Raw genomic sequence first — 522,405 nt, 5'->3', positions numbered from 1 at the left:
TTAAAACTTCAGATTACCCGTGTGCTCCAACTTACTCGAAAATTGCAGTTTAAGTTCTAATTAAAACGAAGAGGAGTTGTCTCTTCGCGACGTTGCGGTAGGTGGGAGATGTTTGGAGATAATCACCTTTTGCGACTCGTTCCCCGGCCGAATCAACGTATACAATCTCATTGTTCCCTCCCGACTCAATTAAGGAGAAGACTCCCTGACGTATAACCCCCATTTTTCCGATGGAATTCCCTAATTAAACGCAAATTTTCATTATGGTCGGTAGGACTGCGAGATCAAAGTTCTTTGTAGGAGAAGCACGCTTGATTTGGTCTTGTGTCATATCTCAGAGGGACTAATGGCCAATTACAAATGCCGGCCTATCGATTTCTCTCGGTCTATTATTAAAAACAAATAAACGCTTTCTAATTCTGGAGCTCTTATTGATTATACGCCAAGTTTAGCTCGTCCGATTTTTGGCTGAAACCCCGAAATTCCATTAGCGATAATTCATAAGTTCGGAACACGTTATGGATGTCGTGAGGGTTGATAATGGCGTAATAAAACGTCCGAAACAGTGGCAATCACGGTAAACATTCTGCGATAACGGCAGGAAACTACATTTCGGTAATGGGGTCCGTGTCACATTGTTGTCACTCACCTCGCGCAAAAAATACAAAAAGGACTTTTCGCGTGCAGTTAAATTAAAAGGCGAGTGCCCGTGACGTTAATTCCTTTTCGGGGGAACGAGCTGGAGGGATCATTGGATGCGAAATTTTCACCAGAAAATTTGAGCAAACGTGAGATTCACAGAAATACGGTTAAGAAAAAAAATGTGTTTTGTATTTTACGAAATGAATTTTAAAGTACCGAATACGAAAACGTTTAGCGTCAACTTTCATCGACGAACTAAAGTGGTAATTGTTAATATCTACAGAAAAGAGAGTTCGATACCGAACGGACGAACCGAATATATTGCGCACAAAACCGGGCGAATATGTACTTAAATACGTCGCCATTAAAGACTATCTTGAGATAACACGAAATTTCACCCATCTAAGTTAATTACTTTTATTAGAAGCAGCGAAACTTGCGACATAATAAATACGTAGGTGGTGTCGTGAAAGTTACTTAAAGGGAGCCTTCACTAATCAAAATGGTGCCTATAGTATGTGAGTAAGTGAAACTTCGTTATTACTTTCGGCTAACTTTACATATAAAGCTGAATACTCCAACAACCCGAAGCTTCACTTAATAAGATTGAAATTATCTGAAATAATAACGCCTCTCCTCGCAACAATTTATTTTTCAACAGTTCGTGTTTAGAAACTTCCCGAGGAAATTATTTTCAGAAAGTCGAACAATAGGTTTCGAGAATTACAAATAAAAGTTTGGTAATTTTGCTTCCGTCGTCACAAAAGAAGGCCGTTTTTAACGATCTGGAATATACATTGTGTTGTCTGAAGTGGTTCCGACACGAAGCGCCTCGTAATTACTGCAAGCAGAAGCGACACATGTAGCATTACTAAATTAAAGCCGTCGAAAGCCGACCCTCCGGATCGTCTGTGTCTTTTTCGGAGCACAATATTCTTCAAGAATGAGCAATAAAACAAAAGCGCACGTGTTACAACACCCCTTTTGACTGAACCGAAAATCCCTCTGAAAACTGAAAAAAGTAAAAACCTGCGTCAATCAACGTCGTAATTTTTCCGTGGCGCTCGATCGAACGAAATTGTTTGGCGCTGCCTGTTTTGAAAAATATGCAAATGGAAGCAGGTTTTCCCTAGCTAAAAGAAAATGTAATTTAACATGACTGTATAAAATGCAAATGTCCCCGGCAAGAGATGCCAGTAATATTGAATTTCCTAGAATAAAATATGTCTTTATTTTGTCCAATGTATGTGCCACAAAGGCGCTCTGAATAGAACGTAAATTATGGAGGCGAACTAATCTAGTTTCCAGCTAGAGATAGTACGTGTCTTATAGTCGCTTGTTTTAAAACTTGAAGGAAATTTTTCACCCGTTAACGTCGACGATGACGTCATCGTTCGGCTGAACTTTGTACACGCGAAGGATGTCAGAGGTGTCTGTTTCCTTCTGCGAGTTTATGGGCTTTTTGCGTTTCCGGCTTTCTGCACTAGAGATTAAATTTTAAAAAAGCCAAAAATTCGGAGTAGAAACTTATAGGCAGCGGAAAATGCAGAAGCTTCAAAACATTGCGCTCGTTAAAAACATCAGAAATATGAACAGAAGTTCTAGAGAAGGCCTTGGAGGGTCAATTTTTTCTTAATTTGTTGATTTTGTTCTTAACGAAATTTGTTCAGTGTTTAGTTGTTCTTAGAACTGCTATAAAACTTCAAAAAACAAAACAAAACAAGAATACAGGTAAGGCGTAAATATAGTAAGATGCGTAATTTATCATAACCAGAAATATAAAACTGTCCAAAGACAAATTGTATATTCTGGGTGGATTTTTTTGGCGCGTTTTGACGTCGTCACTTCTACCAAATTACACATTAATAATTTTAACAACTCAAGTAAAGAAGTTAAAATTTCAAGACTACTATCATACTATCAACTGTATACCGCATGTTTTATTAATTATGACATTAGGACCGACGGACATGAACAACGTCATGTAAGAGTGTTTTTGACAAATTCAAGCGTACTTTTAGTTAGTATAATGCAAACCGTTTATGTCGGAAATTTTGAAAAGATGTCAACGAAGTTGAATACGAGGAGCAATGTTTTCCTTGCTTTCACGAAGTAGACGTCCTTGACAAAGTCGTCCATAATAGCCCCGTCTTCCTTCCCCTTAGAACAATTTATTCCCATAATGAGCCTGTAGTTTCCACTTTTCGCCGCGTAAATAAATTAAACTGGAAATTATCCGTCCCTTTTCTCTTCTCATACCTTGCAATATTGTTCATTTAGAGAAGTCGCTCGTTCCTTCCCTTACGAGACACGGCTCTAACTCAATTAGAAGGAAGGAAACACGACAGGATCTTATTAAAACATCGTTAAAATTTCGCCTAATTAATATCGTCCTACGATGAAACGGTCTTCCTTGACTAGACGGCCCCTTCGGGAATCCATTCTTGTTGCGTACGCGTATCAATGGGTCTCCGATGGCCGTGATTCTCGGTCGGGTAGAGCTTTTACCGCGCGTTCATGCCAGTTCAGTTCTCTGGATGAGCTTACTCTACGCCAACTGCGATCGATTCAGCCTTCCCAGGCCTAGTGCGGCCCTTCAGATGCTGCATTTGTTTCAACTCTGCGTGTAATTGGTAACTACATTGCTCCAGCAACTCGATTTCGGGGAATCCGAAGGGGTTGCTGAGCAACTTGGACCACGACCCACGACGAGACAAAAATCAGTCACCAGCTATAGTTTGTAGGTTACGTGCGCGCCGCGAATGCCCGCAACCAGATGGCGCTCGCCCATTTAAAACCACCATTACCGAAACGATATTTTTTTTGTTCGAAATAAAAATAAGACGGCACTCCTCTTAGAAACATTATTAAGTTTATGGAACAGGGTGAATCTACAAATTAAATTTCCAGACAAAATTCATTTCAAAATCAAATAACTCCAAACTGAGCTTTTACATTACATATCGTAGTTAAGGAAAAAAAAGAGAGTGCTCTAGTTCACATGTGATTTTCCTTCGACTTAACGCAATAATCCCAGCTTAAGCGTCTATCCCCGACGTGCTTAACTCTCTCGCGTGGTTTCCCAACTAAAATTTAACAAACTTTATTATTAGAGCTCGTAACGCCGCTAATTTCTCCCCGTCGTGTTGTAACTCGTGGGAGCCGTCAGAAACAATTCCAATAATTATTTTTTATGGCTCGTGTAGTTAAGAATGGCATCCGTCCGAACTTGGACAGCGACGTCGGAAGTTCGCCGAGTCTATTGTGAGAAAAATGTAAGCTGCGGAGTGGCCTTTTCGAACTCCCATGTCGATATACTTGATTCGAACAAGACTTTCAGCTAATTGCGAGTTTGGAGGACTAGCAAGATTGGGAGGTCGTGGGGTTAGCTATGTAACAGATATCTAAATAATTTAGCGTAGAGGTAAATAAATACATAAATTTGCGTCCGTAATGCGAGTCGAAAGTGAAACGTTGTATATTCATGTCGGTGTTGTAATTTAGGGGGTGGGAGACCGCAGAGAATTACAGTTGCTGCAACTTTGGGCATACGACGGAATTGAAACTTGCAAATGCAATATTCGTAATGAGATAACGTACGAAATACAAAGACTGGGTAAAATAGCGTCAACAAAGTTCTCGGAATGCTATTTTCCAATTTACATTAACGGTAACGCTATAGCTCAATGGGTTTGCTAAAATGATGGAATTTATGCAAATTTTAGAAAAAAAACAAAGATACGTACCTATATGTATAATCGCGCTTAGTTTTCAAGATGCCTGGACAAATTTCCATAGCGCACACTATTTATTCAGAGTCAAACTCGATCGGATTTTCGTGTTTCGAAGTCATAAATTACCCGAAAACGTCTAATTCAGCGACTTCTACTCTCGTGTTCTCCTCTCTAATTCCCGTTCTTGTCCCACTGACTGAAATTAATTGAACCCAGTTATCATTAAGCGAAATAATTATTCCGTCGGTCCGTTGATCTTAATAATTCATCAAAAAGATTACATCCAACGAAGTTGAAAAGTTTCAAAATGGGAAAAGCTCTGCATTGATTGAAGTTTGTTTTCGTAGGCGGCAGGTTAAGTCGTAATTATATCGTACCGTCAACAGGGGGGCATTTTAGGTGGAGCTTCCGTCGATTAATTATTTAGGTTTTCGGAGTAAATTCAGCTGTCTTCTGTCCTCTCTTCCGCTATTGAAAATTTTAAAGGGAGTGTTTTGGAATCACTTCCAGCGTCACCTCTCGCTTGCCCAATTTGCATATTAAACTCGTTTTTAATGAGCTTTACGATTTAAGCGTGGCAGCAATTTAAACGAAACTTTGTGTCAACGCGAACTATCGCTAGATGCTGCTGTTCATCAAACTCCAATTAAGCCGATTATGAAGTTTTTCTATCGAAGAAACTTTTTCTCGCTATTAGTTTTAGGTCGCACAATTACTTCTCGCTGTAGAGAAAATTCGATTTCTCCGACAGAGAACACATCTAAGCTCGTTCCGATGTCGTTTAATGCTTGTTTATTGTATGTAAATAAACGTTATGACTTTGTCTAAACCTGTTTTCCCCAGCGCCGAGAGCCCTCGAAGCTTTCCTTTCCTTTAATATTTAACTTGAGCTCACCAAGCTTGGTTTTTAACCGCAACGTCTTAAAGCACGATGACAGTTTCTCAGAGGCATACATTATTCACTGGCTATTTTGTAGCGAAAGGACTCTCTCTTGAATCCTTTTTTGCCCACGCTCTCTAATTCCGCATTAACAATTTTGCAACCAACCAGAAATCACATCTTTAAAAGCTCTACCTGTTCTAGTGGGAATTTATTTCTCTCGGACCGAACCTAAGGAGCTTAAAAAAATTCTCGACGACATGCCGCTTTCCGACATAAATTATTTGCTTTATTGGCAATAATCTTTTTAGTGCTGTTTTATGGGTTCGCGAACAGCCCCGAATCAATTGGTAAATTAATATGATAACATTCAAGAAATTTGTCGAGTCGACGTTTTTCCCTTATTTTCTTTCAAGGATTCTTGCTTGAAAAAACACGAACGAAGCCGCAAAATTCAATTAAAATTCCATTTAGACGCGCTGTCGGGTTGAATTGTTATTAAAATACTTTAGCGAGAAATAATATAGAAAAACGAGTACGACATTTTAATAATTAGAACGCCGTGTATGTGGAGAATTTTATTATGTCGTAGTTAGGAGGACTGTGATATCCTGGAAATATTATTCTCGGGACAAGAATTTAGGGCACGTTCATTATGCAAATAGGGAGTCACCCGAACTGGATCGCGTGCTACAGATTTATCTCTGTCTATAACTCGAAATTCGACTACAGATTTGATTAAGAAAGATTCTTACGGAACGTATGGTAATCGACATCGACTAGTATTATTAAAGTAGTTAATCGCAGAGGGGAGAATATTTTTCACTCTTGCTTCGAACGAAGTCTATCGTAGCTGTATTCAATTTCCTTCTAAAATTTTAAATCATGTAAAACAACTGAAACACCTCTCCCCTCCAAAACACCCTTCGTTTTGCTTACTTTTATTTACGCTACCTAAATATTTGATCATTTACCTCGCAAAACCTACACTTCCCGACAACTTGCTTCTTAAATCTCACTAACTTTACCTCCCGAGATATTTTACAAATTTAATACTATCCATAATTGCTGCTCCTCCAACTTTAACGAACCTTCACCGCCTCAGCCAACCCATTCTTTTCAAATTTAATAAGTAACTCCATCGTTCGTAAAATACCCGAAAGCAAAGAAGCAATCGTTGTAATTGCTAGTCCCAGCCGTCCATAACAATTAACGTCTTTGGGAACGTGATGGATGGCGACAGGAGAGTCTTCAAAGTCCACCGAGAGTGCCATAGATTATGCATGGTCGACAATCATAAGCTGTCAAGATGAACCATCCTTGTAAGGAGCGCACTCGAGAATACTCCGCAGAACCGAGGGACTTACTGGTGGCGTTTTGAGACGTAGCCGAATTTAAATAGGCGAGGACGGGACGAAAGCTCCTGTTTATTTCACGCATTTATCCATTTCGTTTCGAATAAACAGTGGCGGATGTTTTATGCATGTGGAGAAGAGCGATGCGCTTCTGCGGAAGTGACACCAATCGCTGTTGTAGAGTCGGGAAGTGACAGTCTGAGGTTAATTTACCATAGTTTTTGATGTGAACATTAAATTGAGAACTATTGATGGCAGGTCGCTCTTTAACTTTGTATAACTAATATATAAACGACAAAGTGCACTTTGCAAACTGACATTCGACCTCAGGCAATACGCTTTCGAAATTTTTTTCTCGATTGCTTTTAAATGGGAGATTTACGTCTGCAACAGTTTTGCAAATAGTGAACATTTTTAAATAACCGCTTTTTGGTTACAGTTTGCAGTTGAAAGCTAATTTGATCAATTAATTGCGTGGGTTGTTGCTTCGTTCTTTTTCTGTCCTATCGTGGTGTTTGGTGTGATTTAGTTCCAGCAGGAAAGCTACAGCCGTTTGGTGTACAGAAAATGAGGCCACCGAATAAAAATCAATGCCTGAAACTACACCAGAAGTACTCTTGTTGCGATTAACTTACCGCCTTAATTTGATGGCATGTGCGTGGAGGGTTAAGTTATTTTCTCTAATTTTTGAGGTAAGCGTTGGAATTTTCACGTAAATAAGTGTGATAGGTATATAACCTATCTTTTGGTCTATCTTTTGCACCTCGTTTTTGTACCTTATGAGCGTGAAATCAGTCAAATGTTTAATGCTATGGCATTTGGCAAAGTGCTTGATACATAAATGCCGTAGTTGTACTACTAGTAGTAGTATAGTAGTAACGTCAATTAGTTTTTCGTGACATGGTGTTTAGCGCTGAAAATTCGTTCTCGATATGCGTCAAAGCAGCGCCTACCTCTTATCGATTTCCTGGAGGTGTTGGGTATGGGTTTGGAGGTGTCCCCCTGGCCTGAAATCGGGCGTTTCGCTTTGATCGCACTAATTGCGCCCTGCTGCAGCACAAACACGTTTAATGAAAGAGACAATTAGCTGCAACTTGTCGCTTGTAAATAACTGAAACTGAAGGAAAACTGTAAATATTTGCCGGCGCGAACTTGAGCGTGAATCAGTACCTCGACGAATTTTCCACGATTATTTTTGAAACCATTTATTTTAATCAGGATCAAAGAAACGCGTCGGTAGGTAAAAATCGCGTTTCCTGAGTTCGCTGTCAGACCTTTCCTGCACATATTATCGACTTGTATGAGCTGCTCGTCGAGTGATCCCGCTTTTCACTAACAGATTACAAATTATGAGTGACAGCTGAATGGCGTGATTGTGATATCTATACAAACGGTTTTATAAAGGCGAAACAACGTTCCACTCTGTGTTGATATCGTGTCCGTAAATAAAGCCGCACTTTGGCGATTGCTGGGCCGCGTTTTTCGTAATTTTATAAATATTTCAGCCATTCACGTTTTCGGTAATTCGGTGAGTGGAAATTGTTTGTTAATTACTCTCCTCCTCATATTTTCTCTCGAAAATTAGTGCTGCAACAAGCTGCACAATGGATGTGTTTACGAGCGGCGAGTGCATACTGCGAGCGATAAATTGTGCACGAGCGAGCAACTTTAACTGCTATAAACTAAGCTAAAATCCCACCCCCGGGCGGCGTAAATCTCGTCAGCTAAAACAATCGTCTTCAATCAAAGACGTATTGAATAATTTATCGAAATTTCGTTTTTCTTTGAACTCAAACGTTCGTAATTAATTTTCTATTTTGCCAGCAGGGAATTTTCGAGCTTGAGCAGACTTCTATACGCTTGATTTCGCCTCAAGCAAAAAAATAATAATAATGAAACCGGGGGCGTGTTCGAGTTGAACGTGACACGATTTTTTCCCAAAGTAAATGTAGTCATGAAAGGTGGAGGATTTTTCGTGGACGTCGGGGGTGATGCGTCATTTTGTCATGTTGGTATTAAGGTATTTTCCTGTGCAAACAAATTTTTATCGTGTAAGCCACCAGACACCGGCGGGCAATTTGTATGAAATATGATGGCAGATTTGTAAGTGTTTGAGTGGGTTCTGAAACCTACCTGAGCGTCGTATTTTTAACAAGCTCAGCCAATTACCGAATTCTCGCCGGTGCTTAATTCGTTTAGCAGAAGCAATGGACCACAAGAAGGAAACATTCGTTATTTTCTTGTTTTAGATCGGTTTTGATGAGCCAATATTTTCAAAGATATGTATACGTCGAAGAGTGGCAGGCGGATTGATGGTGTTTGCCGAGATGAGAAATGTTTAAACCGGTAACGCTTCTTCAAAACTCTGTTTCAACTCCTGAAAAACAATTAGAAATAATACGTCGGAATCGAGAGAGAGAGAGAGAGAAACTGTCTGTATAAGCTGTGCTCCAAAAACCCTAAGGATTTTAATGCTGCGGCCTAACATTCGAATCTCGACGAGCGCTTTGTTGATCTATAGCATATGATTCGTTTCATATTTGGTACACATAAATTGAAAAGCCAACAACTTACTGATTATTTCTAGGCAGCCTGGAACGTCTACACGTATTCAGAGTACGATCCTCGAACCAGATGCAGAACACGAAGTTTCGACTCATTACCTCAAAAACTGGTAAAATTTCTAAACTCGAACTTTGAAAGAACTTCCGTCACATAACGGTGTTGAAAATTTAAATTTCTCCACTTTTTCAGCTTGAGGTTAAGCTAAATTGTGTGGAAATAATTCGAAACGAAAACACAAATGTAACCAAACCGGCTAGAGTATGATAGGAAATAGTGACAATTTATGTTAATTACAAGGCGGGTAAGTAATGTAAAACTTTACGTTTCTCTCTGATTGTTTGAATTTTGGTACGCATGTGCACACGTCCGGCAGCTTAAAGAAAAGCACATCTTGGATTTTTCTTTAGATCACGTCCCAACGAAATATTTTAAAACTCTGCGTCGGCATACAAACATACGTGAATGTAATTCGTTCGAGTGCATCGTTCCTTCTTATTTATTAAAGCGGCAATAACAGTTAAGCTCCTGAAAACAAGCGTAACTTGACCCAGTTGGATCTTTCGCTAATAGCCACCGTGAACGAGTCGACCCTGGAAATTGACAAATGGTCGAGGGAGGACGGCCAAAAACGAAGGAGACGACAAAAACTTGGGAGCAGAAGCGACATTAATATCTGACACCGACAGGAGCTTCTTCTTCTTCTTGTAGGATTTTTGCCAGTCGACAGCATTGTGCATTGGGAGGAGGTTGAATTAGGTGCAGTTTTCGATTTTAATTAAATTTTACGACAGGTGTTTGCAGGTGAAGTTTGCAGATGTTGACATTGTAACGAACGGGGCGATCTGGGGTTTAACACCAGCAAATTGGGTTTGTTTTATGGCTCAGATGCTTTACGGACAGTGTAATGTATTTGAGACGAAACGGCGCAAGTTCACGGTTTTACTTTGCCCCAAAATCCTGTATTTGAAGGATTTGCTGGAACACCGTCGATATTTCGTTAGGCGTCAATTCGCAAATAAAAACTCAAATTTTACGCGCCAACAAGCGTTTCAAATTTTTCCATCGCGTCGGGTCCATTCCCCTAGGGTTTAGCTCCCCGTACCGGGATGTTTATACATTTAGCGCCCTCGAGCATCGCAACCTGCCATAAATTATTGAAAAAATCTCTTTCTGGGTCAGCTGGAATTTCGGCAACGTCATATCTGATGGAATGTTCACGTGAACAGATAGACCAGCGACAGCTTCATTAAAATTCCGAGCTTGCAACGCCACCATCTTAGTCCCTCTACTACCCTGCACGACCTTCAATCTTCCGGACTTGGACGTGGTTCCATTAGCAATATATTAAGTCGACCTTTCGGCACATACACCAGTTAATTCTTGCCATTTTTCCCTGCGGTTGTAAACGCAGGTAATGAGGCTCGAATCGTGCAAAGACTTGACTCGGAACGCACGTAGGTATTGCAAGAAAAAACTGTTATTATCTTTAATGCTTAATAAACAGAAACGCTAACTCAGCGTTTCACTAAAACAGACGTTCAACGATTTTATTTCCGGTTCGGTTGTATCGTTTCGAGGATCGCTTACTCCTTACTATTTCGAGACCCGACCTAGGGGCATAAATAATCTGCATTGCAGAGAGTTGCTTGCTTTGAGTCTGAATATTTCGTAGTGTGGGCCTAGCTTCGGACTGTTTTTAATTGGGCTAGAGCGTCGGAGTGGGTTATTCTAGGGATGGCCTGAGACGTTTTCAAAGGAATTGAGATGTTTATGGAGCTTTCGGCTGGGAAAATAGTCCTAGAAGTGTCCCGATCGATTTCAAGTTCACGACCTCTGTTTCGAAGAGTTGTGCAAGGAAAAGCGACGCACCTTTTTGGTATCAATCCTGTAAAGACCAAACAGAGACTTGTTTTGTCTGAAGGAGAATTTATCAAACCTGTTAGTTACAAAGAGTCACAATAGTATTTTTGTTTTATAGTTTGTAGCATCTGCATTGGCCTCAATCCAAAACTTGGATTAAATATTCATTTTCATGTTGGACAAGAGTGTAATTATAGCTCCTCATAATTTGTATTTATAAACTGTGCAAGCCCACCTATAAACCGTACATACATTAGGTATATTATGTGGGGAAAAGTTTGGCCCCTAAACATTTCGCTAAGTCGCTGCAATGACCAATTTTTTAATATATGTAACGGCAAAGTCTTTTCTTTTATGCACATCACTCTGAGACAAATAAAAAATCACCTAAATCTAATCACTCCTGAAAGTCGTGCGTTGTAAATTCAGCTCCGATGTTCAGGATTATTTGGCTAGTCGACCATCCCGCCCTTTAAAAACCACAATACACAAAATTCCGGCAAATCATCAACACTTTTAATTAAAAACTCTCGGTAGCAAAACATACAATTTTCAAAATCATATTTAACGACACCTGAGGGTTCCGCTTGAGGCACAAATCACAATCAAAAAAATTCTATCTGGTTGCAACGTGGCAAGAAGTTTCCGAACTTTGTGGTTTTCTAACACAACTATCCACTCGTGTCAGTATACGAATCCAGGCGAAGCTCGGAGTATGGCTGTTCCGGGGCTTGGTATCATAAAATCGGATAATAAGTAACACTCCACTGACACATTTTGTTCCCGTATACGCTTTCAATCCGTTTCGCCGCTAATTGGTTCATCGATTGGGAGCTGAGGTTGGGAAAAATGGGTTATCGTGAAATTATGGGAGCTTGGAGCGTTTGGGAATCCGGGTGAACCGGAAAAATGCATTGATAACAGAAACAAAAGAGGGAGGCCGTATTTGTTCAGTTTTGCGTGGTCGTCGTTGAATATAGGTCATGATAATCGTTGGTTGGTAACGTTAAATCAACGTTATGATTGGCCGACTTAAAACCATTAAAACATTGTCACAAAGCGACTGTTTATTGTTTCGCGTAGGCTTCATTAATTTAAACCGTAATCGCATTATTAAATCAACGTTGTAGTTGGTTCAACTTACTCAAACAGAAGTGGTTTGAAATTGAACGTTTTTTCTATCGATTGTTGTACCTTCCGCGGTTAGGTTAATTTAACGTTATAGTTGAGGAATTGTAATAGCAGTTTGTGGTTGCTATAACATTACAGTTGGATTATTCGCCTACGATTACTGCAGGAATCGTGACAACGCGGTGGATTTTCTGTTATGACTGGGACTTCGCGAATAAACCCCTAGATTCTTATTTATTTTATAAGCGGTCGTTTCGGAAGCCCCTTTATTAATTTAAGAACTGCACAACTATTAGCTCCACAAAAGGCAAATAATAAATTAAGGCAATCATCGCCGATGGAGTTTTTAGCGTAGATTAATGATCCAGTCCTGCTCCACCATTAATCAACCAATTAGTGACAACACTGGAAAGAAACATAATACGAAACCGAGCGAATAAAAGTCTTAATCCGAAATCTATCGCAGTACACACGAGCAAAACAACGAACCTTACTTTGTCGTTATTTTCTCCGCAATCCTACATCATTAGTTGCAGTAAAAAGTCCATTTGTCAAGGCGCATAATAAATTACGATTACGACAGTCGCGGATGGCGTCGATAACATCCGACCATTAAAAATCCACCAAATTGTGGCGAAACATGCTAGACAAACATTATGATGAATGGACGAGGAGGGAGACTGACAAAAATGAAAACAAATGCCAACGTCTTGTGCGATTTTCTCACACGCCTCTCGGCACTAGTACCAAGGGAGAACGAGACCACTCGAAAAACCACCATGTAAGATATCATGCTAATGGGCGGTTCTTCCTGTTTTCCTATTTCCCGCGAGACGGTGAGATGAATTCGCGTCGCATCGTCGGCGTCGCGGATATTGCATTCGAATCGTACGGAATATTAATAGGGTATTAGTTTACCGAAAGAACTGGGATGATGGAATATGTGAGCACGTTCGGGGACACGATTCCCAGATTAAATATACGATTTTTAAGCGCTTCGGCCGAGAGACGGGTTCGCAACGTCAATCTGACGTGATTTCTACGTGATACAATTTACCCTCGGTACCATAACCGGATCCTTATATAACAGGTAAGATTTATTTATTCCATCTCGTGCTACTTACTTCGATCATGACTCGATCATCGTTATACTCGTATGTACGCCGTCCTGCATAATTGCATTAAAACGAAATTAAACTAAGAGAAGATAAATGCGGAATTTTCGATCATTCGTTGAAACAGCGTTCCTCGCTGATTCTTTCATCGTCGAGGACTTTGTTTTGGTCCTAAAACCGCATTATTAACCAATAAACACCCTCGTGCGAGGCTGCCTCGTCTCCAGTAGCAATTCCCTCAATTACGCGTCGGAGTTGACTCGTCATCCCAGCAGTAATAAATCGAACCTTGAACCACTAAACGAAAGAAATATTTTTCCAGCGGCCGTTGCGAAACCGCGCGACGCGTTAACAAACGTCCGATTGGATATTTGTACACACAAGACAACAAAAATAGATACATCATCTGCACCGGGCGACGAAAATATTTTTCTAAATAACCGAAATAACCTGCCACTAACAGGCCACGTAATAAACACACACTCGATGTAAATGATAACCTTAGTTTGCGAAATTGGCGACGGCGACGTCGAGTTTATTTTGGATTATTGCCGCCGTGTGCGAGGCGAATAAGTAGGTGGAACTGAATTTTTTTTCGGGATAATAAGCGTGCGAAAAATACCGGAAAAACTCCGACGGTAAGTCTGGAAACTACCTTGGCGTGATGATGAACCATTACGTCGGAATACATTATTCGAGATGAATTTATCACTCGACGAAAATTTATGGTCGTTCGAAATTTCGCTCAGTTAAAAAATAATTTATCGAAGTTTGCGGTAGCAGACGAGAGATGATTTAGTAGAACAGATGACGATAAATAGAAACCATCACAGCAATCGGGAGGGACGGGTTGGGTAACAATGCAAAAGTTTCAAGTAAAACGTAATATGACCTACGCATCTAAACTTAAAATAAGCTAAATAAGTTTAAACAAACGCGTAGTAAAAATCGGCGTCGTTCCTCGATTTTCCATCTCGATTTGCGAAAAGGTGATCCACTATACAATAAAAAAAAATTACAGTTTATGCGACCACCTTATTCACTTTCAAGAAATATCTGTACAAAAATATGATATTCAGATAAACAGATGGAGTAATATTGTCGACACAAGCTGAAAATCAGTGGCCTTTTTTCCAATAACGAAAACTGGTTGTTTCGTACCGTATTTTTCTGGTATCCGTAAACCCACTTTACGCGTTCGTTAAAAACCCATAAGCCCGAACGCACCACGTCGACAACTATAAAATCGTATCCGAATCTCTGACGTCCGAGAGATAGCAAGCGAAAGAAATTTCTTGCGCGATATTTTCGCCGCTGATTACTTCCACGAGATTAAATCGCAAAAGGCAAAAGGCGGATGTTTATCCTGGCAAAAAAGTGCGAAAATCAACGTCGCCGATTGGCGGATGCACGCCACTTCCGGTTGTGTGTGCGCGGTTCAGTGTGGATTTTTACACCTTTTTAATGTAACGAATCGCTTCTTGCACGCATCGAAATAAATATGATTTTGAACGGACGACTGAGAACAAAGGATTCAATTCCGGATTTTAGATTGTGTTTGAATGAACCCCGGATTGAGCTTCCTATCTGCATTGTAGATGAGGATATCGTTGAAGAGGACCGTAAAGAGACGGCTAATGCTAGTGAATAGTTCTCTTTAAGGGTATTATTTCGGTGGGTAGGAAAGACCATTTTTTACAAGATTTTTGCATGCGCGCTTCATTGCCTGGATTAGGCCCGGAATTATGCGAATAGTTAGCAGGGCATAAATCATAGTACAACATGTGTGCATGACACGCGTATGCATTAAATTAATTTATCATTCGCGTTTAAGCAGAACGGGGTGACACTAGACCCTATCCTGCAAGCGTCTGGGGCTGGCTTTATTAAGTTTCTCTTGGATTGGGGGGTGGCGGGGGGTCCGTAATGGCATGTCTTTTTTCAATTAATTCTTTGACAGAGTACCAGCTTTACAAATGACAGTTAAAGTTGACTGTTGATTAATTAAAGTCGACCATTTTAATTCGGTCAGTTTTCAAGTTGTTAGCGTCGACGTTGTGTGGTGGGAAACACTCTTCTAATTGTGGTTATTACCTTCGTACAAGACGATTCATTTTAACCTAACCGATCTGTCAGAGCTGCTTCGAAGCTACTGTACACTGTAAAAAAAATATATGTAAAATTACACGGAAAATAGTAGGCAACTTTGTAACCAACTTTTTTCCGTGTAAAAATCCAGTGCTGTGTAAAAATACATTGTCTTCATAAAATATTACATATTACTCGTGTACTAGCACATCTTGTGAATGTAAAAATACAGATCATAAATGTAAAAATACTATACATAAATGTAACTTTACAAAACGTTTTGTAAAGCAACTATCTGCAACTGTAATTTTACAGAACATGTCTGTACTTTTACAGAATACGATTGTACTTTTACATCTGAAATATGTACATTTCCACAGCCAGTCTGTATAATTACGTTTTGTTTCTGAAACTTTATAAATTAATATAGGTTCTAGGAAACTCAAAATAGAAACTACATACGACGTATAAATGTATGTATAATAAAAATATATACATAAACAAAACAAATAAAAACGAAATACAGAAGAATAAAAAAAAAAGGATAACATAATTGCAATTGAACAATACGCTAACATAGTTATATGGAGTCCACCAATTTTCACAAATATAGATACTAAGTTAGACGCATGCATGTTATAGTATCCTAGATGTTTTTCAATTTGTTCATTAAAGATACTACTTTAGTAATAGTTTTTTTCTTGCTCTTGGTGCCAATTTCTGGGTACATTTTAAAAAAATACATTTGTACAAACTGTAGTGTATGTGATATTTGTTTAGGATAGCACATATTCAAGTTATAGTAGAACGAAAATACTAGTTTGAAGGCAGTTATAAAATCAGTACTTTCTGCAACTTTCTTCTTTTCAATATAAATGAAATACCTGTTTTCGTCATCTAGAATTAAAACAGTAACAATATAACATTTAAAATTGTCACAAGGTTTATACCTACCTTCTTGGTTAGTTCTAATGCAAGGTTCGTTGCAGGTGACTGTTTGATTACGCTAAAATAAAAGAGAAATATATAAAAAAATATATATATATGACTGAAGTATAAACCTTGTCCTGCTCATCAACCAAAATTTTCAAGTCTTCATTAAAATACTTGGCTATGACTTCCAGACATTGCAGGTAGGAATTTTCACATGTTACCTTTATTTTATTTTGTTGACCAAGCTGTAATATCTTGGGAGCTTTATGGGTAAATTGCTCTTCCAATACGTTTATATTTTTAGAAGTTAATTTCTCGAAATGCCAAAAGGTAACTGGTGTTGTAAGTAAAACTGGCCACTCTGTAACAATTTCTTCTATGGTGGGAGCATCACATTTATTCAGGAATAAACGTTGCATATTGTATGTCTCATTTAGAAGAGTTGTAGTTTCTAAATCTAACGTGACGTTGTTAAGAAAAGCATTGTGCAACGCATTAAGTGTATTCTTTTTTTCCTCCAGTGATTCGGGAGATTTTGTTTCGATTTCCGGTTGCCAGTTGGAACAACCTAAAAAAGCATTAATAAATGTGTGGTGAAACGTCTTGTCAGAATGTTACGCTTATTCTTTCTAAAAATTAATGCAAATGGCTTATTTGATGAAAAGAAATGTTTATTGAAAATGAAACGATCAATTGCAGTAAAGAAGAAAATTAGTATGGAAATCTCTTTGTAATTATCTTTTTGGTTGGTGTTAAATTATATAGAAAAGTAACAAACAGAACACAGTAAAATGGTGGCTGTGTTCAAAGTACTAAATATAAAACATGATTTCTTAGTTTCGCAATAGTTACAGATAAATTTAGAATTTACCTGCTTTTTTGCTCAACATTTTTCTTCTTTTTCCTAAAGGTATATCTGTTACATATGTTGCATTCGGTGATCTTTTGTGAGGTCGGTTTAAGTAATTATTACGATCTACCAATCTTTTCAAAATTGTATGATTCCCATCTCCTATAACGATACCGTCGTCATCAACGTCCGCAAATTGTTTCGGATACTTTGCTACAATTTGCTTTGCTATAGCACGAAATTTATCTATTTCTGCATGTTTGGTAAATTCACGGACATTATCAACAATCATGTTGATAACTTTGCTTCGGCAATCTCCTGTTTTAAAGCCTTCTTCGCATTCCCGAATTACTGATTTTGGTAAGCATTGCCATGGAATTTCAAAGTCAACCCACGTTTTATTCTCTTCTGTTTCAAACGGACTCAATTCATGCGACGAGGATGAGGATGAGCTAATAGTTACAGTAGAAGCCTGAGATATAAAACTTGCACTTGCCAGTGCCACATCAGCAGACACCCAGCACTCCTCTTTTGTCAGCAAAATTAAAACTTCCTTTTCGACCATTTTCAACACTGTTTCGTCATCTATTACAGTCCCATCTGTTTCTAACACTAATGTGCTTCCATCAATTTGTAGTTTTTCTGAGGCTACAATGAATTTTCAAAACACAGTTATTTGAATAACTGCCCTTACCTTTGGCTACCAGTACTAATAACATCTGCTCGTCTTCTTCAATGGCCACGAATACCTTTTTGGTTCGTGATACGTTCCAAATTTTGAACGCTAACATTTTTGTTTACTAAAATTTAGACCAAAAATTAGGAATAATAACAGCAGCTTATGTATTTTTTTTATTATTCACAACAATATAATAACAAACATGAAATATGCAGTTACACGTTATTTTAATTTATAAAGGTAAATTTTGAAGTTAAAATTTAATCATAAAAACATGTATTATAATAAAAATTATTTCATAATAACGTTGTACGCATAACGTTACTTTACACTGGATCTAAGTATGTATGTAAATTTTTTTAAACTTCTACAGAACTAGAGATAAGCCAATATAGCAAAGAAACAATGTCTTTACATCTGGATAGCAGGATTTGTTTTAAAACAAAAAAATTTAGACTTATCACCTGATGATGCTACAAACTGCAGCAAAGCTTCTTTAGGTGTTATTTTAGAATAATGAATACACGCGCAATCTGTATCATCATACCTTTTTTGTACAACAAATGCGCCATTATCAAAATTTTCTACAATTTCTAATTTTTTACCAACAAAGTAAATATTTGAATATGCTTGATCAACAAGCATATACATTATTTCACATAATGAAAAATGTCCATATTGAACATCACAACCATAGCAAATACACATTCCGTCTTTGTATTCGATGCCTCTAAAAAATACTTTATTAGTTATAAAAGGGTGTTCAAATAAACAATTATCTCTAATAACAGATGACAGATGTTCTGGATAATCTTTACAATTGTATGTAGTAACATTATCGGCTATTACTTTATCACTGAATGTGATTTTTTTTGAGGCAAGTACTGCTTGAAGTAATTGATGCTTCTCAGAAAACGAATGCAAAATATTTTTATAATTCGTACTATGACGTATAATATTTTTGAAAAATCTATGCTTAGATTCGAAACGAAGCGTCCACAAGTGACGCAATGGACCATACTGAATGATCAAATGGGGACAGTGAAGCATAAAGTGATGCTTTGGCCTTAAATTAATACTTGAAAATAGTTGTTGACGCAAGCTGATATACTCAAAAATTAATGATTTCAAGTATGCCACCTGGCTCACTGAAATTTCAAAAGACATTACAAGACTACATATCTGGCGTAAAATAAGTACAAGCCTCCATACTTTGTCCCAACTATCAACTAAGTCATAAATAACTAATGGTATAAACAAAAGCCGCATATTTTCACTCGCACTGCCTGGTAATTTGTCGCCTTTTTTAATTTTGGGTATTTTTTCGAATTTGGATTCATTAATAAATTTAAAGTCATGTAAATGGCAGTTGAGAGTTTCGTAAGTAAAAAATTTTTTTGAAACAAAATAATCAATTGCTAGCATAAGATCATATTGCACGACCCCTTCAAATAAGTCATGTCCTACACATGGTGGTAGACCAGGTTGACAAACATGAAAATGTTGCAATTCATTTAAGACTGAGTTAAATTTAATTCCTCTGGAAGTTTCATTCGTTAAATGAGTCAAATCAACATCTAAGTCATAGGAATATTTAGATCTAGTTGTGGAAATTTTTAACACGTTATTTTCAAATTCGGTTTTTGTAATGTGACAATAGCGACAAAAATATTCACTTGTAGAAAAATTACATGTAAAGCCTCCTATGTGATGGCTTCCAAGATTATCGCCAGTCATCGCAATTAAAGAACCTTTAACAGTTTCCTTTGTATCAGTGTTAATAACTATTCCTTCAGTTTCTAAAATTTTAATATCTTTAATTATAGCACTAAACATATTTGAAAATCCATATTTCATTATATCTGATTCCAAACCTAAAGCTACTAGCTGTATTTGATCAACCTGACACCTCAAATAGGAAGGGATATTAGCTAATACCATATACACGGCAATTACCTTATGGATTTTTTTTGAAGAGCCCAAAGGGTTGCAAACCTCAAAAGCATCTTGATACAATATGAGACGTGATGCTTTTGAATTTTCAGTGAAAAAATGGTTACTTTGATAAACTTTTCCGTCCACTATATCGCTAATAATATTCAACTTTTTGTTTATTTCGTTTGTATCTTGTGACCAATGTTTATAAACAGCATCATTTGTCATTAAATATTTTATCGTGTCTAAAATTGGTATGTAATAGATTTTTGACCAACTGTCATTGTCCCTAAATTCTAAACATAGTGGCTCAATGTAATTAAAATGTCTTTTATAGAACTGTTTTCTAGAATAGGAAGTTCTAAGGGGGCCACTGCCTGTTTTATGAAATTTTTCAAATAAGTTATTATTTTGAAGAAAATTTTCCGGTAAAGATAAACCAATTTGAGAAAGGTTTGTAGCAAGGGATGCAGCTGAAATTTGACTAAGATCTAATAGAGACTCAATCATAGTTTGTAATCCAATATCTGTTAAAAAATGTTTCGTTTGTAGTGTCAAATACAAAGAAGCTAATGACATTAGGTAAGAATTACATTCATTATTTTCTTGCAGAATATTATTGTATGTAACCATCTCACTACAGTCTCCCCGAAATGGGCTAGCTGATAAATTAACAGCAGGAACATTGAAGTCATGAAAACTATCATGATCGTTGTTTATCACAAGTTCATCATTTGATTTCAAAGAATGTTTACGATATATGTGAGATTTAAATTGAGGAATTTTTCTATACAACGTTTCTACACTATTACAACTCAAGAGGGGACATTTAACAACACATCCTGACCTAATATGTTCATACATGTGAGATGACAAGTCTTTCAAGGCAATACATTCAAACCTGCACATTTCTTCATTACATTTAAAACGTGGATGAGGCTGATTTGTAACGCGCGCCTGTTGACGCGAGTGTGCGCGGAAAATGTGTGACTTAAAATTGTTGTATTTAGCAAATTCATTAATACAGCCTTCATACACACATCTAAATCTGCAAACTCTTTCGTTACGATGCAAATATTGATGTCCGTTGTAACTTAATAATGCCGACGTCTTATAAGGGCACATCAAACACTCGTAATTCATCATTATTTAAATTCAACTTTCTTCGAATCAAACGAACTGCAAAAATCACCTGTACGTTTTAAACTGCATGCAAACTTGAAGAGGTTAAGTACTTACCGGTTATCGGTCAACTCCGTTGAAATTACGCAGCAAAACAAACCCACCGCTTCACCCTATTTAAATCACAAACTTGTAGGAACTATCTCACTAGAAATACTGTCAATCCACATAATAGAGCGGTAAATCAAAAGTTCGACAACAAAACAAAACTGCTCTGCTCACCACGTGTAGATTGGGAAAATGCGAGGGAAAATGAAACAGTGGGAGAGTGAGAGAATTGCATGCGATTGCACTATAAAGCGCGCAATTCGAACTGTTGCTAAACAATAATATATTGGGATTCTTATTTTTCGTTTTTTTGTTACATATATTGTCAATGTTTAAATTTTACGCTACTGTTCATCTTTATCTATTTAATGCAAAAAAAAATCCATTTAAAAAATTGATTATGTCTTAACTTCAACCAAAAAATATAAACTTATAATTAAAAAAATTAGCAAATCAAAGCTTACTTCTTTACCTAGTTATAATTTTGAAATTTCTATAGAAATTATTTCATATTTTACAAACAATTAAGCGTTCAGTTTTTTTACCATCACTTTAATTTTATGAGTCACAGAAAAGTAAGTGATAACTTTACTCATTAACAAACAATTATTATTTGAAAATTATACATACTCTATACACTCACAATTACAATCCTGATGTTTATAAAAAATTCTATGTTTTCAATAAATAGTTGTCATAGCACTTGAACTAAAACTTTAGGTACATTATTTTATTTGTAAAAATAATAGAAATGATCAAGGTAAAACCAAAATTCTGTTCATAAAAAATGTGTTTTCACCTAGATAAACGAGCAGTTTTACATGCATAACTTGTAAAATTAGTATTATGTGTAAATGTACTTTTAATATTGTAATTATACTCTTGTAATGTATTTTTACAGTTTAGAGAGAAATGTACATGAATATGTAATTTTACTGTTATCATTGAGTTAATTTACACTGTACTGTAAGATCACATAAACTAAATATGTAAAATTACTTTGTAAATAATGTATCCTTACATGCATTTTTTACAGTGTAGGGAAGGGAAATAAATAATACACCCAAAAAAAAGTGGACGTCAAAATCGTTTTTGTTTTGAAGGCGATATTTTGTTTCGCAACACGTCCACTTTGGTGGATTTTAGTTATAGCTTCCGCACGATGCCGCCCAGGCCGTAATCTGGCAGCCAATTAATTAATCGTCCGTTAATAAAGACAAATGTCCTCGGAATAAATAAAGAGCTTTTCTCTATCGGTCGTGCGATAAATAATTCCGGCGGATTTTTTCCGGAAAGCCGGATTAATCGTCTTACAAGGATAATTGAATTTAATAACGACAATGTTACACAAAAAATACTCGGGGCCAGGAACCGCAAACTTTCGTAATTGAAGCTGCGCTGACAGCAAAATAATTCTCAAAGGAACGGAGAACTAATTTCAGGCGCACACGAAAGAAACGATAGAAACTTCTGGTGTAATAAAATAACGTCGACTTCACACATAAAATATCTTTCTTCTTTAAAGTTGAGACTGTCGAGAGAACTCTCGTCGACTGTCAATAAAAGAATCGAAAAATGGTCATCGATTGAACATTCTGGCTTAATTCGCTTTGGAGTGTGACCATTTTTGCTAAGAATAGCGTTCTCCCGGTGCACTGGGCAAGCGAGCTTTATGCAAAACGGCTTTTATTAGATCAAGAAGTCATTCCGAGGGTCTTCCGATGCTGCCTTTTTCCTTCCATTTTAACTAACTAATAACAGCGCCCTGATATGAATTAATCAACGCGCATTTTTCCGAAAGAATCGTCTTTAAAAAACGTAATTAGCAGTTGTTCTTCGGGGAAGATCCATAAATATTCATGGCCAACGAGGAAATTAAAATGTTGTTGTCCCCTCTCGACGGATTTTCTGCCAAAAAGCCTCCATTATTTAATCCGTGACAAAGCGATTATTTTTTAGCACGGCTGTTCGTTGCCAAAGTTCGTTGTTAAAACCTTAATCCAAGGTTTGCGCTACACGCTGCAACTAGAAAAGATAAACTGTTATTACGCAATCCTCCTGATTGCTTCGTTAACAGCCAAGAAGTAATTTTCGGAGTTAAACGAGGTGAGGGCGAAGCTGAGCACTTTTTGCGATATCGAGCGGGTTAGGGCGATAATGTTGCAACAACGCCGATAAAATTATATCGAGAGAAACTGTGCATTCCGCGCTCGCATGCAATTAATTTCGGCAGAATAATTGGCGGTTTTGAGCGATTTAACGAGAGTAGAATGCAATTCGTGTGTATATTTAGCCAGCGATGCGGTAATATTTATCTATATTGACCCAACGTTTTCGACAGCCTGCCAGGTCTAATGCCACACCGGACTGCAAACAACCCTCCGATGGATAGAAGCAATAGGGCTGCAGTAGCGAAATGTTCGTGAAGGGGTTGCTTAAAAATAAAGATAAAAGTTTTTTACAATTGGAACAGACTGAACTTTAATTCCAGTATGTCACACCGTAAATGACGAGTGTGATACGTATACCTAAACAATGCACTGTGGTATGACTAAAAAAAAAAACGCAGCAAGTTTTTAAAATATCTTAAATGAGGTCACACTTTAAATTGTCCAACGTGACATAGATATGTTAAATAGGAAATATTCATTCGAGAAAAATAAATCACGTTCAGGGCCTATTGCAGAACAATTTTTTTTGTTTTTTTTTGTTGATAAATTTCTAATGATAACTAATTACATAAAGACCATTAAAAACCACTTGTTGGACACGTTTTTAGAAAATTACTACAAGTCGTACAGTAAATTTTTCCGTTTCAAATTCCACTCAACTTAAGCGCGTGTCTTCTTAACCCTGAATTTTTTACGACCCTAATGTGTATCCTGGGACGCTCCACAAACCGTTAAATTCCACTTTCGTCTCAGATATTAAGCGTAAAAATCATCCAATGCCGACCATAATATCGATATACGAGCACTTGGTGTGAAGGAGCTTTAAATTTTGCAGCAATAAATCACAACCATATTTTTTTAACGTCTGCATCGTAAATTTTACGAGTCACTAAGGTGAAATAAACAAAAACAAACGTCCTCTGTACATTTAATAACAATCCAATAAAAAATGCATCCGCGGTCCCCACTCGAGCTTTTCCGGCATACTCTTCACAAAAACCTTCTACTTTTTTGTCGAACTATAAAGATTTAATGGCAGCATCCGAGTCAATTACGCTGTTATGCGCAAGACGTTGCACCGACCCTTGCACGCAAACTTGGTTTTCGAATCTGCTCGATTGAGGACAATTTCGTCCTTCGACAAAATCAACTTTGTGACTTTACGACCCAATAAAAGGAAATCTTTTCTGAAACTGATTCGAGTCGGGACCTTTAAGCCCTTTCCAAGGTAAAGACGCGACTTATTTACGCGTTACAATGTTTCCGGATTTATACGAGAGCAGGGCCCGTTATCCTGGACTTGACACGGAATAACCAGACAAAGAGAGGACGGAATTCCTCGGAATCCCGAGAATCCAGCGGGACCACGTACTTCCATGATATCTCGAATCTTATCTTAATTCTGGTCCTTTTTGAATTTAAGCCCCAACGTAATTGAGATTGCGTTTCCGGGCTTTCGCGGCAGATGAGATATGCTGGAAAAGTTTACAATTGAAATGTTTTTTAGAAGGAACTAATTTTGCTTGAAAGGAAAATAATGAGCTTTTAAGCTCGGCACTAATTGCGTGGATGAGACGGTTCTATTCTTTCGCAGGAGACGCGGTTTTATTGCGTTATAGTTGGATAATTGCATTCGGAGCTAATAGGACCTTTTAACCGGGGAACTTCCGAATCCAAAGTTTTTTTTTACTTTTTGGTGGTGGCGTCACACCGTTACGTGTAAGGACGATAAAAGAGACGGTCGTATTGGGACCGTGACATATGTTTAACACAACGACTTCCCTAAAGCAAATACAAATTATCATTTAGTTCGCCAACATTCTACACTTGAAAGTACTCGTTTCTGATTGGAAGAGATTTGAAAAATTCTTAAAAGATGTTTCCATCAAGCAAGAAACGGTTATTTTTCTTGCTTTTTCCGTTTATTGTTTCTGCGTGTTGTTTCGTGAGCCGTGCCGCTTTCGTAAATAACACCCCCTTAACTCCAAATAAATCTCTATCGCTATTATGTTACCCCGGTACAACCGCTCATATATAATTAACTTCCACTCGAGGCAAGGATCGTCTACTCCGTAACAAAACCTCTTGTCGGGTGAACACTCATCGTGTTACAAAGCGCGGTGCTGCTTTCACAGAGCATATTTTTCCTCGCAACAATCAGATTTTTTGTCATCGCTAAGAAATAAAAAAAAATCATTTCCGTAAATTCGGTAAAGGGATTATTTCCTCAAGTGAAGTAAAGGGTCGGTTCGAAGGATGAGTGCATCGATCTATTTTATCGCTGACAACAAGTCGACTTTTTCGAGGGTACCATTCAATTTAGCAGGCTTTCGGGATTTCACATCTGTTCTACGAAAATACGTAAAGTTCGTTGGGGGAGCTGTTTTTGGGTAATTGGGTCACGCACAAACGGGTCAACGTTACTGAGGCACTGTCGATTTCCGTAGTTTCATCCAAGGGTATGCATTGCATTTGCTATAATTTAAAGAAATTGGTTTTGTTTCATGCGCTTGATAGTTTGACGTACACCAAGGGCATAAAGAATAAAGCCCACTCATTTCTCTCTGTTTGTCCAGTGCTGCGTGGTTGTTTGTTTATGGTCTTAGCGTAACGTAGGTCCCCCAACTCCGGCGTAGTTTTAAGTTTGGTCGCTGTGTGATTTTCGCTCAGGCTGTGTCGATTCGCACGAAGCGGATTTTAACATATCTCGGAAAGAATAACGACGTCATATTCCTCCACATAAAAAACCCCATTTTTAACCCCCTACGCGTCCCTCAAACCCTGCCAAATCTCCGAGTGCGTGACACCGATTCGGCGAAAATCTCGAACAATAAGCACAGATTGGAGTTGACATTCCAGTTCAATACCATCTTCCTGCTCGCCAAGGGAGCCTGTCGATTTATCGTAGGCGGCAGTTCCTCGTGGACCGTCCAAACACGAGATTAAATTAAATATGATACAAAAGTCCTGAAAAGATCATAACTCGTTAAAGAAAACTCGAGTGTTTTGGTCAAAAGAGCAAAATTTTGTTAGGACGTTTGTTTATTTATCTCCGCGCGAGCAAAAGGCCGCCTTACAATGTTACAGAAACAGCGAGAAGCTTTCAAAAGCGAAATGTTTTATTTATAAGCTCTAACCTCCAGATATTTATATTTGGTTGCATCCTGAAGCGTGAAAGCTCGATACCGACATTTGAGGTAATTCGATTTTTACAGTTTCTGCTGTGTCGAAATTTTTAATCGTGAGATCATTTCCCCTTTAAAGGTATGTTTGCTTTATTGCGTTCCGTCGCCGTTTTAAAAAATACGGAAAAATAAAGTCGCTTTTTCACTAAGGGGATAATAAAAGTAAGCTCCTAGTCGTAACTCTTCTTTTTGATAAAAGTATCTCCTATGGCGTGCGTTCAACTTTATGCTTCCACAGTATTGTGCTTCGGGATCGTAAAACGCGCCAATAAAATATTAATGAACACTTTGTTATCAAATTCGATTACTACGGAGATAAGAAGGCCGCTTTACAACCCTTTCACTATCGTGTGTGCGTTTAATAATGCCAGTAAAACTAGTTAATAGCGTGATTTATTTCCCAAAGAAATCGCAAAAGTGGAGGCGCGAGAATCTTGATATACGTCGAGTTAAACAGGAAACGGTTAAACTCGCGCTACATTTCCCTAGAAGGGATGTTCCAACTTCCTATTTTGCTGACGGAGATGTACGAGCTAGTAGTGCATGTTTACGGTAATTAATAAGTTTTGATTAGACATGCCGAGGGTTTGAGACGGTTGCGGCTCCGACGTTACGTAAACCAACATAATATGCCAATTTGTCAACATCGACGCTGCACAGGTGTGGCACAAATCCGGCGGTATTGTAGACGATCCAAAAAATGGACAAATGAGGCAAAGAATGAGCATTCAAAGCGTCTATTGTACACGAACTAGCGAGCGGACAAACGAATTAAGCGACGGTACCCAAAAATTGTTTTTATACTGTCGGCGAATACGCGAACAGAGAAGCGAATGACGCTCAAAACGAAATTAAAAGAGAGTCTCGATTCGGATTTATCGGAGGAAAAATCGCAGACTGTCTTGAATTTTGAATTTATCTGCCGCAAGTAGCAACAGCCCTGGGGAACGTTGACAGCGAGCATTTGAAATGTACATCGGCGTTCGCCTTTGATAAATCCTCTTTCTATGCGATGGCTCGATTTTTCCGTGAGTTATTTACACCGCAATCGCTTTATCAACGTTCCGACTTGAAAAAAAAAGGTGTCTGAGTGATGAAGTACGAAAGAAGTCCTAATACATCTTAGTTAAAGTTCTTTACTCCCACAACCAAAGTAAAAAATCGTTAATTTGGGGACGTTCGGCGACGTTTTAATTCAGTGGAGACGTCGTCGTCGTCGTCTGTGCGACAGCCAGCAGATAAAACTCTTCTTTATAGAGCAATGAAGAGGAAAACAAACGTCTACCTAGGGTCCGGTCTGAGCTTCGCAAAATTAGTAACGCCCAACAAAGCCATTTTGCATCAAAGCGAAGCAATAACAATTACCAAGAACGACCGACTTCAAACCAATTATTTCGTAAAATACCTGAGGAAAGTCTGGGTATTCAACGATTTTTCCCAGGGCGGCGAAGGGAGCTGCGGACGAGCGCAAAAACAGGGATTTTATCAATAATTAAGTGCCATACTTTCTCATTTTCGCAATTAAAAATTAATTACTTGGCGCAGATTTTTCGGCTCGATCTTCTTTGACATTATTCATGCCGGCGATCTGTGAGAGAGAAGGAGCAGGCTGCCACGGAAACGACGTCGGATATATGCCATTCATTCGTTCACATTTTTGTGATTATTTTGTTAATTTGTATAAATTCGTACAACAAGAAAAAATACACATAAAAACAAAAAAAAAAAAAGGAAACGATTTTTCTGTATACAAAGTACATGAAATTACCAGAAATCCAACAACAAATGAATAAAGATTTTTTAGGACGACAAACCGTATGCCTCAGAAAACCTGTTCGTTTGTTCGCTTCCAATTGTTCTCGTTACAATGTCATCCCAACGTTCTGCTAATTGTAATTCCTCGCGTAATAATCCGTTTTTTGTAAGCCCGAATTTTGGCTGCACTCTCGAAAATCAGCTTAATTCGAGCCCGCAAGGCCTAAACCGGTCCCGCCCAATCCGCGGGTAATAACAGTGAAATCACAAGTCGATTTTAATCCTCGCCTCCGAATTACACTCGGAATAATTTCATCTCTGGATTGTTAAACTTTGAGTAATCTCTTAATATGGTAGGGTGCAGGAAATTAAACCCCATGAGTTCGTCTCTAGGCTTAGCACCAGCTGAATCGATCGAACTAAGTATGACGCGGTGAAAAAAAAAAGATTCTACGCCCCCCGTCCAACGCTATAAACAATTCAAGAATTGTCATCCCTCGTCTCATCCCTCCATTCTACTATATTTAGCGGTGTCCGAATAGTTATTTCGCGATTCCATGTAAAATCGGCGAATTTTCCGGCCGATTCGTCCACGTCTGCGTGCTTCTTAGCTACTACGAGCGATTCGCTCGTGAAATTGAGTTTCTAAATGCATGAGCAATTCTCTTTGTGTCGGCCAAGAAATAATAAATATGAAAGATGTTCGGCAGCGGCTCATGTAAATTTAATATTGAGTAACAGATGTAGTGGATTTGATTTTATCATCTTTCAATTGGGTTTTCGGGCGACTTGGAAATTCCTGCAAAAAAATTTCGTGAGCTGATTCATGTGAAATAATCCGAAAGGCCTTTCGAGGGGGCGGATTGTTTTATAATAAATCGGCGGCGGATGAATCGGGTCATAGAAAAGCGCTCAAAGTGGCTCCGGAAAAGTCGCGCAGCCGAATAAATTCGACGGAAAAAGTATTTACAGTCATCATTCGGGAAGAATGGAATGAGCGAATCGATAAAGTCAAAAAGGGCGTTTCGAGATTGGATGTATGCGACAAATCAAATGAAAAATTGTGGACGCGTATTTGAGCTATAAAACAAACCGATTTTTTCGGTCAACATCTGTCATTTTTCCTTTATATAACTTCCGTTATAGGGACGGTCCTTGAGAGGTTTTTTTCTGGCGAAAAATGGAAAAATTGAAATCTCGATTCGGCGAAATTTATTTGAGGAATAACTAACCCTAAAGAAATCAATTTTGGTGGAAATTCTTGGCTTCTTTCGAACAGAGATAATTTAAGTGGTCGCTCTATGCGAGAAAAATCACATCAGGGGCGAGATTTACAAGGCGAGCGACGATTCAGCAACGATCTATTAGCAATTTATCCAAGTTATAAATGCGACTAGGGCTTTGTCGGCCCTTTTCTTCTATTTGTTCAATTTTCGCAGAAACTCTACCTCGGAATGAGACTTTTTTAAAATAAATTCCTGTATGTACCGAAGTCACATCAAGATTCTTGACAGCTGGAGACAACGGCGGCTTAATATATCCGTAAAATTCGAATACTTTCGTCGCCCGGATTTTCCCCCCACTTTATTGGAACAAATAGGTACGTTTAGACACTTTATTAAAATGGACAGTCATAACATAGTCTCTTTCTCTTTTTTTTAGTTACTACACAAACCCGCAATATGTTTTGTCTATAGCGCCATTAATACTTAATTCCCGCTCCATTTTAAATACAACGACGTGGGATTATCTTCGCCATTACATTTACTGTAACTAAGCAGAAATACAGTATTGTTTGAACTTCTGACATCTCGTAATCTTATACTATTAAACGAGCAAAGTTTGTATATATATATATATATAAATATATATCTATATATATAATGGGTTTCTCGAAAACGGCTCTAACGATTTCGATGAAATTTACAGGTTGGGGGTTTTTTGGGTCAAGAAATCGATTCATCATAGTTTTAACTTCTGAAAATTACAGCTTCATACATTTTCAGCAATTTACAGGCAGTGAATTATATTCGTTGCTAGGTAACATCGGATGACACTACACGAACACGAGATTGTTTTATAAGAGAAGTTTGGGTGACAGTCTGACAGTACGTTTGACGTACCTTTTTATCTTCAATTGTACGTACCGAAACATACTCCACTGTATAGAGGACGTTAAAATTCACCCTCTGAGGTGACAAAATTTACGGAAAACTAAACAGTGAGCGGATAAAAGGCACACGAAAGTGCGTTGAGTTAAGGTTATGTTGTCAAGCATTCATTTCAGAGGTTCGACGGTCAGGGTCAATATGTGATCGTTTTCCGGGATGGGACCGTATTATTTCAGTTTTTGGGCTCAACTTTTCGCACACTTTCGTAAGTGGCATCTTCGGGAGCAGGGTTGAGATTGAGAAATTAGAAATAACGCAAAAGAGTACGGTAACTCAGTATGTTAATCACACCAGAGGCGAAACCATTCTGGCAGTAAGAAAGTGGTTGTGACCTTTTTCTAGAGTCGAGAGAGAGAACTAGGAAAAAAAGAGAACGACAGAGAGAGAACTTGGGTAACAAATGAGATTTTAATAAAAATGTCAAGCAATAATTCCAGTTTTCCATTCTTTAATCTCTACATGTCACTCATCACTATTTAAAACAAAGACTGCTTATGGAATTTCTTTTTTAATGTGTATTTTTAACTAGCGCGTGTACTTCAAAATGCATAGGTACTATACGCATATTTATCTGTCCTAATCTGATCTAATACTACCAAACGAGCCGAGTGAAGCTCGGTCAACCAGATATTGAGTATAACAAAAGCATTTTAAAATTGCTGTCGTCATTTCAAAGAACTTGTTTCTGCTTTTAGTAATTACCCCGTAAATATATGTGATTTTTGCTTTCCGTAAACACACTAGGTTCTCTGTACTATTGTCGACGTTTTGCTTTGATCTTTTAGAAATTCAAGTAATCGAAGTGGTCGTTGGCGAATACTTTCCCATAAACCGGGAAGTGTAACTTTGAGTAAATTCTAGGGGAAATTACGAAATGGAAGGTCAAGAGTTTTTCATTAAAACAATTTCAGAGGCTTTTGTTTGGCATCAGAAATTGACCTTTTAAAGACAAGAGAGTGGGATGTCTCTTCTGATAAAATATTGCGTTTTTGCTTCGCACCGCTAGATGTCATTTTGTAATCCACAATTTCCAAATACAAGACGGAAAAGATGATATGTTAACGATCAAATAAATACAAGCACGTATTTTTGAAATACTGCAATAACTGTCCGACCCATCGTAGAATTTAGTTCAGTAAAAATCAAAGATTTATGGCTCATCCACGAACTCATCGTCTAAGTGTAAAATAATGTTTGTGATGGACGACCCATAACTCTTTGATTTTTACTGAAAAAGTGCAATAGAACGAAGATACTGCGTTTACAACTGTTTGTCGTTACGATGTTACAAGATTTAAAAACTATCTGGTGAACACCGTCAGAGAGAATTTTTTTTTCTAAGGTATTTGATACAAGACAAACTTTTGCAATTTAGATTCAGTTCAATAAGTACATACATACGACACCACTAAATATAGGTACATATAGTTAAAATTTTCACTTCAGTCCTATTGGAAATTGACTATCCGTTAAAATCGTTAATAGAAAGACTAAAACGAGAAAACTGCATTTTGTGTTCTAAAATTTACGAAACCTCAAAAGAACATCTCTCGGAAGTAGTTAGTAGCTGCCTTTTCATTTCGTATTCGTTGGCCTTTAGCGAGCCAAAAGCGCCCCGAATTTTGAAATCGGTCGGCGTCACCTCCCGCCAAAAGCAACCTTCGTTCCGCCCGTTGTCGCTTCTGTCGTTTCGAGTTTTCTCTATAAATAAATCCGACGAAAACGCCGCCAACAACAATACACCTTGGGTGTAACAATCGCCATTATCAGTCGTCAATGCCGTCATCGCCGCCCGAGTCGGACGCAATCGTCAGTCGACGATAGGCCGCTCGCAGGCATCCTGCTGTGCAGGAACGATAAGGCATTATTGCAGGTGTGCAACTGCAACGCGTTTGATCAATGCCAAACCGCACGGCGTCGGCATCGGCATCGGCATCGGCAACGGCATCGGCGGTGGCGGCGAGCGTACAGACGCGCCGAGAGCGTCCGTTCGGTCCTCCTGCTCAGTCTGTGTCGGAGCGCCGATAGATCCAGTGGCAGCTCGAGCCTGGGCCAGAGGCGTACGCACGCGAAAACGTAAGCTCCGAGTTTTGGCGCTCTTCTGCACGCAGCGCACTTACCGGACACGGTATTAAGTCGAGGGGTGAGCCTCTACACTTTCATCTTGCAGCGCCTCACTAAAAAAAATTGCAGGTCGGGATGGCATAATTAATGGCCAGAAAGTGGGACGTGCAGAAATGTCAGCACGGGAAGAGAAATAAAAATAAAATAGGCCAGGCCGACCGAGCTGAATCCAACAAATTTTGATTTTCGAGCACTGCAGTGATCGTGGTTTTGTGTGTTTTTTCTCTAACGTGCTAGTGGTTGTGAGACAGTAATAATAATCCGGGACTCGGCTCGATTTATGGATGAGGTTAAGGGAAGTTAATCAGCGTCAAGTCGCTCTCGTAAGTCCTAACTTTAATTAATTGCAAAGTCTGACACTTGGCCGCAGAGGCGTAGCTAAACCGCGATACGATGGGGGTCAATCACCAATCAGATTCGAATTCGTTCGATCTTAAATGGCTCAACGTTACAAATGTTACTGTTAGTTAGTTTTGTTGGCAACCCAACTGCCACAAGTTTTATTGTATGGCGATTTTATTTAATAGGCAGTAACTCGAGTTAAAACGAAGACATCGATATACGAAAAAACCCAGTTTAATGCCATGTTGAAAATCACCCCGAGAAATCGGCCGAAGTATCCTGAAGGTAACGTTTTTGCTTTGCCACCTTCAGCCTATCGTTTACACTTTACGGGCTTTGTTCTCCAAATAAAAGATATTTACTTGAGATTTTTTCTATGCTGTGTGTTTTTCTACTGAAAAATTTAGAACTTGAATTTTTGTGCTTTTGTAGTTTGTAGAAAAATGATGATACTGAAACTTTGCGATAAAATGTTTGCATTTTGCTTATGTGATATGATACACATGCGATCAGAAAATAGTAGAAATAATGAAATTAGATCACCACTTACACAATATGTCACAGAAAGATGTCACCTTGTCCTTGATTAAAATCTGTACAATTCTATTTTTGGAATATTTTTAGTAGACATTTTCTGCATGTTACGCTACTGCCTGACAGACCTAAATTATCACCTTTTCCCATTTTACAGTCTTACGGCAAAGTTGTGATCAGATAGGAGGGATTTATTGTGAAAGAAAATAATCAAGAGACTCGATAAATCCGTTTTAATACTGCGAAAATCACTATGATAAAAGTTTAATTAATGACTCCTACACGAAGCGAGTAATGGTTGAAAATTTTCATTTTTATTGTTTACCAGAAAAAAATAAACATTCATTAGGAAAATGTAATTTCGTAGCGAGCACATATTTTTTTCTAATTTTAGAACGAATGAAAGAAATAACTATTGTTGATATCGTTATGTCATAATGAGTAGTTTATGGTTTCGGAATGAATCTAATAAACTAATTTAAATTCGTTGGATGATGATAATTATTTATGCGGACGAACATTAAAGCAAATTTTTGTTCCTTTACATTAAGTTGTTTCGCATCGCCTACAGTTCATGTTTGAAAATTGTCAAATTATTCCAATCGTTCATTGACAATGCGTTCGTAGTGAAACTATTTTTGTTTAGATTTACGCGAACAAAGAACAAACACATAATACGACAAAAGTTATCATTATAGTCGTGTGGAATATTCTGCTCAATAACTTTTTATCAATGTACAGATCCGGAGTTCACATGTCAAAAACAGAACACAATAATATGTACTGTTACATTTTCATTATTCTGCGAGTTCGTTGACAATATTGGCAATGAAAAACGCGATTCTGTTGTAAATTTCAATTTTGCTACAACAGAGATACGTTTCAATTCGCTGTCATAATGAATACTGACGTTAATCAGAAATTAATTTTTAATATCGTCATAAAAAGTTTTTTTGTATCACTATTTATAAAAATAAGACTCGCGTTGATGTAAAAAGCACATTTTTATATTTTTTAGAACATTTAAAGCACCGTAAAGTGCAATTCAACAACTTCCACATTACGGAAAGCTCTATAATTTGGGCATACTTTAGTAAGCCACAAATATTAAGTTTGCCTTTCCAGCAATTAATTTAAATTCGCTAATTACGTTAGCTAAAATGAGTTTTCTAACTACGAACTAAACTTTCGGATAAACTTTATGGCATCTAAAAGGTGAATTAACGAATTTGCAATAAACTAATAATAATGCGTTAGTGCTTGCTAACAAAAATAAATTAGTTGTAACATTGCAATAGGGCAACAAAAACATTCCTTTAATAAGAAATCACGTTATAACAGACTGAAAAATTAGTAATTATTTTTCGAGCTTGGACTAGCCACGGTACTACATGGTTCCTAGCACGAAACAAGATCGTAGAAAAAGATGAAAACGTATTAATACAGCCACAAAACTTTCTTTTTGAACTTCTCATTTGTTGTTCCAACCATAAATATCTTCAAGAATTCTCGTAAAACAATTTTTTTATTCTTAAAAACGGCTTTAACGAAAATTTACACTTTTTTATTTTATTTTCATTTTCATACAACCAGACTGACAATTAAAACAATTATAAATTAAAACTGAAATAACGTTACAAAGTTAAGAATGGAGTATTGAATGGTACGATTTACTTGCATTTACGAAAACCACATAAGTATTTTGACAATAATATATAGTATTATATAATCGCATTGTACGTATACGTAAAGGATATACTTATTAGACACTAGACAATTATCGAAATTACGTTCCGTACAACGTATTTTACGTTAACGTACACAATCGCCAATAGGGACACTGCATTTTCTGTGTTTCCATAGATATAACAGATTTTTCAACGTTTTGCGTGTTGTACGTTCTACGGAACGTGGTTTCGCTAAGTGAAATCGAAAATGCAATCTCCCTATTGGGAATTGTGTAGGTTAACGTAAAATACGTTGTACAGAACGTAATTTCGCTAATTGTCTTTTGTATTTATTGACATCACGTAACTATAAAGGAATTAAGCCTATTATACACCACATTAACGTAGTTTATCACCTTTTTCACGTTATAGATCATAAATGTTTACATAAACGACAGTTAATTTTTATTGTAGAAGCAATAAATATCTCCATTAAATTTTTAATTGTCACAGGCGCGAAAATAATGCTCAAGAATCTTTTTCTGTTTTTTACAGAAGCAATCCTCACCCTCTCTCGCACTCAGCCTGATAACTTAACCCACTTCGAGCCGAAAGATTGACTGATTACCACAAAATCCCATAAAATTAATCATCGGCGACGGGCTCAGCAGGTTCTGCCACTTATTTACGTCCATCCATAAAATCACTCCGTAATTCAATAAACTACAAGGGATAACACCAGCTACATAACCACGCATGCAGTAAAAAGTATCTCCTATTAATTGAACTAAAACCTTCCAACTAAACCGTTTAACGACCACATTAAAAAACGATTTTTTTTTATTGTCGGCTTTGAATAGTTTCCACTTTTAGTTCGATGGCCCTTGTAAAAGTCGGTCTGGGATTCACACAAATGCGATGGGATGGGAGAGGTAATAAACGAATAATGTCAGATAATTCGTAATTTTTCCTACGAGAAGGTTAACTAATAGTGATTTGGTTTTCATGTGTGGAACAACACGCGACAGCGTAATGACAGGTGACGAGACATCCTTCTGGGAAACTTTAGGAGATTAAGTTGCTGTGTAAATAATTATGTGTTATCAGCAATAATGAGCTTCCGATGTTAATGATCGTTTAATTAGAGGATCTGCTGCACCTTCCATAGCCTTATTTTTTGAGTTGTATCTCATTTTATATAAAAGTGGTCGCATAGTATTAGTTTTTTAAAATTCGGCTCTATTTACTTGGTTGGTGAAAAGTCAATGTTTCCTGTGGCATTTTTTCTACGGAATGTAATAAAAGAGCTACCTATAACCCTACTCGTTTTATATAGCGACTAATACACAAAATTTTAATCCCCATCCACAGATCAACGTCTCATTACGTACGACATATGTCAATTTAGTTGATCCTTTAAGTTCGCGATGTCTGATTCTTGGGGGAGCTTGGGAATACATCCAAGCGTTCGTCATGGTACGAAACAGCCTAACCGATAGCTTGTTGTTACCAACGTTACGCCACCCTACGTTATCTGCAAAATTCATGCAAGTATTTTCTCAGTTGAGTTAGCAAAACGGGCGCTTTAATTTCCACCTCAATCAATTTTTCCGCGGACACCGGCATCCCAATAAATAACCCAATTAAAAAGCGCACAAACTTTTCCCGATCAATCAAAATTACGTTTTGTTGTACCTAATTTCGGGTCCGTTTGCGTCAACAATCCGATTTAAAAATAAAAGTGCTAAAAAATTAGACGGCCATTAATCCGAACAGGCCAATCTGATCGGTTCGATCCGCACTTGATGAACATAAATTCGGAAAGAGGTTATTCCCATTTAGACGGGCGAAACAGGTGCGTGTAAAACGTAATCGTTGGCAGGACGTCAAGTCTGTGAAGTTCTCGTAAACAGTGCGAATATTTGAGGAATTTTAGATTTTTTTTAATCAGTGGCGTTTCTTTGTGTATCTGCCGTGAAAGAGGGCACGAGTTTCACGGCCAATTTGGTTTCGGCAAGTAATTTGTTTCGGTTTTGTTCTGTGTTTACGTTTACGGGTGTTTTGTGAGGATAAATTGGTTTTTCGGAGAATTTGATTTGTCCTGGAGTTTCAGCTAAAATTAGATAGAATTTTTGCTAAAAACAAGACTAATACTTAAAGCGACTAATTTGGCGGTTAAGGATGCTCGAAAACTTAACAACTGTGAGCTTTTTCAGGTTGCTAAGCGTTCACTCAGGAAGTGGCTGCTTTGATTTGTTACGTAAAAAGCTCAAATTCACAAAAAATGATAAGCGAATATATGTAAATATTGACGTCATTTCGCAGTGTCAGTGGGAAAAACTCATTACATTAGTGATATCTCCAATTTTTATTTCCTCATTATGCAGAGCCGATCTATTTTTAGGAACGTTGGTCTGTTTCACTTTTAGAATTACACTACCTTTTTTCAATATATTTTTACGTTCATCGTCGAGTATATTCCTATACTTTCGTTTTTAAATGATCAAAAGTACACAACATTTTTGAGCAAAAGACAGACACCTTTTGTCACTCTTGATTTAGCTTCCCTATAAGCTGTTAAAATTTCGTCGATACTGCATGTGTTTAAATCATACATGACGACATAAAAACTAGTTCGTAATTACCCGTTTAAAAAACTCTACTAAACTATAAAAATTAATTCGTATTGAAATAGTTACGTTAATTACAATAATAGTGTTTATATTTTTCCAAAAACCGGTTTGTCGAGCCGAAATTAATATTTTATACATCACACGATCAGCTTTAGTGACTTTTTTTCTTAGGACCATGACTTTTTTAAATTTAAATTCAAACTCTTTTTGGCAAGTCTCCACTCGGTGTTGAACTACTTTTGTTTTCTTATATAAATTCACAAAAAATGTCATGTTTCTATAGCTAATTGTAAATCAGCACCCAAAACGCAAAAAAAAAGATTCTGTGCTTTCTTACACAAGAAAGAAAAAACACGAGGCTTTATTATTACAACAACAACGTATATAAGCAATTTCAGTAGTGAATAATGAGTCCTTTATTTGTATTATCGCACTGCATCTACTTGTTTTCGTTGTCAAAGCATATTTTGTTACGTTACCAAACTGTCAGTCGAAATAAATTTAACAGTAACCTAATATTTATATCAATTTTAGTCCGAGCGAACATAGTAACTTTAAGAATTAACACATGTTTGATTTGAACACGTTTTTGAAATGTACGTTTCAGTGTCTGCGGTCATCACGAAGTTAAAAGCATGAATTAAGTAAACAAAAATATAATTGTGAACACGAGCACATTCGTCGGCATTATAAAAGAAAGTATTTATTTAGCACGAGGTAATACAAACATTTGGCAGCCTTTTTTTTTGTAAAATCATATAATACACATTGTTTTACAAGAGTTGCTTTTTAATAAAGTGCTAAATTATTTTCCTTTGTTGATGCGCGTACACGTGCATACAAAAAACCTTTCAACACAGTTCCCATACGGGTTCAAACGTTTTTCATTATTTTTCCAAACAAAGTGTGCATTTACAAACGGCGAACAAGTTAAATCGACTTAAAATTAAAACAAAATCAACTCTAAATTCGTATTGAACCGCACAGGCTATTACTAGGATTCATATTGCAAACTAACTAGACTTAACCACCTCATGAGGTTGGTTTTCGGAGCCATCTTCCTATTTATTTATTTTCGGGGTGTATCATTTTCCATTTTGCGCTGCCAGACTTACAAACATTTTCTTCCCCCACAAACTCCAACCTATTTCCGCCAATTTACAAACTCAATATTCGCAATTCCTTTTAATTTCTCCTCGCCAAATCCGACTCCTGCAGCCGTTATCGTCACCGATCTCTTGTACTTAGTGACTATAGCGTGTCGCCGCGACCACGCCGTCGAAATTGAAACGATAAATCTCGCATTTCCATTGAAACAATCGTCTGGAAACATGCACACATTCGTTACGAGCTAGCAGCGTTTGTGTTTTATTATCTACAACATGTCTACTTTATACAGTTTGTAATGAATACGCACGAGCTGGATATTCATGTAAGCGGTTAGGGCCGTTTCCATTCATCAACCGGCGAGCGACCTTTGCAGTTATTCACTCCGTATTGTCGGTATACTGACACGGATATTGTTTCGCATTGAAATGGCAGCCGATGTCCAGGTCGACGAGTGCTCGAAGAGGAAATGCAGCCATCATAGAGGAACGTCTGGAAAAATACACGCGATGGAAATCCTGGAAACAGACGAACGAAAATCCACGCAATTGTGGCTGCAAAAGTTGCGTTCATTGAATGACGTTGTGACTACGTGTGTCGAATTGCTTATATTGGAACAATTCTTCAATTGTTTATAACTAAATCTGCAATAACATCGTTAGTATATTCAAAGGTGCACATGTACTAAATACTTTTAATTATGTTTATCCAACTACGTTAAAAATACGTTGATAGGTGTATTTCAATGTCATCTTAAGTGATGTTATTATTTGCAATGTTAATGTGTAGGTGTTCACACACTCTGTTATGTGAAATAAGAACATCGGTGTGATTAGAGCATAGCTAATTATGGAACGTTAGTAGTCCAATCTCCCACGTGTAATGTTACAATACCGCGAAATGATACTGCTTTTTGGGAGTTTATGTTTTTAATTAATCCTAAAACAACAACAGCAAATCATTACATGGCGTTTTCATGTAGTGCCTCCGGTAGATTTAACACTTTCGTTTCAAAACGCCAATCGAACAATTTTTAAAATACTTGGCGGCGACTCAACTTTAACGGCGTCAAGTGGTTGATGTAGCATTAGTTCATTCCGTTGTCGCGACGTTGCCACGCCAACCAAAATATCGATGTCGATATGTCGCTTTCTGCGGCGATCGTTCAGCAATCAAGCAAACGTCAAAAAACCTCCCCGATCTGTTACAGCCAACTCCCTGCACCCGACACTGATTGACGTTCCGAATTAACGTCAAAACAGCGTCGCCTTGCCTTACCTCTTGAATATTTAAAGTTTCCCCAAGTTTCCCAAATATGAACGAATTAAGGCGAAAATATGAAATTCACATCCTGGCTTTCGAGAACCACAAACGGCCCTCCTGTAAAGCCTTCCCGGGAATATAAACAATTCATTGCTCCCCCAATAAATCACTCGGAAAATTGATACGTGGGTGCTGCAGGAAGAGAAAAAAGGAACCGAATTGATGATAAGCCTGTTCATAAATATTCGATGATGATATTGATACGTTTCGTATGAATAATGAACAGAAGGTAGATAATAAACGAGAAGTAAATATTTGAAATTCCCGCTAGTTATTTTGTTTGCGAAATTAGTGATCGATTACGTTGAATTAATAAAGGTCCTGAGGCTGCCCACACAGACTCGATGAAAATTCGGGTTCGGTTGGCCGGAATTTCAGTCGGTATAAACAATCTGTCAGTTGAATTCAATATGGAACTTAGTTTTAAAAGGGGAAATGTGGCCGGTTCTCGTGGTCGTGACAGTTGAATTGATTATGTGGAATGTGGAAAGGATTGCCGCCAAAAGTGAATTTCAAAATTGGGCCGAGAGGTTTTCGCGATATTTTTTCACCTGCGATGTGGCGACGGCTAAAAATAAAAGAATATGCTTCCTGGAAACATAAGTTAGCCATGTCAAGGTCTATTACATGTTAAGCACTCATTAAATGTAGACGTACGTACACAATGGTTGGACGTAAATTAGGTATTTAAAAAATCGTAAAATTATCACTTACAATTTAATAGCCCTACTGTCAATGTCGATAGGAAGCGACAGCCTACGCGTTAAGGTTAAAGTGCACGTACTGCTGCCGTTTTAACGGGGAAGACCGGTAAAGAGCGTTATTCCTTGTGAACGCCCCTTTACACTTATCTAATTCAATTCCCCTTCAACAGCAAATGCATTACTCGTGCGTATTCCTAACCAAGTATTGCTCTCTGAAAACATTCCATAAAATTACATCCTCCAGACGTTCTCTTTAAAAACATTTTATTTCCCCTGGAACACAATTTACTTCAAAGCTACCCATACAAAACTCCAACATGTGCAATTTCGCAAAATATTTTATTCAGCAGCTATGCGACTATTCATCATCCCTCTTCCCATTTCCGCCCAATCAAAAACAGACTATTTATTATTGCCCGGATTTATTGTTGTCTCTACCAAACCAACTCCCACCGAAAATAATCAACCAGCAAACGCCACAAGAGCCCCTCATCGCTGAAAAACGACCGAAATTATTCATCAGCGCGATAACCATCGCAAATAAATGCACAACAAAGGAAAAAATTTAATTACCATCAGTAAAATCCAGCTGCGCAAACACTAAATTATTTTAATTCGCGCCGCGCCGCCTAAATATTTACCGGGGTGAAATTCTGACGAAAAGTTTGTTTTTTGCCCGGACCGTAACAAAAAACTTGCACCATGCGATAATTATCGAAAAGTTACGTTGCGCGCCTGTAATAAATTATGTCGGCAACACGTAGTCCTGCAGACGTTGCATGTCAAATATTTGTCAAAAGTTTTGAACTTGATCAAGTTATACCGCGTTGACACGACGCTAATACATCAAGTTTTAGCGGTTATTTATAACGCGATGACGGTTTTCCTTAATTTTCTCGACCACGTTTCGGCGGTAAGAAAGTGACAAAGCCGGCGAGAATTTATCGTCTTCGATCGAACCGAAGTTATTTAGCTGTATTATAATCAGAGATGTTTATTGAACACCACCGAAAGATTTAAACTGACCTTTTACAAATTTTTTAAACGCTTTTACTTTAACGTTTATAAAAAGTGGCAAAAGTTAATATGTTCTGTTTTCCGAGTTTGACATTTTACAGTTTGACATTAGTTTTTATTACCGAAAAACGCCGTTCCATAAAGGGCCAAAACCGTCGACGGCAGTTTCGTATAACGCGAAAATTTCTCGTTAATACTTAAATAAAGGCCGTCACATTTCCCGCAACTAAAAAGCAAATACCTTTTCTTTGCAACATTTCGAAATATAATAAAACGCCTCCTTACGACGTGCGAAAGTCAACAAAACCCTCTCTTTAAAGCAACTTCTCTCTGAAAATTTTATTTCTTTGTAGCGTCTGTTTAGCGAAAAACACGCCGTAATTTCCCTGTTAACAAACCTCCAAAACCCACAAATAATTCACTGTCTCATGGAAATAACGCAGCAATAAACTTCTCCCGAGCGTTCTTCTCTCAGCCGGTTGATTAAACGCCCCCGAAATGGCCAATTTTACATTGCATGTTATCGGCGATAAACCACCGCCGCACAGTTTGCCACCAAAAAAAATAGATATTTACACAGCAAAAGCTTTCATTAAATTCCTAAGCTCTCTCGAGCTTTAACAGAAAACAACAATGGAAACGGCTACAATGGTGGCAGCGGCAGATTACTTCGCCGATCGAGTAAACACATTTGCATGCTGGGTTACTGCTGGGGTCAAGAGGTAAAACGAAGTTTGTGTCATTTCCGGAGATAAGGATGCTTTGTGATTTCTTCGGCGGTCGGTCGGGTGTTTGTTGTTGATACTTTGGACAAGTTGTCGGCATCATAATAAAATGTAGACCCGAGAGTTTGCGCTCGCAGAGACAATGTTACTATTAATAAACTATGGAGGGAATTATGTCGGGAATGTCTCCTTGCTGTGTTGTGTCGTAACGAATTTACGACGCGAGTGCAAAAATTTGCGACAATGTTCTAAAAGCGTGCTTGAGGACACAAGCGCGAGAATTACGCACAGAAAGTCTTAAAAATAATTACATGAACTGGTGGCGATCGAACGTTAACGTTCAGTAAACAGTTTCAACTGCAAATTTTATCTGCCGGAAGAGTTACTATTATTACGACGTCGTTCTTGAACTTAAATTCCTCAAAATAATTTCATGGACCGAATATACAATGCAGCGTTGAATACACGTTATGTCAATACCATGAATCAACCATGGTTTGTGAAGCAGCGCGAACCAGTGCAAACAGCATAACATTACCACAAAATCTCCACTACTCCCTCATTCCACTTCCCTCGTCCACTTCACATTGCATTAACGTTATATAACAACATGAGTAACGCGATAGTGTTTACATTCAAGGTTCTTGGATTCATCATGACATATTCCTCATAATCGTTGCATTTATCCATGAACACGCTTTGTCCGTTTAAAAGTGATGCACGCACGAGTATCGATTGCAGCCTGATTTAAAATAAAATGACATCGTTCATCTTTTTTTGCGTCTTTTAATACGAAACTTCAACGGCGTCTCATTTTGTAGAAAGAAGAAAAAAAAAGATCGATGCCTTTCTCGGCGATTTGGGAGCTCCTCGCTCCGGGAAGAATATCATTTCCGGTTTAATTAGCCTTAAGGCGGTGCAGAAAAAGTTTAATTTCGATGTTTTGTGAGGATTTTTCAGAACCTCGCGGAAGGGTTGATTTCCAGGATTGATTAGAAGATGTAATTAACTCGGTGCACTTGACTGGGGAGAAGTCGGGATGTTTTTCCATTTGTTTTCTTTACCCAGTAGTACTGAAAGTAACGAGGAGCACTCACTCAGACGTTGATTTGATGCGAAAATATAACGAGGATTTAACTCTGACACATATCCAGCTTTCTCACTCCCTAATGCAAAGATCTCTTTTTTCGAGAGGATTTAATTTTAATTTATATATTTCTTATCCTAGCCCGACAGGTTAACTTCTGCTGTTACTTACGGCTATTCCTTGAAAATTAAAAAGACCTGTAGGTATAGTTTACTTTATTTTTGTATTTATATTCAGTATTCGTTGTTAGTTACGTTAATCTTGTTAGACACTAATGTCTGTTGGATATTAATAATTTATTTATTTATTTATTTATTTATTTATTTATTTATTTATTTATTTAAAAGTTACACTGACGCTGAGGAACAAGGTTAGCGGAATGCCTTCCCTCAGTTTCCTTCAAAAAATGATTTTTTTGTGCTGAATACATATCGGTAAACAATTATTTTTATTTGGTTATTGAGGCGACGTTGGTTTTCGATAAATTGCCGACATATAGAAACCGATCGTGATTTTTCTCCCACAACAGGGCAAGTTGCGATTTTCCATTTTTCCCTTTTCGCGTGACATTTAGTCTAACTAAGATGTTTCTTTAATGCCCCCGACAATAAATTTCTGTCATCGTGACATTTTGGGGAACGGGAGCGGCAATCGTCGTTTTATCGGTTTCCATTTTAATAAAAATAGGACAAGTTCGTAAAGACGAACAATAGGAAAACGGCGAAACTTTTCCAAAGGCAGGCGTCTTTTTTCGTCGTGTTTTATCAGTTGTGAAATTTTCCAGTAGAACGAAACGTTTTTGATTGTCTGGCGTCATCTCGGCACTTATTAAAAATAGATTCTTCTCTGGCACGATTCGGTTCCAAGTTTCCTGATAAAATTGCAAACATAACCTAATTTCATCGTGAATCAAGACTCACCTCTGTTAATTATTTTTTTACCCCGGCTCGTCTTCATTAAGACTTTAATATCTTGATTAAATCCGGGATGAATAAGCGGCGACTTTTACTTAAAATTAGAAATAATCTGATACGGCGTTGAGGAACGAGAAAAATCAAGTCGAACCTGAATCTCTAGTTCATTAGGGAGAAGCGGCTTTGCGCAAATTGAAATTTAAGTTGTTTAGTTAAATATTTAAATGGGGGCTTTTGTCTGTGGAACACGGCCTGTCGAAATTCGAGGGGCTTTACGCAAATATGTAAAACACGCACACGTTCAATTCCATTATCGTGAGGTCTTGTATAATTAAGTTTTTTGGGGGATAACGCAAACGGGATCCAGGGGGCGGAAATAAATAACGCCAAAAATAATTTAGAAATGCCTTCACTATGTAACACTTGGACGGAACAGTGGACGATTTCATAACGACAATTTTCACACGAACAAGCACCAAATCCTGGGGTTGTTTTCAAAATGTGCCACTCTTAATTTTTCGAAACGAACATTTTCCAGAAGTCAGCTGCAGTTTTTGTACAGAAATCTTGTCTGTCGATAGCTTCGTTCCCGAAACTATTCCATCATCGAAATTTCTATTTAAACCTGCCGAGCAAGCACAAAGTTGCAATTTTGATCCCCTTTGCCGAGTCGAAACCACCAAATCGAGACTAACCACTCTACCGCAAAGATCTCAAAGCGATGCAGTTCCTTCACAGCCACCCCATTAATAAATAATCCTGCTGAAATCGTGGTGCAGTCGACCCACTCCTAAATCTCTTTTGCAACTCACAGTGCACCGCTTTCGCGATTCCCTGATGTCTTTTTTCCCTTGTTCCTCGGAATTTCTGTCTGAATTAGACATTAAAACGTACAGGAAGAAGCGAGAGACAGATAGGTAATTCCTCACGGCCGAATTTAGAACTGGAAATCCTGGTTGGTAGAGCCGTACCGTCTCTAATGGCCGCCACCCACGGGGTTCGCTGGGGCTTTAGGAATCCCGAGGATCTAACAGGACCTGAGCCGGTAGATTTATTGCCCGTGGTATCATAGTCGAAATAATGCGCTTTTAAAAATATTATTTCCTTTATGTGCTCAGAGCACGAACTTTCTTCTTCGCGGGAAACAAAATTCCGATCCGATTCGGACAGTTTTCAGCGATTTTCATGAATAATGCCGCAGTGGCTTACGCTGATTGAAGGCTGTTTGAAGGCTTTGCGGAGGTGGCGAGATCGAGATTACTACGAACGAGATCGGAACGCAATGCCTTTTTTACCTTATCAGTGATTAACGCGGGCGACAGGAAAGATCTCGCGAGTTAATCGAGATCGTTAACGAAGAACGGACTGCTCGACTTCGGGAGATTCTCTCTGGTGTTTGCGTCACGTTCACCTACTTCAGTTTATTTTTGATTCGGATTTTTTCGATGGTGTAAAGGTAAACACGTTTCCGCATCAATCACGGAGATATTAAATGACTAGATGATTTTTGAGTGGAATAAAATAATTATGTTTTGGCGCACCCGGCCGGTTTTGGGAGACCTTGATGTAAACATGTTTTCTTCAAAGTAAACTTTCTCCGATTCCGGCCGTCTCGGTTTAATGAATCTTGGCACTAATTTGATTTAGTTCTAAGGGGGCGGCTTTGACTCGGTAGGTTAAATCGACGGATTTAACCTGCGATTTGTGCGAAGAAAATTAATGGAGGCAGTATTCACGGGGTAACCACAAAAATATTCTAATAAAAGTCTGACTAAAAATGACGCAGCGTCTTGTCGTGATTTCTGCTAAACTAGAACTTGTACATCTTGCATTCTGATTAATTTCTGATGGTTAATAGTGCGCATAAAGAGTGATTGATTGTAAATGTTCATTCGTCGTTCCATTTAAGGTATTTAAGACCGTAATCGTTTTGCGCCAATCCTGCGGCACGAATGTGAGCGACTTCGATGGCCAAACATTTATAATCGCTCTTTATGTGCTTAGGTCTGGAACGTAAACGTGAATGAAAGAAACTCGTTTAAAACCGGCGGAAAGTTGGGACAAACACAGGCTAAAACCAAAAACGTTTAAAAGATCCATGAGGCCCACGCCCGAAAAATAGCCTCGTTCCAAAGGTCATCCCTTAACATTTACCAAGATTTATCGCGTCCCTCCCCTGCTAAGTGAATGCAATAATTTTTACAAACTCGCACGCCCTAACATACACGATGGATGAACTTGTAAACTTCACTCCTCTTCATTTATTATTAAGCAAGCAACTTTGACAGAGTGACATGATCGAACATCGCGAAAACGCATTACAATCATAATAAAAACTGACACTGACAGCATGTTCTATTATTTAGGACCACAGATTCGGTAAAGTCGGTCACGTTATCCGCAACGTTCCATTTTTGTGGGAATTTCGGATTTGGTAATCAAACCCTGGGTTTAGTGATAAAAACTACCAAATAAAAATGTTTCGATTTATAGGTGTCGAGACGGCCATCGTTATAGATTTCATAATTAATCCCTTGGGACGTATGCGATATTAAACCACGGTGAACACGTGCACCCGCCAGGATCCACGTCCTGCAGGCTAACGCCGTTAAATCATCGGTTATCGCGGCGAATTCTTAATGGCTCCCTTATTACGCTAGAGGTTATAAGAAAATCTATTTTTAAGGACGTTATCGCAACGCATTTACAAACACTTAACGAACAACAAAAAGAGAATAATAACTTTTATTGTTATCGGACGGCGGTAGTTTTTGCGCAAATCCAAGGACTTTTAGTGTTCTGATAAGGTGAAACGACGCGGTGGATTTCTCGTTTTTAGAATCGGGCATTTCGAACAACACTGGACCGAATATACACCCTTGCGTAATACCCACTTACCTCAAAAACTGGGCTGTTCCGACTCCCACACCGCCTGTAACAAACGAGAAAAAAATGAGCAAAATTGCTTCATATTTCAAACGACGAAATTGGCTATATTATATCACCCCCGTCCTCGTTCCTCTTCAATTTACATTTTTAAATAAAAAAAAATCGGAAGCTCCGTTCGATGCGCATAGAAATCGACTGTTTAAACTCGCAGCAGCCGCATGGTAAATATTAATTAGGTAGTTTTTTCGCGAATGGGGTGAAAATTAACCGACAGCACGTAAAAGAAAGTCGGCTTCGGAGGGTTTGTGTCGCCGCACAAGCAAGTGCACCGGAAACCCCTCCTGAATTTGATTAAATAAACAGACGAGGGGTCTGAACGGTCGGTTTAAAGCTTGCGAACAAGGGATTATCGATGAGAAGTTTGCGGCAGGTTGTCGTGTATAGAGTGGAGAAAAATGTGTTGTAGAATGCAGTTCACCATCACTCAGATCGTGGCCATTTTGTGCACGAAATATATGTACTTAGTTGGAAGACGTTTTTTTATTTGCATTTTTTTAAGTATCGCATGTTGGCCAGAGGAACGGGCGGGTTTTCAATTCTCTGTTTGTATATTCCATTCTCTCGAGGCGGAAGCCAGGGAAGAAATATTTACGTACGCAGATTTTTCAATAAAGATTTATTTTATAATTTCTTGAGATGAGATGATCAGTTTTCCCTTTTAAAGTAAAAATAAGTAAAAATAGCATCAAAACCAAACTGACGCTCGAGTATGCAGCACCACTTAAGTTCCATAAAACCCCATCAAAATACCCCAGACATCTACCTATAAATTGTATAGTTAATTTGAACTTGCGTTTGTTTATACTGTGAATTTTATGTTCCCGTAAAAATAAACTCGCCTTGTTTACACCACATTGCACATTTTAAGCGTTACGAGCACATCCTTGCTGAAAGTGATAGTGGTTAGATTTCCCGCCAATTCTATTGCTCTAGTGGTAGGTATATTGTGTACGGTCCATCCCATGCGTGCTTATCAAAGCGCCCTTCTCGTGTGATCTCAGATTATGTAGCTATTAATTTCAATCTACCCTTGGGCTATTAATAGGGAGGTTGTTGCATCATAATGGGAAATTTATAGCTTGTTGCAACAAAGTGAATATCGCACGTTCGTCAAACGCAATTACCGTTTAATTTCTTAATTACGCACCGCAAACGTTGCTGTAAACAACGGAAAAAAAGGGACGACGAACAATGTAAATTTAAATGAGACCATAAAACGTTCAATAACTTTTAATTAGAACCCATTTTGGCAAACCAGTACTGTTGCCAGTTATAAATAGGTGCGCTTACAACTATGTCAAGTCGGGATGTTTCGAACAAAGAACATCACAGTCACGTCCATTTAAAAATAATAACGGCCTTGGGGGTGTCGATTTTGCTACTTTCGAAAAATTTCAAATATTTGCGGTTGTAAAAGCGCGCAATTATCCGAGCAGTTATTTCGGGATCTATTTATTTAACACGTCGAGTCAAATTAATAAAATTCACTAATCGTCCCAAATGAATGAAAAAAAGCCGCCTCATGTGTCTAATTATAGCACGTAATGAGTACTCAATTGGAACAGCCGCGACGGTTTCGTCGACGGGAAAAAGAAAAATCACCATCTGGCCAAGTTTATCACTGTTATTATTATTTGTTATGGGAGTAATTGAAACAAACAATTTTAATAACAGCTTATGAATAAATGGATGTGTGCGGACGCAGTCCTTGAACCTAGATAATATGGTGGACGGTTGCCTTCGAGACTTCCTCGACGATTACGAGGTAGCGGCGGTAAGTGAAAAACATCGTCGAGGAGGCATCGAGACAACTCAAGCAATTAAGAGAACAAAGGACGAGCGGAGCCAGGATTTCGACGGGTCGACGGGAGTAATAAACTCTTTCGGAGGTTAATGCAAATAACGAAAAATTCATTGGCACCTGTTTATGTACGGTTGAAATGTTTCTACAAAACATGGTTTTGTTTACGTTTCGTTAGATGTTTTAAACTCAAAATTCTATCGTCAGCTAGTACGGGAGTGAGTTGAAAAATTGCCCAACTGACCGAGAAACAGTGTAATAGAAAAAACTTGACGACATTTGTTTCTATAAAGATTTAGGCACTCGAACATTTCTTGACATGACGTCATCAGCTTCCCAAACGAGATGAGTAAACAGATTTTTGTTAATACTCTCTAATCTCGAAATAAATGCTATTCTCACGCCAAAAGTTCTAAATGTGTGTGACGACGATTTTCCTTGGCATTTTTACGATAATTTAAGTGGAGATTCGGTAGTTTCGGTTATTATCCACCTAATGTTCTGATATTGTTCAGCCAGAATGAAGGTGGACAAGGAAAAGGAAACACCAATTTTATAAAATATCATACTCCTGTACCTGTGGTTTATGAATCGGCCTGGAATTTTATGTCTTCGGCATTCAAATTTTGGCAAAAAAATCAAATCGTACTTATAACAAACTTTTCAACCACTCACCGGCGTTGTGGCCAACTTGCAACAAAATATTCGCGGATTCGATTGCTTCATCGACCTTTTTTCTTCTTATATTGTGCCTAGTATTACCTATACCTTTTTAATTTATAGGGGTATCATAAAAAAATCGCAAAATCAAATTTTATTTTTTTTTAAGGAAGCGGCATTTGTTATACTGGTATTCTGTCTCAAAAATCTTATAATTTAAATTTCTGAAAGACTATTGTTAAATAAGAAAAAATAACTTTGCTCACAAAGAAAACAGGTTCGAATAAATCGTCAATTCTTCTCTAGTTAACGAATCGGAAACACACGTGAAGGAAAACCTTAGAAAAATACAGCACGGAATGGGACTTTCCTGACATTGTAACGTTATTAAAAACCAACAAATAAGATGTTACTCAGATTACTGTCGTGAATCACAGTTTAAATAAATAGAGTTTCCTCTACGAGCTCGTCGCGAATAATCCTACAAATTGAATTCTGTGCCACACACATGCAATTATAGCTTCGTTTAACAAACCGGCGCTTTCGCTGCACGTGTATCTTCCCGATTTTAACGCACTTCTCGAAACATAAAAATTTTTATAGCCAAATTTATTCGCTAATAAAATTTCAATCGAAATATCGGCTGCACGTATTATCTGCTCCGTTCCTCCTCACTAAACTTTGTAAATTTACTTAGTCTAAAACTTTTTCACAGTCGAAACAATCAATCCCCGGTTCACGTCTCCCAACCCCGGTAGGGTCTAAAATATCAGACAATCTCTTCAGAACTACGTGATCCAAAAATATACGGAGGTTTCGACTCTTAATCGACTGGCACGTTTGCAAATATAATCACTTTCGCATGCAAATTAATTAAAATCGAAGCGTGTGCTGCGAGACAGTAAAGATCGTGTTAAATATTCATAGCAGTGATGTGTAGCCGCTATTGTTTAGCATCGATATTAGCTGCGATTGACACCTAGAAATATATCACGTGCCACATTTGGAATATTTTTTTAACATCTGAAGACTGTGGTACAAAATGGCGCTTTGTTTTAGTGCTCGCACTTTTTTTCTCTTTCAGAAACTGACCTGCGAGCATAGAGCCATTTGAGTACCTACCAAAAATAGCGTTGGGTAGGTTCATGTAATAATAGTCTCTAATTTAGGATTTTTTGTCGCCGTATGAACGATGTGTTGCAATTTTTTTACTTTTCTGCGTCGTTTACCATCCTCGTCGAACTATTTCAACCCTCTCGGGTTACTTCGTACAAATTGCTCTTATTCATTATCATGTTAACTTTGCTATAAAATTTGCTAGAAGTCCAGTTGTGCTCTTTAACAAAATCAGTACGCTTTTTTTATAGCTGCGAATTTTTGGCACGTAAGATATGATTCTTTTTCCGGGAGTCAAATAAGAAGTGCGCTAGTAAAAATTTGCGGGATTATACCTTTCCACTGGCTTATACTTTATTCTCGGCACGCCGAATCCGAAGATAACCGACGTGGATGTGGTCACTTTTACGTTTATCTCTTGAACCCGGGCCTTAATTAGCATGAATCACCCCGATAATACCGCAGCCTTGTTCGAAATTGTTCCGAGTTGTTTACTTCCTGACGATTGTGTTCGATTGTGTAACGTAATTGGATTCGACTATTACACCTCTGAAAAGACCCTATTTGCAATTGTAATCAGTGCTGGGGTAACTACATAATTCGGATAAAATAGCGGTGTTCATATTGCCAATAAGAAAGTTTCGAGAGACGTTACGGGTTGGAAAGGCTCCCAGACGGAATGTTTCAACTTTCCAACTAACATAGCTTTTCAATAAAGTATAAAGGTTGGGAGATAAACACTTTATGCGATTCCCGTTTTTGCGTTTCTCGTACAGGGATGCTAGGAATTTTTGAACAAGGTTCGAGGACGAAATAAATTGTAAAAATCAACAGAGACGTGCCTCGACAAGATGCACAACGACTGAGTCAAAACTTCTTTCTGTGCGATAATACTATAAGCTTGAAGGTAGACCATTACGTATTCAACATTTTGCTTTTTCTCACTGAGCAAGTTGGATTGTTTTTCCCTTCTGTCGGTTTGCCTCTCTGTTTGTGCGTCTACTGCAAAGCATAGAAGAAAATTTAGCGATTAAGCTAGCAGACATAACGTAATCCAGCTGCACCTTTTTTGTAATTAGCAACCAACTGGTGTAATTTTATATGTTCCGATTTACAGAAAATCCCCCTTTCGTTGATCGTTTGTCAATTCTAATTGCACTCGAGGCCAACAAATAGCAAAATCAGGTTATTTAAATCGCGGACCTGGCACATTCACGTCCGCAATTAATTAAAAATAATTTCAGTCTCTGAAGTTTTTTCTTTTCTGGGCCACGAAGACAAATGAAAACGCGATCCTTCCGGGCGTGGAAGCTCGTCGTGCGTTAAATACCGCAATGCGCTCGCAAGGATAAAATTTTCCAGACAGAAAATAAGCTCTCTCCTCGCAGGAAACCACCAACATCCGACCCATTCACTTTCGTGCACCGTCGGTTGCATTCGTGCTGCATTTTTCACTTAATATTTTCTCTCGTGAATAACATTGTTATTTTCGTTCAATGACGAAGGCAACCGAGCAAAAACACACCTGTTTTGGCATATCCCCAACGCGATGATTTAATATAGCGGCCTGTAATTGTCCGGGTTGCGTAAGCGTTTTGCTTATAGTTTCAGTCAAAAGGTCCCGCGATATGTTTGATCGGACGGAACAGATAGCGACGACGTGGACGTGCCTCCGGATTTGAATCGATTGGCTGCAAAGACCTAATCGAAGTTACTCTCGCAGGATCGTACCGGACATCAAATATTTGTACGCTTCCGACAGAGACACGCACGGCAATGACACAGTGATGCGCTTTTCACGAATCACGGACAGGGAAATGGCGAAAGATTGCCAGAAAACTGCGTCCAAAAGGTGGATACACGAAGCCCGTATTAATTTGCGGTTTCGGGGCGAAATGGATGCGCAGTGGAAATATTTCATGCGATGAAACGACTTCTGTAAAGTTGATAAATTGGCAATGAATACAAAATAACTGCTATTTCGATATGTGCGGCTCCTTTGGGCGACGATGTTACGGAATTCGAGCGCTGTGTAAACGCCGAACGCGGAAGTTTGCGGTGGTAGTAACAACAGCACCATGACCACATCCCTTCCTACAAGCTAAATTAGTCCGAATTTGAAAGAACAGCTTCCTATTCTAGTAACAACGAGAGGATAAACCACAAAAAATTACAACTCTTGTAGTCACTGTGGGAACAGGATGATACACACCCTTCTTTTGTTTCTTAACAATACAGTAAAGTGGTAAAATTGTCCCAAGGCAAAATGGGAAAACACATTCGTTGGTGTGAGCGATCAGTATTACATGTTTCTTCATAATATGGGTAAGAAAATTTCCATGTTAGATCATTTTTTGTTATTCCGTATCTAATTTTTATTCTTCTATCTGTTTTTCACTGCAGATACTATTTTCTAGAAGCAAAACTTTGATCGCAAGTATCGCTTCTAAAATTTGTCTAGAAAAATTGAGAACCTGTGCTTTTGTCGCTATATTATTGCCTCAAATAAATAATGTGTAATATCAACTTGCCTCATTATTATTATTATTATTACACTTACCAATTCGTTTAGGCCATAACTTTTATTGTGATATTTAGCGACCGTACAATCCCAAATTTGTTGAACACAATTAATTTCTACTTTCCCACTTCGCCAGCTCATAAACTCCAAATCGTAAACTCACAACTCGATAGCTGGTACAGGTGGTACGCATCTTCGGTAAATTGCCTCATAATTACTTACAACGAAAAAAAAATTCGCTCCACTAATCGCACGTAAAATTTCGATTTCCGTGCCGCCCTTAATTGTAGGGAGGGCATCAGTTTGGGTATGTTTTTCCGAAATGGAAAAAGTACGGTTCAATGGATCCTTATCTTAGGGGTCACGGTTGTGAGAGATGAATCGTCGGAAAGTCCTGATAGCCGGAAGCCTTTAGCGGTCGTTAACAAAAGAGGAAATACATATACGCATCCACCTACATTAATAGAACTGGTCAAACACGAGTTGAATTGAGTCGTTACATTCTGAATTGCGGGTAAACCTGGTTTTCAGTGTCAATACGGTGGTAAGCCTTGTAGTATTCAAAGTTGAAATAAAATAGCGACTTGAATGGTTGTGTGGCTTAATTAGCTGCTTTGATTAAACTTCTCGAGTAATTTTGAGCGAACGACAAATTGGAATTTTTCAGATGGCAGTTCCCGTGGAAAAGAGGGAAGTATTTTGGTTGGATTTAAATCACGTTGGGAGTTTAAACTAGTTTAATTATTCCGTAAAGAGAGGGTTTGGCGGAATTTGGGCACTAGCAGGGACACGAGCTGAATGTTAACGGGGAGCACAGCGCAGTTTAGAACTTTCCCGTTCATTGCGAATTGCCTCTGCGGAGAAAACATAATTAGCAATCATAAAATATTAAATATCGTTTATTACGGTTTCGCTCTCAACAGTGCTAACTCACGTGATGTGGGGTGAACGATTGTACAGAAAAATGGTTTATTTGATGGTGAAACGTCGAGTACGAGCGCTTCGTTTCGTGCACGTATGAAATGATTGTTTAACCTGTATGTGAAGTCGTTAGTTAAAAAGGTGCGAACCGAACAAAATCGTGTTTAGCTGTTTTAACTACCTCACAGTAAAATCATAGCTACATCTACCACTGATGGCCCTACGCCTGAACTTGGAACAGTGTCGCGCTTAATCCTGGTCTTTGGCCCTCGAGTCGAAGAAAATAGCAGGTGATTCCTATTATTAGGTCGAACTTGAGCATCCTGCCAATGTATTTATGTCAACTAAGTTTTTCGTCCGTTATAAATAACTCGATATGGCGCTATAAAATAAATGGGGCGAACGTTTTGGCCGGATTTCTTCGTCGTTTTGGTCACTGTTTCGACGTCCTTTGTACTATTAAATTATCTGTGAGGGATGCGGAGGTTAAGTACCCCGTTCAAAGAATTCCAAGACAATGTTTCTGCCAAATAAAGAAATTCCTCGTGCAGACTGACATTTAATTAAGAGTTGAGCGTCGTGAGTTTACAGTTATTAGTGTTCGTGGGTAGGAGCAAATTAATAATTAAATTATCTAACTTTGGGAAGTTTTTTGTGGAAAGTGGCAAAGTTGGATAACTATCTAATAAAAAAGCGTCACGTTCGGGGCGATATTACGTTTAATAGCTTTAAAATAAATCAAGATGCTGAAGATCTTTACGTGGGACTACGGTGATGGGGGGAAAGCCATTGATCCACGGAACGGCCGAAGAAATTTTATGTGCTTGATGGAATCGGAGAATAGTTTGGTTGTTTGAAGAGAAACTGTAATTGCCGGAAATCTTAAAGATAAAAAATTGGAGGCGAATATCAAAGAAAATCTTTTACTGTCATTTTTACTCTATGTGGATGAGGATTGTTTTTTGATCTCGTTTTCATTAAAACGATATAATTTTCACCGATTAGTATGAAATTTCAACATTCGCTCCGCACTCTGGTATCTGCCACAGGACTTTCCCCTTTTGCTCTGTTTTACCTTAAGCGATGCTACAATGGAGAACTATGTGCGATTACAATTGGTCGGTTTCAATGGCTCCTAAACAAACGAATTTACTTTTCCGTTCGCGGCGACGATTAAGTTTCTCGCGGTCGGCTCGCCATGTTATAATAACTCTCAGCTCGAGTTCGCCTTCGTTAATCTCAACGGGATTCCTAACCAAACATCGGCGTGCTATAATACGATTTAAAGACAATCGTCCGGTTATTGCATCTAATCGACTTGGGGTTGAAGCAAACGAAAGTAATCCCACGTCTGATGTCGAAGTTTGTATAAATGAATAAGACCAGCGAACAGTAAGATAAATGTATATTGCTAGTGACAAGTGTTATGATAAATAAGAATGATAAGAATAGAATATTATGTGACCGTGCGGTCGAGATAGTTGAATGTTAGTTACGAATTGAGAATTGTGAATTGAATGTGTATGAATGAGTTAAGAATTAAGAATGAATGCTACCCTGTGTTCCAAGGTGGGGGTGGCTCTGGCTCCCACCCTTACGGGTGGGGAGGGGTGAAACAGGTCCCCGCCAGAGGCTCTAACATAACCCCCCGCCTTGAAACAATTACATTGTTTTAAGACCAGAAATAAACTATATGGAATATTAGAATGATAAATACAAATGAAATTACATGAATGGGATGGATATTGTTACAGAAAGCAATGAACATGAAGAAACGCATTAAACTTAAAAAAAAAGATATCTAAGACAAATTACATGTGTACAATATCAGTGAATACACAATATTTACAATAGACCTAAAAGTAAATTTACAACAATTATAACGTACCGAATCAATGAATAATACGAGGAGTGAATAATATGGCGAATGGATATAACAATATAAATATGAATTAATGTACATAATACAATAAACCAACAAGGAGATGCTAATAACAAATTGACAAGATGTATGCAATATGGTTAAATAGAATGATAATGCATGCGATTGCGAAATTATCTTTTGCACTTCACCGACACTACACACCCCACCACTTCCTTTCCAAAATGATGTTGGAGGGCCGCGTCCTAACCTCCACTGTAGACGCGGAAATTTCTCCTCCTTCACGAGGACCCATCTTGCCATTCCTGGAACGTTGGAAGATGGCCTTTGCCACCCTAACCTGCCTTTCAGTGTGGTCAAATATTCGAGATACCACGACTTCCAGAAGTGTTGATGGTAAGCGTGGATGAGGTGCCAAGGGATGGCCTGTTGATGGGAACGACGGCGTGGTCTTTTCCTGAGGGACCAGTTGATGGCTGGCCGAAAGAGGCACTGGCCAGGTATAAATGCGACCAAATTATTGCGGTCGCTGGACAGAGGCTTCGAAAGGCGCGAATTCAGGACGGCTTTAACCCTGACAGTGAGCGCATACACGCCCTCGCCCTCAAGATGGTTTTTATCAGTAATTTCGTTATACTTCCGGCTATTCATATTTAAACTTTTTGAACTAAGATTTAAACGGTCAGCAACCACGCAGAGTTTAGTGGCAGAAATGTAAAGATTTAAAACATAATTGTGTTGCAGGTAAATGGAATTATTTAACGAATTTTCGTTAAGTACCTTCAGGTGCACAAGGTCTAGGTACTTCCTTTGAGAGACAATAAAACCCTCGTTATGTTTATGATCACGTCCCTCTGCTAACAATAATAGTTGGAGAGCGAGTTCTGGGGAATTTCCTAATTTAGGTAGATTTTCGAAATAAGGGACTGTGGAATGGCCCAACCTTTTCTCGACTGATAATAGCCAGTTTGGGTGCATTTCTGCAAAATTCTCTAATTGCGGCTGATTTTTCGAAAAGGGGTGTTTGACCATGAAATAGCCATCGGGTGAATGGCCTGTGGTAGTATACTGAAAAGGGGTTGCACAAAGATCGCTTTTAAACCCTTTGCTTAATGACCTGCTTCCGGTTTTGACGGTTTCAACTTCCAAAAACCGAGAAATAATTTGGGCTGAACTAATTTTGTGATGATGGGAAGTATTGTTTTTTAAATACGCAAAATTGCCGCTAAGAATCAACCTCAGCGCGGTATTTTGAAGCACCGGTGGGTTTTTACTGAAATGACTTATTATTTTGGGTATGGCATTTTCGGAATGTTTTTTCTTGTCGAGTATTACTACGTTTGACGTATTGTCTTTAATATTCGAGTCTACGGATTTACATAAACATTGCGATCTACATTTAAATTGATTACAAACTAACAATAAGTCACAGTTTTTCGAATTAACTGTAAGACTTTTTACTTTGTCTAGTGCGGTAGATGACTCTGCATTAGAAGTTTTATCTAAATTAATTTGAGATACGCCTTCGGACTTGTAACAATCATTAACAGGATGATTTTTATCTTCATTCGGTGTTGAATTTGGAAATTTTGAACGATTTGATATTATACTAGGAGTTTTTGAAATAACGGAATCAAGAGGGGATTTTTTACCAATAGTGAAACTCAATTTACGTAGAGCATTGAAATGGGTTTTGTGAATTTTGATGGGTTCTCCATTTCTTAATTTGTGTACCTTTAAAGGCTTTAAATTTTGACAAGTTTTTTCCAGATCCGTGGTTGGTACGTTAGTGTTTATCTTACATGAATTCGAGAAAGTACACAATGGATTAGTTTTTTCAATGAGAACATTATATAATTCGGATATTTTTTGAATATAATTTAGCACGTCTCGGATATTATAAATTATAGGCTTGATCGTTTCCGTGTTACTCGTGTCATTCGGGACTACCATTGTTTCGGATTTTTGCTGAACTACCAGCATTTGTAATTCTGAATAAATTCGCTGTACGTCTTCATATCGACGCTTTAAGTGGCCTCTTTTTTGATGATTTGCAACATTTGATATAAAATTAGAATGTGAATCTATTTCGCTGAGAAGAATTGAAAATTTAACAAAAGTATTGTCTTGGATTACCACCATCTTGAGTACGAGAATAATGTATTACACCAACCAAACAGAATTAAAGCTTACCTGGAATCCTGGATTCCTGGATAGAATTATCTTGGCTGACGCTGAATGATACTTGAGGATTTTGCACAGCACTCGCGGTCGTCACCGATAGTTGAACACTGCGCGGATGATTTCTGGGTGATGTTTTGATAACTACTTTGCTGAATTCCAGCCGATGAATGATATGTTGAGAATTACACTTATCACTACCACTGTTATTCTGTCGCTAACCCGGCTCGAAGGACCATGTCGAAGTTTGTATAAATGAATAAGACCAGCGAACAGTAAGATAAATGTATATTGCTAGTGACAAGTGTTATGATAAATAAGAATGATAAGAATAGAATATTATGTGACCGTGCGGTCGAGATAGTTGAATGTTAGTTACGAATTGAGAATTGTGAATTGAATGTGTATGAATGAGTTAAGAATTAAGAATGAATGCTACCCTGTGTTCCAAGGTGGGGGTGGCTCTGGCTCCCACCCTTACGGGTGGGGAGGGGTGAAACAGGTCCCCGCCAGAGGCTCTAACATCTGACTTAATCGCTAATTGGTACAATTTAAACCCCGCCATCCGTCTTAATTTCCACAAACATTTCGCCAAATTAACCCCCTTATATTCAGGCAGCGAAGGGTGAATTTTGTGAATAGTTGAGTTCTTGTTATAATCACGAACGTCTCTGGAGATGGGCGCGTCTCCACCATTCATACACGTACACAATCATTAGCGGAATGCAGCCGCCTCCACGGCGAATAAAGATTTATTTTGCTCAATTATCGAGAGGAAATGAAATGAGAAACCCTTTGAGACACGCATCCATTGTGTTCTTGGAATATTAATACCGTAACTCCGCGACCTATTAGTGCTAAATCATTCGGATGTGGTTGACGAGAAAATGCCATAACGGAGACATACGAACTTGTAAAGCTATTGCCGAGACGAAGTCACTCTTTGTTGCATCAATATCGAGTAATCGCGAGGGGTTTTTACCCCGGGCTTTCGGAGCGATTATGCAAGTGCAAACTACCGCACTGCGCTAATTCTGGTTAACCTGAGCTTTATTTGCATGGGTGCCGCAAGGATAATGCCACACTCTAGACCGTCTAGATCGTCCTTTTTAATTCGGTGCGGGCAAAGTTTACGCTAGATCGCGTTTTACCATAAATTGCGTTTATCGAATTTGCAACAAACTACCAGAAAAGCAATTAAACTTTATTAATTGCAATACACCAGTCGTTACTGTGGCTGAGTCGGCGATATCGCAACGGTTCTTTCTTCTTTTCGCTTTTAATTAAAAATTCGACTAATTAGAAGCCGGATTAAATTAATTTCGTAATTAGTTAATGCAACGACGGGACGGATTTTTAATTAGGATGACAGGACGAAGGGCCTCGCGGAGTTGGGCAGGGGTGCATTCGAGATTCACGGTTGATTACTCAACCGATTTTCGGAGTTTCTAATTGGACACTTTCGCTGAAACAAAAGCACGATAAAAATTGCGTTACGACGTGTAGAATAAATCGAACGGGGCGTTCGCTAGTTTCGAACTGTTGGAAACAATCCAGTGGGGTTTATTTTGAGGCGACCAGTTTCTTAGTAAAAATTATCGCAAAACAAGAACGATAAGAACATTAAGAGCGAACAAAGTTCGTCCGTTCACGCAACGATAACCGCACATTGTTGGCTGGTAAAGTTTTCTTTCAACATTTGAATCCGTAGGAACTTGGTCCGACACACATATCACAAGAGTCCAACTTGTACGAGTCGTACAAAAGTCACACACAGCATTGGAGCGTTTGTAAAGTTCTCGAGCTCGAAAAGCATGATTTACGCCACATTTATATTTCTTCAATAATCGACGTAGACAGATGAGATTTCCACAGCATTCTTGACCTGATTATTCGCGTCCAAATCGTTAAATTCGAGCAATTTATTTCGTTCCACTTACCTAAATTTTCAGGGGAAGAAGAGTGCCGTCCGTCTGTCGCAGAAATTTAATATTTTTCTAGCGATATTGTTGTGAATGATAATAAACGTACATAAACTCGTCTGTTATTCTTCCATTTGTTCTCGACGTCGCGTTTCGAAACGGGGGTCAATTTGCGTTAAAATTTTCCCTCGACGACTATAGGTACGCGTACGGCGAATTTATAGTCGACATCTGTTGCTTTTACGATAAACCTAAACATAAATCGACGCAATTTTCCCTCACCCGACCGTCGAAGATAATATGAAAACTTTCCTAATTACAGAAGTTCGCATCTTATCTTATTGTTAAGTAGTAAATAGCTTTTTTGATTTGTTTCGCAAACCGCTCACCGTTGCTATTCTGTTCCAGACGCCTACGGCCGCCCCGTCGCCATGCACCATGTGTCGTAAGCAGAAACTCCAAACCGACCATCCAGCTTAAGAATCTGTCATGGAGAACGACACCTTCTACAGCACCGCCACGACGCAGATCGCAAAACCCAACCAAGAATGGACCCATTACCTGATCGTGGTCCTGAAAGCGACCATCATGGGCTCCATCATCATCGTTTCGATCTTCGGAAACCTGCTCGTCATCGTGTCCGTGATGCGACACCGTAAACTCCGCATCATCACCAACTACTACGTCATCTCCTTGGCGTTCGCCGACATGCTGGTCGCCATGTTCGCGATGACATTCAACTTCAGCGTGCAGATCTTCGACGAGTGGCTGTTCGGTTACTTCATGTGCGACGTGTGGAACTCCTTGGACGTATACTTTTCCACGGTCTCGATCTTGCATCTGTGTTGCATCAGCGTGGACCGCTACATCGCCATCGTGAAGCCGCTCAGGTACGCCCTCAGCATGACGAAGACAGTGGTGGCGTTTATGCTGCTAGTGTCGTGGATAAGTCCGGCCTTCCTCAGCTTTCTCCCCATCTTCATGGGATGGTACGCCACGGAGGAGCACCTCAAGAGCCGGTCTGAGCACCCGGAGATGTGCGAATTCAAAGTGAACAAGCTGTACGCGATCGTGAGCAGCAGCATGTCCTTCTGGATTCCGTGCACCATCATGATCTACATGTACCTGGCCATCTTCCGCGAGGCCAACAAGCAAGAAAAAGACATGTACAATCGGCACGGGGCGGCCCTGCTGCTCCACCAGAACAACACCAACGGCGACATGTTATCGAATTCCGGGGGTTCGTCGAAGACGCTCACCCTCCACGAGATCAACCAAGACCTGCACCACACTCCGACGAAGGAGCGAAACATCAACAAGATGAAGAGGGAACACAAGGCGGCGCGGACCTTGAGCATCATCATGGGCACTTTCATCTTGTGCTGGTTGCCGTTCTTCCTGTGGTACGTCTCGATCTCGTTGTGCACGACGTGCGAGTGTTCGGATACTGTCGTCGGCATCCTGTTCTGGATCGGTTACTTCAACTCGACGTTGAATCCGCTGATTTACGCCTACTTCAACAAGGACTTCAGGGAGGCGTTCAAGAATACGTTGCAGTGCGCTTTTTGTAGTTTGTGCCGCCGTCCGCCGTCCGATTTAGACAGGTTTGACATACGAAGGCCGTCGATAAGGTATGACGATAGAACTAGAAGCATCTATTCGGAAACTTACTTAAAACACATTGATAGGAGGAGGAGTTCGGAGTTTGGATCGAGTCTCTGAGTAGACCTAACTAGCAGCAGACTCACGACCACTAGTTTCTAGTCTGCTGCTAGTCCGATTTTCATGGTGCTGCATAGTTGTTGGGTTAATTGTAAGTCGAGTGCGAGAAACGTGATAGAGTGTGTGATACTTCTTCTAGTTTAGTAGCTACTAATCCTTGTACATAATGCCAAACAGAACGAGTTCTTTTTTATATTTATTTTTTAGTAGTCTCTACGATCTTAAATGGATGTGTAATTGTACGAGTTCTTTTGTAAAGGATATTTTTACCGAATTGAAGACTTAATTTAAGACTGCTGATCATTTTTGCGAAATACTCCAATGAAGAAACAATTTTTCTACATTTAGAATTAATTCATATTCGTAAAAATTAGAAGTAAATGTTTTTCGATGTGTAAACATTTGTGTAAATGTGGAGATTTTTTCAAACTATCAAACCAAATTGTAGCGATATACAATCATAATTTAGACTTTTAAAGAATGTGCAATTAAATTAGATTATTAATATTAGCGAAGATCGACCAATCGTGAATTTGAAGAAGCAATAAATTTTGAAATGAACCTACAGGAAGGTCTACATCGAAGAGAATCACTCTGATTATTTTTTAAGTCGGGTTAAAACGCACATACAAGTATAAATATTTTTCTGTATTGTCTTCCCCTACAGTATCAGTGTTCAAATAAAACTATCGACTTGTTGAGAATCGATGTCAAGAATAAATGTTCCATGTACAAAACAAAAAAAATGAAAAAAACACTTAAAGACGATTTTGTTGATTGAGTGCTTGCATACCAAAAACTTTAGTTTTTTAAGTATTTTGTACATAGTCTCTTTTACTTAAAATATATTTATTGTTTGTTGACATTTTCCAAGTTTAGTTTGTACATTTGTAAAGATGCTTCCGACGTAAACTGACAATTTGCTTTTGACAAACAGGACAGAATTCAATAAAATAACATTAATATTTTCGCTGTGTGTACTTTATTTGCCACCCACGTAATCTCTGCCGATTTCATACCCCGCGGAACTTTTGCCAACTTTTAATACGGTCCAAAGTTATGTATTTTCAAGTTTATTCACGAAAAAAACCCTCTTTGATCGGAGGTGGATCGTATCGCCGTAAGTAACTTACTTTAACGGACCAAGTTCATGACTAATTTCTCGTACGGTTAAAGTTAACGACCAAGTTTAATTTCGTGTGCCGGCTAACATTAGCGTCGGAAAGTCGCATTTCCTACACTAAGAATATTCGAAACAGAATTTGGATTCAACTAAGCCGAGTTCGATCTAGTCTAGATCCACTAGCTTATAGTTTTACAACTAACTTGGGTTTAATGTATTCGCGCAATATGTAACTTAATCCCTTTCCGATTCGAATTTTTTCGAAACAATGCTCAGATGGATTAAACGAATTCAGGGCTTTCCCGCATTTGTTATTAAAAATTAAATCCATCTCTTATTTGCGATACAGAGCATTAATCCACTCCATGATACGAGCTCGCACAGGACGTAATTCTCCCCCGTGATCGATAAAACCAGGTAAGTACAGTTTATTTTATGGAGAAAATCTCAATAGAAATAACCTCTCCGAGTAGGTACGCCTTCGCTCTAAGAAGTCAGCTTAAATGTAACGACGATGCAAGCCGTAAGCGAAAATAACGAAACGAGATTCTCCCGTTTTTAACAAAGTTACTTCGTTCCCTTCCCAGGTGAACTGCACATGTTGCGCGATATTAAATTTTCAATAATTAATTCAGCTGGACTTTTTATTAAAACGCTTGCCTTAAATGCCGTAAATGAGTCCGGGCCGTTTAACCGTTTAAAAATGACACCGAGGCCGTTTTAAGTGTAATTTATTACAACGAGACGGCATCAGACCAATTCCAGAACAATAAGCGGAATGTGAATCGTCATTATGATAAATGGGACGAATTCCTCTCGTTCTTCGTCATTTGTCCAATTAATCGTTCTCATCAAAAAACGAAATTCTTAGTACGTGCGGTAAAAATAACGACGTTTAGCCGAAATCGTCCCCCGAAGGATTATCCCAGGGAGGAATCGAGGGAGGACTTGGCTTCGGCCCAAATAATCCCTGGATTATATAAGGGATGAGACGTATTTAACCTCGAAAATGCGAACGAGGTTGCAAAAAACCTAATCCGGTGTTGTTCCACTTCGATTGCATCTCAACCGAAAAATACGTTACGTTTTGGAATTGCTCATCCTTTTACCGGTGTGACGTTTAAACGCCCGTAAATTGACACTTTGGAGCGTGAGAGCGAACCTTTATCCTTTTCAATCTCGAAAGGCTGACAGTGTAATACTGACGCGGTCCCATATCGAATTTCCCGATGACACTCTGCAATTACTCGAAGCACCGCGATCTTCGGGATTCAAATTTTCAGCTCTGCGGCGAGTAAAGACATACCTTTCTTTAAATTATCCAGCGCCTCTGAGAGCTCCCATCCCATTTTATCGCATATTTTTTTAAAGCCTTCGTAAATCGACACCCTCCACACCTCCGCTATCCTTTCCAATCTTCGAAAAGCTGACAATATAATATTGACACGGTCGCTCTCCAATTTCCTCGACGTGAGTGACACCGTGGTCCAGGCCTTGTTCGAATCCTGCAGGATTACAGCAAAAAAGGATCTCGCGCCTCAGACACGACCGCACAAAGCAATTAGCGACGAAAAAATCCCTGATTGTTGCTATTTATGGTGTTAGCGAAAAACATCAAAGCTCCTTTGAAGAATCACCGCCTGTGGATTTTTTAGCTCTGCCGAGAAATGGAGTCGAGATGTTTCAAACAACAAGGGTGCGATTTGTACGGTTTTGTGGGTTCCATTGCGGCGGAGGCAGAAAATATGGAAATTGTATTTTTATATAAACAAATGGGTGTTGGCGATGGCGAGGCAATAGCGCGTTCGGAGATTTATGTTAAGTCCGGATGTTGAACGATGGGGAATTAAACATTATTTTATAAAATAGCGTATCCTACTTGTTTCGATGCTGAAGCGGGAGAGGTAAACAGCTCATTAAACTAGTTTTAATAAGCAAAGTTTTTTGCGAAATATTCAAGTTAATTAATTGTGAATGCTTGTTACCAGCACTGCTTGATTTTCCTGGAAATTTCCGACATTTTCAACTGTAATTCTAGACTTGATGGAGATCCAAGTCCCTGTACCGTATACAGGACGAATTTAGCAATTCAACACAAACAGTTGATATCTCAAAACGAATTTGGCATAATAGAGCGAAATGAGTTTGATTATGATGAACTTTTGAAAGGAAGTGGTATGATATTATCTGAAGCCATGGTATTTTCTGCCTTTTACTGCAAACCCGACAAGAAGACTTGCGACTTTTAATTCATTACGGTAAAAATCTCTAGTCTGCTCCCCTTAATAAAACTGGGTGTCAGTGCAGCTGCAGCCGCTCTTTCGCCGGATCATTATTGCCCGTCTCACTTGACCTTTCTTCTCGCCCCTCTAGCTCCTCGCACCCCATTTTTCAGCCGCCCTCTAGATTGTTCAAGTTAAATTAAATTTTATTGTTGTCCGTGATTAATTTCGATTTAAATTTGATAATTAAGGTCGTAAATCGCATTAGTTTACCAACAAAGTTAACATGAGGGGTGCTCTCCATCGTGATCGTTCATTTTAATGACTCCTCGCCCTGGGAACGAGCTCTTAAATGTATAACAAATTGCATAAGTTATTTACAAAAGGCACTAGACCTAGTGTATGATTTATGAGCGTAAACTGAACCCTCATTACCGCGTAGTTTTGATAAGACGCTAAAATACTCGGTTCGTGCGTCCGAATATAATCAGAGGGGTGACGTCGGCCCCACCGCCCGAATTGTTCGCTTTTTCCCTCACGATAAATTCCTTCGAATTTATAAAACTTCCAAGCAAATCCTCTTTAAGACTCAAAGCCAGAGCGCGAATTCTGGAGTAATTAAAGCCGATTTAAAACCGATTCCGGTGGAGAAGACTCAATAAATTATGAAAGTGTAGACGCGCCAATCCGTTAATTATAATTAACAACTCCGATACAATAAGTACCGCATTTCTTTCACCCTTTGTGTGCGGGAAGCCGAGAGGACCTATTCTAAAGTCAAATATTTGCTGCTCTCTTTCAATATTGATCAGAACGGAGCGATGATTGGACCGGGGATAAGTAATTTTTCCCAGCTCCTCAAGCTTTTACGCGTCATTCAGAGCTCTGTATTAGTATTTTTGAAATGACTGATATCAGACAAAAATTTAATTTGTTGGACGAATCTCGATTCAACACAACACAAACATCCCTTGATTGCTAATATTCTCCTGAAAGAACGACTTTTTGCGAAAATCATCTCTCGTTTAATAAATATTTGCACTTAAGGTTTTTTTGTATTCTAAAACAATAAAAAAAATATGAGAAATTTCGTTTTATGTTCCGCAATATCAGACTTTCGTTAAACCGATGTTAATAAAGTGAACGAGGGGAAGCTTTACACAGTCATTTTATTAGTGTGCGTTCCATAAATTCAACTCTGTAACGACTATATTATGAACTTTTCTAAATTTTCATCTAACGTCACGTTAAAGAAACAACTTTATCAAAACCGACTCGCATTGCAGGTAGTTTTACACGCGTTCTTACTGGCTTAGTTTCTTGCTCGAAATTAAATCCTGCTGGAAGGAACATCGGGTGGTAACATGAAAATATCAAGGTGTGGTAGAATTCGTTGGAAATCTTATTGCTGAGTTTAATTAAACCACTAGAAATAGAATATAGTCGTCTAGGCTAAACCATATTTCGTGTGAAAAACTGGTTTTAAATGGACGCATTTGTCGTTTGATGCATGGCCGTTAATAATTATGGATGGCTTGGATTATCATCAATAGGCTTTTCAATGGACAATTAACTAATTGGTTCGAACATGAATTTACATTGTGAACTCAACAATTTTGCAAAAATAATATGCTCAAAACGAAATTCTTGTGTGATATTCTTGACCGAATATTGTAATATTTTAGAGATTTTATGCAGAGGCCATAAATTTTAAAGCTGAAAAGAGCTAATTAAAGAGTTAAATTGAATTATGCGACGGCGAAGTAAATATTTCGGACAGTTTGGAATGTTGCCTAACAATCAGTGTAGTAAATTAGTGTACTTACGCTTACCAAATATAATCTTTTCCAAAAATTATGAATAAGTAGGTTACATTTTCTATGTAAAAAAAGGCAATTAATATGTTGACATAATTATAAGTAAGTTGAAGACAAGTTTACGTTGGGAAAATGGAAGAAGTACCGGGCATTATGTCGTGATTTTTATTTAAAAAAAAAAAATACTCAGAATAAGATATATGTCTTGTAGTTAATGTAACATTAATGTCAGTAAAAAACTTAATGGAGATTCTAAAAAGGAAACAATTTAAAATTGTTTTCGTTATTCCTCAAATAAAATGAATCATAAGATAGTGAGTAGGAGATCGTTATGTGAAGACTGACCTAACGATGACTTTTGCCCGATAGTATATGTATAAAAAACAATAATAAACAGTGCATGAATTCGTAATAAAAATGATCATATCAATTAAATTGGTGCAAAAGACAAAAAACGCAAACTTTTGGTAAGTAGGTATTATGTTTGTTGTGACGTCAATGATTAGCTCTTCCATAAAAAATTTTATTCTCGATGTGGCATTCTAAGTAAGTTAATTCCAGTTTTTGCAGCGATTCTCGTGTTATTTAAAAACATGCAAAAAATTATTACGATTCAATAATTTAGGCGTCAAATTTTAAAACACCTGACTCCGTCGTTTTAGCCGCGGGTTATTTTTATCTTAATCCGCACTAATTACGGTTCCGCGGCAAATTAGCCGAAGTACGTCAATACAATCCCACTCCAAATTTTGATCAGACATTGTCTAATTAAAACAAACGACTTATCAAATATTAATGGCCCGTTCATAAATAATTGCATATAAAATGACTCCGAGCAAAAACCGGTTGATATTTAAACCAACATCAATTTCCGCAGCTCTTTGTGCCTAACCTTTCCAAACAATAAAAACACACAGTTTCCCGGACCACCTGTCTTCTCCCTTTTCCGAAACCCCAAAACAACCACTTTCCCCCGATTTAAACATTCCACTAGCCCTAAAACACGTCCATAAATTAAAACCCTTCAAAATTCCTCTCCCCCAACCGAAATAACAAAACCGCAGCGCAATTGGCACGCGTAATTAATTTTTAACCCGATTAAGGCACCCTTCTCCCAATTTGCATAATAAATTCTCGCTATCATACCAAGGGCAGATTAAATGCCCTCCTTTTTCCTTCACAAGCCGTCCCTTAATTGCAAGGTTATGGCATGCAAGGCCGCGGCTCGCGTGACCGCCAAATCTTCGCCACCAACGGCTATTTATTTATACTTTACACGGTGGGCTTTATGTCGGGTTTTATCCCGTTTACGCTCGAGGAAATCAATAGTTTTTTTTAGAAGTTTATATTTTGGCGTTTTTGTTTTAATTTTCCAGCGGCACTCCTGAACGAAAGTACCATAACAGAATTATTTCGACGAATGTCTAATTTCACATTTTGCCGACATTTCTCTATTCAGATTTCCCGTTTCTGTTTGAATCCAAATAACACATTTTGTACATAACATACTGAACTGAAACTAAAAAGAACAGATTAGCAGTGCGCAGAGCAGCCTAAATTCTATTAATTGTGTTTCAAATGATTTCGCAAAAATGTTAGTCGTTTCGATTAAAAAGAATGTGAGTTATTCCAACTGTTCAGAAATTATATATAAATTTGTAAACGTTATCAGCAAACTGAACACAAATTCCGCTTGAGTTCTTTTATTGAAAATAAATATCTGTACGATTGTGGAAATAAAAAATAAACAATGCAAGGTCGAAGTGGCAATTATTTAGCTCGATGAGTTGTTTAAAGACACGCCCACGAAATTTTGAGTAGGAAAAAAGCCGTCTAATTGCTTAAATAGATTGAAAGCTTTCAAAGCTCCATTAAAGCTCGTTAATCACGGTTTACGATTCAGATGTTTGCTCATTGCTCAGATCGGTTTTAATTGTTCATCATGCGAGATAGCCATCTGACGACGAAAGGTATAAATATTTTATGTATATCATGTTTACAGTTTTCTATAAACTGAATTACATAAATCTGTAAGAATGATTCAGTTTAAAACTTAGATGGCGCTGCCATGACAGAATTCTCACAACCAGCCACAGCAGAACGATATAGATCTCTAAAATGCTGTTTCAGGATTCTTGGGCAGTAAACTTGCTGGCTCTGCGAGTAATAAGTGTGGGTTCGGACCAATATTTAATACACTCTGTTTTGGAAGATTGTAAACTGTGAGTTTAACGATAATGGGCAGGGGCATAACGTTAATAAAACATTATCGACAAGAGAATTTTCCCTTTATTGTGATTTATGTAGTCGTAAAAAGGATATCGCGTGTGTTTCCATTCAGCTTTTCTTTACAGCGCACAAAAAGATTATCTGAGGAATGTTTTCGTTCTGCTATCGTTTTAAAATCGGGAACAGTATTTATCGAATTTTTAATTAGAAACAAACTTTTACGAAGTTTAGACAGTTTGTGGACAGAGGCGTTATTACTTTTCCCGTTAATTATTTGTTTGGATAATTTTCAGGAGGTAATGCAGCTCTTGGTTTTTGTCGACCTGGGAGTAACAGAGAATGTGGATGCTGACAAATGTAGGTCGTGGATTTAGCGTTCTATTTCTCTATGCTTAGCCTTGTATTTTACATGGAGTCAGGGTTATAAATCAGCAATCAAAATGAAATTCCCAGCAGACGTCTATTTTTCTGGAAAAAGAATTCAAATGCGGAAATTCTAGTCTTTATTAGAGAAATTGAATTGACCTGTTATGTTTACGAATTTTTTGGTTCGTTCTTGCATATAGTTTAGTGCTAATGGTAAAGAGCAGTCCAAATATGATAAACACATTAACTCGCGTTTTGTAAGGGCGAATAGTTCTAATTCCTTCAATAATGTATTAGAACTTTTTTTCAAAACAGCTTCGATCAGTAAATCATAGCAACTTTCTCAATTTTCTTTCATGTCATTCCGTTTGAAAAATCGACTGCTTCAAAATCACTTCCATCCGAATTCGCTCCGTTTCAATTAATTCCCAAATAGAATTTTTAATTTGACGTTCCTTTACTCCGGAAAGAACTTTTCAATGAATGTTGTATCGATCTTATATACTTAAAACACAATGCACGCTTACACCCTTTATAGGAAAAAAACGAAACGAAGAAACTAGAAAGTTCAAAGGTGAGAAATTCTCTTTACGGATCAATTTTCAGGAGCGGATTTATTGTGAGTAGCTCATTTTCACAGTAAAAGCTAATGAAATTGTAATGACACAAGACCCAAATGCGACGCAGGCCATTTATTGGATTCGGGAGTTGTTTTTCGCACTAGCGGTAATCGAGTTCACACAAAAAAATATTCTCCCCGAACTTTGGAGAAATTACGAATATCTAGACAAATATATTTTTTAATTACAGATTAGTTCTTTGAAATTATGACACGCTTTAAATAAGCATAGCTAAAAAATATCCAATGACCACGAGTTTATTATTTTTTTTTTTTTGTGGTGAAAGACGAATTCTCGTATCGTTTATTCTTAAATGACGAGAGAACCGTCACTTTTTCCGATTAAAAAAAAAATCACACCCCGCTGACCTGTCTTTTCCACCGCCTTCGTCCGGAACCGAGTCACCGACACAAATCCGGCAAACAAATTGATTTTCCCCATTGTTTATTGGTCGTCGTATCATTATAGGCTCGGTGGAGGCCGCCTATTATACTCAACTTTCCGTATTGATTAGTTTCTATTTTTTTAGCTAGCCTAACCTTCGAACCCGTGATCTTAACCGACCTACACCTACTTCATGCAAGTTGCACTCGCTAAAAACGATTAATCATCCTCGCTACGATTGTTTGATTAAGGTCGGCTCGTGTCCGGAATTAACCCTCAACGGGCACATCTCTGAATTTACATACGAATTAAGATAGGGAGGATAAAAGAGGTTTTTTTTTTCGATTTGTCGATGAGTGACAGCGACCGGCATTTTGAAAACTGAGCCCGATGTTTAGGAAGCGATAGCCGGCAACGTTTTAAGATAAAATTGTGTTGATTGTTGCCGCCTTGGCAATTAATGGTGATGAATGTGGGCTTATTTCGCTGTCGTTCTGAGTGATAAATGAAGCTGATAATAAGCGAAGGAATGAAAAACTTTAAGGGTTGATTGTAATATTCGTTTGTTTAAACACTGAACGACAGGAAATTGAAACGGAAGGCTTGATTCATATGGACGAAATATTAATTGTGGATAAAATTTTTGAAGATGCTCTTAATTGACAACGAAACGGGCAAAATGTACTCTATCTACGACTTGACTGACGGGGAGCGAGAGCACAAATCTTGTTATTTTAGCTCGGATTTTGACGAAAATTCAATAGGATGAAGGTAAGACATGATGTTTGTTCAACTATGGGTACATTTTGCGAACCGTGCACCATTTCGTGCTCTCGCTACAAAGTAGCGTATCTCTTCCGATTCCTCGTTAACTCTTCCTTTGTGCTTGTCACTTCCAACGTAAAGACAAAAATCACACTCATAACTCCCGAGATCGATGAAACCAATTTAAATTCCTCCTACGACGGAACAAGAAAGGAAAACCTCCGATTCGAAGAAAACACAATCGGCAATCTGTTATGCCATCAGACATCCATATATCAATCATAGAATCCTCGCGTTTAAACAAACGTCTCTCTGGAAGATGCACACATAATCTCGGTGGAGTTTCGGCATCCCCTCTGCTTTTGATGCAGCCGTCGTAATTCAAGATCAGCGTCTGCGTTCATTTCGAAGGAACGTTTAAAGTAAGCTTTCTGAGCCGGAGGCCATCTCACAATTTCACCTGATTTATTTGACTACGGAAAGAAAACGTTCCACCCATCCATCCGTCAGCGTTGCCGGCGTCGACTTCACCACCACATCCCTTTACATCAGCTCTGACATGTTACAACGAGAATCTTATGAGAATTTTCCACTATCGCTCTTGAACAATGTTGGAATAATAGAGGCAACAGCTGACGCGTTAGTCAGTGTCAGGCGAGTTTTGTTTATGGAACGATTGAATTTAGAACTAAAATTGCAACAAATACATAACGAGTTATTCAGTTGGTGCGGCCAGTTTCATTCGTAAGAACGATTAAAGACGAGTTTACTTTTTCGTGAAAGTCAGTGTGCAGACCTCCTGTTGTTGTATGGCTGTGGCAGCGTAAGGCACCATCGTTAATAATTACTATGCTGGTATACATCCACTGAACTAAAACAAACTTAGACTTGTGGTGGTAACTTCAATCCCACATGAGTTTGAAACGTACACAACCGCAAGAAACTCAACTCTCAAGTTCTTTAGGGAGTTAGGCTTGGATGGAAAATTTTGACAAAGGAACATTATCTAATTAGCTGGAGCATTAATTTTCCATAGAGTAGGTATTGTTAGTGTCGCGTCGGTTTCTTTGACGAGGGATGAAGGAATTTTGACCGAAAATCAAAGTCAGGATTTGTTTGCGTTCGGGCTTGATTAGAAATTAACTTTGCAGAAGTGAAATTTCGATAAATCATTTAAATGAGAAGTTCGGAGAAGTGTTTTAAAATTTCATGAGGGGTAGTGAGGTGTCGGGCGAGATTTATTGTTCAATTCGCCTTAATTGTACATTAATAATAAGGAAATTCTAATCGAATTATTCAGAATCTGGGAAAGAAAAACGCCGAGCCATTTATCTTCCAATCATCACCAAAGACAAAAGTTTTATTAGGCGGTTTTGTGGCGTGCAACATATTTAAAAAGCAGCATTGACAACGTCAGAGCTCGTTTCCGATAAATGAATACGATGGATTTTACTCGCCGCGGATTCGATAATTAAAATGTACTAATCAAATAGTGGCAAAACAATTTAAATTAGCACTTGATATTCCAATATAATCGACTGAAATCCACGCACAGCATCTGAAATCTCTCTGTTTAATCCAAAATTACACTTCGCGACAAAACCCGTTTTACTTTCCCTATTGCTGAGGTTCTGCAAAACTTTCCTATTAGTGCTAGACATAGCCCAGCTGCATACCCCATTAAGAGATTGCGAGTTCTTTGGTTACAACTTTACGAGTACAAAATTTGACGGTATAGACGCATAAAAGCGGTTTTTAGAACTTAATCTGTTGAGCTCGCACTGCAATTGCGTTAAGCAAAACGAAAAAGAACCTTGTCAGATTCTGAAAATAGACAACGCGAACTCCTTATTCATTTCTTAATGCCGGCGAATAATCTCCTAATCCGCTCTAACGTTCGCTGGTATTCATCAGGTTCGGGTGCATTTATATGCGGGGTTTTTGAGCTCAGAGCAGACGACGAGAAAATTGTTTCGCAAGAGGCGCTAAATGAACGTTTTTATGAAGATCCCGCGGCATTTTTAACACTTTTACAAGGTAGTAACCGAAAACGATAAAATTTCGACCAAAAACAAAAAGAAATCAGACACATTATCTCTCACCGCAAATACTGTATAAGTATTCTTTAACCAAAGCTATACCGAACCTGCTTGAAATAGGTGCCCACGGCGACAGCTGCATAGCAACGCAACAGCCAGTAACAGGAAAATTAATTAACGCAAGTTAACTCAGATGAAATGAAAAAGAATTCCATCGTTTTTAATATCTCTTAATCTAATATAAAAATACTGCCAGCGATCATTTTTCCTTAACTGCATCACACATCCCTTTGGCTTAAACGCCGTTTAGTTCGGGCATTTCACGGCAAGATTCATTTTTTAATTACAACGCGAAATTAAAACAGAGATGAGTTTATTACCTTATAAATTAATAATGAGAACGAGGTTGCAGTTCTTCGGAGCGAGTGCCCTAATTTTCACTTCGCGACTTTATTTAGATATAATTAGGTAAACAAGCAACAAAGACACACCCAAAAATAACAGAATCGAAGACACATCTACCCAAAATAACTCAAAGTAACGCGAGAATAATTAGTTCGCAATCTGTTTCCCATCGAATAAAATTGCCAGAGATGCTCGGAGGAGTGTTTGGCTCCGTTTTATGTAAATAAGTACGGTTTGTTTATAGTGTTTTCTTTAGTTAATTCCCGGTTCGGCTCTCAAAAGGGATAGTTCTGCGCTCGTGAAGCTGGGAACTTAAATAAATTTGATGGTGATAGCGACCGTCGATTCTTGCTATCTTTATGATTTTAGGATTCGAACAATGTTTACCGGAGGAATAAGTCTACTGCGCCGTAAACTTTGCTTCCTGGAAAGGAGAGAGTAAGAATGGAAAGGTGGAGGGCTGGCCGATTCCAGGTCAACACGTCGTTTTCCGAAAGTTTTCAAATGAGCCACTTTGGGAGGATTGAGAGACTTGTTGTAGTTTCGAAATTAGAAGCCGCGCAAATTTATTAATTTAAAGAAAATCCCTAGGCTCGACGCGTTTCCCAGATAAATAATATCGTTTCGGTTTGATTTAGTTAATTAATAACAGTGGTTGAAGTGCCACCAAGTTTAACATTTGCCCGCGTCAATTTTTTTTCTTTGCGTCTGAACTACGACTTTGTTGTTAAATTAGGGAAGACAAGGATGTATTATTTGATTTTATAATGTAAAAATGGTGCATGCGCCGGGCTGGAAACTTCGGAAAACATCTGAATGTTTCTTGTAGCAATATCTTTCGCGTCAGTACGCTTCTCAAAGCCCTTATAAAAATTAATTTCGAGATAGTACTCTCTCGAGAAAAATTTATGCTCGACTCGTACGAAATTACCATTCTGATAGCGTCGATATTTTTTAAGTAATTTCAATTTGTTCGCTATTTACTGTCCCACGCTGCTTTCAAACTGATTGCTTTTTAATAGGAATATTTAGAGAGGAAAAAAGCCAACTTTGTACGGACTATATTAGTTCAGAATTCGTACAACAAATCATTCCAAGGGGCAATTTCGTGAAGGTTGCCTCTCCCAGTATCTCGTTAGAAAAGTTCTACAGTGGTAAATGAGTTCCTTGATAACATCGATTCAAACTTATTAAGAAGCTTTTTTCGACGGAGTCGGAACGTGGCTCTGAGTAAACTCGGTGAGGTTGCGAAAAAGTCGAAATTAATTAGCTTACAATATCGGAGAAACAGCTATTTAACGTAAAAGGCACTTATCAAAAAAGAAAAAAGGATGCGAGCGAGCTCGGCCCCATTCGATTAAATACTTGTTGATCGAATTACCCATTGGAAAACTTTCCACGAAACACTAAAAATATTACCTCCGCCCTCCAAACTTCCTCGTTCAAAGCGCGCAAAAAACCTAATTGGTAAAATGTAAATTTTGACGGTACGTTTGGCTCTGCGAACTTCCTCGAAAGAAAGAAGATAATTTGATTTTAAATTGCCCCACACTTTCTTTTTTAATTTATTGCTCTTTCGACTTTGATAACTCCATTGTTCCGGTCAAAAACAAGGGCGCTGAGGGGTAATTGAGAAAAAACGGATAATTAAGTGTTATCGACGTCCCGGCTACACGTTGATTGAATATTAATTAGGGCCTTACGATATTAATTTGGCTTTTTGTTTGTGCATCGACGAGTGGGCAACGGGTTCTTGTCGTTCGTGCTAATGAAAAATCATCGTCGAATGCTTTTGTAAACAGAAGGAGTTGCAGACGGAGGTACGGAACGTAAACAAGTTGTTTATTCGTGGGGGTTACTATTTCTGCTGGGTTAAGCTGTGTTATTTTGAGAAGTTATTTATAGAGGAGTGGGTTGATAATAGAATTTTCTTTAAGGAAATCGCTACGTTTGCAACGGCACTGTACCACGACGTATCGCATGGTTATGAGTATCGAGCTGAACGGAGTTCGGCGTTTTAGGAAACAAATATACTATATTATCCGCCTTTTGTAAATAGAAGCCAGTTATTTGCCGATATTAAGGACTATATTGTTTATTGTCTGCGAAACGGAATTTCACTGGAAAATTTCAAAAAATGAACTACACAACAACCGGAAACCTTTCCGTGACTTTTATTTAGAATACTATAAAAAGTTTTTTGTCGATATTTATTTTAAATTTATCGTAGTCCCTTGTTAATTAATTTCAAACATAGATGAATTTTAAACGTGATCTAATTATTATGGGTTGTGTTATTGTTAACTATGCGTGTAATGTAACAGTAGGAAATAATCCAGTATTACGTGATTCTCTGACAAAATCTGTTAAAGCGGATCGATACTCCATTGGTTAACGTAATGTACGAAATTGAAAAACTTCCTTTATTATACAACAAAACGCCAAAATCTTTATGTGAAAAATGTTTAAGTTTTATTGTTATTTAACGAAACGTACATTCATAAATTCTCGTTCGATGTTACGAAATTTTGCGTTGCAATGCCAGAGACACTGCTTCTGAAACTTTAATATTTGCTCAAGACTTTGTGTCAAGTACCCAAAGCACCGCTTTACGCCACTCTATTCCCAGGCATTCGATAAGCAATAAATCTTTATACACATTTTCTTCTCAATTTTCTCTTGGTCAGTTTTGTGCATCGAAATTTGAATTCGAATACTTTCAATTCCTTAAACTTTTCCCACGAGAAGATAGTTTTATGTCTGCTCTCTAAAGTTTCCAAACTTGTAGATTATTGCTTCAAATGATGAAATTGTTTGCATGCCGTTCGTAATTTCGATTATTTTTAATTGGACATGTTCGAGTAAGTTTCTTTCTGGAGCGTTGTCGTTTTTAAAGATTACTAAAAATGGTGGGTAAAGTTTTATAAATGAACGCTATTGCAGGAATGTGCATGAAACGGGCTTCAAAAGATGTGTTTTTCATCCTGAAACACCATCAAAACCCTTTGTTAATGTACAATGCGTTTTTAAGGGAAACTTCGGTGCGACTGTCATTTTTGCAGACAAGGCGTCCTGTCTGAAATCTCCACTAATCTCAAAATCCTCCTCCTCCATGCAGATATTAAAATGTCGTTTGGGGTATTTCGTTCGAATAGCCCACATTCAGCTGTGCTAATAACGGAATTATCTAAAATCCGGATCTGCACGCGAAAATAATTTCGGCTCCCAGATTTATATCTATCAAGATTTAAATTCGTCGCCGACGATTTGGCGGAAGTTTAAAACAAATCGAGATTATCTTAATTGTTGGGATATCTGTTTCTGCGAATTTCGGTGTCATAAAATTTATTTTTAGCTCGCCGGGTGGCTTCGTCCCGGCACGGTCAAGGCAACGTTTCAGGGTTGATAACGTTCGAAGTTTGAAATTGCACTTTGGGCTGAACGTTGACACTTGCCTCCTGACCGAGTCAGAAAACTGTTTTCTTTTTGTGCCACCGCCCCGTCCCCTACTTTTACCTCAGACCCCGTTACTCCAAACTTCTCCGCATTAGAATATTCCCCGATAAATAAATATTAGTTTAAAGTGGGTCGCCCCTGATGGAACAGAATGCAAATCAAGGACCGGAGCTGGAGCATATTGATTGAATCCAGTTGCAGCTGCACTAGGTCAACAACTGACGCGCCACCACCAAGTCACTAGCGTGTCGGCGCTCCCGTTTTCACCCCCGATGGCCTCTTTTCCGTTCAAACGGTGCATTCCTGCCTGCTGCTGACCTTCACGAAATGGAGCGGATCGATGGCTTTTTGGGGCGGAATGTCGAAATTTCACTTGCTTACGTCGATATGTGTTTTCTCCTTCCTGCAGGAATTGCATTTTTGACGGGCTTTCGGGAATAATAGGGATGCTATCGGTTGGAGGCTTGCGTGGCGAATGGGCGACGCGGGTGCCCGTAAACCAGGCAGAGGAATGGCCGGTGTTTATGGGCTTTAAAATTTATAATGGTTACGTTCGCATTTAAGGGGTTTTATTTTATTGGGGAAACTCAAAGGTGGTGCCGGTGCGGCAATAAAGCTAAAATTGTGTTCGCACCCAGGGCGAACCGACGAACATCTAAATATGCCAGTGAAATATTCAAAAAGTTTAATTATTTATCAGTAATCACAATAAAATTGTGGCGCAATTGGTGCTTTAGCGATTATACTTAATGTAGCCTGCGGAAAATTTTAAGTGAAGGGTAGGTACATAATTCCTCAAATATCGATGCTACCAACGGTAAGCACACGAGATTGCTTTGATTAAGTGTAAATGCAATTTTCATGCATTCAAATTAAACTAGTGAGGATTACTTCGTTTTCTCTTGGGTAACAAGTTTCAGTTTTAGTTTGAAAAGTTCAAAAGATGTAGGTAAATTTATTTCTACAAAATTTCAAAATTCATTTATCTTTTCTAGAATTCTATTTATTATTGTTTTCTATAAGCAACACAAAAACAAATTAAAAGTTTTCTTTGTTGCCTCAGTGATCGAAGATTATCTACCCCTATGTGTCTGTGAAGAGTAGGTATAAAATAAACATGAAACACTCTTGAGTAGTTCCTTTAGACTTTTACAATTTCATTTACGTCTGCTACAAAATTCATCTTATAAATTTATACGGCGTTAATCAAAGCAAATCAGTCCGCTTTTCTCCCTTAAATATTATAATAAACAACCCACATTAGCCCTGTGGCTTCGTACGTGGGCGTCTAACGGGCAGCACAGGGCTCCCACATTTCTCCAAAAATCGCCTTCTCCAAGCTAAAACATCACAAAAATACCGAATCGTCATCGATCGCAGCCTTGAAACTTTGGCACCCCAAAAACCATCCACTTGTCCCTCAACGATAAATCATCGATCTCCTCTTTGACCAATCAATCACCTCGCCATTACCATGAACGCTACGTTGTCGTTTTTAGGTCATGAGAACTCCAAATAATGACACTCATCCCGGATCTTGTTATTTTTAATAATTCGTAATCCCAGAGAGGAGGAAACATTCGTCTTGTTTTGCCGTAATTAGTTTCAGCTGATATAAATGGAGTGTCATCTTCTTGGAACGTTGTGTTTATTTGCGTTCCCGTAACGACGTTTATACTTGCTCCGGGATAAGTTAGAGTCGCCCGGACAAACGTGGACGGGGATAATGGTACGGTTTCGCCACCTGATCTTCCGGAATGCGCTGTTCCGGAGGGACAATGGAGGATTTACCGGAGAGGTTTCGTTTAAATTAATTGTAACACTCGAGTTTTTCTCGTGGAAATGGGTAGTGCCGGAATAAATTGTATACAAGGTAAGCAACGCTGGAAGGTTGTACTCTTGGAAGAACTAAGTTGATTATCGTAAAGATGAGGGGTTTAAAACGGAAAAGCGAATAGCTATGTACAAAGAAGTTGTAGGAATAAATTGCAGTAAATTTGATGACGTGAAATTTATTTTGCCGTAGGGTTTAAATTGAGTCTGCACACAAAGCAAGGTTGTTCTTTTCTTTTTTGTCTTGTGTACCGATTTCTGTCCCTCTGAGCCATTCGCTGTTATATGCATTATTAACTGTGGAACAATAAGGAATGAAACCTTATTTAAAAAAAGAACTTGTGAAAGAGCACAGCTCTGTATAAAATTTTGCAGGGAGAAAGATTAATTAATAAATTTTGTAAATATTTATACTTATATAAATTTTGAATTTTGTGTTTCTTTAGCGTTAAATGTACACAGGGCAATAACGTAACTTAATTTCTCTGCCTTAATTTTTTATGTCAAACAGGAGCAAATGAAAAGTTACTTATTAGAGATTGTAATTAAAGTTAGGCACATTTAAAACGTTGCTTTAACAGTGCCACAACGTAATCATAATGTTGAATTTTGAGCAAAAATCAACTGACGTAAGAAAACCCATCTCGTTAATTTGTGCCCAACTGCAATATAGGTTACTCGCCAGCCTTATAATAACGTGCGTTCGCTTCTAAAATCTACGTTTAAGTAAATTACTGGTCGTAAACTTCTCTCCGAATAATTCGGGAAAGTCAAATAGCAACTCGCAAGAACGAACTTTTGCCTGAAATAACTTAATCATATTATGTGTTTATCAGTAGAAATTGTGGAACTTTGGGCCGATGGTAATCTTCGAGGCATTCATCCGAGGCCCCAAGGTGTCGGCTTAATGAATCCGCGCCACCTCCCGCCACCAGCAGACAAAACTAATAGTTCCGGTGTGACGATAATTAACATTTAATATTAACCAGTCGAGTTGATTTTCATTTCCTCCCCCGGTATTATCTGCGAACTTCGGGCCGTTGTAATTTAAGAGTTTTGATATGGAAATCCATGGTTTTAGATAGCGCAAGCGTCTCGACGTTAGAGGGTTGAGCGCCGGGACGCCATCCAGTCTGTCTACGGACGCCAAGGTCTCGCGATCTCGCGCTCTTCGGCCGTCCAAGCACTCAATGAAAGACTTGTTGAAAGTTACGTAACTAGTACCGTTTTTCCCCAGTGCGCCCGTCGAGAACCAGTAAGTAGCTTTCCCACCCTCCCCAGAGATAAACGCGCGAATGAAATATGAACACGTTTCCTGGGAGATAAACTGCCTAATTTCGGGGGGCGACGATGGCGGGGCGAGAAGCCAGCCAAACTGTTTAACTTTAAAAAGTTGCAAGAAGAATTAAATTCGCGTTCAACGCTCGAGTGGTTCTTAAATATTTCTAGGCTTTTTAAAGTGTCTAGAAATTGTTAACGGTTTAGTGTTTCATGCTTTTAGTGTTATTAACGGATGTGCAGTCGAGCTGCAGCGAAGACGTTTCAGAATTAGGAAGACCGAGATAAAAGGAATTTTGTTGCTTTTCATTATTTCTTTGACGATGCACTACCGATCGACGAGGGGATCGGATTAAAAGCTGGACAAGCGAACGAGATTTTTATGAGTTGGCGACTTTGAAGGATTAATTTTTTTTTGCGGAATGCGTAATCTACTTTACGGGCGATTTCGCGGTAAATGGGCTTCGTCATAATACCTGGACGCCATCGTGCCGAATTGACCTATAAAAAAGATTACAGCTTACCGTTTTATTTGGCGCGTGATGGCCACCCATTTGCCAAATTAGAAAAAAATTGCTTAATTATCTACGGGGCCCAAGCAGCGGGGGCGAAAACGACAAAGTTTGTACTTGAAAAACAACGAAAAAATAGATATTTTAAAACGTTTTCGAAGGAGCGCGGCTCAGGTCCGAGGTCAGGCAACGGAGTAAATTTATCTAAAAAGACAACTACCAGTTGTACTAATTATACTGAAGGTGGTTAATTAGTGTTGGTAACTAGCGTACAAAACGCTGCTACAACTCTGGAATAATTGCTTCACAAATCCTGCTTAACAGGGTTTTCATTAGGTACAAGACATTAACATTACTAAACAAAATGAAGCACAGCCACAGTAGTTAAAATCTAATTGACAAACGGATAATTTAAGTAGAACGCGTTTTTAGCAGGACGATTACCACGAATAAATTTTCATGATCTACTCGAAGGCACTTTTTCTGTTTAGGTTGGAGATCTACGCTGTCAACGTTTTCTTGACGCTTTTCTCGTTATCGTTGTTACAATACTGGAAAAACATAAAACTATGGTAATAAATGTTTTAAATCTTTGCATATGAGAGAAAACTCACAACGCAACAAAAACAAACCGACAAAAATGATTCAAAATTGCTTTCGAACTTCGACTTTGATAAAAAATTTAAATATTCTTGTGATTTTCTTTTATTTGCGTATATTACAATAAATGGAGCATAACAGAAAGCCTGAATCGGTTTCCTTTTACTCTTACTGGTAATTGTAACTATAGAAAACAACAAAATAATTAAATTAATAATGAGAGAATTAAAACTATTTTTCGCAAACCCCACTTTTCGACAGTGAATGTTGTAATTGTCACCTCAGCGATCTCCGACCTACCAAAGTAGTTGGTCGTTTCGTCTGAATTCTTGTCGATTGCCGCCTCCTGAGACAACACAGCACCCAGCTGCAGGCAAACAAAGCCCGCCTCTCTGCAGCCACCTAAACGGCTCTTCGAGCATTGAAACGACAAACACGCCTCCGACTCTCTCAAGATTACTGTTTTGATAACAATGCGAATTCGTTAGGGCATTGTAGCGAGGTTAATTATTATTCCCGTGTCTACTCTTGTACCGGCTTTTAAACCTCGTCGTTTTTTCTCGTCGCGAACTTGAGTGATCGTCGTCGGTCCGGTTAATTAATCGTAAAGTAAATTAGCCCGCGCAAAGAAAAAAATCACCGAAATCCTGCGAGGAAAATAAAACAGGAATAACAATAATAAATAAAAACGCAGTGTCCCCCGGGTCCCATTAATTCCAGCCGGAGAGTTTCTTACTCGAACAAAACACGCCGGCGACGTGCCTTCATGTTATTATATACGTCCCTCACATAAATAAAAAGGCCCAGCTTTTGCTCCGGGTGGTTCGAATAAGGAGACGTTAACGTCGTTACCAGACATACGTGTTTAATTTCCGACTTGGGCAAAAACCGATCGAAAAACGATGGAGAGATTAAACAGAAGGCCACGGAATGCCATCATCGGTGACAGATCTCCGATGGTTTCAATCTGCTAACGGCCATGTCGATAATTCAAGCGTGTCTCGGATGTATTAAATTTTAATCGCGTTTAGGTCAGGATTTTTTTTCGTGGGGGCGGCGTGCTGCACGATATCATCATGACTTACGGCGCGGACGACGAGAGTACTGGTGGTGGCGGCGGTGGGCACGTCATACGTTACGTCATGGGTCGGTTACATCATGGACGAGTGAGGGTGGCCGGTATTGAACAGATCCGATCGCATGACAGACAGTACAGCGTAATTGTTACATTACGAATGTAAATTGTTTTCAGCAGGAACGGTATTGGAAACTAGTATTTTAAGCGCTATGCCAAGGACAAAGTTAAAGGGTTGTACGTCAAGGAAGCGTACATTAGTACAATGCAGATTTGACAGGTGATACGTGGTGAGAGATTGAAAAGTGTCTGTGGCATGGACGCGAGGAAACAATCGGTCGTAAATACCGCTGCAAAAGAAACGAAACAGAAAATCACAAACACAATAAGAATTATTGGCCGCTACTTACATAAACCTCCTCGCTTTGTCTGTGTGGAAAAGGACATTTTGCGTCCTTTTACAATTATTAATAAACATGTGAAAATTTAAAGATTTGCAAGAAAAAACTTTAAGAAATCTTTTTTTACATTAAAAAGCTAATTTATCTTATTTGGTAATCCGGTATATTTACTTAACGTAAATTTTTAATGTGAGAATCATTCATCCGCCCCCACATACAAACAATCACATATATCCGCTCCACGACAAATGCCTCTATTAAATTAATTCTACCACTTTCGATCGACACAAAGTCTAACTTCACCGCTTGTGAATGAAACGAATAAATATCAGTTTCATGACATTATAACTGAAATATCCGTTTGTAATTTAGGTAAAAAGCATCGATTTTCTTAACGTTCTTGTATAAATAAATAACACATTGTCATTATACAGACACGAAATAGAAAAAAAAAAGTATTTTCAGATTGTGACAAGGTAATAACCCGCCGAGTTTTAATTATAAAAGTGCAATCGATTGCCACCACTCAGTATTAAAAGTTTCAGTGAATTGTGTCGAAGTGTGCAGTTTGTGTGCATTTTATAAATAAGTAAACTTTAGTTTCCCGCTGCAGAATCGATGTCTGGGTTAAAGTTTGAGCGGGGTATTGATTAGCTTACTAGTTGAGAGAAAATAAATAATTTGGCAGCATCCGCCATGTTGGAGCAGCAAACTAATAAGCCCGTAAATTGCAAATAAATTTTGTGTTTGGAGCCACGTTTTTTAAAGTCGTTCGAAATTGACATCTTTAGTTCCCGAGGGTTCTAACACAGTTTAAAAAAATTGGAACGTCATTCCTGATACTGCTGCAAATTGAAACGTAACGAGTAGTGCATTGATAAATTTAGTGTATAGGCGACGTTTCGACAACCACACTTTTACGTTATTTTTTGGTTGTTTGTTCGACGTCGATCCGACATAGTTTTTTCGGCCAGTAATGCGATCAGATAAATCTTACTTTATTTGCTGATGCAAATAGTGAATTTACGAGTTCAAATTGACCCTTTATCATGGCCGATTGATTTTTGCGTTTAACCGCCGACCGTGCACTGCCCATCTCCGCATCCACTATCCAGTGAAAATTTTATGAGCCAGCAAAGTCAAAACAATTGTTTTCGCCCGATCAATCATTCGGACGCTGTTTGTATTATTTAAGGCCACTTTTCTAAGAAAAAGGAAAGAGAAAATCTGCAATCCGGCCGCTGCACTAAGCCTCCCAATCGATATGGTCGTGTTAATATTTTATAAATTATCTATTGGCCAATCGCCAAAAGAACACAATTTTGCCGATACGTCGGCGAAGAGCGCCAATATTTCACGGCGGCTCAGTCCACTTTTACGGTAATGTAGCGTGTCTGCGATTGCGGCAGTACCGAAAATAAACGAAATAAATCGTACGAGATAAAAGGATCATCCGCGAATCCTTGAGAGGGTCAAGCTTACGCCGACTAATGATCGGAAGGAGTCTTTCGCCGGGAAAAATCGTTATCCTTTATATAAGTGCAACAATAAGTAGGATACTTTCTGAATTAAATTGAAATCCTTTCTCCTTTCCGACGGAGCTTCAGCCTGCTTGCGCTACAAAGCCTGCCTATTTCATTTTCTTTGTTACGTTTTCCATTTATTTATTTCTTCGAAGATGCGTCCCCGACTTTATCAGCCGCCGCAGCTCGGATCGAATCGGTTTTATTTTAGTCAAGACGTGTCTTATAAAAATCACTCTGATCGATTCGCCGCCTATTTATGTCTTCCAGATAATTTCATTGATAAACGGCTCCTTAAAATAACCCTCGAGGATATTTATCGCGACGTGATTGACCCAAAAACGGATTTTCTGGCTACCGAGGCCCAATTAACTGATAAAACAATGTTTTGTTGGGTTTCGGCGTTATAAACTGTAAGCCGTCGAACAGGACAATACGGCCGAACGGAACAATACGGCCTTTATCCTACGTGGAGGAAAATTGGTGGGAAATATGGAGACAACACTTTCCGCACGTTATGAAAAAATACGCCCGTATCGGCTTTGTCTCAGCTAAACGGTCATATGAGGTGGCTATGGGATCAATAAACACCCTCTTTGTTAAAATTCATGCTTGGACCGAATCTCGGCGTATCAATGGGATTGCTGCCGACGAGAATGGAACACCGAAAAACAGCCAACGAAAGCGTGACCGCCAGAATTACCGCCATAAATGCAGTCAAAAATCGCGCGAGTCAGATAAAGGATAGTTTACGATGTAGTCCTGCGGTTAAAAATTTGTGTATTTTTTTATTCACGTAGGTCTTTTTGCGTTGAACTTTATTAATCGACACAAACTTGGATAGTAACTCTATGGCAGGGTGTTGGCACCAGTGTATAAATAACAACAACACAAAAGTCGACGCTGAATTAGTCGCGTACGACAAACAAATGTTGCAATTCTCCGTTATTAAACATTTATGAGCGTCTACTCCGCCGCCACTCTATTTTCCGTTTCGAAATCAGAATTTCGAAATCTGATAGAGCGTCATATGTCAATATTATAAAAGTCCATAGTACATTTTTCAACATTAACGAGACGCTAAATTATTACTCAATTATTCCCGCCGCCAATGCTTTTCCGCTTTTATTATATCTGTCACGTCCGACAGCTTACACAAAATAAAAACGAGATCAATAATCATCCCCTTTGTTAAAATTCATGGCCGGACAAAAAGTTTCGGCATCAGCATCAATCAGATCGCTAAAATATTGATAGAAAAAAATAGCAATAATGCGAGTCTAAAAATAATCCGCGTTCCGCTTTTCCTGTTTCATTATTTAATAGAAGAGCCGACCTGCGTCATTGTCACACGAATCTCATGAAAAATTTCTAAGATTTTTATGGACGAGAGAGCATCGAAAAACCGCTAGGAGCCGATAAAAGCAAAGTTTCAAGAGTGACCTGTTTAATGGCGGATGTCGATACACGCGGATCGCAAACACGTATAATTGAGAGATTATGATGTCCAACGAAATGCAATCGCGGTTTTTGTGAAATGCGTGAATCCGAGCGTGAAGAGATAAAGTACACAAGTTAATTGGGATCGAAATTTGAATATTTTTCGAATGGATTACGCTCGTAACGAGAAAAAGGACTGATTGACAGAAGGAACCGGCTTTCGAAGAGTGGCACGAACGAACAAAAAATGAAGTTTTTGGGGGTTATTAGCCAGCAAAAAGACTGCACTAATATTCGCAAACTTTGACGCAACGGAGTCAGCTACAAGTTACACCTCCAACTATATCTCTGCTCTGCAAACAATACAGTTGCCAGATCTGTGCCCATCAACATAACGCCCCGGAAATTAATTGTTTTGGTTCCAGTCCAACAATTCAGCAATTTCATGAAACTCAACTATTGATTCCGACTCTCTCAATACCCATTTTGTTCACTTAGACCAAAACCGAACAACACATTTCGTCCCAATTTAGCAGCTTCAAACTAAATTAATCGAATGAATCGCCTCTATCTATTTAAAGCTCCTATTACCGGCAACTTTTCCCTCCTTGTTTTTGCAAAAAAAAAATAAATAAATCTTTTCCGGCACTCACTATAAATCTAGAGAATCGAGCGAGACCCATGAAACATTCATGCACTTGCAAACGTCCAACTCTCGGTTTAATTAGACGGCTTTTTCTTGGCAAAAAAATCTCCACGCGTACCCCCGAAGACGCATTAAAACTTCGTCATTGTTTTGGATAACAAGATTTCGCATCTCGCGAGACCCACCTCCAAAAATAAAGCATGCAAAACGAATTGCATAAACTTTCAGCATGAAACTAAACTGGTTTCGTTACGACCGTTCAAGTTTCGCTGTAATTTGGAGTTTTTGGATCACAGAACGAGCGAACATTGATGCAACGATGAAATTTTGCGTTTTTTTTGGTAGCACTTTAGTACGCGATATGCATTTTCGATATTCTCAAAAGCGCAGTAGAGTATTCGTACGAATCCGGTATCGCGAAATTGGTGGAGGCGCCGGGATAGGTACTTTTTATAAAACAGAGTAGGTACTTTCTTCACACTATCAATTTTGAATTTTTTCGTAGTTATATATTCCACTAGAAGCAAGCTACTTTGGTAAGCACCATTACAGCATTACAAATTTAACTCGGAGAGTTTTCTCCCGCCCCCACAAATAAACCACGTAAAACAAAGTGCATAAACTTCCAACACGAAACTAAATGGGTTTTGTTGCGCTCGGAAAAGTTCGACGGCAATTTTATAAGTTTTTGCGTTATAACTAGGACAAGGTGGACGATCTATGCCATCAAGCAAACGATTAATCGTGCAGTGCATCAACATACCACGGCCTGAGCTTCAAAGCATCGCCGGTAAATCAAATCTTCCATAGAAGCTGCCGTTCAGTAAAAGTCGGCAGTTTAAACTACATCACCGATTTCATTAAAAGTCAATCGAAGTTAAGACTTTTTCTGCATTTTCCCTCGCAATAAAGCCCAGCTGTTGTCCTAAAACTTCACTCAGCGCCAAGTGCAACATAATGGCTAAGATGCATCAAGAGCCAGCTTTGTGCTAAGAACGTCTCGAGTTAAATGAGAGAATATCGTGCTCTCGAGGAAACTTGTGGAAAAACTTCCGACCTCATCTCGGCAAACTTATTCAATGGTTTACATTTTATATAATTAAGAACGTAATTATTTCATGTTGTAATTAATGGTCTCTTTTGTGCCTCGTTAAAAGTTGTCCGAATAACGAGCAGTCTAAATTTTGCGCTACGGTGATATAATTCAAAAATAACTCTTTTCGGGCGATTAAAAATGTTTGTAATCTACTTAATGTAAACATGTCTGCAATGCTTTAGCTTGCCGGCAACATGAATTATTGCTCCTTGGAACAAAATTAGGGATCGCGCTGGTAATTTATGTCTTTTGTACGGGAATCTGGCCACACCGATACGAAAAATTAACGTTGGTAAGACTGCGCATTTTTAGAGCGTCGAAAACAAAACTAGTTGATTTATGTTTGTAAGATACGCGTCATTGACCAACCAATAATATTTCGTAATGAAGCAATATTATATTTTATTCCACAGGCGTGCAATGATGGTAGTTACTCACGGCGATGAAGTTTGCCACACAAGCTGCAGGCGATTGTGATAACAACCCAAGCGAATTACACGTTTTTAATCACAGACAATACAAATATTAGAGTATGACATGACATTACTCCCGGAACGTTAATGGCTTCAGTCCGTGAGAAATGAATCGCACAAAAAAGAGAAACATATTTTCGCGATAATATAATTTAACGGAACTATCTTCAATTAATAACGTTATTAAATTAAAAAAAAAAAAAAGAAAATGATATTGAAAAGCATAAGCTAAAATGCTGTTATTTCGCAACGCAAATATTGCGTATTCACTCGGAAAACACAATTCCGTTTGCATTTCTGTCTACCTACACATCAGTTTTGCGACCTGGGATTTAAGCCCCGAAATACAATAAAGCAAGTTAGTGTAGCTATTAAAACACATTTTATTTAAGGTATTTACTGGAACAATTTCGAAGCAAAATGTAATTCTGTCGACAGAAAGGCGAGTTATGTTACCCGAACACACCATTCCGCACAGTAGAAGAAAAATCCGATAACAGAAACGCTTAAAACGACATGTTGTTAAGTTACAAACGAGTGTATTATAATGGTTCAGACTCGTTTTAATTTCAAACTACATGTAACTGTATTTTTCATTTTCTCGTCGCATTAAAAACTGAGTTGTATAAGCCCAAAGTAATTTACATCCCCCATAGTCTGCGACCAAGTTTCATCCGACCGAATTCCACGAATTTTGTGATATATCTAACGAGACATAATTATCGTTGAAGTAAATCCCAAGCGTGAGCAGATGAGTAGGCTACATAAGTAAATTCCATTACAAAATAAACACTTTAATTTGCCAAGAGAAATTTTGTCGATAGTTCCCCCTAAACTGGAAATATTGTCTCGTGTTGTGTTTTTTTATGAAACAATGTTTTGTGGCTCACTGAGCCAAACCAGAACAAAATAAATATAGGGTTCAAAGAACATGTGACCCGGCGTCTCAGTCATTTATTAGGTATGAAAACGCGCCACTGTATTTCTCGATTCATTCGGCGCTTTATAAATCGTTTTTATATTTTTTTCCTACTTTAATTGAAAGTCAACGTCTGCTCATCGACGATAAGAAGTCTAAAAGACTTTCGGATGCTGCCCTGATTCAAGTTTTACTGTGTAGACAGCGTTCTTCCTTGGCTCAAGCCACAAATTTTACACTCGTAGGAGATGAGTACCCACAACCCCTTACTTTAATTTTATCCCACTTCATATCGAAATAACGTAAATTTCTTTACAGAAGCGAGATGTTAGAATTCGATATCTGACCAGCAGTCGTCCCTCAAACGACGAAACGATGATAGTGAACGCAATGGCTTCTTTCTCAGCAACATTAACGGCGACATCGACTAACGTCCCCAGCTTGATCCAAAACGCCACATCAAACGACACCAACGTCGCCACTCTCAGTCCTCAACCCCACTGGACGGAACTGTTGCTGCTAATACTAAAAGGGTTTATTTTCGGAACGATAATCGTGAGTGCCGTGCTGGGCAACGCTCTGGTCATAATCAGCGTCCATCGTCACCGAAAACTTCGAGTCATCACCAACTACTACGTCGTCAGTTTGGCCATGGCCGACATGTTGGTAGCTCTGTGCGCGATGACGTTCAACGCTAGCGTGGAACTAACCGGCGGCAAATGGCTGTTCGGGTACTTTATGTGCGACGTGTGGAACTCGCTCGACGTGTATTTTTCGACGGCCTCGATTCTCCACTTGTGCTGCATTAGCGTCGACAGGTACTACGCTATAGTACGACCTTTGGAATACCCCATCACCATGACCCATCGAACTGTTAGTTTCATGCTAGCGAACGTATGGATTCTGCCCGCTTTGATTAGTTTCACGCCGATTTTCCTCGGCTGGTACACGACCGACGACCACATACTGTACAGGGAGAAGCACCCGAACGTGTGCAAGTTTGTAGTAAATCAGTACTACGCACTCATTAGTAGTTCCATCAGTTTTTGGATTCCCGGAATCGTCATGGTGACTATGTACTGCAGGATATATAAGGAAGCGATCAGGCAGAGGAAGGCTCTGTCCAGGACTTCGTCTAACATTATCCTAAATTCGATTCACCAACACAGAACTTCCTATAGGGATAGATATGGCGATCATTACTTGCATCCGTCGGATGGGGAGTTGACCACGGTTGGACAGATCAACGGGGGGAGGAGGAGTACTAGCTCCGGATCGGCCGTGTCGTATGGCACTACAGTTACAGAATTTAACACTGCGATGAACAGCAGGGATAATAGTAAAGCTGCAACGGAACTCAACCTAAACGGTGAGTACAGCTCAGCACTTTCCAGAAAACTAGATAAATTAAGCACCCAAAGCGCTTATATTGGTAGTTCCACTCGTTTTCACGCGTTTGTTTTTCTTTAAATTTAACGTAACAGTGTCGCCATTTACTTTGAGGTACTTTAATTGAGGATCTAAACTTCAGAAAGTTTCTTTTTCGTTTGCAAATTTTCGACTTTTACGTTTCCTGATCAAAAGAATTATGCTAATACCGAGTTGACCCATATTATTTTATCCCTCCATCAAGAAGAGTTTATAAAGAGTCCTCCGCGCAATTTCTTACTTAGGCAATTTGCAAAATAGAGTTAAAAATACCCGACTTTTTGCGTTTGTTTTTGTAGCGGAATAAATGCTTAAACTCCTCGAACTATTTACTTTTAATTAAAAATTCAAATGTATCGTGCGAAGACGCCGCGGACGATCGAACAGCTAACGTTTCCGTGAATATCACGAAACAAAAACCATTTCTCTTCCGCACGTTGCGCTGCACAGCTTCCCTATATTAGACATAACGATAAGAAATGCGTTCCTCGAACCTTGCACATCCCGAGTATGAAATTTATGGGTGCATCGGCTCCGTTTCGGAGTTAATATTACTTTTCGCTTACGAATTTAACGAAGAACGATTGCAGCTTTTCAACTTTACACGATTAAAGTGAAGCGAGACTTTGACGAATAGAAATTCTTGCTTTCAATCGCTTTAATTGAGAGCTTTGGATCAGTTTTCTGATGTCGTTAGTTGAGCTTTCAGTCCGGCTTCATGTTTTTATTAACTCTCATTCGGATGCTGGCGTTTTGCTATCGATTTCGAACGTACTGAATTAACGCCCGAACGTGTTTTTTCGTCTTTAAGTCGAATTATTATTATTATTAAAATGAAAATGAAACGGTTTCGTTAAAAGAGAAAGTGAGCGTTCGCGTGCGATAGTTTTTCCGATTTTTTTTTTTTGGGAACTTGACATGGTGTAATTTATTCTGGATGCTTTTCCGTCTCGGAGTGCTTCCGTCTGAAAGAAACCAATTTCGTTTAATACCAGCTGATCAACTTTGGAAGACTGCACGCTATAAATCAATATCTGCTAGAATTCCGACGCGGAGACGTATTTTTAATAGAAGAATTTAATCGATGGGCATCATTCCGCCCAAAGCCGACGGAATTCCGGAATGGTGCACGGACTGCCATCTTGGGAGAGCGTCTTTTTTGTATTTTTAGACCTCATTGTTGCAAGCGGGAATAATTTTGTTTTGAAGCGTTTATCTAATTGTTTCCACGACGGCATTTCCAACAAAACGTAAACAGTTTAAATGTGCTTTATAAATTTGCTTTGTCTCTACGTTGCACAATAAAATAAAAAACTCGCGTTGTCAGCGAACTAATTCAGTCCGTGTTCTCCAGAATGAATGCGAGGCTTTTCCTTGATAAATATTTTTTCCTCCGATGACAAACAATAAAACAGACGACAGGTAAAAATACCCAGACGTCGAGTATCAAAAATATTAATATTTCCCGATACGATTTCGATAAGGTTTCGCGACGGAGCCTCTTCTTTCGACGATTGATTACGTTCGATGGAAATCCTTCTGAAAGCATCAGAGTTGACTAACGTGCGTGTTGCTCCAGCTTTTATCGAAACTTTTCAATATCGAATATTACTACACGAAAAGCGCTGTACGTAATCTCGCGAACGAGTAGACTCCCTCGAGTAATTTACCTACATCTGCTCTTGCTTAAAAAACGATAGGAATCGTAATTTCTCGGTCACGAGAGGGAATTCCTCACCGTGACACGTTTTCACTTCCAACATCCGGAATTACATACCTCCGTCGCTAATTCCGGTTCCTGTCGTCACAAGCGTATCGCAAATTTCAAAATTTCATCTACTCCGGGATCCTAGATAATCCGCACGCTTCAATCTACGCAATTCGTATTCCCACCGTCCGGATTTAAACTAGTGCTTTAATTCCGGCCCGACTTTAATCATCGGCAATAACTCTCGAAGACGCCCCCGAAAAAACCGTTTCGTTAACTTCGGCCTCACAAAGAGTCAAAACCCCCCCAAGACACGATTCTAACTCCTTTATCTTTCAGATTTTATCGAATCGGTTTAATTTCGTTTATCGCGACCGATTGAAATACAAAGGAAACCGTTTAAGGTTCAACGGTCTCGCGTGTTCTTAACGCTAAAAAAAATCACTGTGAGGAAGATCAAGTTCAGCTGCTGTCACGTGAAGTAAGCAGGCCATGTTTCCATGTTAATTTCCATGCGGTTGCGTGTCGCCCCCACGTTACCGTTGCAATTTCGACGTATAAATAGAATTCTAGGCCGCTGGGATTTAATTATGGTAGAATGCCTGATTTATACCCGGATTTTTACTCGGCTTTCGAGAAAATTTCGCGCCAAAAACTGCTCTACACACATTCGAAGCGGCGGTTAAGACTTTGGACGCTAACCAAGCGACACAAACAGAGAGAGCTTAATACTCGGAGAATTTCTATTGATTTTCCCGCTGCTGGGTCCAAAAGCTCTACTCAGGACCGGCGGCATCTTCTGACCGGAAATGATCGGACAGGAAATTTAGCCAAGTCCTACAACAATATACATTCACGTTTTAATTGGGCAATATTTGAATAATTACGAAACGCCCGGATCAGGCTACATCCTTTGTACTCAAACGCGCTAATCAAGCAGGCAATCCCAACGTAAATAAAACAAATTTAAATAAAGTAGTAAACGCGGCACTTTGCTCACTCCATCGTTCGAGCACCCTCGTCCTCGATCGATCGTCGCCTTTCCACTTTAATCGATCCGAGTGCGACCGATCGCCACCGCACCTTTTTTCGATCGCCGGCACAGATCGAACCAACATGCGAGGACACTCCAGAGCTGTCGATATTTCCTACTATTTCCCAAATATCCATCCACGCGATACAGGTAGTAAATCCTTGTAGCACACGTCTAATCGTCTAATGAAACTCCTTCCGGCCCTCTTCTTCGAATTTTATAGTCGCCAATCTCACTTTTATTGGTTGTTTGCTTTAAAGCAACGATTCTCGTGTCGAGTTGCAAATGGCATCCTATATCAGAGTCCCGAATAAATATTTTATTGCTTAGCTTTACGTGGCGTGCGTTTCTTGACCGTTTTTGTGTGAAATTAAAACGGCGCCGACACTACGGGCATAATTAAACACGTACCGGATCGGTTTACCCCAAGAGAAAAACGCCAATAATTTAATATCATCAGCAACAAAAAACGTATTTTTCGGGAGATTTTGGAGGAGGGGTATATGTCGAGTACGTGCCTCGAGTACTAATTAAAATAAAAAATCAATAGCGGCCATCACAGTAACCGATAAATTTCCGCAGACGCGCGCTGGAATAGTTGGAGGGTAAAACGAACATAAATTTTACGGATTTTTCGGTTGTGGAACAATATTTGCGCAAACGATCGTCGACGGAAAATCCTTATGAAAATAACTGAAGGTAAAACTAAGCGGTGTAATTGGATTCGCTCGCAAAAATACCCCACGATGATAAATAATTCCGAGCGTAACATGTTGGCTTTTTCGGTTGCTTTGATAGATAACTGGATTATCATCTGGAAAAAGAGACGACCGAAATGGGCACAATTTAATTACAGAACGAGTGCACACGATGTTCCAAAACATATCAGGTGATGCCGCAAAAAAAACCTAAATATAAAATCTAGAAAACAAACGCCGTGTGACTCTAACCTTAATTTTAATCTGTCTTAAGATTTCTTTCCAGAAGTCAAATCTAAACTCGAGGGGGGGGAAATGTAAGTCGTAAAGTTTGCATGTCTGCTCTCATTCCTCAAACTTGTTGCAGTGTGCCAGTGCCATGCACTTTTCCCTAACGTGTTTACAAACAAAGGTTTCTTTCGGAAATAAGTGTCAGGTTAACGTCCTGTGCCTTTCCTCATCTGATTATCCACTCCAAAATTGTAGATAAGCCGTTCCAAGAAATCCGATTCGATCCAAGACAAAGTTGTAAAAATAAAGTGAAATAAATTCGGACGCATTGCAGGATTTACAACACCATCAGCACGAACGCAACATCGACAACAATAAAAATGACCCTCACGCACCCCCTTAAAAGAAAAAATATTAGAGAAACTTTTGTTCGAATCGATGTTTTCTTCTTCTAAAGAGCTTTCGGCTCGGATGTGGAAAATTGCAGAGCGAAAGCTCCTCCATGCAAAAGGATTCAATAAAGACGGAGTGTTTTTTTTAAAAAGCTTTGCCCGAAAACGAACCGAAGAAGCACTAATGAATACTTTATTTGGAAGTTTTACGGACGTATCGACACATAAAATATAAATTTTTCTCGTGTCTGTTGTGTCAAGATTAAGCCTTGGTAGGTGTTGAGACGTTACAAGAGCTCGTCAGCTCCCGACTTCATCTCCCCTTTATTGTACCTCGTGGACTAGACGTGAATACGAAATTGTATTATGTACTTGAGCCAAACGGTCGTGGAATCATAAATGGTTCTGTTTGCCTGAGGAGTCCTCCAGCGTGATTTCTACCGTTCCAATTAAAATCTGTTCAACTCTCCCTTTTTTATTTTTCGCATCGGGCCACCAGAGTAATTAAAATTTCTTTAAGACTCTCAAGATTCCCATAACGAAAATGTTAATTACGTGACCGAAAAACGAAACAGAATTCGACAAAAAAATCCATCCAGTCTGCATAATTTCATTGGGGTTGAATGGCACCCGCACTAAGTGCTTTTGGGATGCTCGCGGTGGAAATGTAAAAAGGTAAAAATTTAAATAATCGATTTTCTAATGTCGTACGGTGGACTTCGTTCCGCTGCATTTCCATAATTACAAAAGTAAGTACACAAAACGCGGCGAACTTCTGCAGTTTTATGAAAACTTTCGTTGTTGTTAATTGTAACGATTCCAGATTTGTAAATATTTGAATCAAGTTGTTGGCGCTTTGTTGTTCTTTGAGAAATTATGTAAACTGTGGCGTAAGCCGTTAAGTACGTCGAGAGGGTTCGAGTGAAATTGGAAAGTTGCTTAAAACCCCTTAAAATTCTTCGGGAGCTCGAAATTCGAAAAAAAAAAACGATAAAAGCTGGCGAGCTTTGCGTTTTTCACAAAAGGACGTGAAACGTAGAGAGCTTAGCTTTAATCGTTTCGAGTGACACAAACAACGAAATTAACGACCAGACAGGCACCATAAACCTATATATCACAGTATCGATAACAACCAATTGATTTCGGCTTGGGTTTGGAAGAGCACGTTTCTACCCTTTAAAAATCACAAGTTACCTATTATTTTTTTTCACAAACTATAATTTAACATAAATATAAATTTCTTAATTCGAACCCAAGTTCGTAACATTCAACATTGTTGATAAGAATTTTTGGACCATTATTAGAAAAGACTATAATAAATTAGAACCAGCTTAACTGTAAAAAATACTACGTCTGTTAAATTCGGAACAAGTGCCTTAGCATTTTCTAATATTAAAATTTAATATTACAATGTTTCCGGAAGAAATTTCATTAAAATTGATTGTGAATCTCTTGCGTCTGGAGGTCATTAACACAACTCCTCCTATTTCTCTGATAAAAGAGCCACCTCCCTTACCTGCCTATCCATTCGAATGGTAGCGCCCACCCTCCCCCATTTCTTTTTGTATACATCGAAAAAAAGAAACGTCTCCTCCGTAATTAATTGTCATTGATGTCTGTCGTCGAGGGGGAGTGCTCTTTCATCAATAAATCTGAATCGGTCTTTCGCTAGACTTTTGCTTTCGACGAGGTTTCCCTCTCTTTCATCTGACACATGTCAGCGTCAACAATGACGTTTCCTCGCTTTTGTTTCCACATAACGTGTAAAAATTACTAGTGTGTGTTCCATCATGGACTGGTCTGTCAGTCTGTTCAATCCTAATCCTTCCGTAGATTATAGGGTGGACGATTTTACCCTGGACAATAAGAAGAATCAGGACTTTCTGCCACCGGAACCGCAGCTCGGCAACGTCGAATACAAGCTAAAAATCGTCAATCCAAACAACCAAAGGTTCGAGCATCTCGTCACCCAGCTAAAATGGCGTCTTGGCGAAGGTAACGGCGCCGCAATTTATCAAATCGGCGTCGAAGATTGCGGGATCCTCGCCGGTTTGACCCAGTGGGATATGACGTCCAGCCTGCAGACGCTCCAACGCATGGCTTTCGAGCTAGGCGCTACCACGACGGTGCTGAAGGAACGCGTGTTGGAAAACGGCCGCAGAATTGCCCAAGTTCTCGTGAGAAAGACCGATTTATAATTTAGTTTGTAGAGTCGCTTTTCGAATAAAATATTTCCAAGAGGTGTTATCTTGAAAGAGTGGCATTTGCGTTCCTTTGTGGTCCGATGGAAGAGGAACACTTATCGAGTTCTTGAGCCGTAACAATCGAGTTTATTGTACGACACAAGACAATGGGACGTTATACCCTCCTCTTGGTCGTCAAACGAAGTTTGACAAAGGGACGAATAAACGTTAGCATTCCGGTGCGGACGAACGCTCAAATACTACCTGAACTAGCGAAGTTGGACGACTCTTTAAAGCGACTTATTAGTGCTTTGGATAATTGGGTATTTGAGTTGAACGCCATTACGGGTTGTTTGCGCGAATAAAGTTTTTGTTTGTTCTTCTGCTGGATAAAGCGAACAACTAAAACAACAATCCTCGTCCGCGTTTAATTCATAAGAGGAGCTCTGTCGGATTTGGATAAAAACATGTGTTTCTCGGCGACGCGACGTGAGTAGAAACACAGGCAACGCTCGTCCCACCACGTCTCTGTCCCGCCTTTCATCGATCGTCGTATGGGTGGTAGCTTTCTAGAGCCGAAGCTCCGCCCGCCATCGATCGGGCGATCGATCATTTTCGCACTCGCGAAGCTTAGAAAACATCGCGTCGATCGCCGCATCGATTTTCCTGCTTTTCCGCATTTCGTGGACCCAAAAACCGGTTCTCCGACCCCAACTATTACCCACTTAATTCCTTTCGCCACAATTAATTAGCCTCCTCGTTCTAAGTGCTTGAGCTTCGTCGATGACAAGAAGAATACGGCGGGAGTCGCCTCGTGTAGGATTTACTCATGGGTAAAATTAGATTTGAAGTGTCGCCGCTCCCACACTGATGAAATTTTTATCGAGTGTCTTTCTATCAGACCCGCAGCTTCTTAAACTGTATAATCGCAGCTTTACGTCTTGTGTATTGAGTAAATAAGCATCTGTGCCTTCGAGGTGTGTATTTGATTGATGTAACGATAGCTATAACTCGGCTCGCTGCCGGCACGACTTCCGCCGTTCTCGATGTCTGCGCTGTGTTAAGAGGGCATTTGCACAACGACTATTATGGCGCCCACGCCTGAGGTGTTCAACTGAATATTATGCGAATAATGAAACGACTGTTAACGTCTATTACGCCTATTATCTAAACAGGAGAGTTCTCACGTCCGAAACTTACACCTCTTAATTGCGCCTTTGGCGGTCCCACCACCTCAATCCTAATGGACTGTCATCAGCTAACGTGTACTGCGTGCTGGCGAAATGTACAGCACATTAACGATTAAGTTATCGACACAGAGGTCGGCATAATTTATACTCGATAAGGTATACTGAGGCGCAACTAATCCGCTAATTTTCCCCAGCCCATGTTGTTAATTTTTTGTACCATGTAAACTGCGGCGGAGAACAACATCAGGTACTCGTTTACTTGCAATGACTAGGAATTAATGAAAACCTATTTCTTCGCTTTAGCACATCTAGATCTGTAGCGTCTTTTGCAAAACAGTGGCATTTATCATACTATGAACATCCAAGCAATAGGATTTTGCAATATTAGTAGCTACCTACTAACTAAAAGTGCACTTTTTTTTTAAGAACGAATCCTGTGCAAATCTTTAAACATCTTAGTACTTAACGCACCGAGTCCAGTAAGTACGTTCTCCCAAATAGTTGTAATGTTTACAAAGACCTTTCTCGGGGTCTGCGAAAGATCCGCCGCAGTTTACGTGTAGGGATTAAAATATTTTTTTCGTCTTGAACACACCAATGGTCAGGCATTATTATGGCGTTGGCGTAGTTCGACTGAGTGTATTCGACGTAGACTATAGAACTGAAATTCATATCAATGTGTGGTTCAGGTGTCACGTAATTTCAGGAGATACTGAACAGAACAGAATATCCCTCTGACTCTGAATCTAGCTGGCATATTTATCTCAAAATTTGGGTTTAGTATTAAAGTCGTCTGCTTGCTATTTAACAGCACGGTCACGATCATTCGACAGCTGGAAACTCTCTAGGCCGTTGAGGCACTTTGGTTTTTCGTAACCGTTCTAAAAAAAAAATAAACACTTGAAGATGATTATAGTCGTGCAAACGTTTATGAGATCTTGTTTGTTCCTGAACCAGCACCGAATCCTCATGAATGAAATAACCCAACCATACCACTTTCCGCATCAGCGCCCCACGAAACACAAGTCCCAATTTAAAACTGGAACTCCAATTAGGCAAATCGCTAAGCCGGTATTAGTCAAGCCTAAACCCCGGATAAAAACAAATCGAATGGGAAAAATTGATTGGGAAAGTTTCCCGACTCGCACTAATTCCACTCGGACGCTATATAACGAGATATGTTGCTTCGCTTATTCAATAAAGCCGGGTTTTGTCCTGCTTTATATTCCGGTGCTGCTGAAGAACGAGCGACCATCTTCGAGAATTGCTCCATTAAATATTCAGGGCGCTATCTCACTACCGGAATTCGGGCAGGAATTTTTTCGCGCCTCGTTTACATGCGCCATAATGAAGTCATAAATTCCGGCGATTAATTATTAAAATAACAAGGTCCCACACTAGCCACTAGTTTTCCCCAGAACTGCGCTTCCCTTCGGGTCCGACGAGAATTAACTCGGGAAGATAAGTGCCAATCGGTTTAGAGCGCACCTGCTCCGCATTCTTCGCACATTAATTATGAAAATGGTGCCTTCTTGTCCCAAAAAACCGAATCGCCATTTATCATCGCTGTTTTTCCATACTAATTCGTTTAATGTTACTCGGGCCGCCGGTAATTATTTCCACCTCCTTTCGAAAATTTGCTGCTATCGATTCTTCTCGGCTCTTCCAAGGTGTCCCGGAGATTATCACATCGAACCGTGTCTCAACATAAATTCGAGCATTGTCATATTTGATGATGAAGGAGAAAAGAGGGAAAAAAGTGTTCGGTACGTGCCTCGGGGTTTGGAAATTTCGCGTTTACAAAGTGTGTTTTAGAACAGCGTCTACACCATCACCTTTCAACACCTCTTCTATCCGTTTTATATGTAAATATCTTCCTGCACTTCCATCTACGTTTTTATTCCCTAGATTCCCGACGATTCGATCTGAGTGAATTCCCACTTCTTTACGCGTCAAGTTCGAACGTTCGCAACGCTTGACACGGGACCGATAGGTGATCATAATTATTTTCACAAGCTGGAAAGTGCCCGAGTAGGGGATTCGGCTTGATGTGTCTTTCGAGATAACACACCGGAATCGATTGCAACTGCAAAAGCTGACGCTTCCGCAAGACCCTTCTAAAATATTTTGATGATCGCTGCTTCGGCAAGTTCCAAACTTGTCTCGCCCCTTATAAAACCATAATATAAATCACTCGAATCACCCATTCACGTCAATATTCACCACAGTTGGGTTGCTTTACTGTCGCGAGATTGATGTTTTAATAAACACGACTATTAACGTCAACATTATTACAGCGCCAAAACCGCCACAGCTACTTTTCCCAAATCTATCGAACCAATAAACTCGCATTCCTGCAACAAACCCAAATCGCCGTCCGCCGTTACGTCCTGACACAAGTTGACCACCCCCGGATCGAAGCATGCATACAAATGTTCAGCAACTACTCGAAACGACAACGATGCCGTTAAAACTTCCAAACATCTGTCGTCCCACCATTCTATTAAAAAACTTTCACTCCCTTCAAAAAAATATTAGTTTACGTCATAAGCAGCCGCTCGGGAGCCTTTCTTCCACCGATTTAAATCAAAATCCGACATCGAGTTTGCAAACTTATACCTACTACATCGACACGAGTAAGCAACATTATTTGCCACTCGACATTCGAAAAAATTCGCGAAAAATGTCTCCCTCGTTCGGAGTTGTTCAAGTGTGAAAATGCGAGTCGCATCGGGGAGAAGATTGAGAATTCCGTCCACAAACTAAAAATTTTGATATACTAACTTTAGTGCCATGCTGTAAACGCAGCGCTGCTACGCAACCGTCGCTCCTCCCAGCCGTCGAGAACAAAGGCGGAAAATGGTGCTAAGCTCCTCCCCATCATCAAGCGTAACTACGCCTTTAGGCGATGCGATGAATTTCCGTGCTCAACTTAGTTAAATAAATGCTATCGATTGCGTTTTGGATGCATTCTAAACCCGTGCTTTTAAGTTCTCCGTTTGTGAAATATGAGACCGTTTAAGAACTAAAGTTGCCGCTTCGCCAAACTGAAAGTATAACCAGACCTTCATCACTCTAATCGTTCGTAGTATTGATTGTAAGTAAGCTGCACCGTGGTTCAGTCTATTTAACCGTATACCTTGGTGAAATTTTAGTAAGCTCCTCCCCTCCGCTTGTAACCACGCCCTCATCAAACCGTCCATTACGTTATTCGGTGAATATTAAATCTACTGCTGAATAACAGGATTTTCGCAGTAGGTACTGAATTTTTTTGTTGCAGGAAGGAAAGAAAACGTCGTCGGGCGTCGCGACGTTTTCATCGATCTATCGATCCCGTTATATTTGTTGAGTTCTGCAGCTGTCGCAGTTCGCGATATTTAAGTTCTCGGACATAAATATAGGGATTATTTTCCTTTCAACGTAACGCTCGCTTTAAAAACCTTGAAATTACTTGACGGTGTATCGACACGAATGGGCCCGGATATATCACGAAATGTGCGTCCTTGAAGAATAATTTTTCCGCATCTTCAGCAAACTTTGTCAAGCTTGAAAATGTGAATTTGGGCTCGGGATATTCACGCTTCGGCGCTTCGGCCCGTGGAACAATGGCACCTGGAATACACACATCTTAAACTAGACAATTTAAATGCACCCTGAATTATGAGAGTGATATTAAAGTTGCGATTTTACTTCTCATTAGTGCGCAATGTCAGAAACATTTTGAATCGAACTGAACATCCAGGGAAGGATTAACAATTGCGGGGCCGCGTACAAAGTGACACGATAGCCAAATATTGGAAACTTTATGCCACTAAAAATAATTAACCCAAGAACAAAAGCACGATAGTTTTCATGCTTTGGTGATGGTTTTTGCTAGAAAATCCCTCAGTTAACAGCTTCCTTATTAATTTAATGTTTAACGTCGAATTGGGTAGCACATAAAAACAGGGTCCCAAGAGTTATGGCTGTTACCACCCCTGTGTCACTATTCCCTCTATTTTTTAGCACAACCAAGGTTTCTTTTATTTACGTATTTAAACTGGCAACTGCTACTATCTTACACTGGAAATGTATCAAAAATTTTGTAAAGACCACTTCGGAATATAAAAATCGCACTGTCCCTAGATCCGACCCTGTGGACATCCATAGTTCCGAACTGGACAAAATTCGTTGATAACGTGGCGATTCATAGTTTCCATTGTTGCGATACTGTACGTCGAAGAGATACGGATTGAATTGAATATTGTATGTGCGTCTCTGATAAATTTTAAATTTCGCAATTTCCTCTCCAAGAAGAACACATTACGATAATACAAACTCGAAGGCAACGAACTAAATAAAATTCCCTTTTGTACTCGCGTAATAACGAAATTTAAAATGAAAGTTGGGCAGGAACAAAGCACACTTTTGTACGTGATATAACGTCTTGTCGCCTTTTAGTTAGATTAAACCTCAAAGGTTAGCGGAACGACAGACAGAAAGGCCACCTGTTTGAAATATTTGTTTGTCAAAGTGTATCGCGTAACGAACAAACCAATCGGAATGCTTTAATCAAGAGCGAATGAATCATTACATTACATGTATCAAAAGTGCGATTTTTAAATTGAAAGTTTTCACTGTGTTTCGGTCGAAATGGAAAAACGCAGAAGGATGCTCGAGAAATTAATAATTCGGTAGAGTAGAGGCCAAATCAATGATCAAATAATCGAGTTGAACTTATTAATAGTAGTCGGTATTAGGAGAATTAATTGGCTATTTCACTGGAAGTTCTGTGATTGTAAGTATGATTAATTATAGGTGTCGGAGTGAACTAACCCTCCAAAGCGTCAACTATCCTTTGAGTCGCATCCTCCGACAAACCTTCCGGCCATTTGGCGCTTGATTCGAGCTCTCCTGAGCCTATTTGCTCAGACAACACAACCCTTCATTTCGAATAACGATTTTTGCAACCTTTCCATCAATCTCGTAACGTTGATAGCGCGTATAAATAAGTCTCGAGTCCCACCCGGAGGCATTTATAAGACCATTCTTCTTTGTGACAAACTGTCAAGCGCCGCCGTGCACCGAACATACCGGATCTTGGCTGAATCTGACTAATCGATGACGACCTCCGGGTGAATCTCAGTTATTAAATCCTCCATTATGTATCACGTTGCCAAAATCTTCCGTTTCCATTTAAATAATTTCCCTCTTGCGAATGATAGAAAATTCGCAGACGGTAACGTTAATCGAGCCATGCATACCAGCTGTAACGAGCTCTCTTGTTCTTTTAATTCAATATTAAGTTTGCTCGTTCCAGGCTTTTAACGCACTGTTTTAGCTTCCTTTCAGACGTTAATATTAAGTCGACACGTATAGGGAGTTTAGGTTTATGCAGGCGTTTAGATTGGGGAAATGGAAACTCGTTAACGAGAATAATCCTGTAGAAATAGCGAGCTTGTGTCTGAAAGTAGAAAAACTAGTATAAAAAGCGCAATAAAGTGTCTAGGAAGACTTCTTCTGGAAAGTATAGGGCATATAAGTTCACGAGCATAATAAAAATCTCTCAGAAACAGGAAATTTATCACCACAAGATAAGTATTTGCTTGGCGCAGCTAATTCAAAGTGGAGATGTTTCAGACAGGACTTGTGGACCATTTGAAATGTAGCAAGTTTATCGTAGGAGGTTATCCTAGGGCGTTCTAGAATTTTTTACGACCGAATCTCCAAACATATTTATCTTCATCTGTACACAATAAATAAACAAATGATTTTGTTTATATGATTTCAAAGCAGCGTAGCACATCGCATCACACGTGGTAGGTCGTTGTTCAGATGCAAAAAAATTTCCTAACATTTGATATACAAGTTCTTGAACTAACAATAGTATATGTTAGTTGTGTTAGTTATTCTTGATCTGAAGAGATCTTGATCTTGCCGTACCAGTGATATTTGTATTGCTGTAACAATTCAAATCTCAAAATTAATTGTGAAATACAAAAAATCAACAAGAAACACGAACAGTGAAAATAACTGATGTTGACATTTAATTTGAACCCCTCTAAACAAACAAAAATTCCAATTCAATAACGGACCGCATTATTTTCAAGATACGAGAGCTGTGGTCATTTTTACGAAAAAAAAAAGATGCCTACTCATTCACGTCATCTACAGCATCTCTTGTCGAAGTGAAAGATGAACTTCACTAACTTTTTGCAGGAGATAGTACAGTTTAAAATCAAACTTTTGACTTCAACAAAAAATAAGTCAGTGGTAAAAAACCTACTAGAGACTTAAGCTTTCTTAATAAATTGGTCTTTATCGAAGGAAGTGAAGCTTCTTAATGCATGAATATTGAAGCCCTGTAGCTAGTTTGAGAATCTATGTTTTCCGTCCTTGACATATGGAAACATGAATGTATTAATTAAGGATGATTTATCGCCTTATCGATGACCGTCGCTCTATAATCCGTTTCAGAGTGTCAATTGATTGAATAACGCCCCGACGCTAAGATAAAATACAACATTCCTAAATTGGCCCTTATTGAATCAATAGAACCCCATCCTCGCCTTGATTAAATTATTAACATATTAGTCGTATATCGATTTCTCCTCAAGTAGTTCGTAGCGGGGTTAAGCAGGGTCTTGAATAGTTCCTCTCACGTATCACTCCAACAAGCTGTTTTCCAATTAGTTCGATATCTCTCCAACACGAGAGACTTCCACGCTCTAGCGTAAAAAATAATTAACGAAATTAAAACGTGGCAAAGAATAAAAAGCATCATAATTTCTCGCTCTCGTTGGCTTCATACTTGAACTTTCACGCTTCTTACCGATAACGAAAGAAATACGACCGACACGCCACCTCCTGCAGCTCTTCAAAGACAGGAAGTGTTAAATCCGACATGAAATGTCGGCCTTAACTAGCTTGCTCGCGTTAATTAACCCCTTTAATTCCATTGTGATCTGTACCTAGAACACAAACCGACAACTTGCAACAACTATCCGCACACTGCAATTCCCTTAATTATAGCTATTCCGACGTGTAGCTAAATGCAAATCAATCTACTAACTCGGGTCCGTCTGTTTTTAGCTCTAATTGTATAACACGATCAGGGCCAGAAAATGGATACGAATGCTCGGCCGGAGCTCGTTAAAAACTTCGCCAAAACTCAATTTTGCTCTTGAAAACAGTCCGCATCATTTCGGGGAGTAATTGATATAGCCGGCGTAATTGACAAAATATCAGGACTTAAAAAAGGCATGGAGGAAAATTTCGCGGCTCTTGTTCTACAAAAACGAAGACGGAGGGCTCAATTGTAACAATTACACCATAACCGTCTAAAAATCTGCGTAAATGTCGTTATGTTTCTCTCATCTCTCCTTATATACCTTCAAAAATCAACAGGATATCGCCAAAAGTACCTATATACCTACACAGGATATCGAACTCGTCGATAGCGCTTGTTTTGTAAGCATTTCGATTAAAATAAGTTCAGACGAGTTTGTATTCCTTTAAGCGCCAGGCTCGTTAACAGTGATTCTGATGTATAAATTTGCTTTAAAGTTTGAAGAATCCAAAGCAGTGTTAATTAGACGCGATGAATATCAGAAATCTATAATTTCGAAGCTTTCATGCTAGATAATTCTGACGCTGAATTTTGTAGCGAAATTTAATCCTTCTCTTTCGTTCCAGGAACCTCCATCCGGCAACAGTCGAAGAGTTGGAGAGCTGAGCACAAGGCCGCTCGCACGCTGGGCATAATAATGGGCGCTTTCATGTTATGCTGGCTTCCCTTTTTCTTATGGTAAGTAGTCACAAAATATCTCTCACACAAAGACCTATGGGTCGCAAAAACCGCGGCCGTACACAAAGAGGGCTTTTTCGAATTTCGTCGTAACACCCTCGAGCTTAAAATATATAAGCTCGCACTTTTTCTCCCCGGAGCGACTTACACAGAAAGCTCCGATAACCTCCGGAGACGTAAAGACGTATTAGGTCGCCGAATATTCTTAAATAAATCTCGGCCATCAATCAGGACGAGATAGTCTGATGGGAGCCCGACGAGCTAATTACCCAGAGCTTTGATCAATGAGGATGCGACGCTGTGTAAATCACAATCGACGTATCATACCTAACCATTTCAAAGGGCTTTGGCCGGAAGAAGATTCGGTTGGAGTGGTTGTGCACAATGGAGGGCCCGATGAGAGATTTCGCGGAGCTTCGTGATGTCTGTTGTTGTAAGCTTAGACTAAAATTAGATGAGTTGCGGAAAATAGAAAAAGTGGCGGATGCCGGAAAATAGTCGGGGGAAAGCCCCGCTTCATAAATGGTTTACCGACTATCTAATTACCCTAATTTCCTTTCAGCACGTACTACAAACAAACAAAAAACGTAAACGGTCGTAAACTGGATGGTGTAGAACGAATTAGGTTTAAAACCTGAAAGGATTTAATCACTTTTGCAATTAATATCCTCTAGACTGGCGGAGCTTACGCCGATTAAGTAAAAACGTTATTATACAATGTTATGCACTAAGTATCTTGCCAGGAAACACGTTTTCAATAACCCGGGCGAAACGATGATTCTTCAACAACGGCAGCTCGATATTAACGGGCTTTATGTTAGTTTTAAGGCAGAGCTTCAGATATGTAAGAATTTGGATTAAGGTTTTAAGCAAAATGCTCTATTATTATCTAGCAGTATCAATGTCTTTCCAAACGTAGAAACGGCATGCTACATTAAAGCAAAAAAAAAAACATAAATCAAACACTACTGCTCTGATTTTCTCAACGCACCCCAGTACAAGAAAAACGCCCGCTTCTCAGGATCTCGTTTCCTTTGTGATTTTTGTCAGTTTTTCTAATAAGTTAAATAAACATGGCTCTTTCAAACAAAGATTTGTCGGAGATTTCCAGATATCAATTCTCCGACAAACTCTTTGTGATGATTAGCCAGCAAGGTCTCAAGTCGATCCTCTCGGCTTAGTTTTCTTATTTCTGCTTCTACACATTTTCTCTACCACAAAGACAATGGCGAAATGGACACAAATCAAATTTGTACGCTCCAGAAACCCCTTGAGAACTTCACAGTTTGTTAGATGGGAGATTAGGAAAGTTAGCCCCATTAAACTTTTACCTCTACCTCAACAATTCTTATGCACGCCGTTGCATCGAAATCGATCTAGTTGATGTTATTTATAGGAGACGAGCTTCGAGCCCCCAAACAAAGCTTATACGCAAAATCGCAACCTAATGACTTGGAAGTCCCCGAGCGTAGGCATGGGTTAATAATGCCAACCGAGAATATCCCATCGATTAATTAAGCGAATGAGTCTAAATTTTGTAAATGCATGCGGTATTTTACGCTTGGTGGTGCTTTGGGTACACGTTTTGTGTAGAAATGCAACGAATTCAATGGACAATGCACAGAACTGTTTACAAAACTCCTGGTAATGGGTCAGTTAAAACAAATACAGCAGTGTCGAAAGTTGGAGTAAACAAAGCGCGTTTCCAGTTTCTAATTTTATAACATTCACGAAGCTGTTGTATTAATAAAGTCACAACTTTTGTATGGATCGTAGAAAGTCAAACATCGTTCGATGTTTACTGTGCCCGCACTGACACTATATTTTGCCAACGTCGCGATTGACGATTTAGTCCCCCTCCCCCCTGGGAAAGTGCGAAAATTGTCGGACTAATGCTCAGTTTTAATAAATTCATTCCGCGTAATTTCATAGCTCCGAAATCTGTATTTATTTTAGGTGAAAACCAATTTACGCCGCCCCTCAATTCGTTAAGGAATTAAAGGAGATTGAAGGCATCATTAACGTTTGATTATTATTAGGCGAAAAGGGTTGACGCACAAAAATGTATAAACAACGCGATCGATTTTACATTAGCGTCTTCGCCTAAAAATCTGTAGCTTTTAATAAATTATTGTTGGCTCGGTTGCAACGTACACAATCGAACAAGTCTGTTTCAATAAAGTCGACATCTGCGCCCGTCTTCCACCTACAACAAAAAATAATATGGGAAGAAGGAAAACAGACTTTTATTGAAATGTTACCGAATCCGTCGACTTTTTCTTATTGCAAAATTTCGTGCTGCTGCAATAAATTTCTCTCTTTGCTAATCACTCGAAAAGTCAATTTTACTCGTGCGAGTTCCGTCGATCAAACTTCGAAAGGTAAAAGTGCTTCCACTCGCAGGGAGGCTTTGCAGGCTTATCAGAAACCCCTTTCGATTTTCTTGTCAATTCTATTTTCTCCACGGAGTAATCACAACAAAGAACTGACTTGTCAGGTTTCCACTAGCTATTATCTGAGCAAACGCGCGATCACTGCAGAAATTTGCATACGTTATATAAACGCTGATTCGATTACCATTCAAAGGGATGAAACTACCCTAGTGTACACAGGGAAATTTCGCACCAGTTGATAAATCATTTCGCATTGTTATTGTGACATATTCCGTAAATGTTTATTTGACGACGCGAATTGTATTATGATGATGACGCTCTTTCTGCGAGCAGGAGTGATCAATGAGAGCCATATTTTTACGGAAGAGGTTTGTGTTTTGTATATCGGAGTAAGTCAGGAGTGTTGTTTAATTCTGCGTTCGATGGAACGGCCAATTTGTCTAATGTAGCTTTCCTTACTGCGGTAGTTAATCTTGGGGTTTTCCTCCGTTAATAGAGAAGGCGGTTTATCTTGAGTTTGAGTTTGCAGGTGGTAAAGTTTGCCGAAAAAGCTGAAGGCGAAAAAGTTATCTGTGTGCTATTCGAGGAACATTTTTATGTTTCTGCGCGCAGAGGGAGCGTCGGTTTGTCTGAATAATAAGCGTAATGCGGATATTGTCTGACACAGTTGATATTTTTTAAATTTGGAGTGGAACTGCTCATTCAGTATAGGTTGGTTGCGGGACAAATTTTCATATTTAGTAAATAGCTAATGCGCAGCATCGATAAAGAAATCACTTTGCGACGAGAAAAAAACTGGGCGCAGATGTGAACTACCTGTATCTCTACACAATTTTCCTTAGAAGAAAATGCACGACGTGGGAAATAGTAAATGTATTTTTCGTAGTCGTGCATATTACAGCTCGATCACTAATTGGCACATCCTTGATTAAATTTGGTAGATGCAAACAAGTCAGCCCGGTTATAATTAGATTTGACGGGGTTTGCGTTTTCATTTTGCGTTCGAATAGACGAAAAGTCGAAATCGGCGATTCATGACAAGCGGCATTTAACATTTTTACTAGAACACAAAACGGGTAGCATAAATCCAGTTTCAGACTCCGCGCTACACCAAATTTTATTACTTTAACCACATGAAAAAATAAATCACCTTGTCACGGTTGCCCTTTCGAAACATTATATCGTGACTCGCAACTAAAAACAAAAAGGCTTGACCACAAGTATTGGCCCTGTTTGCAAAGTTAACTTTTTGTCGTAGCTCTTCTCAATTGTTTTTTCTGTCCAACAGGTACGTGATAACAACCCTCTGCGGCGACGACCTCTGCCCCACCCCCGACTGGTTAATCGGCATGTTGTTCTGGGTTGGTTACTTCAATTCGGCCCTGAATCCGTTGATTTACGCCTACTTTAACCGGGACTTCCGAGAAGCTTTCAAAGACACTCTACTATGCGCCATGCCTTGCTGCTTCACGTGCTGGAAAAACCCGGCAAGGTTCCTTTAGCCGCAAGACTCGTCGCCGGCTTACCAAGACGAGAAACTCTAATAAGCCGGGGCACAAGCAGCTTCTGTTAGAGAAAAAAGTCGCAACGTTATTGTTGTATAGAAAAAGCTTTAAAATGCAGCTTTCATCTCCATACGAACAAGTAATAATCAAATTTCAGCAGTCGAACCACCCCGACTTAATCCGGGAGGGTGGAAATTGATTTTTCGGTTTTTCTTCTCCTTATCCTCGTTCCGGATCAAATCGTTACGTTAATTTGACATATACAGGGTTGTGGCGCAAACGGGACCTGAATCCAAGCGAACACTGTTATAATAATTACCAATAATAAACGTAGAATCCAAGCTACGTATACCTAATTCGTTCCAAGCAAGAACTATTGTGCGTCAAGGTTCCGTACTGGACCCGTTGCTTTTTTGGCAAGCTGCAGCGTTCGCCGGATTCAGATCCGAACGTTTCGCGTCATCCGTTATTATCCGAAGCAACGACTCGACGAACTGTTCAAATTACAGGCAATAGAAGCGCACCATTCCAGGCGGGGCCAAACGCCCCGTATACAAAAGCAATAAGTAAAGACTTTTGGATTTCGCCACGTACTCAAGGACACAAATACGTAAAAGCTCGTTCCCAACCGAAAAAATCACTAGTTTCTGTGATATTACAATAAAGTTTGATTTGATTGGCTGTATATAGTTTGTTATACGAATGTGTGATACGAAGATGTGATTTTAATTTTGTAAATAAGAGCCTATATAGCTATTGTACGTTGAATGTACTCTTTGTTTTCGAGTAGTTAATGTGTTTTGCGTCTTCCTTCTGATTTTCTTTTGCTCAAGACTACCGTTTGAAACATTTCCTTGTCTAGAAAGTTACTGTTGGGAATCGAAACCGCAAGATCTCATAAAAAATTTAATCATCTCCTTTCATACGTGTAATTTCTGTGGAAAAAAACCCCGCAAGTTGTTAGCGTTTCCGTTCCAAATTGATACGCAAACAAATTTCTCAAGAGACAATTTTGTATTCAAATGTGAGTTCTCTTTTCGGCATCTAACAGTAACCACAGCGAAGCTCCGAATGCTCAAGCACTGTTACTTGTTAAGCAACACGTTTTTTTTTCAAACGATATTATCGTTATTAAGCCGAAACCAAACATTTACACGGTACAATAAATTGTTTTTATATGTTTATATTTTTTATTAGTTTGTTGTCTAGATGTATATTGTAAAAAAGGCAGAGACAATCTTGTAGGCCTATTTTGTAACGAGTTTTATGTCGAATGTCATCAAGTAATTATCATTCGTGTTACATGTCATGTATAAAAATATACTGCAAATATATTGTTTGTTGAATCTGCCGTTTTGTGGCTTGTTTGTTTTCTCCACAACGATTCCCCTCGATAAAATTTCTTAGGCAAATACAACTTTCCCTTATGTGTACGACTTCCATATTTCATAAAATATTAAATAAATGCAAGTATAAAAATTTAGAAAGTTGGATCGTTACGAAAACTTGAGGGAACGCCGAACAGAGAGACGGAACAAGGTTCAGGTAGGATTTGTTGAAGACGACGGGAGAACATTACGAAGGACTTTTATTTTAAAAAGCATTTCAATTGTGTTATACCGTTATTACTTTTCTTATTGGTACGGAATTAATAAAGTAATATCGCAACGAAAAATGTACGAGTACAAAGAACGAATAAATGCGGCTGTAAAAAGCGGAAAAACTGATGTGCCTCAGAATTACATATTTTTTTATTTGAATTTGAAAACTGAATATTAAAAAAAAATAATAAGAAATTAGCCAAGAGGTAAAATTGTCGAAATATTGAACGATGGAAGTTACATATAGCAGCCCCATTGTAAATATGAATGGGTAAAGAAATTGTAAAGCTAAGCTAAGTATCACTCGAATAATGTACTATTTTTATTCATATGGGGTATACTTTATAACTGTACAAGTATTACGAAGGCATTAGAAGCACTAAATCTAGAAAAAATTTAAAAAAGTAGTAAGTTTCCGATGAAGAATATTATGTAACTAAATTTGAGAGAAAAAAAACAAGTAACCCATTTTAACACAAATTGAATTAGGAAAAAAACCTAAGAAAAAAACACTACTCTCAGCCTCACTGCCTAAAAAAATAATCGTACTTTAGAAAGTGGTCGAAGCGATAAAAAATATACTCCAGATAAAATAATCGTAACCATAAAAATACAAATCTGAATTTAACGACAAAATAATCAGAGCAAAATCGTAAAGATTTCTGTTTTTTTAGAATCTAGATAAAAGTTAAAGCTCTAAAAATTTTATTATAAGAGAACTTCCAACGTCATAAAATAGGAAGCAGATGTCTTTTGAGACAAAAGACGAACCATCAGAAAAGAAACCGATTGCAGAATTAATTACAAACCGGTACAGTTTACACTCTCGACTAAAGTGGCAATTGACGCTCTCCTCTCTCTCCTGGCTCATAGGTGGCAGCACCCCTCGCTACTTTCCGTAAGACTATTCTTTTTTGAAGTAGATTGGGCGTTAGAAACAACCGTCAGATGGCACATAAACCGCAACTAAAGGAAAATTAGCGCCATAATCATATTTTCCAATTTATGAGCACATCGTTTTTATTAATTTACATTTTAACGGTTTTATTATATTACCCAACTTAGTAATATATTTTAGTGACTTACATTATAACAATGTCGCGTATGCCATCAAAAACCCATTAGCAGTACTTTCATTACTCACGCAATCATTCACGTATGGTGATTACCGATTTTTAATAACGCATCTACGCTTTACAAACACAGAAATCCACCCGTTCAAACAAACGCGTAAATAACACACATCCGAAACTTGTATTCGTCACTTTCGATTTCATTCCCTCGAAAATCGTAAATGTGAAATATGATGTTTGCCCTTCTCCTCCAACACCTGCCAGTGCTATCGCCAACCACCCTCTCTCCATACCGCGTTAATGCCAGATTTCCCACACAAAAAAACCCCAAATAATGTAACAGGTAATAACCGAACGATGTTCAGGTGGGTGGTGGAAAACTCGCGCTTCCATAAGAGGTCGCTTGCTTCGCCGCAAAGCCGCGAAAAGCTCAGAGTTACCCCTAAACAGTACAGTTTGACGCGCGTTGCCGATCAAAAACTACCATCCTCCGGTGCACCGGAGATCGTCACGCGACGACTTTTCAGCACATTCAAGGAACCTTTTCCACGTGCCGAGTCGGATTTCCACCGTAAGTCCAAAACCGTTTCACGAATTTCCATTGAAATGGCGCGGGAAAAGTTCATTATTCAGTACTGCAGCTGCGATCGCAATAAATCAATGAAACAGAACTAACATATTTATAAACGTTGTGTCTAAATTTGGACGGATATTTTAGTGGCGGTATAAAAGTTTTATTAAGCGATCGTATCGAAGTTTAATTGCCCGATGAAACGGGTCGAGGAGAGTGTATGTAGCTTTATTTGAAATTTCAGATGTACTTCGTCACTTAGACCCACCATGAACAAGATCCTCGTCATCACGGACCTGGTGACCCAGTCGTCCCCGAAGAACTCCAGCGACGGCCCGAACGAAACGTCGATCCACATCTCCAACAACTACGTCTACGGATTCGGCCAGACATGGCCCGCCAACTCTTGGCTCCTCTGCTTCCTCTTGACGTTAAAGACCACGGTGATGGTCCTCATAATAATCGCCGCCCTCTTCGGCAACTTGCTAGTGATAGTTTCAGTGATGCGACACCGCAAGCTGAGGGTCATCACCAACTATTTCGTCGTGAGCTTAGCTCTGGCCGACATGCTGGTCGCTATATGGGCCATGTGTTTTAATTTCAGTGTCGAGATTACCGGCGGTCGATGGATATTCGGCTATTTCATGTGTGACGTGTGGAATTCGCTGGACGTTTATTTTTCGACCGCGTCGATCCTGCACCTGTGCTGTATCAGTGTGGACAGGTACTACGCGATCGTGCAGCCCTTGGACTATCCCTTGATCATGACCAACGCGAGACTCGCGGTCATGCTAGCGGTCGTATGGTGCAGTCCGGCGCTCGTGTCCTTTTTGCCCATCTTCATGGAGTGGTACACCACCGAGGAACATCTACAGTTCAGGAGAAGGCACCCTTACGTGTGCACTTTTACGGTCAACAGGGCCTATTCGGTAATTTCGTCGAGCGTCAGCTTCTGGGTGCCCGGAATGGTCATGATATTCATGTACTACAGAATTTATGTGGAGGCAGATAGGCAGGAGAGGATGCTCTACCGGTAAGATGCGTTCCCTCGTCGATTTATGCACACACCGTGTCGCGGCGACGTGTTCAATATTAAATTTTTTTCGAAGGCAGAAACAGGTCTCTTTTAAATGTATACCTACGTCTCAATTTGATATTAAAAAGGCGAGATTGCTTTCGTTTTCGAATTGCGGTTTCCTTGGAGCTCTTTCATTGAAAACTAATAAAGAGTGTGGAGAACAGGAGAGAATTCTTATTTCGTATAATTCGTGCCTCTTCAACATTCCAATAAGTCTGTTTGGGAAATTTGATGTAAATTCATACCGACATTGCGTAATTCCCTGAGAGTGGATCCTCGAGGGAGTTATGGTAATGTTTCAATCATGAGTAACACAATATCTGCATTCTCCATACAAAAAGGGAAATTGAATATTGCGGAGGTAGGGATTTAGGAGAATACGAGGTGATGACACTTAGATTCGTGGGGATAAAGACACAGGGACACCGAAATAGACAACCTCTTATAACATATCACGTGATGCAGATGTAACGCGACGCAACAATGTCGTTTCGGGATTAATACAAACATATAATACATATTATTGTTATTGTATAAAATATGCGCATAGGTTAGGAAAATTTCAGTCTGACGCATCGTTCGTAGTTTTAGTATACTTATCTACGTTTGATGTAGGTCTTTAATCGCACGTTGTTTTTCTTCTCGTCGGAAAAAAACTCTAAAAGATTCTGTAGGATCTATAAAATATATAAAACAACATAAAAATTTAAAAAAGCAATATACATCAAATTGTATGTATCGAAAAAACACTTTGCAACTTCACCTTTGTCAACGTCCGCTGATGAAAGCAAAAGTCAAACATTTCAGCAGCAGAAACTCTCTTTGACTTTTTTCCATTTCAAAAAACCCCTCGTGTCTCGTTCCGCAATGCCTCTTGTCTACAATGTTTACAAAGCTGGAAACGATACAGAACCAAACTTGCGGTGAATCCACACGCAAAAGTAATTATCGAAAATCAACATATAAACACGTTTAGAAATATTGTGACGTTTCCCACGAGTTCTTCGAAATAGCTGATGCTGCAAAACGGCTCCGACGCGATTTAATTCCGCTTCCACTGATATTATTGCAAAACAATGCCTCATTATCGTTAATTGTATTATAAATTGAAAGCCTCAATTTCCTTGTACCGGGACGCTTCACGATAACAGCTTTAATTAGTCGGCGATTCATGAGCAATCGAGTCGAAAAGGAAAATCTCGTGTTATATTTATTTCCATTAATCCTAGAGTAAAAGTGAGTTTTTGCGAGTGCGATACTCCCGTAGACACCGAAAACAATACAGGCGATTAATATTCATGAATAGGCATAGTCTCGTCGGATCAAAGAGTAATTAAACCGGAGAGAACACAACGGAAACTCCTCCATATTGTAAACTTGTCAATTACTGAAGTTTCACCTGTATTAATGACGGGAAAAATGCGACCTCAACTATCGATTACTAGAAAACTGAAAACTGGTGTCTCCGGAGTACGAAATCCAGTAAAAATCCGGATGAAGTGAAACCGCTCTTAGATCAACTAATCCAGACAAATTAAAAACTGTGGCAGCTTTCGTTAACCCGGATGGATTTCTTCTGATTTAGGAAAAGCCTGAATAATTTAATCTGTTCTCGGTGAAGCTTTTATCCGGTTAGATAGAGGGAGAATGTTATCACCGAGCGATTCTATTGATATCACTGACACATTTCATTGTGTGGCGGAAACAGATTAAAAAAGACAGCCATTATGTTCGAGAAACCAACCATAAATTCGAACCGGGGTGACTAAGGGAGGGCGCTTGTCGCAAAATGGGTTTATCATTATTTTTAAAAACTCGTATCTAAAGCTCAAGTCGAGAAATTCTCCACCCGACACAGCCATCCACCTGATACGGGCATAAAACTTCCTAGCTTTACAAAATCAAAAACAATGTAGAAGTAAATATTGAACCGGCTGCCGGTAACTGCCACCGCATGCGTCTCGGGAGTATTTTTCGACAAAAATTTATTTACCTTTTTTGTGATGAAAGCATCAAATCTTCGGAAAGCGAAAGTAAACCAACTTTTATTAATGCTCTATAGTCTATAATCCTTAAATAAATGTTTAGCGTCGTATCAAAATTTTGTTAATAACTGAAACAAACTGGCTGTAATTTGATAGTTTCCGGGATTACATGTTAAAAAAAAAAAATGCACCCAGACAGCAAAAGCCAAATACGGTGACAGTCTTCAGCTAGACCTAGACACGTTTATGGACAGATTGGCAGCTGTTCGTCGAAAATGTTGCTCCACGCACAAAGCAAATGAAACCAACTTTTAATTTGCATGTTAATGTCATGATTTTCTTTGATTTGCGTCTTTCACCATCCTACCAACGTAAGAAATGAGCTTCTGGAGTGGCCTTTATTAGGTTTCGTGCCCGGGGCGTCCTCGCTATAGGTATGCAGTGGAACCGGTGGAGAGCGACTAGGGAGAGCGAGCTCGCCGCGCCATCTAAATTGGTTTTATTAAACTGTTGACTGAAATAATTACGGTTGGCACTATTAAATAATATCTGATCGCAAACCCACTAAGTAAATATTAGTTTAGATCACTTGACTCGAGCAAAGAAAGCTATTCGTTTCTGAAATAAGGTTACAAGTCCTGGGGGTATTCCATAACTTATATTTTACTCTCTAGCGGTTTTGTCTCTTAACTTATTTTTCGTCATCGGAACGTAATCGATGAGACACGTAGAAGTGAGATTATCTCCTAAATGTATTTCGGCCTTATAGAGATAGCAAAGTGGAATTTTTCCTCGCGACAAAAGTTCAAAAAACGCTCGGAAAAAAAAAGAAAAAACTTATCCCGAACATCACACATCCCCCTCTGGCCGGACATATATCGTAATCGCTGTTCGCACGAAGGGATTTTTTTTTAAACAAACTCAATTGAATTTCAATCCATCAGTTTCAGCTGAATTTGTAAATATCTAGATACCGTCGTAATTTAATTGGAGTCGTGATTGTGAGCGTATAGAAATGTCGTGACGTCAGCAATTACGTTCTGTCTTAGGGGAAATTCGACGGATTCGTTTGAGATTTCGCATAAAGTCTATCGCGAAAAATACTCTTATTTGAATAATGGGATCGGGGAGGAGCGTAAACAGGACCTTTTCTAAATTGAGAATTTATTTTCTGGGGAAATTTTACGATCGAATAGAGTTTGGAGCATACTGCGAAACAGGATTATGAAGTTTATACCTTTGAATATTGCACGTATAAATAATGGAGAAGTTCCCAGTCGATACAGAGGACAGGAAAATCTCTTGAGTGCGCGACTTGTTTAGTCAAGTTGATACAACATAAGCCCAGATCACGAAAATAAAAGACCCTCTTTCAAACCAAAATCTATTATAAATACACGTTCGATTTTTAATGTTCGTCCGAAATTTCGCTCTCACGCATTGTTTCCGAGCACGGCCCGAAGCTTCTGTGTAAACGCCAGATTTCACCAGAAAAATGTAGATCTACAACCCTAAAAGCAAATATTTTCCCTGGGTACGCTCGTTTTAATAAAAACAATAGAGCGGTGATTCCCGTAACGAGAAGTTCAAATAACCCCCGACCGTCCCTTTCTTTCATAAAGCAAAAACCGATAACTTCTTTCTTTTAATTTTTTACGTGGCCCGAACGTTGCCTCTCGTTGTGCTTTTCTTAAAACCACCATAAATTTTTAACCACCCTTCGAACAAATACGAAAGCCCCTTTTTGTTACCGACATCCCTACCAAAAATGATGTAACGAGTCCGCGAGGAAATAAGAAAAATTCGTCGTTCCTCGAGAGACAAACTTTTTCAACTTCGCTTCGACTCATATATTTTCACATTCAACAAAATCGCTGCCCAACTTTGCTAATTTTTCCTGCCGAAAAACGCAATTTCGTTGCATTTTGAAACTCTTCGATCGATGTAATTGCCTCTCCATTAATCCCTCCTCGGCTTTCGAGTCTTCATCCCGACTTTTACGTGTAATAAGTGTAAGAGTAGTAATCTTGAACAGCTGGTAAGTTTGTTCGGCCCTAATATCTCCGCAAACACGACGTTTCAAGAGCCATGCTGGCTACAGCCTTTGATCTTCATCGGCTGTAAACTATGCTTGTTAGTTCGTGCATACCAGCATATTGCTCTTTTTACAGTAAACAGAATTCGCTGTACATCTACGGGTCACCACTATTCATGGACCTGTCCCATTCAATTCGCTTTGACGAGTATTGTAACCAAATGCTGTATTAATTGTGCCATAAAACGGCACGGCTCAAGTAAATTATGAAATAATGGCCGCGTCTGGCCAAAATTGCTAGTAAACGTGCTTCCGAACCAACAAACATGAGTCAAAACGTATTACATTTAAATTGCCTTGCTTTTACCAGAAGCCGCGACCTGACCTATGTCGGTCTACTTTATTATTACTTACACTTCCAGCACGTGAAACTACAATAATTTTTTTTTGCTGCGATGCTATTATGGTGGCGTTTATGCATAATCGATAAAGGGGAAATTTTATGTAAATATCACGTATTAACGTTACCCTCAAAAGAATTATTTTATGATTCGAATCAAATTCACTAGCGGATATTTATTCAAACAAAGTTCTGTCCTCATCACGAGCGCATCTGTGCTAATGTAAATTTAATAAACTTCAACCAACAAACACACAACTTTTAGAATAGTTTGTTTAAATGTTTTTTGCTTCCCGTATTTTGGTTTGAGTTACATAGTTGAAGAACGAAACGAAAAAAAAATACTCTTATGATTCGATCGAGCTTGTATTTGAAAGAAATTTTACGAAAATTATAAAATCCAAAACAGAAAGTCCGAAAAGAGAACAAAATATTGTAATCATTTTGGTTTTATCAAACTTAGGAAATATCTTACGAATGGCGAAATTCAATTAGAAAACAAATTTTATGAGTTTGTTAATTTCTCTTTGCAACATCAAACTAATTGTGAAAGTCATTACACAAAATCCGTCTTTGAAGGACATCAAATAATATAGAAATCCCAACATCCTGACATTTCATTCAAGTTTGCTTACTGAATATTCTATTTAAGATCAGTCTGCTCGCAACGCAAAATAATTTAAAATTTCCGTTTGTTGCCTAAATGACTTTTGTAACAAAAGCGAACCGCCAACCAGTCTTCTTTAATTAAATATTCTCTATTAGGTCTGACAAGCCACGAAATATAAAGCACACAGAACAAAATTATTAGTTTTCGAGATCACCATATATTAACTAATTAAATACATCACGAAACGTGCGAAGATGGTTGCCTATACTGCATTATAGTGAATTACGTACGCAGTCGTCGTGTCTCCAGCAGTGCAATTATTCAATTACGATTGCAGGTATGATCTTTTCTGGAAATCCGTCTACTACAAAAAGAGATCGTCCTTTAAAGCTCGTAAATACGCTTTCTAAAAACTCTTTAGCAAAACATGCAGGCGTAAGGCAAATTCGACATCCGTTTAAATCGATTCCATTTGCAAGTAGGAGAGAATCAAAGAGCTACAGTCTGTATCAACACGATTCGAGCTTCACCTTTTCTAGACGAAGTTCTTGCTCAAATAATCGCCTTTTGGAGACGTAGGCAAGACGCCCGCTTTTTGCCAACTTAGACAAGGTTGCTAATTAACAATCTGTTGAAAGTTTATGTTAAAACACGGCGCGACGCGATCGATATTGAAGAATAAAGAAAAAGCAAAGCAATTTGGCGAGAGTTTTGAATCGACGAGGAAAAAACTAGACCGAAGGACAAAAGGCGACGTGATGGCATTGTTTCGACTGTAGCGATCACTTCTCGACAATGTGCACATGAGTCTTCAAGAACTAAGTTATCCTAATGGCAAGTTTTTAATTAAAATGCTCCAAACGCCGTACTAAAACTGCAACTTTTTCGTCGTTTTAATGCCAATCAGTGTGGATGTTAATTTACATTTTAAATGGCATTTTTTGACTAATTTATCAGGCATCAAATTCCGTGTGAAAATATGCAAAGTATGACGATTTAATGAATATAAAAATTCAAAGTTGAACGTTTGCTTCAATTTTCGTTTTAAAGCTATAACACGATGAAAAATCTTATTAACGTCAATAGAACTGAATGAAGTTTAATGAAAAGTCTCGCATTGTTAAGTATTAAGAAATTTCTCCGAAAGAGATTAACTTTTTTTTAATTAAAATCAGAATACGCAAAAGCTCACAACCTTTTCGAGCACAAATTAAATCAAAACAGAAACTAAATAAATCGCAGACATTTTTCATCGTTCATTAATAATTCAAACCCCTTTACGAAATCCAAAATTCGTACGGGCCATGAATAAAACATTTCAACAATATTCACACACCTCGCCATTCACCTTACGCTTCATTAGCCCACCGTTATCTGTACCCACAAATTTCAATCATCCTGATTGAAATTACAACTTTGGCAACAGATTCGAGCCACGAAATATTTAACGAATTTTCAGACTTGCCTGTGTTTCCACGTAACACCGAAACTCTCCCGACCGCAAAGCTGAAACACGATCAAAGATACAACTTTCAATATTTCAGAGGTCGAGTACGCACGGTTTTTCTTTATTGTTCCCTTGTGGGACGAGGGTCAAGCCAAATTACTGCCAGTTAAGGTAAAATCGGTTTTGTTAAAATTTCAAATAACAAGTTCTCGAGTATCGACTAAGTAGGTTTAATAACATCAGCCTCTCAGAGCTTCATTAATCATCTTGAAATAAAGTAACTCTGTTTCAATATTTGGAAAGGAAGGGTTCGGAAGCTGGAAAAGAACTAAAAGTTCGAGGCAACATCTGAAGGTCCTACAAATGCTTGGAGCTTTTGAAACGAGGCCATAATTACAGCTGAAATAGGATGTGTCGGCTAAATTAACTACACGTTACGCAATAAAAAAACGTGCATTTAGTAAAAAATTTGTATGTGTGCGGCGAATACAACAAGGATAGTGTACGTCAAGAGCGATGAACGATTTTATTACAGGGCTGTCTGATGTTGGTACTGTACGCCGAGCACTTTCAAGTTTCTCCTAAAATTAAACATAATTAAGTACCTACCTTCTCTGGTGAAAGTATTTTAAAAAATAAAAAATCCCTGGGGCCCACCAAAGCAAGCGCTGCCACAGAAATTCTTAAACAAGCCTTACTAAAATTCCCCTCAAAGTTCCAATGTGATCAGAATGCTAATATTTAACTACTGGATGTAATTTATTAGCACGACAAAGTTTAAAACCTTCATCCGTGAAAGTTAGTCCATGGCGTGTTATTCCATCCATTTCATCAAAAGCTGAATAAATGTTTATAAAAGAGTCCGTACTTTAATAAATGTTTAACCATATTGTTGCATATCCAGACAGGCGAATCCATTCCAGCTCAATTTCACCTGCACCCCACGTATTTCAAATACGTTTTGTTTTTAATGTATATTTATGACCACCACCCCAAAACGAAGCCCTCGTCCGAACCCACCTTTCTTGTGGGATTTATTTTTAGTATAAGCACAATCCAAAATATATTCCGATGGCATCCTCGATAAGCTCCGTCCGAGAAGAATTTCCATTTTTCCAGATCAATAAAGAAGTTTTTGACCCTTTTCGAGGTGAAAATCAGCAAATATTCAAGTTGATGACCTAGTATCGGTTCATTGTTTAAAACAAAAGAGTACTTGTCGACATGTTCCCCGATAAAATTTCGAGCCTGCGCTTATATTTACAACGTTGCCTTTCAGGTGTGGACCGCTCATGCACGCTGCATTGAAGCGAAAGTGCGAGAGTTTTGCGTTTGATTCGTTTTGTTGGAGATTAATTGGAAAAGTCGCGTGAATGGAGAGCTGCGTCAGGACGGGAATATTAGACGGCACTTTGTTATTCTGTCGTAATGTATTTTTAAAACCGGGAGTTTTGATGAGATTGCTTTATTTCTTTATAAAAGCCCACGCCAACACACGAATGAACGGCAAAGTTCAACCGACGACAGCTCTAAGTGGATTTATGAGTTAATTTAATTTAAATCTCATAAACATACCTGAGGCGAAATGGCGCGCAGATCTGGCGCCCAACGCGGGGCCAACAGCCTGCTGAATATCATCATTATTATTATTATTAATTTTATTTTCCATCGTTATTTTTATGTTTTGTAGTAACGTGTATTTACGAGGGGAATTTTAGGAAGACTTCTTGCTATCACTGTTCACTTTTGACACCAGTGAGAAATCAATACACAGTACGATGTAGTAAAAGTATGATGGTTGTGCCTGCAGATATTGTAGTTTTTGCTTAGTAAAGATCACGTTTTTTCAAGATTGTCCAAGTTGTCCAGGTCTATACTGGCGCACAACTGATGGCTTTATTATATATATATTTTAGCTACATCTTTACGTTTTACATTTGCTACAAGATATCCCATCAAATTATCAATTATAACGCTTGTTCTCTTTGACAAGCCCGTAAACAAAGCACCCAAACCTGTAATGAATGTACGGATTCGAACTGCCTCCGTTCGTTATTTATGTTGTTCGATGGAGCGTGTGCAAGCTCCCGATCAAGTTAACTCGAAGGAAATGATTCCCCGAAACAGTCCCTTCACGTCATGAAAACAGCATCGACTCAATATTTACACCGAAAACGGAATCGGATCGATCCAAATCGCGATACGATTCGGTGGCACGCGTTTTTTCTTTTTTTTGTTCTCCTTTACGCTCCGTAAATTTATAATTAATTCATCCGAGCATCACTAACGGCAGAGATCGATGTTGAAAGTGGTGATGGCAAGTGTAAATGCTGAATTAAACATCTGGTATCACATGTAGTTACATAATGCATGAGGATATGACAACGTAATTCACTGAACAGATCCCGATGCGAAAAAGTGATGAGAAGACCGAGATGCGTCTGACGATTTGGGATAATACAATGTTTATTTATCCCTGCGTTGTTTTTCCTTTTCCTTCTCTTGGCTGTGTTTTCTTTTCAATTACTGTGACGACGTCGGGGGAAGTCCCTCAGGGTTATCTACTCTCACCTGAATACGTCTGGAGATGACCGAACAATGGCCCAGCCGTAAATAAAAGGTCTGCGGCGAACTGTAAGCTTGGTCAACTGTGTTCTCGAGATACATCTCTAATCCAAGACCTCGGCACTCCGACTGCGGTCTTGTTATGTCTACTTTCAACGCCTCTTGCCACCGACACCGTCACGTGTTGACAAATTACCCTACTTGTAAAATACACGAGGGAAATGAATACGTTCAACTTTAATAATGTACGAGCGCATACGCCGCATATTTGATATAGCCGAGACACGAATTCCATCAAGAATTACATTTTTCGCAAAACCTTTCAAGTGCATTTTCCTGCGGAGAGGCTGAACGTAATTTTTTTGGCGGCTTCGCGGCGCCACAGGCTGATTCTTGCGACTACAATCGTAGAGAGGCGCAAAAACGCCAATTAATTAAAACAGACTTTATACACAATTATACACCTAATTATGAGAGTTTTGAGTGTACTTTTCCATTAATCTCGGAGAGAGATCGCGGAGTTTCCGAAAACTTCATTAAAACTTAACGACTCCTCAAAACTTCCATTTTTCGAACGTAACTGCCGGAAAAATGCACCTACATTTACAACGCCTTTAATGATTTATCACTTCGAGTTTAATGAAGATTCGTATCAGCCTTTGTTTAATTAAATTAGTCCAGGGTTGGCAGCTGTACAATAACATCTTCTGTTTGTTAATTACGTCGAATAACGGTCAGGACCGGTTTAGAGCATTAAATATTCAAACGGTAGTCTCGACTGGACTTTACCCAACGACGTTTATGACTAATTTTGTAATTGAGGTTATGGCAAATAAAGATGGCGCGGTCCAACTAACTAATCCCCACACTTCGAGAACACCAATTAAGCAAACCTCACTTTCAACTGCGTTTTATTATTTCAGACAGGAGGTTCCATACTAAATCATTCCCTTCCGGAGAAGAAAAAATACGAGATAAAAGCACTCCCTGTCGCCAAAGCGGTGGCTCTCCGTCCTATATCTTGCTTCGAATTATTCGAAGATACATGTTTCGAGAACACTCTTTGAGCTCTTGTCGGATTCAACAGCTTGCCTAACTTCGCCCACATGACAGAAATTTTGATGTGTCACACAAAAAACCGGAATTTCGGACGTCTCAGGGCTTCAGCGACGGCAACCGTTGGGGTCTCCGAATAAGAGACCCTATTTCACAACGAATTTAGACCCACGACTTTTTCATCTTAATAATGAAAACTCGCTTTTAATCAAAATGATCGAACATTTGAAAAAAGAATTCTCGCAGCCTGCTACTAACATAGGCACTTTAATTATTAAAATTAATTGAATTGCTCGCTCCGAGAAACATCAAATGGAGAAAATTCGCACAATTATAATTAATTTAGTTATCCCTTCTTCAGAACATGTTAATTGTGGCTGCTTCGAGGTTTGGACCTAAATAACCAAGTTTGGAAAATTAATAACGTTATGGTTATACTAACAGGGCAATTAGCAATAACGAACAGTTTTAATGGCGCGTTTAAAGACATTTCGGTCAATGATTTAAATAACGGCGGATTGGTAGGCAACCAGTAATCACCCTGGGGAAATTACTGCAACAAATCCTGCAACGCTGCAACATTTTTGACACGCAAAATAACATAGCAGGTGCAATGTGCCTTCCATAGTTCTCTCGGCGGGAATGTTGCAATTTCATCCGTGGAAATCCTAAAAATGCATCGATATACTGCAATAAATCAATTCTACGCCTTTCCCAGCTTTTCCATCCGTTATCTGATATGACGTCAAGTTATAAAAACATTACTTCCTGTTCAATACTACGAACATAAAAGTGTCCATAAATATGAAAATAAAAACGCTCTGAACATTCTGCGTCCTTTCTACGCAATAAAAAATGTGTCCAAGGCGTCTGAAAAAGTGCACCGCTCTCGAAAAAATACACCTTTTTAAAATTAATGTTGGTTCAATTTATACATCCTCCATGTGGTCTTTTCCGTTTGCAAACTCTGTACTATCCTTGAAACCTTGTGATCGAAAATTCCGTGTATCTTGTATCAAATTCTCATGTATATTGAAAATTCTCTTTAGCACTGTGAAAAGTGGGTTTTAAATAAATTTACTCGTGAACAGAGAATTAGAATCTCGTCCCTACCACGTGGCGTCCATATGATCTAACAATAAACAACTCCTTTCTCATTTTTGGAGTTTCATTCATTATCTCTGCCTGTGTATTTCGAAAGTCGCCTAAGAAGCTACACCAAATTTGTCAGTTAACCCGTAATTTCATCTTCTTTCGTTCGTCTTTAGCAGCAGCGTCAGTAACACCCCACGACTGCCAATAAATGGAGTATTTCCTCAAAAATGCGCAAAGTTAGCTTCACGACGTTGTCAGGTGTGGAATATCATCCTCCTATGCAAAGCGGGCGTTTAAAATCCTTTCGCGATGATGGACAAACCATAAATAAACGTCATGTGGCAACGACCGTTTTATGAGGCTGTTTGGAGAGCGATGCAAAAAGAGCAATGTATCACGGCATTGTTGTGGAAAAGCTTTCAAACGGACCGGAAAACATCTTGCATGCGAAATTACCACCACCACCGAAGCGGCATTTTGTTTAATGGGGGAAATACAAAGGGTTCGATCTGATCGACCATGACGTACTTCCTCGTTGACAATTCCAGGTTATAATTAATTTGGAAAGCTGGGTGAAAGCTTTGCATCGGTGCAGATGTTCCGGACGATTCTCGAGCATCTGTTGCCGCTCTAAAATATTCCGGAGTTTTCAGGTGTTGCATTTACATCTTCGAGCGTCATTAGGGGGATCTCTCGTGTTAAACAGGCGGATGATATTAAAAATTTTGGTCATATCAATTTCGTGTTGATAAAAATACGCGTTTTTTACGTCTGATTCCACGGCGTCGATTTTCATCTAAAAAAAAGGTGGGGGTGGAGGTGATATCGCAAACGAGCTTTCAGTCGGTCCCGGAGCTAGGTTATCATTAATCATTTTGAGTAGGAACGACCCCGCGACATCATTAGTAAACAATACGATCTGTATCTAGATAAAAACAGTTAAAACATTAATTAACTCATTGTTTTGATGGCGTCCCAGTTTTGTTGTCAATCGGAGACTCTGACGGGGATTTTCGCGGACGGTTGGACGGCAATTAGAGTTAAACCTTTGGAAAAAACGCTGCTAATTAAGACACATGAATACCTGAGTCTTAACGGTCCCTCTCATTAAGCAGAAGCACTCAAGCTATTAAATTAATCATGCCTCCGGCCGTAAAATATGCAGGAGCAATAAGTATCTTAAGTTGAGACGTAACGGTCTGACCTGACCGTCTTGATGAATCCCACCGACTGCGCCATAGTAACGAGACTGCTCTCACGTCATGTCGTTGAATGATTCGTCACTCGCAAACGCCTCCATCATTGAAACGAGTACGAAATAAAACACAACAGCGACAGTTGCTGCAAATTGAATTCGACGAGGAGTAGCCAATAAAAGCGAGCGGGTTCATCATGCTTGTAAATGCCGATAGTTTAGAGCTGAAAAAATATTTGCCAAATCGCTCGTATCCTTTAAGGTAAACGTTAAACCCCTACGCGTTCGGAATTCGATGGCACGCTTTCCATGCGATAAATATGTAGCACGTTCGTGATGTAATGTATAAAAGTTGTCCGAAGGATCGGGACAATTGTTTAGTATTTTGGTACCGAGCAACCCTTCTAATATATCCGTCACGTTAACCACGCCGCATACAAAACACACATAACGCAACAACCATGAATATTCTACAATGAGCTTTGCTAATATTTGCCCGAATTAGAACGGCACGCATGTCGGCGAGCACGGCAAAGTGAAAACCAATGTTAATCTTAAACAGATTTTTTCCCACACCTCTTCGAGCAGGTAACGGAAAACCAATTTCGGTAAAGCTCGTTTGGGAATTTTAATTTCGTTATTGTCGGAGCTTTACTTTTTCACGAGCGAATCCTTGACCGGTTTCACTGTCATCCCAGTTGTCGGATACGTAATTTATTATGAAAGAGCTCCTCCCCCGCTCGATAGCAATAATAATAACAACTTCGCTATTGTTGGAATAATTGAATTAACTTTCTCGTTCCAGATTTAATTTATTCACCCTGAAAAATCTCAAAAGGAAACTCGCGCCGAACAAAGCTTACAAATAAATCCTGCGTACCTTTTAATAACGAGAACCGAAGCGAATATCGAATAATATAGACACTTCTGATTCGGATAAGTAAACACCTACTCAGAAAACGCTTCCCTTTGTAAACTCCCCCCCTCTCATCCCCCCGAAGAACGGAAATATGGATTATCTCGAATTTGCTTCTGCCTTCGATGCTTTGTTTCAAAAAGAAACTCATCCGATACGTAAAAATAGATTCGCCTGTCCGCTGCTCCTTTTACCGTCTGTTTACAGCAATAAATTCGAAGGGATGTTCATTTTTTCCCTCTTTTTGTGCTTTTCAGGAGCAAGGTGGCGGCAGCGCTGCTCAACAAACACCTGCAAATCAACGGTATTTCGGCAGGACTCACGTCGCTCCGGCAATCTGTAGACGGTGGACTCGCTACGGAAAAAACGCCCGATCCGGGAACAAGTAGTAAGATGAAACGCGAAAGGAAAGCCGCCAGGACGCTGGGCATCATCGTGTCGGCCTTCCTGGCATGCTGGCTTCCGTTTTTTCTGTGGTACGTTTTAAAAGTTTCCCAAAAAAGTACGTCTCGAGCTTAAAGCTCGCGGGAGGGTCGAGAGAGGTGACCGAAATGAATAACTCTTTCGTTTGATTCCGCCTTTTTCAGAAGCGATTCATCAGACTATTTCTTTAAAAGTTGCGAATTAAAATTGCTAATCCATTAATCTTTACAAAGTAATTATTCTTCCAATCTCTTATCCCGGACGAAAATGAGCAAATCCCAAAGTCGAAGATTTCACTTATCGCCGTTCTGTGCAAACTTCTTTAGACACGTAAAACTCTCCCTCGCTGATAATGCAATTACCTCTAATGTCGGCAACGTGCATAACAAGATTGGATTACACGCGCGAGTTAGACTCATCATACCACACTTGCGCCAGACAAAATTCCCGACTTCTTACGTAACTTTTCCCCGTTAATAGTGAACCGGCGCTAGATCGAATCCTGCCGACTGCGCCAAACGTTAATATTCCCGTCGGCGTACTTTGTGTTCGCGCGTGTGTTTATTTAAAACGTAGGTGTTGTGTTTAATAATTAGTTGTTTCGCCTCCAGGTACGTGATAACGTCTCTGTGCGGTTCCAAGCGCTGCTACAGTCCCCCGTCGGTAATCACCCTAGTTTTCTGGATCGGCTACTTCAACTCGGCATTGAATCCGCTAATCTACGCCTACTTCAATCGGGAATTCCGGGTGGCTTTCAAGAAAACCTTGCAGAGCTGCTGTCAAGTCGGCTCGAAGCTGGTGTGTTGGAAGTGGAGGTCAAGGGGCGATCATCAGGTGAACTACAGCAACGCGTCGAGCGAGATGCACGTTAACAACCACCTAAGGGCCGATCTGAGGGCGGAAGGGATGGCGCAGAGATTCAGCTACAACATTTCCGAGGGCGAAATTATTAATTTACAGAGTGAGGAAGCGATCTAAAGTTTTCTTCTTCGTTGTTGTTTCTTTGACATATCAAAGGAGTATCAGGTGCACGGACGGTTGAGGGTCAAGTTTTTTTTCGTTCGTTCGAACGGTGTGGTTGTGGCAGACGTGCTCTCATTCAATTTTCAATCATTCGAGCTCAGCCCGTCGGTGCACTTCTTCCAGGGAACCAGTCAATAAATCGATAACACGAGACTATCATCTTCAGTATACGATCATTCATACTTGATGCTAATAGAATCTGGGTTATTCATTAGTTTCAACTAGCGAACGTGATGAGCGCGATTCGTTGTCGTCTCGGACAAGAAGATGACATTATAGTTAATAAAAACAACCCTTGCGTTCTTATTAACAACTCGAATTGTTTTGAAATCCAATCTCCGATTTGAGCCGGCTTTCTGTTAAAGCGAAACAAAGCAGCCAAGAAGCCCGTAATACGATATTAAGTACTTCGACATAACACAATTAAGACTCTCTTACAGTTGTTTACGATTCGCGAGTTCCCATTTCCCCTTCACAAATTACAATTTTTCCAAGAGACAACTCTACAAAGGGGTATCGCCGACAAACGAAACGGTTGTGATCATTGGTGCTTAAAAATTCCGTTTAAATACGAGCCCCTGATAAAAACACCCGTTTCTATAATTCAAATTAACATCAACATTATCGCGAAAATTCCCACCTCTCTTATCAACGTCAAGTTTCACCACGACTCCTCGGCAACCTCGGAAGAGGCTTAATTTAAATTTTTGCCGCATGGATGTGCTGAACGTAATTTATGAGGCATCCCAACTATGAAAATAAAAAATGTGGTCCCTTGTCGCTAGTTCCCGAGTCTCGGGGGTGCGGAACAGTAAGTGCTGCTTCAAACCGGGATACATTAAGCAGTCTATTTTACCGAGCGAGTTGTTACACTCATAATGGCTATATTAGCATACCAAAAGCACGTGGAGGTCGGGCACGGACGCACAGAAAACACGCTCGAGCTTACAACAACATCGCGACGGCACAATTAAAAACGAAGAAAGAGGCTTGACGCACGGACGTCGGTTTTTCGAGTTGGAAACACAAGAGCGAAGCTCGAGGGATACGTGCACTTCTAATTACACGTACGTTCTAACCATGCTAACAAATATTTGTAGTTCGGTTGCAACTCGACACTTTTCGCTGAATGCAGTTCCACAGCAGAAATAAAAATGAAGGGAAACGTTCGCGTAAATCTGTCTTTTCTCGCTTGACAATACTGAGGTGGCAACATTTGAGACCGCTGAAACAGCGCACGTTGACGTTGCTCTGTCAGCAAAAATGGTTCAATGGGGCAAAGTTTTCGATTTCTTAAAGGATCGTTTTGTTTTAGAAATAATACGAAAATATTATTTCCAACAAAGTGGGAAGGGTCACATGAGTCATGAAGAATAAAGAATTTCAAAAAGAAAAGAAAAATTAAAGTGATCGTCAACGGATCAACTTTACAAGTTACGAACTTCTCGCCCCCTTCAATCCACTAATAAGAAAAATTATAATTTTCGGCTCACGTAAGCCCGTCAATCAACCTTCTCCAATCAATTAAGCTTATGTAGCATCAAGCGCACCTTCGTCACGGTTGATTTGAACATACGTCGTACGCGCAAACTTAATTTACCAGCCGCTGTTCGTTGCACTTGAATGAAAATGTCGATTGTTGTAGTTCGAGGGTCAGGTCACGCGTGACAAAATATCGGGCTCAAGGTGCAGAGTAGCATGCGAACATCATTATGGGCTTTACGTTATGATTTAGTATCTTAATACCTGTCCGAGCAGTTTCCTGAAAAGCTTCTCTCCTCGGAAAGTTCCTACGTGCTCGAATTAATATTTTAATCGAGAAATAGAACATCGATGGTTGTTCGTCTCGAGCAATTATAGAAAAATTGATGGCGTGACTGAAATCGTTAGAAACGTTCGAATCAATCCTGTTTAATTATTTATAAGGCCACGGTTTTGCCGACAATTGAAACTAATAAATAACCCATTCATGTAATATACTATATTTAGATTAGGTACTTGAATCGAAGTTGCGGCACGTTTCGGTTATGTCGTCGTCATCATCAGCTTCTGTAAAGATCAACCTGTAGGTGTTTCTAGGGAAAAACCGACCAAGACGAGAACAATCCATTAATTAGACGTAATTAAGTAAAACTCCAATCATTGTTGTATGATAAACCCTTAAATGTAACACCAAGTGTATAGAATGTAACTATGTACAATCAAACCGTGTGTCTCAAAAGCGACGCGCTGACCAGCGCCACATTTTCAGACACGCTTAAATGTTGTTTATTTCGTTTAATGGACGAGACAAAATGGCGCCACCGCCGCCATCTTGTCGCCAAGATCTTTATATCATTCGACGTCCATATAGACACTACTGTATCGATTTAAATGTACCAATAACAATGATAATAATGTCGTTTCTCCAACTCTGAAAAACCTATTTTGTAACTACAAATTTGTGATACAATGGAGCAATCGCATGCATTTCAAAGAAAAAAGAAACTCAACTTTACCATGAGACATATTGTGTACGATTTACTTTTTATTGCCAAATGGATTTATGTCGAGAATGTATTTATTTTCAAATAAACGTTGTAAAAGTTAAAATCGATATCGTTATTATGAGGGCTCCCACCGCACCACCGCAATTAAAATTAATTGCGGACACTTCGCTGCCCCGCAAACAAAATTTTTTGCTTGGGAACATGTCTTGTCGAATTTTGAATAACAGCTTTTATCGGCTTTGTTAAAATTACAACGGTGAAAATTGCGGTGACCTGTAGCACGACGTGAGAGGCATTAAATACAAAAATCTACTCGGGCGAAGTGTGTGAAGTGCATGTTGTAGGTCGCAATGGCTTTCACCATCGGTTACAATGACAAATTCGTCCAAACGCCAGCTTTTATTAACTACGTGGATTGGCTGTTTTAGCGGTACTGCTCCTGGTTGTGCTTTTCTTATTTGACAACGATGCGTTGTCGAAATTTGACACCGCTGAGTCTGCGAAATTTGTGTGCATTCCATATAAAACGGTTGTCCATTTTCTTGGGCGACCAAGATTCCTTGTGCTCGTGCTGTTCTGATTTTGAGAAAGCGTCCGATCCTGAGTGAAAAATGATTCACTTTTTACTCTCGCCTCGACAAAATCGTGGTGTTTCATAAGACTTGATCGAAAAAATTGTGTCCATTTGTATCATAAAACGTCCCGACTAAATCGGCTTATTCTCAAAGTGTTAAAAATCTTTCGAAACACGGCAGATTTCATAGAATCGTGCGGTTGCACGCACCATCCTCAATCAGAATAAATTAGTTCCACAACTCAATCGATACTACATATTGCTCGTAGGTAAAGTGTTTGGGAATTTCTCAAATAGTTGAAAACTGAATTACCCAGTAATTTAATAGCTACTACAGATCTTCGTAACATGATTTGCTTAATAAGTTTACGTAGCATTTAACTCGATTATTGGAAAACTTCCTCATTTATTTCGGAAATTCTTGTTTTGTGCGACGATTGCTTACTTCTCCCTATAGTTCGATTCCATTCTGTTGGTTATTAAATTCCACCGAGAATTATACGATCAAATATCTACCAGATCGTCATGACCTGAAATTGAACATCAACTGAAAAATCGTCTGTGAGTGCACGTCGACTGTTTATTTTGTCTGTAGCTGCACGGACACAGCGCGAGCAAACTGTTTATACTTAAATCACGGCGAGATCTAAGTTAATGGATCCAGTCGGCCATGCTTTAAGCCATGCTTCGATTCGGTGCTTCCCCTAATTTATAGACGGACTTCAGGTGGAGGAATATATTTGTAATAATAGTTAGGTAGAAGCAGGGGTTTGAATTTATGGTCTATTCTGATCATTCGTTCTTGCTTGAACTCTCTAGATAAATTTTGCATCGGATACACCTCGAGGGTGCGAGAGTCTAATAAAACCCCTCGTATTAATCCCGTTAATATAAACAGAACGAAATTGCTTTAATTCGATTGCGACGAACAAATTGACCCACAGTACGCAGACCAATTAACTATGCAAATTATTTTATTATAAAATTAATGGCTTTCGAGGCTTCACCCCGCGAGATATTTCAAAGCATCGGATCAATCAAAACGAGCTGACTGCACCGTTCTCGTATGTACTAGTGCTATTATTATTATAGATCCATTTATTTTATAATTTCGCGATGTATGCAACCCGTCATTAAAATCTGCATAACCGGTGGCATATCAAGCACGATTCAATCGGCTGAACCACAGTATCCCACCTTTCCCTCTATAAACTTCGGCTTATCGTCGATAAACAGATTTTTATAGCACACCTCAAGCCGCAAATCGTGCATGAGTTGCAAATTTTTTAGTGTCTTGGAAAATCCTCTACATCCCACTTTCGGCTGGTAATTGCACCGCTTGTTATGCCGAAGGCACGCATTGTGCGGAGGTCACGACTTAGGGATCTCGCGGTTTTTTCCCTTGATTAATTTCAAAACGGTCGACGACACAAATAAATTTGAATTTTATTCATAGCACGGAAATGAGAAAATGGAAGATCCCGATGAACGCATTCGAAATGCAAGTGTTTGGTGGGGAAGGAGAAACTAGTTTGTAATTTAGTAACGTTTCAGTAACTTTGTTTCGACAGATGCAGCGATACGCTCGGAAAATTGAATAAGAGATCTAATGTTACTTTCGTGGAGGAGGAATCGTTTGTGTAACTCCGATTAGAAGACGACGGCTGCTTTTGTTGAAATTTTAAAGCTGGTCTTGACGCGATGATTCTTGGATAAGCGAGGATTGGCGATAATGTAGTTTAACGGTTGTTGTCAACTTGAAAATAAGTTGAGAGAAAGAGTTTCTCAACTATTTTCCTACCACATGGGAAAAACCTAACAAGTTCTGCGGACTGATACCTTTTCATAAAAGTTTACGAGATATTTTAAAACTGCAAGGAATATGCTTCTGAAGTTGCCTTGTCGTTTGTTCGTCACATGGTTTCAAAATGTTATGTTAAAATTGTAGCGTCACCTGCCCGGCGCATCCACCATTTGTGTGCGCACTGGTACTTAAATCTTCTAATAAATTTTGATGTTGGATGCAACAAATCATAAGATTTTTTACTGTCATAATTATTAAAATAACATTATAAGTGGCACCTGTCTTGCGATTTGCTGTGGACATAGTTCTTCTATTCATTAATATTTGCCACTAAAACAGTTTCATAATCTTTTGCACAATTGCGTAACATGTATGATGTCCTTCGCCGTATATTTCTCACCAAGGCTCAAAAATACAATAGAAAATTGAAAATCGATCCAACAAACCCGTAGCCGTGATGCAGAATTATGAAAGTTACCTGGAAATCCTCTCGCTTTGACCACCGTACTCACCTGAAATTAAATAGCGTTTCAAACTCATCATATCTGATTCGTTAATTCCACAAAATCGGTATAAAGCTCCAAAATTACTAGAATCCTGCGAAACGTCATGAACACGGATACCTTACTCAACCAGCTGCGTTTTAATAAAACAGTTTGCTTCACAGCTGTCTGGGATATCTTCGCCAGAAGTTAATTTAAGGTTTAGCGAAAATCTGCTACACAAAAAAGCTACGAAAGACTCGTGTCACATCCACTGTTTACGGCAACATGCTATATTTGAGAGACTTTTACTCTATAAACTTTAATCTCACTACAAATTTTCGAACTAAATACAAGCCAGAATAAAAAGGAGAAAATTGCTTTGAGCACATTTAATAGCAAGTCTCTTTGATGAAGCGACGGCAATCCTTTAGAAGCAACATATTTATTAGAATGTGATTAATATAAATAGTTCTAGCCGTTAAACACCCCGTGATAAATGATCCTAGACGCAAAAAAGGCAGTCGACTCAAGCAAGATTTATCAGCAAATAATATCCGCAAGAAAAATCGTCTAACCTTTACATATAACGATATAATTTCATAACCTCTCCGCAAAAATGAGGAGTAAAAAACTCTACTACCGGCGGCAATTTTCGCCCCAACAAGATAATTGATTTTATTATTTCAAGGAATTCAGAACGATAAATGCTATTAGGGGCGCTTTATTTGTATTAAAGAGTTATATCTGGAAAATGACTTTCCTTCCAAATCGAAAGCTTAGCTCTGTAGCAAATCACAGTCAAAGTGCGTTAAACGAACCATCCCTAATTGTTCCGAGTCTCTTGAGACGCTTTTCCGACTGGTTTCTTTTCGTCACACACGCAAAATTTTCATTGCCGCATGTACGACCTACATTATGCAGAAAGGGCTGCATCTTGACTAAATGTCAAACGAGCACACGTGACTGGTTTGCTCGTTATATGTGAATTATGGATTATCACGGTGTAGGGGTTTTTCTAGGATAAATGGGAAGGTCGAAATGAATTATTTAAGAGGAGCTGAAATACTGTCATGAAAATGATTGTAAGGTAACTATCGTCAATGTACGAAGCGAATGAGAGTTGTTATCAAATTTGTAGCGTTGACACTTGACCTGGAAGAGAATTAATAACGATGTTTGTTGTCAACGGGTAGAGGTACCTTTCCTGCTGGTTTTTTCAAAGAACCTATAATTGTAACTAAATTAATTTGTAGAAATATTGAAATTTGCAGAAAATGCAGAAAGAAAGTGAGCACTTATACAACTTCCTGGAGACTTGAAAATATAAAATAACAGAGCTACACTAGTCGAACCTTGATAGTTAATAAAGAAAAATTTAGAACAAACTCAATCAGAAAATACAATTAAAACACAGTATACTTAAAAGTAGACAATGAGCAACTAAAACAACGTGGTAAATTCAAATATTTAGGAGTGATATTAGAGATGCAGAAGGGAAGTTAGAAAATGAAATAAATGAAAGAAAAAAATAAAAATCACATGACAGCACAGAAAATAGTTTTCTAATTAAAAAAAAATCTCCTAAAAATGTAAAAGCAGAGATAATACACTTACATATAAACACTAACACAAAGACAGAAAAGTTGAGGTGTAAATATAGAAATAAAATTCTTTGAGGAGAGAGAATATGGGAAAATGAAATTATGTCTTCGCAGCATATGAATAAAAAAACAGTATAACGTCATTATACTGATGATCTTTCATCTTCCTACAATACATCACTCAAAAAATAAAACTGTGTGTTGTGTTTTCCCGGCATACCCTACTCGATACTTTCCCCGATATCCCCTAGATATAAATTTCTCGGAATCTGCTTTTTGATAAAAATCGTTTAAAACCTAACTAAAACTATCTGAATCTTACCTAGAAACACACCACACCCACAGTAGTATCGTTGTAGCAGCATTTTTTCTGTATTTTCCCGAAAAAGTTTCCACAAAAATTCTTAACACAGACAAAAATTGCGGGTATCTACAACTGGTTTTCCACGCCACACGCATTACATTTTCACTAGCACACTGCAGTTTTTCTATATTTTTCAGTCGAAATTTGCGCGAGCAATCAGACAACGAAAAGTCTGAGGCGATCTAACCGGTTCACTGTTGCCAAGTTTCAAGAACATAGCCGTCTTGACCACGTACGGCAAACGTTTTTTCTCTTCAAAAATAACTAGAATAGGTTCAAACGTCTGCGGTGGGTTCGTAATTTTTATCATTCTTTAATATTCGATACTTTTAGGAATTTATTACACATAAATTATAATTTTTCTAATTTACTACCCGCTGAAGTTGGTAGCGCATCTGCCGCTAAGTTCACTGCATTGGCTCATAGTAGTAAATCCGTGGGGTTGGTTTTTGCAAACTTTGTTCCTTGTAATAGTTTAGTGCACAGCTCCGGTTGTTTATTAGGTTTTTGAATAATTTAAAGCGATAAACTTAATTTTGTGCGATTTTAATTCAAAGTACGGGGCGAGGACAAAGTGTGTTCTTTGATGGGATGAGGCAACGGATGCGGATGAAAAGGGTAAGGATATGTAAAAATATTCAGAGGAAGGGTTGTTGTAACAAAAATTCTTGTTTTCCCCAGTAAGTTCCGGCAAACACAAACATAAGACTCGTTAGGAAGCCGTGGTTAGAATGAATTTCATATAGGGGGGGTGATCGTGACAAAAGGACGAGATGGCTCTGATTGACACCATTCTGACTCTGTAAGAAGTATGCATAGAGTCAGAAAACGGTAATGAATATCTTTTTTATATACTGTGTGTTGTTTGAAAGCGAATGTGAGGTTATACAGGTTGCCTATGTTTTACGTGTGTTGTATTCTACTTTAGCCTAATAAATGTGTCGTGCACTGTATTTTAAAATTTCAAGAAAAAGATACACAGCCCTATAAAATATGTCTAAAGATAGCAGTACGTTTTTTTCTCAAAGTCGCAACACAAATTTCAAAATTAAGGTTAACGTAAGGAATTAGTGTTATCGAAAATTCTACCAGACCCATCTGAAATAATAGTGCAACTCTATAAACGATAACGTTGATCGTTTTTAAAATATTTAAAACGTTTATAAAAAGTTAGAATGCAGTAGGTCAATAACACTGTAACAATTTGGTGCTACATGGAACTGGAAACTCTGAATTATTTAAACGTATATGTAGGTACGAGCAAGCAGAATTTTGCGTCAAGCTTAAAATGCTTCCGTTTCCCCTTTGAGACTTTAAGTTTATTCACAAGTTGTTTACCTCGCCGTGTCAGTATTTACCGAAAAAGAAAACAAGAAATAAAAAACGCGTGTGCGGTTTAATTTAATTCGGGCAAAAGTTCGGCAATCACTTTTAAAGTTTGTTCGCAGAACTTAAAAACAACTATTCTTTGTTCACAGTTACTATCTTCGATTCGCTCGTGTCATGTAAAATACGATTAAAAGTTACGTTCGAAACTCCAACTCCCCAGATATACATATATATATTTTTAGTAATGTATTCACCTTCTCAAAACTCTTAAAGATTTATTCTTTTTATTGCCCCCGCCTGCCCCTGACTCATAAAACACTCCATTACTCTCATAATATCAACTTGTTATTTATGGCCCTATTTCACCGTCTGCGCCTCGCTCCACCCCACGATAAAAATTCAATGTTGTTGACACAAAAACCCCCCAAATCTCATTCCAGCATTCCCGATCTGGCCCAACTTATCCACCGGATGCAATCCAACTACTTCCCCCTAAACCCGCGATAATGAGGTTATTTGCAAAGCGGCGCTCCATTTCAACGTTCCACCAGATAAAATAACAAGGGACGGATTAAGCCCGGTAAGGTCCCATTAATCCTTCCAAGTTGTTGATGGGTTTTTCGCCGTCGATTTATCCCAATCATATTTAGTGGGCGATGAAGCAAAAGTTCCTAAAGGGATGACTTATTAATCCAACGCGCTAGAGTAATTAGAACCAACACGGGAGTTGCTCAGCGACGGCTCCCGACTTCGGGAACATCCGGGACACGCTTTTTCTAGTACGTGCTTTAATGTCCCGCGTATCTTAATGAATTATTGCGCGTAATTATGAGAGGATCATTGCTGACGATTCCGAACGTGTCGGGGGACGCTTCCGCTTCGTTACGGGGGTAATCTGGGGGAAAAAGTGAGCTTTTGTGACGAAACGTCGAGTTTGCTGGTATAGACGGAAGTTTTTTGTTGGGAAGAACGCGGCGTAGCCACAAAAACGATGTACGTGTTAAGAAATTGAAACCGGGATGCAGTCGGACTAATGAAAGGCCTCGTTAGTTTTGTTTGAACGGGTTTCGCTGGATTAACTTTATTATTCGGAAGCTAAGCTTTCAAATTATTGCTCGGAAATTGGGCTTCGGGATTTTAAAGCTCTTTCGACTGCTGGAACGTCTTGCGGACACTAATCGATGCGCAAGATTCGAGACATCCGAGACCGAAAAAATCGTATAATAGGCGACTCAGTGGTATTTTTCGTCGACGTAAACCTCAAACTCGTGTCGAAATAAAATAACGTATTGTCGTTCGGGGATTAATTTTCTAACTTTATCACCAGATAACGAACGAACTCGATCATGAATTTCACTTTAGAGGAGGATTTTTAAATGCTTTTGGGAACTAAGGCAACGACCCTGAGTCTCTTCCCCTAAAATTCCCGATTTACGTTCAGGCGTTTCTAGATTTTCCGGGATGTTTAAAGGTTTACACATGTTAGGGTGAGTAGTAAAAAACTATGGTGTCGTCTTTTGATCTTAATATCGATTTGTGTAATCCACGAAATGCGTCTAGTGGCCGAAGGCAGCAAAGCATCAACTCATATATTTCGTGATGTGTTCCACATCCGAGTATTTGCCAGCGATCGTAGTTAATTACCTTTAGGTTTCGCCAGTTTTACTCGTTCTCTGGCGGAAGAGAAAATAGATGAACGCAACTTCGCTTCTTCGTCAACTTGATCAAACTTTCCCAGTTAATCCTGGATTTCCTGGTGCATCAGTTCCAGATTGTCTAAGGTGCACGTTTGCCATATTGATCCCCCTTCAGTTTCCAAGACCGGCAGTTTCAATCTCCTCAAATCACAACTTGTTTATCATTACATAAATGGCGGAAGCGAGCCCATAAATCTCCGTGCCCAACTAAAACATACTAGAATCGGGGGATTTCCCGTCACGAAGTTAATTTTGACAGGTGTGAGTTGACAGTGACGGATACTCCCAAAAGTGCCTTCGGAGCCATGTTCGGAACTCGATAACATCAGGCAAAGGCGTAATATGAATTCACCTGGGGACGGGGAAGAAGAAAAAGACTACGGCTTTGTAAATACTCTAATAGAAACAATAAATAATCCAGCAAAACAATAACAACAATACTAAACATGTCACAGAGTAGGAATGTTGAGTAATTGACTTTATTCGTGTCTAGATTAGAAAATTAAGTACATCCAGAGAAAAACTACAAGTTGTGGAACGCCGACGTCCCTCTAAAACAATATAGATATGACCGTAACTATGTCTAAAATATCACATGTAGATCCTAAAAAGCTTTGTGCTTTTGTTAATTCATTAAAGCTTTCAGCTAGTAGTTCGATCTACGCAATTCTAATCCTTTAATCGCACCTTTTTTTTTTAATAATACTGAATGAATGGTAACAGTTATTTCACCTTATCAGAGTGGTTGTAAACGCGCTTCGCGTTTTCTTTTATGACGGCACTGAAACAGATTTCGGCATACTGGCCAATAGTAAAAAACAAAACGAGATTAAAAGTGCTGACTCAGCAGTTACGTTGGTATCGTATTATCGATCTTTTTTTTTTTTGAAGAATGTTTACAAAGGACGAACATTAAAATGTTGTAATTATAGAGGATAAACATGAATAATGAACAGTTAAGTATACCAAATGTGAAAGGTTGAGTATTAATTTTAATGTACACTTTTATAATATGCAGTTGAAAATGCTGCTTATTAAATGTATTTTTTGCAAGGTTTCAAACTTATTAAATTCCGCAAAAGCCGCCTTGACTTCCTCGCTCAACAAGTTACATTTTTAACGTTAAGATTTAATTGACGATTTACTGTAAACGGACACAAATGATAATCTCGTTTTTGCACTCTTACTAGGAAACGCACGGCAACATCGTCAAGAATACCACCTACACTAATAACGCTAAAATATCAAAAATATTAAATTTAATTCAATAGCGTTAAGTGCTCTCGAGTAATTTCCTCTCGAGTGTGCTCCAAACACGCAACAAATTAAATTAACTTGTAAGTGTCCCCACTAAAAAGTACTTAGTCGATCTCCGTAGCAAGAGTACGTTAATTAAATTCCGCCATGTCAAATTTTAAAATCAGAGGCGAAAAAACTAAGCATCGCGCTCAGTATCTTACAACTAACAAACTACTTTGTAAAGCGTCTATCTGAATACTTGCCATCACTCTTCAGAGAGCCAGACTCTATAAAAACAGCCTCCGGAACTATCTAATTTTTATACAAACGTTTGGTGTCAGAATTCCTACAATAAATAAAATAAATAACTCGGACAAACGTAACAATCGCATTTGTTTAACTACAACAACGTCCTGATCCAACGCTAGTGGCAACCGAAACTCAAGTCGAAACTAAACCCTATTCCATCGGACCCTTTACAAAATTTACAAAGCAATTAGTCTAGTCTTGCTGTTTTGCCACTTCTCCTGGAGCTTCCTGTGTTCTTCCAGGTCTTTCTCGGTGACGTTCCGAACCTGGCCTAATCTCCTCGGGTCCAAGTTGGCTCCTAAATTTTGCACGCCCTTGGCAAACTTCGTCAAAGGCGAGAAGACGAGATCCTTTGTAGCGCTGGCCACCGGGCTCGTGATGTTGCTTAATTTGTTCTTCAACGCCGATTCGCTCTGCGACTGCGATATGTTCAGAGCGACATCGTAGTCCGAATTCGAGCGTTTGTCGAACCTCGCTTCCACCGACGGTTTCAGATCCGCGTCGTCCACTTCTCCCGACGAGTGGCTCAATTTCTTGTCCAGTTTGAGCGTGTTCGGTGGCTGCTTCTTCGTATCGAACCCTTCTGAGTTGATCTGGATTTCGGGCGTGGGATTCTGGAGGGACACGTTCTGCATTATGCTCGCGAGTTGGACGCTATTAACTTGGGAGGAATCTTCGCGGGTCAGTAGGTTTTGTTTCTGCTCCAAGGTCGCTTCGATCGTGTCGTTAGTATTGCCCATTACGATCCCGACGCTCGGCAGAAAGGCGTCGCTTTTGCTTTCCCCGCTCAAGATGGAATTTTCCGTGGCCTCTTCCGCCTGCTCGATAGAGATGTTGCTGCGATTGCCGCTGTTCGAGCTGGAATCCGTGGCGAAATGCAAAGATCCCGTATCGGTCGCGTTCGGCTGAAAAATGGAATTCTCGTAATCGTCGTCCGTGTCGCTGGAAGACTCTTTGTTGTTGTTGGCTCCGATCGTGAAATTGGCCCTCTTGAATTTGTTTTTCTTGAAAGTGTTGCCGATTTTATTCAACTTGCTGAATTGCTGGGTCATGTTTGAGATGGCTTTGGAACCTTGAGAAATTCAACTTTAACGAGGCTTGAGTCAATATTGACGGCACTTACCGACGTTTTTCAGGGATAATAATTGACTCTCCGAAACGTTCCGAGTCATCTGAGGCAATCCCACGATATCTAAATAAATGCTACTCCTGTGAGTCTCGTTATTGATGACTTTCGACTTCCGTCTATCGAGACATTTACCGCAGCTGAACGGAACGGGAGGTAAACCGCAGATATCCAAAGCGACGACGAACGCTTCGCAAATTGCTTTCAGGGACTCTGAAATTGGACCAAATGACACCACCCTTCCGCCCCCTCTACCCACTTACCTATCTCTTCCTCTTCGTTCTTGATAATAACGGCCATGTTGTTGAAGAACCTCAGGTTCGTCGATCGGAACATGTGATAATAGCCCGAAACATTGTCCACCTTGTAGTTAATACGGACGCAAAACCGATTCTTAGTCGCTTTGAATAACGAAGCGCCAGTCTCCGGGATTCCGCACTCGAGCATCGCCACATCTTCGAGGAGAACCCTCTGGTATTTGGTGACTTTGTCGACTTGGTCGTCATAATCGGCGACGAAATACGAATCTTTGGTTAGGATCAAAATAGAGTCCATTTCTGTTTCGTTCGGATCGCCTGTGGCAGGATCGGCGTTAATCAAGCCCCACGAACCCAAGACGAGCTCGGGTTGGTTGATCAACATCTTTTTACAGTCTTCGATGAGGAGTTTGACGTGTTCGGCCGTCGCGGCGCTGTCTTCTTCGAAATGCTGCGTTTTAGATTCGTTGAAGTTATCCTCGGAGACGACGTTGCCTGCAAAATGTGGCTGAAGTCGAGAAACCAACGGAAGAATTACTCACCCAGCATAAGATCGATAGTGCCTTGACGCGTCGAGTCCTTAAATCGGCTCAAGTAATACCTAAACAGAAATGCGTTAGCGAACACCGGAGACTCAGATGGAGAAAAATAAGTAAAAAGCAAAAGCATGTTTTTACGCATGAGATTTTCTAAACAGTTTTTCGCTGCAGTTACGGTGTTATATTCTAGTCGGCTGTTAAAACACGTCAAGGTTTTCTCTAGTAACGCAAGTTAAATAGAGCACTGCTTTTTTCCTTCTCGGCTTTCTAAAGGATAAAAGTCACAAACACCAAAAACAAAGTAAAGACAAAATATATACGAAAGGGAGTTCATGCGGTGCTCGATCATCCGTCGCCGTGTTAATCGTGGACAACACATGCACAAACCTCTTTCGAAAGACCGTCCAACACTTAGAAAACGTTGAAAGACTGACCTAGAGAACTGATACAGGACGTTTGCGAGTTCGAATTCCTGTTTGAGAGCGATTTGGGGCGTATAAGACGGAGGCTCGTCGGGTAGGATTTCGCTCGCGATACAGCCCAAAGTGCGTAAATCGGCCCAAAAATCCTGAATTTCGATTTCGTTCAAATTGACGCCATGCACTATATCTAAACAACACTGCCTCACCGAGTCTTTAAAGTGGTTTTTGTAGTATCTACACAAATCGAACGATTCATTTGAGAAAATCGTCACACGCCTCCTTACCTGTTGGCGGAATTCATTCCGTCTTTCATAATCCCCGTGAATTTGCGTTCCCCAGTTCGAGTGTAGTCGCCCTAGAACGAAACATTGTTTTTAGAATGATCTATGATGCGAGCGTTCACGGAAATGGTACCTTGAGAGCGTTAGTACCGGCGTACTGTTTGCTGATCGTGTCTCCGTTGTTGGCCCACAGAAGCTGAAAAGTGCTCTTGATGCTGTTAGGCATGACTCCTTCCGGTGTAATCAGACCGAGCTTGCAAAACTGCATTTCCATAACGGCCTTACCTAGGGCAGTCTATCAACAACGATGGAGTTGTGTTATACGAATTCGCGAGATATACAAACCTGAACCACGTTGGTGCGATCAAGGCAGTCGATGCAGTTAACACGGAATACTCCGTTCTGGGAACATATGTGTCCTTGTTTATCCCTCCAACAGTAATTCATGTCTTTGATGACGTCGACTAGAGCGTTTATCAGAATCGAGACGTTCTCGAAATGCATCCCTCTGCTAAACGAGGGATCAACGGAAGAATCTTTCAAGATTCGTTACTTACCAGTATTCGTGGAAGTCGAACGTGACGTACGTAATGAAAGGACTGTTATAGTACAAAATATAAGTAGAGTAGGCGTCAAAAATAACCTTTTCTTTCCCAGTTTGGTCGATGAGGTTGATGGCACATATAGGACCGTACTTCTGGATTTCGTTTGAGAAGTGTTTCTCGAAAGCTTCCTTCGTTTCTGCCTCTCCTTTATCTATCCGAGGAGGAGGTCGGTACTTGTAACCCGGCTGAGACCAGTAGACTGGAACGGAACCTCGAACTTGTACGAACGAGACCTCGTGCGTTTTATAAGCTACCAGTTGCTCGGTTTCCACGTAATTGGCGCATTGACCGTCCTCGTCGACTCCTCTCCTTTTGTACCTCGTACCCGCTCTAAATCGGCTACGCCGAGACAGTATACACAACGTGAAAATTTCATAGTTTTTGCCGTCGTTCGGCTGGAAGTCCCGGGGAAGTTCCACTCGACAATTTTCAATTTGGATGTAGCCTTGGATGATGGGCAGAATCCAGGGATCGCACAGAGGGTTCTAAAATACAAATCGTGACCATTGCAAAACACAATCTACCCAAATTCATACATTAAGAGCGATCAAATCGTCCAACATGTGTTTGTTCCAAAAGAACCGATCGTCGACGCTCTTCCACGAGGCCTTCGGGTCGATCAAATTCTGCTTCTCCAAACTGCACAACCTTTGCAAAGAATTAGTCAAATCCGTCGTCTTGGAATAATAGAACGAATTGGTATCGGTGAAGATCTTGTGAAACTCTTCGACGATCTGCCTCTCGAACCGTTCTTTATCTTTGAAGTCGCGTCTCTTTGGCGTTCCTGTGGCTATAGCTGCGGCTTGTTGGGTCGTGTTTTTTATAGTATTCCCTGCACTCTTGAGGGTTCCCCACGTCTTCGTCAACGTTGCGTTCTTCTGGATGTCGAAAATCGAATTTGTGCTTTTCTTTTGAGTGTACGTTTTGTGTTTCGGACATGTTTGTAAATTGAGTTCGACGTTTTCCGGACCGAGCGGTAAAAATACAACGGATTTTATCTTGTACACGTCGTTGTCGCCGTGTAACTTTCCTACTGGAAGACTTTCTTTGATAAGTAGAAGGCGAGGATCGAAAACCGTGGAGTGCTCTATTTTGCCGATGATGCCGTCGCAGACGCCGAGGCAGATGGGGTCGTCGGCGTCGGCCAAATCCCAACCTGAAAAAATTGAATTGTTTATATTTTGTCATAAAAACATTAATCTTGCTCGAAACAGTACAATACTGTATTTGGAAATGAGTGCAAAACGAACCGCCTATTAAAAACTACTTGGAATTTGAAAATTACCGAGCGAACCGACCTTGGTGTCAAACATGCACTTCCGTTCAAGTAAACGTTAATTTATTTTGATAAGGTCTAATGTGCGAGTTTTGCGTGCTAATGGGCACGAGAAGCCGAATTCTCTATTAAGTGGTTGTTGAGTTGGAAATACTGGAGCAATTTCGAGAAAGCGAGTTCGAAAGTGAAGTTTAATTAATGCTTACGAGTTTAATTGTTGCGTAAAATTTTGTTTTCATTGTGGCGATGATGAAAGGTTTGTTGTGAAATTAAAGCGACTTTTTCCTTTATTTTTCAAATCGAGTTAATTTCGTGCGACGGCTTCATTATTGATCTTGTGTAAAGCGTAAACTTTTATTTTTTTTTTTGTGTGATGCGGATTGATTGTATCGAAGGTTTGCTTGCACGCCAAAATTTTTTTTAGAAAAATACCAAGTAATCTGCGTTTCAATTTTAAAACGTTTCGCACGGTGTAGTACGCAATGGAAAAAAATGATTTTAAATTTGTAAATTGGACACAAAATGCGCAAATGATGAACCAAAATCCAACATCTACGGCCCAAAACCAGTTCGTGTTTATCTTTAACAACACACTCACGATCCTTTAATTAATTCGCAAACACGAGGGCTGGAAATCAAAGCCTCCCACTCGAATTAGCTCGGTATTTAATAATGACGTTATTATATTGCCTGTAGTGTAAATAACATCCCATGTTTACAAAGCACTTTTCCAACGAGTTCTATCGATCTGGATGTTTCTTATTTTAGATATCTCCGAAAAGTTCTGTGTAATAATCTGGCTTAACAATGAATCATTAATGCAATATCTATTTTTGTGCAGGTGGCATATCTCGGCGCTGGCCGTGTGTTGTTGGTTGAGTCATTTTCGTCAGGTATGCCCCGCTTATCGCTAAGTATAGTACTGCCACATGCAAGTATGTGGAAGTATGATTATGATGGATGACTCGATTGATTTGATGGACGTCGCAGTTGGCACACTTCGTGCCCACAAAAATCGTTCCTTGTCAAAATTCCCGTTCAAAACAAAAACTGGTGAAAGTTCCATTTTTATGTGCCGTCTTGGTTTCCGCTCTACATATCCTTGCCGCTAAAAAATGCACGACAATCGCCAATTCTCTGCATCAACTCCGAAATAAAGTAAAAAAGTAAACCGTGTCGCGAACTCTCCCACAACAACGCACCCCTAAAATTGGATTATGAATTTTTAAATCGCCGATTCGATTATACGACGTAACAATCCGCTATAAATAAAAACACAAACGAGACGTGAAATTGAAACGCATTCCCGCCGACTATCGAATTACGAGAATCATAAGCCGGAATGAAATTTATCCAAACAATTACATCACGCCTCGAAACGTCAAAATTTTTACCTGTCTTGGGTATGAATGCACCTGTCTGTCTGTCCCACCACAACGAGTATTCGCCATTTATAAATATATAAAACTCGTTCGTCCGAAACAGTTCCATCGTCTCGTCGGATTTTTGTAAAAACAAGGCAATTGTCAACACCGAACTGCACAATTTGTTGTCATTCTGTTACTGTAAACAAAGAGGGAAAGAACACCAACACGTCTTCCCACTCCAGGTTACAATCGATGCTCGTACGCGTGCGCATGAACGAACGCTTTCATTGAGAAGAGATTAAGGGATTCCACGAAGAATGACATCAGCGGGAAAACAAAAAGAGCTCGTAATAAGAAGTAACTTTATTGAGATTTTTATAATTTATTGTTTATTGCCTCTGGGAGCGTCTTTTCTTCGGTTTGTACTTCTCCCAGTGCCGGTGGTTCACCGACGAAAAATCCACACAATTCTCGGCCAAGTCTTTCAGATACTTCGACAACTTAAGAAGTTCATTGTCTTTGTCTCTGTTTAGGTGAGCCTGACGGAAGGGGCGAATCCTGAGCCCGTTTTTCGGATTCATTATGAAATTCCGCCGAATGTCGTCGAACATGATGGTATTCTTGGCGTTGTACTGCTCAAACTTGCCCCAAATTACGCCCAGGGGTTTCACCTAGAATAAAAAAGCTTAGAATTATGATAATTCAATGCGTAAAAAATACATCCATGACGCCATACTTGGGCGTGTGTACCGAGATCATCGCCCACGAGTCCAAATAAAACGCAATTTTGTAATTCGTGTTCGTGGAGACTCCCAACAACTTCATTTTTTCTTCAATCCACTTCATGCCAGTGGCCGACCAAATCACAATATCGTAGTCGTCGTACGCCGACGTGAGAAACTCGTGCAAATAAGGCCTCATCAACTCAGCTCCCGTCTGTGCGGTTGATCTGTGATCAAACAGCGTATAATCAATATCTAACACCAACAACTTTTTGTCCGGTCGAGGTTCATTCAGAACGTTTATCTTGTATTCTTTAATTCTCTTCTCGATTTTCGCCAAATACACTTCCTGGTTTTCTATCGCTACTTCTTCATCTTCTATATCTAAATCGTTCACAACTTCTGGTAAATCGACGGGGGCCGTGTTGGCTTCGACGATGTCTTCCTCCAATGAACCCATCATCATGATTTTGAAACCGGATTTGAGCTTAAGTTGTCCGATTTTGCATTCGTCGTCTGGCGTTTTACCTAGAAATCTTTGCTTGGAATACTGGGTACGAAAAAAGGGCTTACGAACCTTTTAGTTTGAGGTTAAGCAGCTTCTGCCGCTCCGGACGCACTCCAGTTTGTTTTTCTATAGCGTTTTTTAAATCGGTGACGGTGTCGTTTTCGGTTAGTTCGATTTCGTATTCTTTGCCGCTCCATTTTACGTATATTTTGTTTGTTGCATCCATCGTTTTTAAAAAGATTGGGAAGTTGATAAACAGGGTTGACAGGAGAGGGGGCGCGGTTGGCGGTTCGCTTTGACATCTTGATTTGACAAGTGACGTTAGAGGTTATGTTTTCGCTAAGAAATGATGGAAAAAATCAAACACGAAGTTTCTTACGTCTCCTGCAACTGTAATCAGACGCCGACGGCGGCACATTGGGGCCAAAATAATCTTGTTTGTTATGCGGCATGCAACTCTGTCTTGATTTACGATCCTAAAGTGAGGTTATGTCATTATTTCACACATGTACTTATTAAATTTTTTGTAGTGGGGTTCTGGTGGTAAAGTTGTAGCAACGTTAATAGGTCACACAAAGCGTGTTAATACAGTCCGATGGTTGAGTGGATCTAGCGACAAAAATGAACTCGTTTCGGGGTCGACTGATCATACCGCTGTCGTGTGGAGTTGTAGGGAGGGCGTATACAACCCTTATACACTCAAAGCTCACGAGAGTACGGTTAATTTAGTCGACGGTGTGTACAAAAAAGAGGGTACTGTGGTGGTTACAGTTGGGATGGATTCAACTGTAAAAATTTGGTTTCGGAATTTGGACACAGGTTTGTTCTGTTAACTATTGAAAAATAAATAATAATTGTCAGTTTGTAGACGGGTTTGCCTTATCGCAGAATATAAACAATGGATATTCCATTTGCGTGGGTGTGAGAATCTCACGTTTTCCACATACAGATGGTTTAATTTTGGCGTGTGCTATGGACAATTCTAAAATTGATCTCTACATTGAAGATGGAGAGTTTTCGCATTCACTGACTTTAAAAGGGCACGAGGATTGGGTTCGAGGGTTAGACTTCACCACAGGTGACTTCCTTTAAACAACTTGGCTTTTGTCTTAGTCAAATATTTCAGAAAAGGACGATTTGATATTGGCATCTTCTTCTCAGGATTGTTATATACGCTTGTGGCGTATGACCCCCCATAAGTCGGACACGCCTTCTGACAATATAATCAAAACAAAAACTACCACATACAGGGTGTACACAGACTCAATTCTGTCAGGACATGAGGGGTGGATTTACTCAGTCGACTGGAATCCTGCAATACCTCAGTTACTATCCTCTTCTTTAGACAAGTCAATGATAATATGGGAATTAGATCCCGACAGCAATCTCTGGGTCGAAAAAGTCCGTGTCGGGGAAGTGGGTGGCAACACGTTGGGTTTCTATGGCGGCGTTTTTAGCCCTGACGGTACCAGCATTCTAGCTCATAGCTATAATGGAGCTTTCCACATATGGACTAACGAAGGTGGAGAGTGGAGCGCTTGCGTCACAATAGGCGGGCATTTTAGCGAGGTCACTGACATGTCATGGGAACCCCAAGGAGCGTTTTTAGTGACCGTGTCATCTGATCAAACTTCTAGAATACATGCGCCATGGTCAAATTTGGGAAAAGAGGTAGGTAGGCCACGATATTTAAAAACCACAACAAAATTGGCGTGTGCTTTTAGGCTACGTGGCACGAAATAGCGCGGCCTCAGATCCACGGCTATGATATGAGTTCCATTGCAATTATGTCAAAGTATCAGTTTGCTTCGTCAGCAGAAGAAAAAGTGATTAGGACGTTTCGGGCTCCTAGAAATTTTGTCGAGAATTTTTCGCGCATTTGTGATGTGGCTGATGATGGAGGAGGGACTAGTGGACCTAAAGGAGCCTCTGTACCGTCTCTGGGGTTGTCAAATAAGGCTGTGTTTAGCAGTGAAAGTGAAGGAGGGAGTGACGATTCGCATTTTACTGCTGTGACGCTTACAGGTTTGTTTTTTTTTTTGTAATATTTTTTTTCTTTAAGTGTGCGTCTATAGGAACTAAAAATCACTTGATAATAAAGTTTTTGTTATCTTGTTTCAGATTATTGTCTAGATTGTTTTGTACCTTCTCTCGCATTTTGTGTATTTTAAGGCTATTTCGAGCATTACAATAAGCAGCGATAAGGTAGTCCGTAATTTGTCTATTCTGAATTTACAAATATTATCTGAAATTCCCAAACTGATTTGCCCTAAAACTTTATGTGCATTCCAAAATTACCATGATGATGATAACCCTTTTAAAGAATTTATGACGCGATTTCAAAATTGTATTAAGTAAAGCGTACTTGAAATGTGTAAGGCGACATAATTCTTTAATTTTGGTTTCATAGTAAATCCGTGTTTTGTTCAAAAAAAATAATTTGCGTGTTAAATATGTTGAAATAATCAAGAGAGTTCGAGCTGTATCGATTTCAGTTTTTTTTCATATGCTAAACTAAATTATCGATGTAAGTATGTCTGCCTAAATATGTCGTCGACCCCAAAAATGAGAGAAAACAATATAACCTATATTTTAGAACCACCCACCGAGGAAACTCTCCTGCAAAACACCCTCTGGCCAGAAATTCAAAAACTCTACGGCCACGGTTACGAAGTCTACTCGTTGGCGTCATCTCCGGACGGCCAATTTCTAGCTTCAGCTTGCAAAGCCACAACCTCAGAACACGCCGCTATACTACTCTGGGACACCGCAACTTGGAAACAAATCCAAAAGCTCGTCTCCCACACTTTAACAGTGGCGCAAATTTCCTTCTCCCCCAATTCCGTACATCTCCTATCGGTTTCCAGAGACAGACGGTGGTCTCTGTTTACGAGAAATTCCCAAAATTTATTCGAACTGGTAGCTACGACGGACAAGAAAACTTCGATACATTCAAGAATAATCTGGTGCTGCAGTTGGACACACGACTCTTTGTATTTTGCCACCGGCTCTAGAGACGGGAAGGTGGTCGTGTGGCGAAAGAACGAACACAAGGAGGAGAAGGGGATTTTGGGAGAGTACGAAGCTGCGTCCAAACATTTGGAACTGAAAGGCGAATCTGTGACGGCAGTTGCATTCGCACCGAAGTGCGTTTTGGGGGGTTATTTACTGGCTGTGGGACTCGAAGTGGGAGTTATTCGTTGTTATAAATGGACGTCAGCAGGATGGGAAAATCTTGTCATTTTAGATAGAAAGTAAGTATGTGCATTTTGTTTTGAAATAATGCAATTGACGATTTTCAAGCTTGGCCCACCACCTGTCGGTGAAAAGGTTGGCCTTTAGACCCTTCACCGTTGAAACGAGAGCCAAAAATGACGACAACATTCTACAACTGGCGAGTTGCGGGAGCGACCATGTCGTCAGACTGCACGATTTTTTAATAAATTAATATTTAAGGAGCAAGTTTGTTTTATTGCAGCGGTGTACGTCAAGGTCGACGTCTGCCTCCGCCATTATTCAGAAACGAGATTAATCAACCCGATCCTATTCATAGTGGCTACAATAATGAAACGCTTTCTGATTATAAATATTGCGCATTTGCGAAATTTATTAAACAATAGTGGTTTGCATGAGTCCACGCCGCGTATGTCCGCGTCGTTATAATTTGATTACTCGTCAAAGCGCGCACTCGCCCAACGCACAAGGAATTTAAATTTTTTCCTGTGATGTAGATGTTTCGTATTTTAATAATAATTCCGTTGAATAAAAGATTAGAGAGCGGAAAGAATGCGAGGATGCTCGAAAAGAACCAACAAGGAATTGCCATTGTCGTCGGCAGGTGTAAGTATCCAGCTTAGTCCAGATTGAAAGAATCAGCATAAGCCACCACCAATACCTGCAAGTTGGGAGTTAGTGTAGTGGATTTAGTTCGGCTGATGCGGAGGATCAGGGTACATCCGGCCGCCTTTCGCCTTTATAGAAATTATAATTTTGTTTCGAGACGCAGCTTCCTCGTGGAGGCGTCGATTATTCTCGTTTTTTACGTATTTCCGGCGTAATAAACTTGCCCTTTGAAAGTGGCGTGGATTGGGTAGTATCCGATTCTGATTAAAAATTCGCAGAAATGAAGAAACGCCAGGATCCAAAGGTGACGTGAAGCGGTGGCTGATAGTGATCAAAGTCGATGCCGTAACACTACTCGTCTGCGTACCGACATCAAAGAGTAACTATATTATTGTCGAACGTTCGCAGTCCTTTGCGCAGTAATATAAGCTTCTGCTGGTTTTAGCAATATTAAAAATCGCTCAGATCGGCAGACGCGATGAGTGCGAGGCGACGACGCTATTTATCAAAATAAATTTATGACTCGAAATTTGCGAAACTCGAGTAAATTCGGAGGAACAGCGCTCGGGGTTAATTTCGTATCGGTGGCGAGCGAAAGTTGTACGTTTCGAGCTCGTCTCGAAAGCAGATTATATTCTGAAATTGCATTTTTCGCGTGCGATGCATTTTATATTCCGACGAGAGGAATGAAAATTTACAACCGACGTAAGTCGGGTCCTGTGTTTACAACATTCAAAATGACAAATGGACGAGATTCTGGTTGTGCTGATGTTTATTGATACTAATGATGGAACATTAAGCAGGAAAATAAGGCGAACTGCTACTACATTTGTTTCGCTGATGATGATGGATGCAAGGGCCTTGCGGTAAAAATCTTTTAAATAAAATTATAGAAGACATTTCTGGATACTGAAGAAAAGAACGAAATGAAATATGCCTATGGTGTAATAGCTTTTGCTGCAAAAACAGGGAACGCGACAGATTAAAGGAAAAAATTGCAAAAAGAAGCAGTCATCATTTTAATTGAAACCGACAGTGAAAACAAACAAAAAAATCAATTACCACACCCCTGCACGATTGGTGAAACGGCAAACGGGTGGTTAGAATGACATTCATACGTGAAAGGCTGGCGACACCCCAATGATACCGCGCATTAAAGAACTCGTTGCCGTTGAATTACTGAAAGAACGATTACGTTGTTATATTGCCCATTTTCAGTTAGAAATTAGTCATTTCGAAAACCTTTCAGACTTTTGACTATATACAAATTTTCGAATATAAAATTTGGCAACGTTATGGAAAAACAGATAAAAACGAAACTAAAAATATAGTTTTGAAGATTTGCTTTCAGGTTCTTGTGTGAAAATATAAACATGAAAATTTAAAAATTACATTTGTATAGTGAATGTGGCACTAGTTTGATTAAGAATTTTTCGCAACGAACCTAAATATAAAACTAAAAATTTTTTATCCTCGACTTTTTTCTGTTCTAGTTTGATGATGAGTATTAACCGTGCAGAATGTTTTTAGGCAAAAGTGAGCTGTGGATTTTTTTTCACGTTGAATAACAGAACGGTTTGTCTGTCAGTGCGTGAGAGTGACGTTCACTTGAAGCTAATTTGCCACATTATTGTTATTTAGAAATCATATGATATATGAAGTTGCAACATTTCTGACTTCTTTCATTAAAATTTAAAATACCGAAAATTATTTTATTACAATAAAAAGGTGCTATCTGCAAATGAAAAAAGATAGTCGCGAGCTCAAGCGTGAACAGTTAATGATGAGAATAGTGAACATATTTTCTGCGACTTTTAAAGTTTTTAAATACACTGACCGGCGAAAAAAAACCGCCCACCCTGAAAAGTTTCGTCAAACCACTTTAAAAATTATTAATTTAACTAGTGATCGTTATTTTATTAAAGAACCATTCACTATTATTGACACATGTTGTACAAATGACCAAAAAAAGAAGACATATAAACGCAGAATTAAATTTAATTTAACAAAATAACAGAAACAGACCAAGTACGATATTTTCTTAATTAAAACATTGTTGAGGCTGTTGTTGTAAACAGTGTTTTTCATCATTTGATTATAAATTTGGCAGTTAATAAACGTTTTCACGCGAAAACAATACCGTTAACCCGTACAGACGTCTCTCAAATTGTCGCTCTGTTTCTGTTATTTTGTTAAATTAAATTTAATTCTGCGTTTATTTGTCATCTTTTTTTGCTAATCTGTACATCATGTGTCAATAGTGAATGGTTCTTTAATAAAATAACGATCACTAGTTAAATTAATATTTTTTAAAGTTTGGTTGTGCGAAATTTTTCACGGTGGCCGGTTTTTTGCCGGTCAATATATTTATTAATTCAAAAATTTTTGTAACTCAATCAGTCAGTCGTACTTATTGGAATGGAAGCACCGGCAACAGTGTTGCAGTTTTTGTCAGATGTTCTAACCTTATATTAAAAACAACCTAACCTAATATAATAATTTTAATTTTTCATTAGGGATCTGTGAATATATGAAATTGGTTGCCAACCAAATTTCTATTTATTTTAGAACGATATATGTATATTGTATATAGTTGCATTGTCAACCTTGTAAAATCTTTGTCACTCTACAATTCTATGAAATAAAGCTATTTTCTAGTATTGTCCGTTTCTTTTGCGAGCTCACTCAGTTATTTTTACGGTAATATAAGTTTTAACGTTGAAAAAGTGATTCCGTTCGCGTCGTTTTATACATTTCTTTTTAGTAAAGTAAGTCAAAGTATCAAATATTGTCAGATTTCTGCATCCGAAGGATTTTCATTTATTCTCCGACAGTCAAAGCAAAGTTTGCCAGCTCCACGAATCATTATTTATTACGTTTTATTGAATGTTATTTCAGAAGGGATCCGAACTTTTTCCCCTTATCCGAAATAATTTTTGATACATCTCCGCTTGCAATTAATATAACGATTCGAAACTTTCTTCGAGATGTCATCGAAACGCGTCCGGTCGCCTTTACCAAAAGCTAATAGGAGGTAACGACCCCTCGAATCCGCCGAACGTACAACGCGTGCTAATTAAATCGTCCCTCTTCCGCTTGTGTGCACATTTCGTGCACGCAGCGATTTATTTTCGTAATTTATCGGTCGGCGTCCCCGCGCCGCCTACCTCTCGTGGTCGCCGTCTCCGTGGCCCAGCTCGTGCACGAGCCCACGCTCAGGCGTGGTAACTAGCCGCCGCCGAGCTGAGCTCAGCCGGGTGAATAGTGTGTCGGATGGTGGATGCTGGAAGCTGAGGGTGTGAGCCGGGCAGGGTAGGGCTGCAGCGAAAGCGCCGCCGCGAAGCTCTCGAGACCGGGATCCGCGCACGCACTTCGCGATGAAGCTTGCAGTGGTACACAACAGGCAGGGTGCGCGTCGTGCCTAATGCAGTGTCCGATCGCTCGCCTCTAAAACTATCCGACTATGGCTGTGAATCATGCATTTTACACGTAAAACATGTTGTGGATATACTGTGGACTGGTTTTTCTGGCCTCGGCCCTGCTCGAAGCCGCGCTGGCCGTCTCAGTCACGTCTAAAAGAGGTAAGTGCATGCAGCGGAACCATCCCTAACCTCTTCTGGTCCAGGAGATGCGGAGACCGGCGTGCCAGAGGGAACGTCGACCGTCCCGCGACGAACGAAAACATTTTTTTCAACGACCTCGTCGGGGGAGGCCTCGTTCCTCTTTTTTCGGCACAGACGGTCTTACGCTGTCTGTGTCATCTAGGGGTTAAATACGGTTGGGTTTGAGAAGAATTTTTTCTTTTTTAAAGTCGAAAGCTCTCCGGAATCCCGTATGCCAAGCGAAAAGTTTGGCATATTTTTTCAAGCCGGGGCTGGACGTGGAAAGTGGCGTTTCTCAATTTTCGGCACGAGTGCCCGTATGCCATCTGTCGCGGTTTTGAGCCGTCTCCAGTTTAAAAATTTCACGCTTACGAATGGCGGATGCGCCGGGTTTAGGCGAAAGATTTCTTCTGCTTACCCGCTAAAGATAAAGGCGAAACCTCTCCAAACAACTCCGTTTTCGTAGCAGAGGCGCTCTCGGTGTTTGTCATTCAACAAACCGATTTTTTAATTAGGTTTGTTTGCCGGGGAGGGCGAACCAGGAACCTGTTGGAAGCGACTTACTTTGTAAATAATATTTTAATCCGTGCTCGTATAGGCGACGTGATGGATAGGTTGTTTAGATGCACGGAGGCATCCTAGGCGACATTGTTATATGCACATGCAATTCATAGCTGGTGTTGCCGAGAGGATCCAGTCTGTCTTCATAAATCACGGCCTCCTCCATTTACTTTCTCGCCATAGAGCAGTGCGAACGTCGATAAAACCCTTCGACGAAAATTTGACTCCTCAAAGTCGGTTAATGGGCTACCATAAGTGAGAGTGATGCCGTCTTGTTTATGTTTATGCAACCATAAAAACACCGACTTTCGTAGCGCTATCAAGTTCCGTATGCGGATGCGTTTATTTAGAAAATGAAACGTCTTTGTCGCCAGTAACAGCTTTGGCGTTATTCGGAATAGCCGAATTCATAAAATAGTCACGTAATGTGTGTACAACGCGAAATATGGAAGGGGGCGATGATGCACTTCGGAGATCAACCACGCAACAGTTAAAATATTCATCGCCACGATGAGGAGGCACCTTTAAGCGCGATGAAATGTTAAGAAGAGTTGTGCCAAACGGAGATTTTCTGATGGGTTTAGACCGACATTTGGATTCTGGAAGGACCACTTTTCTTTCAAAAATTCAGAGGCGGTTGTTTCGAGACGTCATTTAGATTTGGCAAGAGGTTGCGATTCTCTCGACGGTGGAAACCACAGTCGGGATCATTTAACTATGACAGTACGAATAAATTCTTCATAAGAAAACACGCCCGATTGTTGTTCGAAATTCTTGGCGAAATTATTTTTACATGTTTTTTATTTGCGAGTGCTCTCGATTGCGTCGTCATTTTGTTGTAGGAGCGCTCATTTCAATACAATCCGAGAATCAGAAATAATGATCGCAAAGTCAACAATTTTTCGAGCGCACTCAGAGTTCGGGTCTTTTCCTCCAGGTCTCATAAATCATTAACCATAATTGAAAGGAGCTCCATTTATAGTTTGCGCAAGGAGTGAGTCGTTGCATTGTCCGGGATAATAAATTTCCGTGCACCGAGTTGTTCAAATATGTTCCGCGCAATTATCAGTCATACCGAGCCGCATGATGCATTGTAGTTATTGCCCGCGAACTGCCGTTCTTTTCTTAAAAACATCACCATCCTTCCTCGGCGACCCCGCCTCAATCGTAAAATAAAACCAATCGGGCTCCGTAATGAGGACGCGCTCATTCATCCGAGAAATTCAAACCAATATACATCGACAATATCTCTCATCGTCGTCTCGTTCCACACATTCATTACCATACGAATTTCACCAGTCGACGTCTTAATCTCCAGAGGCTCGTCTTTCTCGAAAACGCCGTCGATGATCAATTAAAAAACACGCCGGATCGAATAATTCGATCCAGCAATTAGCCACACGTTGTAACTTTGTTAACAAAGGCCTTTGCCTCGAGCCGTTGTGGTCGTATTAGCTAATACGTCGTCATAAATTCTGGCTTCGTTAAGTTGTTGTTGCTTAGGCGGACGGGAAGTTGGCGTCTTTATTGAGTTTGATAACCATCAAACTATAAGTGTGACACTTTGTAGTGCATGTGACGGCGAGTTTCGGCTGCACGCACAACAGCTGTTTCGGGGGATGTTTATCCGATATAAAGAACGTCGGAATTTCGACTGGAGCACGCACGCGGGCGGTTGGGCGAAATTTTTCTTATCGAAAATCGCGTAATTACCGCTGTCCTAGAAGCATAGTCGCGGCAAAATTCGGCCTTTTGACCACGTAATTCGACTTGTCGAGAACGCGCGTTCCTTTATTTTTGTCGCGTGTTTGTACCGTCTCGAGGTCGAAACTAATAATACTTAGCGACAAATGGCGGATGCGCCGGTTTTAAGAATGTTTCACACATGCCGAGAAAGCTCGGGTCAAGGATCCGCCGATCGGAGTTTCCTCAATGATGTCGGTGAATAAATTACCGGAGTCTCTCCTTTCTTAATATCTCCTCTAACAAAGTAAACGATGTTTGTTAGGTCTTAGGCAAATGAAGACAAATGAGAGACATTATTACCTTAGTTTGGCGAGGGCATCTGTCAGGGCGTATGCTGACGTAGACTAGAAGACGCCCCTAGATGACTGCTTCATCCTCTCTCAATGTCTTTTGCTGACTTCTCAAATTGACAAATTAAAGTTATATATGTGTCATTATTGCGGCCTAGTCATCATTGAAGGATGCTTTCGTTGCCGAAAAGAGGGATCAGCGCTTTATGTCGTGGCTTACGTAATTAATGATCAGGATCAGTTCTTTGCCGTTTACCGCATTTTATATAACGCACTGTATAATTTTCCGATTTTATTTTGGGAGTGGAGTTTATTGTGGGGTATTCCGAATAAGCGATAAAAACGTTCCGAGGCTTTGTTTTACGGGAAGTTAGCGCCGATTTTGATTAATCCAATTTGGCAATTCGACACCACCTTTTATTACCCGTTGCCATAAAAATGGTGCAGTAGTTCGGACGAGTATACCAACTAACGACGCCATCATCCCGATCGGTTACGTGAGTTTTGTTGAATCGACGTTTAAAACGAATCTCGATCGCATTAGCTGCATTTATTAATAGATATGGATATTATTTGACTTTGGCGAAGAATTTAATATTTCCACGTTAATAATAAAGTTAAGTTTGGTTCCTTCGTTGTTACCGTAGAAATTTCTCCGGCGTCTCGCGTGCTTCTCTGCCAACCCGTAGTTGAATCTACCAATAATGACAGTCTGCCTGCGTCTTATTTATTTATTTTTCGCGGAAAGCACTCAAAATCTCGTAGGACGTTTTGCCAGTACCTACTAAAAAGATTCCCTTCAAAGCATTATCGAAGAAATTGCGGTGGAAGCCGAAAACGAAAACTGCTGGGATAACAAGCCGAACCGATGGAATTAAAACAATTCGAGGGCAAATATCCGCGACGATAATATTGTTTTTATGGAAACGAGGAGCAGCTCGAACGAAAATACTCCACAATCAATACCACTGAAAAGTTTAAAAGCAAAACACAAATCGGAGAACGTCGGCGTGGCTTCGCCAAGAAGGAAGCTGCCATAATTTAATATTGGGAGACAAGTGCACTTCGGTTACTTGGTACCTTCAAAACGACTCCTTCGACTTTGTTAATTTCAGCGTGCAGTCGAGAGCATGCATCCACTACTCACCTCTTTCATTAATCATCCCGTTTTTTTCGAAGGTTAATTAAAATTTAATTAATCGTTTTACAGTTTCTTATCTTGCATTCTATTTACGAAAGCGAGGTCTTATTTAATTTGTTTCCTGAGTCTGCGCGAAACAAACCTTTCATTTCGTATTTACATTTGGTCGAAATTTAATTATGTTGCGGAAAAGAAAGAAGAATCGAACGAATTTAATTAAAGGGAGAGAAGGGTCGGGGGATTCCTTGCAGATGTTTGTGTTATTTTTAATTTTCGTTTCGACCAATTAAGCTGATTAATAATTTGGATATTAATGCAGTGGCGTAACAAAACGACGCTGCTCCCTTTGTGTCGTCGTCGGTAGAATAAAGCCAAGTAAATTTAACGTCATTGCGTTGCAATTAATCAATGTGTCACGTCGCAAAATTGTATTACATTTTTCGTTTGTGCGCAAAGCTTTGATCTGGAAAGTCTCCTAAAATAAAAAAAAACGCAATAACGGTGAAAATTGTATTGTTTTCAATTGCGAAGAGGGCTCGAATTCGCATTCGAGACAATTATTCTGGAAACTGGAGCGATATAATGAAAAAAAAGCCTCCGGAATAATAAATGATGCTCAAAAGTCTAAGTAAGGAGCAATATATCTCCGTAATGAGAATATCAACATGTCAACCGAAACTGATTGCTTTATAAACACAAGTCGGGGGAAATAAAATGTCAATATGGACGGCCGTCGAAGCGTGGATAATTGGACCGCGTTAATTATATTCTTGACGTGTTCGTCAGGTAATGTTTCCGTTTCTCTTTGATGTGTCATCTAGAAAAGTTTCCTTGGTCGTTATCGCTTCCCTTATGGGAGACGCTTTCGAGGCAAATTCTGAACAAAGTGGGCGCAAAAAGCTCCACAATTTTCACACAAAAGAATACCATATTCTAGGTGGATCTCGTCTTTTTCTCTTCGAACGATTGGCTTAGTTTCGTGGGCGGTCAGGTTGGAAGGTGGAAAAGAAACGCCGTTCAACTTGGGGCATAATTGAAAATATTCCGTTTGTTGAGGAGATTTGTTCGATTAAGAAGAGATTACTCATTTCGTACGGTCGACGTTCTCATTCGAGAACAACCTTATTTGTGACATCTCGACCGGGTGCAAAATTGCATTTATTGTTTATCGAACGCATCCGTGATGTCGCGCCGCCCCCGTGCCGCCATTTATTTTTCAGATTTAATTTTAATTTTGAAAACCTCTGTCTGCGCGTGTAATTCCCAAATCGCCTCAAATTAAGCTTTCAAAATGTATAATCGATGTTTCCGGCCGGATTTCCGAGTTGGCGGTTGTTTTGCCCCCTCCACCTCCAATCACGATTGGATGGTGGAATTTAAATATGTTATAAGTTGACGTTTGCTGCGCCTTGAGCGGCGTAACGGAGTGAGGTTGACTTTCTGCATGTATTTGCTTCGTTGCGTTCCTCTACTTTGTAAACATTTACAGAGCATTTCGCAAAGTTTGACTCGGAATTAAGTTCAAGGAAGCAACCAACTGTGCTTTCTGAGATTTCTGTTATTTAGGGCGTGACCCAGGTCCGATACGATAACCCCCGGAAACTTTGCAGACGTTTCTCGTCAGGACGGAACACTCGAAGAAACAAGACTTTCGAGGGCAGGTGTTGTGTCGGACAGGATGGGGGGAGGATGACAGGGGTAGAGAAGAACGACGAAGGAGAAATTTCGAAACATTACTTTTGACGTTTTACATGACGCCGAAGCGTCCGAAGTGAGCGTGGAAGAGTTTGCGAGCGTAACGCTTGCTCCGAAAAAAAAAAGGGAAAGTGGAAATACATTCGTGTTGTATGTTTTAATTTATGTACGTTTCTCGCTTTGTGAACCTCAAAAAGCGTCGGTCGGTCTCCATTTCTCCGGTAAAAGTTAAGGAGCTTTCCGACGTGTGTTTGCCGACCATCGGAGAGGAGCACCTCGGCTATTGTTCGGCACCGAATTTCGTCGAAATTTCTATTCGAATAAAAACAACTTTTCGAACAAAGGAAGCTCCTCTGTTTACAATGGCTTTAATATAGGCCCCGATGTAGCCACACATATTGTTCCTTTGTGTATTATTAAGCTCCGGTCCGGTTTAAAAGCAATAGGTAAACAGTCGCTGCATCAGTGTCCGCGGCGGCACTTTTCCGAGACGAACGACGTCTTCGATAAACATGTTTACACAAAAAACAAATTACGTTTCGGCATCTAATTACCAGGAAGGGCGCTGGAAGGGTGCGCCCACTTCCTTTTCGGTGGCGCGCGCGCCCCTTTTGCCCGAAATGATTGACAGGCGATATCTGAGAGGAAAGAAATGCTGTCATATTGTGTTTTTTTTTCTTCGTTTTAGTGTAGTCATTCGGTATCGATGTTATTAATCGATAGAGCCAGGGCGTAGCCAGGGAATGTTAACACTGTCTATTTGCATTCTGAAGTACACGGCACGTCGAACCGCCCCGTGTTTGCTGCTGTTGACAAAGTGTCAGCTCGGCAACACCCGTCCACGGTTCAGATTTGGAAGATAAACACAGCCATCGACTGCAGTTTAGCGCCGAACGACGCTATTCGGGACGGGGATGATGGGCCGGTGAGGATTTTAGGAAATTTGCTAGTCTTGCGTAGATAGCGGAGGAGGTGTACCAGACGGAATATTGGGCCTTGACGGGACTTTAATAGAGAGTTTCCCGCGACCGAGCTCAAATAACGCATACGAAGCGCGTTTTTCTCCTTTTTTTTTTATTTTCAATGTAGACGCGACTGTCTCGAGCGTGAACGAAAGTAGAACTTTGACGTTTTTTTTTTTTTTCGAAACGTACGGAGTTCTGTTCTAGGAATCGAATTAACGTCGGTCGTCCAAAATTTGATTAACTTTTTCTCGTGTGCGTCTTTTAAAATAGGCAGTCGGAAAATTTCAGCGACCTCCCTTAATTCGCCGTTAACTCGTCGGAACGAAGGAGCGATAATTAATCTTCCGTGACTAGAAAGGGTCGGTTTCTGGTGCTTACCGCGTCACCTGTCTCAAGACGAGCCACAAAATGTCCATTTTCTAATAATACCGGGCCTTAAGAGAAATTGTCAGCTTGGAGAAGGGGGTGAGTTCGCGATGGTCGATCGCACGAAATTGCACGTTTCCTTCCTATTCCGTCCCTCTCTGTCGTTGTTCGCTGTAAAACTCAACTTTCCGACCAAATAATGAATTTAAATCATTCGGCAAAGGGAGTCCAATTTGAAGCCAGTCAACGGCGAACCGCAAACTTACGTCACGCATTTCGTTCGAACCTGGAAAACTAGAATTAAATCGAAAATTGCGTTTAATCTTCGACGGGGTTTAATTTGCTTCTTTGATGGGGACACAAAGAAGGGGTCGATTGTTGCGGTCGGTACGTTTCAATCTGGTTTGTTTGCTTGGGGTTATTGTTCCACCAACAAACTATTCGAAAACGGGGTGGTTGTGGAGGAAAAAAGCGGCGAGTGTCTGCCAACGGCAGCGAAATGAATTATCGCGGGGTATAGAAATATCTCCGGTTAAGATTTTTCTCTATAAAAGCTCTTAGAATACCGAGGAAGTTGGTTAATTTTAAAATGCAATAAAAAGAGGAGCAACTTTTAAATTAACTTTGCCTAAAAGTTAAGATCATTTTTAAGTCTTTTTACGCCGTGCCTATTAAAACGCCCTAACTACGTTACTACTCGGGAATAAATTTGGAAAAATTTTCAATTACACTTCGCAGCGAGAGAATACGTTCAGCACGGTCCGAAAGGAGGAAATGAGCAATCAATTATTAGAAAACTTAGCCCATAAAGACGAAACTAACAGAAAAGTAACGATATATTTTTCAAGAGCTTTTGACGTCTACTCGTTTGCGGTCGGCTCTTTATTTTATTAGTTTACAACCTGTCTCCACTCCTAATACAAATTAACGGCCTTCCTCTTAATAAAACGGAACATAATGTTTACGTAAATTTGAATTAATAATAATGACCCCTTCTTAATTAAAACCGACTTTATTAAAGTAAGAACCGAAGTTTTACCTTTATTAGGATCTCTCCCTCTGCCCCCGAATTAGCTTCTTAAACTTTCAGACCGAATTAATAAATGTTTGAATGAAATTACACGATCTATTCGCCCCATCAACTCGCTAATAAAAAATTCACTCGTATTGATCCTCGCCCGAACCTAATTATAACCAAATAAACCACAACCCTCAGTCTGTTTTTTATTGCCCTCCCGAAAACCGGAATGGTTATCCTTAAAGTAATCTTGACAACGTGAAATGTATTTAGCACTAAAGTGGTTTATGGACCTCCAGTGCCGCATAAAACTTTCATTTAGCCACATTTTGGTTAAGAACGGGTCATATGAGGTCAGAAAATGCCTCGAGCTTTTACTGCAGCTCCTCCACACTCTATATAATGCATAACAGTACATGATGTATAATAAACACAATGCGAATTTTCATTGCACATTGCCGGAGAAGGCGACATTCAAGGCGGGAAATTGCCTGACGGCACCCCGGGCGAACTTAAAACGAGGACGCGTTCTAGAAAAAGAACCCATTCGTGGGTTTCGCGGAGGAAAAAGTTTTACCAGCGCGCAATGTACATCCACGATCCCGTCGAAATTTGGCGATACGAACATCTTCGAACTTCAAAAATATAGGGAGTCGTTTAAATTAATAATGCCGTCTCTCCGAGTCGAAAAGTGTGCCAACCGTAAATGCGTCATTAAATTTTTATAATTCAAAATGAGAATGCTCGCATACTTCACGTATTTGTTTAAATTGTTCGCTAGAACGTCATTTTAGTTGATTCTATTTGAGCTAAATTTAAACACTGCATCGAGAGGCAATCAATCTGCATCCAAGTTGTTCGTCAAAAGTTCAGTTACGTGCAGCGATATAAAATTTACAACTTGTGAAGTAAACACTGCAGAACGGTTTTCGCTTAAATGGCGAAACTCAGAGTCCAAATGAGAGTTTTAAAATGAGACGCTCTTAACAAGGTTGACTTTAGCAGGTGCTCAGTCGAAACGCTGCAAGGAATTGCAGTTGTGAAAATTAGTTTGTGGGTTTGAGAGAATTTTTCGTCGCGGTGGGTCGTCGGGGGCACATAAAACGATTTCAGAATTGTCATAAAATGTACGAGTTTTTGAGTTTTTCGCTTTAATTTAATCTGAATCTAGTTTTACGGCTGTAATCTGTTGACAGTCCTTGGGTTAGTACTCGACCACGACTAATGCAATCCCTAATTTGTCACTGGATACGCGCATTCCGAACCTATTAGGTACAAATTATTGGCCACCGAAATTATTCATCGAAATTCGATCGCATTGCACGTAACATCAACTACATCAAAGGCCCGCCATAATTAGTTTGAATAACATTACTAACAAGTCACAAACGGAATCAAACGAAATAATACGTTGCAATTTTCAAACGTAAAATGTACGAATACAAATTAATGAAAATATTCAATTCCGTGCGACCGGCATTAAATCTGCTGTTTTCCCGACTAAAAAAAAAAAAAAACTACAACACTGCTAGTAGAAACAACCTATACACATTGTGATTTTAACATGTTCGCCAATAATGGTTTTTGTTGAATAATTAGCAAACAAACAAAACCCGTCACAAAAAGTAAACAAGAATGTATTTCGCGAAACTTTCCGTAACCCTAAACCGCATCTAGGAGTACTTTGCCGGGAGTAAGAAAGCATCCTTCGCAAGTTATAGAATTTTACGAGGCATAATTTTTTTAGTATGATCCACGCCGATAAAGCGATATTGAGGTATTCTCCTTTATCACCCATAATGTCTTCTTTTACGGTGGTATTTAATATAAATTCGATAGCCGTAACCCTCCTTGCCTCCATGAAGCGAGTATTCAAATTCGACGCAAAGTCCGAGCCATTAATTACCGACTCGAAAAAACTTTGACGGTTATATTGTTGAAAAAGACGCATATGCACCCGCGAGCACACTCGCGTATAATTCGCGTATTAATCATCGTTATGGGACGCTGAGGTGTTTAAAAATACTTGAATATGCAACGCCGCGACACCGGTTTAATTTCAATCGAGTTTACCTAAAAGCGACTCTTTAAAACCGGTCAATAAAAATGTTGGCTGCATTCCAAATTCCTGCGAGACAACCAAGACGACTTACTTCGGACCCGGGACCAGAATACAAATTCGATGTGTTGCCGCCCTCTGACCGTCCCTTATGGGTATGCAGCGGTGCAGGACCGGCGCATCAGCCAAAAATCAACATTGGGAAAATGGAAATTTACTGGGCAGCGAGCGCCAGATACGAACGCTAATGGCCTTTTGTATTTGCGCGGGAATTTTATCTGTAAAGCCCTTTGATCGGTTTAGATTTATGCGCGTCTACCAAATTATTATCAAAGTTTTTCAATTTAAATTCGTTAAGGGAAAAACTGGCTTCTGAATTTAAAATTTGACACTACGGGTTAAGCGTGTTGTAAAAATGTCCAAGGAAAATAACTCAAAAACAATTAAAAACGAACTTAGTAATCGATGGCTCGATCTGGTATTTTTTGCAGTCGCTATTTACGACTTACTTAGTCTCATTTTTCTGACGGGTTCTACAAATTTTTATACATTAAAATTCGTTCTGTAACGATATAATATTTCGAGTCACAACTTTTAAATCGCGTCTGGTAGCCTTGTCCACATGAGAACCGGATTTGTTTGGTTTCTACTGAATACTGTAGATAATGCTTTACTTGTCGCTGCGAGAATAATTACTTATTGTCAGTTGTCGTTTATTTTTAGTTTCCGTAATTTATTTTTCATGTAATGTATTGTTTTGTGGTGGCTTTTATGAAGTATTGATTCAGTTTTCACAGTTTTTTTTTTTTCATTAAGTTTGTAAATGTATATAGAATAGATTATTAAATATTTATTAGACTATGATGTTTAGATTATAACGTTTTTGTGTACGTTTTGGCATTAATGACATTTACTTTTCTATATATACGCCTTCTAGCGTCACTGAAAAGATTCCGTTTTAGTTGACCTGGCCCATCTATCGAAATCAATCTCGTTGAAAGCATTATAAAAGGGAACGCCCCTAAGAGTGTGAGTAAATTTAAGTCTTGATTGTGACAATGAACACATTTTCTAGTAAAAGCCGATATGAAATTGTTTTTGTCTTACCTTGATTAAGTAATTTATGTTCTATTCTGTCGTCTCATTCATAATAAATTTACTTTTTTCCAAGTATTCGGCTTTGCGAAACAAAGTAAACATTCTGTTTAAGCAGTTCGTATATTAATAAATACTCGTTTTGCGTTTAGAGTTTATTTTGTGAATTTTGTCTGCGCAGAATTGCGGTTTATCAGTTGGAATATTTGATTTTGTTTTATAACAAACGATTTACCTAGACAAAGGTTAATTTTTTCCGACATTCCTTGAACAAATATTGGATATTCAAATATTACTTAGTGCCATAACTAAGACTTGTTCTAGAGTTGTGAAAAACAACATAATCCGCCGGAAAGGTAGATAAAGTTTGGCAAACTATAGTTAGGACAATATTCATCGACGTGTATTCATAAATCCGGTGATTTTGCTTTGTTAATAATACTTTGAACACATTGCGAGTTTCATTGGAGCACAAACTAAGCCTATGAAACAAAAACCTGGATGGAAAATTATGCGCACGCTATATGAAATCAAAAACAAAGCCGTAAAAATTCTGCTGAATTTATTGAATTTCTAATTTCACCCCAACACATGACATTTACCGTTTCGGCTTTTATGTATTTAGAATTTAAAAACTGCTGGGGAAAATTTGGTTTAGGCATTTTTCATTTATTTTGTTGTTCTGTACGTGGAGATAATGACAATATTTCAACTTCGAAATTATGTTTAAAATAACGTGTTGGTCTGATTGTTTTCCATCTATATAAAACTGCTGATTGAATTCTCATTTTGATAAATTGTTGTTTCACTAAATTGATTTCCTGTCAAATAATATGCAAAGTTATTGTGATGGTATTCTGTTTTATTTTTATCGCACTTCCTGCGTCAGATTATTGAATATTAAAGATAAGCTCTAACAGTGTTAGCGAAGAAAAGTGTGATAAAATGAACATAAAACAAGATTAAGGATGTGGTAAAAAATATGTCAATTATAACTTTGATGATCCGTAATCTCGTTACAGGTTTTCGCGTTTTTCGACACAAATAATTCTTTACAGGAATCACAGATGGCGTTGCATACTTTTTTCTGTTTATCGAGAGTGCACATGCACGAAAGAGTCTGTAGAAGCCTTAATGAACTCGTCCTTATTAAAATATTAAAAGAAACGCTGGAAATTGTAACACAGTTTTATTTTTGTTAATTAGTAGAAATTCCTGTCTCTTTCGCGCAATGAATTATTCCTTGCTTTTACTCAAAATAACTTTGCAGTTGTTAGAATCTCCCCTTTCTGTTCGAATTCGTAAAACACATTATTACATGTTTAACTCTTTGTGCTTTCACGTTCTTAATTGAATTCAAATAAACCGTCGGCGGCCGCTAAATGCGATTTGTGTGTTTAAAAGCAACGAATTTTCCAACTATAACAGAATTATGGAGGGATTTAGGTAGGGTCTCGAAGATGAAACGGCCTAACTAATTACGCGGACGTAATCAAATTATCGGCTCGACGAAGGGACGTTAAATTTTTAAAGCGTGCGCCTTAGATTTGATATATATTTTTTAACAGGATCCGAAAATTATATTAAATAAATTAGAAGGAAGCGTCTTCTTTCCTATACATAAATGGTAAAACGGAGCGCGTCCTCTCACGCTCGTATGGCGTTCAGCGACACCTTCCTCTGAGTATTATTTTTTTTTTAACGATGGAGAAAGAGTAAACTCATGTGGTGTTTTTCGAAGAGGTGCGAGAGGGAGAGTGTCTGTCGGACGTAGCAAATAGTTGCGAAAGGATTTAAGCAGAGCCTCCGAGATAAAACAGCCTATCTAATTAACATAATGAAATTATCGGCTCGGCGAAGACACATTATAAATTTTTAAAGCCATCGCGGTCGACGTTTAACCCAGAGTCACGTAAATTGCCCAATTAGCGTTTGACGTAAGCACTTAATTATGAACATAACGCGAATCGTCTAATAAGAGGGTGAATTTTTCCCAAGTTTGGGAAATTACGTGACGACGTCGACTAATGTGGCCTTCGTGTCTGGTTACATTAGCGACATCTATAATTATAAAAATGCGTTTTTTATGGGAAATTTATGGCGCGACAATAATTGAACGCGTATCGATCGTCGGACAAGTTTAGGCTAGTTCCGGGGGATTTTCGCCTCGCAGGTGCCTCGCTTGTTGGCAGGAGCGGTGTTAATTAAGAAAGAATCGCGGAACGTCGAAAGGACAAACCGATAGAGCCAACATTTGCGATTACCGCATTATGACATCGCGGAAATTACTCGATTAATTAATGTGAGGAAACGGAAATGGGATAGACGCGCCGAGGGGAAGAGATTGTTTCATTAGCAATGTTGATTTTTCCGCCTCCGACGTTTCACGAAATTTTTATCCCGCAAGCACATGTGTTACATTTTTTTGGGAGGTCGACCCTTTGACAGCATTAAGTCCGCTGATTGATCGATTGTGACTGGAATACAAAAGTAGTTGCTTTAAAAAAGGACTGTGACAAGGGTTTATACTCTTTAGGACATCAGTCTTCAGTGGCCTTTGTCGAGTAAGAAACTTTCTCTAACACATTTACAAATTGATCTGTTTTCATCTTGAAAAGGGGATGCATGGAATAGAAAAAAAAAGGACATCAAATAATAGGATGTCGGCTGAAACAAGGTCTCTTAAGGGGTCAGTTCAAACATATTACTTTGATGTATCCAGATTTGAACGCGATTCAGACGAGAAAGATGAGCTTTCGGGATTGGTCACGTGATGTAAGCCGATCCTTTTATGGCAAACTTCTTAGAGGAGTTTTTCCGACCGCGCACAATAGGAGTTAGGCGAGCCTTCGCCCAGTTAAAAAATGAGTTCTTTCCTTGTTTTTGCCGCCCGAACTCCTCCATCAAAAACTATGTAATTGATCGTGACATATTAACGGGAAACCGCAGACGATAACACTTTTTCCATGTTTAGAAACGCAAAAAAGATAAGTGGCGAATTTACGTTAAGCGTCCACGTTACAAAATGAAGCACTCGTTAACTCTACGCAAACGTTGTGGTTGGTATAGTTTTCCAAAAGCGCCCGTAAATCCTTGTTCAAACGTTGTAATGTGGCTACACCACAAGTCACAATTCTCTTCTTTGTCGAAAAAAATTTTAAGTTCGAAAATGCCAAATTCTGTCTGTTCCGTTTATTGTTAGGAGTATTATTGTCTGAACTGTTGCATCGCTCCTTCGGTTGCACCGCCGGCACGATTTGTGCAGCGCTTAATAAATCACTCCAGCGACTCCTTAACATGACATTTTAACGTAGTTTTAATAACCCCAGTAGTTGTGAGGCGGCGGTATCTGTCGTGTAAGCGTAGGGAGAACGCAACTTCATTATTCAACGTGGGGTACGGCGGAATGCGAAAGAAATAAATAAAAGTTTTCTTATGAAAAGAGTAATGAGCAAAAAGCACCGTATAAATCAAATTAAAATAAAACACAAAACAGGACGAAGAGGAATAGTGCGATTTGCATTAAAAAGAAATAAGCGGGAGAGAGAAAGAATAAAATAATAATGCTAGTTCCTAGGCCATTTTTCTTACTATCTTCCCCGATTTAAATTTATTTTCTATCCCTTTAGCAGGCATCATTTCTCAGAGCCGAGTAATTTTCGTTCTTTTTCTCGTCGAACACGTTATCAGTTAAGTATTTTTTGTGGATGTGAGTTTTTTGCGATAGAGATGGAGAACGATAACGTATTTTTAAGGGATACGTTATTTGAGGCATTAAATTATGCGAATGGTTCTCTGAGGTGATGACTCGGCGGTTTCGTATAGGAAACCAATTATTCTCTCTCTTGTTCGGGGAGCAAAGTGATTTTATTTTTTTTTGCCGTCCGGGCGGGAGGGACGGATCCTAGTAATTAAGAAATATTTCATTAAAGAGGCTCGCGGTCTTATTATCCTGGTTTATGTTCAGAATTCCGTGCAGTTAACGCTCGAGTTTTTCGCAATGCCGACGAAATTGTAAATGCAAATTCGACAATTTGTACTCATCTCAGTCTTCAAATAATACTGAACTATTTACATAGCGCAGGAATGGAGGTACGGAATTACTAAATATACATACGTCTTCCTGTGAACGGTTCACCAGTGTAAACCGACTACAAGAAGACGTCTCGTTAACGTTTCGCCTACATAAAGAAAATTAATTAGTTTCGGTCTGCGAGGCCACCGCGCGCGGCGGTCGCGTTCAAAAACGCCGCCGCCGCCTAATCAAATACGTGCGTATATTGACGAATCCGCGATTCCCCTAATTCGATTCCGAAGGTAAATAAGTCTCTGTGGATGGATGGGCGGCGGTCGCGGATAACGCTGTTAGGATGTCGTCGTTTAATGGAGAAAACTGAATTATTTTGCTTCTGTCTCGCAACGCAGCCAAGACACAATCAAACATCGCAATTACCGGAGTTCCTCCTGCGCTTCTTTGTCTCCTCGTGGATTTTCTCCGTTTCATATTATAATCCGACCCAATTTCCGGCGTCTGTGATCGTGTAGCCGCGCGTCAAGGTGCACGAATTAATTCGGAATTGGACGCGAGAAGACTTTTGCTAATCAGCCAGCAGCAGATGACATGCCAAAAGGGAAAATTACCGCTTCCGCGGCAGCTCGACTTGAATTTTTAACGTAACGACAAAGTTCCGTCCGGAGAGGTGCGGCGGATTTAAGGCGTTTTGCACGTTTTTGTGGATCCGTAATGCGTCGATTACCATTGTAAATTGATGTTAAAAACCTTGAAACGGGGGCACGGGGCCGAAATCGAAAACCCGGTCACATACTGGCCTGTGTATAAAACTTTTCTTTCTCGGGCAATAGAATTCGGCTCTAACCGAACCTAAATAGCGCCCTAAAACTGGCATAATAATAAAAATTTAAATAAAACTCCGCCGATGGTCTATTAGAGTATCGGACGGAAGGTCCGCAAATGTGTTTTTCTTTATAAATCGAGTCATTTGTGGTCGAATTTCCATAAACATGCCAAATTTGCGCCGTAAATCGTTCGCCGTAAGAATTTACGACGTAGTACATTATACGGATCTAGTTCGATGCAACCGCACAGCGTAATTGTAATGATGATTATTTAGGAGACGGATGGACATTTTGATTGTCGGTTTGTCATCATGGTGCGGCGGTTCCATCTGGTGGTGGCTGCACTGCACGCTCATCATTGGATGTCGATACAACATATGGAGTGACAAATTGAGACCACAAACGCCCTGCTTGCCCTCCAACGCAGACACGATTGTTATTTATGTGACGTCCGTCGACAGGATTTCTTCAAGCAAGGAAGGATTCGTCCTTTGCGCCGTCCTTGTGAATATTTAATTTCGAAGGGCCCGTTCTTTGTCGGTGGACCGTTCTACTTCCATCTCATTCATGATGGAATGGTTTTAAAATATTTCCTAAATTTTCTCTTTGAACGCCAAGATATTCTGCTTGAATATTCAAACTACAAGGGACAGCGTTTCGGCGCATCGTCGTATTAAAATTTAAAGATAGTAAAATCGAGGCGGTTTCGACTAGTGTCGGTCGGGATGCACCGTTCTATCTTAATTAACTTTTTACCGGGGGTGTTTTCAGCTGTCAGTCTCTCAAACCTCGAACAAGTCGACAACTCAAACGAAACTTGCCTTGATACTGTCCGAAACATCCGGCGCACCTGCAGCGTTTCACTTTCAGATTTTAAGGAGTTTCGCTTCTTTACTTGACGTTCTCAGCTCTACAATTAAAATTATTATAACGGACATAAACGCTCTGCTCCGTGACTTGCAACGCAACGGAAGGATTAAAGCCCGGGCAAAAAGCGCTGCGTTATACTAGAGTACTGTCGTGGTTTCAGTCCATCGTTTTCGGCAAAAAAACACCAATACAACTGACTGGCGGCTAAGACGAGAAATAACTGCGGAAGGGTTCCATTTTATGTTCGCACCTCGATCTGAGGCCTCCCCTGAATCCCACAGACAGACCTCTTTAAACCGATTCGTCGTGAGCTGCGGTGTAGGTCCGGGAATCGGGAAACGAAGAAACCGGTGCAAAACGTGGGAGGCTCGTCTCTGCCCGGATTGACCGGATTAAAAAAAAATGAATGCCGATCGCGTCACGAATCGCGTCATAGCCGACGCGTCCGACTTTGACGACCCAGTTGTCGGACGCATGCCCGATACCGTTCTATTAATTTGAAAAATAGCAATTGCGGATTGAATTAAAGAGAGGAGAGGATCTGCGTGTCGGTAGCTCCGAACGCAATCTGTTAGCCGACTGTTAAATATATGGCCTATATTCTTCCTCAGCCCTTAGATTTATTTTGGCAATTTGCTGTCAAGAGCCTGAACGTATTGCATAAAAGACCACCTCCGGCGTGGATTTTTCAGGGCTTCTTTTGACGCAATGAGAAAAAATCGTCGTCTTTTCAAGGCTTGTACTTGTCGGGCGACAAAACTAATCTAAACTTGTCCAGAATATGTCCTGTGCAAACAGGAAAGACACTGACAAACTTAAACTTATCAAGAACTGCGAACTCCGAGAGAGGCTCTCGCTTTGGAATATTTCGCGTCGAGACCAAAGGACATTCGGTCCAGGACTATCCATCGTCCTGGCCGCCCTCGATCAATAGCCGCTCTCTCGCGCGATGCTCGACTGTCGCACTCCACGGCCCACTTCATTTTGCTCGGCGGTACCAGACTGACTTATCTCCGGGATTAACTATTGCGTGTGTGTACCTTCCTTCGTCGTCGGGCTCGTCGCCGAATTGAAAGGATGCAGGCCATTGTGTGGCGAAAAACCTGGACGGACCATATCGATTTCGTAGATATGGGCAACAATGCTCCATGGCGTGGGATGGATGATGGGACGTGCATGGGACTGCTATAAATGCGCCGCAGTAACCGCGAAGGATATTAAGGATAAGGAACAAGGGAGGCCTCCATTATAGACGTCATCAACAATTCATTTGGGAGGATAGGGAGTTGTGTGCCAAATTTTGCTCATTAGCATTTTTTTTACGCGAAAAGTATTCACTTTGAGTTTATTTTTGGGAAAAAATCGCGGGTCGCAAGCTTCGTTCGCTTCGCCTTTTTTCACTTGGAAAAGGATTCAGTTGTAATTAATTCGCTCGGTGCGCGTCGACTGCTATTAAAGCGACGGATTTCGTTTAAAATAATAATGGGGGTTTGCGGATCTCGGCGGTTAACACGTGCTTGGCCCGCGAATGCACTTGTATTCGATTTGCATTAGCGTAATCTATTTCCCTTTTCATATCCATTTGCATTAATTTACGCCGAGTACCATTTGTAGCGTGGTGTTGTAGCGCGTCGAGGGTACGCCAGTCTATATAGCAAAGAGGTTAATATTTTATCCGTATTTCTGACGAAAGCCCCGTAATCCGGGCGTTTGCTCGGCACACACGCATACCTGCTATATACTGATTCACTAACGGAATCCGAGCACTTAGCGGAATGTGTTAAAGAATTCTACATTTACCCTGTTTCTTTTTACGGGTTTTGAACAGCCTCAAGGAAATGGAATTATTTAGATATTTCGGAGTTGAGACGTTTACGCAATTACCGCTAAGTCGCGATTAAGGGACGACCCGGAGCGTCGCGTAATTAAACGAAATTATTGCGAATGTTTTTTTTTTCTTTTTTTCATTAACGTAATTGAAGGCCCCCGACGTTTAAAAAATGCACTCTCGGCCGGCGAATTTGCACAAGTTGATCAAATAATTTCAATTTGAGATTTAAATTCTGATATGGTGGCATTTTAATATCCGAACCCTTCAACAATATGTTTTCGGGCTTCCGCCGGGAATTTTTTTTAAATATAGGGAGATATCTTATCGACAAGTGACATGGAAATGTGTTCGGGGATAATTTGTGACTTGGGGTGAGGAAGCGCGCGAGGAAAAGATGCACATTTCGGACCGGTCCGATCGAAGGCACTTTTTGCGGATTTAATTTATGACTTTCTCTCTGGTTTAATTGCTGGTTTGCAAAAACTCGGACGATCTGTCGCCGTAGCCGTCTCCAGACTTTTTCTCGGCGAAAATTGTACCAGAAATGGAAAAAGACGAGCCGCTAATTAACTTTATCGTCCATAAAGACCACACGCCATACTCGTCGCCATACACATTACAAAAATACAAATCCGAACGACTCGTCTTTTTGCCTCCTCCCTTCGGTATCGAATGCACTTTTCTCTCGTCTCGATGCCGGCTTATTAAATTCATCTACATAAAAGCTTTTTCGTTGTGTTATCTCGACTGAGCTTTTCCTGCTTTCTCTAATTTCTCAACCAGAGGTCATACCTGCTTCGTTTTAATAGTCGAAATGATCGAGGGCCCGTACGTTCCATAAACTTACGTAAAGTTTCAAATACACTTACATAAATTTGAAATATTTTATGCTAGGAAATTTACATGAGTTGGGTTTTCGACTATAAAATATCGCAAGTTCAAACCACCACCTAGACCCGGAGGGTTCGCGAAATGTTTGAAATATAGACTCGAGTAGACTAGTTGAAATTTTACGTCGACGTTTCTAACGGGGCAACGACAAAGTTAAAACTTTCGCATTTTAACGTAATGGAATTGTACGCTACGATGATAGGATACAGAGCTTTGCTTGTGCTAGGCCTTTAATTAATTAGCTAATATGTTTAAGAGCGTTACGAGTCTTTGTGAGACTGTCGGCCACGAGTCGAACACCGGCAGTTATTATTATCGCATTCTAGAATAATTATTATTTGAGGTACGCCCTTTAAGCAGAGTTTCGTGCTTAAAGCGCGAAGCTTTGGGATAATCTACCGTCGAATTTACGTTCTAACGAGCATTAGTTGTTCCACGTAAGCGAAACGATAGTAAATGTTTAAGGCGTACTTTCGCGATGCACAAAGGCGAGACTAGTTCACTACGGACATGTTTTTTTTTATAGTTTTTTTTCTCTTGGTTTCAGATTTGCAGCCTCAGGAAAAAAATATTATTAAATCGAACACATTTTTGACGTACAATGTGTGATAGTTCCCAGTTATAAATCGGTTTGTTTTGCTATAATATCATCGCTAGTCCCACCGGATTTAAGTCTGAACTGTTTACTTTCCGTGTAATGTATGAACGATATTTCACGCTTCTGTAAATACGGTTAGCTTTGGCTACATATATTGGGAGTTCAAAGCGATTTCACTTCTTGAACTAATTGCATATTGCACGTATTACTATTCAGAAACGTAAAAAATGTTCTAAGGTTATGAGGCGACAGGTCTTGACCAACAGTTGAAAAATAATATTTTGTTAATATAATTATATAGATTACATATATGACATATATACATTTCTGGAAATATATCGCATTTAACAAAACAAGTACATTGTTGTACTGTGTTTATCATGTTATTACCAAAAAATGGATTTTTGCAGGTAAGCCGCCAGTTTAATGATGCACCTTAACCTCACATGGGAGCAATTAACCTTACGGTACAAAAAATGGTTTGGTTTTCACTACAAACTAAATTTTGTGGAAGAAGGTATTGAGAGAACAATCATTCTTCACGTACATAGTGTTAATTCAAACGAGTTACTTAAACTGTCGCTTATGGGCGAGTTGAAGGTTATCCTCACAGATCTGGTCTCACGTCATTGTGTAACATCTGAATTTTAACACATATCGATATTTCTACTCATAAGCGATTTAGCATTTGTTAATTTAATCCTGATAATAAGATTGTGGTTATACGTAACTAATAATTTTTTCGACGTGGATGCAATTCAAATATCTGATTACAGTACCGTTATAAGATGTTGTCGTTCTTTTGTTTAGTTGATTAACTTGTTTCGTAAGCGGATGAAGTAAAGAAGTAAATTTGTTCAAAGAGTAAATCTTTATTTTTCAGAGTGGAAACGAGATTCAAAAGGCCGTCGACCTATGAAATTACTAATGACGTGTAGGCGGTACTTCATTCGCAAGAACTAAAAAGTTCACAAAATACGGGATCGCAAGTGCGCCATAATTATATTTTGAGTACATTTATGACACTGTGAAGGTGTATCCAACGCGCACGATCTGTATAAGTTTCTTTCTATGTTTTGATATTTTCGCGTCGAGAGTGCTTAAAATCTACACGTTCAAATGTAATCAAGTATTGTATGAACTAGTTAGTACCAGTGCAAACAGCAGATATTCAACCAGCAAAAATATTGTTTTTTGAAGCACAACAAATTTATGGGTTTTGATAACAATTACCGTTGTTTTAATTTAACTATCAGTCGTATGAAAATAACTGCTACACGTTTGAAAACTACACGTATATTGCAATTATTTCACCGTTGTATGAACAATCGTAAAAATATATCATATCTGTTGTCGTTCGCGCATCCATAAATCGTCCCTAATATAAAATGCGGAATATAAAACAAATTGATTAATATGTTAACACAGCTACCGGGACAGCGTTAGGTGAAAAAAATCTCCCACATACCCTTCGTCCCTTTTATTTCGCGACTTTTCCACATCGAGCATCGAATTTCCATTTCGGTCGAGTTTCGTCGAAAAACGCCAAACGTACGTAACATAAGCGGAAGCTCTTGATTGCAGCCGTCACGCCGGAACGGCGCTACTTAAAGGTCTCACTTGCTTCCCTATCCCCTCTCGTATATCACAATTTCAATAATAAAGTGGCGCAATTTGAAAAATCCAAAAGTCTGCTCCTTTCATGCCTCGTATGCATAATATCGACATAAGATTTTTCAATTCGTCGAATGTGAAGCGCTCCATATTAATCCTCCTCTTTGAACGTGCGAATCCCGGGACTCCATTCGAACAAAAACACGGAAAATCCGTGAATAACGAGTGGCCGTTCCGTGTGCGTCCCGACAACAGAAAATAGAGTCTATTCGTTCGATCGAACAGAGTAGCGCGCCGACCGACGAGGAAATGTGGTGGTGGAGATGAAAATATTTTTCTTGTATTTGAAACACCTGGCTAAAGACAGACGCCCACGCGTCGCCTGAGCAACGTTTCGTCAGACAACTCGAGCGAGCGCTCTGAGAAATTGCGTGCAGGATTTTTGAGGGCAGGAAGCAGGGTATCGTTCCGAAAGCGTCCCTCATTTCGGCAACAAGACGATCGATTTTTCGGAGATCGGGCGCTCGTTTAAGTGCGGTGCTAATACAAACGGGAGGGCGGATTGATGGTTTGTCTTTTACGTTGTCGGAAGAGCAAATATCGTCATCGGACGAGATAATGAGAAGAGATGGCCTTATTAGATTCACAACGCGCTGCTGTTTAAACCCGTGCCGTGCCCGAGACTGTTTAGCAGATAAAAAGATAGAGGAGAGTGGATAAGATGATTCTAAATGGAACATCGTGTCGTTGAATCTTCGCTCGGGGAGGTGATCCTTGCTTGTAGAGATCGATTGTACACATCCCCAGGGTCGCACCGCGCTTTAAAGCACAATTTTACTACTCCGACAAGAAGAATATTGAATTTTAAAGCGGCGGACGAAACGTACGCCAGCGGACGAAGACGAGCAGCAGGACCAGAGGCAGGGCAAACATCCTGCAATTACTATCTCATTTTCAGGATACGCTACATGAATTATAAAACAAAGAGCCTACGGGAAGGGCAGCACTTGCACGTAGGAAAAAAGATTGCTCGATTCGATTACGGGTTAAAAGGGCACCTTCCGGGTAAACCGAAGGGCACCTTAGGAGGTAATTGAACACATTTTGCTTAGTTATAGGATGCGGCTTAAATTGAACAGACAGAAGAAAATGAAGATGTCGAAAGTTATACTTGGCAGAAGCGGTGGAAAAAAAGGCGTCTTACGAATGGTATGACGTGGAACGATAACAAGATCTGAAGTCTACAAAAAAAAAACAGCAGAGACAAATACGCCGCAAAAGTAAGAAGGTAGTTATGAACAAGTCAGATAAGCAGAAACCAGATGGTAACAAAGTGAATGTCACAGAAAAAAGAGAGCGAGATAGAGGAAAAGAAAGGACTTTAACAGCTTCAGAAGCTCGTATTGTCTGGGATATTTCTACTTGATTTGATTGTACTCGGCTTACAAAAAGGTCCATTGGTACGGTAGTGACACAAGAACAGAAAACAATTCGGCATCTGATATTAGGAGAGCCACATCTGTCTGGACTCTTGAAAACAGGCTTCTCAACATATCCTCCCTGAGTCATCGTAGCTTGCTTGCATTCTACAAAGTGAGTACTCGCTTTGTTGAATCAGATGGTGAAATCGACACAAAGGTGATCACCACGATGACATTTAATCGTTGCAAACAATAGTCCAAATTATTTCCGGGACCATCGTTAAAATCAGGCACAAGTCAGACCTTTTTGTGCTTTGTTTAGTTTAAGTCGTTTAAATAACGTTCGGGCCGACACAAGGAGACGAATCTGAACGAGCAGATTTGTTTTGATTGAAGTTTTAATATTCTTAGCAGCGAGTGTATTTGGAAGGGCGTGTGCGCCATGGAATCCAATAGATCCCGTACACAATGGGTAAATTAATTTGACGCTTTTAAGGTTTGGAGTGGCAAAAACAAAGACTTTAATCTTTTAATAGTATTAACAATTCGTTTTGGAAACGGCACAAAGTAATTGAAGTTTCCCATTGAAAAGCGTTAATTTATTATTTAGGAAAAAGCGCGCGCTCTCTCTTCCCGAATGGCGAAATCAAATTCAAATAACCCACATAAATGCCGGCCGGCTTATTTTGCATTTTAATTGTTGTTTCGGAAATATTTGACGGCGGATCTTATAAACTCCACCGAATTTATTTACATATTGTGATGGATCCATTATTAATTCTGAGTAGCCGGTTTGCTTAAAAAGTCCATTTCGTTACGTGATTTGAATAAAAATAAAAAGCTCTCTATAGATCTCATAAAATATTAATGGAATTCTGTTGTTCCAGGTAAGTCCGTATAATATCCCGAGGGGGGCGAAGATGATGTCTGGGAAAAAAGTCGACCGTCTGAGGTGAGCGACGGCGGCGCGACGACGGCACGGGGGCAAGTCTTAAGATCGCACATACGCGTTTCGTACGAGAAGCTCCGATTCCGGAGTCGAAATGGTGGGCTTTAAAAGTTTTAAGGGTTGTAAACCATCGCACAATGAGCTTTAATGCGTTCGATATTACCCAATTGCTCCTGAACTACATGCAGGTGTATTATGGAGCTCTGTTGGTGATTTTGTGGGTTTATTCCCGTAATTAGTTGTTTATGGTATCGTTTTATGGCGCTGATTTGGCGATCAAGGTGCTCTTTTTGATGCCCCCATATGTTACGAGCTTCTTTCTTATGGTGGCTTCGCTTTTACGACGAGGTGTTAACCGACTTGAGTTAGTTTGTGACCAGTTAAGAACTGATTAAATTCCTAGCTTCGATCAGATTAAGTGAGACTTTGTCGTCTACGCGAAGCCGTGCTCCACTATATGAAGTTTTACCGCACCATTTACTAATTGAGTAGCTGTGCAGCATGAAATTTCTTTTCTCTAGACAGTTCTTCTACCTGCATTCATTACGGCAATTGGGAAACTCTTCCGGATACAAATAAATAACGGCGAACCCGCCGCAGGCGCTCAAAATGACAATTTAGGTATTTTTAAGAGGCACTACAATTTAATTATGCCAGCAGCTGCCACCTTGAAATGGCCGCCATTACGGATAATTATTTTCGGAAATGTTCCAGGCAAATCGTTATGAGCCGGGTATTCATCTCCCGAATCTGACAAGACGATACATCATGGAGAAGAAGAACCGCGATTCTTTACGAAAAGTGCAACCTGACAACCCCTTGAATTATTTAGATATATGATGGCGAATTTTCTGTGAACCTAAAAGTGAATAATTTAAGCCGAAACCGTCGTGGAATTATGCGCTACGTTTTGAAGTGAGAGTAATTTCGGGAGGATGGGTTACGAGAGACAAAATTTCGTTGATTTTTTCGCAGCGCTGGCGCTGTCGCGATTCTTGCAAAAGATGTCCACAGTTGCTGTTACATCTATGCACTCTTTAGAAATCATATATTAAAGCAAAAATAGCGAAGCTTCTCGTTTGTACTAAAAATTGTCAAAACCAAATTAGACTTTGAATCGCTCGTTTGAGATTGGACTCCTCAAATCTGATCTCGTGGGCACCTACTAGGCGTGACGTTATTTTGGCAACGTGGAGGTGAAGTATTGCGATGTTAAGCCACGAAAGCGCCCTGGAGAGTCGTAAGTTTTCTACCGTTTCGGATTTAAAATTTTACTATTGCCTGTAATGTAAGTAGTTGAAACCATTTTCGCGACCGGTGTTTCTAAGTTCGAATGATTTACTTTCTGTTTGAGGGTTATTACAATACCTTGTTAAATTTTTAACGAGAATATGGTGAGGGTAGCGCAGACACGTGGCTGTGATACGGCGGACCGGTCTCGATTTTCGATCGTGATAAAAAATGTCGTTTGCTTTTCCGTCGCGAAGCCCTTTTAATTAGCTAATTTCCGCCCACTGTTGGCTTAATTTCGGCGAGTTATTGACTCAAACGAAAAGTGTCCGAGTTGTTTAAATAAATTATATAAGTATGAAGGGTCGGAATTGGTAGGATAAACCGAATCGCCGGCGAGTCGGCCGGACTCATACAAGCCAAAATTGCTGAAACGTTTTATTTAGTTAACGTGCACGTAAAACCTTCAAACCGAGAGGAGTAAACACTGGCAGATCATTGTGTTTTAGTTCTGCACTCTCCTTCGGTTTGTGCAAATAGTGGAATTATGCGAGTTGGTGTGTAACTTGCTAATTTCGGTCTTTATACCCTTGAAATACTTTTATTAGATTAAGGGGGACTCCTCCCGAAATTTCGACATTATAAAGTAAATTAGTAAAGTTAGCGTCAATTTCGATAACAACTTACTAACTGTTTACCACATGCAACCCCCAAGACCCGTCGGCGGTGGGGCGCCTGCCGAAACTCAATTAGCAAATAGCATTACGTATGCCGTTGCTTAATGCCTTGTCACATATGAATATTGAAAAGGGGACGAAATTATCCGTGATTGTGAGGCGAGCTGGTGATGCGATTCGTTGCAACGGCGAGCGACGAATTCTGACATTAATCTAACTTGGTCCCGGTGGGACGCGCTCGTAAATAGTCGTAATGGTCCGCGATTTCCCTCGGTTGTGGTAAAAACCCATTGTCAACAAAGAAAAATTCCAATTACTAGGACCGGGGCCGGTTTCGATTTTCTCCCCTGGAACTTTGCCTAAACAGAGTGGCTCTGAACGCGATCGAATCAATTTTATCGCATGGTCAAAAATTGAAACAAACGGAGCAGCCTCGAAACGAACCGGAATAGGCTTTGCTCCGGACTTTCCAGAGTTTTACGAATACTCTTTCGGCCGTTCATTGGGTTGTTTGTTAAGAAATGAAGGGAAAAAGACGAACTTGTAGCCATGGTTACACATGGGAATTTAAAAGAGGGAATACGAAAGAGGGCAACGCTCCTTCCGGGATTTTATTTATTGTAAACTGGAAATCTCGGGGAGTGCCAATAATCGCAAAGCGTTTGCTTCGGAACCGCTCTCATCGTAACGGCCCCGGCTAAATTTCGTTAAATTTTCCGCGAAAATCCGAACTAATTCGGTCAGAGGAGAGCCTCTAAAACAATTTTTAAATCCGCCGAAATTACGAAACAAATTAAATTTCGCTCCAAGGCCCGTCGACCAACATCGAGCTGATGTTAATTTGTTATTCTGGAAAAATTAAAATATTTTCCAGACTCGACGGAACGGATTGATATTTTTGAAACGCAAATAAACCAACAGCGGACGCGGAATGCGAGAATATTTAATTTTTCGATGGATTCAAATGTCGGCCTTATAAGACCGACGGGACTTAAGCTTCCATTAGCGCCGAAATGGATGCAAAGTACTGCTTACAAATGAAGAGCTGGATTTATCTTCATATTTCCAACACGACGTTACGACCGAATCTCCAGGCGGCTGTGCTCCCCCGGAGGAACATTATTTGCTCTTTTTATGCTCGTTCGCGTTCGAGGTCGACGGAGATGCATCGCGGTGTCGGTAGCATCGCCGCATTTGGGGAATCCCGTAGCTCGCTTGGGAACACACAAACAGATTAAAAACCTGCCGAACCGATAAAATCACCGCCACATATACTTACCATACTTTAATTTTTCAGGGAATTGCAACGATACGGTTAGCAGCCTTCTCACAAATGCATTCGTCTAGTTATTTAAAATGACCAAAATTTAAATTTATTTATTATAATCTGTACAAACTTGACGCATCTTAGAAATTGAGTTATAGCTGTTGTAACGATTGGTCGATGTATTCTTTTGGTGCGACGCTTAACCGGATATTGAAGCCAATTTACCTGCAAAAGAAAAAATTGGCTGCCACTCCATCAAACCTAATCTGCGGTTTAGCGACTACGATTAACCCTATCGAATCTGGCCGCTGGTAAACAACTAATTGTCAGTTGAGAAGGGTAATCCCCGATAGATTACGCACAAAGTCTTTCCGGAAACGACCGAACGCTTATGTTTGCTCCAGCTTTCATATTTATGAAAACGGTTTTCGCCGAGCTACGGGTAACTCGATCGCATCTAAGGTCGGATTAATTGCCAATAACCCAGGGAGCGCCTTATCGTTCCTTGCAGCCAACATCTTGCACCTACTGGAGGGCACACATGTAACTAATTAAGTTAAGTGGCCCAGATGTTACTTTCAATATAATTGCGATTATGCACAACTACAAGCCTGCCGGTTGATAAAATTTAATTAGCTCGCTTCAGCCATCCGCTAAGCCGGAATTAGGGAATTCTTCGAGTCTGTTCGACGGCCTGAAGCGTGGGTCGAAATGCGTGATGGGGCAACGAAATGTCAATCAGGGATGCAGACTGCAGGGTCGGGCATCTCCGGCAAGAACATTGTGGAAATACTTGTATACTCGTGTTTTAGCATCGGACAATGAAGGATTGCCTTTTAATCTAGCTCCTCCACGAGCTAGCTGTAGCGTCTTCGTGGTAAGGGAGAATCGGTTGCTAGAATCTCGGATGGAATATGTCGACAATGGCATCGTCATATTAGAAATCGTGCTTCGTTGTGGTCTTTGTTCAAAAAGTTGCGTGCGTTAGCAGTCGAGGTACCAGCAACAAAGGAGAGATCATGGATTCGTATATAATAGCTACAAGTTATCCTTCTTTTGATGTCGCGTGTTACTTTGACGTCTAGAGTCGTAATTGTTCGGCTGGGGATGTTTCAGGTTTGCTGGATCTCATTAGAAAGGGAGGCAAAGACCCAAACTGTAAAATATGTGACCCCCAAGTATTTCAATAGACTTTCTAGTATGCGGAGCATGCGTCAATACTCCTTAATGTGAATTGACGTCGAGTCTGCTAGCAGATAGAGCTTTCGAAGTTGGCAAGTCTTGCACTCGACAAAATATTAACATATTCTCACACGTCGAGCCGAAAGTGAATAATTCGACGCAGAGGTCGCGCCACCTCCCCGCCTATTTATTTTTTTCACGTTTGATATCTCACTATATAACTTTTTGACCTGGATAATAATTCATCGCGCTCGGGAGACGACAAGTTTCATTGTTTGAATAATTTATCTTATGTAGAGCGAACAACTATTAATTATTGTTTAGTATTTGCGTGGAACTTTGACAATTTTAATCGCGCAAAGCTTTTAAGAACAGTAGCTGCCGTAACAAAGCAGCAGGTATTGCAACTTTCCAAAAGTAAATATATCAAGCGGGGCAAAGCCTCCATAAATTCCCGCCAACTTATCGCATATCGAACGCGTTTCGTAGTCAGCCCCAAAATCAAGTCGGTTATTAAAACCGGACTTTTTCCTCGTATTTATATTATGTAGAAAAAGAAGATGGATAGGAGTACGTCGCCCCGAAAAAATGATGACAAATTGTTTGTATTTAAACGTGGCCAAGTTATATTTCATGTTTGAGTTTCGATTCGGGGACGATTAATCAATCCGTTTATTCAAACATCACGCGACGCATTCGGAGCGGTTTTTTTCGTTTTTCCTCGCTCGGCTTAATCGGACGGCGTCAAAAATTTTTGCGAACCTTCGCAGAGAGAATTTAATTCCACCATCCGGTATACAACGAACATCTTCCCCGTATTGTTCTAGAGCATAAATTACGCCGAAAATTGCACTGCGAGCAATACCATACCCCCAAAAAATGGCTTAACCGTAAATTCGCCTCTGTGAAAAGTGTGTCCCCGAGTAATGAGAAAACTTGCATGCGCGATTCCTTAAACAAACTTGGAAAATTATGCGCGCGTTGTGCCGGTCGAATAATCAGTTTCTGGTCGAAAGAAATTGCAATCGACGACGGGCATTCGGAGTTGCAGCACGTATTCGGTTCGGAGATATTCTAATTGCATCGGAGAGTTTTTCATCTAACTACGGATGCAAATTGAGTTACGGACCAGACTTGCTAAAGGCGTCAACAACATTGTAAGAAAATTGTCAGCAGCGAAGAAGAAAATAGCACCACGCCGCGACGCAGATCCCGCTCGCATCAGGAGACTGCCAGAATTAAACTTAAACTCACAAAGAGGACGAAGTTAACAATTCCGAATTGAAGTTTAGACAGTCATTATTCGACGCTTAACAAAAATTGTATTCGGATTTGTCGGTCCTACAGAAGCGATCTCATTAGAGCGATCTCAAAAAATAGTCTGATTACAATACAGGGCAGCAAATCGCTCTCGTAGGATCGGTTCTGCGAGACTTACTTCTATCATGCTCATAAGTGGCCCAGTCGACGAGCCTTCGTTTGGAACATCAATCATCACCGAAGTTAATATTTCGTTTATAGGTATAAGTAGTCGTGTATAAATGTGGTGTGCGTAGTGGCTACGTTTTAGCCATTTGTCAGATGCGACGACAACGTTTATCTACTTAAGTATACTTTTTTGACGGAGTTTCTATAAAACTTCTCCGATTGTGTTAAATCCGTCTTTAAATCAGGTACTTGAGTACGCGAGTGTTCGTATCGTGCTTCTGGTTTACTAGTGTTTTTGTGAGTTTATAGGCTCAATTAAATCCTGGGAACTGCTGAATTCCTCTTTAGGTTTGGCAACCAACCAGAGAGACAAATTTTCAAATTCCTATTGCAAATTTGGTAAGATCTTTCCTTATTACTACGTTAAATTTTAAAGTTCTTAATCTTTTTCGGCCCCTTATCAACTGAATTGTCGGTTCTTTTCTGCTTTTTTTTCTTTTTTTTATGGCCAGCAGCCGGTCTTCGCTTGTGTAGGCGGCTCGCTGACCCACCAAAAACAAATCTTTTAAGTCCAAACATTCTGTTTTCTTTTTCCCTAAGACTTCAGCAATATCATGCTGCCCATTTGTGGAAAGTGCCATGCGGCCATCAAAAGCGGTCGGCTGGTTTCACTGTGTTACCTAACTTGTTCCGGCACATGCGGCAAGCAGTATCATTATAAATGTGCTGATGTTCCGGAAAGTCTGCACGAGCATCTTCAATCTGTTCCTGGCCTAAACTGGAAATGTCCGGAATGTGTCAAAAAGTGTTTCTGTCTTGACTCGGATTCGCTAAATGAATTTCTCGGAGCAAAATTTGACGAATTAGTCGGCAATCTAAAAGATATATTTTCGAATTTAAAAACGGAGTTAATTGAGAGCGCTGAGCGTCAGATAAAGGATACACTTCCGGAATGTAAACCACCTGTACCTTCTTTTTCTGCAATTTTAAAAAACAAAACAAAGCCAGCAATAGTTATTCAGCCAAAAAATCCAGAACAAGATTTCAACAAAACTAAGTCCGACATTGCATCCAACATAGACCCTCTCAACGCGAATATTCAGTTAGAAAAAGTTCTGAGCACAAAAAACGGAGGTATACTTGTCGGATGTTCTTCAGTTGAGCAAAACTCCCGTTTCAAACTGTTAGCCCAAGAAAAACTTGCGGAAACTTATGTAATAAGAGAAATCAAAGGAGTCTCCCCCCGAGTTAAACTAGTTGGTTTCTCACAGGCATTTGAGGAAGCTGAGTGGAATAACCTTGCTGACCACATGATAAAGGTAAATAGCTCTATCTTTAACCCTAAGTCAACATGCGAAATTCTGAAATTCTGGCCCACTAAAAAAAAACCGAAAGTATATCAAGCCCTCCTGCAAATTGACAAAACTTCGTATGATAGATTAATGGCTGCTGGTGGCTTGTTTGCTGGTTACGATTACTGTTCGGCGTTTGAAGGCTTAGAAGCAAATAGATGCTTCAATTGCAACAACTTCGGTCACTCTTCTCGTGTTTGTAAAAATAAAGTAACATGTCCCAAATGCAGCTGCGAACACGAACTCAGAAACTGCACATCAGAACATTTGAAGTGTATCAATTGCGTTCGTCTAAATGAAAAAAACAACAGTCTTGTCGACACTAATCATGCAGTATGGGATCACTGCTGCCCGGTGTATAAATCAGCTTTTGATAAGCTCAAAGCTGAAATTCTTTCAGCATAGCATATGGGCCAGGAGTCTCTAGGCTGTAACACATATATGCAAGACCACCCTGCCAAAATAATACAGTTTTCAGTAATGTACACTAACATCGCCTCTCTCCTAGCAAAACTTGACTCTATGACTCTCTATATCGAAGATAATAAACCTGATTGTATTCTACTAACGGAAACATGGTTGTCTTCTGATATCTCCGATTCCTTGATTGGGCTTAATGAATACACTTTATACCGCACCGATCGAACGTCGCGAGGGGGAGGTGCTTGCATCTTATTAAAACAAGCGTTATTTAATCAATTTTCTGTAATATGTAACAGCAAAAGATATGGGAATACTGAATTGGTTAGTGTGGACTGTAGTCACAACTCTCAAAATTTTTCATTAGTATGTGTTTACCGACCGCCTGGAAGTCCCCTAGTTGATGATGAATTGCTGTACGATGAAATTAAAAGATTATGTCACCTTCGTTCCAACTTAATCATACTTGGCGATTTTAATTTTCCAAATATTTCCTGGCAAAACGTTCAATCGCAGACCAACGATGACTCTACAGCACAATTTATTGATATGCTCCATGAAACAAACCTAACACAACTTGTCGCTGCCCCCACTCGTTTTCGCGTTGGACAAGAACCATCTTTACTTGATCTAGTCTTAACAACTGATCTCAATCTCTTAGGGGAGATCAGGCATTGTGCTCCCATTGGCATTTCAGATCATTGTGTAATTGAAACCACTTTACAGTACCACTCATCTTCGTTGCAAAAGCATCATTTTCGCAAGCACTCCAAAATTAATTTTGAAGGGTTAAATTCAGATCTGACCAATACCGATTGGACTTCTCTATATAGCACAAGTTGTTGTACCGAAGCGTGGAACATATTTAGGAATGTACTGTGTGACCTGGTTTCTAAACATACGACTACATATAAAGTCAAGTGCAATCGTACAAAACCCTGGATTACCCAGACCTTTATAAAACGTGCAAAAATAAAAAACAAACTATGGAATAAATACAGAATGTCGGGTGCTCAAGAGGATTACGACCTACACCGCAATTTTTCCAATATGTTAAAAAGTGACTTGAGATTAGCAAAAAGTCGTTTTGAGAATAACGTGGTGAAGAGCGGTCCCAAAGCCGTGTACAAATTTATGAGAAATAAAATTCTGTCGAAAGTTTCGGTCCCTATTATCTGCAGCAACAACTTATTTGCAAAAAATGAACAAGAGTCAGCCAACTTTCTAGCAGATTTCTTTGGGAGTGTATTTACTAGTGAACCCAAAGGAAATTTACCAGCATGTCCTGCACCTCGTGCAGAAGCTTCGTTACCAAATATTGATTTCACTGATGAAATAGTTCTGAAGGAACTTGATAACCTTCCTGATAAAAGTTCGCCTGGTCCAGACGGCATCACATCACATGTTCTCAGGCGATGCAGTAGTAATCTAGCTCGTCCGCTATCACATATCATGGAGCGTTCATTTCAAACATCAAAACTTCCACCAGTATGGCTTCAAGCCCATATTACACCGGTGTACAAAAAAGGTGATAAAACAATGGCGGAGAATTATCGACCCATTAGTCTGACATCAACCTGTTGTAAAGTTATGGAACGAATAATTTGGAGACATCTTCTCCGATTTTTATATGATCACGACATTATTACATTAAATCAACATGGCTTCTTGCCTAAAAGGTCCACTGTCACTTGCCTACTTCAATGTCTTAATGAATGGACGTTGTCTTTAGAAAAAAATATTCCAGTTGATATAATTTATTTAGATTTCGCAAAAGCTTTCGATAGAGTTCCCCATCGTCGTCTTATACACAAACTTGAAAACAGCGGAATTCGTGGGCTCCTATTGCAATGGATTAAAGCATTCCTTTGTGGTCGCAATTTTAAAGTAAAAGTAGGCTCAGCTTTTTCAAATAAAAAAGACGTACTGTCTGGTGTGCCGCAAGGGTCGGTCTTGGGCCCTGTATTGTTTCTTGTCTATATATCTGACCTGCTAACTTCACTCAACTCACATCACGCTTTTTACGCTGACGATGGTCGGATATACGGTAATTCCTTTTCATCTTCACGAATCATGCAACAAGATCTTCATACTATGTATACTTGGACGCACGTATGGTTAATGCCTCTAAATCTCCAAAAATGTTTTGTACTTCGCTTGGGTAAAAACAACCCCAACATTGCATACACTCTGAACAACTATGTTTTAGAATCCGTTCAGCAGATCAACGATTTAGGTGTCATACTTGACAAAGAGCTATCTTTTTCGGAGCATACCGTTCACATTGTAAAAAAAGCCAATGTCAGAAGTTATCTGTTGCAAAAGACGTTTACCAATCCGGACGAAGTTCTGTTAAAAACACTTTTTGTATCGTACATTCGTCCTATCGTAGAATACGCGAGTGTAATCTGGTCTCCTGCGCTAGTAAAAGATAAGCAATTAATTGAGAAAGTCCAGCGTCGTTTCTCTAAGTACGGCCAATCTCTCAGAAATAAATCTTATGAAGATAGACTTTCGACACTGAAACTCCCTACCCTCGAAAAACGGCGTCTCTTCAATGATTTGGTTTGTACTTATAACATCCTCTCCAATAAATTTAGTTTCAGCCTTGCCGACATCTTTGTTCTGTCGGATATTTCCCGTCTCCGGGGACACTCGTTGAAATTATACCATGAAAATTATAAAACTAAATGGCGTCAAAATTTTCTGACCAACCGAGTCTTCCAGATCTGGAACGGCTTAGCCGTAGAAATCGTTGAAGCAACTACAACTGCTTCCTTTAAAAACAAACTGGGTATATATTTGTACCAGTCATCTTAACACCCATCTGACACCGGAACTCTTCCTATGTGAGAAGCAGTAATAAATTGTAGTTGCTGGAAAATTGTTTTCGGCGGATGGGCATAATAGGCTCTGCCTCTGCCCAACGTTTTCAATAATAATAATAATAATAATAATAATAATAATAATAACTTTCTGTACAAACAATATTGTTTTACTCCGGCGGCAGAAGAAAAATTGCCATCAGCAGGAGCGTCAAATCTGCTTTACTCACAGCACACTTTCCTCTTGTATACTTCGACCTCCTAAACACCATAAATAGTAGATTCTTTCTCGCGTGTTTAAACATTTATGACTCTTCGACTTCCGCATGGTTCATTCAGGACGTCGCAGTGTGGCACTTTTTGATTAGCGGTTTCCTCGTGACCATCGGGTGCGATACGTGGAACTCTTTAAATTCCATTTTACGACAGTACGTTTGAAATAAACGCCTCCGAATGGTCGTTTCGTCGAAATAGCGAATCTGTTTTCGCCGTTTCTATCAGATTCGAAGCTTTCATATTCCAATAAGCTGCAATAAATAGGTTTCGATGCAAATAAACATGTTTACGTTCTCGCTAGCTTCTCGTGGTGAGTGTTTCCGAATGGTTTTGGCCACTGATGGGATTTCGTTTAGACCTCGTAAGAAATTTTCTAAAGGAACTCGAATTATGTACTGGCACTCTCTCCAGACATCGAAACCTTTCATAGTTGATGGAACGGCTTACCGAAAGTTTGCGAGTGGAAAGATGGCTGACGTTTTGCAACTCGTGCTTAATGGAACGATCGATAGCTTCATTACAGATTGAGGAATATTACGTGGTGCATTTATCTTGTTGCAGAGCGCAGCGGGGTTAATGCTTCGTTTGGGAGAATCCTGGCGCCCGCTTTGGCCAGACTCCATCGTATCGCAGTCACGTCTTTGAACGAATTGCGAAAAGTACCTCGTTGCTGATAATTTCCATCTAACGAGAGTTGGACTGATTTTGGTAAAATTAAAACCCCACGACACGAAAGCGATTAGCGCTCGAATTATCCACAAAAAAGCTCATTGTGGAAAGATACAGTTTGGAAATTAGCGGAAATTGCATGTGTCCGGAAAGAGGTTATCTTCTCTGTGTCTCGTTTTGATATTTTATTAATTCCGGCGGACAGGCCGGAAAGTCGATGAATTATTAATCGGACGCTGCGTAATAGCGGCTACTTTTTCACTGGGACTCGAAACATGGGAGTTCGTACGAGAGCCGAGTCAAATTTTACGACGGATCGAATCAATTAGTTGTGTGTTGTTATTGCTCCGACTGTTAATGCGGTTGGCCCATCCCATTAGATTAATTGCCGTTGAATTACAAGTAATGTTTCGAATTAGCACGAGGGTGTTTATTGGAATTCCGGAATTTTCAGACGGGTGTATATTTCTTTCAGTCAAAATCTCAACGTTGATTAAAAGAGGTGTGCGGAGATATAAAACAACGCGTGAAACTTGCAGTTTATTCGTCGCGGTTCGTATTTATTTTTGTTTGCGTTTCGACGACGCTGACTACCCAAAATGCGGGTCATAATTTTGGCTACGACATAGTTGAGAAGGAAATTCTTGCAGCGCGGAAGCAAAAACGAAAAGTTTGCCCGGAACGAGCTTTCCATAACTGAATACTTAAAACTATTAGTAAGGTTCGAAGTTTGTAGAAGAAACGGAAAACTTGTCTCCTAATTGTAGAGACTGAGACAATGCCGTCTCCTTCTTTTTTCGGCGAACGTTACGTTTTGAACGTGCCTGCCGTATTAGAGAAGCGTCATTCCTTTCGCAAACTATTTCCCTTGGAAAGAGTTCCGCTTACCCATTGTAGTTTCCATTCGATCTAATCTATTGACGACCATTCCATTCGGTGTGGAGATTCCTGCTATAAACTGGAAATGGGTGTATCATGTAAACTAGGCCATCGGCTTAAGAGCATCACTTAATCAAGCCACCCCGACCTGAATAGGTGGATGGTAGTCCCTGAGGCTGATTACGACGACGTCGACTACCAAGACTCGAACAATCGGCTTCGGGTCAGCGAGTTACGTCCCTTCATCAAGATCTAGCGACTCTGAAATATTCAACACCAGTGCGTGCGGGTGGACCATTGTACCTACCATCCGATGCGGAATCATAATGGGTTTGGTTTCCTTACCTTATCAAAGGACCACTCTTATCGTCTATCAGGCGAACGATTTTTTTTTTATTCGGATGGAGTTAATGAAATTAAGACGAGCTGGTGTGTATAACAATACGGAACGGTTCGGCGGTGAATTACTTGCTTTTTCACCTATTAATAGCTTCCCGACGGAACTCTCGGTTCCCCTTCGAACGACATCTTTTATCTAGATGTCATTTCCACGGCAATATCGTATTTGGGATAAAAGACTCGGGGAAATTCTTTACCACTTCTTCTGAACGCGATGGCGAAGGGAAATACATTTGCAGAGGGGTGACGGCGGAAAGAGCGGGTCAATGAGTTACGCTCCAAAAATTAAAATGAAGAATTAATGACAGCAAGAGAGATACGATCATCATTATTTAAACATTTATCGACAAGGTCGCACCTTGAAACTGAACCGTCTAGACTCGAATTCGGGAAAAAGTATAAATGATTGTGGTAGCGGCACATAATCCCCACGTGCATCGTTCCGTCGATTGCGGAAATTCGATAAACAGTTAAAAACAAGAATTCATTTTTCCATTAAATCGTGGAGTTAATTTATTGTATCAGAAAGTTGGAAATGAAATTTGTGTGAGTTTTTTTTTCTCTCGCATAATTACCTCAGTCGAAACTGTACGCCATTAGTTCCAGTAGATAAGAGTTTAAATTTACGGTTTTTTGTAATATTCGCGCTCGCCAAAAAAAAAAGACGCATTCTCGCGTGCAATTTTCATTTTACGAAATTTCTTGCACTAGCCCGTAAAACGAACCACCATTTCAATTTAGCACGTCCCGCTCTCACTTCCAAATCTCTTATCATTTCCTCGGTATCGATTCCCACAAGACGTAATTTTTTCTCATTTGCCCGCCCTAAAATTTTTATTAAACCGTGCCAGGCGACCCGAGCGTATATTCCGCGTATCACACGTGGAACGTCCAAAACCATATTTTCCTATAGAAAGCCCGTTATCGCACCGCCATCTTCCTAAAACCCAATCTCTTTCAGGGCTTTAACCGCTCTTCGTATATTAAGGAATGTCAGGTGTCAAAAAAGAGTGCACGGTGAATACCCGACTTACCAAGAGCGCCTTTTAATTCGACGTTGTTTACATAATTCCGCCTGGAGTGTCGGAAGATAACGCATGTCTGAGATCATAAAATGACTCAATTTGCGTCATTTCGCCGTGGAATGACATTAGGACGCAGTTATTTCGGGCCAAAACGTCTTTGAACTTGTCGGCTGATCTCGTTACGACGGCGCAAAAATTGCAAATTGGATTGTGGAAGGAGAGCGAGCGAGAATTTGTTTAAAATAAAACCGCGGAATTGGGGCGAATTGCCGGATGGGTTTTATGGAGGTGTATGAGTGTCCCCGAGGTGCAAGTAAACGCAAAAAGCACTTTACGGCAAAACTAGATTTTCTCACACGCGATTTTTTTACGGCGACGTCCTTGCTATCATCATGTAAAGATTTTTTCTCCGTGTCATGAGAAATCACAAGTTTTGTATAACGTTCGAAAATGCAAATATTTGACGAATAATGTTGGTGTTTCTCATGCTCTGCCTGAAAAATTTAAAAGTTCATCCACTGCCTACGCGCCCGGCCCCACGAGCCGCCGCCCCCGCGTGACACGGTTGCGGGGTCGACTTCATCTAGTATCTGGAAGCAATTACTACGTATGAATCGAAATGGTTTTTTGCGCCGAAGTAATTTAGCTGAGGAGGTTGGAAACGAAGTTTCTTCTTGGCGTCGGCGTCACATTTGCTCTTTCTAAACCCGGCGACGATCTAAATGAAAGCAAGCTTCGCAAAGTGGGCCATCGTAAGTTGCTTCCGATACTAGAGAAAGAAGTGGCGAGAGAATGGGTAGAGAGAGGTCGTCCTCCTACGGCCTGTATTGTTATTCCGTCGACGAGCGAAGCTGTAAGGAGATCATCCTCGCTGAAGAGGTTGTGATAAACGAGGCGATAGCGTCAGCGACGGCCACCTCGACAATCGCAACACCCCCCTAAGCAGCTACCCTTAATCAAACTTCACTCCACTGCGGTACACTACAGAAAAAAGCCGACATTTTCGCGGATTTCCGGACTAAAGCGGAGTTATTACCACCGACCGCAAAGAAAATTTTCCTCGCCCCAACAAAACTGAATACATACATTTTAATGAGAATGGACGGGTTTTTCGCAATTTCTTAATTTTTAATTAAAGCCCGGGAGCGAACAGAAATAACCTGTCCGTATTTTCCGAGTAAACCAATTTTGATGGGTAAATTATGCCGGCTTGTATGCTAGAGAAACTTGACGTCAGACCTGTTGAATTTACTTGGCGCAAAAATAACTAATTAATACGGGATGAAAAGTTTCTGTTGTTACCGCGCTCGTCGTAGTATAACTAGCGACTATGAGAATGGCTTACGTTGCGAGGGATTTCGAGCGGCTTTTCAATCCGGATCACCGCAAACGTTGACATTCCGGAGTTTTTTCGCACGTGCGCTCATACCTGACGCGTTTTGGGGTTCCTCCTAGGCGGTTCCGCTCTGAATTAATTCCTTTCACGTAATGAAAAGAGAAAAATCGAAACAAAGGAACTTTTTAGTCTCTGATCAAATTATTTGTTAAATTAGTTTCTCTTTGAAATTTACCGCTATACCAGCATTGCGACGTTTTTCGATTACGCGGAAGACAACTTGAACTGCGACGTTCGGTCACCAAAGAACGACGTCAAGCGAAAACTGGACGTTTGGTTTTTCGTTAGACGTACGACGCGATTGCACGTGTCAAATCTCAGTAAAATAAAAATTGTATAATTTGTAATGCAGCCGCATGCCTACATACATCAGCGTAATTATATATGTTCTCCCCTATCGTTTAAATCTGTTATTACCGTTATTACTCTAGTTGCAATTACGATTATTTTGATCATCATTGTAATTTAACCGGATAGTGGTCCGTTTATATTAGTTTTACGGCAGTTGTTATGCTATTTAATTCACCTGCATAAATTGGTTTTTATGAAAGTCCCTAGCAACGAAAACACGTCGGTAAATAAACGTGTAACAAATGCGCCAAGTTTATCCAGCCGCAACGTCGGTGCCAATGAATATTTTTTTAATTAAGGTCGACAACTTAACGTTCTCCCATAAAAATAACTCGCCATTAAAGAATAATTTAACGGGGGCGTAAATGTATTCAGAGAACGCGAATCAGTCCCTCTGATGACCATTCCGACAATATCGTCTATAATTTCTTGTTTACAACGTCGTCGCTTTTATAACGCCTCCGTAATATTCTCTGGGTCCAAATCGGCTTTATCATCTCCCTTAATTAACGTAATATTTCAGCGAGGTGGCTTCAGGTGTTGTGGATAGATAAAATTGTTGATGTTTTTCATGATTACGCCGGCATTGTTTCAGTTCTGTTTTAATTAAGAGGTCTGTTAACATTTCTTGATTAATAACTCGAAAACTTGTAAGGCTTTTTTGCAATTTTCTTCTAAAAATACCTGCCCGCCTGAAGACCGAGCGAATTATTTCTCGTTCTGGCTTGTTAATACAACATCGAAAATTAAAATCCTCCACGGGACGCGGAAGATCGGTTGCGTTAACGTAAGCGAAGCTGACGGGAGCTCGGTCTTAACCTCACTTCGAGTCGTCGTCGGGATCTAAAAATGATCAAGGATTCGCATTCCAAAAGCAATTAAGCTCCGAACGCTTTGAGGAGTTCGCGAGCTCCGATAAATCCACCGGGGAACTTTAGACTTTAATCAAATAAGTAACCTGGCTTTGTCGTTGGGCTGCACAGGTGCTTCCAGAAATATACATTCGCAACACTGTCTGCCGCGATAAAAGTTGTGATAAATAACGTCGAAAAGCCCCGCCTCTTCCACCACGCTTTGATCAATTACTAACAAGTGATTAATTTCTGCGATGTATTATAGAAAGCCGATGGTGAAAGCGAAGAGGCTTCCATTAACATTTTTTCGACGTGCGAAGGTTTAATTGCCGAAATTACTCTGCGGGATTTTTGCCTTTATTTTTTTCGACAGGACGTAAGTAAATTCTTTCGCCGCCTCAATTATTAAAAATAAATGTTAGCCTTCTCGTACTCGAGACGTCTGCTCGTCCGCAGCGCCACTATCACTCATGCCCTTTTACTTTATTTGTCACAATATCACCAGCAGGTATAATTTAACTTTGTCTGTGTCAAGACATCCGAAAACAATTTCCCGAGATGCGAGCTTTAATGGAATCGGCTGTAGCAAGTAATGGCGCGACAGGAGAAATCACATTTTCTATCACTCGCAGATCACAAATCTTAACACTGTTTTCGATTGACATGTTGGTTCTGCAACGTGACTCACAGAATGATCGAATATCCTCTCGTCAAAAAGATCGAATATCCCCCGGGGAAATCGCCACAATAACGACCACGAGACTTATTAAAAATATGACCCCCGGACGGCTTTACGTGCTGCAATTCCGCGCGGAAACGGAAATCGCATGGAGGAGTTTCGATCGTAAACAATTGCGACGATTATATTATTGGTGTGTCGGTATCGGCGGTCAGATGACCACCCATGGTGTGCGATAATCGTGCTGTTTATGGATAGAACGGGAACTAGTTCGTCCTGTCACCGCATGATTGGCTACAGTGTTACGGCAAATTTGTAGAGATAGCAATATTATGAATGCATTGGATACGGGAATTACATCGCTGCACCATGATAATAAGTATCTACTGCTTCGCCCGTGCTATAGCGAAGCTGATGACTGCGGTGGAAAGAGCAAATTTTACACTGGCAATTATTTAATATATATCTACCCTAACCAAAACTAATTTTTCAAAAACAACTTTCAAACCGTCACGTGCATAAGGTGTCTCGCTTTACTGGGGAAATACAAAACACTTGAAACTTTTAAAACAATAAGTTAAAAGATAAACGCTTTCTTCATGTAAGAGAAAATAAGACGATAGAAAGCCGTGTATTTTGTCCGTTTTTGTCCTAGATTGAATTTAGAAGTTGCCGCTTTTGCGTTTTTGCGATCCAGCAAGCACAGGAAAAACTATTACTTTAATGACATAGCCTACTTAGTGCACAAACGGCTTTTCATAATTGGTTAATGAACCGTCTGTGCGGCGATGGAACGAATTACTCTTCCGCTTTGTATCCGTCCCTGCTGTATTCGGAGATAAATTCCTTAAAAACCGATGCTCCCTTGGACCTGCATTAACGAAAAATTGGATCGTGTTGCCCTCGGTAATTTTTTCTGTAAGTTATTTTTTATTTAATGCAACGAAGTGCGCGTTTATTAAAATCAGATCCTCTTGGGAGAATTTTTTATTATTTTTGCGAATCTTGTTATTTTCCGAAACTTCCTCTCCCCGCTTTAATATAACTCATTTTCATTTCCTACCTCTGCACTCATAGCTCAACGTTTCCATCTCGCTGCAAGTATATTAATTATTCCAAGACAACTCTTTCGAGACATATTTTTCAGTAAACAATATAAATTTCATCAAGACGAGACAGGCGCCCTCAGCGCGAAGCACATTACAACTGCCGTGTAATAATGCACAAACACATAACGAGATTATTTCCTTGCCCCCTCCGACAGGCCTCACGTTCTTTTTCCGTCCGCGTTTTTTTTTCTACGTGCGCACGTTCTAATTGGAGACATGTTCCACATATCGCAGGGCTTTATTAAATTGAGGTGAGCCTGCGATGGAACGCCGTGCCGAACACACACACATAATTCGATTCGAATTTAAAATGACATTTTAAAAGACTGGCGGCTGTACGCCGAAAATGCCCCAATCCAGAGCTCCATTAGATTACCGAGATTATGATCTAATTTTATTCCCGCACTACATGTCTCGGTGTCGAGAAACCGACACACCGGATTAATTCCAGACAAACTCCAAATTACGTCAACGTTTTTATGCGACAGTCAAGGACGGCCGACGAGGAAATTACATTTGCGGCTCCTGGAAAATCTGGACGACCGTGACGCGTCTATTTTCGACAAACGACGATCGATCGGACCGCCGGCGCGCCGCAAGGGAACGTCCGAGGGCCGCTGATGTCCCGCGCGTCGCGCAGGGATCCGCACACGGGCCGCTGCTGTGCGTAGTGTCTTGCAACCATATCAGTCATCGTCAGACGTGATTTATCCTCGGTGTCATTTAAGGGACGTTTCTGCAAACAGCGTCATTAGTGCTGGTGGCTTAATATCGGCGTAATACGGCGCTTGCTTTGATTTATGGAAGTCTGGCGGGTCTCCGAACGCGGGAATCCCGGGTGGGTTTCCTCTCTCTGCATCCCGAACAAAGGTGGAAGATATGCGATGTCTGATCATCTATAATTCAAATGCCGCCACCGTTCCCAAATGCATTACTCCCCTTTCTCGGTTATATATATTTTTTTTTTCGCGGGGAGGATTTACCGAACGAACGCTAATAAATGGCAGACTTTTCGCGTTCGAGTCAGATGACGTGCTGGAAAATTCGGCACTCTAAACGGTACCTTGGAATAATTAACGATATCGCATTTGATTATAGTCCGGTTTACGGTTGTCCATAATTTCATTACGGCCCGTTTGATGTCTCCATTGCTAATTGACCTTAATGGCGCAGAGCAACATGTGGCGTATTTTATTTACGGATTTTAACCGAATCTCCTATATTATCGACCGAAACACAATAAAGCCGTCTTGTGCCTCTTGCTTCCGTCATTACTCGCATTTAAACGCCCGTTTTTTTATGCAGCCGCCATGCACAATCTACGTGCTCGAAGAAAATTGTTTCGTGGATTTCCACAAACCCGTTCGCTCGTACAATTTCCTCGACTGCACATAAAATGCAATGAAAGTTATAACATTTTTATTCTGCTGCACACGTTCCGGATTTAGCACACGTGCACAATATTCAAATGAGAGATTCGTTCGTCGCGCGTTCAATTAAATTCGAATCGACGATTTCGCGGAATCCGGATCGACCGTTTCGTAAATGCTCCCGAACGGCCTCGGAACGGCTAATAATCACGTCAGATGGCGCGGGAGTCTCCCTGTTACGATTAATGTCGCTCCTTCGCAGTATATAGAAAGCGACGAGTTGTAATCATGTCCCGAGATCCTTTACCTCAATCATCGTCGTCGTTCCTTTTGTGTCTTTCCTTGTTAGGTCGAAGTCGAAGACGTTTGCGCGAAACGAGACGTTCCAAAAATAATAAAATACGAGGGCGAACAAGTATTGTATTTCGAGTCTTGACGAAAGGTCGAAAGGGTGTTTTCTTAATAACTCTCGCTAAACATCGTAATTAGGAAAATGTGCCTGCGGCGCAAATAAAACAGCGGAATCTCTCACCTCTCGGCTCGATTCTTGAAGATGCGCTCCGCCACCCCGGTCGTTAACTCGAATGGCCCGCAGGTGGCAGCACTTTAAAACACACACACACACATACGCCGAACAAAAAGCGTTTGAAGCGCTAATGAAGTGAAGAATCCGAGGATCTCGTTTAATGAGCGCCTCTCGAAAAATTCAACGGGCGTTATCGGATTTACGATCTTCGCCTAATTGGGTTATTGTTTGCAATAAAACGTCTTAACTGTATCGAATTACGGAGTTGGGCCGTTATTACCTGAGTAAATCTCGCGCCGCCATCTTAAAATGCGCCTGATTTATGCCTATTTAAAAGGTCTTGGCCGGGTAATTTTGTTTTATTACTGGAAATTCATCGTGCTCGGGGCCCCTCCGGCGTTGTTGCGTTTCAGATTAACAAATTATGTATGTGTAGGGGGTTGTAATTTTTTTGCTTCGTTCTTTTCGCGTTCGGGGGTTGTTCGGATTGAAATTTACGTCCTGTTTGAACAAATATTAATTTAGATTTTAATCCGGTGGTGTAAGTTGGAACAACATCCCCGCAGCGAAACGAGAGCGCACTCAATTTTTGTAAAGGCCGCTGTTGTGACAGATAACATTGTTTTTATCTTGATGGATGTTACGCGCGCTGTCTGCCTTTTTGCGTTTATGTTTACCGCGATCGTTATTTGTTGCGCTTAATTGTTTAACTTGCGACAATCCGCACCGCGTTGCGTTGCGCCGCGTACCGGATTCCGAAACGAAGAAAGCTCCCGGATCCCTCGGGAAGACGTCGTCGCAAGGTCTGACGCATCAAAAACTATTTTAATTCGAGAATTAATGGCCCCGTCACTAATGCCTCGTTAATTTTACTATGGAACTTCTGACGTTAGTTTATTGTGGAGTTGTCGAGTCGGCGAAACAGCCGCCCGACTTTTCGTTTATTTATCGTTTTATTGTTGTTTAGCGTTTAAAGGAAGGAGGGAATTGATGCATTCACTTTCCATTTAAATCCCTCCGGTGATCGCCGCATTCGTTTCCGATACAATCCCGGATCGTCTTGCAGGTGAAAAATTATCCAATCGCGTCCACATTTCCATATTGATTGTTCGATCTATTATTATAGGACGGTGATGAGTACCGCGTTCGAAACCAGGAGAAAAAATTTTACTCCGGACGAAATGGAGCGCCGTTTTTATTTCTTCCGTCCTGAATGCTCTCGGCGGGCGTCCCGACGAAGGCGCAGAGATAAGAGAGGACGGGAAGGCATTATGTGCGGGACAAATATGTGGCAATTGTGGAGATAGTCGTCCACTGTGCTTTTGAATTATGCCTCCGGATGGGAGTTCCACGAGAAATTTTGTTGATACGATTTATTTTTTTCCTCCTGCTTTCTTTTTGTGTGTTTGTCGAAATTATTGCGTAATCCTTTCGGACAATAACCGACGACATCCACCTGGACCGGATTTCGATTTGGCGAGGGATCGAGGAGAATTCGAGATCGACGACGACAGAAAAATTCTCTTTGATGAAATATTAGCTTTGCCTGGAAACGACCGGCGTCGTTATGGTTTTTTATTACCCCACGGTTAGGTAAGTATACCTTAATTTGAAATCTTGTGATGTTCAGCCATTTCCATACGATTTTTAATAGCTGACAAAAGCTGAAGAGACGGAGGGTTTTATGGAACGAAAATCGACTCGAGGGAGTGTCGCGGTATGAGTTATTTCCACCCAAAATAACGGAGTTATTTTTATCTCTGCTTAATCTCTTTTTGTGACGTAAAAAACGACCTTTTGAGGCGACCGAATAGGCTTATGTTCGCAAAATATTGACAATTTTTTTAGTCAAGTCCAGGCTGTGAAACTAAACTTGCACCTTCTTGTACGCATTTCCCGTTTCCTGAGTTAAGAACATCCGTCGTCTCGGAGCTTCATTGGTAATCTGCTTCTCATGCAATCGGTCAAATCTGATGGATGAAACGCCGCGAGTTGTATTCCCCAGAAGGCGTTAGTTGGAAGGTTAATAAAGCAACCGACATTCGTACACATGAGTACAGATATATTTCCGTAGCAACAGGAACAGATTACATAATTCTTCGGCGAAAAGTCCGCTAGAAATGTCACCACGGCGCAACGCTATCTGGTAAAAGCCTTCGATCTCACCAAGACGAAATACATCCCGCTGCTGTACATATTTATAAGGGATTCTGCGGCGTGTTAAGCTCTGGGGCAATCCAGTGTCGGATCTAAGACTTTATAAATACGGTCTCAAGTCCGAGTTCAGGGCGCGTCTTATTAATACCAGTCTAGAACTCCGCGAAGTTGGAAAGTTTTGCATAAGTACTACAATCAATATCGATTGCTTCGAAATACGGCCCCGTTTAATAATTCTTCTGATAATTTTTATGCGATAAGCGCTGAAAAATGAATTAAACTTTCATGGACAAGTTAATAAAATTCACTCAGACTTCCCAAACTTGCCATTGTTCTTTTTGGAAATCGACGGAACGCTCGCGCTAAAGAACGTCAATAAAAAACTCGTTAGTACCGGACGCGATTGCAAATTGCACAGGTAATTAGCAAACCGGCGATATTTTTGCCACGTTTTAGAATTACTATTTTGTATTTTAAATCATTGTTAAAGCGGTCACGCGCGTCCTGGGAAATTTTTATTTAATTAAAAAGTTCTAATGAATCTCCGTGTGAGATAGCGCAGTTGGGTAGAGGGACTCGTCCGGAATTATAAAATATTGAATCGTATCGTTTATGTACTAAACCGCTTAAATACCCTCGAACGAGAAGAGTCTAGCCGACCGGAAAGCTCACCTGGAAATACCCCGACGAAATAATCGGTCTCTAAGACGAAATAATTTCGCCACAACCGGAACACGAAAGCTCGCTTTTTGTCATGTCGCCGCTGAAAAATTATCACTTTTGTTATTTTAATTTATTTTGCTTCTCGGGGGAAAGTCGCTCTCCACGATTTCGTTCGTGGGACGGAGTTTCCTGTTTTGCAGATTTTATTACCTGGAAGCGATCGCGGGAGTTTGGGGGTTAATTAAGCACCAGCAAGCTTCATCGATTCTGCTTCAAAAACTCCCCTAATTCAACTCTAAACGAAAAATCGAGCAAAATGAACTGCACGCGCATCTTCTGCTTATCCGTGCGTTTAATATTGTTAAAGACGACTTCAGCATAATTTATATATTGTAGTCTAAAAGGGTATTAACGAACAAAATTGATTATACAGTAAATTGATTTGATAATTGGATTAAGCGATGCCATACATCAATGAATCAAACAAGTCAATAATCTCAGTTCGTGTCACAAGAGAGCTCCGCGTTTATTTTGCTCTCAATGCTTGCGGCGTTTGCCGGTATAGATAATCGAAATTTGTGACGTCACATGAAAAAAACGAGGTCGTCTTCGACGCGACAAAAAATAAAATTCTTTGACCGAAACTCGCCTCAGTCGTTATCGTTGAGGTTTTGTCGCGTGAGCCACCGGCTGTACTTTTCTCGAACCGTATTATTGTCCCGAACAGTATATTTTTCCCCTAATTTCGACGGGCGTTTTTACGAGAAAGCGGCGCAGAGTCCTCTCCAATTCTTTTTTCCATTCGTTCTCGGTGCTGTTGTGTCTGGCGCGATTCCGAGAGTGTCGTAATAAAATTATGGCATGTCCAGTTGACCTGGCTCGTTATGTGAAGTAGCAATGTGGGGCTCTTTACGTTAGTTTAAGTGAGTTCTTGTCCATTAGGCCCCAAAGCGGCCTTTGAACGCTTAGTTTTTGTCCGTAATGGTCCAAGATTTAACCGCGGCTTTTCCAGAAGAAAGTTCTTTTCATGCGCGGAGTTTGAAAAATGAACGCTCGTCGAAAAAAAGACACGAAACGTATCAGAAATTAATTGATGGGGGCGCGTCCGCGCAAAACGGACCCTAATTAATTTAATTAACGGGCGGAATCGAATGCGGTCTTGTAGTGATGTGCAAGGGTTGGAGGGTCAGCGACTGTATGGATTTGCACGTTATTGTGAATAATCAGCGAGCGGAAAATTTTTTAATCGCGCAGTCGATGACGATATTAATTCGGTGACGAGGACTAACGTAATTTCGAGTCGACGCGATTGATTTGGGCGAAAGGTTAATTGGAAATTTTGCCAAATTAGTTGCCGTGACAGTGAACGAAAAAAAGGGGAACCGGGAACTTGCGAACGCGAACATTGTAAATGAAACGGGTAGATCGGGGCGGGCAGGAGAAATCAAAGGGCTAAAGGGCACATGACACAACGACAAACAACTCACGAACATGAAAGTGCGCCGCCCGAGTCAGCGCACGCTTGTGATATTTCGAAAAAAAAAAGCAAACGAACGCAATATAGGCTCCGAGGGATGGGTGGCATCGACGGACGTTTTCTGAAGAGTGTTTCGCTATAACTGGAAAACGTCAAATTAACATTCCGGCGTCTGTTTTTCCTTCAACTTTTGAGAGTCCCGCGCCGCGCCGAATTTTATTCACCCCTCAATCGGTTTCTCTGGCACAGATTGCACGGACGAGTTGAAAAGAGTTCGACACAGAGGGCGTTAAAATTTTATCAAACCGAGCTAGTGTATAAAAATAAAACATCGAAACCGACGTAAGCCCGGAGGAATTCGCCAACCCTCGACAAAGTTTCCAACTTAATTTCAAGTTAATTCCAAACAATTAATAAAACTTTGTAAAACAACTCACCTCAAACCAGGTGATCCCTTTTAAATTTCGAACGGCGTGCGCCTTTGCCGCTATGCAACCAGCCACAACAAGGACCCGACCGAGATTGCATAGTTTATGGAGTTGATGATAATACCCCACCTGGGTACACACAGCTTCAGATGGGAGATAGGCCGGCGCGCGACCGAAAAGGATTACGAGCTCGGGATAAAACCTTAAATAAATTATCGCACTTTACCTTAGGCCAGATTTACACCGCCGGCAGTTATCTGAGTCGAAACCGGCACTAACTCAAAGATCGACCACGTGTCTGTCTGCCTCTTAGCTCCCGGAATTTCGGCGGGAGACTCTAACGAACCAAATTAACTCCTGAAATAATGGAATTTTTTCGCTTTGAAAGAAGCTCATCAAGCCTGAATGGGCCCAAATTAAATTTGCGAGTTTATTCATAAAGTTCATTCTTCATTTTAATCATTGCGCAGTATTTATTGGATCCAAATCAAATTATTGTTATTTATTTTGTTTCAAAGCGACGTTCCGACGTTTTATTACGTTTCTGGCGTTGTCTAATGACCCAGAATTTAAATTGGGCGAGGGAGACGGACCGATCTTCTTCCTCGAAACGAACGTTCTTCCATTACGTTTCGAACAATGCAAAAAATTCGTTCGCGCAGTGGCCAAATAAAGCCAGATTCGATTTCGGGTCGAGAAAAGAACACAAGAAACTCGACAACGAATTAATCCGAAAACAGCGTAATTGTGTAAGAGCGGACTTATCTTTGCGAAACAATGAACAGCGCCATTTGTTGAGAACTCGAGTATCTTAGGGGTAATTTTTGATAAAAATGAAAGGGACGATAAAGAAATTTGTTCGGCACAAAGGGGAGTAAAGTGGGGCGCGAGAGTGAAAAGAGCGACTCGAAAACTCTATGGGAACTAACATTCTCGGAGCAAGTTGTACTTCATTCGGCGCTAAATCGCATTACAATTTTTCTTCGTACCAAGCATTGCACGTACGTACGTACTTCCTCTTGCCTTGTTACTAGTTTTTTGCTTTTAGTTCCGCGCCAAACCAAAGGAAACCTTTCGATCTCCGAGGCACAGGACGGAGTCAACACCGACCAATTTGTTTTCGAAGGATGACTTGTATTTTCCTTTAATTTCTCAGAGAATAATATTTGATATTTTTTCAGATTCGTCCCAAACAAATATTTTCGCTTCCAAGTCTCTCTCTGTACAGGAGGTTTTAATTGTCTTTGTCGGAATTCGAAATGTCGGTAACGTGTTTCACGTCCGAACAAATTTGCGTCAGTAAAATTTCGATAGGTTTCCGAGAACCGTGATTAAAATGAGTAGTTTTTCGCGTTAAGCCACTAATAGTGGACCCGCGCTTTTATCGCAGCCTCGCTGATTGTAAAGGTTATAAAATTTTTGTTCACAAAAGGCTCAACTTTGAATACTCTGCCAACAATTATCGGAATTAGTGGAGCTGGCATTCAATTACACACTATTTGATCGACTGATTCCATCATTGGAATATTTTCGGTTGTAAAAAGCCGCCCACTAATTAGTGCTTCGACTCGCACCATCCACATAGAATCTAATTCTGACTCGTCAAGGGACGAACGCGAATTGAAGAAGCAATTATAGAAGAGATAACGTCAATTAGTGCCATTGAGCCTCCACAACATAAACAGACACAAATAATGCAATGCGTTGAACAGAACATAACAAGGGTTGGCTCCACGGAGAGGGAATAAGAAGAGCAACGAACAAATACAAACCACAGCATGAACAATCGACCGAAGCACGATGAAATCTGACCATTGGAAAACGTCGAGCTTTGAATGCCATTGTAAGGGTCTCCTCGTACGATTCGTTTTGTCTGTTTCGGGTTTTCAATTAAAGGATATGAATTTTGATGACATTCCAAATGTATGCACTGTCACTTCGCCACATTATTACCGACTCTATTCAATATAAATAGGTTTACGGTCAAACCCGAACTAACTTGTAGCCGAAATATGGCCCTAATCTAAATATCACTCCACGTACTATCGTAAAGTTATATTATGTATTTAAATATCCTGTCCGGCCCACTAGCCGGACGTCCGGAACCCTTTACCCTGACCCAAATAGCCCGAAATAAACAATTTCGGGGGTTTGATGGACGGCTTCGGGAGCTGCACCATCGCGTTGGCGAGAGAGACGTGCACACTTGAGTCTTCAACGCATTTTGCGGCGCAACGCCACGGGACAAAAGACGTCCCGATTCGTACTAGAGGGAAAAGAGAATGAACGACACACAAGTATTAAATGAATGTGGTGGTCTCGACTGTGCGGTACTTCATCGGTTCCGTCCGTGTTATGGCACACTTGACGTACCTGCAATTTTTTTAATCGTATTTGTGCCTACGTACTCTAAATACAGTGGTACCGCGGTACGTTCCTCCGCGTTCGGCGTTGTCGGCGCCCCTCGCGGTGGACGCCATTATTACAACGGCTGCGATAATCGCAACTGTCGGTCCGTTGTGTCGTTAAAATAAAAGGTTTTCCACTCGTCTTTTCGCCGGTTCGTATTACGGGTTGCAGGACAGCGTCAGGTAGGCAACTGTCTGTCGGAAGCTGCAGCCGGGGTTGCTTGGCAACCAACGTACCCCCGGGCTACGTGTACCGCACCCTCTCGCGCTGTGCTTTCACGCCGTACAAGCGCCCTGTTTATCACTTGTACTTATTTATATGACGCGGGGAACGTCGGCGGCGGTGGTGGCGGCGGCGGGCTGGTTGATAGTGGCAGGTGTATGAGTTGCTAGGTGGAGACGGACCCTTAACGACATTAATACGATTGTGTCGCGTCTGATCCTTGAGATATACGCCATTCCATAAATCAAATTAGGCGAATGGCGGTAAGCCGGGATAAAGTCGGTCTCCGGAGTTCGCGGACAAGGGTCCGGATCAATCCCAGGACAATCGGACTGCCAAATCAGTAATGCATATTATAAATTTAGATTGGTATTTCGTCGATGTAAACGCGGAACTAATTTACATCCGCTTTCATGGGAAACATCATTAAACCTTATTAAGTTAGAAATACAATCTCCTTCCATGTAGAAGAATAATTAACAAACCGCTCTCTACCCCTCGGAGGCTAATAGACAAGAATTTACACTCGAACCGTCGAGGTAGCTGATTTGTTAGCTGCGAACGCTCACACTACGCCGTTTTACATCATTTACCGATCTGATTTATGGCGTGCTTTGCTCATCACGTTTTAAATAGTCAGACGGATTAATCGAGCCACACACACCTCGGCGAACAATCGGGCCCGTGCCGCCACCACCACCACCCGGCTTCTGTCACCTGATGGTAGATTTCATCCCGGCAACTTTGCCAAGAGCACGTCCCGAATTCTTGGAACTACTTCCTTAACTATCTCCAGAATGTTAATACCGAATTTTATCCGCCTGTACGTCCTCGGGGGAATTACGGCCAAACAGAAATAACCCGGTCATTTGTAAAAGTCCCGCCGTAATGTTATTGGTATTCGTCATTTCTGTAAAAACACTCCATCCCGGCCGACATAAGCGCGATAAACTATTTTCAGCTCGGCTACGCGCGGAACTCCAAGGGACAGACGGAGAATCGCCTGAAATTAACTCGGAAACCCACATTTCACCTTTTTATGGTAATCCGAGAGAAAGGCCGATTATGGTTAATAAGCACATTTGGTTGCATAATTCCGACATAATTATGGCTTTACGCAACGCCTTGCACGAATGTGGGCGGAGTGATATCTCAGTTTTCGCACTCATTTGGGGAAGCGTCAGGTTAATAAAGACTTTTCTTCCCCTTTATATTTAAGCCAACCGGAAGTTTAGACGACTTGGAGGAAAGAGTAATAAAGCCTTGCTTCCAATCGTTTCAACAGGTTAATGTGACAACGCTTAGTTCAAACATTTATTTAATTTTTTTTAATGACCCGGCGCATCCACCATTTGTCCGTTACCAGTAATCCTTACCGCAAACAATATCGTATTTTTACGTGTACAGCGAATGGCTGTTCGTAGCATTTTTCTAACGCGTCTAAGGACGAACGATGAACTGGACCGAACTCGATGACCGGCAAACAAGCGCAGCTTAGTTTGGAGAATAAAGTGCGCTTTTTGCGAATCGCGTGAAGCCAGCGCTGCACATAGACTTGTGAAGATAAGCGTTTCTACTCGTCATAAATTAGAAGAGATCTGAATTTCGCACAAGATAAGGGAAATAAGTTACGTAAGGTGCAATCAACAGAGGGTGGATGCACGTCCGGTCAAAGGCCAATTTCGATTCGACGCAATCTCCAAAAACAACGATTCAGAGACGGAAATTCGAAAATCCAGTCAGATCACGGTTATTGCTCATGGTGCAGTAGTAAAATGTCAGTGTTTTCTATCGCAGCCCGACTTCGGAAATCTAGGACGCACATAAAAATATTGAAACAAGCTGTTAGAAAGATCGTAAAACCCAAAGAATGTTTTCCTCTTGCGTAATCCAATCCTGCGGTTATAACCGGAGCGAGGGTGCGCGAATTTTTCATACGATTCCGCGTTTTGGAGCGAGATTAATCCAAGATTAAAAATCTATCTGTCATATTAGAGAGGCGAGAAAATGATGTGAGACGTAATTCTGTATCTCCATCGTCGTGACGTGAGAAGAATGATTTCAAAAAAATATATACACCCTTCAGAAGCGGCAAAGTAATGCCAGTCTGTATATAGTAATTTTTTTCGCGCTGTCTCTCAAATCGAAATAAATGGGGTGTTTTTGGGGTCGGTTTGTATATTGTATTTTTGGAATTTAGTATTAATCCCCGATTCGCGGGAGCTGAATCAGTCACGCATACGTGAAGCTCGAAATGTTCTTAGTTTTCCGCTGTATTGTGGGTTAAATTCCTTTGGGGGAGAAAGTTTGGACACGTTTGCAGAATTGTTTCTCTTACAAAATACAATAATGATGGAGATAAAGAAGAACATAAAACTTTAACAAGTATCCGAGATCGATTCACTGAACTGAATTATTATATTAGGTTGTTGGTGGGTTCTGTCACTGTTTTATATGAACGAATCAATACAGGTTCAGAATTTAGATTGGGAAAATGCCGTGTCTGCTGAGAAATTACTTTTTTCGGATGATTTGTGGCCAATACAACAAGACAAATAAACGTCTTTTTTAGGGCACATTTCATTCTTTAGTATTATGGGGCGTTTTTATCACGGATCGGACGTTAAACATTCCGGACGTAAATTATCGCCTCTTTTTCTTAAATAAATAATAAATAAATAAATAAATAGACGCGCTGTCGAGTAGAACATGAAGGTTCCGTCGTACACCTTACCTCTCTTCTTATTTTAGTGTATACATTTAAATTTTAAACTAAATTTAGAGTTTAGCAAGTTTAATTACGAGTACGTACCGAGTTTGAGCTCAATAAGAGTAACTAAAACGAACTTGGTACAATTTATATCCGATTTATAAGGCGTGTTCGTAAAAACTTGCCACGTTCGACTAGCCAGCTTGACGTTTGGAGATTAGTTGAAACAGAGTTGACGCTTTTTACGCTTCACAGATTTGAATAGTTCCTAGTTCAGATGTGGTTTTAACGTTGGCAGCGTCGTGCCGTATCCCATATTTAATTTAAACATAGCTTTGTGGTGTTGTCAACGTCTCTAGAATATGGTGTTAATTAACTTTTATAAAGTTTGGCAATCTGATTTGTTCAAGTTTCCAGTTTCCAGTACGTGCCCTCGTTCTCATTTTAATGACCAAACAGTGTGCATTATGCATACGACGAGAATCTCGGATTCTAAACTAATTTTTTCGGAGTAATGGCGTGAGGATATATCGGCATTCCCAGACGAATCTAAGCGTCCACTTCTTATGCGAGAACCTTAGAGGGAGAATTTGAACGCTCTAACGACTAAATCTTCCGCCGGTTGATTAATTCTGCAACGTACTTCGCTGTGCCGTCTCAAGGACGTTCAGTATAAATAACGGAAGGAGGAATTCCCCGTTTGCGTCTTCGAGCGGCGTAATCGAGATAATCACTATCGCCCGAAAAGACCGGCAATAAATACGCGCTACCTAGGGAACTATAAAGGGTCCGGCGATGGCCGGACGTTCCTCCCTACTACAAAAAAAAACATGTGAAAACGGCGGAAACAACGGGCCACTTAATTATCAATGGCGCGCGTAGACGCAACACTTGCGCCCATTCCATCAGTCAGCGTACGAGAAAATCGGCGTGTTTCGACGTGGAGTGACATTTGAGGTGATATTAAAAAACAGGCGTTCCTCGGTAGGAATTTTTCTTCTCGTCGACACATGTTACAAAGAGAAATCCGAAGATTCGTTCGAAGAGATCAAAGATTTAGAGTTGCCTCCGGATATCAAAGCGAAATTTTCATATCGTGCGACATTTGCGACGGAGGTTTTTTTTAAGGGGACCGAAAGACGTACAAATTAGAGATTAATCGGTGCTTATTCATATTTCGACGGTGTCGAAGTTCATGTCGGTTACAACATTTCGAGTTGTGGCACGTATCCGGCGAGCTTTTGCGTGACGCTTCATTTCAGATACGTGCGTTAAGGTGATAACGTAGCTTTATGACGCGCTATTTCGTTTGTTTATACGCAAATGCGCCACTATCGTTTAGGGGCGGTACACAGATTCGGCGACACGTCATAAATCCCCTTTTTTGTATATTTTATTCCGGCAAGAAATTTGAGGACGCGTATGTTTCGGCGTACGAACGCGGATTTTTCGCGGCATATGCATCGTTCGACTCGTCCATATTCCGGCGACGTGATGTACATGACAGTCGCTAGCGCGACGCGTCGTAAATTCGCCGATACATCGACGATTGCTATTCTTGTCGTCTGACACGAATTTTCACGACCCTTTTACACCAAATAAAACATACTTTGAGGAGTTGAGCCGCCGCACCGCGACGTATTAAACAAGCGGATGACGCCACAAAAAACCGGAAGACGCGTTGCGTTCACCGGACGTTATTGGCCAATAAAAGTCGGGGGTTAATTTTGGAGATATGATTCCTTTGTCTCGTTCGGCCTAGACAGTATCGAGGACCGTTTCGGCTACGCCCTTTCGAGCCAAACGATCCAACTTTGTGACTGCAGTTTGACTGACGTCTGCTCGCCCCCGCTGGCCCACTCCGTCGCCCAAATTAATGTGTTCGGCAACGGTTTGTTGGATTTACTACTGTTAGTCGCCAACTTTCCCAACTACACATCGATTCAACATGCTTTTTTGCCGTTTTATCCGGACCAATTCGATAAATCAACCGGCTTTCTAATGCCTCCCTCAAAAAATTGTTTCTATTCAGCGAAGGTAATAAATCCACTGCAAGAAGTTTATCGGTGCAGTTTATGTTGACTGATGTATCTTTCTTGTCGGGGTTTGGCGGAACGGCAATATAACACCGAGGGATTTATGAGTTTTAAATTTGATACTTCACCTTCGGGCTTTTTTTATGCACAACTCGAAGATCCTGCGGCGCGGAATTATTTACTCTGGAACAAGGAACGGCGAGTTATTGTCTGGCGAACGAACGAGAACGCACTCTGCCGATTTTAAACAAGAAAAGCTTATAATCTTCCGCCGAATGGGTTCTGCAATGTGTTCCCGTACTTAAGCCGACCGTTTACATAATAACGATCAACTTGTTCGAGATTAAATTTTTCCGTATGGCTGCCCGAAAGGAATTTATTTAGGCACATGTGTAGTTTTATTGACTTTGCCTCGTTTAACGTTAACAAGAAATTTCGCGTTCGTTCGATGCAGAACCGTTTATGAAGTGCTGCACCGCACACGGTGCTTTTGATGTGAACGAGGTTGTCGTACACATACGTTCACCACCGATCAGTTAACATGAAAGTTGAGCTCACTATACGGAGGCAGCCTTTAGCACGGAACCGTTTTATCCTAAATTCTCATCCCGAGGAGATTGTACACATTATTGTGAATTTTTGACCATAGAAAAAAAACGCATTGGTTGCAGCGAGTAACCCGAGAATCACTTTGCAACTTGTTTATGGAGCGCTACAATGTTTGCAGGCGTCGTTGCATAACGATACTCGCTCAAGATTTCATTTCGAGCTGCCGAGGCGACGAAATAACTGCACAAAAGTATACGATTACTGTTTGCACGATCAGATATTAATAATTTTCGAGGGAAGTCGTATTTTCAGATTTATCTCGGGACTACATTTCTAGTAATGGTAGTTGCCATGCGAAATCCCGTTCCGCAACTGATCGTAACTTTTGGTTTATTTGCCGACGCAGAGAATTCATTTTTTAGATCGCAAAGATTCTAAATCTTCCAGTGGCACGTCATTTTTCCAAGATGTGCCGTTATGCCGTCTCAAGGACGAATAGCATCCGAGGCGAAAAAGAAGAGATGAAGTTTTGAAGGACGAAAGTGGCCGCCCGCAGGGATGTAGTGACCATTATTATGAATATCCATCGAAAACGTGCACGCCCGCAGAGATTAATCTGTAATTAATTTTTGGAATGTTCGAATCTATTAAGTGGTCGAGCATTCAATTCGAACGTAGATTGTCCGACGGCAATGAATTTTAACGGGATCCGTTGGTCCCCATGGCTAATTAGACGAGATAATATCGCAATCAATTGGCGGATGACCAATCAATTAGTAGATTTCAGTGCGATTCGTTGTGATGTTGTCGTTCCGACCGCAAAAACCATATCCTTCCACACCGTCAGCAATTTGGACCACATTTACGGGTCCAACAACTTCCAAACAACCACCGCGCCGTCGATTCTTGTTTCATAACGAAACGACCGCGTCGGCAAAAACCGCATCAGAAACAGCGGAATTCCCTCTGGTGTGGTCGAAAGAAAATGTCGCCGACACCGGCCGGTCCCTTTTTTCTCTTGATGTTTTATTATTTTGGTTCAAATGAAAATAAAGTATTATCGTCTTGTCATTTTTATTCGTTAGTATTGTCTTTGTGGTGAAAGCGCGGCCTTAATTAATGTTTTACGTGCTGGAAACCATTTTTTAACGACTCCTTATTTATATTCTTTTTTCTAACGGCGAACGAGCGCATTCGAGATTGTACGTACTTTACAGTTTCTAAAGGGCTGTGCGCATTTCACACGTTTTTCCTTTTCCTTCCATTAGGCGAGTAATGCCTCGGCTTGTGTATATTTTAGAGTGTATTTCCTTATTTCTTCCGTCGGAGCATTGATCTTGAGGCTTTCATTACGCGGCTGCCACCCATCTATCCACCTACGCGGACAGAGTTTCGCGGACGGCGAAATACAGAAAAGGGGTCGGTCTAATAATTGCTCGTCTCGATCATTTTTCCCCGCAGAAACCCTCACATGGAAAATTGATTGGGGTCCTCGGCCAATTAATTAAATTCTTTCGTTACATAAACATGTCGTTCGCCCTTTCATTATCGGATTTTACGAGAGCGGTTTATATTTTCGCCGCACGGCCACGGCGTAAGTTGCGTCGGGCTTTTCTTCGATGCTGACAGGCCACTTCTCTTGATGAACGGCCTACATAACTCCGTAAAGTGCTACACGAACAAGAACAGTAAACTGTGTGAACGTCCCACGGACACCCAAAGATTGCCGTTTTACGACTGCAAGACAACGAAACTGCCTCCATTTTAATACGACGTCGACGAGTACGACATTAATTATAGAATCAATCCGTTCGCGGAGAGATTTTATTAATTAAATCGGAACCGTTTGTTCGCTTTTTGCGTGCTGTCCAGATTTAATTAGTTTCCTTCCGTGGGTCGACAAACACAAAAAATCCGCTTATTGAGTGATATTAGGTGGAGACGGCGAGGCGAAAAAGCGTCGGGCACATGGGGAACGAGCGAAAGTAGACAGCACAGACATGGGACGAGAGGGAACCTGGCGGGCATTCATTAATCAAGGGATGTATTCAATTAGCGTGTTCTGTCGTACAAAAGAGCGAGTATATCTGCCAACAAAGGAAAACCATGCTAGGTACACGCAGTGGTAATCATGTATCATAGCCGGCTTCGTTTGTGTGGGTGTGGTAGTCAGGGCGACAGACAGGCGGTTTCTTTTCAGAGGCCACTCTGTCATAAATGCGTACGATCTTGCTTCTGAATCGCAGCGTGCGCTGGTTAAACGAATTAGACGCCGTAGCGAACGTCGGCGTTAACTAATGACGCCCTCTGTGGATCGACAGAGTCGCCTTTTGGGTATTAGTCGCTTTAGTCGCAAATAGAGGCGATTTTGAACACAAACGGCAACTTGCGAACATAATTGGACAAAAAAATTACATTACCACTTGAATTACGGCTCTGTGCCGTTATAAAAATACTCCAGAGACGGACGTTGTGATGAAATGGGGTTCGTTAAGCTCCGCTGTGGTTAACGCGTGGAATTATCTAAATGATTTGATTATCCCATTAAAAAAATGAGACGTAAAAAATTCATGCTTTCCTTTTATTAGCGGCATAACTTAGATCAGATAAAAATACTGCGGACTCTATTTGGCCCGCATCGAATTAATCCCATCCCGTCATATTTAATTAGGCTCGGGCAAACCTTTCCGGAGGGTCTAGTTTGTTTTTAACAAAATTTCCCGAATAGGCCAGAATTAGACCGAGAAGTCGATATCCAGTAATAAACGGCCCGAAAGGGTAAGGTAAATGTCCCTTCGCTAATTTTGCACTTGTTAAAATGCATCGGAAAGGGACAACGAGTCGGGATAGGATATCCCACCGGACCATCGAGGTTACGTAATTTATGGTAAGCGGGTCCGTTTTTGCACGTCCAATTATTAACTGTCACTGCATCGCAACGCAGAGATCGACTTCTCGAAATAGACATTTTTATTCGACGAGTTTGTGCGAAATTCCATAAAACCTCCAGTTTTCTGTCTTTCGAATCTTCGTCGCGATGAGTCGGAAAGTGTGCATCGCTGATAAGCCCCGATTTATGAGCCGGTGCTTTCGCAGCTTATTTATAGGTGAACGTAAAGTGGTTATTTGTGCTTCGACCGTTCCCTTGTTGCGAAACGAATCCTCATACTAACGCTAAACACAAACTCTACGACGAACTGCGAGAATAAACCTTTATGTACCTACTAATGTTCCCATTTCGAAGATGCTTACTCTTTGACCGTGGAAGAAGTAAGTTACAAACCAGGTATTAAAGAACAGACGGTATCGTTTTACTGATAAGGGTCAAAATGCATGTCTAATGGCTTTAGAATCAACTTTGCGAAGGTGGCAGATATTTTTGTTCCAGAATGACAATTTGTATGGAAAAGCTCTCCGGTTACCGTTCATTAATAAATGTCCCATTGTGTACGAGAAGTTTAACATCTGCCGCGAGTTTGTACTTACAGCTTAAAGCATAGGAATTGACGGATGATTAACTTTGCCGGCACGTACGTCTTGGATAAAACTCTTACGAACGTAAACGTAGAGACGGCAATTGCCTTTCGACGTGTCGCGATCCTCCCGTTAAACGCGGAATCAAAAGAAAGGCCTTATTTAACGCAGCGCTTCATTAATTTCCTTCAATTACGCCGGGACGAGAAGAACTGCTATCAAACAGCATTCTTTTTTGTTCTTGGCGAGTCTTTTGTGCCGGCCGACAGAGACAAAGGCCGAGTCTCTCCCGTTGAAACAATGCAGACGTATCACATCATTAGGGCTAAATAAGGACCAGTCATGCTTACATTTTTCCATCGTTTGACAAAATCCGAACGGAATCGATGGAGCCGTCGATTTTGTTTACAATAAGGGGGCGGCGAAGGCGCCCGTTTTACCCTTCCGGATGCAACTGGAGCGGTCGTCGTCGTGGCAACGATGACGTCACGCTGATGCAAGCCCATTACCGTGCAAGAATGACGTCACGTTCCCGGGCCGACACGTTTCCTATTCAAATCAGAAACACTTGTTAACGATACGCCCGATAATTTTTCCGCACGTGCTTCTATACCTGAGCGCGATAAGTTTTATTGCTTTGTTGGGAGGACGGGCATTATTGCCGACATTGTTATTTCCAAAATGAAAAACGCAACCGTAAAAGTTGGCGCGGAATTGATGGTTGTTTAGAGCAAGTTTTCGTTATATTGCTGGCGTTTTTAAATAATTTAAACGGCCGTTTGTTACGTTTAAGCGTTTTTGAGCTGAGGCAAGTCGACGACTCGCGATATTGAAGTTTATGTACAGCGGACATAAAACATAACAGCGACAACTAAGAGAGAGCAAAAAATTCAATTTAGCCGAAATTAACGGTTGTTGCAGTAGAAATGCGATAAATAAAACTTTATTCGTCGCAGTGTTTATAAAAACGAGCGCCGTAATGCACGGGGCGGCTTTTAATGTATGGTGAATACAAATTGTTTTTCGGATAATAACGTGAAAGCTGTCATAAATTGCTGACGAGAATCGATAATGTTGTCCTGTTTACTGCTGGTTTTCGAATGGTAAATGGGCACCGCGCTACGTGACTAAGTTGAAATAACATACGCGGTATAGCGTATAAAACTCTCCTTAACCTTTTTACGAGTTGCGACATTATTTTTTATTGCTCGCCTTTTTATCTTTTGACATACGAAAAGTTTTCACATGGGTTCTTTTTGGTTGTGACCTAATTGTCCCGCTTTTATTGCCTATATAAAACAATGCCGGGAATATGAGGGAAACTATTAAAATCAGGCACTAAAAAAATATTCCTGAGTCGCGAGTCGTTACTGCGACCTACCAGCGGTTACGAGATGCTAACGACACCAGTTGACGCAGATTTATTCTCCTCCATCGTCGATCCGGACGAGAAATATTGCGCTCGAATCTCAGAAATAACGCGTCCGACTGGCTAATCGAGTACCCATGTTAATTACGTACCGCGATCTCGAACGAACAAGAACCTTAGGTAAGGAAGAATTTTTTCTTTCGCTGCGTGGGCGCGAACTTAATAGAACCTCGATTTCTACACCTTCTCTAGGAAGCTCTCCATAAAATCGCTTTTGTCACAGTCTGTAACTTCCTTCGTCTCGTATAAAGTTAATTTCGTGGCGATTATCCCAAGGGCTGCTCTTTTCGTTTGAAAGCTGTGAGAGGTTCTCTTCTAAGAAATGTTCTACGGCGCTCTGCGTAAATTGAAGTAGAGAAATTAACCCGGCGCATCCACCATCTTTCTTAGGAGCAATTATAAAAAGCGGCTGCATCCATCTGCGGTATTATATGGATGCGCACACCGTTGCTAACGAAGCCTACCTACTAGTTTAATATTTTAAATAAATTAAAAAGACGACAAACTGTGGTGACCTCAGGCACCATCGGTTAATTAATTTACGCAAAACTAATTTATGTTGGACTACAAATTCAAAGTGGACGATTTTAGTTTCCATTAAACTGTCGCCAAGTTATTTTTGTTTGCATAAATCTACCACTGAGTCAGCGTTGTTCCGAATCGCCATTCGATCAGTTGGTGTCGTACGGGCGTGCGTAATGTGTTTTGTTTTAGTCGGATTAGGCGTCCCAGAAATTGGAGACTTGTTAAACTTTTGACGCATGGATTGGGCTAACGACAGAGATGCCGTGATGAGAAAAATGTTCACAGTGTCTATAAACAAAAACTCAACCCTTCGTGTTGCTGTTTTGAATTTGGAAAACTTTTACTCGTTTATAAATTATATTGAAGGAGGGTCACAATTTATAACGACGCTTTATATATCAGTGTTGTAAAAGAGTCCAACTTTTCGATGGCCCCGCCGAAAATGGGTTGTTGTTGTAAGTGATGGGTTTTCGAGTTTTGAAGCAGATGACCGTTGCACCCTTTGCGGGCGCGTTGCGTCCGTCGAACAGTTCGTTAAATAGCTATTTATTGCGACAAAAGTGGCAATTCCTGTTGGACCCCGTCCGACAAATTGCTTCCCTCCTTCCGCTGATTATTTATTAAGTCGCCTTTGTCGCGTCTCGTTAAACGCCCTCATTGTTGAAGATCGTCCAGCCTTCAAGCCGTCGTTATTTTTCGCGGCGTTATCTCCAGCGAATTAGTTTTATTGTTTCCCGAAGCTTATTAATCAAATTTATTATTCTACTAAGAAGCAAGAAAGAACGGCGACCATTGTGCCTTTTGTCGTCGATTGTGTGACATAATCTCCTCGAGTAAGGAGGGTCGTCGGAGGTTCATTATTTCAGAAACGAAACTTTGCAGGCGGCTTTCGTCCCCCAGGCCACCTTTACAACTTGATCGCACTACACATCTAGCAAGTCGCTAATCCGATCGGTAATTACAACCCGCAGATATAACATTTCTGACAGGCATTCTGCAGAATCTCCCCTCGCTGCTCGCATCACAATCGAAGCTGGGAAAGGTGCGGCACGAGGGAGCTTTTATGTCGAGTTTGTTGTTGTTTGCAACTAGTCGCGGCTTTGGATTTACCGTATTAATATTACTAAGTCAAGCTTGGCCTCCGAGTTTCGCATCGTCTAAGTTTGTCAACGCTCTTGGCTGACACAATACCTACTGACATCATCCTAATGAAAACGGTCGTGCTTTGCAAGCGCGACGAAATTAATAAGACCAAATCTAATTACGGTTTTCTCTCTCTCCACACATCACGGATGAAAAAACCAACCCTCCGACGGCTAAATCAAATATTGCGTTGATTAAAGATGGTGGCGTCGAGCGTCTACGCGAATAAAGCTAAACGGAGTGAAGTGACCGAAATGGTGAATTATTTAGCGGAAACTTTTAATGGAATAGTAGTAGGTGCTTCAGACGAGGTATGTGATGTGGTCTCGATATTTCAGCAAATTTAAAAAGCTGGCTGGAGTGCAGACTGCTGTTGCGTTAATAATGGCCGTTTTTGCTCATTTACTTTATTAGGTTGCACTTTTAATTCTGCTCGAGCTACAGTTAATTTTTAACTGTTTTATAGTTGCTGCATGTTTTGTTCAAGTACGCAATTACTTAACTTTACCTAGTGCTATTTTTCAGAACCGTTCTTCGACCAAACGAAGTGGGGATTTATTTTTGATCTATTCGTCGAACCAGAAACCGTCATCATTCTAATTACGACCAGGTGGGGTTATTTGTCTCCTCTCGTTATCATTCAACCTAATTGGGAAACAAGATGGTAGCGTCACACGGTGTAGGCGTACTCTGAAATAGAATCTGCCCTTTCACACTTCCTCCTAAGGATCAATTCTTTCGTAGAAATGTTTGTTTTTCAACTAGCAGATTGGTGCACAATTTTGTCTCTATGTTCAAATACATAATTTCCATTTTGACATATGTCATTTTTGTTAACTAATATATCTGATAATAATTTGTATATTTCAGAAATTTTGATATTTCATATGCAAAAATTGTAATTACGTTAATAAAAACAATTGTTCAGACTACATTCGAAATTTAACTAAATATTTTTTCTCGTAAATTTGGCCTCGTTTCTTGGATAACTCCAGCCCTTTTCCAGAATCTCCTCTTGAAATATCGCAATTTTTAGAATAAAAAAAAAGCGACTTTCAAACCCAATATTTTTAGAATTAGTACGTCAAGATCTACATCCCAGAATTTTTTGACACTCTTTGGCCAACTTTTTCAAAAGTGATCGCAATCCACCAAGGACCTTTTTGCCTAATTTACCTTCTAAATTGTCGCTTCGCACTTGAATACTTTGCCTGTGGTAAAAGCATAGACTTATTAAAAATTTTGAATGTCCAATGAAATGAAATGAAAAATGCAACGTGCAAATGAGTGTTACACTCGGGTTCGCAGTAACTTATCTCTTGTCGGCGCGGTGGCGATAGGAGACCGGTGTCTGCAGCGCCATCTGTTTTCAGCGTCGCCTTTCATGGCCGGAAATGGATTATAAACGCAAACTTTCCGTTCAAAATCGCTGATATTTTATTAGTGCCATTCCATCGCTTCTCATAATCCGTATCATGACGATGGCATCGTAAAGTCTAAAAATCGATACACACACATTTCGGCATCGCAGCAGGCCTTTCTTTTATCTAGAAATAAATCTCTGGCCGTCTTAAACGTCCAGCAATAAATCCCGTATTGTGCATGTCCGCCTTATCTGGGATTTTTTCGCGTATGAAAATAATTTAATTGATGCAGAGTCGAGTGTGTAAATCTCCCGGCATATACTTGTCACAGGGAGCGGCGGTTAAGATTTTATTAAGAGCAGGCAAAGCGCAGAATAACTCATTCTGAACACGAGCGGATTTAACGTAGGTAATGTACGTTAATCTCCGAGACCGACGGGGACTTTACAGACGCTTTATGTAATGTATGTTTCATGACCCTTCAGTAAACACACACGAAATACGGGAGACAGTTGTCTTGTTAGTCGTCAACGCACATTTACTTACGCACGCGGATTCCTTAATTATGGAGGGTATAATCGGGACGCGACGTTTCTAAGAGTGTTTTCGGGGATAACCCCTCAAGGGTTCGATCATTCGTCATTTAACGCCCCGCCAATCATTATCAGGTTATATTTCCATCAACGTTCGCCTTTTTAAGTGAACGCTTCGCCGATCTTGAATTTTTTATGAGAAAATTTATCGGCCAATCAGGCGGCGAGACGTTTGGTCAATTAGTCTGCAGGTGCGTCGAATGCATTTACGATAAAATGAGAAACTGATTATTTGTAAATAATACGGAAGTGTCGGCATGGAATACCTGTGCATGAATTAGGAATGTATTGCTAGAGGAAAGGGCCATTAGTATAATTGCGCGAGCGATTTTACTATCAAACTTAAGCTAGTAAGAATCTCGTTTTAGTATGTATAAATCTTCATGGATTATACGCCAAGGTTCGTTCACGTACAGACCTTGTATGATTTTAGAAAAGGACCAGTCTGACTGTTTTATTAAAGTTTATTAAAACTCACTTAACCGACCGGGGTTACTACTTTATAATCGCACCTTGAAGCTCGGCTTTATTATATTTACCGGAGACTTATTACAATAAAAGACGTGTAGCATCCTGTTGAATATTATATTTTAATAAGTCGGAGTACATTAAGTTCCTGTGTTTTTGTTACCTTTGTATCTCGATGCGAAATTAAATTCCTCGGGCCCGCTATTGTCGCTTTATGCATCGCTGCCGAGCTTGAAAACTTCCAAATAGTTGTGTTTAATAACTACCGTCTAATCGACTCTCAAAGTTTTACTGAACGATTTCCAAAAAGATGATTTTGCAAGGAATGGGATTGATTTATTCACAACAATGTAATTTTTATCGAAAACAAAATATAAATAGGTATGTAGCAGCATATTTTCACATGAAACATGTGTGAATAGTTTTGGAATAGGAAACTGCTTGAGAAAATGTAAAACGGTTTAGACGTACGAGTCTCTGGAGAATTACGTAGCTGCTGAAGAGTTCCGTTAAAGATTCAGGACCTCATAACGGCGCCAGAAACCGAAGAACTAATTCGTTATACGAAAAATAGATTAAACATATGCTTATTAGAACGCATAAGGTTGTTTTTGTTTTTCTTTTACTTTGGGTTTTATCTGCACTGTATATTTTAACGTTTCGCTACTGGCAGTTCGGGTGCAGTGTTCCTTCGAAGCGCGGATTCTCCGGCGGTCTTTGATATTCCGATAATATGCAAAGCGTCGTGTTAACAATAAGTTTGGTGTCAGTTTTTTTCTAAAGTTACGTACTTCACCGACGTGATCGTGCAACGACAAGCTGACGTCGACGCCTCTATTTAGATTATGCAAAATCGAACGTGTTATATTCAGACGCATCGGAACGACGCACCGCCGAAGAACGATGAAATTTAATTAATTTGGGGGAAGGTTCGGGGCTCGTTGGCAGTTTTCACAATAAAATCGAACGTGATTCGGTCGTTACGCGACGCGTCTTGTATATGATGGAAATCGTGTGAAACACAAACCCACGGAATCACCCACCACCTGCATGTTGTATCCGAGTGGTCGTTTCGAAAATCCACGTCTATCGTTATTCGTTACCGTGGCGCGCACTAAAAGAATCTCGTTCTCACCCTTTCAGATATCGGCTAATCTTTATTCGGTGCGGTTAAAAATCTTTGTCGTCGCCGAATCGTTCTGATTTATATTCAGATTTCCGCGCTATAGTTTCCACTGATATTCCTAACAATAAGCGCGCTAGGCGAAAACTCTTTTATAATCCCATATTGTCCGACTTTTTCCTTCGGCGAACGACATCGCCGAATGCAGTCGCGTCGGTGAAGAATACGTGACTGGAAGTTGTTATGAGGTCGAGTGCGAACGACGACGGAGGGGGCATAACGCCCAATTACTCGACTAATTGAAGAATGCACAACGTTCACATAATGAATTTTAATAAAAGAGTCGATTGCGAATTCAATTTGGTTCCTGCCGAATTAGCACGGAAAGCCTTCTTAAACACTTTACAACCTGTTGGAGAAAGATTATGCGGGGCTAAACTCCTTACGCTATTGATCAGTTTAACGGAAACTATTAAAATGTAATACCTCTAGGCTGTGTCTCTCACTCACCCTCCGACCCAATTACTCGTCTCATCCTCCGTTCCGTCAAAGAATGCGTCATCTTTCGGCCATTCCGCTCCTTTTTCGGTTAATAATGCCGAACGAGCAGCTCGGCTAAATGGAGATGGCAGCTTGCGGATAAATTGGATGGGCAAGGATTTAAATTTTTATCGTCGTGTAAAATATAAAACAATTCCGTTATACCTTATTCCCGCGGCGCATTACGAGAGCACTGATGTAAATTTAAAGTATTTTCCACATGATAAGGTTTCGCCGGATCTTTCGAATCGAAAACGCACGAGAGCGAAACGGCGAGGGGCAATATTGGACGAAACTCCCTTCAATTTGGACGACACTCGGAACTGAATCAATGAAAAGGACGAAAGATGTCCTTCATCCATCCACCTTTTCACCGGCTCGACGATTAAACATGTCGACGCTGACAAATGCGGAAATTCCACGTTTGCCGCTAATCCCGACGTTTTTCGATGAACCCGTTTGACTGGGACACTTTTAAATCAACCGCCTTGTCTGGTTTACTTTTCGCGAACACAATTTTGGTTACCGAATAACCGAATTTACTCCGTTGTTTAAACACCAAAATTAAATCGCTCGCCGAGGAACTCCCGTAGGTGACAACTACCCAGTTTGTTGTCATCCGCTTTTGAAGAGAGATGATTGATTCTAGAATTTAATAAAGGATGAACAACTTACTAGAACAAATAACGAAATGAAACATCACCAGCCTAGGTCGCGATTATATTTAGAGGCCTCGGCACCAATGTTGTGTCCGATGAAAACCGATCTCGATAAATTTGATGAAACAGGAAAATTTGCCTTTATCTCAAAATGACGAGGGTAAAAAACTTAACCTGCCTGGAAGTTCGTTTCACGAAATATAACATTTTTCTCTAAATCAACAACTAGGCGAGAAGAAAGGGCGAACGCAGTTTAGCCCACTTGTAATTTACATCGTCTATAGAGTTTTTATAGCGAATCATATAATTTTAGTTATTAAACAACTAAATTCAGACAGAGTCTGCTATCCGCATGTATTTCAACCAGAAATTAGCCAACGCAATGCAAAGTTAAAGAGGATAGAAAATCCCCGCATTTCTCAATTATTCAAAACTATCGAGTAACGTTTCGGACCTCAATCTCGTCCCGGCAATTTGGGTATTTCCACGCGGGCGCTTGAAGATCAGGTCGCTACGGCGACGTTAAGATCCTCCCAGGCACCGTCATTCCATATTTTCAATCGCGGCCACACAACGGTCGTTTCCAATAGCCATCTTCCATGTGCCCACGTCGCAATTTAACAAGCTCCACGGTCGAGGAGTTGCGTCGTTATCCTTTTGCAGCGGATTTACTTTCGGTTTTTTGATAACTGGGCGATGTTTTTCGGTTACGCAGAAATGGATTGGGGGTGAGGAAAGTAAAGTAAAGTAGCCGCAGTAAAGGACACATTTTGCTTTTCTTACGAATCAACAGGTTAAATTTACGAGAAAGGGGCGATAAAACGGGATAGGTGTGTATTAGGTGCATGCGATGCGATTTAGCGCAAGAGATAATCGTTTATCGTTACTTGTGTTGGATGCAGATGATCCGTAGTAGCGTAATATTTTTAAATGGTAGCGTTGGAGGGTAATGTTGATTTTGGGTAACGAGTTTCCGCTCTCAGTTGCATTTGTTTGTCTGGAGATGCACATTTGTATCTGTGGTTTACAATTTGCTCAACTACTTACAGCCAGTGTAAGTAAACTGCATACATGCAGTGCCTTCCATTAAGTGTCTTAGATGACAACGAAGTCGCAGTGAAGGAACATTTGTGTGTTCAAACAGTTATTGTTCAGCAACCATTTACCGACAGAGACGAACACACGACCGGAGCCGTTATAGCTTTGGGTGGAATTATCAAAAAAATCACTGTCTACGGCAACTATGTACATACAAAAAAAAAAAGATTTAGGGACTAAAGTGCGAACAATCTGGAAATAGCACAGGTGGGTCATCACCGGCTGCACGGACTGGCGTGGACCTTGATCGTCACTGGCGTTGGTGTTTTACATTTCGAGAGGGATTATTTGAATCAATATTTGGCAATTGTTAAAATAAATTATTATCATTGGGTAAAGTCAGACCAAACAAACGCAGACACAGCAAACGACACCAACAACAAACTATTTGAAAGTGGACTCGCCTGGTCATATTTTTCTCTTGCGACGTTGCCGACGACGGCATGCTATTCTCAGTTTGTGCGAGGTCTAGTATTGTTTGTCTCGATGACATCACAACTGTGTTTCAGTAGATGTAAAAGGCCAACTGGTCCAAGAAAAAGTATCACCAAACTAGCCTAACAGTTCTAACTAAGTCACGTTTTACGGAGCGACAGATATCAAATTTTAGTTTAGACAAGAAGTATATTACACGTTAAAATTTAATTAGGCTTTTGAGTTTTGTGAACTCGTATGCTGGCCCAATTCGGTAACGTCACATCTCCTTTTTTCGCAATTCCCAGTGGCGTTACTGCAGTGCAGCAACAGCTCGTCGCAATTAGGGGTCTAATTGAGTTATACAAGGGACATCCTGATTGAGGTAATGCGTGATTGATTTTATGACGTCAGCACGATCGGGTGCTGCCAATTTTTCAGCTTTCCCTCAAGTCGAGCGCACAGAAATCATGTCGTCTCTTACCATGAAGCTTCAATTCGAACGGAAAAAGTGGAGACACCTACGATTTGCTGGGAAACTTTGTGTTTCTGTGTTCGCTTAATCTGTCGATTTATTGTTATTGGGGGCGTTAAATTCGTTTTTTTTTTGCGCGCGCGTGTACATCAGTCTCTGGTCGAATGACGTGACAGATAATGTTTTAGGATGTCATCGACAGAAATCGGGATGTTTGACAATCGGCGGTAGCCCCATATTCGGTGACGTAACGCGGCGCAGCTAAAATCCAATTACCTAGAGCGATAACATAACAAATGGCTCCGGTGCCGTCAATTTATGCGTTACGCTTTTATTCCCGTTCACTTTTATTTTGAGAGGTTAAAAGGATAAATTAATTAGGGCGAATTTTTACGGGCACGTGCCGTAGTAATTGGAAATGTCAGGTTCTTGGACGGATTAAAAATTCAAATCAGGGCTATTGGCACGGTGCCTCTCTTCGTTATTATGTGACTGTAGTAAAGTCGGTGCTGCCTTCGTCGGTCAATTTAATTTTGCGAGCTGCCTCAATCGGATTCGATTGTGAGGAAACCGTTCGGCGAATGGCTCCCCATATGAAAATCGGTTATGCGAACGACATATATGTTAGCATTTGCGCGTCAACGAACTCGACGATATGATATGAGAAACGGGTCCGGCGATGCGCGTAGGGAAATCTGTTCATACGCTACAACAGATAAACGTAATAAGACATAGCTTCTACCGCCAAGTGGCCCATAAATTGTCTCAAAGGCTACTATTAGAAAAAAATAAATAGGATTTTCTCCTCCGGGAGCGGAGGATGGGGGGCGTTGCGTCACGTATATTTATAACGGCGAATTTTTTTTTCCGGGGAACTCGCCACACGTTTCCCTCGAGATGCCACTTGGTCGAAAATACGCACAAGATGTTTATGACGTCGTTACCTCGACGCTTCGACTCCGTATACTATATATTTAGGGGCTATGCGTCTGTTCTAAGTACGATGGTCCTCCTGCAGATTATTTATCACACTTTTTGCCCCTATCCTACTTAACGCGTTCTCCTCCCCCGTCTTATTTAAATTCGAAACTGCCGGCGACTAACTTACAAACGAAACGAGTAGTTTTTCGTATGGCTGACGACAAAAAACGACTAAATTAAATAAGAACTTTCAAAGTAAAAGAGAAGAGCGAACGAACGCACTTTTCAAATTTTAAATCAACTCGACGAAGCTAAATCGATAAAAGTGCCAGAGTGCGTCATCGCTTTTTTAGCAATTAGTTTATTAGAGCGTTATTGTGTTACGCCCTAAATATCTATTACTGTATTATATCTACAGTCGTTGCACGTAATCTGTATTATCTTTCAACAGGCCGATAACAAATGACCCGAATCCTAGTGAAATATTGTCAGAAGAGGGACCGCAAGCGAGGGGTCGATACACATTTCCTAAATATTATGCCATTCGCGCACCATCATCGATAAAATGGGAGCCACTTTTTTACTTTTATTGTCTCGACATACTCACCTGCCTCCTTTATGCTGTGGTCTATACACTTTTCTTCTGGACTGCCACTACGCGATCTGAAAAAATAAACACGGTTGTTTCTGAAATGCGTTCAAGACGAGCGAACGTCTTTGCCTAAAAAAATAAATAAGTGCTCTGGAACTGGGTCACTGGAACAGCATTTCGCCAAATTTCAAACAGCAGAAGGCAATAGAGAGCACGACAAGAAAGTTGGACTCGGAAGTTGTTAATTGGTTTTACCGTGACAATCAAAATATATTCGTTCACAATATTCTTTAAAGTGGGTGGGGATGAAATTACATCATTTTTAAGCGACTTCAAAAGAAAGGACACCTATATAAATTCCACATTACGAGTTGTCAGAGTAACGGTAAACAAATTTTGAAAATAAAAAAAAAGCGAAAAATCAAAAGCGATGGAGTTCAATCAAAACCGAGCGAACAAACACAACTGTTGTTTCAAAAGTGATTTATTCCTATAAACGCTTTAACGCAGAACTGTAACTCCAGTAGTGTGCTTGGAACGAGATGATCTATCAAGTCGACCGCTGCCTCCCCTTTTTTCAATTCACTAGTTTTATCTAAAACTAATAATTTAAAAATAACTATTAAAATATAGAAACGTGCAGACAATGCCTGCGCGTTTTTCGTCGTTTGAAGCACACATTGCAGCAATAATTATCAAATTTCCGCAATCGCCTGGCGCTGAAAATACCCACGTAAATGGAATCCGCGTTGTGCATATTGAGTGCCGGCTGAATCGCGTTACCTGTCATTTGGAGCTTTTCTATTTTTAATTTTTCATGCGTATTCAGCGCTCAAACAGAAAATCGGTTGAAAGTTTTCACGTTTCAACAAGTTTTCGACGTGCTGTCAATAATTCGCGTAATGGTGGCAACGATGACCTTTTTCCTCACCGCAGCGATCCGTCGCCGAGGGAATAAGCAAGTGAAGAGAATACGGAGTTATTGCAGATGGGAAAGGAGAAATGTTGCAACAATAAATCGCATTTGTTCGTTTTTGCGAGCGACGACGCTAACAGATAGTTTTCTTTCCTTAATAGGTGCGCTCTGCAACACGGGAAAAAGCTGCAAGATTGCACTTCAACGATTAATCCGGATGCGGGCTGCGGGTTTTCGCGAGTTGCTAGTCGAAGAAAAATTAATGGTCGAATTCGTGTCGGGATTAGTTTCGTTGTTTCGGAGGTATTTGGGTCCTAACGAATATTAATCGTGTTGGAGTTTTTACGGCAGGATTCGTTCGTATCGAATCTACTGGAAATCGAACAATCAATTTGATGTGGCGTTATTCAAGCCCGAGCTGTGAGTCGTTTCCAGTAATTAAGTCTCGTTCGGATGCCTGTGAGGTATAGATATGATCCCTGCAACAACAGAACGCGGCGCTTGCGCCACCAACAGGACAGTCCAGAACGAAATTATTGTCTCCGTGCTTTTGTCGGGACGCGGTAATAAGCGAAATTTCTAAAGCAAAACGGTACCTACCACACGCGACAGTACAAAACGAAACTAATGAAATTCTCATAATAACGGCTTTAATTATACAAACTTTACCACGTTTGCGGATTATGCTCGTTTTAAATTACTCCAAATATTTACGTTGGCCTGGTATGTAAAGATCGAGACGTTTTCTTTAACAATAATCCTCCCAACTTGTGGAAGTTGAGCGGAAGAATAAGTAAATCGTCTTCTATTTCTCTCTGGAGTTCGGTCGACGCATATGCGGTCGCAAAATTCAATGATAAGCAGTAAAGGAATTGGAAGTAAGTTGGCGAACTCCGGGAGGTACAGATGGCGCTGAACGATCCAGTTTACACCCAAACCGAGCGTGACGAATGGCCACATCTCATCGGAATAAAAAAGAACTTATATTCACTAGCTTCGTTCACCGGAGCTTCGACCGGAAACTGGGCGCTCAGTGGCGTAACAGCTTTCCACAAAACTGGACCCAGAAACGTCTCTCGAACGTAGACGTCTAAGAAACTGATCTCGCTATTCGCGGACTACATAAAACGTTGTAAAATCGACTCTTTCGTTTACAATTAAAACAGTTTTAATATATGTATCAACTTACCATTTAATAATAAGGAAGGTTTCTGATACGACGAAAAGTCCTTGCCATATATCGGTGATCAACGAGAGACTAAATGTTCTTTGTTCTCATTATCATCTCAACGAGAGAGATTCAATGTACCGTAAGCTAGCCTTAGATGCAGTTTCGAGTGAATTCTCCCGTTTGAGAAATCCATTAAAATTAGATTTAATTTGCGCGCCAGTTTCTATTGTTTTGTGCAGAGGTAGGGCGTTTAAGAAATTAATAAGCACGTACACCGAATCAAGCTGTTTCCTTATTAGACGACATCCGCTAATTACAGAGCATTGCCATTGTGTAGCTCCTATTGCAATCGCCGTACGTTTCGTCATTAACAAACAATTTTTACTTTAGTTTGAACTCAATTAAAGTTTCTTAGAAAAGTTCCGAAGCTTTCAATACGCGATATTACAGTGTTATTGAACTGATACAAGTTGCTTTTCAATTCAACGCGCTTCCGAATTCCGGAAACTAACGAGTGTTCCATTAAAGGAAACGAAACCCGCGCAAAGTAATCCGAGATTATGGACACAACACTCGCGAGTACCTTATTTGCAATTAAAAATGAGCGCAGCCTTGTATATTCCCGGGAATAACGGCTCCAGTTAAACGAGAACAAGCGGCGACGCTGTTTTGAAATTGAAACTTGCGACCTTACGTCCTCGTATAACCACACAATTTACAAGCGCCCTATGCGGAAAACCGGATGAATACGTTTGTTTTACAAAAGTTTTGTTTTGCATGAAATTAGAATAACAGTCGAATTCGTTTTGAGTTCCATGTCAACTTTAGGTGAATTTCGTTGGGGCGCTCATGCAGAAGGGTTCTTTATTAAGTCTAGAAAAACCTCTAGGAAGAACGACGTTTCCGTCCAAAAACTCGGTCTCGTTATTAAGTTTCTCCGAGTAATTCGAGGGTGAGGAGATAAAAGTGTTGAATTGTAACAGATTGAGCGTCACTGCAAGAAATTCCGAGCAGAAAAATCTGTCGTAAGATGCCTCGAATCTACTTGTATAAACAAACGTCCTCTCTATCGATCGTCAATGCGGAACGATCGTAACAAATTAAAAACTCTTCGAAAGCGGAAAAGAGAAAACTATGCAGGTGAGTACGACGGGGAGTTCTTTTGGTTTCGCATTCGAGTCTCAAAGGACGTGCGGTCGACCGACGCGAATCGCTCGTCAAAAAATTTTGCCAAATTTCTCCAAGAAAGTAGAAGATCTGCGGTGTCGTTTGCCACACCCTCCGTCCGGTTAGTCGCTCGAGCGCCCTCATTCGGCTCGATTATGCATCGAGGATGCGGCTAATAATTCGAGCACTCTGAGGTGAAACGTTCGGATTCATAACGACTTTTGATGGCACGGATTGCCAGAGATAAACGCCGAGCGAAAAATAAATCGGCCATAAGAATCCCCTCGGTGCTTACCGCTTGTTTTTAACACTGTTTGAGGCGATGTAACGCCTTAGACGGAGTCCATCAGATCGAGAGGGTGTGGGCGGAAATTTTGACAAGCCTCGTCTCCAGTTTAATTTATTTTTAGCACTCGTGTCGACTCGACGCGATTTCGTTCCTGGCGTCACATTCTTGTGTATTATTTGAGAGCAACAGTTGAAGGTTTTATTACATTTTTATCAGCGTCTTTATTAAACTTTGCGACACAAAAGGCTAATTTCCATTTTCTCGCCGTGATAGAAGAAGTGCTCGTCAAACGAAATTGCCTACGAGATACAATAATACATTATTAGGAATCGAAAGTGCTTTTTCTCCTTTTTTATTAATATTTTAAAACTCAAACACGAAAGTATAAAAGGACGAAAGGCGGATAATCCAATTAGTTTTAAGATCATGCAAATTACATTTTTATATTCTTTTATACATCCAGCCAATGTTCCCCTTCAGTGAAATTAATTCATTCTTATAAATCGTTCCTCTTTGGGGAGTTTACAACGTGTCTGACACCAGGTGGATGTTACGAGGGGATTTTCGAGTGCAACGTCGAATTAATTATCAATAGCGTGTGCCGCCTCCGAGTCGAAACCTTGTCGACAAAAGAACGGCAGGAACTTCGCCGCTGAAGAATAACTCCATTCCGGTAGTTCGTTCCATGGTAAACGAGTCCTCTGAATCACCATCCTCTCTCGGCATCTGACGTTTCTATCTCGACCCGAACCAGCCCGCTTTTCGTCAGTTATTGATAACAGATAAAGGGGAGGAAGCCATTGTTACTTCCGTCTAAATGTTTGCAACCAGTAAAATGGGCGGACAAATATTTGATTTATGAGTTTACGAGTTTTTCAATTTTAAATTGTTATGGCAAACATTATATAATGTTGACGGGATGAATAAAAGGGGAGATTTGATTTTTATCGATTCGCCGTGTTCTAAATCACGTCTGGCGAACCCTATTTTTATTTGGGTTGTTTCACCCTTTTATCTCGTTCCTTTTTCCTCTGCCTGGGCCTCGTGACCGAAAATTATTTAAATTGCTGCAACGGGAATTAGCATCTCACAATGAAAATCATTAGGAAGACCTCACTCGGATGTTATATTTTAATAAATTAATATTCATACAGGCGCTCTGCAGTCATCTTAATTTAAAATAAGTCTTTGAAGAATGGAATAATTTACATTATTCAGAGATAAAGGTGGAAATTACCGACGGTTAACGGTTCGCTTTGAACGCCCAATCGAGATTTTGCGTCGAGCCGACCGAAAATGCAAAACGCGGTCACAAAACCCCCCGACAAATTTTAATTTGTTTTCAAAAATTTTTCGCTTCGGCTTATAGAAGTTTTCTCGTGAAATTTTAGCGTCCGCTGTTGTTGCAGAACTAGCAACGGACCGGTAACATCCACAACAATAATAATGTATTACATAAAGACTTGCAATCTCAACATAAGATAAACAACTTTACAAAGAATCGTTTACAACGCTAAAACTACATACCCTAAAGGCATAAAACGCTTGAAAAGTTTACGAGCGTTAGTATTAAACGGGAACGGTCGTATCTGTTTGTTAAGAAGTGAAACGCATACACCCGTGAGTTTTTTTGCAGTTGACGAAAACTATAACAGAATTTCTAACATAGGTATACATAAGTATATACATATATAGCAAGTACGGTGCTATGACTGGCCGTAATTGTTCCCTTAATTAGATTGTCACTTTTGTTGTGACTTGGTCAAAGAACTCAAATTCTCGCAGAAAGGCTACAACCGTTCCAGACGTAACAAAAGCACATTACTGTGATTATATGACCGTAAAGTCGGCCGTTCCTTACGCAGCATTATCTCAATTGCGAAGAAACGCGTTTATAGTCGAAATCATTACTAACCGAACCGTTTCGGCTGCGCTTACGCGTTCCGCTCTCGCAGTATAAACTTTTGTTGTCAATAGATAATAACTCACCGTGGACGAAATGCTGGCTGGCTCACAGAAAATATATAAATCGTAAAAGTGTATCATATTCGTCTCTTCAGACGCAGCCGAGATATAACGAACATTACAATCTCGGCTACGGCGTCCATAAAGTATGCAGAATTTATGTCCTACATTTGCAGATATTAAAGGAGAATGAGAAAGTGGTAAAAACACGAAAACTTTAGGACTTGTTAAGCACGGTTCGCATTCATCACCATTTAACGCGTTATCAGAAACTGTAAACTTTTTGCAAACTTGGCCGCCTACAAAATACATAATTTCGAAAACGTTTTATGAATGATTAAGGGGTAGCGCCGTTTAAACCGATGAAACGCGTATTAACCAAGTCTTCTCTCGTGTTCCTAAAAATTAGCGATGACCTCTTCGTCGATGGAGTCCAGTCCTGCCGAGGCACGAACCAGTCAGTAGATAAGGACGAGTGTTAAACCATCTCAAAAAACTTTTAAAACTCGGAGATATCCTCACCGAAAGTTTGCTGGAAGAGGGAAAAATCCGATTTTCCTTAAAAAAGTTTGATGTTAAACTCAGATTTAATTATGATTCAGACGGATTCTTAAATCGCCTTCATTATCGAACATCTCCCAAGTGACATTTAAGAGGGAAAAAAGGGAACGAAAAAGGGTCCGTGCGTGGATAATTAACAATTCTTTCAGGAACTCGTCGCTTACACGCCCGGCGGAGATTAAACTAGGATTAAAATAATTATTGTCATATTTACAGCTCGAGGGCGTTAGGAAGTCGACGCAAATTAACGCACTACACATGGGACCCTTTAGCAACCTAATCCTAACGATGGTTCAGGGAGGACGACGACTCTAATGATGCGGGCATTAGAGGGTAATTTATACCTGAGAATTATTCTTCATCGTGTTAGTGTCGCAGGTACGGATCAGATTACGGCAGAAGACGAAAGTGGGGGTCTTTCGAGCCTCAGGACATGCATAAACGGACCGAGTTAATTTTTGCGGAAAGAAACAAGGACCACTCTGGGTATAATAATCAACAGTTACTGCATTCACATACATAAATTTCGTGAACTTGGGAACTTTGCACTTAAGCGGAATAGGCCCTGCGATAATTTACGGGCAATTTTGGTCGGAGTTTGTATCTCTGGAGGGAAAAACAAGATGCCGTCTGATTATTATTTTTTTTTTTCGCAAAGGACAACAAAGCGTTCGACCCCCGACAGGCAGTATCGTGTATCTGTTACAATTGATAATACCGATACAATGGTGCGTGGCCATTAGGCAGCCCAGGACACAGAACTGCTCTTTGTGCACTCTAATTGTTCGCTATCGAGCGAATGCATCGCTGTGCATTATCAGTTATAAAGTTACAATGGGGTTTTTTTCAATAGGCAAAAATGGAATTGATTGCCATTCGGTTGCATTTAGGTGGATGCGCCGGGATGAATTTCACAAAAAAGTATCGCTTATGTTTGATTACTGCGTTTTTTGTTTACTTTCGCGGCAACGGTATCGCTCTATTCTTGCGAAAATCGAGCAAATAATGATGAATGACTACCGAGGCTCGGCATTACCCATTCCGGCGAACCGTAAGTTCGCGATGTAGCACTGATCGTGTCATGTTTAATTGATGAATCGGCACAAAGTAAATAAATCTCTGCTATTAGCAGCAACAATAAATTTTCAAGATGTTGATTGTGGTCGCGACGGATTTCCGGATTAATTCCGGACGTTGTTCGGCGAACCACCCCGTCCACGACTGATGTCTGATTCTCGATAAATCAGATTTGGCGCGCGAGATTCTGCCGATTCGGACGGTTTTAATTGTTAATTAGGAGACATCGTCTGTGTCGTGTACGTCCGTTCGGAAGATTTTAATTAACAGAAAGGAAAAAAAGTCGAACCTACGTACCGCGGCGGAGATAAATCGCAAAAACGAACACAGACGTAGTAGACTCGAGACTCGATAAAAACGTCTCGAAATTATCGTGGAATAATATTGGTATTGCCCGGGTCGTACAATAATCGCCGTCGAACTGAAAGAGACCTGTTAATAATCGCGCTCCATCTACGCGAGCATATTTCCAACCTCCAAATACGCTTTCGAAACCGCCGCCCCCGCCAGCCGCCCCCATTCATCCGGTCGGGGACTGACTGATTGCTTTCCCCGATTTGATCCACAACATATCTGCTGGATAAATAGAAACCTTTTACCTCAGATTCTTCGATACAAACTCCGCCACGCAACAACCCTCTTAGTTATACAACGAGTTTCAATCCGAACGGCTCCGGGAAACATTTATTAGTGTTTTTATCGCACATCTCTTGCATTTTCTCGCTGTAAATTTTCGAAATAATCACACCCGTCGAATCAATAAGCGATAATCGCGGAGGCGTAATTTAAATATTCAAACACCCTCTTAAGTGGTCCGGGTCTAATGTATGCAGGAAACACATTCTAATCGATAGAACGCTCCGAATTTTCTCGCTAAGCTCGAATTTTAGATAAAATTTATTTACACTTGCTTGATTGAAAAGGAAACTTTGCTTATACGTCAGATATTCCGCTCGCGAAACTTGCCGAAAATCTGACTTCAATAAATTGACTCGGATACTTCCCGCGCTCGCATCACAAACTCCGACACAACTCCCCCTATAAATATTACCAGGTTAATTACCTAACTTACAAGTATACGTGGATGTTAACCTAATTAGATGACTCGAACGACTATAATTTCCTTCGAACGTCGGGGGGTGACAAGAGAAGCTGTTTGCGACTCGAAAAGATTCACTCCCGTCGCGAAGTTCACGCCTACCGGTGTATGGCAGAGGGTTAACTGGAGTGCCCTACAGCGTCCAATTTGCATATCTCTGATAACGAACGCATTATGTCAGGTGCTCCAACTAGGAACAATCACTCCGAATCGACCGATTGTTTTAGGGGCGATACCTCGCGACCCGGAACTACCACTACTACTACTCTGCACTGTTTACTCTGATGAACGGATCGAAGCGCGGACGAACGATCCAAACCCAAAAAATAACACAGCCCCTCTTTAAAATTCCGACATTTTGCAGCATTAATAAATAAATACTTTCAATTAGCGATCGCGCCGTTAATGCAAATTCTACATTAATACTCAACGTAAACAATAAATTCCATTAACTGAAATAATTTAGTTGCGGAAAATAATGGTCGGCGCTATAACAACACGCCATAATTATTCAGAAATACCCTTCATAAATTCACTTTGAAATGTGAACGGACGACCGGTCAAGTTGAAAATTGACCACTTGCGATAACGGTTTAAGATAAGACTACGGAAACAAACAAACTTACCGAAATACTACAGGTTGTTTTTTAATGCAAGCAAGCATCGATCAGGAATCGCAGAAACGTCCGCTTCGACAGCTTCAACAATCGGATGTACCTTTTTTTAGTTCCTCCTCAAATGCTGAACGATGCCTTAGGAGTTTTTCTGTAAGCATACATATTTCGTCCTATTTCTTTATTTTTAAGATGACAGTGCTCATACAGATCAGTCAATCACATCTCGTAACACGAGTTATGCTGCTTGCCCGAAGAGAATTTGAGGACTTGGTCCTAAAGTGCGAGTGATTTTCGTGTTTGAAAACTTTTTCCAACCGTTTGGTGTTTGACAAGGCAAATCAACCTTTCGTTGTTTACTATTCGGTTAAAGTGTAAGATTCTCGTGTTCAAACTTTTTGGAGAAAGGCGGATGCTGCTCGTCGGAGGAATTATCACCCAGGACGTTGCTTCTCGCGGTGTGCGGTCTTCCCCCACCTCTCATGGAAACTAATTTCTGCAAGATTCGTTCTCCGGCTCTCGTAAATAATATCGTCGGTTTCCTGTTTAGCAAATCTTCAGAATAGAACATCAACCCCAATTAAGCAGGCCATTTCGCCGATCGTCCAGCCTTTTTATTGGCCGGAGACGGCGTATGTCTCTCTATCGTCGGCTAATTTTTGCGAGCGGTCCCTTCGCGGTACCGAAATTAACGTAATCCGGTCTTTAGACTGCGATTTTACGACAAGGCCCTTCCGGATCGTTGAACAGTCTGCCACTAATTTGGACGATATGATTCGAAAGAGGTCGCACTTTTCCCGACGTATATATTGTCAGGAAAGATAATCCGTTTACAACTCCCCGAAGCCGGCCTTCTTCTCCCAGAATATGAATTTACACAAACATAAATCTTGACGGGCGTGCCAGAGTTGGCACGAAACGACTGAGATAGGTAGCTACTTAGAGGCGAATCTCCGTCCCGCATTCCGGCATCCGCTGTACGGCCACAATTTTATAACGTCGCAAATATATCAAAGTTGTTTTTCTTTGATTTATGGAATTTATGGGTAACGTATGTTCGCTTACATACTCATTTTAAAGCCGATTCTGGTTTTCACTTCGGCAGGGTGGTCGGGATGGTGATTTATGGTCTTCGGAGGTGGTGAAGGGCCGCATTTACCAACCGTCCGCTAATTGGAATTTTTAGTGTTCGCGACGTGCGCGAAAGATCCGACGGCTGCCGGCAGATTAAGGAGAGACTGTTTCAAAACACATATACTCCGGTTTTCATTATTCTAAGTGGCGCTAAATTAAATCCAACAAGCTGCATTTCATTTTAATTACGGCGAACTTTGCCGACGTTATAGAAATACACATACGGGTTTTGAAATTAATTTTCTTTGTTGGCAGCGTTCCACCATTTAAGATGCCGTTAAGTCAGCGAGCGCGCAAAAAAGTGTACCCGTTTCGTCGCAGCGAAGCATTCAACCCTAACGACACACGAGGAATTAATCAGGAAAAAATCTGCGGTGTCCTAATCCCTGAAATTCCGTAACCACTCCGATTTCGGTCGAGAGGCTCTGTTGAATATTTAAATGATACACGCGCTCAATGACAACGTTCATGCTCGTTCATAATGTGGCCGGATTAAGACATAAACCACCATTACGACGCGCTAAGAATTAATTGAAGAGGTCTATGGAGACAAGATTATCGAATGTCACAAGATAAATAATAGTCTCGATACGGGCTTTGTTGTGTGCGGCGTTGAAGCACGAGCTGGGAAAATTGAGATTTTAATTGGAATCCGACGAAAACAAGACGCTCAGCCGACACACACATCAGAACCGAATTTCGCGCATTTTCCAAAACTCAGGTCGGACGAAGACGACGCGCCACGCTCGATAATCGCGCACTTGCCATCTCCGAGCATCTGTTTTTATAGGCTTTTCTTGCTTTCGCGAAATGTTTAATAACTCTTTATAAGAAAGTTTACTTCCACTCCATTAACGTTCGCTGATATTGATGGGATCTGATGGAAATCAGACTTTATACCCGGGATATTAAAATTGTTGAAATGGATTCGGCGGGCAGAAGGAGGGACGGACGGTTAGATGAGCGAGCGAGAAGGAAAAAAGGGTCCGGCGCAAATGCAGAATGTAATATTCACATATGCTGATTTATACATAAGGTCGATCTACAATGGACCAAAAATACGACCATAAATCAAACCATCGGCACGAGAGGAACGAAAACAACAGGACGATCCGCGCTTTTATCGCATGCAACGGACTTATACCACGCCGGAGATTCGTCCGCCGACCGACCGACCGCATTGATTTTCGGGTTGCGAAGAGTCATCGCGAAATGGCGATTTAGCAGGTATACGTACCATTTACATAAAAAACGCACGACTTATTTGTTGCGACGCTACCGAAGTCAGGAAACATCATCCAATTAGAGTGGCAAGAAATTGCGCGAAACGAGAAAGATCCGATCCTAAACTAAGGGACACCAGGAGATACGGCGAGTGAGTTAGCAAAGTTAATGTTCGGACAGAGAGAATTTAGCTCGAGCGAGAACTTTTTCTTGGACGTAAATTCTAAAAGATGAAACAACAGAAAATTAATCCCAAAGTAAACGCGCCCCGATTAACGAAAAAAACGAAGAAGAACAGAAGTACAGACAGAAATGGCGTGAAAATAGAGCCTGCAGTGGACAGTTCAACGGAAACATTAACCAAAATGTCGAATACGAAACTGTCATATTAATGTGTTTTTTTTTTTATATTCTAAAGAAAGTAATGGTTTATTAACGGAAAACTCCAATTACATAAGAAAAGAAATATAAATAATTTTTAAATAACTTAACTTATAACTAAAAAAAACAAATACAAAATAGATAAAAAAAAAAATTAATAAATAGATAAACTGGTGAATATATTCCTTGATACAGATATTAGCATGCATAAAAAAAAAACTTAATGTCGGTAATAAAAAGTAATTTTATTCTTGAAAAGCGCTTTGGAAGAACTAAATAAACAAACTTCTTTGTGTTTGATATAACCATTAGCAGCCTCCATAATTCTTCTTAAAGGATGATTAGCAGAGAAATTAGTTGTCGCAGGAGGAATCCTAAAAATAGATAGGTTACGTGTAGATCGACTGTCAACTGCCGGGACGACGAAGGACAACTTAGCTAACAAATCTGGATTGTCAATATAGCCATTTATAATCCCATGAAGAACGCAAGCATCAGCAATCTGTCTTCGAACACTCAATGTTTGGATGTTAAATTTATTCATAATCCATTGGTAATCACCTTTATTGTGCCTACGGCCTAGCTTATATTCTAAAGTGCGGAGAAACCTTTTTTGCACTTTTTCCAACAGTTCAGAATCAACATGGTAAATTGGAAGCCAAATGGAGGAACAATACTCTAGATGAGAGCGGACCAAAGAACAAAAAAGAGTCTTTAAGGCCACTGGAGAAAGATCCTTACAATTACGCCAAATGAGTCCCCATATTTGCAAAGATTTTTTGAAAATATACGAATAATGAGATTTGAAGGAAAGAGCAGAGTCAAATATTACCCCCAAATCTTTAATTTCTGAAATACGAGACACAGAATGATTATTTAATTGATAGTCGAACTCAATGAAAGATTTCGTATTATAAAATGAAATTATGTAACACTTTTTTAAATTTAAAGGTAGCCAATTTTTATCACACCAATCAATTAAAGACTCTAAATCAAGTTGAAGTTTTTCAGCATCCACAGTAAAACGTATGTTTTTAAAAAGACTGTAAACTTGCGTTAACCGTAAGTAAAATGTGGACAATAATAAAGGTGGTTCTCTAACAAATAGTGGTATCTGCTAACGTTTTGTGTCTACAAATTTGCTGTCAAACGTGGAAACCTAATAACAAATTTTGGCGTCCAAGCCAAACTTACGCTAGTTTGGTCGCAGAGGGTTCTCCCGTACGTCGAAACCAAAAGAAAAAACGCGATTATCGGAAGTCGTAACGAATTAGGAACTACGGGAAATAAGAGAAGCATTCAGCGTATATATCACGGAAAATTATCAACAGACGTAGCCCCAGGAATTGCGATTTCCCTAGAGGAAATTATCGCCAGCAAAACGACCGTGCGGACTAACGGCGTTCCCCTGCGAGGGACACGTGAAAAATCGCGAAAACTAAACTTTTCTAATCCAGGCTCGGGCCTCGTTTTGTTTAAGTTCGTGCGGTTAATAAATAACGCTACCATATCGCATTTCCGCCGACTTAAACTTATGTTTGTTGAAATATTAAAACCCGTCCGTCGTCCCTTTGCAACGGCAAAACTTTACGATTTGCCCGAATAAATATTTAACGAGGGCGCCCTCTCGAACGTCAACTAGTGCACACACAACAAACAAAAATCGCCGATACGTGCCTGATTAAGGCGCTGTTTGTGGAAAAGCCCGCACCTGCGTCGCAATAACGCCAAACTTATTCGCAACAATAACATAACGAGGAGTGCAGCAACAGAAGCGGTGTTAGTTATGCTTCGATTATAACCTTCGGTGCGGAGTAAAGCCGTCGAAGAAGTTCAGGATGACAACTCGTATGGAAATTTGTCTGCATCGCTGGGTTTTCTTTATTTCGTTTCTAGACTGGCTGCCATCTAACATCTCTTGCATTTATTCCGTATACTTCTAAAACTCGATTCCGAATCGCAAATAGGAAACGTTTTTGCTCGAGTCCGAAATTTAACGGGTCAGAAGGTGTCGTGTTTATTTTTTTAGCGGCGCGCTTCCGGCGAGCCAATTAAGCTCCACTTTGATTACGATTGGAAATCAGCGCATCGCCGGGCGTGCACGGCGCAGGTAAGTCGGTAATTAATCTTGTTCACAGAAATCCCAAATTAGATTATCTTCGTAATGAGCAAGTTCTTGTTTAAGGTAAACAGACTTTGCGTCGATTAATTAGGATAACTTTGGACCATACGCCCCGACGAACTTACGTGCGTGCCTCCTGTAAACCTCGCAAATTGATGCGTCTCGCTGCGTCTCAAAAGGGCACCGCTTCGACGGCCGTTATTGTGGATCTGCCCTAATTGCCATGGCGCAGCCTCTAATCGACGAAAATTGCCTGCCATTCGATTATTAAATCGTTAATATTTTATTTCCATTATCCGTCGCTTTGTGATGACGTAAAATATTGAAAACGTTGTCGAAACAAGCGCAATCGTTCCGGTAACCCCCTTGTTTAACGACACGACCCTTGTTGCGATCCTTGGTTTGTCGTCCGTTTTGTTTTATTTCTAGTTTTTCGTCGATGTTCGCCTGACAGTTACGAATAAATAAAACAAAACAAAAAAAAAATAGCGACTAACAGTGAATAAACCTTGACTGCAACGGACCGACGTCTAACGTTTTCCCCGTTAACGTAGCCCAGAAGGCTACTTTCGGACCGCAGCGATTGTGAGATGTTGTGAGTCGAGGTTTAAAATGTCCGTTATTTTCTACGTTTTGATAGCGCTATTTGGAAATAAATTGATTTGTTCGCTCCGGCGTTTCTGAAATCCAGATTCCCATTTGGCAGGGGGATGCAATGCAAATGCACTTGTCAGCTTTAATGATGTGCCGTAAAAAGTGCATTTTGTTCCACCGTGCTCAAATTCCGGCAGTTTGCATTTGATCGATTGGTAAAACTTTGAAAATTGCTTGACGTGTGACGGTTTCGGCGTGCCATTAAAGCTCTGTTCATCAGCGTCACATCGCTGCACCAATAGCGCAAAAATTTGTATTTATATTCATGTCAAATTGCGCCGCCGACCGGCCATTGTGTTTGTTTTAGCATATTTCCGAAGCTGCAGCGCACAAACCAATTTTTTAATTAACAATGCCCGCATGATTAATTCTTGAATTGTTCATGTCCGTCGAATCTAATCGACTTTTCCAGGGAGGACCGAACAGGACAGACAACGCCTTGTTTCGGTTTAGAATTCCTACGCTTTACCGTGTTTTAGACTGGCAAAGCGTTTGGATTCTGAATCGAACCTGTGGCTCCAGTCGCCGCTTTTAATTAAGCCGAAGTCGCGTAAGTAAACGGCTGTTAAAACTTTCAAGTGCGCACACACACGTCCCTTGTCTAATAAGGCCGTTAAAGCGCCGCGTGACGAAGACTCATCTCCACCGCACAATTCCCCTGCTAAATGATGGTTACCATTAAGGTACCTCTTGCAGACCGCAAGCCGCCATGCCAGCAAATTGCCGGGGGAAATTTCCAAGGAATTGAAACTTAAGTGCGGATGAAAGTTTAATTTGGTCCGCTTAAGAACAGCAACCACGTTTTTCAGTTTCCTCCAAACAACCAAACATGTTTTCACGTGATTTAAGCTGTGGTTATGTTGTATTGCAAACATTACGGAAGTCTGTAACACATGTCGAAAGAGCTTTAAAACACTTGTAACGTACCACAAGAAAAAAAGTGAGAAAATTATTTTCATTTATAAATTTTCTCATGAAAACGGCCAAACGGTGGAAATTATTTAAAAAACTAGCGTGTTTGTACATATGCGCGAAAATAAGTTAGTTATCAACGCGTAGTTCTGAGGTAAGCATAACATTTTCCAGGTCTCCAACGTACTAACTCATTTTTGCGACCAATTGTGACTTTAATCGTTGAAGAACGGACGAGTTCACGAGTGGAGACGCAGCAGAGGAGTTCTCGGGACCACACAGTTCCCCTTGTCGTTTGTTTCCAATATCGTCTGTTTGAACGACAGTTGTCAAACTCAATAACCAAATAGCTTCGAGTAGTGGTTTACCTGACAGTTTTTATTACTCGTCATTCTGGATTTAGGCTAGGCTGCGACTGTTTGTAAAGTTTAGCAGATCAAAATTGCGCAGCCTACAATTGGCATGCCATCGTAATCCAGTATAGCAAGAATTCGTAGTTGGGGGTGGCCGATTAGAGTTTTACGGCTATCGCCGTACCTCTCGCAGACCGCAAGCCGCCATGGCTGCAAATTGGCAGGGAAATTTCCAAGGAATTGAAACTTAAGTGCGCATGAAAGTTTAATTCGGTCCGCTTAAGCACGCCAACCCGGCTTTTTTATTCCGGTCCTAATATTCAAACCGGACTTATCGCGATGCACGCGGATCTAACAGTAATCCCGGAGTTTCGTACATGGACCCAAACGCGGACTTTATGTCGGTCGAATGTACCTTAGGAAAGCCGAAACGAGGAAAAAAATAATCAAGCAACAAGTAGCCACTCCGTAATCTTTTTGCGGAGGGACTCGGACAGGGCTGGATTCGCAAAAATTACTCGCTTAATGAAGATTGCGTCGACCGTTGCAAAGTTTTAATGGTGAGGGAGAGGCAGTCGTTCCGCACTTTCGACACCAATTTATTTCGAACGAAGCTTTATTCGAAAGCTCGTATACATCAATCTACTAACAATTATGATTATCTCCCGCAACGGACGTCAAGCTGACACGGAAAACATCATGCAGTTGATAAAACTCCACATAAACATTCGTTATGTTTATTGTGAGTGCACTCGACTAATGACTATTGCCCGTCATACATTTATTAAAATATTGTCATACAAATTCATTTCGATGGGTGAAGTTTTATTGCGCGTTAAATTTTCATTTTTTGCCCGGGGGACGCATTTGGTGCCCATGAAATTTTAATCTCGTCGTCTGCTACGAGAAACGGAATTCGTAATTAGCTGTACACCACACGCAGGTACAACATATTGATGAACCCAATCGCGTAATGCTAACGTGAAGATACAGAGATAACAAGCACGGATTCGTGATACGGGGAAAATTTATACATAATCGCCAACGAATTTAGCAACGAAAAAGTTTAATTAGACGTTGTTCGCAGTCCCTGCGCTCGAATTAAGTAGAAGAGTACCTCGCCTCCATTCGCGAAAATTGTAGACAAAGAATAAAGCTGATGCTTCTGGCAGGTGTAGTTGGAATGAACAAAACATGTTGTACGTACGTCCTTCGTAATCATATCAGAACTAGGGTACGCCTGCCAACATGTGCATTGTGTTCGTCCTCGTTCCAGAATCGAATCATGAAGTTCGGCGGTTGCACACCTGTCCCGTAAAAACCTCTTGCCGAAGACGGATCCGTTCCATCATTGCAGACGCACGTCTTTGAATACCAAGCACACTCGAGATTGCCAACTGTGCCGACTCGGAATAATAGGATTGTGTACGTCTTAGCGTATTATGAATCACCTACTCAACCCTCGACAGGTACATTAGATTTCTATACCGACGTAACGCGAGCATTTCTGTTATCCGCGTCAGTGCTCGTTTCGGATTGCCATTAAGTGCAACGCTTCGTGTGCACCGCATTTCCAGACGCCAAACGGCGACGTTTCCCAGCGATTCCTCGACCTGGAAGCGGTCTCGTAAATAAAGGTGGATGCATCGCGTGCGTTCGCCGTTCCCAAATCCAATAATCCTTGGAAAAACCTCTTAAGTGACCGCCGTTATGCTCGTCTAATTTATTTCCGCTTTCAAATTGAATTCGAACTCGCTCGATGAGGCTGAAATATGTGCGTATGTTGGACCGAACCGGATTAAAGCCTTTTCCGACTTGTCGCCGCTGTTTGCGGGCACGGAATCGACCGAGGTTTTTTTGTATTCCATTAAGAAATAAAAATTTATTTAGGCCACTTGCTATTTCTGATTACGCAAGAGCTACATAAACATACAAATGGCTACTAAAAGAGCGGCATAAAACCGCGAAAAACCCGCAGAATTTGCATTCAAATGAGCTCGGTCGAGTATAAATTTCGAAAATAATTTTATAATTACAGGGGCGTCGAACGTTCAAACTTACGCCGCAGTGCGGCTGCTTGACCGACCGAGTTTTTTTTTTATTATTCGAAATCGAAGAAGCGCTACCTTGGGACAAAACCTTCGCTACGGAAGTAACACCTGCGAGCGGAAGTAAAATCGAGGAAACGGGAGCGTTAATCGCCGGTTACATTAAAAAGTTATCTCGTTGAGAACTCCTCGACAGACTTCTGAAGCCTGACCACGCCAAAATAAATGATCCTGCGTACTCCAATTTCTCTTTTGTTGTTCGCCCATTGTCGACAAGGCTTTCATTAGGTTTTATTTTCATATTACAACCCACGCGGGCTGGTCCGAACATCATTCGCATCGCCAGACTACTTCCAAGTTCTAGCAGCAAGTTCTGACATTACAGAACAAATGAAGATGCAAGAGCTGGCTTATATCCAAGTTATTATAGCTGACGTTAATGTCATACTTCAGAGTTGGCAACCTGCAGGTTGAGGCTCTAACACGATTACCAACGTACGATCTGTGCTCGGTTAAAATTTATTTTTCATTTTCCCATCACTCTCGGCGGTAACGAGCTCGATGCATCTTCATCGTTGCAAGTTTGTTAAACTTTAAACTTTCTAATTTTACTTGTGTTGCACTCGAGCCGAAAGAAAACGACGTAACCACGTCTGTCTAACAACGGAGCTTATTAATCGCTCCGAGATTTTGGCGTGGATCTGAGGTACTCTGCAAAAGCACGATCAATCGGTCAAACAGTTTTGGTCACCTGCATGATTTCGTGTGATTCTATGCGCATCGAACTATTTGCACAACCATCATCAACTCGCACCGTCCAGTAGAACAATATTTGCTTGGCTTCTGAATAATTTCGGTCCAGTCGTTGGAATCGTTCCATGTATTCCCAGCGACATAAATGCGTCGCAGAATTGGTTAGATTTAATGTCATTCTCGTCTAAATTGGCGCGAATTTTCAGCTCGACAACACATTAACTTAATAACAACTAGTATTTGCCTATTCGCTCATAAATAACTTGGCCGGCGGACTGAAATAGCATAAATCGCATCCTCGATAAACAAGCTCATTAAGACCGGGTTGTTGTTTAAACATCACGGATACATTTCACGGTCGCGTTGTCATGTGAAGTTTTATCCCGTCGAAACGACAAATTAGTTAAACTTGACGCGATTTACGTAATATTCGCAACTAACGGCCCGAAAAGTAGACAAATTATATCGCGCCGAGAGCGCTGAAAAATATTCATGAATCGTAGCCGATTGCGCGAAAGTTTTAGAAATTACGGGAGCGGTAAAGTTGGATGAATTCATTTAAAAATTTTCAGCTCCGCCCGCTCGTCCTTCCTGCTGCCGGTTTTCTTCATAAAAATTTTAAACTAGGGGTTGTTCCATGATATACAAAGTATATTACATAAGGAGGTACGGAATTATTCATGCACTCATGTCTCGGAGTCGTAATAAAAACCTTGTTAACCTAAAATTGTTTACCGTTTTTCGCTATTATTTCCTTCGAAAAAACGAGGACACAAACGGAAAACTGGAAGGGCGCCATTTTCCATTATTACAATAACAATTCCGACGTAATATCTCGGCAGAAATCGTAAGGATTGACTGTATTTTCGAAGCTTTGTTAGAAGTAATTGATGGTATCTCGAGCTTTATGGGTGAAGGCTCCTGTTTTTCATGATGGCCGCTCCCCATCTGCGGACTTTACGTATTCTCGACGTATTTTTCGCTAAAAAATTGAATAATTATTATCAGTTCAAGTTGGAATCGGCGTCGACGCGTCGACGGTCACACAAAACATCGAAACTGTGCATTTATGATCACAATGGTCCCTAAATTAGTTGGCAATAAGAAAGGCACGTAGGTTCGCATTGTTGGAACACTTCGCTAATGGTAAAACAATGCTTCAAATTGACTGGGGAACGTCGGGAATTTCAATATAATTCCTAGATCGATCGAACTCGCTCTACTTTGAGGTGCGCGTTTTCCTATTTATTTATTTTCTCGTACTGCGGATTCCTTAATTTGTGGATGATTATTAAAATAATTTATTAATCGTTGCAATATGAATTTTTCGACCCGATTCTGCATGCATAAGAATTCGGTCGGCGTATTTGCTTAGCGCGTGCATATACACCACGTTCGAGTTTAATTTAAAGTTCCTCGACTGACTCGAATTTGCATTTGTTATAACAAAGTTTAGAACTAAGAAGTCGAAACTCCTCCGGGCCCCGTTTTAAAATACAGATACACGTTCCCCGCGCCAACTGCAATAACATTCTCGAAAAAACTGATTTTTTGTCCAAGTTTAGTCATCGGAAGCTCATTTAATTTCATAACGGTTTGGGAAAAGTCGAGCGTGCCGAAAGGTTAATAGCGGAGCGCCAACTTTCTTCTCGGTCGAACAAGAACCTCGCTCGAACGCGAAGAAATTTCCAAAAATGCAAACTGACGGCGTAAAAGGATGACGACGCTAATAAATTTCGAGGAAATGGAAATAAAGAGTTCTGCCGAAGTTGGGGATATTGCATAGGAATGGATTTATTAGATATTCCGCGGAAAAATAAAGTTACGGAATCGTAAAACAAGAATAAAACGAATATTACAGGCAGATTTGTTTTTAACAACGCACAAGTCTCGACGACCGCGGCGGCATCAGCTATGCCCGTCTGTGCGATTTTAGAAGCACCTGGAAGGAAACGTAGTTAGCTCGTTAAGCTTTTGCGATTGTTATTAGCGTGTTAACGAAAGAAATGAAGAATCGCGTCGGCTCGACTGTGCCGATTCGAACGACGGCATTCACCGGAACAATTCGATTTTTTTCGGCGACTTCAAACACTTTTGTTCGTTTGATGTAAGCACCTCTGCTAACGTTCCTCCTAATTGGCGGCACTTAACGTCCGTAGTCTCCCTTTAACTTACGCGGGGATAGGTCATTTCGAGAAAAAATAAACGCCATTGTAAGCTTACGCGACCTTTTCCGTTGTCGGCTCGGGAATGGCAAGCATTCGTCCCTCGAAAGATTAAATTAAGATGACTTCTTTGAGTCGAAATTGAAATTGTGTAAACGACTGATAAAAATGTTTTGCGTTTTAGCGCGAACCACCCCAACGGCAAGGCACACAAATTAAATTTAAATTTTGAAGCTCGGTTTATTGTGAATTCCAGCAGTAAAAATCAATCAGCTTTATTAAGTTAGAGGAAAGTTTATACATAATGGAAGTAGCGAGGAAATCCATTCGAAAAAGCAAAATAGCGAGAATTTCCGCGGTCGCGATCGAGGAGGTGCTTGCATCCGACGTAACCTTCTTCCTCCATGGCAACATATCTCTTGCATCAGATCAGCGAGCAGGCAGAGAGTTAAAACGTAATAACTGTAATCCGGTCACGTATGCAATGTTCCATCAGCGATGCCCCGCTAGATAAAGACATCGCCCTGATCCCCATTATCCAAGCTTTGGTAAAATTGGCCCCCGTTTTTTACGGCGGAACGAAGCGAGCTGGCGCGTGCGATCGCAGCGCAATTCCGAAATTGGTCAGCCGATGTTTTAAAGAGCGACGATTTATCATCGCTTTGCATGTCGATCCGCTGTCACAGAGCCACTAATGTTCCGAAATGATCCATCAAGTCCCTAATACGTTGTCGGATTATCGTTACACGCTACTCAAATAATGCTCAATCCATTTATAATACTCGAAGAGTGTTTGCTCGGTATCCTGTGTTGTTGCGCCGGCATGTACATACTTCGGCTCGGAATTGCTCTAACGAGCTCAAAAAAGAGAGGAGACGCGGGGTGCGCTCGCACTTTTAAGTTATAGAAGACAAGGGACGTGACTATCGGAAAAAACGATGCATCGCTCACGTATTTCATTACAGGACCAATTCCTGAGGAATCCGAGAAACGGGAGCTTTTCAGCAAACTCATTTAATTCCATAACAGCTTCCAAAGTTATTTTTTACGGATTTGGGGCGGCACTTAGACAACGGGATTTCTTCCTATAAGTGGAACGCGATCAGGATCGGGAGGATTTATTGAAACCATGATACATTACGAAATCGGAGGATACGGTGGCAGGCACGTAACCATAAACGTACCGTGGATGGGTGGAGACTCGTCGGTTAATCGACGGTCCATTGAAAAGTCGGAAACGAATTCTGTCCTCGTCCGTGTTTATACGTTAACGAAAGAGAATTCTGCGTGCGGTACGTCGCCGTCGTACTTATCGATACGAAATGAGAAATTTATGAGACGCGAACAAAATGTATTCACCGTCATACACAAATATATCTCGAATCCGCCACCATTACGTTTTTGCTCTAAATCCACAAAGCGCCACGCCGAGAATCAATACGCTTTACATATTCCATTTATTTGTTTGTTTCGTAAGATTTCATCCCGGAGTCGTTGGCTTTATCCCTAATGTTTGGAATGGTTCTTTGAAAAGTGCAACTGCAATCCCGTTGTACGTTCCACCGTCGAGTATTAAACTGGTTTTACTCCACTCAAAAACACACTCGTCGTACACTGTTTCTATCCTCTTTTTTTTTACAACACACATGACTGCTTTGATCTAATGCACTTTCCTTATCCATTTCAGAAGCCGATTATACCTTGGATGAATCGTTTTGGATCGAAGAAAGCCCGGTCGGTGAGTACACGCACGCACGCCACTTCTTACCCCAACAACTCCCCTTTCTCTTTGTTGTTGGGTTTGTTTATGATCGTTTCCGAAAAGAGTTCGACAAAGATTGCAGAACTCGGGTCCGCTTCGCTGATGCGCTTCTAGTAGTTGTCACGAAAAAGGCACCGAATGCACGAAACCCCGGCACCCGTCTCTAGTTTTGGCAAATGTAGCAGAACGGCACTCGATTTGCTTATCCTTAATGGTTTTATAAACGCTGCTGAGGGTTGATTTTCCCTCTAGTCGTCTTGTCGCACTCCGTGTAATTTAAATTGAGTTAGAACGCTCGGACAATAAACTAGTGGGACTCCAATTAACATGAAAATGGAATAAAATAATGTCGGGCGTAAATTATTTTCCTTCCAGCAGGGTTGACTAACGCTCGACTCGCCTCGAATAAGGAGGTTTATTATAAAATTAATCCTGAAACACGTTCATTCATCAACTCGATGATATACACAAACAAGCAGGTGAAACACTCGACGAGTCTTAATCTGACCGAGCGATCCGATCTGAATGATCTGGGGTTTAAAACTTCGACGATGGTTTTTCTTTTCGGTATTTTATGCCTTATGGAATACCCTCGGGTCGCGTTTGGGGGTTATTACGGCGTCTAATATTTATGGATGGCTTTGAAGTATTACTCTACTATATTTTTTAGGGGCGATTTGTATGCCGAAACAGAATTCTCGAGAAAAGTACCGACAATAATACTAAATCCAATAACCAAATTGCCTCTTCTTATTCGGATGCGGAAATTTTTCGCCTTGCGTCCCAAATTAATGCTAAATTAAACGTCGATCTAAAACACCATTATTCAAATCGAAGGGATTCTGCGGTGCTCGATTTAATCCAACTAAATATAATCCGGTTACATAATTTATTTCAATGGAGTCCGGTCCAGACAATGAGTACGCCCAAATCGGACCTATTACCAAACAGAATTAGGTAATTTGTAAGTAAGGTGTGAGCCTCGATGGAGATAGGCGCCGAAATGGTCCCAAAATGCAACCGGGCGGCTTCGCTGAATCGAAATCGCCCAGGAAACTCTCTAAATTGCTCAGATCACGGACGATGACAACGTTCAGAATTGGAAAACTATTTTTATCTACGGTAACGCAAGGTATTACACTCAAAAACTCGTCTGATAGAACTCATCTACTTCGCACTAGAGTGGTGTGGGCGCTGGCATCCTACCGTCAAAGACTTTTAACGACGACCGAGAAAGTACTTGTCTCAAGAAAAGAAAAACGACTTCCAAAATCCAATTTACTACCTAGAAGAAACTCGAGCAAACGAAAATTCTGCGACCTTTGCACTTTACTCTGCAAACTCGTCTGCTAATAATAGTTATGAGGTACGATTTACCCATTTTCTTGAAAGAATTTCGAAGCTTCGGTATCACAACTTACAAAAATTCAATGTTTTTTAAATACTTACCCAGCCACCTCGATACTATGGGAGCAAAAAAATAAGCCCATTCACCAATTTAAATTTCCTCCAAAAAGATGAAAAGGCTTGTAAGAAAATTGTTCTAATGAAACCGCTCTTATTAGACTGCTTTTTTGAAGGTACTCGTCGTAATGCTGACGCATTTAAACGTCCCACAAAAAGTGGGTTAGAAATGAAAATACGTAGGCTACTCGTACTTGCAGACTCATGTCTTCTTTCGTCTGTAGTTAAAACTGCCCCAGGGACGTTTTCTTCGACGAGGCGACCGTTAAAAGATGTCGTCCTGATTCCTCTCCATCCCGTTTTCTTCTTCCCGCCTTCCGTCCTTCAACTCGATCGCTCGAGACAGATTCCAATAAATCAAATCAAAGATCGCAAGTATCCGAGTTTGAGCCGGGAACGTTCCGGTCTTTCTGCATCCGTGGGGGGCAGGTCCGGCTCTTGACTGATAGGCAGGCAGGCAGGCAGGCAGCGTGCAGCGAACGGCTAATCTCGAGGACAGGCACGTACTGGCCTTTTAGATTGCAGTTGTTTGCCGGGCGATCACGTCAGGCGCGTGACGCCATCAATCTGCCCGTCAGAGGGGGTTGTGCCTTCGCCAAATATTTAATTCATCCGAAAGTGGTTCGGTCTGCCGCGAGATTACCTGAGCTCGCGATTTATTGGCGAATTTCCCGGCGGCAAGGGGCGCCCCCGGCACATTAATAATACATGCACGTCGCTGGATAACGGAACGAAATCAAAATTGTTTGCTCTCGCGCGGTGGCCGAGGAGGGAAAGAATAACACACGGATAAGATTGACTGATGAGGGGAAGTCGGTTTTTGTAATTAACCCCCGACAAGGGGCGGTTCTGCGGTGGAGTTTTTCGCACGGACGGTATTGTCTGACGACCGAGTTGATAATATTCTCTTGTCAAGTTGTCAGCCAAGTTTTTATATTACGTCGAAACTTCGTCTTTGAGTCAATATAATCAAAGTCTTGTAACGCACGAAATATTAACAAGTTCCTAACAAAGTTTCGTCATTCTTTAACGAATTTTAATATGTTGTTAAGATGCCGAAAATTCAATAGGACCTTGTTAAGATAAAATGACTTGAATGGAAACAAGACGCTGCTCTCGATTCTGTTTATGCGAGGGGTAGGATTCTGCGTGCTCAAGTGGCCGTAACAAAGAGAAAAATTAACGATTCAGACCGTTCCGGATTTCCGATGGAGGGTCAAAAAGTGTTTATTTCTGATGGGTGCCGTTGATGGAAACTTTGCTCGAGTCAACTTTTTAATTTTGGACGTCAACAATATTCGACGTGCCCGAAAAAAGAAATAAGCTTTTCCAGGAGATTGAATCAAAGCGCAGCAATAAAATTTCAATGAGGCAACAGCCTCTCGGAGGGATTTATTTTTCTAACATTAAAGTTAAAGGAACATAACGTAAATATCAGAGATGGCTATATATTTAAGGAACGCTTTTGAGGAAAACGCCACTAAAAATTTCCAGCTGAAATCCTCCTTCTCTGCTTCCAGTGAAACTATAAACGAGCAGTCGGCAAAAATCAAAGCTTCTGATTGAAAATATCAATGTTTACCTCTCTAATAATTCCATCGGAAGAAAAACCTTTCTTTGATCAGTAATTTGTGTCCGATTCGTCTGAAAATCTCTTCGTCCGTACCTCTAATTGCCCGTTGACCCAGATTTCGGCGTTTAAACTGTAGTCATTTTTATGCCATTAAATGCACGAATCGAACGGCATCGCAGTTCGATTTTGGACAATACCGCCACCAAACTGGACCGTCTGTTGTTGGCAAAAAATCACCTCGGCTGTGGGATTTACAAAGTCCCGTGTTTATTCTGATGACGCAGGGACGTAATAAGGCCCAACGTTGTCGTTATAATTAAATTCGCCTTAGGTGTGTTAATGAACAACATCGCCAAGGGTCGAGCGATGGCCGGGATTCACGCATAACAACCCCAGATTCTCCGGGTCATTTGAGGTTAATGTTTCACATTGGTTTAACGATTACCCCTCGTCATCAAATGTCAGCACGCCATTGTTGCCTTTCCAGACGTGAATTGTGCTCGTCGAAGTGTTACACCGAGTCCTGGAACTTTAATAAATCGTCGAGATCGAAACGATACAACGCGCCATACGGAAACTAAGTTTGCGCCAATTCGAGCAGTTTTTTACGTTCGATTAATTTACGCCGGGACATCACCTATCTGCGAATTATTCGAACGAAAAACCTCATCTTCCGACCGAGGGGACCATAAATCAACCGAAATGCATTTGCTCACGTCTTATCAGCAATAACTCGCTACGTTGTGTGGTTGCGCCAGACCGGTCAGATGGGAATTCACATTGCCAAGGATCATGTTGATTAAGGTGATGCGCTTTGCTTACCGTCGAGGGACGCAACGTTATGTCACACCGTGTTTGTGCAACGACTTTTTAGTACGGGTTTTGATTTCGCTACATTTAACATTTCTATGTGATTATAGCAAGAACTTTCGAAGTTACTTCGTCAGACAGAGTCTAATTCGGAGAGAAAAATCCACGGATTCCGATGTCCTGTTAATTTAGTGTATAGTACCTCTACGATACGTATCGGGCGTATTTTTCAGGAGACGTTCTTTTCAAAGGAACGAAGGCAAGAAGAGCAGTAAAACTAGTTGAAAGGGCTCGTAAGCGCTCCACTGTTTCTAGAATTAATGAGAATCAATTTAGTGCAAAAACTGCGTGCATCGTCAAGGAGGACGAATTTGAGCTGCAGCTGCTTTGGCGTCTTGCCGTAATCGGTTCGAAAATCCCCATAATAAGCCTTGTGGGTCATAAATAAAGTCAGGTGTCGAATTATAATGGCCGAACCTATATTATCCGGCGCACACTTTATAAATTCGAAGATTACAGGGATTTATGTAACACTGTTGTTTTCGTTCAACCCATGAAATAAATTATTGTTTGTTAACGGGAAAATTGTTATGCATAATTCATGTACAATATCATCTTATCAGCACGATCACAACACCACCTCGTCGTGTTTATGGCTTGGACAAGCAATGAGGCTCATATCGGTCGTTAAAGCATAATACGCTACGCCACCAATAAAAATCCGAAGATTTTTTGCCGCGGGGGTCGATTTTATCGGCAATATGTGTCGGAAAAATGAACCGGAAAACGTCGTAAATAATGTCCGAGTGATGGTGCGGAGGAAAACTCTCGTCAAGATTAATTAAACGGAAAGTTCGCGACTTTGTTACTGCACAAGTTTAAACATCTCCCCCGTAAAAATTAGCAGCTTCTTCGAAAAAAGCCGCAAGAGATGCTCGTCGCGTAATTTAATAGTGCTGCGAATACGTCAGACAAGGTGTTGCGGAACGACAGGATAAAGCAAACAGGGCCGTAGGGAACGTCAGATGGTGCCGCTGGTAATGAAACCGCGGACACAAAACGACTCCGCCATTAGTTAAACCGCTAAAGGCAACCGTGCAATGCAACTTATCTGCTGCGCAAACAAAAACTTGGAGGTTTTTTTTTTTTACTGCCACATAAATAATAACGCGCTAACGAAAATATCTCGTAAATACAGCACCGGCAATGGTCGAAAAGAATCGAGCGATAAATCAAAATTAAAAGCGCAACGGCAACGACACACGCGAAATTTATGTTTCGACGCAAAACATGAAGTCGACGGAAATGCGTGAGTGCTGGGCGGATTCGGAAAATGAATTACATGACCTGGTTCGCTCCTGAAAGGAGGAACGACACCCTTCTAATCGGCCCTTCGGAAACCATCATCCGTTATTGTTCTTCAAAAGAGTCGTTTGTGCCACGGCTGCTTAAGATACTCGAAGGAATGTGCGTGAGTTCGACTTGGAAGATTTTGTAACGCTTACGAGATTTTTGATAACCTGAACTCCAAGAACTCAGCTAAAGAGAAGTCACCGGGTCACTCAACGAGACGGGCCATCGAACCTCTTAAGTTTCGGTTTTAAAAGTAGCGCGTGATTTGGAAAGTAAGAGTTAGTTATCCATCTCGTGACCTAACGCGTCTAGTACTACCACAACTAACAGTAGGTAGTAGTAAGAAGGGTTTAACAGAATCCATAAGAAGCAACATAGAGACGAAGACGTGAATAAAGAAATGTTTCTTCTTTAATTGACGCTCTGGAAGCAGCAAGCATTCCGTGATCGCCGTCCTTTCGCGTGCCGGAAGCGCGAGGTGCGAAAACGCCGACCGTCGCCGCTGCCGCTCTTGGTATCGTGTTAAGAGTGAGTTTGGAAATAAGAAGCGGCAGTAATAACAGAAAGGCGAACAAAGAAGAGAAAAATACACCGATGGCATCGTGTTGAAGAGAAGTGGAGCGAATCATGCTGTTTGGAAATAACAAATCCCGCCCATTGTATGCGGCTTTGTTCGATTTGAATCCGGCAATGTTACGTTTTGTACCAGACAGACAATGCGACTCACACAAAGAATTCCTAATCCGTACGTATCGAAAATATGGACTATCGACGTCGTCAGTAAATCACTCCGTGACTGCGATCCCCTTTGATGTTTTTTTCCCTTCCTGTCGCGTTTCAGGTGTTTGCAGCGCCGTTACTTACCCAGGACAACTTTCCGTAATTAAACCCACCTTGATTGAACTAATCGCAAATAATTCCGTGTTACTGGTGGAATTCTGCGCGGGTTTGCGGTTCGGTTTGTAAACAGTTGCGGTCAGCGTTAGGTAATGAAAGCAGTAGAAAAGCTACGTCCGACAGATATTAGATTGTTAGGGTGACCGCATGTACTAGATTACGTGCCCTATATACGCCGGCAGCGAAGCTGTCATGTTTTATTATGGCACGTCGTCAAAGGTTGCCTCTAATTACTTGCCAAATAAGAGACGTCTCGCAGGAGAAAAATCGTGGTTTATTAATTAGCAGCGTGCCGGGAACTCCGCGCTCTTATTAGTCATGCGGCGTTAATAATCGCACGTATCCTACTATGTAGAGAATGACTCGAGATTCGAGGATTTACGAGCCGCGAAAGCACTTTCTGGCTATTACGTCTAGGGAGGAATGTTAAAATACACGATTTTAGTTATGGCTTTACTGCATTATCCCTACATAACACCTAATCGAGAATCTGGCGCCGTAATAACCGCGGTAATAAGAATAATGCGAGAACGATGAGGTCTTGCGGAGTAGACCTGAATTTTTGATGTGAAAGGAACCGACCCCGCGGAGTTCTCGCTAAATTAAAAAGAGGCAAGCGAACGAACGAACGCCCGAACGCTGATATTCGTACCCTAGGAAAGTGTTCGAATTTCTAACGAATGCACTCCACGTCACGGTGCAACCATGCATCGAGCGAGCAGTCGGAAGCGAAAATTCGTGCGTAAAAAGCGCGTTTTAATCTCAGACGATGGAATTCCCGACACATGGACTTACGCCGCTGCTGCAATTTTTTAATTAAACGCCGAGCTCCCGAATCGTGTCGACGCCCCTAATTAAATTTACGGTGATCGCGTTTTATTTTCGTTCCACAGGTGGTGTCCGACCGTTACAAAGTGTAGGTGTAATCTAGACGTACGCGCTGGACAATCGTTAAAAACATCACATTATCACGTGCTTGTATATACGACGGACGAGATAATTTGTAGGAATTTTTGCGCAAGGTTTTTCGTGAAACCGAAGAGACGAAGAATACGGGATAAATACACAGAGAGAGAGGGTTGATTTTGGAGGGTCCGAGCACGGGTGGCGACTCGGAAGGGACGTGCCACACGCACCGTGACGTTTTCACTTGTTGAAAATGCGTGTCGCGGTGGTGCAAAAACGTTCCCCCTCGTGTTCTTTGCGGTCGAAAAAAAAACTCTCGTTCCAGTAAAAGAGTTCCGGCAATATTAATGTTCCTCTAAAATGATTTTCTAGTAAGGTTAAGTTATGATTGTGTTGTGTTGGCTTGCATCCGATGGTAAATTTCTAGAATTTATGTTATTTCTCCCGCCTTCCTGTTTCGCACCGAGCCTGACAATGAAAAATGTTCCAAAGCAATTTCTTTTCCGTCGTTATTTATGAAATAATGAAGGAAGTAACATATATATATATCTATACGCTGTATAAACGATGAACGTGTTTATTTGTTGCACTATTCATTTATCAAGCGGCACACGATTATGGAGAGATTTGTAATTTTGCAGGAGAGGTGGAGAGGCTCCTTCAAGAGTACACGCAGAACCAGGACATGGTCACAAACATCGGCGTTCATTACTACCAGATCATTTATCCCGTACAGTTACGCCAGCACAAGAAGATGGGGATCTCCACTAGGGAGATAGGGTCGTCTAAGGTACGCAAAGAGCGGAGTACGGTATGTCACAGCACTTGTTCATCTCATTGCTCACCCTCTCGTCACCCTTTGCTTTCCCCCACAAAAAAAAAGGGAATTTGCAATCGGTTCGGCGACGGTCGAACCGCCTGCAACTTCCTTTCCGTTCAATTGCGCGGCGAACATTTCATTAATTGTTCATCACCCATCCACCATTTCTGTCATGTGCAATTTGTCGCAAGCGGACGTTTTAAACGCCAAATTTAATAAATCTTCGAAAACGGGGAAATATCTCGAATTGTACGTCCTGAATATTTATTCAAAGATCAAAGCGAAATTTGCCGCCGCGTCTTTGAGGAAAAAGGTAGCGGATGCCTGTAATAAATTCAAACATAAAATCTTTTGCGTGTATGTGTGCAATTTATAGTCGGCGTCTGATGGTACATACTCGGTTTGCGCCAAGGACCCCGAATTAACATCTAAATTTTATATTTGTTTGCATTTTGTCGGTTACGGTGTTACTCGAGGGAGACGAGGTCGCAAAAGACATTTCCTTACCCTCGCAAACGCCACAAATTGAGTCTACTCGCGCTATCGCTTTAAAATATAAAAGCGGGTCCGACCGTGGTTTCGGATGCGGCTAATTCCCGACACTTTTTCTTCGCCCCTCGAAAAAATTCGCGCGAGATTTTTCCTCTCATCATCGATCACGCCGCCACGTATAAATCGCACCGCACCGACTCGCCGCCCCCTATAAGCAAAATTACAATTAAGGTTTCGAAGATTCTTCAACTTTCGGGAGTTTCTGAGTGCTCCTTATTTAGAAAGTTTCGTCTTATTAAAGTTCCAGTGTTATTTAGATTCGGGAAGTATTTTAAAAATTTACGACAGCCCAAGGATGCGGGAATTTTAAGCAAACATGTACATCCAGAGTGTTACAAATTCGGCTTAAAAAGGTACGAGAGGCGACCATATCGTCTTGATGGGGGCTCTAGCGAAAACAAATGCTCTGCGGTGCTCAGACTACCAATACGCTTGCGAACTTTACAACAAAAGTACTCCCGTCGCAGTATTACGACATTTTTAAGCGTGCTCTCCTTGCCGACGCATTGAAAATATAATATTTAAAAACTGTTTCGCATAAACGACAAAACGTTTGCCTCTAATGTAAAAGCACTCTTTAGCCGAACGTTGAGACTAAATGTTTCCAGAACGCTCTCCAATTTACCGAACAGCTTTTACATTCATTTCGGAGTTGAATATCGCGAGCTTAGATTTCTGCTTAAAGCTAGAACAAAATGTTTACATTATTAGCGTAGAAAATTAAGTGGCAGTGTAGACCCGGTTCGAGACCTGGCTCGGGATCAATTATGTCGAACGTGGAAAAAGTAAATGTTCGTCTTCCGTCTCAACTTTAGAGCAGTTTAGCCTCTAGAGTTGAATAACTATCGATGTTGCCGGATTTTCGTGAAGTGGCGCCAAATCGTTGTTATTTTTAGGATGTAACGTTGATTTTGAATTGGTCGAAGATCCCGCACAAAAGGCGGCATGCCTAATTGGATCGAGCGCGAATTTCAAAGATGTTAACCGTCGCTGTGGAGAAAAGGGGTGGAAACTCAATACGGCCTCGTGAACGCAGATAGTGATTGTAACTAAAAACAAGAGAAACTCCAAACAATGGAGATGGCGTGGTGCCTTTGTTAATGTCAGACTGTCTACTTAACTGTACGTGTTTTTCTCGGTGAAATACGTGCACATCATCCTTTGTATCGCTTCATTGTATACAACCAGAAGACGATGATACTAGCGTTCGCGCCTCCCCTCGATAAACATTGAAAGTAACTTATTGTATCAACCTAAATCAAAATCCCCATTGTCTGGGCGTGGGGTTAAAAATAGGACCTCACTCGAAGTTCGTTTTAAACGAGGAGCAGGTGAATAAATCAGGACGATGAGGAATGGCACTCACATCCGACCTTCGACGAAAACGCGATACGAAGAAGCTCCACCGCGGTTTATCACACACGCTCAATTAACGCATCTCGTGCAGATTTCGCCAGCGCCCGCTTGACCAGCTTGAATTATTTCAGGCTAATAAGTTAATCGATCACCGGCACAAGTCGTTAATCCGCCCGGATCTGTCGGACCCATATACTTGTTATTCTGAATTAAGCTCTCATGGGCTTCTCGGTTTCCGTTTCCTGCCTAACATCGCTCTGACACCCTTTCATCTTCACTGACTGTGAATTATTACACCCCCAAATCAACTGCAGCGTCAAATCCCTCTTCACTTCCATGGAGATTCAATACGGAATTAAAATTACGGCCGGACCAAACACGCACGAGAGTGCCAGATAGAACACCAGAGGGGGGCTCTTTGTTTCCCGGCCAGGATGTCGGCACGTTATGTATCGCACGGCCTCCTCAAAAGGCACGTACAAAATCGACTTTTGCTTCCTGACGTCTTTTACACGGAATCGAACAGTGCGAAATCATGCGAGATTCGTCAGGTTTCATGTCGTGGAAGCGACCACAAGTGCAACATTGCAAAGAATGCAGTGAGATATGAAACGTGGAACGTGCATGTGTGTGTGAGGGGTACACATAGAGGTTGGAAAAATACACTAGTTCGGTAGTACTCGGGCTTTTGGGGCAACCTGGACGCAAACTCATAGGTGCTACTCGGATCTTCGCATTTTTTTTTAATGACGGCAGACCGCGTCAACAAGTACAAACCTGTCTCACAAAAAACAGAAGTTTAATTTTCTTCGTAGAATTCGACGAGTTCGTCATAGTGGTGGCAGTGAATCCGCTTGCCAGGGAAGATCTTCTCCTGTTGTAAGAAAAACACATCAATATTATTTGCGTGTAACTATATCTTCCGTCAAACTTTAGTGATGCGTTTATTCTTGGTGGGAAAACAAGATTCGGAGTACAAAAGACCCTCTCAGAAAAAAAAACCGGTAGCGACTCCGTCGTTTGCCAAAATAGTCCTGTTGTGTTTTGAACGCCGATTAAGTTAATTAGGAGCATGTTTTACGAAACAAAGAAAACTCTAATGAAGCGTCGCGTACCTTGCCACTAATTAAATTATTTCAGAATAATACGCACTCAATGGGAGTCAATTATTCGTAGCGTTCTCGTCAATACAGAGGTCAGATTAAATTACGCGGCAGTGATTCGATTTAAGTGTACACCAAGTCGAACAGAAGGTTACAGTTAAAACGCAACAAACGCGCGAATGGCGAAAATTCGTCCCCGATTTTGGAAAATAATCTGCCGTCGTAGTAGATTGGATATTGAATATTTGTTAATTTTCGCAGTGGGAATAGTAATTGGCTAGCGTGGCGTAGACGTGCGGCAACGGTTACGCTCGCACGAGTTTCAATCCTTTCCTGACATATGGTCCTGCGGTTGCGACCGCAACTTCTCTCTAAACTCTACCATTTATATTTATATCACGCATTAGTTTCCGCCATAACTCGATGAAATTTTAAAGTCGAATTAACGCTACGGTTCGCCGGGTCCGTGATGGCATCCAACACGTCCGACACTAATTAAAAATCAGTTTCGTCATTGTGCTCGACGTCCAAATTAGCAAATTTCAGCTGATAATTAATTCGACCAGAATGCAAATACTAATTACTGGTTCGACAATGTATCGCTGTTCGGTACGCCATCAGCATTTCAGCGATTCGGTCGTAAAAAGACCGCACACATCATTAGATCGAGATAACTTCGGATTTAATTTGTGTTTGATCGACTCGCGGGACGTGGCTTTCGAGGTCTAAAAACGTCAAAAGCACCAGTGGAAGTGACAGTGTTACATTGGAGAAATTCAATAACGAAACTTGCCCCAACTATACTCCCAACTACTATTAATAGTTGATTAATATTAAATTGTAACGTTCATAAGCTGCTTGGTCGGGATGAAAGCTCGGCACTCAAGTTTCGGTCTATTGAACACTTAATTATTAAACTAAACTCCCGAGCAACTAACGTGCCGGTCATATTAGTAGCAGTAAATGTCTAAATTCGAGTGCATTCTCGTAGAAATAGCCAACTATGCTTTACTCAACTTGCCAACTACTGGCGGCTGTATTGAAGGCGACGTCCGATGATCGATCAGGAAGTCGTTTTTGAATAAATAAGCATCAACTGTCAGTAATTGCGAATTTATCGTTTCGGAACGTCAAAAATACAAAATCAAGATGATGCGCTACTCGTGACGATTCGCGTCTTGCCTACCGCACCATGCTAGGATGAGTTATTCCGTATTCGCGCGGAACATTAAGATAAGCAGAAAATTCAGTCAATGCGATCTCACGAACGTAACTATTTTGTTCTTGAAATAGCTCGTTATTTATAACCCTCTTCCTCCCCCGAAAAAAAAAACCGTCATGAAATAGATTCTGTGTAAGCAGATTTTCTTACGAGAGCTGAATAAAAACGATCGCATCTTTTCGCAAACAGGGTGCTTTTTATACAAAGACAAAAGGGTTCTCGTGGCTTATAAAATATTATAATTAGCAAGTAGGTCTCGACGCCCGACTCTTGAATTTTAAAATTCCTCTTCCTGTCATAACTCGTTTTAAAAGGGAGAAATTTGCACTTTCGAGCTCATCAACGGTGTTTTCAGACGTTTACTGAAGAAGGGACGGATGTTTTAGCTCGGCCGTAGTCTTAAGAAATTAAATTTTTCGAATTCCTGGTTGGCATTAGAAAATCTGGAAATACATCGACGACGGACCCAAAGATCAAACGGAGGCATATTTGCCGAGCTTGTCCGTGCAGTTTTTCAAACTGTTCTCACTTTGAGTTTCTCCTTCGATTGAATAAACCCTCCAAGCAGATGGGTCCAGACCGTCATTCCCGCACCGAGTTTTCCAACGCACACATAATAGAATCCCAATTTAGAATTATCCCTGCGAAATCCATCAGATCGTCGAAAGGCCAACAATACACAAAAATCGGTCCACTTGATTCGACTCGGAGAAAACTGTTTTCGAACGTTCGCAGTGTTAACCTGATCGTCTTGGTCTTAAATTACGACAAATTACAAATGTACGTAATCCTGCCGACTGCGCCGATATTCCCGCTTGACAATCTGAAACTCGTCAGAACTCGACAAAAAAAAACAGTCTTCCGACAACTCAGATTTTGTCTTTTTTTTTTTTTAATTTAAATTTCGGTTTTGATCGTCAAGTCTTTTGATGTGCGCTCCGATTCGAGTTCTGTCGAATTTCGGCATATGCTTTGTGTTTTAATATAGAGTGTGTTTGAATGCCAGCTCTAAACCGATTTACGTGCTGCCGAACCGCTCTTTTTTGTATGTGTAGTTAGATCGGAATAAATTCGATTTATCTTTGCAGAGAGGCCAGGTCGATGGAGGATACCAAGGAAGAGGTCGGCCAGCTAAAGTAAGTTATAATTTGAGTTCGTTAGGAACGTTTGCATGCATTTCGTCGAAAGAAAAATCCACCTAATGGAAAATAAACAATCGAATCTTGGGAGTCTTTCCGACCGCATCAATAAATGCTGTTATCGTCGCCACTAAGACGTGGAGAAATTCACTTTTTAATGTGGTTTCTAGTTACAAACGCGACAGAAAAGGCACGGAATTCGAATAATCATTGCGGAAAAAATAGATAAGTAGATCTTGAATGAGAGATGAGAAAGAAGCAGTTTGTACTGCGAGAATCCGAGAAGTTTTTGATAATTACTGCGAACCTACCTGTTCTTTAGTGATATACCGGGTGGTTTTACGCAGCAATACGTTTCTCGCCCTGCGGCAACAGAATGTTGACGTTTGCCTCCATTACGTGATGTGTTCAAGTTTTGGAAATGTGCATCAACGGTTTGATGTTAGTTCAGCGTCACGCCATATTATATCATAACGTGAGACGTGATATGATGATAATGTAAACAGTAATTATCCTCCGAGGGAAACTTCGTCTCAAATACATGATGTTTACAGCCAATTTTCAACCCAGAAATTGCTCCGAGTTAAGCCATCGGTGGAAATGTGAAAGAAATTTCAGAGCAGACAAGATGTAAACGCCACTTTTCACGGTTTTTATAATTATTTCGTCGACACAACTCTAAATTAAATTTCTGTAATTAATGTTTTTTCCACAGAGTGCCGTCGAGGCAAACTTTTTGTTTGTTCGAAAATTAATTTCGCCGTTTTTAAGGTTTCGATGGGATTTTTTTCAAGTGTCAGGAATTACGTTAAATATTTTTGCAAGGTGCTTGTTAAGTTTACAAAGATCTGGACAGTTAATTATGAAGCCAGTATTAAACTCGCGAAGTGAGTGCTTCAACATAAAGAAAAATTCAAATTAAAAAGTTACGCAATCTGTAACTTTAAACTCCTTCCGAAAAAGTTGTAGATTTGCAGGAAGGACTGTTACTCTCGTCCCGCGTAAACCTGTCAGGAGGGTTACGAATAGAAGTCGTGGGTCAGTCGACGGTTTTTTTTATGACGAAAGAGAGCGTTGTTTTTTTTTTCTTGGGGTTTTAAAAAACGCGACGAATCTGCCGATTCCTTTAAGAGGATGTCACGTCTTTTGTTCGGGTTACTTAAAACACTCCACTTGAGCTATCCTCGTGTAGATTTTAACGCTTCGATAAGATTTCACCCCTTGAAGAGGGTCTCAACATAATTAAATAAATAATTAACGAAACACGTTTCCATCCGATATAAATTAAGATTGAGTTGGGTGTTAGTCTCCGAAACGAGCGACAAAAAGAGACGTCCACGTTATCTCGATAATACACCACTTTGCACTTTAATACCTCCATCTTATCGCCATTGTACGCCTCGTCCACGCGAGGGATTTCCATATGGAAAGACCACTCGGCCGCAGTTTGTCCGTATATAATACGCACGATTTATCCGTCGCAGGATCATATTCTTATTCCAAACTGATGGAGACGTTTAATGCGGCCACAATCAGAAAACGAATCATTGCTGGCAACCAAGTAATTTAATTTCAGTTTCATATTACTGCGGTTAAATTGCTCCAGAAAAAAAGAGTAAGCTCGAATTGTTATTAAAGAGTCCACAGTAACATTAAAGTATTAAATTTCGTTCGTGTTTATTCGAAATTTTACTCTTCATTATTTTTATGGTCGATGGAGTCGGAGGAAGACATTATCATTTTTCATTTCGGCTCAGTTTCGGTACGGCGATTGGGTGAGAGGACCAGCTAGCAATTATTCGGGGTAATCGTAGGCATTAGAGGGTTTTTTTTCATAACGCGGCCCAATTTTTACTTACTTTTTTTAATCTCGCGTGTTTACTCCACGAATTTATTTGCTCAGAAGCGGTTCGCCGCTACTAGTAGCTCTACGATAAATTTAACTCCCGTTTTAAAACGGCCAGAGTTAATGGAGGGGAGTGTCGCACTAGGCAGGCTAGTTAGTACGTTACTTCCACGTGAGTTGATAGAAAAAGCCGCTGTTTTCATTGTGACCAGAGGCGGGGCTTTGTTCTTGCAACGAAAACATTTATTTAGGTGTGAGGGCGGTTCTCGTAAACGAAATCGCAACTAGAGAGATTTCTACGTATCCTACCGACTGCGCCATTTTTATGCAAAGCTTCGAGATTAACCTTCGTAAGTTCTTCCATTACGAGACATTTCTTGTCGTCGTTGATCAAGGCACGAATTTTTTTGAGCCGACTAATGGCCGAAATTAGCAAGTTTGATGCCTCCCCATCTCCGCGCGAAATTATTTTCGTCTCAGCCGTAATCCGAGATGATAAAATTGCGATCGCGATTAAAAAAGTCATCCCTGGACGGTGCACACGTGGGATTTTCGCCGGCGCTTAATATGATAATCCGCGTAATAAAAAAACGTGGAAAACTTGTTTAAGTAAAGCATGTTTTATTGGACCATAAAAGGAGATCTTAAAAAAAAGGGACGGCGAGTTATCGACGAGATCGATCGTCTCCTATTGAAGCACACTACGCCCTACTCACACATATATCGATAGTAACAGTGCGCTTTGCGTTTCCTTTCTCTAGAATCTGTAAATTACTGGGAGCTATGATGCATGGCTTCCTTTCCGCAACCATTGAAACTGTTCCAACCTCATGTGATGAATTAAGTTGGGCGTATGAATAGAAACGTTCCGGCGGGGGATCGAGAGGGGACGTTTGATGAATAAGGTATTAAAGGTCTCGGATCAGACGACGACATCGACTCTGGATAATCATTTCTTTAATTAAATGCGATTTTATGTGCGTGTTACGGTGGAATTTTGATGGGAAATTAAATTGTTAATAAGACCGGAAGCTGGCGTCGTAATGATCCAATCAAAATACGAGCGCCGCCATCGATATTGTGGATTAATAGACATGTGTAGGGGACCCTGCATGTATAATGGAGTTCGGATGCTGACCTGGACCCTGGAAGAGTGGTAGCTTTATCAAACAACGCCGAATGGTCGGAGCGGCCGCAAGACAAGGCCGTTTATTAATCGGAGAGGGTCAAACAAGGGAACGTAATTTGTTGCGTTTGGATTTCCGAATGTTATAGACGTCCGGAATGAGACCCGAGTCTTGGACGTGTTCCATTAACATCCACTCGAAGAAGAATTCGTGTGTTCGGAGGATGGATGACTCGCATTTAGCACGAAATTGTAAATTATATGCCGGAGCTGATCACCCGCAAACTGATGGGAAGGTCGCATCCCGCCAAAGGCAACAGATTAACTTCCTCTTAAACGACCTTATTAAAATTTAAAAGTCTCCCAACGTTCCGTTATCGAAATCGCAAATTAACCCTGCCCCTCCCACCCTCACGCCCGGCCGGAGCAAAAATCCGATACGTCGCTTTTAACGATCATCGCTCAAAAAAGATTCAAATTTATGTCCATTGTCAGATTAAAATTAACGATTCGTCCCAAGAAAAACACCAAGAGACGTTATCGTTATCGTTAGTTTCACGGCAATTAAGCAGACGGGCGAAAAGTGGAGCTCCTCGACTTGAGCAAAATTCATTTCGGTACTAGTTTGACACGGCGGCGGCGGGAGAGTCGTAGGTGGCGAAACATGTCATTATTACATGGGTTTTGGTGCGCTCACAAACTATTAAATGTCAGTAGCTGTCAATGGAGCATTACAACTTCACTAATTGGTAATTAGAAGCAGAGAGAGAAGGCGGGCCGCTGGAGTAGTTATGTTCATAACAAATGCGTCGTGGCGCGCCATTATCATAAGAGGGCTCAGAACTAGTGTTGCCAGATTTTAATGAGGACATTGGCAGTCTACGACAAGGAGCAGAACAATATTCGTACGAACACGCAAATTGTTGGCTCTGACGTCGGTTACATAACAAGTAAAAGAGTCGGCGCGAAGCACCCGACACCTTTCTGACGAATTCTGAAAAAAAAAGGAAAATTTTGACGTGCTGGGTATCTTACCGACTCCGCCAAAACTTCTTTTTCAACGAAACAGACGTACCGTTCTCACTCGAAAAAATGTGGAAAGACTCTTCGCAATTACCACCGTAACACGAAGTGGAGCGGTTTGTGTGTACTCAAAATTCGGTTACCATTCGTTCGATGCAATTTTTTGTACACTTGCACCAATAACTTTTCGTTTTCTGACACAAACTGCTCGCACATGCTAGAATAAATGAAGCCATCGGGCGAAAAACGCGGAGAATTTTTTATGTTAATGGTCACATAAATATCCCCTGTGTCCAGGTAATAGGTGCGGCGCTCAAATGTATTTGCGGCAAGTCGATGCTGTTTTAGGTAGCACTCAAAAGTCAGCGACGAGATCTTAATTTGGGAACAAAGAAGGTATTCTTCCTCGTTAAAACCGAGGCCTAATAACGTATTCAACAAACCTTGAAAGGCGTAATTTGGAAGGGCTCATCGCCAATTAATACATTAATTTAGGAACATCCTCTTCTCTCGGAACAGAATTAAAAAGAATTTCATTGATTGGCGTTTCCGTGAAACGGGCCAATTATCATATTTCATACGAAATTGGTGCCGCTCCAGGTATATTAGCTTGATGAAACGTTAAAACGACCATCTTTGTTGAGCGTGTCGGATGATTAAAGCAATTGTACGAAATTAAAGTTGTACGGTGCATTAAATAATTCCAAGGATATAATGAAATTGTTGACGAAAAGAGTGGATAAATTGCAAGCATTTTTCCTGCACTTCATTTTACAATGCGAGCTGTCGGGGCATTTCGCTACGAAATAAACTCTTAGAAAGCATGCTTCGTACTCCCCTTGCACAAAGACCGAGCTTTATAATTACGGAAACAAAGCTTCTATTTATAATGTAGGTACGCGCAGTAGTGGATATGAAAATAACCTTTGAAGTGAAAATGCGGCGTGAAACTAAGGATCGAAATCCCTCCGAATGCAGCCGACGTATTTCCGACAGAAATAAATGGAGAATTGATCTTTGGTGCCGCAAAGGACGCGATTGCCGTCAATATTTGTCGTATGCGAATGGACAGGGATTATTTTGGGGAATAGTAAAACAGTCGGATGGAAATCTCCGAAGGCTCGATGTGAGAGGGTCGACGAACGAGTTGACGATTTTCGAACTGATGGCGCGTCGTTTTCGGTACGAACTCATCAACCTTTAAACATTAGAGGAAAACAAAGACAAGACCGTTACGAAGTTGGTAAATCAAATTTTTGGGAGCAGTACCTGTCGTGAGAGTAATCCTGTGTCTCTAGATATCCTTTATTTGATCAAATATCAAAGGCTGGCAGATCCTTTCGAAAGCAAGTCGTCTCTCTATAAACTACTTTACAGACGTTTTTCCTAACTATTAGAAACTTCCAAATTCAGTTTGAGTTGCTCTCAAGTCGTGTCTTATAGAGGAACAAAATAAATAAAAAAAAACTCGACCGACTCGTTGCTAAGATGGCGACTTTCGACTCCTTAATAATTCATTTCGAGCGGTGTCTAACAAGCGTAGTGTATAAACATTCGCGCCAAGATTTCGTCGCAAATCCTATTATTCAGTCAGAAACATCTCCTCTCTTTAACTCTCTTAAGAGTCTTGTATAATAGCAGCAAACAAGTTATTGCGTGCACGCATTTGCATATCAACTTAACGTAATTGAGTTAGAGTGCGTGACGATCACCGCGCGAACTTGAACGAAGGAGAGCGGGAGTTTATTCAGCCAGAGGGCCGTAATAACTTCCGAAAATGTGCACTTACTTAAATTGTGTCTCGTGTATATCATGAAAACAAACCCATTTATCGCACGGGCGGGGAGGAGAGAAAAGAAAGGAAAAAAACTGTAAAGAACTCAATTACACAGTCGCGCATAAATTCCGAATGGGTCCGAACAGAGAAGGATATAGATAGATCGGAATTGTTTTTCGCGTGTATATTTTAATTGTTTTCGTTCCTTTTCAACGACATTCGTAAGCCTGGGACGTACGGCTCGTAGAGTAGGCTGTAATTGTTTTATTTAGCGACTCTAATGAATAAAAGTGCTATATTTTATGCGGCCTTAACGATCCGACCCTGGAACGATTATAACTGTCTTTCGACGCCTATCTGATCTTGGCCAGGCGATAGGGAACGGCGGCCAGACCGGACCGGACATGACGAGAAACGACAAGAAATCAAGCGCAGTTAAAACGTGCTCAAAATTCCACTTATTACTCATTCCCATGTCGTTTGTCAAAGTTGAAATATAGTCGAGATGAAAATTGACATCGCCTCGTCAGCACACTTTGATGTCGCTGAACCAACAAAATTTGACACGGCTGACTCAGCGAAATTCGAAATTGCTGATTCGGCAAAATTTGATACTGCTGCATATTGTTATTAAATATTATTGCTAAAATACAGAGTATAGATTCTCCATTCGACAACCAGACATTGCAAGTTACATGAAAAAATCGTCATGAAATAACTACCATACTAGGAACGGTCATCGTTTCCCACAGTTTATTTGTGTAGTGAGAGTTTTTTTTTTACCACGAATGATGTTTATCAACAACTTGTCGTCTGTTTGTCCCTTGACGTCTATCTGTCGTCTGCAGGCGATTTTATCAACAGGTAATCTCCGAAACTACCGAATCCATTACATCGAAAAGTGTTATGACTGTGATTTTAAGCACCACAACGAGCTGTGTCGAATGACTTGTTGGTTTTTTGGCCAGATCGCTTGGATCGTAGGTGGTCCATTATTCTCACTTCTCCTCTGCAGTGTTCGCTCCGTCAGATCAATACATGACGAAATATGTTTCAACGAGATGCAATTTTCTTCAAATTACAGTAAATGCAGCATGTTGCTGACGTCTCATAAAAGAACTATGACTCGTCGATGGGGATAAACAAAGTTTTACGTCCGGGGCACTTTGATAATTCGCATTTTCACCAACCGGTGAACTAAATATCATCCTCCAGAAATGAAATCGAGATAAAATTTAATTCGGACAAAGTAATTGGGAGAGCAAAGCGAATATAACTCTGAGCCTTTGTGGCTCGAAATGCACGTATCTCTCTAACAAAAGGGTACTCGTGTGAGTTCGGGGGAAAAAACTTTTTAATTTAAACCCGAAATAAGTGCGTCCGTAATTGGCCGGTACGATAATGTTATTAATGAAATTGCCACAACGGCGGTGTTCGCAGTGTTGGGGGTATGTGGGCCAGAGGCGTGCACGAAAGCCATAAGTTACCAGTCGGAAACGGAAAAAACAAATAAGTAAAAATACAGCAGCTGACCGGGGTTGGACGCCATTAAGTTGACAGACTGCTGATGGCGCTCTTATAGATAGTGGGGCACTTACCCGCCACTTCTCCGCTCTCTCTGAAATATCCCCGGCACAAAAACCGAACCCGGAGTCGTAAATTCGGCCGGAAAAACGAAACTCAGGTGGTCGCTCGTTAAATGCTACAAATCGAGTATAAACAAAGAGGATAGGCGACATGTAGTGAGATAAGGATTGGGTGAAAGGGGTGCGGTTTCTCGGGCGATGACAGCTGGATGACTGATGGTAGAACGGAAGGCTTATCAGGGCCGCTACATCGGACAGGAGAATGGGAATAGTCTTATATTTAGACGAAACAAGAAGAGTTCATTTCGAATAAGAGGTCGGGAGTGTACCAGACCTGGCGCATCCGCCATTTTTCAATCATAATCTCCGTAGAAATATTATTGCTTTCGTATCTCTATTTACGACCGACTGTCAGAACGCTACCTCCCGATCCATAAAATCTGAATGCACCGATTCTATTTTAGATAGTGCGGTCGATGCAGAGTCTGGAGACTTTTATCATTATTAACATTACCTAACGTTATTAATTTTTTTCTCCGGCATTCAGAAAAGCAAACTCCTAATCTTTCTGTGTGAGTTTTCATTAAAACTTTCCAAGATTTATTTTATTAATTTTGTTGTTAAACAAACAGGCGTCCTTTAATTACAGCCTTTCTGTATTAACGCCTTAGTAAGCACGAATTTTGCACGAATACCTCACCGACAATTTCCAGGTCAATTGTATACGAACACACAATACTCTGACGTGTCATAGCGGGAATGAATATTTGATGAACTATCTCCCGTTTTTCGAAGCGAATGGCCGAAGTGAACCGTAACATGTATTTGAAAACTAGCGCCGAAAAAATCTCGGCATATGCCGGTCATCCCTCACTTAATTTGCCGGCCAACAACTCCATGAATATGTATTCCCCTATCCTTAAATAAAAATCGTGTAAACCCGAAGTGTTTTTCCACAGTAATAAAAAACCAACATCGAAAAATTTCGCATTCACGAATTAATTTGCATTTTAACGCCCCGAACGATGGCTGAAGCGACGTATCGTAATGGAGTTATTTGGACGAATGTCATTTCATACGTTCTTCACTTTTGAAAGATCGTAAAATACTCAAAAAGACAAGTTTCCCGTTTCTTACTCCCTCCGTAAAAGTCGATGACGTCATTCCGAAAACTTGTTCAGTAGATTTTGTTGTTCACGGAAACGTTGATGCTGCAAAAGCGATGGAGACTCTGCGTGAATAACCTCGCAGACTTTTTTGCGCTCCGATCTGTCCAAAAATTGCCCGCCTCTAAGTACTATTCTGTCAGCGTGCCAATTATTTCTTTACTGCTCCGGTAGAAGTCAGGCCTGCCAAGTCAGCCCGACGGAATCAAGTCACACGATTAGAAGAGCCTGATGGACGAATTTTTTAATTGCGCCGCTTCATCCGGGAGGCTCGTGTCAGACGGAAGAAAACAATCGAACGTTCTTCGTCTATTCTCGTCACGCCATAGCACCTTCTCTCATTGGTAATCCGAAACGGTCCAGCAAGGCATAATCCGCTCGCTGGTATTGAATTGCTTGCTTGAATTCATTTACGGAATTGGTTGCCTCACGGAGTATTAATTACCACAACAGGTGGCTAAAATTTTCATTTGTCATGAGAATTCCCCGGAGTTGAAACCGTGAGATTGATGTTATAAGAAATACGTGACAATGTTCCATTCTGCGTACCCGTGTCAGTCGGTTTTCGTGACGTTTTTGCACACCATAAATATTAATTACGGAATAGAGGCTCCGCGTTCAATTTTAAGATATTAAAGATTGTCATTAGGGATGCGACCGCAAATAACCCATTCTTCATAAATCAAAAGGTTGTCAACGTGGAGGGAGGTGCCGTAATGACCATTGGCGGTTTTTTCAGCTAGTTCTTGCCACCGACGACAATATACGCTTGACGTCACGACGAGGTTGCGGTAACGTCCGATTAGTAATTGGACCAACAAGCTGCTCGCGAAAGCAAATTAAGCCACGTCCAATACGATGTCGTAAATTATGTCGCATCGGGCGTACCAGTAAGTAACCTCCGAAGAAGGTTTCATGCAGGGCAGACCGTCTGCTTAATCTCTGCAGGAACGGAATTAAATTGGATAGGCAGCAGCCCCTCGACCGCGAAGAAAAAAAATCAAAATGAGGAGCCCGGAGATAGCGGCGATTATTTCGCACTCCTGGGATAGTTCCGTGTGCAGCCGCCATCTCTCGTTGCATTTCGGAATAGATTGCTTTTTCGTTTAGTAGTATTTATAAACTTCGTCACGCACTAATCTCTAAAGCGGAGAGACGAGTGAGGCTCAACGGGCCGAAGCTATTCCACTTTTTCTATTTAAATATTTATCGCGTGTCCTGACTGGAGCTCGCAATTCTCTATTCCCAGATGAATTAAAACGGGGATTCCGAGATCTGCCACACGATCCACGCATTTACTTGATGGTGCCTTATTTTCTATTCGATACGAACGAAAAAACAGGTGTTTCATCGACCGAATTTACTTTTATAGTTTCAAAACGCAATTTAAAAGAGACTTCGGATGTCGAGGGATCGACAAAAAGGAAAGAACGAAAAGAGAAGAGAGCCGGAATAAAAGTTATCCTCTATATTACATTCCGGACACGCTTGTAAACCGATGGAATTCTTAAATGCTTAAAATAGACGTATGCCGGGTCGCTCTCGAGAGAAGGGCGCTATGGGTCGTTCCAGAATCCGTAAATAGTTTTATTTCGCCACTTAAAACGCGCACCCCCTTTCACTTTGCATGTTAAATCCTGCGCTGGCGCGACACTCGTCCGTCCGACCGTCCGTTCGTTCGAAACCGGTTTCGCGTCCGCGAACAACCGGTTGCCCGCCTTTCGACGACGACAGACAAGAAATTCAACAAGAATTTGAAGTGGGACCGTTTCTTGAAACTCGTCGAATCGAAAATTCGCAAGTTACCTGGCGAGCAATTAAAACTTTGATTGGAAATCCGTCGATGATCGTCGGATCGCGTCGTGAAAAGGTTCGAAGAGAAACAAATTAAGTCGATCTCCGTAAATAGAAGCGATCGAATTTAACGCCGGTTCTCGGCTGTCGTTAAGCCCCAAGATGAGCTTTCTCGCTTCGGAGGTGTAAAGTTCGATTAAATACACCGATTGCAACAGAAAAAGCAAACACTTGCACAATTTATTTGGTCGAATTTGATCGGTCATGTGGGGAACCGGCTCGATTAATCTTCTCTCCTCGAAAATTTACGACCACCATCAGAGTGGTCGCTCCGAATTCGTCGTTCTGAATAGTAATCATTATATCGCCGCGATTGCTCATAAACGCTTTACGATTTTTCCTCTTCGGATCATTGGGGCGTTGTGTGCCGAGTTAAATGAAGACTTCGCGACGAAACATTGTTTACTCGACGCGAACTAAATACATTCGGTCGCGATGCGAAATTCTAATTTCTACATTCCTGTCCGATTTGGGTTTGTTGAAAGAGGATATTTCGGGCGAGCGTCTCCTGGGAGGGAAGGACGGTCCCTTTACATGATTCTTGCGATGAGTTTCGGACGCGCTAAGCCCGATTTCCTATTATCCTTCAAAAACAAAATGGCTGCAATGAATTCCGGAAGAGAAGTCGTTAATAATATCCGAACGGCAAACATTGAGTTTTTACTTCGCAAAGAAGTTTCTTTTGCGTTGCTCGAGTTTTAGGTTTTTTTCTTTTAATAAAATGTTGAAACAAAGTTTATATACTTTTGCTTTTTAATCACGAAGAATAAGTAATAAGTCTGCATAATTACGACAGAAAAGTTCTGCCTCGTTATAAGTCATAACTAAGGATATTTTGTCAAATGGGCGGCAGTAGGGATACGCATTGGTGCAACGCCGTTGGACTCTGTTCAACTAACTGCTTAAAAACACACATGGCTCCCTCTAGTTTGGGTTGGCAGAAGTAATGTAGCGATCTGTGTATGAGACATATTCTCGAATGTTTATTTATCCGTTTCAAAACGGTAGGATCGTACGGATGGTTATTTTGTACCGCTGTATCAAAACCTTGTAAATTGAAATTTAAATTGTTAGAATGTCTTTCCAGTTATGTGACTATTTAGCGAGAATTTACTGACAAATTATGATTTCTCTCTACACAATTAATGAGACGAATAACAACAACAATATCAACGGACAATGCAACGAGAAATTAATATTCGGCACAAGTGCCTTACGACGAATAGAAATACTTAACGAAAATACAATCTTGGGTAAAGTAAAAAAATAAAAAATTACGACAAGAAACTTTTGAATATTTGATATTTTCTCCATAAGCTATCAGTCTGATACCGAGACTTTCATTTAACTTTGACAGTTTCTTCATGAAAATTTTATGTCTGCATAGTAATAAGTCCACATTACTATGTTAATCTGCATGTTCCGGTTACCCTCCCTAGAATTTCTACCAATAATCATTTTACCCTCGTTCCTAATAAAGCTAATGCACGTCTGAAAATCCGAAATCTTGTTTTCTAAGTAGATGCTCCACTAAAGAGCATATTCCTTACGACTTGAGTTTATATATTTCAAAACATTTGAAACCGTGCTTTATTAGTTCTGTTGTAGATCTAGAAGAAATCAGATTCCGAAACTTCAAACATGCACTCAGACACGAACTAAAAATCTTACAATTTTACAGAAAAATGTAGCCAGTAATTGATAATTGTTGCCATGAACCTTCCCTTAACTCATCCTCGACCTCGTCAAAAGCTCTTCGTAATTATTAACTCATAACAGTATCTCGCATCGCTCAAATTAGATTGCGATCTAAAACAAGCCTCATCTTTAAACGGCGTAAGTGATTTGTGTCGTAATAGGGACGAATTCGGTTATATAAGGCAATTAAAACGTGAGGGTGGGGGACAAACAGAACATATTAACGTATCTAGATGTACCCTTCTGCTATCGATAACCCTAAAATGCATCCGCCGGTATATTTACCATCGCAAACACGTGCAGCACATCCATAACGCAGATCATGTAAATTTACGTAATGGCCTAGATGCACACAAAACGAAACATTCGTCTCGCCTGCAACCCCTAGAGATGCAATTTAACCCTCTCCGAGTTAAAGTTCGTTTGTTCGAAGCCACCGCAAATCTCCCTTTGAAAAAAATTCTTTTTTAATGGTAATAACTTCAGATTGATGTCGCGGCGATAAAAAACCGTTTTCGATTTCCGTATGCCTTGTCGAAAAATTCTGGGGAAGTCTCCAATTGCGGTTTTAATAGGGGCCCGGTGTTACGTTTGAAAGAACCGAAAGGATAGAAAAGAAAAAAGCGCGCGAGAAAAGGCAAAGATAAAGCATGCCGTCAACTTGGGCGTGGTGCTCTGGTTCTCTTTATTGATTCGTCATCAGGTTGGTTTTCAATTAAGAGCAAGTGGTTACCAGGGGAACGGGTGCTCGTGGCAATGCTGCCGCCTGCGGTGAGATTCAGAATCATCCACATGTTTTGCATGCTTCACCTCATGCCGTATACCGCAGTGTAATTATTAAAGGACCAAGGAAAAATTTTAGAAGCGTCCCAACGTGGGAGATGTCTTCAAACTGATGGACTTGAGTTTTTGTGACGTAATTCGCCGCACCCCGAGTGCGTATTCTCCTCAAAAACGAATGTTATAATTTCGGAAAAGCGAAAACTCGCTCGTTAAGGTTGTTGTTCCTGAATAATTTCCGTTGAAAAGTTGCTCAAAGCTGTTTACGCAGAACTTTCTTCGCCTCGGACGTACAATAAGGCCGCATGCGTGTAGGGGTATATTATTATCAATGAAGGTACGTTTTAAATAATCGAAATATGTAGCTTTCGTTATTTGCATTGTTCAGTTTTATGCCTAAAAAGATTTAATTGGCGTTTCTGTTAAATCACATCAAAGGATTATTTTTTCACTCAATTCATATCGCTTAGGCCTCGTTATGATTATAAGCATTCCTACAACGCCGACGAATATAATCAGGCCCATCGCGTGTTTAGCCATGAAGAAAAATCGTCTGTCTGGCCGGCGGTTTATGGAAGTACGGAAAGCCGAAATGAACCGCGTCATGAAAATTGTATTCTTTCGTTAATTAACGTCCGAATGCACTCAATTACCGTCAGCCTGTAGCAACTAGGAGCAGGTCGACCGTAACCCAAATGATATTTCACATAATTTATAAATTTCATTGAATAATTATGCGCAATTTCAAAATGAAAATCATTGAATAAAACATCACCTGGAGAGTCCGAAGCTTTGAACATCTGTTGCCGTCTAAACAACAAAATAATTACAGTACAAGTGTAAAGCGAACGTAACTTCTGCCCGAACGATTTTCATAATGCGAAGAGTAGCCGTCAGAAAAATAACAAGGAGGAAAAGAAGAACGCCTGGACGTCCCCCATTTCGTTGTGTAATGTAGCCTGAAGCCCTTAAAGCTGATAAAAGTGCTGACTCATTTACCGTTTTTATCCAATCAATTTCAACTGGACGTACTATTTGTATAGGTCTAATTATCCTCGAGACGCTTTCGTCCACTTTTCGTTAAACTTCGATCGAACGAGAGGTGTGCCTCTAGGACGATGAGGGACGACAGGAAATTTGAATCGAATTCTACTATATCCACATAATTCGGACGCTTTCACGCCGAGTGCGTTTAAAACGGTAAATATGGAATTGTTAAACGAGTTTTTCGATAGGGATTTTCGGGATTCGAAGAGATTGTCCAAAAAAAGGGTGATGTATTTTCAAGAAATACACAAAAATAAACGTTCGTGATAGAACCGAACCGACGACAGGGACGCGCCTGCTCTTATTTTTCTTCGGGTGTTTACGTGACGTTGTTACATAAATGCAGCTGAACACAGCTTTTGTTGTAACGTCAATGTGACTAAATGTAGTCCACCCTACATGCCACCGACACGTCCATGACGTCACAAATGTATCGTGGGTTGCTGGAAATCAGGCGTTTTCGCGACAGATTATCGTCCGTTTACTCTAACTAGAGGCGGCTTTCATTAAAACTAAAAATATAATGACGTTTTAATTTCGTCTTGGCATGTGTTTACTTTTCTTATCTGAAACTTCAACACAGAAGACTACGTCGAGAATTAATTTAGTAGAGATGGCTAATTTATCATCGCCGACTCTCAAGACTACTTATTCTTTGTTATTTCAGAGTTTTTCATACCCCAATTTTCTTCTAGTTTTACGTGGAGGTGCCTTTTTCCGAGTTACCATTAAATTAGTTGCATTTCTGTGTTTTTCTTATTTTGCATAAATGGTTGGTGGGAATAATATTGCTTCAACGTACAAAATATGCAGGAATGGAACTTGAAATTCGTTGATAAACGTATTTTCATCAAGTTTAAATTTTCAAGGAGAAACTCAGGTTTCGCGGTGCGTACTTAAGTTGTAATTTAAAGAGCCGCCTTTACTATCAAATAAACATTGTAATAAAAAAAAATAATGCAGCAGCTTTATTAAATTTTTTGTTTTCTTCTTTTGTGTAACTAAAAGCAGCCGTAATTTCCTCCGTTCTGTATTTTTTTGCGGCAATATTATTTCGTATTTGTTCAAGGAAAATCCGATTAATATCATTATTCGTGGAGCGCTTTTATCCTCGTCTATAATATAAGAAGAGCAAAGCATGAAAAAAAGTACAAATCTAAATTGCTGTACGGTATTATTGCTGGATTAGTCATGTCAGATTTAAAGTTCAAGCTCCTCGGTCCGTAATAGATTGAAATTGAAATATCCCAGCGAGAACCTCAACCGCACCGCGTCTGATAAAAGTTTTATAGACAATATAAGAGACATTACGTTATTTTTATAGCAAGATACCACATTCATTGTTACAAACTCATATTTATTCATGGCCAAATCAGAATAACATATCTGCATTCCAAACAAGCCATAAATTTTATATGTCTCAATCAAAAAGATTGACGGAGAAACTGCTCTCGCGCTTCCACGAAAAGAATACATTGTTTTCGGCCGCTAATTATATAAAAAATCAATCAATGCCATCGCGATTATTATTGTTTTAAAATGGGGCGAGTTGTGTGAAGAATAATAAGAGGGACGCGGCTCTGGAGGATTCTGCTCGTCACTCGCTAACTCATTTGTCGACGCTTTGACAGCTACATTTTCCCGATAGGCAAACCTTCGGACTATTTATCAAATCCGACCCGACTCATTCTTTCTTTAATGCTTGCCAATACGAGACGCCCTTTTATATACTTGTCTAAACTTTTTAGCTCCGCCAGATTTCTGAAGCCGGTTTAATTATAAACCGACCGCTCGTGGGAGGCTAAGTGGCAAAAACGGAAGCGTCGCGACGCCGGTTTTTCGCCTCGTGTGCTTCCCGAATTTTATTTTGGCAAATTGCGGCGTAATTGCTTCGTTACGGGGGCATTTTTTATTCCGACGGGGCGAGGACAATTTGCATTACTTGTTGCCACCGAGAGGCGGAACGTGGGGTTAGCGGCGGCCGATCAAATATCGGCACCGTAAAGCCGATTCCTCGACGCTTTTGGAGTCTGACGCATTTCCTAGTTTCGCACTCCGACGACCAGACGTGTAAAATCTGGTGTTGCCGTTGTTCTCGAGCCCATTATTTTATTCGTGAAAGAGTATTCGGATCTGGTGATCTCGTTAACGATTGGAAATTGCGTCTTTTTATAATCGTCCGGTGTTATCGTTTCGATCTGTTCAGAGTTGAAAAATACCACCCTCGGTATGCGTAAAGATACATTCAGGGCGTCGTCGGAGGTTTGGAAACGGAATAAAAATATATCGTCTGCATTCGACGACGACAAGGAAATAATTTTCGTCTTGTTGGGCTTTTACTGATATATGTTGGTTCGTCTCGACGCTGCGCTGCTTGGGTTTACGAACAGTGCGAATTTGTAATATGGCCTTTCTTCTAGGGGGCAACGGTTGGCGTTATTTTGAAAATTGTGTCCATCGTAAAAATTAATCCGATTTAACAAGGGAGTCGATTAGTCGTCGACCGAACACGAAACGGCCGAAAATCTTCCTCGGGTCCAATTTAATTCAGTTTTATCTCCCTATTTTCGAGTAAATTAAGCATCAAAATGGCGTTTCAATCTTAATGAGGGCGCGTTCCGCCTGTAAGAAATGTAAAATTTATGTATTTGCGACGTGGAATTTTTCCGATGATGCAACAAGTCTTGTTGGATGTATCGCCCGAAGAAACAATTCGCGTAGATATGGTGGATATTAAATTTGTATTTGACAAGACAACGCGAATGTTATTGATGGAAAAATGTTATTTTTCTTGTGTTGGAGCCTTTTTTACTCGAGTCGGGTTAATAATTCCGCCTGTGAATCAGCGAGGCGTGCACTTGACTGTTCTAAATTTTATTATTCTTTAAGAACTGTTAGTGAGGCGGAATGTAACGAGAAAAAGTCGTTACGTTTCAAATTATTGCGGTCCTGGTTCGGAGACGGCGTTTGGGAAGTGAGGAAAAGTTTATTGATATTACGGACAAATTAAGCGATTAGGGCCCATTTTGATTACGTAGAATAGAATAGAATAGAATAGAATATTTATTAACGGGATACCCCTATTACAATATTAATTAAATTATTAATAATACAAGAAACAAAACTTATAAAACTAAATATGTATACTAAATATTAAATAATAAATAAATAAATACGTGCAAAATAAAATTAAAAATTATTAATTAAGAATTTACAAAATAGCTTAGATTCCTGATCAAATTCTTAAACGCAGTTTTATTAATATTAAATATGTTGAACCTCTGGTCCTCTGCGAGTGTGTTGGCTGTGTTCATCATTCGTCTAATTGGATGGTTTTGCGATCTTTTTGTTATCGACAAAGGAATTCTGAAAATCTGTTGACTGCGAGTCAATCTGCTATCAGCAGGCAATACAATGAAAGATAGTTTTTCTAGTAAGCAGGCATTGTCTATTTCACCATTAATAAGTCTTCGAAGAAATGAAATATCGGAAATTATGCGATGAGTTTCGAGTGAATTAATATGAAAATTACACATTATCCAAGTGTAATTACCCTGTATATGAGTTCGACCAAGCTTAAACTCTAATAAGCGAAGGAATTTTTTCTGTACTCTTTCCAATAAATCACAATCTGTTTTATAATTAGGATACCATATGGAAGAACAATAAACTAGGTGAGATCGAACAAGAGAGAAGTATAATATTTTAAGGGTCGAAATCGAAAAATGTTGACAATGCCTCCAAATGAGCCCAAGAGTCCGTATTGATTTATTAAAAATAAAATAATAATGATTCTTAAATGTTAATCTAGAATCGAAAACCACACCTAAATCTTTGACTTCCTCAACACGAGACAAGATAGAATTACCCAAATAATAGTCAAAGTTCACCCTCAGTTTGATATTAAGAAATGATATAATAAGACACTTGTTAACATTCAAAGGCAATAAGTTGTTTTCTGTCCAATCGTATAATATATTAAGATCTGATTGTAATTCAAGTGCATCTTTCACGGAACTAACAGTTTTAAATACCTTCAAATCGTCCGCATACAACAGAAAATTGGAGTAACGAAAGCCACGCATTAAATCGTTAATGAACAGTAAAAACAAAATTGGTCCACAGTGCGACCCTTGAGGTACGCCTGATGAAACCAAATAAGGAGACGACATGTAACTACCAATCCTAACTTGCTGTGATCTTTCCGACAGGAATGATGTTAACCATTTAACGGTATTATTGTTAAACCCTAAGTGACGCAATTTACAGAATAATAACCTATGATTTACCTTATCAAAGGCTTTTGAAAAATCAGTATACACGGAATCCACTTGTAGTTTTTTATCAAAAGCTTCATTTAAATAACAATAATATTCCATTAAATTGGTACAAGTAGATCTTTGTTTGCGGAAACCATGTTGTTTGATGGAGATGATAGAAGAAGAAATCCATTCCAATTGTTTGGCTACAATGGAATCAAATATTTTAGGAATGGTAGACTGATTGCAAACACCTCTGTAATTGTCGATCTTATTACGATCCCCAGATTTAAAAATAGGTGTAACGTAACTATTTTTCCAGGCCTTAGGAAATTTACCCTGAGACAAAGACACTTTGAAAAGTTCACACAAGGGCATTGTAATTGTGTAAATGCAGTTCTTCAGCAGAACGTTTGGAATGCCATCAGCTCCAGGATGGAAAGAATGTTTAAGACGAGCGATATTTTCAAAAACTTCTGATAACTCAACTTTCAGTCCAGAATCAGCTACTTCATTTATACCATCAAATTCTTGATCAAAATCATTGTTGGCGTCTTCTACGTAAACCGAGGAAAAAAACTCCGCAAACAAATTGGAAATTTCAGTGCCAGTTTTGGCAAACTTCTGGAAATATTGCATTTCACAAGGAATACCACTACTTTTTTTCCTATCATTAATGAATTTCCAGAAGAACTGTGGATTATTTGTAATGCTGTCGCTGACTTTAGAAAGGTAGGAATTATACAGATTTTCGTTAAGTTCTTTACATTGGGTCCTTAAGATTTTAAAATATTCATAGTCATCATATCTGCCAGATTTCTTATAGACTGAATGGGCAATTTTCTTAAGGCGACACAAATCTTTTAACTCTTTATTAAACCATCGGGGATAAGTTGATGAAAAATAATGTACCCTTTTCTTAGGAATATATGTGTCCATTCCAAAAAAAACAACATTATAAAAAGCAGTAACCATATCATCTAATTCAAGACCAGAAAAAAGATTGACCCAATTAATAGAGGCTAAAAAGTAATTTAACTGTTGAAAATCACCGTTAGCAAAATCAAATACATTAGCTTGTGAAGATAATTTTTTTGAAGACGAAACATAAAAAATGGACCACGAATAAGGAATATGATGACAACTTTCAGCAAAAATAGGATCGACTGCGGATGAAACTTGCAAATCAAGAATGTTCGTAAAAACGAGATCTAAAAACACGTTTCGATTATTTGGAATATTGTTTACTTGATTTAGGTTTAAAAATGAATAAGTGTTATTAATCACATCAAAATAATCCCTCGAAGAACCCATTAATTCAGTATTGGTACAACTGTTATTATTCCAGATAAGTTGTGGAAGATTGAAATCACCGGCTATAACATATGCAAAATCAGGAAATTGATTAAATATAGATTCTAAATCGGCCACGTGGTTCCGATAAATGTTAATATCAGATGTAGGGGGAATGTAAACTCCTCCAACAATTAAATTTAAATCGTTAACCTGTATCTTAATAAATACACTCTCAACGTTATAACCAGAAAAAACACACGATGAATTAAAAAGTTTATTAACCGCTACCAGTACACCACCTCCCCGAGATTTCCCACTAGTGTTAATAGTGCGATCAGCACGGTAAATATTGTAATTACTTAGCAATAATTCTTCATTACGTATTTTGTCACATAACCAGGTTTCCGTGATAATAATAATATCATAAACACAAGAATTAACCTTTAAAGAGAAATCTTGAAGTCTAGTCCGTATGCCACCCATATTTTGAAAATAAAAATTGATTACTTTTTTGAAGTAGTTCCCCTAACTTTTTTCTTTTCAATACATGGAGTGTTATTTTTGTACTTCAAAGTTATATCGGTTTCGCCATTTGCAACTCTGTTATTAAATTCTTTTCTAATACGGTTATTATACTGGCGCTGCATTAACGTTAAATCCGGTTTAAAATGATGATCACGGTTATTATTTAATTTATTGGATTTTAGTATATTGTTGGCCGTGATTTCGGAGTCATATATAATTTTAAGGGGTCTGTTTGTATCAGTTTTTTTTACACCGAGTCTAATAATTTTGTTGGGCTGAGGATAAGTTCCTAAAGGAGACAGAATGTTCAGAACTTGACTGAGATCTTCAGCAACTTTATGAGCTATATCAGTGGCAGATGATTCGGGTATGTTGAATAGCATTACATTACATGATCGTTGTTTCCGTTCTTCGATTTCAGATACGACATCATTAAGCTTAAGATCAAAGCTAGCAGAGGACTTTTTGAAATCGTCCCATTCTTCTTGAATAACCTTAACGTTATTCTCTACAGTTGAAATGCGATCATTTAAGCGTTTGAAGTGATCATCCATTGATTGTTGTAACTGATTTTTTAACAACTCTAGCTGTTTAGCAACTATTCCCTCTATAATTGCAGCTGTCACGGGAGGGTCATTACTAGTACGTGTACAGTTGTTACACATCCAAGGAGACTTATTGCCAATAATTGCAGAAATTTCACCTTCGGTTAGGTTTAAACATTTTGTATGGCAATATTTTTTGCATAAACCGCCACATTTAACTGAAGGAGTGGTAGGAGTGATTGCATTATCACATACAAGGCAGAAATTCGTCATACTTATTACTGGGATACAATGCTTCACACCGACGGGGTCTTTCGTGGTGACTGACAAGCAAACATACAAGGTAGACCACGGTAAGGTTGAACACTAGGTAGGTACAAAGGAATGAAACTACCGTCCAAAATGTAGAATGGACAAAACTAATTGAAATAGAGAAGTTGGGAATTAATGTTTTATAGTTATCGAACAAAAACACTATCGTGATTACGGTAGCCTTGCTAATTACCGGCGAATTAATAAAGACTGATTGCAATAGCAGTCTCAATCATAAGGCGATATTATTGAAATTTATCACTAGCTTAGCTTACCCAATACGACAACACCAAGCCAAAATTCAAAAAATTAACACCAGAAAAAACTAGAGAAATGAACCTAAATTACAGGAGCACAAGCTAAAACACTTGCACGATGAAAAACTTATCTGAATACGTAATTCGGCTGTGGAACTAATCTCGATGAATTAACAAGATGAAACAAAGAACCTATTTTACATGGAGCGAGCGGCCGAAGCCTAGCTTTTTGGCGAACGTTTCTGTTATTAACGAGGTTTTATAATTTCAAATGTAGTCGTCCCTATATCTCTGCGCTCCCTTTTTTGTTTTCTTTCAATTATTCCCCATGTTTGTAGACATCTTGAACCGAGGCGTGTTTTTGCAAAAACTCGAAAATAGCTCCGAGCCACTTCACAATTAGCATCGCGTCAATAAATTTGGCGAAAACAGTGTTGAAGCCCGATAAATGTTTCTCTTCGATTCATTAACAATCGGTTTGATTTACTTTTATGGGCCCAAATCGGATTACTTCCGCAGAATCCAAACAGGAAAATTAAAAATAAATCGATTCTACGACTTTAATCTCACATTTCCGACCGGATCCGTCAATAATGCGGGGGCATCCTTGGTCTTCTAAAACAGTGATAACTGCCAGACTCAGTTCCAGCTCTTGTATTACTACTTGTATCCAACTTGCAAACTGTTATTAATATTCTTGATTGTCTAATTATTCCTCATTATGCTGTCTCTGCTTATTTTACCATAGATATGCAAATACGTCTTATCTAGGAAATTGTCGGCACTTGCCATAAGGTACACACAAACAGAAGCGCGAGATAATGCTGAAAGGGCGAAACGCTCTCTAATTGATTGGGGAAAAATTCGAGTGCTTGATTCAATTTGAAATGGCTTTGTTGTAAAATAGATGTGTTATTGTTCCAGACCGGCAAGCACTTCCATCGCACCTCGCTTCTCATCAAAGCCTTCAACCACAAGTTTCGCCTGGATCTTGAGCTTAACACGTAAGTAAAACAAATTAATTTCGGTACTGTCGTCACCTTTTCGACGCAGAGACGAAACGCGGAAACGAGTTGATGATGCTTCAACAAAGAACTACCCTTATAATGCGGTAACAATAATTCTTACGGCTAACGAACTAATTTACTACACCTTCTGTGATCCTCGCCAAAATTTCGCTACTCTTACCTTATATGCGAAATATGGGGATGCGTTTTTTTGTTTTGTTTGTGTTCGTTGTCCGATTTCTTCGACGTTTGGATTTTCTTTTTTTAATCTTCCGATGGAGACTAGTGAATGTGGAATATCTTGAAGATCTTCTCCTTAACCTACTTCAACGGGTCGTAATAAAAGCACGTTAGATTACTAGCGTGACTTTATTAGTAATAACGACGTGATTTCATCTTGGCAGTTCGTAGTTCATAGAGTTTACTGCATTCAGCATAGTCCCAAAAATTAACGGTTTCCTGACGTAACCTGAATCGATGCTCTTCGCACAGACGAGAAGTCATTCTAAGATGACTGTAATTTCGCAAAGAGGTTTCTTTACGAATAGCGAGTTACCTTAAAATATAGATACTTTTGGCATTACGGCTTAAGGAAGCCGTAATAAAGTCTAGGGGGGCCGTTCCTTTGTCTAGCACGTACCACGGCGACAGCAACTTTCGTCGTCTTGGCAATCCTCTTGGCCAGTCTGGCGTTCGAAAAAGCGCCGATTTTGCACCTGTCCGATGGCAAAGGGCGTCCGTTGTTTTCGCCGTCGGGTTTTCAATTTCAGTCACGTCGAATATGATATACAAGCCATTGTACGCGACGCCGGCGAGCCTGTATTCCGTTCAAAGGAAGTGTAAAACTGGAGAGTGTTTTCACACAAGCAATATCATGTTTTGGAAGGGTCTCTTTCGTCGACGTTCGTGCTTTTATTAATAATTTTCAACAATAATAAATTTTCGGAGCGTTTGAAGTGCTCTGTCAGTGTCCAGTTTTTGAAGGAAAAGTCCGTGAAAAATGACCGCTTCGGACGGTGTGAGTTATTTCGTTTTGCAACGCTAACGATTCACGAGTTTTCTTCGCGTGTGTTAGTGTCTGCTTGATGCACGATGAGATAATGCCAGCAGAGAAACCGTAAACTTGACCGAAAAATATCAATGGGAATATCGTATGTCGCAAAGGAGAACTTTTATGGCTAAACCTTGCAAACTATCGTAAAAAGCGAACGTTATTGATGAGACATGACGACAAATTTGTCACTGGACGGAGGTCCGATTTTTACTGTTTTAGTATGGCAGCTTCGTTGGAGGAACGTGGCCGGAAATTATTTCTTTGCAAATGCTCTCGAAACGTCAATCGGGAAATTAAGTTTCCATCAAAACCACGCTCTGGACCTGTTGTTTCGCGTCGAGCGAATGTGCAACCAACCTAGCCTTCGAACTAGCGTCGACCTCTCTTATTTATATAGCCAGAGCATGAACGTTCAACTATTACAAAAGTCATGTACGGACAAATTGATTTAATTCAAACTTTATCACGTCCACCGCAATTTAGCCGTAAAAGAGATCCATTCATCGATTTCTTATGAAAAAAAAAATGACGATTCTCACAAAAGGTGACAGTATTATTGTATTATTTCGATATTTAAGTTTAGTATACGGCACTCCAAAACTTTTAGCAGTAGTACTTATTATGGATGAGCTTAGTTGTAATTTCGTAATACTGAGCTTCGTATGCTTTAAATATGAAATGTAATTTTTATCCCACGTCACAACCTCTTGTCTAAATTAGAAGGGATTTTTATTCCGTCGGTCTGCGTCACGTTAATCCGGTCCTGGCCTTATCCAGTCGCATGTCCGATTAATTAAAAGTTTCCGGCTTGGAAAGAAAATAACTCACGGCGGAGGGCAAAGGTGACGGGGGTTAAATCAAGTGTCGCATATTAATGCCGCGTTAAGCCTGCTCCTCACGTAAATTTATATAAATTCGGTGGTAAGAGCGGGTTTTTCTCCCTCTCTCCGAGGCAAATCTCTTTTCGCCTCCATCAAGCGCTAACGAAATTAGAGAACAGCTAATGGCCGGCACGCACTGGCCGCTATAAAAGTGTCATCGCGTTCCGATTAAAGCCCGACGATAATGAATTCTGGAAAGTCATCCGACGACGTTCGGTTCGTTCGGCTGGAAGAAACTTATTCGCAGCTGTGTTGTACACTCTTTTTTCTGTTCCATTTCGGGGCGGTCTGTATAAGTGTTGCCCGGAGGGTCGACAGGATAAAAAAGGATCACACAAACACAGTGCCGAGGTTAAGAAGGCTCTTCTGGACAGTGATTGATAGTTGGCTTTCCTTTCCGTTTCCTGTATAATATAGGGAAACCTCACGTACACGCCCGGAACATTTCTGCACTTTTCAATTTGTGTTGGAGAGTTTTCGGTTAGGAGCGCACGCGCCCGCGTTCCTCCAGACTAAAAATAAATCTCACCTAGCGGAATCACGGCGCCAGATGGGACCCGAATTACTTATTTATTATTATTTTTTCTCTCCTCTCGGCGCTGCGTAAATCGACAAACAAATTCGATACATAAATAAAGTTGTTGGAAGTTTTTCAACTCGATTGAACGAACGAAGAGGGAAACTTTGTCTGGAACATTACGGAAATCGGCTTATTCACACCGAAGATTTTACACCGCGGCTCATAAAACAAGTTATGTCACTTTTCTCCTCGGGACTAAAGTGACGGCTGAACCGCCGACGAAATCCCCGACAATCGCAACGGTCGGCAGGGATTTTAAAAATGCAACGAAAAAATTGGCAAATGAAAAGACTGCGACGGGTTTATGGCCCGGAATCCCGGCGCCTCCGCCATTTTTATAAAACGGCATCGAGAGAAGGCGACGCTTAAGCGGGATAAACAAACAAACCGAAAAATTGACACGTTCTATTGTTTTATTCGTCGGAAGACGGCAAGGGCCCAAAGGAGTGATTAGGCGCTATATAGACGCCAACGGAAAACGATTTTTTTCTAGCGACGTAGACGGAAACGTCAATTACTAAATCGCACTGTACACATTCGTAAATCACCACTATATCCTGTTCATTTACAAGGTAAGCAATGCAGTTCCGCTAACTTTACACAAGCTTGACTTTGTTGACGTAGATTACAACACTGCTATTCTTTTAAGAAGATGCACTGACAGGATTATCTCGGTCACAGCTGCCTTTTCTAGCCAAGTAGGACACGAACATGTCCTCTGGCTTTCTTTTCGAGCGACAAATCACTGTTTATCACATTCCCTGTTTTTGTTATCTTAGGATCGTGACGTCATAATTTTAGGAATACATCTTGCGAGGTTGCGAGAGAGGGTCATTGCCGCCAGTTCTACGCGATTTACCTTCGCAAATTCCCAGAACGCTCTGCATGGCGACAGGAATATGATATAAAAAATTCCTGCCTCGGTTCCCCCAATTTCGTCGCTTATTAGGCGACCTAAAACCGTTCGATTTTCGCCACTAAACCCCGGTTCCATTCTTTATCATCTCCTGTTAGTATTTCCCCTCAGCACTCGTGATTTCCGATGCGGCATCACAATTTATTGATAGAGCCGAGACAAAAGGGACGTCGGAACGATGCGAATAGATCAAGGTTTGTTGCGTGAGGACGGACGGCAATCCCATAAAAACAAAAATAAACCCTATTTCCTATTCCCGGTTAATGAAGGGGACGTCGACGCAGTCCGTCGAAATGTCGTTATTTATACGATATCGTAATGATCCGCCACGAAATCGTGTGTTGCCGCTCATTGATTGACAAATAATTGATACGAAACCCCGTGGCCATAATAGATAGATATGAACGTGATTATCCGCATTACTGGGGCAATTTAGGGAGGGCTATTTACGAGATCGGTTCGGCATTAGTGCGTCGACCTAAAAACGGGCAAAGCGTGACATTTCCCGGCAAAAAAATAAGGCCGTTAAGCGTTCGAATGGGTTAGATCTGAGAGGGGCAAAAACGGTATAATTTTCATACATTAGTTCTAATGGACTTTTATGATCCCGGAGCTAATTAATCGTCGACGTTAGAGAATAAAACTAGAGAAATGGAGCGGTTCCAGTTTTTTTTTTAATAATTGACAAACTTCCGGGGTCGAAAGCTCGCCTTCTGATTAATTAATTGGTAGATTGTAAATACGTTCTGATAAATTAGGATGGCAACAGATTAATTTGTTTGCATCGTCCGAAAAAGAGGCGGAAAATCAGACAGTTCGTTAGCCGTAACGGAATTTATTCGTACAAATTAACTTAGGGAACACTCAAAAAATTACGTTCTCGATTAATTTGTTTGTCGTTTATACTAACACGATGAACTGATGCGCTTAAAACGCAGCGTTTGCATTTTTTTTTAATTGATTAACTTATTTACAGGCAACTCATCGCGCCCAACATCATGCAGAAACATTTCCTAGCCAATGGAGCCGAACAGGTTTCGAAGCAGGTCAGTACAAATCGTTCGCCATTATCGAATTTGAATATAATTTTATGCACCACATACGAATTCAGTCATATAACCATTCAGAACTTAATTTCTCTTCGCGATTCGTACGCTCTCGCACCAAATAATAGCAGTTACTACTCTCTTAACTCATTTTTCCAAACACACTTCGATATTTTCCAGTTTTCCGGTGCCGCGAACCTATTTTGTTGTCATCAGTACGTTGGATTGAAACGTATTGCTGGAAACATATTAAAGCTGCACTCTTTATATAATAAGAATAAATTGTCTCAACCACCAAAGACGAACTATGAAATTTGTCGCGTGCATGAAGCAATAAACCGTCGTCGTGCCACATTAACTTAATAAAAATCTATTGTCGTACTCTTCGTATTATAAGTTTCGGAATTCGTCACTCGACGTCGCAGTCGGTGAGTCTTCATTCAGGCGTCGACCCTCCAACACCGTAATGCTTAGTTTTTCGATTTAATGTCGTTGATGGTAGAATTCCGACGCCTATTGATATTTACCACATCGTAACCGCTTTTTGTATTTGCCTGCTAAATTACCCGTCCGAAATGTCAAAACGTCCGTTTAATTTCTAGTAATATTTTAACGGCGACATTTGAATCCTCGAAAGCCGTTTTTTATTAGTAGTCGTAAAAGTGGGTCTGTCTGCGTGCGTTCCCAGCGTTTCCTTAACGAACTGTTCGCTCTCACCTTCGTGTCAAAATTCCACCCCATCATATAAAATTTAATTAAACCGAATCACAGCGAAAGGAACACTCTGTCACAATCTGGGAGAACTGATCTCGTTAAACTCGAATTAAATAGTTCGTGTTTGAGGAGAAGCACTAAATCGCACGTCTTATTCGAGCAAGCGGGCGATTTCTGAAGAACAAAAAAATATTTGCGAGGAGTAAAACAATAGTTGCAACCGGGGGATGGAAGGGACGCAGAAACGAGAGCCCACATAAAAGAGCCAACCTGGAATTATCGTGGGTGTTGTTGGTTATCGCCTGTTTCGGTCCCTAGCGACCATCACCTCCATGACGACCGGCAAAAACCACAATAATTTTCAGCATCCATTTCGATTCTATAAATAACATAAAACAGCGCAGGTCTCTGAACTTGGAAATAACGCGCGTATCGCCGAAAATGCCCATTCCAGACACACACCGCCGATGAAATATTAATCCGATCTTGCCACAAATGTAGACAAGTGTGAAATTAAAAGATCGGCTCGAATTTTTAATCCGTGTACGTCAGAAAGCGTGTTTGTGTTTTTCTCTGTGCGGAAGTCGGTGTCAAGTTTGGAGTATTTTAATGAAAACTCTTCCCTTTGAGAGAGAGTTAATTACAATTTATGCAATAGCGACCCCTGTAAACTTATCTCTTCAATATTATGCCGAAGCTTTATTATTAAAGGGAAACCTCACCGCCTGTATTAATTGTCTCGATTATTAAATATATTTTAAGGAAAATTGATTTCGCTCGAATTAATCTGAAATTTCAGGCAGTTTCGTCGTAATCGCAAACTTTCGACACGGCCGTCATCACTTCTCGTCGCCACACAAAAAAGCGAAATCGTGGATTAATTAACTTTCGCGCCTTAATTGGACGTGATAGTTTCAAGGACGCGCCGGATTTTCCCTAATAAATATCATTTTAATCCCTAATGGGGAGATAATTAAGGCTTTTCATTGCTCCAATCTTATCAGCCGAGACTCACAAAGGGATTAATTTTTGCTTGATGTGTTATTTCGTCCGACACAAAACGAACACAAACGTAAATTCGAGCCGTAATGAACTGTTTCTTTCACGTAATTGCTTCATTTATAATAATAAACAAATTAAAAGATAAGGGCTTTGTTTACGTTGCGGCTCGGATGTCGACAACGTTGTTCGAATTTGTTACGAAGGATTTGATGGTTTCTGCGAGGGAACAAAACGTTCCGTTTTCAAAATTTAATCGGATGAATTTTAATCAAAATTAAAATGCTGTGCGAGGTGACCTCGGATCTAAAAAAGCAAATCATGACAGGAGGACGACCATTGTGTTGGCATAACGAACTTGAGATAATCGCGCCGTCATTAAAGAAATGGCGGTACTTGAGCGGTGTATTAAATTAACTATACTTCAAAGTTTATGTCTAAATGTAGTAGGTACTCGTCGAAAACATCACGACCACTGTAAAAATGTCAAGGAGATCCTCTGTCGAATGGTGCGGACTGAATTACTCCACTTGTCTTTCGACTGTGTTAAAGATAGTACGCAATCGAGCCACCTTTGGACTTGAAGCTTTGTTTTTGTCGCGTTAAGCTTACGAGAATTCTGTATTTATTTACTTCGCTTGATTATTTGCGAATATATTTCCTAACTTTTATTGCACAGTTGACGGGTATTTCAGGGCGTTTACACTTTAAGTGAGGTCGTTCCGTAAACAATATACTTTGTCCGTTGCGCAAATAACGCTGACGGAATAAATATAGAAAATAGAGTATGTACAAACAAAACCAAAGGTCAATAATTTTCACGCGTGTAATTATTGTAACGGTCGCATAATTTTATCCAATTAAATAGAGGCGATTACGCATATACTACTCGATTTTTACGTAAAGCGTCCGTAGACTTTCCTTTCGCCTTCGTGACCATGTAGCACAACCAACCGCCAGTTTAGACGTTCTACTTTCAATCCGATCCCTCGAAAATGATAGATCTGGCACAAATTAATTCTCTTTGTAGTAGGCCTCAGATAAGACTCACCAAACGAAAAGTCGTAATTATGCCGTCGTTAGAGATTAAAATTATATTTTATTGCAGCAGTCAGATCAGATTGAAAGTTATTAATTAAATTTTCGGATAAATCAAATCGAACGGGCGTGTAGAAAATTAACACCGATATCTTAATGCCGATTATTAACAATTAAAATTTAGGCGCAAAAATCATTTCGAGCCGCTAATTATGCGCGATTTGCATTTTCTTAACGATAATTTAATATCGTAAACAGTCGCGGTATCTATTTAAATGCATTATTTAAATTTCGTCGAATTGAACTTGTATAAAATACCCTTGATAACGTAATAATGGTTATTGTGAAAATTTGTTCGTGCTCTCACCGCGTCGTGAAAGATTTCTTTCGCGAACATGAGGCGAACCTTACGTGTGTGTGTTGTGTTAGTGTTTGCGACAGGTAATCCCGTTTTTTTTTTTTTTTCGAGCAAAAGTGGATTTTTTTTATTTCAGCGCAAACCACGGCACTCGACTCGAGGTTCTATCTTTTTACCAGAGAAAATCGAAGTAGATATATCGAAATAAACCGCGACAACGCCAAGAGCCACATTAAAGACGACACTCAATTAAGATTTGTGATACACGGCTGGTCGGAAAGTCGAACCACTAACTGGTACGAAGACTTAACGAATGCTCTAATGTCGCGCTACAATTGCGACGTCGTCCAAGTAGATTATGCCAAAGTAGCCTCAGAACCGTACCCCATAGCGGTCAAGAGTTCAGTCCGAATTGGTAAATAGATTCAAATAGTATGCTACAATGCTCGAAAATGTCTAACTTCAGGTGAGGAAATTGGCAGTTTTATTGTATTTTTGACGACACAAGGCGTTTCGTTGCAAAATATTCTACTCGTCGGTCACTCCCTCGGTGGACAAGTTTCGGGATACGCCGGCGAATACATCTTCAGAAAAACGTCAAAAAAGTTGCCGCAGATAACTGCACTTGATCCTGCTGGACCTTTGTTTCAGGGATTCTTCAACATAAACGGGAAAAGTCTAAATAAAAACGACGCAGAAGTCGTTTACGTTATTCACACGGATAAGAGTTTATTCGGTCAGCGTTCAACATGTGGTACTGTCGACGTTTTTCCAAACGGTGGAAGCGATCAGCCGGGGTGTCCTGAAAAAGATGACCACTGTAAGCTATAATACCGAAAGTACGTTTACTCTATTAAGGACTTAGGGTTTTGCAGCCATCATCGGAGTTTCTGGTACTATATTGCCGCAGTGGAAAATCCCAACACTCTCGTGGCCGTGAAATGCGAATCTTATGACGATTTTTTGGCAGGAAAATGTGCGAACAAGCGAAAGATTGACATTGGAGGAGACCTTACGCAGGCCGACAGGGGACAGTACTTCCTCAAGATATCAGCGGAAAAGCCATACAGGCTAGTATGATAAACCGATTTATAGTTCAATTTATTGTATAATGAAATAAACGAATACGCAAAAATATGTACATCATGCAGATTTCATTTTTCTTTTTTTTTTCCAACCACCTCACCTTCTGGATTATACGCTGCAGACATTGGCACTGCAGTCGTACCATCGATTTCCTATCATTGGATGTATGTATTTTGAACAAATGACTTCATCAAGCTTTTCTCATATTTAGTTCTCAATCTCAAATCTCAACGCATAACTTTGCTGACTGAAAAATACAATTTTCTGGTACGCAATGTCGTTATTTCTATTGGTGTTACCTTGAGAAAAATAAAAACTTCCGTTCCATGATTAGTATTCCATTGCATGAGGAAAAAAACAAACAAATAAATTTTCCAGAAGGCAGTGCATAAGTTATAAATTATAAGTACTGTTAACGTGAGAAATTTAACATGCATACATTATCAAAACATTTTGACGTGAAACTATGTGAAGATCGTCAAGTATTTGCTGGTACTATCTTTCTAAATTCCAGATTTTTTAAACCGATATCTATATATAGCGGATGGCTAATTGAAAAATAACAGTGCAAAATGTACTTGTCTGTGTTATTTTTTATTTTAGCGACTGCTGTCAATTCGTACCGTATCCAATATTTCTTATATAGCCCTGAACATCAAAATGAACCTATTTTAATTGGCCCCAACAACGCCAGCAGGTACGTCCAACGTGATTATCCAGTTCGAATTTTCATTCACGGCTGGACTGGTAGTCGAGAATCACCGTTTTATCCCTTATTAAAGAAAGCACTTTTTTCACGCGGCAAATTTTACATCATTCAAGTGGACTTCTCGGAGCTCGCTAAAAAAAATTATATACTCGTGGCTAAAAAAAGCCCCGAAGTCGGTAAGAAAGAGGATCTTGTTTTTTGTTTCTCCAAACAAACTGTTCTTTTGCTAGGTGTACAAATCGCAGACTTCATTTTAAACATAACAAAAGCAGGATATCCACTAGCTAATATCGAGCTTATTGGTCATTCTATCGGGGGTCAAGTTGCAGGATATGCTGGAGAACGTATCATAGAGAAAACATCACGAAAATTGTCAAAAATTACGGCTCTAGATCCAGCAGGACCACTATTTGAACTGTTCAAGTTAAATGGCAGAAGCCTTAATAGAAGTCATGCTGTTGTGGTATTTGCTATACATTCCGATCGCAACGTCTTGGGTAATTTCGGAGATGTTGGTACCACCGACGTCTATCCAAACGGTGGAGTAGGGCCACAACCGGGGTGCCCATTTCTCATCGGCATCTGTAGGTAACGAAATCGAACAATATATTAATACAAACTTTTAGTTTCTTGTAGTCATGCGCGAAGCTGGCAATATTTTACGAACGCCACTGCTCGGCCGGGAACTATATTAGCGGAAAAATGTAAGAGCAACAATAATTTCAAAAATGGGAAATGCAATAATAGTAGAATAATTGACCTTGGCGGGGATATTACTGTCGAAGGCGAAGGGAGGTACTACTTGAAAACGAATTCAGAACCCCCATTCAAATCGTTGATTCCTGCAGGCGAATAATTGAAAAATAGATTCGTTTAAGAAATTATAATGGAAATAATTTTATGGAATAAATGGATTCAGAATATGCCTTATTTTATTTTTCGACTCTCGAATACTGTTTCGAACGTGAACTTTTAAAATAGCTCCCTTTCAGATCTTTGTTTCCTACAGGAAAATAACTAAAGAGAATAGAAACAGTTTCTAGAATCTAGATTTTTGCTAGTACTAACAATAAATGAAAAAATACGCGCATGCCCGTATTCGTTCTTGCAAGAATTACGGCCCCAATCCATACGGTTTCTTGAAGTGAGTTTTCAAATAATATTCGCCCCGTTCGTCATATTTGAATTCACCCCCCAGATCAACCTGCTTGTTCCGTTGACACCAGCCAAAGAGCAAACCCAGATAGCTCCAACAACGTGTAGCCACGAGTGTTCCAAATTTCTGCAAGGCATCTATGTAAATTTGATGACTTCTTTGGTGACTACAAACGAGCCAGTTAAGCTCCGCAGTATCTGGACAACCGGGTTGGATAAGCGGACGCCCGTTCACGTAAATGTCGACAGAACCAAAAGAAACCAAATACCCGAACTTCCAGGGATCTGTATGTATGGCCACCACCACTTCCGCGTCGGTCTTACTCAATCTAGAAGCTTCTGAAACCCAAAAACCTCGAAACAAGGGTCCCGCAGCATCTAGTGCTGTAATTTTTGACAGTTTGAAGCCAAACTTTTGAAGGTATTTGCCTGCGAATCCGGCAACGTGACCACCCAAAGAGTGACCTATTAGATGTACGTTCTCCACGTTTACTCCACGATTCACCACAAGATCCAGAATCAAACTACCAACTATATTTCCTAAAATTTTGCTTTCAATCCTCGTCTTTTGCCAAGTTTTGCATTTTACCAGTTTCTTTGGTGTCGTAAGCTGCGGCTGGATAAAACTGTAGAGCTGGCTTGGACCAGTCCACTTGAATGACGTTAATTTCGTCGAATTTAGACAACAGCGTATCGGTTAAGTCAGAGTACCAAGGTTTCTCCCTGCTTTCACGCCAACCGTGTATGAGGAAAACGAGGGAAGAGTTGCCGTCTACGGTGGCATTTTCTTTCGTAATTTCGGTGGCGGTTTCCCTGTTTTCCGAGGTGAACAAGTAAAAGGTTACGTCAGTCTTCTGGACGCGACCTGCAACTAACACGCGAGGCTTGATTGAAGCGAACCATTTGTTAACTTACCCAGAGAAATAAATGTAAGAAGGAAGACGGTCGTAGCTAACGATACAAACATGTTTGCGTGGATTTTCTATTTTCTTCCGTTTTAAACTCAACCTCAAGTTTATCTATGTGCAAACATTTTTAATCCCTCAAATGTTTGCGCAAAAATGTGACAATAGCGTTTATTGGAAGGGAGTTCGTTAACCACAAGCAAACTATCGTGGCATTGTGCGGGAGTTTAGTCTAACGATCGGATTGAACGGCTTAAATATCACAACTTTGTTATTATTGGGTTTAGTTTCAGATTTAGCAATGTTGTTACAGCTGTATTGCTTTACATCAATACGAGGCGGTAATCGAGGCAATTAGTAAGCCGAAGGTGAAGTTCTGTGGCACGTCTCGGAACGTACTCCATTCAGACCGAAAAGAAGACTCGAAAATAAAAAGAAGCGTTTTCAATAATTTCCTGTCAAACGAACTAAACTCTAAGTGGATTCTGTCTGGACCGCACGAGAAAAATAAACGTTCGATTTCAATTAGTTACCGGAATCGATCTTTTATTCGCTCTGCGAAACTGATTTTGATTATAGTTATTTCACACATCCGTGGAAATATGCAAATTTTGCCCAAAACAAATTCATTGCCTCATTATGTTCACTGTTTAACCAGTCGTTTCCAGCAATACGTTAAAAATCTATCGGATACGTTAATAATTTATTTACATTTAATGATAATAACGTTCCACAATCGTACATTTGAATATTATCGGCGCATTATTCAAATTAGCTTCGCATTTCAAAAATATTGGTCACTTTTCGTAGTGCATTTAATGCTATCGGTGGTCTGTACGGCGCCTAAAAAATAGCGTGGTCATGGCTCGAACGAAGCGCAAAAATCATCTCCTTGGACCGTTCCGACGATTCTCGTAATATTCAAGTCGAGATCGAAAAATTCACGGGTCGCTTCCTGGATCCGACACGCGTTAGCGAATATATATAATAACCCTTTGTGGTCTTTTTTCGTCTTCCAAAAAAGTCCCTCTTTTCGCTAAAACTGTTTACGGCGCCGCCTCCCTTGATCGAAAAATTAATTAAAAAACAGCCGATGCGCGAGTGCGACTTTTCCGAATTAGAAAATAGTGTTAGTCAATTAGATTCGAGTCGGGTTAAAGCAAACAGAATTTATTTAAATACCAAATCATCCCTATTAGCTTTGGGGAGTATCCATTAATGGAACGACAAGATTTGAATTGGACCTCGAGACCTCGATAATAATTAAATCGAATCCGGGCTTTCGTCGAACGTCACGTTTGCCGAACAAGATCCTAAACTATTAACGTCTTTTGACAGGATATCGAACATTGCTACTACCACGGGACCGTCCAGGACTACCCAGGTGCCACGGCCGCCTTCCACACGTGCAACGGCGTCAGCGGGGTCATTCACGTGGGGAACGAGACGTTCGTCATACACCCGTTCTACGGAGGAGACCTCTCGGTCAGTACTTATCAGGAGACGAGGGACGACGGCTGGCGAAAAGTAGCACCTGCTAGAGAGATCTGCCGCCGCAGGGTCCCGCCGACCGATCGCAATAATAAATGTGTCGAAAGCTGTGCACAGTGAAATATTCATGGCGTACACGAACGGAAATTAAGGCGCGCACTGTCGGAGGGTCCAGAAGCAATTACAAAATCACCAGAATCGGGGGGGCGAATTCATATCCCGGCTATTATCAATTAAAATGCCAATCTCCGGTCAGAAGAATGCGCCAGCGTAAGGTCCACCAACAGTAGTAGTCGGGAGAATTTTAATAAAACCGCCGGAAAATCGCTAGGCGCATAAGCAAACATAATTCCTTCGGCTTAAGCGCGTCAGGTTCTCGGCTAAAAATGACCGCTCGCAACGGACGGACGACTCGAGTGTCGCTGCGTTTCGCCGGATTAATTAAAATTAATTGGAATAAGTTTTAATGAACACGTCTGTGCGGATGTCTGGGGTTCGGTGACAACTGACAGCCAATTACCCCCGTCCCTTTTCGGCGGTACACCAGCCCTCTTAGAAAGCCCTGTCGATAACACGAACCCGATTAAATCCGCCGTGCCATCAAAAACTTTTCCCCAATCAGATGTTAATTTAGTAACGTCACGGCCAAGGATTCGCGAAATTCGACCCAGGAACCGTTCGGACGAGTCGATTCTCTCGCGCGACGCGAACGCAAGGAAAGATTCGCGCTTCCAGAAGAAGCGTCTAACCAACGATGATGACGAATTAAATCAATCGGTACGAAAACGGTACGACCACTACGACGGTCCGAACGGCAGATCCCAGCTCCGTTTTTGCACCCGGATCAAACTGGTCCACAAAGACCGTAATTATTCCTTGCGAGTAGTGGCTGTTTGTTTTTGCTTCCGACCGCTACCCTCCGGGTCTTGAGATCGCCCAATTGTGTCTTGTTCTAATTATATATGTGGCGCGTCTACTTCTCCGCGTCCCTCGCACAGTTTTCGCCCCAATTAGGCCCGAAACTGCTGCAATCCCGTCATAAATTACGTCCCATTGTGTAGTTCGCGAACGCAGACTTGAGGATGACCGGCAATTTTTTCCGCCATCACCTAGTGTCGGCTTTAATATGCACCGCACGCTCCCCAATTACAATGCGAATTTTAATCCGATAAGCTGGTTTTCCGTGTGCGGAATTCCGTCGAAACAATGGTAAACGAACAATGAGCTGTCCCTTTTATCGCATAATCTGCACCGCCATAAAATTATAAAAGTTGAGAGAGTTTTGCGGGCGAACGAGAAAAGAGGCAACGCCGGCCGCGGACGGTCCGTTCGGATACTCTCTGCGCTTGAAGTAGTCGGAATTAACGGCCTAATCCTCTTTTAATGGCCACACTGGCGTGTTTCTAATCAAGGGATTGCTCTGACCCGGCTCGCCCGCCCTCCCGCCCGCCGACTCAGACAACATACCCGAGGGACCAGATGCTTAGCTGATTGTCAATTCTGGTTGCGATAGACGGCCATTATTCCGCGTGCCGCCGTTTTTAACCCACCCGTCCCGGCGGAATTAAGGGCGAGCGCATTATGCAGCCCGCCCTTCGGACACGGAAAACCATCACGCCCCGACGAAACGTACGCAACGTACACCGTACGTAATACGTGGAGACGGATAAAAACCGAAATCGCAACTTTCGCTGCGACGCTCGCGAACGACGCTAGCGGCGGCTTTTCAGATTTTGCGGGACGCCGTAGCGTTAGTCGGAAGCGATTAATTGGATCCCGTAATAATAATTTAAGAGGCGGATCGAGAATGTGTTTGTAGTTTATTAGGCCGTAAGCTCTTATCGGGTAACGTATAATGCGGGCCGGTTCCGTGTAAACAGCATTTAGGTTAGCTCTATTGACGGCTGCGGGAAAGAGAAACATCACCTCGCCGATTTCTTTCGGCTCGTTTCCCGCCGCCGCTTGCTCGTATATAGATTGGCCGCCATAAACGTAAGAGTTGCAATATTTAAAAGGCTTTTCTTCTCGATATTTACGGCGGCTCAATAAAACGTATCCCGTTCGGACTTCTTTTTTTTTTGTTATTTATTTACGCCATAAATTATTACGGTCGACGATAAAATCGTTTAATATCAATTATTCAAGCGTAATTGAGTATGGCTCTTTCCTAAATCTAGCGGCCATCTGTGAAGTCGTAAAACGGGCTCGTTGCTTTCAGCGTCGGCGACTGATCGAAGTTTACGTTGCGAAGGAAGACTCGACGGCGGCGGCAGATCGCAGTCGGTTTCGGAACAAAATGTGACTGCACAGCTTCACTATTTTTTAGCAGAAACATCCACACGTGATATTCGAAGCCCGAACGAACGCCAACAAGGGTTGCGCCAATTCCGGCAACATGGAGTGGCGTCTGAATACGCACGCCGGCTTTTTTCCGACGTCGTCGAACCACCGACCAAAACGTGACGTCCGCGAGGCGACCAAGTACATCGAAACGGCGATCGTGATAGATAAGGCGATGTTCGAGAAGAGGAACGGCAGCACGAGGACGGACGTCGTCCACGACTCGATCCAGGTGGCGAACATCGCCGATCTGTACTTTCGCACGCTGAACACGCGGGTGTCGGTGGTGTACATCGAGACGTGGCAAGGCGGGAACCAGGCCCAGATCAATCGCAACGAAGACATCGGACGGGCCCTGACCAACTTCAACGACTACACCTCGCGGAAGTTGTTCAAGATCGATAAAGACACGACGCAGCTGCTCACGGGCGAGGTGTTCATCGGAGGCGAGGCCGGGATGGCGGTGCCGGCGACGGTGTGCACGGCGAAGGCCGTCGGCATCAGCGTCGACATCAACACCTACGAGCCGCACCTGCTCGCAGGGACCATGGCTCACATGATCGGCCACAACATCGGGATGGGGCACGACGACGGAAGGAAGGAGTGCTTCTGCAGGGACTGGCACGGATGCATCATGGCGCAGGCGATCGTCGGCCTCGACAACGTGCAGCCGTACAAGTTCTCCGAGTGCAGCCGGTCGGACTACATCGACAGGCTGAGGACGGGCAACGGGATATGCCTCCTGAACAAGCCCAACGAGCTAGAGGTGAGGAAGAAGGCCAGCGAGCTGATCAAAGCAAAGATTAGTTTGATTCGAAGGTGCGACGGACGTGCGGCAATCGTATCGTCGAGGACGGCGAGGACTGCGACTGCGGGACGATCGACGAGTGTCCCAGCGTCGATCCGTGCTGCGATCCCATCACCTGCAAGCTGACGACGGAGGCGCAGTGCGCGTCGGGGCCGTGCTGCGACAATTGCATGCTGCGAGAAAGAGGGGTCGTCTGCAGGGAACCGTCGAACGAATGCGACCTGCCGGAGTACTGCTCGGGAGACAGCGGCGAATGTCCGACCGACGTCTTCAAGAAGAACGGACATCCGTGCGGATACCACGGCTACTGCTTCAACGGAGTGTGTCCGACGCTCGCCCTGCAGTGTCAGAACATCTGGGGTTACGGTAATGTTTCACGTGTATGAAGCGCGTGACGTTGATCTATCGAAATGCGCGCCTCTTCTTGCAGGAGGAACCGCTGCCGACGATCAGTGCTTCGAGACGTTCAATTCAAAAGGTTCGATCAACGGGCACTGCGGCAGCTCCGGGAGCGGCACGTTCGTAAAGTGTTCGCCGGAGAACGTCAAGTGCGGAACCCTACACTGTCAGAAAGGTAAAAGAAAGCCGGTATTGGGCTCGGGTACCGACCAGCTGCCGTTCTCGAGGACTTTCGTCACCATCCAAGGAACAGAGTACGAATGCAAGTAAGTAGTCTCGGGTCCTTCGATCCGGTCGCCTTTGTAACGCGAAACAGGTCTATCTATAGATCCGCCGGGGGCGGTAACGAAGAGATTGCCGAAGCCCAACGTACGATCGGCCTGGTCTGGGACGGAACGCCGTGCGGAGAGAACCTCATTTGCCTTAATCAAACTTGTTCTAGCATTTTTCCGTACATCGACCAAACAAAGTGTCCTACAAACAACAACAATCTGGAATGTTCCGGTCACGGGGTGAGCGTCAAAGCGCAAAACGCTCGACGTTCATTCATCGAAATTCCTCCTCTTCTTTTGCAGTTCTGCACGAATCTGAACAAGTGCCACTGCGAACTGGGCTGGGGAGGCCCCGACTGTTCGCTTCAGGTGGAGGTGGCGCTGTTGCCGATGTCCACGCGACCACCGGACACGACCCCGATCGACCTGACGAAAAGCATGCAGAAAAAAGAAACCCCCTACGGTAGGTATGCGTTCTGGCGGATGCGTCCACCAAGACCTATCGACCGTGAGCGATCGGTACGACACGCGTCAGGCGGAGGTGGTGCGTTCGACGCGACGCGAAATAAGAGGACGACGTCGAACGTCGTCGCCCTCCGTCCTGACCGTGAAAGTTTATTGTTTTAAATAAATAGTACGACAGAGCACATGACGGCCGGTTCAGTATTTGCGTGTCATTCGCAGGCAGCAACAACTCGAGCAACTTGGAAACGCTGACCATGGTGTTCATCCTGGTAGGCGTGGTGAAGGGGGTCTTCATTTGTTTTGCTGTTGTGGCCGTTTGTTACAGGTATATAGCAGATCGTGGCGTGATCGAGTACAGTTTGCGCAATGTCCTGTACATAGGCTTACGTTACGTAACACCATATAAATTGTGTCCCTTATTTACTTACATACGAATGCGTTTGCTCTGTGTGTACTGTACATAACGAAAGATGTATTTATTTACACGTAACAAAAAAAATACTAATAATAAGTATGTGGATACATTATGTCGGGGCTTCCGGCCCGTATTAGTGTCTTGTACATTTGAAAACTCATGGTGCTTTCCTTCTCTCTCTCTCTTCGCCTATGTGTTGATGCATGATGACTGACAACGCCGCCGTGCGTCGCACCGCCGCCTCCCTCTGTGCTGCGCTGCTGGACCTTCAGCGGACTATCACGGGTCCAACACGATTTTTCTCGTGGGTACGCTCATGTCGGTGGTAGGGGGTGTGTTCATTCTGTTTGCAACTATGGCACTATGCTACAGGTCAGTCGTAGTACACAAAAACTTCTCGCTCTGTCTCAGGTTAGTGAGCAGACCATCCAGGTAGCGATCCACGTTTTCAGCATCCGCTGTCGCTTCTTTCGTTACGTTGCGATGAGATCCGTTTCACTTCTAGTTTCGTTCGCCTCTAATAAGCTAGATGTGTGTAGCTACTCCAGAAATTTCGGCGACCGATCGAACTCGAAGATCGATCGCCGAACAGAGAATATGTGTCTAAATGTATACCTACCTATATATATAATATTTATATATGTTCTGTGTATACCTTTCATGACGCACTAGACAGATTTACAATGGGCCGCATCGGGATACTAGCAACCCCGGCGGCGAAATACGAACTCAACGGAACGTCAGTCAAAGACGCCGGCGAGGCAAAGACCAAAGCCAAAATTCTGTATTAATAATCATCCCTTAAAACACCAGCAACATTTTGAACGACACAATGACTTACCCATGCTTCACACATCTTAACAACTGAGGCCGAGTTGAGTAGTTTCGAAATTTGTTAAAATTACACAGCAACTTTTTCGGCGGGACAGAAAAACAGCGCGGTCGCCACAGCTCCCGGGTTCAACCGCGCCGGCATATTAAAATTTCGACTGCAGAATCACGTCAAATTCCAATTTGAGTTCGTATTTTACGCCAGCGTAATTGACGCAGTCAATAAAAGCCCCATCAAGTTGGACGTCCTTTTAATTATGAATCGTGTATGGCAACCCCCTTCCACCGTAAATGAATGGGATGCTGCGGTAAAATTGTAAATCTTCGTAGCCAAACAGACATCTGACGCATGTTGCATGCACATCTTCCTTCCGCTGCCGAACAAACAGAACACCTCCGAACGAACGAGATTTAGAAACATGCCCTCGCCAATTATTATTGTTTTTTATCGAAGCGTCCGTCGTTTGTTGGTGTTTTGTTTCGATGACTATTGCACGAGCTCTGGATTAATGTCATGTATGTATATATAAATATATATACGCATAAGTATGATTTTGCGATGTGGGAATGTACGTTTCTGTCTCGATTAGCTCCTGCTGCCTTATGAATGCGAGCAGAGTGTATGCTTCCTTACGACCCGCCCCCCCCCAAATTCGCTCCGCTCACACGACACACACTTACATAAATTATAAGTCACAAACAAGCAGCTTCGTTTTTGCAAAAAAAAGACAACAACAGACAGACTTTTTTTTTTCTATCTTTCTCTCTTCTCTTTGTCTCTCTCTCTCTCTTCCGTCACTCTCTGTCACTGTTTTCCACGTACGTAACTGGGCATGTCCTCTGTATTTCTTCTTTATGTTCGATGTGAGACGCGGCGAGTCGGCTCGACTCGAACTTCCCCAACGTCATCCCTTTAATTGAAAACGGGTCATAACGTATTCCTGATGACGACGCCATCATACGTGACCAACTCGAAAGACACAATAAAAGGCTCGTTCGTGGATGATCATCGCTTCTTAACGAGACTTAAACGAAGTCGACCGTTCGAGTCGAGTTCGCCGCGTCTTTAGAGGTCCATTATTAATCCGGTTCTTCGTTTTTTCTCCTTCTTTTTGTTCGGTTTATGTAAATTAACAACTGGAAGGAAGACGACCGTTCGCAAATATGAAAAGCCATACAAAAAGCCCATTCCGAAAAACTACGTCCATACTGCTGGAAACCATTCGCAAGAGGACAGTTTAGATAACGCTAACAAGATCCTGACGTTAGGCACGGGTGTGACGGCTTTCGGGTAAGTCTTCGTCCATCCCACACAACCTAGAGAGAGTGCCGAACGAACGAATGACGTTCACACGTTTTGATTTCGAACTTTTTTTCGCTGTTGCGTTTTGGTTTTTCTTTCGTTTCTTTTTTTCCCTTTTCTTTTTCTTTTTTGAATGATCGGTCATCCTAGCGATGTTCACTGTTAGGTCATTATGTGATTGTTCATTTAGTTGGAGAATGATTTATACGAAAAGCTTTCTAAAACAGCATCGCCAATCCTGTGTATACGTGTGCTGAAGTTCGAAGGATCGATTTCGAACCAAAGCAAAAACTCCCAAGGAAAATATTATTACAACGTAGAGCCGAGGAGTTAATCTACGAATAATATTTTTTGGAGGAAGTATGCAGCGGTTGAGCACTTTTCAGTACAAGCAAAAACCTGAACGCCAACACGATGCATTTTTAACTCGGGCGTTTTTCTTTCGACCACTTGACCCTCGAAGCGAAGAAAAAAAAACTCGCAACCTGTTTTCGAATTTTCCGGTAGTGCTTGTACTCGGAAGTGGGATGACCCGACCCTTGTCACTGTTCGCCATATACTAAGACAATATTTTTTGTCAGCCGGGCCGATTCACAAAGGGTGTTATTTCGCTCGTCGAACCATATGGGCGCCGGAGGACCGTCCCATTACCAGTTAGTGACATTTATGTGGTTACACTCGATGTTGCATCCGACTGTTTTAAACCACACTTTGTTTTCGTTCGTTTTACGTTACTGTGCAAAACCACCACCATATTATTATTACGATCGAAAGCAGTGCCTTTTTGTTTTATTTTTGCACGCTTGCATGCCATCGATGTTCAGATTTTTACGCCCAATTAAACACTAATCAAACGCGTTTATCTGTGTGTCATTCGTGGATCCTCAGGGAGCATAAAATGCAGCAGTTGAAAAGGATGGGCGTCGGTTCCGCCAGCGAGGAGGATCAGGGACATTCAGGTATGTATGTCGCGAACGCTCACAATTACTCTTTCCCTAACGCTTAACGCGTCCGATCAACAGAAGAAGAGTCGGTGTCTTTCATCGATCTGCAACACAACAACTTGAAATTTCCGGAGAAGAAAGGCATACTGAAAAAGCCCGACTACTGCCTGTCGATGGGCGACGGCGCCCAGGCCGAAGAACTGTTGAGTCAGACCGAAGCCGCCATGACGCAGCTCATGTCCGGTACGGGAGCTTCCGAGGTGGAGCGCACCCTCAAAACCTTGAACGGTTATCACGAAGATATTATCACAGCTTTAAGGAAGGCTGCTTCGCATCGAGGCACTTCCACCCCGTCGGGCAGCACGAGCGCCCTCAGCGAAGAACTGCTACGAAGGAGTCTACAGCAGTGCGCCGACAGTTACTCGGAATACAACAAGAGGAGCAGCAGCCAGGAGAAGGTGTGCGAGCCGCAGGTGAGTAATCATTCGTCCGATGTCCGAATCCGGTCGTAACGCGCGTCGACATCAGGTCGTCATCGAAGCGGAGGAAGAGGACGAGGACGAGGTACCGCCGTGCGGTCCCATCAGGATTCGAAATCTGGAAGATCTGATCCGTCAGCTCGAGCACCATTCGCGGCACATGAGTCCGAGCGGTTCCGAGGACATTCGGATGTCGGAGACGGAAGCCGACCGGCACTACCGCCAAGAGTCCTCATCTGCCTGCAGCGAAAGCAGTCACCAGTCCCACCGGGAGAGCAGGTTCGTCTATGGCAGGTACCGGCAGCCGTCGGGACGTCTGCCCTATCCCCATCCCCATTCCCACCACCAAGCGGAGGAGGAGAGCATCTACGAGAGCGCGGACCACGACAGAGGGGCTCCTTGCGGCGACACCCCCGACAGCGAAAGGTAAATTCCGGCCGACGCTCAGATCGACGCGGACCGCCCGATCCGAACGGCCGGTTTCGACTTCCTCGGAATCGGATTTGTGGGGAAGTCGACCCGGGCGGGTCCGTCGGGCGTCGCTAATCGTCCGAGGCCCGCTACCAGAGTCTGGTAGTTGTGTTATACTTATTGTTTTCTAGTGATGAATTTATTCAAGCTCAGCAACAGATGGCCCGATGGGCGAGTGAGGACACGATGGGACAGGCCAGCGGAAGCGGCGTCGGGGGCGGCGGCGCGGTGCCCCGCGAGTACTTCCCTTCGCCGAGTAGTTCGACGAGCGAAGAGCCGCCGAGCATCGCCCGAGCGCCCGTCCCCGCACCGGGACCTCCCGTCGGACCGCCACACCCGGAACACGCCACCATCCACAGACCCAAACGTTACCCCGAGTATAAACACTGATAGTGACTGAAACAGGGTAGACTTTCGCAGCCCGTGACTTTACCTGTACATAATTTAAATGCGTGTGATGGTGACTGATCAACGTATATATATACATACTTATATATATATACCCACGTAGGGAAATTCTAAATTAATATGGGGACGGAAGGGTTCTGCACAAGCCCATAACTACGAAAACAGTTCTTTTTCCTCAGTCTCGAACGAGGGAAAGGGCGTGATTGCGATCGGTTCGTCGTCTGATGAGGAACGGTCTAGCACGCGAATACGTAGAAGATCGTTTAAAGAAATGTGTGCCGTGTCTCGTAAAATAGACGGATTACGTCGCATCGACTTTTGACATTAAAAAACAAAAGGCAATGAAAAAAGAACGGAATGACGTCAGCGCCAAGAAACATTTCCAAAATTTATTCTCTTAACGTACAAAACCCATTCTCTAGAACTGCGTCGGAGTGTTTTACAAAGATACCGATTTTACTTGTATCTAGTAACGCTCTAGGCGATCGGTACATTCAGAAGTACGTTTTGGAACGTCCAACTCACAGACTTGAAGTGCTATTTAAAATTTTTAAATTTCCCCCAACTCCGTTATTTAGACGCACATTTTATCGTACTTCTTCCATAATAAGTACACCAGATTTCATACATTTTGTGTATTACGAATTTAAAACGAATAATATCGAGTTGTAGCAAAGGAAAGTAAGTTTCCTCCTTTTTTATGCAACTAAGTTGTTACTGTATTTTGTGCCTCGTAAACTTGAATATGTTGCTCACTGACTAACGTTAACGATCATCTATGTATGCGCCTAGTATGAATTCTTCGAACGTTAAGGAAATGAAATGCTTTACTATTAAAATAGGCGAGTACTCCTAGTATTATTAACTTAAAAAAGCAATACAGACATTAAAATGATTTCTATTTGTAGACGAAAGTAATTTTATACGTGCATTTTCTAGAAACGATAATTTAACCAAGATATATTTCTAGAGACAAGAAAATTATCTGGTTGACTTCTAGCTTAAATTAGTGCTAAAAGCAGAATTCACCATCAGGGCGGTCGCGCTCCACGTGCTTTAACAATAAAGTTTGATTATGATTGCAGAGTGCATGTATGTTTCGTTTACAACATTTTTTTAAAAGCACAGAACTTATTTATGGTTCAAATCTAAAGCACAAATTTACAAAACCGACTTTTGCCACGGTGCCATAAAAAAGTAAACCTAAACACAATTACGGTATGTACCGCCCCTCAACACCAATATTGGCGTAATCGTAAACACTGAAACTATTTTACATTTCAACGCGGCAATATCGATGTGGAAGAATGTGTGTACCAAAATTACTTAAATTTTCATTTTAGAAACGTAGCAGAACAAAATTGAATAAAATTTGGCAACAGTTTATCATTTTGATTTTTTAATTTTTAAGTGAATAGTGTAGTGCCTACAAAAACGAACGTGCTACCTATTGTGCGCTATACAAGCAACAGGTAGCAACTTGTCTTAATTTCAAAATAGTTATAATCGTAGGACATTTCGCCTTTAGAATTCAGCACAACTTCGCGGCGAGTACCTGGTAAGTCAACGGTAGAATATCGAAACGATCGTCAACAACCGGCGACACGCCACAAAAGTTCCGATGAACTCGAAAAGTGAAATCAAATTTAGGCTTCCAGCATGCACAAGTCACCAGAAATGCCTTTAGTAAATATATTTCAGCATTTTTCCAAGTGGTTGTCTTTCGCAAAACATGCAAATTTCGAGTTTATACACTTCATCAGAGCTATCGTACCTCTTCGTACGCAATTTATTAGAGTCGAGGCGAACAAAAAAAAGGTCGACACAAACGTCGTAATCTTGATTTATTAATATGCTGCTCTAGTCTTTCACGTTGAGGGGTTCCAACGGTTACATCCTCTAAATTGATGGTTTCACCAATATCTACATGCGTTAGATCCCATCACAAAATGTATTACGTCTGGGATTAACGAAAGGACGTTCTCCCTCTAAACATCTCCACGCACAGTCTTGTCGTTACGCCAATCACCGTACTCTTCCTCGCGAAAGACTATTTGATTTCGACTTCTTGCATTAATCTGTTGTCGTGCAGAGCCCTTCGTCTGATTTCAGTTAATTCAACGTCGTCATCGTCAGATAGTTGCCGCGCGCGAATCGTAATCGCTAAAAAGACTGATCCGTCAAGACGACGACCTCGCCCCCTCAAAAAGACTCCCATGTTAACTAAGTGTAGTGTTCAGCCGATTTTCCCGGTTGACTTTTATAGTTGTTGACTATTTGTTTACAATAGACAGATTCTGTGCGACGGTGCGTTTTACCACAACAAAGGATGGAAGAGGATGTTTTGCATAATTCTAAATTTGTAATGTGGATAATGTTGGTAACTACCATGTTTTCGGCCTTAGTTATTGTATCGAACAGATCGGATGCGTAATACCTCGCACCAGCATTTCAACTTTTCCATTTCTACATGTTAGGGTGAAAGGTTCAGAACACAAATTATGTTCAGACTGGAGGATAATTCGGGCATAACGACAATATTAAATCTGGAAAAAGTAGTAGAGAAATTTTATTTATCATGTCTTGATTAAGCGACGCGGGAATTCAAACTCGGAATACTTGCTTGCGCATGCGCGTGCTTTTATTTTTGATTGGTCCTGAAGTTACGTTCGTTTTCCCCGACTAAGATTTTTCGACCAATAGCAGGCGAGGTAACCTTTAGTGGGGGAGAAAGGCGCAACGTCGCCAACGACAGAAATTTAAAGCCTGCTCAAGCGCAGTTTTAAAGGTAAACCGTTGCGGGTATTATCCGACCGATCTCTCTGGTACCGTACCGGCGTCCTTGCTTCCCTGGCCTAGAACGCTCGAGAGGTAAAGTCCGCCTGACAAGCGTTAAATTAAATTTAATAAAAAAAATGAATAAATCGAAATCGTTACAAGCGATTTTTTTATTGTAGTTTGTAAGTTAGTCTCCAATTTCTATTTAGTGATATTTCACGAGGCGGTGGCCTAAGTCAACAAACAACACATGAACGCAGTTATGTTAAAGACAGGTCGATTCGTGTCAACCTAGCTTCGCCACACCAATTCTTTTACGTTGAGCTACGTTGCAACGATTCAACTGTCTGAAAATACTTTTGTTGAGTGTACACATTGTTGAATATTTTTTACACTTTCCCTCCATTTCGGTGACGATTGTAAGGAGGCGTGCGGGGAGCTTCTTCGTTGCTGTAGACTTGGCGACGACGAAGCTTTCTTCCGGGCCTAGAAATGTACAGTACCTTTCAAAAAAAAGTCGTGAGTGGGTGCAGTACGTGTAGTGTTGTTCCTGAACGAATTGAGTTAGTTGTTAGATGATTACTATATGATCAATTCGTTTGAGCGGACGTCGATCCTTGAAGCCCGACACAAGTGTCCCTTTCTAACTGACATATCCGCCATTGGAGCCCAAGTCGGTCGCTTCGAGGATGAGCCGGTCCTCACCACGACTAAAACAATTCTAAATGCTCAGTAGAACCATTGCAAATTTTAAAGAGAAATATGAGAAAATAGTCCATGCAAGTAGTATGCAATGTAAATATGAAAAAAAAAGAACTGTAACTGTATGAAGTTACTGGAACGATAGAAATTGTTACATTCTTAAATTAAGGAATAATTGACAATTGCGCGTTTTTCGTTCGCGGGGCTCATCGGTTGGCACCTTAGTTCCGATTGAGTGATTTCTGACTGGGTTGTAAGTGCCTCTCAATGAGCGGACGACTAAAAAAAAATCAAAGCGTTATTTCATTTGCTTTTCGTCACGTCACTTGCGTTATAAATAATTGAATGTCAATTATTGCGTCCATATAAATAATCACCCGAAATCCGGTGTACGTTCAGTTTCTGACCCAAAAGTAATTGTGTAGCTTAGAAATTGCTGTACAATATTCGTTTTCGGTTAACCGATAGTATGTACAGTGCCAAACAAAACTGGTCCGTTAATAAAACAGGAACGTTCAGCATTTTACTTATCAAAACGCACGACTCGTTTCATTTTTTAGCACAAAATGAAAGGCACTAATATTGCAGAATACACACGATTTAACGACAACCAACTAACATTATAATGTTAAAAAAAAATGGAAGAATTTGCTCATTGTTGTATTATTTGTTTAAATCTTGTACCCTCTGTACATAATGTTACGTTTGTAATCGAATCTTATGATCTAAATTATTGTATTTAATAAATTTATTATGTATGTTGAGATTTATTTGTAAGGGGGTAGAAGATTTCAGGGTAATATGAAAAAATTTTCACATATACGCGAAATCACAGGCAAGTTTTTTAAGGAAAATAAGATGGATGTACATATAGTGTTATGATGATATACACTGCCTAATAAATAAATTATTACCTACGCGCATTTCATTTGCCCGTCCCCTAGCAACGTCGTTTGTTCGATAGCAGTCGCCGTCGACATGTTCTGGGGCTTGACTCCGTCCCTCGACATCCTCGGCCTCTACATCGAAGAAAACGAAACTCTGCCCGCCGAAGTGAACGTCCTTCTCGTAGGAGGTGCCGACGCCCGCCACATCCTCCACACCCTGGCCCGCAGATACCGTCATGCCCCCACCAAACTCAACTTCTACGTCGCCGAAGCGAGCCTCGAGACCATCGCCAAACAGCTGCTCCTTTTGAACGTCTCCTTCCAGCATCCGTCCGTGTTGGGTCTCATACCGAAAGCGAAGATCTTCATGGAACTGTACGGAAACGCCCTGGTGCGACCGTCGGTGGCCAAATTTCTCACCGCTACCGCGACAGAAATGGTCAAAATGGTGACCGATTACGACTACTTGGCGAAAGTAATGCCCTTTGTCAGTCTAGAAGTCAAATACAAAGAACGCGACTATCTGGAAAATTTGTTCAAGTTTTGGTGCGGCCGCGATGACTTTGACATCTGTGACAGCTGGGATCGACGTTTACGCAAGAACTTGGGCGTTCGGTACGACTCTAGATTAGGTGCCTTCGACTGGGACCTTCACATGAGGTTACATTCGATCGGAGGGCGGCAGATATGCAGCCAGGAATATCGCAATTTTCGTTCGACGGGAGTGGCCTTCAGTTGGTTGGAATCTGAGGTGTCCAAGCCGAACCGTTCTATGGTATGCGTGGTGATTCCGAACGGAGAGAAGTTCGTCCATTGTGGATATTTGGGGGAGATGAGCACCGGACCTTTTGTAGCTTACGGCTTAGAGTGCGAAGACGAGAACTACCTGAAGCACACGAACGGCCAAAACACGTACAGAGCGACGGACGTTACGGAACGCAATCTGTGCCAGATCTTCCACGAGATTCAATACGGAGCAGAATACACTCATCGAACGACGTCGGACGTGAAGTTGGGGCCGGTCGTTATGAATTTAGGCGAAAAACGCGTCATCGATATAAAGGCTAGCGAAAGCGAAAAAGTTGCGACGAATCGTTGTTTCGAATTGGAGAACGTAAAAATTACGTTCATTTCGTTGTCGTCGCTGCCGCTCATGAAGCACAAGAGCGACTACAGGGAATTTTTTCATGTTATTTATTTCGGATGTTTTTACGTGAAGCACTTGTGTAAAGAACTCATCAGCCACGTGGCTGCCGCACGTGCGCTAATTTTGATCGAGAATCAAAAGTTTGTGGTAACACATAGGGAGAAGGAACTTCGTGAATTTGACGAGGAAATTAAAAAAGCTTTAGATGGAGCTCCTCGCAAGGAAACGGCCTTTGATCCGTGTCAGGATAATTTTGCAAAGTTTGTTAAACTGTAAATAAACCTGCTTGCTTACTGTTAATCTTTATTTCTGTTTTTTCTTCAATAATACAGTTTTATTTTTATTTTTTAAAGTACCAAGTTGTTTCTTCTTCATTTTTTTTATTTTCTTGCCCAGCTTCAAGCCAACTTCTTTAGGAACGTCTTTCCAATCTATCTTATTTGCACCCACCGTGTTGCTCTTCGCTTTCGTTTTCTTCGACGATTTCTCTTCATTTCCGGACTTCTTGTTATCCAAACCCGTCTTTTTCTTCTTTTCGTTCGCGACGGGTTGATTTTTGACGCTTTCACTTTTCTTTTCTGCTTGCTTTTTCACTTTCTTTGTCTTCCCACCTGGAACATCCTCCCCATTTTTAATTTTTTTACTCGTGCTTTCCACTTCTTCCGCCTCTTCTTCCACCTCTCTCTTCTCTCCCTTTTCCTCGCCGCCACCGCCCTTCGGTACTAAATTAGAAAACTTCTTAAACTTGGCGACGAAGAAACCGTCCATATTGTGTGCGTGCGGATAAAATCGTTTCGTCAATTTCATACTCGGGTGGAATCTAAACTGTCTAAAATTCGTGAAACCTTCGGTTCCAAAATCCAGTCCTGTATCGACTAACTTAACATTTCTCTTCTTCAACGCGTAATCGACAACCCATTCATTCTCCTCGGGCAAAATCGAGCAAGTCGAATACACCAGATAGCCTCCACTTTCTGACTTTGCATTTAAGCAATCTATAGCCGCCAACAGTAATTCCCGTTGCAAATTATAGCACCTTTGAATGTCCTGCTCATCTTTGTTAATCTTCACGCTCTGATCTTTAGCGATCACTCCCGTGCCAGAACATGGAGCATCCAAGAGAACCCTATCGAAACCCTTCATGATTGTTGGGAATTTCCGTCCGTCCATGCACGTTATTACGGAATTGACGACCCCCAAACGGTGGAAGTTTCCAACGATAGCTTTCGTACGATCGCTGTTCACGTCATTAGCGAAAAGAACCCCTGTGTTTTTCATGAGGGCGGCTATGTGGGAGGCTTTGCCGCCAGGAGCGGCGGACATGTCGAGAATTCTTTCGTTTTCTTGAGGGGCTAGAGCCATCACAGGGAGAAGACTTGAAGCACCTTGGAGGATGTAATGGCCAGCAAGGTACTCGGGAGTGGCTCCAATAGGAACTTGAGAGGAATAGATGACAAGGCCGACCTGAAACGGTTAAATTATTCATTTTCACAATTGCCATTAGTTGCATAGTAAAAGTACCTTGCTCCATTTGCCGACAGGGTCTAGATTAACCCCCCTGTTTATTAAAGCCTGGGCTAAGTCCCTCCTTCGTGTCTTCAAACTGTTTGTTCGGATGGTGAGAGGCCTCTGCACTTCACTGGCCTCCAAAAACTCTAAAAGTTCGTTGAGAGGGAAAAGCTGCATCAGCTTCTCAATCAAGAACTCATTGTAACTGTAATATGTACAAAGATCGTTCTTCAACATCTCCAAATACTCGGAACGGGAATGTTTCTTGTCTCTTAATTTACTAAAATCTGACAAAACGCCAACGACGTCGCGAATCCTCTGTTGAACCTCTTGTAAGCTTGCAGTCTGTTCCCGTTCTTTCTTAGAAGGAAACTGAAATTTCTCCTGGTCACCTATGTTCATTTGCAATTCTTCTTCAGCAAGTTTTTCATCTTCCTCTTGTTTCTTCAAAAGTTCTTTATTCTGTTTCTCAATTGGAAGCAATTCATCGTCTGAAGATTCATCAGTAACGTCGTCCAAAGTCCCCATTTTTAAATTATCGTCGCTGCTGCTATCATCTGACTTGACAACAGTTTGCTTTTTCGGTTTAAGCCACTTTTTGTTATCATCAGTGAAGCCCTTACTGTCGTCTTCTGATTCACTATCAGGAAGGATTTTCGTGTCATTTTGACTGATTGAAGGTTTTAACCACGCCGCTGTGACTTCCTCCGATTCTGATTCGCTACTTTCTCTCTCCACTTCAGGGGTTTTTATCGGTACACTTTTTTTCTTTTTTAATCTTTTCTGTTGACGTTGTTTTTGGCGGTGGCCCAATTTTTTCGCCACTGGCTCATCTGAAATTATCTTTGTAAAAGAAGAAACGATTATGTGTTTTTTTTTTACCTTGCAATGCTTTCGGAAAAGAAGGATCTTTTTGTTTCTTGGCTTTCTTGCCGGGGCCCCTTTTTACAACCACGCCTTCGTTAAATTTCGCTTTTCTACCCATTTTTATTAGTCGCGAGTATTTACGGTAACAAACACACGTGCTGCATTTAAAATGTGAAAATCGCAAACAACAAAACGAGGTTATGTTTTACGTCATTCCGTAATACCAACCAAGTGGCAAAGCAAATTTTGGTGAAATAACTAGAATCACAAAACGCTCATATCATAATCTTGTGTTGTGTTTTGTGATTAAAATCACCAGAATTGTTTATGGACACGTACAGGGTCATCAAAATTGATTGAGAGAGTTGGTACTCCCTGTTTTTGTCGTGAAGTTTGTCAACCTTATGACAGATTTGTTTAAGGTTATATGGCAATGAATTCAGTGGCGTGACAAAAATTAGAAACTTCAAATCTGACAACTAATAATGTTTTTACCAAAAAAAAAGTCGAAAAAAGACGCCACTGAGTTTTGAAATTTGAAACTTGAAACTTCAAATCTGACAGCTAATATTTTTATACAACTTAATAAACCAAATTATTCAAGTTCAGGTTTACCAACTCTCTCAATCAATTTTGATGACTCTGTATTTTAAATACATATAATAATCCTGTGTTGACAACGATTATCGTTTTGCTTTGTTTCTATCTCAATTATTGTTAAGTTGTTATGCAACCAGTCAAACTCATATCGGGGAAAAATTAGGTTATACGGAAAAAATAAAATAATTATCAATCCAGGGCAGATAAATTACTAGTCAACATTATATTTCATCGAAACGGTTGGTTAAATGGAAAGAGGGAAGTCAGGATTTGTCAAACTGCTCTTATAATTGTCATTTTTCAGGTCACGTCGCATCAAGCCACCAACCTCGAGCAAACGAAATCCCTAACAATCTTGGTTTTGTCAGTAGTTAGGCAACCCACAGTTAGTTTCTTGCTTGTGGCACCTCCACCATTTTTAATAAATACTAAAATTCTCCAAATCGGTTACAAGTTGCACAAATCGATCAGTTAAAGTATCTCAATACCAACTGCAACTGAACCGAACTGTTGTCGAGCAAAATGGTAGGTCATTTTCTACTTTCAATTCCACGGGCCTTTAATGACACCTCATATAGGCAACCAAATAAACACGAATTTTGACTCAGCTGCAAGAACGGTCGTTTAGGACACTTCTGCTTGAACGCCTGCAACCGACATTTCATGAAAAAACACTTTGAAAAATGGTGTTTATTCCCCAATTACAAAAAACTGAACAAATGATGCAAAGAAAATAGTAATTTATTGTAGACCGTAGGCCTGGATCAATGCTTCGGCTTTGGCAATGTACTGTTCTTTTGCTGAGTCTTGAGAAGTGCCTTTTTTCGCGTTCCACGCGTCCCACTTGGATTTGCCTTTCAAGTCTAGCATACCCGGTCGGTCTAAAAAATTTTATTAGAAAACGTCACATGAAAAAATAAATGCGGACATACCTGTGTTGACGTCACCGACGGTGCCCTGTTTGAACAGGCCGTAAATTTCCAAAAGCTCGGTGTCCTTTGGTTTTGCTTTCAGCTTCTGGACATCATCAGCGGCTTTTTTGAATCTCTACAAAAGACGTTTGTAAAATGTATCTATGTAGGCGTTCATCGCGAATGAAAATTTTACCAAATCAATTTTTTTTTTCTGTATTACATGAAAGATATGTTACTGAAACTACTGAAAATATTGATAGTTATGCCACATATTTATAAATCATTTGACGTAATACTTGACCTATTTTAATTTTGGTGTACTATTGATTGCATAATTAACTTTGTTAATAAAACGCACCTTACGCGATTATGAGCAGAGATAAGGTAACGTCTTGCAATTTTTTGTGTACATTGAGTAAATATCTAAAACTGATTATCTTATTTGATCTACAGAAATATTCCGTCTGTAGAACAAATTAGAAAACATCGGAGGCAGGTTTTCACTGATTATTTTAGTCTGGAATTTTTATACTCGTTCTTTACACTTCAAAAAAAAGTACATAAAAATTGTCCGTCTTCTTCTAATCGACCTTTCACCCAACCTAACGACAATATCGCACGTACTCACCTCGTCCAAGGACATGTTTCTGAAAAAAAAAAAAAACTATTGATTATAATATATCGATGTTACCAGTCCAAAGTACACAAAGGTGTCAAAAATTTTGCACGACGTTTTAATTAAAATTATCAAATAATCTACAAAAAAGCAAACAGTAAATATAGGTGGCATTGTGATTAAATAATACACAAGATCCACTCGAATTATGACTTATCACACTTCAAACAAAACGAAAAAAAATATATATCAGGATAATCTAGTGGTGATACGAGAAGCAAAGTTTATCAATCACAACGTGTTGCGGGTGCAGAAACTAAATACATACACGATATGTTACCGACTAATAAATTCTCGAAGAAAAATATTTCCGCTGCAACGGTACAAGCCATGAAGGAATTTCGGGTCAAAATACTGAAAACGACAGAATAATTACCAATAGCTGCAATTACCGATGCTTGAGTAACGAAAGGCGACGGGAATGTCGTCAATGCTGATTTGTCATAACTGAAAACTATTTCAATCGTTGAATTCATTACACTCACGAAACACATTTACACACAAAGGAACATGAAGCGTCATAAATTTTAAATTTTAAGAACAGTAAAAATTCAAATTTTTGCCGCCCCGAACCGGCTCGAGACGCCGGCAGTTAACAAACTTAGCTAGAACACGTCCACGACGTTATAGTTCTGTCTTCCTTTAACTCGCTGAAACCTGTATATACGTCTCGCTTCAATAATCACTGTAAGTTGTTTGCTCATGGATATAGACTGCAATTAACACGACTGATTGCAGGAAATGCCACCAAACGTTTTTATGGTAAATACGGTAAATATTGCGGTATTACTGTATCTACGCGCATAACGTAAAAGGACGACGTTAAAAAATCCTGTTTTTGGTAAACCGGCCATACCACATTTGAAAAAAAAAGAATACTTACGCTGAAAAATTTCTGATAAAAACTTGTGCACTACCAAACTTCTACAACACGTCTGCGACTGTGTGGTACAAAAGGACACGTATATAGAGTTGCTTAGGCGAGTGGCAAGTGGAAAGGGAAAACGTGAGACAAATGGATGAGTAGACGAATTAAACTAAAACTATTGGTTGATTCGAACGTGGTGTGGGATTAGACTGAGAGTAGCCGTGTTGGAGACAGAGAAAACAACAAATCTATGTACGAAAAGACATTGCTTGATTGGTTTTTATATTCAAGGAGAAACGAACCGTAAACAAGAGATTGTCATTTGTTTGTAGCAGAATGTTTAACACGAATGTTATTTTATGTTAATAATTTTGATGTATGTTCTTTTTGTGGCGCGATGTTCAAGGTTAAGATGAGGGTCAATCGATTGCATTAAAGTGGGGGTATAGGCAACACATAATTCGGGACAGCCCATATTATGTGTTGCCTGACTATCAGTATAAATACGGTTAAAATATTTGAGAATGTTGGAATTATTTATTTCCTAAAAACTATTACCTCGTTGTTTATTTATTAATGTTTGCTTATGCAGCACTTTTAAAATCCAACTAATACAAACATTTTATTGTACAAACAAAGAACCAGTTACACTTTGAATTACGTATTCATTGTTAATTTATAATTTTTTTAGTATTCGGCCACTGAATTACAAACTTTCGAATACGTTCAAAATTTCTAAGAAATGTATTAACCAAAACACCTAAAATTCGCACCATCCACACAGAACAAGACAAACATCGTCAAAGACATGAAAACTTGTTAAAACATTCATTCCAAAAACTTCGGCTGGACAATTATGTATACAAAAGTTGAAATAGTCTTCTTCCGAAACTCATTTACCACATGCATACTTACACGAACATTAACACAAACAACGCTTTGCGCCATCGATGACTAATTGAAAAAAAAATGACTCGACAAACCACAATCATCACTAATTCCACAAAAACCAGTTTCCAACAACTTTTATTAAATTACGAAATACTAGAGTGTATGCAACCTAATCTATTTTTCAAAGCACGTCGGTGTTGCCATGTGTTCATCTTCTTGTTCAGGCATAAGTTCCAGACAAACCTTGCACTTTTTCGATGTACTTTTGCTTAGCCAAATCCGCAGCAAGTCCTTTTTTACCATTCCAGGCCTCCCATTTTGCTCGCCCTTGTATATCCGACGGCTTCGCTGTGCAACACTCATAAGTTTATGACGACTTTACGACGTAAACTACTTACGAATGTTAATATCTCCGAGCGTCGCCTGTTTGTAGAAGGAATAAACTTCCAAGATATCTGAATCTGGGGGTCGTTTTGAAAACGCCCTCATTTTCTCGCAGGCAGATTTGAATTTCTGTGAAAAAATACTGTAAGGGATAGACAACCAACACTGCAACTTACCTCGTCCAGAGACATAGTCCGCACTAACGCAAACACTATGGAGTTCGCTCTTTTATAAAAGGGATACGTGTCAAAGTATTCATTCAAAGTCCAAAGTTAATGTCACATTTATTGCCCGACAACGCATATTTACAACAACAGAGTAGTTATTTCAGTGGGTGGCATATTAATAGTAGCGGCTAAGACAGGGTGGGCTTGGCCTTTGCGTATCACGAACACCCTTATTGCCTGTCCCGGGAGTTGTTCTTCTCCACTTTTTAATACTTCGGTTACTTTAGTTTCAAGTTTGTAGGACAAACCCGGAGGTATTAGAGGCACCTATAAGTTACCAAAAGGTGGTACCGGTCGTACTTGAACCCGCCACTTACCGTACTCAGGTAGCTCGATAATTTATAAATTGTTGGTTTAGCGTGAAACACCACTGAGAAATTTGAAACGGCTTTGTCCCCGTTCATATTTTCCAAAGTCAAAATGAGAGTAAATTTAGGTCCCAACCCCAAAATTTGCGCCGATAGCTTGACTTGTTCTTCGGCATTCCCCGCTCCCGACTGCTCAGTTAAATTCTGCACCAAAGCCCTGGCCGCCGTCAACCTTAAGTTAACCAAATCCTGCTGGAAACTCTGGTGCATTTGCATAGGATCCTGCCTCTCCCTCATGCTCTGCTCGATAAACAACTTGCTTCGTTTGGGAAGAGGCAGCGGCTTACTTTGCAACGTAGGCACCGACAATTTATCCTGATTCGACAAATTAAAATCGGCGGTGCGTTTCAAAATTTTGAAGTTGATGGTACCACCTGCAAAATCCACCAAGAAAAAAAAACAACCGCGGCTGCGACTTACCCATCGTTATGATGACCATCACGTGTTCTTCTTGTCCCAGTTGCCCGAAAACCATCGCCGATGGAGTATCAGGTGAGTTCGTGTAGTCGACGGTTTGGCGACCGTGGTACAGATGGACGGAACCACCCTTCAAACCTACTGCTATCAAATGTGTGCTTAAGTGTTTCAGAGGGACGAGGCAGAGGCACGTTATCGCGTTTACTGTAGCTGCAGACCATACTCTTTGCCCCTACAAAACCACGTTAGTACCGGTTGAAGTCGTACCAAACCGTACCCTTTTAGTGTAGCAGTGCAGCATTTTCGAGGTGGTACCAATGATGATGAAATTGTCTCCCGGAATTAGTAACAAGTCGATTATGTCTTCGTTCAGTTGAACTACAGGTTTACCTTCCAGCCATCCCCTGCGTAGTACGCATATGCTATTTTCTCGGCAGGCTACCACGATTCGAAATTCGACATCATACATTCCGGTCGTTTTGATTATAGTCGGCGTGGACTTAACATTGCAAACGTTAGCCTTAAGAAAGATAGTTATTACTTAGTGGACGATTAGAAAGTGACGATCGTACTTGATGAAGAACCGTGAAAATCTGGGGGTCCAAGACGTAGATAATACCATCTTCGGTACCCAGAACTGGGCAAGCCACCGCTAAAGCATCCTGCGAGCTCCGATTGAGAGTACTCATGCAAACTATCGGTGAAGTCTTGATGGGCGTAATCCCGACGTACCTCTGGATGTATTCTTGCGCTTGGTTGGGTTGGAGATTCAACAACTCTTGACTGCGACCACTCAGCTGGTTAAAATTCACAGATTTGAGATCCGTTATTAGCTTTTGAGTGTCGTAATTCGGCTCGGCGAACAATTTCCAACATTCTTCTTCCAGAGGGGTTAGAGGGCCCGGGGGTACGCAAAACTTATAAAACGGTTTGTTATTCTTGAAAATGAGAAGATCGGAGCTACAAGCCACTGCAACAGCTACAAAAAGAATTACAAAGTACTAACAAGGGTGTGGAACGGAACCTGGTACTCTCGGTTCCAAATCGTCCGTGTAGAAGCTTATAACAGAGCTCGGTACGTCCGGTAGTACTTGATCCGAGGTGAGTAAAGTGCCTTTATAAACTTTCAGTCTGCTTCTCTTATCGGTTTGGATTCTAACATCCGTGAGTACCAGTTTGTAGTCTCCGTCCCCGGAAACGTCCGCCAAGATGACATTTCTTGCAAACGTCGTAAGCCCAGCACTGCGGTCGGAATGGGCTTCCAACCAACGTGATATGTTCAAGTCGCTGCAAGATGATGTAAGATCGGTATTTATGTGCAATCATTATGTGCAGGTGTTGTGAAATGAAATTCCAAAGCTTACCCTCGACTCATTTGCAGTTATTTTATGAAAATCTATTTTCGACGTGTACGTGTTTGTGTTTGGTTACCACGGAGTGCTGGGATCGATATCTGCGCTCTGGTCGTCCGGTAAGTTTAATGCCCGTTTGCACCAGTTCTGGTTAAATGTGGCCGTTTGCTAACCACCGTTAAAGTTAACCATAGGGCTAAACAAGACTTGCTTTGCACCGCGCGTTACAAGACCCAATGTTAACTAACCAAAGGTTAATACACGCGTTGTTTGGCAACGTCGCAAATTTGAGGGTATTTGATGATAGCCGTTGGTAGCATTGGTGTGCGCACATGGTTTTGTGTACCAAACAGAGACTTTAATTAAAGTCGCTGGTACCAAAGAGGTTAGAGACAGCTGAATCTGCTGTTTACTCTTCGTTCAGTGAGTACATTTTAGCGCATCAAACGAAAGCGACTCTTGATTACTTATTACCTTGTTACTAGTGATGTAAGTATTGTTGCTTTAATTGCAGTCAGTTTTTTAAGTTATGGAAGGCAGAGGAAAAAAAAGGATGCGTGCACCAAACTTTTCCATTGACGAAAAGTTGCGAATTTTATACGTTATAGAAAAGTATAAGGATGTGGTTGAGAACAAAAAAACCGACGCTCTAACGTGGCAAGAAAAAAATGCAGCGTGGACTAAAATTACTGCTGAGGTAAACTCAAATGGTAGTGTACCTCGCACAGTGGAAAATATTAAAGGTTTCTTTGAAAACCAAAAAAGAAGTACTAATAAAAAAGCTGCAGTTGAAAAAAGGCAGTTGAGGCGAACCGGGGGAGGCAGCACAACTGCTATTGTAGATGATCCCACATTTGGGATCACTATGGAAATTTTAAATAAAAAAAATATTTATGGATTACAAAACCTTTATGATGGAGATGGCGACGATTTAGATCCTGGCAATTCAAAAGTAAGAATAAAGTTATTTATGTGGTGGTGTACAATAAATATATAAAAATATACATATTGTAGGTTGATGAACAAACATTCCAAGGCGCAGCAAGTACTTGCGAAGAATACGAAGATACTTTACAGGGGCCCTCTATTAATTCAAAGGTAACGTTATAAAGCAAATATTGCAAAAATGTAAATGTTTACATTTTATACTTTTAGGTTGAAAACTCGACAGATTGGGGCAATTCATGCCCAGCCCAGTTGCAGGCTCCAATGAATCCCAAACTGGCGGCACTCATTGACAGGCAAACACAAAAACAAATTGAAGTCCCTGCAACTCCGTCAACGTCAACTTCATTTACTAATAAAAAAGTAAGTTGTAGTTTTTCTTTTATTAAAATTTAACAATTATGCACATTACAGCAAGAAAATACATCACACTCAAGGAGAAGACCATCTTTGCACTCTTCAACAAATGTGGCCAGAAAATATGAAGAAGTGGCAGAAAAGAAAAAAACATTATATGATATTCAAATTTCCATTTTTCGAAAATTTCAAGAGCAGCAGGAGGAAATGGCTCGTAACTATCAGCATGATTTAGAAGAGAGAAGAAAACATGACGAAAAGATTCGTTCTCTACAAATTCAAAAAGAAGTGTTGGACATTGAAATAAAAAAGGCCCAATTAATAGCTCTACGGAAAGGGATAGAAAATGAATAACATTATTAGTGTTATTAATATTGTATTTTATAAGTATTAATGCTAACAAAATGCTAACTATAAATTAATTCATAAATTTCCAAAATAATTTTGAATCAGAAAATCCCTCGTTCCATCCACATGCCTTCGGTTCCTAATATCCCCAGGTGCAACTATTTGCCCATCCTGGATTAGCCTTTCTAGCTGCTCTTCATTAACCAATTCAGGAAGAGGTGGAGGCACATTATCATTGTGGCGGAGTGCCAAATTATGTAAGACACTTGCAGCTACAATGATAATTAAACATGTGTCAACTTTTAGCCTACACCCATAAGCTAGTATAGGGAATCTTCTCTTTAAAACGCCAAAACATCTTTCGATAACATTCCTAGTCCTAATGTGGCTTTCATTATATAACTGCTCTGGAGGTGTTCTCGGATTTAATAGGGGTGTCACTAAATACTTCCCATTTGCATAGCCACTGTCACCTAAAAATGTTATAAATAAATTTGAAGGTAAAAAAGTAATAGGTCTTATATTTTACCAAGAAGTAGACAATTAGGATATACATTGTCCTCAAAATCATCTTTAATACGGCTATGGTTAAAAATATTAGAATCATGGGCAGACCCTGGCCATCGAGCAACAACATTCATTATTTTCAAATTGGCATCACAAATCACTTGAGTGTTGATAGAAAAGTACTGTTTTCTATTGCGATATATTTCTCCATCAACTCCACCTAAAATTTACAAATAACTGAAAATTTCAATAAAATATATGAAAAACATTACCGGGAGATTGAATTTTTACGTGGGTACAATCAATGGCCCCTACAACTTTTGGAAATCCGCTAATAGAAAAAAAGTTCCGTTGATTTTCACTCATTTCGTCATTTGTACTAGGAAATTTTATATGTTGTCGATACAATCTTGCAATTGCTTCGGAAACTCTTTTCACAATTCGTGACACTGTCGACAAATGCATCCCCATAAAATCAGCTATGTTCTGAAGGTGTCCTCCTGTCGAAAACACTCGCAAACACGTCAAAATCTGATTCATGGGCGAAACAGCATTATTCCTAAAAGCAAATTCGATTGTTGTTTTGGTAACAAATATTTTTACATAGGTAATATTCTTACATATCAGATGGGAATTCCAATTCACGTTCAATCGATATTAATAGATCGAGAACACACGCTCTGGACAGTCGAAATCGACGACGAAAAGCTGCATCGTCCAGAGTATCAAAGTGGTTATGACGCGTATAAAGTTGTCGAGGCAAACCATTGAAGATGAAGTCGAGTACTTCAACATCCTCCACATCCTCCTCATCCTCATTAATTCTTATTTCAATTTCCATCATTTTTCTTTTTTTCTACACAACGATATGGCTCACACACCAAAGACGCCACTTGCCACACTTGTAAGATATATTTAATGAGAGCTGCACAGCTGATCACGCGCCGCCATCTTTACAAATAGTGTCTGTTAACTTAACCACCGCTTAACCACCACCCAATCTGCCGATTAAATTTGGTCGTCGTTAGTTCGAGTTAACTTACGGTTAGTACGCGGTGCAACGAAATTAACAAAATAACGGCCGGTTAAATTTTAACCAGAACTGGTGCAAACGGCCATAAATGTTTGAAAGTGTTAAGATCTTGTTAGTGCTTATATGATCGAAGGATCGTGTATACTACGGAAATGATGATAATTTGTTTATATTAAATTAAAATTTTAAAACATAATCGTAGACTGTGAAAGGCGGGGTGAAACATTTCCACTTCAGTTTGAAAAGTTGGTTCTATTTTTCAACGCGAAATTGTAACTGTTAGTGTGCAAAATATCAGTCAATCTGTCGAAGTTTCTCTAATCAGAATTCAGACGTGTTCGTTTATGTCGACTTGCGATTAACGTGCGAGGGCACAGAACAAAGCCACTGCTCGCGCTGTTTAATTTCAACGACCATTAAATATAAATGATTGGTTTTCGCAATAAACATCCGAAGTGATAAACCCGCCATAAAACTCCACCATCGCATAATTCGCGTCCTTGACTTGACCATTCACATCAACAATCGTCCCAACAAAGACAACAGGTGTTGTGGCGACGACCGACTGCAACATCATATTCAGCCCAAATTTCGCTACAGTCTCGATCGCTCAATCGCCATTTTCATACAAAGCCCCATGTCAAAGACACGTGTTCGCCGAAAAAATCCGCCGCCCACGTGACCATTGTCAAAACAAACGAGGTACTACTCTTCAGGTACTCCCCTCGCTAATCCCTACACCTGAGGAATGTAAAATCGTGGCCGATTCCGTCGCCGTCCGAAGAAAAACGAGTAAATGTCAAACAACAGTATAGCGTTTCAGTCGTTCGGTGGCTGACGCGCGAAATATGCCATTAACAGTTTTATCGGCGCGTATCCGGTTCAATAAGACACGTTCGAGTGGCATTTTGTGAGAAAAGTACCTTTTGAGTGGACGTGAGGTGGTACCAAAAAAGCAGGAATTTCGACCGCCGAGTCGCCGATAATGTGACAGCGCAAGGTGAGTGCTGGTGTCCGGTGGTACCCTCGTAGCGCCTTCGTCTCCTTTTGTACGTGTTAATTAGAAGAATTAATCTCGACTTCCGTTCGCATCGAATGGTCGTGTCGAGATAAGCGAGCCTGTGTTATGACATGATGGTGAATAATCCCGCTCGTGCCGTCTTTTTTCTCAAGCCCGACGTCGATCAGCTGGTGCCCTATCGCAACAATTAGCTTTGTTCTCGTCACGTGACCACTTAACAGTATTCTGTGTCCGTTGCGTTCCATAATCCATGTGGTTTCGTCCGTGCCCACCAAGCCCAGCGAACGCTAAACAAATTCATATTTATTTATAATAAAACAGTAAACGCCGACGCTGCAAACAAGGTTTGTTGACATTGCAGCGCTAAAAGGGGGCTCTATTTAGCTGACTTTCGCAACTGCGTGTCTCTTGATCGGGTTGCAAAACGCAGCCTTTGCGAAGGCCTGCCGGTACTAACCGTTCTCATAATTGTTTTCTTACGTCACTCTAAAATTCTTTCTTCAGATGCGATTATTAGTTGAAAGTGAATTCTGAAATAGTCGAAGTGCTTGCAAGAGTTACGCAATTGCACTTCCTAGAGGAATTTGGTACCGATACACTTTTCGCGGGCTTCAAGTAGGACGATGGAAGTGGTCACTCGGGTTCAGTAGACCGTGGAAGGTTTGAGCGGTGAGGATAATCTAATTAGCGACACGATTGCGATTAGACAAAAGCGGCTTGTCTTACACGGTACGACTTTGTCTTTGCATCGAGGAAAAGAAAGTACTAGTTTGTTGGGTTTTTCTAGATTTTCGGGGTCGATTCTAAGCTGGGAATATGAAAAACTAAGATTGTAATAACGTAATCGATATTACGTCAGAGTGGTTTATGTGCAACTATTTGCTTTCTACAAGCATGTAGGTACTTTTCATACAAATATGTAATAAACGTTTGACACAGTGGTCGCTTTTGTAATTGCAAATTATACGCGGAAAATGGAGGTATAGATAACAGAATTTGCATAGTACGTAAACATATAAATTTTTGTAAATCAGTGGAAAACACCGGTGGTACTAAAAGTTTCAATTCCCCATTTCGTACGTTTTCAAGAAGTTGATATTGTTGTCTTCATTGCACATTCAAGGTACGTGAAACTTTTCGTATTTGTGAAAGAATTCCCAGCGATGTAGTATGCTTGTTTGTTTGTATGTTATATACAATGTCAGTTCTGTAGTAAGTTTTTTTAAACGAACACGTAGGCATGTCAGCAATTTTCTGTTTACATTCGCTACTTGAGTTTACTCGAGATAAATGTTTTCTCTTAAATTAACAAATTACATTTACCTTTAAACATCGCTCGAATAAATAACAAAATTTGTCATCAGCGGGAGTTTTCATTTTTGCTGTTTCTTCAAACTAGACGCAGTTAATTCGTTCGAAATTTTATTTTATTTCTTAGAGTAATTGATAATCTAGATCTTAGAAAAAAAAATTATTATTAGAAATTTTGACTTATCTACGCGGTAACAATAATCCGCCAAAAATCCATTCATTTGTGGTTAAGTATGTGGGTAGTACCTCGAATCGGAATGGTATACTTTTTTGCAAGTAACCACAATAAAAACCATCCGAAGTATATGTTGTATTGTCGTTTCTTTCTCTTAATGAACATGAGCTCGTTGAACAATGCATTTGTGTCGTATTAACAACGTATTATTTAAAAAACGGTAGTACCGGGTCCCGTTTTATGGCAGTACGCACCATAAGTTTTCTCTGAAATGCAATTTAGTGCAGCCAACCAGTTCTTGTGAAATTTCAAAGTGTCTCTTAGCTTAATCGTCCGAACAATTGCCATTTGCTAAATATTTGTACGTGCCATTAGTACTTATGCAGCCTATGCGGCGACAATAATTCTTTGGAGACGCCAAATCAAAATTTACAGAGGTATTGTAGTAATTGTTCGCGATAAGAACCAATAAAAACTTTTGTTTGTGCTCGAAAAGTGGATCAATTGTGTGGCATTATGACCTCGAAAATTTAGATTTCGGTACTACCAACGTGTGCACGAGTTTGTTACGGTTGCAAAAAGAATCGCAGCGGTACCACGTTAATCGCCCGGAACGATTGATTATTATTAAACTCTTATCAAAAACCCACATCCTTACGACGTCAAGTCCGACCACAAGTGTCACAATAGGGATATCTCTATCGCCAGCTTCCCATCCCGTGCGCCTTCCTTGTCATCAAAAAAGCGCCATTTTTTCCTCGACTAAACGCACCAACAAGCCGTTTCGCAAAGGAAATTTCGATTAGTCGTTCACCGCAAGCACTTGGTATTCACGCGACGCCCCAGCTTCAGCAGCCACTCCTCGCGGTACCGCTCAAGAATCGCAACCAACAAACAAAGATCCCCAAGAATTCGTTATGAACTGTTACACAAACATTTTTCTCCATGAATCACTATCGATTAGAGACCGCGCGAAAGTAGGTCCTTGAGTGTGATAATGATTCAGTAGCCGGCAGATAAGTAAGATTGGTACTCGTTTTTCCAGACTTGCGGTAAAACTTTTAATTACAATTAATCGTAATAATAAAAGTCTGCGCTGTGAGAAAGCTTAAACGAGCACAACAAAGCCTGCACTGTTATGGGACGAGTTTAATTAGCATCTGGGGTTAGTGGCCACCGATTCCCAAGAAAAAATCAAAATCGGCGAAAGTCGTTGAAAAGTCAAAGTGAGATATAATTGGCGCGCGCTTTCGTGACTTTTGGAATTCCGGACGATGTAGTTTGTGAGAAAACAGAAGTTTCTGTGTCGCGTTTTTACGCGGATTGCGAAACTGTGGGAAATTTGTATTTGTGACATGAAAAATGACGGGAATTCGTGTAATGGAAGCCGAGACTTTTACTTGCTGTAATCGATGAAGAGCTAAAAGCTATCAATCACGATTAGAAGGTGGGTCCTGGTGTGAAATTGATGCTTTATTATTATTGATGTATTTGGTTCTGTTTGTAGAAATTGGTGAATAAACACCAAAGTGGGTTCAGTCAACGGGTTATGGCCAAATTTTCTAGCGTCGACAGTAAGCTTGATTTACCGAGTGAAAATTGTGAATGATTGATGACGTCACGATTTTACCCATTTTGAAATAGCTACCTTGACTCGGTAATGGAACTTTTCATTAGTAATTTAGTGTTCTAGATTCCAGAATTTGAAATTTCCAATATCGGTTCTGTTTCGTGTTTCACAGCGAACCGACGCAGATTTTTTTTTCCCATAGTAATCGTCAAGAACATTCACAGATCAACTTCTATTAAAACAAAAGATATCCTTCGGTATCCATGAATTTTAAACAAATAAAGCGTGACGTTTACAACATTGATATGAAATAATTGTCCACCTACTACTGCGCTCACACGATAACATTGTTTTCTCCGAATGCAATAACATTATTTCCTTTTAATTATTGTATTATTTATCTCTCCCTCTTATCAAATTAGTAGGCCGAACCGTCATTGTCGTCGTACCAAACAAACTCGGTAATGCTTTGACTACACACTTTAATTATCTCGATCGTTACAAGATGATTCAGGGATTTAGATAACGCCAACGATTTCATAACGATTTATAAAATTACTAACAACAAACATAAATAATTAACAATAGTTATAAATAGAAACCGCCGTCGCCATAGCAGCCTTCTCTCATAAATTATTCATCTGTGCTAGTACCAACGGACAAAAGGTACTTGTGCCCCAAATCTCCGAAATCCGAACACAAATCTCTGCCATCGCCCGACTTAATTACGGATGAATCATGCGCCCATCGCTGGGCAAAAACGCATTCCTCTCTTGGTACTTGTGACTCACGGTAACAACATTCCATCCACATTTCTTGCCGATTCCCCGAAAAAATCAATCAAAAACCATCCCATACTTCCACAGTTCAACGTTCTCCTCAAACCGCAAAGTCTTATCGGTACCATCCGGAAGATTATCGAAAATCGAGCGGTACCCGTACCAAGTGGAGCGAAAAGTTATTAATCGGCAAAATCGTCGCGAAAGTTATCGAAGGCCGTCTTCTTTAGGCAAGAGGATGCTACAAGTCGTGCATATTTCATCAGTTCGATTGTTCGAAGTGATGTTATCATTAATCAAAAGGAGAAGAAAAGGCGACTCGAGCTATTAATTACGTTTATGGCTTGTATATTCAAATCGCGACTTGTTCGCCGAAAAAAAGTGTGAGGTGGAGTCGAGAAAAATTGATGGGCAATGGTCGCCTGGGTGAAAGGGGCTTGGAGAAATGGGTTACAGTTTACAGATTTTTACAGATGCAGCGTGCACGAGCGAGGAGAAATTTTATGGAAATTTATTGATTGCGAGGTCTGCATCGACGGGAGAAATCGGAAGTGCGGGCACTTTTGAAAAATATCTCATCAAACGGCGGTACTCTAGAGTACTGTTGGCAAGACGAAGATTTAAGTACGCGTGATAAATGCAGCTACTGTGGAGATGAGAAAGTACGTTTTCGTACCATTTTCAGTTCTCTTTCGAAACGTAATGAGATTAATTATCTTTTGGTAGTACCGGTTTTTTTTGTAAGAAACCAAAAATCGATGACCGTGATTGTAGTTACACTGAGATTTTTCATATTGCTCGGTAGTGCATTCTTTAAAGTACTCTTAGTAGTACTATGCTAGATCGACGTTTAAATTCGATCTTTTTTCGTGTGGTTTTTTATTCAAAACTCGTTCTTATCACGATGCGGCTACCACGTTATAGGAGAAGGTACTGCTACCTTTCACAAAAATATCCGAGAATTGGGTTATGGTGTGAACGTGAGTTATCTATAAACACACGTGTAGTTAAATAAAGTAGGTTTCCGAGATTTCTTTAGTAATAGGTATATGAAATGTGGCTTCTGGACCACCCAAAACGGGGCGCTTACGATCTCGTAAAATTCACAAATCTCTAAATACCCCGAACGCAAAACCTGTGAATGAATTTTTTGTGTATGATTTATTATCGTACTAACGTCACCGATAAATTTATACAACTCACTAATCCATCGCATTGTTACAGGATTTCGCAACCACCAGCCATGCGAGAGCGACCAACAGAATGGGCAATTTGAATAAAAAAGTTTAGTGGCCTCGGGTAAGCACTACTTCACGAACACATACGTACGCCTCGGGAATTTTAATTGTGGACACCTATTATAGTTTATGCGATTTGGCTTACAAACAAGAATTTTTCCAAACCGCGGAGGTCACGCAAACAATGCTACGAAAGGCCGACAAATTATCCACCAGCTTGTCAACCGGCTTAATTGTTTTTAATTAAATCGAATTCAATTAAACTGTCACTTTTCATTTCGACCATCTCCGACCCAGATGAAGGGTTTCCTTGCGGGGAAAACGAGAAAGTGATCGCTCGAGCAGACTTGACTTGCAAGCGAAGTCGTAGAAATTGCCTTGCACGAGTTTTCTTGTACGTTTATTGCTGCGACAAAATGTGAATTTATAATTCGGAAGGAACTACCGTAGTACCTGATTAGCGATTATTTAGTAGTGCGGGGTCGGGTGCTACTAGCGCACGTTTGGTTTGATGCAAAATGCAACCGAATCCATGTGTAATCGCCCGCTGAAGGTGTCCTATAAGGTTGATTGGAGTGGTACCGGCCGTACCTTTCCAAATCGTTCAAAACAAAGTTTTTGCCGGCATTATACATGCGAACGTCACATTCCGGTAAGCATCGTCACGCGTCAATAACAACCCAACTTGGTATTTTTATTGCGGACTGTTTGACGATATTTGATAAGAAAGCCATCAGTTCTGACGACTCAAACTTCATTTTCAGGCAAACTCATTATTTTTCCTCAAACTCCACCGCATGCACATCCTGCTTTAATCGATCTATGCAAACACTCCGTATCTTCGTGCTGTTGTCATAACATATTTAAAAACTAGTACAACATTCTTTTACTCGAACCTTCATAAATCGTTAATCCATCTCGTAAATACTGATAAGATAACGTTTTTGTTGTTTCCAGAACGATGGCAGCCCACGTAAGTTCAGTGCAGTGGGAGACTCCTCTGTCGTTAGATCGACACTTGGTGATTCCATCCGTCAACCCTTCGTTCCTCCACTCGCAAAAGCTCCGCGAATCCTTATCCGAATCTCGTAAAGCCTTCTTGCGCGCCATCAGCACCGATGAAGAAACGGAAACGGTAGAGCCCAGCCATGAACCCTCAAAGAAAACCCCCGTGAAGAAGATCAGCTTCAAGATAAAGAAGACCTCGTCCGTGTACCGCCGTAACGCCTCGACCGCCCCCAAGATGGCCACCCTCAGCGCCAGCAAGGTGGCCGAACTGACGAAGAAATTTAACCAGTTCAACGAAAATCCCGAGCCGACAAAAGTGAGGAAGTTGGTCAAGCGGGTGAATAGCCAAAGAAGTTTAGATAGTGACAGAGTGACGCGGAAGAGTAGTGTGAAGTGTGCGCGGAAACCGAGCGTGAAGACGAGGGAGAAAGAGATCGTGATAGTGAAGCGCAAACCGGTGATCAAACGCGAGAGTGCCAAGAGGGAGGACCAAGACAGACCGAATACTCTGCGAATCAGCGAAGATGTGCAGCCGACGCCGAAGCCGTCGCCGGGCGGTACCGTCCGGGCGGCCATCGAGATCTTTGAGCGGAGGAACTCGAACCCCGTACCTAACCAAGTGCCAAAACCCAAAGTGCCTGAGAAACCCACGAAGCTCAAAGAAATGAAGACTGAAGAAGTACCAGTACAAACTAACATTCCCAGGAGATGCGATTCGATGTACGAAACGTTTAACGCGACTTTAACGCTAGCGAACCCACTGAAGGAGACGAAATCTGAAGAAGCCATCGTACCGGTCAAACCCAAACCAAACACTTCCTTCCTGTGGAAGATCAATCAAGACAAGTCACCGTCGACGTCGCAAGACGACTGGAAAGATCTGTACGACTTCGTGGACCCGACGCCTCAGGTGCCTCCGCGCTCTGCTCCTAACCAAAAACCCCCAACCCCTCCGAAAAAAACTTTCAAGAAACCTCCGCCCGAAGAAAAGATCTACGAAGAGTTGAACGTGTGCAGGGACGAAGATACGGTTAGTCACGCTTACGAGTACTGCGAAGACGACGGGTACGAAATTTGCTCAAAGGAGAACATCTACGAGACGTTGCCTCCTCCTCTACTTCCGCGAAGACAACAATTGGAACCTCTGCCGCCGCGACCTCCGTCGAGGAGTAGCAGCTACTGTACCATCCAGGCCGGGGAGAACGTTTCGAACTGCTACGAATCCATCTACAACCCCGAAACTAAATCGCTCGACGTGGAAAGTACTTACGAAAGCATCTATGGATGTCAGATCCGTGAAGGAGGTTCCAACCGCGACTCTCTTATTTCGTCCGACCAACAAAGTAACAGTTTGTACGGAAGGGCCAGTCTGGCGGGGTGGGGGGACGATCCTGCCAATCCCTACAGCGGAAAGGCGACGAGCGACTTAAGTACGAGCGATCGCAGCGACGATTGGGTGGATGTGACGGATAATGAAGAAAACGACAACGACAACTCGGAAATCATCATGTGAGTTTTTTTGTTGACACTGTTTTGATCCACGTAGAAAGGTGCATTCTAGTGTTAATGGTCTAGCTTATCAAAATTTATGATCAGGCTATTTTTTGCTATTTGCTTAACCTTAAACGGAGTATAATTGCCTTGGTGGCCGCCTGCGGCGATGTCTTCTTCGCGACCGGTTTTGATAGTGACGTCAGCATTGATTTTTTTGGATTGCAGAAAAAATTGTGTCTGAGGAACGGAGCCGAAATGTACGCTTCCGTGGAAAGTTTCCTTCAATTAGTTTATACGTTCTATAAAAACGCAGTTTTATGATATTCAGCGCGACAGGAAATGTTTTTGTTGGCTGTTTTAGTTTCAAGGAAGTTTTTTATTAGCGAATAGTGGAATGACAATGAGAATGGAGGTGTCCTTGCAGCTGGATGTAAACTAGATCGCAAACTCGCGTGTATAGTTGGTTGCCTAGATCGCTATAACACCGATTGCATTGTTTTTTAATTCCACTTTTCAAAGAAAATAATCTTTTATCCGGTATTATCGAAGCTAATGGAATTTACCAATTACGTTTCTTGGGGCCTTAAAATGGGAGCAATTATTTTTTATGTCACAAAGTCGTATTTTATGCATAAGAATTCCCAAAGGTGTCCTTACGGGTAAAATTTTTAGGATAATTGGCATTTTAAATCGAAGACCATGGCTTAGTTCTCAGAATTAAGTTAATGGTAGCCTTTGCATTGCTATTTGTGTTACACCTACTAACTAATTTGGTGCTTGAGAGCAGCCACCAGGAAATTGGCGGTAATTTAACAACAATAGCCAATGTTGATAATTCGTTTAGTTACACGAATTCTTTGTAACGTTTGAGAAAGTGACCATTTATTTGCTCGTTTTCAGAATTCGCGAACGCCAAAAGCCGAAAAAAACGCCGGGATGGTCTAGACAGTGCCGGGAGCAATGGTCCAAGTCCCCCAAGAAACTAGCAACGGATCACTGTAAGTTAAATTTTCATTAACATTAATTATTCTTCAGGTGTTGTTATAACGCAACCGCTCGGAAAAGTTACAAACTTTCTACATTGCACTAACTTTATATTCAGTACACACTGCCATCTTCTAAGCACTTCCAGGTTCCATCGACTTTAATACATCGATAATTACAAAACGACATTTTAATAATGTTTTAATGGGTGTTTAGTCGTTCCGTAACCTTGACAGGTTTTTTCCATTTGTCTATTTTTAGAAAAAAACGTAACCCCGTTTCTGCAACTTTCTTACATCTTCACAAACATGATCAATTACGTCATCGTTTTTCTCTTTTTTTGATTGTTAATTGTACGTGTTCGCGTTTTCCCGTACTTAGAAATCTTGAGAACGATCTTCTTTGTTGTGTACATAGATCTTGTATGAACACACGGAAACGTTAGGTTAAGGTCAGAACGTTTTTAATTTGAATTAACGACATGGGAATTGGCTTCTGAATCGCTTTGGACACTCGGACACCGATTTTATCTTCGGCGTTAAAAATTCGCATGTTTTGTTTCGACTTCCTCTTGCACCTCTTCCCTCCTAAGCGCAACTAATTGCATTTTTTTGCATAAAAAAACTTTCCCTTATAATTTCCGGCTTACGACGCGCGAACACGGAGTCCAGCACGTGAGGAAAATTAATCGACACCACATTCTTCATTGTTTGGAGCACGCGCTTTATCGGCGCATCTGTGACTTAAGCCGTCGAAAGTCCTGAATGGTTTTTGCCGCGTTCCCTGTAACCAAAATGGCGCAATTTAGTTGCCCAATCCGACTTTTTGTTGTTGTTCAAGGTGCGGAGCAGGTTGTTGGTATTAATTCAATGACAAACGGAATTACTAATCGTGCATGCTCGTACCTCGTCGTTCGCTCTTCGCACAATGCATCGAAAGAAGGTGAAACCGCAAACAAGCAACCTTTGTGTGCTGGTCGTACCCAACCCGATCCGCCCAGAGACGTCCATCGCCAAATTCGCACTTTTACACGTTTTCGAGAAAAAGCTATCACCGTTGACCGCTCGCCAACACTCGTCGACTTCGCAATTATTTAGTTGCTGCATCGAGTGAAAGTTGTGCGTCGTTCAGTACCCGACGGTACTACCGCGAGTGCACTTGAGCGATTTTCGATCATTATATTGTCAGTGATGGAATTTTTCGTGTGGGACGCCGAGTGATGTCACTGCGTGGTTATGCAAGAAGTGTATCAGTGCTAAATCGGGATGTTGCCAATGAAGTCGTGTCCGCTATTATCTAAAATGGGATAGTTATGATGAGCGTCGGTGAAAATCCACGTCATAGGCGGTCGGTTTCGACGGGTTCCGGTCGACGAAGCGAGAAAATTGCCCCGGTACCACCCCCCAGATCCGCGCCTACGACGTGTCGAAGACCGAGGAGGCACGTCGGGGACAGGGTGTTCGTGTCTTCGCCCACGAAAGTCTACCTGGACTACGTGGACGACAATCTAAAGGTTGCAATGGAGAGGATAGCGCCCGAAGAAGAAGAAGAAGAAGACTTCGACGAAGAGAGCGTGGGCGAGATGATCCGCACGTCGAAGGACATCCCCAAAATCAGAAGCAGGATCTTCGAGGACAGTCTAGAAAGCCAAGAGATCAGCTTTTACATAGGTCAGGGAGAAAGAAAAGCCGATTGTAGCGCGCGGTGTGAAAATATTAATCGTCGCGGTGGAGATAGTGTTCAGCCAATTAGCTCAATTAATAGTATGCAAGGTTTCTATTCTTCGGAGAAAAACGATCTTCGGCTAGCCGTTTTTTATGTATCCGCTGTTACGTCAAAGACTTGCACAATTAATGTATCTAGGTTACTGGGTATAAAATTGTGCAAGGTCCCTTACATGGCGATTTAAGATCAATTATTTTCTTGACAAACTTTAAGATTTCGTGCTTCCAGGTGCCGACAGCGACCCGGACCACCTGTACGAGAGCCTCGGCAACAATCCCAAAGAAGAATGTCCGGACGACGACTACGACTCGTTCGACAGCGATTCCGATTCGGATAGTTCCTTCACGAAAGTTAACTCGGTGAGTTGTAACGAGCGCAGCGAGTTCAAATCTTGCTTCTTTCTTTCTTCTGCTAACCTACATGTTCGCGTTTTAGAATGATAGCGGCCTAGACATAGGCAACAACCAGCTCCCCGATCCCCCCAACAGCCAGCCCTACGTCCTGACCCGGCTCGCTGCCACCGTGAAGCGTAAACTCCGCCGCAATTGGTCCTTGACCAAAAGCGACATAAGCAAGTCTCTCAGTCGCATGACGGGCCGCAAGTCACGCACGGACCTCGAAAAGATGAAGCACCGAAAATCTAGTCCCGAAATTCTTTCGAACGAAGGGCCGTGCGAAAGTCCCGAACAGCCCGAAACGAAAACTTTACCGCGCAAGAGTTTCTTGACGAAGTTTAGAAGAAGCATGTCTTTGAGCGCCGAATCGGCTGCCGAACTCAATACGAACTTGGATAACAAACCGAAGAGTACGTTTTACTTGACGGAGGAAATAGACGTGGATAAGAACGAGTCGGAAAGGGACAGCGGAGCTTCGTTGTCGCCGGTTCAAAGGAATTCCAAGGTTATCGTAAGGCCGCACAGTCCTCCTCCTCCAGCGCCCGTCAAGAAAAAGGACAAACGCTCGACTTCGTGGTATGCGGAGGTCGGTTTGTTCAAAAATTCGGAGAGCTGTTTGCCGAAGAGATCGAACACGTTCTGGTACGCCGAGGTGGGGTTGTACCAGACAGCGCGGAGTACTCCGAGTACGAGCTCAGCGGAGAACAGCGGGAACACAGGGAACGTGTCGATTAAAGGGGAAGACTTTATTAATCAGGATAACAGCGAAGAGTACTATAACATGAAAAATGGTACCGATTATTATAACGACAGTATTACCAGTTTCAGTAGTACTGAGACTAAGAAGGACTCTTTGACGAACTTGACGACTGATAAACACCTGAGATTGGAAGACGAACCTCTGTATCAGTTTTACGATGCCGCGCTGCTCGAGGTTTGTGGTAGTTACACCGGTGATGATTTTCACGTAACGTTTGAATTTCAGTCGGTTTGCAACGAAAGCGCGTCCGATTTCGACTCCGATGGGTACGAGGAAGTCGGAGACACTAATTCGGAATCTCGACTCTCATCCAGACCATCTGCAATGGAACTCATATCGACCAAGAACTCGGTGGCGGTTTCTAGAACCCTGTGGTGCGAAATTCCAGAAGTGATCGCCTCCTCGGTCTTAAGTAAGTCTTCGCTTTTTGAAGAGATCTTTCTCAGCTTCGATTCCAGGCACGCTAAGCACTCACCAAAAGAAACTTCAAGAAGCGAAATTCGAAATGATAACGTCCGAAGCGTCCTATTTGAACTCTCTCAACGTCCTCCATAACCACTTCGTGAAGAATTTAGACAACAGCGAGATTTTGACTAAAGAAGAGTTGGATACCCTCTTTGGAAAAGTGGCGTCTGTGAAAACGTGCTCGGAGAAGCTTCTCCACGATCTGGATAAGTGTTGGCAAGACAATATTCTTCTGCACGGCGTGTGCGATATCGTCCAGAAGCATGCAGAAGAGAACTTCCACGTGTACGTGCCCTATTGCGAGCACCAGATTCTTCTAGACGAGACGCTAAGACGTCTTAAGTAAGTCCCCGCTTTCAGGAGACCTCACATGACGTACTAACATTTTCAGAGAAAAACCCGCCTTCCTCGAGTTGCTGCGCCAAATGGAGTCCAGCCCTGCGTGTCAATCCCTCACTCTATACTCATTTTTAATGTTACCAATGCAGAGAATTACTCGATGGCCACTTCTTGTAGACGCGGTTTTGAAGAGACTCTCACCTCAGGATTCAGAGTATTTAACGTGTCAATACTCTCTAGCTACGATCAATAAAGTAAGTTGTCGATTCGGAAGTTTTAGTTTCTAGAGGAGAGTTTTCAGATCGTGAACCAGTGTAACGAGGGCGCGCGTCGCATAGAACGCGAAACCGAAATGAAGAAGATCGTCACCCAGTTAGAATTCGCCAAAGGCGTGCCTCCCATCGAAATCATCTCCGAAAACCGATGGCTCATTAAATCTGGCATGGTTACCCACATGCAGCAAAGAACCGACGAGATTAAATTAACGTTCGGCAAACGCTTCGCGAAAATCAATCTGTATTTAATTTTGTTCAACGATCTGCTCCTCGTCACTAAACCAAAAAGGTATTCTTGCGATTTTGGTCCTCGTTCTTCTAAATGCGCGTACTTTTTTAGTGAGAACTTGTACACCGTTATCCACTACTGCTCCCGGAACCTGGTGGAGCTCAACAGCACGGACGCCGTCCTCACGCTCCCTGTGAAAGACGCCCAAAGCCGTCACCTCCTCTTCCTCACGATCCTGGAGAACCAAAACGAAAAGACTGTCGAATTCGTAAGTTCTCGTTTCCGTTTTTGGGGTTTGTTAATTTTTTCTTGTAGCTGTTGTCGTGCAGCAGCGAGAGCGACAAGGAGCGGTGGGTGGAAGCCCTGACTCCTCCCAAGTCCGAAGATCCGGACGAAACTCTGTACGAGTGTTGGGACTGTCCTCAGGTCACTGCCATTCATAGTTACTCAGCTAGTCAACCGGACGAATTGGCGCTGTCAAAAGGTGACGTCATCAACGTTCTGCGGAAGATGGCGGATGGTAACGTTGCGTTAGTTTTTCGGCTTGCGGTGATTCTTGGTTTTTAGGGTGGTACCACGGAGAGAGAATAAGAGACGGTCAGACTGGCTGGTTCCCCGCGAATTACACCGCAGAAGTGGCGAATCCGCACGTCAGGTCGCGCAACTTGAAGCAGAGATATAGGTTGTTGGCGTTTTCGGAAAGTTATTTAAAAGCGAAATAATCTTCATGTTATTTTTGTTATATAATTTATGATATAAATTCTATAGACAACAAAGGTAGTGATATCAAATGTTTTTATTCAGTTATGATAACATGAACAAAATGTATATATTAAAGGAATACAAAATAAATTTATTATATTTTTTAACGGTTTCGCTTTTGTTGATACCAGTGACAGGCATTTCGTTAAGGACTGACAAAATGGAAAAATCCGTTCGATGCGTGGATTTTTCTTTTTTTTTGACATAACTTACGTAGGACTAATAGCACAAGACAGCCTTTTTAAGTTCAAAGAAAATAAATAAAATCTCATATCCGAGACCGACTGGATCCCGACTTGATATCAAACAACTTCCGCACGAAGTATACTTGGACTGTGGTAGTCAGAGCGATGACGACGATCTGAATTATCGACCAACGCACAACGTAGGAGTTGTTGTCTTGTAAAAGATTGAAATCCCAAGCTTCACGAGCTCTGGAGTGGTGCTGGTACTGCAGGATGTCGTTGATATTTCGATCGACAGTGACGATCGTACTCTGCAAAACCACAGTTATTACTGCGAGACATACGGTCTAGAAGGCTTACAGTAAAATTCTCCATATTCATATTTAGTTCGTCGATGTCTTTCGTGTACTTCTCCCACATGTCGTATCTCACTACTGTTAGGTAAATGTTAACGAGTTTGCCCGCAAATCTCGAGAACTGGTTGTCTATGCAAACAGAGTAGTAGCCTCCGGAGGACGTTTGGTCCTGGTATTCGCTGCTGGGCTTCCACTGGTACGGATGAACGATTTGCCCCGACGGGTGACGTACTGCAAAGCCGGCCATGCCGTCGCCCCCTCTCACCACCTGCAGCACACAATCTAGCGCATTATTAAATTTTCTACAACTACCACTTTTTATAAAACAAAGAATTAAAAGAAAATAACTAAATAGTTAAGGTTATGTACAAAAAGAAAAATACAACATGTGGACGTGGATAAACAAATTTGCACGTATATGACATTTATAAAAGGCCCACCTCTCATTTTCTCCCACTTATCAACGACAATCTAGATTTGTTATATCTGTAGTGTTCAGACCAAACGACTATCTCGAATTGTTAAATCGATGATAAAAGGTTATAAAATTTAAAATGCCGATTTTTATCTAACAAGTATACGAATTACACCACTCATTAACAAAAACAACCAGTACTTACCTGGAAACTCACGTAGAAAGTCGCTCCGGGGTTAACATATTGAAAGTAACAATCTTCTTTTCCTGGGTCTATGTGGACCTTGTAATCCATGGCGACCGCTGGAAGATTTTCGTACCATGGTACAGTCGTTTGGGCCTTAATTTCACTCAACAAAAGACACAAGAAAACGCTACATGTTGCCAAACACGAAACAAACGTGGCACGACATTGACCCATGTTGCGTGTATTGCGGGTTGCGGAAGACTGGGATTTGCACGCAGATTAGAAAGTAGAAAAGCTTTCAGACGGAAAATTAATACATCAAATGTGACAAATCGCGCCTTGCATTACAACACGAGCTTAATCCAACATTATTTATTACAAATTTCAAAAAACAAGCTTATCAGTAAGATTATAAAATCACATTTAATTTTATCATTGGCTCTGTGAAGCTGACGCTTCTTGAGAATTCTTGTACACAATTTCCAATGCTGTCGATATCGTCCTCACGTCTCCTTCGATAGTCTTGGCCCAGTTCTCCACATCTCCCAACTCTTTTAAAGCACTACTGAAAGACTCCACCAAATTCAACCATTGCTGGGTTTGTTTAGAAAAATTGGTAGCGCTAGCGTGTAGTTGTTTAGCTTCCGCATCCAGTTTCTTTTGGTTGAGGTAGGCTTGGGCCACTCTAAAAAGAAGAGGTCAAGGATGGATTTTGAAAGCTAGACAACTCACCCTACGTTTAGATGATCAACGAGAGCTTGAGTAAGGTCGCTGGCGGCGGCGCATGCATCTTTACGCTTGGTTTCTGAAAAATGGGGGCTATCAAGGGGACACTTTGCAAAAGTCCTTACCTTGAATTTCCTTCTTCGCTGTTTGTCTCGCTTGGTGTTCTTTCACCATAGATGATAGCATTTTACTCATTTGATTTGTTTTTGGGAAAAAATCGGACTTTCTTAATAATAATAAAAATGACAACAAATGACAGTAGATCTCGTAACATTAAGATACTACAAAAGAACTACACCATGTCACCACCAGAGTCACCACTATAGAAAGAAATTAAATAAACAATTGCATTGTATTAGAACGCATGTTTTACAAGTAAAAACCAAGTAACTAGTTCTAACAAGTAATAACAAATAGTAAGCTTGAATTATCTTTACATTGTAGTAGTTTTTTTGTCTACTCTTTAACTTTAAACTACCGCATGACATCCATGCATGCATCCATGACATAACCTGACTTATTTTGAATCGTACGTACGATGAACGAATTTTTAAAACTGAGTTGGTGAGTGTTTTTGTTTTTAATTTTTTTAAATTTCCGTCATCATGTTTATTTTCGTAGGCGTAAGAACATTACCGATGAAGAATTTGACCGGAAATTTCTCACAGATGCAGCTGTCGCAGACTTGTATGTGTACAAGAGTTTCGACAAGCCGATTAATTCGAAACCGAAAAAATCGATAAAATTGCACTTGGCCAACAAAAAGCACGTTCCAGGTTTAAAATATCACCGCTTAATCAAGCGTAAATCTTTGCTGACCAAAATTACAAAATTTCATTGTTTGGAAGCTTTGAAAGTCATCCAGAGCGGGAAGAGACAAGATCTGCTGACACGAAAAGAGACGAATAGTTTGACAGTGTACAATGTACGTCTGACGAGTAGCCATATGGGTGTATAATTATGGCTGGTTGGTTGTAGAAATGCCATTCAAAGATTGTTGAAGAGAATCGACTTTTTAACGAATATATTAGAAATGTGTGGCTTAAACATAGATACAAGGAAGCGAAAACGAGGCCGGGGATTTACAATTACGCGTGGAATTACTGGAAGGAGAAAATGGGGAGATATTTAGAATATCCACAGTATTATAAGCAGTGTGAAACTCTTTGTTTGAATTTTGAAGAAAATGAAGCTTCTGTAGACTTTCAACATGTGATACAACCTTTAGAAACGGTATGAGACGGTTTTATTGTTTCCAGTTGTAATTTTTATTTTAGGGCACGTTAGCAAGGTATGTCCATGCAAATCTCAAAGAGCAGTGCATTTTAAAACTGAATGTACTACGTAAACTTGAAAAACAAGATTTACTAAATTCAAAACTGCCAGGTATTTTTATTATTTTTAAAACTGATATTTCTTAACTATGATTTTTAGTTAGTCAAGACAAAAATATTAATAAATTGGCCCAAAGTCATAATTTTGATGTTGCTATATCTTCAAGTGGTTTAAAACGGATCATTGATTATACCAGTGTTAAAGATAAGTGGTTAATTCCAGTGGTCATCAAAGAAATACAAGTTGACAAGGGTGGCACTACTACTACAAAGAAGATCGTCTTTGTGGATAAGGTGTTGCCTGATATTAATCCTACAGTTCACGATTTAAATAAACACACTTACAAACGTCTTCTTAGGTTGAATTTTTGTCAGTATGAAGCATTCAGGTTTGTATATTTTTGACTTGTAATATTTTTTTTAAAAAGTTGAACTATAGAACCACCCCATGTCAAACTTCTACCTGGTATTTCAAGGCGTTCAAAATTATTAAAATTATCGTAATTCACTGCAGAAAATTCGTTTTTACAGAAGATTCATTTGTAATAAAAATCAGCAGAAGTTCAAACTTTTTTTGTTGTTGCTTTAATTAATAATTGTTGTTTAGTTACCCCGTTGAGGAAGTTCCAATTGAAGGAGTGAAAGAAGAGTCGATCAAAACAAACAAAGAGGAAGATGAAAAAATGGGTATTAACGTTTTACAGATTCTTGTAGTTTTTCAATAGTTGTTTTATTATAGAAGAATTGCCGATTAACGAAAAGCAGGAGAAGAACAGAGTTATACACCACAACGTGAATTACAGAATATGGAACATCAAGAAATGCACAATACAAAATACGCTCATGAAAAATCAGGTCAAAGATAAGGAAATTAACCTTTTAGTAAGGTGTAAGTTGGATGGATGTGAGGTGAGCACTTTTTAATTTATAACATTTAGGTTTAAAAACGCTTTAAAAAAATTGTTTTAGGCCACAGAACAAGGCGTCCTCTACCCCGTCATTGTACGACCAAAAATCGAACAGCAGGTTCAATATGGGGTCAATATACCCTCGAAAAGCGAACTAGCTCGCGATTGGACATGTTTATTTTTTCGTTTATATTCTGTTCTGTATCGAGGTAATCTTGACAGTATGCTATGAATTGGGATATAGTTGATTTTTTCTAGCTCGAATTTACAACCCTACGACCGAAATCATCGCCGTTGAGAAGTGTTCAATACAAAAAATTAACGTAGAAGCTCACACTCATTACGAATATAAGCCTATACTCGGTCTCGGAGTTCTACAGAAAATTTTATCCCGCTTGATAACTCTCGACTGTGGTACATATCTTCTGCAGCACCTTCCAAAGCAAGAATCTTTCATATCTTTGTTGAAACAATGCGATAAGTAAATGGTTTTAACTTTAATTTGTGACCTTCGCATGTTCAGAAATCCACTTTTAGCGAGGACAAGGCCTTCGACTTACACACGTACTGCGCCGAGCCTAAAGTTGATACAAAAAGACATCCGAGTTGGCTGCCAATTGACGTCAACTACATTTTGCCCGTGCACGAAGAGAAAAAGACCATTCCAGGTTTATTTCACGGTTTCGATAACGCAGAACCCAACAGAGTAAGTAAAAATAAAAAATATTGATTTTTTATACGACTAGAAAATGGACTCGGTTTTGCTTTATTACAAAATTTAAATAGTCATAAAATCCTTCTTCAGCTGTTCCACTTCTTTGATGTGTTGCGCCTTAATCCCAGTTGCTGGTGACGCCGCTGGCGGCCTTCCGTTGTAGATCACCGGCCGGCTCCCTTGAACCAGCGTCCTCAACCGATCGTGAACATAACTATACCCTCCGCTATTTTTGGGCTCTTCTTGTGCCCAGACCAGCTTCGCCTTGGCATACTTCTCGCATTCCGCTTTGACTAAATCGTACGGGAAAGGCGAAAACTGTTCCACCCTCGAAACCGCAATTTCTTTCTGCAGTTTACTTTCGCCTCGTTCGGCGACTATATCGTAGTACACTTTCCCGCTGCAAAACATCAACTTCTTTACGTTTTCGGGCTGCTTGCTCGCTTCTCCCTCTTCCGGAATCACTCGTCTAAATTCGGTTCCCTCTTTTATTTCGTCGAACGGACTGCGACAAGCCGGTAATCGCAGCAAGCTTTTAGGGGTGAAAATAATTAAGGGCTTGCGGAACGGGAGATACATTTGGCGCCGAAGTATATGGCACATGTTGCCGGGGGTCGAACAGTTCGCTATAATCCAGTTGCAACCGTGTAACTGTCTTATGCCGAAATCCGGAGTGAAGGGGGGAATGACGTCGGGGTCGTCGTCGCACATCTGGAGGAAACGCTCGATCCGCGCGCTCGAATGCTCCGAACCCATTCCCTCGAAGCCGTGAGGAAGGAGGATGACGATGCCGTTCTGTCGCGACCATTTCGTTTCGCCTGAAAATAATCATAAGTTTGTCTTTACGAAGAAGCAGTTCTTAAAGGTTTTTAAAATAGCGCAAGTTCAACTTACCCGAACACAGGTACTGGTCGAACATGATCTGCGCCCCATTAAAAAAGTCACCGAATTGCGCCTCCCACAACACTAGGCAGTTAGGATTAGCTTGCGCATACCCTATTTCAAACCCCAACACTCCAAACTCGGATAAGGCGCTATTACAAACATCGTAAGTAGCCTGATTCGGGTACACATCACCTAGGGCTTTGTACGTCACTTGATCGATCTTTTGGTGATGTATAATGTGATGTCTGTGCGAAAAAGTTCCTCTTTCCACATCCTCTCCTGACAGTCGAACCGGAAACCCTTCTTTCACCAGACTTCCAATAGCGAAAGCTTCGCCGAGACTCCAATCTGCCAATCGCTGCTCGACGCTTTTTCGCCTCAGACTTAAAATCCTTTGTATCCCTTTATGAATGACGAACTCCAAGTTGGCGGGGGGCGGGGCGGAGAACTTCTCAGCTATGTGCATGATGACGGCTTCGGGTAGTCCCGTTGGAGCGACCTTGAAAGGATCTTTCCCCTCGTAGAATGCCTCCCAGGAAGAATCCTGCCAATCCTTGGAAAACAACTGCGTTTGCTGACGGGCTTTGGCGTACTGGTCTTCGCAGTACTTGTTGTACTCGTCTTCCACCGCTTTAATGTGTTCAGCAGTCACCACCTTCTCGTAGAGCAACTGTTCCCGGTACTTCTTAGCCACTGGTTTCGTGTTGTGGATTTTCGTGTACATGAGCGGCTGAGTGAACATGGGCTCGTCGGCTTCGTTGTGACCGTGCCTGCGGTACCCCACCATGTCTATTATCACGTCTTTGTGGAACTGGGCCCGGTACTCCGCGGCGAGCCTGCACACGTTGACCACGCTCTCGGGGTCGTCGGCGTTCACGTGGAAGATCGGCGCGCTGACTACGTGCCCCAAGTCCGAGCAGTACCTCGAAGACCGCGAGAACCTCGGATCCGTCGTGAAACCCACCTGGTTGTTAATAATGATACATATACTCCCGTGGGTGGTGTAGTTCGGAAGATACGACAGACTCAGACTTTCGTAGTTCACTCCTTGGCCACAGAAAGCGGCGTCTCCGTGCACGATGATGGCCATGATTTTTTTGCCTTCTTCGTCGCCTCTGTGCACTTGCTCGGCGCGGGTGCGACCCAAAATAAACGCATTGACGGACTCCAAGTGCGAAGGGTTAGCCACGAGGGTCAGCTTGTACTTTTTCTGGGTGTGGCGGTTGGTGCGCTCGGTGGTACTGCCGTAGTGGTACTTCACGTCGCCGGCACCGATGTCGGCAGGTTCCAATGGCACGAACTGGTTGAAAATGAGGTACAGAGGTTTGCGGAAAACGTTGGCCAAGAGGTTGAGACGGCCTCTGTGCGCTATGCCGACGAAGAAGTGATCCACGCCGAGTTCCGTCGACGTGTCTATGATTTGTTTGAATCCGGGGATGAACGTGTCGCCGCCTTCGATGCCGAATCGTTTCTCGGAAGCCCACTTTTTCGCGAGGAAGTTCTCGAACTCGGAGGTGCGGATGAGACGTTTCAAGAGGAGCCGCTTCTGCTCTTTGGAGAGGTTCAGGACTCCAGGGGTCTCCATTTTCTGGCGTAGGAACTGGCGTTCGTGTATGTTGTCGATGCCGAGGAATTCCAACCCAATGTGCTTGCAATACACTTCTTCTAAACGCCTGATAATTTCTCGTAAAGGTAACTTTGTGTCTTTTCCGCCGATGTTGGTGTTCTGTGGCAGTGTGTAAACCTTGTCCATGTCCTCAAGTTTATAGTTTCTCAACACTTCGCTAGGTGGTGTTCCGCTGTAAATTTTGCTGTTGATGCTCTTCTTCTCCATCTGCATTATTTCGAGGGGATCCAGTTTGGCGACGAGGTGACCGCGCGCTTGGTAGGTTCGTATGACGGCCTGAACGGCTAAGTGATTTTCGATTGTTTTGTCGTCGAGAACACCCCCTGCGGGTGCTCCTGCAGTTGATGCACTTCGACTGGACATCGCAGCTGAAGGAGGAGTTCTTTCGATGAACTGACTAGTTAGGACGTCATCAAGTGGAAGCAAATTGTGATTTGTGGGCGGCGCTAGATTGGGAGGAGGCAGATAGGCGTTTTGCAAGCTCTTCGTAACGCTTGTAAAGTAAGAATCCCACGATACGTGGACGCTTGAGGGGTCTTTGAGCCAGGCATTGTACATGTCTTCGACGTATTGCGACGACGAACCCGTTAGGAAAGACTCCTTCGAATGGTGGCGAATTGACGGCATATATTTTTGGAATTTTGTGACCAAAGAAGAGGCAATTTTCATACAATTCATAATTTTGGCGTGATCGTTGACGTTACGATTTGACAGGCAACTGCAAGCCCGCTCGAAATTCGCGCTTAAAACTAAAATTTTGAGCGGATATATCCTAAGCGAATTTCAGAAGATATAACAGAACTTTAAAACTTGCTCATTGCTTCCAAAAGACTGATGACGTCACATCAAATGTTGTCAAGTAATTTTTTTACTGGAAAATAAGACTTTTATTTTTTTAGAATGCTTTAAATCGTTACCAATGAAAATACCGCACAAGTTAATTATTTATGTATTCGCAAATTGACCAATTGCACCTCTGTAAGCACATGCTGCATTTGCGCCACAATTTAAAAATACATCCAAGTTATTTATACACCGATCTTATTTTAAACTTTTAAAGCGTATGTTTTGCTCATGTCGTCTTTGTTTTCGAGGAATAATTTTCGTAGCGGAAACTTCCAATAGCTGAAAATATTGACTGGAAATCTAGTAGGCATCGTTTCGTTAACAACCAGTCAGATGACGTGTTGTCATGGCGATGTCGACGCCGACTTCGAAATGTCATGAAAAAAGATGAGTCACTTTTCCGACACCCGGTATATACAATGAATGACTCAACCTATGCGCCAAATTGTCTGCCTATTTTTAAACTCTGTCCTCAATGACATTGCATTTCAGGTAAAAGGAAAAGGGAAGAAGAAAACGAAGAAAAACCCACCGTAAACTTCTATAAATAACATTTTATTGTGACTTTTTTACAATTGTAAGCATAATAATTATCAAAATACAACTCGAATGAAAAACGACTTTTATTATCATCCAACAATCGAGACAAAACACACAACAATCGCACAGAAAATGGTAAAATGGCGACTTTTTTTAGAAAAGCAAGGTTAAAAACCCAAGATCCTTGAACAGTGTTAATATGTACACCTAATATTAATGGGAGGGGGGGAAATGTTAACATGGACAAGGTAAAATTCTCAAATGTAGGAAAAATACAGTCTGTTTACTTTATTTTTTTTTTTTTTTTTTAATAATTACAAATAGCCTATGACAATTTTTTAGCTTTTTGATAAAGCGTATCTACTACTTTGCTCATACTTTGTATAGTTTCTAACGCCATTTCGTACGTTTTATCTACAGGTGTTTCTTCGAACACTATTAAGACACCTAGAAGAGAGAAATCAGTACAATTGATACAAATAAACGATCGGTCATACCTTCTCCTTGGTCTAAGATACCGTGAAACTTGGCGTCCAGAATCATTTGCGAGAGCTTCTTCTCGACCTGCGGCATGGGCAGTTTTATCGTTTTTGCCACGTAATCCACCTGGACCCTCGAATATGGCTCGATGATCCTACACAAATTCTGCTCCAACATGTTATCATACAACGTTCCCAAGTGCGCCCTCACGATGACGTCGTCCTCCAGTTCGTGCTTGAACTGCTTGACGGCTTGCTGGAAGTCGGCGAGCGACCTTTTGTGTGAAGCTTGTGCGACGGCCTTCATAGCGTCTATATCCTTCCCGGCGTACTTGATCGCCAATTTCCCGCTCACAATCTGTTGTACGTCCTCAGGGTTATTGAGCATGATTTTCGACAAGAGCATGTACTTCAGCGCGGTGAGGGCTTTCGGCGACTCCACGCTGTCGAAGCCCTCGAAAGCCTCATAAAAGTACGAGTAGGCTGTTTTGAAGTCTTTCTCGTCGGCGGCGTGGAGGATCCCCGACTGGAGATCGAGAGCGGCTTGCATTTTCGGGGGGCAATAGATCGCGTTGGCCGTGGTCCTGGCGGACGTGAGCGCCGCTCTGGCCTTGGGGAGGTTGCTGAGGGCGTGATATGTCTTACTCTCCAACAACTGCACTTCGACGAGAAGGTTTTTGTCGTCGAGCTTCTTGAGTTCTTTGAGGAGGGTCGAGCCGAGTTGCAGCGCCTCCGAGAACATCCCCGTGTCGAAATAGAGGGCGATGAGGCGCGCTTCGAGCGATTGTCTCAGGAAGGTTCGTCGTTCCTCTTTCGCCCATTCGATGCACTCTTTGCATAGTTGCACCTCGATCCCGATGCCCGCCTCTAGGTCTAGGAAGAAGTCCACGAGGGAGCGGACTAGTTTGGCAGCTTTAGCTTTGCTGATCATGCTGAGGAAGGGTCGGGTGGCTTTGATCAGGTCGGCGAGTTCCTTGGCCTTACCCTCCTTCTTGTACTGCTCCCCCAGATTGAGGATGTCCTGTTCTTTGTTTTTGATGTTTTCTTCGTCATTTTCTGGACCTTCACTGTCACGTTTCAATTTCAATAATTTCTCGTGGTTCGAATTAGAAACAGATTGCGCTCGTTCAAACAACATTGCACCCGCCATATTAGTTGTCTAGAAAAGCACTGTCATTCTGTCATTCAAGCAGCGTTGCCACTTACCAAGCCGCTCTTGAATTCCCTAGTAGGCGGCAGCACTGCGGCATAAGAAGAAATCTTACTCAATGGTAATCTTTTTTTTTTAATAAAAACACAGTTGCAGAAAATTTATTTTTATAATTATATATACATGTCAGAGTCAAATTTTGGCCACCAATTAAGCAACTGCCATCTTCTCATCGGTTTTAACAACTGCAACAATTCTTCAAAATGCGTAATGATGTAATAATAAATAAAAAGTATTGAGAAATCATATATCTACTACTACGTTTTTGTATTTATTTAAACTCTGGAAAAACATGTAAAGAGAAAACATTGTTGTTTCACGCTCATAGAAATCCCTTAATAAAAAGCACTTCTATAAAATAATAGTCACGCAGGTCAGGCAATTACACATGTGTGTATGTTGGGTTGCCTGCTTACGTTTTTACGAAAAAACTAAAAAATTGTATATAGGTATGTATATGTACATAGAATATAATCTGGGCTATAGTTCATTTTTAAGGTTTTCCTTTTCCATTTAAAATTCGTATTCGTATTTCGCATTTTTGCGACAAGACTAGGGACTAGGTTTCAATAGCAATGCAGTGGACCAAATGAATTATGAGCGCGTCAGAGTCGAATTCTTCGTCAAAATACTACCCACTTATAAGTAATTTCTTTCATAGTTTCCTAACGTATTTAAATATTTGTAATTACAAATTGATTAGATTATTATTAAATTACAGGTAAAAGGGTACGTTCGGCTATACATTTCAGGTGGAATTTATTTAACGATATTTTACATATTTTATATTTAACCATATTTTAAGTTATTTTCGTCTTCGACAAACAGAAATTAAGATTGTTTTTTCTTCAAAGTGCACTTGTCTTTTATGTTGTCTTTTTGTGTTTTATTTGTCGTGCACAATATTTATTCTTTGTTCTATTCTAATAACGTTCTACATTTAGACGACCTTGACCCCGTTCAAAACAAACAAAAGAATGTATTTTAAATTTATATATTAAGAAATAAACTAAGCGTCTATGACATTATAAAAAAATAAATAACTTATTTGAGCAAAAAAAAAAATTTTGTACTCTTCTCAGTTTTACAAAGACCTCGATTCACCAAGAGACGCTTCCTCCGACGACGCTCCTCTAATCCTCGCCGCTAAATTACTAGCCAATCGACTAATGTCAAATCTATAAAACAATAAAACAGTTACAGAAACACAAAGAATTAATACTCACTGATGCTGATGAGCGGGCCTTCTAATTCGCCTACATCTTCCTCTCTTATCTCTGGCATATCCACTAGCGCACCGTCTATAGTGAAGCACTTCCCCATGAGGTGAAGTACTAGAAATTCCCAAATCATCGGAAGGTACAATAGCGATATTTGCAGTGGGCTCTTCGATAATTTGCACCTTGATTCGGTCAGGAGAACTCGTGCTGAATGGTACCGAATCCACTTTTTCGCTTTTTTCGGTAGTCGGCGTTTTTTCGGGTTCCACTTTTGTGGTACTTTCTATTTTTTCGGTCGTAGATTGAGTTTCTGGTTTAGTCGATGGACTAGTACTGTTAGTTTCTTCAGGAGGAGGTTTTAAGGTTACATTCCCAGCCGGAGGCTTCACAGTGAAATCCGAGTAGTCGTAATTATAATCATAGTCCTATCATCAGACACACGCATGAATGCAATTTGTTATCAATGAATAACGCCTACGCACTTACCCCCACAGCTTCATCCCCTAGCACCGCTATAATCTGAAGGTCTTTCAAATGTACTTGGATGTTGTATTCCCCGGTTTGTTTCTGGTCGTAGACGGAATGCTGGGGAGCGCCTTGAACTGTTAAGACGACAATAAAGAACGTACTTAGGTGGTACTTCATTTCAGCAGAAGTGTTCGCGATCGACTGGAACCAACAATGACGGTCGACGACTTCTTCAGCAGATGCATGCTCTAAGGAAGGTCAAGATTAAACCAAAAGTGGGAGTTATGCGATCGGCAGGTTTACCGCTAGGTTCAGGGAACTGTCACCGCCAGTCAAAAGTTCATTTTTTTCAAAATTTTATGACCCCGGAAGCGCCTAATTAATTAAACGCATCTTCCCCGCAACAGAGTACCGCTTTCAAAAATTCGTCGCCATTTCCTCGGAACTCCTTAACCTCTTTGATAAAACGTCTATTTCGGTCCGCGATAACGCTTATTTTTGTTTTTGTTATGCAATTAACAGTTAGACTCGGACTCATCTCCGAGCAGCTGCACTTTTCATCTGCACCAGTTCCAGAGGTCAGGAACCTCCCGTTACTCAACGAACGCCAAACGGTAAAAGTTCCTCGCCAAAAACGGCGGTCTCAGTCAATCCTCATTCCTCAACCCATCAACATGCTCCTCTTGCTGCTCCTCGCCGTCGGCGCGGTACTCTGCACGCCGGTACCACCCCAAAAGATGCGCGTCCTTTACGACCAGCGCCAAGAAGGTGAGTGGAATGTTAATGCTGATTTCAAAAATATCGTCGTCATGGTCATTCCAACGCAAACTTCAAGTGGATCGAATGCTGCTTCGACTCTGCTCGACTTTCTGCTAAGGACGGTACCGAAGAGGAGTCAGCTGCGGAAACTGCAGAAGAAGAAAGCGCCGGCGGAGGAAACCATGCACTTCATCGAGTCGAAGACGGCGCCTTATCACGTTGACATCAGCAGGAGCAAGAGTCACCTGGCTAAGCTTCATCCGGAAGTACCGCCGGTGGTGCGAGCCGAGGAGATCGTCATCGCCAAGTCACCCGCCGTCGAGCTGGTCAAGGACGGCGACAGTCATCACAGGGTCGCGAGAGCTTTCGTGGTGACCGTTCCGGAAGAAGAACTGAAGAAGAAGGAAGTGAAGAAGAACATTAACTTCGGGAAGTCGATGCTCAAGTTGCTGGGGGCCGAGAACGAGCAGTGCGGGCCGGGGCTGGCCAGGGACGAAGAGGGGGTGTGCAGAACCCTCAAAAATTAACTTCTAAGATTGTATTTATTTTATAATTAAATTATTTGCATCGAATTGGATTTTTTCTTGGTTTTCGGGAATCTGAACCCAACAAGTATCGGAAATTTAACCCCAACAAGTATCAAAACAAGAGGTTTTATTGACAATTTATCAACACCAAATTGGTTTTATTGCTTGGTTTCGACCAAAAAGATAAAGTTTTTTAAAAACAGACAAGACAGTGCAGGAGTAATTTAAACAACTTTATTATTATTTTTGAAACACAGTCACAACACAAATAAATAATATAAATAAGTGGGAGTAGGTTACGCGTGCACGTGATGTCTTCTCAAGTAGGGCCTAAGAAATCCCGGAAGTCCCAGTTTCCTGAAAGAACTCTTAAATATCTCCAGTCTTGACCACAGCACTTTACCTTTTACGGGCGACAGCAGTAGTAGTGGTGCTTTCGGTACTCTCCGCGGTACTACTTCCTTCGTTACTACCTTCCGGCTTCTTCGACGTCGCTTCTGGCTTGATAACAAGAGCTTCCTCCGGCTTTTCTGGCTTGAGAAACTCATCCAAACTTCCGGCTTCTTCAATCGCCGCCGCGTCGGCCAGCAAAGCCGCCGTCAAAAGGCCCCCAGGAGGACTCCAAACCATGACGATCTTCTCAAGATTTACTCGATAGTTTTCGGTACCATTCTGCCTCTGGTCGTGGACTTCGTCGAACTGGGAAAGATCGTACGACTCGCTTTGTTTGATTGGAGTTGAGTATTCGGCTGGAGCACTCTGGACACTCAGCAAGGGCGTGAAGATGAGAACGAAGAATAGAGACGACATTGTTTTCGCAATGAGTCGTCGGATTGGAATGGTGGATTGATCAAGACGAGTTCTGCATCGTGGATTATCCTGTAAATGTTCACAAAGAGGGGAAGAAGAGCCTCAGGCTGTTTGTATGCGAGAACTGGATGACCGTCTTCTTGAACTTGAGTTCGAGTAACGGTTCCGGTCGATCGACTGCACATACAAAGTTGTTCGTGCGAGAGGAAATTTTTGGCAGCGATTTACAGAACTTTTGAAAAAAAGAGATGAGGTCCGAGTACCGTTTTCGATAAGGAGAACGATTGTTTTTTTGTGGATCCGGCTCCCTAGAGTGTCCAAGAGAGCAGCTGTAGATAGAATAATTATTTATGAGTGCTATATAGATTTTAACATGATTTTATGTCATATTTTTCGTGTACAGTTGGAATTCTCTTAACCCACGTGACACACCCGATCACGAGCTTCGCTCGCGTTGCAACATCCTATAATTAAAATTTTATGCTTAGCGAAGGGTTTTTGTTGATACACCAAAGATCCTCACAACATTAAAGTGCCGACTTTTCAAGTCAATAGGGTATCAGAATCATGATAACAAGTATTCAGTCAAACAATCAATAATATATTTATTTTATTACAAAACACACATAAGAATTAAGTTATTTTTAAAATAGGATCCAGATTTAATATGGCCGTCCTCAATTCCTCCTTTTGTTCTTCACTTTTAAGCCCTATGCAGTACTCATCAAATTTTCTCTGTTGATACCTCCGAATAAACTTAAAACACTGTTTAATAGTAGCCCCTATGTACAAAGTGTTTACAACAACTTTTTTATTTTCGATAGTCCGAATTAAAGGTAAAGTACTCGTCACAAATCTGTGTGGGCCGTGTCGACACCGAACGATTGCAACCCTAGTCTTCTCATTACAATATTTTGCTGTAAATCCGGCTGTTATGGCCGCAACACCAAAGTCTCCGTGTAATTTCTGAACCATAGACATAACAGAATGGTGTAAAGACCCAGGCTTGAGGTGGAGAGACTCTGTGGGTTTTCTGGATTCACCGTTGATTTCAATCACCATATATCTATTAAATATTAAAACGTCAACTTTTGAGAAAGGAAATTGACTGTACAGTTGTACACATACCTGTTTTTGTGGCGTACCATTTTGCGTAGTCAGAAAATATTGAAATAAATCTAAAAAACGTATGTTACTATTTACAATATTGCATGTAACATAACCTCAAACTGAATTGCACTTTGTGTTTATCGTGATGTTCAAACGTAAATAGAGAGTGACCTTGGTGAAAATTTAGTTGGAAAAACTGGTTTCGGATTTGGAACTACACAAGCGTTAAAAATTTCCACTGTTGTAGTCAGGATGAGGAGTTCGCGGATTTTCACGGACGTAAAACGCCCCCCCAAAAAGTTGGGTACCTATCAAGCATGAAAATTATTTTTTCTTCGTAGAAATTTTTGTCTTAAAAAAAGTTAAAAAGTCAAATGACTAAAACTTGAAACGGTTTTAATATGTGACGACTTCTATTCGATTTCACGTTCATTTTTTGAATTAAATAATTTATTTTATTGATTTATTTAATAAATAAATAAAAAATAAAATAAATAGAATTTAATAATTATTATACAATTCAGATTTCATTTTTAGTCCTTCACCTTTCTCTTCAGAAACGTTAAAATCAATTCATTTGAACTAACTTTTAGCGCGCAGTGTTTGCTAAAACAACCCAAAATAGCGAGATAAAAAATGCTCATGCTCATTTTTAATCTCTCGCCGCAATAAAAGCTCCATTTATTGGAATTAACGTAATCCGCTTCTTTATCATTGGGATTGCTGATAAGCCGCGCAGTTAATGAAATCTCCATATTTTGTTTAATTTTTGTGTCCATATTATTGACGTGCCTATCGAAATCTTGACCCTTATCAGTACCACAACGTGGAGCTATCGACGACCCCTCTGCTCTTAGTTTCGACTTCAACTTTGCTCCCACTCGCTAAACGAGTTTTGCTGTTAATCGAAAAGACCTTGAAGATTCATTGTAAGTGAATCGATCATGCCGGGTTGTTATTTTGTAGGTGTCGACGTCGGTACTGGTAGTACCCGAGCTGCTTTAGTCACCGACAATGGACGGATTGTCAGTACTCACGTTCAAAACATACAAACCTGGAATCCCCAGCAGGATTTTTACGAACAGTCATCCGAAAATATCTGGAACGCCTGCGTCACATGCATTAAAGTGAGTACCTATTGTAGTACCGCGGTAAGACTCGAGAGTAATTTGTAGAAAGTTGTAGAAGGGGTGAACCCCGAAGAAATCAAAGGTATAGGTTTTGACGCCACTTGCTCATTAGTTGCTTTAGACACATCAGGAAACCCTTTAAGCGTTAGCCCTACAGGTACGCCATTTCAGTACCGTTTTCTTTCCCCAACTTACCATTTTCTAGGCCACAATGACCAAAACGTTATCTTGTGGATGGATCACCGCGCTGCCAAAGAGGCTTCAAAAATCAACGCCCTCAACCACTCCGTCCTCAAATACGTGGGGGGCAAAATCTCGCTAGAAATGGAGACCCCGAAACTCCTCTGGCTCAAAACCCACCTCAAAACCCAGTGGGACAAATCTGGGTTGTTTTTCGATCTCCCTGATTTTCTTACGTGGAAGGCTACAAACTGCGAATCGCGATCCCTATGTTCTTTGGTTTGCAAATGGACTTATGAAATCACCACCGACGGCAAGGAAGGGTGGAATTCGCAGTACTTCCAAGATGTAGGTTTAGGGGATCTACAAGCGAACAATTGGCGCAAAATCGGAACGAAAGTACTACCACCTGGTAGTCCTGTTGGGGATGGTTTGTCGCTAAAAGCAGCCGGAGAGCTTGGTTTGAAAGTTGGTACTCCTGTTGGTACTTCAATTATAGATGCTCATGCTGGTGGGCTAGGGTTGGTGGGTTGTCGCGTGCCGAATATCAGCGAGGATTTCAGTACTCGATTAGGTACCATCTTGGTTTAAGTTGTGTCAGTTTGTAAAAAGAGTTTTGAAGGTTTAATTTGTGGCACTTCCACTTGTCACATGGCTGTGTCTGATGTACCAGTTTTCACTCCTGGAGTCTGGGGGCCGTACTACAGTGCGATGGTACCGGGGATGTGGTTGAATGAAGGAGGGCAAAGCGCTACTGGGAAGCTTATAGATCATGTGATAGACTCGCACCCTGCGACGTCTGGAATTAAGGGAAAAATCGGCGATATGTAGGTTCCTATCGTTCTTAAAAGTAGTACTAATTTAACTGTTTTAAAGGCACATTCAAATCTACTTAAGCGAACTATTGAAAGACTTGGCTAAGAAAGCCGGTCTTGACGATGAAGCCTACTTAACTAAAGACTTGCATGTGTGGCCCGACTTCCATGGAAATAGATCACCAATAGCTGATGCAACCCTTAAAGGAACGGTTAGCACCAAATCGTTTTTAAAAATATTGTTTTCTCAACCGTTGTCGTAGATTTGCGGCCTGACTCTCGCCGAAGATGAGGAAAGCTTAGCTTTGTTATATCTAGCCACAGTTCAAGCTCTGGCGGTAAATTTTTCGCATTCCGTTTCTCGAAATAATAAAATCCAATTTCCAGTACGGTACTCGCCACATCCTCGACGCCCTCATCAAATCGGGTTATTCTTCCATACAGTCCATTCTCATATGCGGCGGTTTAAGCAAGAATCTCTTATTTACCCAAACTCAAGCCGATGTCGTGAATCTACCAGTTATCTGCCCAGATGAAGTGGAATCTGTTCTTCTAGGTTCTGCTATTTTAGGCGCTTGTGCTGCCAGTTATTTCCCAGATATGAATTCCGCTGTAAAGTCCATGGGTGGCGAAGGAAAAATAGTACGTCCTAATTCAGCAGTGGTGGAGTACCACAATAACAAATATAAGGTGTTCCTGAAGATGTACGAGCACCAAATTGAATACAGAAAAATTATGAGTAAAAACTGAGCAAATTTGAACGGGTTTTTTTTTATTCCTGGATACAGCGTCACCAACTTAAAGAAGTTATTGGAACAATGAAGTTTGTAAATAATGTCTTTTAATTAAAAATGTAATTAAAGTTATGTTCATTTGTAACATTCTTTTAACTTTTATACAAATAATTTTTATCGTTAGTTCAATTGATTTTTCTAAATTTAGTGTCGTCACGATGATAACCGACAGTGTTCCGATTTTGTTTTTGCCGTGGTGATTGGTCGATTTTTATGCTTTTAGCTTTAATTTCAGTACATATTCATAGGAATAACTTAATGAACTTTTTGTTATTAAAGTAAAATAATTACGATCAGGAAAGTTATTTAACTTAGTTGAACTTGTGTGTATATTTGGTTGCATAACCACATTTATTTTAACCTAGTAATTATTCAAAATAACTTGACGTTGTCTTTTCTACTGTTTACTACGAAACAATCGACCTGTAGACCTTAATTATTCTGTTGCACAAATTTTCACTTAAAAATAAACTTTTGCAACCTTTATGCAACATTTCTTCAGTAGTTTGTAGCAAAAAAAAAACTCGAATCACAGGTTTTTTGATATTTGGGAATGGAGCGTTGCAGCTTCGTGGTCAATGAATTGTGCACATAATAGTTAAAATATTTTCAAATCTGGAGGTCAAGGTTGGATGCAGAACGTCTAGTAGATAATTGTCGTCATTGTGCTTTATGGATTAAACAAACGCATAGTAATTTCAATACATTTATTAAAACTTATAAATAGTTGTACACATTTATTTAATTTGCACGTCATATTTAACTTCTATGATATACTCTAATTACTGGAATTAAAATATAAATATAACAAATCTAGAAGAAACAACAAATTTCAATATATGTATATAATAACGAACAAGTCGTAATGTTTTTATTGGTCCATTAAAAAAATTGTACTCGTGTCAAGCATGAATGCAGAACTGGAAGTAACATTTAAAAATGTGACGCTAAATCCTCTTATTATTATAACATTGAACTCGTACATTAGAAACAGATTGCTTTCAGAAATAGATCTACTACAACAAACATTCTTTCTACATTGTTCTATAAAACGTAATATAAATATTTCAACAAATTTAAATATTTATAAAATGCTCTATCATATAGTCTTAAATAGAAATAGCACACACAGCTATGAGTATTTGATTATAATACATAGAGTGAGTTTGAGCCTTCCGTGTTAACAAATTTCGATTCTGTACAATGTTAATAGGTTAATCAGAGATAATGAGAAGGTAAGGACAGACGTGCACACTTTATGGCAACGTTTCGTCAAATCCGTCATCGGTGTGCCCGATTATCCCATGATTAGCTACACTACGATGCTTAGTACTGCTCTATTTTGGCATATCTTAGAAAGTCGAATTAGAACACCAAACAAACACAATTTACACATGCAAAATCATGTCTGTTAAAGATCCTTGGTGTTAGAAACGTTCAGGTTCTTGAGAGGCGTTCACATCCGAGACTTTGGCGCTTGGAAGCGCACTGTCCTACAATCTCTCCGTTACACACACCTTTGTATCGCCACGGAGGGTCGGACTGCGAACTGCGAAAGATACTAAAATACCAAGTGCCACCAGCACCATAGCAAGAGCGTTCACTATGATAGGCTCCTCCGCGAGATCCTCCTGCCATTTCGAGTAATTCCTGAAACGGTTAGTCGTCAGAAAATTTCGCTTTGTACAAACGCCCGAACCTGAGTGCTAAGCGCCATGCGTTCGAAATAAATGAGAGAGCATGCAGAGTATCGTTAGTTGTAGCGTCAAGAAATGCATTTTTATAATACAAAAATATAAAAATTATCACTAAGAATTTTGTCATGGACAGGAATTTAGAGGTCCCCGGAACGGATGAGGATGTGCGCCCGGAAACGGAACTCCTCCCTCTGCAGGATATATCCTGTAACAATAGCTAGCGCCACTAGGACCATTCCTAACGTGTTTACTACATATCCTTCTGGAGGGAATGTGGTATAGTACGACCTAATCGGGAACAGAAAAGTCATTAATTAGTCAGAACGGCACCCATTATCAAAGAACCTTGACATTTTTCATACATTATGTCTCTCTGTTTATTAAAGAAAGTTGCAATCGCTTTTTTCGCATTCTTCAGATATTACAACGTGCTTTGCATTCGAATACACTCATGCGCGATGTTCGTTCTGATACTTACGACAGCGAGAAGAATACTTTTTCAGTTAGTCCTGTAAGACATGCCGCGATGGCCAACATGAAGGTCGTTAGGCCGAAAGAGGCGTGGATAGGAACCAGGGACGCTCTGAAACCCGCGGTGGCTCCCTCACAGCACAAAAGGATCAGGAAACTGAAGAAACCCACGACGAACTGCCAAAGAAACCAGCATTACAGTACGGAAACGAAGAGAGCACATTTTGGTTTCATTTACACATTTACTATAAACACCGAATATAGAAAGTCGCAGCGGTACGGTTGCCTGACTTAATTAAAATTTTGTGGGTCGTTTGAACAAGGAGTTGAAAGCATTATGATTCTGACAGATTCGAAAGTGATGCTGTTCATATTCCACATCTGTCACCTCGTACACAATTGTTTCATCTGGAATAACGAAATAATTATCTTAGATAAGCTAAAACGCTGCCTTCGCTGCACCTACTCTTTTCTCGTTCTTGCTCATAGAAAGTTTTCCTTGCGCGTACTTTATTCTAGAATCGTAACTTTGGCCGTCACGGCTGTAGTTATTTCGCTCCAGAACGTGCCAATAAACCATCGTATTTTTGAGGATAATTCAGTCGGTAAACCACAGACAGCACAACAGATTTGCGGGATTCCTCAAAGCCGCACCTTCCCCATAATCTATCCGTATCGAATGTACGTCATCTACTGTGGTTGCGGAATCACGAATGAGCAACTCTTTATCTCCCGAAAAGGGGCATCCAGATAGATATACAGCCACTGGAGCGTTTCTAAACTCACGCTCCGGGTCCCTAGAATAGACAAAGACGGGACTTCCTATCGCAATTGCTTTAATATCTGGGTCAATTACTGTTAATAAAACGTGAAAAACCACGTTAAGTGAGATTCCGTCTCCTTTACATATCCAATTGGCTCGAGCCCGTACCGTTTCTTGACGGAAGGAGAGCGTGATATCGTTCAAAAAATTGTTCACCCACATGAGTAAATTGATAACAATTGTTCAATTGCGCTCGTTATAATCCACGACGTCACACGAATTGACTCCCCCGAAAAGGCGCTTTTCTCTAATTCGCGTTAATTTTCCTCGTGAACGCTCCGACAGGTTCACGAGAAGTCGAAGCGTTTACGAGTATGACACAATTTTGTGACGAGAGCCGGGGGGCGTGAGGTAACTGTATTTTTACAGCGCGGCGAAGAGCGAGATCACGCCCTTGGCGATTGGCATATCACGAGACGAGCGAGGATTCTTCGGTACTGACCTGTATGGCGAAGAGGCCCATCGTGACCAGGCCGATCCAGCTGTGAAGGGAGTAGAAGTTAGGAATGGGGGGCTGCGCGAGGTTGTGCGAGTCCAGCACCGTGAGGAAACCGACGGCGACGCAGGGAATCGCCAAAGCGTGAAAGACGGTGTGGAGAAGCTTGACGTAGATCCTTCGGCAGCACCGACATATTCTGTACAGTAGAACGGCTGGAACGAAAGAAAGGATAAGTCGGAGCTTCGGAAGAGGTTCGCCCTATAAATTTCTTCCGACAAAAAAAAAGCTCTCGCACGGCGCGTGAGTAATTGACCGAAACCCAACAATGGTAAGTGGAGTAGAAAGAAGCTCAAGCGACACTAATTACCCCAACTTATCTAATTGCACTTGTATGTGACGCCGCTCGGAAGAAATCTGCTTCGGGATGGTCGTCGACCTCATCTCCAATTGCTGGCATCCGTGCCGTGCAATTAAAATTTCAGCCTTGACAACAATTTTGGAGTGCGAATCGATCGGCGATAAGTTAAGAATTCGCGGACCGATCCTTCTTCCGCGTAAAGTACGGTTAAGTGTAATGAATGCGACGAGGAAGAAGAGAGAAATTCACGACTGATCTACTTCTTCGGACGCGCTCCATCGAGCTGTGATTTCTTCGCTGTCGTCGTGAAAGGCGATCGGGCACCTTGTAGAAATCGCGTTATGCAACGTATACTCACAGAATCCGCTGAACGTGATGAATCCGGCGACCATCAGAACCGGATGGAAATTGAACTGTTTTATCGGGTCATCTCTCCACGCGAAGCCTCCTCGGTGTTTGATTACCCAGTAGAGTGTCAGAGCTAGAGACGCCAGGAGGAGGATGCACGCGAGGATCATTACCAGGGCGTACTCCAGCCAGCTGCCGCAGCCCCATTGGTTTTCCTCTTCGTAGTGCCGGTGTCTGGAAGATTAATCGATCAGCTACTGAATTATGGCGATTAGCGGGGAACAAGTTCAAGATCGTGATCGGAGGAGGGTGGGTCGGCACACACGAGGTTGTAAACGATATCTCGTCGGCGGAAGTCATCGTCTAGCAAGGAAATTTAAGTTTCACCGATTGACCAAGACGAATTAGGTTCTTTGATGAAAGTACAAAAGACGGAATGACCAAGTGACATGGTTCTGATAGATTGTGGGAACGCGCTGTGCATCTGTTCGAAGGAGCAATTTAGATGGAGCGTTTCACTCGCATTGTAGTTTTTTCGATGGATGGTTTTATTAAAAGCGAAGTCGGACCGATTTTGCGTTTTCACTTATCTTGCAGCGCTTTCTCTAAAAGATTTTCATAAGAAATGTATGAGTTTTTAGAGCGCGAACTTGAAGGACGCTAGAACTCTGGATTTTTCCGAAATTTGGCGAAATCGTGCCTCCCCTCCGGTGGCCATTACGCGCTTACACGACGCCCTGCAGCGTTCCACTTTCTACTTCTGCTATTTTATTATTTTTCCAAACATGGAATTGACGGAAAGGTCAAAGACGTAACGAGCTGTTGGGAACTGTTTGAACAAGAATTCAACACAAATTCGATCATTAACTTTTCCATTCCCTTCCAAGCCGTAGCTTTGAACTTTGAGTCTAGTATTTGCAGTGAAAACACGAAGAGCAAACACGTCGAACACCTACAAACTACACTAAACAGGGGCGAATTTAGTGACCTCTGTCGGTTTCTCTTTGAGACATTAGCGCGTGATTCACAGGCTTAACGCGCGGAAAGTTCGGGACCCCTCTAATGGAAATCAAATGAATTTCCCGAAAAAAGCTCAGTCGTAACTCGGCTTCGTCATTAACTCGACTCTGTCCGATGAAGTGTAAAGAACAGTGGGTCGTCGACCCGAATCTTGTAGCGTCTTCTCATTCATTCTCCGTTTTCGTAAAAGTAAGAAAGTTCCGAAAAGGGCTTCGTGCGCGTACGTTAATTAGCGTGATCCAGACGGATCTCGCCCTTTCACACGCTCATCTACTCGTGCCCATTTATTCATTCATTGCGAATTATTTAGTTAAAGCTCTGACGGTGCCGTCACGTCAACTCCGTCTCTCTGCCATTTATCACCGTTGCTTGCAATTCGAGGCTATCACAGCTGTTTAATATTGCATCGCTCAAATATAACAGATGTAAGACGCCTACGCTTACTCCCAGAGATGTCGGAATCAAAATGATAAAAATTTCATGAGCTTCGCCTTCCCGGTTTCTCGCTTTTCGTGGGAAATGCTAAATGTTAACGGTTATGGAATAATAGACGTACTTTCTACGCTGCACACTTCGTCGTTACTCGCTCGAAAACTTAATGGATCATAATCGACCGGAAGTGAAGATGCACTTCGACGTCGATTTGCAACCTCCCCTACCGACGCCATTAAAATCTCCCCCTCCCTTCTCGCTTCGGCACGGCTTCCTCGATAACAACCCGACTCTGGTCTTCGAGGGCTCATTAAGGCCATTATCGTCAATTTAGTCACCGTAATGCAGGTGTCTAGACTGGTACCCGGTGGAATCGAGTGAGATTTTCCGGAAATGTCGCCGCATTAATGACCACGAATTCCGCGCCTCCCCTGCCGCGGCCATTAAAAATAGTGCCTCTCCTCCTCCCGCCCTGCACAGGTGTTTTGATTTACGCCGTAGTAGCACGTATTATGGCGACCTAACGTGGGCTCATTGTGAAATCGAACTCGCCCAGCAACCTCTCTCCGCTGCATTTCCTCTTAAAAACCAGTTACCATTGAAGATTATTCAATATCGGCTCGGCGCGCAATTCAATTCTCATGCGCTCAAGCCCGAATTACATAAATGTGCAAAAATGAAAGTAAAAGTGGGCCAGATCATTTCGCATAATTAATGTCGAAGGTAAGTTTCGGGTGAAAAAGAGATGAATCGCTCGTTTGCGGTCGACTTTCGTTTTTAATTCCTCGTAAATGAATATCGGAAGTGAGGAGTGTGAAATTAGGTCGATTATGTTTATTCGCACATAATGCAGTGGCGCAACTGTACACCCGCGAGGGGCAAAGACTCGAGGGCTTGACAAAAATAGTACGGTGGCATTTTTTTCGCGCTGCCTACTTATTTCGCATTCTTGGCATGGGATATGGCGTGTTGACCGTAGAGATTGGATTTTGAGGAGCTGTGGATTCGCTCAAGGTTTGAATAACGTAAATATCAAATTGCGCCAGAGATATGATAGTCATTAGCAATTCCGAGTGCTTTATCTAATTTCAATTAACGGATGGGTTGTTTAAGCAAGACATGACTGTCATTATTGCTGCTTGCGTAATGATCATTCCTCAACGAGGAGAGAATTGCATACGCTTACACTCCTTTAAACTAGAATAAATTAGTCGAGTGCAGAGGAAGTGAATATGATACTTTCAGCATTCGTTAACCTGTAGGTGTATTGTATAGCTCGAGTTTTTTTCCTAACGAAAGGACAAAGCAGCGAGATAAGATTTGGCAACGGAACCAAAAAAGCCGCACCTGCGTCCCCATTTATTTTGTATTTCCACAATGAATTCACTTTCCGTTATATTAATAAAAAACCGATTCAATGACCTAAACTAATAAAAATTTACTCTGTCATTGAACTGCTTAATTTTTTGAGCCAAACCAGAGCGACAAAAACCTGAACAATTGAACTAAGCCGCAAGGCTATTATATTTGTGTGCGCTGTTTGTGATGAAACGATCGAGTCAGATATGGAGCGTAAGATGAAACTTCGTTTAATGGAGAGGTAACGTTAGAAGTCGGGATAAAAATTCATAAATTGCATCAAGCTTCATAAATTTCAAATTCCTACTTTGTTGATCTCGAATGGTTCGTTTCTCCAATAAATGTCAGTCTTTGTTTTTCTAAACCCTCCGTTAGGGTTCGAAACATAAAAGGCAACGACAATTCGTAAAAATGTAGTTTTTCATACACCGCAACACGTCGACCTTGATTTAATCTAACGTTTTACTTAACTAACGCCGCATTGTTTGCGCTGTATTGTGTGAGAATTATGATGACGGTAGCACGACTTTTTTAATTCTTGGAGCGCCTCTAGAGGAGCTTTGAAGTATTTTGGCAAGCCGTCGAGAAAAGCATTTTGTTTAAAGGGACATTCGTTGTATCTGAGAGTCAATTTAGTTCAAGAGACGACTTGACTGCTCGCTGAAGAGCACCCGGCGAACAATTCATGCTTTAAAAGACCCGGAACTGCGTTTAATTTGTCGCCCGAAATGTGTTAGTTGTCGCCCGACTCGTGGTTCAAACTGCAACTTGATGCACTTGATAAGAGAAAAGTTTATTTTTACATCGTGTACATCGTGTTAAAATAAGTCGAGTGCCACGTTAACGAACTGTGAAAATTGGTAACACTTTGTCCCAGTTTTCGTCGCCGAAGAGTGTACCTATCGGTATTTCGAGTGCGGGACGTGATAATTTGTAATCACAATATACCAAGCCCAGTTTGCTAATAACGTGCAAACAAATTTACAGTTACGGTGTTTGCGATTTCTGTTTGTAGCCATAATGTAAAAAAACGAGTAGTGTTTGTTGTGCGTCGTTAAGTCGTAAAATGTTCTTTGGCTGTTTGTTTTCGTAAATAAGTGGGATATTGCTGCATTTTAGATAACGTATTCATGTCGGATCCTCAATATAAATAGCCTCTGACTTAATTTAATCTTAATTTTTCCTTCCATCTTCGGCTAAGGTCATCCATGATACAGGTTCTTCCAAGCTAACTGTGCTGGCAATTTAAATTCATGTTGCCAAATTACACGTATCATTCCGAATTAATTTTTTATCGATGTTGTTTGGACATGTTCACATCGTGGCAACGTCTGCACGTATGAAATAATGCACAATTAGCTGCAATTATTTTTAGTAACTTAATAGAGTACTTAGTCACATCCTGTTTAGCGTGCAAAATTTTCCCTTAAATAATTTTTTCGAGTTACATAAGTTAGAAAATGTTTCAAGGGCGTTTTTACATGAATGAGATTTTAATTATTAATGTGCGAATGTTTACACGTTTCATGTTTATTTTCACCTTTTATCTCCATTTTGTTTCGATCGAATGGGATTTCCGCGTATGGTAGAAAAGTTTAAGTAATTCCTAATAATAATCAAGGACTTGTTTACTCGAATGCAACCTCCAAACCTTGCCAATGGACGCATCTCCTAATTATATTTGCCGATGTTGCTACACGACATAATAACTTTGTCGAGGGTTCGAGAGTTATGGAGCCGAACCTATGAACCCTCCTAATTGATTAAAAGCTCACACCCTCATGTTAAGGGTAGGAAAAGTCGGTGACTTAATACCCGCATTGCTCTCGTAATCACCGGTTATCCAACAGCCTTATAAATAAACAAACCTGTTCGAACCACCACGGGCAAGGTTAAAATGTTTGCAACGAAAGGAGGAAAGATATTTGTTTAAGGGAGTAGCTCGAGCCGCGTTTCCGCGTAAAGAGTTGGATTAATTCGGCCAATTTACTTAACAGGTGTAAATTAGTCATCCGTTTACACACTTTATTGTGTGTACTTGGTCGCATTCTTTGATAATAACCGAACAGATGATCGAGTTTAACACTTGTAGACTCGTTTTTACGACCCAACTTGTGTTTGTAATTAAAAGTAGATTAAAGAGGGCCGTGGCGAGTCCCGTTTAAAACTTTAGAAATTGACCTCCCCTACGCGGCCCATGATACTCATGACAGACGAATCGCTTCCCCTCTCGCGGCCATTACCTCCACCCTCCGTAACGCCTTGATTGGCTAATGATGGCTAACGACCGAATTAATCGAGCGACGAGAGCATCAATCATCTCTTCATCAAATCCAAAAAAAAAAAGTTGCGACATCATTTTTCGCAAGAAAAACTTGACACAATTAAAACTCCGCCGATAATAAAAGTTACGTAAACTATTTAAAATTTACGACCCGGCCTTACGTTGAACGCAAATATTTTACCAGCGCTGGAAGTTTTTCGAATCAACAGGTTTAAATGCCTCGGAAAAAATTCGCCGAAGGCTATCGCCGTCGTCGGCCGTCGCTCACCTTTTGCCCCCCGGTCACTACTTACGTATGCATCTTATTCTTCGCCATGGTCCCTTTTTTTCTTGTCGAACTTTTCAATTCAAAAACTTCACACTTTGTTTACATGTAGGCACAACATGCGCACATACACCACGCACAACGAGCGACGCCGGACTAAATAAAATGAAGACGAAGAGGACAGAGAAGAAACCCACTTTGAGTTTAGAGCGGGACTGCGCGTGAGTTTCTCGTTGACATTGGCAGCTTTTGTCGGACGACATCTGTTTGTTGGGGCGCGAATCAAAAAGTTTTAATTGGTTGGGTAATTAGACGAATTGGTTCGGCGATGGGATAACCGACGATCGAATGGTCAGACGGCGTTGGAGATTTTTTTTTTTTGGAGGAGAGGAAGGTCACGTGGATGTACGTGGGAGATGTAGGATGTGGGGGATTACGACAATGAGGAAGAACAATCAGCTACTTTTATATGTTAATTGGAGTTTGCTGCACCGCATCACGGTCAAACGGGCCATTATAGGGTAATTCAGGGTTGGTGGGACAGCGCAACGGAAGCCCGATTCGATTGTGGTATAGGCAACACATTATACAGACGGGTGCACGGAAGCGGCTATTGCACTGTAATGTATTGTTCGTTGCCAAGTTTATTGCCCACTAAATCTGTAAATACCAAATTTATTAATCGATATTTTTAATGCTCGCTTTATGGAAATAGTGGAAATAATAAATAAGCAGCTCGATAATGTACTGCGTATTGATCATAAAAAAGTCATTGTACTAGGTAATCGCCCCCGAATAATTTATCTGTAGTACACAAATCTAGATACAAAATCATGTAGTGGTAGTGCGTCACTTTTAAATCGTTTTTCATTTTAAGTGTCGCGTCAAGCTAATTAGAGGCTTTAGTTTCAAGTAATCTAATAAGTATGACCGTAATTTCTAGAACCTTTTAGAATGTACGGATACAGGATCTGTCACGTGATAGACCCTCGTTTACCTTTTTTATGTCAAATAAGATATATCAGTTTAACTCTGGTCTTTTCCCGCATCAAATTTTATAGACGGGGACCCTTGGTATCCAACTACTCGCTTTTGTTGTTTTCTCTTCTTTTAGATACTTCCTACATCACATATCGATTCTCCTTTTTTCGAAACGAAACGAATCCAAAGTGGATTTTGACGTTGAAGTCCAACTTTATCCAGATGTCGTGCCGCACACTTGGCATTATTTGTAACAATTTTCATTGTCGTGCCTGTTTATTTTAATAAATAAAGTGAAAACTAATCTTTCGTTCCCATCTCAACCCAATCGGTCCGGCGCCACGAACCCTACCCAACCACCTGTTCAAAACCCATTGTATTCGCCTCTATTAATATCCACACCAAACACGTCGTAGAGGTGAAAGAAACAAAAATAGTCTCGGATTGTAGCCAGCAATTATGCAGACGTAATGAAAATGCAAGGCACGCTCCTTGGGAACGTTTTTGAATAGAAAACGCACAATGGTACGAGTGAGAGTGCAACAGGAAGAGCAACAATTAAAATGGCGTTTCCTAGCTAGCGCGTCGCGGATTTCGTGTAACCAGGGGGTGACAATAAAAACAAACGATAACGGGAATAATAAAGTTCCACCACACAAAACGGTTTGACGAAAACGGTGAGTAATGGCTCACTCCAATCAATTTAATTGCTCGGAATGAATAGCAAGGGGTGAACCGGGACAGGAATGTGGATGTCAATATAGCGTGTGCAGATGTCACCCTGAAGTCTCGGGGGTGAAACTACTCATAACACTGTGGAATGGATGCTTTTGTAAAACGGTATACTCCGACTGTAGTTGAATTTTCATTTAAATGATCCGCAACACGAAAAACGATTAAAATTCTCGCGTTGGGGTGAAAGTCTTCATTGTCTGCATGGAAAACGAGCCGACATGTAAAAACGCTCGTTTGGTACTTTCGAGAAAAAAGTAGATCGTCTTTTAAGAGTGACGTGGATATTGTTTGATAAATAATGAATTGATGGAGTACAGAGCGATAATTTATTTACGGTCGACCCAATTCGCACGGGAAATCTATTGTTGCATGTACTTACGCTTCCTTTTCTTTTTCTTCTTGGACGGTGACCGTAGTCGGCGGCGGCGGCAGGTCGTCCATGGGAAGAGTGTCTTCCGGAGGGGTGGGAGGGGTCTTGTCGAATTCCGCTATGGGGGCCATATCCGGCATGGGGGACACCGAGTTGCTTTCCATTGTACGTTTACACACTCGTATCGACTGAAGGACACTGACACTAGATCACACCATCATGGGGTTGGGACGGCGGGCGATGGGTCGCTGATGGTACGGAGGGCTTCTGAAATTGAATGCACTCAACGAAAATGGATTTTCTGGCATAATTAAATAAATTATGAGTTCGGCTAATGGAATTTGAGAACGAATCCCGACACTTGGTAATAATTCAAATGCACTATCGGAAAATGTGGCGGATGCGCCAGGTAAAGCCCGCATTCGCTTCCTAAGGGACCATAACTCTTCCACCTAACGATACAGAATTCGCTAGGACGAGTTTGTGATCGCAAATCATTTGGGAGTCGGACGTGGTTCGGATTTTTTTTTCCGTAAATAGTAATTGATCTCCGCCGGCTCCGCGCGATTTGTTTAAAATAAAACAGATGTCAATGGCAACGTCCTCGTAAACCAAAAATTGAACTGGGTTCGCTTCAATTGCACTCCCGAAATAAACGGGAATAAGCATCAAGTATTCATCCGAACCGACAATTCAGGCGAGTCCTTGACAAATTAATTACCTTTTAATATTTAACAAGGCGAGGTCCTGGAAAATAGTACGTGTAATTAAGGCGAGCAATTAATTTGTGGCGGTTGATGGGAGAACTGCGGGTGGAGGGTTGACGAAATGTGATTGGAATAGTTGGACAATTGAAATTTGGGGGGCCGACAGCCACCTGTTATGAGACAAGTGGATGCAAAATGGAGAGGTCGAGGTAGATTCGCTTGATGGCGAGATAGTCGGAATTTTAAGTGGGGAACAAATCGCACATTTAAATTAGACAGTGGCGTCGATGTTTCTCTTGAGTCAAAAAAAAAAAACAAGAAAGCGAAACCAAAATTTTTGACCTCGAAATTTCGGCCGGTCGGTCCGTTAGTTAGCCTTCGAGCTTGCGTAATCTATTAACATTGTATTCAAATTATTTCGGAGATCAAGAACCGGAGAAAGGCATTGAAACTTATCTGCGTGTGAGAAGATTTCTGCGGCAGTTAAAAGAGTCGTAGATAATTGCCGCGATTCGGTTTTCGGCGTCAATGAAGACGAATTAAAGAGCGTCAAGCCGGAGAAAAGCCGTCGCCGAATCCGGGCTCGAAAAATTCGCCGCAGTCGGCGAAAATAACGGTCAATAAAATAAAATCGAGCAGTCATCTGTAGCGCCATAAACATAACGTAGAAACTTTACAAGGCCGCGTCGCGCGTTCTTCTCGCATCTTTATTTCCGCCGTACGTACGCCACTGCGCCTCTCCAAAACTCGCGACTTCCATTAAAACTTAACCGAAGGACGTAAATTTACGAGTTTCCACATGTACGTGAGGGCAAGATATGCGAAAACGCAGTTGATTAATTCGGCGCGCTTAAATCCGACAACAAACAAGTTTACCGAAACGGGTCTGTAACGCGTGCGAATAATCCTGTTCCGGGTCCCGCAGGAGAATGATCCAAAGGGCGTGGCATTGCCCGGGAAACTTATCCCTTCGGTGGGAAAAAAGGGAATTTTTCGAAACGGGATAAGCGTATCGGAAGGAGTGGGAGGTACGCGCGGTCGTAACCCACCCCCGAGAGCAAGTTCGTTGCCCCCGAGTTTGGAGAACGTAAGGATAAACAAAAACTCGATTCGGGTCTGGTTCTGGCTTCGCCATACGGAAGCGCCGAGAATTTTAAAGGCTCAATATAAATCATTGCGAAAAGACGCGAGGACAGCGCGTATCACATGATGAGTAACGAGATTTTTTCGGGTGATTTAACAGTTTCTCACGGCCTTTACGGAGCGGAAATGGGACGATTGTTGTCTCGCTCGGCAACGCTGGACGATATTTTCGAGAAAATTTCGCACCGGTCGATCCAGCCTTAGCTATAGCTGTTTCTTATAAATGAAGACCGTTCCGGTACGGGACAACCAAAGCGGCAATTACCGTTCATAATTGATGTCCCTCCGTGGAGTGCATCGATTGGGGTTGAAAATCTCCCGCACGGAGGAAATCCCGCGTTAATTTGGAACTTCCGGTCGAAATCTCGTTCGAAAAACACATGTTCGTCGTTAACAAACAACAAAATGTGCGTTTGTGTGTAAATGCGCCTCTTGCCCGCCACCCCTCTCGCCGCCAAAGCGAACAAAGAGCTTTTTGCGCAAAAATTGAAAAATTGCGCGCCTAAAATTAAACGGCCTTCCGCGATTATTTTTAACTTACAATTTATTTCACTCGTCATGTTGTGCGAGTTTACCGTACAATCCACTGATCAGACGAACGTATTCACACAGAAAACGGAAACAAAACACTGACAATTAAAGCGGCCAAGCTCGCTGCGATCTACGGTGGATGTAAAACTGGAAGGGTGTGTGTACTCTTTGCCTCAAATCGCTGCTTTGACGCACTCGCAGTGTGCTTACAGAGGCTGCTCTCTCGGATCGCCATGGCTACGGAGCACACGTTTCGTAACTGTGCGATTCGCTAGCTCCAAGACACCTCCAATTACGTGACAATGCGATCATTAATTTCGTTTCCTTGCTTTTCATTTTTTTTTTTTTTAGTTCGATATTTTTTCGCGATGGTCGTACACTCCACGCTGACTTTTTTCAGACGCGACAAATTCGGCAACCGACGCCGCAACCAGGGAATCCCGGATGGTCGAAGAAGAGAGCGCCGCCACCGTCCCCCGGCTCCAAATAGTCGGCAGGAACGACCCTTTGTCTCCCTCCCGAGGCATTGTTTGCTTTCCGGTCACAGTTTATTTTCGGATGTGCCGCCTTATTAGATAAACGAGACGAAATAAGACCATTACATCCATAATCTATGCACATATGCACGGTAACAAGTCAAGGCCGGCTTTGATCCGATTCGCTGTCTCATAACAAATGCAGGGGGGTCTTCGGAAATGCGATTTTGGTTCGGTCTAGAACTGAACGAAAATAAATAGCGTTTCGATGAATTGCCGATGGAATTATTATTTCAACGTTTCGATTTACGCGGAAGCTTTGATGTGTCGTAAAAGTGTTTGAGTAGAGACGTGCGACGAAGACACAGATGTTGCTCGGATGGTAATATAAAGTGAATGTGTTTAAAAAGGTTTTTTTATGGGAGGATAGCGTCAAAGGAAGGGTGAGCAGCCTTGCGTGGCTGTTCTGTATTTTTGGAAAGGGTCTAAGGAAACTAGGGAGTCTGATCAGATTTTGATGTGAATGTCATGGAACGGATGAGGGTCGAGATATAAAAAGTCATCGATAAAATGCTAAAATGGGACGATAATTACATATTTATGTTATTGAGCGCTGCGTGCCGGTTTCAATGAGAAATATATTATAGCTGACAACCCCGCCGAGGGTTCAGCCATTCGTTAATTAACTCTACGTATAATTAGATGGTTAATTAAAATTTAATGATGGGTACGGTAGGTACATTCACGACATAGTCGAAGGTGGCGACGACCCATTAAATAATAGTGGCGTGTTGTGTGCGACTGAAAAGCGAAAAGTGGGATTTTTTTTTTTTGTAAATCGTTGACAAGGAAGGAAAACGGGAAGCAACCAGCAATACATGAATTAATTTAATCGACAGCGATAACAATTTGGAGGCTGCGTTGCGTGCGTGAAATCCGCGGTGTCGTGGCCTCGAATGAATTTAATAAAGCCGCTATCAAAAAGAGCCACTTTATAATGAGGCCCTCTGTAATGGTAGATGATTACGTTCGTGGTGTCTTATCGTTTTCGTCGTCGGTGAAGAATTTAATAAATTTTATGGGGTGTCGTTAACTAAGATGAAAAGAATAAATCAGGTATGAGTTCCCAGGATTTAATCAACACCCCTACTTTGGGCACTCTAGTACAGGAAACGGGGTCGGGATTAAAAGACAAAATAACAACTAGTATGCTGTATACATACAATTAGTTTACATTATACTATTCTAATTCAGATAAATTCAGTACATTAATGATTTTAATACATAACATTATCTGACAAAATATAGTTAGTTGACATTATAGCATAGAACATTTGTAATTATACCTTATTTTCTCTTAAATTCTCTTAAACGTTTAATCGTTAAGTTTTTGTCATCTCTCATAATATAATAACCGGCTGAAACCAGAGTCGTTCCCTCGATGATGATAAGAGTATGAAAGTTCCCTCGCTTCAGCCCTCTTTATGATTTTAATAAAACTCCATAAAAAATAAATAAAGTTTACATTTCTCATTAAATTCAGTCTGAATTTTATTATGGTAAGCGTCGAGTAGAATCAAAAGGACGAAACAGAAGACGAGGAAGAGAAGAAGAACAAAGCTTTTCCGTATCAACATTTTTGGGAGGCTGGTGACCAAAAATATTAATACAAATGATCCTCCACATCCTTGACGAAGCAAAAGGTGTTGCTGATTGTAGGCTCGTGATTGGAAACGCGTTACTTCAAGAATTGACTTTTAGATGTAACCAACCGATCAGGAAAATATACTGTAGCTCTTACGTTGATACATTTATACACAAAATATATATCTTTACAGATAATTATATAGGTTGAAACATATCTCAATAACATCAACTTGGACACTCTGTAACCTCGTGAGAAAAATAAATCAGCAGATCTGCGAAATCGATGGATATGTAATCAGACATGTGAAACCAACAGCAAGGTACGTGTGCGAAGATGAAGAATTTGTCAGGTCCGAAAGCGGAGTCGAGTAACCCCTAACAGGGCTGGTTGTTGGGAGTTGCTCGCTTGGAACGGATCGGTTTACTGTTTGTCCTTATCAGCCTGAGCGGGAGAAGGTTGCGGTGGCAAAGCTTTCAGAATAGCGTGGACTTCTTCGGCGACGGCGGTCAAAACGAATTCGAACTGCTGTTTGGTGGCGACCATGCGAGGTCTCTGGTCGCGCAGATGTTCGAGCGTTGCCGCGATGTCTATCTCTTTGGCGCCCTTGGCCATCCTGCTCAGCACCATGTCGATGAGACAGTAGGTGCCGGTCCTGCCGGCGCCGTCGCTGCAGTGGACGACTATCGGACATGACCGGCCCCGGTACGACTTGTTGACTTTCCTTCGGAACTCGAGCAGGGCTTTGGTGGAAGCCGGGACGCCGGACTCCGGCCAGGACAAGAAGTGGAACTGGGTGACGGTTCGGGTTTCGCCGGTGCGGACGTTCTTTAAGTAGAAGGAGCGGACCAGGTAGTCGTCGCACCAGATGTGCTCGCTGACGAGATGGACTTCGTAGATGTGATAGAGCTCGGAGCCTTCCTCCGGCCAGTAGCGATGACACATGGCGGCGCCCCCTTCCGTGAGCCGGGTCAGCATGACGATAACCACGGCTCCTTGCTCCCAAATCAGCTGCCAGAAGTCGGGTGCGGTGTGCGGGAGCGGTCCTTGGGTGGCGATGTAGGCTGGATTGCGGGGGTCGTGGTCCGTAATACTGGAAGCGTTTATGTAGTCGGAGCCCGAAGCGTTGGATAACTCGTTGAGGACGACGCGGGCGTGGTCGTACGGGACGATGTCCATGTATCTGTTCTTCTCGACGTTCTCTTTCTTCGACGCGATGGTGATGTCGCAGGGTTCGGCCACGTAAGCGCACAGAGCAACCCACTCCTGCTCCAGGCGGTCCTTGTTCTTCAGGTGATCCTCCATGTAGCTCAAGACCATGTGACCGGTCGAGATGTCCATATTGTGCAGGGCCGGTTCTTCGCTCCAAGAAGACGTGCTCGAGCGGCTCGAAGGACTCTGTTCGGATTCTCGAGACAGCGACGTTATCCTGCCGTGAACCGTCTCGCCGACCGGTTGTCCTTTAGTGGCCATTCGGGCTCTGCACAAATCTTGGTAATCCTTACTAGCTTCGGTGTCTGGACGGGATAAGCCTTGCAATTTCTCCTTGGATTTGAGATGCCGTTTGATCAGGATCAAGAGAGTTGCTGCGACTATCATCGCCCCTAATACGCCGCACACCATGAAGATTACGATGTAAAATTCGTTGTCGTAGATTGGGGATGATATTACTGTTCTCATTTTCGTCTACGATTAGCCGGGTGAGTAAGAAATTGGGGCGGTGTTGGCTACGTACCTTGTCTCCGATTCCAGCTGCCGTGATTACGATGCCCGTTGCGTCCTTAAGAGTTTCCTTGATCAAACCTACAAAGAGAAAGCGGTAAATTAAAGTTGAAGAACGCGACGAAGATCTAACCGATTTGCTCGGCCACTTGAGTCGAATTCCACCCTTTGTTGTTCGGTTCCACTTTGAAAGTAACTTCATTATGGTCCACTCTAGAGAGAAAGGAAAATAATCACCAAAGTCACAAACCAAGTCCGTTTCCACTTACCGTCCGTGGCTGAACGCTGACGGTTCTAATCCCAAAAGGTTAGAGATGTTGCCGATTAGTTGTTTACCTTCGGCCCATTTGTAGACGCTACAGTTACGACTTTCGTACAAAATCCTCTTAAAGAAAACTAACTCACTTACTTGTTCTCGAACTCGACGTACACATAATCCGTATCCACGATGTAGGACTCCTGAGGCGCCGCCTCGCTGACCATTTCGTGCGGGTACATTTTCCTTGGATGAAAGTTGTCGTGAAGGTTAGGAACAGCTGCAACACTTCACAGTCAACCTAGCAAATACGTAAGTCACGTGCGTACCTCTTTTGCCGTCCGGAATTTGTGCGTCGAACCGTGGCCCAGGTTTCTTAACATCGAGCCGCTCTGGTCTCTTAAACCCCACATTATAGTTAGTCAGAAGCTTGTCAAGATTTTCCCTCATGTCGCGTTCTTCGTCAGAGCGCGGAGCGTAGACCACTCCACCCTCCGTGTACACGCCGGGCCCGCTCCTGTGTTTGTGTTGCAGCTCCCTAAAAATTTCTTTGGTATTAAAATTATTGTCGTGATCGAATTTGTTCTTCAGTTCTCTAAACACGCCTCCAGGTAGGGTGTTGTACCCGCTCCCGTATTCCTCGTTCGACTCGTCGTTTTCGTCAAAGTAGATTCGCGATTCTGGGAAGTCGTCACCGTAAGCTAGAGCATCCCGCGATTCCCACCCTGCTCGAAAATTATCAGGAGTGTTGTAAGTCAAGGTGAACTTCTCGAAAGGGTCGTCCTCTTCCTCCTCCTCTTCCTGTTCGTTGCGCAGCTTCATATTCGTTTCTTCGATCTCGTCCAACAACTTCGATAACTTTTCGTACTCGTCTGGCGTTAAAGTCTCATGGACCTCTTCCGGACTCAAATTCACTCGACTCAAATACTTGACCAGAGGGTACATCTCGCGCAGGTCGTCAACCGTCAAATCGTCGGCTTCGGGAAGATACTCGAGATCGTCTTTAGACTCTCTGCCTGCTCTAAAATCGTTGGGAGTGTTGTAGTTTTCGCTAAAGTAACCCAAAGGCGGGGAACGTCGATGCATCTGTGGAATCCAGGTTCGTTTAACGACTTGTGCGTAAGGGTCTTCCATGTCGAAAACTAGACAGAACATTGTTGGGACGAGAAGTTGCTAAAGGGTCAAACTTACGATCTACAGCGTTAGGGGCTAGAATTTTCTCTCGGATGGTTTGTTGAGGTGTGTCGTCGACCGGCGGGTAGTAGACTTCGTCGGCGAAATCGGCATGAGGATCTTCAATGCTGGGAGTGTACTTGACGATGGCCATTTCTCGAGGGTCCAGGGGATCCTGTCCTTCCAGAGCTTTGAGGGCGCCTTCCAGGTCTTGGTCCACCAAGTGGGAGCAGGCGTTGTTTTCGAACGAGATGCTATAGAGAAAGAAGTCGAATTAATCTCAAAGAAACGCAAGACGGTCCAAGACCAACAAAATCTGTGTTGACTCACTCGTGCTTGGTAGCGTACAACATCGCCTGCAGCCGACATTGCGTGTATCCGTGACTCCATCGGTAGCCCAAAGCGAACAGTCGCCGTAATTCCCGGCTTATCTGGTGCAGGACTTCCCTCTCGAGATTGTATCTGGAACTGAGGCGTTCAGTAAAAATGGAAATCGAACTCGGGTTGAAGACCTGTATAAGTCGTCTTCGTCTACGTCCGCAGCTGGTGGCAAACAACGGCCGAAAGCGTAATCTGAAATTGTAATTCTCGGATGAAATGAAATCGCTATTGACAGAAATTCTCTCGAGGCTTACCGTCGAAGCACCATTCGTCTTCCAGGCACAGCCGTTCGCTAAACAAACAGCCTAGAAATTGAAAGGAGATTATTTTTGTTTAAAGACGTCTAATTGCGGAAGAAAAAAGCCCGCTCGACCGACTACTTATTTACGGGTGGCAGTCACGCGATGACTACGATAACGAAATGCCGTAGTTTCCAAAAACGCTTTTCTTGTTGCTCGAATTTCATGAATGGGCCGGGATTCATTGATCAATGCACCTACGCTAAAACGGCCGAATCGTGACGTCATCGCGTGATGCGTGGGTAGCTTTAACCGGGGATTTGTTGCATCCCCGTCGCGGTAATAAAAAATTCACAATATAAACACCCTTTACGAGCTATTCGAGTCGCGCCTCGATTTTGCTTAAAGCCCCAATCTTAAACGCTTCGACATGGCAACACGGAAAAGCTACGCGAACATCCGTCTTTTCTTTGTCGGATGCTACTTGCGTCAGTAGGTAGAACAATCGATATATCGATTGCCACAAAAAAGCAACAATAGGACAGACGTCGGAATAATAAGAGCCAGATACAAATCCGCGATTTGATTAATCCACGAGGGTGAGATTTACGACGGCGATAGGATTCCTGACGGATGTTTCAATTAAACGCGGGACGGCGTGATTAAATGTGGCGCTTTTATGAGCAACACGAGTGGTATTTGACATGAATATTTCATGGCTCGGCCAGGAAAATAAAAATCTGTATTCCGCTACAGGCCAAAGTTAAAATTATATGCTAATCTAGTTTCTGACACGTTTAATATTCATCTCGGATGGATGATGAGTCTTGAACGTGACACGTTCGTATTACGAACGAGGATACTTACCGACGTTACCCTCAGAACGGACTCCCGGAGGACCGACGGTGGCGACCAGGAGCAGAAGAGCGATCCGTAACGGTACGCCCGGCCACGGCATGGCCTTTAATCACAAAACATTATTGGATTACTAACAAGCACGGGCGGGGCGACATTAACATGGAGACGAACTCCTTCCCAACTTTGATGGCATGCTAATTGAGCGAAGATGAGGTTCTTTGCTCCTATTTACGAACTTTAATCGTTAACGAAGAAAATGAACGCCGTTAATCCGGCTCTAAGGAGCACTCGGCCGTGGCGCAAAACGAAACCCAACCTTCGATAGCTCAGTTGGTAGAGCGGTGGACTGTAGAGGATGCGAGATGCTGAAATCCATAGGTCGCTGGTTCAAATCCGGCTCGAAGGAGCGAACTTTTTTACGGTTATTCCGCGATTAATCAAAAAGTCATTACCGCGACGAGTCGGTCGAAAATGTTTTCCCGACGTCCTTTGACGTTTGCTTTTCCCTCGATCGATGTAGCAGCAAGCTTCTGACTTATTTCGAGGCGATGCTATTTTTGAACAGATTTTATCATGGAAATTAGACGAAAACTAATTAAACGAACCAGGATTTTCTTTTTGACGTCTGTCGCTTCGCTTGCAGATATCGAAACACAGCGGTTAGCAGTAATCCGACAGGTGCTTTGAAGTATTGATTAAATGTTACAGTCACGTCGCATCCACATAAAAAAAGTAATAAGAAAATTATGTCACAGATACAGAAGAGTCTATTTCGTCGAACAAATAAATGCCGTGATTACCGTTTGTTTTTAGAGGTTAATTTGCCGAGGGGTCGCCGAACATGTAAATGTCATCAAGTGTTATCAAAAATGTAAAAATATCTTTTATCGTTGGGCGCTTTAATTGGTATTCATTTTTCATGCTGCGTGGGGGAGTGTTTGTTTTAGATTTGCATTTTTAACGAAAAATGAACATTGGAGTTTTCGTGTTTCGGTGATTTCATTTACAATTGATTGTAGACCACGTTTATCTATTTAATTTACTGTAGTATAAATGAGCAGGTAAAAAAGGTTTGGAAGAACAATTTTAGTATCTTTTGTACAAACATTTTATAAAATAATATTTTTCCGATTTTTGACTACATTTTCGGTTTCAAAAAAGATCCTTCGAGCCGGATTTGAACCACCGACCTATGGATTTCGGTACTTTGTGTCTTCTACAGTCCACCGCTCTACCAACTGAGTTATCGAAGGTCGATTATCGTTTTCAAAATTGTATTTCTTCCGTGCGTCGTAGATTCAAAAATTGTGTTTTGGGCACCCAGAAAATTTACGACAGGATACCTATGTAAAAACCTCTAATACGAGAGTTCAGAACTTTTAGCGAAAAAGAAAAAAAGTTGGATGAAAAATTTTCGCCAGCAACTTTTTTTAAAATTTGGACATATTAACATTAGAAAAATTTTTCGAAAATTTGAAGACGTTTGAGAAATCGTTTTTGTAAAAAATAGCTAAATACTAGGCATACTTGGGACGCTCTGGATTACGAAGGGCAACAAAAATATGTCCTTCGAGCCGGATTTGAACCAGCGACCTATGGATGTCTACAAGAAGAACCTCTACAGTCCACCGCTCTACCAACTGAGCTATCGAAGGTTGTTAATTTCTTTCGTTTCGTTTCGTCGAAATTGAGTAAAAGTGAGATCGCCGACCCAAAAAAATTCCTTCGAGCCGGATTTGAACCAGCGACCTATGGATATCTACAAGAACAACCTCTACAGTCCACCGCTCTACCAACTGAGCTATCGAAGGTTGGTAATTAGCTTTCACCAAATGTAACACGAACTGTCTGATAAAAAAATGAGAGCGAAGAAGAGTAATTTTGGTTGCATAAGTTCCATGCGCGATGTCCGAGCTTTCAGCATTCGTGACATCGTCCGCAAGCTTTTATTATGTTTAAAACAACCGGTGAGGAAAATCAAGGCATTAAAACAAATGGTTTAGTTGATTGTTATTGATTACAACTGTTGTTTAACAAATTGGACGAGAGTAACCGAAAGATGTGGGTTTTCACTTTGTTTTCGATCGGCCCTTTGAGTTCGGTTTAAATTGAGTTAGAGTCGGGTGGGATTGGGAGAAATATGCAAATAACTACTTGTGTGTAGTAACAATTGTGTTGGTGCGCGTTTAGCGTACCACATGGTGCATGCACAGCGGTACTTTGGCGTTGACAAAAGGCCCCACTTTCAAAACAAACATTCCAACGCAATAAATTGGAAACAGGTGGGTGCTGACATATTCCCGATGTCGTTCCGAAACGTCGCAAAAAAGCAAAAGCTCACTCACCTGGTGTTCAGAAGAGGCCGTTCACAGCATTGCTTCCTGTGATACGTCGATCGCGGAACAATTAGAAAATTCAGCAGGAATTTGGGCTATGGGACGCCGTCACCTAGCCCTCTGAAATTTCTGTGCTATTAAGTCGTCTGTTCGAGATGACGCTGGGCGCCGGCGCTGTGTCGTCTTTGCGAAGGCGTACGTAGGTCGAAAATCGATTATTTCAAGGGATTGTACTTGGTTTAAATATTACGAGTTGGCCCATTCAAGTCGCGTACATTTTTCAGCGATCGATTTTACCACTGAATGATAACGAGTTGAATTTCAGTATGTATCAACGAGCAATTTCAGAGATAAGAAGGGCTTATCGCAGAGTTGCGGCCTGATTCGTGTTCCTGTGCTCGAGGATTGATTAATGGCAATGATTGGGGCTTTATTACATTGTAATTGGGGTCCTTATCGAAGATTTATCAGAGCGGTTTTCGAAAAACAAAAAAAACTTCACGAGTTCGTTTAAAATTCAGACCGCGATTTGAGATTCAAGCTAGTTTAGAAAGCTTTTAAATTAATTAAAACGTCATAATCCCAGTTAATTGTCTTGCTGTGGGCCAGCTGAAAGCAACTGGGGGAGGGATTTTTGTTCTTATCTGAGCGTGGGCGGTAAAAATGTTGACTTAGTCTAATTTGAAGGCGCGACGTTTGCCCACGGAATTTCCTTTGTGTAAAGTCGACGTTACCATCGAAAAACTTACGAATTATGTGCGAAGAATAAAACGAGGATGAACTGGATAAATTGAAAATATATTTACAATTCTTCACAAGATACAACAACACATACAATTTGTACTTAAAACTATAAAAAACAATAACAGGCAAGAATATGCTCAGCCTATAAAATGACCTTTATACACCAATTCACAAGCAAATAAACAATATTTACAAAAAGGTTAGCTGTATATACTTTTGGCACAGTATTCAGTAAGTAATACTGTTTGAAGAAATATTCAAAAAAGGGGAAAAATAAAAAAAACATGGTAATCAAAGCGATCAAGAACTAAACTCATGAGAAGAATAAAACAACACAATTATGTACAAGCCTAAATCACTACATTTTTATCACAAATTTAATTGCTTCACCTTGGAATAGAATTAATTACTTTAGAATCACATACATTTAAAGAAGCAAAACCTAAAAGTAACAACAGATAAATGCTGTAAAAATAAAATTTGCGTCGCATTATTTCCGTCTTTTTCAAAGATCAAAACAAAAAAAATCTTAGCCTACTTTCACACTCAACGAAAGCAACTTCCATTCTATTTAATTTATCCTAAATAAATAATGATTATCAATGCACATGCGTATTGCACATTTTCGCTCAGTCTACTCCCTTAAGGCACCCTTAAACGTGAGATTCGAGCGGTACTTTGAACACCGCAGTATCAGGAAAGCTCTGCGGCCTCGCCCCCATCAAATGCTGCTTAAGAGCCACCACCATATTCTCAGGTCCAATTAAGTTTATTTCGAAACATAACCTCTCCCTTCGCGTCGAACTCAGATCCGGAGAGCTCGTCCTCAAATTCTTCTCTTTGTTTTCCTTGTTCGAGGACACCTCTTGGTATTTTTTGTTGTCCCACCAAGTCATCTTGTCTGGGTCTTTGGTACCGCCCACCGTATGCCTCCTCTTGATCGACCTATCCGGCATCCCGTTCTTCCTCTTCAGCTTCGTCACGTCCTTGCGTCGGACCGACGTCGCCAGTTCCCGCCTCTTGTTCAAATTGCTTTCGGTTTTTTCCGTTTTGGTTAGGCTGTCCGACCGCTTTAGCTTATCTCCGGTCTTGTTCAGACTCTCCGACCTCTTCAGCTTGTTATTGAGGGGCGAAACGGTCCTCTCCTTATTCAACGACTCCGAACGTTTCAAAATCGAATTTGGCGCGGTTTTGCTCTTGTTGGTAAGCTTGTGAGATATGTGTTTGTCTTTGTCGGACGTCATCGTCGAATCTTCGTCCTTCTCCGGTTCTTTGTTCGACTCTTTGACCTTCGCGTCGTGCAGATAATTCGACTTGTTGCTGTACTGGTTTTTGTGTAGGCTGGGATCCCGGTAGAGGTCGCTCAGATTTGAAATAGTGTCTTTGTCGGAGAGAGAGGCGACGATCACACGGTGACTCTTTTCGGGCGACTCGTCGGCGTAGGGGAAGCCCTCGCCGGAGAGGAGATTCTCGCGGGAATTCTTGTTCAGTTTTTTGTCGAGGAGGGTGATGACCGACGTCAAATCCGTATCTAAAAAAAGAACAACCTCGTCAGAATTCGTCCGAACAATAGTTTCACGTAGTGAGACCCTGACGAACGAAAGCGGAAGAGCGACTGTTGCGTTATTAAAATTGCTGGTCTCTTCCGCTTCTTTCGTCGGACATGGAAAGCGATTAACGTTGTTATTAACGGAAAAATCAAGTAAAAATTGAGTAGAATTAATGAGGCGTCTGTGCATCAGTCACGTGTTACGCTAAGCTAAAAAAGGGGGTGCGTGAAGCTTGTCTTGTTTTCGCACAGCTTTCTACCTCACAATCTGTTGTACAAGTGCCGCGTACGTGGGGGACGCTGTGGCGGTGCGGTAGCTGGTGGCCTGACCGGCCGCCACCCTCTAACAGGAGGCAGAGGTGCACTACACCCTAACACACCCAAAAAAAGTTCTTCACAATCTACACTATCACATTTAAGAGAGAAGTACTCGCGTTGCTACTCACCGTCATCGGTCGTCACCTTGTTGAGGGAGTCCAACGACCCGATCCTCTGGCCGACGTCGCTCTGAAACACCGACCTTGATTAGCGACGAGTCCAAAGCACGATTCGCGCCACCAGGCCACCACGTCCTCGGTCCCCGGCTTAAAACTACATCTACTTGAGTGGCGAACGATTTCCGGTGGCCCGGTGCTCGAACTCGCCCTAGACTTACCTCGTTCTCGTATTTGACCTTCTTCATCGTTCCGTTCGCGTTCAAGTCCGTCGTGCTGGCGTTGACGTTCTCGACCGAACTGCCCCGCCGTATCACAAACCGTCCGTTCGTCTGCAGAGCACTCTCGTTTCGGTTCGTGTCGCGCAAACTACCACCGAAATCACTGTCACTCCGATTCGCGTATTGCACAGAGTACGAATTGTCCAAGCTGTGTCTGTTGTCGAGGTTTATAGTTCTGGAGAAAACTTTGGAAGCACTGTGTGTTTTAAGCAAAGGGGAATCGTCGAGCGATTTCGACGACTGTCGCGACTGGTTGACGTTGCCGGTCGAGGTGCTCAGATTACCCGACTTGGAAGCTGGAAGAGTCGCGTTTAGATAGCGCAAGCGCCGGAAGCCGATACTTACGGATGTTGTTGACGGAAATTTCGACGTTCCGGGGCATCTGCAACATTGCCTCGGTTTCTTGCTTGAAGTTCTCGATGCGTTTGTGGAAATCCTCTCTGTCTGTCGAGTAGTTAAACCAAGGCACTTTTTCGGGTGGCGCTTTGCTCACTTTTTCCATATCCGTTACGGTGGTCGGTATGACACTAGTCTTACCGTCTGTTGTACTCTGGAATAAAGTCACATGAGATTTTAAAGGGGCACGAAACGACGGACTAACAACATCTTTGAGATCAGTGTAGGAGAACGATCCCGAAGAGTAACCTCCGCTGTCGTTCGGAGACGTCACCTCTTCTTTACTCTCATTCAAGGAACCTGAACCTTTGGTAGTTTTTCGTTTGACCTTGCGCTGCGCCGCCGATATTATCGATGAAAACAATGCACCATTCTTCTCCTTATCCTTTAAAGCTACCAAGACCACAATTAGGACACAAAAAAAAAAAACAAGTACACGCTTACCTTCAAATTTGCTAATATTATCCAGTAACAAAGCTTGATTGGCCGGTTCAGACTCTTCATGTGCATCGGATATCACGGCGGGCACAGGCAGGCTCTCCGACTCGTCTTCCGCGAAGAACCAATCGGCCTACACAACATTATTCAAACCACCGTGATTTTTTGTTCCCAAAATCTACTCACCGCTGTTAACAAAGTCTCTACAATTTTACACTGGTGTGTCATATTATTGACCATCGTTTCCATGTTGTCGTCCTCGGGCCGAACGATATTCGGTCCGAACACGATCGCCAAGTTCTTCGCCTCCATCTTATTCACGTCGGAATTCTCCACCACTCTCTTCAAATGCAACACGATGTGCTTCAACGTGTGATAATTATGCGGTGGCAAACTCTTGACTAGCCTCTTCAATTCCTTCACCCTCCCCTCCGGATTTTCAATTTTATCCGCTTTGATGAAACTCGGATACAACGCACTGGTCATCAGCGAATCCGGAATCTTCCTGAAGTACGCCTTGAGTAAACTACTCACAACGTGAAGATCATTCCACCGCGGATCCTCCACCGGCACTTCGTCATAGTTCCGATTAATCTCATCCAGCAGCGCCGTGATCGACGCGTTGTTCCCCGGCACTCGGTAGATCCCCACGGTCTGCAAACCCCTAGCGTCGACGATGTCAGTACAAATTTCGACAAACTTCGGCACGTAGGGGTTGTTCGACGAAGTCAAGCATTGGTCGAGCGGTATCCCGAAAGTCGAACCTTCCGGAGCGGTAGGCGAACTCGGCGAGCTCGCTCCGTGCATCTTGCGGAATTGCTTGGCGACGCGACCGCGCCACGTCTTCACTTTGGGACTGGTGGAGGATGGATCGGCGACTTGGGATGGTTTGCGGGTTTTGCTGACGGGCGACTGGCCGGTCGGGGAGCGGTTGCGGGAGGTGGCTGGTTTGGCTTTGGAGGGTTGGGGGGAGAGGCGGCTGCTGTTGCTCGGAACCAGGATCGATGTGGAGGCGGGGACGGTCTGGGGGACTGCTTGCTGTTTGCTGGCGGCCAGCGGATCCTGCGAACAATCGAAATGGGTCTTATCGATAAGCACCGGCGATAACGATCGTAAGAATGCATTCAATTCCGTACGATTTTCTGGGGTACGAAACGGGACAAAGTGCGAAAAGTCGAGTTGGGTTGTGGCGTTCCCGGTGATTTTCGATGGGTCGATTAACGGTTAAGTGGAAACACGACTGTGAAAAGTTGCGGGATTTTTCGTGGAGTCGGAAAACTGGGAGTGATTGAAGAAATGCAAGTAAATGATTAAAACATACCTCAGGTGTTACCCAACACAGCAAACTAAGAGATCTTCTGTGCTTGGTGCTCATCGCACCAGCTAGTACATTATGTGTTTCTGACATTGCATTTATTATCTAATCGAGTGATAAGAGGCGAAAAGGAGGGATTTGAGATACTTACGAATTTCGCCTCAGCCTCCGTATTTGTTGCCATTTGTTCTTGTAATGCTTTGAACCAATCGGTAAACTCTTCGGTATTCTCGGCTTGGAGGAGGAACTCCGACCGACACGGATTGACAGATGATACTCTCAGAACGTGCTTTCTTTTAGTATAGTCTTCGGCGACTCGCACTTCGCTCGCCCTCATGTCGACACCGCTGGCCAAAGAATGTTCCACGGCGTCCGACGTACCCATCGGGCTCTGCAAAAACGTTAAATCGGTACTGCTCAAGATTACGGTAATGTAAACCGAACCGAGTCACATTATCGATAAGGGATTTTGCGATCGAAGATTAGCACTCCAAAGTTTGTCTGCGTTCGTTTTTTAGACCGGCGATCGAGACCGACGAGATAAAAAAAAAGTGGATCAAAGGGTTAAGGTCGACCGAATAAAGTCCGCTTGTTCCATAAGGCGCTTCGTACTAATTGCCGGCGCCTAGTAGAAACGGCTTTAATAATAATCTGCAATGCAGCAGTCACATGAAATTGGTTCAATCGTCCTTTTTCTTCGCAGCACATTCCTCGGCCCGGAGACCTTGAAGATACCGCGATTTAGTAATGCGTTTTTCGCAACCGTCTTACGCTCATCAAAAATCGTTTACCCACGAAACAATGGCCCGAGAATCACCTTCAAAGCACCTCAATTAAAAACCTCGTCCGCGTCGCCGATTTTCGCCCGCCGCAATTAGCACAAACGCGCACCACCTGGCATGCAAACCGCCTAATTACCCAGGATCCGGTCGAACCCCATCTCCTCAGTCTCCTCGGGAAGAACGCGTGTGCCGAGAAGTGTAGCTGGAGCGGGATGCACGACACCGTCCCCGACTTGCTCCGGTGCTGCGGCGTGAGGGTGTTCGACGCCATCTCTTCTCGCTGCGACTGCGGCACCGGGGATGGTGCCGATAGCGAAATTATAACAGGTCGGACGAGATTTTCAAGCGCGCAAGTAGGTGGTCGACGAGAGGTCTCATTAAGAAGGCTCGACGCTTCCAGCGCGACTGGCGAGTCCGCGACACGCGCCAAAGTAAAAGTTTCGTAATGGACGAGGAGGCGCATGTGGTGTTCCTGAGCCGTTTTTCCATTTCGTAAACCCGATACGGGCGGAAGTTGCCATATTGTGACTGTTGCACGTCAGCGCGTCCATATCGGGACGAAGAATTTACGAAACCGCGAACGACATACCGATGGGGTTAGTGGCAGGAGCTGGCGTCGAAATCGCCCGAAATTTCCGCCTCTGTTGGGAAACGCGAGATGTGTTAGCCAAGTAACCTCGATAACTCGAAAGCGGGACGTCTTAATCTCGCATCTGCTCGGCGATTGGAGGATTCGGCGTTCGAACAATAGAACAGCGCCGATCCGGACTTATCTTCGCGTAATTGGTACGGATGAGTTTCTCCCTTGTCTTCGGTTCGAGCGTAATTAAAATCGAGATCGGGCGCGAGCTCGTAAAAACGAGTGAAAGTGCGCGATTGTCTTAATGGGTTAGTTAAGTAGACTTGGAAATTATCGTGTTTAGGTATAGAAAGGAAAAGTAATCTACCGCGCTAGGGATTCGCTCAAGCGAGCACGCCACATGTTTCTGCCTACTCACCTGGTGATGTTTATCTTTGTGCAGGAACAGCTTTGGACCCTTCAGAGCCGCCCAAATTTGCTTCCAGGAGCGGTCGCCGGAACGCTGCAACACCCACCCCCACAATTCGGTCATTATCGACGATACCACCAAACGTCCCTTACCTTCCCGTCGATTTCCGTGATCTTGCAATGCAGAGGCCCTTCTCTGATCACCGCATGCTTTTCTTTATCCAAAGGACTCGCGTTGGCCTTTTCTCGATCCAACGATGCGCTGCTGCTGCTGCTGCCGCTACAAAACGCCGAATTAGTCACGGTCCGCGCTCAAAACTACGATGTTAGTTTTTCGGTGCAATGCATTTTCGTGTGTTGTTGCTGCTTAGTCTCCAAAAAACTACACTTTCCCTTTTCCGTTTTCCGATTTCTCCCGGTCTTTGCGACCAGCGAAGCATCTAGATTACGCAAGAGGGGCTCTCGTTGCGATTTTTTTCTCCTTGACGCGCTCAAGAAGACGCAACGAGTTATTTATATGGGCAGCGTAGAAAGTTCGAGCACGTTTAGCGTTAATGAAATACGAGCACGTCGCATTGCATTGACGCGAACAGGCGATGAACTTGCAATAGATAGTCGAACCCCAAAGAAATACAAGGATAGAGCGCCGAAAAGAATGGACCATGGTCGCTTGATTGCGTCACAAGGCCATAGAGGAACAGAACAGAGATTGAAGATAAGAAAAGAAAAGGACCCACGTAGCTGAAGAAGAAACGGGTCGTGTGCGTTCGTGTTGTGGGTGCTCCCAGCTACTCACGGGCCCGGGTGCATTACAACCCGATCAATTACCATGAAACAACTCGTTTTTCATTGTCTGATTTCTTACTTTTTCGATTTTTCAATTTTTAGATTTCTCGGTTTGCGTTGGCACTAACAATGTAATAACTACGATTAGACAAAAAAAAACCTACTATTTCGGTTACTCGTTTCGCTAGCCCGAGCACCAAGCCACCCGCAACCGAAAGCACCCCAACGACCAGTAAGCCACCATTTGGTCGTCCGGATAGCAGAGATCGCGCCAACTCTACTCCACATGTCGCACTGCAAGCCGTTAGACAATGTCTACTTGGGGTTAGTAGTGTTAATGCCGCAGGCAAACTCCAGCTCACCCCAGAGAGGAAGCAGCGTCCTCAAACAGTCTACGAAGTTGCTGAATGTCCCCAGGAAACAAAGGCGGTCGCCAACGTCTGTGCGCGCTAACAAACGCCAGAAGGAGATTAAAAATTTATACGGCGACACCACAGTCGGACCGTAAGCAACATGCTCGCTCGTACGTACGCGTGCGAAAACAGGGGATGATGTGGGTGGACGGGTCCGGGGAAAATAAAAACTCACCTTCGCAGGACCTGGGGCGAGACGTCGCCGTCGCTCATGTCGCTGTCTATGTGCATCCTGCCCCCTTCTGTGGCCTTGAGGTACGACTCGCGCCTGGTGGTGCGTTCGTCGTCGGCTGCGAACAAAGAGTGTATAGTCAGATACGGAAGCAATTTCGGGAAAACATAGAAAGCACAAGAATGTCGAGGGTCCACCTCGGTGGACCCATCGCCAAATTAGTTGTTAATGGTGCGGACGGTACTCACCCAGGTTAGTACTTTTAGTTCTTCTTTTAACCACAACTGGTTTATCCTCCCCAATGACTGCAACATCGAACGCATTAGATTCAGGCGACACGGTACAATGGCACAAATAGCAAAACAATTAAAAAAGAATAAGAACGTAAATGAGATGCTGACACCAAGTTAGTAAAGTTAAGTGAACCATGAAGATTCAAAAACACCGATCGTGGAAAGAGGGAGGCGATCAACCTCCGACTTTCGTGTTATTAGTTAGGTTAGCAGCCACGAGCAGTGATCGCTACCTGGTGAAACGGGACGACGCATCGGCGTGTCAACTGTCGAAGACGGTGGTTTGAGATGTCTAGCGGGCCTGACGGGCCCTTCCAAATCTAGCTGGTTGGGCCGGACGGCCTTCGAAGTCTGCGGGACTAGGACTGTGGGTGCAGGGGTGATGGATACGGAAGGGGTACAGTGCATGTGCTCGACGGGTTCGGGGATAAGAGGAGGCAGGTCAGCGTACGGGATCTGGCCCGGATCGTCCACCTGGTGGTCTGAGGAGGAAGCATAACGGAACATTATACTATTCGTTAGTAAAAATCAAAACATCAAAATTTCGTGTTTTGGTGTTTTGTTTTTGGTCGGAGTTGGTTCAGCGCGAAACGAAGCCTAACCTTTAGTTTTGTTACCATCGTCGACGATCGCATCCTGTCTACTGATCCTCTTGTTGCTTTCCGGTTTGGGTTCTGGTTGAGCATCAACTACTACCCACGACTCCGCCGAGCTGGAACGGGCGCGTACTCTGTTCGCCTGGTTCTCTGGCGTTTCTGCAAAAGTTCGTCGGGGTTAATGAATGCCGATGCGAGATTACGTCGTTATACTGATGTTACGTTTTGTTAATTCCATTCAAGTCTACGCTGTGATTACGGAAAAGACAGACAGTTGTTCTTTACGTTTGCACAAACAATACTACGACGAAGTTTGAACGGAAAAATGTGAAAGCACCGCGAAAAATGTACCGAGGAGAAAAAACACTCCAAGAAAAAGTTAAAAACGTTGTAAACATCACCGACGGAAGTAAGAAGTTGAGAAACCTTAACGACCTGTTTCAAAACGAACGCGTCGAATTGAGTTGTCGCAAATATGGTGAGACGTGACATCACTCTCTAGCAGTCGTAAAGAGCGTTATCTTTTGTTAATTCGAAAGTTACGGCCAACAATAATAACAAAATACATATAGAGTGCGATAACACAACACTACCAAACGTATTCTAACCGTTAGTAAGTGTGAAAACAAAAAATATCTTCATTCGGTTTAAAACTTCCAGTCAATCGCCATAACTGTTAGCGCGCAGGCATTTGATTAGTTGCAACGTTGGGCGTGACATCTAAATTTGAAGCAAGTCGATGCAATTACGCGAAGAAAAATCCATAATTGATGATGGTGTCTGAGATGAGATTAATCGCGCAATAGGGAGTTTGCATTTTTTCTTCTTCGCACGTTCCGCGATAAAACATCCCACTTTGCCCAAGTCAATGAATTTAATTGTCACGCCCCCGCTCCATTAATAAACTCGCGCCAACACCTATTTCTAACCTGTGGGCTTGCCATATTCTGAGGGCGGTGGACAGTGAATATATTTACTTCCAGTGGAAATCATTACATTTCCCGAAAGTCGTTTGGCCACCAGCTCGCCGATGCTCAAGCCGACGCTACTAGTGCTGCTGGAGCTCTCTTTATACCAAAATCAGTACACACACAAGTCGTCGACTCGGATCCAACTTACCAGTACTCTCCAACGACCTAGAGTCCCTTTGGATCTTCTTCGGGCTCGCCGGGACTGCAACAGCGTCTCGTCGCGGCTCGCTGGACCTAGTTTCGAACTCCTGCGCCCTTTCGGTGACGTTCGGGACGACCTTCTTCGAGCTGAGCCTCGCCAGCTCGGACCGATAGAAACTGGTGCGATCGCTGAGGATCGGGTCGTCTTCGGGGAGAGGCCTGCCGCTCTCGAACTGGCGAGCCCTCTTATGCACCATCTGAACACTAGGTGGATACAGCCTGCGAGGGGAAACGTTACAACCAATAGAAAACTTCGTGCCGAACGTACCGTCTCTCATCCGAAGTATCGCTCTCCGCATTAAACGACCCGTTGAACTGCTCCACGTGGTCCAACCCGCTGGGTGCAGTAGCAGCCTCTTTGATCTTCTCTTGATTAGCCACGAAAAGCTTATCGTTGGGCGAGTTCGCCCCCCTCTGCTGCGGCAACCCCACCGGAACTCCTCCACTCACCGACTGCAACTCCCTCTCGTTCTCGATGTCGTTCTTCACCCTCTGGAAGTTCTGATGCGTCGGTTTTCCCTTCGACGGCGACTCGACCGGCGGCCACATCGCCTTCTCCAACTTCTTCGGCCTACTGTAAAACTCCCTCTGTTTCACCGTCGCCTCGGGCGTCATCTTCAAGAACTCCTCCTTCTGCTGCAGACTCCTCCTCAACCTCGAGATGATCGCCGAATCGTCCGTCTCGTGCCCGGTAAGAGTCGACGTCGAATCGTACGAATTCAAACTATCTTTGCTGCCGTCGGCCAGCGACGACGTTAACGACGACGACGACTCCCTCCTCCCCGCGTCAAGACTCAAGCGGCATCCGGCCGCATTCGGATACCTCAAAGCCGGCATCTCCTGGTTCTGGGTTTCTCTCTGTATCGTCTTCATATCCGCGTAGTCCGTCAATTCGGGGTAGTCGTACAAAGCGCAGCCGTCGCTCGCCCTGCGGCCCATTTTTCGAACCGGAGGCACTTGGGGTTGCGCCCGGGACCGTTGGCGCTTGAACGAATCATCGGGGTAGTAGGTGGGATTAAGCGTATCCTTTATGTCGAGGTTGTCGGCGCTCCTCTGCGAACGGTACGACAGCGGCTGCTTGTAGTCATAACCGTACGAGTTCTGGAGGGACCTCCACGAGATGGCGTCCACTTGAAACTCGCCAGGGTACAGAGTTTGCGCGAGGAAGTGCTGGGCTGCTTGGCGGTCGTTCACAAAGCGAGGTACGTCTTGGTTGCTGATGGGGTTGTAGGCGGTCTCGGCAAAATACTAAAAAGAGAAGGATGAAATTTACTTTAGAGCATATTGACTACCTGGAGAACACGAAAGTGGAACATGGTTGCTTTAGTCGATAGATAGTGTGCGTTAATGGTGGACAGATAGCTCGACTGGATGACGCTGTATGCATACGACAATGTGTATTTTAGTGGACTCGTACGTGACTACTGGCCTGTTTAATTTATAACCGGGCGATAGTTTTCTTATCACTATGTCAAACTGAAGAAAGAAGTCAATATTAGCACTAAAGTTTGACGAATTCGTGTATGAATGGAACTTTTAGGCGGGGAGGACACGAATGTACCGTAGGATGTGCAAAAATTATTTGGATGTTAAAAGTTTACGAATTTAGGGATAAAATACACCACGGTAGTGGAATATAATTTGCTCACCTGTTTACATGTAGGAAATATTTGAAATATTCTGAATGGACGAACTAAAGTGTTAGTTGCAAACGTTATGTACATTAAAAAAAATTGTAATTAAAATTATACTGATATGTAAACACTAACTGGCTTATTTTATTTAAGATTCGTAATCTGGGTTTATATTTCCACATCGAATCGTTGCAAACAGCTTGACGATTGTGCGTCTTATTATTATAAAATGACCAAAGTTAGAGCGTCACGGCGCTGTGGGAAAAACTGTATCGACTACTTGAAATTGTACATACTAAAAGAGAGAGACAAATTCTAGATCATCAGGCCTTGAATACACCCAAGAAACAAATATTTTCGTAAGTTCGCAATAAAATCACGATCATAAATTACACGTTCATGTTGACTGTGATACGGTTATCAATATCGTGTGGTCGAAAATTTTTATTAATTGCAGATACCATTCATACATTCATGTACAAGGAAAAAATAATCGCTGTTTTTTTTCTAAATTTGAAAGTCAATTAATACAGATAAAAATAATGGTTTGTTTTTATAAAACATACTAACATTGATAAAATAAGTTAAATAATGACACAATGTCGGTTTAATTTTTTTAAATAACTACATATCTTCAAGGCGGCGTTTTAACTTGGTGTAAGTCTACCACACCAACGGTATTATCTCATCGATAAGACAATTGTTCTGTTCATAGAATTTCATAAAGGATTATCGTAGAAAAGTTGTTTTTGATTTCGCAACTGCATTCGCCGCATCATATAAAACTATTATCACACTGTTATGTATTTCCAACAAAAACAATCGACGGCTACATCTATTAATAAAACATCAACACAGCGGACAACATAACCTTGATAAGGCCAAATTTCCCAAAAGAACTAAAATAACCCACCATTTCGAAGAACCCGACTTTCTCGAAAGTCATCACGTAATGGTAATGGTATTTGCAAAAATTGATAAATCTGTTTAATGGCGATCATTATGTTCGCCTTAGATGATTAGATAACAGAACAATGTCCAATCCAGTTAGGCTCCATGATTCTAATTTGAATGTCACTACTCAAAACCTACCCTCTGCAGAATATCATCCTCCTTAGGCACCACTAACAAGTACAGCCACTCGGGGGTGTTCTGTATCAACTGCACCACCTGGGCGTACGTCTTATTTGTCACCAGCACCTCGTTGACTTTCACCAGACGGTCCCCTTGCCTCAATCCCGCTCTTTTCGCCGGACTCGGATCCTTGACCTGTTTCACGAAGATGGTGTCCATAGGGGCAGACAAGGCCCCCACAGCCGCGTACCTCCCATCGCTCTCCTGCAAACACCGAATTGTCGAAAACGTTCAAAAACCTTCCCAAAGTACTCACCGCTATCGAATCCGGTGGGTAGACGATGAAATGTCGTAACGTGAAGCCAAAACTGTCGCCGTTCCGCTTCAGGCACAAACTCTTAGGTCCTCTCAGTGTTGGTGCTATCCCGGCTGCGTTACTCTGCAAGCGAACGATGGGATTTTAATTCGCGATGTCGTTACTCTTGCTCGGTTATGTCAGTTGACGTAATTGAAATTAATCAAATTACCCAATGAGAATAGGTATTGTTCTAAATTTGATACGCCCTAAGTATAGTTGAGTTTAATGGCACATTCCGTTCTAAATTAAGCGAATCTGCGTGCACGTCTCGGCGGTAGACTCTTCGCTAGATAACTGACTTGCTTGTCGTTTTTGTGGAGTGGGTACGTGAACGTTATCAGAAGAAGCTGACTGCTTTTTCTAGATTCTTTTTGGAGAGGTATTAATCAACGACTTTGTACGGATGAAACAATTGTTATATTTAAGCGACACTGCAACCACTTATCAGTTTAGATTGAATAGTTTGCAAAACGATAAGTATAATTTATCGATAGACTCCACCGAACGTGAAAAAAAATTGTGGCGTCGTGCAATTACACCTTTGTCGTAAATAACTGACAAGTGGAATTGTTAATTCGTTAGATAAGTAAGGGCACAGTCTCTTTTACCGTTCGACGAAAAAGTTACGCAATTTATATTTAGGTTAAAGGAACAAAAAACGCGACAATATCGTGAAACGGTACACAACATTAAAAAACCATTTATTCGTAAAAAATGAATATGTAAACTTACACAATCACAATAGTGTCGAAATATACTCTCGTGACTCACTGATAAAGATAAATATATACATATGCTTCAATCGCATTATAAAACATCCCACTAATCAAATCCACGAAACAGATATACCTACATCGAAAGTGTCAACTCGGCCTGTTACGAAAAGAAACCTCATTAATAAAATATTAGTGAAAACCGCTTCACGAGGAGAAATCATTAACGCAATTTTTTCCATAATTGCGAGAAAATCTCCATGAATTCGACGCGCGCTTATGTTGTTCCACCAAAAAAATTAAACAATTATAAGTACGAATTTTTCGTTTATGGTTCGCGGAACAGTCGGCGTCCGTAAAAAATAAAGCAAAACAAATGACGTCAAGAAACACTGACCGAAACAATATAACTGCAGTTCGAAAAAAAGCTTCTTCAAATGGCAAAGCGCGTCTCGATATTCGCAAGACGCTTCGTTGCTCTCCAGCTCCAAGGATACGTTTTTGTCCCGAGGAATCGCTCAAGTGTGCGAAAAGACAACATTCGCATCTGTGTTTGCGTAGCGAACAAAAATGACAAATTAAGAAGAATGAGAGGCGATTGTACGGACGCACAAAGAGCCAAATACGGTACACATGTGAGAAAACATTTACATTGTTAGCGAAAACATTGTGTCCTTACACACAGATCGACGTCCAAATTTCAAAATGGATATTTTAATGATCTAACACAATATTTCTGGAGTTTACGGAAAAAACCGCTGCTATGCCGTCTCGAACACTGGTTATGCGTTCTAAAAATACAACTCTTGTTTGACCCGAGTCAAAAATTGGGCAATTAATAATACGTTTTTTTTTGTAGAAATCGCTGCAGTAAAAAGACTTCAATCACTTTGGTGTTTCGACGAACCTTGACTACGTCAAAACGAAAAATTCTACGATTCGTAGACAGAAAGAAACCTTCCAACCGCTTAGACCCGCAAGCCCTACAAAATCAAGTGCAACGACATGTTGACCCTTCGATTTCGGAGATTGCTCGACAATGGCAGCCTTGGGCTCTTGTTCTTTGGTCATGACACAGATACTTTTAACGGTGATCGGCAACAACAGCAAATATCAAATCAAATTGCGACATGTCGGGGGGAAGACGCGAGATTTTTGCCCGCATCAATCGTGAAGAATGTGTTGCGCATTTCTGCGTTACGTAAGGAGTTGTGTTGCGTCAACCGACGATAAGAATATTGTGGCAACAAGCGATAAATCGCCGGATTCATTCATAAAATCGAATTATCGGAAGGGGCGTACCGTGGGCAGAACGTTGCAAAAACCTGCGCATAAGACGCTCCAATTATTTACTTAATTTTTATCACATTTAAATTAAGTGGGAGAATGGCGTCATTTGAAAATTACTAAGCTTCATTGTTTGTCAGCGGCCTTCCAAATGGCATGTTTTCCAAACATTTATCCACCTTTCTACCTATTTATCTCGTTCCGAGTAAGTGCGAGATTACAAGAATGTGATTAAGCGCTTTCATAAATATCAATGTTATTGTAATTATGTTGGTTTTTGTTGATAATGCGCACCTGCAAGTTACTTATTACGAAAGTTAATTTATATTTTCGACCGGTGTTATATACACCTGTTTGAGTCGTTCGTCTTTTTTTGCGCTTAACTATAGAACGGTGTGGGTCGCCAAAGACAGACAATGAACCACTTTATTGTGTCGATATTGTGGGAACGTTCCTCGATTAACATAGTCGCGAATAAATTACCAAAGCAAACGCAATTAAAATTATTCACGCATAAATAACTCGGTGAGGCCACTCGAAGGCAGGCAATTATCCGGCGGGGGGAGAGAGGCAGTTTTTTTAATTGAAAACAGCAATCCTTTATGCAGAACTTTTTCTTTCGAGAAAAATCGCAATAAAATGGAATTTTTATTATAGCGTAAAATAAAAGACAAAAAAGACAATTCGATTTTCTGAAATGGTAACATACGACCCTCATCGGGAGCCGCTTTTCCAATCCCCTAAAGAAGTCCGCATCGCTATGTCGTCGTCGGCAAAACCTATGCGTTCTGAAACGTAAAGATGCTCTAAACCACGAGATCTACTCCGGACGCAGGCACAGCTCATTCTTCGAAAATCAGCGGACGTAGTTTATCTCGAGTACCGTCGATTATCGCTTCCCCCTTGCCATGCCGTAATCGATTATACATCCGTTCGAGGTAATCGCTCGCGTGAGCAATTAAATCTGAATATTTACATCGCCCGATTAGCAATTACAATGGCTCTGACGCGACCGCTCTTTTAATCGACAGACTTATTGGTTCTGAGACCTACACCTCTGACACTCAGTCGCCCACTTGAACCGAAAAACCCACCTCGGATGTGGATTTTTTCTGTGTCAGGCGTCGACCGACACTCGCAGACAGCCTGGCGACATTGCGGCAACACTCTCGTTTCGAATCAGCCAGCCGCTCTGCGTGGAGGTTGTCTCAATTCATAAAGGACGATTATTTATTGGATCGGTAATTTATATGCCTCTCCTCGATAAATCATAACAAGCCGCTATTTAGCGTGTCTGATACATGTGTTCTTTCGCGGCGAGTTAATTTAACCAATTAAGCTTGACATTTTTTAGTCAATAACGACGGGAGACTCCAAAAAGCGATGGTAATGTTGCGATGTGAAAAAGCATGGACATTGGAGTTCGAGGATTCGTGGTGACGTTACTGTTTGGACGGCGAGTTGCGTAAGAGATTTCTGGAACATAAACTGACATAGTTTTGTTTGACGTGGCGGATTGCGGCGGCGGCCTTGGGAGTTGGGAGAAGTGATTTGCGGGAAGCGGCAGCAAGAAGTTGTGGAAAGATCGGTTCGTGTGAGTGATACATAGAATCGCAGAAAAGGCGGCGTCGTAGGGCGTATTGATTGATTAATGGATGTGCCAGACAACGTATGGGTCGTACGCGGCAAACGAGACACCGCGGAATACTGCGTCCGGCTGGAAGTACATATTCACCGTTTCGTATTTTTGTGTTCGGCGACGGTAGACGCTCAGCAGAACCTCCTCTTTACAACATCAAAAACATTACGTAGGTAATGCACTCTCGAACATTCAAAGGCTTCAAAGTGCTGCTACGATTACAAAGTTAAGGTCAATTACATCAAATCAAGTAGCTTGTAAACATCTGTAGCAATGATGCAATTCGAGGAAATGCCACAAGATTCACACCGGTACGTAATCCCCGCGAATAGAATAGGTTACGTCATAAAGGTCCAGCTCAGGGTCCGCGCCCGGTTCCTCATTCTTTCGCTTATCTTCGCGACGACGTTATAGAGCCGTCAAACGGATTCTCACATGGCTCCGGAATGCCGTCCGAGGCGATTATCTCGGTCGAGTCGACCTTGGTGGCAGCCTTCACCCCGACTCGTTCCGATCAAATAAGGGTTGATGGCATAATGCACGCTCCTTGTCTCTGCCGAGCCGCTCGGGAGGTGTTCTTTTTCCAGTCTGGACGTAATTTATCGCATTTTTGCAGACGTTAATGCACAGCCTCGACGGCGACTTATTTATCGTGGTGCAGCCAGACGAAGGAAACCGTCTAAGACTTTCCGAAATTATCAATGCAGATGCGGACGACGTCAATACAGGGAGATTCGTAGTAGACGATTCGTAACACGGTCGGGCGGTTTAGCGGAGCAATGCACCGAAAATGGGTCGGACGATTTGTTATGGCAGAATTTCGCCCTACCTCTACTTTCGCAGAGATAAGAATCTATTACGCCTAATTAATTCATTAATGGAGATAATCACTTACCGGAAACCTGTGCTCGACTTGCGTTTCCTGCGCTCGGTGGAATGTTTCCTGCAAAAAGAATCGAAACGTTAGAAACGTGTCCATGGAGATTTTTTAGCAAGAGCGCGCGTTTCGGCGCACCATCTAGGTTACGATCTAGATGACCGCGTCTGTAAAAAACCGTCCGCGGCCTATTAACACCTGCGTAACTGTACATCTAGAACGCAAATATAATAACAGTGGCGGAAACAATGTGGTTATCTGCGAGCGCGGTTGGAGATCTGGCCCACATGCCCAATTTGGAAAAACTTCAAGGGAAAGTTCGTGACATCATCCGGTACGCGTCGATGTTGATTTACGAAAATTCTCACCTCGTGAAAACACCTAGGCCAATCTCGTTGCCGCGATGATTTATGAAAAATTTAAACACCTCGTCGTCATAACGTTTCAGCCGTTACCGCTCCTTAACAAAGACTGATTTATTGCCATCACTATAGCAAGCACACACGATGCTTGTACGCGCCGCATGTACAACGACCATAAATAATAAAAGCACGAAAACGCAAAACGGTGTGTGTGTGTGTATATGGTAAAAACGTCGGGTGTCACTTATCAGGAAGCCAGCCGATCGATTGATCGTCCGACAAGAATCCACTGGGAGTGCAGGAAACCCTGCAAGGATTTAGCCATGATGAAGTTGTGATTTATTAGATCGGCTCAGAACCAGATTTCGACAGAGGCTTTGATTAAACTTTTAGATCACGTATGGCCTACTGATTGCAAAAGCGGCCGCTGCTGCGGATACGTCGGGTCGGCAAACAGAAGCTGTCGGCGTTTTATGAAAACGTTTATTATTTATTGCTGCCGTAAAGAGAATGTCGCCGCTGTGTGTGACACGGCGTGAGGCAACGCAAACCAGTGACCTTTCACTCCAGCGACGTGTAATAAGCGAATCCCTGTCGGAGGGTTGCGGCAGAAAGGAACGATTCACGATTAGGACGATATCGGCACCGCACCGACTGTTAATGCCTGCAGCATTGTCGTTGTTTCCACGGCAAGCAGTCGAAACAATAGGGCCTAATTTTAGTTCTTCGACGCTCACAATGCGTGAGAATTGTTTCTTTTGGCTTTCGTGTGTCACAGGTTTGGGTTTTATATGGCTGGTGGCCTTTGAAGTGAATGATTGTTTCGTGTGTGGGACCATCTCAAATTACCTTCACTTAAAAAACACATTTAAGTAAATTTAAACACTTCGGGGCCACTACTGTTGTATAAATTTTAAGTGTTTATTGACTGTTCTTGTAATTTATGTTTCCAGCGCTGAAGAAACAATCCTACGTGTGAGAATTTATCACAAGTGCTTTGATAGATTGAATTTTCAACATTCCTCCAGCAGTTGTTACGAAGCAAAGCGAAGTAGAATCGACAGAGGAAGAGTAATGATACGTCTGTCAAATACGTTACAATCAAAACATGCGAAGGTGGAATTGACACGATGGAGGTAACAAAATAAACATTCAAACATGTCTGTTCAAAGAACACGGACGTCATATCGCTGCGACTGTTCGATCCGGGACGAAAATTTTTCGAGAATCCAACATAAACATGAAACAGTATGGAAAGTTCAGAGACAAAGAACATTTAAAGTGATTAACGTTTTTTTTTAGAACAACCAAACCGCGCAGTCCTGAATCACAGCAAGCCTAAATGAGATGACAAATTGCGGGTAGCCCAAGAATAAATCAATAACCGTAAAGATAGCTAACCACGATAATAAGTAAATAAAAATAACGCTCCGAGACCTACATTTTTTTAATAAGCTATAAAATCTGAGGGACACGCTAACCCAATTGGCGACCCTTGGCGAATTTTTCTAGCGCTCCCAAACCGATCGTCAAAATTGGCATTAATCCACTCCAATTAGTCCACCGCACGGTAGCTCAAATAACAATCCACTTACATACGATGTTTATCGAATTACATGAATGTTTGTTTATGCCTGGGTAGTGTATAAATCGACTATTTATTTATAAAAAGATTTCCCAGGATACTCGAACGTGTTTGATGCCATCTTATACATAGTATATAAATAGTGTAAATTAATGTTTGCTTAACATTAACCGACTTAATTATTTATTTACGCGACGTGACTAAGTGTGGGTCCGGTCCCCGCATGATTCACGTAATATAGAAAAATGAGCAGCCCGGTTTTTGCCGAACTTGACACATTTCGAATTGGACCGCGGCTCCCGCGGGCATAAATCTTTCTGCTCGTCTAGGCGGCAATTACCAGTAAATATCCTCGACGTTCGCGCTCAACTTAATAAATTATATTTTCAAAGCCGACACCTGACACTCCACCGTTCGCTATTAATTACGGACTCCCGTAATAACAAATATAGGAGCGTTCGGGGGGCGCTCGTTTGCCGCAGAACCAAACCGAAGTAGGTCTAACGGAAAGGCAAATAAATTAATGCACTTTATTTGCATGTCATTAACTTTCTACGTCCGATTAGTACAAGTCGGCTGATTTTTCGCGGGAAAATCGGGACTCTACAAGCGAAAGCGAAGGGTTTTGGGGAAAGCGAGCGATTCGTGTCGAAACCTATTAGGTTTTTACTACAAATTTCTATTTGATTTATGGTAAAATCGCAATGGAAAGTCTCCACGAGTGGACGTAATTCAACGTTCGCGTGGCAGTTGTTCCAAGTAGGTAAATAAACAATTGCATGGCAGGAGGACGTCGGATGCGAACGGCATGTGTAATGATACATGGGACTGAATTAACATATTTAAATGGTTTATAAAGAATCGCTTAGCATACAGCATTTATTATAATGAGAGAAATCCGAACGGGGCATCCGGACGCGGGTAGAACCAATATACTCGTAGATGCCGCTCACCAAAATCTGTCAGAATCGATCCTCGAAACCTCACAAGCTGACTCGCCGAAGACTTTTTTAATGAATCTAATCTTTTACTTCAAACTTTTCTTGAACGATTTCATGTGGTCAACGATTAAACGTTCGTAGTAATAACCGATAATAACATCCAAGTTAATTCTGCACGCTCATAAACTTCAAAATAGTTAAATTAATTTTAGATATTTCGATCTTTCTCTGGGGTTTCTTTTGAACTTCTGCCATTTCACTCTTTCATATCTATGTTTTTTAGGCTAAGTGCGTCGGCATTAGCAAAATGCTCTGTTGATTCATAAAAGACTTTCGGATTTACAACGTCGTTGCCGATTTCGATTCCACATTCTTAACGTATTATTATGTCATCGAAATCTGTTCTAGAAGTAACAAATCCTGGGTTTGTAGAAAGAGCTAAAAATAGGATTCGGATTGCCCAACGGTCGAAGACAATACTGGCACATCGTCTAAACGGACGTTCGCATTCTAAAATTATAAGAATACTTTTTTCCTCGAACCTTCTTCTCTGTCACGGCAATTTTTCACTCCGCGTTTCACAAACTTCTACACTAATCGCTTCTGCCGAATCTTCTATTCTCTCTCTGTCTCGATTTCGACACTTTCCCTAGCCCGTTATCCAATCAACAAATCGGCAACTTTTCGGCCTGCTTACACTTCCACAGATACTACATTTTCCCAACTAGAATAACCAAACATGTGTGTTTAGATAACTACAAATTGAGGAAGCGACAGCTTACATTAAAACCGTCCGCCAACTTTATTACAAACAACTAAAAATCAAAGTTTTGATGTCTTCCCGTACGTCATCCATCCGTCGAGAAACGCCCGTGACGTATCTTCACACTCTGACGTTTGTTTCATCCTGAATCCCGAAATCTTCCGTTCGCTGATGATCCACTGCGTCCATTAATCAACAGCCGCATCATCAACTTTCTTCCTGTTGCAACGTATCGCGGATACGCACAAAAACGATTATTAATGATGGCCATCGAGGAAATGGTTGTTAATCAGAAGAGGTAAAGTTTGATCGTGTTTTTCTACCTGGTCGGATGATAAATTGATGGACCATGCGGGTCATTGTGGTGATTAGCGAAGACGTGTTCGAGTCGGTGCTTCCATAAATTATGCTAATTCCCGATGGGCACCGATAAGATGGAGTCATTAGTGGTTAATATTAACGCGTATCATCGATAAATCCGCTGGGTGTGTGGTAATTTATGAGAGATTTTCTGCCGATTTTACCTCGCTCGTACATTTAAATATAATGGCGGTTCGGAACTCGTCCGTACACAAATCAACCTGCGTCGCTCCTGGACCATTCAAGTCAATACGACGTCGGCATTTAAAACAAAACCTAACAGTACACCGCGGTCGAGAAGAAAAAAATGTCGAAAGTGGTGTGATTGTGAACAGTGAACAGTTATGTGCATTTGCATGCTAATTCCAGACATCAATATATTCCAAGGTTTTCTGATGGTTTATATATAGACACATTATCAATACCTGTTTGCCAACTTGTCCGCGAACAAATTGCCATACCAATAATAATTATAGACGTTCCATCTATGGAACAGGACTCTCATTCATTTTCGATCTCTGCCCTATCCATTGACGCAAGCCTCGGACATAAACACCGCCGCGAACTCGTTACTTTCCACAAAACCACCGTGTCGCTTATTTATAATTACGAACCCGTAAAATTCGATGTGTTTCGTTTCAAAATAAGTTTCAATATCTCACCAATAAATAATAAATCACGTTACGACACTGGCTCCGATCCAGCAGATTTGATTTATTAATACTTGGCCAAATTACGGCAATAAACCGACTCTTTCGCTCACTTTGCACAAAAACGACGCACCGGCAACACGAAAAAAACGACAATTAAGAATCGAAGAGCGTGTTTTGCCCACGCCGACACGCGAAAACATCATAATCAACCCGACAATCGACGATCTGTCGACGCCAAAATAAAAAAGACTTAACCTACATGGCAGACCTGGACTTTCGCCCACGCCTTTTGGCAACGTAAGAGTCTAGACCAGCGCATACTACATGATTTTTGCTGAAAAATTATAACAATATTTTGTTTAATCTTCGAGTCATTCAGGCGGTTTCCTGCGTCAGCCTACTTGTCTGGACCTCCTCCAAACATCCGACACAGTCATAGGGCTATCGGCAAAATGTCATGTGTGATTTTCAGAGAAAAGTACGCCAAAGTTTTGTGGAACAGTAGTCGCACAAAGCCAAAAAGAAGATGTCATTGCTATGTCGTCTAATCCCAAGAATTGACGAAGACCAATGGGAAAAAATAGAAGAGCGAGATGTGTTTTCGGATAAAAGACGAACCACAAGTTGTGAAAAAACAGAATTTGAGTGCTGCATCGTTATGCCGTCTACCAGTTTACTATGCCGTCTAACAGAATAAAGATCAGTGATTTTTTCTGAATTTTTTGGTGACCAGTTTATTTATCGAAGTTTCAGATAACTAACAGACGGCTTCCCGCGTATTTGAAATGAATACTTTGCTTTCACCACTATCCGCGGAAAGAAAAAATCGCTAATTGTCGCCAAAAATCCTACGACAATTTCGTCAGTGGTAAAAAATGCAGACATCGACAAGATTTAAATACCTCTCGTCGAATTTAACCATATTCGGAATTCCGAAAACTTTCACGATTTTTACGTCAAACTCACCGAAGGGAAACCTAGAAAAAAACTGTTAAAATCCGATCGAGTCGCGACAATCGAACTTTCTAATTATTTTTCCGGACCATTATTCCCACATCTTCCGGTTGAAATTGGCAGAATCGACGGCTCCGGGTGAATCATCGACTGCAGTGCACCAGAGACCATATGTTTTACAAAGACGAGATCAAAAGACAACAAAAATCTGGCGTAATTTTTATAGCTTATTAATAACGTGTTGTTTACCGAGTCAGAAGCCGTTTCCAATTAAACCAGTCCTGATTTATGCCACCAACGACGCGCTCATTAGAACAACGTACCACTTCTAACACTTTGGTGAGATCTCGGCGTTTCTGCGTCGGTTCACGTGCAAATTACTAATCGCGTTCCGTCTGATGGATTTTGATCGAATTAATACATGGAAATTGCGTCCGCGAGATTCCTGCGTATGTCCCGAGGGTTATGCAACGCACCCGAACAAATCTGCCTCGATACTGGATTGCATCAGGCGAAAAGCGAAGTGCAACGATGCATTAATACCTAACCAGTCGACGTGAACGTACTTGTGCAATTTTAATTGGATTCAGCGAGGGCTAATTGAATTTTCCAACATTTAAAAGTCCGGAGGTGGTTTTCCCGATGGAGGTCGGAAAGGTCAAAGGTGTCCGAGTTTGTTTAGTGGAGCTCGCTGCGCTCGCCGTGCAATTTCGGTTCGGACTCGTGTGCATAAAGCGGCGACGACGACCACAATAAAATAATTAAGTTCGTTTCGATGTTTATTTAAAAAAGCTCCCAAGTGCTACAATCAAACGAGCGAATGGATTGAGAAATGCTCTTGTTGAAATAAGAAGAGTCGTGTATTTTTTATCGTTTTGTTTGGACGATCTTGAATGTGTTGCAGACGCAAACATGCCATAGACCCATTTCGAAAATACCGCAGTCGGTTGTATAAACGATCGGAAAATTGTGGATTTTTCTCGTCATGTACGAGAGTTGCGCAACGGCAGCGCCAGACGGACAATTACTCATAAACATTAGTCACGGCTTTTTCTGTAGTCTTTTTGGGTGAATCGTAAATAGGATTATTTTTAAAACGATTTCCCAAGCACATAAAAAATCTTTAATAACAATAATTACCATTTACTTTTGACAATTTAATGGGACGAATCAAATAACGAATCAGCTTTCTATTAGATACTTGACCGGAGTGTGATGTCACTGCCAAGCGAAGAGAATAGGCGCGGAGATCACGATTGACGAAATCTAATCCACGAGAATGGTAATTTCGGACAAGAATGGGATTTTGAGGAGGAAGCGTGCGCCGGGATTTCATACCAAAAACGAAAAAGTGAAAGTGAAGAAAAATACTACGACTACGACGAACCGATCGCCGCTTGTTTACCGAAGGAAATGGGGCAACGGCGTGCAATTAATCCGTCGCCGCGTTAGCTCGAGACATTTAAAAGGGTTAATAAATATAGAGAATTAGTTTAGGGTCAGAAAAGACGAACGCAACTTCGGCACTCCCCCGATAACAAAACGACGATTAAAGTTTCGTTGGCCGCGGCGTCCGTTGGATTTGTTACAATCCAAAGCTCGCCCGCAAAGCCAGAAAACACAATAAATTATTTCAGGATTCTTGGCAGGAGAAAAGCAAAATGACTAATCAAAAATTCGGGTGACTACCTTGTCACTGGCACAAGCTCCTGCTGCAGGTGGAGTCGTGTATCGCTTGCGTAAAGGGATAACGTTTCAAAGGTCTACGAACAGTTGTCCACTTTCACGTTCGACACGAGTAGAAACGAAGTGGAAAGCTAGACACATATCGAACGGTCCCACGTCGCTTGACGGGCCGAATCGACATTTTGACTTCTGACCGGTGTAAATTTAGCCCGACTTCCGTACCGCCGTGCCGGTCCAAAACCAACAAACAGTAACACATAATCGGATTGCTCAATTCTAATCTTGTTCCTCCGTTCCGTTATCTCTTGCACAAAAGGCAATTATGTCATTAGAAGGAATTGGGCCGTCACCTGTCATTGTCACAGAAAATAAACCGACATGTCAATCGCACCATTACCTAATCTGAATACCGACGAGTAATAAATAAACCGGTAAACAAAACGTGCAAGAGCAAAATCCTCGTTTTTTTACGTTTCGAGCTCCACTTCTAGTTCTAGCACTCGAGGAATTCGAGAACCGTCCCTAATTGAGCAATAAACATAAATAATTATCAACATTAATAACATGGTCGACGATTGACATTGATGTATCGCGCGCAAACCATCTTGCATGCGCGCAAACGTAAAAATAGCCACTCACCGGCCCTCCGAAGACCAATTCCCCTATGCCAGACGCACCAAAAACGAAAAACCGCACAGATACGGACCGCGAACTGGAAATTTCGATGGACGATTCGGAAAGGAATTGTCCAGCACGAATATAGAAGCGCACTGCTGCTGGAAAACCGTGCAACCAGCACCGGCACACTTGGATCCCCTCTCCGTACGTACTACGTACACTTCGCGGAGCGCGATTTTCGAGCGGGCCTTCGACAAAAATCGCACAGAGAGGGCTTTATCTAAAGTTGATTGCTCCATTAGAGAGGCAATATGGAAACGGACATAATTGAATCAATTAATAGATGCCAAGGGATTTAATGAATGCGTGTCAGAGTAAATTGAGCCATATTTCATTGCCGAGTGCTCTGTGATAGATATCGTGGAGCAGTACCGTGGACGCCGGCCGGGGGTCTCCTCGAAAAGGGACGGACGACTCGATTCGTCGTCGATAGGTGAGGAAAGAAAGACGTACCTCTGGTTACGACAACGTAACCATGCAGCTATCGGTCGTCCCTAATCCAAGTTCAAGACCGGTACTTTGGCCTACGTTCCGCAAACACGATAAGGCAATCAAATATTTGCCGAACCGATTTGGGCAAAAGTTCGGCGAGAATAAAGCCGACGACAGGGCTATAAGTAGTGAAAGTATTACGATTAATGACATAAAAAGTAAAGTGAATTTTTCTGGGTCAGCATTTACATATTATCCGATAACGTAATTTCGGTTCGTCGACAGAAAACGTTTTAATTAAAAAAAGCTTATTGGATGCATCGATCACGACCCTTATCTGGAGGCAGGTAATGGAAGACCGTCGAGTTTCCTGTGGTGCATAATGCGCGGACTAATAATTCATGCATTAGATCAACACGGTCGACGATAAAAATATCTTTTTGTGAACGAGAACGATAAGGGCGAGCCCCGTGAGGCATAATCTTTATCTAAACAATTGCTTCATCGGTGTTGACGAGTTTAGAAAGTCGATCGATGGGCAAAAATCAATCTGGACGTTAATTAAAAATAATTAATTGCTTTTCGATGTTCGATTAATTATGGGAGCGTTCTAATGCGTGGCGTCCACTTTGGAAAATTATGATCGAAGTGTGGTTGATGTCTTTATGAAAGGCCGTAAAACTTACAGGTCGCATGCATAAGGTAATAAAATTTTTATGGCGGCGATTATTCTAGAGCGTTTTTTGGAATGGTAAAAGCGGCGTATTTACCCGTCCGTACCTCGACATCGGTAAAAACACTTTCTTCCGAAAACATCACAACTACTACTGCATCACGACATACTGTGTATATGGAATGCTCCCTCCTATCTACTTATCTTATCGTTGAATAATGCCACAGAAAAAATAACACAATGTGGTGCTGATACGACTTCCATCGTCAAATTAACGAAATCAAACAGTCCTTCTCGCGAGATTTGCATTAAATAGTTTTTCGTCGTCTTCCTGTCGGACGTAACAACCGATTAGCGATAACGCGGCTCGCGAACTCCGCCATCCGGAAAAATTGTCGTGGCCTTTAAACGTCCAATCATCGCTCGCGATTAATTAATCTCAGATAAGATCAGAAAAGCCTCTCTTTCGAAAGGCCGCCAATTTCATATGCAATTTAAGATTTCAATACGTGCAGATAAAGTTTGACCTTCCGCTCGTTGCATCGTCTATCGCGAATAAAGCGAATGACGCAGAAACGTGCGAATTTAACACACCTCTCAATCATTAATCACTAAAATCTAACCCGTCGATGACTATCGCATACATTACGATGTGACAGGACAAAAATTTTAATAAGTTTCGTTTCAAACGCAATTCGATCTAAATATAGCCGCGAAATTCATTAATTGCGATGGCGTACAAGGTCGCAGCGCATTGTGGAAGAGAAAGAAAAGAACAGGACGTAGTGCAGAGCTGCCGGAGTGTAATGCGACAAGATAACGACTCATTTGACGGATTATCCCCTGAAATAACCCAAATTAAAAAATGACCGGAGATAATTGGTCGCCAGATTGCAACCCACGAGTAAAGACGTCCCATTGTATGATAACCGACGACCCGCACACGTACTTTTTGAATAAAACCGAGTGCATTGTTAGAAAGTTATTAACGACCCGAATCGAATCCGTAATCGCCCAAATCGAATCGCAAATCGCTCGCGACTACGCTTTTCCGAGAAGTGCCATCGCGCTGCTATCTGTCGATTTGTTTATACGATTCCTAATAGTTAACAGAAGCTGTTCGTTTTACAGCGGTGCGCTGCGGTTCACGGAAACGCTCAATCGTCTGTCTATTTAGATGAATACCTGCCAACGAGCGGACCTCTGCGAGTTGCAATAGTTTTCGGAAATGTATGAGGGCTTTGTCAAGGCTGGACCACATCCAACTTGTCAATTATCGGGAGTTATTTCGGGCGGCCGCACTTAAATTGGCGGACGCGGAAGAGAATATGACGATAATTAAAGGCGGAGGAGCGCGGATCGAAGCAGAAGGAGTCGAGACGGAAAGGTCGAAGCTTGGTATTTGCTGCGACATTTTGCCGGAAAAACTAGCACGTGCCGTGAGGAAACCCGATAGGAGGCGATTACAGGAGAGATTAAAAACCCACGGTTTTCCGAACGCGGCGGCGGGATTCGTCGCCTTCGCCTAACGCAATTACGATTTTCGATCTTAGACTTTGCGACCATAACCTGTTATTGTTTTTTCAAACTGTTCTCCGTGCGTTCGTTATCATGAAGTACGGAACCAAGGACGTTTTCGCGAAGGAATTTTCCTCATTCGAGACCTTTGGAGTTTTTGCGAGACGATAAAAAATCGTGTCAACAAATACACCCAGAGACAAGTTTAGCTTATCGGTGAAGCGATCAGCAACATGCCGTTCGATGTTTATTTGATTTTATGTTTCGCAACATGTAAATATTTCGCATTTATGTTGTTAGGCCGGGTGGCAAAAAGAAAAACTTGTAACTCGGTAAGAATGCGGTTCCAAGAATAGAACCGCAGCGACAAAATAACGAGAAAAATCAAGTGTAACAATTCAAAAAGAAGCAAAGTATGTGGCGCACTGCCAACATATTTTGACGGAAGTGTGAAAGCGACACAAGAAAATAATAAAACGACAAGAGAAACACAATCGGACCCGTACAAAGGTGCCTAATTTGGGGTCTAAATAACATTCGAGCGTTTACTTTTCGCGTCGAAACAAAAAATCTCTTGTTCGCGTGTCCGTTACTTTCAGATCAAACACAGTTTGTCCATATCATTATTCAAAGTGATAGCCGGTTTCGCGGTGAGTCATTTTGCACTTTCTCTAGAAGAAAGAGGAGAAGCCGAAACTCATTGATGCTTCGTGCGGACACGCAAACGGATCGACCTCTCGATTAAAGAAAAAAAAAAGCGATCGAAGTTGTAAAAAGCGCAACTGAACTCTTTTCATTAGGATAATTAATTCGCGGATCGTTATCGCCCGCGCGGAACACCTCCTCGCTTTCCGCAAAGATGGCACTCCGAGCACTCGAGTGATAGCCTCCTTTATCATTTGCATGGGTCCGACGATAGATGGCCTCGACGTAGCATTCGCGACGCCCCTAGCACGTGTACTCGAACCGCGACAAAGCCAATCATCGGTGCTTCCTTAACAAAGATTAATGCGGCTGCGCTCCCCATAAAACCAATTAATTTTTATGTCGGTCAACACACTTTTCGCATATTGCATATTTATTTTCTCGGTACGATCGTAAATTACGTTTGCCAATCTCGTTGTTTACGAATCTCAAATTTAATAATTCCAAGCAAAATAAATCATTACACGCGATAACGTCCGACCCACGTTGCGCGATAACCGAGTCGAATTTAACGGTAAAACCCATACGATCCGTGACTTGGGCCCAATTTTCATCCAAATGCAAATGCAGACAATGGGTGAAAGCATAGTCCGGATTTACATCACAGCAGACGCGACCTTCTTCGTGCCCTGAACTTTCCAAAACGATCAAATTTTTTCCGACCCGATGCCCTTTCTAGGTTCTGGTTTACGACGGGCGACGCCCTGTTCGACTAACCCAGACGAAGGGGTGAACTCGTTCGGGGTTGTTGCATAATGGGGACACCCTCGATCGCTCGACGGGGGCGCTCGTTATTACGTTCCCACCACGAGGGAATCGCATTATGTCATCAGATTCCGAAAAGTGGGCGAAATGGAGTCGTCACCGACTTTTATTGTCTCGAACAATGCAGTTTTGGTACGCACGTGTGTCAGGGGTGGCGAACACTTGTTCTGCAGATTCCTGCCTTTCAGCAGACCGGGATTTACGTGGTCGCGCATTTAATGGCGGTAATTCGCTCCGAGGAAGCATTAAAACCCACTCTAATTTTTATAGGAGTTTTATCTTCGCGAATTACAGCGCGATGAGGCATGATGAGACGATTTTCGTGGTCGCAGTCGTCACTTCGGACAAGGATACGCGTCCGTCGCGTATTGATTGATTTTGATGTTTAGCGACCTTCTTTAAAGTTTTAAGACGACGCTCATGCATTATTCAGGGGATGACGTGTCTTTTGGTTTGTTTGTTTTCGATGGAGAAGAATTTGTTCTGGATACGTTTCCTTTCGTGCCGGCAGAACCGCAAAAGGGATAACGACCCAACGGAGTATTACCTCCGTCAGGTAAAGCGATTACGGCCTAATAGAACGACGGAACTTCCTCGGAATTGGAATGTCGACAAGATTCCCTCGAAACCGATCGGCACTAGTCAAATTTTTCGGCGTCTGGTGAATGGAAAGTAATCAGTGCCTACCCGCATGAATTATTAAGTAAATCCGTCGATTTCAGGCCACTTTTCGCCACACGCTGATAAGGCGTAGACTCTTGCATGACTGGTAACAATTTTTGCGGGCATGCAAAGTCTTTTAAATTTTCTTCTAGGTTGTTGAACTTATCGATCTGGACTTTTGTTACTTTCAGCAAGTACCCATACGGTGATGCCGCGATCGTCGATTTCTTCTTCGTACCCTTGGCATATGAGTCAATCTCACGCGAGCCGCCGTCTGTTTATTCCGATTGTTTGTGCGATTTATCCACTTGTTACTCGATTCAATCAATATTGACGCTGTCGCTATTTGATACTGTTTTCTTTTGTGATTATGCTTCGCGGCAGCTGCCACCGCGTCCCGTTGGTCGCTCGTCCCTTGACCCATCTGTCTGGGCGCATGCAGGAGGTCCCACGATGCCTTCCTGAGTTCGCCGTTTAAAAATTTGCCGAAAAATTCGAAACGTATCGACGCTACCATATTTGCCGATCGCGAATAACGCCGCCATATATGGGAAAACTCGTTTGATGAAGTTCGTGTCATTTGAATGAGTCGCGATCCTGAGGGTGAGAGACGAAACGTGGGCGGATGATTCACCGACGAGACGAGGGATTCTCGGCATTCCCGTATTTTGCGTGGTGAAAATGGGCCTTTGTGTACGGGAAGATGCTTTATCGGCGGGCGCCATAAATTACAACGACGCAGGAATTCGTTGCTTTGATCGATAAGGTCACGTAAAAAAGCGCTGTAATGGCTTTTTTTCATTGAAATTCCAAGCGAATAATAATTATTAAGCGGCTTCAAGGTGACGCACGCAGGTATAAATCAACATCTTCTAAATATGCATGTTTACTTACCATTTACATTGTTAAATAGCGTCGGTTATTGATAGCTTATCCGGAATTTAGGCGCCGCCGACGATTGCAATAATATTCAATTAAAAGTCTGACCGTCTTTATCTGCGTTGCGTCACCCGAATTCCGACGATAACCTCCCTTCACGAAGTTATCCGGTGGAAACGTTCGTAGCTTCGCCCGGATCGAGGCGAGGGTGCGCCCGTAAAATACCCCAGTAAGGAGTTGTTGACCTAAATGTTTGAAACAGAGGAGCGTTTGTTGGGTCGCGAAAAAAACGACGTTTAGTAGCAGTTAACGCCGTCGTAAAGAGTCAACATAATATTTACGTTGCCGGCTCACATTCCGCAGATTTTGGCGTTTTTTCTCAAAAAACCTCGTCGATTGGTCCGGCCGACACTGAACATGCCGCCCCCCGTTCAAACAAACCTTTCCCCCGCGAAGATTTTTACCAGATGCCGGTTTATTTGAAACCGGCAGTACTTTATGTAACTGCAGCGTGTTTGTCGTAAACACGGCTTCCTTCTCTAAACCGAACCGAAGTGTTTGGACAAGACATCGACGGATTAAAATTAATAAGGCACTCGGCCGTTGGTTTATTTTTCCGTGAAAAATGAGCGGATGTTGCGAAAAAGGTAACCTTCAGGTGCAGCCGGCTCACGTTTCGGCACTGCCTTCGACATTTTTCTGCATTAGAGTTAAGTACGTGCGCGCTCCGAGGCATTTCTCGCAATTGTAATTAAACGCACCGCCTTTTTTTCCGTAACAAACAATGCACCTTCACTCGCTTGAATAATAATAATCGACAAAAAGCAAAAGCGTGATTTAGAAAATTTCAAAACGCAATTAAGCGCGCAAAATGGGAAAAGTGCATCGGGAAAAATTCCACCTTCGAACCGCACCTTGCGGTTTCTATATTTGTGCAGGGACGGTTGATAGCGAAGAATATGTGTCGACGAAAAGAAGTTTCGCTCCAATTTTAGCGATTCGACGCGTCTACGGGACGATTTCGATAGCGTCGGAGACGCGAAACGCTTCCTACTTGCCATTGTTGCAAACAAATCGAGACGATAAACTTATTTTTAGCGGGCACCGACAATTAACACAACTACTAAGTCGGTTAATGGCGTATACAAAAAGCGAAAATAGTTTCGTCGAAACAATCAAACGAACGCGAAATGGCAAGGTGTAAAAATACCCGGCGCAAATTTCTGTTTTCTGTAAAATTCCCCCCTGACAGGAGGAGTCTCGCTTCGTTGGGTACTAACAAAGCCGACATTACAGCACCTGCATGCGGCTACCGCGTAATACGCGGGAAAATCTAATGCCAACTTACAAATGTCAACCGCGTCGAGATTATTAAATCATTAGGCAGGAATTCTGCCGAAGCTCTTCTTGCCCTCGGCCGTTTTTCGGTTCTGGCGTTGGGCAATCCTTGTTTTTTTTTGTGTGTACGAGTTGCGCCACTCGAGCCATCGGTAAATCATAACATTATGTCGCAACTGCAACAATCAAGGCCGCGAAGCCGGCCTGTGATTTTTTTAACACTTTCTCCGGAAAAATTAATGGTCGGGTCACACCCGCGGCGACGAGCTGCATGCAGCGTGTGGGCACATCAGCTCGGAAACAAGACGTGTCATCGTATAAATAATAATTACTTATCCATTCATATCGGGTAATGGCGGGATTAACAATATAAATCATACTTGCCTGCGGCCTGTGCGGCTTGGGCTTGTTCGATGCCTCGCCATCATCAGCCATTGGTGCCTGAAACAAACACAGCTTTTCGTAATTCCACAAAAACGACATAATTAACCACTTAACTTAGCATTATTCTACTCGACTCACTCACCAACGCGCAAAAATCGCGATCATGCCCCACATAAGGCGGCGGTCGAACGCTCGGCGCGTTAAATTTTGCACATGTTCAAACTGCATAACGCGCAAAGCGATCGTTATTGGAGCGAAGCTAGGGACCAACTTCTGGAAAGTTAAATGGCACTCGCAAACTTGCGATTCGTCAAAACCCGCAGTGCCAAAAAACGGGCGCTTTACCGTTGGTGTAATACGTTGTGCGCTTCAAAAAACGCGTCAGTATGGCGGATTTCGTGATGGAAAGTTAGCGAGCTCATTCGCGGAATGAAAAAGTACCAGCGGATATGTGGGAAGGTAATTTAAAACGCCGCAAATGAACGCCGCGAAGAGGATAAGAAATGAAAAACGGCGATGTGGGCAAAATCGAGAGGCATCGACCCAAAAAAGGACCATACACAACAATTACGCAACGATACCAACGAGGGAAAAAATGGAGGTGGGTCTGGCTAGAGGCTCTGGAATGTAAATTGCTCGTTTAGCTCCGCGCTGATTACTTCAGGAAATCTTCAATCATTCTGGAGTTACACCGCATTAATTGCGCACAACGTTAGAATCGTATCGGTGCGATTGCTATCGCAAGTCCGAAAAGTATAATTACGCCATCGATAATTGTCGCTTGGTAGAACGAACTGTTGCCGAAATGGTCGAAAAAAAAAACAATGAGGACAGTGTTGCGTGCACGCAGTGGAGTGCTGCGGTGCGTGACTCCCCGTAATGTCAAAACACGTAAATCCGCCTCCGGCTCACAAAAACATGCGAATTCTAGATCTGGCGATAGGGTTAAAAGTGTTACGCAAGACCAGTAGTTGTTGGCATAATTGCAGTTTTATTTTGATTGATCGTTTATTGATTTTTTTGGATGTGGGAAAAAGCGACCTTGCTAAAGAGCTGTCGAGGGGAAAAAAGCGTGCCGAATTTCACACATAAACAGTGGGTGCAGCAGACATTTCCATCTCGTAACTACGACGAATTTCGCAGGCGGAGCTACAATGGTGAGAGGTGGAGCTAGTGATGATGCGAAGCGCGAAAAGCTAACTCCGCCTCTCGTGCCTTGTTCTTTCCATTGTCTGCGTAGGTCTAAACGGGGGACCGCGTTTTCAAACAATTAAAATATGAACGGGACGTCCCTGCAGGCCGTTTCATAACATGATCAATGCCACGACTGGACCACAACTCCAAAAGGTGAAACAGAGACAAAACCTTTGGAATTGTGCCAATTTGTGCCGTCCCACGCGACAATTAACTCGTACTCGCTCGTAATAATTAAAATTTCAATACATAATTGCCATGCTTTCTCTGTCGTCGTACCCAATAAGGCTTCGCATTTTTCCTGTATCCACAGACGACATTTTCCCCTCCGCCAGTGACTCACTTTAGGCTTTAGGAAGTTATTAAAACAGTGTCAAGTTTCATACTCGATTAATAATCGCACCGCTACATTAATTTTCCTGTCTCGTTAATTTCCTATTGGCTTATGTAAACAGGCAACAAAGGGTTAAGGAAAAATGACGTGCGTGCTTTCTAATACCATCACAAAGACGTCAAAATCTAGGTTTGAAGGTAACCCAATTCACGTTTTATTTTCGACGGATGTCAAGATCTAAAACTGTGTAGCGGAACATTATTGTCGTACACGAAGACAACAAACGTCTATTTTCAAAACATTCAGACTAATCGCAAACAGCATGACTCACATATACATGGTGCGTGCGTGAAATACTACACCGCGGTGCGTTTGTTTGTACTCGTCGTAACCTTGACGCTTTGCAACGACAACGTCAAAATGGCGACGTTATTACGTAAAACTTTTTGTCTAGACCGCTTTTAATTGCCTCCTCCTCTCCTGTCGAAACGCCATTGTTGCGTAATGATCTTTTCGGCCCCCTTCAGGATTTTTTGCGTTCGAAACGGCTCGCATAACGGCATTCAAATCCGATCGTACGACTGACTCATCGACTCATCATATTCAGGTTAGATCGTTTTCTTCCGCGGTGTTGATGAATGCCACTCTACGTGGGCCGATGTAGCTTTAAAATAAATATGACATACCTGGCTAATGATTAGATTGTACATAAACCACCCACGAAAGACACTCCAAATTCAGACCATTGTGTTTCGAGACGGCAGGATCGCGGGCAAAACAAACTCGTGCTTACTGATGAGGGATTTACATGACGAATTAGCATACCAAAAGCTGGACATGCCGTAAAGGGAGGACTGGGTCTTTGACTGTGAGTGACAAATGACGAGGGTGCATACATTGCCCGGAGGTCCTTGCACGAGTGGGCTTTGAATCGATTTGACAACGTGTCGCAACACGCCGAAAACGAGCTTCAGAAGGAGCCGAATCTAAGGAGCTTGTTTGTTAAAATTTGATACGATTATTGAGAGCTGCGAGCGAGCGCACGGCTTTTGCGATGTGTCATTTAAAACTGAAGTGGGACATCTGGAATTTGATCAGAAGTAGTGGCTTGTTTTTGTGCAGCGGATTGAACTACAAGTGTAGTTTTGTTGTGTAACGGAAAACGACGATTTTCTATCATAGCACGCAATCATTTTACCGCAATGGGGCTAAATCTTTTTTTTTTTAACTTGACAATATCGCACCCTCTTGCCGGTGCGGTAAGTAGCGGTTTACAGACAATAGACGCGATGGATTTGGACCCTACTGAAAATCTTCGGGAGAGAATGCAACAAAGACACAGCTGAAGAATTTCTTGAGCTATTCAAAGGACTTGAAAGTTTGTTTCTTCGGAAGCTATAAAAAAATTAGCGTTGTCATGAAGCAAAATAAACGAAAATTGCTGCATACTCTCTGTTAGTTAGTATTTTCTTTTAAACCTTTTACAACGGTCTTAGCGTAAGCTGGGGATGTCGTATATACTAAAGATCAAGTGTACTGGAAGCCCTTAATAAACGGCTTGAAATAATGCCTCTCCTGAAAGGACCATAGGTCATTGTTATTATATTTAATGAACAAAGACGTCCGATTCGTAAATTCCTTGATCCTTTCGACAAGCAACCCAAAATCAGGCAAACGTTGTAAATCCTATTATCACCCTGTGCAGTTTACCACTTCTGGGAATGTTCACCAATTCCTGGTCTCTACTATAATAGGATTCACTTGATGAATAGTTTGTTATCTTTTCTTGACGTTTCATAGGTCTTAGAATACGAAAAAGTAAATAGAATTATACAGTTAACCTAAAATACTGAACTTATATAATTCTTTTTTGGATGTTGTACGTACTTGTCGCGAATTGACCATTGTGTGTACTGCGATTCGTTGGGTTTCGTTGAAATAGGCGGAGCCAAGCAACAAAGTCCACACCGACTCCTCCCGTAACCCCTCCCACACCAATTACCGAATCTCCAATTGACAAAAACAGCTAAATTCTCAACGATTTCGTCATACATGGATTAAACTTTCAGAAACCGACAACTTTCTCCCCGTTTCCGCCAATTTAAATTTTAAAACCGTCGCACCGAACTGCCACCATCAATTTTCACTTTCGACAACCCAAACCCGACCATTTAATTAAGCAGTTTGTTAAGGACAAACACCCCACCGAACCAGTTTTGACCACATACAGACCACATTTTCTACCTCAATCGCGCTTTTTATCTATTCCACTGACGTTTGTTTATTGTTATAAAAATGTAAAAGTGTAAATAATTAAGTGTCGAGGTGAATATTAACACGAATAAAACGTAAACAAACACTCACTTTACAAACAACACGCTCTAACACCTGACACTTTACGGAAAAATCGCGCCAAAATGTGGAACGATGAATCACGACGGCTTTGCTTTTTTTGGTTAATTTATTTATTGTGGTGTTGTTTGCACTGTGGCGACTGATATGTGATTGTTATCGCATCAAAATAGAATTGTAACAGCTGTAAGGGGCAAATATTTGCTTTTAACGAGCAGAGTACAACAGCGAGCAAAAATAACGGAACACTGGTCACCCCGAATCAAGTGTGCCGTGACGCAAATTTTTGATAATCTTTCGAATGTAGCTTAACAGTAGAAAGTGCATTGATATAAGTAACAAAAGACGACCAGAAGGGATACATTTGTTTTTAACACAATTGCAACTTAAGACGTACGTAAATATCAAACAATGAAAATTACTTTTTTAACGATTGAAATAGACAAATATTCCTGTGTGCAATAGCAAGCAAAGATAGTGCCACTGTGGTCACCAGTCGTCGTCCCAATCGAGCATGCGGTGGCCGAAATTTTCGAAAATGTTTCGAGTCCAGCGCCAAAACAACAACCTGTTAAGACGATTTTAACGGTTCTTGAGGTTAGGAAGCATCGATCGAAACAATAAAGATAAAGAGTTGTCAGGTGACGCGAACGTTCGAAAGAGCGTCTTTTCCAGGTCAACATCAAATTGATAACACCGTGATAAATAACTGAATTCGATCAACTTACCCGAGAGCGATCGTCGATTTTTTAACCCCGGGTTATTGGCGGCTCGACTCCCGTTCTGCCTTCATTTCACGCAACTTCCACACCAAACTCACACATCAAACACTTTTCGCACGGCAGCACTTTAAATAACGACACATACTAATATACATTCTAAATTTACACTGTTTCCATCTCGCTCGAAACACGTCTGAATAAGTACCGAACACGATTGTACGTGCACGAAGATGGCGACGCGGAGACTGGACGAATTCGAATCGGGGAAAGGGAGGAAGAGATGCAGCGACATCTGGGGAAGGGAAACCCAAACGCGGAGGTGTATAAGGTAGGGAGCTGCGTCAGAAGAAGGCATCACAAGCTTCCGAATTCTTTTATATTTTTGGTAACGATTTCAGATAAATTGAATATTACTCGAAATAGGTTTTTAGCTGTTATGTAATTGTAACAATAAAATAAACAAAAAACAAACTTCCCGCGTTACTATCGCTGTTTGACAGCCGATCATCCCCGATTGTGCTCGAAGATGTTGTAAACAATTTGCGATGAATTTGTTGATTGTGGTCACAATTTCCACACTTTTTGTCCACAAATCGGAATGTTCTTTGGGTGACCACTCTCCTTACTACCAAAGATGCGTGGAAAAGTGCGGCTTAGTAAACTGCACTGACGGTATGAAAAAGTTAGGTTATGTTATCCAGTATGAAAAATTTGGTTGCAGACGGGCTACATTTCACTGATTATGCACAGCCTTTTTACTTGGAACTGTTGCAGTGGTCGTGCGAAGACGAGTGCCGCTATGAATGCATGTGGAAAACTGTCGATGCCTTTCATGATCGAAAATGGAGAACCCCACAGTTTTATGGAAAGGTGGACACTGTGCTTTTGTCATTATTCAGACTAAAGTAATGTTTCAGTGGCCTTTCGTACGCTTTTTTGGAATACAAGAGCCCGCGTCTGCATTTTTTTCAGTGTTGAATTTCTATGCCCACAGCGCGATGATTACGAAGTTTAGGAGGGAAGTGCCCAGTGATAGCCCCTTGTATTGGCTGTGGCATAGTTATTGCATTGTAATTTAGTAATTTTTTTTCGACAAGTTTCAAAACAAGCGTCAATTCTAGGTTAGTTTGAATGCATGGTTGTGGTCCACAATTTTCCATACCCGTGATTTTCCCATTACTGAGTTGATGGACTATGCATGCGGATTTTCAGTTGTACTTATGTCGTGTTATTGTATGATCATGAGGTAAAGTTTGCTCAAGCAAAAACAGCTCTTGGAACACAATTTAACTTTTCAGGTTGTTCAGAAATGGCCCTAACTTTCTTCTAGTCAGTATTACAACATTCTTTGTTGCGTTTTTAGCAAATCACGTGGCCTATTTAAGCATGGGGGGTTTTGATTATGGCTATAATATGATGCTCAACATATATATAGGTTTGTAACACTTGCGATTTTGTGTTAAACTCACGTTAAAATTATAGGGACTTTTACTGCTATATGTTGGTTTGGTTGGAGCACCTACAATAGAGTCCGCCAACCGTATGTGAAAAAGTGTGCAATATTCGTAGTTTTAGCAGGCCTAGTCATGCTTTTAGAAATAATTGATACTCCTCCTATTTTATGGACGTTCGATTGCCACTCATTGTGGCATTTATCGACGGCCCCTTTAATATGCATCTTTTATAGTTTTTTAATTGACGATTGCAAGTATTTGAGGAAATTAGAGCAGCAACGAGAAGATAAAAAACTCAAATAATATCACTTCTATTTATAATTTTTTTAAATAAATATTTACGTTGTACATAAAAGCGCCTTTTTTAGATCAGCGTCCAAAAAAAACTCAAATAATTTTGTGTTATTTATTTGGTATTTTTTACATATCGCGTCACTGACACCACGGAAAAAATCGTTTTTTCTTTTTTTCTTGGGGTGGCGGCGGAGGCGGCGGCGGCGTTGCTGTATTTTGTGCCATTTTGACTTTTTCAAATTTCTCTTCGGATTTCATAGAGAGGGTGTTACTTTTGCGTTCTAAGCTGAAAGCACAAATTATAAAAACACTCTTTCAACAGTCTTGAGTGAACTGCATCCACTTACTTATTTGTCTTGTATGAATCATCAAGCATGTGCGTTTTTCCTTTTCCGAACGCACTCATAAACAACTGCTCTCGCATCGCCCTCATTAACATCTCCAACATATCTTTCACCTCATGAATCTCCCTCCTCTGTCTATGCAACTCGCTCATTATGTCTTCGACATTTCTGCTATTAGTTTTCGCCTCCAAACGCAACATGTTCTCCAGATTAGCAATCACCCCGTCTCCTCCGCACTGAGCCCTCGGAAAAATAATCGTGTTAGTATTGCACCCTCCACCCCCTGCCTTCCCACAACTTTTACACTTTGGACAGGTTTTAAGAAAATCTCCTATCTCTTCCAAATCGTCACCCAACTTTCCGGCTTTCGGACCCGACGGGCACGTCTGTGTGTTGCAATCTTTGTGACACTTGTCAGTCTTTTTACCTTGGTCCTTTTTCTTATCGTCCCCTTTCTTGTTTTCTTTTTCCGCGGGCTTCTTTTTGCGACATAGTCGGAAGCAGACGTTTTTCTTCTTGGGGGGAGGTTCTTCGTCGGCGGTCTGGGTCGTTTTGCTGGGGGTACCTGAAGGCTCCGAGGGAGCCGGTTTGGTTTGAGAAGACGGCTTTACTTGAGGGGCGGGCTCCGCTCTGGACGTCGTATCATCTCCTACAAATTTTTAAGCGTGTTTTTTCAAATTCAGTTTGACCAACCTGTGTCGCTGTTCGGAATCGTCCAAATATCCTTCTCGAGAGAAGACTCGTCCCTGTCCAGGCAGGGTCCCCCCTTGACGTAAATCTTGATGGTTTCGTGACATTTCGGCGAAATGACGATCCCTTCGCCGCTGCTTTCGTCACCGTCTCCCGAAGAGTCGTACACATTTTTTTCTTTGTTTGACTTTGTTTTGGTGCACTTCTGGTCCGAACCGTCGGGCAAAATGAGGCACTCGCATTTTTCGCACTGTTTATGGTTGTCTTTCCTTCCTGCTTTCGTGGTCATTCCCCGGACTGGAAATTTCGATCACCCTTCGAAAGCGAAAAATTTTGACGTTTGCGGGACAGGTGTCGGGGAAATGAAAGTCGGTCTTGTTTAGGTTAGTATATTTCCCTAAGTGTTATTGTCCCAGTCACTTAATTTTGGATCCAATATTCGAACATCGAAGAGAGCCATTTCGTCGCTTCGGAAGCGAGAAAGTGGCCGCTTATAGATTATAAACAATTGGCAGTGCCCCGATTAGTTAAAAGAAAAAATTAAGTACAGTTTGGTACGTAAATAATATCACATCGGCTACTTAACTTAGGCTTTCGAAATAAGGTAAAAAGAAGCCTTGGTTAAGGGGGACGGCAAAATTCAAATTACGTTGAGAAAGTATACCTCGGCCGCGGAAACGACCAAACTGATTACATTAGTGCTGTTTTCATGAACACATGTTATATACTTTGTGGTTTAGGCAGGACATTTGGAAGTATAGTCTGTCCAGGACGGATCGCAGGTCTGTCTTGGACAGGTATATCAACTACATAGCTTTAGGTACTGCTGAGGTAAACTAGTAAGCTCTTTTCGAATAGATTAAGTTGCGTTATACACTGTAAAAGATTTATAAATCGCTACGCCTCGCCTAACATTAAATGTTATGATTGCAGCAACATCATGAATATGTACAAAAATCCCGTTTTAATGTACACTTTTATTTACTACAACCTATAATTGACTCCTATTCTCTCGCAACTATTAGTCTTTGAAGATACTCGACCTACTGATCGACAACAGACTTCGTAAAATCCGACATTTCGACACAACATAACGAAAATACGACGACGAACTTTACAAATCTGAATGTCATTTCCGCGTCCGTTTCAAATTTATGCGACCGCATGGAATTTTGAGATTTATCTTTAACTCTAGGATTGTCAGTCGTTTTTATGTTGCGCCCAGTTTGAGCTACTTTGAAAAATGTAAATGGATTCGGCCGCACAAACCTAAAACTTCTAAACAGTATGAAATTGGTAAAAATGTACAAAAACACTTCGAACGACTAATTTGGCTGTCCGAAGTCCCCTTTCGCGGGTTTTCCTAACTGAGAACCATACTTATACGAGTCTAAATGTATACCGTGCTTACAATTTCGGCTCCGCTCCGCCTCTTTTTGCCGAACCGATCGACAGTCAAGGTCGTCGGGCGGGGCTTACATCGAACAATCACAACGCCGTTGCTGCTACTACAACTACGAAAAAGGTAGCTACATAGAAATACGTCTAAAACGTTTGGTATACAATTCTTAGAAAGAAACCTATTAATAAACAACGAAAATAAACTCTGAAGAAGCTAATTTGGTCCTTTGAACAATAAACAATCGCAGCCCTTCTACACCGACGTCACAGACGCCAGAAAACAACTAAATGCAACATGAGTAGGTACGACCAGCGGCGGCGCCAGGTTTAGAGAAAAGGGACGAAGAGGTTATAATTTTCATTTGTGGAATGTTGGGGATGAGTTGTCAAATTTTTAAAATCTGAGACGTTTATGTTTACTAAAAAGTAATTTAGATTCGAGAAATATGAATTCCTACAACATCTTTGACGTCGTTTAGGAATCACAGTAGGATTTCCAAGGCGCCGTCACTGGATAACAAGATTTTTAAGGATGTCAGGCGTTTTGAGTGTGCTGGGTGAATCAACTTAAATCATATTAAATATGGCACTTTAAAGCACAATTCCCTTGTCAACTGGACAATATCACACAAGTTATTAGCTGTTGGGAGCCAACGTTCCGATTGGTCATAAATCCCGCCCCTTTCCTTTAAGCTGCCGCCTTCAGGATTGTCATTCATTCCAAATTAAAATATATCTGCAATTTAAAACGAAAAGCTACCGGGGCAGACTCCCTTTCCGACTACGACTACCGCAAAAAGCTGCCACACCCCCATCGCACGCCTGACATCCGCTGCACATCCTTACAACCGTCGTGAGCCCCTCCCCTTCAATTATGCGCCGCCCTCTTCCCCGCCATGTACGCGATCCAGCGCTCGGCCGTCTGAACAAACAACGGCTCGTTCTCGATAGTACTTAACAACAACAACTGATTGATATGAGTGGCGTGGTAGTCCCACCTTGCCAGATTCGGAGCGACGCCTAGCGTAATGTGTCGCAGGTCGTACGACGTCACGCTCCCCATGTCGTAGAACAAGAGCATCCCCTTCAACGAAATCATCCCTTCCCTGAAGAGGAACTCGGCTTCGTCGGCTTGACCGGGCGGCGCTATAGTCATCAGGTCATACAAGCCGAGCAGGGAATAGATGAAGCCGTTGAGAACGAAGGACGCCGGTTTGGTGGGGTACTCTTCGTACCAGTGGTACTTGTTGAGGAACGTGGCCAACACTCCGCCCTTGTGGCTGGAGACTTGGAAAGGCTTGAGGCCGGCAAGAGCGGCGTTCAGGTAGCGAATGTCGCCACCCGAGTGGTGGTAGGCGCGAGATAACACGGAGATGGCGTGGCCTTGGCCCATGGCGGAGTACCAACCTAAAAACCCATAATTGTGTGATAATTGTTAATAGGTAGCGAGGCTATTACATACCTGCTTGTAAGTCGTGGAAACCCGAAGCCAATTTTCTTTTGACTGGAATAGACCACCCACCGGTTTCTGGATCTTGGTGTCTCACAAACCATTCAGCGGCGTCGTAAAACTGTTGTATGTGCTCTGAAGAAGACAGAGTGAGATTGTCGATGGCACCATAACCCCTCAAAGACATCGCGATTATTTTTAACTTGGATCTAGGAATTTTATGCTTGGATTTCTCCTTGTCAAGGTAGTTTAAGCCTTTTTGTAAGTCGACTATGAGATCGCGAGTGACTTTTTTCCATTCTTGAGTCAAGCCAAGTCCGTGATACACGTTGTTATCCTTGAATACGTCACATGTAATATATTAATTATCTAAATTAAATTTATTTACCTGGACTGTTATAAGTATGTCAGACGTGATATAGTGTAAATTATAAATGTCTCTAGTCTCCCTATTTTGTAAAACAATGCTAAAACTACTGTTGCCGCTGAGTGCTATATTAAGAGACATAATGAAATCTAGTACGTGCTCCATTTTGAGTTGAATGGCATCCAAATACAGATCGCCGGTTTTAAACTTCAATACTTTGCTCCCGACTGACTTGTCATAGACCCTTTCGATGATGCCAGGATGGGGAATCACCCACTTTGCCAATTCTTTCTCGCCGTCTTCGATCAGTTTTTTTCTAGGTTCCGGTTCCGTGAGATTCTTGCTATAATGAGACAACCCAAACTGGGCAATTTGCGTTGGATAATAGTAACCCTGACTCTCCCATTGCGTCGATATAGGAACCCCTTCTACAGCACTAACACATTTCACCCTGTCCCGAACTTCCACATTGTAATTCTCAAAATACATAAAAACCCCCCTCGGATCATACTTCCCCTTTGGATGATACACCTTACTATAACTATGCGACCACTCGAACCTCTCCAAACCGTCGTACGTCGCTAGTTTCCCATAAACCTCGAAATACTTATGCAAGAAAGAAAATGGCAAGTACACTTCATCCCCTTCTTTTCGGCACCCTATCACATACTCCCCGTTGATGTCGCAGTCGATCTCTTCGGCCCCCTGAAGCTCCACCAGCTTGTCCAAACTGTACCTTCCGCGTCTCCTCCAATCTTGCAAACTTTTCGCTTCTTTACCGCACACCGACCACAGAATCAAAATAGTGAAAAATCCGATTGTCGTTAGAAAAAGTAGGGCTACTTTTACGTTCAAGCGCATCATAATAAAAAACAAAGGGGGGTCCTGCAAAGAAAAGTGAGCGATGCGTTCGAAAGGGGCGGTTATTTTTACCTTGGTGCTGTGGTAGATTTTTTGGCTTGCCACCGAGCCACACGGTTTTGGTAGGCTGCTCATCAGTTTTTCACATTTTAAGGCGGTTTTGGGTTTAGACGCTGGCTTCCGTTGGCTTTTCGAGGAAACGTGAGGTCTTCGGGTTTATTATTTGCGTGCACAAACGTCAGTTGCCGCGGCGACTGTCAGCTGTCAGCTGTCAAGCGTCACCGCGGGTCGGGAGAACTACGAGTAGGTGAAGTAGCGAATTGAGGTTAGGTTTGTTTGAGTTGGAAAGTGGCGGGGAACTTCACTGACGCAAAAAATAACTACGCGTGGTTTTAATTTTTTTTTTATTGTAATGAATTTTGTATGTATTTTATTTTCCAATAAAAAATGTTCTGAATACATCGTCCAACATTTATTTGTTCGTTGCACTTTTGAGCATTTTGTGACAGGTTTTTTTGTGTTGCCGATTTTTAAATTTTTGCGCGAAACGGGCTGGACTTTTCGAAAAGATCCGTGCCTCTAATAATTCTTGTCGCAACGGTGTCTTGGAGGTTTTTTTTTTTAATTTCCGACAAATGTTCCCGGCGCCTCCGCCATCTCGCAGGAGCCGACGAGCTTTCGTTTCCCGCTCCGAAAGTTTCGGCGAAGCGGGCGAGTAGTTCTACGGAGGCGGCGCAGGCCGCTGTCGTCGTCCGCCTACTCGTCGTCGCCGCCGTCGTCGTCGTCGTCGTCGTCGTCAAGTGGTGGGCAAGAATGCGCGTGTGGATGCGCGAAGGCAGGCGCCGCGCCGCACCTTGAACGTAATCGATCGGACGACAGGGGGCGCGTTTGTCGGGGCAGTTTGCAGGGTTGCTGCTTGTAGGGGTCACAGATAGTCCGATTGAATTTTGGTTCAGAATGGACAAAAAGAGACGGATCGGTCTGAGAATATGCGGTGCCGTTGTCTAGTGACTGTGCCGGCGGTGCCATAGAGGAGGAGTGCGCGGGTCAGCGGCGGGACGACGGCCGCACCATAAGAGATGCCGTGATGGCAAGAGAGGTACGAGTCCGAGCGGTGCGTTTCGACGGTCCGCATGTGTGCCGGGGCCGGGCCGGGTCGGGCCGGGCCGGGCCGGACCGGACCGGTCGCATCCATGGCGTGTGTGTGTGTCGGTCGGTCGGTCGGTCGGTCGGTTGCGAGCCGGAGAACGGCGTGTGGGTCTGTGTGTGTGTCTGTGTGTGAGAGTGCGGAGGAGAGCGAGCGTGTGTGTGCGTGCGAGTGAATGTGTGTCGGAGGGCGCGCGCTTGAGCGGCTAGAACGGCAACTAGGTGGTAGCGATAGGGTGGTAGGTGTGTGGAGTAGGTCAGGTCTGGACGGGATGCGGTCGAGTGCACACTGACTGACGGAGAGGCACGGTCCGGCGGTCGAGACGAGATAGATAGATAGATAGATAGATAGATAGCTAGCTAGATAACGAGAGATTGAGGACTGAGATTGAGAGCGATGGGTGTGTTGCAGGAGTCCCGCGGAAAGAGACCCTTCAAGCTATGGGACGGGCGTCGTAGCGTGCGCAAGGGGCTGGTGGTGGGGAGCCTCGACGAGCTAGTGCAGCGCGGCCGAGACAAGCTCGGCGTGTCCGTGGGCGAGCCGGTGCGGGTGGTGTTGGAGAGCGACGGGACCCAGGTAGAGGACGCCGAGTACTTCCGCACCCTCCCGGCCAACACCGTCCTCCTGCTGCTGCGGCCGGGCGAGCGATGGCTGCCCGCCGGCGTGGACGTCATCCGTGCAGGTAGGTGCCGAGCTCGGCGGCGGGGCCGCGAGCCGGGGCGAGGCCCCGCGTCGCGGCGCCGCCACTGAGACCGCTGTCTGTTAGTAGCCATCTCGGCGATCCCGAAGATCGTGTGCGAGACGATCCACGCCCTGGAGCTGCACGACGAGACGCCCTCATGGAAGATAATGGACAACAAGGGCCGCGTCACCGTCGTGCTGCACTGGGACCAGCGTTCGGGCGCGCAGCGCGCCCCCTCCGAGGCGTCGTCGCCCGCCCCCGGCAAGTTCTCGCCGAGCAAGCGACCGTCGCTCGTCGGCGGCGGCGGCGTCAAGAAGGAGACGCTGATCAACGACGCGTACGTGCCGCAGCCGCGCTACCCCAGCCCCCAGATCACTGTGATAAACCACGACGACGTCAAGCCCGCGCACCGGCTGCCGAAGCAGGCCGGCTCGCTCGAGGGCGCCGCCATCCACGTCCACACGCCGGAGTGCGCCCACCACGTGCACATGCCGCGCGCCGGCAGCCCGCAGAGCAACGGCGCGATCGAGTGCGACTTCCACTGCTGCGCCCTCCACGAGGAGGGACGTAAGATCGCCGTGCACAAGAGCGTCGCCACGTCGCCGATCCAGGACGCGCAGCAGCAGACCTCGCCGCAGCCACAGTCGAGACACGTGCGTTTTTTAGACGTTGAAGGTGGCGGCCGACAAGGCGGGCAGTCCGAACACGAGAGCTCCGAGAGCGAAACGGAGAACACCGTGATGGAGGACGAGGCCGTCACCTCTGAAAAATTCCTGCTGCTGATCGACCAACTGAGCGTCGACCAGAAGAGACATCTCACCATCAAGGACATCGGTATCATACTCGAGCGATTGAATTCGAAGATACTCGACGTCGAACGGTTGGACAGGGAGAGCGAGAGCGACGACTGTTACAACTGGACGATCAAAGCGACGATTCGCGGCGACGTGCTGCGCGAATTGGGCGTCATCTACAACGGCAACTACTACGCGATATCCGAACATCCCGGTTACAAGGAGGAGAACGAGGGCGTCATCGAGGAGGCCGAAGAAGAAGAAGAGGAAGAAGACAGGCTGTGAGAACAGCTATCGACTGCCATACGAAAATTGTCATATGCACAAAGCAGAAACTCTTCTAGTAATAAGAATGGTGCAAAATATTCACATATCGGATGTGAACTTTGTAAACGTACGACCCGTACTGACTTGCATGGTGCTCGAATTTTCACCCGTGTAGCGAGCTGTGCGGTTCGATTACTGCCAACAAAACAGTATAAAGTAGATAAAATGAAACAAATATTAAAAAAAATTAATAATAATAAATTAATTAATTCATTCATTCGAGTACACGAAAAGAGAAACCTTAAACCAAACCATCTGCAAAATCAGAACAAAATGATGATTCGATTAAAAAATAGAATGATAATTTACGGTTCATACAAACCACCACCATATTTAATTAGTTTAATAGGGATTGACAATCGATGCTCGATCGGTGCGTTTCGATTCGTTCGTTTAAACGAGTTTTTAAGTCACCGACGATACTTAAAGAACATGAAAAAAAAATTTGTGTTTTGTATAGGTATCCTTGTTAATCATGTAAAACAATTTATAAATAATAAAACTATTCGCTTAGATGGTTGTTTGTATATTGTATCGCGAGCACGCGGTTCGCGTCGCTGGACTCTCTTATCATCATCAGTTATTAGTTAAAAATACTTGTATACATAATATTATTATTATTATTATTATTATTACTCTATCTCTCTCTATTTAGTTTTTCGTTTGGATGATTTTTTGTTTTTTGTACGAGTAAAGCCATAAATAACGAACGACGGTAATTTACGAAAAGTTCAGCTAGGAAAAAATAATATTTAAACAACAACAACAAAAAAAAGAACAAAAAAAAACAAGATGAAACGTCTCTCCATTTTGCCACCGGGATGGAAGCGGCTTTAGGTTCGGCCGCACCGGAGGGCCCATCTAGATTATTATTACTATTATTACGTATATTATAAACGCTTTGTACTTTTTATAATTAATTATGTCAAGTGTAAGAGTACCTAGCCAATTTAAAGTTAATTATTTTTAAGGAACAATTAGCGAAAGGACATTTAAATAATAGATGAAATTCACGAAAATTCATAATTATTTATATAAAGTATTAATAATATAAGCATTATAATAAAAACGAGTTGTTTAGGGTTATCGAGATGTTTATAAATGGGTTCAACCGATTGATTGATTGATTGTACATTGCTCAATTGTCTCTTTTTGTTTTTGTATTTAACCATAATGAACCACCACGGTCGGGATGTTGTGATAAGAATATATATATGTAGGTATATAAAAATATATATATAGTGTACAATTATATATATTTGGCGGACGCAGAAGAGGTGACGAAAGCGGCAGAAACGACTGGGACACTTGGTGATTTTTCATGCGAAATGAAAAGCAAACGTAGGTCTATATTAGATAAATTAATTATAATAATTGGAATGGGGTTTTTCGCAGCGGTGGGAAGGAAAAAAAAAGTGTGGTTGATGGTCGATGGACGAGCCCCGTCCAGCGAACGACGTCGAGTCCATCCTCTGCAAACAAATGTTCTAAAGTCTACCAACCACTGCCACCTAATCTTAACCGCGTGGATCAGCTGGGCCGAGGAGGGGACGGCGGCGGGGCGGCGACCCGGGCCCCCATCGATCGTCACGAGTGCACCGTGTCTTGTGTTATGTGATGTTTGTTGCAAGTTGGTCAACTGCACTGCGAAATCCGTGGACGGTCGCGCGGGGGGCGGCTCGGGAGCGGCCGGGTCGTTGACTCCTGCAGAGGGGAGGACCGGTGACGGCACACTGCCCTACTTCCGAGCGGAGGGGCGAACCTATTCATTCGGCCTCCGGTATTATTATGCAATACGTGATAATTTTCATCACTACAACTTCCATCACGATGAACCGCCGGTAATCGTCGTATCGAGTGAATTATTTATTAACGCGGCGGCGGGATTCAACACCTTCACGCGTCATATTCTACGTTGTTTTTGCGTTTAGGGCCATTGGCGATTCTTCGGTCACTGTTTTATACCGAAACGATACTCTCACGATTATTCATCGTTCTTCGTTTGTACATTATATTGTTCTTCAATCATTGTTTTCTCGGATAGGACGATTAATGTTAACTAGATACAATTCTATGATTATTATTATTATTATTATCATTAATATTATTATTACTATCATTATTAATATCATTTCGATTATTCTGCATTACTCAAATAAACAAATTAACGAACAAGTAGGTTTTATTCAATTTTATAATGTTCTTTGGTTTACATTTATAAAACGAATATGTAATTTATATACTTATAAATTTATAAGTCGAAAAAAATATAACAGTACAAAAACTAAATGCATCTTTCTGTACCACCGTTGTCACGATGTCTTCTTCCCACGCGGTTTTTGACATGCCACTCTCTGTCGTACGAGAAACGCTCGCATTGCGTCCACTTGGTTTGGTTTCTTTGTTGGACGACGTTAGCTAGAACGCGTGTTCGACGCACTACGTAGAGGACCCACGTTGTGTTTGTCTAGAAGTACTTGGATGCACCGACCTACGACACTCCCAAATGTCTGACAGATCGAGATTGTAAAAACCTGTGCTAAGGACACGTGTTTCCGAGTGTGATGGACGTGTGCGACGTCGCCTTCGTATTAAATGTTCCACTTATCTACTTCGTGCACCGAACTAATTAATCAACGACGAGTGCGAAAAAGTGTTAGGCCTAAGAGTTCTCCGCGGAATTTACTACTTTGCTAGCTAAGATTTTGGAAAAAGGCGAAACACGAAAACTTTGTACATGTTACACGTCGTCGATTTTTTGCGATTTTTTAAAAATTGTGATCTTTGTTTGTTTAAGAAATGATGAAAAATCGTTGGACGTGCCCAAGAGTTTGTGTTGACGCCTGTGACAATTTGTTCCTAATTTGTCGAATATGTGCTAGATTAGACGGCCTGGAATAAAAAAAAAACTAACTAAATAAAAAGACTGAAGACATACTCGAGTTTCTTGTGGGACGTATCTCGCATAAGCGAAAACAGAAAAGAGTGAGCTGAGATAATTCATTTTTCGATTTAGCCTATACGTTAAGACGACCATCTCAAAAACTATAAAGTGAGCTGCCTCATCCTTTTCTTCTAAATTCGGCCTAAATGGCAGAACAAAATTTAAAAAATACCAATAAAATAAATTCGCTCTTCTTTCTACATCTTTTTTTCGTTTATAATAATTTCAGTTTGAAGGAACTCTGTTTCGTGCCGCCCACGACCTTCCTGCCCGATTTCCCCTAAATTCCTCCAATTATTGTGTTAAAAAAACATCGATTTTCCTCCCCATTAAAATTCAATCATTTTCCCTACATCAATATTCACCGACCTCACCTACATTTTATCGCATACAGAAGATGGATCGCCCACCCTACCGCAAAAATCAAACGTTCATCCCTTAAGTCCTACACATATTTATTTTATTTTCAAACATAAAAAAGCTTCCTTACCCACGATCAATATCCATTATGTACAATTTCATCAAAACGTCCCACTTACCCACTTCCACTCTAAAAAAAAACCAAACAGTAACGAATAAAAAAAAGTTAGAAAAACAAAAAGCATTCATATTGGTCCCACGAAACAACACCAGTTAACGCCCACAATGAGCTGAAATGACACGACCTCTGTACTACTCGGAACGGACGCCCACATTTAAAGCTCCATTAAATCACTGCGTAAAGATCGGGTGCATCCACAATATGCGGATTATAAAGGAGCTGCAATTCAATTCGGGTTACTGAAGAAGTATCGATTAGACGAAACGAGGGACGATCATAATTACGAAATAGCAAGCAGAGGTACGGGGGCCGGAAAATGCACTTCAGCTTACGATAACATTTGGAGAGTGTTAAGTTTAAGAGGGTAGAAAGCCACGTTTCGGCTTAAATTAAAACCGATACTTTGTAGTCTAAAAGGGGCGAAGCGTTTTTTAGCAAATGACTTGAAGGCCAAAAAATATGTAGCATATTTGTAAATTTTTGTGCACTTCCAAGCAAGACGCCGTCTAATTGTTCGTAACGATTTTCAAAACCGCGATTAATTTTTTAGCTGGTATTAAAATTTGAATGTAAAAATCGTAATGGTTGCGGATGACGTTCCCTGTCGTCGGAATAAAACAAATTCGGCGAAATTTTATTCACGTAAGCCATAAAACGGAAGTCTTCTGAGAAAATCGGACAATTTTAAACAAACGCCTCACTTCGAGACCACGAAATAGCGGAAGAAGCTATCTTTTTCTAACGCGAAAGCCTAATTTTAAAGGAAAACGTGTACTAAGGTTGCCCGATCTAGTTACCGCATTCAGAAAGAAACCAACGATTTTCTTACATGTTATCCGTATTGTTAATTTTTGACTGATTTATAAATTTGTAAGTGCAAACCACTTTTTTATAAAAATAAAACGTTTTGCCATTTGTGGTTGTTTTATTAACAATTCCGGCACGAGCGAGCCTCCTTCGGCCTGCGACCCTCGGACCACCCCGCTTCACGTGCTGCCTTCTTCGGCTCCGATCCGCCCAAAGCGCGCCTCCGACTCAAGTTTCTGTGAAATTCGCAAAGAATCGATCGCGCGAGGCGAAAAACCCAAAAAGATGTAGAAGAAAAATAAGAAAGTCTAGTCTCCCGGCGCATCCACCATTTTCTTCCCGAGTTCATGCACTCCGTCCTGCCGTTGCAGGAAAAGGGAGTGAGTACGCGAGAAAGTGGAGCGTGGGCGGTTTGCAGGATGCAGGAGTTTGGCCCGGGCCGCATGAATGAAGCGTGGGTGTGTGGGCGGGGTCCGACGTGGGCGCGCCGGGCTTTCGTATTCTGCCCCCTCTGACCCATTGGGTGCACATCTTGGATTAGGTACATGCGAAATGTCAAATGTGAGGTGGGGGCGGGTTTTTGCAAAGAAACCGCCGCCAAATTGCTTTTTGCTAATTTCAACGCAGAAAATGATGGGATGTGGAGGAACACACAGGTATCGGGGATTTGGATGTTTCGCCCGCGTCTAATTAAGGGAGTGGGCGGAAAGAACTTCACGCCCCGTGGAACTTGATATTGAGAAAGTTGTTATTTTGATTAATTTGATCGGAGAAAAACGAGACACTCGGAGGCGGTTTTGGACACTCGATAAATTCTACGTTTTGAGAGTTTTATAACGAAGAATGCAAAATATTTTTTGATGCAGGTCATTGACAAAAAAAACAACCATAAATATGTCATTCAAAATTAGCAACAATTTTAGCTGAAATTCAAAATTCTTTTTGAATTTAAATTGAATATTAATCTCGTGTTTTTTGCAAAATTTATTTATTAAACCCTTCTTACTGAAGTATGTTAGGTGACCTTTTTCTGCCAGTTACGTAATCACGTAATCGGACGAATCAATTCATGAACAGCATATTTTCGACTAAGGAATAATTTTAATTATGTATAAAATATATATTCTTCTTTAAAATAAACAATACTGTATATACATTGCAAAAGCCTGGAAAACTATATACAAAGATATATTAAGGTTCATCACGATCAAGTTAAAGGTTTATTTGATTCTCTTCTCTTCCTCGTTGAAAATGGCATTCATTTCTTGCCTTGCTTCATGCAGATTTTTCAATAAGTTCGCCCAAATTACTACAAACTGAAGCCATCAAAGGTCTTTGCTTTTTTTCCTGCAAACAACTTTGGGCAATTTCGTATAATTTCTGCCCAAAATTTATTTCGTTAGCAGACCAAGAACCGACTGACACATCTAACAAGGGCGTTATGTCATCACTGCAAGTGTCATCCACGTGTGTTACCTAAAATAAACAAATTATAAAAGAAGTTACTTACATTATCACTAACTAACCAGATCTTTTCCTTCTCTATTATCATCCATTGGTGGTTTAGATGTTAAAAGCTCGAGTAAAACAACCCCAAAACTAAATGTGTCTAGCTTTGGCGATACGTCACCTCTAAAATAAAATCAAAAATTTGGAGGAACACGACAAAACAAGTAAACGATGAAAGTACCTGAAAGCTTCTGGAGCCATATAAGCAGAAGTTCCTATGATCGTGGTGACCGTGTTTGTACTCTGATTTAAAGAATGTTTGATCAATCCAAAGTCACACAACTGGAATAAGGTAAAAGTGTAATTTGCGTCAAACAAAGTAGTGCTCCTAGGCGACCACGAAATACTTGAACTACTCGCACTTGTGTCGTGGTCGCCTCTGAGCCTAATTTTAATGCTACCTTTGGCTTGTTGGTAACATCCAACAAAATATTTGCACTTTTCACGTCCCTGTGAATTAAAGGTGTAGAATATGCCGTATGTAAATATGCAATAGCCCTCGCTGTACCTAAAGCAATGTATAGCCTTTCCGTCCAGATTAATTCTTTTTTCTACAATACAAAATAAAATAAATAAATTGTATGACAAATTACTACAATGACAACCTCCAGGCGATCTTTTAAGGCTCCTCCAACCACATACTCATAGACTAAACAGTACGTCAAACCGTCACACGAGTAACCCAATAAAGATACTAAATTCTCATGCTTGTATTTGCTCAGGATCTCCACTTCTGTTATAAACTGCTTAGTTACCCTATCATCAATCTGTACAACCTCAGCATTCTCCAGAGTCAGTCTTTTGACAGCCACTGGTTGATTGAACAAATCTTTAGCCAAATAAACTTGGCCAAAACTACCAGAACCTAGAAACCTCCCACCCTCAATTAAAGGAATTTGATCGAATTTACAGGTGGCGTTTTCTAACTGAGCATAAGTGAAGTGTGGTAAAGGGGTATTTAAAGACAAATTAGGTAAAGGCGATGCACAAGAACGCGTTTTGTTTGCGATAGAGTCCGAACCTCCCAAAAGGTGGCTTAAAGCTGGAAAATTCGAAGAAGAAGACATCGAACTTTCTGGACTCAAGTCACTCAGAGCTGGAATAATCACCTCGCTTGAATTACCCAAAAGTGAAGATATGTTAGGGTGAATATTGTCGCTAGAGCTGTCTTCACTTATATCTTCAACAACTAGAGGTATATTGTTGGATGAACTGCTTCCATGTTCACTGTTTGAAGGACAACTTTCTAAAAGCGAAGTCAAATCTGGGATCTTGTTAGGCACGTTATTATCACTTTCAACTAAACTTTTAGAAAATTTAATTAAATCTGACTCAGACTTATTTCTTTCGTTCTGAACAACCACTGGGACGTTAAATGTGGGTTTTGCCTCTTCAACTTCAGGAGATTCGCTAATAACAATTTTTGGTATCATTTTTGGTACCTCTTTGGTTGTATAGTTGAGATTTGTGTCAACTGAATTTTGTTTACAGATATTTTCGATTGCTGAACTTGGGTAATTAATAGCGTCCAACATTTTTTCAATTCGTTTTGTTTCGCTGTCTTCTATTTCCTCTGAGTTTAGGACAATTGGAGCTCCTGGTCCTTTAGTGGGCCTGGTTTTCTGTTGTTTGAGAAGATCAACAGTGACGAAATCAGCGGCATGAAAAAGTTGCGCCTTTTCCAAGAGGTATTTCAAGTGGCCCAACGCAGGCCGAATTCTTCCCGATGTCGCCCATTCCCTCAACAAAATCTCCGAACAGAACCGTTTCGTCAAATTTGACGCGTTTTGTATAATACTGGAAGCAGTTTGTTATTTTTGAAAGACGCGAAATTATTTTTACTTACTGGAAATGTTCCGATCGATATTTTGGAGGATTGTTTAGCGATATATCGCTCCGATAATCCTCAGTTAAGGTGGAAGGAATGATCGACATCAGTTTTTTCCAGGATTCTTCCTCCTCCAGATATTCAACAATTCTGGATTTTTCTGCCAAAGGTAATTTTCGGATTTCTAAGTTTATATTCATTACTATTATTATTATATTGGACGGTTAGAAGGCACTATTTGTATCTAAAAACAAATTAGAAAATAAAAATTGTCAATAACCTCAAATTGTTCAAGTCACCACGTCGAGGGTTATGTTAGAATGTTAGGTTGTCACCGAGTTGCCAACCGTTGTTAGACTTGGTAACTGAATGTTATGCAACCAGCAAAACGGATGCATTGTGTCTAGAAGCAGAGTATTGTTGGGTGCATAAACAAAATAAATGGATGGTTGCCTACTTTGCTGGGACGATTTTTGGCTGCTGTATTCAATCCAAAATTATATGAAATACTTATTAAAGCAACATATTACAGCTTAGATCATTTCATTTTGACAAAGACACCTCTCACAATTTTTTATTTGTAAATATTAATTTCTCCAGTAAATATTAGGTCTACAGTTGCACTTTTCTGAATTATTATTGTTGCTTGAAAAATGGATTTCATATTCACTGTTTAAAAGATCACTTGCTAAAAGTGAAGTTAAATGTGGGATATTGTTAGGTACGTTGTCTTCTAATTCCTCTAATTTCAATACAATGGGAGCTGCTGGTCCTTTAGTGGGTCTTGTGGGCTCTTGTTTAAGAAGATCAACAGTAACGAAATCAGCGGCATCAAAGAGTTGCGCTTTTTCCAAAAGGTATTTCAAGTGACCCAAGGTAGGCCGAATTTGTCCTGATGTGCCCCATTCTCTCAACAGAATTTCTGAGCAGAAGCGTTTTAACAGGTTCGACGCGTTTTGTATTATGCTGTAAGCAGTTTGCCATTTTTTTTTAAAAACTGAACAGTGTTTGTAGTACCGACTTACTGGAAATGCTGTGACTGATATTTTGGGGGGTTATTTAACGATATGTCGCACTGGTAATCGTTAGTTAGGAAGCACGGAATAATAGACATGAGTTTTTTCCACGATTCTTCCTCTTCTAGATATTCCACAATTTTGAATTTTACTGCCAAGGGTAATTTTCGGATTTCTAATTCGACGTTCATAACTATTTGTTATGTTGGACGGTCAAAGGCACTATTTGCACTTAAAAAAAAAAATTGGGAAAGAAAAATAATTATTAATAACCTTAAATCAACACAATATGACAGCTTTAGCAGCTTTAGTTTGAGTTTTGTTATTGTTAATTTGTTAGGTTGGTCAGGAAAAGAAGTTCTTTTAATGAATGCACTTTCTTATCTTCTGAAAATAATCGATGATAATCTTTAAAATGCATTTTCTAGTTCTTTTTTTTTTTTTGTTTAAAACAAGTGCCCTTTACATAACGTTCTGCAGATTATAAAAGATGGTTTTAAAGGTCCCGAAGGAGTGTGTAACTGACCAAAAAGTTCATCCGTGTTCATCAATAAAATTAAAACAAAAACAGTATTTTTATCATAGTATTTTTCTCGATGTTGATTGCGTTACGTTGGCAGCGTTTTGACAGTTGACGTAAATGACATCCGTCGCCCCAATTTAGTTATTAGTGAATAATTTCAACAAAAACAGCAATGAAACGTTAATTTTAAGGTTAATTCGGTATTAAAATAGTGTTTTGAATGTTTGGTGGTCACTTCGTTCCCTTGTAACATAAATTAAATCAAATCGACCTTTAAGGTGTGTCTGCCACGAATCTCTACGCTGTTTAATGTTGAAAATATTCCTTCATGAAATTCCTAATGGATTTTATAATGCCACCCCTCAAGATCAGCAAGTGCATGTCAGACGTGGCTCAGTCCAGGACTGACAACATTTTCTTATCTAATCTGCCAATCGAATGCAGCAGCAGGAATACCCAGCACACTTGCCGGAACTACATCTCGAAAGTGTTGGGCAACTTGAACGAGTTGAGAAGGAACAACAGGTTTTGCGATGTAGAGATTATTGCCGAGGATAAAATTTTTCAGGTAGGAAAAAGTTTGTGTCTGCAGAATTTTGGTTAATTATTGTATTGTATTGTAGGCCCATCGTGCCGTCCTTGCTGCCAGCAGTCCATACTTTCAAGCCATGTTTACAGGGGGGTTATGCGAGAAAGACCAACATTCCGTGGAACTGCATGGAATTTCGTCTTGTATTTTTGACATTTTATTAAATTTTATTTATTCTGGGGAGGTTAATATTACGCAGAACAACGTGCAAGAGTTGATGATTGCGGCAGATATGGTGGGCCTGAGCGAAATTGTATTGGGATGCACAGAGTTCTTGATTAAGGAATTGCATCCTCTGAATGCCATTGGAATTTATAGGTAACAAATGTGGTATTAAATTTAATGGGAAAAAATGGTATGAAATCTAGACCTAAAAATTCTCTCTTTTTTTCAATAGTCGTTAAATATATTGGAAAAATATTGATGCCCATGTGTTACTAAAGTCTGTGTTATTTTTCTGATAATTTTACTGGCAGGTTGTGTTTTCGCTACACAAAAATTGGATATTGTTCACTTGGTTGACTTGATATCACTATCAATGACCGCGTTTTTGTTGCAGAAAAGAGTTATTTTAAATTCGGTCGTTTTCTGTCACTGGAATAGCATTTAGAAACTGTAAATTGGGTCAACGATAAGACCATGATCCCCTTTTTGTCGCATTTAGATTTGCCGACGACCACAACTGGACGGAGTTGAAAACGGCATCCGTCCAATACATAGAAAACAATTTCCCCAAAGTATGCAAAGAGGACGAAGTCTACGATTTGCACAAAGACACCATAATCAAATTCCTCTCGTCTGAGAATTTAAAAATCGACTCTGAATTTCAAGTTTTTCAAGCTGCGTTGCGGTGGATCAACCACGACATTCTCGGTCGGCGTCAGTACGTCTTCGACATCTTGAAAAACGTCCGACTACCCCTTTTACCGCTCGGTAATCGACCCTCACGCGCCTACCTTTCAAATTCTATTATTTTTTTGAGCAGGTTTGCTAGAACGTGCCATAACCCAGTGTAACGACAGCAGCTTGAGGGTCGCTCTCAAGTCAATCCACAGCGATCTCCTCAACAGGAAAGGTTGCTTAGTCCCCTTGAACGTGGCCCCTCGAAAATGTGCCAAAAAAGATATATACGTGATCGGCGGTTCGAAACGCGAACTCCACAGCGTTTGGGACAGAGGCCTAGAAATGAATTACGTTTCGGTCGAAAAGTTCAACACTTTCAGCAGAGAATGGAACAAAGTGCCCGACATGACTGTGAACAGACTCGTCCCGGGCGTTGCCGCACTCAACGGCCACATCTACGTCGTCGGCGGCGAAGAGGGTTCGTCGATCCTCTCTAGCTGCGAGCGCTTCGAACCCCAGACCAACCAGTGGACGCAGGTCGCCAGCATGGTGGTCTCCAGGTGCGAGTTCGGACTGTGCGCCCTCGACGGCTACTTGTACGCAATGGGCGGCTGGGTGGACACCGACATAAGCGGCTCGATCGAGCGCTACGACCCGAAAATCGACGAATGGCGACTGGTGGGGAGCCTCCCGGAACCCAGGTTCAGCATGGGGCTGGTCTCTTATGAAGGTAAGTGCATATGCGAGAGCGTCCCCTCAACCCAAAACAGGCCTCATTTACATGGTGGGCGGCTGCTCCCTCAACCAGCGGAATCTCCAGGACCTCATGAGCTACAACCCTTTCTCCGGGGAGTGGAAGAAGCTCCCGTCGATGTCGGTGGCGAGGTTTCAGATGGGCGTCGCCGTTTTGGACGACTATTTGTACGTGGTGGGGGGCACCAATCGTCAGCAGGTGCTGAATTCGGTGGAGAGATACTCGTTTAAGACGGTGAGAGGCGGTGCGAGAAAGGGGGAGTGGGAGTGACTTGCGATGTTTTAGAATAAGTGGAGCACGGTCCCGCCCATGTCGGTGGAGAGGAGTGGTCCGGCCGTGGCCGCGATGGATGGGCTGCTGTACGTGATAGGCGGGGCGCAGACGCACGCCACGCCCTTCTACAGAGCACAGTGCACCATTTCGTCGGTGGAGTGCTTCGATCCTATAACGAATTCGTGGGCGGAGTGTCCGCCTTTGTCGGAGACGAGGGCGGAGGCGGGGGCTGTGGTCATATGATCTCGATTTTTGCTTTAATCAAGAGCTTTAAAAGAGGTGATAAATATTTAACGAAGTAGATATGAGAAGCATTTATTTATACTATGTTGTACGTACTATTTTCTTTTTGGTTTTTTTAGTTGCCAGAGTTTATTTGTAGGGAGTAGACCAAAGAATATAACCAAATTATGCTTTTACGTGGATCTCTTATACACACTTATTTATTTATAGATTACGCTATTTACGATAGATAAAGTTGTTATTGCATTTTTTCTCGAATATGTGAAGTTTTCCGCCAAAAGTCGACTTGCCTTAATATATTGGCGGGAAACGGACATCAGCAAGAATCTCATCCAATTTTAATTGATAGTGGCTAAGCGCTTTGCTTTCGATTATAATTATTACATATTTACGTATGCATTGCCGTTGACCAATCTCTAAAAATAACAATAAAGCGATTAATACAAACTCGTTTTATTTTAAATAAACCACACGAAAATATCACAATGGCAAAGTATAGATAAAATGCTCAGAATAGTTCAGAAAATGGCATAAAAACGGCATTCTTGAGCCAGTTCGTGTTCTGCAACGTCCTATATAAAGCTACAGGAAGCGTTGGGAAGAGAAATAAAATGGCGCAGCTCATTTCCGCGTCAGATATGTTTGTGTCGAGCTGATGGTCGTGACAGTTCTTTATGAATTTTAACAAACCGACGAGACTATTATTCTCGGTGATCCTGAGAGCGGGAAACTTGTTGCCGACGACCTCGTGCCAGTCGATCTTGATGTACGCGTCACAGAACGTGTCGATGCTCCTATGAAGCTTCTCGACGTTGATGGGCAAAACGTACCCAGTCTGGTTTACGCCGGCGCAGCACAAAACAAAACTCCATTTCTTAGAAGGAGACCAAAAGAACGTATGCCTGCAAGAAAAAATCAATCGACGTTTAGTAGTACCTTCGAATTATGTATACACATACGACAAAACTTGTTCGATGTTCGGACGTTCGTTAAAGTCATTGAGCATCATCCACAAGAGCAAATCCCTCAAATCCAGATTTCGCGCATTCAATTTCGGAATACCGCGTTGAATGTTTTTCAAAATTTCTTCCGTGTCGTCTCCGAACGGGTGCTTGCCGTGCGTGAGCACGAAGTATGTCAGCATACCGGCGACTTGAATGTCGGACTTGAGCGAACACTCCACGATGGAGCTGTTCTTGTAGATGTCTAAGGTTTCTTTGGCGAACCAAATCAGCGAACTTTTTGGAGCTTCGATAATTTTGTACAATGCCTAGAACGGTACGGTTAACGGAGTACGACCCGGAGAGCGTCAGTACCTTGTGTATACCAAACTCGGCAATCTTCACCAGCCCGTTAAAGTCGATGAAAATGTTCGACGGCTTGAGGTTCCCGTGAACTATGGGGATGTCGCACTTGTGTAGTACCATGAGGCCGTCCAGAAACTGCTTGACGATTTGGACTGCCGTCAGTCCGGGCATGGTCGTGGCACTGCTTTGTCGCAAAAGTTGCACGTACTGAGCTATGGTCCATTTACATAAGGGCGTAGCGAGAATTAGTTCGTTGCCTTCGTATTCGCAGGCGAAGTAGTGGAGGATGTGGTTATCGATCAGTCCCACTAAAGGATCGACGAGGGTTTTAATGATCTTTCCCACCCAGCTCTCCCGAGGAATTCTTTTAACGGCTAAAGGTTGGTTGTTGATGTCCAGACCCAACTCGACCGCGTTGAAATTTATCCCAGCGGAGATTATATAATTGACCCTTTGCTCCTTGGTAGCGATGCGAATCTCACCCTCTAGTAACTTCTGGAAAGTTTTTAGATTCTGTAAGCTCGAGATTTGCGACTTGAGACGCTTCGGCATGTATTCAGAAATCTCCGAGTAGTGAAGCGTCTTCTGGTACTTGTTCCGTAAAGGATGATTGAGGTCAGAGATGCCGTACTTTTGGTGGTTATTACCGTCTTCCACTTCGTCGCAAACCGACATGATCGAGTTAATCAAGTGGAAGCCGTTTGCGATGGTGTTGAGTTTGGCCTCGATCTCCTTACGCTTGTTTCTAGGTCCGCGTTTCCCAACCAACGACATTTCTCGATAGTAGAGCTCCACGGGAGTTTCAGACTTGTACGTTTCCGTGAAGGAAACGTCGTCCACGTCGTCCATCACTTCAACTTCTACGTCCGTCCGAGGATCCTCGAGATCGTTAACCACGTTTTGAACATACTCGACCACGGTGTTATCGTCAAACTTCGTATTCGTCGTCGAATAACGCATAGCAAAGTTCTCTATTCCGCACACGTAAGAGAGAACTTTGATCCCGCGGATTTCGTAATTGAGAACGGTGGCTTCGAGTTTGTACAGCGACTGGAGACACCGATTAAGATCCTTGTGAGCTAAATCTTTGACGGATTTAAGCAATTGGTCGAAATTCGTTTGCATTTCTTGGATGACTTGCTTTTCTCGGGCTTCTAGAGTTTTGACGTGGCGATTGAACAACCAAGGGACGTGTTCGTTAAGCTCCATGCAGTTGCAGTTTCCGGTCATCCGATCGCTCTCCCAATGTTCGCGGTACTTGCGGACGATCATCTGTACCAACTGACGCAAGTAATCGATGACCACGTTGACGGATCGGTTGATCGTGGGATCAAACTTGTGACTCGAAGAAGACTCCTTCAAGTGATTTATGCAGTGGAAGAGTTTCTCTTGATCGATGGATAAGTTTTTGCAAGAGTCCACGTGCGACAAACTCGCGATTTGTTTCTTCCATTTCGGGTACACCTCCCGGTCTGACTTTTTGTCGCCGTTGTCGATTTCGTTATCTAACAAATACTGGAACGAAGCCGCTATAGGGTTCTCGGTTTGGAATTTCTCCTCCGGCTTTAACAGAAACTCGATTTCTTCGAAGGATTCGCTCTTGCTGGCTTGCAACTTGGACGGTTTCGCTTGGTTGAGTTTTTTTCCGCTGAGATTCAACCTTTTGCTAAGTTCGGCACTCTTCATTTTCGACAGTTTTGCCTTTATGGCTTTAGAACGACGTCGCGACTTCTTCGAGTTGTTGACGCTGCTGTCGCTCTTTTTGCGGTCTTCGAGTTTCTCCGTGGAGTCTGACGCTAGCACGGGAACGTCCAAACTCTCGAAGACTTTCTTCAGTTTGCGTTTCTTGTTCTTGAGCTAAAGAAAACAATTAGTTTAAGAATGACAAGGTTAGAGAGGCTACGATTTTTGCTTGAGTTTCGTCCTGCGTGACCGTTTGGTTGTCGTTCATGTACCCTAGAATCACGGTGCAGTTCTTCTCGAGAACCTTCTCCCAGCGCTCGTCATTCACGAAGCCCAGAACTATGAGATTGATCGCAACTTTAGCTTCTTCGGTGTCGTTGTGGATGATTTCCAGAACGACGTCGACGAAGCCGCTTTTGAAAAAGTCTTCCAGCATTTTGTTGTACACTTCGGGTTTGTAACCCACGCTTTGTTCGTTGTAGAAGAGGAGTTCTTCGCACACTTCTACGAGGAATTTGAGGACAGAAGCATTGTCCAATCGCGTCTCGAGAATCTTAAACAACAACGTTTACTCATCGAACCTATCAAAATTCCACCGATCACCTCTAACAGTTGCGCAAACACGTCGCATTCTAAAAATATGCAAATGCCTTCCTTAATAAATTGCACGGCAAATTGTATGATTTTGATTAGCATCTCCGACGTTGCGCAAGAAATTTCGTTTTTCTTTGCTGTAGCTATTATCAGCTCTAGCCGTCGCTTGAGGTACGTATCTAGAAGGGATTTCTTTCGAAGTTCGGTTATGATTTTGTCGGTCGCCAGAAACGGGGGCTTGCTGATCTTCACCAGCGAGGAGATGGCGTAGCATAAGGTCATCCTTCCGTGGTTGTCCTCTTTGAGAATATCCGCGCCTGCGTCTATTAGGATGTTGATGATGTTGATGTTGTTGCGGAAGCAAGCTAGCATGAGGGGCGTGACCCCGTTGGAGTTGCCCGAGTCTATGTTGGGCTTGAAGGTTCGATTAGGCGGGATTTGGCGGTTTTGTCGGAATACCTTTTCCGTGAGGAGGAGCTTGAGGAGCTCCTCCCAGTCTCTTCGGACGCACATGTGGAGCATGTTGTGGCCGTTCTTGTTAGTGAAGTTCACGTCGATGAAGCTTACGCGCTTCACGGACTTCCACAGGTTAATCATCGACTGCTCGTCCCAGAGTTTGTGCTCTAGAGCCAGGATCAAGACGTTGTCGCCGCTGTCCGTCTTGATCGTGGGATCTGCACCGTTGTTGAGCAAGTAGTCGACGATGTCTATGTATTTGTATTTAACGGCCCACATCAGAGCCGTCATGTTGTTCTAGAAGAAGATTAGGGGCGTTTTGGAAAAGTGTAAGGATTTACCTGACCGGTTTGGTTCACGTTGTAGCCGTCTTTGAGAAGCTTCTTTAGCACGTCGAATTTGTAGAGAAACGTAGCCGCTATAACAAAAGGAACTCCCGTCTGGGCGACCCGACGATTCATTTCTGGTTTAACGTAAACGTTGCCCTTACCACGTCCTTCATTTTCATTATGGATTTGATCTCGGCGATCTCGTCATTGTTAAAATAAGTGTAAATTTTTTTATTCGCGAGGGCGTCTTTGCTCTTGGTCACATCGCTGACGGTTTTGGTTTTCTTCTTCCCTTTTTTGGTTTTCGATGACATGAATTTCCGATGACGTTTCGACCTGTGCGTCTACTTTGATACAAACGTGGGATTAAAAATAAACGCGAACTTGTGACAAAGTTTATTAAAAAAAAATAACATTTTAAATATAGTAAAGTCAGTCGAGAATTTATTATCACAATTTCTTACTAAAGCTGACGAAAATCTCACGTTTCATCGCCGTTTTGTGTATTCTCTTGTTGCGTGTGATCGCTAGAGTTGCTCTCGCTCTCGGTTGGTTCACTAGAGTCATTCTCGTTTTGCACTCGGTCGCAAGCGTCTGTCGCGCGAGCCGCGCTTTGTCCACTATCACTAGGATTTTGGTTCACTTTGAAATTGGGAAACAGAATGCTGTACGACGGCGGCTGATCCAAATCGTCGTAATTGGGAGGACTAGGAGCCACTTCTTCCTGTGGATTGATGATCAGCACCGTCGTCGGCTGAGTGGGCGACACCGGGGGTTCGATATCGGTCTTTGGTTTTCGGAAACAGCACTCCCACAGACCACAGAACATGAGCACTGTGCCGCAGATGAGCATCCCGAGCATCAGGTAGCCCCAGGGCCCGTACTTCGACAGGACCTGCGAAATGGAGTCGGTCGCTTTCGGCGGCCTCTTGGGCGCGTTGGACCTCTCCGTCGTGGTGGTGGAAGTCGTACCTGCAACCCTTCCCGTTAAAAACGTCAAGTCTCCTTTCCTGAACTTACTTTCGGTCCTCGTTTCCCTCCACTCCCTCCAGCTGTTAAACGCCCGGGACGTCGACGACGCTGCGTGTTGTTCCAGCTTATCGTGCAGCCACTTATTGTTGCTCAGGTTAGTACCCAGATCCGGCGGCTTCCACTTCTTGAACAGCTCAACCGCCAGCTGCTCCAGCGACGTCGGCGCGAAGAAACTCTTCTTGCACAGCTTCTCGTCTTCGTCGCTCGTCGTGGAACTCTTCGGGCAGTTCGGGAAGCCGTTGCACAGCAGCGTGTCCGCCACGCACATCATGGGGTCCCACCCGATCCTCATGCACGTGTGCTGCCCCTCTTCCTTGCACACCTGACCTGCTCGACCGTCGATTAACAAAAATCGAAAAAAACCCTCTCCGACTCACCTTGTCCCACTGCCGTCAAGACGAATTTTCTTCCTCGAGTGAAGGACGGGTCGGTCGGCGGGTTCCACACGATTTTGAAGTCGGAGGTGAGCAAGTCCACCTCGGTGAGGGCGTTGTCGGAGCAAGGGTCGCCCTTCCAGACCGGCAGGCGCGTGTTCTCTGGCAGAAACTAGCTTTCGGGTTAACGCGGGTTAAGTACCCAGGGCTCAACTTACGATGCTCATCACGCAGGGGGGGTGCGCGGTACCGGAACTGTTGAGCATGAGCGCCCGCTTCACCTCCTGGCTGGGCTCCACGAACTGCATGTAAATCACGTGCGTCGACGGCGCCGTCACGCGCATTTTGCAGATGCTGTTGTGTTCGATGGGTGCCAACGTGACCGTCATGGTTGATGTCTCCCCCGATTTGGTCAATTCTATTTCTGTGTCGCTGCCGCATAGCTCCGTGCTGGCGCTGATCACTGGAACAAAGACATGCCGATGAGGCTCACGAGGGACGCAGGGGGGCGCCGAAGGCCCCTCATTGTTCGTGTACGGGTTTCGGAATGCCGATACCTAACAAACGAAAGAATCGCAGGGTACTGCTACAGGACCATCACTATTTTAGAATAGGTTTCGCGACGCACTAACGCTACAAGTGGATGCTTCGATACGGGTTTTAGGACGCTGCAGAGGTGCTGCTCGCGTATGGAGTACCTAGAGTTCCTCAGGGTGCCACTACAGGACCGCTGCTACCGCCTGGTCGGTCTAAGCATATGGTGGTTTTAATTTAAGTTGGACGTCGTCGCCTGGAGGCAAAATACGTGCGAGGAGTTTCGTGGACGTGAACACTTGTTGATGAGGTGTCCGAGTAGAGAAACGCCCACCGACTTCGTTACTGGAAGCGTTTGTCACTCGTTAGTTCTTCTAATTTTAGAACGGACATCTCGAACCGGTCGAGGAAATTAATTCGCATCCCGATGGTGTTTTGACGACTTCTTTGTTCTAGTATTTTCGAAAAACGCTCTCGCGAAGGCTGAGTTATTGACCTGATCTGATTTTCGTTTTGGTTGTCGGCCTTCGTAGCGATTTTTGTTTTGTCGCTCGTTACGTGTTTTTCAGCGAGTGCGTGTTTTCGCATTTTATGACTCATTTACGGGAACTATTATTTATGTACTAACGAGTATTTGTATTTTTCTCGTTGCTGCTGCCATTGTTTGCTCGTGCTGATTAGAATTAATGGAAAGCTCTCCAAGGACGCACACAAAAAGTGTCGGTGTCAAATAGAAAGTAAAATTTGCGTCGTTTGTCGCGATCGGGTGCGTAGTACCGACGGCGGTACCTCTCCTCGGACCTCTTTCTGTTCGATTCAAGTTCGACGGTTGCGTAAACCGATAATTGGACAAGTTTAACGACACTAATGAGAAAAATACAGTCTAAAAATAGAGTGAAAGCTGGTACTCTCGTTAGCTCTGAAAATCATGTGTGTGCGAGAATTTTGCATTCAGAAGGAAACTCAATGGTGCTGAACGCGATTTGCAATTCAATTATGACGAATCAGGTTTTTATTGGATAATTGCAGGAAAAACACTGCGCGAAATCGAAAACAACGTCGTAAATCAGGACCATTTTGACCCGGCAGAATCGAGTAAATTACACGTTGTGCGTTCCGTTAGTACTACCGCTACGGACTACTTAGCTAAAGATAATTTAACAATAAAATGACGTGCGAAAGCAGCAACGATGAAATTTGAAGAGTTGCTAAAAGAAGTAGACGAAACGTGCGGTACCTGTCAAGGACCCCACGTTAAATTAGAACTTGGTACGTTAGCCAACCGACAAGGAATCGCCATTATTTAACAACCTTTCCGGTTTTGCGTAACCGGACGAACTCATCCGTGAGCACGGCGCATCGCTAAAAAGTGTAACGGATCTCGAATTTTGCCAATTTCGAGGGAAATTTGAAGTTGGCGCGAACACGTCGGCGGCCGCCTCTTGTTATTTATTAGGCGGACAAGGTTACAATAATATGCGCTCTATGATAGCTCATTAAGCTAAAACGTGAATTTTTTTTGTTTCGATAACGAAATTGAGGCCATCGAACATAATCAACACGTTGTTCGTCATAAAATGGCACTTGACAGATAACGTAGGTAAACGACACGTTTCGATAAAGGAAGCAAAAAGGAAGCAGACAAACGTCGGGGGCTAAAGTTGATTAGAAGCCCGAAGCGCCAGCTAAATACCACTTGCTAGCTGCCATTAAAAAACGCATAAAATTCTAAACGAGTACCAGCAAACTCGTTTTATTTTTTCTGGAGTATCGCATGGCTTTTGACCTTTTCCCTATCGAAAGTTAACTTTTTGATTAACCAGCCAAACATTCGGTCTTCACGAAAACAAAACCATTATTAGGTCACTTCTAATTCTAAAGGCGAATTAAAATAATTGGGCGAATTAAACCGTAATGACAAGTTCACCTTTCACGAGTGTTGTGACCCTTGTATGAATTTTTTCTCGACTCTGTTATTGACTCGTACGTTCGAATTTCTTTCCTTGAGTTTATTTGATTATGGCTACGTCAGAGTTTCCTAGACGAGTTTTTGCGTCGACACTGTGAAACCATTAAAACAGCACCATTAGACAAGAACACTGTTATGTGAACTATTAACGATAACCCCTGTAAACGTTTCAAGTAAATACTGGCGATAACATGATGGGTTATTGTTATCGAAAGACTAAATTGGACATTATTTATCGCTTGTTTGGAAGAAAATTTCCGCATGGCGAGGACCGTGTGGTTTTGGGCTTATTTCGAGGACCGTTTCTTATCTAAACGCAACTGAGGGGGCTAACTTTAGACGCGGGTTTCGAAATCGACGGAATTAACCCAGTTTTGGGACCGCAGGGTCAGCAGCTGCAAACGTTTTATTACCATACGGATACATCGTTTCCTTGTACCTATAATTTGACGTTAGACTAAAACATATAAATAAATAAATGAAAAAGTTGTGTACGATCAACTGTTTTGCTTAAATTAACGAATCCTCAGATTAAGAAAACAAATCTGCTGCAGTTATTCGGTATAAGTTTTTTTCCAATAAACTTATTATTATCTATAACAGAAATGGTTTTAATTTGACCTTTACATATCAATTATGCTTATTTGTTTTTATCCGTCTGAAGGATTTTACTATGTTGTGAATCAGTTTCAAACATTGACAAAACGGCAAAAACTATTAACATTTTCATTTTAGGTATAGCCATACTTTTTGTTTTGGTTTTAAAGTTCTGTGTCTTTTCTACTCAATTTTTATCATTGATTAAAGTTTTGTCGGCCTAAAAATGGTAATTACAAGACATCTAACAGTTAATTTTTCACATATTATCAGCTATTCCTGACGCATGATAGGAATAATTTTAACGGTATAAAATTTTAAATGATGTACCATATTTTCTGAAGTTTATTTTACGTGTAGTACATGTGTCAATGTCAACTATTTTCCACCGTACTTTGAACACATGCAAATTTTTGCTTCTTCATCGACTGAGGTGACGCTGTTTCCCGCAAGTAATAATTATATGAAATGTTTTTACTGAATACGTAAAGTGAAAAAAATAAATATTCATTTTCATTTTTAAATATTACAAAGAAACTAATCATTTTAAATTTGGTGGCTTTGACGTCAGCAACCGGTCGTCTCTGATCAGCCACGAGAAATTTCCTTCACAAAGAGTTTCTTCTTTTTGTTTTAATTTGTAAGATCGCGCTCATATTTGTTAATTTTAAAGTCATGAAAATTATGTAAGGTATTCTATTCATGAGTTAATTTAAAGTACCCAAGAAAAGTGAGGGTATGGTCGGACCTTGTTGGCGCATTTAAATATCTTTAAAATGCAATAGAAGACCATTTACAGCACGCATTAAGCCACTAATGTTTTTAATACGCTTTTGATATTGAAAATGGTGAAACGTTAACCCTACATGGTGTGTTTTGCATTTTGTCGGTCTTGTAACATCAGTGTTGTAAGAAACGCTAAATACTCAAAAGGACACCAATAAATTAACAATATGTAGGTTTTACAAACAGTTACCTCGCCAATTACCAAATTATGTTGGAAATTGTGTTTACCACACCAAGGTTAAGCCGTAAGTTCTGGGAAGAGAAAGAGGTTATTTTCATTGTTTTTCGAAAAAAAGCTGATACGCCTCTGAAGAATGTGTGACCCCATTTATGAAGAGAAAGTGTTAATGTGTTTGTTTATGTGACTGAAATGAACGGCTACGTGCGGGTTCGTTCTTTTTTACTAGGAAGGTATAACAAAACGGTCAAAATTAGCTCAGTCAAGTCAGGTCACTTCCGCGTCTGACGCTCTCTCACTAACCGAACCACTGTGTCGAGAACAAAAATTAATTTTCGGGATTTTCTACACAGCGCACTGCATCGGAACGTCCGATTCTGCGATAAACATTCCATTTTCCCGCAATGTTAAATTAATTCCAGTTGAAAAGGGAAAAACAACAGCATGGTTAATTGCGCCATTGTTATCGCTTCTTTGTTTTCTTATTCGGAGCCACGGCAAGGTTAACACTCCTTCACGACTAACGTTTCGTCAACCACCATCTTCAAGAAACTACGGTCGTTTGTTGCGAATCGCTCGTTGAAATTTCTCCGCCAGCCGCGAAAACCCCATCTTTCCTAGCTACAACTTACACGAAGAATCGGCGGTCCGTATGAGGACGTCTCCGGAACTGACTAGTAAAAGCGCACAAGCTACAACCGCAAACCTGCACATTTTTGGTCTCTCTTTTAGGAACACTTCAGGTACACGATTTTTTTCGTCGTCGTCTCATTAAAAGCACACTTTCACTGTCGGTTTGGACATTTTTTACCGAAAACCGGCACGACGCTGCGGTCGCATGCACGTCCGCACCAAGCACTAGCGTTTAAGGATTGGTTCTTTGAAATTGTAGATTGCCGGGCCGTGGGGAGTCACATGATACACTACTACTCTTCGTCTACGGCCGCGGCAGGATTGTCTCTCTCGCCGCAATTATGCAATACGGAGTAGTCCAAACGAGGCTCGGAGGCCGAGTGCGTTCTTCAAGAAGAAAAGATCTGGCGGTGGACGCCGGGGCCGTCACGTACGAGACGCCGGAGGCGTCGTCGCAAAAAAATGCACTCGACGATGGAAAATTTTCGACAGGCAAAAACCTAATTGCATATCATTAGACCGATGCGATAATGGTTTTGTTTCCACGGGTTTACCGAAATCGTAACAGCCGAAGGAGCCGTAATTGGATTCGCAAGGTCAGCTTGAGCGAAATTCTCTAATTATGCAGATTCTAGATAAAAATAACTCTTGGATCACACGGTAACAAGACGCTGCCTTTTATTTATTGAATCGTAGAGTCGTTAAGTTGTTTGCTGTAGACGTTTCAGGTTGAAAAGGCAAGGTTGACCACATTTTTCAGAACCCGGAGCGGCGGAGGCGCGGCTGGGGTTAGATTAGTGGCGACGCAGATGTGTACTGTTGGTTGCCTGAATATCAGACGCTTGTAACGCGTTGTCGACTGTCGAGGTTCTAGCTAATTTAGCTCCGGGTTTTTGCTTGTGCACTCTTCCACGACTCGATATTTCTTAGAACATCGCGTTAATGCTTCTATTCTTGTTTTATATTTAAACGTGGAAAAATCTTCTATGGATTTCTTATGGATGGAAGCTTCTGAGAAGTAGAGGTGCGGTTGTTAGGCGAAGTTGGCGCGTTGTTCTCGGTTTTGTTAACGGATTTGCAGCTGACGTTGTTAAGGCTGTTGCTGCACTTTTTTAACGTTGAAAGAGGAAGGGAAAATTACAAAGTTATTTCTTATTACTTCCGATTTTTTTTTTCTCCTGTTTAACCTTTCTTTGGTCCTTCCTACCGCGCCTACGAGGTACTGCAAGCTACCATTTTACCGCCGATTTTTCTACTAGGTAGGTACTATTTTATCGTATGAGCGGCCTTAAATCATTTTGGCAGGTTTAGAAATACGTCGAGACCTTGTCGTAACGCTGTTTTGTAACGTCCTTTAGCTATTATGACGTATTTTGCTCCCAAAGCAGCCTATATCACTAAAGTGGCGTTACGAGTGTTCGTGGCATATCGAAGTTCGCTTTTGGTAGATTACCCAACTATTCATAATTCAATGTCGAGTAGTTAAAACTTACTAATAAGCGTCGGTAGTAGTTTTCCTCAAAAATTCGATTTGACGCGTCTACGACCACGATAAATCAAAGAATCCGGAACGAGACGTGTGATTTATAGTTGTTAACATTATTAATAGAAAAAGCGTCACTTTTGAGATAAGTGCATCATATGCGATAATTAGATTAGTTATCTTCGTTCTATTATTAGCACGTTTAATACCTTTTCCAAATTTGAATTAATTATCGTTGCAAATGTTTGCGGGCTCGAGCAGGTACTGCCATTATCTCGTAAATAGTACGTTTCTTTAGTGCGATATGTATTTTACCTTGAAACTTAATGTCGAAGCGATCGGCATACGCAGTTGTTTTTTTTATTGCATCGACAGCGACACGAACAAGTTTGGCGTGGAAGTTTTCAGGTCTTCGTCGATAATAACAATAATTAGACGCTTCGGCCATTGTTTTACTTTATTATCGGTTACGCTCCAGAACAACAAGTTCCAGTGGTCCGTTCGCGCCACTGGCGTCACATAAAACAAACATAATATCACAAGGAGAATACAAGATAGTACGTATATAAATAAATAATTCACAAGCAGGTACAAAATACTTAAACCTACGTATTTCAAGCAGTCTTCCGCAGCTCAATAAATAAGGCACGTCGGATATAAAGTCTCTTTGGTCAAACCCGAAATACTGTTCCGAGAGTCAACTCTACACCCTGAGAATCGAATGCTCTAACCCCTAACTTATCACTATTAATATCACAAGTGCGATATCGGCGCCCCACCAGATAATCTCTGTTTGGTCTCGCTAGAACCGGAACATTAAAATTTATTGCCTCGGATTTCTTATCAAGCAATAAACTCTCCTCCCATTGTCTTCCTTCACGTCACTCTCGCCGCTCGATTGTCTTCTAATCCCGGCAGAGCTCCGCCGGAGGCGCTCAGGTACGACGGCGGCTCATCTTCCCGCCGACTCTCCACCAACGAGCCCAGCGTGTGCACCGGCACCACGTAGATGTCGTACTCGCTCTTCTCGCCGCTGCGGTTCCTCCCTAAGCATATGCTCTCGTACGACGGCGGCGCGAACTGGTCGTACGACGGAGGCGGCGTGTCCGGTACGCTCGGAGACGCCGTCGTAGGGGCGTTCCTGCTGCAGTTCTGCTGGCTGTTGCGGATAGCGCGACGGCAGCACCACTCGGAGCAGGACACTATCAGGAAGAACACGATCAACCCGCCGAACGAGGCGATGTACCACACCACCGACCACGAGTCCAAGGGGGTGGAGTCGGGGCTCCCTAAAACAAAAACATTTAGTTAGGGCGATTATAAAACACTAATAACCCAATAACTACTCTACGATAAAGGACACCAGAGAGTGTATTTACCTCCAGTGTAGTTATCGTTGTGTACGAATAGCAAGAACATTTGTTTTTGGGCGCCGGCACCTAACAATACAGAAGGATTATTAGGGTCGGGCGAGTGGCGGTATTTACCTGGGGGACGGGTGGTTCCCGGGTTTCGAGTGTTGGGGTAGAGGGCTTCTTCGGACGTGCTTTCGTCGCGATCATCCAAGAATTTGTTCGTTTCGGGGCTGAAGAAAAAGTCGCCTAAGTTGAGGGATTGGCGAGGGTCGTCTTCTGAAATCAAAGAGGAGCGGTTAGCGTTGGTGGTTGTTGTCGATGATTAAGCGCGTTTTGGGTAACGACTGGGTTTTTGTACGAGCCGCAGGCTGCTCTCCTTGAGGTTTCGATTGCAGTCACGCACTGCGGCTTCCGAAATTCCCCGTTTAGAACAAAAAAGTGGAGGATTTTCAAAACGGTAAGGTTGAAGAATTGTTCCGACGAGTCTTTTGTATAAGAAATAACATCATTTTGTAGTCATGAAGGTACCTCAATTTGGAATCGCATTAAGGTAAACATCCGGCGACCCAGTAAGCTTACGTTAACTTCAAAGTAGTAAATTAAGAGAATCGATGAGTCAGAAAATGCAGATTTCCGTTGAGAATCCGGGAATCGTTTGTTAAATTTTGCCACTTGCTGAAACCAACATTCGTCAGTGGTGGATGTTAGACTCAATTAGCAGATCAGAGAATACGTGTAAATCGCCTTTAACGGCAGAATTTACCGTAGTACAAAGGCGACCAAATCAAATTAACAGTTACGTCAACATCGTGTTTAACGTGATTTAAAGACTGGTCTAATTACCAATAACGAGCCCAAATAGGCGTAATCCGTGCCACGAAGTTGGCACGAGTTGTCCTGCTGTACCAGATCATTTAAAAACGAACTTATTGCTTTATTAATTCGAAAGATCAATTGCCGTGAACCCATCAGTTAAGTTTTGGCAGTGAAAACAATAGAAAGTAATTGAGGTCGTAACAGCCCTAACCTTGCATAACCGAAAGGCAGAAGAGAGTTATCGAAAATTTTACGATATAAATAGAAGTGAGGGATCCAGTGTCAACAAACTGCGATGTTATAATTATCACGGACGATTCTCACTGGCCACAATAATAACAATTGTTTCCTGTGAGTAATGTAATTTTTTGTTATCAGATCCAAAGTGGAAATATTGTGTAATGGTTAACGCGAACGGTATTAACCGTACTGTTGTTTCGAAACCAGATAGGTTTGTCTAAGAAGAGCGCCAGGATTAAAACTTCGTAGAACAGCGATAATTCGGGACGCGGTAATCGCGGGCTTTCTGCACGTGGTCATTAAATTAACTCGGCAAACAATTTTTTTATCCCCCGGATTGTGTTATCGCTCTTTTACTGCTCCGGTAAACCCGATTTCTGGTAAAGAGAGGGCAGAGACGTGACTCAGACGCTGCATCAGCGGTGAAGAAATTTCCAGCGAAGCAATCAAGAGGAAAACCGAAGAACCGAACCGTAAATGTGAGTGTCATTTTCGAAACGCGGGGATTAAACGAAAAGCGACTCTAATCCCCGGACCAACACGTCTTAACATCTCCGCAAATATTTGTACAACATCAAATTGGAACGTTTTGTCTCAATTCGCACACAAAAATAAATACCTCTCTGAGTAAAGTTATTTGGCAGAAGAGCCCCCAATAACCTCCGAACGAAATTAAAAATAAGGAACGGTTTGTTATTTTAATACGCGGCCGGGAATAACTAAACAAACACCGACAAATTCTTCATTTTGCTTTAATAACCGTAAAACGAGCCAGCGCGGTCAGATAACGTCGGTTTTAATTGTCGCTCGACGATGGTAATTGCACTCCACCATTGTTTCTCGGTCCCACGGCAAGAGAAAGCCCACGGCCGAGGACCCAAAACCCACATCTAAATCTGTCACCCAGGCGTCAAAAATAGAAGTCGACTTACCCAATCGCTGCACGTTGTATCCATAAATCCCGGCCGTCCACCACGCGAAGATCAACCATCCACGCCACGGAAGACCCATTTCGGCGACACGAACCCAAACACTACTCGCCACAACACCGCACACTTTTTAAATTATCGCAAAGCGCCGTGCTCGTACCGTGTGTGTGCGTGAAATCAGGAATGAAGTTTACGTCGCGAACCGGTCGGTTTTGTACCTGGGCCGGCTTATCAGTGATGTGATGATAATGATCCATGTGGGGAGAGTTTCGTCACGACGTACCTGTTATCGGTCGCTAGGAGAGTCGAGAGCCGTTTTCGATCGCTGGACCAATGTTGAGGGTTATTTTTCGATGGAAAATTGCGATGGGTTATCGCGAGGACGAAGAGATAACGCGAATTATATAAATGGGTAACACGCGGAAAATCGACGATGTAGACTTTGCGAGGAATTTGGACGCTGCGGGAGGTCGCTGGGTTATTAATAGGATTATAATTCTCTTTTTTTTGGATGTTGGATGGCGCTGCTGTGGAAATGTGTTGCAAGTTTGCGTTCGGTTTTGACCGTTCAGGGTCAATGCTAATGGTTGTAATGTGATGGGCAAATAGAGCAGAAGGTGTGTTTGTTGCCAAGTTGTGGCAGAAGGGGTTTTAAGGACTCTTTTAGGTTTGTACGGACTACCGTGGGGATTTTGTGGCGTACAGCTGGTTTTTCATTTAATTGGGTCTGCATGTTGTGGCTTGAAGGTTAGCACTGACCTGCGAGTAATAACGGTCATTAGGGAAGGAAGTTCCCAACAAAGGTTAACCAGCTGATGACTATAAACAATTTGGCGTAGTACATCACGACGAACAAACATGCAAAATTTACATCAGAGGCAAATGAGTCATGGAAAATTGCTTTTAAATGGTTTCCCCAAGACGACGACTAAATATACAAGGTGGTACCAAACTTACAGTACCTAGCAGTTGACAAATCTAGATCTGTCAGTCAGGAGTCATTTTGGAACTCGGAATTTCGTCGATGAAATCATTGTGACCAGTTGAACCTTGTACCAGGAACATCTTTTATTTCAGAAACCAAAGATTATTAAGAACAGTTAATTTAAGTGAGGCTTTTATAGCTCCTACAATAACAGAAATGTTGCGGAGACGTGACATAAAAATTGTGAGAAATGTTCAAACAGTACTTTGAAGTTTGCAGATGAATTATTATGCTGAATAGTTGACATTTTAGGACTCTTTAATCTTCCACTCTTTGTAATTTACCACTTATCACCTAGTAACAAAGAAAAAAATCTAGAAGTTGATCTCTTATCATTTGTTCTTTATCTCGATTCTTCCATAATCTGAATGAAGTTACGCAAGTTCACTGTTCTACTTATTTAGATTATGCCGATAATATAAACTACAAATTAATGTACGAGTTGCACTTTTTATTGAAAGAAACTCCTTAAGATGGTCATCGTTTTTTGTATCTCCTTTGAGGATATCGTCAGTGGGAAAAAAATTTGAGACAAAAAAAAACGCCCAAGATGATGAATACAAGACTTTTGGGTTGACCGCCGTGCGTGGTGACCAGCTAATCTATGGGTGTCTATTTCTACCGGCAGAGGCCCGAAGGGAGCGCGCTGCGAACACCTTTCATCAATTTTTTGTCATTTCCGAGAGAAGCTAGTAAGTCGAGATGTCAGGTGGAGTAAACAAAAAACAGATTGAAGTTGTTTGTCTGTTGTTTATGCATTGGCGCGATATCTTTTCGGAATTTTTGTAGCCAACCAGACGAAAAATATTTTTTCGACTTTCGTCAAGTACCGAGTGAGTTATCGAGTCCAAGAGTTGTACTCTATCGGTTGTTATCTCTTGTAGTAGTTTCCTCTTGGGATTAGTCTATTTTTAGCGCACTAATTTCGGGATTCATAAGTGCGACGATTTAGCCGCGGTCATAGTTTTTTGACCTTAGAATTTCACAAGCATTGTTTATTTTTTATGAGCAAGCTTAAGTAAATTAACAGAGATGTCACAGAAAGGCTGGAAATGATAATTAGAATGAACCGTTTTGGCTGGTTAGCGGATAAACACGATTTGCCTTTTCGCGTTGACGCGTCGCAGTGTCGTTAAAAATAACATCGTTACTCTTGTAGGGTTAAAAATCCTGCAAAAAGGGTTATTAATAAAATTACTGCTATCTAAATTAATCCGGTGATAACATCGACGAAAACATGTTTTCATTAATTTTGTGGAAAATTTGATGTCCGGTACTTGTCCATTCGCACTCTACTACGCGTTGATTCATACTTTATACAGAGTTATTGCTTCATACCCCCTGACACGATAACCGAAATCTATTTTAAAAAACGAGGCCAATCTTTTAATAAAGTGCAATTTTCCAAGCATGTAGGTTTTTAAAATTGTCCACGATAAGCCAGATAATGGAATTTCCAATCTGAGAATCTGCAAATTGTGCAATCATCTTGTTCCGCGAGAGTGTAATTCATCGGACGACTTTCAAAAGAAACCAGAAATTTTGTTGAGTCAGGTTATGATAGGGCGGTTCGCACTTTATTGTTCTGATTCAAGGATTAGTACATTTTATGACCGTTTTTCTCTATAATCACGATTATACTGCTGTTTTGTTTTTACGGCGTAGTAAAAACTTTCGTACAATTTGCCGCGAATTTGCATCATTTTCCTAGAAGCGGTCGAGATTGAATCGAGTGCTCTTGAACTAGACAGAGCTGAGTCCCATTGAAAATCTTTAGACTAGAGATTGGCGCGTCACGTCGTAGTACACTCACTAGTTCGTGATTGACAATGAGCGAATATTTATTTTACTACTAATTATTGATTTGTCACTGTAAATAGGTAAGCGTGACGTTTGTCAAAGACTAATACGTGGAGTCTTCGGAAAAGTTGCATCAGCCAACAGTTTTTCCACTGAGTTGTTGGAACCAGGTACAAAGGTGGTTCTATGTTCTTCGCACACCAGTTAAAAAATTTTTATTAATTGTGACGTCCTTGGGGACTTCTATGAAGTGCCATCGACAATAAATTCGAGTAAAATACTCTTACGAAATATTGCCTTAGTCACCTTTGTTTACTATACCTCAAGTGTTTATTTTCTTTATTTGTTATCATTTCTTTCAGTCACGTGGTCATTCCAAAAAGTAAACGGTCACAAAGTGTCAATCGTGGTAGACATGATAATTTTCAATTTTTGGCAATCTCTAAAGGAACTTTATTCACCTGTTCAATTTCGAAATCAATTGTAGTACAACCATTGATCATCACCTGTTTCATTTTGATAATAGATGATCTATAAATAGCCTCCTTTGACGTCATCGCCGTAATTTTTTTTCAACCTTGCTCAATTTGCTGCGAGAACCTAGATGTTTGGAGGTGTACTCAATTTTCGATTCGTTAGTATTTCCCATGCACGTTTTGACTTTTTCACAGACACTAAATGCGTAAAACTTGGTTATTTATGACATGTTTGCGAATTGAGTAAATATTTTTTGTTTGTTCATCGTAAAAGTGTTGGATTCATCGTCACTAATCAAGACGTTCTTGTATTATCGGTTTGTTGTCGAAATTTTGGGTCATTATGAGTGCGTATGGTGTTATTATAAGTCACACCAAATAAACAGAATGCACACTTTGATAATGCACGAGTGTCAGCAAACAACTTTGATACGATTTAATTTAGTTTTTGGATTTTCCGCGCTGATCGGTAAATAAAGTGCTCCAAGAATTATCAAAAGTATGGTAATTATGGGTTGTCTGCTGAAGTTGGAAGTTATTGTGTGTTAGTTTTGGAAATTGTGAGGATATAAACGGATATTTATTAGTTCGAGGCTTATAGCATCTGAAGCTGATTGATTTAAGAGAAGTCAAGTTTGAAATTTATACATCACAGGGTTATTTTAATTTTAGAAAGATTTGTATTTAACCAAACAATAAATGATCTTGTGAAATGCGGCACCAGATTTCTTATTATGTTTAGGAACAATGCAGTTGGGAAATTTATAAATATCTTGATATATGTTATTGTTGTGGGAATTTTCGTGATTATTAAAATCTTAAACCACAATTTGGATTCTTGAAGTGGCGTTCTATGTCAGTTTTATTTTTAAATTTTGTTTTAATTACGATGTTTCATACGTTTGTTTAGTGACAACTGCTATTTTGTTTCCGGGTTTTACATAAATTTTATACCTTAAAAAGATCGTTCCAATTGGGTTAAAAAAAACTTTGTTTCTTTATTTTGATTAAATTAAACGCCTACAAAGGAGTGCACCACTCGCGTGTGATAAACGAGAATAGCTTATTACTACTTGTTGCACAATATATTATTCCAAGCTGTGCTAAATTAAAACAGTACATGAGAAGGAGATAAGATTATCTTTGAAGAAAGCTGCAGTGACGTGCTTTGAGTATTGTAGTTTGATTAAGTAGCTGGAAATGGTTCATCTTTATAATAGCATTTTGTTTTTGTTTTTGTTTCTCGAATACTAATCAGCAGAGCGGAATTAATTTTTTGTTTGCAAATCAAAGTACCAGCTGTCCTAAAAGTAATTATATATTTTGTGATTTTGTCTTTAAGTTATTTTATTTGATAAAAACTGTGTATTTGATGAAAATGAAAGCCATTTGCCAGCGTAGTTTCCTTAAAATTACCTACTACAAACAGTTTTATGTTTGTTCAGTTTGACAATAAACATTTTGCGATATTAAAAGAAAACTTTTAGACGTGGTTTGCATTTTTCGCCCTTTAAGATATTATCAGTTCCACCTCTCGGGTCAAAAATAGCCACTTCAAGCCCTTAGTGCATAAATAAATTATTTGATATAAGAGATAAAAGAGGTTTTAAATTTTGAGCAAATGCGCGCCACCTTTAAATAGCGGCGCGAAGTTTGCTGTGAATGCAGATCCCTGATATAAAATTGATGTGGTTTGTGAGTTATTACAGTTCCCTGCAGAAATCATAAATAACACAACATCGATTAATAAAATGTCGGTGTACAGCTAATCTAGTCTACAGTTCGATGCTACCAACGGAATGGCTGGCGAATACCAGGGGGCGCATAAAAACGAGCGTACGTGCTTCTACGAAAATTTTCCCCAGTAGCTTTGAAAACTTCTGAAGACGATTCCCTTGTTGAATTTGACCTTTAAAATCTTCATTTTTTCGAAAATTCACACCATTTTTCCAAAATTTCCAAAATGAAACACGACAGTATTTGAGATATATTAAAAATTTGAATTTGAAAGCAAGTATTTAGAAAACCGGTCGTCGTATCGAGCTGGGCTTACTTTGAATGAGTGATGAATCATTCCTGCACAAATATGTTTTTTTCCATAATTTTTGGCCGCCCAATTTTTCATCGATAAAAAAGGTTTTTAAACTGAGTTCGTCGGAATGTGTTTTCCAAAATTTTTGGTGGACTTCACCAAAAGCTCAGTTTTCAATACCCCCGTACATAATTCTGGGATTTACATTTCTTCGAACTGAAATTTTCATAGATGTTTTGATCACTTCATTTTTTGAAGTGACAAATTTTGAAATATTTTAAGACTAAATCTCCGAGCACTAAACTAAACACTAAAATTTCTATTAAAACGTTATTTTCACCTTCACATAGTGAATATTTTAACAGTGGAAGAAATAAACTAGGTCAATTGGGGTGTATTCTTGTAACAAGTGCAGTTTTACCGCAATATTCGCACAAACACATAATTTTGTCGTTATTTATTCAGACCATTGTTTATTGATTTAGCACGATATGTCAGGTGCGCTTTTATTTTATAGCTGTGTATTAAGTCTTTCACTTTCTAAAAGTACGTATTTCCTTATGATTTTTTTCTAGGTTGATTGTTTCTAGTTGCAACATTTTCTTATTTTGGTTAAAAATAAAAAGACGGTAGAGACATTTTTTTTTATTAGTTGCTTAAAGCATTCGTATATGAAACAGCAACAGTGCTAAAATAGAAAGTTAGAATAGAAAGTACTGTGAGAAACGAGTAAAACTTATGGCTGGAGTGCGTTAAGTACTTTGATTAAGTAGCGCAAAGTACGAATACGAAGTTTGAATCAACTGAAAAAGTTTACTTTGTGATTGTCAAGCCTATTATTTTATTTACCTTGATAAAAAGTTCGTACGACATTACTCCAATCGGAGCACCATGAAGTTCTAACTTTTTCTGAGATCTCATTATAAACAACAAAAGCATTTTTTGCAAGTCGGTAGAAACTCCCTGCCAGTTTGCTTCAAACGCAGAATTTGGAATCTTCTCGCTCTAGATTATCCACTATCAAAAACATCTTGATTACTCGTCTCACTCACCTCTGAAATTATAATCTGTCCGGAATGACAGCAAATGAAGAAACTGAAAAGCCATCCGCATAAATGCAACAGTGCACCGAAGTTGTTTTCCTGCAAAAAAAAAACTGTCTGAAAAAAGAAATTTAAATTGGTGTTACTTTCATGTATTGATTGGCAAGACTGGCGATTATAATACCGGCCATTAATATGTAGCTGCCGTTGCAGTACTTGTAGAATCCATCGAAGAGTTCCTGAAGTCTAAAAAAACAGTTACATCTGGAAAAATTTTCTCTAATTTCATCTACCGGATGATGTGTTTATGATACTCGATGCAGTGAAATAGTTGTTTTTGGCAAATTTCTTCCACAGGGTTATCAAATACCGTCTTCAAGAACTGCTGAAGGTGTTGGAGTTTGAGGACGATGCCAACTGCCACTTCGTACGTAGTAAAAGAAATAGCAGCTCCTCCTGTTATCATACTAAAGCAAATAATGAAATGACTCACGTAGAACGACTGCTTAACGGGAAAATATTCTACATCGAAGGGCATCCAAATTGATGCTATTAAACCGCAAATTTCCGTTAAACCTTTAACTTCGTTGTTCTCGTAGCACTGTAAACCTTCAAGGTACCTCCAATAGATGTACGTTAAAACTCCGATGATACAATAGTATCCGTACATTTTCGAGTAGAAATTGAGTTGGTGCACTTCGTTTGCATAATTCTTTGGTTTATTAAATTTCGAAAAATCCGTTAATTCGTGGATTAACTGGGCGAGTCGTTTTTGTCTCCAGACGAACGTCATTAACATCGACTGTAATCCCACAAGAGCTGCCAGGACTGATATGTCGCCACTTATGCTGACGTCGAGATGATCTATAAACTTTTTATTTTTGGATTTGTGACTTATGGGAAGTCGTACCTTTCGTGACTACAATGATGTGCAGAATAACTCCGATCCATGCTTGGGTGCAATTGAGTATCAGCAAGATGTGGCGACAGTAGAAAAAAGGCGTCGCCGACTTTCCAAAAGGCCACAAGCAACGAATCTTGAGTTGTTTAATGCTTTCGTACATGAAGCGTTCGTTGTTTGCCATTTTTCAAAAGTAACTGTCGATAGAAAACACTTTGATGTGTGTATTGATTGAAATAAATATTTTCAATGATTATAGTGATGGATAATGTTATAAAATTGTTAATAATCTGGTACGTTTCAATGTCGCGTTAAGTGGAGACGACTCTTGCTTTATAGTTATCTATAAAAGCTTTGTGTGCGGAAAATGGGGTAATAACTAAGTACTTTTCCAGTATTTAACGATTTTATTCAGACAACGTGCTCGGATTCTCACAATGAAATTGGTGATACTACTATTTAATGAACAAGTTTTTTTAAGTCGTTTGGCTGAGAAGAGCAAAATAAGAAGTCGACGTTTTCACGAGCTAAAAATTTTTGTCTTCAGGTGATTGTAAGATTTTTTAACTTACGGTAATGAAAAGTTCGTGCGACATGACCCCAATGGGTGCTGCATGCAGTTCCATGGGTTGTTGCGACCGCGTGATTATCATCAAAACAATCTTCTGCAAATCTACCGGGAGCTTATACCACTTGGAATTATAAATTGCGTTCGGTATCATCATACTCTAAAAAAGTACCGGTTACGTTGACCCTCCATAAAAATCGCTCCGTACTTCTGTGAGTAAGATTTGTCCTGCCCGACAGCAAATATAGAAACTAAAAACCCAACCGCCTAGATGAATGATCGCACCAAAATTTTTTTCCTAAAAAACGAATTTTAGATACACTTAGGGGATAATTTCGTACTTTCATATATTGGTTGGCTAGACCGGCGATCACGACACCCACTATCAGCACATAACTTCCATTGGGGTATTTGTATTGCATGTCGAACAATTCCTGCAGCCTAAAAACTAGTACTTAGAAATTTCTCATTTTGTTTACAATTACAGGGTAGTACTTGATGATGTGTCTGTGGTACTTTATACAACAGTCGATGTTTTTCCACCAAACTACGTTCTTCGGATCATCAAAAGCGTGCTTCAATAATGTGCGGAGATGCTTCATTTTCAAAACTATAACTGTTGCGATTTCAAAAGTCGTGAAGGAAACGGCAGCTCCTCCACAAATAATTACAAACACGCTGATCAGTTGTACGATGAGCAGAAATTGTCTGTTTGGAAAACGGTTGAAATTTATGTCAAACGGAGTCCAAGTAGGTGTCATCGCACCACAAACTTCTTGCAAACCTTTTTCTTCGTTGTTTCGAAGACATTGTGGAATCTCTTGATGCTTTATGAATGCATATACGAACATACCTGATATGCAATAAGACGCGTACGATTTCGAGTACAAGTTGAGTTTGCGAATGGTTTGCTCAAAATTGTCCGGTTTTCCAAATTCTGTGGGAGCCGTTAGGGCGTTGAAGAGGTCGGCGATTTTTTTGTGTTTCCAGACAATTGAGAATGACATGAAATGTAAACCCACTATCGACGTTAAGACCGAAACGTCTCCACTTAAATTCACCTCTAGGTCATCTGCGAAACATTTTTCAAATAGGTGGTATTTAACATGTTTCATACCTCTTATAACGATAATGAAGTGAACCAGAAGTCCTATCCAAAAAGGGGAGCAGATGATGACCGTCAGAAAATACCGAAAATAAAAAGCGAAAGATACAGAATGGCCCTTCTGTGTCCAGAATTGACGGATTCTCAGTTGTTTTAAACTATGGTTGAGGAACCGTTCTTCGCTTTTCATTTTTTTCGGATAAGTGTTTATGATAAGCACGGTAATTTTTTGAGTAGTAGTCAAACAAGAAGGTAGGAATGAATACTTTAACGGTGGGAGCGTCTTATTTATACACAAATCCAGAGCTGCGTGAAAAATTCAGATCTTTTGGATTGTAATTAAGAGATGAATAATTGATTCCCTAGTTCTCAAAATTATTGATGTGCCTCTAATTCACGTTTAAAGTAAATTAGAAAAAACTCATTAAATTAAAAATGACGTTTAGAAATGTCGTTTTTGTTTTGTATAGCTTGTAATAAATTTAAACTACAGAGTGAGACCATCAACAAAGAATGCATGAGTCTATCTGGGTAACTAACGTATTGTTTATTTGTAATAACAATAATTCCACTGACCATTCAAGTTTGAATCTTTGCTGGACCGTTTGATTTCAAATTTTATATGTGTATTAGGAATATCGTGTAGGTTTTATAACGCCAACCAAAGTTTGGATAATCATCCCCGAAACATTACCGAAATTGTATGTAACAATAAACTCTTGTACTTGTGGTTTATGAATCTATCTTGATTTTGTCTATTATTACTATATTTTTTTTATTGTAAATAATCTTCGACGAATTTTTTAAAATTATTTATACAAGATGAATCAAAGAAATGAGTGAATGAGGCAATTAAAGTGTTCATGATGTCATCATAAAATGTTATGGAAAAACCCACTTGAGACATTGTATAGTTAACAGTCCGCAATTATATTTATTTTAAGTTATAGGGGTTATCATAAAAAATTAAATTTGCAAAATTATATTTTATAATTTTTCGAAGAATCTGTATTTGTTTGCCTGCAGTTCAGGGACGAAAAAAGCTCTCCGTCATAACTTGCTATACAAACTTACCACAAGTAGAGCCTCCAGAAAATCTTCTTACTTCGTTTTGCCACTAACTCGCTAACACTGTACCCATCAAAAACCGAAATAACTATTTTCAAAAACCGTTTAAACTTCACTTTGGTTTTTTGTTCACGAAAAACCAAAACACTGTTTTTCAAAAATCACTCAAAGTTCATTTCCAACATACTTGTTCAGACTGGATTTCGGTGCATTACATCCCCTCTCGACCCGCTTAGTTATCCATCATCGAGTCCGCGATTTCAAAAATTAGCTACCGTGAAAATTTAACTGAAAAATCAAATTTAAGAAAATTTTAATTAGTCCCTTGTCTTAGAAAAAAAAAAAAAAAAATCAAAACTGGAATAAAACTTTACAGTTTCTTTTAGAAACTCCTGTGCCATTTGCTCTGAAATCTACCACGTGTTTTGAGTTTATCAACGTTTAGGTGGATCGATAACCAAAAATTATCTATCCATCTCAACCAAGATAAGTGCTAAGCAAATTTTATTTAAAATGTCAACTTCAGACGTGATGGAAGTTCTATCGAAATAACGTTAGACCATTTTTTTTCATACCGTGTTTCATTTTTTTTCGTGATTACTATGATGTGCATAATAACTCCGATCCAACTTGGGTACAATTGAGTACCACCAAGAACTACCGAAAGTAGGAAAAAGGCGTCCCCGACTTTCCGTAAGGCCACAAGCAACGAATCTTGAGTTGTTTAATGCTTTCGTGCATGAAGCGTTCATCGTTTGACATTTTTCAAAAGTAACTTGACAGAGAAAACGCTTTGTGTGTGGAAAATGGGTTAATAACTAAGTACTTTTGCGGCATTTGACGATTTTATTCATTTAACGTGCAATGAAATTGGCGACACTACTATTTAATAATAAAAAAAAATCTGCAAGCAATTTTATCCGCTGCAATCTTTCTAAGTCGTTCGGCTGAGAAGAGCAAAATAAGAAGTCGATGTTTTCACGAGCTAAAAACTTTCATTTTCAAGTGATTGTAAGATTTTCTAACTTACGGTAATGAAAAGTTCGTGCGACATGACCCCAATCGGTGCTGCATGCAGTTCCATGGGTTGTTGCGATCGGGTAATTATCATCAAAACAATCTTCTGCAAATCTACCGGGACCTTATACCACTTGGAATTATAAATTGCGTTCGGTATCATCATACTCTAAAAAAGTACCGTTTATTGGACCCTCCATAAAAATCGCTCCGTACTTCCGTGAGTAAGATTTGTCCAGCGTGGCAGGAAATAAAGAAACTGAAAACCCAACCGCCTAGATGAATGACCGCACCAAAATTTTGTTCCTAAAAAGTGAATTTTAGATATAATTAGGGAATAATTTCATACTTTCATATATTGGTTGGCTAGACCGGCGATCACGACACCCACTATCAGAACGTAACTTCCGTTGGGGTACTTATACTGCATGTCGAATAATTCCTGCAGCCTGAAAAACTACTTAGAAATATCTCGTTTTGTTTATAATTACAGGCTAGTACTTGATAATGTGTGTATGGTACTTTATGCAATGGTCGAGGTTCTTCCACCAAACTCCGTCTTTAGAATCGTCAAAGGCGTGTCTCAATAGTTTACGAAGATTTTTCATTTTCAAGACGATGATTGTTGCAATTTCAAACGTCGTGAAAGAAACAGCAGCTCCTCCACAAATAATTACAAGCACACTGATCATCTGCACGATGAGCAAAAATTGTTGGTTTGGGAACCGGTTGAGATTTATGCCCAACGGAGCCCAAGTAGGACCTATCGCTCCACATACTTCATGCAAACCTTTTTCTTCGTTGTTTTGAAGACATCGTGGAATCTCTCGATACCTTAATAAAGCGTATACAAACGAGCCTGATACGCAATAACAGGCGTACGATTTCGAGTACAAGTTGAGTTTGCGAACGGTTTTTTCAAAATTGTCCGGTTTTCCAAATTGTGTGGGAGTCGTTAAAGCCTTGAAGAGATGGGCGATTTTTTTGTGTTTCCAGACGATGGAGGATGACATAAAATGTAAACCCACCATCGAAGTTAATAGCGCAACGTCTCCACTTAAATTCACGTCTAGATCATCTGCGAGAAATTTTTCAAATGGGTAGTATCTAACATGTTTCTTACCTCTTATAACAATGATGAAGTGAACCAGAAGTCCTATCCAAAAAGGCGAGCAGATGATGACCATCAGAAAATACCGAAAGTAAAAAGCGAAAGACACAGAATGGCCTTTCTGTGTCCAGAATTGACGGATTCTCAGTTGTTTTAAACTATGGTTGAGGAACCTTTCCTCACTTTTCATGTTTTTTTTTTTATATAAATTTCGGCTGAGTATTTATGTTAAGCACGGTAATTTTTTGAGTAGTAGTCAAACAAGAAGGTAGGAATGAATACTTTAACGGTGGGAGCGTCTTATTTATACACAAATGCAGAGTTGCGTGAAAAATTCAGATCTTTTGGATTGTAATTAACAGATGAATAATTGATTCCCTTATTCTCAAAATTATTAATGCTAATTTACGTTTAGAGGAAATTACAGAAAAACACATTAAATTTAAAATGACGTTTAGAAATAACGTTTTGTTTTATATAGTTTGTAATAAAATGAAACTACAGAGTGAGACTAGCAACACATATAGTTTATTTGTAATAACAATAATGCCATTGAAACATGCAAGTTTGAATCTCTGCTAGACCGATCGATGTCAAATTTTATTTGTGTGTTAGGAATATCGTGTAGGGGGTAAAGGTCTAAACAAAATTTGCATTATCACCCCACCAACAATATTATGACTTCCACTCATTACATTACTTAAATAACATTACTGAAATTCTATGAAATAATAAACTCCCGTACTTGTGGTTTACGAATCTATCTTGATTTTGTCTATTGTTACTATATTTTTTATTGTTAAAACCGCCTTGTTTTTTACAAACTTAGTACGAAATCTTCTAATAGGAAGCGTGGATGAGTGGCAGAGTTTCTGCTTCATAAATCTAGGGTCGACTAGCGGGCAGCAGCATATCGTTTTTTTTTTATTAGATAAAATAAATTTAATCAAATGAATTACTCTCTATTTATTTACTATGCTCGAAGTCTCACATTGAAATTGGCCACTACGAGTATTTAATAAAAAAAATATTCAGAAAGCAATTTTATCCGTTGCAGTTTTTCTAAGTCGTTTGGTTAAGAAGAGCAAAATAAGAAGTCGACGTTTTCACGAGCTAAAAACTTTTATTTTCAAGTGATTGTAAAATTTTCTAACTTACGGTAATGAAAAGTTCGTGCGACATGACTCCAATCGGTGCTGCATGTAGTTCCATGGGTTGCTGCGATCGTTTAATCATCATCAAAACAATCTTCTGCAGATTTACCGGGAGTTTATACCACTTAGAATTATAAATTGCCTTCGGTATCATCATACTCTAAAAAAGTACCGTTTACGTTGACCCTCCATAAAAATCGCTCCGTACTTCTGTGCGTAAGATTTGTCCTGCATGGCAGCAAATAAAGAAACTAAAAACCCAACCGCCTAGATGAATGACCGCACCAAAATTTTTTTCCTAAAAAACAAATTTTAGATCCATTTAGGGGATAATTTCATACTTTCATATATTGGTTGGCTAGACTAGCGATCACGACACCCACTATCAGTACATAACATCCGTTGGGGTATTTATATTGCATGTCGAATAATTCCTGCAGCCTAAAAAACTAAGTACTTAGAAATCTCTCATTTTGTTTACAATTACAGGGTAGTACTTGATGATGTGTCTGTGGTACTTAATGCAATGGTCGAGGTTTCTGCGCCAAACTACGCGGTCCGAATCATCAAAGGCGTGCCGCAGTAGTTTATGGAGATGCTTAATTTTCAAAACTATAACTGTTGCGATTTCAAAAGTCGTAAAGGAAACGGCAGTTCCTCCACACATAATTACAATGACGCTGAACTCTTGTACGATGAAAAGAAATTCTCTGTCTGGGAAACGGTTGAAATTTTTATCAAACGGAGTCCACGTAGCAGACATCAACCCACAAATTTCTTGTAAACCTTTTTCTTCGTTGTTTCGAAGACACTGTGGAATCTCTTGATGCCTTATGAATGCGTATATGAACGTGCCAAATAGGCAATAAAATGCGTACAATTTCGAGTACAAGTTGAGTCTGCGAATGGTTTTCTCAAAATTGTCCGGATTTCCGAATTCTGTGGCAGCCGTTAGGGCATCGACGAGGTCGGCAATTTTTTTGTGTTTCCAGACAATGGAGAATGCCATGAAATGGAAACCTGCTATCGAACTTAAAAGCGCAACGTCTCCACTTAAATTCACGTCTAGGCCATCTGTGAAAAATTTTTCAAATGGGTAGTTTTTAACATGTTTCTTACCTCTTATAACAATGATGAAGTGAACCAGAAGTCCTATCCAAAAAGGCGAGCAGATGATGACCGTCAGAAAATACCGAAAATAAAAAGCAAAAGATACAGATTGGCCCTTCCTTGTCCACAATTGACGGATTCGCAGTTGTTTTAAACTATGGTTGAGAAATCTTTCCTCGCTTTTCATTTTTTTTTTCTATAATTTTCGGATGAGTATTTATGAGTAGCACAGTAATTTTTTGAGTAGTAGTCAAACAAGAAGGTAGGAATGAATACTTACTTTAACGGTGGGAGCGTCTTATTTATACACAAATCCAGAGTTGCGTGAACAATTCAGATCTCTTGGATTGTAATTAACAGATGAATAATTGATTCCGTGGTTCTCAAAATTATCGATGTGCCTCTAGTTTACGTTTAAAGGAAATTAGAAAAACTCATTAAATTAAAAATGATGTTTAGAAATATCGTTTATGTTTTATATAGCTTGTAATAAATTTAAACTACAGAATCCACGAATATCGTCTTGGTGGTAAAACGCTAACCAAAATTTGGATAATCATCCTGACCAAGAGTATGATGACGTCCGCTCATTGCATATTGCATAATTAACATTACCGAAATTGTATGAAATAATATACTCAGACCTGTATACTTGTGGTTTACGAATCTATTTTAATTTTGTTTATTATTACTATATTTTCTTTTTTGTTAATATCGCCTTGTTCTTTACAAACATAAGGGAAACGTTCTTACATGAGGCGTACTTCATAGACCCAGAGTCGACTAGCGAGTGTCATAAGATAAAATAAGTTTAATAAAATTAATTACTCTCTAATTTCTTATTGAAAATGTTGACGTTATTATAAAATTTTCTAAATAAAGAACTCACTTGAAAGAAACACGTAGCGCGCTCCTTTACATTTATTTAACATTACATACATATTTTTAATTTAACTTATAAGGTTATAACGATCATCACACAAAAATAAAATTCGCAAAAGCAAGTCTTATAATTTTTCGAAACAGCTGGATTTGATGTACTGTACTTTATGGGCAAGGGAAGTTCTATTGAAGTAATCTTGGACCATTGTTTTTTAAATTACTTATACAGGTTGATCAAAGAATGAGTGCATTAGGAAATTAAAGTGTTGATGAAGTCATCATAAAATGTTGTTATGGAAAAACCCACTTGAAGCAGCCGTGTAGTATATTCCTTCACCTATTTTAACAGTCCGTAGATATACTTATTTTAACTTATAGGGATTATCTAATAGTTATTTACGTATTAAGGGCATAATTAGAGAGATAATGGCACGAGGCAATATTTAAAGCCCGACGAAGGAGGGCTTTTAATTGCCCGAGGGCCACAATCGAAAATTATGCCCGTGGCACATACAACGTTTTATTGTATTTTAGTTTCTAAAATATTTTTAACGAAATATTGGTTACTATTTTGATTTTGTTAGGGATAATAAAAATGAATATCGAAGCTTATTTAAATACGTAATTAATTAATGTAAATGAGTAATCAATCGTTGCTTAGCAATTCTTGGCTGATTTGTGCCATTAAGACCAATTTATGCCCGTACTTGGGTGGTTATAAACAAGATTATGATTCCAAAATAGAATAAAAAATTAAATTAGCAAAATTAAATTCTATAATTTTTCGAAGAATTTCTATTTGTGTGTCTGTAGTTGAAGGACGAAGGAAGTTCTGCAAATCGTAAAAAACGCATGCTGGTACAAATTTATTGGTTGAAGAAATAATCCACATAAATCCAAAAAGGACCAACGAAAAAATATTCTTTTTTATTTGATTGAGTTTTATTTTAGGTATATATGTTTTTTATGTAAGTTTTTTCATCGCATATATTTTCCTATCATTTCCTTCTCCATTTTTTTTCTAATCTCTTCTAGTTTCCGACCCTAAGCTAGGATCACGTTTCACAGCTTGTAGAAACTGAAAATATTGGGCTCACGTTTCCAAATAAATTGTATAGGATCTGACTTTTTATATTTTGTACAGAATTTTTCCAACCTGGCGCTTTTGCCTTAGAGCTTGGAATAAATCAAAATGAAGTGGACAAAACTAGGTTTATACAAAAAATGTTAACGAATTGGGTGCATGAACTGTATTTTGTAAGGATTTTTTTCATAAGTTTTTCAGTAGTTCCTAAATTCCTGTCTCGTATTTTGACTTCATTATTATAAAAAATACATCACTTGGAATTATTATTTGAAGTAAAAATCCAAGACGGTTACAAAGGTGATGTTTGTTCCTGTTCAAATAATATAGTGGCGGAAATAAATTAACGCAATTATTATTGGCCTGAAAAATCTTCAGAATAAATTTCTGCAAGTATATCCTACGTTGACTGACTGAGAAGGGCGAAATAAGAAGTCGACGTCTTCACCAGCTAAAAACTTTTATATTTAAGTGATTGTACGACTCTTTGACTTACGGTGATGAAAAGTTCGTGCGACATGACTCCAATCGGTGCTGCATGCAGTTCCATGGGTCTTTGCGATCGCGTAATTATCATCAAAACAATTTTCTGCAACCGTACCGGGACTCTATACCACATGGAATTATAAAGTGCATTGGGTATCATCATGCTCTAAAAAAGTTCCGTTACGGTTATCCTCCACAAAGTTACCTTCTTACTTCCGTCAGTAAGATTTGCCCGGCATGACAACAAATATAGAAACTAAAAACCCACCCACCTAGATGAATGATGGCACCAAAATTTCTTTCCTAAAAAACGAATTTTAGATACACTTAGGGAATGATTTCGTACTTTCATGTATTGGTTGGCTAGGCCGGCGATCACAATACCAACTAGCACAACGTAACTTCCGTTGGGGTATTTATATTGCATGTCGAATAATTCCTGCAGCCTGAAAAACTACTTAGAAATCTCTCATTTTGTTAACAATTACAGACTAGTACTTGATGATGTGTCTGTGGTACTTAATGCAATGGTCGAGGTTCTTCCACCAAACCACGTCCTTCGGATCGTCAAAGGCGTGCTTCAATAGTCTGCGGAGATGTTTCATTTTCAACACGATGACTGTTGCGATTTCAAAAGTCGTAAAAGAAATTGCAGTTCCACCACAAATAATTCCAAGCACGCTGGTCATCTGCACGATGAGCAGAAGTTGTCTATTTGGGAAACGGTTGAAATTTATGTCAAACGGTGTCCAAGTAGGAATCATCGTACCACAGACTTCGTGTAAACCTTTTTCTTCGTTGTTTCGAAGACATCGTGGAATCTCTTGAGTTCTTAATAAAGCATATATGAACGTCCCTGATACGCAGTAACAAGCGTACGATTTAGAATACAAGTTGAGTTTGCGAACAGTTTTGTCAAAATTGTCCGGTTTTCCAAATTCCGTAGAAGCCGTTAGAGCGTCGATGAGGTCGGCGATTTTTTTGTGTCTCCAGACAATGGAAAACGACATGAAATGTAAACCTATTACCGATGTTAAGTTCGAAACGTCTCCACTTAAATTCACGTCTAGGTCATCTGCGAAAAATTTGTCAAAAGGGTAGCGTTTAACAGTTTTCGTACCTTTTATAACAGTGATGAAGTGAAGCAGAAGCCCCACCCAAAAAGGTGAGCAAATGACCACACTCAGAAAATACCGAAAATAAAAAGCGAAAGATACGGGATGGCCCTTCTGTGTCCAGAATTGACGAATTCGTAGTTGTTTTAAACTGTGGTTGAGGAATTTGTCGTCGCCTTTCATTTTGTAATTGTTTGAACAGCAGTCAAACAAGAACGTAGGAATGAATACTTTACGGGTGAGAGCACCCCATTTATACACAAATGCAGAGTTGCGTGAAAAATTCAGATCATCTGGATTGTAATTAACAGATGAATAATTAAATCCCTTATTCTCAAAATTATTGATGTGCCGCTAATTAATGTTTAGACGAGATTAGAAAAAGTCTGAATTAAACTCAAACTACAGAATGAAACTAGCAGCACATCATGTAAGAGTCTGAAATCTGAGTAACATACATTTTATTTGTAATATATGGTAGAGTAAAGCCACCGACACAACCAAGTTTGAATCTCCACGACAGGTACGTGATTTTTTCAAACCGTGTTTGATTTTTTATGATTTTCAGTGTTCACTTTTTTCATATATACATATTTGAAGAAGTTATTTTTAACGACGTTGTCAACGACTGCATTCACTCATTGTAACAGCGATAATTTCCTTCGTATGTATGGGCAATACATGAAAATATAAAAGTGTGCTTTTGTAAAGCTCCATTATTGCTTTGTGAAATCATCCACAAAAATTAAAAAATTGACGAACGAAAAAATAAAAAAGTAAATTCGTTGCTTCGCTTATATTTTCCTATGAGTTCCTTTTCCATATTAAACGTTTTATTTCTGATCTGCTGCAGGTCTCGACCCTAAGCTAGGATCACCAAAGATCCGATGAGACCATTCAAAATTTTGCTAAGGAAATCTGGCTTCAAATTTATGCGCTACATGTTTCCTTATATGACGTTAAAAAACGTAGAATGCATAACAAATTTACTGCAAATTTTCACAACACATTAATATTAATCATTACGGAACATCGATTAAAATTTACTTATTCATTCCCTGGGGAAAGATGACGTCATCTCAAATAAAAAAAAATGTGTTTGTAAAAAAATATGTCTCGAGAAACATGTTTGTGCTTTATTTATATTATTGATTGAATAAAAATAACTAATTTTTTTGTTGTTTAAATTTTATTAACCTTCAAGTAACACACATAAAATATCCAACGATAAAAGTTTTTAAATAGTGCAGTTTTCCAAAAACCATCGCAGAAAAAACACTTTTTTTTAATTAAACTTAAATAAAAAACAACTAAATTGTAGAGATGATGAATCTCATTTGTTGTTGTATTTCGAACCTGAGCTACTTTTGGTTTGAATAAATCAAAATGAAGTGAACGAAACTATTTTCATACAAAAAAATTGTTAACGGTCATTGTAATTGAGCGTAAAAGCTTCATTTCATGAGGATTTTTTTTCACAAGTTTTTCAGTAGTTCTTAAATTTCTTTCTCATATTTTAGAATGGCGATATTCGTTTCTGTCCAAATTCCGTGGTGTATGTGACGGAAATAAAGAAACTCAAAATAATGCTAACTTTTAATGAAGCTTTACCATGTAGTGAAATAACTAAATATACATACTAATAAAAAGTGTTCCTTAAACGCTCACAAATAAATCTTCAGAATAAAATTTTGTCTTGTGTTTCAATATGTGCATCCTCAATCGTCTTAAGTACTTTGTCTGAGAAGGGCGAAATAAGAAGTCGACGTCTTCACGAGCTAAAAATTCTTATTTTTAAGTGATTGTGCGACTGTTTCACTTACAGTGATGAAAAATTCGTGCGACATGACTCCAATGGGTGCTGCATGCAGTTCCATGGGTTGTTGCGATCGCGTAATAATCATCAAAACAGTTTTCTGCAAATCTAACGGGAGATCATACCATTTGGAATTATACACTGCGGTCGGTATCAACAAGCTCTAAAAAAGTACCGTTTACGTTGACCCTCCATAAAAATCGCTCCGTACTTCTGTGAGTAAGATTTGTCCTGCATGGCAGCAAATAAAGAAACTGAAAACCCAACCACCTAGATGAATAATCGCACCAAAATTTTTTTCCTAAAAACCGAATTTTAGACACAGTTAGGGAATAATGTCGTACTTTCATATATTGGTTGGCCAGACCGGCGATCACGATCCCCACTAGCAGAACGTAACTTCCGTTGGGGAACTTATACTGCATGTCGAATAATTCCTGCAGCCTGAAAAACTACTTAGAAATCTCTCATTTTGTTAACAATTACAGGCTAGTACTTGATGATGTGTCTGTGGTACTTAATGCAATGATCGAGGTTCTTCCACCAAATTACTTCCTTCGTGTCATCAAAGGCGTGCCTCAACAATCTGTGCAGATGTTTCATTTTCAACACGATGACTGTTGCGAGTTCAAACGTCGTAAAAGAAATAGCAGTGCCTCCACAAATAATTATAAGCACGCTGATCAGCTGCACGATGAGCAGTAATTGTCTGTTTGGGAAACGGTTGAAATTTATCCCAAGCGGAGACCAAGAAGGAGTTATGGTACCACAGACTTCGTGTAACCCTTTCTCTGCGTTGTCTCGCATACATTGCGGAATGGCTTGATATCTTAATAAAGCATACGTGAACGTCCCTGACACGCAATAACAAGCGTACGATTTAGAGTACAAGTTGAGTCTACGAACAGTTTTCTCAAAATTGTCCGGTTTTCCAAATTCTGTAGGAGCCGTTAAGGCATTGAAGAGATCGGAGATATATTTGTGTTTCCAGACGATAGTGAATGACATGAAATGTAAACCTATTACAGATGTTAGGACCGAAACGTCTCCACTTAAACTCACGTCTAGATCATCTACGAAAAATTTGTCAGTTGAGTAGTAATTAACATGTTTCGTACCTCTTATAACAGTGATGAAGTGAACCAGAAGTCCCACCCAAAAAGGCGTGCCAACGATGACTATCAGAAAGTACCGAAAATAAAAAGCGAAAGACACAGAATGGCCTTTTTGGGTCCAGAATTGACGGATTCGCAGTTGTTTTAAACTGTGGTTGAGAAACTTTTCGTTGCTTTTCATCTTGTACGTTTTTCTATAAGTTTCAGGTGTGTGCTTATATGAATATGAACGGTAATTATTTGAGTAGCTGGCAAACAAGAAAGCAGGCAAATGAATACTTTAACGGTGGGAGCGTCTTATTTATACACAAATCCAGAGTTGCGTGAAAAATTCATATCTTCTGGATTGTAATTAACAGATGAATAATTAATTCCCTTATTCTTAAAATTATTGATGTACCGCTAATTTACGTTTAGAGGAAATTAAAAAACTCATTAAATTAAAAATGACGTTTAGAATATCGTTTTTGTTTTATATAGCTTGTAAAAAATTCAAACTACGAATGAGACGAACCAAGAGTCTTACTACAATTTATTTGTAATAATAATAATAATAATAATGTCACTGATAATGATTTAAATTTGAATCTCCGCTACAGGTACGTGTTTTCTTTTAAACCGATTACATTTTTTATGTTTTCAGCATGGTAATTTTTTCATATATACATATTTGGATGGTATCATCGTAGTGGAACTTTGTTTTCCTTAATCCTTCGAGGCAAGGGGGGCTTGGTAGGCCCGAATGCCAATTTGATTTTCCGTATTTTTTTTTTTAATAATTAAATCTTATTTTGTTGCTCGAGATAATTACACTTAAACATAATTTGGACATTATAGGGCAAACCGTGTCTGTCAAGCCCTTCTATTAATTCGTTTGCCTAAATCCATTATTAATGCAGTGTTGATATTACTTAGGTAAGAAGTGTTTTATAAAGCTAGTAATATGCAAAATGACACGGTATTAGGGTTTAAATGACTAATTTTACGCTTAAATGGATATAAATTATGGGTGAAACGTAGGAAGGGTGGGTTACGAATATTTTCTAGCAAATCAATAATAATGTAACTTTCGACAATTACTTCACAAATATTTCTTTAGCAAATAACTCAATAAGTGAGGAACAATCAAATGTTTATCTCTATTTGGAATTACACAAAAGCAGGTATGTATAGTGTCGTATATGTCAAAATGAAACAACCATGTTTTAATTTCGTCCACCATCATAATGCATTGTACACTTTCCCGAAAAATAAAGACCTAGAACAAATTTGTTTTAAATTACAGGCGACTATTTTGGGCAGATAATCTACGAACCGACTGAACTGATTATTTTGAAACGTTAGTGTTCTAAGATCATTATCATGTACTGTCTGTTGGTAAGGAAATCCGCTTGAAGTCTTCACACGTTTCCTTACCCTAAATAGTGTGTCCATTATGTTAAAAACTTACAAAACTAATTTTTGCAAATTCTGACAAGACAGTAATATTGATTTAGTGACAACAGAACATCGATTAAAATTTACTTATTCATTCCCTGTGGAACGGTAATGACGTTATCCAAAAAATACGACTCGAGAAACAAAGTTTGTGCTTTATCTATTGTATTGATTAAATAATAATAATAATAATAATTAATTTCTTGTTGTAAATTTATTAACCTTCAAGTAACACAACATAAAATATCCAACGATAAAACTGTATAATTTGTAGCTGTCCAAAAACCATCCAGAAAATCATTTTTATGCCACTAATTTATCTATATAAATAAAAATGAATCGCCGAAATGTATGTACGCGCATAACTTCAGACTGCACCAAATTGGATGATTCTTTTTTTTATGTGTTCCTTATTGTCAGGACAAAGTTTGTATATAAGAAAATTTACAAAAAATAAGACAGCTAAAAAATCAAAAAATTCTAAATATTTTGTATGGGAATCGCCACTTCGAATTAATTTCAATAGATGGCGTTCCTGACGGACCTGTCGTCTAACTGACGTGTCATACAAAACTATTTCTTCCGTGCGATTGTGAAAAGTATATTGCATTCAAATCGTTCTTTGTTTTTTCGTAAAAAAAACGTCGTTTATTTTAAGAAAAGTCTTGGTTAAAGTGAATTTAGTTACACATTGCGAAAGTTCTTTATTAATTTTGATCTGCCATTCTATTTATCTATATATATATATTCACTTTGTTGGTTTCGAAAAAACCTCAATCGTTACCGTTATTCGAGGATTTAATTTGAAGTTTTCAATATTTTAAAATTCTCAAGACAAAATTTACAGATTTGATTGACTGTGAAAATAATTCTGTGTCGTTTTATGAAGTTCATGACAATGCCGAGAAGACGACAAGCTGACATAAGTCCACGAAGTCAATCAAATGTGCGACGAACTACCTCAGGTGCAAATTGCAATGATTTATTTCATGGGTAATTCGGATACGGAAGTTGATCAGCGTTGTGCTCATAATCAACATAATAGTCAAACACTGAAGCGAGACATTGGATGGTATGAATAAAACTGAGTAGATACTCATATTCGAAGTACGAAGTACCTACTTGCAAACATTGTATCTCTCCGGACACAAATTGAACATCTACGCGTTTTGCGAGCATTTAATCTAAAAACGAGCATCGGCGTGGCAAATGACTATTTGTCCTTATAAATAATAAATTAAATGTAATATATTTTTGTTTCCTTAAGAATATAAAGTTAACAAAGTTAGTTGAGTTACAAAAGTCTCTTTTGCTCCACGTTGGCCACCAACGAGCGATTTTCATGATTTTTGTGAAACTGGTTTTGAATTTGGATTTTCTGTCCTCGATAGTTGATGCTCAGCAAGAACCACGGGAAAGGAGAAGGCTAGGATTTATTAATGAGGGATAGAACGTTATACAGTACAATACAACAGAAATACAATACAAGTACCTACAATCTGGCTACAATACAGAATACACTACAGATACAGATACAATTCAGATACAATGCAGATACAATACACCACCGGAAGAAATTGCACCAAAAATTGAGAATTTGCAAAATGAAAACCCAAGCAAGCACATCGATGGAACTCTAAACGAAATCTATTGGTCGCAGCGCTCACACGCCCAAGGGAGAACGCAGCCGCATAAATCCAAGGTCGTCTTACCTCATTCTCAAAGAGTGATGCAACCCAGCGTCTAACGGCCAACAGAACCCCCCAGGCCAAAGCGTCTGACGACATGGAGAATTCAGACTCGGAACCAAAGAATGCACTGTTGCAAAATTAATACCCAAGCAAGTGAACCGTGAAAACAAAGCAAAGTTAAGTTAGTAACACATAAAATATACAGTACAATATGCTTCAATTACAAAAGTTACAATATACAAATTTCTCCACGTTTGCCATCAAAGAGCGATGACTGCTCGCTCGTTGCTGTTGCCCAGCAAGAACCAAACAATACGAGGATTGCCATTAAAAGAGAGGAGTAGGGTTTGATAGCATGTGAAAGACACCGTGTTGTGTAAATTTGGACGCCGTACTTTAAAAATGATGCATACGGTATTTTGTGAATTATGAACGCAGTACTTTGTATATTTTAAAGCCGCACTTTATCAGTGCTGAATGCATGTTATTAACAACAAATTTCAAAAAAACTCGGCCATTTTCGGAAAAATATCCACTTTCCTTCGTGTTCACAGCACTTAACACAAATAATTTTTGCTAATATTTATTAACAATAAATTAGAAATTCGCGAACACGTGGTACTGCTACCAGACCGGAATCAAAACTGAACACAAAGGATCGAATATTTTAGCTCAGAAATTGTACATTTTCGGGGTTAATTTAACAATGTTTAAACAAACTAATTTGTTTTTGCTAACCTCGTCTTCTTCGGGAAATGGTTTTCGGTTTAATTATCATATATTAATAGTTATCATATTTAAACATTATGAATTATATTAATTATGTTTTATTTAATTATATCGCGAACATGTATAGCTTTGACCCACCAACTTCAATCGTTTCGAAAATTTATCCAAAATGTAAACATTGTCGAGTAAACGAATCATGAAATCCGATAAATTAAAACTTAAGTCGTACTTACCCTGTTTTCGGTCCTTTTCGGAAAAATATCCATTTTCGTTCGTGTTCGTAGCACTAACACAACAAATTTTCCTTAATATGTATTAATAATAAACTTGAAATTCGCTAAAACGTTCCACTTTTACCCGAAAACGACGCGACGATCTTGCCGCCATCAAACAGAAATTAATACTGATCACAAAGGACCGCGAAACGTGACCTTCGGACAGATAGCTCAGGTGACAGTGACGTCATCGTACGTCACGATAAGATTGCAAAAATTATTTTTCATATTTTCGCTCAGAAATTGTACATTTTCGGGGTTAATTTAACAATGTTTAAACAAACTATTTTGTTTTTGCTAACCTCGTGTTCTTAGGAAAATGGTTTTCGGTTTAATTATCACATATTAATAGTTATCATATTTAAACAATATGGGATAGAACGTTATACAGTACAATACAACAGAAATACAATACAGAATACACTACAGATACAGATACAATTCAGATACAATACAAATGCAAAGTTAGTACCCAATACACCACCGGAAGAAATTGCAAGATCTCAAAGTAGTTATTTCTGCAACTCTTGAGTTATTCTCTAAAATAAATTGACTGATCCATACATTTTTTTGAGTCACTGTAAAAGCAAGTCTAAAAAATCTGAATGCAATAAAAAATTAGGAAAATATACTGATGATATTTTGCACATTTTAGATAGGATTTATTCGGCAAAATCTTGAGATGACGTCATCAAGTTTTTGGGCTTGATAAACAGATATATTTTGATTAAAAACGTACCATGTCAAACAGTAACTTCAAAACGTCTGCAATATTTCAAAATTCAGTTTTGCAATTCTTGATTCAATCAATAAAATAAATTGACTCAGTGATTAATTTTTTTGAGACACTCCCTATAAGCAAAATTAAAAAATATGAATGGAATGATAAATCACAAGTATAGTCTCATCCTATTTTGGATATTTTAAAAAGGATTCATTTGGCAAAATCTTGGACTGACGTTATCAATTTTTTGGAGGAAGTAAATATTATTTTGAATAAAAATTTATTATGCCTATCATATGTTTAAAACATCTGCAAGATTTCAAAGCATTCGGTTTTCCAGATTCAAAATTAAATTGTAGGTGAAACGAAGTTCACGGGGTCAGCTAGTTAGGAATAAATTAAATTAAATCAAATTGTAGGGGTGATGATTCTGATTTGTTGAGAGGTTCGAATAAATCAAAATGAATTCAACAAAATTAGTTTTATACAAAATATAATCAAATATTTGTTTTTCAGAAGGTGTATGGGGGAAATAAATAAACGCAGAATATTCCTAGATTTTATTGAACGTTTGCCAAGTAGTGAAATAACTACAAACTAATAAAAAAGTGTTTCTGAAATGTTTATAAACAAAACTTCAGAATAAAGTTTTATCCGTGTGTTTCAGTAAGTGTATAATAATCTTCTTAAGTCGTTTGCCTAAGAAGAGCGAAATAAGAAGTCGACGTCTTCACCAACTAAAAACTTTTATCTTTAAGTGATTGCACGACAGTGTCACTTACAGTGATAAAAAGTTCGTGCGACATGACCCCAATGGGTGCTGCATGCAATTCCATGGGTTGTTGCGCTCGCGTAATTATCATCAAAACAATTTTCTGCAAGTCTACCGGGACTTTATACCACTTGGAATTATAAACTGCGCTGGGTATCTTCATGCTCTAAAAAGCCATAACTTATGGGTGACCCTCCACAAACATCTTGTCATACCTCCGTCAGCAAAATTTGTCCAGCATGACAACAAATAAAGAAACTAAAAACCCATCCACCTAGGTGAATGATCGCGCCGAAATTGTTTTCCTAAAAAACGACTTTTAGGTACACCAATGGTAAAACTTCGTACTTTCATGTATTGGTTGGCTAGCCCGGCGATAACGACACCCACTACCACAACGTAACTTCCATTGGGATACTTAAACTGCATGTCAAACAGCTCTTGCAAACTGATGATATGTCTGTGGTATCGTATGCAATGGTCGAGATTCCTCCACCAAACCATGTCCTTCGGGTCATCAAAAACGCTCCTCAACAGTTTGCGAAGATGCTTCATTTTTAAAACGATGACACTTGCAATTTCAAAAGTCGTGAAAGAAATAACAGCGCCTCCACAAATAAGTACAAACACGCTTATGGTCTGCATGGTGAGTAGAAATTGTCTGTAGGGGAAACGGTTGAAATTCATGTCGAACGGAGTCCAAGTTGGGGTGAGCAGACCGCAGATTTCCTGTAAGCCTTTTTCTTCGTTGTTGCGAAGACAGTGCGGAATCTCTCTGTGCTTTATGAATATGTAAACGAACACACCCGTCAAGCAGTAAAAGTCGTACGATTTGGAGTACAAGTTGAGTTTGCGAACGTTTTTCTCGAAATCGTCAGGTTTTCCAAATTCCGTAGGGGCGGTTAATGCGTCGAAGAGGTCGGAGATTTCTTTATGTTTCCAGACGATGGAGATCGACATGAAGTGGACACCAACTATGGATGTTAATACAGAAACGTCTCCACTTAAATCCACGTCTAGATCGTCTACAAAAATGTTTTGAATGGGTTGTGTTTTAACGCGATTCGTACCTTTTATAACAACGATGAAGTGAAGCAGAAGTCCCACCCAAAAGGGCGAGCAGATGACGACAGTCAGAAAATAGCGAAAATAAAAAGCGAAGGATACGGAATGGCCCTTCTGTGTCCAGAATTGACGGATTCGCAGTTGTTTTAAACTGTGGTTGAGGAACTGTTCGTCGCTTTTCATTTTGTGGTTTGAAATGGGTATATGAATAGTAGTTTGTTGAGTAGCAGCCAAGAAGTGGGATAATGAATGGTTAAATTAAGGGTGAATGAGTCTTATTTATACATAAATGCAGAGTTGCGTGAAAAATTCAGATCTGTTGGATTGTAATTAACAGATGAATAATTGATTCCCAAAATTATTGACGTACCACTAATTTACGTTTCAGGAAATTAGAAAAAACTCGTTAAATTAAAAATGATAGTTTGAAAATGTCGCTGCTGCTTAATTCATCTAGTTATGGATTCAAGTTGTATTTACGTAGCTGCAGAATGACAGGTGAAATCTTACTCAGTTTCTTTGTAATAAAGGTACCAATATGTCCAGGTACGTGTTTTTTATTTTTCTTCAACACATGTAACGTTTTTTTATGATTTTTAGCATGGGTGTCAAAAATTAGCTGGCTACTTTTGGGTGAAAAATGTAGATTCGGAATTGTAATTGTTGCAGTTTCGGAGTTCTTTTCTTATGTTTTAGCGACGATGGAACTCAACGGTAGTATATCAGAGTAGTGGTTGCTTTTGTGTAAATTTTGGGAAGCTATAATGGAAATAAATAAGCGTAGAATATTCCTCGTCTATTGTGAAAAAGTACACAATAATATTAATGGTGCCACTATTTCATCAAATAAAAAATCAAATAAATAACAATTTTTCAGAAAGCAGGTTTGTTTTTGAATATTCGTAGTAGTCTTTCTAAGTCGTTTGGCTGAGAAGAGCGAAATAAGAAGTCGACGTTTTCACAAGCTAAAAACTTTTATTTTTAAGTTGTTGTTCAATTTGTTCACTTACAGTAATGAAAAATTCGTGCGACATGACTCCAATGGGTGCTGCATGCAGTTCCATGGGTTTTTGCGATCGCGTAATTATCATCAAAACAATTTTCTGAAAGTCCACCGGGAGTTTATACCACTTGGAATTATAAATTGCGTTTGGTATCAACATGCTCTAAAAAAGTATCGTTTATGGTGACCCTCACAAAGTTCGCTTCGTACTTCCGTCAGTAAGATTTGTCCTGCATGGCAGCAAATAAAGAAACTGAAAACCCACCCACCTAGATGAATAATCGCACCAAAATTTTTTTCCTAAAAAGCGAATTTTAGACACAGTTAGGGAATAATTTCGTACTTTCATATATTGGTTGGCCAGACCGGCGATCACGATCCCCACTAGCAGAACGTAACTTCCGTTGGGGAACTTATACTGCATGTCGAATAATTCCTGGAGCCTGAAAAACTACTTAGAAATCTCTCATTTCGTTAACACCTATAAGCTAGTACTTGATGATGTGTCTGTGGTACTTAATGCAATGGTCGAGGTTCTTCCACCAAATTACTTCCTTCGTGTCATCAAAGGCATGCCTCAACAATCTGTGCAGATGTTTCATTTTCAACACGATGACTGTTGCGAGTTCAAACGTCGTAAAAGAAATAGCAGTGCCTCCACAAATAATTATAAGCACGCTGATCAGCTGCACGATGAGCAGTAATTGTCTGTTTGGGAAACGGTTGAAATTTATCCCAAGCGGAGACCAAGAAGGAGTTATGGTACCACAGACTTCGTGTAACCCTTTCTCTTCGTTGTCTCGCATACATTGCGGAATGGCTTGATATCTTAATAAAGCATACGTGAACGTCCCTGACACGCAATAACAAGCGTACGATTTAGAGTACAAGTTGAGTCTACGAACAGTTTTCTCAAAATTGTCCGGTTTTCCAAATTCTGTAGGAGCCGTTAAGGCATTGAAGAGATCGGAGATATATTTGTGTTTCCAGACGATAGTGAATGACATGAAATGTAAACCTATTACAGATGTTAGGACCGAAACGTCTCCACTTAAACTCACGTCTAGATCATCTACGAAAAATTTGTCAGTTGAGTAGTAATTAATATGTTTCGTACCTCTTATAACAGTGATGAAGTGAACCAAAAGTCCCACCCAAAAAGGCGTGCCAACGATGACTACCAGAAAGTACCGAAAATAAAAAGCGAAAGACACAGAATGGCCTTTTTGCGTCCAGAATTGACGGATTCGCAGTTGTTTTAAACTGTGGTTGAGAAACTTTTCGTCGGCCTTCATCTTGGACATTGTGGTCGTCCGGTTGCGGACTATGTTTTATATGTTTTAAGAATTCTAATGGGTGTTTACGGTAATCATAAGTTATAAACCGTAATTTCTTGAATAGTAATAAAATAAGAAGGTAGGAAAATGAATAGAAAAGTGTGTGTTTTGCAGTTGCTTCTTTCTAATTCGGTCACACAAATGTCGCTTTTTTTGCATAATTGATGCTGTAGTTGTGGGTGAAGTTGTCCTCGAGTCCTGTCCCCAAGAACTTGCTAAGTGCGGACCCAGTTTTCTACAAGCTGTCATGTAGAATTCATCATTCGTACAAAGTCTGAAGACCGAATAACGTGAATAAAATTTGGTTTCGTGTCTCTGGTTAATTAGACTATAAAAAATCAAAAACCAGCTAATTAATCTCTCATATTGGTAAGTACGGTTAGTTTTTAATCTCAATTTTCCCTTTATGTTAACTTTTCAGACCAATTTATTTAGTTTAAATAAACATTATCTACTTAAATTAAATTAGGCCGATGACATTCCACGATCGCCTTAACACCATTACGGCACCTAACAATTTCCTTCAATATTTTATGAAGCGCGTGCTACTGTTGCAACACATGGGCGTGTCGCCACTAGCACTATTTTTAAAAGCTTGGCCTCACGTTATTTATTGACGAGTGTTGACGGAAGCGCAACTTATTAATTGTTGTTATTGTTTTTGCCAAAATTGGTACAATACGTTATGAGCCTTAGGAAATAATCAAGTTGAAGGAACAATAAATAAACTTGATGGGGTCTTTGTGTTGCCTTCCACATTTGTGTTTGACAGCTGCGATTGTAGTTTCACGTTTATAATATATGGATCGTAAGGGATTTGTTGCGAATAACTTCTTCGATTATTGGAATTCCTACATACTGGAAGCAGTATGTCGTACGATTTCGTATTACACTAAAACAGTTCCTTTGTGATGCCTTCAGATAAACACTTTATTACATGCGAGTTTAAATTAAGTATAACCTTTTGAAATTACTTGGAAGTTGCATTTAACATTGTCAGGTACGTGTATGCCGTCTTAAAAATCTGCAAAAATTTGTAAGTCAATAAGAAAGTCCAAGATTTTATTCTTACAGTCAGGATCATGACGTGTGCAAGATGACTAAAAGGGCCAGCGTGAATAAGTATAGGCTTTTGTGATCTGGTTATAATCAGAACGATATTTTTTTGGAAAGAAGCATCTCTGTCGTACCAGTTGCTGTCATAAGCGGTATCGCCAATTGAAAATCCCTGAAACAGTCTTTGTGTTTATGTTTTCACCGCTGTTACGGACTCACCTCGTCCATTACGTGTTGACCACTAACTGAGACGATGATGAGGGAAAGCATCCAACCGGAAAATAGCGAAGACGACAATAACGAGAAACTCTGCAAAAAACCGAAAGTTTATGTAACAACCCAAATTATTACGGGTACCTCCATCACTGTGTAACCCAAGCATCCAAAAAGAGCCCCCGAGAACAACACATGTGTAAATAAACACCTAGCGAAATTCTTATCCATCTCTTGACCAATCCTAAAACCCAAAACTGTACTTCTCGACCCCCGCACATTTCAACCCGTACTTAAAAATATCAGTGTGATATTCAACACACTTCTCCAAATTTTCGTTCCTCAGTTTTTCATCTTTAGTGTCAACCGTCTCCAACAACAACCCCTTCAAATGTTGTATTCTCACCACCAAGTGCTCCATCGATTCCATAAGCGAAAAAGATATAAGCGCAGCCCCTTTCAGTGTAAACAAAAGCGTGTAACACTGCCACAGATAAAGAATTTGTTTAAGTGGAAACACATTGATGTCAAAAGGCACCCAAGTCGTCACCACCAATCCACAAATTTCCTTAAACTTCCTCGTCAAGTTCGCCTTTTCGCAAGATTTCAGCCTGAGCAAGGTCTCCAGACACATGTTAAAAATGACAATGTCGATGAAAGTTTTGTACATTCTCGACCAAAACATCAACTTCTTGTTGCGTTGTTCAAAATTTGGCGGTATTCCGAATTTTTCGAAATTAGAAAGGTGCGTGAAAATCTTCGCAATGGGTTGTTGAAACTTGACGAAAGTCGCGTTGAAGTAGAAAACGCCCACTTCTCCGATTAGGATGACTAGGTCTTCGAAGATGTTGCTGGACTTGTCTAAAAAAGAGTGTTTTTGGGTGTGAAGTTCGAAGGGGACTTACTTTGGATGGACACCACTAAGTGAGCGGAGCTGCCGAAGATGATTACCGACTGAGAGGTGAGCATTAGTATGAATTTAATGTAGAACCATTTTCCAGGGTTTAGTTCGTGGCCTTTTTTGGGCCAGATGCAATTGAAGCGGAGGTAGCTTAGAGTTTCGCCTAGGATGACTAGAGGCATGTTTGGCGGAAAGGGAATTAGTACTTAAATTAAGGATGACAGTTTTATTTATATACAAATGAAGAGTTGCGTGAAAAATTCAAATGTCTTGTGTTGTAATTAACAGATGAATAATTGATTCCCTAATTCTCAAAATTATAGACGTAGCGCTAATTTACGTTTAGAGGAAATTAATAAAGACTCATTAAATTAAGAATGACAGATTGAAAATGTCGTTGTTGTTTTACATAGTTAGTTGTGGAGTCGGATCGAAGCAATATATGTAGTAATTGCAAAAAAATAAGTCGTAAGAGATTATGAGTTTGCAGACATGTAGGCAACCATTAATTCATTGAAAACCTGGTATGTATGCAGTTTTTTCTATTTCTTCATACGGGTTGAATTTTTTGTCGATTTTCAGCGTGGTCTTTTAAAAACCGGTGGCTCATTTCAAGAAGATGATTTGAATATATACATATCCGGATTATCTCGGCTGTCTTATTCTGTAATATAATTTTAAATATCCAAGTATTGAACTTTGTAATGACTTATAATTTTCTGGAATATTTGTTAAGCGTGGGCTTATCTACGTAAATAAGTGACAGAAATTCTAAAGTTAGTCAAATTTAAAATTTTCAAACATTTTTCTTTAATCTGCTGCAAGTATATAGTTTTATTTAATCCTATGTCGTGTTTTTGTCATGTTGTTATTTCTCTAATTGAATACAGCTCAAAAGGCGAACTTCAGTTAGCGAAAAGCTTTGGCAGTTTTTATATAGGTATAACACAATTCTTTTATTTTGGCAATGTGCTGTAAAACTACTTCTGCATTTTTTTAGGGGTGGAAACGATACCCTCGTAAATACAGTGTGTCAGACGAAGACAGAAACAAAAACATACCGTTTTACAACATCTTGCCAAAATTAAAAAAAATCAACTACAGTAATTTTTATGCATAAGAAAACAACTCTCTGAAGTTTGTCATTTAGTTTCGATAAAAATACCATAATTTTAGCTAGTACTAAACGGATGAAGCATCTGAGCTAGAAGCATAGAACTAGAAGGCTTTAGACCATCGAATATTTTAAACCTCAAGATATGTAGGTACCATTGTCTCGTTAAATTTGATACAAGACTACTTTTTAAATAAGTAAATATTTAAACTAATTAGAAAATCTGTATTTTTTGTATCTGATGTATCGTAAATATAAATTAAGTCTTTTTAATTTACTTTGTTTAATCTAAGTTTTCTTGTATTGTCTGCTACGAACTTACGACTGTGAATGTATATTCCATAATTTTTTTGCAGTGCAAAAATTAAACCAGACCACGTTAAGCGATTTTTAGAAGCGCATGCTCGAAAATGATGAATTGACCAATCAGAGCTGACTATTCTATAAATGTTAGACGTCGACTAACGTCAATCTTTCAGGTGCAGTCAAGTTTGCGAAAAGTTGGAAAATATTCCTTAACTTGATCAATCCGGACATGAACCGTTCTCTTGACAGTAACTTACCTACCTTCAGCTCTTTTAAATTAGTAGAAATGTCTGCTTTTTCACAAAACTTATAAATATTGTAGTAATATTCTACAGATTTGCTTATCTGTTGACTTTTTGAGTTTTAGTTGGCGTTCTAAATTAACTCAGAATAAAAGACTCCAGTGATGTTGAAGTACAGATTCGCTTGATAATTTTATATACAAAGACAAAACTTTGCCACACAACTTAAGAAACATTTATCGAAATAAAAAAAAATAACTCTGTTTCGTTTCTGGGAAAGAAATTAAGAATTTAAAATTCTAAACACTAGGAGAACAATTTGAAATTCATTTATTGATTATTAAACAGTACTGGTTTTGGTTATCCCTTTTCATCGGCTATATCGGGTGCTCTGCATACTTTTGATTATATTCAGTTTTTTTTTTCTAAGACTTCTTTGACCGACATGGAAATGGTCTGCATTTGAGCCGTAAATCTTTTGAAGTTACTTAGAAGTTGCATTCAACATTGTCATATAGGTGTAAGCGGTTTTAAAAATCTGTAAAAAAATATGAGTCAATGTGGTAGAATCAAACATTTTGTTCTTACAGTCAGCACGATAACGTGCGAAAGGTAACTAAATGGTCCAGCGTGAATAAGTATAGGTCTTTGAGACCTGATTATAATCAGAACGATGTTTCTTTGAAAAGAAGCATTTCTGTCATACCACTTACTGTTGTAAGCGGTGTCGCCAACTGAAAGTCCCTGGAAAAATCTTTTTGTTTCTTTATTTTTAACACTGCTACGAACTTACTTCGTCCATTACATGTTGACCACTAACTGAGACAATGATAAGTGAGAGCACCCAACCCAAAAATAACGAGTACGACAGTAACGAGAAAGTCTAAGAAAAAAACGAAAGTTTCATGTAACGATTCAAGTTACTACGGATACCTCCATCACTATGTAACCTATACACCCAAAGAGCGCTCCCGAAAATAACACGTGCAAAAACAAACAATTGGCGAAATTCTTATCCATCTCTTGTCCAACCCTAAAACCAAAACTAAATCTCTCAACCACCACGATTTTAAACCAATACCCAAAAATATCGTTGTGGTATTCAACACACTTCAACAATCTTTCCACCCTCAGTTTCGCGTCTTCGGTCTCCACCGTCTCCAACAACATCGTCTTCAAATGTTGTATTCTCACAACCAAATGCTCCATCGACTCCATAATTGAAAACGAAATAAGCGCCGCTCCCTTCAACGTAAACATAAGCGTGTAAACTTGCCACACATAAAGAATTTGTTTAAATGGAAACACGCTGATGTCGAAAGGCGCCCAAGTCGCGACCACCAACCCACAAATTTCCTTAAACTTGCGCTTCAAGTTTTCCCTTTCGCAAGATTTCAGCTTGATGAAGGGCTCCAGGTATATGCTAACAAGAGCAGCGTCGATGTACGTTTTGTACAATCTCGACCAAAACATCAACTTCTTGTTGCGCTGTGCAAAATTTGGGGGTTTCCCGAATTTATTGAAGTTAGAAAGGTGGGTGAAAATCTTCGCTATGGGCTCTTCATATCTAACGTAAGTGGCGTTGAAGTAAAACACACCCACTTCTCCGATTAGGATAACTAGGTCTAAGAAGATGTTGCTGGAGTCGTCTAAAAAAAGAGTGTTTTTGGGTGTGGCGGTGGAAGGAGACTTACTTTGTACGGACACCACTAAGTGAGCTGAGCTTCCGATGAGGATTACCGATTGAGATGTGAGTAATAGTATGAATTTAATGTAGAACCACTTTCCTGGGTTTAGTTCGTGGCCGCTTTTGGGCCAGATGCCGTTGATGCGGAGGTAGCTTAGAGTTTCCCCTAGGATGACTAGTGTCATGTTTGGCGGAAAGTAAAGTAGTACTTAAATTAAGGATGTTAGTTTTATTTATACACAAATGAAAAATGCGTGAAAAAATTTAGATCTCTTGGATTGTAATTAACAGATGAATAATTAATTCCCTAACTCCGTGACGATAATTTACTTGTGGAGGAAATTAATAAAGATCCAGTAAATTAAGAATGACAGATTCCAAATGTCCTTGATGTATATAACTTGTTGTGCAGTCGATTCGAACGAATGTCTGCAGAATTGCAGAGTTATGGTAAGAGGAGATTAAGCAGGAGCCTGACATGCAAGCATTCATAAATTAATTTTTAATACTAAGATGTGTTGTTCCGAATTTCCATGGTATGTACGTATTTTTTTTATATATTATTACTGCATTTTTTGTGATTTTCAGCATGGTCGTTTAAAAATGATGGGTTTATTTCAAGAAGATATTTTTAATATATTCATATCTGGATTATATCGTACATTCGCATATAAATTCAAAATCTAGTTTTATATATTTTTGGATATTTGAAATTTATTGAATTTTGAATTACTGTTGAGGTTTACTCTGAATTTGTTTTTATATTTTATTTTTACATCATTTTCATTGATTTTTTTGTTTATTTTAAGCATTTTTGTCTAGTTTGCTACATATATAAATTTTTATCTTATTCTATACATAACACTTTTTAAATTGTTATGTTAAAATTTTTTTCCTCATAGTTAATAGTGGATACTCCCATCAAATAAGTCATATACTTTGTATATATTGTATTTCGTGTATCGTCAATAAAAATTGTAAGTTTTTCCAATTTACTTTGTTTAATTTCTTCTTCTGCTGTTTGTTTCACATTTACGACTGTCAATAGCTTTTGCAATATTTTTTGTCAACGTAAAATATAAATTTTCATTTTAGGATTCGGTACTGTTTAACAACACCTTGCCAAAATAAAAAAAAAAAAACAACTGTAGTGGTTTTTGTTATTAAATTTTTTCTTTATGAAATAAAAACAACTGTTTAAAGTGTGTCACTTAAGTTTCAATAAAATTTCTATAATTATAGGGTTAATGTTGAGTCAAAATTGACTCAAAAATGACACGTTATTACATTCACATTCGTCATTTCATACTAAACGGATCGAACATTTGCGCACAGAACTAGAGAGCTTCAGGAAATCGAATGCTTTAAACGACAACGAGGATTCTTGTGCCGTTTTGGGTTTATTTAACGTTGAATTTTCAAAAAAGCCGGTTTTTAAAATAGGTAAATAATACACTAAACACAAAACTGGAAATTTTTGTATTGCATGTTCCCATAAATACAAATTGTCTTTTTAAAAAACAATAACATCAAACAGATTTCATGTAATGTCACGAATTTCAATAACATAGCTGAGTAAACATGCCAAATAAATTACATTAGAACTAAACAGAGATATAATGCTAAACTTAACTAAAAAATACGAAAGTAGCAATATACAAAAAACGTGAAAATTAAGATTTTGATTACCAAGAGGAAAATTTGTTATCCAAGAGTACTGGAATTGTTTTGGTTATATGTTCCAAATTATTGTGTTAGATGTTCTCACATATTGAGCATTTGTTTTCATTTTCATGGTGCGGTATGAACTCTAACATTGAACTACATATTGTCTATTATTATGATTATCAAAGCTCACATTACACAAAACAGTGGATTTTGTGGAAATATATTCCCCAACATTGAGGAGTAACATTTCTAAGTATATCTATGACTTTATCTTTCTCCTGTATGTATTTAAATCTTAAGTAAACACTACTATTACCAATATAATAGTTGTGAAGTTACTTAGAAGTTGCATTTAACATTGTCATGTAGGTGTAAGCCGTTTTAAAAATCTGGAAAAAAAAAGTGAGTGGATGTAGACTCCAAAATTTCACTCTTACAGTCAGCACCATGACGTGTGAAAGATAACTAAAAGGGCCAGCGTGAATAAGTATAGGCCTCTGAGCTCTGGTTATAATCAGAACGATGTTTTTTTGAAAAGAAGGATTTCTGTCGTACCACTTACTATTGTAAGCGGTGTCGCCAACTGAAAATCCCTGAAAAAATCTTTCTGTGATAGTATTTTCAGCACTGTTGCGAACTCACCTCATCCATTACGTGTTGACCACTAGCTGAGACAATAATGAGCGAAAGAACCCAACCAAAAAACAGTGAAGACGACAATAACGAGAAACTCTAAAAAAAAACGAAAATTCAATCTCCAGTAACAACTCAACTCACTACCGCTACCTCCATCACTTTGTAACCAATGCACCCAAAGAGCGCCCCCGAGAACAACACGTGCAAAAACAAACAACTAGCGAAATTCTTATCCATCTCTTGCCCAACCCTAAAAAAAAAACTACATCTCTCAACCACCACACTTCAAACCTATACCCAAAAATATCATTGTGGTATTCAACACACTTCAACAATCTTGCCTCCCTCAGTTTCGCGTTTTCGGTCTCCGCCGTCTCCAACAACATCACTTTCAAATGTTGTATTCTCACCACCAAGTGCTCCATCGACTCCATAATCGAAAACGAAATAAGCGCCGCCCCCTTCAATGTAAACAAAAGCGTGTAAACCTGCCACACATAAAGAATTTGTTTAAGTGGAAACACGTTGATGTCGAAAGGCACCCAAGTCGTCACCACCAACCCACAAATTTCCTTAAACTTGCGCGTTAAATTTTCCCTCTCGCAAGATTTCAACTTGAGGAAGGGCTCCAACCCCATGCTAAAAATGGCAGCGTCGATGTACGTTTTGTACAATTTGGACCAAAACATCAACTTCTTGTTGCGCTGGTCAAAATTTGGGGGTGTCCCGAATTGTTTGAAGTTGGAAAGGTGGGTGAAAATCTTCGCGATGGGTTCTTCATATCTGACGTAAGTGGCGTTGAAGTAGAACACTCCCACTTCTCCGATTAGGATGACTAGGTCTAAGAAGATGTTGCTGGAGTCGTCTAAAAAAACAGTGTTTTTGGGTGTGGGGTGAAAGGAGACTTACTTTGGAGGGACACCACTAAGTGAGCGGAGCTTCCGAGGAGGATTACCGATTGAGATGTGAGCATTAGTATGAATTTAATGTAGAACCACTTTCCTGGGTTTAGTTCGTGACCTTTTTTGGGCCAGATGCCGTTGATGCGGAGGTAGCTTAGAGTTTCGCCTAGGATGACTAGTGTCATGTTTGGCGGAGAGTGAATTAGTACTTAAATTAAGGATGATAGTTTTATTTATACAGAAATGAAAAATGGGTGAAAAATTTAGATCTCTTGGATTGTAATTAACAGATGAATAATTAATTCCCTAACTCCCAAAATTATAGACCTGATGATAATTTACTTCTGGACGAATTTAATAAAGACTCTGTAAATTAAGAATGACAGTTTGAAAATGTCCTTCTTACTTTATATAGCTTGTTGTTTGAACGAACATCTGCAGTATTTTTAGAGTTAAAGTAAGTGATGTGTTGTTATGAATTTCCATGGTATGTACGTATTTTTTTATATTTTTTCAATATGGGTTGTATTTTTTATGATTTTCAGGATGGTCGCCTAGAAATGGGTGGTTTACTTCAAGAAGATATATTTTTAACACACATCTGGATTATATCGTCATATTGGAATTTAATTTTAGTCCGCACACTATCATATTCGCTTCAGAAAAGGATGTTTTAATATTTTTGGATATTTTAAAAATTATATTCTGATTGACCAACTTATAATTTTCTGTATTATGTAGTAAAACACGTACTGACAACAATTTAAACGTTGGTCTGAATTAAATTTACATTTGAATTAGTAGTGAGGTTTACTATGAATGTGATTTTCATTAAAAAAAAATTGTATATTTTAAGATTATTTACATTTACATTAATATTAAGTTAAAATAAAAATAAGCTGAAGAGAAATTTGTATTTTGTGTTTCATGTGTCGTAAATAAAAATTATAAACTTTTCAAGTTTATTTAATTTAATTTACATTTTCTGTGCTGTGAATACTTTTTACCATTTTTTTGACACAATAAAATGAGCATGGGTTTGAATTTTCATTTTCGGTTTTGTTAATTGGTTATAACTTACCATAAATCATTGATTTCGGCAAAATACTTGTGCATTAAACAGAAACTTTATTAACTTTTCATAAATTTATAATCATAATAAAAATTTTTGAAATTATTTAGAAGTTGCGCTCAACATTGTCATGTAAGTGTAGGCGGTTTTAAAAATCTGTAAAAAAATTCTGAGTCGATGTTGTACAATGAAAATTTCACCCTTACAGTCAGCATCATGACGTGTGAAAGGTAACTGAAAGGGCCTGCGTGAATAAGTATAGGTTTCTGCGACCTGATTATAATCAGAACGATGACCTTCTGAAAAGACGGATTTCTGTTGTACCAGTTGCTGTCATAAGCGGTGTCGCCAACTGAAAATCCCTGGAAAAATCTTTTTATTTATGTTTTCAACACTAGTACGAACTCACCTCGTCCATTACGTGTTGACCACTAACCGAGACGATAATTAGCGAAAGCACCCAACCGAAAAACAGCGAAGACGACAGTAACGAGAAACTCTAAGAAAAAAACGAAAATTTCATGTAACAACTCAAACTAGTACGGGTACCTCCATCACTTTGTAACCAATACACCCAAACAGCGCCCCCGAGAACAACACATGCAAAAATAAACACCCAGCGAAATTCTTATCCATCTCTTGTCCAACCCTAGAACCAAACCTACATCTCTCAACCACCACAATTTCAAACTAATACCCAAAAATATCGTTATGGTATTCAACACACTTCAACAACCTTTTGTTTCTCAGTTTAGCATCTTCAGTATCCACCGTCTCCAGAAGCATCACCTTCAAGTGCTGTATTCTCACAACCAAGTGCTCCATCGACTCCATAATCGAAAACGAAATCAGCGCAGCCCCTTTCATCGTAAACAAAAGCGTATAACACTGCCACAAATACAAAATTTGTTTAAGTGGAAACACGTTGATGTTGAAAGGCACCCACGTCGTCACCACCAACCCGCAAATTTCCTTAAATTCCCTCGTCAGATTTTCCCTTTCGCAAGACCTCAGTTTGAGAAAGGGCTCAAGACACATGTTAAAAATAACAACGTCGATGTACGTTTTGTACAATCTAGACCAAAACATCAGTTTTTTGTTGCGCTCTTCAAAATTCGGCGGCGTTCCGAATTTTTCGAAGTTAGAAAGGTGCGTGAAAATTTTCGCGATGGGTTGTTGATACCTGACGTACGTCGCGTTGAAATAGAAAACGCCCACTTCTCCGATTAGGATGACTAGGTCTTCGAAGATGTTGCTGGAGGCGTCTAAAAAAGAGTGTTTTTGGTTGTGGAGGTGGAAGGGACTTACTTTGGATGGACACGACCAAGTGAGCGGAGCTTCCGAAGAGGATGACGGACTGAGAGGTGAGCATTAACATGAATCTGATGTAGAACCATTTTCCTGGATTTAGCTCGTGGCCTTCTTTGGGCCAGATGCAATTGAAGCGGAGGTAGCTTAGAGTTTCGCCTAGGATGACTAGAGGCATGTTTGGCGGAAAGTAGATTGGTACTTAAATAAGGATGGCACTTTTATTTATACACAAATGTAGAGTTGCGTGAAAAATTCAAATGTCTTGTGTTGTAATTAACAGATGAATAATTAATTCCCTAATTCTCAAAATTACAGACGTAGCGCTATTTTACATTTAGAGGAAATTAATAAAGACTCATTAAATTAAGAATGGCAGTTTGAAAATATCGTTGCTGGTTGTGGAACGAAACGAACGAATATTGCAGTTGTTGCAAATTAGAGTAATAGCAGATTGCGACCCATAGGCAACCATTAATACATTAATAAAACAAGGACAGAAGTTTTCATAGGATGTATGTATGTACTTTTTAATATTTCTTCAAACCGGTTTCATTTTTTTTAAGATTTTCAGCATGGTCATTCTAAAGTGGATGGTTTATTTTAAGAAGATGCACTTCAAAATATAATCTTTAAATACCAAGTATTGAAGACTGCAGCAACTTATAATCTCCTGAAATATTTATTTGATAAATGTGGGCTAGTACAAAACATGAACATGTCTACTTAAACAAGTAGTTCAGGTTTACATTACATTAAAATGTTTTCTTTGTATATCTTTTTCATAATTTTTTTTTTGTGTTTGTTTCAAACATTTTTTCTCTAATCATATATTTATTTAATTCTGTGTCATTGGAGATATTGTGAACAAATAAAAAAATGTTCATCGTTTATTGCCTATAAAAATTATCTAACTTTAGCGTCAATGGTAAGTAAACTAATAGAAAACCTGTATTTTGTATTTCATGTATCGTAATTATAAATTAAGTTTTTTAACATTTAGTTTGTTTAATTCAAGTCTTTCTCTCCTGTCGGTTGTGCACCAACCTACTGCAATTTTTTTTGCAGCAAAAAAAGTTCTCGTTGAGTTTTTATTTTGATTTTTGCTTTTTCACATTTTCAAACCTTTATGCGATTTGTCTAGCGTTCCTTGGTGGATATTTATAAACAAATTAAGCTAGGTTATTTTAATCGGTTTTGAAGCGCATGCTCGAAATTGATCTTGAATTGACCATTCAGAGCTGACTATTCTGCAAATAGACGTCGACAAACGTCAATCTTTCAGGTTTAATTAAGTTTGACAAAACTGACTACTGAAATATACATTCACTTAGTCCATGAAATATGGAATATTGCTGCAGAACTGAAAAGAATTCAGGAAGGATGTTTTGTAAAGGATTAACAGCCCTCAATATCTTTAATAAAAAAACGACATGATGAAACAGATTTTTAATTTTCTCTGCAATATTAATATTGTTATCATGTCAGTTCACAGTTGTCAATTTTGACATAAGGAAGCGTAATAAGCGTGGTGAAAAGATGGCAGCTATTAACTTGGTGCCTAAAATTGCCATTTGACAATTATTTTAAATATGTTGCCAATGTGTACTCTTTTGTCCTATAATTCCATACGTGTATCTGTTGGAAAATAAATTACTATTTATTTATTTATTTATTATTACAATTTTTGAGGTTACTTAGAAGTTGCATTCAACATTGTCATGTAGGTGTACGCTGTTTTAAAAATCTGGAAAAAAATATGAGTCGATTTTGTGGAATCACAGATTTCACTCTTACAGCCAACACCAGGACATGTGCAAGGTGACTAAAAGGTCCAGCGTGAATGAGAATGGGTTTTTGTGATCTGGTTATAATCAGAACGATGTTTCTTTGGAAAGAAGCATTTCTGTCGTACCAGTTGCTGTCGTAAGCGGTGTCGCCAACTGAAAGTCCCTGGAAGAATCGTATGGTTAATGTTTTCACTACTGTTACTAACTCACCTCATCCATTAAACGTTGACCACTAACTGAAACGATGACGAAGGCAAGCACCCAACCCAAAAATAGCGAATACGACAATAGCGAGAAACTCTAAGAAAAAAAACGAAAATTTTACGTAACAACTCAAATTATTGCGAGTACCTCCAGAACTGTGTAACCTACACATCCAAAAAGAGCCCCTGAGAGCAACACGTGTGCAAATAAACACCTATCGAAATTCTTATCCATCTCTTCTCCAATCCTAAAACACAACTGTTATCTATTCACGTATCACAGTTTCCAACCAGTACTCAAAAATATCAATGTGATATTCCACACATTTCGCCAACGTTTCATTCCTCAATTTCTCGTCTTCAGTGTCCACCGTCTCCAACAACAACCCCTTCAAATGTTGTATTCTCACCAGCAAGTGCTCCATCGATTCCATAAGCGAAAAAGAAACAAGCGCCGCCCCTTTCATCGTAAACAACATCGTATAACATTGCCACAGATAAAGAATGTGTTTAAGTGGAAACACCTCAATATCGAAAGGCACCCAAGTCGTCACCACCAATCCACAAATTTCCTTAAACTTCCTCCTCAAGTTTTCCCTTTCGCAAGATTTCGCCCTGAACAACCTCTCCAGACACAAGTTAAAAATGATAACGTCGATGAATGTTTTGTATATTCGCGACAGAAAAGTCAGCTTCTTGTTGCGTTGATCAAAATTCGGAGGCGTTCCGAATTTTTCGAAATCAGAAAGGTGCGTGAAAATTTTCGCGATTGGTTTTTCGTACCTCACGTACAACGCGTTGAAGTAGAAGACGCCTATTTCTCCGATTAGGATGATTAGGTCTTCGTAGATGTTGTTGGAGTTGTCTAAAAAAGCGTGTTTTTGGGGGTGAGGTTGAAAAGGGACTTACTTTGGATGGAAACGACTAAGTGAGCGGAGCTTCCGAAGAGGATGATCGACTGAGAGGTGAGCATTAACATGAACCTGATGTAGAACCATTTTCCTGGGTTTAGCTCGTGGCCTTCTTTGGGCCAGATGCAACTGAAGCGGAGGTAGCTTAAAGTTTCGCTTAGAATGACTAGAGTCATGGTTGGCGGAAAGTGAATTGGTGCTTAAATTGAGGATGACAGTTTTATTTATACATAAATTTAGAGTTGCATGAAAAATATATTTTTCTTGGATTGTAATTAACAGGTGAATAATTAATTCCCTAATTCCCAAAATTATAGACCTGGCACTAATTTATGTTAAACGAGATTAATAAAGGACTCATTAAATTAAGAATGACAGTTTAAAAATGTAGTTGCTCTTTAGTACATCTTGCAGAATGAGAGTAATAAGTGCTTAAATTTTATACACAAATTGACATTTAAACGTGTGTTTTAGTGTCATCGTCACTAGATACTACTGAAGGAAACAATTTTTTTCTCTATGTTTGGAAGACATCGTCTTCGTGACACTTTACACAGCACTTTGGCAATACATTAAGGAAAAACTGTCATGCAAGGACTGAACTGGGCCAATGTTGCCAACGTTTGCATTGACCCATTACAACAACTTATAATTTTCTTCAATATTTGATTAAGCGTGCACTGGTGCACTGTTTAGCGAAGTTCCTTTATTGGTTAGTTACACAATCGATAGAAATTCAAAAGTTGGTCAAAGAAGAAAAGCTCGTTGCAGGTGATTTAATGTTTTAAATTGAAGAAATATTGATTCTAAATGTAGTTTTATTTTTTAGTTAGTTTTTTCATTCATTTTAAACACTTCTTTTATAATTTTTGGAGTACATATGTTATGTTGTCCTGTGTGCTTTCTGTGTACTGAAGCCTTATTGATTAAAATTTTTCATAAGATAGTTAAATAATTGTGTTTGTCAGTCAGTCTCTTTAAAAATTATATAATTTTAGTATCAATTAATAAAAGAAGGAATTTATTTTATTTATTAAATAAAAACATCACATCAAATTTTTGCAAAATTCTGAGGACGCAGAACTGCAGCTGTTTTTGTTTGTCTCAAAAAATTATCATTATAAAATAAAACTTTCAAAATCAATGTTTCAGGAACAAGTGAACTCCAGGCCAATTTTTTATGTTATTGAGGTGTAATAAAATGGTGCTAACAAAATCTGATTCTCTTTTTCCAGGAAAGTAAGTAGTTATTGACTTAGATATGCAATATTTATTATTAGAAATATTCAAGTCTTTTTTGTAACTTTGTTTATAATGGCTAGTGGTTGGCTATGAAAGAGGTAATGAACTGAAAATCGTTTCTTCAAATTGTTGGAAAAACTGTCCGTTGAATTCTTCAAAATTTTGGTGACATCATCACATTGTTGGTGGTGATGATAGGTATAAGGGGCAGTAAACCGATTTTTAGTATTTGCTATAAACTAAAATGTTCCTACGAAAAGGAAACAAGGCAATTGTAAGAATATATTTCTGGAGTTGTAGCTGAAGTACAAAAAATATGTTGGTTTTGTTAACACGTTTTAAAAAATTTCAAACCGCTTTTTTTTAAATCTTATTTTGTCAAGTGGTCGAATTTTCTATTAAAAAAATACCTGAAAGTGGCCTCGCCCACCCAACCCGTTTTTTTTTTTTAACCGTAAATAAACAATTTCAGCTTTTACGCTTTTCTTTTGTCTTATTTATAATTTTCCTGCAATATTAACAATTGTGTTAGGTTAATACCAAGTGACTATTAATGATTGAAGCAAATATTTCTGTTATCATGCAAGTTTATAATGATCACAAAAAAATCACAAACATTAGTATTCACTCGGTATTTCTGCTCTCTTACTCTATCATTGTATACGTGTATTTGTTGGACAATAAATTATTATTTATTTACATATTTATTTATTTATTTATTATTACAAATGTTTGAGGTTACTTAGAAGTTGCATTCAACATTGTCATGTAGGTGTACGCTGTTTTAAAAATCTGCAAAAAAATATGAGTCGATTTTGTGGAATCACAGATTTCACTCTTACAGTCAACACCAGGACGTGTGCAAGGTGACTAAAAGGGCCAGCATGAATGAGAATGGGTTTTTGCGATCTAGTTATAATCAGAACAATGTTTTTTTGGAAAGAAGCATTTCTGTCATACCAGTTGCTATCATAAGCGATGTCGCCAACTGAAAATCCCTGGAAGAACCTTTTGGTTAATATTTTCACCACTGTTACTAACTCACCTCGTCCATTAAATGTTGACCACTAATTGAAACGATGACGAGGGAAAGCACCCAACCCACAAATAGCGAACACGACAATAACGAAAAACTCTAAGAAAAAACGAAAGTTGTATGTAACAATTCAATTTATTACGAGTACCTCCATTATTGTATAACCTACACATCCAAAAAAGGCCCCCGAAACCAACACGTGTGCAAATAAACAGCTATCGAAATTCTTATCCATCTGTTGCCCAATCCTAAAACACAACTGTTATTTATCCACCTGCCACAATTTCCAACCAGTACTCAAAAATATCAATGTGATATTCAACACATTTCCCTAACATTTCGTTCCTCAATTTCTCGTTTTCAGTGTCCACCGTCTCCAACAACAACTCTTTCAAATGTTGTATTCTCACCACCAAGTGCTCCATTGATTCCATAAGTCCAAACGAAACAATCGCCGCCCCTTTCATCGTAAACACAATCGTGTAACACTGCCATAAGTAAAGAATTTGTTTAAGTGGAAACACGTCGATGTTGAAAGGCACCCAAGTCGTCACCACCAATCCACAAATTTCCTTAAACTTCCTCGTCAAGTTTTCCCTTTCGCACGATTTTACCCTGAATAAAGCCTCAAGACACAGGTTAAACATGATAATGTCGATTAATGTTTTGTACATTCTCGACCAAAACACCAATTTCTTGTTGCGTTGTTCAAAATTAGGGGGTGTCCCGAATTTTTCAAAATTAGAAAGGTGCGTGAAAATTTTCGCGATTGGTTCTTCGTAGCGGACGAATGACGCGTTGAAGTAGAAAACGCCAACTTCTCCGATTAGGATAACTAGGTCTTCGAAGATGTTGTTGGAGTCGTCTAAAAAAGCGTGTTTTTGGGTGTGATGTTCGAAGGGGACTTACTTTGGATGGAGACGACCAAGTGGGCGGAGCTTCCAAAGAGAATGATCGACTGAGAGGTGAGCATTAATATGAACCTGATGTAGAACCATTTTCCTGGGTTTAGCTCGTGGCCTTCTTTGGGCCAGATGCAACTGAAGCGGAGGTAGCTTAAGGTTTCGCTCAGGACGACTAGAGTCATGGTTGGAGGAAAGTAAACTAGTGTTTAATAAATTGAGGGTGACAGTTTTATTTATACACAAATTTAGAGTGAGTTTCATGAAAAATATATTTTTCTTGCAGTGTAATTAACAGGTGAATAATTAATTCCCTAATTCCCAAAATTATGGACTCATTTAATTAAGGATGACAGTTTAAAAATGTAGTTTCTCTTTGGTACATCGTGAAGAATGAGAGTAAAAAGTGCGTACATTTTATACACAAATTGACATTTAAAGATGTGTTTTAGCGTCATCGTCATTAGATACTACTGAAGGAAAAAATTAAAGAAAAACTGTCTAAAAAAATGAACGAGACCAATGTTACCAACGCTTGCATTGACCCATTACAACAACTTATAATTTTCTTCAATATTTGATTAAGCGTGTACTGGTGCACACATGGGCGTGTTTAAGGTGGCATTGTTTAGCGAAGTTCCATTGGTTAGTTACACAATCGATAGAAATTCAAAAGTTGGTCAAAGAAGAAAAGCTCGTTGCAAGTGATTTAAAGTTTTAAATGAAGAAATATGGATTCTCAATGTAGTTTTTTCATTCGATTTAAACACTTCATTTCCAATTTTTGCAGTACACAATTTATGTTGTCCTGTGTGTTCTTTGTGTAGTGAAGCTTTTTAATTGAATTAATTTAATTATCTATTATGTAATTTTAATAGCAACTGTTAAAAGAAGGAATTTATTTTATTTATCAAATAAAAACATCACATCAATTTTTGCAAAATTCTGGGGACACAGATCTGCAGCTATTTTTGTTTGTCCGTATTTAATTCAAAAAGTAAAACTTGTCATTGAGATGTAATGAAATAGTGCTAAAAAATCTGAATCTCTTTTCCAGGTAAATATTTATTGACTCAGATATGCAATAATATGAAAATAATCGTTTCTTCAAATTGTTGGAAAGACTGTTCATTGAATTTTTCAAAATTTTTAGTGACGTCATCACGTTGTTGGTAGGGATCGTATTTCTAAAATATATCTAAAATCACTGCTGTAGTTTCGCAGATATTCTTTCTAGTAGAAATAGACAGGGAAGACCTATTTTTCACAATCTAGGTCTCGTGAAATATCGAACAAACAAGAAAGTATATATTTTCCGAATGGGTCCTATTATAAAATTCTCTTACTTTGTTCGGTAAGTAAAAATGTAATTTTTTTTGGAGTTGTTTGTTCAATTTCTGTTAGTTTATACTTGTTAACACGTTTTAAAACAACTTCAAACTGACCCCGCCGTCCCATCCCGTTTTCTATTTGATCACTCATTTCATTGGAGCAAAAATGGATTTTATATTGACGAACAGTGGAATTTAGACAAAAAAGGTAAAACTAACCCCACCCACATCCGCTTTTGTATTCCATTGGCTTATTTTATTTATTGCGAGATGCAGACTGAATTTTATTTTGTCGAGTGGCCCAATCTTCGATTAAAAAAATACAGAAAGTGTCCCCTGCCACCCACCCCTTCACTTATTTAGTGAACGAAAAGTGGAAAATAATGGAATCTAGATAAAAAACGTAAAACTAGCCCCACCCACTTCTTATTCTCAGTTTCATTGGCTTATTTTATTTAGTGCCATATGAAAACTGAATTTTACTTTGTCCAGTGATCGAATTTTCGTTAAAAAAAATTAAATGCATTCAAACTTATTCATTCTGTATCACACATAAAGTCAAATTGACAGGTTTAAATGATGTCAGACAAAAATAATGATACATATCTATTTTTTAAATAAATTCCTAAGCATACTAATTCATTTTTTTTCGATCATTGTGGTACGTTGTAATAGGGTTCATCCGACGAATAGGTACATATAGCTGTTTTTTTGACGTTTCATGACTCTACAATATGAAAAAGTATCATCTGTCTCTCGTTTATCTGCGAAACTACTGGACCGATTGTTGTAAAATTTTATATGTATGTTAGAAATATAGTGTAGATGCTGAAAATTTGTCTAATCATCCCCACCAATAATTTGATGTCCCCTCAAAATTTTGTTAGTAAACATCAATTAAATTTTATAAAATAATACACTCTTATACTCATGCTTTATGAACCCGACTTAAATTATAAACATTTTTTTACATTGAGGCTGTGTTCAGTAGAGTCAGATAAGAATATGCAGTTTTGAAAATCTGAAATCAAACATTTACAATGTTTTTTGTGAATTAGAGCTTACTTACCGTCAAAATAATAATATGAGACACATAACTAAATGGCCCGGCATGAACCACAATAGGCGTTTGAGATCTCGTAATAATAAAAATAATATTTTTCTGAAACTGAACATCGCGATCGTACCATTTGCTATTATAGGCAGCTTCTGCCACAGACGTAGCCTTAAAAAAATAACTCTTGCTAAACTAATTCTCTAAAAATTAAAACCAACCTCGTCGATTAAATGCTGTCCACTGATACACACAATATACAACGAGAGCACCCACCCCATAAAAATACAAAGCGCATTTAAAGGCAAACTCTAAAACAAAAAAATCAGATAATGTAACCTACTCCCGTCTTCTACCTCCTGCATGAATCTATAACCAATGCAACCAAACAGCGCCCCAGACAACAAAACGTGCAGAAACAAACACCCTGTATAGTACTTATCAATCCTTCGACCAAGACTAAAACAAAACCGCTACTCATCACCAAAAACGCACTTCCAAACATACTCAAAAATATTAATGTGATACTCAATACAACACGAAAACCGCTTCATTCTCACAATTTCATCTTGAGTGTCAACAGCATCCGCTAGCATTACTTTAAAATGCTGGATTCTAATCACCAAATGCTCCATCGACTCCATGATAGCGAAAGAAATCAACGCCGCCCCCTTCATTGTAAAAACAATCGTGTAGCACTGCCACAAATACAGAATTTGTTTAATTGGAAAAACTTCGATGTCGAAAGGCATCCACGTCGTAACTAGCAACCCACACACTTCCTTAAAGCTTCTGGTTTCGTTTTCTTTGACACACAAATGTTTCGTACAGAATGGGTAAACGCAGAAATTGAAAATCGCAATGTCGATGAAGGTTTTGTACATTCTTGATAGAAAGAGGAGTTGTTTGTTGCGCTTTTCAAAATGATGAGGTTTCTCGTACTTGTCGAAGTCGCTAAGGTCGAGGTAGATTTTCGCGATGTCTTTCTGCTCGGAGACGAAAGTAGCGATGAAGTAGAAGACGCCGATTTCGGCAATTATTATGACGAGGTCTTCGGTGATGTTGTTGGAATTGTCTAAAGGGAAACATTGTTGGGGTAGGTGGAGACGAAGACGTACTTACTTTGGATGGACACTGTTAAGTGGGCACCGCTTCCGATTAAAATAATCGAGGTAGAGGTGAGCATTAGAATAAATTTGATGTAGAAGGATTTGGGGGGGTTTAATTCGTCTTTTTTGTTAGGCCAAATGCAGTTGAAACGGAGATAACTTAAAGTTTCACCTAGGATGGTGATCATTGTTTTTAGTTATACACCTGGAGGTAATAAAAATGAATTTTTGTAAGAAGGGAAGTTAATTTATATGAAGACAATGCGTGCGTAGAAAAATATTACTCGTGTTGTTATTAGGGGGTGAATAATTGAACAAGAGTGAAATTATAGGACCAACATTCTTGAAGGCATGAATATAATTATTTAAGTGTATGCGAGTCGTGTATAATTGGTTGCATATCTTTTAATTTTTAATGAGTGGAGTACGTTGAAAATGCGAAAAATAGAAAAACAACTGCATTTTCTGCAATGCTACTAAAACGAAAACTTTCTTGAGATTGAAAATCAGCTAATACTGCTCTGTGGACACATGAAATTTTATCACGTTCTAAACTTAATAATTAAGACCAAGACAAGATTTTCCTGTGTATCAGAATATCACTTTTAAACAAAAGTTCGATTATTCTCTTTTTTGCATTATTTTATAAATAAATTGTTTATAAGAAAAGTTTAGTGAAAAGTAATAATATTAAAATGATGAATTTTTGTTCACCTAACCCGGCGCAGCCACCATTTTTCTCGTTTCGAACCGATTTTCTCGAATTATTAATCATTCCAGTTTATAAATCTTACATGTGCAGTACACAGTAAAATACGTGAAAAAAATTATTTCCGATCTCAATATTTACTCGTTTAATTACGCATTCACGAAGTATTTGTCTCTGATCCGTAAGCCCCAAGTTCGCTCTGTTTATTATTTAAGTTTGGAAAGGTATTAGTTTTTCAAGCCATAAATATTCCAGAGCTGTTAGAATATCAATTAAATACATCAAAAATTAATATCGGTTGACCTCTTACGTCAAACGGGTCGATATAGATAATTTTTATAATTGGCGTTGAATTAATGGTTACTTAATTGTTGTCATAAATTATTAATCTCGTTATCGATCTAAGAGTCTGGTAAAAACTACTTGTAAAAAATAATTTTTAAATAAACATATTCAACTTATGTTTTATTATTAAACCACCGAACTATTTTAAGGTTAGTAGCCGCTATAAAGACGTGGATTGATTTTTTACTCCATGGATACGGCAAGAGTGTGTCGTTTTAAACTCGTAATAGAATTGTCATTAAAACGTCATTAAGTATTCACAGCTGCGACCTGAATATGGACACAAAAGAATATAAAAATTGTGCTGCATTGCTAATAAAGTTTAATATAAAATTTTGTCTTTTATCGTTACACTTTAGCGTTAATTTTTGTGATTTGGGTGGAATATCATCATGGAGCCTTTCTACACATGATTGCTTGAATTAGCTCCTCGTTCTTTATTTATGGTCAGGGCAGACCTTAATAGATGCGGTAAATGGTTTACTGTCTTAAGTTAAAATACTGTGGTCATTTTTAGTCGACTTCTACTGCATAAGTTGCGAATTTTTAATTCGAAATGGTACATCGCCGATGTGGATTTAAAGAGAGACTTGATTTTTCTGATTATGAGAAGTCAGAAATCTCTGTTTTTGGCAACAGGAGCTTTTAATCTGCTGAGTTTTTCGATATCTCTCACGGAAATTTTAGAAGAGAGAAATCTACAGACGATCATGCAATTGTGTGTTTTTAGATTATGAAAATATCCTACTCAATTGTAACTCTACTGCGATAAGGTCCAAGTGCGTCTCTAATTATTTAAATTTATTGCGAAAATCTAGGTTTCTGAAAATTCTGACATCACCACCTAATTCGTCAAATTTATCTGTTATTATATATTAAATTCTCATTAAATGTTCAGTGTTCCATAATTGTACAAATTAAAATAAAACACACTTCCACAAAATATAATTAATTTAAGTTATTATTAGTTTTTGTCTTGACTGTAGTTTTAGCCTTAATGCGTGAATAAAAATTTTCAAAAAATGTTGACAATCGTTAACCTTTTTTTCGATTTTTAATTCCCGAGCGTAAGCAAAAGTTTTCTCGAGGTTTCATGACACCTACAGTACGAAAAATGTGGTTTCCCGTTCCCGTCCGATTGTCTGTCTGCTTTTTAAAGTTTTCAAAATTCGCATTTCCTAGCGTTTTTTCGAAAATGTTGCTCCGTGTCCACCAACATGCTATATTTTTGGAATCAGCATGTCGAGATCTACGTATCTGAATTTTTTCAGAATTTTTAAACAACTTTTATAAATGTGAAATTTTTCCTCTTCTCCAAATATCGGCCAAAATTTCACATTTTCGAAACCTAACTAAACACATGTTCCTGTAGATTTCGAGCTCTAGAACACGCTTCCGGTCTCGTTTCTTTGATAACTGCAACCGTTTTTCCAGAATCGGCCGTTGAAATATCGAAATTCTTCGAAATTCCCAAAAATTCGCATTTCGTAGCGATTTTTTCGAAAATATAGCCCCGTGTCCATCAACATGCTATATTTTTAGAATCAGCATGTCGAGAACTATGTCCCTGAATTTTTTCAGAATTTTTAGACAACTTTTGTAAAAGTGAAATTTTTCCAATGGTCCCCCCTTCTTCAAATTTCGGCGAAAATTTCACATTTTCGAAACCTAACTAAATACATTTTCTTGTAGATTTCGAGCTCTAGAACACGTTTCCGGTCTCGTTTCTTTGATAACTGCAACCGTTTTTCCAGAATCGTCCGTTGAAATATCGAAATTTTTCGAAATTCCCAAAAATTCGCATTTCGTAGCGTTTTTTTCGAAAATGTTACTCCGTGTCCATCAACATGCTATATTTTTAGAATCAGCATGTCGAGATCTACGTCCCTGAATTTTTTCAGAATTTTTAGACAACTTTTGTAAAAGTGAAATTTTTCCAATGGTCCCCCCTTCTTCAAATTTCGGCCAAAATTTCACATTTTCGAAACCTAACTAAATACATTTTCTTGTAGATTTCGAGCTCTAGAACACGCTTCCGGTCTCGTTTCTTTGATAACTGCAACCGTTTTTCCAGAATCGGCCGTTGAAATATCGAAATTTTTCTAAATTCCCAAAAATTCGCATTTCGTAGCGATTCTTTCGAAAATATAGCCCCGTGTCCATCAACATGTTATATTTTTAGAATCAGCATGTCGAGAACTATGTCCCTGAATTTTTTCAGAATTTTTAGACAACTTTTGTAAAAGTGAAATTTTTCCAATGGTCCCCCCTTCTTCAAATTTCGGCCAAAATTTCACATTTTCGAAACTTAACTAAACACATGTTCTTGTAGATTTCGCGCTCTAGAACACGCTTCCGGTCTCTTTTCTTTGATAACTGCAACCGATTTTCCAGAATCGGCCGTTGAAATATCGAAATTTTTCGAAATTCCCAAAAATTCGCACTTCGTAGCGTTTTTTTCGAAAATGTTATCCGTGTCCATCAACATGCTATATTTTTGGAATCAGCATGTCGAGATCTTCGTCCCTGAATTTTTTCAGAATTTTTAGACAACTTTTGTAAAAGTGAAATTTTTCCAATGGTCCCCCCTTCTTCAAATTTCGGCCAAAATTTTACATTTTCGAAACCTAACTAAATACATTTTCTTGTGTATTTCGAGCTCTAGAACACGCTTCCGGTCTCGTTTCTTTGATAACTGCAACCGTTTTTCCAGAATCGGCTGTTGAAAAATCGAAATTTTTCGAAATTCCCAAAAATTCGCATTTCGTAGCGATTTTTTCGAAAATGTTGCTCCGTGTCCATCAACATGCTATATTTTTGAAATCAGCATGTCGAGAGCTACGTCCCTGAATTTTTTCAGAGTTTTTAGACAACTTTTTAAAAGTGAAATTTTTCCAATGGTCCCCCCTTCTTCAAATTTCGGCCAAAATTTCACATTTTCGAAACCTAACTAAATACATTTTCTTGTAGATTTCGAGTTCTAGAACACGCTTCCGGTCTCGTTTCTTTGATAACTGCAACCGTTTTTCCAGAATCGGCTGTTGAAAAATCGAAATTTTTCGAAATTCCCAAAAATTCGCGTTTCGTAGCGTTTTTTTTCGAAAATATTGCTCCGTGTCCATCAACATGCAATATTTTTGGAATCAGCATGTCGAGATCTACGTCCCTGAATTTTTTCACAATTTTTAGACAACTTTTGTAAAAGTGAAATTTTTCCAATGGTCCCTCCTTCTTCAAATTTCGGCCAAAATTTCACATTTTCGAAACCTAACTAAATACATTTTCTAGTAGATTTCGAGCTCTAGAACACGCTTCCGGTCTCGTTTCTTTGATAACTGCAACCGTTTTTCCAGAATCGGCTGTTGAAAAATCGAAATTTTTCGAAATTCCCAAAAATTCGCGTTTCGTAGCGTTTTTTTCGAAAATATTGCTCCGCGTCCAACAACATGCTATATTTTTGGAATCAGCATGTCGAGATCTACGTCCCTGAATTTTTTCACAATTTTTAAACAACTTTTGTAAAAGTGAAATTTTTCCAATGGTCCCCCCTTCTTCAAATTTCGGCCAAAATTTCACATTTTCGAAACCTAACTAAATACAATTTCTTGTAGATTTCGAGCTCTAGAACACGCTTCCGGTCTCGTTTCTTTGATAACTGCAACCGTTTTTCCAGAATCGGTCTTTGAAATAACGAAATTTTTCGAAATTCCCAAAAATTCGCATTTCGTAGCGTCTTTCTCGAAAATATTGCTCCGTGTCCATCAACATGCTATATTTTTGGAATCAGCATGTCGAGATCTACGTCCCTGAATTTTTTCGGGATTTTCATACAACTTTTGTAAAAGTGAAATTTTTCCAATGGTCCCCCCTTCTTCAAATTTCGGCCAAAATTTCACATTTTCGAAACCTAACTAAATACATTTTCTTGTAAATTTCGAGCTCTAGAACACGCTTCCGGTCTCGTTTCTTTGATAACTGCAACCGTTTTTCCAGAATCGGTCTTTGAAATAACGAAATTTTTCGAAATTCCCAAAAATTCGCATTTCGTAGCGTCTTTTTCGAAAATATTGCTCCGTGTCCATCAACATGCTATATTTTTGGAATCAGCATGTCGAGATCTACGTCCCTGATTTTTTTCACAATTTTTAGACAACTTTTGTAAAAGTGAAATTTTTCCAATGGTCCCCCCTTCTTCAAATTTCGGCCAAAATTTCACATTTTCGAAACCTAACTAAATACATTTTCTTGTAGATTTCGAGCTCTAGAACACGCTTCCGGTCTCGTTTCTTTGATAACTGCAACCGTTTTTCCAGAATCGGCTGTTGAAAAATCGAAATTTTTCGAAATTCCCAAAAATTCGCGTTTCGTCTCGTTTTTTTTCGAAAATATTGCTCCGTGTCCATCAACATGCTATATTTTTGGAATCAGCATGTCGAGATCTACGTCCCTGAATTTTTTCACAATTTTTAGACAACTTTTGTAAAAGTGAAATTTTTCCAATGGTCCCCCCTTCTTCAAATTTCGGCCAAAATTTCACATTTTCGAAACCTAACTAAATACAATTTCTTGTAGATTTCGAGCTCTAGAACACGCTTCCGGTCTCGTTTCTTTGATAACTGCAACCGTTTTTCCAGAATCGGTCTTTGAAATAACGAAATTTTTCGAAATTCCCAAAAATTCGCATTTCGTAGCGTCTTTTTCGAAAATATTGCTCCGTGTCCATCAACATGCTATATTTTTGGAATCAACATGTCGAGATCTACGTCCCTGAATTTTTTCACAATTTTTAGACAACTTTTGTAAAAGTGAAATTTTTCCAATGGTCCCCCCTTCTTCAAATTTCGGCCAAAATTTCACATTTTCGAAACCTAACTAAATACATTTTCTTGTAGATTTCGAGCTCTAGAACAAGCTTCCGGTCTCGTTTCTTTGATAACTGCAACCGTTTTTCCAGCATCGGCTGTTGAAAAATCGAAATTTTTCGAAATTCCCAAAAATTCGCGTTTCGTCTCGTTTTTTTTCGGAAATATTGCTCCGTGTCCAACAACATGCTATATTTTTGGAATCAGCATGTCGAGATCTACGTCCCTTAATTTTTTCACAATTTTTAGACAACTTTTGTAAAAGTGAAATTTTTCCAATGGTCCCCCCTTCTTCAAATTTCGGCCAAAATTTCACATTTTCGAAACCTAACTAAATACATTTTCTTGTAGATTTCGAGCTCTAGAACACGCTTCCGGTCTCGTTTCTTTGATAACTGCAACCGTTTTTCCAGAATCGGCTGTTGAAAAATCGAAATTTTTCGAAATTCCCAAAAATTCGCGTTTCGTCACGTTTTTTTTCGAAAATATTGCTCCGTGTCCATCAACATGCTATATTTTTGGAATCAGCATGTCGAGATCTACGTCCCTGAATTTTTTCACAATTTTTAGACAACTTTTGTAAAAGTGAAATTTTTCCAATGGTCCCCCCTTCTTCAAATTTCGGCCAAAATTTCACATTTTCGAAACCTAACTAAATACATTTTCTTGTATATTTCGAGCTCTAGAACACGCTTCCGGTCTCGTTTCTTTGATTATTGCACTCACATGTCACATGATGTCAACTGACCAATCAAACGCGTCAATATTTGTAAATTCAACCAATCAGCATACAATTACGTGATAATTGCACACTGTGCAATTACCACTACCGATAATTATCACTAGCCAGATGTGCCAACTATAAGATAAGCAAGTACCAGTTAATTGCAAAAAAAAACAAGAGGTTACTAACCAAATATTTAATTATGAAACTAAGAATTGTAATTAATTATGGTACAGTTGTAGTAATTTACAGGGGTTTGTGTGCTTGGTGAAGTAGTAACTATATTTTTAGACATTTGTACCAAAGCAGACGGTGCGCAATTTGTGGATTTGTTATTAGACTCTTCCATAGCCGTTGAGTTGGCGCGTAATTTGTCAATCATTTGATAATGATGATCTCCATCGAGCTGAAGGTATGGTTTGATGGAGAAAGTATTGGCATGACCGGTAATCTTTATAAGCTGTTCTTCACCGACTCCCGCTTTTGCAAGTTGCGACACTGCAGTTGACCGTAATGAATGATTACTAATCTTCTTTTTCTTTATGTCGATGCCTATTTCTTCTGCGGCGGTTCTTGTCCATTTCCCCATTTCATTCCTTCCAACGGGTGAATTTTTGAACCATCCTACAGAACTAGGTTCTCTCCATGCAGGATTTGGCGTTAAAAATAAACGATCGGTGGTTATATGTTTACCTCTCTTGCTCAGCATTTTTTTGTAGAGCCTTAAATAATAAAATAATTATTATTTTGTATTTGAAACAGTATTTAATTACCTAACAGGGCAAATTCTAGGATCTGTGGTGTTTGTTGCAAGCCATTTGCTGTCTGTTAATTTATGGCTACCTCCTTGAGCTGTTTTGGAAAAAATACAATTGTATTCTATTCGCCCCGTAGGCAAACCACAATTATCACTTTCTTCCTTAAAATGTTTGATAGTAACGTTAACACCTTCACATCCCCTCCAAGCTAATTCTAATCCAGCCACATAAAAAAACATTTTCTGTAAACCATCTGGCGTGTCTTCGTTATAAATCTTTAGAATCTTGTTGTATTCTTCTAGAGTCAAAATTGAGGAACTAGTTTTGCGTTTTTCCGGTTGTATTTGTAGGTTCCGGCGTTTTGCGTCGCGTGCATTTCTACTACCCTTGAATTCCAGGTCAACAAAAGGATCAAACTTTATACCAAATTTATTGAAATACAGTTCTTGCAACTGCTTTGCCGTTACATTCCACATCGTTTTTATTACTGCTTCTTTGTAGTCATTACCATCGACTTTTTTCATATTGTACCCCCAATCTTTGAGGATGAATGCTAGTTTTTCCGTGGAAGTGTTTCCATCAAAAACATATTTGCGTTCACCGCAAAACTTCTCAAATTGCCTCCAGATTGAATTTCGTGAGTTCTTCGTATTTAGCGGCGTAATGTTTGTAATAGAATCATCAATTTCTTTTGGCGTGTTACGACCAAAACGAAAATTGGACATGGTTTTTTAAACCCACACAAATTTTGCAAAATGGCTGTTCTTATTTACTTGCGTCGCCATAGTATCGCACACCAAACTACTTCGTAAATCATTATAAAATTATTTTTAAAATGTTTGTTCTTGCAATAATCTGTTGAATATATTGCGTGCATCACAATGAAATCGATAATTTTGAACAACAATAATCTCTCATGCTTGTTGCCTAAGAAAAATGCACTCGTGCTAAAGCACTCGTGCGTTTTCAATGCAACAAGCATTCGAGTTATTGTTGCTCAAAATTATCGATAACATTGCGATGCACTTAATATATTATAACTGATAACTGCAACCGTTTTTCCAGAATCGGCTGTTGAAAAATCGAAATTTTTCGAAATTCCCAAAAATTCGAATTTCGTAGCGATTCTTTCGAAAATGTTGCTCCGTATCCATCAACATGCTATATTTTTGAAATCAGCATGTCGAGAGCTACGTCCCTAAATTTTTTCAGAATTTTTAGACAACTTTTGTAAAAGTGAAATTTTTCCAATGGTCCCCCCTTCTTCAAATTTCGGCCAAAATTTCACATTTTCGAAACCTAACTAAATAGAATTTCTTGTAGATTTCGAGCTCTAGAACACGTTTCCGGTCTCGTTTCTTTGATAACTGCAACCGTTTTTCCAGAATCGGTCTTTGAAATAACGAAATTTTTCGAAATTCCCAAAAATTCGCATTTCGTAGCGTCTTTCTCGAAAATATTGCTCCGTGTCCATCAACATGCTATATTTTTGGAATCAGCATGTCGAGATCTACGTCCCTGAATTTTTTCGGAATTTTCATACAACTTTTGTAAAAGTGAAATTTTTCCAATGGTCCCCCCTTCTTCAAATTTCGGCCAAAATTTCACATTTTCGAAACCTAACTAAATACATTTTCTTGTAGATTTCGAGCTCTAGAACACGCTTCCGGTCTCGTTTCTTTGATAACTGCAACCGTTTTTCCAGAATCGGCTGTTGAAAAATCGAAATTTTTCGAAATTCCCAAAAATTCGCATTTCGTAGCGTTTTTTTCGAAAATATTGCTCCGTGTCCGTCAACATGCTATATTTTTGGAATCAGCATGTCGAGATCTACGTCCCTGAATTTTTTCAGAATTTTTAGACAACTTTTGTAAAAGTGAAATTTTTCCAATGGTCCCCCCTTCTTCAAATTTCGGCCAAAATTTCACATTTTCGAAACCTAACTAAATACATTTTCTAGTAGATTTCGAGCTCTAGAACACGCTTCCGGTCTCGTTTCTATGATAACTACAACCGTTTTTCCAGAATCGGCTGTTGAAAAATCGAAATTTTTCGAAATTCCCAAAAATTCGCATTTCGTAGCGTTTTTTTCGAAAATATTGCTCCGTGTCCATCAACATGCTATATTTTTGGAATCAGCATGTCGAGATCTACGTCCCTGAATTTTTTCACAATTTTTAGACAACTTTTGTAAAAGTGAAATTTTTCCAATGGTCCCCCCTTCTTCAAATTTCGGCCAAAATTTCACATTTTCGAAACCTAACTAAATACATTTTCTTGTAGATTTCGAGTTCTAGAACACGCTTCCGGTCTCGTTTCTTTGATAACTGCAACCGTTTTTCCAGAATCGCTGGTTGAAAAATCGAAATTTTTCGAAATTCCCAAAAATTCGCATTTCGTAGCGTTTTTTTCGGAAATATTGCTCCGTGTCCATCAACATGCTATATTTTTGAAATCAGCATGTCGAGAGCTACGTTCCTAAATTTTTTCAGAATTTTTAGACAACTTTTTAAAAGTGAAATTTTTCCAATGGTCCCCCCTTCTTCAAATTTCGGCCAAAATTTCACATTTTCGAAACCTAACTAAATACATTTTCTTGTAGATTTCGAGCTCTAGAACACGCTTCCGGTCTCGTTTCTTTGATAACTGCAACCGTTTTTCCAGAATCGGCTGTTGAAAAATCGAAATTTTTCGAAATTCCCAAAAATTCGCGTTTCGTAGCGTTTTTTTCGAAAATATTGCTCCGCGTCCAACAACATGCTATATTTTTGGAATCAGCATGTCGAGATCTACGTCCCTGAATTTTTTCACAATTTTTAGACAACTTTTGTAAAAGTGAAATTTTTCCAATGGTCCCCCCTTCTTCAAATTTCGGCAAAAATTTCACATTTTCGAAACCTAACTAAATAGAATTTCTTGTAGATTTCGAGCTCTAGAACACGTTTCCGGTCTCGTTTCTTTGATAACTGCAACCGTTTTTCCAGAATCGGTCTTTGAAATAACGAAATTTTTCGAAATTCCCAAAAATTCGCATTTCGTAGCGTCTTTCTCGAAAATATTGCTCCGTGTCCATCAACATGCTATATTTTTGGAATCAGCATGTCGAGATCTACGTCCCTGAATTTTTTCGGGATTTTCATACAACTTTTGTAAAAGTGAAATTTTTCCAATGGTCCCCCCTTCTTCAAATTTCGGCCAAAATTTCACATTTTCGAAACCTAACTAAATACATTTTCTTGTAAATTTCGAGCTCTAGAACACGCTTCCGGTCTCGTTTCTTTGATAACTGCAACCGTTTTTCCAGAATCGGTCTTTGAAATAACGAAATTTTTCGAAATTCCCAAAAATTCGCATTTCGTAGCGTCTTTTTCGAAAATATTGCTCCGTGTCCATCAACATGCTATATTTTTGGAATCAACATGTCGAGATCTACGTCCCTGAATTTTTTCACAATTTTTAGACAACTTTTGTAAAAGTGAAATTTTTCCAATGGTCCCCCCTTCTTCAAATTTCGGCCAAAATTTCACATTTTCGAAACCTAACTAAATACATTTTCTTGTAGATTTCGAGCTCTAGAACAAGCTTCCGGTCTCGTTTCTTTGATAACTGCAACCGTTTTTCCAGCATCGGCTGTTGAAAAATCGAAATTTTTCGAAATTCCCAAAAATTCGCGTTTCGTCTCGTTTTTTTTCGGAAATATTGCTCCGTGTCCAACAACATGCTATATTTTTGGAATCAGCATGTCGAGATCTACGTCCCTTAATTTTTTCACAATTTTTAGACAACTTTTGTAAAAGTGAAATTTTTCCAATGGTCCCCCCTTCTTCAAATTTCGGCCAAAATTTCACATTTTCGAAACCTAACTAAATACATTTTCTTGTAGATTTCGAGCTCTAGAACACGCTTCCGGTCTCGTTTCTTTGATAACTGCAACCGTTTTTCCAGAATCGGCTGTTGAAAAATCGAAATTTTTCGAAATTCCCAAAAATTCGCGTTTCGTCACGTTTTTTTTCGAAAATATTGCTCCGTGTCCATCAACATGCTATATTTTTGGAATCAGCATGTCGAGATCTACGTCCCTGAATTTTTTCACAATTTTTAGACAACTTTTGTAAAAGTGAAATTTTTCCAATGGTCCCCCCTTCTTCAAATTTCGGCCAAAATTTCACATTTTCGAAACCTAACTAAATACATTTTCTTGTAGATTTCGAGCTCTAGAACACGCTTCCGGTCTCGTTTCTTTGATAACTGCAACCGTTTTTCCAGAATCGGCTGTTGAAAAATCGAAATTTTTCGAAATTCCCAAAAATTCGAATTTCGTAGCGATTCTTTCGAAAATGTTGCTCCGTATCCATCAACATGCTATATTTTTGAAATCAGCATGTCGAGAGCTACGTCCCTAAATTTTTTCAGAATTTTTAGACAACTTTTTAAAAGTGAAATTTTTCCAATGGTCCCCCCTTCTTCAAATTTCGGCCAAAATTTCACATTTTCGAAACATAACTAAATACATTTTCTTGTAGATTTCGAGCTCTAGAACACGCTTCCGGTCCCGTTTCTTTGATAACTGCAACCGTTTTTCCAGAATCGGCTGTTGAAAAATCGAAATTTTTCGAAATTCCCAAAAATTCGCATTTCGTAGCGTTTTTTTCGAAAATATTGCTCCGTGTCCAACAACATGCTATATTTTTGGAATCAGCATGTCGAGATCTACGTCCCTGAATTTTTTCACAATTTTTAGACAACTTTTGTAAAAGTGAAATTTTTCCAATGGTCCCCCCTTCTTCAAATTTCGGCCAAAATTTCACATTTTCGAAACCTAACTAAATACATTTTCTTGTAGATTTCGAGCTCTAGAACACGCTTCCGGTCTCGTTTCTTTGATAACTGCAACCGTTTTTCCAGAATCGGTCTTTGAAATAACGAAATTTTTCGAAATTCCCAAAAATTCGCATTTCGTAGCGTCTTTTTCGAAAATATTGCTCCGCGTCCATCAACATGCTATATTTTTGGAATCAGCATGTCGAGATCTACGTCCCTGAATTTTTTCACAATTTTTAGACAACTTTTGTAAAAGTGAAATTTTTCCAATGGTCCCCCCTTCTTCAAATTTCGGCCAAAATTTCACATTTTCGAAACCTAACTAAATACATTTTCTTGTAGATTTCGAGCTCTAGAACACGCTTCCGGTCTCGTTTCTTTGATAACTGCAACCGTTTTTCCAGAATCGGCTGTTGAAAAATCGAAATTTTTCGAAATTCCCAAAAATTCGCGTTTCGTCACGTTTTTTTTCGAAAATATTGCTCCGTGTCCATCAACATGCTATATTTTTGGAATCAGCATGTCGAGATCTACGTCCCTGAATTTTTTCACAATTTTTAGACAACTTTTGTAAAAGTGAAATTTTTCCAATGGTCCCCCCTTCTTCAAATTTCGGCCAAAATTTCACATTTTCGAAACCTAACTAAATACATTTTCTTGTATATTTCGAGCTCTAGAACACGCTTCCGGTCTCGTTTCTTTGATAACTGCAACCGTTTTTCCAGAATCGGCTGTTGAAAAATCGAAATTTTTCGAAATTCCCAAAAATTCGAATTTCGTAGCGATTCTTTCGAAAATGTTGCTCCGTATCCATCAACATGCTATATTTTTGAAATCAGCATGTCGAGAGCTACGTCCCTAAATTTTTTCAGAATTTTTAGACAACTTTTGTAAAAGTGAAATTTTTCCAATGGTCCCCCCTTCTTCAAATTTCGGCCAAAATTTCACATTTTCGAAACCTAACTAAATAGAATTTCTTGTAGATTTCGAGCTCTAGAACACGTTTCCGGTCTCGTTTCTTTGATAACTGCAACCGTTTTTCCAGAATCGGTCTTTGAAATAACGAAATTTTTCGAAATTCCCAAAAATTCGCATTTCGTAGCGTCTTTCTCGAAAATATTGCTCCGTGTCCATCAACATGCTATATTTTTGGAATCAGCATGTCGAGATCTACGTCCCTGAATTTTTTCGGAATTTTCATACAACTTTTGTAAAAGTGAAATTTTTCCAATGGTCCCCCCTTCTTCAAATTTCGGCCAAAATTTCACATTTTCGAAACCTAACTAAATACATTTTCTTGTAGATTTCGAGCTCTAGAACACGCTTCCGGTCTCGTTTCTTTGATAACTGCAACCGTTTTTCCAGAATCGGCTGTTGAAAAATCGAAATTTTTCGAAATTCCCAAAAATTCGCATTTCGTAGCGTTTTTTTCGAAAATATTGCTCCGTGTCCGTCAACATGCTATATTTTTGGAATCAGCATGTCGAGATCTACGTCCCTGAATTTTTTCAGAATTTTTAGACAACTTTTGTAAAAGTGAAATTTTTCCAATGGTCCCCCCTTCTTCAAATTTCGGCCAAAATTTCACATTTTCGAAACCTAACTAAATACATTTTCTAGTAGATTTCGAGCTCTAGAACACGCTTCCGGTCTCGTTTCTATGATAACTACAACCGTTTTTCCAGAATCGGCTGTTGAAAAATCGAAATTTTTCGAAATTCCCAAAAATTCGCATTTCGTAGCGTTTTTTTCGAAAATATTGCTCCGTGTCCATCAACATGCTATATTTTTGGAATCAGCATGTCGAGATCTACGTCCCTGAATTTTTTCACAATTTTTAGACAACTTTTGTAAAAGTGAAATTTTTCCAATGGTCCCCCCTTCTTCAAATTTCGGCCAAAATTTCACATTTTCGAAACCTAACTAAATACATTTTCTTGTAGATTTCGAGTTCTAGAACACGCTTCCGGTCTCGTTTCTTTGATAACTGCAACCGTTTTTCCAGAATCGCTGGTTGAAAAATCGAAATTTTTCGAAATTCCCAAAAATTCGCATTTCGTAGCGTTTTTTTCGGAAATATTGCTCCGTGTCCATCAACATGCTATATTTTTGAAATCAGCATGTCGAGAGCTACGTCCCTAAATTTTTTCAGAATTTTTAGACAACTTTTTAAAAGTGAAATTTTTCCAATGGTCCCCCCTTCTTCAAATTTCGGCCAAAATTTCACATTTTCGAAACCTAACTAAATACATTTTCTTGTAGATTTCGAGCTCTAGAACACGCTTCCGGTCTCGTTTCTTTGATAACTGCAACCGTTTTTCCAGAATCGGCTGTTGAAAAATCGAAATTTTTCGAAATTCCCAAAAATTCGCGTTTCGTAGCGTTTTTTTCGAAAATATTGCTCCGCGTCCAACAACATGCTATATTTTTGGAATCAGCATGTCGAGATCTACGTCCCTGAATTTTTTCACAATTTTTAGACAACTTTTGTAAAAGTGAAATTTTTCCAATGGTCCCCCCTTCTTCAAATTTCGGCCAAAATTTCACATTTTCGAAACCTAACTAAATAGAATTTCTTGTAGATTTCGAGCTCTAGAACACGTTTCCGGTCTCGTTTCTTTGATAACTGCAACCGTTTTTCCAGAATCGGTCTTTGAAATAACGAAATTTTTCGAAATTCCCAAAAATTCGCATTTCGTAGCGTCTTTCTCGAAAATATTGCTCCGTGTCCATCAACATGCTATATTTTTGGAATCAGCATGTCGAGATCTACGTCCCTGAATTTTTTCGGAATTTTCATACAACTTTTGTAAAAGTGAAATTTTTCCAATGGTCCCCCCTTCTTCAAATTTCGGCCAAAATTTCACATTTTCGAAACCTAACTAAATACATTTTCTTGTAGATTTCGAGCTCTAGAACACGCTTCCGGTCTCGTTTCTTTGATAACTGCAACCGTTTTTCCAGAATCGGCTGTTGAAAAATCGAAATTTTTCGAAATTCCCAAAAATTCGCATTTCGTAGCGATTCTTTCGAAAATGTTGCTCCGTATCTATCAACATGCTATATTTTTGAAATCAGCATGTCGAGAGCTACGTCCCTAAATTTTTTCAGAATTTTTAGACAACTTTTTAAAAGTGAAATTTTTCTAATGGTCCCCCCTTCTTCAAATTTCGGCCAAAATTTCACATTTTCGAAACCTAACTAAATACATTTTCTTGTAGATTTCGAGCTCTAGAACACGCTTCCGGTCTCGTTTCTTTGATAACTGCAACCGTTTTTCCAGAATCGGCTGTTGAAAAATCGAAATTTTTCGAAATTCCCAAAAATTCGCATTTCGTAGCGATTCTTTCGAAAATGTTGCTCCGTATCCATCAACATGCTATATTTTTGAAATCAGCATGTCGAGAGCTACGTCCCTAAATTTTTTCTGAATTTTTAGACAACTTTTTAAAAGTGAAATTTTTCTAATGGTCCCCCCTTCTTCAAATTTCGGCCAAAATTTCACATTTTCGAAACCTAACTAAATACATTTTCTTGTAGATTTCGAGCTCTAGAACACGCTTCCGGTCTCGTTTCTTTGATAACTGCAACCGTTTTTCCAGAATCGGCTGTTGAAAAATCGAAATTTTTCGAAATTCCCAAAAATTCGCGTTTCATAGCGTTTTTTTCGAAAATATTTCTCCGTGTCCATCAACATGCTATATTTTTGGAATCAGCATGTCGAGATCTACGTCCCTGAATTTTTTCAGAATTTTTAGACAACTTTTGTAAAAGTGAAATTTTTCCAATGGTCCCCCCTTCTTCAAATTTCGGCCAAAATTTCACATTTTCGAAACCTAACTAAATACATTTTCTTGTAGATTTCGAGCTCTAGAACACGCTTCCGGTCTCGTTTCTTTGATAACTGCAACCGTTTATCCAGAATCGGCCCTTGAAAAATCGAAATTTTTCGAAATTCCCAAAAATTCGCATTTCGTAGCGTTTTTTACGAAAATGTTACTCCGTGTCCATCAACATGCTATATTTTTGGAATCAGCATGTCGAGATCTACGTCCCTGAATTTTTTCAGAATTTTTAGACAACTTTTTAAAAGTGAAATTTTTCCAATGGTCCCCCCTTCTTCAAATTTCGGCCAAAATTTCACATTTTCGAAACCTAACTAAATACATTTTCTTGTATATTTCGAGCTCTAGAACACGCTTCCGGTCTCGTTTCTTTGATAACTGCAACCGTTTTTCCAGAATCGGCTGTTGAAAAATCGAAATTTTTCGAAATTCCCATAAATTCGCATTTCGTAGCGATTTTTTCGAAAATGTTGCTATGTGTCCATCAACATGCTATATTTTTGAAATCAGCATGTCGAGAGCTACGTCCCTGAATTTTTTCAGAATTTTTAGACAACTTTTTAAAAGTGAAATTTTTTCAATGGTCCCTTCTTCAAATTTCGGCCAAAATTTCACATTTTCGAAACCTAACTAAATACATTTTCTTGTAGATTTCGAGCTCTAGAACACGCTTCCGGTCTCGTTTCTTTGATAACTGCAACCGTTTTTCCAGAATCGGCTGTTGAAAAATCGAAATTTTTCGAAATTCCCAAAAATTCGCATTTCGTAGCGTTTTTTTCGAAATTATTGCTCCGTGTCCATCAACATGCTATATTTTTGGAA

The 522,405-nt window shown here is 40.6% G+C and overlaps 49 protein-coding genes, 1 long non-coding RNA gene and 4 other non-coding genes across 89 annotated transcripts; 16 read left to right on the top strand and 38 right to left on the bottom strand.

Annotated features, from left to right (window-relative positions):
* Nucleotides 1–15,912: 15,912 nt before the first annotated feature.
* LOC135136448 (uncharacterized) lies at nt 15,913–21,234 on the bottom strand. 3 transcript variants are annotated; one of them, XM_064065712.1, is made up of 7 exons: nt 21,007–21,234; nt 20,669–20,946; nt 17,848–17,953; nt 17,175–17,801; nt 16,432–16,871; nt 16,325–16,376; nt 15,913–16,267 (listed from the first exon to the last, which is right to left on the bottom strand). In XM_064065712.1, the coding sequence occupies exons 3-7, from the start codon at nt 17,942–17,944 to the stop codon at nt 16,017–16,019; spliced, it is 1,467 nt and encodes a 488-aa protein (XP_063921782.1). In that variant the 5' UTR covers nt 17,945–17,953; nt 20,669–20,946; nt 21,007–21,234; the 3' UTR covers nt 15,913–16,016. The 3 variants fall into 3 exon arrangements, with proteins under 3 accessions (XP_063921782.1, XP_063921781.1, XP_063921783.1); XM_064065711.1 differs by having other exon boundaries at nt 15,914–16,267; nt 17,848–20,946; XM_064065713.1 differs by lacking the exon at nt 20,669–20,946 and having other exon boundaries at nt 15,914–16,267.
* Nucleotides 21,235–32,083: 10,849 nt separating this feature from the next.
* On the top strand, nt 32,084–63,094 carry LOC135136330 (octopamine receptor beta-2R-like). 5 transcript variants are annotated; one of them, XM_064065562.1, is made up of 3 exons: nt 32,084–32,726; nt 60,818–62,040; nt 62,098–63,094. In XM_064065562.1, exons 2-3 carry the CDS (start codon nt 60,899–60,901, stop codon nt 62,129–62,131), a joined length of 1,176 nt encoding a protein of 391 aa, XP_063921632.1. In that variant the 5' UTR covers nt 32,084–32,726; nt 60,818–60,898; the 3' UTR covers nt 62,132–63,094. The 5 variants fall into 5 exon arrangements, with proteins under 5 accessions (XP_063921632.1, XP_063921629.1, XP_063921628.1 ...); XM_064065558.1 differs by having other exon boundaries at nt 32,085–32,422; nt 32,473–32,726; nt 60,818–63,094; XM_064065559.1 differs by having other exon boundaries at nt 32,084–32,422; nt 60,818–63,094.
* A 17,446-nt stretch (nt 63,095–80,540) lies between these two features.
* LOC135136426 (octopamine receptor beta-3R-like) lies at nt 80,541–111,179 on the top strand. The gene is made up of 4 exons (XM_064065682.1): nt 80,541–80,645; nt 89,672–90,722; nt 105,891–106,002; nt 109,684–111,179. Exons 2-4 carry the CDS (start codon nt 89,729–89,731, stop codon nt 109,895–109,897), a joined length of 1,320 nt encoding a protein of 439 aa, XP_063921752.1. The 5' UTR covers nt 80,541–80,645; nt 89,672–89,728; the 3' UTR covers nt 109,898–111,179.
* A 1,886-nt stretch (nt 111,180–113,065) lies between these two features.
* LOC135136425 (octopamine receptor beta-1R-like) lies at nt 113,066–129,436 on the top strand. Its single transcript, XM_064065681.1, has 4 exons — nt 113,066–113,145; nt 113,390–114,178; nt 127,785–128,003; nt 128,562–129,436. Exons 2-4 carry the CDS (start codon nt 113,415–113,417, stop codon nt 128,926–128,928), a joined length of 1,350 nt encoding a protein of 449 aa, XP_063921751.1. The 5' UTR covers nt 113,066–113,145; nt 113,390–113,414; the 3' UTR covers nt 128,929–129,436.
* A 10,262-nt stretch (nt 129,437–139,698) lies between these two features.
* LOC135136011 (phosphatidylinositide phosphatase SAC2) lies at nt 139,699–146,981 on the bottom strand. 2 transcript variants are annotated; one of them, XM_064065122.1, is made up of 11 exons: nt 146,765–146,981; nt 144,631–145,250; nt 144,047–144,579; nt 143,835–144,000; nt 143,623–143,784; nt 143,493–143,563; nt 143,221–143,442; nt 142,790–142,848; nt 142,254–142,742; nt 141,988–142,203; nt 139,699–141,936 (listed from the first exon to the last, which is right to left on the bottom strand). In XM_064065122.1, the coding sequence occupies exons 1-11, from the start codon at nt 146,859–146,861 to the stop codon at nt 141,041–141,043; spliced, it is 3,531 nt and encodes a 1,176-aa protein (XP_063921192.1). In that variant the 5' UTR covers nt 146,862–146,981; the 3' UTR covers nt 139,699–141,040. The 2 variants fall into 2 exon arrangements, with proteins under 2 accessions (XP_063921192.1, XP_063921193.1); XM_064065123.1 differs by lacking the exon at nt 143,221–143,442 and having other exon boundaries at nt 146,765–146,980.
* Nucleotides 146,982–147,085: 104 nt separating this feature from the next.
* LOC135136244 (ubiquitin-like domain-containing CTD phosphatase 1) lies at nt 147,086–148,257 on the bottom strand. Its single transcript, XM_064065442.1, has 3 exons — nt 148,037–148,257; nt 147,458–147,987; nt 147,086–147,408 (listed from the first exon to the last, which is right to left on the bottom strand). The coding sequence occupies exons 1-3, from the start codon at nt 148,191–148,193 to the stop codon at nt 147,127–147,129; spliced, it is 969 nt and encodes a 322-aa protein (XP_063921512.1). The 5' UTR covers nt 148,194–148,257; the 3' UTR covers nt 147,086–147,126.
* A 6-nt stretch (nt 148,258–148,263) lies between these two features.
* On the top strand, nt 148,264–151,429 carry LOC135136243 (elongator complex protein 2). The gene is made up of 7 exons (XM_064065441.1): nt 148,264–148,448; nt 148,498–148,786; nt 148,836–149,045; nt 149,094–149,638; nt 149,692–149,992; nt 150,564–151,221; nt 151,271–151,429. The coding sequence occupies exons 1-7, from the start codon at nt 148,314–148,316 to the stop codon at nt 151,413–151,415; spliced, it is 2,283 nt and encodes a 760-aa protein (XP_063921511.1). The 5' UTR covers nt 148,264–148,313; the 3' UTR covers nt 151,416–151,429.
* Nucleotides 151,430–155,180: 3,751 nt separating this feature from the next.
* Nucleotides 155,181–310,884, top strand: Mmd (mind-meld). Of its 2 annotated transcripts, none has more exons than XM_064065768.1 (19): nt 155,181–155,391; nt 249,055–249,105; nt 256,774–256,943; nt 262,274–262,321; nt 284,346–284,425; nt 288,836–288,905; nt 297,208–297,354; nt 299,690–300,466; nt 300,520–300,874; nt 300,939–301,173; nt 301,224–301,419; nt 301,483–301,642; nt 302,332–302,470; nt 304,035–304,181; nt 304,775–304,846; nt 305,082–305,152; nt 305,216–305,610; nt 305,666–306,042; nt 306,219–310,884. In XM_064065768.1, exons 1-19 carry the CDS (start codon nt 155,307–155,309, stop codon nt 306,475–306,477), a joined length of 3,834 nt encoding a protein of 1,277 aa, XP_063921838.1. In that variant the 5' UTR covers nt 155,181–155,306; the 3' UTR covers nt 306,478–310,884. The 2 variants fall into 2 exon arrangements, with proteins under 2 accessions (XP_063921838.1, XP_063921837.1); XM_064065767.1 differs by having other exon boundaries at nt 299,687–300,466.
* On the top strand, nt 292,011–293,107 carry LOC135136546 (lipase member H-like). Its single transcript, XM_064065884.1, has 4 exons — nt 292,011–292,097; nt 292,151–292,429; nt 292,481–292,834; nt 292,880–293,107. Exons 1-4 carry the CDS (start codon nt 292,052–292,054, stop codon nt 293,092–293,094), a joined length of 894 nt encoding a protein of 297 aa, XP_063921954.1. The 5' UTR covers nt 292,011–292,051; the 3' UTR covers nt 293,095–293,107.
* Nucleotides 293,307–295,973, bottom strand: LOC135136545 (lipase member H-A-like). Of its 3 annotated transcripts, none has more exons than XR_010281730.1 (4): nt 295,880–295,973; nt 295,554–295,829; nt 293,400–295,504; nt 293,307–293,347 (listed from the first exon to the last, which is right to left on the bottom strand). XR_010281730.1 is itself a non-coding variant. In XM_064065883.1 (3 exons), the coding sequence occupies exons 1-3, from the start codon at nt 295,929–295,931 to the stop codon at nt 294,924–294,926; spliced, it is 915 nt and encodes a 304-aa protein (XP_063921953.1). In that variant the 5' UTR covers nt 295,932–295,967; the 3' UTR covers nt 293,391–294,923. The 3 variants fall into 3 exon arrangements, 1 of the variants encoding a protein (XP_063921953.1); XR_010281729.1 differs by having other exon boundaries at nt 295,554–295,835; nt 295,880–295,967; XM_064065883.1 differs by lacking the exon at nt 293,307–293,347 and having other exon boundaries at nt 293,391–295,504; nt 295,554–295,835; nt 295,880–295,967.
* On the top strand, nt 310,882–312,345 carry LOC135136481 (dynein axonemal assembly factor 3 homolog). Its single transcript, XM_064065775.1, has one exon. It carries the CDS (start codon nt 310,954–310,956, stop codon nt 312,283–312,285), a length of 1,332 nt encoding a protein of 443 aa, XP_063921845.1. The 5' UTR covers nt 310,882–310,953; the 3' UTR covers nt 312,286–312,345.
* LOC135136478 (uncharacterized) lies at nt 312,296–314,661 on the bottom strand. Its single transcript, XM_064065770.1, has 3 exons — nt 314,401–314,661; nt 313,531–314,351; nt 312,296–313,473 (listed from the first exon to the last, which is right to left on the bottom strand). Exons 1-3 carry the CDS (start codon nt 314,501–314,503, stop codon nt 312,313–312,315), a joined length of 2,085 nt encoding a protein of 694 aa, XP_063921840.1. The 5' UTR covers nt 314,504–314,661; the 3' UTR covers nt 312,296–312,312.
* Nucleotides 314,662–315,660: 999 nt separating this feature from the next.
* LOC135136487 (putative acyl-CoA-binding protein) lies at nt 315,661–317,583 on the bottom strand. Its single transcript, XM_064065782.1, has 4 exons — nt 317,459–317,583; nt 316,528–316,546; nt 315,918–316,032; nt 315,661–315,866 (listed from the first exon to the last, which is right to left on the bottom strand). Exons 2-4 carry the CDS (start codon nt 316,540–316,542, stop codon nt 315,727–315,729), a joined length of 270 nt encoding a protein of 89 aa, XP_063921852.1. The 5' UTR covers nt 316,543–316,546; nt 317,459–317,583; the 3' UTR covers nt 315,661–315,726.
* An 869-nt stretch (nt 317,584–318,452) lies between these two features.
* Nucleotides 318,453–319,012, bottom strand: LOC135136488 (acyl-CoA-binding protein homolog). Its single transcript, XM_064065783.1, has 3 exons — nt 318,895–319,012; nt 318,733–318,847; nt 318,453–318,682 (listed from the first exon to the last, which is right to left on the bottom strand). The coding sequence occupies exons 1-3, from the start codon at nt 318,907–318,909 to the stop codon at nt 318,555–318,557; spliced, it is 258 nt and encodes an 85-aa protein (XP_063921853.1). The 5' UTR covers nt 318,910–319,012; the 3' UTR covers nt 318,453–318,554.
* Nucleotides 318,991–321,336, bottom strand: LOC135136480 (Bardet-Biedl syndrome 1 protein homolog). The gene is made up of 7 exons (XM_064065774.1): nt 321,095–321,336; nt 320,755–321,017; nt 320,303–320,709; nt 320,008–320,250; nt 319,734–319,962; nt 319,263–319,687; nt 318,991–319,212 (listed from the first exon to the last, which is right to left on the bottom strand). Exons 1-7 carry the CDS (start codon nt 321,103–321,105, stop codon nt 319,024–319,026), a joined length of 1,767 nt encoding a protein of 588 aa, XP_063921844.1. The 5' UTR covers nt 321,106–321,336; the 3' UTR covers nt 318,991–319,023.
* Nucleotides 321,337–321,399: 63 nt separating this feature from the next.
* On the top strand, nt 321,400–322,738 carry LOC135136484 (fibrinogen silencer-binding protein-like). Its single transcript, XM_064065778.1, has 4 exons — nt 321,400–322,034; nt 322,097–322,180; nt 322,238–322,390; nt 322,442–322,738. The coding sequence occupies exons 1-4, from the start codon at nt 321,612–321,614 to the stop codon at nt 322,736–322,738; spliced, it is 957 nt and encodes a 318-aa protein (XP_063921848.1). The 5' UTR covers nt 321,400–321,611.
* A 2-nt stretch (nt 322,739–322,740) lies between these two features.
* Nucleotides 322,741–324,311, bottom strand: LOC135136483 (putative nuclease HARBI1). Its single transcript, XM_064065777.1, has 4 exons — nt 323,860–324,311; nt 323,512–323,798; nt 323,262–323,459; nt 322,741–323,205 (listed from the first exon to the last, which is right to left on the bottom strand). The coding sequence occupies exons 1-4, from the start codon at nt 324,081–324,083 to the stop codon at nt 322,808–322,810; spliced, it is 1,107 nt and encodes a 368-aa protein (XP_063921847.1). The 5' UTR covers nt 324,084–324,311; the 3' UTR covers nt 322,741–322,807.
* Nucleotides 324,312–325,122: 811 nt separating this feature from the next.
* Exn (Ephexin) lies at nt 325,123–338,909 on the top strand. Of its 4 annotated transcripts, none has more exons than XM_064065766.1 (14): nt 325,123–325,272; nt 330,353–330,427; nt 331,324–332,883; nt 333,769–333,866; nt 335,806–335,936; nt 336,013–336,743; nt 336,795–336,906; nt 336,958–337,144; nt 337,191–337,539; nt 337,589–337,790; nt 337,838–338,100; nt 338,152–338,308; nt 338,356–338,560; nt 338,608–338,909. In XM_064065766.1, the coding sequence occupies exons 3-14, from the start codon at nt 331,328–331,330 to the stop codon at nt 338,760–338,762; spliced, it is 4,146 nt and encodes a 1,381-aa protein (XP_063921836.1). In that variant the 5' UTR covers nt 325,123–325,272; nt 330,353–330,427; nt 331,324–331,327; the 3' UTR covers nt 338,763–338,909. The 4 variants fall into 4 exon arrangements, with proteins under 4 accessions (XP_063921836.1, XP_063921832.1, XP_063921834.1 ...); XM_064065764.1 differs by lacking the exon at nt 325,123–325,272 and adding exons at nt 327,794–328,226; nt 328,287–328,436 and having other exon boundaries at nt 336,013–336,906; XM_064065762.1 differs by having other exon boundaries at nt 336,013–336,906.
* Nucleotides 338,819–340,229, bottom strand: LOC135136485 (transmembrane emp24 domain-containing protein 5). The gene is made up of 3 exons (XM_064065779.1): nt 339,964–340,229; nt 339,348–339,611; nt 338,819–339,298 (listed from the first exon to the last, which is right to left on the bottom strand). Exons 1-3 carry the CDS (start codon nt 340,177–340,179, stop codon nt 339,071–339,073), a joined length of 708 nt encoding a protein of 235 aa, XP_063921849.1. The 5' UTR covers nt 340,180–340,229; the 3' UTR covers nt 338,819–339,070.
* Nucleotides 340,230–340,302: 73 nt separating this feature from the next.
* LOC135136486 (biogenesis of lysosome-related organelles complex 1 subunit 1) lies at nt 340,303–340,988 on the bottom strand. The gene is made up of 3 exons (XM_064065780.1): nt 340,797–340,988; nt 340,678–340,750; nt 340,303–340,630 (listed from the first exon to the last, which is right to left on the bottom strand). The coding sequence occupies exons 1-3, from the start codon at nt 340,864–340,866 to the stop codon at nt 340,378–340,380; spliced, it is 396 nt and encodes a 131-aa protein (XP_063921850.1). The 5' UTR covers nt 340,867–340,988; the 3' UTR covers nt 340,303–340,377.
* A 148-nt stretch (nt 340,989–341,136) lies between these two features.
* Nucleotides 341,137–347,603, top strand: LOC135136479 (uncharacterized). Its single transcript, XM_064065771.1, has 11 exons — nt 341,137–341,235; nt 341,293–341,596; nt 341,650–341,904; nt 341,949–342,057; nt 342,106–342,394; nt 342,613–342,692; nt 342,745–342,914; nt 342,975–343,122; nt 343,172–343,394; nt 343,451–343,619; nt 347,479–347,603. The coding sequence occupies exons 1-11, from the start codon at nt 341,210–341,212 to the stop codon at nt 347,521–347,523; spliced, it is 1,818 nt and encodes a 605-aa protein (XP_063921841.1). The 5' UTR covers nt 341,137–341,209; the 3' UTR covers nt 347,524–347,603.
* Nucleotides 343,635–347,098, bottom strand: LOC135136477 (2-oxoglutarate dehydrogenase complex component E1-like). Its single transcript, XM_064065769.1, has 2 exons — nt 344,523–347,098; nt 343,635–344,446 (listed from the first exon to the last, which is right to left on the bottom strand). Exons 1-2 carry the CDS (start codon nt 346,816–346,818, stop codon nt 343,692–343,694), a joined length of 3,051 nt encoding a protein of 1,016 aa, XP_063921839.1. The 5' UTR covers nt 346,819–347,098; the 3' UTR covers nt 343,635–343,691.
* Nucleotides 347,604–347,788: 185 nt separating the features above from the next.
* Nucleotides 347,789–349,198, bottom strand: LOC135136482 (26S proteasome non-ATPase regulatory subunit 11). The gene is made up of 2 exons (XM_064065776.1): nt 348,024–349,198; nt 347,789–347,973 (listed from the first exon to the last, which is right to left on the bottom strand). Exons 1-2 carry the CDS (start codon nt 349,153–349,155, stop codon nt 347,852–347,854), a joined length of 1,254 nt encoding a protein of 417 aa, XP_063921846.1. The 5' UTR covers nt 349,156–349,198; the 3' UTR covers nt 347,789–347,851.
* A 995-nt stretch (nt 349,199–350,193) lies between these two features.
* LOC135136430 (uncharacterized) lies at nt 350,194–351,143 on the bottom strand. The gene is made up of 3 exons (XM_064065687.1): nt 350,922–351,143; nt 350,442–350,860; nt 350,194–350,393 (listed from the first exon to the last, which is right to left on the bottom strand). The coding sequence occupies exons 1-3, from the start codon at nt 351,078–351,080 to the stop codon at nt 350,300–350,302; spliced, it is 672 nt and encodes a 223-aa protein (XP_063921757.1). The 5' UTR covers nt 351,081–351,143; the 3' UTR covers nt 350,194–350,299.
* A 1,266-nt stretch (nt 351,144–352,409) lies between these two features.
* On the bottom strand, nt 352,410–353,091 carry LOC135136431 (uncharacterized). Of its 2 annotated transcripts, none has more exons than XM_064065690.1 (2): nt 352,600–353,091; nt 352,410–352,546 (listed from the first exon to the last, which is right to left on the bottom strand). In XM_064065690.1, exons 1-2 carry the CDS (start codon nt 352,997–352,999, stop codon nt 352,509–352,511), a joined length of 438 nt encoding a protein of 145 aa, XP_063921760.1. In that variant the 5' UTR covers nt 353,000–353,091; the 3' UTR covers nt 352,410–352,508. The 2 variants fall into 2 exon arrangements, with proteins under 2 accessions (XP_063921760.1, XP_063921759.1); XM_064065689.1 differs by having other exon boundaries at nt 352,593–353,086.
* A 488-nt stretch (nt 353,092–353,579) lies between these two features.
* On the bottom strand, nt 353,580–354,422 carry LOC135136319 (ribonuclease P/MRP protein subunit POP5). The gene is made up of 3 exons (XM_064065543.1): nt 354,230–354,422; nt 354,128–354,177; nt 353,580–354,065 (listed from the first exon to the last, which is right to left on the bottom strand). Exons 2-3 carry the CDS (start codon nt 354,145–354,147, stop codon nt 353,633–353,635), a joined length of 453 nt encoding a protein of 150 aa, XP_063921613.1. The 5' UTR covers nt 354,148–354,177; nt 354,230–354,422; the 3' UTR covers nt 353,580–353,632.
* Nucleotides 354,423–354,814: 392 nt separating this feature from the next.
* On the top strand, nt 354,815–356,995 carry LOC135136318 (FGGY carbohydrate kinase domain-containing protein). 2 transcript variants are annotated; one of them, XM_064065541.1, is made up of 7 exons: nt 354,815–355,236; nt 355,285–355,396; nt 355,445–355,993; nt 356,042–356,246; nt 356,296–356,446; nt 356,498–356,572; nt 356,622–356,995. In XM_064065541.1, the coding sequence occupies exons 1-7, from the start codon at nt 355,054–355,056 to the stop codon at nt 356,982–356,984; spliced, it is 1,638 nt and encodes a 545-aa protein (XP_063921611.1). In that variant the 5' UTR covers nt 354,815–355,053; the 3' UTR covers nt 356,985–356,995. The 2 variants fall into 2 exon arrangements, with proteins under 2 accessions (XP_063921611.1, XP_063921612.1); XM_064065542.1 differs by having other exon boundaries at nt 355,148–355,236; nt 355,289–355,396.
* Nucleotides 356,996–357,721: 726 nt separating this feature from the next.
* Nucleotides 357,722–371,140, bottom strand: Nemy (no extended memory). 3 transcript variants are annotated; one of them, XM_064065233.1, is made up of 6 exons: nt 371,002–371,138; nt 368,620–368,877; nt 361,175–361,398; nt 360,462–360,670; nt 359,204–359,373; nt 357,722–358,678 (listed from the first exon to the last, which is right to left on the bottom strand). In XM_064065233.1, the coding sequence occupies exons 2-6, from the start codon at nt 368,772–368,774 to the stop codon at nt 358,522–358,524; spliced, it is 915 nt and encodes a 304-aa protein (XP_063921303.1). In that variant the 5' UTR covers nt 368,775–368,877; nt 371,002–371,138; the 3' UTR covers nt 357,722–358,521. The 3 variants fall into 3 exon arrangements, with proteins under 3 accessions (XP_063921303.1, XP_063921305.1, XP_063921304.1); XM_064065234.1 differs by having other exon boundaries at nt 358,585–359,013; nt 371,002–371,140; XM_064065235.1 differs by lacking the exons at nt 368,620–368,877; nt 371,002–371,138 and adding an exon at nt 366,553–366,747.
* A 1,552-nt stretch (nt 371,141–372,692) lies between these two features.
* Nucleotides 372,693–380,319, bottom strand: LOC135136162 (receptor-type tyrosine-protein phosphatase N2). Its single transcript, XM_064065320.1, has 12 exons — nt 380,087–380,319; nt 377,751–377,844; nt 376,899–376,949; nt 376,776–376,836; nt 376,594–376,725; nt 376,282–376,517; nt 375,420–376,232; nt 375,244–375,370; nt 375,104–375,190; nt 374,968–375,047; nt 374,848–374,915; nt 372,693–374,798 (listed from the first exon to the last, which is right to left on the bottom strand). Exons 2-12 carry the CDS (start codon nt 377,839–377,841, stop codon nt 373,536–373,538), a joined length of 3,009 nt encoding a protein of 1,002 aa, XP_063921390.1. The 5' UTR covers nt 377,842–377,844; nt 380,087–380,319; the 3' UTR covers nt 372,693–373,535.
* Nucleotides 378,057–378,147, top strand: Trnay-gua (transfer RNA tyrosine (anticodon GUA)). Its single transcript is given in 2 exon segments — nt 378,057–378,093; nt 378,112–378,147. It is a non-coding gene; the product is annotated as a tRNA-Tyr (tRNA).
* On the bottom strand, nt 378,904–378,994 carry Trnay-gua (transfer RNA tyrosine (anticodon GUA)). The gene is given in 2 exon segments: nt 378,904–378,939; nt 378,958–378,994. It is a non-coding gene; the product is annotated as a tRNA-Tyr (tRNA).
* On the bottom strand, nt 379,307–379,396 carry Trnay-gua (transfer RNA tyrosine (anticodon GUA)). Its single transcript is given in 2 exon segments — nt 379,307–379,342; nt 379,360–379,396. It is a non-coding gene; the product is annotated as a tRNA-Tyr (tRNA).
* Trnay-gua (transfer RNA tyrosine (anticodon GUA)) lies at nt 379,463–379,552 on the bottom strand. Its single transcript is given in 2 exon segments — nt 379,463–379,498; nt 379,516–379,552. It is a non-coding gene; the product is annotated as a tRNA-Tyr (tRNA).
* Nucleotides 380,320–380,856: 537 nt separating the features above from the next.
* LOC135136161 (rho GTPase-activating protein 21) lies at nt 380,857–418,192 on the bottom strand. Of its 11 annotated transcripts, XM_064065318.1 has the most exons (24): nt 417,966–418,192; nt 413,358–413,414; nt 398,037–398,084; nt 393,461–393,583; nt 393,163–393,408; nt 390,705–391,684; nt 390,384–390,655; nt 390,194–390,331; nt 389,271–389,423; nt 388,902–389,150; nt 388,624–388,680; nt 388,379–388,493; nt 388,153–388,239; nt 387,158–387,284; nt 387,015–387,098; nt 385,386–385,625; nt 384,106–384,981; nt 383,926–384,052; nt 383,687–383,874; nt 383,431–383,635; nt 383,026–383,381; nt 382,817–382,877; nt 382,631–382,741; nt 382,263–382,352 (listed from the first exon to the last, which is right to left on the bottom strand). In XM_064065318.1, the coding sequence occupies exons 2-23, from the start codon at nt 413,406–413,408 to the stop codon at nt 382,632–382,634; spliced, it is 4,893 nt and encodes a 1,630-aa protein (XP_063921388.1). In that variant the 5' UTR covers nt 413,409–413,414; nt 417,966–418,192; the 3' UTR covers nt 382,263–382,352; nt 382,631. The 11 variants fall into 11 exon arrangements, with proteins under 11 accessions (XP_063921379.1, XP_063921380.1, XP_063921384.1 ...); XM_064065309.1 differs by lacking the exon at nt 382,631–382,741 and having other exon boundaries at nt 380,857–382,352; XM_064065310.1 differs by lacking the exon at nt 382,631–382,741 and having other exon boundaries at nt 380,857–382,352; nt 383,690–383,874.
* A 257-nt stretch (nt 418,193–418,449) lies between these two features.
* LOC135136165 (post-GPI attachment to proteins factor 3) lies at nt 418,450–419,768 on the top strand. The gene is made up of 6 exons (XM_064065323.1): nt 418,450–418,631; nt 418,681–418,829; nt 418,877–419,029; nt 419,081–419,205; nt 419,258–419,394; nt 419,442–419,768. The coding sequence occupies exons 1-6, from the start codon at nt 418,505–418,507 to the stop codon at nt 419,714–419,716; spliced, it is 966 nt and encodes a 321-aa protein (XP_063921393.1). The 5' UTR covers nt 418,450–418,504; the 3' UTR covers nt 419,717–419,768.
* Nucleotides 419,769–419,805: 37 nt separating this feature from the next.
* LOC135136164 (uncharacterized) lies at nt 419,806–421,042 on the bottom strand. The gene is made up of 3 exons (XM_064065322.1): nt 420,745–421,042; nt 420,055–420,700; nt 419,806–419,993 (listed from the first exon to the last, which is right to left on the bottom strand). Exons 1-3 carry the CDS (start codon nt 421,028–421,030, stop codon nt 419,846–419,848), a joined length of 1,080 nt encoding a protein of 359 aa, XP_063921392.1. The 5' UTR covers nt 421,031–421,042; the 3' UTR covers nt 419,806–419,845.
* A 74-nt stretch (nt 421,043–421,116) lies between these two features.
* LOC135136163 (D-glucuronyl C5-epimerase B) lies at nt 421,117–425,089 on the bottom strand. The gene is made up of 4 exons (XM_064065321.1): nt 424,893–425,089; nt 423,981–424,844; nt 423,605–423,929; nt 421,117–423,549 (listed from the first exon to the last, which is right to left on the bottom strand). The coding sequence occupies exons 1-4, from the start codon at nt 424,953–424,955 to the stop codon at nt 423,011–423,013; spliced, it is 1,791 nt and encodes a 596-aa protein (XP_063921391.1). The 5' UTR covers nt 424,956–425,089; the 3' UTR covers nt 421,117–423,010.
* Nucleotides 425,090–425,706: 617 nt separating this feature from the next.
* On the top strand, nt 425,707–432,127 carry LOC135136499 (uncharacterized). Of its 2 annotated transcripts, none has more exons than XM_064065805.1 (3): nt 425,707–425,919; nt 426,379–426,649; nt 426,737–432,127. In XM_064065805.1, exons 1-3 carry the CDS (start codon nt 425,908–425,910, stop codon nt 427,726–427,728), a joined length of 1,275 nt encoding a protein of 424 aa, XP_063921875.1. In that variant the 5' UTR covers nt 425,707–425,907; the 3' UTR covers nt 427,729–432,127. The 2 variants fall into 2 exon arrangements, with proteins under 2 accessions (XP_063921875.1, XP_063921874.1); XM_064065804.1 differs by having other exon boundaries at nt 426,734–432,127.
* A 1,070-nt stretch (nt 432,128–433,197) lies between these two features.
* LOC135136373 (interleukin-1 receptor-associated kinase 4-like) lies at nt 433,198–436,730 on the bottom strand. Of its 2 annotated transcripts, none has more exons than XM_064065609.1 (6): nt 436,425–436,730; nt 434,177–435,368; nt 433,973–434,122; nt 433,753–433,853; nt 433,589–433,694; nt 433,198–433,538 (listed from the first exon to the last, which is right to left on the bottom strand). In XM_064065609.1, exons 1-6 carry the CDS (start codon nt 436,604–436,606, stop codon nt 433,338–433,340), a joined length of 1,932 nt encoding a protein of 643 aa, XP_063921679.1. In that variant the 5' UTR covers nt 436,607–436,730; the 3' UTR covers nt 433,198–433,337. The 2 variants fall into 2 exon arrangements, with proteins under 2 accessions (XP_063921679.1, XP_063921678.1); XM_064065608.1 differs by lacking the exon at nt 436,425–436,730 and adding an exon at nt 435,418–435,711 and having other exon boundaries at nt 433,200–433,538.
* Nucleotides 436,731–437,019: 289 nt separating this feature from the next.
* LOC135136563 (actin-binding protein IPP) lies at nt 437,020–440,087 on the top strand. 2 transcript variants are annotated; one of them, XR_010281733.1, is made up of 7 exons: nt 437,020–437,506; nt 437,562–437,845; nt 438,192–438,460; nt 438,513–439,100; nt 439,141–439,358; nt 439,410–439,728; nt 439,780–440,087. XR_010281733.1 is itself a non-coding variant. In XM_064065918.1 (6 exons), the coding sequence occupies exons 1-6, from the start codon at nt 437,267–437,269 to the stop codon at nt 439,638–439,640; spliced, it is 1,830 nt and encodes a 609-aa protein (XP_063921988.1). In that variant the 5' UTR covers nt 437,020–437,266; the 3' UTR covers nt 439,641–440,087. The 2 variants fall into 2 exon arrangements, 1 of the variants encoding a protein (XP_063921988.1); XM_064065918.1 differs by having other exon boundaries at nt 439,410–440,087.
* Nucleotides 440,078–444,332, bottom strand: LOC135136562 (uncharacterized). 4 transcript variants are annotated; one of them, XM_064065916.1, is made up of 8 exons: nt 444,171–444,332; nt 444,022–444,120; nt 443,684–443,977; nt 443,234–443,638; nt 442,851–443,183; nt 440,957–442,804; nt 440,600–440,910; nt 440,078–440,542 (listed from the first exon to the last, which is right to left on the bottom strand). In XM_064065916.1, exons 1-8 carry the CDS (start codon nt 444,321–444,323, stop codon nt 440,149–440,151), a joined length of 3,837 nt encoding a protein of 1,278 aa, XP_063921986.1. In that variant the 5' UTR covers nt 444,324–444,332; the 3' UTR covers nt 440,078–440,148. The 4 variants fall into 4 exon arrangements, with proteins under 4 accessions (XP_063921986.1, XP_063921983.1, XP_063921984.1 ...); XM_064065913.1 differs by having other exon boundaries at nt 443,234–443,977; XM_064065914.1 differs by having other exon boundaries at nt 443,234–443,977; nt 444,174–444,332.
* Nucleotides 444,333–444,393: 61 nt separating this feature from the next.
* LOC135136564 (uncharacterized) lies at nt 444,394–450,475 on the bottom strand. The gene is made up of 5 exons (XM_064065919.1): nt 450,112–450,475; nt 445,634–445,878; nt 445,419–445,587; nt 445,030–445,368; nt 444,394–444,981 (listed from the first exon to the last, which is right to left on the bottom strand). Exons 1-5 carry the CDS (start codon nt 450,191–450,193, stop codon nt 444,491–444,493), a joined length of 1,326 nt encoding a protein of 441 aa, XP_063921989.1. The 5' UTR covers nt 450,194–450,475; the 3' UTR covers nt 444,394–444,490.
* A 1,559-nt stretch (nt 450,476–452,034) lies between these two features.
* LOC135136565 (uncharacterized) lies at nt 452,035–455,338 on the bottom strand. Of its 3 annotated transcripts, none has more exons than XM_064065921.1 (4): nt 454,939–455,338; nt 453,083–453,223; nt 452,975–453,034; nt 452,035–452,884 (listed from the first exon to the last, which is right to left on the bottom strand). In XM_064065921.1, exons 1-4 carry the CDS (start codon nt 455,015–455,017, stop codon nt 452,472–452,474), a joined length of 693 nt encoding a protein of 230 aa, XP_063921991.1. In that variant the 5' UTR covers nt 455,018–455,338; the 3' UTR covers nt 452,035–452,471. The 3 variants fall into 3 exon arrangements, with proteins under 3 accessions (XP_063921991.1, XP_063921990.1, XP_063921992.1); XM_064065920.1 differs by having other exon boundaries at nt 453,083–453,226; nt 454,939–455,318; XM_064065922.1 differs by lacking the exon at nt 452,975–453,034 and having other exon boundaries at nt 453,083–453,226; nt 454,939–455,295.
* Nucleotides 455,339–462,146: 6,808 nt separating this feature from the next.
* LOC135136103 (uncharacterized) lies at nt 462,147–464,035 on the bottom strand. The gene is made up of 6 exons (XM_064065230.1): nt 463,858–464,035; nt 463,236–463,812; nt 463,082–463,181; nt 462,949–463,038; nt 462,745–462,900; nt 462,147–462,281 (listed from the first exon to the last, which is right to left on the bottom strand). The coding sequence occupies exons 1-6, from the start codon at nt 464,033–464,035 to the stop codon at nt 462,147–462,149; spliced, it is 1,236 nt and encodes a 411-aa protein (XP_063921300.1).
* Nucleotides 464,036–481,345: 17,310 nt separating this feature from the next.
* Nucleotides 481,346–482,679, bottom strand: LOC135136102 (odorant receptor 49a-like). Its single transcript, XM_064065229.1, has 5 exons — nt 482,502–482,679; nt 481,780–482,456; nt 481,647–481,736; nt 481,442–481,597; nt 481,346–481,396 (listed from the first exon to the last, which is right to left on the bottom strand). The coding sequence occupies exons 1-5, from the start codon at nt 482,677–482,679 to the stop codon at nt 481,346–481,348; spliced, it is 1,152 nt and encodes a 383-aa protein (XP_063921299.1).
* Nucleotides 482,680–483,410: 731 nt separating this feature from the next.
* Nucleotides 483,411–484,803, bottom strand: LOC135136101 (odorant receptor Or2-like). The gene is made up of 6 exons (XM_064065228.1): nt 484,617–484,803; nt 483,995–484,571; nt 483,843–483,942; nt 483,710–483,799; nt 483,507–483,662; nt 483,411–483,461 (listed from the first exon to the last, which is right to left on the bottom strand). The coding sequence occupies exons 1-6, from the start codon at nt 484,801–484,803 to the stop codon at nt 483,411–483,413; spliced, it is 1,161 nt and encodes a 386-aa protein (XP_063921298.1).
* A 166-nt stretch (nt 484,804–484,969) lies between these two features.
* On the bottom strand, nt 484,970–487,188 carry LOC135136100 (uncharacterized). Its single transcript, XM_064065226.1, has 6 exons — nt 487,011–487,188; nt 486,429–486,966; nt 486,250–486,349; nt 486,112–486,201; nt 485,909–486,064; nt 484,970–485,071 (listed from the first exon to the last, which is right to left on the bottom strand). Exons 1-6 carry the CDS (start codon nt 487,186–487,188, stop codon nt 484,970–484,972), a joined length of 1,164 nt encoding a protein of 387 aa, XP_063921296.1.
* A 1,382-nt stretch (nt 487,189–488,570) lies between these two features.
* LOC135136099 (uncharacterized) lies at nt 488,571–490,540 on the bottom strand. Its single transcript, XM_064065225.1, has 6 exons — nt 490,363–490,540; nt 489,750–490,317; nt 489,602–489,701; nt 489,462–489,551; nt 489,257–489,412; nt 488,571–488,771 (listed from the first exon to the last, which is right to left on the bottom strand). Exons 1-6 carry the CDS (start codon nt 490,538–490,540, stop codon nt 488,571–488,573), a joined length of 1,293 nt encoding a protein of 430 aa, XP_063921295.1.
* A 1,818-nt stretch (nt 490,541–492,358) lies between these two features.
* On the bottom strand, nt 492,359–493,746 carry LOC135136098 (odorant receptor 4-like). The gene is made up of 6 exons (XM_064065224.1): nt 493,569–493,746; nt 492,951–493,524; nt 492,801–492,909; nt 492,666–492,755; nt 492,461–492,616; nt 492,359–492,412 (listed from the first exon to the last, which is right to left on the bottom strand). The coding sequence occupies exons 1-6, from the start codon at nt 493,744–493,746 to the stop codon at nt 492,359–492,361; spliced, it is 1,161 nt and encodes a 386-aa protein (XP_063921294.1).
* A 989-nt stretch (nt 493,747–494,735) lies between these two features.
* On the bottom strand, nt 494,736–496,119 carry LOC135136096 (odorant receptor 4-like). The gene is made up of 6 exons (XM_064065223.1): nt 495,942–496,119; nt 495,331–495,898; nt 495,183–495,282; nt 495,043–495,132; nt 494,840–494,995; nt 494,736–494,789 (listed from the first exon to the last, which is right to left on the bottom strand). The coding sequence occupies exons 1-6, from the start codon at nt 496,117–496,119 to the stop codon at nt 494,736–494,738; spliced, it is 1,146 nt and encodes a 381-aa protein (XP_063921293.1).
* Nucleotides 496,120–497,634: 1,515 nt separating this feature from the next.
* LOC135136095 (odorant receptor 4-like) lies at nt 497,635–499,021 on the bottom strand. Its single transcript, XM_064065222.1, has 6 exons — nt 498,844–499,021; nt 498,226–498,799; nt 498,083–498,182; nt 497,942–498,031; nt 497,739–497,894; nt 497,635–497,688 (listed from the first exon to the last, which is right to left on the bottom strand). Exons 1-6 carry the CDS (start codon nt 499,019–499,021, stop codon nt 497,635–497,637), a joined length of 1,152 nt encoding a protein of 383 aa, XP_063921292.1.
* Nucleotides 499,022–500,825: 1,804 nt separating this feature from the next.
* LOC135136094 (odorant receptor 4-like) lies at nt 500,826–502,210 on the bottom strand. Its single transcript, XM_064065221.1, has 6 exons — nt 502,033–502,210; nt 501,415–501,988; nt 501,272–501,371; nt 501,133–501,222; nt 500,930–501,085; nt 500,826–500,879 (listed from the first exon to the last, which is right to left on the bottom strand). Exons 1-6 carry the CDS (start codon nt 502,208–502,210, stop codon nt 500,826–500,828), a joined length of 1,152 nt encoding a protein of 383 aa, XP_063921291.1.
* A 2,113-nt stretch (nt 502,211–504,323) lies between these two features.
* Nucleotides 504,324–505,707, bottom strand: LOC135136093 (odorant receptor 4-like). Its single transcript, XM_064065220.1, has 6 exons — nt 505,533–505,707; nt 504,918–505,485; nt 504,767–504,869; nt 504,632–504,721; nt 504,426–504,581; nt 504,324–504,377 (listed from the first exon to the last, which is right to left on the bottom strand). Exons 1-6 carry the CDS (start codon nt 505,705–505,707, stop codon nt 504,324–504,326), a joined length of 1,146 nt encoding a protein of 381 aa, XP_063921290.1.
* Nucleotides 505,708–506,811: 1,104 nt separating this feature from the next.
* Nucleotides 506,812–507,403, top strand: LOC135136208 (uncharacterized). The gene is made up of 3 exons (XR_010281680.1): nt 506,812–506,874; nt 506,933–507,044; nt 507,091–507,403. It is a non-coding gene; the product is annotated as an uncharacterized LOC135136208 (long non-coding RNA).
* The last annotated feature ends 15,002 nt before the right edge of the window (nt 507,404–522,405 follow it).

Source organism: Zophobas morio, unplaced genomic scaffold (genome assembly GCF_036711695.1).
Source record: "Zophobas morio isolate AGI-343-1 ecotype UQ-CSIRO unplaced genomic scaffold, CSIRO_AGI_Zmor_V1 ptg000026l, whole genome shotgun sequence".
Taxonomy (NCBI): Eukaryota; Metazoa; Arthropoda; class Insecta; order Coleoptera; family Tenebrionidae; genus Zophobas; species Zophobas morio.
Note: the sequence above shows the minus strand (reverse complement) of the source record. Positions and strands in the feature narration are given on the sequence as shown.

Coding starts and splice junctions, on each gene's coding strand:
- LOC135136448 (XM_064065712.1), bottom strand. CDS start 17,944: ATGTTAGCGTTCAAAATTTGGAACGTATCACGAACCAAAAAGGTATTC. Junction 16,872..17,174: donor AATGTTGAGCAAAAAAGCAG/GTAAATTCTAAA, acceptor ATGCTTTTTTAG/GTTGTTCCAACTGGCAACCG. Junction 16,377..16,431: donor TGGTTGATGAGCAGGACAAG/GTTTATACTTCA, acceptor CTTTTATTTTAG/CGTAATCAAACAGTCACCTG.
- LOC135136330 (XM_064065559.1), top strand. CDS start 60,899: ATGGAGAACGACACCTTCTACAGCACCGCCACGACGCAGATCGCAAAA.
- LOC135136426 (XM_064065682.1), top strand. CDS start 89,729: ATGATAGTGAACGCAATGGCTTCTTTCTCAGCAACATTAACGGCGACA. Junction 90,723..105,890: donor AACGGAACTCAACCTAAACG/GTGAGTACAGCT, acceptor CTTTCGTTCCAG/GAACCTCCATCCGGCAACAG. Junction 106,003..109,683: donor TGGCTTCCCTTTTTCTTATG/GTAAGTAGTCAC, acceptor TCTGTCCAACAG/GTACGTGATAACAACCCTCT.
- LOC135136425 (XM_064065681.1), top strand. CDS start 113,415: ATGAACAAGATCCTCGTCATCACGGACCTGGTGACCCAGTCGTCCCCG. Junction 114,179..127,784: donor CAGGAGAGGATGCTCTACCG/GTAAGATGCGTT, acceptor TGTGCTTTTCAG/GAGCAAGGTGGCGGCAGCGC. Junction 128,004..128,561: donor TGGCTTCCGTTTTTTCTGTG/GTACGTTTTAAA, acceptor TTTCGCCTCCAG/GTACGTGATAACGTCTCTGT.
- LOC135136011 (XM_064065122.1), bottom strand. CDS start 146,861: ATGGAACTGTTTCGGACGAACGAGTTTTATATATTTATAAATGGCGAA. Junction 143,564..143,622: donor CCGGTACTAACGCTCTCAAG/GTACCATTTCCG, acceptor GTTTCGTTCTAG/GGCGACTACACTCGAACTGG. Junction 143,443..143,492: donor GGAATGAATTCCGCCAACAG/GTAAGGAGGCGT, acceptor CGATTTGTGTAG/ATACTACAAAAACCACTTTA.
- LOC135136244 (XM_064065442.1), bottom strand. CDS start 148,193: ATGGATGCAACAAACAAAATATACGTAAAATGGAGCGGCAAAGAATAC. Junction 147,988..148,036: donor GCTTAACCTCAAACTAAAAG/GTTCGTAAGCCC, acceptor AAAGATTTCTAG/GTAAAACGCCAGACGACGAA. Junction 147,409..147,457: donor CCAAGTATGGCGTCATGGAT/GTATTTTTTACG, acceptor TTTTTATTCTAG/GTGAAACCCCTGGGCGTAAT.
- LOC135136243 (XM_064065441.1), top strand. CDS start 148,314: ATGATGGAAAAAATCAAACACGAAGTTTCTTACGTCTCCTGCAACTGT. Junction 148,449..148,497: donor TCTTGATTTACGATCCTAAA/GTGAGGTTATGT, acceptor AATTTTTTGTAG/TGGGGTTCTGGTGGTAAAGT. Junction 149,639..149,691: donor GGTCAAATTTGGGAAAAGAG/GTAGGTAGGCCA, acceptor GTGTGCTTTTAG/GCTACGTGGCACGAAATAGC.
- Mmd (XM_064065767.1), top strand. CDS start 155,307: ATGTTGTGGATATACTGTGGACTGGTTTTTCTGGCCTCGGCCCTGCTC. Junction 301,174..301,223: donor GGAACAGAGTACGAATGCAA/GTAAGTAGTCTC, acceptor AACGCGAAACAG/GTCTATCTATAGATCCGCCG. Junction 301,420..301,482: donor TGGAATGTTCCGGTCACGGG/GTGAGCGTCAAA, acceptor CTTCTTTTGCAG/TTCTGCACGAATCTGAACAA.
- LOC135136546 (XM_064065884.1), top strand. CDS start 292,052: ATGAGGCGAACCTTACGTGTGTGTGTTGTGTTAGTGTTTGCGACAG. Junction 292,430..292,480: donor CAAGAGTTCAGTCCGAATTG/GTAAATAGATTC, acceptor GTCTAACTTCAG/GTGAGGAAATTGGCAGTTTT. Junction 292,835..292,879: donor TCCTGAAAAAGATGACCACT/GTAAGCTATAAT, acceptor TTAAGGACTTAG/GGTTTTGCAGCCATCATCGG.
- LOC135136545 (XM_064065883.1), bottom strand. CDS start 295,931: ATGTTTGTATCGTTAGCTACGACCGTCTTCCTTCTTACATTTATTTCT. Junction 295,836..295,879: donor TCTTACATTTATTTCTCTGG/GTAAGTTAACAA, acceptor CTCGCGTGTTAG/TTGCAGGTCGCGTCCAGAAG. Junction 295,505..295,553: donor TTACGACACCAAAGAAACTG/GTAAAATGCAAA, acceptor GCAAAATTTTAG/GAAATATAGTTGGTAGTTTG.
- LOC135136481 (XM_064065775.1), top strand. CDS start 310,954: ATGTTCTGGGGCTTGACTCCGTCCCTCGACATCCTCGGCCTCTACATC.
- LOC135136478 (XM_064065770.1), bottom strand. CDS start 314,503: ATGGGTAGAAAAGCGAAATTTAACGAAGGCGTGGTTGTAAAAAGGGGC. Junction 314,352..314,400: donor TTTTCCGAAAGCATTGCAAG/GTAAAAAAAAAA, acceptor AGATAATTTCAG/ATGAGCCAGTGGCGAAAAAA. Junction 313,474..313,530: donor CTGTCGGCAAATGGAGCAAG/GTACTTTTACTA, acceptor TAACCGTTTCAG/GTCGGCCTTGTCATCTATTC.
- LOC135136487 (XM_064065782.1), bottom strand. Junction 315,867..315,917: donor CGTCGGTGACGTCAACACAG/GTATGTCCGCAT, acceptor AAAATTTTTTAG/ACCGACCGGGTATGCTAGAC.
- LOC135136488 (XM_064065783.1), bottom strand. Junction 318,683..318,732: donor GCTCGGAGATATTAACATTC/GTAAGTAGTTTA, acceptor AGTGTTGCACAG/CGAAGCCGTCGGATATACAA.
- LOC135136480 (XM_064065774.1), bottom strand. Junction 320,251..320,302: donor TTTTCACGGTTCTTCATCAA/GTACGATCGTCA, acceptor ATCTTTCTTAAG/GCTAACGTTTGCAATGTTAA. Junction 319,963..320,007: donor TGCACTGCTACACTAAAAGG/GTACGGTTTGGT, acceptor GTGGTTTTGTAG/GGGCAAAGAGTATGGTCTGC.
- LOC135136484 (XM_064065778.1), top strand. CDS start 321,612: ATGGAAGGCAGAGGAAAAAAAAGGATGCGTGCACCAAACTTTTCCATT. Junction 322,035..322,096: donor TAGATCCTGGCAATTCAAAA/GTAAGAATAAAG, acceptor TACATATTGTAG/GTTGATGAACAAACATTCCA. Junction 322,391..322,441: donor CTTCATTTACTAATAAAAAA/GTAAGTTGTAGT, acceptor TGCACATTACAG/CAAGAAAATACATCACACTC.
- LOC135136483 (XM_064065777.1), bottom strand. CDS start 324,083: ATGATGGAAATTGAAATAAGAATTAATGAGGATGAGGAGGATGTGGAG. Junction 323,799..323,859: donor TTGGAATTCCCATCTGATAT/GTAAGAATATTA, acceptor ATTTGCTTTTAG/GAATAATGCTGTTTCGCCCA. Junction 323,206..323,261: donor TCCTAATTGTCTACTTCTTG/GTAAAATATAAG, acceptor TAACATTTTTAG/GTGACAGTGGCTATGCAAAT.
- Exn (XM_064065762.1), top strand. CDS start 331,328: ATGGCAGCCCACGTAAGTTCAGTGCAGTGGGAGACTCCTCTGTCGTTA. Junction 337,145..337,190: donor GATCGCCTCCTCGGTCTTAA/GTAAGTCTTCGC, acceptor CTTCGATTCCAG/GCACGCTAAGCACTCACCAA. Junction 338,101..338,151: donor CTCGTCACTAAACCAAAAAG/GTATTCTTGCGA, acceptor GTACTTTTTTAG/TGAGAACTTGTACACCGTTA.
- LOC135136485 (XM_064065779.1), bottom strand. CDS start 340,179: ATGGGTCAATGTCGTGCCACGTTTGTTTCGTGTTTGGCAACATGTAGC. Junction 339,612..339,963: donor CTTTCTACGTGAGTTTCCAG/GTAAGTACTGGT, acceptor TGTGTGCTGCAG/GTGGTGAGAGGGGGCGACGG. Junction 339,299..339,347: donor TGAATATGGAGAATTTTACT/GTAAGCCTTCTA, acceptor GTGGTTTTGCAG/AGTACGATCGTCACTGTCGA.
- LOC135136486 (XM_064065780.1), bottom strand. CDS start 340,866: ATGAGTAAAATGCTATCATCTATGGTGAAAGAACACCAAGCGAGACAA. Junction 340,751..340,796: donor AGCGAAGAAGGAAATTCAAG/GTAAGGACTTTT, acceptor CCCATTTTTCAG/AAACCAAGCGTAAAGATGCA. Junction 340,631..340,677: donor GTTGATCATCTAAACGTAGG/GTGAGTTGTCTA, acceptor TCTTCTTTTTAG/AGTGGCCCAAGCCTACCTCA.
- LOC135136479 (XM_064065771.1), top strand. CDS start 341,210: ATGAACGAATTTTTAAAACTGAGTTG. Junction 342,915..342,974: donor GTAAGTTGGATGGATGTGAG/GTGAGCACTTTT, acceptor AAATTGTTTTAG/GCCACAGAACAAGGCGTCCT. Junction 343,123..343,171: donor ATATTCTGTTCTGTATCGAG/GTAATCTTGACA, acceptor GATTTTTTCTAG/CTCGAATTTACAACCCTACG.
- LOC135136477 (XM_064065769.1), bottom strand. CDS start 346,818: ATGAATTGTATGAAAATTGCCTCTTCTTTGGTCACAAAATTCCAAAAA. Junction 344,447..344,522: donor CGACCAGTACCTGTGTTCGG/GTAAGTTGAACT, acceptor GATTATTTTCAG/GCGAAACGAAATGGTCGCGA.
- LOC135136482 (XM_064065776.1), bottom strand. CDS start 349,155: ATGGCGGGTGCAATGTTGTTTGAACGAGCGCAATCTGTTTCTAATTCG. Junction 347,974..348,023: donor TATCTTAGACCAAGGAGAAG/GTATGACCGATC, acceptor TCTCTCTTCTAG/GTGTCTTAATAGTGTTCGAA.
- LOC135136430 (XM_064065687.1), bottom strand. CDS start 351,080: ATGAAGTACCACCTAAGTACGTTCTTTATTGTCGTCTTAACAGTTCAA. Junction 350,861..350,921: donor TAGGGGATGAAGCTGTGGGG/GTAAGTGCGTAG, acceptor GTCTGATGATAG/GACTATGATTATAATTACGA. Junction 350,394..350,441: donor AGGCCCGCTCATCAGCATCA/GTGAGTATTAAT, acceptor ATTGTTTTATAG/ATTTGACATTAGTCGATTGG.
- LOC135136431 (XM_064065689.1), bottom strand. CDS start 352,999: ATGTCGTCTCTATTCTTCGTTCTCATCTTCACGCCCTTGCTGAGTGTC. Junction 352,547..352,592: donor ACTGCTGTCGCCCGTAAAAG/GTAAAGTGCTGT, acceptor GAGTTCTTTCAG/GAAACTGGGACTTCCGGGAT.
- LOC135136319 (XM_064065543.1), bottom strand. CDS start 354,147: ATGGTACGCCACAAAAACAG. Junction 354,066..354,127: donor ATGGTACGCCACAAAAACAG/GTATGTGTACAA, acceptor AATATTTAATAG/ATATATGGTGATTGAAATCA.
- LOC135136318 (XM_064065541.1), top strand. CDS start 355,054: ATGCCGGGTTGTTATTTTGTAGGTGTCGACGTCGGTACTGGTAGTACC. Junction 355,397..355,444: donor TTTAAGCGTTAGCCCTACAG/GTACGCCATTTC, acceptor ACCATTTTCTAG/GCCACAATGACCAAAACGTT. Junction 356,447..356,497: donor ATGCAACCCTTAAAGGAACG/GTTAGCACCAAA, acceptor CCGTTGTCGTAG/ATTTGCGGCCTGACTCTCGC.
- Nemy (XM_064065233.1), bottom strand. CDS start 368,774: ATGGAAAGCAACTCGGTGTCCCCCATGCCGGATATGGCCCCCATAGCG. Junction 361,399..368,619: donor GAAGAAAAAGAAAAGGAAGC/GTAAGTACATGC, acceptor TTAATCTTCCAG/ACACCGGCACTACGAAGAGG. Junction 360,671..361,174: donor CATCACGTTCAGCGGATTCT/GTGAGTATACGT, acceptor CTTTCGTTCCAG/CCGTTCTACTGTACAGAATA.
- LOC135136162 (XM_064065320.1), bottom strand. CDS start 377,841: ATGCCGTGGCCGGGCGTACCGTTACGGATCGCTCTTCTGCTCCTGGTC. Junction 375,371..375,419: donor AATTCCGGACGGCAAAAGAG/GTACGCACGTGA, acceptor GAAGTGTTGCAG/CTGTTCCTAACCTTCACGAC. Junction 374,799..374,847: donor CAGCTGGAATCGGAGACAAG/GTACGTAGCCAA, acceptor GGCTAATCGTAG/ACGAAAATGAGAACAGTAAT.
- LOC135136161 (XM_064065309.1), bottom strand. CDS start 413,408: ATGGCTGATGATGGCGAGGCATCGAACAAGCCCAAGCCGCACAGGCCG. Junction 387,099..387,157: donor TCACGGAAATCGACGGGAAG/GTAAGGGACGTT, acceptor TGGGTGTTGCAG/CGTTCCGGCGACCGCTCCTG. Junction 382,353..382,816: donor CAAGGTGACGACCGATGACG/GTGAGTAGCAAC, acceptor TTCTTTTTTTAG/ATACGGATTTGACGTCGGTC.
- LOC135136165 (XM_064065323.1), top strand. CDS start 418,505: ATGAATTTGTTGATTGTGGTCACAATTTCCACACTTTTTGTCCACAAA. Junction 419,206..419,257: donor TGTTATTGTATGATCATGAG/GTAAAGTTTGCT, acceptor TTAACTTTTCAG/GTTGTTCAGAAATGGCCCTA. Junction 419,395..419,441: donor GATGCTCAACATATATATAG/GTTTGTAACACT, acceptor TTAAAATTATAG/GGACTTTTACTGCTATATGT.
- LOC135136164 (XM_064065322.1), bottom strand. CDS start 421,030: ATGACCACGAAAGCAGGAAGGAAAGACAACCATAAACAGTGCGAAAAA. Junction 420,701..420,744: donor GATTCCGAACAGCGACACAG/GTTGGTCAAACT, acceptor AAAAATTTGTAG/GAGATGATACGACGTCCAGA. Junction 419,994..420,054: donor GATTCATACAAGACAAATAA/GTAAGTGGATGC, acceptor TTGTGCTTTCAG/CTTAGAACGCAAAAGTAACA.
- LOC135136163 (XM_064065321.1), bottom strand. CDS start 424,955: ATGAGCAGCCTACCAAAACCGTGTGGCTCGGTGGCAAGCCAAAAAATC. Junction 424,845..424,892: donor AAATCTACCACAGCACCAAG/GTAAAAATAACC, acceptor TTTTCTTTGCAG/GACCCCCCTTTGTTTTTTAT. Junction 423,930..423,980: donor ACATACTTATAACAGTCCAG/GTAAATAAATTT, acceptor GACGTATTCAAG/GATAACAACGTGTATCACGG.
- LOC135136499 (XM_064065804.1), top strand. Junction 426,650..426,733: donor CGTGGACGTCATCCGTGCAG/GTAGGTGCCGAG, acceptor GCTGTCTGTTAG/TAGCCATCTCGGCGATCCCG.
- LOC135136373 (XM_064065609.1), bottom strand. CDS start 436,606: ATGAACGTCGAATTAGAAATCCGAAAATTACCCTTGGCAGTAAAATTC. Junction 434,123..434,176: donor CCTTAAAAGATCGCCTGGAG/GTTGTCATTGTA, acceptor TTTGTATTGTAG/AAAAAAGAATTAATCTGGAC. Junction 433,539..433,588: donor ATAGAGAAGGAAAAGATCTG/GTTAGTTAGTGA, acceptor TGTTTATTTTAG/GTAACACACGTGGATGACAC.
- LOC135136563 (XM_064065918.1), top strand. CDS start 437,267: ATGAAATTCCTAATGGATTTTATAATGCCACCCCTCAAGATCAGCAAG. Junction 439,101..439,140: donor GGGGCTGGTCTCTTATGAAG/GTAAGTGCATAT, acceptor AACCCAAAACAG/GCCTCATTTACATGGTGGGC. Junction 439,359..439,409: donor AGAGATACTCGTTTAAGACG/GTGAGAGGCGGT, acceptor GCGATGTTTTAG/AATAAGTGGAGCACGGTCCC.
- LOC135136562 (XM_064065913.1), bottom strand. CDS start 444,323: ATGTCATCGAAAACCAAAAAAGGGAAGAAGAAAACCAAAACCGTCAGC. Junction 440,911..440,956: donor CCGAGTTTGGTATACACAAG/GTACTGACGCTC, acceptor GTACCGTTCTAG/GCATTGTACAAAATTATCGA. Junction 440,543..440,599: donor AACATCGAACAAGTTTTGTC/GTATGTGTATAC, acceptor TTTTTCTTGCAG/GCATACGTTCTTTTGGTCTC.
- LOC135136564 (XM_064065919.1), bottom strand. CDS start 450,193: ATGTGCAGGTTTGCGGTTGTAGCTTGTGCGCTTTTACTAGTCAGTTCC. Junction 445,588..445,633: donor CCCCCTGCGTGATGAGCATC/GTAAGTTGAGCC, acceptor CCCGAAAGCTAG/TTTCTGCCAGAGAACACGCG. Junction 444,982..445,029: donor GAGGGAAACGAGGACCGAAA/GTAAGTTCAGGA, acceptor GAAGGGTTGCAG/GTACGACTTCCACCACCACG.
- LOC135136565 (XM_064065920.1), bottom strand. CDS start 455,017: ATGGGTCTTCCGTGGCGTGGATGGTTGATCTTCGCGTGGTGGACGGCC. Junction 453,227..454,938: donor ATACAACGTGCAGCGATTGG/GTAAGTCGACTT, acceptor CTTTGATTTCAG/AAGACGACCCTCGCCAATCC. Junction 453,035..453,082: donor GGGAACCACCCGTCCCCCAG/GTAAATACCGCC, acceptor CTGTATTGTTAG/GTGCCGGCGCCCAAAAACAA.
- LOC135136103 (XM_064065230.1), bottom strand. CDS start 464,035: ATGAAAAGCGAAGAACGGTTCCTCAACCATAGTTTAAAACAACTGAGA. Junction 462,901..462,948: donor GACAAATCTTACTCACAGAA/GTACGGAGCGAT, acceptor GTACTTTTTTAG/AGTATGATGATACCGAACGC. Junction 462,282..462,744: donor CGCACGAACTTTTCATTACC/GTAAGTTAAAAA, acceptor CCTTTTGGAAAG/TCGGCGACGCCTTTTTTCTA.
- LOC135136102 (XM_064065229.1), bottom strand. CDS start 482,679: ATGAAAAGCGACGAACAGTTCCTCAACCACAGTTTAAAACAACTGCGA. Junction 482,457..482,501: donor CTTCATCGTTGTTATAAAAG/GTACGAATCGCG, acceptor ACATTTTTGTAG/ACGATCTAGACGTGGATTTA. Junction 481,397..481,441: donor CGCACGAACTTTTTATCACT/GTAAGTGACACT, acceptor AAAAGTTTTTAG/TTGGTGAAGACGTCGACTTC.
- LOC135136101 (XM_064065228.1), bottom strand. CDS start 484,803: ATGTCCAAGATGAAGGCCGACGAAAAGTTTCTCAACCACAGTTTAAAA. Junction 484,572..484,616: donor CTTCATCACTGTTATAAGAG/GTACGAAACATA, acceptor AATTTTTCGTAG/ATGATCTAGACGTGAGTTTA. Junction 483,663..483,709: donor GACAAATCTTACTGACGGAA/GTACGAAGCGAA, acceptor ATACTTTTTTAG/AGCATGTTGATACCAAACGC.
- LOC135136100 (XM_064065226.1), bottom strand. CDS start 487,188: ATGCCTCTAGTCATCCTAGGCGAAACTCTAAGCTACCTCCGCTTCAAT. Junction 486,350..486,428: donor AGGAACGAAAATTTGGAGAA/GTGTGTTGAATA, acceptor TTTGGGTTTTAG/GATTGGTCAAGAGATGGATA. Junction 485,072..485,908: donor CACACGTCATGATCCTGACT/GTAAGAATAAAA, acceptor GACAGCTTGTAG/AAAACTGGGTCCGCACTTAG.
- LOC135136099 (XM_064065225.1), bottom strand. CDS start 490,540: ATGACACTAGTCATCCTAGGGGAAACTCTAAGCTACCTCCGCATCAAC. Junction 489,702..489,749: donor TACCACAACGATATTTTTGG/GTATTGGTTTAA, acceptor TTTTGGTTTTAG/GGTTGGACAAGAGATGGATA. Junction 489,413..489,461: donor GTCAACATGTAATGGACGAA/GTAAGTTCGTAG, acceptor AGATTTTTCCAG/GGACTTTCAGTTGGCGACAC.
- LOC135136098 (XM_064065224.1), bottom strand. CDS start 493,746: ATGACACTAGTCATCCTAGGCGAAACTCTAAGCTACCTCCGCATCAAC. Junction 492,756..492,800: donor AAGTGATGGAGGTAGCGGTA/GTGAGTTGAGTT, acceptor GTTTTTTTTTAG/AGTTTCTCGTTATTGTCGTC. Junction 492,617..492,665: donor GTCAACACGTAATGGATGAG/GTGAGTTCGCAA, acceptor AGATTTTTTCAG/GGATTTTCAGTTGGCGACAC.
- LOC135136096 (XM_064065223.1), bottom strand. CDS start 496,119: ATGCCTCTAGTCATCCTAGGCGAAACTCTAAGCTACCTCCGCTTCAAT. Junction 495,899..495,941: donor CTTGGTCGTGTCCATCCAAA/GTAAGTCCCTTC, acceptor ACTCTTTTTTAG/ACGCCTCCAGCAACATCTTC. Junction 495,283..495,330: donor TACCATAACGATATTTTTGG/GTATTAGTTTGA, acceptor GTTTGGTTCTAG/GGTTGGACAAGAGATGGATA.
- LOC135136095 (XM_064065222.1), bottom strand. CDS start 499,021: ATGACTCTAGTCATTCTAAGCGAAACTTTAAGCTACCTCCGCTTCAGT. Junction 498,183..498,225: donor ATTGATATTTTTGAGTACTG/GTTGGAAACTGT, acceptor GTTGTGTTTTAG/GATTGGAGAAGAGATGGATA. Junction 497,895..497,941: donor GTCAACGTTTAATGGATGAG/GTGAGTTAGTAA, acceptor CGATTCTTCCAG/GGACTTTCAGTTGGCGACAC.
- LOC135136094 (XM_064065221.1), bottom strand. CDS start 502,210: ATGACTCTAGTCGTCCTGAGCGAAACCTTAAGCTACCTCCGCTTCAGT. Junction 501,372..501,414: donor ATTGATATTTTTGAGTACTG/GTTGGAAATTGT, acceptor GTTGTGTTTTAG/GATTGGGCAACAGATGGATA. Junction 501,223..501,271: donor TAGGTTATACAATAATGGAG/GTACTCGTAATA, acceptor GTTTTTTCTTAG/AGTTTTTCGTTATTGTCGTG.
- LOC135136093 (XM_064065220.1), bottom strand. CDS start 505,707: ATGATCACCATCCTAGGTGAAACTTTAAGTTATCTCCGTTTCAACTGC. Junction 504,582..504,631: donor GACAGCATTTAATCGACGAG/GTTGGTTTTAAT, acceptor TATTTTTTTAAG/GCTACGTCTGTGGCAGAAGC. Junction 504,378..504,425: donor CTCATATTATTATTTTGACG/GTAAGTAAGCTC, acceptor GTTTGATTTCAG/ATTTTCAAAACTGCATATTC.